We start from the raw sequence: 563,085 nt of genomic DNA, 5'->3' as shown, positions 1-563,085 counted from the left end.
TTGCATTTTCAAGCATTTCAGCATTTCCTAAATATATTTCATATAATGATCTGATTTCTGAATATTATTTCCTGTTTTTTTTTTAATATCTGAAGACCAAGTAATAAACCACCAATAAGAACAGGGCTGAATATTGATCTGCACTACTGGCATATAATTGACCAATTAAAATTAGTAACAGGAGAATATTTATAATAGGGATTATTCTTTCTCTAGCACATATCTTGTATCAAAGTGATGAAGTAAAAGAAATTGCCAAGGATATTCAGCCCAAATCTCTCTACCTATGTCCCTCAAGAAGATGTGTGTTCCTACAGCTCTGAGCTGACTAAATGCTGTTGTTCAGGTCTCGTCTGGAAACACAACTTCCCAAAACACTAAGCTGAACTCAGGATTCACAGCCACTGAAAAGGAGAATTTTTTCTTCCCTCTGTCCCTATCCCTTTCTCCTCCATTCTCCTGCTTGCACAGTGCTACTCCTTTCCTTACACTGGCTGTCCCACTTGCTGGATCTTTCCTCAAACCAAATCAGCTTTCTCACTGTTGGAGTTCTTGTTATAGCAGAAGTTTTCTGACAAACTAGTGAATTTGGGCACAGCATGGAGGTGCCGCTGTTGGCATAAACTGGTTGTTGGTGGAGCATGGCCAGAAGTGGAATGAAAGGAAGAGGCATCAGAGGACCTTCCTGTCTCTTAGCCATGAGCTGTTTGGTCAGGTCATCCTTGCTTAACCTTGAGCCTCCAATTCTGCCTTTTCACCAGGGGTGCAAGAGGCAGAGTTTTAAGTTGAGTTCAAACCAGCATGTGCCTCAGTGGCATCTGAGCACAAGTGTGTGAGGGGCCAAAGAGACACTCCTATTCCTCTGGCTCCCAGGCCCTCTGCTCCTGTTTCAGCAGCTTCCGGTACACAAAGGAAGAGCTACAAGTTTCCCACGTAGACCAGAAGACATTTTTACAGTGGGAAGCATTCAGAAATCAAAATGCAGGACTGCTCCCTGCTAGTCCTATACCATCTCTGCCAGAGGACAGTGTTTTCTCCAGGTCCCTACAGCACAATGCTGAGCTCTGCAAGGCCTAAAGATGTTCTGTTTCCACAAGGTCTGTGGCATTCAGCTGAACTGATGACACTGTACTGATGTTGCAAATTCCATCAACACTGTCAGTAACATCCATGTACGACATCAGCCCAGGAAGTATTGTCTTCTGAAATAACAAGTTGTATCTCACAGTTTCTGGGCGTGTCCCCTGCTCTGAGTATGAAAAGGATGAGCAGTCCTTTCATTTCTGATGGTTACCTGGGGGTTGGACTAGATGACCTTTAAAGGTCCCTTCCAACCCAACACATTCTATGATTCTGTGATCAGGGCCTGGCTTAAAGCTGCTGTTTTGGCTGTCCCCCAATGGGCAATGAAGGGCAAATCATTACACCTCCCTCTGCCTCCCATGCTTGCCTGCTTCAGGAGGCAGTGTTGCAAAGTGCTGTTCATTCGTAGATCTGATGGGGACTTGTATTTCTATACATTTACATCTTTGGATTTCAGGCAACGACTTGTGCTGAGACATGATATTCTCTCATCACTGCTGTCACATAAGCTCAGATTTCTAAGGATTTATTTCTTGGCAATCTCAGAAGGACATTATCTAATTACAGACCAATATAGTAGGTTCATTATTATGTTAGCTGTCCAAGCCTTCTCATTATAAGACTCCTTTTTGCATTGTCTGTAATTTTGCAGTTTTAACTCTTTGACCTGATTCCTTTCATCCCATGAGGCTTCTTCAGTCTTTTTTTTTTAAATAAAATTTTCTGCCAAACCCCCATACTAATTCCTAAGAATGCAGCTGAAAAGAGAGATGCTATTTTCCTGACACTAAATGTTCCATATGAAAACTCTAGCCTACATGCAGCTTCAAGTTGGGGGTAGGGGGAATTTAAGGGATTGTCCTTTAAAAATCAAATTAAATTTAGTGATGTAGCAAATGGCTAGAAAAACTGCAGTTTGCACATGTTCAGTAGAGACCTGCCAGAACTTCAGAATGTAACTCTTCAGAGATGCTGTCTGCAACAAGCACACTAGATTTCATAAGGCTCTTCTGTGGCAGGAGGGTTTATAACCTTATACCACTAATAATTGCTCCTTCAGATCAAGTTGCAGGTCTGTGCAGCAGATTTAAAGTTTCTAGCCTGCTGATAAATCCTATTATTGTTGGTACAGCTACACAGCTGAATTTTCCTTGTTTGCATATTTCATAAGCTTAAGAAATTTGGCATAAAAACTCTCCTTTAAAAAAACAACAACAAACACCCTTGTATAAAAACATGCAAAGTGAGTATTATTATCCCCATTATATAGATTTGCATCTGAGATATGTGAAGTTTAAAGCCAAACGTATCCATTGTTTTTTGGGTATCCAGCTAGGAAGGAAGACTTCATTTATTTTTTTGTATTATTTTTCTTTGCAGAAGACTTGATACAGCTGTAGCTGTGTGTTCTCAGGCTCCCGCAGATCTGTTTCAGGTCTCAGAGTCAAGCACTTGAAAAAACAGGGAATCTATGAGATAAAGACAGGCTGCAAAACACACGAGGAAAAAACTGATCTCGCACAGCCCATACCTGGGTTTGTGTTGCCTGGGGGAGTATAGCTAAGATGGGAAAGGCACTTCCTAACCAAGGACTGACATTCAGTGCTACCTTTTTAACACAGTATTACTATAACATTACCCACCAAGATCAAATTTTATATGATGCAAATAGGAGCATTCATTTCCCCAAAAGTATTTTGACAAACCTCTTTCAACATCAGTTTAGTTTTTCTGTGCGTTTTGTCTTTTGATTGTTTATATGAAAAAATAGTATGAAATTATTAGTGTATTTTATCTTGCAAAAGTATAACCACTGTTTACACAATAATTACGGCATATATTTACATAGCAAAGATGTTACATAGATACAAAGATAAACATGATTTAATGATAAGAGTAAACCTTTCATTGTGATGTATTATATAATGTTTAAAAACTTTTATTTCAGGAAAACTCAAGTGTAGCTACAGTAATCACTATTACACTGTGAATTCAGGCACTGGAAAAAGTTGAGGACAACTAGATGCAACATTTGTCACACAGTATGAAAAACTAAGCAGAGAAAATAAAATACATAATATTTTCTTTAAAACTGTTGACCCATTCTAACAGAAACACAGAACCTTTTGTAAATAATATAAACACAACATCCTCTTAGCACTCCTGGGCTTACAGGTCTTTCAAATGGCACATATGGTTTGTCCTTTTGTCAAGTGTGCTTAGACCCTTTTCTCCTAATGAACAATTGTATGTGTTGTAGTTGAGAAGCAAAACAAGGCTAAGCTGAATATGCTCTAGCTGCCTTAGCTCAGAATTTCCTTGTATTTATGGATTTATATGAAATCCCTAGGGTTATTTTAAAATTGTTTTCAGTGTTATTTTATCATTAATCTTATTATCATCCAAAAAAACTGGCTGCAAATGATTGCTTTGAGGATTGGCAAACACGCTTGTACAGCTTGAAACCATTTATTGAAAACATGTTGCTTACGTAAGAGAACATGCTGTCTTTAAATGCTGTTGGTATGAAATGTTCATTTCTTGGATTTCCATTCTATTTATGGACTCTGAAGACAAGAGAAATACAATTTAAACTGCACCTATAGACTGTGTTCTTTTGTACAATCACCTTATTTTAAACTCAAGGGAAGGATCTTGTCTAGCCATGACTTTGTAATGGGATCCTCACTGGTTGCACACAGCAGCACACAAGCCATGTGCCTTTTCAAAATATTGAATCTTTTCTCCAAAGGAGAAGCCTGTAACTAGTCACGTTGTAAACTAATGAACATTGGTTTTAACAATGAGAAAGATTTGAGTTGCAGTTCAACGGAACAATCTCTTTTAGCCAAACGTATTTTTCTGGGCATAATAGGTACAATAAATACAGATTTATGGTAATGCGTTTCCTTACATTTTTTCCCCATATATATGCCAACTCTATAATACCTCAGTCATTTATAGATCTACATAACTCCCTAAGATGAAATATAATTCTCTTCCCTATTTTATAGCTGGTGAAAATGAGGTACAGCCAGAGTTACACAGAGCATACCTAGAAACTCAGCTAGAATCCCACATTTCTCGTTTGCTTTCCCATGTGGTCACTTGTTTCAGGTTCACAAAGGCTGAACCCAAAAGCCCAGTAGTCTAACTTGACTCTCCTGTATTAATTATTATTATTGTTTTAATACCCAGTTTTGAATTAGGAGAGTGACTTATGTGCTTCCTTCTAAAATTAAATATAGCTGTCTTTGAAAAAAAATTAACTTTGGAAACATGCTAGATAGAAAGCTTCCCCTGACTGCAAGTATGCATAACTGACAAACACAGCCTTTGCACCCACACCAGGGTCTTCTTTACTGCAATTATTTTCTAAATAACTAGTTGTCTCCTAAGCATTAAACAAACAATTTACACTTTCCTCTTTATTCTTCATGGGCCAGTTGGCATAATGCTGAGAGCATGACTGCCAGCTTAACCAACAGCAACTCTATTTTGACCAACTCACTCTATTCCACTTTCCCAGGGATTTGAGGTGTGTATAATGACATCTCTCATGTTTCATTGTGCTGCGAAGGTTAGTTGAGTACTGTTCACCATGTTCTACTTAAGGTCTAATTCAGCATCTCCTGCCAAGTAACTATTCCTTGCTTATATTGATCTCAGAGAGTTTAGAAATGCCTCTGTTAGTGCTTTGACTCCAGAAGCTGAGATTTAGCACAGAACCTGCACAATGACTGGCAAAAATTCTACAGCCAACTTGCATGTCGACTTGTGTGTCAGTTATGGTTCCTTGATAAGGCACAAGCATTGGGATGTTTGTTTGCCCGAGTGCCTTTAGAAGAAAGCCAGCTTTTTGGAGTTGTATTTGCACTCTGCTGAAGTCTCCTTCCTGACCATCCTGAGCAGCATGTCTCTTTCCAGAGCTGCTGCCAAGGGAGGGGACCATGCAGTCCCAGCCACCTCCTGTCACTGCACCCTGAAATGATGCAGTGGGTGCCAGAGCTTAGAATACAGATTGATCCAGACACGTAAGAGATCTCTGTAAGACACCACCATGTTTGTATTTCTGGTCCCCTTTCCCCCTAGCCTCTTCTATTTAACTTCTCACTGAAAATGAATTTTAAAAAATTATTACAGAAACCTAAGAAAACCTTCAGCCATTTCTTGTTACGTTACTGATCTGAAGACAGTGAGAGGCAGATTACAATAAGATCATTTAATGGTGAATGTTTATTGGCACGCTCAGTAAATCATGCTTGAAATAATCCAAGAGTATTTTCTTTCAGGCTTTGTAACGTTTAAAGATCAGTTGTCAGGTTTTCACAAAGTGTAAGACATTACATTGGGATCAATGGCCTGCTTTTTATTTAGATACAATTTACTCTGCAGCACATTTTTGTCTGGAAACATGTATACTAGTTTCACAAACACAACTGATCAAAATTACTACCAGGTAAGTAGAGAGTTGACTTTCTAATCACCTCATTAGGTCAGCACTATTCACTGACATACAATGACATTGACAAGAGCACTAGAAATAGCTCACCTAGATTCCTCTTTAAGGTCAAGCCTGGAAACTTACGGTAGCTGTTCAGTTTCTTTGAGCTTTATTTCTGCCCAGAAAGCCACCAGCCCCGTCCCTCGTTCTGCCGGTTTTAGAAGCCTGGGGAATTTAGACCACTAACCTAGTGGTCTAAATTAGGCTGAGTATTCTTGTGCTCTTTACATTCCCATTTTTTGCTTTATGGTTATAGTAACTTAAAACTCCTGTACAAGCCTAGATGTTGGTAAAATTGCTTACAATAAAAAGAAACTGAGCCAGTTATGTCCTGTTGACTGAAGGTTATTTTAATCTGCATTTTAAAATAGGTTTGTTTTATAAATTTACCTTATTTTCTTATGACATTATGGTTTTCTTGTTTATTTTTAATTCTTCCTGACTTCTGTATGTATATCCAGGGGTGTACAATTACTGTGGGCAGCTTTCCCAAAAAGTGTTATGCAAGGTGATTTGGGATTCTGCTCCAGGAGCTTCATCCGTATATCTAACCATCTTCCTTCACAACAGTTTGTTCCTTCTTTCTTTCCTGTATGTGATCCATACCAAGTCCTCCTTCTCCTTTCCCTGGGAACCTGTGTTAACTCAATCCCTACAATGAATTGGCAATATAAAGGTCCATCTCTGTTAATTTTATTCCTCTCATGGTTAGAGTTGTCTTATTTATATTCTATGTTTTGTATGCATTTTATGCATATAAATATTATGACCCACACTGAGATGTTTATTCTCACTTTCTCCCACAACAGTCCAACAAAAGGAAATGGCAAGTCCAGAAAGATATCATATTCAGCACAGTTTCTAAAAATGCTGGTAGAAGTTCAGATGGGAGCAAAGATGCACATGTGGAATACATGCTGACTACGGTGAAGGGGGTACCATCCTCCCAGTAGATCCTAGGAAGTGACTGAGCAGCAAGACAAAATGTCTAGGCTTTCCTAAGCAGAATGGAATAAAGAATTTCAATCTAACCACAAGCAAGAAATCCAAGCACTCTTACTACCTAGACAGCTGACAGGCAGGCAGACTGAAGTGTCCAAGTAAAGGAAACGTCTTAAATAGACTGAAATGCTCAAGTATTTTTGGTGAATAAAAAGTACTGCCCAGAGAACACTGTCCTTACTAGCAGCTCTGGCTTGGTTTTGGTTACCATATAAAGAATCCCCCAGGGCTCAGTATGGTTTCAGAAACTCGCATGCTATACAAATGTGCAGTCTCCTTCCCTGAAGCCACGTCACCAGGCAGTAGAGATGAGCAGCCCAAAAATAATATTTTGGAAAAAGCACTGCCAATCCACCCTTCATGTGAACAGTTTTCTCACTGGCTCGCCTTGAGGTATTAAAAGTTATGATATGAAGGCCCTCCAAGCAATCTTTCCCTCCTGGTATTGTTTGCTTGTATTTTTACTAATTTTTAGTCTGCTGTGACAATCTCTGTCACGTATCAGGCAGAGTTTTGGTTTCAATTAGTGCATTCAGCCATCTTATTCCTGGATTAGAGCTTTTTTCTAAATCTGCAATTTTCCTCTCGCAGAATAACCTGTTCCAAAATTCTATTTCTTCTGCTCACTCTTCTCCTTCCAAAATGTGTACGTTTGGCAAAAAAATATTTCTTTTCCCTGTGTCAATAATTTCTAACTGGGTGCTTCACGTTTGGCAAAAAAATATTTCTTTTCCCTGTGTCAATAATTTCTAACTGGGTGCTTCCCATTTCGTTTGTTGTTTCCAAGAGGTATGATCCAGAGTAGAAATGCTGCTTCCCGTGTGCAGAAAAAAAAAAAAACCAACAAAAAAAAACAAACCCAAAGCCACTGTTTGTCCTCCCTCTCCTCATGCCCTGCTAGCCACCAGACCCTGAGGCCATTTTCCACTCATCTGCTGACAACCATGACCAAGGTCAGGTTTGATAGGACTCTGAGCAATCTGTTCTAGTGTGAGGTGTCCCTGCTTATTGTAGGGGGGTTGGACTAGATGACCTTTAGAGGTTCCTTCCAACCCAAGACATTCTACAGTTCTATGAAAAATGCCTCCCTGTGTTTTTGGTAGCAGGTAGCACTCATGCTTCTGCTTGAGAGGCAAATCCTGCACAAGTTGTGGGGACCTTCCTGTAGTAGCTCCTGCACACTGATAGAGAAAAGCTGGGAGGCTGAGGTCACTAGTTGAGGCCGTATAGTACTTCTTGCAAAGGAGGAGTAAAATCATCATCATCCCTATGCTTTTAACAGAGCATGCCCTGAGAAAAGCATCAAATGTTAGACCTGGTTAGGTAGGTGGAAGTACCTCAGATAAGAGTTGAAGATCAAAGCTGCCACTTCAGGCAGACACATTGGAACAGGTATGCGGAGGAAGGAACATGTGCTACACATGAGTAGGTGAGCTAAAATAACCCTCAGCTTCAGTGGAAGACGGAAGCGGGGAGAGGACTACTGAACACCCAGTGCCGGGAAAAACGTAAGGGCTGTGCCATCAAGTGCAAAGCAAGACAACAGAGTAACATTAAAGAGACAAGTTTACATTTTGAAACTGCAGAATCCCCACCATATGGAACAGCAAGCTATCCAGAATACCAAGCTTTCCCAGAGCACCTCAGCGTGCCCACACGCAGCCTTTAAACACTATTTGAGCATCAGAAACTCAAGTCCTTTCAAATAACACTACTGGCAGTACAAGCCTGGTATGTCCTTCATCTTGAAAAAAACAACAAACAAAACTACAGTAAGAGGGGGAGGGAGAAAGAGCTTTATTACCAGTGTACACAGATCAAAACAATATTCTATACCTACAGGGGTTTGAGAAAAAAAACAACATAACTTTCAGTGAGTTGTAATTGATGAATGATTTATGGGCTATTTGTGTAGAAATACTAAGCATGATAAAAGTCTGATCTTGATATATAAACCCAAATTCCACTAGTGCCATTAATAAATCAAAAGCAGGTGAGCTCCATTCTTAATGTTATTATTATGGTGCCTTCTGTCTGCTAATACAAGTTTTAACATCTTCAAACATTAGTAAGAGACAAAGATACATGTATCACCCTAGTGAATTAATTAGTTAGCGGGACTTGTATCCTTCATTTAACAGGCAGGACATCTCCCCACTCTTTCTTGCACTCCTTCAGTATTCTGAAGGGGATATCAAGTATATAGCATTATGATAATCATGCCAGCCCTTCTGGAAAAGGAAGACTTCCATCTCCCCCGCTGCAATGCCCTCTTCTCAACCCGTTCCCTTCACTCCCAGCTGTGCAGGTCAACCCCTCCCTTGTGCTGACACCAGCACCCATCCAACTGCAAAGTTGGTATTTACTGCAATTTACTGTCCCAGCAGAACTTAAAAAGATCCAACAAAAAAACTCCCAAACCAAAAAAAACCCCAACACCCCACCCCACACTATTTTGAAAGCAAGCCAGAATATCTGTGGGAACATTCAGCAGGATAGAACGGCATTTAAGTACTTTAAATTGATTTAAATGAACTGACAAAAACCAAAGCCAGCTCAAGGTAAGAGGAGAGGATAGGATCATATAGAATCTTTTTGGATGGAAAATACCTTTAAGATCATCAAGTTCAACCATTGACCCACCACTGCCCACTCCAAGTACCTTTGCCTTCTGATAGCTGCTAGTTGCTTATTTGGCTCATCCACCTACGAAACTTTATCTTAAGACTCTAGGACACATTTGTGGCCTTAAGAATCATTTAAACTATCAAGTAGTCTGATTGCTAATTTGAGTTAGTTTCATTAGTTCCTACACACAAGTAATTAGCCACATCTTTCCAGTGCTGGTCAATGCTCATCTGCATCAGCTTATTTCTAAGGATATATGACAGAGAGAGACAGAGTACAGATACAGAGTGAGGAAAAATTGCTTATACAGATTCTTGGAGATCATTTGGAAGAGAAGGGGAACTGAGGGACATGCCAAAAGATATACTGTGGAATTTAGAAATCTGAATACAAGAACTGGTATGCTAATCTGTGTGGCTTTTTGTGTTTAAAAAAAACCCAATACAATAGTTTCAACAATAAAAAACCAGACAAAAAACCCCCCACAAAACCAAACAAACACCCAACCTGAACCAACTCCTACAAGTCTATGAACTTCTATTTAGTAATAATTTTGCCAATAACATGATTTTATGCACAGAGAATTAAGATCTAAAAAGTCTGCATAAAGCTGCATTGGCTGGAAGCTGGCGTACACATCATCTCTGCTCTGCAGAGTTTACACAGAGCCCATGAGGCACTCTCCAAAAAACCAAACAACTTTCTATGCAAACTGCGTATTTCAGCCCCAAATTTAAAAGAGCTTATCAAGCTGAACATTCCCCAACTTCCTATCTCTGCATTAATCAAATATTAAGTAGACTCAGGAATGACATTATGTAGTATGAAGCTTTATTCCCATGTGTTTTAATCTTCCCAGAGAATTCACAAATGGTTGAGGCATGAGTGAGGTTTGCAGGTGTTTATAGGCTTAGGTTCTCACTTGGCAGTCACTGCTGCAGCCTCTAAGCACCTTGCAAGAGCTAAAAACAACACCATCAATCATCTCTCCTTCCTTCCTTCCAGTAGGTAGGCGTAAATTACCTGACTTGGATGCTTGGGCTGGAGGGGAGGGAAACAGAAGTAGGGCAACAAAAGCTCATTGGAGAAGCTGAACGCTTCATGCTGAACCTTGAGAGCCTGAGGTCATTCTTGTTGCTCTTTTGACACAGCTCCAAAGCCAAGGTCCAACTCGCACATAAATTCTGGCTCCTGGATGCAAAACATCTACACTTACTGCACAGGTCTGTGTCCCCAGGAAAACACACCTGCTGCAGGATGTCATACACACAAAAGGACAAACCAGCTCAGAAAGCCAGGGCTGATCCCATGGAGGGCCTAGAACAGCAAGGCAGCCAATGTGAAGAGGACCGCATCAGCATTATGGGACATCAGCTTGATGATCTTAAATTGACCTGCATTGCTCAGCAGGCAAACTATAGCAGGTTTGGACCAGATGGTTTTTTTCAGGGTGTGATCTTGGTTCTTGCTAATGAAAATAATAATGTCTGGCTGTCTGAAGCGCATGGCTCACTGTGGAGGATAGGATGAGACCCAAACTCCAAACCAGAAGCAGATGGAAACATTTATTATTGTGGCTCTTCTCCATTCACAGATCCATGGGGGTCTAAAGGGTCTGAATGCCAGAGGATGACACCCCTCTGCAGTGGGGAATGTTACAGAACTGGAATTTATCTCAAGCACACTCTTCTTTCCAGCAAGAAATGGGGCTCAGCTTTTGTAATCTGCTGTTATATCAGGAGTTCTCAGTTAAGGAACAATAATATGTAAATAGTTTTTGTCACTTACTAGTCTTCCTTATGACTGCTTTATTTCCTTACATTTATTGCTCATAAAAATTTACTTTGTTTTGCAACACAAAACCCCATAAAGCTTCATCATGTAACTACATATGTAAGCAGGGCATCTCTGACAGCCTTCTTCTCATTGACTGCTCCTCCCCAAAAGTGATTCAAAACAGGAAAGATCTTATTTTATATCTGAACATGGGATAAAATGCTCACCAACTGCTTTCAGTAAAGAACAAAGATAAAATAATGAGATAACTTTATCATATAGGCAACACATTCTTCAGTGGCTGTGGAAATCACTTAACACTTCGTTACTCAATTATAAAGAGTGTTAATCTCTTTCACCCTTGCAAAGATTTCTGTTATTACTGAATGGAAGCTATCAGTAAAAACAATGCAATGGGAAAATACCAGGCTCAGTAGGAGTTGGCGAGCACCAGACATAACTGTGGGAGTGACTCCCACAGTGGATTCTGGCTAAGATATGCCAGTTATGTGTTCTTATTTTATCTTCATTGTAAATGGGGTTTTTGACAAACACCCTCCCTCCCATACAAGGCTATTGAACTAAATAAAATGAAGTCCACAAGATATTTTGCAACTGAAAAAAAATAATAATAAAAAAAGATTGTCAGAGGAGGTTTTTTCTTACTGTTCTCTTTAGCTAATGAGGCCAGGCAAATCTTATTTTGAATCTTTAGACCAATGCTTATCCTTGGAACTGGGAACTCAAGTGCTTTATACATATAAAGGCACTCTCCCTGGCCACAGGTGCCTTGGTAGTGGCCCCACTTCAGGGAAAGGTGATGCTCTGGAGCAGGAAGAGCACTGGGTCAGCGACTGACCTGGCAGCCCTGTGCACCTGCCAGCCCCTGGCTTCCTTTTAGCCATGCCTCTGCTCACCCCCTTCCTATCCCCTCACTGAGCAGCAGCATTGGCTCCATGAGCTCCCTTACAATGGTAGAAGTAATAAATCCCTGTTTAGTTTATAGCTGCATTTTTTAAATCTCCCACAATGTTTCTGACTTATCAGAAACTGTAGTGGCTGTAATCATCCCAAGTGAACAGAATCACACCTGAGGCTGATCTGGCCTCACTTTTCCACTTGCTGCAGGAGAGATGGATTGAAATGAACAAGTATAGCTCCCTAACATCTGCTCAGCAAATGCTCACATAAATCAGGATGAAGAATATAGTATATTTGCCACACCCTGAATAGCAACAGTCATGCAAGATGAAGAGCAGAGTGAAATCCTGGACTTGCTGAAGTCCATGGCAAGACTCCCATTAATTTCAGGCAGGACAGTATTTTAATGCAGATTGTTAACAGATGGTAGATTTTAGGGCCAATTGACTAACACAATTAAAAGGAAAAAATAATCAACTGATGAGATAGCTGCATTAATTAGTTGCATTCATATTATCAAAAACCAATACACAAAATTCATATATCTCCCAGCAGCAATTATGACTGGCCTCTTAAAAGTACCCAATTTAATTCAGAAATACCCGAAATTCTTCTCACCAATAAACATTCTTCCCCAAGCAAGCAGACTTTCCATACCAATTTGAAAAGACACTTTAATTCCGTAACTCGCATAGCTTATTACATAATAGACTAACTTAAACATGCTTAAATCTTTTTCCCCATGTGTTGAGTAAAATCTTTTCTCTTAGAAGCAGCAAGGATAAAAATTGTTTTTTTTCCCAAGATAACACTGCAGTCTCCTAAAGTGAATTCAAATCATCCATCAGCTAATACAATAAGCCTAGAGCTAATAGTAAAAGTTCAAGCTCAGCTTCATAGTGTGGCTGTTGCTTTTTTTCTTTAAGTCCTTACAAATACTGTAATAAAGATATTGCCTGCAGACAGTTATTCTTAAACGCATCCAAGACTAAGATGAATTACTATAACTCATGCTTCTCTCAGCATGATCGTTTCAGATTGTCTGCATATTTAGGAAGATTAATTTACACTGGCCACATTATTAAAATTCTTCTATAACCCTAAGGGAAAATTAAACCACCTTTTTCTCCTACAGGTAGCATCTTGATGCTCCAGAATTAAGGTTAACAATTCACTGAGTATTATGAGCAAATGCAGTTGGACTGCTGGACAACATGGTAAGAGACAGTCTACTCAGGACATAAATTTGAGATACTCTCCCAAAGTTATTTTGAAACTTTTTTTTTATGGGTCTGTTTATATTTTCTCATTGGCTCCATCAAATTTTCTCACAATGTGAGTAAAGAGTTGTTATTTTTAAACTGCTGGCCACAAACTCCATTTGATGTCTCAAAGACAAGTTAGTCTTTCTCATTCATGCTACATCATCCATGAAGACTCTAGAGCTTCAGTAAAACTCTCTCATGTCCAGCTTCAATTTCTTGCTCTGAAGCAAAGGAGGACACTAAAATTTTATCAATAAAACCACCATTTTTAGCCACCAAGGATAAGATTTTGCCTACATACAAAGAGGCAGTAACCACCACAATTATACCATTGACTACCCTGAGAAGGTATTCATAGCACCAGCAGTCAGCCATTTATCCTGACAGTCCTGCCACCAGTGGTCCCAAGAGGGATGTTGATCAACTTCCCCATTAATGGCCTTCACCAGGCTATTCAATGCAAAGAAGAGACTGCTGTGACTCCAAACTGTGGGTAAACATTAGTCTAGCATTTCCTGCAGACTCCTGCTTCACATTCTTCCCTCCCAGGCGATAGCAGGGCTTCAGCCCTGCACTAGTTTACAGAAAAATCTACAGTCCTAGCCCAGTGGTTCATAGCACAAAAATTTAAGTCAACACTGAATAATTTGATGGGAATGCCAACTAAAAGATATCAGTGTCATTAGTGCTCTCTACTGGATAAACACATCATTACTCAAAATTAATATAACACATCAGTGACCTCAGTAACAAAGTGGTATAAAAGCACACTTGCATTTGAACTGTAATACTTGTACTATATTTATAAAAGCTTATGTTAGTCAAAGTAAGTTAAAACCTTACACTAAGATGCAACAGGATGTACAGAAGTCCTTGAAAACAAATCACAGCTGAAGTTGAAATTCTGACATCTGAAGTAGGTCAAATAGAGAAAAAAACCAGACAAGACTATACAAGAATACTTGCACCAGGGTAGTTTTAAGCAGAAATATTCCTTCCCATTCTTCACATACTATATCCATACATGTAGATTAATTTACAGCTAAGAACTCCAAAAAACAGTAAGAAATTCTTCTGCTCTCATAAGCAGTAATCCATTTGGAAGTCTCAAAACAATTTTCGTCATTGCTTTTCATACCCTGTAAATACAGGGCAAGCTTCTACTTGGCAAAGTGGTGTCACTTAAGCTCACTGTGACTTCCAGGTGAGGAAAACTAAGTCAGCATTTCTGTCACCCCCAACATCACCATCAGTGTCTATGGCTCCATTCAAAAGGAGAGAGCCATAATTTGACATTTCCTCCAACCAATGCTGAATTATGAAGCCCCACCACCAGCAGAATGCTTCTGCTGCACTGTACTTGAGCATTATTCAGAACCAAACATAAAATACCTAGTTTGGCATTGAAATGTTGACAGTTCAACCACCTGCAACCACAAGCCTTTGCATAGAAATAAGTAGTGATTGGCCTTTGTGAGAACCTCTTCATACTGTAATTCCCTACAAATACCTGAAGCACACCTACCACTAAGCTACTTCCTTCTACCAGTGGGCATACAGATTTCTTTGCAGGAGTTCTTAAAGGGCTGAAGAAATACAGAACAGTTTTTACTGTAACCGCTACGTGCCTGAATTTTTACATGCAGAACAGAGGCTTTACAGAAAGTCATGTCAGGTTATGTAAATACAACAGTTCATTTGATGTTTTTTAATTGCATTTTTGTTATCCCATGTTTGAAATATTTACTAATTAGGTGTATCACAGTAGCATGTAAAAGCTAACCAGGAAAGAAACACTTACTTACAGCCCTGTACTGATGGATGCAGACTAGAAGTTACTGCGTCCTGGAGAGGTTAGTCAACAAGGAATGAAAAGGACATGGGGAGGGGGAAAGTGGATGTGAAGAGGGAAAACACCACAACACTGAGGCCAGAGCAGGAAACATTTCTTAAGTATCATAATAATTTATTCCACTGAAATTGCTTAGGGAAGATTTATTAAAAAAAGAAAAAAAAGAAAAAAAAAGAGTTGCCAGTTGGACAGGGCAGAACTGGTGAAAACCACTACTACGCACAGAGCTGTTGAGAAAACTGTCCAAATTAATTTTCCCTGCTTAGTGATACTGCATTTCCTCTTACCCAGTGAGTCTCTGGCTGCATTCCCTTAGTTTTTTTATAAAGGCATTTATAGCAGGAGGAGATCCCTGTGATCTGAAGGAGAACATGTATCCTAAAAAATTCTAGGATTAAGGAGGTTTCAGGAATGAGGCTATCTACAACCTAAAATAAGATACCTATCACATGAGATTGAACTAATTGTTAATATACATGCACACCCACTCCTTTTTATATAAGAGAGTGTGCATCATCTTTTAAAGTGGGGAGAATATTCAGGCAGAATAATTATTTGGAAAAAAATAAACAGCTATTTCCAAGGCAGATTAAGTTAAAAAGACAAACCCCAAAATATTTATTTTCATTAAAAAAAAAAAAATTGCTTTAATACAATACAGGTGGGTAGGAGGCTGAGCATCAGTTTAGCTCAAATAATAAGGAAAACACAAATAGGTGACAATTACCTTGACCAAATGATTGCTGTATGTTTTCCCACGTTTTTTCTTTATATATACATAACGTGAAGTTGGTAAGGTTTTGCTTAAACATCTCTTTGGTCTCAAAGAGAGTAGGAAATCCACAGCTTTGCATACCCACACACACTAGAAGCTCTCACTCCCATTTCTTTCCAGCTTCTCCTTCCCCCTTTTTAAAATCTTCTGGTTTACTTTTCATCAAATCCTCTCCAGAACTGAGCATTCATGCCCATTCCCAGAACCTGAGCTGGGAAATGTGAAAGAGCTGCTACTCTATGGTTCATCCTGGTCTCTCCCACTCAGCACATCCTTAGCTCCAAAGGAGACCTAATAAGATGAAGATGAGCTAACTTCAAGTTTAAAAGCAGCCTTCTTAAACAAGCAGTTAAAACTCACTCCCTTAAAGTTTCTCCCAACTCATGGCCTACACTATGCATTCACAACTGGAGCAGAAATGCTGATTACAATGTATGAACCCTGTAACAGATTTGCTTCCAGGAAATGAAGTTTCAGAAATACATACATACATACTATCTGTAATGAAAGGAAATGTTCTTCATCTATGACAACATGAACACAGGGTACATTTCAGGTCTAGGGTACTAATAATATTTTAGTCTTTCCATCCACACCTTCCACCTTAACACACCCTGTGAAAGCATGAGAGCAGCAGCACTATTGTAGGCTGCCACGCAAGACCACACTGATGCTACCTAGAATCCCATTCCAGGAACCGACCCTTCCTCTGCAGAAATGATAACAACTGCTTTTAAGAAATTAACTACTTGAGGCCTGTCTGCTTTCTATTCCACATCCTCAGACTCATATTGCTTATTACCCTCATATGTCTTAATTCACACAATCCCCAAATGCAAAATACATCAGACAAACCCAAATTATTATATCATTCTCCTTAGTTGCTTGTTTATACTGCAACCAATTCCCTTCCTCAATGACTTCTGTATAGCTGTTGTTTTCCTGGTCTCATCAGTAGGAAACACCTCTTGCAGCTCTGGGATTTTAAAGCACAGTAGAGAACCAACAGCTCCTACTGGAGCTCAGGCCTTTACTTTTTTTAAAAAGTATGATTATGTCGTCCAAACATTAAAGCTTGATCTCTCCTTTACCTTGGCAGTGAGCAGGTTCAATACTTAAAACAAAACTGAACCAGCTCAGGTCAAGAGTAATTCTCCAATTAGCTTGAATCGGTCTTGGATGAAGGGGAGGTTCCCATGATTTTATCCTCACAGGCAGTACCAAGCTTAATTCTGAGACCACATAAAGGCAGCTGTTTCTAATGCCAGAGGGAGGTGTGGGCAGCCAACTAGAGGAGACTCAACTTCAAACTACACACTGTTACGGCAACCCAAACTTTTCCCTTCCCTCTCACACAATTCAGCACCCAGGAGTAATTTACAAGTTATTAACTGGCCTGTTAATTGTTTGAGTTTCCTAGGTATTCTTCTAGTCAAGAAAAACCACCAGACCCAAAAAACTCCTTTCAACTCATCTGGGGAAACTTCAGGAGAAACACAGAGAAGCTGAAAACAGCCTTTAAGAGCCTTGTCTTTTATTTACAGGAGACCTGAATATTTCTTTGCCATAGCTTCCATGGTCATTGAGAACTGCTGCATTTTAACCAATGATAATGTTCATTATAAATTCCGCAAGTAAAAGGTAATTTCATCTTTGAAGATTTAAGTAACACCAATTGAGCAGATAACTCAAATGAAACATCATCATATAACTGGAACTGAAACACACATCAAATCCAGCTACTCCTGCCACTTGGTTCTCCAGATCTAGTTGGCCCGGTAGGAGTTCCCTGCTTTGAATTATTTCCCATGTTTTTGTGAGAGATCCTTCAAGCTGAGACTTAGATACAATTTACAATTAAAAAAACCCCTCCACCTCTGTTTTATTGTACTAGGACATCTATCTTTCAACTCAAACACAAAAACTTAGGTACTTTCAGACACTTTGAGGCATTTAAAAATATGTATTTTGACTTCTTTATGCAGCCCAACACATGTACAGCAATACACTAATTTGCCCCATCCATTAAAAAAAACTTGATATGAAATACTATTAAACATTTATGCCAGTTTACAACAGGATTTAAGAACAGGCATACTGCAAAAAAATATTCCAACTGTAGTTCAGTAGCACAAGCACCGTGAAAGATAAAAGTAAGTTAATTGAATTTTCTTGCTAAAAGGAGTTGAGCACTAAATATTGTAATTCTTTAGAGAACACTTGAGAAAGAGTGACTCAGTTGAAAAATGGTACTCACCTTTAAAGCCAAATACTAACACTTTCCTGCATTTGGCAAAGGATATGCCTTCCCTTCAGAACCCGAATGGCTTTGTGTCTCTACAAACTGCTTAAGGCTGGCACCTTTTTTTTTTTTGTCACTTAATGCACATTGCAGAAAACCAAATGGTGAAACAGTTCACAGCTCTTGCATCAAATTTTAAAAGACCTCAGAATAAACACAGATCCAAAACATAGTCATGCAGCATAAAGTAATAGTAACAGTCTATATCCACTGAGTAAAATAAACCATTATTATGAACAGGTCAATTTTGATACCTGTTCCCATCAAGTTAAAACTTTTTTCAAGACTATAGCCCAGGTAAGTGGTCTACAAAGTGAGTTGTGTGCACATCAGTGGGTGTGCAAGACAATCAATTTGGGTACAAAAAGTATTTTTGTACCATTAATAAGCAAAATTTTTAAAATTTCTAAGTAGTGTTGATTTCATCTTTATCTCATGCTTTTTCAATTTCTGCTCTTTTGTATGTACATAATATATTAAGACAATATTACATATATAATTTATAAATAAATATACATATATTGGGTGCACACTTCTTATCAGTTTTTACTGATACGGGTATGCAATCAAAAAAGTTTGAAGACCACTGGCCTCCAGGATGCTGCATGATACTGCAGCTGAATTAATATTTTAATGTCAATCTGAAAGACCTTTCCTTAGCAGCATATTTTCAATATGCCTATTGAGGTTCCCCCCCCCTCCAAGCACAATAATGGAAATTCCATAACTATGGTTGGAATCCTTTAGTAGAATTACGTTACAACTTTACAGCAGATAGATGAGAAATTATCATTAAAACACAACTTCTAAATCACATCAGAGCCATCCCTTCTTTTGCAGTTCTGTAGTCTCATTTTAGTCTTGCACCAGCACTTCTGCTTCACCACCCCCCTGCCACTCTGTCCCACACACCAACTCCATGTGCAACCTATGACCTCTGTGTGCTGTCTGCCACAGGTGCTGGTCTGTGTGTGGCTGCTGCAAGAGGTCCCTGAGTTACGTACTCAGGGCTTGGATGCATCAGAGGAGTTTAGGGACTGCACTCCACTTGGGCCAACACCAGAACAGTGAGGCTGGCTGTTACACTGCTGCAGGCTTGTCCTGTGGCCCCGGCTGCAGAGACACAGGCTGAGGCAGCACCCCAGGGTGGCTGATGCAGATGGTGAAGGTCCCAAATGGCCACCCCACAATGAACAGCTCACAGGGAGCAGTTGCTCTTCCCAGTTCGCACCTGGGGAAGCCACCCTGCAAGTATCCCAGCATTTCAATGCATGTGGTAGCATGCTGGTCACCAAGGCGGCAGAGGCAGGTTGTGAATTTTGACATGCCTGTTCCAGCACTTTTACAAATGATTCCTAAAAATACTACCCACACTGGGAAAAAAAAAAAAAAAAGGAACACGAAATGTGTATCCTGAATCCTCATACCTGCCTAGAATAAAGCAAACTTGGGAAAAAAAAAAAAAGCCTTCTATTTTTAATAAGAAAGCAGCACATTGTATTTAAAACCTTTTATCTCTGCTTCACTCTAGCTACTTTAAATTTGTTTTTCCTTTGATGTGTATGCTTTCATTCAAGCAAAAATAAGATGCAGTGAATGGGGGGACATGTGTACATTTAAAAAAAATATCTGTAGTAAGTCAATGCTACACCACTCATCACAGTCAACAACTGATCACAGCTCAACTCACAGTCTTTAATCCACTTGCTGAAAGAAGGATAGTTGCTAGTTCTTAAGTTCATGCAGAATGGAAGTGTTGTACACAAACCAAACAGTGTCACACAATTTTCAGGTTTCAACTGCTACGTTTGACTTGACACGTATGCAATTTAAGTACTCATAGTTATGAATTCAGATTAAGGTAGACCTATGACTGGCTGTGGGGAAAATTTGACAGATTGTCTAGTCTGATCTTTTGTTTAGATCATAGCTCATTCGCTCATCCAAATGATCCAATAATTTACATTTCATTACAGCCTACTGAGGATATCAATTGCTACAACCCATTACATCCCACAGTAGGTTGTTAACTAGGGAATCACCCTTGAGTCAGAAACTAAACACATTTCTTCGTATCATATCTTCCTAGCTTCCACTTTCCATCACCTCATTTTTATGCCTCACTCCCCTAAGTCAGAGACCACCACCATGCAAATGGAGTGGTCAACCTTTGTTATGTTGCAGTTTAGTATTCTTTTCATTTACACTTGACTTTTTGAGTCTTACAAACTGGCAATGTGTCAAGATGGGGAGCCGAACAGAAAAGCAAAACTCAAGGAAAGGACTAGAAGGGACCTCTGGTTTATCAAGTCTAGTTGCCTACAATTCAGACACCGCTTTGCATTTTATTTCTTTCATAGACACACTTGGCTCTGCCTTCAAAGCAGTTCTCTGCTTGGAATGTTGTGCCAGAATTAGTTCTAGTAATTAGGAACTTTGTTTCTAATCTAAATCTTATTTACAGAAGTTTTATACCCACTTGCTTTTGTTCTAAGACTCCTTTAGCTCAGACTGCTTCTGCCCTTCACCTGTCATTTGTACAAAATAAAGTAGTATTCTGAAACCACAAGCAACCTTGCTGCTACAGCTACTTTTCAGAGTAAGGAACAAGGGCGGGAAATAAGGAAGGAAAGAGCTAGTCAGAAGGTGCAATTTGTTGAGCTATCTGAGGAAGCATTTTTGTTCTTATCCTGGATAAAGAGGCTTGTAAATATTGTGGGGGTGACATTCACATCAATCCGCTGTAATACTCCCCATGAAAAAACTGTACAAAATGAACTGTACGAAAGAAGTTAATACAATTCCACTGACCATTAGAACAAAGACCAAACCACAATTTGTCTTGTTAAAAGGAAATATGATTTTAAAAAACATACCATTCTTGAGTTTGGAACAGTAGTGTACCCTTCATGAAAGGAGACAACAAAATCCCCTAAGCTTCAGAAAACAGTATTATGCATTTTGTATCTTTCTACTGATTCAACTTACATAGAAAACAAATCAAAAATGGAAGTGAAAAGGCCACTAAACAAACTATCCAGCATTCATTCACAGGCAACAGAAATTGAATGTATGGTTCTCTCATATTACGCCCAGAAGATAGGAGCATGCAACACCATTACTGTAAACAAGGAAAAAAAATGTGTGCATTTTAGAGAGTGTGAAATACTTCTCCACTTTCACTAGTTTTATTGAAACCTTCCAAGTTAGGTATGAATTGGCCTATGATGGTTGTCAGGTCAACAAGCAGACTTGCAAACTGGTATTCTGAATTTTAAAATCTATTTGTAAAACCCAAAGTAACTGTGTCAACAGAAGTCAACAAGGGGAAAGAAAGTTGTTATTTTCAGTTTGAGCCATACCATCATTTGATATCTAAGGAGATGTAACTCTATTGGCACTACTTTCATAAAATTTCCGTATTGAATACGTAATTTGTAAGAGACAAACAACTGAGTGTAGAAATCCTTCTAAGAGCTCATGAAATAAATATACTACAATAGGTATATGAAAATCATACTACATAATTTGTACTTTTACTGTGAGAACATGAAAGCAAAACTGACCTTTACAAAATTATGACTTCATAAAGAGTAAAAACACTTGCTCCTGCTTCTACTTTCTAGTGTTTTAAAATGAACAGTAAATTGATCCAGAAGACAAAGTACTCCCATTGTAATGCAGACAGTTTTTTACTGTGTCCTCATCTTTTGGGAGAGAAAAGCCTAATCAACCTGTCATACAAAACATTTTAAAACCAGAGCTATCTGGCAGAGAAACCTAAAAGGAAATAAAAAATTATTTTAGATTGAAAGTCACAGAATTTCAAGGTGAAGTGAGCTTTCAAGAAAACCTTGTCTAAATACAACAAAATGAGAACGCTCCTCACACTAGTCTCATAACGTTCCACATTTCCACAGCTGAACCCCTGGTTCAGAGACCTACAACTGATTTAGCAATGAAGCATAGGTCAAAGCTGAGGCACTAAAGACGGTCAAAACAAAGTTTAGAAACTATTTAAAAATGAAAGCAAGCTGCTCTAGCTTTCTTGAGCAGTTAACATATGAACATCACAGTAAATAGCATAGTTTTAGTGATAATATAAAAATAGCTTGCAAGCTAAGTTATCTACCTTTCAGACTAAACTTCATATATTTCATATCATATGAACAAAGTTCCATTTTCTCAACTTAATTTATACTTTTTCAAGTAAATTTCTAAGAAATCTGTTTATTTTGTATAGTAAAGCCAACACCTGCCAGGTTTGCATGCTTTTTAAGGATGCGCTTTGTCACCTAGTAGAATATAACAACACACTACAACAGTGCAGAATTTTGTAAAAATACTTTAAATAAATTTACACTTCACTATGATTCAAGTTAAGAATTAATCACCAGATTGAACAGTGTAACTCCTTCACTTCTGTTATCCTCATTGCTGATCAAAACCAAAGTTGCCTCAGCCTCTGCTGGCCTAACAAGCAAGCAACCACTGTTCCACAGGCAGTATCATGTTGGTCTTCTGTGGACAGTTGAAACCTGAACTCACCAGAAATTTCCCACTACAAGCAAAATCAGAAGGCGAAACTTCAAAGGACTCTTAGAAACAAACATCCTCAGCAACGATCAATACAGGTAGCCTCTCTGTGATTTCACAAACATATCTCAGTATTTATTCTTAGCTTCTTAGCAATGCAGGCCACAAAAGTTAAAGATCACTAGGCATGTATTTTTTTTTTTTTTAATCAAAAAATAAGGGGCAAGACACTTACTGCATTTCAAAGTACCAGATTTTTACTTCTGGAAACCTAGAAGCTTTCTATAAATGCAGTGATTTCTAATACTGACCAAAAGAATTGACTACTAACACATTTTTCCCCTTTTCTGCAGCCTCAGAAAGTTTAAGTTACAGTACTGCAAGGCACATACAGAATCTCTTCCTTTCCATTACACAGCAGATATATCCCTGAAATAATTTTAAAAACTTCAAAACAATTAGAAATGCTACAAAGTTAACAATTTCTATTTAAAAACATTGTTCCAGCAGAACATGCACTTTTTTGGAAAACAACTTAGCAAATATTTATAAATTATTTTTCTTCTTAATATTTACACAGGAAATATATGGAATAATTTTTAATCTGGAAAGTCCTGTATTATGTCAGTTGAGTTATTGCCTTCATTATAAATTGCATCATCTCTGGAAATCCATAAAGGTACTGGATTTGGACATAAGGTGGGGGTGAGAGACTATGTATGCAGTTTAGCCCATCTGAAAGGATTTCCACACAGAGCAACACCATCAGAGTGAAAAAAAAAAAAAAGTGAACTTTCTTCATTCAGTGGATGAGTACAATAGAAACTGATGTAAGTGCGTTTGTTGAGCTTAATGCAGTGTCATTAGCAACTACTTCAAAATCTCCATTTTCTGTCTTTCAGGCAAGCGTATCCTACTAGAAAAGCAACTGAATTTTTAAGAGGTAGTTTTTTTTCCATTATGCGCTTATTTATTTCAAATAAAACATAACCAAAAAAGCCCCAACATTTGCTTTTGAACAAAGATCAAGTCTCAGAAGTTGATACAATATCTGTCAAAGTTCAGTATCTAAGTTCCTCCTCAGCAGTACTGGGCTGCTTTGGAACCAGTGTATTCCAGGTTGTCTTCTTGGTCAAAAGACTAATCTACCAATGGTACTGAACCCACCCCCTCCTCCTCCTCCTGTCGGTCCACAGCTTCCTGGGGGATCGTTGTCATCAAATCCATTGGGTCGGAAAGAGCACGAGGCTGAGGCAGCTTGAAGTGCTTGTGTTCGAGCACTAAGCTCTTGCTCCTGAAAAGAAAAGACAGTTTAAAAAAAACATCAACTAGAAGTCCCTGAAGCAGAATTTTTTCCTAGTAAATTTTGAAGCAGGTTTTAAAGCAACATCACTACCTTCTGGAGTCCTAAGTCTGCATGGCTTTGTTGAACTTCCAAGTTGAACATCCACAGCCAGAGATGTACCATTTCGTTGAACGTCAGTAAGTATACATGAATCATAATTAAATACATTTATGCCAAAATAATATTTTATACCAACATGTGATGTTACTAAAGAATTAGACTGCTCATCAAAAGCTAACAAAACATTTTTTTATATATGTTTCACATGAACTTTCAGCCTAGTAATTTTAAGATGCCCTTGTTCTTGGTTGCCAAATAAAAAGGTAAGACCATTAAATAATGTTAATTAAGACACCTTTACTCAGCTGCATATATTAAAACAACATACTCAGATAAAAGGCAGAAGGATGGAAAAGCTATTTAATTTCCCTTTAGTGCAGCTTTTTAACTTCCAAGTGTTATTGATGAGCTAACTCTGTTTTAATATTAGGTAAGTCTCAGGAACTCTGAAGCACTCTGTAAAATCAGAGTCAGTGACTGGAAAAGGTACCTGCACAAGTAGCAGGAACAAGAACGCATAGTGTCTTGGCCAGCTGCTTTTTCTGCTGAATGCCCCTGTGGCTTCTTAGACATCTAAGAAGGGGATGAGCCAAGGCCTTATCTTATTAGAGATACTACACACTATTTTGTCTCTGGCCAACTAGTTTCATAAACCTTGCGGCCATGTCTTGTCTATAGCATCCCTTTCTCAAATTAGCCAGCAGCTTCAAAAAAGGAGGGAGGGAAGGTAAGTGTTGGGCTCTGTACTGACAAGAGAAAGACAGCAGATCTGCACAAGCTCTGTTGCTTTAGGAAATAAAATGAAAGTATTAAGGTGGTAAGGCTTATACTGATAGCCTCCTTCACATGACACATTGTCACTACATACCTCCCCTAAAGGCAATAGAAGGAAATTTTAACAGGGTTTTTAGTAATTACATGGGTCACCTTGAATTGTTCCTTCTCCACTTCCTGGTGAAAGCAAGGAACAGAGCGAAGAACCTGGAAGACTGTATTATACTACCATGAAAGCACTAAGCATTGTCCATGTACTTTCACAGGTGCTAAAAACAGTACCTGTGGGTTTAAATTACTCTGACTCTTAGAAAAACATGGCCTAAGTTTGAAACTATTTTACACTACTAAGGACTGAAATACAAACTCATTTCCAAAATGATATAAAAGATACTTGGAGGATGTTATCTACATAGACATGCTGGCCATAATCCTGGAAGACAGTATTATGGAATATGTGGATTCTTACCTATCTGCTAACTATAAAAGACATCAAAACCTAAGGACACTTACTAAGAACAATAAGAGAATACAAAGAACTCACTTGTACCAGAAATGAACAGAAAACTTTGATTTAAATAGCAGGCATTTTTATAAATAGCCTGTTCTTTTGAAAAACTACACTGCAAAACTGTTTAACTTAAAACAGAATTTCTTCTCAAAACCAAATATTTGGAAACTTGCTACACTGTACCTGGGCTGGTTTTTCTTTTTTTGGTAAAATGTTTCAAAAAGTTTTAATGTAGCGTAGTACCAAAACAAAAGTGGAGCTCTCATTACTCCCTCCTCCACTTTCAGCTCTCCAGATAACTGTTTTCTGGCAACTTTATACCTGATGAACCCCAGTAGTTGAGTTTTACTTAACAAAATGTACTGCAAAAGAATATAATTATCAATAACAGGTTTGTGGATTATGCTATATTAAAGAAAAGTCTTAAAACTGTAGACAAAAAGAACACCAAGGTCTTAAATCTGAGATTTTTCTTGCTATATTTAGACAGAAACATCATTTTCATTTGCCTTATTGCAGTTACTGGATAGCACGAGGTTACAGCATAGCTATACAGTTAAAGTACTTTAGGTATCTTTCACCATACCATTATCAAGAGTATGATTGTTCTACTGTCACTAAGCTTCTTTAGACAAGGGACTACTGAGCATGACTTACGTGCAAGGGGTAACTCTGACTCTCTTGGCTCTAGACACACACAGCACATTTGGTACACAGTGTAAACTCGCTGCATGCACAGCTTTTGTCAGCCATGCAGAAATTCTCTTCAGTAAACAACAGTGCTGATCTTAGAGAACATTTTCTATAATGGATAGAAGGTATACCTCTATATATGCACACACACGAGAATTATAGAGGAGAATCAAATTACCAATTATTAAAGTTTCTTGACAAGAGTATTAGGATTAAAAACCACACACTCTGTCTTCAGTGCTAAAAGTGAAATTATTTAGCAGTTTAAATCTTTCACGTTTTATTCCTGTTCAGTAGTTTGTGCCAAATGAGCACATTTCTTACTTTTCTCAAAGCACACATGGACTTGACTAATATTAGCTGACATTAAATTGTTCCAGCATAGCATACAGCCCTGGCATTTTTGCAAGAAAGATCCTTGTTTCTAGAAAAAAAAAAAGTTTTCAGGACAATTATATTTATCCGAACAAATATTAAGTCAGCTAAGTAGAACTTTGTGTCAGTTCAGTTCTCTAGACTGAGTAATGCAGAGCATCCCTCCCTGCCTTCCACTTGATCCCAGAATGGGATTTTTAATTTAACTGGAGTGGGAGCTACCCATATTGCAGGTTTTGTTATTTAAAGTGAAAAGAATTTAGTTTACCATGTGGTAAACTGGTATGCAACAGTAAACCAAAAGCAGTAAGCTACAGATTTTTTTGAACGTTTCTTCTAAAAAGTAAAGGCTTTTTCAGGTCAGAAAAGTATATTCTTAACTTAGCAGTAAAATAACAGTTTAGAACTCTGAACAACAATGAAATGCAACTTGTAAAAAATATAGTAACTTAATCCAGTGAATCACAATATTAATTTGATAAAAAGAATAACTGAGCATTTCTAATAAGCCTCATTAAAACTGAGGAAAGGATCTCAACAACTCTGAGATGAGTAGAGCTCTACAAAGAAAGCCAGTAATGAAGAATCCAAAATCGAAAGGTGGATAAAATATCAATAATAATAATAATTAAAAAAAAAAACACAAAAAACCAACCAAACAACAAAAAACTTAAACCAAAACAAACCCTATATATTTGGAAAATATTTCTTTAACTGTAAAGGAATAGTTTTCCAGAAGCTACTAACCTGATTTCCACTTGTAGGCTAAGAGCACTGCGTGCTTTACTACTACATGTTTTGTAGAGAAAGCTTTAGTTTTTTGTGTATATGCACCAACTGACTAACTTCAATAAAATCATATTCATTTTTCACTGGTCCTAGGTGTACATGAGTATTCAAAAAGCTTAAAGTAACTAACTTATTAGTGTATTCCAGAAATTGCATAAAAATAAGTCTTGAAAATACATTTATCTGAATTACCATTTAAGAATAATTCCATTATTTAACACATTATTTTCTAAGTATCCTGATAATGTTGCTTGTTGTATCTCTTCAGATTTGAAAAATGTCTCTGTTATGAATACTCAGGCAATCACCTATCCTGTTGCTAACACTGAAATATGTTTGACTGCAAGCACTGAATTCAACATGAAAACACATCAATAAGATTAATTATAGGATTTATAGTCTATGTGGATTGCAATGTTCCTCCTTTAAACGTTTGGCTTCATACAAAAAAAGGTGATAGTATCACTGTAGGAGCTGTACTGTTTTTCTTCAGACTGTGTTTGTAAATCTTTGTTTTTTCCACTCTACTCAGTTACCTAGATGCTACTGTAATTATAAACCTAAAATAAAAAATAATCTGGTTTCAACTTTGAAATGTCACAATTGAGGCATACCTGCATCAATGAAAGTCACAGCAATTCTGACTGAAAACAGGACATTATCTTGGAGGCAAGACTACACTCGAGATAGCAGCAAACCCCTTCCTTGCTCACCTTGCCTTCCCAGGTACAACAGGTATGAGGCTCTGGATGTGGAAGGCCAGTCAATGGATTATGGTCCATCTACACCAGAGGTGCTGCCAAGGTCAGAAAAGCTACCCACTCATACCACAGTCACCTCTATCAGGAAGAAAAGACCAGTTATAGTTGTAGGCAACTCCCTTTTGAGGGGAACCAAAGGTCCAATATGCTAGACAGACCCTCCTCTTAGGAAAGTTGGCTGCCTTCCTGGGGCTCAGTTTAACGACATCACCAGGAAACTTCCAAGCCTGGTGCAGCCCTCAGACTACTGCCCATTACTGGTCTTCTACGTGGGTGGCAATGAAGCTGCAATACATAGTTCAAGGGCGATCAAAAGAGACTTCAGGGCCTTGGGATGGCTGCTTTGAGGATCTGGGTCATAGGTTATTTTTTCCTCTCTCCTTCCAGTTGTGGGCAGCAACAACAGGAGAAACAGATGAACCCAGTTTGTTAATATATGGCTCCATGACTGGCGTCACCAAAATTTGGGGTTATTTGATAACAGAATGGCCTACACAGCACCAGACTTGCTGGTGTCAGATAGGGTTCATCCCTCTCAAAGCAGGAAGAGGGTCTTTGCTCATAAACCACCAAGGCTCACTGACAAAGCTTTAAAACACACTCTAAGGGGGAGCAGGATAATATCAGGCTTGCCTGGGATAAGGTTAGAAGGACAGGGTGCTAGTGAGGGCTCTCAGCCTGTTGCTCTGAGACATGCTGGGTATGCTGCAGCACACTCGAAATTTTACACAGATGAGCCAGGGAGAGCAGGCAGAAAGGAAAAGTGGAATCTAGTCACTGCCATCTGGTCTTAATTTTATTGGTTCCAGTATTTGGGTGTGCACAGTTGTATAAATAAAACTTCACTCCAGATAAAAATGCACTAGTAAGACCACTGCTAAATTAGCTACTCTTGTAATTAAAGGCAATGAAAATCAGAACTGTTTGAAAAGCCTCTCCTGCATAGAATTACAAGTGGTTAAAAGACCCGTGTGAGCATCTCACTGAAAATTTAAAATGCAATGAGTTTAAGCCATTTTCTTTAACTCTTCCCACCTAACAATGACAACCTTCCTATGACACCTGTCTAGCAACATCAAGATGGAAGTGAGATTGGTGATTTATACGGCTAACATAACAGAATGTTTAAAAGCTAACTTTTTCTTTCTTTTATGCTGTGTCTTGTAAATGTTAAGGACACCACCCTTCCTACACAATTTCTGTCTTACCTGCAAGTACAGTTTGTTATCTTTCGTAATTGCATCCATGAGATCTTTTTGTAGAGGAGGGTCTCCATTTACCCAGAGTCCATTTGTCGAACTGGTGTTGAAGCAACAGGTACTATTTTGTTTTTTGTAAAATAGAACATAAGCAGTGTCCTTTGGAAATCTACTGGTAATTTTCTGGACTGACTGAAATGAGGTAAATGTCACTCTGCTGTCATTGAAGAGAAACCATTCTTTTGGCATCTCAGTGTCCAGCTCATTTTCTACAACAGTACAAGGACTCTCCTCTGCCAACAACTTGTCTTGAGGAGAAACTAAAGAAAGAGCTGTAGACTGGGGGCAGACACCTGAAGGCTCTGACCCAGTAACATTTCTAGCATATGAATAATAATGTCCACTTTCAGAGGATACACCAGAGTGCACCACCACAGAGCTTAACACATAGGGGACCAATTGTGGGCAGGTCACTTCATCAGCACCTGAGGGCTTCAGTTTTTTAGCAAGATTTTCTCCAGTATCAGAAATCTCAACACCAACAGAACAACCTCCTGAAACTAGAGCTCGAGGGCATGCTGCTCGTTTGACTGGCAGTTTCAAAACAAGAGGCAGAGACACATTGTCCAAGATTTTGCGCCTTATATGACACTTTGGATCATAAGAAAATCTCAAAAGAGTGAGAATGAGGTATTCAGGTTCCTCAATTATTTGCATAGTTTTCTCAGCATTCTGTAGAGAGGCACACTTTTCACAATAATACTTATTGTCTCCACTTAGGATCTCAGGTGCCAGAAAATAATTCAGTAAATCTGTGACTGACAGGGGGGTTTTACCTACTAGCCTCTGAGACATATCCCCATTATCTTGAACTTTGTTGAGTTCAGAATTTGTGGTACTCTCAGAGTTTGGCTCAGTAGAAAAATCCTTTATGGTTCCTTCATTCATTACTGTGTCACATCCACCACGTACTTCCAAATTACTGAGAGGTGTTTCTTCAGCAGGACTAGATGCTGAAGTATTAGCTTGCACCATGTAATCATCTTTCACTTCAGAATGTTCCCTGTATTTTGGGCTAACACTCTCCAAAAATGTTGGAGGACAGAAAGCCAGAGAGAGATCTGTGAAAGCTTCTTCCTTCTGAGACATACTTCTGCAGTTCAAACAGCATATAGTAGTCTTCAATTTTCCTCCAAACATCTTCTCTATCAGAGTTCTTTCTTCACTTCCCATGCAAGGTGCTTCAGCAAATACTTGTGCTTTATGGACAGCTTCTTGTGTCTGGGATTCTTCACTCATTATACTTTGAGAAGTCTTTGCTGAAGACAACGCTTTTAAGGTTCTCTCTTCTTCATGTAGCCTAAAGACAAACAAAAATAAATCCAAGCAGCTGTGCTATTTTATAAACAATTACTGCTGCATGACTTCAGACTTCCCCGTTATGCTAAAAAGTATAGATGGGTAGGCGGCTAGAAGTCTCTTGCATTAAAAAAAAACTATGTTATTTTTTTGAATAAGCAAGCTGAACCACAGAGGTCAGTACTATCCAAGACAGGAGTATGAGAAAAATCACAAATGCATTTAATGTAGGTTTTGTTATATATAACAGAACACAACAGATATACTGAATGAACTAGCAAGTATACAAAAAGTAGCAAACAACACTTTTATTATTTACCATTATATTAATCATTCAGTTCCCCAGTAGACTTGTTCTGTATGTCAGATTTTATTAGCAAACAAGTAGCTATTTATGTAGTGCCAAACTATTTCCAAATAAAAGAAAAGGTCAGGATTTTGTAGCCAAGAAAATTAGGAAACTACAGCAAGAAAAAACAAACCAAAAATTAAACCAAACAGAGGGAAAACAAGAAGAAAAAAACCACAAGCAACTATTCCACTATTGAGATAAAACTTCTCCAGAAGTAGAATGCATTATAAAGCAGTAAGTGCCCAGGCCACATCTCAGCAAGCCAAAATTAAATAAGGCTACTAATAAATGCCGGTATTTTTGTTTGATCTGTGCCACAGTTAATTCGATTATTAAAGAGGTTATAAATGCATGTACATCTCTTTATGACTTATCTAACCTATATGAAATACAGCTGTCTCCATCAACACAAAATTCCAGATGCACAACTGAACTGCTTTCAGCAACCACATGAATTTTACAATAGGACCATGACTCTAACGTAACACCAAAATTTAGGTATATAAAAACAGAACATTACCAACACTATAACCTGCTTTAAATTATGTGGATACAAGGTGGTATCCAGACTTTACCACAGATTAAACCCGTGAATGAATGAGTTGCATAGACCCTACAGAAAACCAGAGACAGCCAGGAATGAGGAACAAAATTCCTGGTCCCCACTCATGCAGTGGAGCTGTTACATGACTGCTTCTAAGAGTTCAACATTATGCAGTAAAACACTAAATTCATTCCCATTAACAGCACAGTAACTGTACCTGTCTAGCAGGAATCTGAGATATTCTGAGCAATCCTGCTGGGATCGAGGGGTGAACCATGGTGGTCTGGAAGCCTCAAAGAAAATTCTAGGAGCATATGCCTCCCTCTGTTTGTGTAAGAGACAGACAGATAAGGTTACATAAGAACTACTTAAAAAATTGGTTATATTGATATTCATCACTGAACTTTGGACTGTATTATTCTAGAGGAACTGTCTGAATCACATGGTACACAAACCTTTAAACCACTTAATCATAGGAAGAGGGAGCCATTAATTTTGTAGTCATCATCTCTAGTACAAAGATAAAAGTAATGGATCCTGCAGGCAAATATTAAATATGTAGTGAGTCTAAACTAAATGTTAAGTGTAACAGAAGTTACTGTTCTTGCTGGCAAGTTTTTTAAAAGTTTCATTTATTCAGAAAAACCACTATTTCCTAAGTATAGATTTATTTTTAAGGTGATCCAGCCTCATCCTTTTCACAACAAGCTTATTGTTATTAATCAAAGACAACAAAAGTGTCTTATGTCTTTCTAGCACTACCAAATATTCTGAACATCTAAGTTCACTTTAGAACTGGAATTACAATAAATTTTAGTGTAAAAATCACTGCAGAAAGTCATTGTTTATCCTAAAGAGTTAGATGAAATCAGCTTGTGTATGAAATCAGATCTTACTTGGATTTTTTCAATTTGGCTTCTCAAAGAAAACCTGATACTGACCACTTATAAAAACAACACAATGCCAAGAGGTTCCACTTACGAAGTACAAATTTCTCTAAGTCCATCCACACCATCTGAACATTTGGAAGCAGACTCATCCCCCTACACACATCTATAATATTTACATATTTAATGTACTCAGGAGTACTCCCATGGCACCATGTTTATAAAGTTTGGTATACAGACGTAAAAAACAGCAGATGAAATTAACTGATATACCTGGGTATGGGCCAAAAAAGCAAAAAGATGCTGTAATTTTCTCATTAGTGAATTACATCCATTTAAATTCAGAGATAAAACATGTCTTCTGAAACTGAAAAGGAAAAAAAAAGATAGACATTAGATTCCTTACTGGATTTCTAGGAACAATGCAGTTAACATTCCAGCTCAGATAATTACTTCAACTGGAAAGGAAACAAAATGTCTAACACTTCGCTTCAATACCAGGATTCTGCTCTAGTGCAGATGCAAATCTACTGTACAGTATGAATTAAGACTGCAAAAAACCTATTTCTTCAAATATTTACATGTGTAAGAATTGGCTACAGACAATTTTTCTCAGTATTTTTCACACTGTAACAAAAGCAACACCATAAACTTTTACAATTCTGAAGGGAGCAAGGACAGTGAGGAAAAAGGTCCTTATCTCTTGACACTGTACAGAAAGATCAGGATTTTGCATGAGTAAAATTGCAGTTTCACAGAACTCGGCTTCAACAATGCAATCAGTAACAGTGCAAAAAAACCCACTCAGCTTTAGCAAGCTTAGAGACTCCAGGACATATTAATATTCTGTGTAAAGTAAGAATGCAACAACTGCAATAGCTGATTTGCAATGAAAGGAGCTATTAAAAAGAACTTACTCTGTAGCCATGAAAAGTGCTTGAATAACACTGTTCATGTAGCAAGTATTTCCTAGATTAATTAGACCTGTCTTCCCAGTTTCGGATTTTCCAGAAAGTCTAGATGAACAAGATGGCAGAGAACTGGATTGAGAAGTCCAAGCACTCTGACTGAGAATCAATTTCATCTTCTCTTCGGAGGGTTTGGGCATATCCTACAAGAGAAACATTTAACACACTTAATAGGTTTTTGTATTTGGTTTGGTCATATTTGTCATAGGTCCTGCAGTCTTACATCTTTGCTTATTTCTGTATTCTCCTTCATAGCCAGACCATCCCTCACAGCTTAGAAGGTAACACACTCCCCTCCCCTGCCTCCCAAGCCCTCTTCTTCAAAGCTTTATTTACTCAACTCTCGAATTGCAGGAATAAGGGGCTGGTGGTCACCTTTGACCTGCATAGTCACAGAATTCTTTCTGTCACCAAAAACTACCTCTCAAATTTCAAGCTTCAATAGACTTATAAAGCATCCTCAATTCTGTTAGAAACACATTCCTGCTCTGTCAAATCAAAACGTAAGAATGTAAGACTGAAAAAGTCATGAATACTTGGAATTAAATTGATAGGGCCTTTTTTAGTGTCAAAACACTTAACTGCAATATTACTGCTGTGAAATCAGGCAGTAACATCTGAGTGGTTTATGGTTTTGATATTGGGAAAAGCAAACCAAAAACATTCCATCTTCTTAATAACTCCAATATACCTTAACAGCTTCCAGAATGGGTTCATAGAGCTCTGGAAATCCTGAGTAATGATATATCATACAGTGTATCAACTCAGTCAACTGCATCAAAAAGGCTGTACTGGAAGGTAAGCCATCTCTTTTGAAGGAATGAACCAAAGCAACCACATGTGGGACAATCTGAACGGGAAAAACAAACAAAAAACCCAAACAGGTGTTACTTTCATTTTTCCAGTTTTTTTGTTCTTCAACTTTGCTGCTTAACACATGCCAAATGACAGGAGCCCTTCTGTTCTTAAGTAAATGCTTCAGAAACAATAACTTGAAAAACATGCATTATTCTTTACTCAAATTTTCAAAGAGCACAAGTAATTATTCAATGTTCTCGTTAGCTCACATATCAAGTTCTGGAACTTTATGAATTTAGAAAGCACATGTTAAGATTTTAAATGGTCAAGTGTCCAAAGTACTAATCTTATTAAGGATGTTAAAAAAGAAAATTTTGCTTTTGTACCACCACTAACAGTATCCTGTTCTAATTTCACAAATACAGATTTTAAAACAAACTTCTCCATTTTCCTTCAACAGAAACTAATGTTTGTTACCCGAAGCCAATGACCACATTCAAGCTATTTAAGTTTACAAGACAGAAATTGGCTCACAGCTCCACCTAGTGAGGAAGCTAGGCTCAATGAAGTAAAAAAAGCTAAAAAAGCTTACCACTGATACTGTAACCTCTTTGAGCATTAATTCAGATTCATTACTATTTCAAATTTGGTATACATCAGAAACGTTTACCCCACCTCCTTCCCCTTCTTCAGCACAGCTCTGGCTGTAGTTTTAAATGCACAAGAGTTTTTTTTTGTATTAGTCTTAAAACATCAAGTAGAAAGTTATTTCAATGCAGTCCCAAAAAGTGGAACTTCTTACTGTGAAACAAAATATTTTGGACTTCTGTCAGTTTTCAAGTAATCAAAATGGATTAGCTGTGAAAGTGGATGGAATAATTCCTCATCACAAATTAGTTTACAAATTGTTTGGCAGTAAAGACATGAAATACAGAAGTTCTGAGAATACAATGATTTTAGGTAAGTATACTAATTACAAGAATTACTATACTTCATAACACCGAAGTAAAACGGAGGCCTAGTGCATTTGCCACATTTTCAAATACCAATTCTTCTCAAAGCATAACAAATATTTTTACAGAAACAAAACCTACTCTTTTGGTAAGCAAGGTACCCACTGTTTAAAAATGAAAACATCAAGATTAATTGTTCAGTTTACTACAGAGTAAATTGTGAATGTTGCAATAAAAACACATTTCTCTCCTTCACTTTATAAATGTGAGTAGATAACAATGAGAAAGTAACTACTGAGGCTCCAAGAATAAGATTTGTACAAAGGAGATGTGAGATGATAATTTTGCACAGACAAAACACATGAGAAAAACAGAAAAAAGTTTTCAGCTGTCTTAAATTAAGATTCAAATTCTCACAGCATGCTACTTAATACTGAAAGTTACACTTTGAATACACTCAGAAGCATCACTTTTGACTTGAGGTTAAATTAAAATGTTACATGTCTGTAGATTTTAGAATTCCATAGTACACTTAAGTTCTATGTGTGAAAGACAGTGTTTTTGTTTGAAGAAGTCAGTAATGCTAATGATACTCAAGTACAGGGAAGGGACTGTTAACTCAAATGCACTGCAAAATCAATACAAATTAATTTATCAAATGTGCATTTAAACAGTGAACATTCAGACCATTTATTATAAAAAAAAGTAAAGAAGTGGTTTAAGTGCAATATGTTATTACAGGATACTAAATGACAGCAGTAGCTCCAAAAATGATAGTGAAGATTGTTTCAAATGGAGAGAAAATGGCCATGATGAAGTCCTGAAGACAGATGTTTATGTAGTACTGTGTGCAGCCTATGGTAGAAATTTTCCTTGCTAAAACAAACTCCTATTTCTAGAACAGAAATTTTAAAATAATATTTTATATTTTTCTCATGATTGTTTTGTATCTCTAAGGAACGAAGAAGCAAGACAATGAAATATTTACATTTTGAGCATATTCAAGGCTACTTGGCTCTTCATTTGTGACTCAAATTTCTATCCTAGGCCAAGATTAGGGCAGAAGAGGGAGGAGAAAAAAAATTTTAGACTTCTATCATTAAAAAAGTGTATTAGGCATAAGACAATTACCCTTGACACTAATCAAAGGGTCTGTGATCCCTTCAGGCCTATATGCCTTGGAGACTATTTAGAGAAACAAAGTGTGAGGTTGTTACTGTGCTTAAGTCTCAATGACCCATATATCAGTTAACCTTTTAAGCTAAGTTTAACTAAGTATGAGAACAGGGAAGGTACATACATCTCACTGTACTAACACAAACAGTTGCTACACCCTAGTATCTACCCCTTTAACTGGTGCATTGCATTTTGAAGAGTGGCCCCTAAAATGAGCATCTTCCTTTCAATTTGCCCACAAGTACATTGAAACAGATAGGGGTGCCTTCTTCAAGTGAAGTAAGTATTCCCTGGTCTCATGCAGCTAGCCATGGCAACAAGGTTATACACAGTAGATAACTGGTTATCTAGTTTCCCCAAAATAGCAGTGTGTGAAAGTCTACTTGCAGCCCAACTTTATCAGTAGACTTCACACCATATTAAACAGATTTCCAGAAGTATTTGGTCAAAGTTAGAATGCTGTGTCCAGATATTACTGCCAGAAATATGTACATACGAGGAAGAACAACACTCTCTCCCAGTTACAGATCAAGTGTTGGAACCTGGAAGTTAGAAAGCCTAGTGGTCTGTGACCCACAGAATCCTGATTCTGGAACCTTGAAACAAAGAGGAATTCCAAGTGCATGAATTCTGTTACTCTTTAAACCCACTTTAAAAATCACATGTGAATCACATTTCAAAGAATTAAAAAACATTTATTTAGTAACTTACCAAATGAAAGGCTTCTGGAGAATGCTGAAAACTAAGTAACATGTGGGAAAGGACAGCAAGGGCACCAGGCCTCACTAGAGGAAACCAAAGTCGATTAAAGACCTAAAAAAACCCACATTTATTTCAGTAAATCTAGAAAGTAAAAATTCAGTAAAAATGTAAACAGAACTCCAAATATACAAGTTGAAACAGACAGAATTATAACATGCAATTGAAAGCTATAGGTACATCCTCTTTGAAGAATAAGAAAATACTATCTGTTGGAATACAAAGGATGCTATACAATTGCATAACTGTTACCAATTCCCTTCCCTCTCCTTCAATTTTGAATGTTCTTTTCCAACATACCAATTCAATCTTAAGCAGTGTCACATCAATGAGGATGGTAAACTTCTGGACTGCAGCCAGCCCTTTCAGCAGTGCAATCACCCATGTTTCCACATGCTGAGCCAGAGGCCAGGACAACCAATCAATCATTCTGAAAGATTAATGGAAAGAAATATAAAATGAAACTAAAACCCAATATGCCACTAATTTTTATTTCAACAAAAAGATTCTATATATTACCCACACAGTTACACACTAACACAGATTCTCAAAAAGTAATGCATCAATGTTAGGCAAGTAGTAAAATAAGTATTTTAATTTCGTAATTAAAATTGCTCTATTTCATAGATTAGAATTAAACACACTCCCCCCCTCCAAAACACATAATCATGTAAAATCAAATACTATGTATATGATTGTTGCTTGTTATTCAAGAATATGAAGCCTGGGTTTATAGACATTAAGACAACACTTTTATTTTTATTTTGTGGCAAAAACTTACTCCTGACGGTGAAAAAATGCCAGTGCCTGGAAAACTTCCCTCCTACAGCTTTTACCCCAAGCCTGACCAAAGCCAAGTATTAAGTTTAAGTGTGAAAATGAAGCCTCTTCAACTTGCAACTATACTCCTGGAAGCCACATAAACACTCTCAGTCAAAAAGAAAATCTAGTAATTTTAAATATATATCCAGCAGGTGTTGTAAGGATTGTGTAACAGGTCTCAGTAGCCTGGGATTTACATATGCCCCAAAAGGAAGAATTTCTTTCAGTGAAGGAAAAGCAAAGGGACTTTTTCTGTGCCTACAAATTACAGTGAAATATCAGCAACAGAAAAAAGGGAATTCTATCCTTCTAAACCAACAAATTACACTGATATTTAAAGCAGACAGGCAGATTAGTTGAAGCAATTCTAAGACATAGATGATACTGTAAGGCAGTATAAGCTAAACCACAAAATTTAGATTTTCTTCTTTTGAGGTTTTATTTGGCAGTATTTTGGACTTGAATTGTCTGCAAGATCCGCTTCTTCCAACCAGATGAAGCAACACTATTTAAGTGGAAGAAAATTTTTTTTCACCACAAGGGCAGTCCAACTCTGAAACAAGTTATTATACACTAAGGCCAAGGCTCCTCCATCCTTACAGAACACTCTTAACTGGACTGAACGTGGCCCTGAGCAACAATGTCTGACTTTGCTTCAAGCAGGATTGGATCAGATGACTTCCAAAGGCTCCACTCAACCTATGTGATGCTATGATTCTATTCTATAATGCAATGAAAAGAGGAAATTAGAAATATATTTCTTTATTGCTTTTCTGAAAAAGCTCTTCACAAAGTTTAATTATTTTAAGAGGCTAAACTGTAGCATAAAACTGAGCAGGTTACAAGTGACCAATATAATAAGCAGTCATGATCACTGTAAATAAGCATAGTTAGTGATTATCAATCTGAAACAAAGCTACAAGCCCCTGTGTTCTTCCTGGAGATTAAAAGACCTCCAAACAGACTAAAATCAGGGTTTCAGTTCTCAGATTCCCAACTAAAAAGTAAATCACAGGCTGCATCAACACCAGCTATGCATTGTGGGGCATGTTGTATTGCCATAAACAACCTAAAACTCACGTAGTTTATAATCTGAAAAAAATACAGTACACACATTCTAAAATGTATATATCTTAAAATTATGTATCTGGATATAACTTTTAAAGGTTTCTCTAAATTAAGCAATCACTAGGACTGCCTTTTAAGCAATCAAGCACAGATCCTACTGGGTTTCTTCCACGTTACTACAAAAACATGGGAAAACACATAGCAACACCACAATTATTACTCTGAATTTACAGAAAGCTCTCATTGCCTCAAGTGTCAAATTCAAACAAGTTTACTCTGAGCAGCCTTGCCACATGCTTTCTAGAATGGGAAATAAAAAAAGCGGAACAAAACTGCTTTTGCTTGCAAAGAATTAACTTTAACCTAAAAATAGGCCCCAAGCCTCAAAGTACTAATGTCTTCAAACCTCATCCCTGCTCCAATTTGTAGGCTTGGTATTTTTCAGCAGTGGCACAAACACCCACACAGTTAATTTGAGCCTAATAACAATATATTTAGTTTTCATAATTAACTTCTTAGACGAGTAAAAAGCAATCTGTAGAGCCCTGCACTAGAACCGCTGTTCTAAAATACCTGAGTACCATCTTTATGCTACATGCACTTTCAACCACACTGACTCACATGCTCCAAATGGTGCTTTTGGGTGGGCACTGGGGCCTTTAATTTGAGCCTAATAACAATATATTTAGTTTTCATAATTAACTTCTTAGACGAGTAAAAAGCAATCTGTAGAGCCCTGCACTAGAACCGCTGTTCTAAAATACCTGAGTACCATCTTTATGCTACATGCACTTTCAACCACACTGACTCACAGGCTCCAAATGGTGCTTTTGGGTGGGCACTGGGGCTTCCTGTGTTCTATCCCATTTGCTGGTTATGTGATGGGCCATCCTGTATCATCTCTTGTCAGTAGAATTAACCGTTGGCTATTCAACACTTACTAATAAGAAAACGGCTACCATTTCAGTACAATTAACTGTAAAGAGAAGCCTCATTCTCTGTATAATTGATACAGATAGAATTCCCATCCTTAAAATCTGTTTCTGCTCTTAAAAATAGAGTCAATGTTCTTAAGAGCAGAAACAAAAGTCAGAAGAGGGAACAGAAGTAAATTTGCAGACATGCTTGAGACTTCCATAAACGGCATCCAATCTGAGATCTGGTAGGTGAAGATTAGATATTTTGGTTATCAAATCCTCTCTGCATTGGATTTACTTGGCTCCTGCTTTGATGCAATCAATGACTGCATTTTTAATACAAAGGCAGATATTAATATGGGGCAATGATCATGAATAAAAGCACAGAGGATGGTTTTTGTGTTTGACCTTAGAGGCTTCAAGAGGACCTTCTACCCTCTGCCACCCTAAAATGAGCAGGTCTGCTATCCATATAAGTGCCTAACAAGGACAGTACTTCTGATATATCTGGACAGAAAAAAAAAATGATCTGTGCAACCTCAGACAGTAACTACTTTCATATAAATATTTTCTTAGCCACATCAGATAAAAGAATCTGGTAGCTCAGGTACAAATCCCTCAGATTAGAAAAAAACCAAACCAAACCCGAAGATCTGTAGATTACCAGGCACCCCCCAAAATATTTAACATCCTTTATAATATTTTACATTTTTACCAACAGGGCAAAAGGACCAGGTCATGTCTGGACTTTTTCTTAGCAAAATTTTCAGTGTCTCTTAACAAAGATACCTGGGTTAAAGTGCAAACAAGCATTATACTTGTCAGGATACTGAGTACTGGCAACTTCCTCTGACACCTCTGAAGTAGACTCTTAAAGTAGTCCTCTATCTTAGAAAATATATTTTCTGCTTTTCCTCACTGATGCTTCAAGTAAGGTTTAAAGAGAAAGTTGAGCCAATTAAGAACTCAATGATGCAAAAAAAACCCTGCACCCTTTCTTATACCAACTTGTGCCTAATACTACCCAACTCCCCCCCCCCCAATCAAATACAATTTATTAGTTTTCTAATTACAAATTATTTACTAATATGTGTTCAACTTTAGACAGACTCTGAAGTGTCATGAAAGTTCTCCTTAGGAAGTGAGCAACAATGTCTCAAATTTGCAATCACCAAAGATCTGGTAACTCTCATCAGGAGACCTTGTTATGCCTGGAGTTCTGCATCTCCTGGGATGATGCAAGCCTCATGACAGCACTGTAATTTGGTGCTCCAAACACTCCAGCTGCATTATTCTCTTCACAATCACTCCTCTAAGTCACAGGGAGTAATTACTGCAAAGGGTTGCCAGAGGTAGAAAAAGAAACTGGATACAATGTTGACATGAGAATCTACAAACAAAAGTAACAAGGAGTACCTAAAAAGTTTGTTCTGTGGAACAGAACCGGAAGCTCTTAAAATAAAACATAGCTTCAAAGAATGAACAATGCAGGTAAGACTGCACTGCCCTTTCAAAAACAAGAGAAAAAATCCACCACAAAGATAGTATTAAGAAGAGAGCTTATTTGATAATAACAGCTCTTATTATACTCAAAGCTCAGCACTGCTACTTCCCTAAGCAGAGACACACAGAGTAGCCACGCTAAAGCCACAACGGTAAGATTGCACTGTGTTGAAGTGGGTAATACAACATAAATGTTAAAATTATATTAACATAAAAATTCATCACCAATACATTACTGGAAAATTATTAGCATGCACAAATCCTTCTCAATTTCCCAGTTTCGAATTTCAAACTGGAGCTTTGTTGAAATCTGTTAAATTCAACCAGATTATGTTTTCAATTCAAATATGGCTTCTCAATGTAATGTAAAGAAAAGTAATGTTTTAATTTAAAAAAAACTCAGCATTTCACTGAGCTATGTAAATATGACACTACACCCAAACAGATAGTTTAAAATAATATAGCAGACATTAAATTATTTTAAAATGCTTTTAAAAAGTTTTTTAAACAACACAGATTTCTAACAGCTGCGTGTTTAACTCCTCAGTAACTGTGCTCAGTAGCAGTTTCTTCAGAAGCTTAAAAAAATAATTCAAAGAACTTCAAGATCATCATCTTCTTCCATTGTCATCCGTCTGCATCACTATTATTCCCATATCAGAAGATACTAACCAAAATTACAATCTGAATCAGTCTGTTAACAGTGCTGCTAATCTCAACATTTACTGATGTCTAGAATAGTGACAAGAAGCATAATATGCAGTTATTTTTACATTTCTTTTATTATTCAAACAACACCCAAAAAAACTCTGAAGGCTTGAGTGAAAATGGAAAAAAATAGGCTGTCCCTGTGAATTCTACCAAAAAGTCACTAAGATATCTAAGCAGAAAAAAACACTCAAAAACTAAGCAGTAAAACTAATTTCTAACCAGTTCATCTCTTCAGAGAAGGAGATGATGGGAAAGGCAAACTTGTGAACACAGCACTCTGCTTCTTGGAAAAGTAGAAAGGCACATCTGAATACGTGGCCTTGTTTCTTAGCTTGACTGTAAGCCCTGTGAAGTTTACTATTTATGCCATCTCTTGTAAGGTGGCAGATCTAAACATGAGATGTCATCTAGAAGGAACACAGCTGCTTTCCTCTAAAATTTCTATTTAAACCCTCTTCTTCATCCACCCTAGCAAAGCATGAGAAAGAAGCCACATGAGCAACAAAGGCAGCAACCTTAAGCTGGAGAGGGAATTTTTACAAGGGCATGTAGTAAGCTGAAAGATGATAGATTAAAATTAGACATTAGGAAGAAACTTTTTACTGTGAGGGTGGTGATAGAGCAACAGGCTGCCCAAAGAAGTTGTGGATAGTCCATCCCTCAAGGTGTTAAAGGCCAGGTTGGATGGGGCTTTGAGCAACCTGGTCCAGTGGGAGGTGTCTCTGTCCATGCAGGGGGGTTGGAACTAGATGATCTTTAAGGTCCCTTCCAATCCAAGCAATTCTATGATTCTGTGAAACCACGCCAGTAACATCCATAGTTCGTAAGTATGTCGAACAACGTAACTTAAAATTCTATTTTAAAAGGGGGAGGAGGTAGAAGAGGGAGCTTGAGATGGGTTTTGTTTGGTTTTAATGGAACTTCAGGGACAAATAACTTCAAAAGAAGTACCTGCACAGAGCTTGAGTCATGCTTGCATCTTTCACATTTGGATCTGTTGTAAGGCTCCTGATGAGTACTGTAATCATCTGTAATGGTATGTGCTGCACAAGGCTTGCCAGTGCAACAGAAGGTTCAAATGAAGTATCTGTAAAAGTTAAACATAACACACTAAAAAAAAACAAACCTACAAAAAATATATACTTTATCATTTATCCTAGAACATCACTATAGTTGTAAAGTTATGAGACAAAGAGTCTATCCTACATCTAACATTCTATCATCACAAATAAAAATTCACAAGTGTCAGTGGTTTAAGGACAATTAATAGTACTGAATTACAAACTCTTTTTCATCTAATACCCATGCAAGAAAGTGACAGTCTGCCAACTTACTCCTCCACCCTCAACGGAACTGAGAAGTGGGTTTCTTTCCTAAAAAGAAGTACCATACAATTGTTTATCACACTTGATGATTGGTGTAGAGATCCAATACAGCTGACATTTTATGTCCAATCTCAACAGCCATCTGCAAACCATGCCAGTTATGGCAAAATATGTTATTATGTTAAGTTTTCCAGCTACCTTAGCAGCAAAGGCATTTTCTGATGTGAGCTAATACAGCATTTAATAGATTTTTTGAAGTCAGAAAGTACCTATTTACAATTCCATCTACATTACTCAGAGAATCTTGCTAATGATATCCAGGTTTTATATATTCTTTACATACACCCGTTTTGTATATTCTTTACATATACCCGTTTTGTAGACTAAACAATGCCAAGGCCTAAGGTATCCCTCTGGAGGGAGCTAGGAGGAAGAGGAGTTTCTGACACTTAAAATCTCGTTTTTCCTAACGGGACACCCAAAACGCTGTTCCAGAATGTAATTTAAAGCATGGCAACAGGAATATTTCTGAGCGCCAGGTTACTCTGCAGCTAAATAAACCGCCATTCCCCCTATGGTTTTAATTTGTGCGGAAAAAAAAAAAAGACTATGCTTTCTCGACGGCCACAAAATGGCATTTTAGCCCCTGTGCAGGGGAACAACGGTTCCAAGGCAACGTCTGCAAGGCAACCGATGCCAGAGGTCGGGCTCTCCCTGCCCGCCGGCAAACCCGCCGCTCCCCTCCCGCTTCCCCCGCCCCGCCGGCTCCCCGCACTCACCGGCGGAGGAGATGACGGCGAAGAGCTCCTGCAGGGAGGGCAGCAGCGTGTCGGGCTCGGCCTTCCAGACGCTCCGCAGCAGCCCGCTGACCTGCGTCACCTGCGAGACGTAGAGGCGCAGCTCGGCCTCCCGGCTGCCCTGGCTCTGGAAGTGGGCGATGCTGCGCACCAGCTGCTGGCAGAAAGCGAGGGAAAGCTTCCTGCCGCGGGGCAGGCACTGCGGGAAGTCGCCCAGCAGCTGGCAGAGGCGGGCGCAGAGCGGCGGGGCCGGCCGCTCGCACACCAGCCGCAGCGCCTCCACCTGCAGCAGCTCGAAGAGCTCCAGCACCGAGGGGCAGCTCATGATGAGGCGCAGCCCCGCCTGGATGTAGTCGAGGATGGCGGGGTCGCGGTTGCTCAGCTCGCCGTACCCGCGCTGCAGGAGGCCGAGGACCAGCCCGCGGTTGAAGAAGGCCTCGAACTCGGCGCGGTGGTAGCGGCCGTAGGCCTCCAGCACCTGCCGCCCCACCTGCCGCTGGAAGGGGTCGGGGCCCTGCAGCACCAGCCGGGTGCTGAGGGCGAACATGGCGCGGCACTGCGCCTGGCTCAGCGGCGTCTCTGCCGACTCCACCACCCGCCGCACGATCACCCGCTTCAGCGGCAGCGGGTGCGACGAGCTCACCAGCCCCTCCAGGATCTTGTCCATGGCGGGCGCTCCGGGTGCATCGGCCGAGCGGCGGCAGCGGCGCCGGGCCGGCCCAGGCCTCGGCGGAGGAGGCCGCCGCCTCCCCGCGGCCCTCCCCCGGCCCCGCCGCGCTATGCCGGCCCGGAGGCGGCGGCGGCCGCCGCTCCCGCGCCGCTGCCCCCCGCCCTCCCCTGGCCCGGGCGGCGGCGGCGGCCCCGCTGCCCCGGCCCCGGCCCAGCCAGCGCCGCGGGCCCAGCAGCAACGGCCGAGCGCTCCGCCGCCGACCCGGAAGCGGAGCTGCGCCAGCCGGGAGGCGGGGCGCCGGGCCGGTCACCGCGCGGGCGCCGGGAGCGTGGGCGGGCCCGGCAGGCGGGCGGGGGAAGCGGCCTGTGCCGCCCGGCGCTTGCTTGGCGCCCCGTCAGGCCCCGCCGGCCCTGCCTGCTCAGTCACCCGCGAGGGGCGGCGCTGGCCAGGCCTGTCGCGCCCGCGGTCTCCGGGCGCAGCCCGCCTCCTTCTGCGGGCACCAGCACTTACTGCCTTGTTTTGTCACTCATACTTGCTTGTAAGTGTGCTTGTGACCAGCAGCCTTTCCTTATAAAATCCCAGAACAGGTTGTCCAGCAAAGGGCCCCGTCCCTGCAAGTGTTCAAGGCCAGGCTAGACGGGGCTTGGAGCAACCTGGCCTGCTGGGAGGTGTCCCTGCCCGTGCACGACTGTTGGGACCAGGTGAGCTTTTAAGGTCCCTTCCAAGCCAAATCATTGTATCACTCTGTGAAGCTTACAAGAGATGGCATCAACAGTAAACTTCACAGGGCTTACAGTCAAGCTAAGAAACAAGGCCGTGTATTCAGATGTGCCTTTCTACTTTTCCAAGAAGCAGAGTGCTGTGTTCACAAGTTTGCCTTTCCCATCATCTCCTCTGAAGGGATGAGCTGGTTAGAATTTAGTTTTGCTGCTTAGTTTTGAGTGTTTTTTCCAGAAATTCCGCACAGAAGAGTCTGAAAATCTACAGCCCCAAGAAAAGTAAAATTGATACTTTGAGGGAGGGTAATGTGTGTCTAGCACAGAGCTTGGAAATAGTATTCTTATTTCCAGATAACTAAGTATGCATACTCCTAATTTGATGAACTTATTTCATGTAATAGAACTAGCAATGGAGATCAAGTGATTAAGAGTTATGATGATTAGTTGAGTCATTGAGTATGCTTTGACCTCAGAGCTAAGAATAACTTGAGCTGTGGGCATGATCCTAATGACAACCTTACTAATAAATATGCAATTATCAATATAAGCTTGTGAGGTAAATTTTGGAACACAAACTATTCCTCTGCTTTTAGTGAAATCTGACTCCTGTAAGTAAACATATTACTAAGTTGTTGCAAAATGAAAAATCAGTGAATTCTTCAGTGAATAAAATATATCTTAAAATATTTTCTCTGAAAAACAGAAAACCCCAGTCATGTTTCATCAAAACCAAAGATTATTTGAAAATCTGAGCAATAATTACTCTTACTGTGAAACAGCACAAATAGCAGCAGATGGTTAACCATGGTGGCATCTCTGTAATGACTCAAAAATCATGAAGACAGTAAGGCAGAAAGGAAACACTCTACTAAGAACCCTCTATTAAAGATATCCTGTCAGCCTACCAACATTTTATACTGCTTTCTAATAGAACATTTTGCAGGTAAGTGGGCCATCCTGCAGGACCATCCTGAGGGCTGCTGAGCCTCTAGATGCAATATCTGCCCATTCCTTATGCCACCCACACGAACAAGTCTAACATGCTGGACTTCCTGTTGACGTACAGAGATATCCATCTGACACGTACCATGAATTCAGTCTCCCTGAGAGGTTGGATCCCCATGTATCTGCAGTAGGTTCAGGGCATCTGACGTTGAGAATCATATGGCTTGGCTGTGTGGTTGCATGACTGCTAAATCTAGTGCAAGATGGGCAACACGAGTCTGGGGAAGACGACAGGCAGGCCTTGTATTTCAGTCACAGCTTGCTGTTAGATCAATTTCCCCAAAACATGAAGCTGTACCATGAGTCAGGAACTTCTGAGTGCTAATCATGGCTCTGATACCAACTTCACTGGTGGCTGCAAGCACTTTATTTAACTGCAGGGTCAGTATCTGTCAAGATACAGTAGTAGCTCAATACTTCAAAGCCCTGTAGGGTTCAATTAGATAATATTTATCAAGTATTAATTAAGTATTCTAACTTTCAAAGTGTTGATTAAAAATACCTGAATATTGAGTCATCATGTTCTAGTTGTACACTGTCACGTGTCCCAAATGTTTATTCATCCAACAAACAACATAACACAGGTTTATTTATTCCAAAATCAAGACAGCACAGCATGTGGCCCCAGTGTCCTACTGAAACGTGTTATCACAGTGCAAGTATTTACTTTCAAGGAGAGAAGCTTTGATTTGAAAGAGCCATTTTGTTTCCTGTGGATAGGTGTCCCTACCAATGGAGAGGGGTTGGATCTATATGATCTTTAAGGTCTGTTCCAACACAAACCATTCTATGATTCTGTGATTCTGGTTTGCATACATAATAGTTACATTTGCCATGTAAAGGAGCAACTGAATGTGAGTTTATTACTACCTCTGTATTAGTTTGCTCTGTTGTAACAAAGATGTTGCAGAGATCGCAATTAGTATTCAGAGACCTGTGTAGTAATCACCCTGAAAACGAGGGGCACCCAAAGCTTCAGCCAAGTGGCTGACTACTGATAACCCTGATTGAAGGCTGCAGTCCAGCAATGGCAGGAGATCTATGTAGCACCTCAGCATTCATGTGGCAATAATCTGCCTGGGTATTTGGTTGAGACACTAAAAAGTTCTAAGAGACTCAGGCCTCTGTTGGGATTAAAAGACATACAGTGTGGACTGCAGGGCCAGTAAGTTGATGTTTTAAAATGCAGGATATCCACATGAGATAAACTGATAGACTGTATCTGCCACTGGAAATTCCCAAAAGTAGGAAGCATCATAGTTTAGTTGAAATACCATGCTTAGACTAATTTTTTTTGCTGAATACATCTGCCACCTTTAAGAAGTACCCAGTCTCAGTAAGTGGTGCAACTGGTCCACTGTGATGAGTGTATTTTGTATTTTGTCCTTTTACTCAGAAGAGTAACTGACAAAAATTTGTACAACATCTTTCTCTCAAATCTCCATTACATCAATAAACAAAATTGTTTCCAAATATACTGTTCTCACTGTTGCCTCTCTCATTGCACACCCTAAAGAAGGTGAATGTACTAGCTGTAGTGAAATAGTGGTGGTTAGACTGATTTTTTGACATTTGGAAACTTAGCTGTACATTAGACCCTCCTTGATTATTCTTCACTTATGTCTTTGTGAAATTCAGGATTACATCACTGAAATCCCACAGAAGTCAGGAAGGTTAAAGCACCTAGACATCCACAGCAACTACCCACAGGCAACAGCTTATGTTTCACTGGTAAGATGTGCATAACTTTTCAAAGCCCTGACAGTCTAAAAAGTTAACTTTTGAGGGCTCTGTATCCCTTCCTTCTCTTGCACTGCACAAAATGTTTATAATGAATGTCCCAGATTTTAAAGTTGACATAAATGGCATTATGTTTAGGATGTGTAAGGCTAGATGTTTAAATATGGAGAATCAGGCTAAGTTACGCCAAAACTCCTTGGATTTGTGCAATCCTTTATCTATCTTGCTTGTGCAAATGCCTATTTTGCATGCATACATTTGCAATACAAATGCAATTTCAGTGTGTTCATATGAAAATGTGGTGTTATGCAGGAATTTAAATGCAATGATACATGCTATTTTCAGGAAAAAAAAAATTGTAGTGTTGATTGTCTCTTTCAAGTACAGACTGCTCTTAAAACAAGAAGAACCCTGCCTTTATGAAGACCTTTCTTTGATAAGTGATGCATTTGATAAAAATCAGATACCTGCTGAGGAAATAGCCTGTTTATAGAAATAGAGTTATACATCAGCCCAGCCATCTGACAGAAAGCAATAAAAGTAGATTGCCTGCAAGGTCATCTGTGACACAGAAATTAGACAGAATATGGACTGTAGAAGTCAGCTGTGAGGCTGTGGCAGAGAACAATGCATATTTCATTGAATCTGCCTCAAAAGACATGTAGAATATCACACCTTTCTCTAGAAAGAAAATATTCAGGTGAAGGAAATATATTAAGCATTGCACTTCACTGCTCATTATGCACAACTGACTTTACAGATTTTTTGCTGGGTGATATTTCTAAAATCTTAGGGAAGTGTTCAGTAGTAGCAGCACATCCAAGTAGATATATATTCTAATTTGTAAAAATATGACAGCATATTTAATTTGGAAAAGTAGCAGGTTTAGCTAAGTTAGACTTCTGCTTCTTTTATCAGCTTTTAATGAGACACCAGGCAGAACCAGAATCTACTAGGCAGATCCTTACAACCACTGGCTGGCACTTACAATGTCTGCTGCTTAATGAAGGGGTAAATTGTATCATAAATCTCCTATTTTTATTGTCATTTCTTCATATGAGGAGTGCAAATCGCCTTTCAAGCTAACGGGTTTCTGCTGTCTCCTTCTTCATGTATTATCTTTGTCTATTGTAAAGGTTACCATGAAAGAATGTAATTTCTCCAAGACCAAATATCCAACCTCCTCATGCTATCAGATCTTCTGGATATGTATTTTAGGAATGATATTTGAAGGAATAACTGGGGACCAAATGCACATTGCCATTAAAAACAAATGAAAAAATATTTGGGGAATCCAGAAAAGGAATAAGTAGGAATTTTCACAGAACAAAAAGTTTATCCCTGAGAGATATGACCATTACTTGATTGATGTGTACCTTAAAAGAGGAGCTTCACCTTATTGAAGCCTGGCATTTGCCAGTATTAGAAGATGTATGCATCCTGTGAGGAATCAAGCATCTCTGTGTACCTTTTCTAGTTGTTACCTTACATTTATAATACTTTTTTTTCACTAACCAAATATTTTGGCTTGTATGAAATCCTTTGCCCTGAGCTAACAAAACGTTTCAGTACATGTGTGATAATGTGACACAGAAGTCTCAGTGTTTTCAGTGGTACTAGGGTAATGCTCAGCGGGTCAACATTGATTGGGACTTTCCTGCTTTACTGACATGTGCAGATTTATCCTAAGTAAATTAATCCACTGTGTCTTCCATCTTGATTTGTCTCTTGTTTTGCCGTGCATTTGCTACAGCACGTAAGATCTATTCACCAGTTTTAAGCTCTTATATTTTAGAGCCATTTGTTGTTTGTTTTTTTACATAGCAAACATAGAGTCTAATTTTTCTCTTACTTCCATCCTGCTGTCATTGCCACTGGTCAGGCTTCAAACATTTCATGGACTGTATGATTTCCTTTGTTCTAATTATTTTGCTGAAGATTAAGGGCTGGTTTTCCCAGAGTCTGAGAATTTTTTTGTGGGTCATACCTATGATTTTTCTTTCTCCACTTAAGGCATCAGAAATCCAAGATGGGTTTAATCAGTTATAAAGCAGTCACAAACTTCTCTTTGCATCTTTTTTTCTGGGTTTCTGTTTAAAAATAAGTGCCTTGGCCACCTCTGAAGGCAAACTTCAGATGTCTACACTTTCACCACTAGCTCCCTTCTGACTCTTGACTCTTTCCTGGCAGCTAGTTGCTTACAGTTATGAAGGAAGTAATTGCTTAATTTATTAATGTTTCATCTTCAAAAGAGTGTCAGTGCTGATAAGTCCCAACTCAGTATTTTCTTGGTTATGTTCACAATACTCTGAATTATTCAGTAAACACTGTGTCAAAAATGTCTAACAGAGGTACCATTCATCCTGAGTCATCTTTCTGACTGCATCTAACCTACATTACATGGTGGAGATACCCAGCTTAGTTCCAGCCTGAGCAGGTATGACTACACCCTGCCTCAAGTAATAAGCAATGCAATCATTTAATGACATGGGATACAGCTGGGCTGCTGTGGCTTCTGACACTGGAGTTTGGTTGCCACCAGCCTAAGTATCTACGCAGTGTGTTTTGTGTTCCTTCATTGTCCGAAGAAAGTCTATTTGACCAGGTCAGATGGGCTTTCAGAGCCCACCTGCAATGTTGAAGCATTACATCTCTAAAATCTCTACCTCCTGTCTAATACAAGTGAAGTCAGGCCTTTTTATTCTAGTGCTTATGATGAGCAAGAGGAGGGCAGACACCTAGACGTGCCCACGTATGCCATGTTTCCGTGCAACACTAAGGAAACATGTCTGCCTTCCAGCTCAAGGAATCCCAAAACACTGCAGTGATCATACACATGGTGTACACCGACTAAGTTCACCTAGCAACAAAGTACTATGGAGCAAGGAACACAGTAGCTCTGGACAAAACAAGAGACAGAAAATAACGAGTATTTTATGCAAACATGCAAGCATCTTTAATAGACCTGATGTCAGATGCAGACCCACTAGAATAGGTCGTCCAAAACCAGGGAAAGCATAAGAAGTGTGTTTTGTTGGTTTTATACAGACATCCTCAAAGATTTTGCACTTAAATGAGCAGATCACAAGGAGTAATTTAGCCCTAAGACACAGTGTAGTCACACTGGTAATTAGAATGTACAATTAGCTTCTATCTTCTGCTGGAAATGTCAGTGCAGTTTAGTGATTTTTGGGAGAGTTTGCACAGCTGCTATTTCATTTTCCTATTAGATTGTGGGGTATTTTTTCTTTTTAAATTCAGGTATAATATTAGAATCCCCAGGAGGATTCTTAGCCATAAACTAACATATCTAATTGAGATTATTTGTTTGGAATCTGTGATCGTCTTCCAAAATAAACCAGCTTGTCCGTATTTTGACACTCGGTGCAGTGTTGTGTGCATTAATTCAAATTACAACAAAAGGAGTTGTAACAATCTTTTTTGTTTGAATGGCTGAATTCTCTAGAAAAATTTGGATCACTAAGACAATTTTCTGTACCTCAAGCTGACTTAGGACCCATGGAAAAAAGAATTGTGGGGTATAGAAAAACAACACAGAATCAGATGTATAGTTTGAAATGTGAAATTTTATGAACACATTTTCATTTGGATTCCGTTTTAAATTTTAGCACAGATGGAACCTGTGATAATTCAATGTTGGTTGTATTTTGTCTTTGTCTTAAACCAGGATCTCACATGTTCTTCGCTTACAGTAGCTGCTGAGGGGAGCTTAGGTTGATGTATAAGATAATTGGTTCTCTGAACAGTTGGACACAGTCTCAATCAGTTCCAGTTTCAGTATCAGATTTCTTTTAATCAGCGGGAAGTACAAGTCTTTTTCTGATGTACTGAAATTGGTTGGAAACAGAATGCTTTGAACAGTGCAGTGTAGAAGCAAATGTTCAATGTTATAAATAACATATGATTAGACAAACATACTACACTCGTAGAGCTTATTTGTGTTGAATCATGTGCCATGCTGTACTATTGGACTTTTCTGCCCTGATTTCAATGATATAATTTTTCTGGGAGAAGGCTTATTTAATGTAACAGTTCATTTCATGGAGAGCATAAATACATAATGTTTTCTTTACTGAAGATAAAATTGTCTACTACCTATTATCTACAATATGAAAAAAAGTAAACTCATTACTGGTGGCCCAGTACATTTAAAGAAATGAGGCAGATCCAGCTCCACCTTTTGAAAAATTACCTCGTGTTTACTGACAGCTTGATACAGAACTTACCTAAATAAAAATGAGACACTTTTTTTTGCTCATAGTTGTTCCCTATGTTTGAGAATCTTCATTTTCCTAAAAGGATTTAAAGACAATAAGAAAGGCACAGGAGGTTTAAAGTGTCATAAACTACTGTAGGAAAATCTGGATAATACAGAGGAAGAATAATTTTTATTTAAGTGGCTATAATTTGCTTTTGATTTGTTAATGCTCATTTAGCTAAATGTAAATCAGACACTTAACAAATAACATGGAGTGTATTTTCAGATAAAAATAATTGATATTTCAGTTTTTCAGGAAAGATCTGGCTTGGATCAGTCCCCTGGGGAGGGTTTGACTCTTATCATTGCCTTAGTCAAGTCACTTTCCAGTCTAACCACTCACCAGTCAGAACTTCAGTTATTGTACAAGGATTTATGTCTCATGTTGTTTCTTGAACTGCCTATTACCACTGTAAGAGTAACAGCTTCCTAGCTCATGCTTGCTTCCTGAGTTTGCTGCTCATACTTACCTGCTGTGCATCCATATTTCTGCTAGCACTGGATGAGCATCTTCCTCTCAGAGTAGATTAGGGCAGGTTGGAAGGAACTGCCAAAAAACCTCTGCCTCTGAACGCAATGTCTGATTGCACAGAGCATCAAAGTCTGATTTTGTATCAGTATTATACAGGTCCCCTTCAAAACTGAACCAAGACCAACGAACACACTCTTGTTCTGCAACCCACTGTGATTAGGGGATGGGTGAGGCGGCTGATGTATATACATATGGTCAAGCAGTGCTGCTGAACAAGATATTCCAGCCTGAATGTGCTCTGTTGGGTACTTGTGAGTCCTGCTTTCTACCAATACTCCACAAATACCAATGTTTTTGAAGGTAAAAGGCTTTTAATGCTTGGTCATTTAAAGTTTGTCTTTCCTACTATCTCATAGAACCTTTGCAAAAGATCACTTCCAGCCCACAACTTGCTTGTGAAACAAGCACCACTGCAGACACCCTAAATGATTCACCAAAGGCCACAAAATGGTTTTACAGCATCTGAGACTCTCAGAGAATTCTGCTTGGCAATATCTGGTAAAGCAATTGGATTTTCTTTCTATCGTAATTTATCTGTGTTTTAAAAGTGCATCAGGAGGACAAGAAATTGCATCCTGCACTTTCAAAGTTCTTTATGATTATCAGCCTTACTAAAAGCCAATAGGGTGCACATTCTACAATTACTTAGGTGCTTTTGAAAATCCTGCTCTGTAAACACCTTAATGGTTGTCCTCATGTAGCTCCTTCTGACATGCCCTCGTAAATATCCCATAGCCACCTCATTCTCTTTTCGTGACTCTCTGTCACTGCCTCTTAATGTGATACCTACAGTAGAGCTCTGGTTTGCTTTCTGTGATTGTTCCTTGTTTTACTGGCCTTTGTTGTCTTGTTATTACCTCCATGCTTCATCTCTATGTTATCTCTTCTCTCTTGGCTCCTATTGACATTGGCAGTGTTCAAGAAGTGGACTGCTCTTTCCATTTTGTGCTTTTCCAGCATGTACTAGGGCATGGCTTGCTTCCCAGTGCACATTTCCAGCAATGACAAAATAATAATGCACCAACTCTGCACAGCAGGGAAAAAGTAAGTGAATATGACATAAACATAGTAGGTGCATCTGCCAACATGTCAGCAGGGAACCACACAGGGACTGTTTGCCACTGCAGTGCCGGGAAGAGCTGCAGAATAGGGTGAAGATTACCAAAGTCTTGTTCATAGTTTTGCCTTAGTGTGGAGACTTATGTTCTGACAGTAAGATTGCAGAGGACATGCCATGAAAAGGTGTCTCTCATGAAAGTGGAATTGTGTAGCATTGGAAATAAGTATAAATAGGGATGTTTAAATAAAAGGAATTGGGATTAATCTGGTAAGAATTAACTGAGTTTTGCTTTGTTTGGACAGTTAAATTAGGAAAAAGGTAACAGTTATAGTATCAGTGACACACTGGCTAGCACAATAGAAATAATCAGGATTCAAGTTTAATGAGATATTCTAAAACATGAACATATTTTGAAGTGCTAATGAAAAAGAAAGAAGTGTTATAAGCAGTAGAAAATGGTAATTGGTAGATAGTAACACATTTAAGGAACAGTGACAGTTTCATATGACAAAGCATTGTAAGAATGTTGATTAGCTTAACTGGGACAGGAAGCATTTACATAAAGAAGGGATTCAAAAGAAAAGCAGCCTTAACTCTTGTCCTTGCAAAGAGTTGCTTAGTATTAATTAAAACTGATACAGGACAAAACTTATGGTGTGCGTAATAGCACAACTCCTATATGCAACATAATTCCTTTCATGTCCATGTAGCCAACAAAATATCTGCTAAATGGCATTGACCAAACAGGTGAGTGGTAGGTGAGCATAATCTTGAAGAAAACTTGAAAGAACTACTTATTGCAGAACACCTCCCATGGTACCTAAGAGGTTGCATGGATAAAATTATATCACAGTTGTTGGTTTACATTGTCCTCTCTGCATGTCAGGTGACATGGAGCAGGAGCTCACTGCAACAGGAAATGTACATTCCATTTTCATTTTGTGTGAGCCCTAGCATGATATCTAAACCCTCTATACCTTGTTTTTTCACCTGAAACTGAAAAATATGTAATATGATGTTTGTGGTGTGGCTTTGTGCATCATGTTTGTCTAGATAATGTGACAGTCCCATTAGCAGGAGTAACTAACACAACTGACACAACTGGATTCTACTCCGGGCTGACTGAGTGTGATCCAGGTCTCAAACTGCCTGTTACAACCTGCCCTCTGCTCTGAGCAGCTGCGGTACTTTTTCTAGTTTCAGTTTGATTAAATTCACGTTACTTAAGTGAGCTCTACAGTCCCACTTCTGGATCTGGAAACCTGCATTCTCAACAGGCCCCAAACAAGTATACTAAAAGCCATGAAAACTATCTTTACCTTTCGGGGAAGACAGTAAGAATCCAGCCACCCTTGCTTTAGATGCAGAACAGGGAAATTGCAAGTGTTAACCTGAGCTCCTGGCTGTGTCTGTTTAGTAAGATCTGTCTTGTTCACAATCATAACTGGCAAAATTCATACCATCTTCAGGAAGCAGAATTAGATCCACTTTTTTCTTAGGATGGGATGTTAGGATATCCATGATTTTCTGTTACACGTCTGTTTGGTAGGAAAAGAACATGGCGCAAAACTGCACCAGTAAGCTGGCTGCAAGTTTTAAAGGTACAAAATGAGAGGTATCGCAAAACCAGTGTTTAAGCTGGTCAGTGGTGTGGCCAGTCCTGTGGTCAGATGTCTGCATGTTGCTGCCACTTCAAAGCCATGGAAAACCCACCAGTTTTTCATATCTGCTTCTTCAGTTCCCCTTGCTTTCCTTCAAAGTCTGGTGTACCAACAGCTGGCAGAAACATGCCTCTGCTGATGAATGTGTTCATGTGAAGCACTGATGACATTTCATTTATCAAGCTGAGCCTTTTCCCACCCCAGTTTGAGTTTGGAGTAAGGATTCTCTGTACCTCATTTCCCCAAGTGGAAAGAGAAGTTTGTCTTTCTCTCTTCAGACTGTCCACAGATGATACAAGAAAACGTGTGGTACAGGAGAGCTGGGTGTGCTGAGCATGGCTGTGGGGGGTCTGTCTCCACTGTCTGCCTGTCTGTCTCCATTGGTCAACTAATCTGTCTCCGCTGTCAGCCTCCACAGGAAAAGACAGCCCCTGCCTCAGCAAAACCCCAGCTGGGCTGGTTTACAGCCCTCCACAGTTGCCCTGCTCCTGGCTGGGGTAGTGGGATGGACAGACCCCCTGTGGGTAGCCCCCACTGCCCCCTGCTCCCATTTTTTAGAGGGCAGCCAGCTCTTGCTGCCCTCAAAAATAGCCACCCAGAGAATAAAGGCTTGGAAATCACTGTGGCATTTAAAAAACAGATGCCTATCACTGAAAGATATACTCGGGTATTTTCTTTCTTCCAGGAGAAACTTCTAACAACCTGCTTATGCTTGACTGCATAACTGCAACTGCTCTTTGCTGTTAATAATAATTACAGAGAAAGATTACATAAATAAAATTAAATTTGTCTTCCTTTTGAAGGAGCAGCTTGAAAAATTTTTGCTGTGTGAAATTCAGCTGTAGTTGGGTGCTGTCTGACTTCCCTGAGTAAAATAAGCTCAAAGTGGAAGTGTGGATAAAAATCAGGAGCAAAATGTGTGACCTAGGAGTCATATGGGAGACAACACAGGAATTAATTAAAGCTCCAAATGGCTTAATCTGCAGGGGGTGACCATAGGAAGGGTTGATTGTCCAGGAGGCTTATCTGCTTGGAGTGGTCATCACCAGGAGACCTCTGTTGGGGTCTAAATGCCAGCCTGTCAAGCCAGAGTGTGTGAGCAGGAAAGACAACACAGACAGTGGACAGATTCCCACTGCCTTTCCTCAGTGAGAAAGTAAATTGTACAAAGGGGGTGATTAAATTCTTGTGGAAAGGTAAAATATCTCCACAGGATAAAGAAAGAGAGGATCTTTTAGGCAAGACTGGAATTATTGTTTCTTAAATAACAGATTAAAATCCTAAAAAGTCATGGAAAACATAATCCAAGGCTTTGACAGTCTGAGCTCGAACACTTACAGTGTGTTGAGGGATAAAACAGTCTCTGGGACTCTGTGGACAGTCTCCGAGTATCTCCAAGACAGTTTATTCTCTGCAAGGATGAAGAAGACAGGGAGTGTTCCCACTGCATCTGGGGTTTCTCAGCATAAGATCTAGCTGTACCTCTGCTCTGGGGAGATGGTGGAAGAACTGGCATAGTCAAAGCTAAGGCACACAATGGGTCTTCCTCTTCCCACCCCTGTGTCCACACATAGGTGTCAGTGTCATGGCTCCTGGAGAAAAAGAGCCAGACTGGAGGCTAGGATTTGTCAACTGTCTTCCTTCAGCAGTACCTTGGTTTGTTGACCTAGCTGGCTGCTTACTTATGCAGTCCTGCTAAAAATGGTAGTCCCATCTCCTCTAAAGAATGTTTCAGCACAGGTGGTTTGAAGATACCAGCATTTTTATTGTGAAATTAACACCTGTCAGCTTGAGTGTATGGTTCCAAAATAGCAGGTCCCCACCTCTGACACCTGTGAGCCGTATTCTGAGAGTGGGGATTAGAGGAGAGTGCACATAGTCGACAAGAAAACTTGGGGATTTGAGCTAGCTCCTCAGAGAAGCTGAATATTGTTCCCTGGGGAATACTGATGGATCTTGGCGTCATCATCACCAAAATGGTTAAAAGTTGTTCCTCCTCTTGAGATTAGTCTGAAATGTGGAACTTTGCAGACCACTGAAAAGGATTTCCTCATTTCTGTAGGAGGCCTGAGCTATGATATTCTTCATACTTACTGGAAGCAGAATCACCTCTGAAATATAAAAATAAATTAGGTTCCTTTTGCTGAAATTACATTGTTATAACACCTTACTCCAATGTTCATATAGGAATATATTAGTAATGGAAAGTACAATTATAAAATCTCTTGAGTTGGTGCATGAATAAAGCTGTCAAATAAGACAAAGTGCTAATAAAATCTTACACAGCTTAGGGAATATTACTGTAATAACACTGAATGAAGAGTAAGTCATACATAACAAAAATACAGTAATACAACAATAATAATATAACTAGTTAAGTGTTACTTAATTAAAGCCCTTTCCCTTAATATAATTTCATTATGCTCCCATTCCACCAGGGGTCAAATTCATCCCTGATGTGTCTTAGTGAGAGTGCTTACAGATGGATTTTTGCCTTTGATTCAGGCTACTCGGAAGTTTATGTCACGCTGCTTCTGAAGAAGTTCTGAGCATCCTCTGTTGTCATTTGCATAAACCTGAGCTATAGTTTTTCAGGCTTTTTAACGTCATGTCCCTGCATGTCCCTATTCCTTGTGCTTCTGTCCTTGAATGGCTTCTAATGATACCTGCACTCCTACAGGAACAGAAATATTTGCTTAAACCCAGGCAGCAGTTGTCCTGTTATCTAGGGAATACTCACATCAGTAGATGGGGCTGTACGGCACAAGAGGAGCTCATTTAGATACACTGGGTACATCCACATTACCACAAGCATTCAGGGGAATGCATTTGAGGAAAATCTCCTGCCAGTTGTCCCTGCACACTGCACTTTGGTCTACAGCGCAGAGTGGAGGGGAAAGCAGTCCCATGTGATCCTGAGGGGACAGGACCTTTCTATTGGCAGAGCAGAGTGTTACAATAAGGAGCCACTAGCAAGAAAGATTGCTTGTTGAGTGTGCTGTGACAAGAAGTTGATCAGAAATCAATAAGCCATTCTTTGTTTAAATACAACCTTTATTTCCTACTAATTGGCTTGCTGACTATGTCATGACTATGAAATTGAGCATTTCAGTGCTGCTCTAGGATGTATTAGCTACAGTCAGAAGTCTGCATGTGCAGATTACGTTTTTATTAGGTGTGTTTTCTGCCTTCTCACCAAAATAAACAAGCCATCACTTGCAGTCATCTCATTCATTCTATGTGTGTTTTGCTTACTTGGTTATTTATTCTGTATGACTGCTGGTACTTGAATGGAATAGCTGAGTTCATTAGTCAGTGAGTAGGCTACCTGCAGCTATCTCCCCTAGCTTGTAAATGTCTTGCTAGCATTAAAACTTTATTTCCATCAGTTTTACTAGTCCCTTTCACAATTTTCAGTTCTGTTAGGCAATTAAGTCTTTTTTTTTCATACGAGTGTATTTCCAGCTCCACAGAAATCACCTCATGGTGTTGAGACCTGGTATTATTTTTATTGCTTTAGTAGCTCTCAAAAGGCACAGTGCCCCATACAGCAAGCAGTGGGACTTCTACAGTACATTCTGTAAGCTTTCTCATTTTTATTCTGATCACACAGCAGAACATGTAGAAACATAGTATTTCATTTGCCTCCTTCTTTATTATATGTATGTACTGGACAGATGGATATTTCAATGATTCTTCCAATGTAACTGCAAAATATTTTCATTGTTCACTTTGCTGGATGATTGCTCCATTTAGCACATTCTTATGCTTAAGTCTTCACTTCCACGCTAAGAATTTTAAAAGGTGTAACGGCTAATCTAAACTGTTATGTAAAACTGTCAACACCTAGAACCACATTTTTCCTTACAGAAACAGGAAACCAAACATTTAATGAAAAAAAATAATGTAGAGGGCAACTTTGATTTATCTGTCATTCATATGGCTGTGTAAATCAATGACAAAGATCAGAGATCAGTGAAGCAGCACACTGCATGTCCCATGTATTTTTGTTTACCCCAACTCTCCCGCTTAATTATTTAAGTGCTTCTTTGCCACAGAAACATCTGAGAAGATTTATACTTACCCACTTTTAGCTATAATCTGTTATATGAAATACTACCTCAGCAAAGTTTTCTTTTAAAAACAGCCATTCCTGTTTGCTGCCATTCTCTATTCTCCCTTGGGCCATAGCAGCTTTATGTAGAAAATAACTTGGCACTTCTCAACCAGTATTTTTTCTTCTTGTTTTCTGAGAGAAACATTAACTTCTTTCAAGAACTTCTTTCCAGAGACTTCAGACTGATTAAGATATCTTTATCTTCTTTTTGCTAAAACATTAAAACTAAATGATGTAGATCTCAGTATTAATAATGAAAACTTGTTTCCCTGCCAACCAGTTATATGTCCTGCAGTAGACTGATCAAAGATGCCAGTATGCAATCATTAAGTCTATGTGTCAGCAAAGCTCCAGGTGACTTAAAGCCCTCATGATCACATACTTTAAAATTATATTTGGAAGAAATTCTAGATGCAAGTAGCAAAAAGTACTGCAATTCCCCAGTTGTCTAAAGCAGCAAGTGGTCTTGTGTTGTACCCAGTTTTTTCCTCTAGTTACTGTTAAAGTGAGCCAAAAGAGTGTGTGGACTCAGGGGAGGCACAACTTACAGAAAGGAAAATTCCAGATAGACTCTAGGAAAAAAATGGGTTGGACAATCACTGAACCAGGCAGCCCAGTAAAGCTGTGAAATCTCTATCCATAGAGATATTCAGTACTGGACTGGATGTGACCCTCAGTAACTTACTTGGTCTAGTTTTGAAGCTGGATCTCACTTCGAAGTTGGTGGTGCTTAGTGCAGTGGATCAAATCACCTCCAGAGGTCCCTTCTAACCTACAACATTCTGATCCTGTGGTTATAAAATATTTGATGAGTTGGAATGAGAAGGTAGAATTTGGGAGGGTGAAGGGGAGAAGACAATGCTAGTTTTATTACCGACTGTAAACATTTTTCTTATGATTTTATTCTGTCTTGAACTATTAAAGAAAGAAAGCTTAAGAAAATTATGCTACATCCAGATGACTCAGATATACGTTTCCGTAGTACAAGGGCAGCACATTTCGAAACTAAAGTTTTTGTTCAAGTAATTGCTCTTGAATCTCGTTGAATTTAGCACCAATAAGAGCTAGATATGTAGCAATGCAATCTTGAAATGTAGCAGGAATATGCATGAAGATAGACTATTTAGAATCTGTCTCCCAAAGAGAGTTATCTATATAACAACATCAAATATGCTAATTACAATATCTGCCTTTGGCATGTTCTGTGGAAGCAAAGTAGATGGGATTTTCAATGTCTTTGGTAGCCAGCTTACTCCTGATGACTTATATCTATCCCTATTGATTTTTACATCCATCCATTGATCAGTTGCTTTGTTACTGAAACTGGAGGTAGTTTCTATCTTAAAACTCCAAATTTTTGCATGGAATATTGCTTTAAATAGAAAGTTGCAGCTCAGAGCAGAAGAGAAAGTCAGAAAGTGCTGTGGTGATTATGCTGATTTTTCTTGTTTGATTGTCTCATTTGTTTATGAGTCTTTGAAAACAGTGCTTAAAATCCTTGAGCAAGGATGGTAGAATGGTGGTCAGTGATCTAAAAATAGCAACGAGAACATGCGCAGATTTAGCAGTGACACTGGTGATTCATGACTTATCTGATTCTTCCACTTCAAAAAATATTTTCTTGCATCTCTGCATGGCATCATCTTACATCTTCTGTCCAAAATCTGCTGCATTAAAAAATCAGTAGAGCATAAAGTTGTTCCATTTTCAACATAATAGAAATACAAGTTTTTCTGGATTTTGAATTTTTAGGGGCTCTAAATGAGATCTCTGGTTTATATTGTATGTTTATAACATCTCATTTTCCTTTCTACAGTGACCTTATGCTGAACTAAGAGAAGCTATGTGAAAAAACCTGTAGTAGTAAAAGTTGAAATTATTTATGCTACAATCAGTATTTTTCCTCAGAAATGCTGTGCAAACATAGCAGCACATTATAGCCTTTCACATACACACAAAGAATATATTGTCATTCAATGACCAGTGTGAGAGAAACTCACATCAGTGTAAATTTATGATTTACTAAAACATTTGAAATGCTCTGCTAAGTAACTTTCTTTACTCCTTTCCCTTGCGCTTTCATTATCTTATTAACGTATAATTCCTTTCTTCCTTATATAGAAGCTCTCTATGCCATACAAACTGTGAAAGCATTGCCATCAACGAGGTTACTACTTCTCTGATCCTGAATGAGGGCTGAAGGCATGGGAAGCAATGGGAAATGACTGCTGAGAGGTAACTGTAATCTACTTAATTGAACACAGCCAAGCAACAAGTTACTAAAATGAAACTCCACTGTGGTATTTCCAGCAGATATTTATGTTTGCTGTTCTCTATGTTTATGGCTTATTTTTAACTAGTAAATACCTCCATCTCTGTAGAGACAGTGAAACTGAGCTGTCTTTTTCACTCATCACGGTGATGCCCTATTTCCGGTACCAGCAGAAGAGTTTCTGAAAGAAAAGTGCATGCTGATTAGAATCACTGTTGTTGATTTTCCTGTGGGATGTAAATGATGCTCCAGGGCAATCCTCCCCAGCCAGTACTTCCAGCTGGGCTGGGCCAGGCTGGACATGTGCTGAAGGAAACGCCTCAGGTGTCATATAGAAACATTGATTTCCATTATTTTGACCAGGAACTGAGGCTCCACTTTTGTTTGAGTAAGAGTATTGTTGGCCAACTCATGGGGACTCGAAAACAAGTCAAGAGCTCTCCTGATTTTGTTGTTTTCTAAGTTGAATCATCCTAAGGCCAGATACTGACCTTTGTGGTCAAAACTTAACCCTGATCCTATCAAAGACAGTGAGAGTCCTGCTCAGTATAGGAGGACTCAGATTTTTCATGTAATGGCAAGTATTTTCTCTCACCTAACTAACCAGCTGACAGAGAATAAAGGAATTAGAGCCTAGGGATGGGAAGGTTGGCTGTAACTCTGTAACTTCTTTTGTTAATTAAAGGAATGTTGGAGGCTAAAAGATGTTAAATGGAGAGCTGCCATGGCTACTCTCTTTCTGGAGTATCCTCTTACTAAAGAGGGATCCCTCCTCCCTCACTGCTGAATGTGGTTTTAGGAAGGCCCTGCAGTCCTCTGCTGTAATTATTAGCTTATTCAGTGAAGTTCTTCCATAGTTTTTGAGAAGCTACTAAAATGTGCACATGTCTAGCCCTGGAGCCCTAGTTCCCATCTTTTCATTTACAGAAGCTGCTGTGTTTAATTAATAGCTCTGACTGGCACACAGAAAAGAATACATAAAATCTGAAGTAAACAATCACATGTTCATCCTGTGTCTCTGTGGAGAAGTAGCCTTTATATCTCACTGACAAAGTCACTACTGCGTATATCTTAGCTTGATACCAAATGGCAACCAGGATGTAAAGTCTCTCATGAGTGACACCCCTGCACTGCAGAGCAACTTGCACTGCCACCAGTGTGAACCAGGAAGGCACGGCTCTCAGCACCTTACTGGCACCACTCTTCAGTGAGTATTTCATTCACTAAGATACCACACTTCTGTCCTTGGATTCCAGAGTGTGTGCTGTAGAGTCTGACATGAGCAAAACTTGATTTTATCACCAAAATTCAGCAGATGTGACTCTGATCCCTCTTCAGGAGTGGATTTGTTGCTGAAGTACGAACTATTTTTGCAATCTCATTTTCAGAGAACCAAGCTAGAAATTATTTAACATGGCAAAGTAGACATTTTTATGGTGGGAAAGGGCTCATGTCTCTGTGGTTCTTGATTGTAACAACCCAAAGATATTGGATTTATATATTTGGTATAAAAAATTAATTCCTTCCAGCATATCCCTGCAAGTTAGTGTTGAATAAAATCAAAAGGGTCTGTGTGCCTTTTTATAAAAATGTGGAACAGTTGGTATAAAATCTTCCATTAAAAGGAAATAATATCAGACACTGCTTATGTCATCTGTTGCTCAGAGTGCAGATGACATAGTATTTCAATCTCTACAGAAAAAGTGCAGTGTGCCTGTTACTCCCAGTTCGGTCAGATTTCCATGAAGTACAGCTTGGCCTTCAGAGACCAAATTCTGATCACGATGCATAAGAAGAGGATAACCTAGCTAAAATTTCATAATCCTGTCCAAAGGGTCTGTAATTTGGGTGGCAGGAGGGAGGAGGAGGTAGAGGAGGAGAAAGAGTTTAAATTTATAAACACATCTGATACAAAGTTTATGGGACAAAAAGCCAGGTTTCTACTGAAATGTGGTGGAGCTGCACATGATTCAGAGTCTCCAGCGGGTGATTGCCATGTGGAACCGGTCCTGTGGGCCTCCTTTACATTACACTGTAGCTGCATGCTGATGTCTTTAATTTTCAGTGTGTCATTTCAGATGATTCCTTCTAATTTAGGCCATGAGGTGATGCTTTATGATGGTGATGTTCCCAGATAACAGAACACAAGATAGGGATGGAAAGTTATACAGAAAGAATTTTTATTTTTTTTTTTAAACACAGGGTTTCCTTTAAAAAATAGTATGTGGAGTCCTGTTAGTTATCAAATCCAGATACAATGTACCTAATTTTACTTAATTACCTAATTGGAAAATACCTTGGTCACAGTAACTCACCTCCAAGAAAATCCTGACCCTACATTGGAAGCCTCCAAGCCATTACCATCTGTCCCAGCAGCAAAGCTCTGGGCTGAGACAGGGGCTAGTTTTTGCACTGTTGTTGTAAACATCTAGCAGAGTTAAGTCATAATCCTGCAGCAGTTTGATAATACTACATCATGTTGATTGAGTGCTTAGTGGCAAATAACATGCAGATGGAACAAATAAACTGTGAGGCATTTTTTTATCACTGCTATCATTTTTGTGTGATGTGGTTAAGTTTTTTTATATTTTTATGACCGTTTGGTGTTTTTTTTAATTTTCTGGCAGCTTATTTTTTCCTTATCTTTCATGATCATTGTATTAGTATTATATAAACATTTTAAGTGATAGTAATTTGGATTATTTTATTACAAATCCTATGTGTAGTTTCTCTTGCTCTTTCTATTTGTATATCTGATGACAGTCTATAGTAGAAGAGTGATTTACTACTACATTAACAGTACCTACTGTACCCTACTAATCAGATCCTTGAAGAGACCAAAATCTGCTCTTGAAGTCAAGGGTAGTGAGCTTGCTTTGCTCCTTCCTCGCTGCCCTAAGGATCCTGAATTCAACCATGTTGTGGTTGCTACACCCTAGTTTCCCATTAACTCTTACGTCATCAACCAGCCCATCTCTGTTGGTGAGAATGAGGTCCCACAAAGCACTTTTTCTTGTTGATTCCTCCTCCATTTCCGCTATCCAGAAGTGAAAAATCCAGGAGGAAAAAAAATAAACAGCTCAAAAAACAACCCACCATATGTAAGAAGAAAATGCTTTTTTTTTTTTTTAATAGGCATTTTGAGTCCCCTTCCACAAATCTCTGTAATCCTCTTCAGTGATGTGTTATAGGTGTTTACAAGAACTCAAAAGGAAGATCTCTTGGAAAAGCTTTTGGCAGCAGGAATTAGCTCCAGTGCACCCAGCAATGTTATCAGTGCTGTAGATTTAGATGCTGTACCTCATGCTTTCAGAGAGCAATATTTAACCGACTTGTCAGGATAAACTTTGTATTATGCGTTAGTTGTTACTGGAGCCAGAATGCAGCTTCTGTACAGATATCCCTTTCTTCCTTTCCTGGCTTTCTCAGAAAGACGGAGACAGAAAAATTTGCACGTTCCCCTGGAGATTTAAAGGGGTAAATGACTGCAGTGAACCCCCCTTTTTTTTTCTCTTCATGTTTTGAGAGAATGACTCTAAAACTTTAAGTTTTAGTCTGTAAATCTTTGAAAGTTCCTGGATCAAATCTATTATTTTTTGACTCTACCAGTAATTCTTAGTCCATGACCCATACAGTCCAGCTTATCTGCAATTGCCTACAGTCACATTTTCCTACTTGCAATTCAGACAAGCAAAACCCCACTGAGTACTTCCCTAGCAACCCTCCTTCACATAACCAGCTGTGACGACCTTTATGTGACAACTGTAGGATTACAGCACAGGCAGTACAGGTATGTGCTGACATCCCCATCATTTGGAGTTGTACAGTTGTGCAGATAAAGTTGTCAGCATTCAGTTAGGGAATGTTAATGGATACACATAATCCTTGTCAATACAAAAAATATCTCTGATGACAGAACTCAGATGTCACTTATGAATACAGTGACCTTCTGAGGATATGGAAAGGCGGCTCCTGGTGGTTTCAGTTTTCTCTTTCATCATAACTGGCTCTGTCTACTATGTTAAAGGAAGGGCAGGAACAGTTACACATAATGGCCATAATGTGGGAGTGTGCAGGGAAAAACACTTTACAGATTCCATACAGGGCCCAGAATTACATAATTTTTGCTCTGGAAATGCTTAAAAGTACAGCATGAGAGAGACTTTGCTTGCAGGCTGCTGAGGCAGAATTGGTGGAATGAGAGCTGGTAATGGAAGAAATAGCTGGAATACTATGAAACCCTGAAGTATAGTAACAGGATGTATTTTTCTAATGTAAAAATTTTATTATGTCTGTTTTTTGGAGTAGGGTAAAATCCCGACTGATTTGCAATTGGCAGTTTGTTACATCAGCTCATCCTGAATTTCTCGTAAACTGAAACAGGGTTGTTTTGATTGAGTGTAAACAGCCCCCCAAAGGGAAGAATGGTAGTAACGTGCTCGTAGATCTAAATCAGAAAGAATTGCCAGTTTTCCTTCTTTAACTGGAATTTTACTCTAATAAAATGCAATCCTTCTGATGTCCATCTTTTTTTCTCCAGATAATTTTGAAGAAGCACGTGTACTTGAAGCTAAGTAAAAATATTTTATTCAAACAGTTTTTATAAAAAAAAAAAATTTCTGTCTGGTAGTTCTTCTCCCCTCCCCATCGTATCTTTTACTTTGATGCAACTTTGCTTTAAAGTGAGAAGAATTATATTGGGAAACATGTAAATTTATTGTTAAACAGCTGCAGAATGAAGTATCTTGGGTTTTGCTCTTATTTAAAATGACTTTGCGTAAATTAACAGAACTGAAATGTTCATAATTTATTGACATGTTTTGACTGTGAACTTGTGTTACAAACATTTTGATCAATTGAAAAAAATCACAATAATTTGCCTTGTTGTCCCAGCTTTGAATTAAACTACTTAATTTTCCAGTCACCACTATGTACTCATGTTTTAGAAAACAAAAATATGGAAATAGATATGCATAACAGCTACCTTTTCTATAATTTTCATCAATTATGGTTACATTTAGTTTTGTTGTGCTTTAGATAAAGGACATACTTGATGATGGCAGCTCACTATTTTCCAACACTAACAGCAGCAAAATGTTGACTATCACAAAATTAAACCAAAGCCCACAACAGTAAATGATAATAATCGTTGCCTTTTTTGTCTGTCTGCTGCTCCTGCACTCCTACCAGCCTGTCCCTGGGAGAGTATTATAATTTTGCCAGTGTTTCCAAATTCAGACCCAATCAGTTGCAGCCCCCACGGCAGGTTTGCTACTGGGAGTTTTCTGGAGGGCTCTGCAGACTCTCGTGCTTGGCATTGGGCAAACATACAGTGAGACTTTGTGCCTGACCTAAAAAACTACCTCAAAGCTGCACAGGCAAAAATGTGAAGCAGAAGCTGGAGCTGAGACTAATTAATCTGGTGTGGGGACTCCAAACATCAATTAGCTGGGAATAAATTTTAATCCCTTCTTGAGCCAGGCAGGATTTCATTTGGTATCAAGAGGTGACAGGCTGTATCCTTCATTTGCCACACTTTGTGTCCAGGGAAGAGGCTTATTATATTAAATCCTAATCTTTTTTTGGATTTTGCACAGATCCAGCCACCTTGTTTCTGGGAATACAAAGGAAGCTGCCTTGGACAAAGGGTACTCAATGTTATTTATTCAGTTTTGTCAGGTGCCAGCCTTGTCAGTAGCACCAGTCGGGACCTGAATTTGTGTACTGGTTTGAGGTGGTTGGCCTTCCACTGCTGGAGTGTACACTGCACTGCAGCCTGAGAAGCACAGTCCCAGCTAAGCATGGAGGCTGCCACAGCTCGTCCTTAAAGGGTTGGGTGCTGTTAATCAAAGTAACAGATGTACAGCAATAAAAGATACATTAACACAAATTTTGAAGTCATTTGGTAATTCAATATATAGGAAACAAATTATTCTAGAAGCATCTGATTTGACTCCTCCTCAGTCTGTGTGAGAGCCCTTACTGGTCTGTCAGTCCTGGTTTCAATGCTGTCCAAATCAGTTTTAGACTTCCTTTTTCTGCAGAACTAGGGAATAATAGTTACCCTGTAATTGCATGTCGTGTCTTGGGTTGTGAAGGACAGAAAAATATTAACCACAGTTGGCAGAACAGCTGGGACTTGAACAGTTAGCCTCTAGACACGTAGACAAAGCTCTCTTTCTCAAAGCCATAAGCCATTTTGAAGGGGATTAGCTTCTCATTCCCATTTTGCTTTGCAAAAATGGGGTGAAAGTTGCAAGATTATTTATAGCAACAAAACAGCTTATAGCAGTGACCAGAATGATGTTACCTGTGATGAATAAAAAATTACAACACTGCCTGTATATGACCTGTTTCAACACGAGGAATCCAAAAGTTGCAAACACAGAGTCTGATCTCCATCCCACTGACATCTATGGTAGCTAATGGAAGAACAGGCTGCCCGCAGAACTAGTGTATAAGCTAGACATGTGGCACAGTTAATCTTTCTCTGCACCCTAGCCAGTACCTGTTTGGAGCACTGTAAACCCCAACAGTGCACAGCCTCACCACCTAGCTGTGCAGTAGACAGGTGAGGAGTTTCACAGCCACTTCATTCTGCAGAGGGAACCAGCCCACCAGCTACTGCCCCATCAGGATACCTGTGCTAGGCTGCTTACACTTAATAAAATCTCAGAAAAATAATGAATTGTAGTTTGTTCAAAACTTTGGGACAGATGTTTTCTCTTCCTTTGGTTACTGTCTGGATCCATTAGAGCCAGAGGAGCCAGCTGTGAACATTATATGTGGGGCATGGGCCCAAGCTAAGTGACCTGGTGGAGCTTTCCCATCAGCACCTCCAGGCAGAGAGAGTAACAAGGAGGTGGACCAGGGTTAAAGTAAAGCCTTTGTGCATGGTTCTGCAGGGTTCCTGAGATGTACAGCAGTCTGCAGCTGGGATGATCTTCCTGAAGCCAGAATAGTTGGTAATTTGCCCTAATTTATTCTAGATTTAATTTTTAACCTCTGGAATGGCCTAGACTCTGCAGGGCAAAAAATAAAAGCAGCCATTAACCATTCAAATTCCTGTATCTTTTGGGGTTTGGTTCCTCTCCAGCAAATGCAGCATAGCATCATGTCTCTTAGTTGGTTTCTTTTGAAATGAGGCACCTTCAGTAACCTGATGCCCCTTTTTCACAGCACTGAGAAAGTGATTCATTACTGACTGGGAGAGAGGACACTGTGCAGTTGGTATCTGTTATGACTGAATTTCTCTGTGCTGTTTTATTTGCTCTTTTTCTAACTAAGAAAAGTTCCTGTGAAGTAAGGATGGTGTCAGTTTTGAGATCAGTTGTACCCTGCAGCAAAATAAACATGGAAATGGTATGGAAGACCTTATATTTACTCTCTGAAGCTTTTTGTTCAGTACAAGAAAAAGGTCAACCTGGAGAAACATGTCAAGAATTCTAGTGAGGCTGGCAGACATCTAATGTAACCAGAGAACTAGGAGGTTTTAAAAGGATTTAAAACAGTAAGGGTGATGAGGGGAAAATAATTTTAAAATATTGTTAAATATCTGAGAGTTTACTATTTGAATGTAAGGACAGTCGTCTGGGTCATGTGTTCTGAACTGGGTAGTACACACACCACAGAAAGCTTCAGGTGTAAAATGATCTTTCCTGTTACTGTCTGAAGATGCAGCACTACAGACCTACCCCTCTGCCCTCCTTTATGCTTTCCATCCAAGTTGGTAAAGTGAGATGGTACTTAGCTGACACTTAGATGATAGATTGCAAAACCAAACATATTACTGAAAGAACAAGCCTTAAAAGATACAAATGATAATAACAATTTCTGAATCACTTCCTGAAACCTCCTTTTCCTTTGAGGTATATCAATCCTGCTGAAATCAGAAGAACTGGAATGTAAGTTATTCTGGAGGTCACTGTAATCAGGATATGTAAATTTAAAAAGAGCCCATTAAACACTGACAGGAGTGTGTTAAATGTGCTGTTCATTCCTCCCTACCTCCCTGTCTTTTTCTGATTCAGAATAACATTGATTTTCTTATTTTGTAGTCAAGGTTTCAGAGTTTGTGTATTAACCTGTACATTAAGTATGAGGGGAGGGGAAGGTCTGATTTTGAAGCTGTTGGCTTCGTATCTGGTAGGCAGATACACAGGATCAAAGATCTTCTTGGTTTGCAGAGCTAAATGGATGGGGATAGGAGATACAGCAATGTTTTCCTCTCACTGACAGCAAATCTGGTGAAAAGCTTTCCTTGATCATCAGCTTAAATCAAATTAGCAGCTTAAGATACTCTTTCCTGTTCTTACTAAATCACAAAGAGCTATTCTTTCTCACTGTACAAAGACAAATGGTAACATGACAAAACAGGGTGCCCTTTTTGGGGGCCAGCAGCTTGGTTGGGAGCATTGGCAGGATTGCTACTGGCATTTACTTCTTTTTTAAATGCAGGAGTAAGTGTGATCTGCCCAACCAGCTGGTTCAAAGGCCTTCCATGAGCAAAGTGGATAAAGAACATGTTAGAATTTGGCTTGGCACTTCCAGAGGATGCCTCTGTACAACTGAAACTGTGTAATACAGTTTAGAAAGGGTGTTTACAAGCTGGCTCATATCAGCTTGGGTCAGGCTTGCATTGCCCACCTTGCAGCAGTTTATATATTTATAATCTAACAACTTTGACAACTTGGTAGTATTTCTGAATAAGCAAATAATGACAAATTTAACTATGATTCCATTGATTTTTGAGATGAGCTCCTAAAATCAAACTTGCTTTTCGGATCTGCTGGAAATACACAGGCTTGTGTCAGACACTGATTTCCCAATGCAGTGGGTGTTCTGCACCCTGTCTATTGAGGTACACTCCCCTTTCCCCAATGGCAAACTAAAAGATTTCAGTTGAGCTTCCCCAGCTAGCTGCTAGGTCAGCTTTGGGCCCTCTCTCCCCCATCAGTATGGCACCCCACCCTTGGGCACTCAGCCAGGGTGCAGCACAGCAGATTCCCCTGCCTGGGCAATGCCAGGTGTGTGCCGTGGGCATGTTGCCACCCAAGCTCTTGTAGCTGTGCCCCTTGTCTCACAGCTCATCAGTTGCCAATGCCATGAGGGTGGCACTGCTTAACTTTTAAGTAAGAACAGGGGAGAGAGGTGATAGGGGTGAAAAGGCAATGAGTTTAGGGTTGCTTTACTGAATTTAAGCTTTAGTTTTATTGCATTTCCATGCTAGATCCCATACCACTAGCACAAAGGGTTCCCAGAGCTTTTTGTCTATGTAGGAAATGACTTCTCCCTGCTTTACAGACAATGGATCTTCACTGCCACTTCTAGGACTCCAGAAGTGCAGCCGGGTACAGAATGGCACAGCTAAGACTTTCAGGGCCTGCCTGTCCTGTTGATGCTTTCGGTTGCAACTTGACACTGAAAGGACAGCCTGAAAACTGCTCGAAAAGATGAGTCACAAATGTGTGACATGGCTGGCATAAGAAGAAAGAATGAAACAGTAGGAAACTACACATGCGGGCACTGAAAATTTGGCCCATAGTGCCCGCATGTGTAGTAGGCTATGTATATATTTCCACACTTTTTTTCTGTTTCAGATTGATAAACATTGCATTCAGTTAATCACCAAAGTTAATGAAAGATGCTGGTAGCAGATTTGAAGACTGAATTAATTTATTTACAGAAGATATTCAGCAGAGGCAGCAACAATGTTCACTTCCCCTAGACAGCTCTTTCAAAAGTGCCTTTATGCTCAGTCACCATCTCTGAGACGTTAAAGGGCAGTTCAGTCACAATGTTTATTGAATCCTTGCCCTTTCTACTTAAATTGCCTACAGGGAAGGCAATTAATTCTGGCTTTTTGGGATGTAAACAGTAAGGACTGTTTTTGAGCACCTTTTTTTCCCCCCGCTCAAAAAATTCTAACTATTATTTATAATAAGATTTCTTTTTTTTCCGTTTTACTTACAACTTTCCCTACCACAGTAATTTCTGTATTATGCAGAAGTATAGATTGCCATGACCAAATACCCTTTGCTGTTTTGCAGAGATCTTTTTATTAGGAATATCTCCATAGTGGGCCATGAGACTGCTTCCCTTGCACAGAGGCAAGAAATGAGGACCTTCTGCTTACTTCCAGCCTTGCACCCAGCATCCTCCTGTACAGAATGATGAGGAGTAGAACTTCATCTCTCCAATATGCTGATTCATTTACCTCTGCTCAATTGGTACATAAGTCAGTAGCATTTATGTCCTCTGTGAAGCATAAACCCCTCCTTTTTTTTTAATAGCTCACAGGCAGCAATATTTCTCCTCCTGCAACTGGACATGTACCTAGAACATAATCACATTCTTAGCAGCTAATTTTAGGAAGGGGAATAAATAGTGGGGTGTCAAGATTATCTGTATATCTAAAATCTTCATATACTTTAGTTCTCAAGTGTTTGTTATTTGGCAATGTTGGAGAAATTCTTTCTTCCCCCCTGTTAAGTAACAAGACTTTCATTTGAACAGCTTATTTCTCTTAAGAAAGAGATTGTAGAGAAAAATCACTCAGAATTCAAGGAGGGCTAGCCTGCTTCTGGCTAGATTTCACTTTCTCTGATGGGCTTATGTGTTTTACGCAGTTAATCTGGGGCCAAGCAGCCATTAAGCAGAAGGAATCTCCTCTTCCTTATATTAATTACTGAAATAGCCTTGTGCAGAGCACATTGGAGAAGGAGATATGTGCCAAATAGCAAGTTCCTATCCCACAAGTTGCAGGATTTTAGAGAACATGAAAAAATAAATAGAAAGACAGAATATTGAGGGCTTGCATTAGCTGTAATCTTCTGAAGGATCTTAGATAAATGGAGTCCATTTCTTTCACTGTAGTCTTTGTGGAGGAAATCTCAGGAAAAATCCAGGTCACCATTGCTCAACTCCCTGTATTGGTAGTGGAATGAAGGTATTACAAGATCCCATTTAGATTTAATAGCTTTTTGTATTTGCTTTGCACCAGTTTAGCATTAGTGCAAACAAATGTACTTCTTTTTTTCTGAAAGTGGCAAAGGCCATGGCATTTTGTATGCTCCCTCTTTGCTGTTGTTTGCCTTTTATTTTCACAGCTGTAGTTCGACACAGATTTGACTCCCCCTCAGTGTTGAACCCTAAGCCAACCTAACCAAAAGGAAGCATGTTACCATAGTAACTAAGAGGCAGAAATCACTTTTCCATTGAGGGAAATCAACTACTTCAGGAAAACCAACAAACCAAAGAATGTACTGAGGCAACAGTTCTAGGAAGATGGTTACTAGCACGTGGTGACCAGCATGGCATTCCGTGTTGTACCAGAGACCAACCGGGACTTCCAGGATGGAGCTGGGGTGCACTTTGTCAGCTGGAAGTATGGGTAGGTGTGCTGGGGCTGGCCTAAATGCACGTGGGGAGACTTGCCTCAAATCCTTGTTCTGTTAGAGAGAGCTCCGCTAGAGTTTTCCTTTGGGAAATGCTGTATTATTGTACTCTAAGCACACAGGATACTTGAAACCTCAGACTTTCCCATTTCATGGCTACCTGCTGCTCAGAGTATTAACTTCATATTTCTTCCTCTGATCACCAGGCAGGGATCCTACCCAAATGCTCTTCCTGAAGTCTCTTCAGCATCACAGCAAGGCTTGCCTTGAGGACCAAGCTTATCACCTACTGGAAGAGGGATGCAAGGCAAGCCGCTTTTCACCTAGAGCTGTCCTTAAACATCCAGAGCTCAGCCTGTTATGCCAGGTAAACCTTTTCCTTTTTTTTTTTGTCTACATCATAGTATTACGTGGATTTAAAAAAAAAAAAAAGTCTCCTCTTTTTCCTCTTAGATATCCTCTTAGATACTTTAAGACTAGTAGTTCCTGATCAAGTTTTGTTTCAATATTCTGTGAGTGAAGGAGTAAGTCTGGTACTGAAATAAAGAGGAGTCTGATTTCCAAGACTAAAATAGTTTATCATCCTCTGCCCTTCTCAGTATGTTCTCAGCTTTTAGCTGTTCTTATTTTAAGGGTTGCTTGTGCATAACTGGCTTGTTGTTTACAGGCAGAGATGTAACTGTGGCAGTGGTTAGGGGGCTTTGGTTCTATACCTTTTTGACCTCTATTTACTGCTCCATCATATTTCTTTTCTTAGATATCTAGTTGCCAATTTGCGTTGTCATTAGTTCCCTGTACCTTTTACCTGCTGCTGTGAACTCCCTACAGCAGCAACTTAGGAGCTGTCCTTCCTACCTGAAGTTTTCTGAATAAAATTGAAGATATGTCCTCATCTGCAAGGCTTGGGGATTGCCATGCTCTCAGTTGCATGTCAGAGGAGCAGGTATTGACAAGCATGCAAAATACAAGTGCCCCAGAAACCGCTGGGAGAGACAACAGTTAAACTCTCAAATACTAGGGGAATCATATTTTTGGTGCTAGATGGAAGACCTGATAAGAGGAGAGCTGAATGAGTTTTGACCTCTGACTTGACAGGTTTTGTCCTTCAGTTAAGACCTCCACAGAAGGGCATTTTTCCAGAACAAACTGACCAATAGGAAGAAAAGTGAGATTGCAGTAAAAAGAAAGAGGAAAGGATTAAATGGTAAATAAATAAAAGAAGAAAACAATTATCTTTTCCCTTTGAACCTTCCCCCAGATCCTTTGATCCTTTTGGAGTTGTCTGTCTGCTGAGGAAGATGAAGCAATGTCCCTTACAGATCTTTGCAGAGGTATCTGTTGTTTGGCTTGTTTATACCAGACAGCCAAATTAATTATCTTTTTTTGCTCTGTCAATATACTAGACCTGGGGAAAAGGGGAAAGAGTAGTATTCATTATGCTAATACATATTGATTAGTGTGTGAAACCAAAGTTTAAAATCAAGTGCATCCTGTCATTTTGACAGTTGGCCTAGCTGCTATAATGAAATCCTTTTCCTGCTCTATGGCATGATGCTAAAAAATATTGTCAATTGCTTAGATTTTTGCTCAGGATTATGTTTTCATTCCTATTCATTTGATAGCTGTTAAAGAATGTTATGAGATTTTACAGAGATCAAATCCTCCACTCTTGTAGCCCCACTGAGCTGGATTTCAGCTCTGTAATACAGGGGTAAATGCAAATTAACTCCTTCAAAGGCGATGGAATAAGTCCAGATTTGCAATGGTGCAACCAGGTCACTGACATTATTATGGCTATTTCTGGGGAGGGTGGGGTGGAAAAGACAGACATTTGCTTAAACTCTCTTGAGAGGGTCTGGAAGAAATTGTGTTCAGGTTATCAGACATGATGGTTCAGGATGAAGAACTGACTGCAAAGGTTTTGAAGCAAAATTTCCAGATAACCCAACAGGAAGTTTTGTGAAGATTGAAGGATCTCAGATCTCAGTATTATACGTAGGTCTGTTGTGAGAACGCTAATGGAGTAATTGCACAGGGAAACAGGGTGACTGCTGTGAGCAAACTCACAAAATATCGAGGAGAAACAGTACACTTAATAGGTAGGAAACACTGACTTTAGAGCACTGTTTTTTTTACTTTGCATTTTAACATCGCTTACAACCCAGCCTAGCATTTAGATCACAACAGAACAGCCTGAGAAACTACTGCCTGGGAAGATAGCCAAGAGCTAAGAAAATTAGTGAAGGGAGAAAACACATTCTGTGAATGTTGAGCTTCAAAGAAGGTATGCTCTAGCCTGATATTTTTACAGTTTCCATGGGACTGATATCCATATCTTTAAAGCAGTAAACTTTTATGCGAACAACAGTTACTTCTAGATGAGAAGTGAAAGGTTTTGCACCTCTGGTTCCCTTTGCTTTATTTCCTCCTGTTCTCACTTCTCCTCTCCCCACCCTAGTAACAGGTTATACCAACTGTTTTACAGCAATCTAAGAATACTTAATTTGAGTTAAAAGCTATGAGTTCTTCCTCTTTTTTTTTTTTTTTTTTGGTCTTTTTTTTTTTTTTGTCATGGGCTGCATATTTAAAAATGAAATATAGATTGGGTGTTCTGCAGTGCTGTTTATTACTAAGCTATTCTCTAATCATAGAGAAGATTGTACAATTAGCTTGGCAATAAACAGAACTGTAGTCCACTAAATGCTGTAAAATTAGAAAATTCTAGAGGGATTTAGTTCTGCACCTTATTAGCCTGCCAAGATGAATAGTTGTATGCATTTTTTAAATAAAAACACATGCCATTACAAGAGTATAGCTTGGACAGGAAAGAATCTCTTTAACTATATTGCATAAAAATTACTCAGAAGGGTGTAGTGTCCTCTGAAGATGCAATGCTGTATTTCATGAAGATTATGCAGTTGGCTACAGGAGAATTCCACTTTGGATAGCAAACATAATTTTAGGAATGGAATTAGAGGATAAAGCATAGGACTGCCAAGTAGGAATGTTTGCATTGGTTGGTATCCTGTAATAAAACAGGGGAAATAAACTGGAATAATGTGGCTGATCAAGTTTCAACTTACTGCCCAGAGATGTTAATTTATCTGTCCTGTAATGTGAATCAAATAATGCTATAAATCAAGAACTATAAAATGTGTACAAAAGGAGCCTAGGTCATACATCAGTGTTTTGTGAAGTATCTCATCTGCAAGTTGCTTCTTAAAGAGAAATATCTGAAATACTACCTCAGTTGAAAGGGTTGAAAGTCCCTCTAAAGCAGTGTAGCATTAAACCTGTTTTTACTTTTGTAAATTCAGGGGTTTATGAATTAAATTTGATTGCATCCCAAAAAGTCTGGCCAATGAAGTAGTCCTGGGGTATTAGGAAACTGAGGTATTTTACAGCTAAAGGAAAGTGCATGCAGAATGCCTGAAACTTCAGGATGTAGAAGAAAGGGATAACTCTTACAAACTTACTAGAATTGGCAAATTACTCTCCCACTGGCATTCAAAGATTGTGCTACCATGACCGGTGAAAAGTAAAGGTTCTTGAAATCAAAAATAATAAAACTAATTCCCATTCCTGCATTGGTCATAAGAAGTTGAACACATCGGATGCTTAAACACAGCAGAAAGTTGTCTATTCTTAACTGATAAATTGCTTTGCAGCACAGAAACCTCACACAAAGGATTTTATAATCCTATTTTCTATAAAATATGTGATTGGTTTTATGATAATTTTACTTTATTTTATTGCTTGCATATGGATTCTTGTAAGACATTTTCAGCAATTTTTTTACTTGTAGAGTAGTAAAAAAAAAAATAGTTATATGGTTGCTGAAATTATTTCTGTTTGCATATGCATATAAGTTATATATTTTGTCACCCAAACGATTATTGATTTATTACCTTAGACAGAAGGTGACTGAAACACTTAAGAGAACCCTGTTTGAGTGGCTTTATTATTTTTTAAAAGCCCTGAACACAAAAAGGACCAAAGACATTTATAGAAATACATCCTTTCTTCAGTAAAACAAATTATAAAAAGATAAGAAAACAATACAATTATAATACAATATAATTATTGTAAACAAATACTTATAATAATGATTATATTAATTATATTTTTATGAAATTACCAACAACAACCTAAGAAAATTAATCTAGAAAACTAGGCAGCACTATTATTTCTGACCATCCACAGGATGCAGGGCTAGTTTCAGGTACAGTTCTGCTCATATCCAATGCCAGTGAGTTTCTCCTGGTGTGTAGCACAGCCCCTTCCCACTTTTCCCTGCCTTCAGTACAGATATTTTGCTGTAGGTAAGCTACAGTAGCTTTATGCCCACTGAAGGCTGCCCATAGTGAGATTAATCTCTAGAGAATTTGGTCAATTTTTCAGTGTCTGTTCTTTGCAAGAGCCCAAAGGGGATTGAGCAGGCCAGAAACTGGAGTGTAATTTTAGACACTTCAATAAGAAAGAGAAGCATAAAGTTCCTGCTACAATACACAGCAGTGATCCCAGAGTTCATTGGACAGACGTTAGGACAGCTGTGACAAATTACAATTAAAACCTGGTTCTTTTACCTATGCACAGCTTCAGGAGTCAGCAACAAGGGAAGAGCTTTCCCTATGTGTGAAACCTTCCTTAGAGCTTAGCCTTCCCCAGGCTTCTCTGCTTCCTGTGGTGGGCTCTGACCCCCTGCCCTGACCACACACCTCCAAGGAATCACCTGGGTTTGCAAGTGCTGTTAGAAACAAGGCCCTGTACTGACCTCCCACCTAAGGTTTTCTTCTGATCAGTTGTTGTATGCACCAAACCAATGAGAAAATACCAAAGGCTGGGGTATTTAGGCTGGCTAGGCATGTCCAGTGGTGTTATTTTAATGAACACAGCTGTGGAGAAAGAGTCTCTATACTCAATCTCTCCCCATTCCCTAGCAAACTCTATGGGCAGCAGTCTTTGATCTACTCTTGATGCAAACACTTAGGTTATAGGACAATGTCTTCAAGAAAGAAGTGAAAGGGATATTCCAGTACATTATACAAGCTAGCATTTTTCTTATTTCTTATATCCCACAGTGGAAACTGTCTACTCTGAATTTGTTGCTGATGACTATTAATAGTCAGAACAGGTGAAACAAAGCCTGTGGCTCCTGACTTGATAGAAGTCAGCATTGAGCACTGCTGTGCTCCACTGCCTGGAGGAACTTGTGCTCTTTTATAGTAATTGAACTCCAGTGAGGGGAAAGCCACTTGCCATAGAGGTGTGTAGAAATCCTCCTCCAAGGTGGTCATCATCATTCATTGGCTCTTTGCACCTCAAAAGCTCAAGACTGAGGCTATTCTTTTTTTCTTTTCTTAGAAACTGAGCCCAGTACAAAAAAAGCAGCTGATTGTTTGGCAAGTATGTCAGCTGGGCAGGCATACCTTGTCAGGATTTGGTGAACAGTTTGCCTGCTTAATACATAAAGAAAATCCCTTAAGGAAAATATCCTAGTTTTTACCTGTGATTTGAATTACCATTGAGCTCTGTCCTATTGTCTTTTCCTTCTTTGCCAAGGAGACACTAATGTTTAATTCCCACTTAATATGATGGGCATTTGATCTGTTTAATCAATCTGAATAAGGAAGGCAGGATTTGGTTTAGTTACTTCAAAGGTTAAAATCCTCCTAAAATTTGTAACTAGTTTTGGAAAGCAAATCTGTATAGATCTCAGAAAAGACCAACAAGCATGATATTTTTTTTCAGCTTTTAGATACCGGTGGGTTTTCTTTCTTTGTTAAAGGATTAGAGCATCTGAAGTAAAACGATGCAAAGAAGCAGGGCTGTTCTTCATAGGCCCAGCACAACTATTGCATTAGCAAACTTTCCAATTAACCTATCATCCACGGCTTGATGCGGCAGTGATCACTCAAAGATGTTGCAGCTGTCCCATAGGAATCTCGAGTGTCTAAAGTGCTAGATGCATTTATCACAGAGTCTACTTTCTACCATGCCAGGTACTGTCATAAGTTCATTCTCCATCTGCATTAATGGCTGGTTTAGCTAAAATGCATACTCAGGCTGAGTGGTCTCTGAAAAACCTGACAATAAGTGAAGACATTCTCTGTGATGTGGGGTGCAAATGCACACATCGTTGCTGCTTTAGTTTAGAAACAGCTCAGGCAGAAATCGATATACAAGTGAGGCAGAAGGTAGGTGTCAGACAAGATGAATAATCTTGTTCACCTGCCTGTACCCCAACCTAAAATCATTAACACACTTGGCTGCCAATCTTGCATCTGTTTTTAAAAGATTTCAATGCATCATTAAGCAATCCTTACGTGTGAGGTACCAGCTTAAGTCAGCTTTTGTTTAAAGAGAAACAGGCTGCTGGGCTCTTAGTCATTTTTGTACTCCAGAAGCTGCAGCAAACATAGGTAAAACCCCATATTTGTGTCTTAAATCCTACATTGCTCTTAAAGGAAACATGTAATGAATGACAAACATTACAAGAAAATGGGATGTTCCTGTTTGGCACTGCTGGGCTGGGTAGGGAACAGAGTCAGCTGGAGTAGCCCTCTTCTGTAACAGTATGTTGGATCTGGGATGTTCTGTTCTTACTTGTTCTGTTCTTCTTACAGACATTGTGTCTAAACCACTTGAGTAAAATCAGAAAATAAAATAATATTCATGATCAATTTCAATTATTTTTTTTTTTTCCTGTGGTGAAGCAGGCACAAGCAGCCATTGCCATGTTAAAACTGCTGTTTCTCTAATATTTATAATCAATACTTGGATTATCTGATGAGTGCAGGAAAATTCTTCCAGTGCTTGAACTACAACATTCCAAATGTATCAGGTCACAAAAATAACAACCATCCTAACTGGAAAGCACCTTTTCTTTTCATTTTTTTTAGTTGGGGTTTGATTATGTCAGCTTCCTAGTAAGAAATTTAAGAAGTATTACTCTCAGACCAGTGAGATGCATATGGAGTAACATTTAGAAATAGTTTTAGCTTTTTCACTTTTTGAAACTAAATTCTACTGTTAGGAAGTATTAGGCACATGTTTTTTAATATCTCTATTCTTATACAGTGGATTTTGATTTAACAACCTAGTAACTGCAGAATACTGTGAGCCCAGTTATCCCTGATGCAATTCAACTGAAGTAATGAAAATTGCCTTGGAGATTAACTTGGGGCTAGGTTTGATATCACTTACCAGAGAGCATCTGCTAAAGGTTAATTTTATTTTATTATATTTTATTTTATTGATATTACATTATTTTTACAAATATGAGAAATACTTCTGTTTCCTTATTAACATATACAGCATGCAACAAAGTCGTATCAACTGTGAATCTGCACTGGGTGAATTTTGGTCTTTAAAGACAGAACTTAAAAAAAATTTAGTTGAGGGATTCTGTGATGCTAAAGACATGAGTTTGAAGACTTACATCTAATATGGCAACGTGATCATGTGTTCTTAATTCTCACCACAAAAATCAGCAAGTTTAAATAACCTTGCTCTCTTGAAATTCAGCATCTTTTTGTCAAAGAAACTATCAGGAGAGACTAAACAGGTGTCTTGGAATGCACTGAGTAGTTTAAAGTCCATCAGATTTTCTCAAAACAAAATTATTTCCTTAACTTCACCAGAGAATTTATAAGTAGCTAAGAGGTAATTATTTATGAGTTCACTGCCAAAGCTCGTAAGATACTACAGAGAATGGAGACACTTCTTTTAAAGAGTGAAAAAAAGTTGGTTTGCCTTTTCTGTTTTGAACATGATGACATAGTAGAAATGGTTATAAACTAAAAGCTGTGAGGTGAACATGGACATCATAGGAGCATGGACAAGGCACTGAGGTAATTATAGTTCTTCTCAGTGTTTGTTCTATTAATTTTTGTATAAAAAATTGTCATTTAGTTCTAAAGCAACACCTCTGGCTAAATGTCTAGATCTAACAAAGAGAACAAAGCTCACAAGTGAGCCAGTAGATTACATTAGTGTAGAGCGTAGTTGTAGAGTGTAATCTGCCCTGCATTAGATAATTTCACTTTTCTTGGCTGACAGGCTATGTGCTCCTTTCTGTAAGCCCCTGTAGGGCATGGAGGGAGGAGATGAAGTGGTATTCAAGGTGAGACGATGACTTCCCTAAGCACAGAAACTAATAAAGTCTGGTTTTCAATCATAATTTGTTGATTTTTTAATAGATTTTAGAAGTTGTTAAATTAATGTGATGTTTTCCCCGTTGCAGTGCTATTTAAGTGCCTCTGTCTCTCTGTCCCCCTGGCCCCCATATAGATTCTCCAGTGTCTAAAAGTGTGAGTGCATGTTGTTGCCTTTCCCTTCTGTCCAGGGTCCGAGTATGGCTTTCTTTCTACTTGACTGTCTTATCTCTATGAACAAAACTGTAGAAACTAAATTATTTTAGGGATTCTTTTTTCATATTAGGTTGAATGTGGCTAGGATATGAAAACAGTATTAAAGGAAGGGAAGCACACACATAAGTACACATACACAGCTTGAACTTGAAGGCTGGTTTCCATACAAACCAGTCGAAGAGACCAAAAACTCTAAGAGACAATTTTTAGCCTACAGGTTGGGTACAAGAAAGCAAGGAAGAATGATATCCACAGTTCATACACCAAAGCATGTGTGCACAGGCTACAGCCAAAACCTGGTACATGTGGCAGGACCTTGTGTTCCAAACCTTAGCTTTATCAAGACTGCGAGAAATTACCCACATCAAGAGACCCCAGTTGATCAGGTGCCTAAATTAGGGAAATAGCTAAAGTATAACAGCTCTTCCCTTTGGGTCAGGTGTCTAAATTTAATTCCCTGAAATGCTAAATGCAGCAGGGGTTCTAGGGCTTAATAGAGCCAGGGCCCAACAAAAAGGAATCAAGAGGTGGCTGGGGCATGGGCAACTGTGGGAGGCACATCACAGTCCTAAGGTTAGACAGTTTATCAGCATATTTTCCCCATAGAAATGGAACAATCATAAAAGGAAAAACATACATCACAGTATGGTACAAAACCTGTAGTTTTTTTTCTTTCTTGTATTATGTAAAATGAAAGTTGCCTGCCTCCTGTAAGCTGAACTTTAGCTACCTTTGGCTTATTGAAAATTCTCTTTTGTCTGATGTTGAAAGAGACCTCCAACTTGCTTTTTGTATTTTAAAGCAATATTTTTTTTTGGAGCTAGTTATTTTACAATCTGAGTTAATGATGATTCATTCAGTTTACCTTTCTAGAGCATTTTGTGCTGAAATTATTACCAAGGTAATTAAATGTTTCTTAGTAGGCAATAATAAAACATAATAACCTCTAGCAATTATGAAGGCCTTAGAACCTGAAGTTGAGATCAGCTAGGAAAAGAAAAGTTTGAATTTAGAAAGTAACACATTTTCTTGAAATACATTTTTGCCTCCGTGCCCTATTTCAGTAATAACATTTTGGCTAAAACTTTTTTTTTTTTTGTGACAGCAACATTGTCTGTATTTTAAAACTGAGCTCCTTTACTATAAATTTAATATCTTGTTTAATATTACAACTTCCCCACACTTGGATTATTTTATTGCATATTATATTGCACACTTAGGAGCAATTTCTGTGACTGCTTTGATAGATCTGCTTTGAAAGAACAATGATTCTTTTATGATTCTGCAGAAAGCACAGTGTTCTGGGTTTATGCTTTGCCCAATAATTCTACTGATTTAAGTAGTGAATTATCTTAACAAAGAGTATATACAAAGAATTTCAAAGTATTACAATTGTATAAAATTTTGTTCTAAATAATTTTGTTAGCTAAATATATGATAAATAGCTATACATGTTATTTATAGGATATACTGAATGGTGTTTAGAGCATACTACAACATACTAAAATCTGTTATATATAATATACTCTGTTATATATAATAAGTACTATATATGGCATGTTTTTATAGGTATGCTATATAACTAGCCAAATAGTTAACAGAAGTATGTACAACTAATCTGGACTACTGATTGTTTTTTTTTTCCCTTGAAATGTGTATTTTTTTCCAGCCAGGAGTCCTACTTCCCATGAGATGCCTAGCTGCAGGACACCACCTCTGACACTGCCCTGCCTGCCACGGTCTCCAGCAACATGCCTCTGCTCCTGCCCCTGGCTCAGCCCCTTCACTTGCCCTATCCCAGCCTGTGCATGACAGGCTGCTCCCTCCTGGCAGATCCTGCAGTGTAAGCTGTGGTGGGTCCAGGAGAAACCCCTGATGACAGCCCCTCTCAGGCGTGAATCGCAACAACTCTTACTCTTGAAAGTCAATGTGACTCCCATAAATTATTCATCCCAAGATGTATTTATCCATCCACTATTTATTGGTGTTTGTTTTACTGCTGTCATTACAATTTCATAAACAACGGCACAGAGAAAGAGCTGGGAAGTTAAAGACAGAGGTAGCTGCTGGATGTAGGCCCTGGGCTTGCTTCTGGGCTGCTGCCTGGCTCCAGGTTTTGTGTACAGGCATAGCACAGAACAAGCAAAACTTCTCCCCTCTCTGTTCCCTTCACTAGGTTGATGGAAATCCTTTGTTCCACCTAAAGTCCTCTCTGTAGTAATTTATACTCTGTTACTGTGATGAGGACACTGGAGTGTACCAAAGTGGTAAGAAACACTGCCATAGGCATCAGCCCAGAGGAAGGCAGGGGTGGATGGGAAGGAGGGTTGATGCTGCAGGTCCACTCTCTTCCCTACTTGGTTCATTCTGAGGATGCAGGTTTCTGTGAGCAGGAGGAATGAGCTGGTTTAAGGTCTACTCAGATAACTAAAAGGTTTAGATTTACTATTTCTGTCCATAATCTGGTGTGAGGATTACAAGGGAAGTGGGAGATTGTGTGGAAAGGAGTGGGAGGAAAATCCTGTGCAGAATGTCACCTCCCCAGCATCCTTCCTTTGAAGGCTTGAATACCAGGGCTGAGGAGAGATGATTCGGAGTGATTGGTTTCCTGTGGCTTGGCTGTGGCAGCTGACTATGTGCTCCTCACCAGTCAACTGCAAGGTAATAAGTGTTGGCTTAAACCATCTTCACGATTATGGTGTGGAGAGAGAAGTTCATATATCAGGTACCTTATGCCCAAGATTGAAGGCTACTGCATTTTCCATTAGGAAACTCAAGCTGTTCTGTAGCACAGGGCTTTTTGCAACATCCTATTGACTTTATAAAAGCCGTAGCAGCTTTGTTCCAAGTACTGTCCTCTAGACCTTCTTCTTTCAAACTATATACAGCCCTGTTGTAAATCAATGTCCAAAACCACTGCAGCAATGCTACTTTATTCTGGAGGGGCCATTTTGTAGAAAAGGGGCATTAAAAAAAAGAAATAATAAAAAATAAAGGTGTACAGAATTTCCTAAAGGCATAATTTTGAGCCTTTTCAATCAATCAGCCAGATTATTCACTTCATAGTACAGAAACACAGATTTGTTATTCAATTTAAAAAAAAAAAAGAAGAAAAAGAAAAAGAAAGAAAAAGACTGCTACTTTACAGCTGTATAGAAGGTAACATGAATTGTCATGGAATTAGATGGTGGCATATAAATCTTTTATGTAAATCAGGAGAAGAGGTGAAGTAGTTGTAAAAAAGCCTTTAGCCCTAGGAAACATGAAAAGTAGACTGTTTCAGATTATGTGTTTCAGATTTTTAAAAGTGCAGTTTATCTGTAGCTTTGTTTAAAACAGATGAGGGTTTTGAAATACATGAATCCAGGAAAATGAAATCGGGGACTTAGAGATAAAAATTTAATAATGGAAAAAAAAAGCACCCTAAATAATATATGGAAGTGTTGTGGATATTTGAACATTTTGTTGCACAATATATGGTACACAGAGTTGTTTCTTACAACACAAGGTTATATTCTGAGGTTTTTTTCTAAGGATAAGCATAGCTGAGGAGGAACAGCCGTAAGATAGAGCAGAAGTTACCATCCCCTGTTCTTCTCTTCAGTAACTGTAGAAAGTGTGTTTTGCTAACTGTCCTTACTAGGCATGAATGCATGTATAGGCTCTAGGTCCAGCAGATCTGGGGCATGTTCTGTGTATTTATATGTGTAAGCAATCACAAAAATACAATTTTAGACACAATTCTCTTACGTGTGCGTCCTTACTAATATCCTTTTACTAGATTTTAAGGGGTCTTTTGCTAGCTGTGGCTGTAATAATCAGCTTATTTTCCATTATTTTCGAATAAAAATAGTAATTGAATAATAGTATCTCTGAAGTTGTGGTAAAAGCTATGGCCAAGGATGTAGCATTAGATAGGAAGACTAGTAAGTGGCAACAGTTTCCTTATTTCTGTACTTGGAGGATGCAGAAGAGATGTGCACATTTGCCATTTGGTTTAGAAATGCTATCCCAAAATAATGTTCTTTCTGTGGATATAATGCATGTTTTGGAACTGTATTCTGTTTTTTAAGCACCAGCATCACATAATTCTGCATTAAAGCAGTGTAAATTTGGGTCAATTTCATTCACACATACATCGTAACACAGAATGTAGAGTGATCTTAACAAAATACTTATAGTATGGTGCTGTACATCTTAATGCAATCCCTGCATTTACATTTCATTTAGCTGTTATCCTGGCCTTAGAGAAATCTCTTTTGCCCAAGAATGCACACTTTCTGTAACAAATAGGATCACAAAATCTCAAAAAGAGTCAACTGTAACAATATTTATAGAAGGAAGATATAACTGTCAGGTCACCATTATCAAGAATATTAACATAGAAAAACATTTTGCACCCAAATAAAACAGTTATTAAGCATTGGGGCTCTGCATATGATGGCAAAAATTTTAAGGTTGAATGAAGAGAGAATTTATTATTTAGTGTGAAACACAGTTGAAAATTTCTATAAATTGAAGGTATATGATGTGTCCGTAACAACATCTTGAGGCCTCTGATCCCCTGTGGTTTAGATCTCCGTTATAAGTTCTCTGAGTAACTCCCATGCAGAAAGACAAGCAGTTAAGGGAATCTGGACCATTTTATGATTCTTCACTAACCTCAAAAGCTGAATGGCACTTTTCAGTGGTCTAGGAAAAATAAACCATAATCAGCTCTGGGGAAATAAACGTTTCTGATGGACTTGCAGTTAAAAATGAGGAGAGCTTTGTCCGAAATTTAAGTTCAACAGAATCTCCAAGCCACATGACTTAAAAACAAATTAAGGTAGAAGAACAGTCTTTTGATCAAGGCACTGATTGGAGAGCAAGTACAAGTTCATGTCTTGCTCTGCTGCAGACTTTCTGCATTTACGTGTGCTGTCTCTGCTCTGCTTACTTTTTTATGTACTGAGACTGATAGCATCTAAACTGCACACTGCTTAGGATGGGAATATCTTTGTCTTCTGCAAAGAAGTGCCTAGTGCAGCAAAGACTGGACCCTGTGGTATCGTGGCACAAGGGTAATGCTGCACGGGTTGGCTGAAGCACATCTCAGCCTAAATATTTCTGAATTTAGCATGTGTTCACAATGGTGTGCCATAGTTTCCCTGCACTATACAACTGCTCAGAAGGTTTTCAGACAAAGATTTTCCCATTGGAAAGATCCACCAGAAGTGAATTAAAGGACTTCATGAGAATACATCATCCACATACCACCCTTCAAGGTGCTTTATGAAATATTTTGCTATGAAAGGGACAAAAAGGATTTCCTTCAAATTCACCATTTACTCTTTTGCCCCTTTAAAAAAAGTTTGAGCTGTATAAACTCTAGGTATTTTATAATATGTTGGTTCATGAAAAATTGGGAGCATTTTGACATCTTGCCTTGACTTGTGATTAAAGCAGAAAAAATAATAAAAATTGCATTTCCTCTTCAACGTATGTCCCACTTTTCAACCAGTGCTACTGCACAGTGTCCACTGAGATCACCATTTTAATGAAAATGCATTCAAAGCATTAATTTCACTGTTATTAATTCAAAAAACCTCTCAGAAGTTCTGTATTCATAAAAGAAAAATCTTCTTTGGCTCACCAATATATAAATGTAATCCTTCTAATACAGCAGCACTGAATAATAAGGAGCCAAAAGCTACAGATCTAATTACTGGGCATCAGTGGCTCAGGAGTCTTAAAACCTTGACTCTGAATAAACAATCCAGACTTCTATTATTAAAATATGACAATTACTTCTTGCAGCAAACAAACCCTGCATCTTCTTACAATAAGGAAATGCATCTTTATGAAAAGATTAAATAATCTGATTATGTAAGAGCATATTTGTGGCCTAAAAATGTCCAACCAGAACCAGTCCTGCTATCACTAATCTTTACACCGAATTCTAATCAGGGTATGATAATGAGAAAAGGAGGAGAGAGCTGTCTATCAATACACTTTGAGAGATGAGTCTTGCTGACTTCCCTTCAGGGAAGACAAAATTCAGAAATTTTATGCCCAGCTCCACCACTGCCTGTCTGAGAAAAAGATGTGTAGGGTGGTGTTGTCAGTTGCTCATCAGCTGGCTGGTTTCAGTAGACTCAGCAGACTCAGCTCCTTCAGTGGTAACTCGGCTGGGCCACTGACTAGAGCTTTCTGAAGTCTTTCCCTTCCCTGCTGCCTGTGGACCAAAACACTCCCATGGCAGAATGCAAAAGAAACCATTACAGGAAGGAAATCTGTCTTTGGAGCTTCAAGCCCTTTACCTCTCTCCCCTAGTTGTGACATTCAGGAAAAGAGTTTATGACATTAACCTAAGAGGCAAAGGACTGAAGTTGTGTTTTCACTCATAGCCTGTGGTGGAGGCTGGGGAGGAGGGTGACCAGAAAGACCAGACCAGAAGGAGAGCAAGTCGCAGGCTTTGTTTTGCCTTGGGGATCAGCAATTAAATGGGAAACAGTAATGCTCTCCATCCCCTTCCCCTCCCACGCAGGTAGGGAAAGGAGAGAGAATACGGAGAGATGCTTTCCAGATTGAAAACTAAACTAGACAGCTTTAATTAAATATTAATTATAACAGAAAATATTAACAAATATATACAAGTATATTCAGGCATGTGCAGAACCCCTGTCAACTCCCTCCACCCCCAGCAACTCCCCTGGCATCTTCTGAGCTGTAAGCAGTTCTGAAATGTCCTGGAGCTGCCGGAGAGAGCAGTGGAGCAGACAGGAGCTGAGGGGAGAGTTGTGAGGGTCAGGAATGCACAGGCCTAGGGATCAATGGTGATGGATAGACAGAGTCGTCCCCAGATGCTGGGCATGGATGGAAGAAGGGAGAAGAGGAAGAATGGCTTGGCCTGACTTCTGTGACCCCTGAATTTATACCAAGAGGTACATAGATATGGATGGAATAATTTCATTGGTCAGTTTTACAATCTCTTTAGTCTGTTCCTCCCTGCAAGAGGGTTGTAGATATGAACCTTTTGGTCTTTTAGTGTCTGAAGCAGCAGATTCAATGAGCAGAGCAACGTGTCCTTGGTCTTTCAGCAGCATCTATAAACATTCAGGTGTTATTAGTCCACTGGCTGGAAAACTTGCTGCTAGTTTCAGCAAGTGTGCTGCTTAAAAGAGAGTTCCCTGACCCAGGGGGAAAAAAAAAAAAAAAAATCAGTAAAAGAAAATTGGCTTCATCCTGGCTCAAACCAGGACAGGATCCTTGTTCAAGTGCCTGGCACCACAGCTGGCCTTGGGGCTAACTAGGAAAGGGGTTTGTCTAGCCTCCAAAAGCACCTCAGGAAAGGTGAAGGGCATTTGATCTTACTAGCTTTTCTGGTCCTCTCGGTTTCTGTGCAGCTTCTTTTTTTCCAAATGCATTCCTAGACTTTGACAAAGCCTACCACTGATTAATGAGAAGATAGGAGGGTAATCATGGGAATAGCTTGCCTTGAGGTAGTGCATAGAGTAATAGCTTTCCATGTCTGAATCCTGTTACTCACATTTGTTGGTGGGGCATGAGCAGATTCTGTGTAAATCCTTAGATTTCTGTCATGTGAATTGAAATGAATTCCATTTACCTATTTCTCAAAGAGAAACCTGATTTCCTAATTATGGAGATACCTGTCAATGAGATGGTAAAAACAAACGAAATACACCTAGTAAAAATTAGAGTAGTCATTTCCAGGCTCTATTTTGTTTGGGAATTTAGAAACATTGGGTCCAAGCAGGCACAGAAGAAATATCAGTTATAATACAAACACAGGCATCCTGGAATCAAAAGACTGTAAACATGGGGAAAACAGAGTCAGGCTTGTAGCACATGCTGATTTTAAGCAGTGGAGCAAAGAACAATTGAATAGGTATAGATGGGGAGTGACTGGATTTCAAAAGAATGAGGCTGTGCATCAGGATAAGTATGTCTTAAATTAAGGCAGTTTTCCATTCAGATTGAATGAATCCACTAGTAGTTGCACAAAACAATAACAATTTTAACTGGAAAAAAACATAGAATGAGCACTCAGCCTTTGATTTAATATGAGAAAATAATTAATTTGGTCCTTGTTGTATCAAATCAAGTGACTAAAATCACCTTTATTTCAATGGTGCTGAATAAAGCCCAATGTGAACAACAGACAGTAATATCCAAAATGCCCTAATCCTGTAGGCACATCTGAATAACCTACCATTTCAACAGAGGAGACTTACAAAAGAAATAGGCAATAAAAGACTAATAATTCAAATGTAGCCATTCAATTGAATTTGTAATGGGAATGATTAAAACCATTCAGATTAGATTTGAGGAACTAGTCTTTAGTGAGGGGCTATATAAGAGAAATGGTGGAGAAATATAGCACCCTGGTGAGGAGCTGAATCCTTCTCGTAAGGAGAAGCCATGTCTCATTGAAGTTGTCTAAATGTTTAGGGTGATTGAGTTGATGTAGTCCACCTGGATTTCCAGAATATTTTGCGTTAGGTATGAAGTCTCTTAGGATGAATCATAGAATCATAGAAACTCTTAATGAAATCTTAGCAGAAAGACATTTGCATGCATTAAAAATTGTTAAATAACTGTTACCAGAGGATAGGAGTAAGTGAATAATTTGGCAGTGAAGAGAGACAGTGAAGAGTTCTGTGGGATCAATGCTAGGATCTGTGCTGTGCAATATATTCGTAGACAATCAGGAGAGGTGATGAGCAGGGAGATGAGCAGCTTTGCTGATTATACTGGTGTGGGAGAGTAAAAAAGTCAGGTTAAGAAATGCTGGCAAAAGATCCCATGATCTTAATAATAACACAATGGCAATTGAAATTCAATGTAACTCGTGGGAAAGGGAAAAAAACCCACACTTGAGTTTATGAGAGCTCTGTGTTTACTGGTGACACTAATGAGTTTGTAATAGACAGTTTTATGAAAATTTCTGGTCGGTGCCTCAAAAAAGTTCATCTAGCATTAGAAATTGTGAGGAAGAGAACAGAAAACATAACAGAGAACCATTTCTCATCTTTGAATACCACACACTGTCTGGTCCCTGCATTTCAAAGGATGAAGGAGACTGGAAGAAATCAAAAAATGGCAACAGACTCATCAAAGTCATTGGAACAACTCCAGTTGAAGGCAGGATTATATAGACAAGAATCCTTCAGGCTGAAAAAAGAGATGCCTGAGGGACATAAACCAACGAGTGACATGATAGAGTGGATAGTCAATAGTTCACGGTTTCTTCCTCTACCAGAGCAGAGACATAAAATAGAGCTAACAGAAGCCAAATTCAAAATAAATTAAATGTTTTTCATGCAATCAGTAACAGACCTGAGGAAGTCATTGCCACAGCATGTTGTGAATGCTGATAGTTTACAGGCATTTGGGTGAAGATGGCATGAACTTATGTAAGGGAAGTCTGTGGAGGGATGTTCAGTGCCCAGAAACCAAGCCTGGTTCAGGAATCCCCCAAGCTGCAAAAAGGCTGAAGGGTGAGAGAGACTCAGGGGATGACAGCATATGTTCATCCTGTTCTTCAGGCATCTGCATTTGACCATTGGTGGAAACAGAATACTCGGTTAACTGGATCTTTTGTCCAATCCTGTATGGTTTGCTTGTGTTCTTCTGCAACATTATATCAGTAGCAGGGCAAAGCAACTTCTGGTTGCAGGCTATGCTACATTTGGAGGTTCAAGGCAAATCTATACCTTGAACAATATCAGTCTCAAAGTCTTTGTGAAGCTCCTCTGGCTAAAATACATATCCAGAGCAGTTCACAGAGAAATCTTGGTCTAGCAAACAAAGCAAACCCTAGTATCTCATCTTGTGCCTTGGATAGTTGTCCATCAGATGGGTATTGAATTAAAATACTAAGCCACAATTTGCTAAACATACAGTTTCTACATACTTGGACCCCACATGACTGTGATAGATACAGATAATACTCTAGTGACTGTGCTCTAATTTGTAAATCTTCTGATGTCTTGGCAGCATGACTGAATAGCCCAAGTTAAAGATTTGTAAAAATACCATGCATGCAATAAAACTGTAACAGTTAACTTTTAGGAGTGGATTGTTGGTTACTCTGAAGCTGCTTTATACATCACTGGCAATTTAACGGGAATTATGGTGAGTGTAACTTACCCTTTTACATCCACTTAAGTCTCTTTTATGCTGCCAGTGCAATGTAAAACTGCCTTAGAATAGTAAGCAGCAGGCTGTTCCAGTTTAAATCTGCCATTGTTTGAGAGAGGTAGTCCCTGCCTGTTTGATTTCAGAGAGGAAAAATGTACAAGGGGACTGGTAGGAGAATGAACTTGTCAATGATGCAGCCCATGAAAGCATGCTGCAGAGCTACTTCCTTGATTTTAGGTGACAAAGAAGAACAAGCTGAAACAAATGACACAGAAAAATGTTCCTTAGATTTGAGCTGTTTCAACAATAATTTGTTGTCCATCAGACTCATGAGGCTTAACTAATGCTTTGTGAACTGTATCAACTAGGATACCCTTTTTCTTCAAATATCTTTTCCAGTTGATTAGCCTGTAACTAAAATGTCTCTTGGGTAAGCTACAAATTCTAGAAGCCCTAATAAACTGACTAACCAGTAATCTCTTCCCACTGCCACACTGTTTTCTCTTTTGTAATTTAGGAGCAATTATTCTTGTCAGTATAATTTTTCTATTAACCTTTGTGATGTAAATTTTAAAAGTAGTGTAGTACTACACGTATCAGCTGAATTCTGCATTTAAAGGCAGGTTTCCTCAGCCAGCATAATAGAAAAAATCAGTTGAGTTGCTTTTTTACAGATTTTTGGCTGGTTTTAACTTTTAGATATATGTTGTTAAAAGATACCAATTAGCTGAGAGACATAAACATCTTTTTTACTATGATGTAGGTGCAGTACCTATGTGGGCTTGTGGGAAAGTAAGTAACAAGAACTCACCGCTAACTGCAGTAGACTATCACCATAAAAATCAAGCCTTGCACCTTAGCAACTCTTCATCCTAACATCGCTTGAAACAATAGGCAAAGCTTTTAGCCTGCAGAGACTAAGAGAGAAGTAATTCTAATATATAAGACACATGCTCTGTCATTATCATTAGCAAGCATGCTGGATTATTCATGAAAACTCTACTTACAGATATAAGCAGGCATTTGCCATTTATTCCTTCGTGTAATTTAACTCAACACATCACTTTTTATATTAACCTTGTGGAAGGTATTTTGATATTCATTGGGTTTTTTATTAACACATTACTAAAACTCTGTATCCATTTGCACCTACTCATCTAGCACTGGGTTGCAGAGCCATCCATCAGGGACAATATAGATGCTTATGTTATGGGAAATCTTGCAAGGATTACCTAAATGTGGAGTCTAGACTTAGCTGGAAGTGTGTTTGGATGACAGGCTCTATAGGGCCACCCACCTTCAGCAAAGAACAGGGATACTGTGACAAACATTGCTTGCAAATGCTTGCAAACGTTGCTTCAGACACACTGTTTTCCAGGAAAGGAAGCATTATTGTCAGACAGCATTCCTTCCCAGGCCCCTCCTCCTGCACCACTGATCTCCCTGCTTCCTTAGGACTCCTCAGGAAGACGTGGTGCAGAGCTGTGTCCCGCCACTGCTGCTCCTGGTCATTGCTCCTCTGTACTGTGTTCCTGATCCCCTGCAAATCCTGGGTCGGATGACCAAGGTGAGGCACTACTCATCATGGCAAAGGATGGCAAAATTTGCCTCCCTGTGCTGCAATCTTCTCTGTAAAGAAAAGGTGGAACAAACTGGTCTTTATGTAGTCATTTATGTGGTTTTGAGTAGGCATGGTCAAGTTACAACGTATCGTTTGCGTTTAGCTGAAGAGCAAATGAAAGGAATACTTGATAGCAAACTTACCTTGTTCATGTGGATGGGATGAGGAAGGAATGGAGATGTTAGAGGAAGATTATCTGTCTAGTTTTTATGCTAAAGAGGCAAAGAGATGTTTAAATATGGCTGCGTCTTCAAATTATGGTCAGTGAGGCAGTGGTAAAATGAAGTGTTGTCTGCACTTGAAACATGGTATTTTGTGGTGAGGCAGGCAGAAGTGGGTCGTTTCTATTTTGCCAAACTGGGGGGAGGCTGACTCCATTGACCTGGAGTTTTCATTGACTACACAACTGTGTGTAGTTATATGTCTGGTTTTTTCACGTTCCCAACATGTAACGTAGCTCAAATAAACCAAAATGCGCTAAGAAGTTTACACTGTTAAAGCAATAATAATAATAATAATAATAATAATAATAATAATAATAATAATAATAATAATAATAATAATAATAATAATAATAATAATCTAAAAACAGTCTGCTTAGCACCCTTAATGTGTATATACTTCAAGATGGTTTGCTGCATAGTTTTTCAATTTTACTTCTTCATTACTGAAAATTAACTTCATTTCTAACAAAATTAAATAGAATGCCCTAGAAATTACTCTAACATAATATTTATTCTCACTAAAGTCTTATTATTTCTATGAGAATTTTGACTTGTGTTATACTCTAGAATTCTCTATTAAACTGTACAGTATGTATAAAAATAATGCCCTGGGAAAATTTTCAATAGTTTATTATTCCATGGACCTTTTTCATAAAATGCTTTATTTTTACACACTTTCACCTCTCCTCTTGATTGTTCTGCCTACTCCCATATCTCTTCACTGTTCTAATAAGTTACAGTTGCATCAAAAAGCCAGATAAATCAATGAAATAATTGATTTAGAGCAGAACAAAATATGGTGCTGCAGAAATATCCCTCAAAAAGAGGCAGTGAAAGTTTGTATAAATTGTTGTGAAGGGAAAAGCACCTTCTAGGTGGTGGATCTTCATCTGTTAGATAAAATGATCTCTGTATAACTGCCTGATTTTCTTCAGTCCCTATTCTTTCTCATTTGGGCTCCAACACTGAAACTGTTATTTTGGCAATAACAGACACTTACGCTGCTTGTGCTATCATCCAAATGTGTGACATGATTAGCCTGCTTGCAACATGACAATATGGCAACGCTGTTTATGGCAACTACTGGCTGGGAAAGCATCTAGAAGGGAGTGACACCCCCCACTAAATTACAGCTCTCACTGAAGCTGCTGAAGCTGCTGTGTTCCTCCTTCACGGGGGACAGATCAGTTGTTTTCTCTCTCAGCTTGTAGCTCTCTGAGCTTTTTTTTTGGATTTTGTTTGAAAATCTAGTGAGGAAAAAATAAGAACTGTTGAAGCAGCATATACAATGATTGCATTTCATCTTAAAATAGTAAATTCTGCATGTGTGAATGTGAAGCAATAAATAAGCCCAGGCTGAACATTTTGATAGACCGGCACTACACAGTGATGCAGGGAAACCAAGACGGATTTCAGATTTCTGAAAGGACTTCTAGATATTCCTACAGCAATTATGGTACCATTTTATATGGGCCAAAATTGGGCCATCACCAAAGGTGGTATTTCTGGTCAGTTGTGAGTGTTTAAAATCCCTGCCAATATTTCTGAACATGCAAAAATATAAATATGTCTTTCAGTCCAGGCACCAGGTGCAGGAGATGAAAACTTTCTTTTCTTAAATCTACCATCATAATTTAATAAAAATTATAAAAACAGTCATTCTTTACAAGCCAGTCTTACTTTAATATTACATACCAGAGATTTCAGTCTACTACTTTGTCTGAAGATGGTTTGGTTTTCTTTTGGTTTTAAGCATTTTGCTTGATCAGTAAAAAAAGGGACTTCAGGAATGTATTTCTTATTATATGAAATGTACACACAGAGATTCAGTTGCCTATACGTATTGCATCACTGAATGCAGTGAATATCTTTCATATGCATACTAACTGATCTCACAGACTGGAAATGCCATAAACAACATGTTATGTGAGAAAAATACTAGATTCTGTGTACCCAACCAGCAACTACAGGTTTAATTTTAAAGCAACATTTGGACATATTTCCTGACATTTTAACCTTTTTATTATTACATTATTACCTTTGTTAACAGCACTATAGTGGCACGTGGATTTATATGAGTATAATTTCCAAACAGCAGACTTGCTTACTATTCTTCTATACACCATTCCTCCTACAAATCCTTTGATTATATGAAGTTTTGTCACAAGGATAGAATGCATCTGGCAAGAAAGTGAAGATGCTGTTGTCAATAGCTGTTGAGGTAATAAATGTCAATGCTAAATGAAGGACTGCAACACCTTGAAGAGCATCAGATCTTACTGTGCTTCTCATTTCTTGCTGAGATTTTGGCTGGATTACCTCTGCCATCATATCATTTTCCCAAATTTTGATATGATTGTCTTTATGTCAGTTATGCAATTAAAAGTTTCAATACCCAAGAAAAATGAATATCTGAAGAGTGAACGGCAAGAAGCCCTAACATACTTCTACCATCCTTCATGAAATGTTACCTTATACTCTGGCTCCCCTTGCTTTCAGAGATTTAATATGAAAATGAGTATGAAAATCCATTTCTGCAGGTATAATCAAGAGAGATGGCATTCAGCAGTTTCTTCAGAAAGTAAAGTGCTAGTGAAAGCACTTGATAGACTCAAGCTCTTGGAGACTCATTACTAGTAGCAATTTCACAGGCTTTTTCCTTGCACACTGCCATCCTACCCTCACCTCTTATTGTGAAATGCTTATTCAATCTCCATGTTTTAACTCCTGCTCCCAGTAAGGAGAGGAGAAGGAATGGCTAACTTAGAAGAGCTGTTCAATATAAACATTATCCATGTATATATGTTTCCTTTCCAGCCAGTTTCACGTGCAGGTTAATTTTTTTCTTCAAGCCACAAGGCATATATATTCACCCTGTCTTTTGGAGGCAAGCTGGAGCTCATTCTGCGTGTCCTCTGAGCATGGCAGAGGTGAACCAGCTCTAAGTCAAGGATTCTAATTAATCTATACCCATTGTTTCTTACCTCTAAAAAAAACCCCACAAAACCCCAAACTTGCTTTGTTTGGAAAAAACTTCTCTGGGTGGAATATTTCCACCTAAAGGAGAATTTGTCTCAAAAAATGTAATATACAAACCAGAATTCCATAGTTCCTACATTTTTTTCTTTGCCACTGTTTCTTCTCAATCTTTTTTCTTTCTAAATTTAAAATAAATTGCAAGAAATCTCCTGAGTTAGACCACTATTTGGACACAAAAGTTAGGAAAGGTAAAATGTATGTATATTCTGGAATGAGATTTTTGGGAAATCCTAAAGAAAATCAGTATTTTCCCCAATATATATTGCAGTAGGAATATAACATTTCTACAAGAACCTGGATTTCTTTCCACAGCAAAAGGAAATGTCCCTCAGCTTCCCTTGGGAAAAGCTGCTGGACAATAACCCTGTGGAAGGCAGCATTTGGTTCACCTTTTCTACTCTTACTGCCTACAAAATGTTTTGAGGTTGATTTGAAGGATTATTGTCTCTCCACAAGACAGCCCCTGTGCCATTTATGGCACAGGTTTTTCTCCTCCCTTATCCCCAGTGTTCTAGCAACACATTAGCCCTCTAACAGTGGCTGCTCATTCGAGCTGTTAGTAGCACTAGAGAAAAGTTGAGGTGGCCACAATGCATGTCATCTCACCCGCCCGAGGGTGGAGAAATGATGAAGCACGTCCTCAGAGTTTGCCTCTGGCCTGCTCTCCACCCCACCCTTATTTCTCAGCTCATCTCTCACTTCCTGCCCAGCCCACACCACAGGGTGAGGCTGCTTGGTTCTTGTTTCCTGGGGTTCTGCTGTGTAAAATTATAAGGAAATGCTAAAACACAAGGTAAATCCTTCCTGTCATTGGTTGGCAGGCAGTTGCATATACATTGTTCATGGAGTGGGTGAATCCTGTTTGTAGTCAGATGCTGTAGTTTCAGAACAGTTCAGCTGGATTCAACGGAATTTGAATTTGTCAGAGGGAAAAAAAAAGTAAACAGGATCTGACCTGGTGTATGAAACACAGATAACTTAATACATCTATAAGAAGATGTATTTTGTATTTGTTTTCTTGCTTGAATTACAAGCAATATATATGTACAACATTTGATCTCACTTCGTCCCTAAAAATAACAGGGAGGAAGTGGTTATGGAGTCATTTTACATATTAACACCGTCTACATTTGCTAAGATATTTTTCCAGGAGCAGGTGTTTTTATAACTCTATAAAAGTTAACATCTACATAGCAACTAGTGGTAGTTAAATCATAAAAGAGAAAAAATTAATAAATGCAGGAATGCAAACATATTGCAATGGATTTATACTTTGAATGTGGAAGTAAATTACCTTTTATTAAGTAGTCTTCACAAAAATAGTGGCAGTCACATAGGTTAATTAACCCTGAAATAGCTGAAATAGTGTTTACTCTTAAGCCATTTATCCATAGGTAGTCAACCAGGCAAATTAACACACTCTAGAGTAACTGTTACATACCCACCATATATATATATATATATATATAAAGAAAGAAAAATAAAAAAAATGTATAACTAGATGTGCTGTTCCAAGACACAGAAGTCTTTATTTTTCACGATAGCAGCAAGATATTAGAATGTTTGCAGACAAACACATAAAGCATAGTGCTAAATATTCTTGCAGTTGAGCTTCAGAAAGAGGTCCTTAAAGCTTCACAAGATTAACCCTGTTCTACTTAGTGGAATATTTGCATGCATCAAGATGATCAAGATGAAACTCAGGAAGGAGCAGGGGAGAGTTCTTGTAACCAATCTACTGCTAACCAGAGAAGCTGAGATATTAGCTCCTGATAAAAATGGGCTTGACTTCTCATATGACCTGACACATGACTTAAATGATTTAAAATATGTTCCTCTTAAAAAGAATAATAATATTTTCTCTTGTGTAGAGTCTGTTGTTGAGGATTTTAACTTGTGCTAAGTGCCTCAATTAATTAAAGGCCAGTCTGTCTAGACTTGGAGAGTGAAGCAGGCAATAATCCCAGAACGACTCTGTTCTGGTTTGGTTTGGTGGGTTTTTTGGTAGGGGGGGAAGGGCACCAGGAGTGGCTCTGGTAAGAAGCTGAGAAGCTCCCTCAGCTCCAAAACCCAGCCAAGGAGCCGTCAGAGAGACAACAGATGTGAAAGAATCAACATAACACATGAGCAGAGAAGCACTTAGGAGAGAAAAGCTGTGCTAGAGAAGGAGAGCAGTGCTGGGGAAGGAGAGCAGTGATGGTGATTGGTGAGGCAGAAAGTGCCCAAGCAGAAGTGTCCCTGCAACCCATGGCAAGATGGCAGCTGTCCCCCTGCACTGATGGAGGAATGTGGTGGAGCATTCCCTGAAGGCACTAGGAGGGGTGAACTTGGCCAGTGGACTTAGATTTTGTGGCCAGAGGATTTGCTGCCTGTGGACTCTGATTATGCAGCTTTGGAAGACCCCGGCGCCAGGGGAGTTTGTTCCCGAAGGAGCCCGTGACTCTGTGGGAAGCCCAGGCTGGAGCAGCTTCAGACCTTGTGGGAAGGACTCATGAAGGAGAGGATCGTGGAGGACTCCCTCCCATGGGAAGGACCCCGTGGGGAAGCAGGAAAGGACTGTAAGGAATCCTTCTTCCTGAGGAGGAAGGAGCAGCAGGAACCACCAGCCTGTGAACTGACTCTAAACCCCATCCCCTGTCCCCCTGTGCCGCTGGGGGGAAGGAGGGAGAGAAACTGGGAATTAAGTGATTTGTGCCCAGGAAGAAAGGAGAGGTGGGGGTAACATAGGCAAGCCGTGCTCTGTTTTGTCTGTGTCCTGTGTGCATCTGATTAGTGTGAAATTAAATTATTATTTTTTCCCCAAGTTGAGTCCATTTTGCCCGGGACCTTAACTGGTGAAGAACCCTCCTTGTCCTTTGTCTCAACCCATGAGCTTTGTCCTCCTCATCCGAGAGTGTGTGTATCTGGGGGCGGGGGGAGCTGAGTGAGCGGCCACATGGCCAGTTCTTTGTTGTCTTGTTGGGCCCAAACCACAACAGACTCACAGAAAACACAGCTCCTTCCTAAACTTTGTGACCATTTTTAGGCCAACAATTTCATATGATTCCACTTTCTCCCAAGTTCTTTGAGGAAATCTAGTGCCCTATGGCACACAAAGGAAGTTTTCCCCAAAATTAATTTATTTTTCTTGGTCAAAATAAGGCACATAGGGCAAAATTTTTGCTTTATGCTCTGAATGGCATGCAAGTGCTGAAAGGTCAGAGCCAGGGCCCAAATCTAATGGTACCTTGGGAGGGAGATTTCAGCTATTTTACAAGTGGGTCAGTTCCATACAAATTGAATGAAACTCAAAATTATGCAACAGGTCAGGGATGAAGCTGGAAGCAGAATGCACTGTCCTCACCACCAATCACCACGTACTAATTATTTCCATTTATCTCATTACTTTACAATGGAAGGCAGATACTTTTTCCAAACAGCAAAAGAAGCAGACCTCAGCTAGCAGAATGTACATCCCACTTTAAGAGGCGAACATCATTAGCTCTTAGGTAGACAATTCGTGCTACATACAAGTTTCTACAGGACAGAAAGGGTCAAAATCCAAAATATATCAAAGACCAGGAGAAGAGAAATGAGGCACATAATCAGCTAGGCAGATATCAAGCTCTTAAAAATATTCTTTGTATTACTGTTTTAAATTGCAATACAGGGACAAGAATACCTCATTAAGTGGTGATGATTTTAGATTAAGCATTTATTCTAAGACAGGCAGCAATATCATTCCCAGACAAGAGACTGCTATTTTTGAATGGCATCAAATTGTGAATTGAAGCACAGTGGGTAGGAAAATGCTGCAAAGGGTTTTGAAAGTGATTGCTCATCTATGTAGTAAGATACACCCTTTTAAAAGTCCTGCTGTGACCAGTATAAAAAGATCGGGGGTGAGAGTCTGCATGTGGTCTGCCAACATGTAGGAAACAGAAGGAAAATCTTTGTCAAACATAGGTGTGGGTACATTACATGTACATGAATAAGCCAATACAAAATGGTGATAGAAAGTTATCCCACAAGTAAAAATTATCTGAAATCAAGGTAGTTGTGATTTAAAGCCGTAGCTGATTATAACAGGGGCTAGCAAATTTTCAAACAAGGGGTGCCAGAGCTGTATTTTTCTTCTTAAATTAGAGGAAAGTGTGACAACAGCAGCTTAGCAAGAGCAAGAGGAGGTTTCTCTTCAAGAGACAAGATGTTGCCAATTAACTGACTGGTGGTATCTTACCTGTTTCTGGTATTAAAATGGAGCTGTGAGAGCCCCTTCTCTGCATGTCTCCCTTGGGATGCTACACCTGCAAGAGCCCACTGCAAACTATTCAGCTCTGCTTTCTTCCTGACTTGAGTGCTGGCTGTATCTTATGAGGCCTTGGTTTGCCAGTTGGCAACTGATGTGGTTAATCTCTTTTTGTTGTCAGTGAGATTCCCTTTGATTCATGGATGAAATGCGGTGAGTGAAAAATGTGCACTGAAAGCTTTACTTTATCTGGGTGAATTCCTTGGTGGTTCCTCTGCGAGGACGTGAGAGGGTTGGAGCGTTGTGGCACAGGGCACCAGGTTTGCCTCCAGCTTTAGGGTTTTGTTAGCATATGTGTTAGAAATCCAGCCAGGGGCTGTGAAATTTACCATCCCAGGCTTTATTGATATGCACTATGCACTGAGAAAATTGTCTATGTCTAAGTTAAAGGCAGAAATTGCTTCAGAAATCTGCTGCTTTACACAGTAATGGGGTTGCACAAAGCGCTCCCTACCAGCTCCACCTGCCACATAGGCTTGGCCCCCCCACCAGTGTGAGAGGGAATGGCCAATAAATGGAAAAAAATGCAGCTTCTGAAGATTAATTTTCTATCTGCTCTCACACCTTATTTCTGAACACTCCTTTCAAGCTCTAAAACCCTACTTTTATATGAAAGAGAATATCTGTTAACACTTTAGCTTATATGGTTTTCTTTATTTTTCAAGTGTTTTTAGTTTTCTTCAGACAAGCATGGTATTTTATTGGGCTCTTCTTGCTATGAATTTGCAGGCTATACATTGGAGAATGTATGTATGCATGCAGATGTAAAAGGAAACACATATTAAATGAGAATAGATTTCTCATAATCATTTTATCAAGCTTCCAATGATAAGGTATTTTATCATCTTGCTGCTTCAATCTGGCAGGCATTTGGGAATTTTCAGTTTTTTAGATGTTGCTTCTCTTCAACCAGCTGCCACAAATGGAGCCAAAATCTATTTCAAAGGAGGGTGTGAACTACTGTGTGGACTATTCCACCAAAAGCACTGGAAAGCTCCAAGGGCTTGGTTTTCTATTGCATCAAACCTTTCAGTTTTCACCACGCAAAGTAGAAAAAAAAAATACTGTCATGGTTTGAGAGAAAGTTGTCATCAATATAATGTGATATACATAATTACACCAGTGGAGGGTAATGCAAATGTGAACTCAACTGCTTTCTGCCAACTTGTCCCTTTTGAGAATGAGAGAATTGGGAACAGCTGGCCACTGGCATGGACACTCTTTTTGTAGGCATTGCTATGCCAGAGGACATTTTTGTCTCTGAATGGTGTGGCAAAGGGGCCATGGGATTAAATTTAGGAAAAACACATTCTCTTGAGTTTTTAGCAGAGTTTTAAAGGGAGAAGAGTCATAGTTTTTGTTTGTTTGTTTGTTTTCTGTAAGTAGGGAATTGTTATAGTTCTAACTTCTGAGAGTGAAACTGGAAGTCTGAACTCTTAAGTTGCTGGGTTTTGGTTTTGAGAGGGGTTTGTGGGGGTATTTTTGAGACATTTTATTGACAGCTTTTTTGCTTTTTTTATTTTTTCTGGTGGATATCAGCACAACACTTCAAAACAGGTTTGTTTTGGCATTGTACAAACCTTCCTTGAAATTCAGCCTATGTAGAGAAAGTGAAAAATGCAATGACAAAATTTTGTCAGCATGTAGGGAATCAACTATTGCTTCCATTTCAGCTTGTCTGATGACTTTATTGTTTTAGACAGTATACTAACTGCTGGCTTGGCCTTTCACCTTCTGTCCCAAGCAAATATTGCCAAAAGATATTGAAGTATTTTTGCTTTATGAGATAAAACAGAGTAGTGTGATTTTTTTGGCAGAGGTTAAGTTTCCAACATCCAGTAACAGGGTGTTTGGGCTGAAAGAGGGCGTACAATACTAGTAGACTTAATAAAAACTACAGCTTCTGCCCTGTACAGAGGTCAGTAATTTATAGTTGGTGCGAAGTGAGCAGAAAATTAAATTAAAACACTCTTTCCTTTTTTTTTTTTTTGGCTGCTGCTCCCACACTCTTCAATTCAAGATCTCTTCAATTCAAGATCTCTGCATGTCTGTCTTGCCTGGCAAATCTGATCCACATTACACCTGGGTGCACAACTGTGTTACTGTCACAGTTGCCAGAGCACATGATACAGTGGTTATGCAAGATTTAAGAGAGCCTGCCTGACATAGAAGCTGTTACAATAAAGTCACTCCATGATCATGTTTTGAACAGTAGACCATGCTTATGTTGTTTAGCATTTTGTGTTGTATGTGATGTTTCCAAGGTCATATTATTAATAAAAATGTGTTTGCTGTCCTTTGGAATGCTGCTTGTTGTTCCTTGGTTTTATACAAAACTTCGCACAGCAATAAATGACAAAATCCAGAGAAACTGCTATTGAAAAAAGAGAACAACAGTAGTGCTTTTTCTGGGATTTCAAAGACTGACTTTTTCCTGACAGTGGGGCAAGCAGTGAAATGACTATTCAGATTGGTGTTGGTGTTCAATATTCACATGATATATCCTATGCACAGAAAAACATTTGAGTTTGGTAGCTCTTTTACAATCATTCCCTACTTATAGAACAAACACAACAAATACTGCCGAAGTGTAATGGAAGCAAATCTGTTTTTCAGCAGGAAGTGCAAACCACTCAGCACAAGACTTAATTTTGGTTTAGGATTTTTATTATTTGCACTATTACCCATCTCTCATTTGGTACTGTCTCTGAGGTGGTTTCATCCAGCAGTTCTGTTTGTTTTTCCTCATTGTCTTACGATGAACCGTCTGTGATCATTTCACACAACTGAGGAAAAGTTTTCCTTTGACATTGCTTTCTTCAGCATTTGGTGGTATGATATTTGTCTCAATTTCAGTTTCCTCCCTGTTATATTAGTTATACAGCTTTTCCTCTGGAGGGTGTTGATCCTGCAAGGTGTTTTATGTGGGCAGTGGCCTGCAGAAGCCTCAATGGGGCCACTGGCACAATGAATTGCCCATGCAGAATAACTTGTGAAGGTGAGACACTGATTTGTTCAGTAATGCATGATTTTCAGTTCCCTTGCAGAACCTAGTTCACCATCTTCTTGCTTCTCCTGCAATCATTCTGTAGCTGCACTCTAATATGTATATTGGGAAAAAATTATTATTAGATTACCTGGGTAACTTTTTGCACACATTCATCATCAGTGTAAGAAAGTGTGAGGCACTGAGAGCCAGAGTAGTTCATGGTCACCAATTCTGTTTTTAGAGAGCCTGACATAGTTCACAGATTTCAACTTTGTGCAGTAATCTACAGTGACACTGTTATGCAGGAAACTGTACCAGTCAAGTTCAGTCCTGCTTAGGGTGTGTTTTTGCTGATTTTCATTTGGTGCTTTAAGTTTTGAGTCAGTGCCAGAAGCATGCTTTGGTTTCAGGCAGGGTTGTTGGTCCCACTATGAGGAGGGCAGTGGCTTTAAGGGTTGAGAGTGATCAGCTACCGATAAAGGAATGGTTTATGCTTTCATTAGGATTGAATTTGTGATTCCCTAGTTCTTTTCAGTTTAAAAACTAATGTAATTTCCCCTCCCCCTCCCCTGTATTGTGGTTAGTATGAAGAAGCAATGCAATTATGCTATGCAGCTACTCATACAACTGTTCATACAACTTGGATTTTTACCCTAGGTGTGCCTTCAAAGATGTTTCAGTGCTCAGGAATACAGAATGCTTTAGATCCTTTTCAGTCTCCCTTTGATACTGAGCCTAAATTAAAGGACTCTGGCTGACACAGCTCTGCTTCCTAGCAAATTTAGCATGACAGACCCAATTGGTTTTTGTGTACATTAACTCCTTTCCCTTGATAAACTGTTATACAGAATGCTGATCGAAGGTAACACAAAAAGAGATTCTTGAGAAACATCTATCCATTGAAATGTACTCTGAACCTACAACAACAAAGACTTGCACTTCCTCTCTCTTAGGCCTTTGCCTTTCCTTGAAAGTTTGGTAAATTCCTATCAACCCTGTTATTTCCCTCTGTGCACTGGGAGACTCAGACTGCTTGCTAGAGCTTCTCCTACAGAGAGGCTCTACTCCAGCTGCTGACAGGCCATTAAATCCTACTACTTTTTTCTCATCCTGAGGTTCTTTAATGTTTTAGTGTTCTCTCTGATCCCAGGCTTTGTCCTGGAAATAGCAAACATTGCTAGCCAGACTGAGTCTGGCTAGAACAGCAGGCATATTCTCCAATAGGTCCATGCACTGTCCTCTTGGTAAAACTTAAGTCTGTCACAGTTTCATTACGTGTTTGCTCCCTCCCTCACCTCCTTATCCTCACCTTTTTCACTAAGTAAGAGACTCTTGATTTGACTTGACAGTCAAACAGAATATTATCAGACCAGGAAGATTAGGTATACTTAATATTTATAAGGTGGAATATAAGAGGCCATATATATGAGTTGGGGAGATAGCATAAAGAGAGATTTTGAAGAAAGAAGCATGTTGATTTGGAAAATGTTAGGAAATACCAGTAAGTAACAGGAAAAAACTGTCACAGTAGGCATTTAATTTAATTTTTCTCAGTACTTTTTCAGGGTGGTGTCTCATCTTCTAATGGCTCAAGTCTGCATTGCTTTTTTGAGAATGCTTTTATAGCTTGTCTAAAGCTTTCTGATACATTTATTATGAAGCACAGGTATATGTAGGCTAACATTTTCAAGGCTGAGTGGATGCAGTTAGACACCCTAAATCCATATATAGGCACTTAAAGAAATGTGGTTTTCAGAGGTAGGGAGCATTGAAACACATTTTAAATAATTTTGAGCTTAGTACTGCTGAACATCAGATAGCATTTTTTATGCTTAAGTGTAATTTCAAGATCTGAAAATTTTGACTGTATGATGAAAGAGAGTTTTAGACTATATATCAATTTTAAAACATTGCAGAGGGGGTAAAACTGTTTATCTTATCTTTTTTCCACAGTGACATACAGTAGGTTTCTGTGCAGGCATATTCTAGCAACATCTTGCATCTTAACATATGAGTAATCTAAAAATAAGCCCTTTTTCCTTTCTGTCTTCTGCAGTATGACCAGCTTTACAACAAAGCCTTGCCCATGTGAAAGTGCACTTCAGCACCATCCTTTTTTGTATGTTCCATGCTATATGTATTTAAGATTTCATTACTAAAATAAGAAGGTGGGTGCTCTTACAGCAATTCCTTCCAAATCTATCAGGACATCATTTTTACAGATTTTGTCCTCAGTTGCAAACATATCTAAGAGTTTGGGATTGCTTTCATTTTAAAAGTATCTGTAGATTAAACCTGAGTAGTATTCAATTCTTAAGGGAGCACAGAGAAAGGAACAGCCTATGCTATTGAATTACATGTGGCAAGGCTTTGCAAGTTTCCTGTTCACAAGCTAGATTCTCATTGGTGGCACTCTGAGCCTGCTGGTACCAGCTTCTATGCTGGTAGGATCTTTTCTGCTGTGTGTTACATGATAAAACATTAACAATTGAACAAGAAGGAAGATTAGGAAGAAATTCCTGTTGTGAGAAGCAAAATATTGTTTGAGAGAGATACTTGAGAGACTAATCTCTGAGTTTAAAAGGCAGTTTCACTTTGCTACAATGGTTTGTTCAATATGAGCCTGATTCTGCAAACATTTATGCATGAGTAGCTTTACACAAATGGGTAGCTCCATCAGGTTAGGTTTTTGTGTATAACTTCTTACGTTAAAGTGTTCGGACAAGGCCAGATCTCATCTCTCTATATTGTGCCTTCTCAGGGTTTTTCTTTCATTTTTTACTTAATTTATAATGCAAGTATTTGGTTAGCTCCCTTGTGCTCTTAACTTGGTCCCTCAGTATAACTTTAACGCCAAACTCTTGATGCTAAATCGGTCTTTCAGTTGTTGTCACGCTTAGTCCTGATACCTTGTAGATGACTGCAGCTGTTACAACATAGGAAACCAGCCCTGGAACAAAGGCTACAGAGTAGCTAAGGTAGCTAACTAACCGGTAGTAACTTCAGTTGTTTTTGTGTATGATGGTGTAGGAGTTACTTCTGCAGCTCAAATCCCAGACAGTGCTCTGCTATAATGCACAAGCAGTCTCAGTAGGATCAAGTGAGCTTGAAATATCAGAGTCAGCTAACTATGAGAGAAATAAAAAGCTGGATTATATGAAGATTATTATCAAGTGAGTAAGATGCTTTAGAAATTTCTTCTCTTAATTCCTCTGTTGACATACACAAGAAACCAATTTTCAGAGATGTCCCAGAGATGCGGCATTTAAGGTTGATGCAGGCTGTAAGGGTCCAGCTCTGCCATCGGGGCCTCCTGAGGCGGCTTTTGGGAAGGAAGTGGCATTGACTACGCCAAGCCCGGCCTAGCTTCGATGCCAAACCATTTATTGACCAGGAGCAAAGCACAAAAAGCCCTCCGGCACCCTCCCTCACGGCGGCCGGTGCCTCTCCCACGGGGCTGGAGCCAGGGGACTGCCGCTCCCTGCGGATCCAAGACCCTCTTCATGGAGGCCGCTGGCACGCACCCGAGTGGCAGCACCAGCCGGGGGCTAGGTGAAGCCATCCCTGACAGGAAGGGGTTTTTCTCATCGCCTACCCCCAAACTTTCGCAGCTCAGTGAAAAGCAGCCCCGCGGCTCCTCCGAGGGAGCCCCTGATTCCAGCTCTGAGAGGGGCCAGTGATTAAGCTTTCCCTCCGCTCATCCTGCCCTCCCCTCAGTGACGGTGCCCAGTGCTTTCCAGCCGGGGGCGGGGGTGCCGGCCAGGAGGTTGTCAGCCCGGGCCTAGCGCTGGAGCCGGCGTCTCCAGGAGAGACCCTCACCTCGTCCGACCGTCCCCTCGGGCCGGGCGGGCTCCCGCCACACTCTCTCAGCCCCTGGCACTCGGCGGAGGCGGAGGCCGGGCTCCCTCTGGGCGGCAGGAGGTGAATGGCAAGCGGCGGCTTCGCCCTCCCACACCCCAGTGTCGGTCTCGCCTCCTCCAGCAGCAGCAGCAGCAGCAGCAGCAGCGGGTCACCTCTGCGCGGCTGAGCCCCGCCGCGCCGCGCTGCCCGCCGGCCGCAGGGCGACGAGAGAGGCGGAGGCAGCCGGCGGCTCCGCTCCTGGCCGCGGGCTGAGGAGCGCTACCTGCGGGGCCGTCTCCGAGCCGAGAACCCACTACCGAGCTGCGGTGACATTGGGAGGAGACTCGTCCGAGGGCGGCGCCGGAGGGCAGGAGCGCCCGTGCCCGGCGGCAAGCGCCAGCCGCGGACTCGCCCTCCCCGTGGCGGCGGGGGGAGGCGGGCGGGCTCGGCTCTGGCTGCCCGGCGCGGCGGCCGGGGCGCTCAGCCTTTCATTTTCTCTCGCCGTGGCGCTCTTGGAGGCTCCGGACTATAAATAGCAGGCTCGCCAGCCGCCGAGCCTCACACGCACGCACCGGAGGAAAGTGCTGCGCTGGTCGCCCCGCCGGGCGGGCGGTCGCCCCCTCCCCAGCCAGGTAACCGCCGCTTCAGCACCAGGGGCGGGCGGGGCGCGGGAGCTTATTCCCCTGGCGAGGGTTTTGTTTCCTTGTTTTCCTGTTGGCTCTGGCGCGTCAGGAGAGATTAAAAGCTGGGAATGGGTTCTGCTAAAGTCCCTCCCTTTTATTACCTTATCAAGTTTCTTAAGGTTACAGCCCGCAAGGCGTCCGCAGCCCTAGCAGAAGGCGAAGGCGCTGTCGTCGGGGTTCGCCGCCGCAGCCCGCCGGGCCGGGCCGGGGGTGCACTGGGAGCGGCTCGGGCTCCCCTGCCCCCGGGGTGGGCGCCGCGCCCTCTCAGGGCCGGGGCTGAAGGAAGGGAGGGGGTCCGCCCTCCCCGGGCAGCCCTGCCGGGCCGCTGCCGCTCTCCGCGGTTCACGGGGGGCGAGGAGACACCCAAGGTGCCGGGGCAGCTTCCAGCTAGGAGTCTCTGGGGATTTCTCCTACTTTCTCGCGTCGTCGGCGCTGCCGGCCGGGCGTCCTCGGTGCCGCCTTGGCCGCGATGCCGCCTGCCCCCATCTGCAGCCGTGGCTCCGCTGAGGGGGCGTTGGGGGGGCTTGAGGATCTTATTTGCCACGGTTTTCTGTCATGTTTGAAAGTTGGGGGTACTTGGCTGGTGAAGCTGCGTAGGTGCCGCTAAGGGGTTAATTTGGTGGAGTAATTGAGCTATAGGATGCCCATCCCCATCTTGCAAATAATAGCGTCTGCTGAAATGTGATGGAAAGCACAAGAAAGGTATTAGGAATAGAGAAGTTGAGCAGAGTTGTAACTTGAAATTGCATCGGCCAGAAAAGGGAGGATGGGGGGTGATACTTAATTTCTGAACTGTGAGCAAGCAAAGCTTTATTTTCTTTTCCCCAAAATGACGTACAGATTTTGAAGCGTGGATGGCAGAGCTTGTGCTGTCTGCTTGCCTGGCTCCCAAAGCTAAACCGATGCCTTATCTGAAATAAAAATATGGTGAAGTCTTTGTGGAGCTATGTTTCCATCTGATTCGTAATTATATTTCCATTTCTCTTCCTGGCCAGAAGAAACTGACTTGTTTATTTCCCCATTAATGATGTGTTAAAATAGATATACTAAAATGAGGCCATATATATGCCATTTAGATCTGGCTTTGAATGTCAAAAACGAGAATAATTTTCAGTCTGCACTGGTTTACGGGCACCCTCTATATATAAAGGATGTCTACATAGCAAGAATGATGGGGGAAAATATCTGTTTCTTTGTAGCAAAGCAAGAGTTTATGTAAATAACTGGTTAGTAACAAAACTTCTTGTATTTGGTTAAGTATCTACAAATACAATAGCAGTCTTTTAAAAAGCAACGTTCCAGTAATTTGATTTAAAAAATTAAAAATTATTTTACTTGATGACATTTGAACTAGCCTTAAAGCCCTGCAGTATCTTAGGTTTTTTGTCCTGTGAACCTGTATATTTGGAGGGGTTTGTACATGCAAGTCCTCATTACTGTAACTATCAATGCAGGACTTAATGCTGTTAACTTTACACATTCTGGTAATTCCACTAAAATTAAGATACAAGTCACAAGATTAAGAAAAGCAGAAATTAGTCCTGTGAGATTTTTACAGTCCTGATGACATTAGTGGGAGCACAGGGCAGTATTATTATTTCAGAGTCCTGCTTTTGCTTTTTTTCTTCTGCTTCCTGACAGAGTTTCTACAGTGCTCAAGATAAGACTGAATCTTTCTTTGAAATAAAACTTTCACTGATTCTCTTGGACTACGGAAAGCTTCAAGTTCCAGCTCACCATGGGTTCCTCAAACTGTGCAGGTGTTGCTGATCTCTCTTTTGCTTTGGTTTCTCTGGAGAGACTTCTTGAGGCTGCCTTAGTTCTTTTTGATCAAAGAATTCTATCTTCCTCAGGCTAAGGCATATCATTTGAGCAGGTGTATCCAGGTGCCTACTACAGATCCTCCTTTTTGATTATCTCCTTATCTCGTGATCTGAAGGTTTCACACTAGATGAAGGTTTTGGGAATCAAAATATATTATTAATACTGTTTAGTATCTGGAGTCTAGTATACTGCAAGAAGAAAACAAACAAACAAGAAAACAATCACCAAATTCCCCAAGGACAAACAACAGGAGTAGATCTGCCTAGAGCACCAAAATCAGCCTGTGGAGGACAGTGCTGCTAGTTGACAGTAAAGAGTAGAGGGTGCAAGAGAGTCTGCAGGTGAAGTAATTGTTTGGATAGGCCTTGGCCTTAATTCACAATGAATTTTGAGGAAAAGTAGTGGGATTGATAAGTCTGTTGAATTACTTAGCTTGTTATGGATATATAGTTTTAGCATAGGACTTCTGCAGAGAAATATGAAAACAATAGTTCTTGGATTTATGTAACAGATTTACAGGAGAAAGTAAGATAGTTTGCTAAGAGAGACAAACTGAAAGGTGGACAATCACTCCCAACACTAACGTTTCTTCAGAATTTATGGTAACTTGAACTAGCGTTTTTAAAACATTTGAGCAGTTTCCTATGTTCCACTCCCTAATTTATATTTTCATAACCTTCCCTATATACCAAATGCTCTGACTGCTGGAAATTTCTAGGTAGGGCTACTTTTGTTTGGCTTATTTAATCTTTTGTATGACATTAGCATAGTATAGTTACCATTCATGAAAGGTGAATGTTCTTTATCACACTTTTGAGGAAGCATTACTTCTTCCAAAGTAACCTGGACTGATATAAATGAAATTCTATGAAATACTCTTCCTTGGCTTTTAAAAATAACTTGGAAATCCAACTTTCTGTATGAAAATGTGGGGTGGATGGAAGGCTGAAATGTTATTTGGTAGGAGTTGGCAGTTCAGGCTTGACCAAGACTTTGTTCTTGCCTACTACTTACCCTGGGTTTAGGAACCTTCCCACACTTCCTGATTTCACCTTTCTCACTACGGTTTTGTCCCAGGTTTTCCACCTTGTTTTCTAGGATCCGTCAAGTTAATTTTGCTTTTGCAGCCATTTTTTAAAGGAATGCCTAATTCTTCATCAACTCTGCCAGATAAGGATCTGGTCAGTTAGCTTATCAGGCTCTCCTGTTGTGGATAGTTGACACAGAAAACCTGAGACCAGCCTTGAAAGGCCAGCTGGATTGCACAAGGTTTGAGTGCAGTGCTGAACTTTAGCTCATAGATGTCTTCACAGTGATGGAGGATTTTAATTAAAAAGACTTGTTTGTCTTGGTACAAAATCCATGCTGACAATTCTGAAAAGGAGTTGAGGTTTGTAAATTTCAGTTTCCTCTTGTTTGGAAGACTATGTTAACTGCTTGCCAGCTGAATATTACCGAGAGAGAAAAATATAAATCAATAATGGTTTATTTATTAGTTTATCTTGCCCATAATCTGCAAAGGTATATTTGGTTAATTTGTCCAAGTTAGAAGCAGATAATTTCAGGGAAGAGGTTTTTTGCCACTTTTTCTGGCACTGTAGGATAACTAAAGATGAGCAGAATCTCAATCAGCAAATTAGATCTATACAATGCATTCTACCATGAAAACTGTTGTTAGGAGACAGGATGCGTTGTCTGTTTTCCAAATTTTGTGTACCTTTTGGGCAAGGAGTACTGAGGTAACATCCTGAAAAGTGAAGTGGGTATCTCATGCTGTACATAGTCCATTTATTAATTTGTCTTTCAAGAGGGAGTGAATAGAACAAGTTGTATTTACTGCTCTGCGCCTTTTTCAAGTTTACAATGACAAACTTGGCTTACAAGTTTCAGCAATGTGTTTTAAATTGTTTGGTGTCAGCATCTTTAGTGGGACTATTAAAAAATGTAGGGTTATTTCTGCTTCTAAAGTGTTTTAAGATCCAAGTTCTATAAAACTTACCACTCTTCTCAATCCAGAATAAACTGGACAGGACTGTTCTTCTGTCTACAGTAGTTTTAGCTCTGGGGCCGCACAGGAAGTTTAATATTGATTTCCAGAGGTTAGGATGCTACTAGGCTTCTTGCCTCAGCCTGACAAACTAAGCCTCCTCTTCCTGTTTGTCAGTGAATTTGCTCCTTAGGTTCCTTTAGATTGTTTTTAGTGATGAACAAGACTCTAATGAGAATACAGAAAACAACACAAGCTAGAGGTGCTTACTTGACGTAGTAGGGTGTCATAGTTGTTAAATGTGATGCTGCTTCTCATGTTCATTTATTTGGCAGGCTGAGTTTGTGCTCTGTTGCTGTGTGCCATGGTATTAAAAATCAAATCCATCCATGGTTTTTGGTGGATGTTTTTTGTTTTGTTGTGTATATCCTATTCCTGTGAATTCTCACCTTACACTTCGACCTCAATGAAAATGAATCCTGGGTACAACAGTAAACTCAGTCTGGTCTAAGCCTGAGAACGTTTTCTCTTAACTTGTAATATATACATAACTAGAACACTTTCATTTGTATCAACGTTCTTAATTATGTTAGCTGTATACATGTCAATAGGAACTTCTTGCTTTCTGTTGAAACACTGATGTGGCAAATAGAGAGAGATCTAGTATAAGGCACTAAGAAGATGCCATTTTTTATTGCCATTTTAAGGGATGGTTGTGTAATGGACAATAAAGAGGGAGAAAATCTTCTGGGAAATAAGCTTTTATTGTGTTTTGACAGTTTTTCATGTATCATCAGGTTTTTGTATTGTTTGTTTATTCATGGTTATTGTGTTTATCTATGATCTTAGCATATTATAGCAATGCTGGTAAGATACGTTGAACCTAGAGTGCATATTTATGTTAGGAAAATGGCTCAAAACCACAAACATGGGTATAAAAATCTAGGCCCCAAATGTGACTTAGTATCTTGTGTATGTACTGCTGTGCAAATGGAGCGTTAAGCAGAATGCATGAGCGCTTTGGTTTTGTACAGTGTTTCTACTACAGCAGTAGCATCGCTGCTCTGCCTGGATTTTGTTTGCTTTGTGTATGTGGCTAAAGAAAACAGGTATCAGTAGAACTGAGTTTCACAGGATGTAATGACATTCTCTTCTGTAGTGACGTAATTTTAGAATAAATTTCTTTAATGGGTTATTCCAGATTATGCTGTAAATGAGAACAGAATTTGGTACAAGTAGGAGATACTGCATTTGACGTTCAGAACAACATCAATCTGCTATTTTTATAGTTTTAAAAATATAATTCCAATCAATGAGACCTTTTAGTTTTCAAATTACTAATCTAAGAGTTGGAGTGTGCACGCAAGGTGCCTTTTTGCTTTAGCCAAGTAGGTTTGTGGGTTGGGTATTTCCTCCCCACCCTCCTCCAAAATGCAGCTATAGGACAACACTAAACTTAGAATTTCTTTGGTAGTGTCCATCACAACACACAATTTCTGTGGCTTTTGTAGAATGACCACGTGGCGTAGCCTACCTGTGTGAGCTGGAAGTGATAAAAATGGCAATGTCGCATCTGTGGGGGAAGCTGATCATAAAGCAAACTTTCCTGCAGTCCTTCACATCAGCCCTTTCCACAGGAACGGTGTGATCCGGCTCATCAGGCAGTGGTCCAGTGAAAAAAACCTTGGAATGAAGATAGACAATGTAACCAATTAAGAAAGACCAGGCTTAAAAAAAACATGTATCGAAAGAAACATTCTCAGATTAGACCTGTTATTGAGCATTTCTGTTTTAACTTGATCTACAGTTTCTATGCAGATGCTTAACATGCATTAACTAAGTTTTCACTCTGTCAATCTGTATTAAACATTTTTACAAATGAATCTTATCTGCTGATTTATTTTATTAATTTTTTTTTTTTTAAGCCACTGGTTTAAAAATAGAAGTACATATAATGCTTAATTGTTGTATCTTGAAATTTCTTTGGCTTTCCTACTGTTGGTGTCAGCTTTAAGTTTTGATGTTTTGTTTCAGCTGGCTCCTGTATCCTTTTCCTTCTAGGATTTGCTAGTTTCCAAGTGATATAAACAAAAGCGGTGGCTGCTATTTTTATGGAAGTTTGTTGGTTTTGGATACCTCAGGTGCTGAAAGTTGGAAGCTTGGACCGCATGAATATAGCCTACACTAGATGGCAGTGTAAAATATAAAGCAGCCTTAAGACATTTGGAATTCATAACAAACCCAGTAGAAACTGCCACACTTATGGCTCAATTCACAGATAAGTGTGTTTTTACTGCATATACTCCTGTTAAATATGAGAACACTTATTTTTCATGACCTATATTTGTCGTGAATTTACCTTGTTTGAATAAGAGAATAGGTTTGGGCAGTCACTGTAACAGCTGGCATTCTGTAAATACAGTCTGCAGTTTAGTCTTGGTTAGCTGGCTTGTATTTGTGGCTATTTATTGGTTAGAAAAACCACATGCATTTTTAAAATGTAATTTGATATGCATATTTTAAAACTGTAGGATGAAAGCTATCAGCTGATAAAACAACAGTGGGTGAGACTTAATTTTAATATTTTGTAACTTTCTTACAAGCATTTATCATTTCCATAGGATGACTTGGTATGGATATGTTGGTTTTTTTTTTTTTTTTTTAATAAATTGTAGATAATCTTCAGGGCAAATTCCTGATGTCAAATTGCATGTACTGTTACAGTTTATTGTCTTGCCCTTGCAGAAAGTATCTATGTGTGTGAAGTGATATATGTAAAACCAGTTGCTGTGATGTCAGTCTTTTAAAAAATGCTATGATGTATAAACCTCAAAAAGCCCAAATGCATCTTGATGTTATTCAAGCATTGCAAAGGGGATTCATTGAGAATGGGAGTTAAGACAGATTTTTGTGAGCGAAGTACATCCTTTGTTGGAATACCTTGGAGTCCTTTCAGAGTTTTCCTTTAGCGGTGCCTGATTATACAAAAATTCTGATCGAGGTGGAGAAAAATAACATTTTACAAGAAGCCTTTAAATCGGTTTCTGTACCATCAAGATGTGGTAGCCTAGAGATAGGTTTCCCTACTAAAGCACAAAAAGCAAAAGGCATTGGAGGACCCAGCCTATAAAGGTTGTGTGCATAGTTGCTGAATTGCTCTGTTACATATTTGCAAGTGAAATTAGAAAGCAGTTTGATGTGACACCGTGAAAGCTTTATGTTTTTATAAATTGGATTTTCTTTCTCTGACAAAAATGAAAAGCCTGGTCACAATAGCTTCTTTGGAACTGCGTATTGGGAAAAGCAAAGCTATCCACATGCTGGGATGATTAAATGTATGCGGGCTGTCAAAATATATATGTAAATATATGTAGTACTTTGCAGTAAAAGTGATCAGTTATCATTCTGGTGGTAAATTAGGAAGACTGTACATGCTTAAGATAGAAGTAATGACATGCTGAATATGTTTGAGTAAAGAACAGTGCAAAAAATCCCAACTTCTGATAATGACTTTTTAAAAGTAGAGCACTTTTATAAAACAGTAGGAGTGTTCAGTGAGGAAATTACACTTCCCTTTCTTTGCTTTTCTGGTACTACTATAATGCTTTTTGCAGAAGCAAATGTTAGATACCATTGATACCTGTCATATAATTATTTTGAGGATAATGTGAAAGATTTACCAGCAGAAAATGTAGATGTTCCAATAAGCCTATGCTCGGAGGCATACTGTATGTGTGTAGATGGGTCTTTGAGGAACACAGTAAGCAGCATCCTTCTACATTTATGTGGTCTTTTGAAAATTCAGCTTTAACTTTTATCATGCATAGATTGCAGCAAAGAAAATCTTGTGTAAATTCTCCTTGGCAACTCAGAATCTTAGCTGTTGCTTGAACTCCAGCTGTAGATTGGAATACTGCATCTGAGTTTGCATCTTTTTGGTTTAGCATTCACAGATTTTTTTTTTTTTTGCTTGTTTGTTTTGCTTTGATTAGCATTCTTAATGGAATGACAAACTGTGGTAACCTTGCATAAAAGAAGAACCATGTTAAACACCAGTTTATTCCAAAAAACGATTGTGCATGCCATTTCTGATGCCCATATTAATGTGAATAGGAGTTGTCCTACAATTTGCAGCTGAAGAGTGATCTAAAGATATGTGGGACCCTGATAGAGCAGAAGCCTGACAAAAGCACACTGTGAGAAGTCACCAACTGACTCACAGGGTGAAAGGAATAGAGACAGTGAAGCAAGATTAAATGGCAGTTTATTTTAGATCTGTATAAAAAGTATTCCAGAAATAAACAGTCTGATCTGGTGTCCAGTGCTCTCCAACTGTGATCATGGGGAAACTGAAGTAATCTTGTCCAGTTTGGGATTGTATTTCATAAAGACTAAGCAGGTTTGATCTTTGCTGCTGTGATGGTATCAGTCCTACTTTCTTTATTTCCCTCTCCCCTCCCCCCTCTTGGAGGTTAGTCACCCAGTTTCCTGATATTTTTGTTCTAGTCTAGCACTTGGCTGTCATTTGAGATCCACCAGCTTGTTATCTAAAACTTTACTCCTGCTTGTGGCTGTCTTAAGTTTTTGGGAGGCTCCTGAGTGGGTCATGCCCACACATGCTGTGTGATCAAAAATGCATTAGACTGCCCAAGTAACCCTCTAAGCTTATTGTTCATGGTGGTGTGACCTTACAAGGAAGACAAACACTTTTTATTTATTTTACCTTTTTTTGTGTGTAGGAGATGAATCCCCTGTTTCTGCTACCACAGGTGGGTCAGTTGCCAGTTGCAGACACAATTCTCTTGTCTACTTGTGGATGTGGGTGCAAGTTGGAGGAATTACTGACCTTGGAAACAAGGTGATGAGTCCCGGGTTAAGCAAAGCAAGCAGAACCTGTGGAGCTCCTGTGAACAAGTCACTTTTTACCTGAGCAGCAGGGGACAAAGGGAAGCTAATGCTTCTGGAGTCAACCACTTATTTTTCTAGTACAGCCAAACCTTGCAGTTTAATTCCAGGTGGCAGCATTTGTTGGCTATCATGTTGAAATAAACTTGATGTTCCACTACAAAACATGCTACAATTGTTTTCATGTTACTAGGAGAAGATACATTTATAATCATTATTTAAAATACCTAATTCAGCACTTGCTTAACTTGTTGGACACCTCATTAGCAAGCTGTTCTAGAGTTATCTATGAATATTTATTAAGATTTATATCAACAAGAGAACACAGAAAAACTGTATTCTTTTTCAAGAGAGAAATTATGGTCACTCATTTTCATTGCACTGAAATTACCATCAATTTTGCTATGTTACAATAGAATGACATGCTTGGGCATTTTGCCTGAAGCAGTGATCTGTTTTTTTTTCCTCTGTCTGATCTAGTTCATCAAAACAACATAGTGCAAGTAAAGTGGAATTTTACCTGGTGTTTGTGGCTACCTAGTTTTGTAAATACAAAAATAATTAATAGCATTGTCCTCACTAACTGTTCCAGTTGGGGAGAAAAAAATAAACCAAAACACCCCAAAACATAAGTACATTTTTCATATTTCAGATAAAATACTGATAAAGATCTAGCCCATGTCTATGGAAATTAGTGTTCTTGTTGGATACTTCCTCAGTTCTGAAAAACATTAGCATTGAGAATCTGCTTTTGTGTCCTGAAAGAGGTATATGTCTTCCACTGTAGTTTGAAGGTTAAAGTAGAAATATTTTTACAAAAATTGAATGATGAAGTGTAATGATACTGAAAACATAGCAGAGGATAATTTTTCTAAGCAATTTTAAAAGACAATACCAGCCTGTCAGTTATGATCCTAGTTTTTGATTTCTGTATTTGGAGCAGTGTTGCAACTTTGCATCCAGATGATTTGTTGGTTCTCCTGTAGTAATTCAAAAGAGCCTTTGTTGTATAGTCAACAATGTCATGTATCTCTCACCTCCCTTAAGTGATAGGAGTAGATTCTGACTCCACTTGCAGTTTACTGAAGCTCAAGGAAGCTCTCCAAGATCTTGGCTTTCAGCTTTTGTTTTCTAAAAAGAATCTTCTAAGCATAATTTAAAAAATAAGTTTTAAAAATTATTAGTAATGTAGCCCCTCTTGTGTTGATATTGGAAATGCACAGAAGGACAGGATAGCTAGAGAGAGGCTGCCTCCTTAATGTTCACATTGTGAGACTGACTCCCTCTATGAGGCAGGAGTGCAACAGGGTGCATTTGGGTCACAGAGAGCATCAGATTCTTCACTGTCTCTGATATGGATTTGTAAGGATCTCAATGAAACATTTCTGTGGTGTGTTTTTTTTTTTGCTATTTGTGTTAGCCATGATAATGTACCCTGTTCTTTGTCTTTTGCGTTTTCCATACAATACAAAGCATAGAAATCAGGCTTTTCTATCTCTTCTGGTTTCCTTCTCTTTGCCTGTCTGGCATGATGTCTTGGCCTCACAAGGTCTCTAATCTCTTTGTAGACAGCTTATAGTAAGCTTTTACAATCCAGAGGGACCTTGAGAAAAGTGGGACAATGTGAACCTCATGGAGTTCAAAAAGACCAAGTGCAAGGTCCTGCACCTGAGTCAGGACAATCCCAAGTATCAGACTGGGTGATGAATTGATTGAGAACAGCCCTGCTGAGAAGGGCTTGGGGATACTGGTGGGTGAAAAATTAGAAATGAGCCAGCAATGTGAGACTCCACCTGGACTAAGTGTTCAGCTGTGTAGTCCTCAGCACAGGAAAGTCATGGACCTGTTAGAGTGGGTCCAGAAGAGGGCCACAAAAATGATCAAAGGGCTGGAACACCTGTCCTATGAAGACATGCTTAGAGAGCTGGAGTTGTTGAGCCTGGAGAAAGCTCCAGGGAGACCTTGCTGTGACCTTTCAATTAAGAAGGGGTTTTATAGCAAAGGCAGAGAAAGAATGAACCAGCGCCTGTAGTGACAGGGCAAGGGGTAATGGTTTTAAATTGGAAGAGTGTAGATTTTGATTGGACATAAGGAAGAAATTATTTGAAGTGAGGGTGGTGAGATAGTGGAATAGGCTTACTAGAGGAATTGTGGATGCCCCATCTCTGGAAGTGTTCAAGACCAAGTTGGATGGGGCTTTGAGCAACCTGGTCTAGTGGGAGGTATCCCTGCCCACGGCAGGGGGGTTGAACTGGATGATCTTTAAGGTCCCTTCCAACCCAAAAAAACCCACTTGATAACTCAATGATCACAATTTGCCTTTCGCACTGTACCATAGTGTTAATCTTGTTGGTTATTTGGGAGATAAGAAGATTTGAGGTTTTTTCAGTTTGTTTGTAATAAGAAGTTTGATTAGTTTAATTTCTTAATGAAGATTAAACTTAGATTTTTATATGTAGAACTACTATTGGTCAAGCAAACCTGGAACTAAAATTCTATTCTCAAATACTGATGAGCTGTCAGTTTTGTTTTTGGCTTTGGTGGTGTGTTGGGGTTTTTTTTTGTGTGAGGGTTGGTTTTTTTTAATATCTAAAAGGTGCATATAATTATTTTTTAAAACTTAAGTGTTTAGCAGGCCTGTGTTCATTAGTGAAGAAAACTTGTATTTGTCAAGTCTCTGACATACTTCAGTTAACTTGTCCTCTTGTTACAGTCCATCATACTGTTTTTTCCTCTTTCTTCATACATGGTTATGTTTCAGCTCATTCTGTTTCTGTCCAAATAGTCTTGTTCCCATTCTAGCCCAGTGAAGGATATATTCATAGCTTTCAGACCTAGTTCTTATCCTACCCAGGCTACTAACAGAATCAGACAGTGTAAGTCAGGACCTAGCACTGAGGTGGAAGATGCATGTAACTTGCTGTGGTCTTCTCAATAGAATCTTCTGTATCTCATAGATGATGCAACCAACTGAGTAAACAAAATTCAGATCTTGCAATACTTGTAAGTAGCAGGTGTCTGTATAGGTCATGAACTGCAGTGGCTCAGGTAATTGAAAAGAAATAAAATAATTCATACTATATTTAAAATCAACATTGCCTTAGTGCATCAACTTAAAAGTCATTATAGGTGAAGAAGGGGACACAAACTGTTAGTAATTTCAAAAGATTGAGCAGAGAAAGACAGACAATTATTTTTGTTTGTTAAGCCTTAAAAGAATTACCAGGCAAGAAGGAGATAATTAAACCATCAAACACAGGGAATTTCATGGCCATTGTGGGTAAGCAACTTGTGAGTGCTCCAGGCAAGGGACCAATTTAATAAAAAAAAAAAAAAAATCTAATTTAGTTAACCCATTTATCAAAGAAATATGTTGGAAAACCATTAGTCTTTCTACAGACATTAACACTTTGGCTATAAGTGCAACATTTTAGAAAGGAAACTTTCTAAACTTTTATTTGGCATTACTTTAAAAATATACGAACAGGGTGGTGACCAAAAGTTAGTTTTTTGATATTTTTTTATTTTATTTTTTAATCCTAAATACCTGATACTTTACTCCTTGTTTCATTATAAAATATTTATTTTTCCTTTTTTAAATAAGAGGAAAGCTGAGATCAGTAGCAGGAATTGCATTTTCTTCTATTTATTGGAGGATAAATACCTTATGACCTTTTTATTAGTATTTACTATGTACTCTGTAAGTCTAAAGCTGCCTCTCAGTTGGTCTTGATACACAGCTAATTAAAGTTTGATTTTTCTCATTTCTCTCAATAAGCCCGATAAGGCTTTTTCTTCAAGGAAAATGAGTTTTATCCCATGTATGGATAATGTTAATATTAACGAGATACTGAGTTTTACAAAATATACTTAGGTATTTAAAAATTAAGGACAAACCTCCCCCCCAAACAATGCAGACCTCTTTTGTATTATTTCCTTTATCTATCAGCAGCCAGTGGAGATTTTAAATAATTTTTTGATTAAGCTAGGAAATAATGAACAGTAAGCAAGCCAATATACAGCCTGGAAAAGTATTTAAAAAACAAAAATGTGTCGGTCCATAGTAAAGATATAAATAACTTTACAGTTGGCAGAGTAAAGGCAGATAGACCTTTGAGAATCACCAAGTTAACTTATATTAACAAATCAAAGAACAAAACCCAAATCACATGGAAAATGCAGTGTTGTTAAACAAGTTGCACAGAAGCTGCAGCACTGTGTTGGTGTAGGGGATGAATTTAGACAACTGTGAAGCCAACAGTTTTGAAGTGTGAAGAGGCCCTGGTTTGTATTGCATGTGATTTGGAATGAGTGGCTCTTCAGTACTGGGCAATGTGAGGAGGTAAAGACCAATTTTTATTTTTTATTTTTAATCTACTATACAAATCTCTCAGTATTTTTTGCCATGTTTCCCCTTGGTTACTGTGAGAGGGTCTTCTATTGTCAAAGATGAAAGTGTTACAAAATTGAATCCAGTGAATCCAGTTTTTCCTGTGGTATCCAGTCTCCTCAAAATTCTACTGGGAATAGGAGCTTTAGTCAGCAGGCAAATTAACCTGGACAGCATTACTATGATCTTAATTCCACAATTTATCCAGCAATGTGGCTAGGGGATTCAGAATGGCCTGTTAAGTGTCTGTCATCCCTGTCCTTACCAGTCTGCATGTCATAACCAGATAAAATAATACTGTGTGTGGTTGGGTAATAGTATCAATCCAGACATCCTCCTCTTGTAATGTGCTATTCAAAACAAGTAAGGCTGAGAAATAAGAAATGAGGGGATGAGAGCATCAATTGTGTAATGTTCTGCTTGTGTGTTTATGGGGAGGGAAGAAGATAAGGCAGAAGAGGCAGGTGGGATCTCAAAGCTCTGTATACTAAGTATAGCCTCAGTAGGTACAATTCCACATCCAGAACTTTAACATTTTCAAAATATTTGAAGAAATTAATAAGTAGATTATTATAAATAATGTTTTGGTCTGGCCAGTCACCACTCATCTCTACATGACCTTGAGCAGTACATCATCTGTGCAATCAAGCAAACACTGTTTGCAGTAGGTGATGCAGCTTCTAGTGGTGTGGATGGTGTCTTGGCCTGTGAGTGTTGTCTTCTCTTGCTGGCTATTGCACCATTGTGGCTACAGCATTACCAGCTGAACAGACTGATTAGCACATGGGAAATGCTAATGGATGGATGGATTGCCAAGGGGAGCATTCAATTGCTTAAGTAAAGATGAGTGCTTGCGCGAACTTTGGGCTGGACTGTAACTACAGCTGCCAAATCTAAAACTCTAACATCACCTTTAACCTAAAAATTCAGAATGCTTTCAGCCTTCAGTTTTAAATAACATTTGTACTTGTACTTGGTTTCCTAAATTGTTATGGAATAGGTGATGTGGTATTTGCAAATAGGAGCATTACTTCATGAATTACTGGCATTCTTACTGATCTGTGTAGATGCATTAGTCACTGATTGTTTTACTGTAGTTGGGGAAGAAGCTAGAACAGTGTGCTCATGTATAAATGAAAATATATAAGTCTCAGTGCCAGAAGGGCAGCAAGGGAGAAAACATAGGCATGTCACAGGTACCTGTGAAACCAAAAGGAAGAAATCAACATTCTTCTGCGGTGCTTACACTAAATTAACAGTATGTCACAAGTTTTCCTGTTGTGTCTACTTGTAGTACTGCCTTGTGACTCTCTGACATAATTTTGGAAGTGTTTTGAGTCAGTGTACACATGTGTATGTCTTCTAGCTCAGTGGGGCAGTGATTCGTGAGAATAGCCACTAGATTCAATTCAATTTATATTATTACAGGGCATAGTTACCTAACACATTTTTTGCAAGTAATTTGCCAATCTTTCTTTTAGTTGTGCATTTAATATTTAAAATGTAAGGCTTCTTAATGTTAAGAGTAATATTGTAATATTAAGGAACATTAATATTTAATTTGGTGTAATAAGAAATAGCTTACTGTCATTTTTGCAGGTGGGATAGGTAAGGTATCTCTCATAGTTCCTTTGGAATTTTGGTGCTTATTAATCACTCTTTGCTTAAGGAATAAGACATAAAATCTTCCTTTGAATGTCTCTGCCAGAATTTAGGTTACATTGGAACTAAAAAAGCACTAAGTTGAAAGGAATTTAGATTAAGATCCACATGTGTAGATTTTGAAGTTGCCTTAATCCTGAAAAACAAAGCTGAAGGTTCTCATCTGTGTCAGCAGACTGGCACAGTTAGTACTTCTGTGCTGGTTTGTCCCTGGCACTTGATAATTTACAGCTCTCTTCATTCATGGAAGCGTGTGAGTGGAAGTAGGATGGAAGAGATGGAAGTAGGAAGTAGGAAGTGAATGGAAAAGTTGTCTCCTTAGATGGATGCTCATAAGAATTTCACTTTGCAGGGCAGTTTGCTGGTCATACTCAATGACTTAACTGGGACAGAAGATTCAGATCAGACCAAGAAATTTACCTTAATTAAGTCTTCAGTTTTGAATCATCATCCTTATTAAAAACAGAACACATAGGTGTTTCTTTTTAAAGTCTTGCTGTGAGTTATGGTTTGAATATCTTTTTTGAAGAATATTTTGCAAGATTTCCTCTGGTTCCCCTGTACCTCTGCCCCCTCACGTGCAGGGGCACTTTTGTTTATGCTCTTAGCTTCTTACCAGCCCAGTTTCCTATTATTTGGCTTAGTTAGAACACAATACCATTAAGAATTATTGAATCATCTGGTTAGAACTACGTATTGCCATGTCCCAAAATGATATATTCAACTCTTGTCTTTGAGTCTTTAAAAGTGTATATTTCTGTCTTAATCTAAAATGTAATGTTATTCTTCACACTGAATGCAGGGGGTTTAATTCTTTTCAACACAGAACTATAGAGTTTATGGCTGTAAAATGTATATATATATTTTTTTTTTAGTGGAATACATAAAGCTGTTTAACAGCATTTTAGGTACAACCTTGTAGAGAATCTCTGCCTTTACATGGAAAAAGCCCATTTATCTGGGAAAGATTTAGGAATGGAATGATCTTTCCAGCGAAAGCTTTCATTAAAAATAGTGGAAATCTAGCTCTGTGGGAAGAAGGGCAAGGTGGTTGTAATAATGAGAGCCAGGGTTAATTAAAGTAGGAGGTAGGTATGAAGGGTGAGGATGAGAATCTTTCAGTAAGGATGAAAAAGATGGGCACAAATAGCCTGGAAAACTGGAGGTGAATTGAAAGTCCCTTTGTTCATTTTGCTGTCCTCATTCTTTTCTTCCTCAGTTTTTGAGGCTGTTTTCCTGACAGATTCTATTAATTTGCTGATGATAAAAAGCCAACAAAAGTTTGAAGTGTAGTTGTGCATGTTGTTTTAGACTAAGGACACAAATTGAAAAGTAATAAAGTTTATCTAAACTGTCTCATATGTCCTCTCTCCTGGTTTGGATGGTGATAGCAGGACAGCTGCAAGTAAGTTGATTACACAAACCTTTGGGCAGTTTGAGAAACTCTTAGACCAGAAAAATGAGAAATGACAGAAATGCTGGGAGAACAGGGGAAAAGATGACATTTTTGTATTTCTCCTAGTTTCTACCTTTGTTTTTCTTTATAAAACTTAAGTGCAGCTTACTGCAGGGCATGACAGATAGCTGGTGGGTTTTTTTTTCTTTAAAAAGAAAAGCTCAAACAAACCCCCCTCTAAATTTCATGTCAAAAGTAGTCCTTTTGTTTTTAAATTACATTTCTATGCCTGTTTAGGTATGACATGCAAATATAAAATAAAAATTCTAAAATTTTCACATAGTTTATCAATAAAATGCAATTCATTTTGAGTAATCTACAAATAAATTCTCATGACTATCAGATCTTGTGCAAGCAAATTAAAAAAAAAATAAAAATCATGTCACCCCTTATCCGTTTGAAGAGAATGGGGAGTGATTGTAATGTTTTGATCCAACACAGGAATAGGTAAGACTGATTTCTTATCATCCTGAGACAGGATGACAAGTTACAAGGCACTTAAATAGCAGTGTTTAGTGGTATATAATTTGTTAGATGGAGAGAAAGCTTTATTCTATGAACAGATGAAAATTTTTATCATCAGAGAGTGTCAAAGGACTTGGAAATGTATGTTGTAGATAACTGTGACATGAAAGACAATCTAGGGGTAGTCACTAACTTGCACTTTTTTCCTAAAGTCACTGTCTGCTTAAATGAAGGTTGGTTGCTGTGTTTTCCCCCACTCTAGTATTGGAAGGTGAACTTGCACTGGATCCACCTAGTTTGGGTCCAGTAACCCAGTACCATGAGAAGGTGATAAATTCTTATTTGTAATAGTTTTTCTTCTTTTTTTCTCTTACCACTGACAGAAAAAAGATAGAAGAGCATGCAAAGCCTTCCCAGGTAGTGTTGAGTTCTGCAATATGAACAAAAAGACTGATAGGAGAATTCTGTAATCAGCTGATAGAGGACAGCAGTGTATTTATTGTACTGGATGACTTGTCGCCTGAACAATTTTCCTGAATGCTGTAACAGAAATGCGTAATTTAGTAAAACAACCCAACCAAACAACCAAACTGAAATGTATATCTAGTGCATTACTGACTTGGAATCTGTATACATCTGCCTGCAGCTGTTGGTGAACTGGTGCTCTTCACTTCTTAAAGCATAATTTCACAGACCCAGCAAAAGAAGGGGTAGAATTGTTACCATGGGATTGAGTCCCCTGATGACATAAAACCAGGAAAATTTATACTTTTCTGGGCCAAGGATTTAGGGGCTGAAAAAAATACAACAGTGTTTTTCAATCACTTTTTACTGTGTTTTAATGCCTTTAGTTTTAATATGCAAATTACCAGTCAAATCTATTAATTGCTTTATCAGCATCCATGGAAGTGAAGTAAAATGGGAGAGAATGCAGCTGTCAGTAGGAGATGTGCACATTTAGTGACTGTGAAATCTGACCTGAAGCTAGGCCTCCTTTTATTTCCTTTCTTATGGATAAGGGGTTTGATGGAAGCATTTTGGTATGATAGCATTTCAAAATGTTGACATCTATTTAAATAGATGTGGACTGCATGCTTGAATTTGTACTTAGCCTTTCACTTAACCTGAAGACTTATAAATACAAACAAAATAAATCAACACAGCATCTGGTAAAATAATCTTGAGTGATGCCTGCCATGTAAGAAAAACAGCAACCTAACTGGCAGTCAGTATTGGACCTAAAGGAGACAATCTCAGCTCTGGCCAGGGATGGCAAAGAGTTGTATTAAAACACAGTTACTGCAAAGTAAGTATTAGAAGGTAAGCTATCCTTTCTATATTCTTGTATTTTAAATGCTCTGCTTTAAAATACACAGACAGTGTAAATAAAGCTGCTGCTATGTCTTAAGATGTGTGAAATGCCATAGAAGAATGTTCCGCCACCTCTGATCTATGGCAGCTGGTGACACAGCTGTTTTCTGTGACAAGTCAGTCTGGCACTGCTGTAGGCAGAGCTAGGTTACTGAGAAACCTGAGATATGTTTTGTCCTCAGGGCTCTCTTTCTGTTAACTAAATAGATGTCCCAGCACTGATCATCATCTCCTGAGTGCAAAATTGAAGTACAGTACTGGATTTTGGGACAGTGGAAGATTAAACTGTTACATTTCTCTCTTTGGGCTCAATTGGGATTGCTCTGATCTATGTCAGTTGATGCCTTGCAGTCCCTGCACTGCTCAGGTTAGTTCAACCATAAGGTGCATTGGGTAAATTGCTTCTGTCATGCTCAGATTGGCTTCCAGCACCTCTGTCCCTGAGGTGAGGAGGATGCAGGACAATTTTGTTCCTGGGAAGATGGAGGCTTAGTTTACTACCAGCCACATTATGGCTCTTAAGGAAGAACAGATAAATATTTAGATACTGCTTCCCTCCTTTCCTCTTCTCTTTGAAGTGGTTTCAAACACTGTACAACCAGAAACTTGAACTACACATTGGTAGGTTCAATTTTTTCTACTGCTGGATTTTTATTTGTTTATTTATTTTTACTATGTTTGGGTAAAATGCAGCAGCAATTTAACAGAACTAAGTAGCCACCATTAAGGACAAAGGGAAGAAAGAGTATCTGACTGAAACAGCATAGGAATTTCTAAGTATGTGCCTTGGGGTTGGTCCGTTTTTTTCCAGAATGCCATAATGAATGCCTTTAATGAAAGGGAAAGTCTTCATTATTATATTATGGACTGTTACCATGAGCTGTCATGTGTTATGTTTGTCCCAGTGTCAGAGGGTGCTATGACACTGTAAAACTATCAGCTTTTCACCTTTTCTTTTAAGCTGTAGGTACCTGGTAGCCCTTTCTGTCTTGGTATAGTCCATGAAAGCTCTTAAACTGCTTGCATCATGTATAGGTATTTTTTACCTCCTTACTGCTGAGAATACATAATACACAATTCAATGCACTTCTCGGATTTTGCTGCCAGCAGTGGAAGAATACTTAATTCTCAATTTTAGTTTTAATTATTTTTTTCAGATGTAGCAGAAATTGTAGCTCACCTCAGCCTGAATATTCTATTGAGAATATTAATTTATCTAGGAAAGGCTCTAAAAATTAAACTGCTACTTTTTATTTAGATGGAATATTTTAATAAAATTTTGCTTATTCTCCACAGTGTTTTTTGTGTTCTCTGTCATTAATACTTAGATACAAGTTGTTTTTTGTGGGTTTTTGTTTGTTTGTTTGTTGTTGTTTTTTTTTTTTTCCCTGAGGAAAACCTCAGCAAGTTGATAGTTTGTTGCTTTTGGCTCCATTATCCATTCAGCTCAGCTTGATTTGTGTTGGTAGCAGCAGTGGAATGTAAGGAGCAGAAAAATAAATTGCTGATTCTGCATGTCTCCTAACCAGAAGTGTTTGTCAGTTAGCTCTTCCATTCTTCTTATCCTTCCAGTCAGGGCAGTCTGTACGAATGAATTTCTTCATCAAAGTGAGAGAACATACCAGTTATAGTGCCATTTTCATCCTGGAAATGGAAAATTACTTTTCGTCTGGAAGGCACGAGCATTCAGACATATCTAATGTCTTTGCAACTCTTTAAGAAAATGAATAAATCAAGCTGTCAGACCTATAATCTCTGTCCAAGAACTCTGTTTCTTCTGAGGCTCAACCTACAGAACCAGAATTTTGTCTCTTTGAAATTAAAGTTGTATGAGTAAGCAGAGGTCATGGTTTCACAATTTAAGTTTACCATTGACTTTTAATATGTCTGAAACATTTGCACCACAAATATGCCATGCATTGGGTGATTGAATGTGAAAACTGAGATAGGATTTAGAGTTTTTACTTTCTTTTCCTAGTTAACCAAAATGTGCACAGTGGAGAAGAAGAGTAGATTGAAGTTGTACAGTCATTGATCAAGAGATCAGTCCTTGAAAGGCAAAGCATTTGCAGTCTCACAGCACTAATATCCTTTTATGTGTGATTTCCAGGGCCTGTTTTATCTACCAAGGTTTTGAGGAATATAGAGCCACCTTGTAAAGAGCTTTGCTGAGGAATGAATTATTTTATTGTCAACAGGATGACACCAGTCTATACTTAGCCATGTCTAGTCTGTAATCAGACTCAGTGGGGCAGATTAGGTGCTTTCATAAAGGAAACATGACTGGAGGAGACTGGCAGGAGAAAACAACAGATAGTGAAGCAGCTGGACTTAGATAATCAGTACTCCAGGTAGGCAGAGATATTTGTTTGTTTCTAAATCCTTTGCTTAAGTTTTAGACTAAGAAATAAAACTGTGCCATTCTATAGACAGCATTGAGTCCTTCCAGATATTAGGAAATTGTGTATTTACATACACTTGTCTGGTTGTTTATGTGTTTTTAAAATTTGCTTAATGGCTGTGATCAGCTATGCTATTACAAGAATAAATCCTGTCAGGAGCAGTCTTGCAAGTATGGAAAACCATAACCTTCAGAGATTAGGATTAATCCATGTGTAAAGGAACATTCAGGCTATGTTAAACCCAAGTTTTGTTACTCAACATCCTGAGATCCCTGCTCCCTGCCTTGGTACAGGGGAATGGGAAATAAGAGTAGAAAGCAGATTATGAGCTCTGAAGTGACTGGAGAAGTTACTGTCCTTAGTGGTTTGTTGTGGTGTTAGTGCTGGGCAGCAGAAGCAAATTGTGTTCTGACTCTTCAGCTGTCACTGGTCTCAGCCAGGTGTTCTAGTTTACTTTGATAGCGGTTCTCATTTGTGTTGGATAGCAGGTGTTGAGGATCAACATATCTTTATTTTTGTCCCCCTTGCTGTGAGGGCAGTACTTTCTGCAAGTAGGGAGAGGGGGGTGACTGGAATACTGCGATTTCAAGGTTGGGAGAAAATAAAAGCCTCAGGGAAGAGGGAACAAAGCAGAAGCAATCAACGCTAGCTTCTTGAAGTGAGTGTCTTGATATACTAAGCTCACGTAAGCTGGTTGGGTGTACTTATTTCTCCTTTAAAGTAATTCTTGACTAATATGTGTTGAGTCGCTCTACAGTTCTTTTTGTTTCTGTGCTTAGGCTGGTCCTGGCTTGTGAAGAGGAAGCTTTGAGAGGGATCTAAAAGCCATTTAGCCTTATGGAGTGATCATTGTAGCAATACCAGCTTTATGTTATGTAGCAGCCTAAAGAGAAACATGGCAAATGTGTGCTGGCGTGTCACTGTGGTCTCCTCTTGCATGAAAAATCTGCTGTTGTAGTTCACGTCAGATCTAAAAAGACTGTTAATGATGTTAATCCTTTATCAATTAAAATCCTGTGAAAATAACTATAGGTGTCTATTGCAGCATCACGTTAGCCGTGCTTGTTAGATGCTTCTAGTTACAGTGTCTGGTAGCTTTGTGTTTGTCCTGTGCCTTCCGCCCCTTCCCCCTCCCCCCCATCCTTACTCCACACAAAACAAAAAGCCCAACAACAATAAATCCCACAGTATGCAGGTTTGGGTCCTGTCTGTGTTTACAGAGATCTGTTATGAAATCTTGAACTATCTATAGTTTACTTACTGTTGCTCTCATAAATTAGAATGTTTGGATTTGTACTTCGTGTATTTGTAAATAACCCCTCCACTATGTCTGTGTTTTTGTTATTCCTGGTAGCTTTTTGGTTTTGTGTCCTCTATGAGAGTACTGAATTAGTGTATTTCCTTAACTATTTTATTTTGGGACTGGCTTGTTTTTTTCTTTTCTTCAATTGTGGAACTTGATGCCTTAGTATTTCCTGTCCTCTGAGGATATACCATTCTCTTACCCATTATAGGCTGTGAAGAAATTCCTGTAATGTTATACAAAACCTGCTGAAGTGATTAGCAAGTCTAAAGATTTTACCAGTAATCCTTATTGGGTTCAATTTCAGGATGCACTTCTAGACTCCAGACTTCCTCCCTTTGGCATGTTTGCAGTTGAATAGATTGTCCAGTGTTTTTTAAAATTTATAAAATTAATGATAAATTGTAGGTTGGTATGAGTTAGTTCCTGTTGTGTCTGAAAAAATACAGCTGCAATCAGGTGTGCTGAGAGTTACCTGCTGCCTAATCCTAGGCTAAATCCAGAATGATTTTTCAGTCATTCGTCTAATACTACCCAGAAGACCTGTCAGTGAGTTGGTCTCTTAATCCCAGATGGATTAATTTAGGTATCACATGTGTTTATATATCCCACTAATCCATTATATGATCAATCCTACTTTAGGTTTTCAGTAAATTTTCCTTGAACCCCATAAATTCACACCTGTCTGAATCTTCTCTACTGGCTGTCATTGGACTGTCTTGTACCTGTGTCAGTGAACTGGAACTGAGTACATACTAGTTCTGGATAGAGAACTGGTAGCAGTTTGAACATGATGTCTGAGTGGAATTTCTATCTTGCTGTTGTTTTCCTGAAATATATGTTGCCAAGTTTGTCTTCAGAGTAATGCCAAAGTTGCAACTAGATTAGGAAAAAAAAAAGGATAATGGAATATTAAAAAAAAAAAAAAGGAATCAGTAATAAAGAAAAGACAGTCCCAGACAGACCAGAAGTTTGCTGACCTGTGTATTATGTATGTTGCCAGTATGTGGGATATCAAGCTGCATTTAAAATATTAAAATGCTTAAAAATAGCGAGAAGCAAGATTGCTAATAAAAAGTTAGGCAAGCGTGTTTACGTATTTCTATGTGTGTGTTAAAGCAGCTGTGCTAAGTCTAACCATGCTTTGTCATTTGCTGAAAATAATTTGGAAACCAAATGTAAGTTACTTACAGTGGAAATATTATTTTAGCTCTCAAAAAAAGTTTAGTGTGCATCAAAGTAGCTTTTCTTGATTTACTAGGCTTTTCTTATATGTTATATGCAAGTTACTCAGTTTTTGTGGCTTTACAGTATACCTGAAATTAAATAACTGCTAGAGAAGTGAGGGTGAATAGACCAGAATAGGGTTAGGTTTCTGCTTGCGGTAGGGTCAGACTTCCTTGAAGGAGTCAGTTGATGGCCAGGAAATGCCCTGGGAGAATTTTTTGTGCCCTTTCAGCAGCTGTGGTAGAAGCTGTGTTCCCTCTTGTGTTTGTAGCAGTTGCTGTGTTTCTGCATTGCTGCTGAGAGAAGTGGTGGCGGAGTTGCATTTCAAATTTTTGAAGATTATTGGCTTTTATTTTCTTTCTATAAAGTGGGTGAGATTATGTTGTGTGAAAAAAAAAATAAATTGGTAGTGCTTAAATGCTATGAAGTAAGTGGAGATAAGTGACACTGTCATTTTTAGTACTTCAAAAGCTGCAATTGTAACTTTGGTCTTACAGTAGTAAGCTTCCATGGTAGTCTGGACCCAGAGAGCGGGCTCACTACTTCAGATAACCTGGCTCAAAGCTTTGTGATAAAGGTATCTGCATATATTTAGCTTTCCAGCAAGAATATGGGGCTTAGTTTGGGGGAATGCTAAGGTAATTCCGTTTCCGTAAACCTTGAATTAAGAACCAAGTACAGTGGTATTGAATCCATGTAGTGTTTTGATAGTGTTCCTGTTTGCATCTTCTCTGTATGTAAAGCCCAATGCTGGTAAAAACAAACCTGTACTGGTATGGTTATGTGCAACTGCTTCTTTACTTGCCCTCCCCTATGGTGGGTTATTTTATTTAATGAATCACATAGCAATAGGGAAAAGAAAAGTATGCCAGCTATTGCTCTGTTATTCCACAATAAGAAGTTTAAGGGAAAATATTCCAAGGAGAGATGCTGGTTTTCTTTAAATGCCCTATACTGTTATTGCAGTTTATGTTACTGAGATTGGGAGGGCAAAAATAAGGAAGAATATTAATATTTGCTTCAAGAATGTATGAATAACATTTGTTCTTCCTAATGAAAACCCGAAGACCCAAGTATCTTCAGAAAATACATGCTAAAAAGATTTGTGGTTCTCTTTATAGAAGAAAGTGCTACTGTTTCATAGATAGGGCCAATAAAACTAGTGTTCCATTGTAACTTTCTGAACATTAAACAAAACATCCTGTAAATACTGTAATTTCCAAAATTAAGTGTTACATGGCTTGGTTAGAAATCTGGCTTAAGGATCCAGAAAATATTTTTTCTATTCTGTGCCATGAGAAACTGCAACTTTTTGTCTTCATTGCTTATATTTTGCTGTTTTTTCTTTTCACATTCTCTTTTAGTAAGTAGAGCTGTTTTTTCTGTCAGTATCTCCTAGTGACAGACATAGCACTATGTGTAGCACTATCTGCAGTTTCTCATTCTGAATTGCTTCTGACTTCATTTTACATGTGTGGAGTATGGAAGTGCAGGTTTGTGCCTGCTGCTTTCATGCATTGTTGTGTTTTCGTCTATTGTTGCTCAAGAAAAGTGACAAGCTGTCACTTGAGATTCAGAGTTTTCTTACCATGGTAGTACTGGTGCAGCTTTTTAAGTTAAGACTGCATTGTTTTGCTGTGAATATAGAACTAAAGTGTCTCATACTTTGCAGTGACTGAAGCCCGTTTCCAGTTTGAATGTATTTGAACTTCAGTTTCTAGTAGTATACTTGGATTTTTGATATCTAGAGGAGTATGTTTAGTGACTTTTAAACAGAGAAAATATTTGGGAATAAACCTACCCTGTATTTTGCAGTGAGTTTTTTTTTGTTGTTGTTGTTTTGCGTTTTTTTTGTCATTATTAATGGTCAGAAAATGAGTCACTAGAAGCTCCAGGTGGTGAAGGTAATAACCTACTTTACTTCAGGAGGGGGAGAAGGTGGAAAAACTGTTAAGTTGCAATGAACTTCTTATCCAAGTCTGTTAACCTATGTTATTTAATGTGTTGCTTTGTCATGGGTAGACCAAAAGGGTACAGGCTGGAGGTCCCTTTGTATTTGAGGAAGGGAGAGGTGGGGATATGTACAATCGTGAAGTTTACGGATGTGCTGGATAAAATGGTAGATCCACTTCACTATAACATCTACTCAGTATATCAATGGAAACTTGTAGCTCTAAAAAAGAAGGCTGAGAGATTCTGGCTTGTGGAGGGTACTTAGAGATGTTTGTGACTCTCCAGACAGCAGAAATATTGAAGATTTCTTTTGCAAGAGTCAGATAGGTTGGAGAAGCCCCATGGCTGTGTGGGGCTCATTTGGCAGGCCTTGGAAGAAAGAGATGTAAGAGGATAACAAAGTCATGGATTACTTGAGCCCTGGTCCTACAGAAAGGATTTGGACACTTTTACCATTTAAAATGAATCTACTGGAAGAGGACTTTTCTAAAATATAAACTCAAACTATAATCCTGGAGAGAAAGCTTGCTGGCCTTGAAAATTTGTGCCATTGCTGAAGAAGAGCTTCAAATAGAGAAACATTATAGATTTGCATAATGCCTATGATTTTTTTCTTTAATGTATACATGAAAAGAGATGGGGAAACTCAGGATGGCACAGTAGATAAAGCAGCATAACTACAGAACAGTGGGCCATTATTAGAGTAAAAGTTAAGTGCAATATATATTTCTGAGGGTAGTAGTCAGGCAGTGTAGCTAGTGGTTGTGACCATACTAGTTTTGAATGCTGTTAAGATTGTATTAGCTGAAGTGCAAACCAGGCTGAAACCCTTCTGTGAAAATACCAGGGGCTTGAGGTATAAAATGGAATAATCTGAATTGCAAAATATTAAACTGGATTAAACAGCCTTAAGGTGGTAGCAGAGCAGTCATGACAGAACATGAATATTGAAGGATGCAACATTTTCAGGAAAGCTAGAAATAAAGGTTATTAATAGTGCACACGATGCATTGCTTTAAAAATTTAGGGACAATGTGAGTGAAACAGAATCTGCTTAGTTTGTTGTCAGTTGAGTGAAAGGTGGTAAGAGACTCTACTGGAGTGTTGCTAGATTTCTGAAGTAGGTGCAATGCTGGATCTGGAAGCACATAATTATAATGGTGTAAGGAAGATTAAAATACCTGGATACATCGTGAGAGAAGACCATCATGCATATCAACTGGAGAGCAAGTGTTTCTGATAATGGTAGGTAGGGCCAAGATACTGTGGTTGAGGGGTCTAACAGTCTTTTAAAATTTGAAAATAAGTAATGGGGCCAAGAACAGGTGAAGCTGGTGTTGAGTGCTGTAGTTTTAACTCGGACTTCGAGTATTTTAAGTATCGGGAAAACATACAGGATCAAAAACATACAGAGAGATGGTTTCAGGGAAGGATAAGGAGGACTAGAAAGCATTTCCTACAGGGGAAGAACTAAAAAAAACCCCACAACTTGGTTTGCATTGACACTTTCAGTAAGGGAAAGAAGAGAACATAAACATATAAAGGTCAGTGTTGGCATAATAATGTGGATAATTTGGATATTAAGACATGTAGTCTGGAAATTACAGAAGGTTCTTGCCATTAAACCTGTCAGGTGCTGGAACAAAATTCCTTTAGTGATAATGAGACAAAGCTATCCAGCTGCTTTTGGCTTTGAGGTCAATAATATTTTGTTAAGATTAGATTTTGATGTTGCATGTAATAAGCGTGATAATTCAGAGGTGTCTCTTCAATGTTTAAAGTGGTTGGAGTAACATTATGTGTTCAGTGTGTGCTCTGTGGGTTCCATTGGCTGATTGGTGTCTGGTAGAAAGGGTAAGTAAATGGTTGTAGTGAATCTGTCTCTTTGGGTCATCTCTATAAGCTTTTTGTTACAATTTCTTTTGAGGGTTAAATCCAATGAAGTTGAAATGCCGCTACAACACTTGAAAAAAGAATTACTGTGAACTTTTCATTTTCATGTCAAGACAAATGTGTTCTAGGCCTTTAAAACAGATGATTTTATAACTGACAGGTTTCTGACCCTTGGTAATTTTTTGTTCTTGAAAGGTAATCATAGGAACAGTTTTTCATTCTCACACATTTGAAAAGCAGCAGTGGAAAAAAAAAAGGCAGCTCTAATAATAATAATATCCCTCCTTCACTCCCTGCCCCTGCAGCCTTCACACCTCTTTTGTCCACCTGCGAAAGAATCTGATGTGACTCGTCTTGACACTTGTGCTAATGGAAAGGGAGTTGCTTATTCATCTCCCTACATAGTGATTTTAAGTTTATTTTGCTAGAGCAAAATCAAGTTTGGATCTTCATGTTTTGGTAGGGCAGGAGAAATAAGTTCATGTATCCATAGGCTGATGAAATTTAGCCAAGTGTTTGTGTTTGGTTGTTGTTTTTTTTTTTTGGGAAGCAAATGGCTCCATAAAGAAGTCTTGTGCATTTATGCTACTGCTTGCAGGATGGATGGGGTGGGGGAGGATAATATTATAAAACAAAAGGGAAATGCTGGGCAGAAGTTAAAGCTTTGGTCATATTTACATATTTTACAAAGAAAGTGCCAACTTGGTGTCATTCCAAACAAAAGGCAAAATTTAAGTCTTCCATATATTTATTTTAAAAAACGATATGTGGGGAAGGGAAGGAAATGGTTAACTCTCAAACTACTAGAGAAACTTGGCGCTCTGCACATCCTCCAACTAATATACTCCTAATTGCCTGATTGCCTTGAGGAAGTAAAGGAAGAAATCAGTTTGAGTCTTTTATGGACATGTTTTTTTGTCTCTCTTGTAAGGTACTGATATACCATAGTGAATTGGTATGTGTAGGGGGAACCACAACAACCTGTGCTGGGTAAATTGAGTGGAACCCTTTTGTAAAATACTGTTTGTGTGTATGTGCTTGCCATCTGCAATTGTTAAGATGTTCTTGGGCAAAGGCAACAGTTATTAACCAGCAGAATTTGTTTAAGAAACTACTTTGTCTAAACTCCCATACTTCTTCCTTGAGGCAAGGTGGACAAAATAGTTTAGAAGAATTTCTGAAAATTCAAGAATAGGGGGAAGAAATCCTGAAGCCACTGGTGTTCTAGTTGAAGTAAAAGTTTTAAGGCTGTTTGGCATCAGTTGCAGAAAGTACTTGCCTCCACCAGCTGCAGCAGAGCTGCTGGTTCACAGAGCAGCCACCTTACTTGGATTTCTTTAGAGCACTGGAGGAAGCTCAGGGTGGTTCATATAATTGACTCTCTTCTTGCCTGGACCCTGAGGTTTGAGCCTGCTGCCTTCTTACCTGTCTGTTACTGTTCTAGATTTTCCAGCAGCTCTGATTTCAGCTCTAGCCATTGACACTGATACAAGTGTATTGGCTTATTTGCTTGTCTTGTTTTCTTTCGCCAAACATTCTTTCACTTTAGGGTGTCCTAGTCTGGTTGTTGCTTTCTGATGGCTCTTTCCACAAACTCTGCAGTCTTGGAACAGACTTTCAGAAGTATGTCCTTGAACTGAATTTCCTAGAAAATGCTTTTGCTTGGCTTTCTTGAGAAACATTTTTGTTTCATAAGTTATCTAATATTCCTGATCTCTATATAAAATATAGAAGCATTCATTCTGAAAGACAGATGTCTTAAGAGATTCACATCCATTCATGTATGCAAACGTAGCTAAGATCAAAAAAACCTGCAACTCTGCACTGATGCAATTAAATTGTATGCAGTTAAGCGGAGGAAGGTAACTCATTGTGGTGGTATGCACATTTTATTTTTGTGCTGAATTAATTGTATGGTTATATAGTCACACTATCTGTACAGGTGTATTCTTCTCAGGTATCAGGCTGCACATCACTAGCAAGCATTGATAACTGCTCCAGTGCTGACTGCAAGCGAGTTTAGTCCAGCCACTGTTCTTACTTGGAAAGCATCTTCCTCAGACTGTGTTTATGTGAAGCCCTCTCCATTGGCTGTTTGTGACAACTGCTGCAGCGTTGCAAGCTGAAGGTCTGAGGGATAGTGGTGTTTTAGCATTTGTAGAGTCAGATTTCTTGGTTCTTTGGGTTTGTTGGTCCCCTTTTAAGTTTTTTTTTTTCAGGATGGTTTACCCATTTATTCTTGCCCACAGGGTCTTTTAGAAGCTTAGAATCTTTCAAAATACTTAGGTTAGATTAAAATGTAGGTGATAATCCTTCAGTTAGATATTGAACAGCCTTTCTAGGCTGGGCAATTGGGTGTCATTTTTACTAGGGATGGATGAGAGGCTTTTGCTGGCCATTGGCATCCTGAGGCAAGCTCAGTTTTTGTGTCAGGGGGCTTACTTGGCTTGTACTACCGTATGAATTTAATCACAGAAACATTCAGCCCTGGACTGCCTCTAGTAACAATCATAGTTATGTTTCATATTCAATACAAAGCCATTAATTTAATTCAGATGTACCTATTTTGAAATAATTGTCACAGCACTCAAGTCATGGGCTCTTGAACAAAATAATTGTGTACCTAAAAAGCATGAATGTCTTAAGAAACCAATTCCTGAATTTTTTGTTTTGAATGTAGCTGCAATAGCCTTTTTAATCTTTAAGTTATTACTGTGATTTTTAATTTTTTTTTTAATCTTTGAGGTGTTTAATCAGAAAGACCTATTGGGTTTTTGTAGCTGGACTATTTCTCAGTTCCAGCTTCTTAGACTAAGGTTGTTTAAAAAATTTGCAAAACATTTGTCTATGACTCCTTATAGCTGAAGAAAGTGTCTTATGTTATAAATAACTGTATGCAGAAACAGAGTTAAATATATGGCTCTATTATTGAATTAGTAACTTAAGAAATAAGATTTATTTTCCAGGATTAAAAAAATTTTCTTAGTGTTTCCAGCTATTAAAAAGTTGCATTTTAGTGAAAACAGGTAGTGTAATGATAGATATTCAAGAATAGAAAATTTAAGTTTACTTCAGGGAAGTGTGACACTTTCCCGGTTGCCTGTCTGCATAGACAAGGTGGTAGTAAGTTTTGACTTTTCCATGCATGGTGTTTGTGTCAATTACTGGTTGTAATAGCAAGGAATTCTGCAGCTGCATGGGTCACCATGCAATAAGCCAGGGAAGAGAGCTTCTGTACTTGTAAATATGCAGGTTGAGCAGTCCTAATCTTAATTGATATAGTATGTGGGGAGAGCTTGATTGTCTTCTGTATCATCCTTGGGCCATGGATTCAAGTTTTGTTCTAAACTATGACTTCTTACTTTCTTCTAGTCTTTTACACTTTGGATGACTTTAGAGAGATTTCATCAGCAGCTTGATTTAAAAAAATTGTGAAGCTTGTAAGTTGTCTTGATGTCTTAATTCTTTAAAATAAATAAAATTTATTCCTATCAGCTAATTGAAGACATGTAGTTTATCTTGAGGCAGAAAGTCAGTAAGTGACTTACTGCTGTATCTCCCAGATCAGTATAAAGCAGGGACATCCTTAGGGATTTTCATGTTCCATGAGCTGTGTTGCATTTCTTTCCACTGTAACTTTGTTTTGCATCCCTATCCCTGCTATTCCCTTCCCTGGTTTCTGCTGAACTGAGACTTCCATTGCATATGTAAATTGAATAATTGTTATTGAGACTCCGTTAAATGATTTATTGTTCTTCCTTAGTAAACCAGCACAAAGTCACCACTTTCTCAATTTGTTCAGCGTTTATGCTGTCAACAATGATACCAACTTTTTAGTTGGAAATGTAGGTGACCAGGTACTTGTGATATCTTTATATGAAAATATAAATATTAAAATATTTTCTGGTATTTTGGATTATTTTTAATTATTCAAATTAAATATCACCATCAAATACTTACTCCTTTGTGCTTTTCTGCTGTTAGTTTAGGGGTAATTGAGGGAAACCTAGTAGTCCCTTTCTCTCGAAAGGTGCAGGAGCAGAAGAGCTCATGGTGTCCTCCTAACTGTGGGTTAGTAAAACAGAAGCCTCTGCTAGGTCTTCACAGATACATGAAAGAGTTTCTGTAAGGAAAAACACTTCTGTTATTTTTTTGAAGAACTTGTGGGGAAAAAAACCAGCCAAAGTGGAATTGATGCTATTAAGAAAATTGGGAGGGGTTCCTTCCTGTTAATACCAAAAGAAAAATGTCGGCAAACTCAAGTGTCTGACACTCAGCAAAGGGATTGTGTTCCAAATACTTTACATCCCTATTCTTAAAATATATTATGCTGTATCTTACTTTGTGGGTGACTCAACTCAGTTGTTGCACAGCTAAAATCTTTTTAGAGCTCAAATGAACCCCAAATCCTTCAAATCTGCTGTTGAAGTCTTTAATATTATTAGCTTAGATAAACCCCAAATATCACAAATTCAGTGTTTGGGAAGAAATAGAGAGAAACTCTCATCACTAGTTTTTCTCAGCAATATAGTATTTATTTATTTTTTTTCCCTCAATATAGATGCCAAGACTGTCAAGGTTGTTTGGTTCTAGGAAATGATGCAAAGCTAAAAAGGTCAAACAACTCAAAGTTGTTTGGGAAGTACAAACTTTTTAAGAATAAAAAAGAAAAATACCCCCCCCCCTTGCACTTTAGAGTAGAAGCTGCAGTCCGTGTACTCATTTGTCTGTTACAGTAAAACTGACTGGTAAAATTGATGTCATAGCAATGTTGTATTTTAAGTTTGCCTCTATCTTTTGTATCTTTATAGATGCTAGAATAGAGAGGAAGTATCTTCTAGAGACTAATTTTTTTTTAATTTTTTTTTTTTGAAGTTGGTTATTGTGTCCTCCCCCATCTCTTTTTTTATGGGATCAGTGGTCCCAGCACAGTGCCTCCTCCAGACTTTTGCGTATTTTCATGTGTATAAGAGCTCCTAGTGAATTGGGCTGTACTATACTCAGGTTTGCTTTGGGTTTTTGTCTTGTTTGAAATGACAGGTTTCAGAACGTTTATGTTTACGTTCCTGGAGACTAGAGAAAGGAATCAGTTGTGTAAATAAATTTGTAACTAGATATTGACTGAAATGCTAATATTTAGCTGGAGACCACAGTGTCATAGCAGTGGCTGAACTCATGAACTCATTAACTCATATTAACTCATATTAGCTGCTGTCTTTGGAACAGTAGTGATGTGGCTACTTTTGAATAGGAAGACTGACTTTGTATTCTGGTATTTGTTTTCAAGCATCAGTTTTAAAGTGGATAGTTTTCATAATCCATCTTTCTTGCTGTTCGTGCCAGTGCTACTGTGCTGTTCAGCAGTGGGAAGGCTGCAGCCTGGCTGGGCAGGCACGTCACCTGGGCAGACGTGGGGGAAAGAGGAATGTAAAATAGTGCTTCTTGAAATTATGGTTTGAGATTTGAAGGAAGCTCATAGATTAATTTGGATTTACCAGAAATCCTGTTGAATAAGGACTCTGTTTGAAGTCCTTTATATGTGAATTTTGTCTTAAGACTGCTGTTGTACCCGTCATCTGTGAAAGATTACCTATGGGTGCACATTCTTGTCCTCCCTGTTGGGCTGGCACTGGTGTTTCTGCTGCCAGGGAACTGCTTGATTTTTTTCTGGTTGGTTTTCATCAGGCTAAGTTCCTTAAACTGACTATGTGGCTACATAAACACTACTAGTGCTGCCATGGGGAAGAAAGGCTCCTTTTTTCCAGGAGCCTGCATCTGAGTCAGGTCAGTGGCTGCTCAAGCACAGCCTGAGGAAAGTAGCAGTTTGAACACTTTGAGAAAGTACCACTGAGTAAGGTGGCCATGCTGGTGAAAACATCCATCTCGTTCAACCTCTGCCTTGCGTGGTACAGTTTGTTAGGCTGTGAACCATATGGGACAACTCCCACAATGGATAAATGACTTTTTTTCACAGAGCTGGTTTTCGTTTGGGTCAGTATCAGTAACTAGAAGGACATTGTTCAGTAAGTGTGCCAGATGATACAGCCTTTTGCAATAGGTGTTAATTTGTATTCTCCTTTTTAGGAGAAGCAAAATGCAGGAATATATGTGTGTATATATATATATATTTTTTTTTTCTGAAAGGTCACATCTGAATGCTGGAAAATGACATAACTCATTTAGGAATTTGCTTGCCTGGGGACTCTGTGAACTGCAGGGAAGACCTCCAAGCCAAGCCAGCATTTCATTTTTCATTGTCTGTTTCCAAATGGAACAGCTCACTTCTCACAGTTGTGTGTTTTTGGTTTTGTTTGGTTTTTTTTTAATAGATTGATTTTAAAGTCTTGATTAAGACTTCAAAAAGGGTCTTGCAGACAGTACAAGGGTGACAACTTGTTTGTGTGGAGCTTCATCATGCCTTGCAAGGTCATGCCTCTCTTGGAAGGAGGAGGCTGGCTCTGGGTGGGGAGAGTCTTGTTGGCTGGAGCTCCTGTGTCTATTTGTTAGGGCACTGCAGTGTAAGCATGAAGGATCTGAGAGCGTAGGGAGGATAAATGCATAAATGTTATTACAATATTGTATTTGTGTTTTAGGGTAAACTACAACTGAAATGACCACTGGTATTATTGGGAAAAATAGATAACAAATGTTTGGTACCATTCCTCCATACACACAAAATCACAATTGTTTTTCTAGGTTACTGTTGTTTCATCAAAACTAGGAAAGCTCAATAAAGGGTCTCCTAGAAAGTGACATTACAGGCCTGTTGTGTTGTGGCTTGGTTTTTGTTGGTTTGTTTCTGGAAGGCCACAATGGCTGACAAATGGTAGGAAGTAACATTTCAACTAATTTAATATGATAATATGTTCAGCTAGATTACAATAGTACTGGCAGCCCACCAAAGTAGAAGTGAAAATTGCACACATTATATGATCAGACTAGCTTTGGTCTTGCTGGTGGAAAATAAGATCCTAGGAGACAGCAGTGAAGAGACTGAAAAGTTAGAAATAAACTGAGATGTTTTATGGGTAAAATCAGCTAGCCTGACTGCATGCAGCCAGCTGATATTTCTATATGAACTTAAGGATACATAATTAACATTTTATTGCCAAAAGATACCTTCTGTAGATGGTCCAGAATTTAGTGATACCTGGTATATAGAACTTGCCTGACTTAGCTCAGTAGGGAAAAAGAAATACTAAAAGGAAGATTCTGATGTAAGATACACATTTCCTTTCTGTTTTATTCCTTTGTATTAAGGCTGCCATTTGCACATCCTCTGAAACCTTTTTTGGAATACAGCCTCTGAATTTATGTAAGCCAAGACAGTTTTCTTCTATAATCAGCTGATCACCTGTTAATGATTTTTAAGGTAAAAATTAAATAGTTTAGATTTTCACACTTTTCATTTTGAGGTATGAATATATCCATGTATTTGAAACTCCTGTCATGTAGAAATTCTTGTTGCTGACTTCATATTATATCTATAGGTTTTGGCTTAATAATTACTTTATGGATGAAATAGAGACAGTATATTGAATGAGCAATAACTCTGATTTAAAAATATTCTTGACCTTGAAAATGTAGAGTAATTTTGAAGCTTTCCTTTTGAAGGCTGTTTCATGCACTGTGTGTGTTCCAAAGATAAAAGAAATTCTTAATACAAAATGATGTGGACTAAAAATATTGTACCCTTTCAAAGGAAGAGAAGGGAAATTTAGAATGTATTTGGCAGGGTCTCTGAGGAATTGCAGACATGAGTTCTAGCAATTTTCTTTCTGAAATTGCTAAACTAGTGAAATCAGGCAGCCAATTTTATCGACTTTTTAGGGGTTTAGGAGATGGCATCATTAGAAAGCTTGTATTTTAATGCTTTACCAAAATGTCTAGAACTAAATGCAGAACTAATGAAAGCTGCAAGGTATTATGTGCTAGTTTCTATAATGCTGAACTGCTCTTCAGATACATGAGAATACTTGGGATGTGAAGATAGTGATGAAGGTGGTGTTTCAGGGCACTGTAAGCAGCCATGGCAGTGGTTACTCTGTTTTGTATTGGCACTTATGACCTCCCACACTTACTGCTTGCAACAGCTCCAGCTTGGTGGTGATGCAGGGTGCAAGAGCTGGAGATCTGTGGCAATGTGTAGTTGTTTTTTTTTTAATGTTAGTCTTCTGTGCTGAAGTCACTTCTGTGCAGGTCTTAGATTATTAAAGTTCCTTGTAAATTAAAATTACTTGAACATGTGTGTTTGGCTGGCCCTGGCTGGACACCAGCTGTCCACCAAAGCGGCTCTGTCACTTCCCTTCTCAATGGAACAGGGGAGACAAAATGTAACAAAAGGCTCAGGGTTCGAGATAAGGACAGGGAGAGATCACTCTCCAATTACTGTCACAGGCAAAACAGATCTGACTCAGGGAAATTAAATTAATTTATTACCAATCAAATCAGAGTGGTATAATAAAACCAAATCTTGAAATGCCTTCCCCCCACCCCTCCCTTCTTCCTGGTCTCGACTTCACTCTTGAATTCTCTGTCTCCTTCCCCTGAGTGGTGCAGGGGGATGGGGACTGGGAGTTGCAGCCAGTTCATCTCGCATTGTCTCTGACGCTCCTTCCTCCTCACGCTCTTCCCTGCTCCAATGTGGGGTCTCACCCACAGGCCATAGTCCTCCATGAACTGCTCCTGGGTGGGTCTCTTCCATGGAGTGCACCCCTTCAGGAACAGACTGCTCCAGCATGGGTCCCCCACGGGGGTCACAAGTCCTGCAAGCAAACCTGCTCCAGGGCGGGCTTATCTCTCCAGAGGGCCGCAGGTCCTGCTGGCAGCCTGCTCCAGCATAAGCTTTCCACAGGAACCACAGCCTCTTTTGGGCACATCCACCTGCTCCAGTGTGGGGCCCTCCACAGGCTGCAGGTTGGATATGTGCTCCATCATGGACCTCCGTGGGCTGCAGGGGGACAGCCTGTCTCACCATGATCTTCACCATGAGTGCAGGTCGATCTCTGCTCCGGTGCCTGGAGCTCCTCCTCCTTTTTTACTGACCTTGATGTCTACAGAGTTGTTTCTCTTGCATATTCTCACTCTCTGTGCAACAAAATTCTGTTGCACAGGTTGTTTGGTTTTTTCCCACTGTTCTTAAATACGTTATCACTGAGGTGTTGCCAGCATTGCTGATGGGCTTGGCCTCAGCCAGTGGCAGTGTATCTTGGAGCTGGCTGGCACTGGCAAGCTTCTGGCATTTTCTGACAGAAACCACCCCTGTAGCCCCCTGCTACCAAAACCTTGCCACACAAACTCAAAACAAGATGCTGTTAGTTTTACTTGACTTCTAATATTTATGAGTAGAGTAAGAGGTTGTTTTTTATCCTTCAAGTGATAAAAAAATGTATATTTATCTCATTGTGATAATAAAAAATGTGCGTCTATATGTCTGGTGCTTAACAGTTACTGTAAGTCTTAGCTCTTGTTCTCTGTCATGTGAATAAAATAGTTCTGATTGTTCCATGTCCATAGCAAGTGATCATGAAAAACATAATTGCAAATGCAGGAGGATGGGGGACACCCAACAAAGACTTAATAAATTTTACGCTCCATGAACTGTCAAAACTGTCATCTGTTCTAAAATTATTACTTCCAAGGACATAGACTCCTCTGCCTTTTTCTCTGCCAGCCATTCACAAAGTAATTGGACTGGTCTGGTGTCCTTATAAATTATGATTGTGGTGATTGTGCAGGGAAAAATGTTGAGAGGGACTTAAGATGCAGCATGCCTCTCTCTCTAACCACAAGTATTAAATAATGCCTGTCTCTTGCACCACGAGTATTAAATAACCAAAGATAATATCTTTCCTATCGAGTTCATGCTAGGAAAGAGATTAGCTAGGGGAAACCTTTAAAGGCACTATATGACTAAGTATTTTCCCTGACTGACAGCTCTATTCCAAAATGGAGACAGAAGGGAAGTGGATTTTTAAGCTAAAAAGTCTTTTTGCCTTTTCAAGGAGAATCAGTGAAGCTGCCGAAGATAGGCACTTCTATTGGGGAGGGGGGAGGGGGGAATGGGGGGTTGAACTTGAGTTTTATTGTTGTGTCAGCGCTGGCTATGTTTTCCTTTGAATGGTGAGTGGGTTTCTAAAGTAAACCGAAGTTTGAATCCCACAATCTCTTACTCCTTTTAGGTCTGAACAGCGTTCAGGCATTGTCAGATTGGTTTAGCTTTCCTGGTAAACTTCCAGGGAACAGGTGCTGGCACCTAGGTTATTATCACTGTGGAACTCTGCTGGCCCAGCTGCCTTGCATTTCAAGGCTGATACTGGCTTATATGTACTGAAGCATGGTGTCTTGAGTTGGAACTGCTGTGTACCACTCTTATGGTCCCACACGATTTACATGTTTTGGCTAGTACGCAGAGCAAGTGATGCACAGATGTGTTAAAAGGAATTTCTGAATCGTTACCACTTTACTGATAGATGAGTGCAAGAGGATGTGCCATCTCTCATGGGGAAAAAGTAACAAAATCAATATGCATGTCTCCTCTTGGAGTTTCTAATAGTCTTTGCAGAAACCCAAAATGTTCTGGTTACGTGGTTCTGTTTTTGCCTTTGCTGGAAAGCAAAAGCTGTCTTAAAATAGCCATTTACAACTTGCCTCATTCCCTGGTCTTCTCTGTTTTGCAGTTCTATGTGGAGTACAGATGTCCATGCATTACAGTAATTACCACATTCAAGCATGATTAGAGTTTAGGCAGGAACCTTAATTGCTTAAATAGCAATGGTTTTGTTCAGTTATTGATGGCCTTCAATGACTTCCACCTGGGACTAGATTTACAGGGTCTCACTTTCCTTGTGCTATTCAAAAAGATTTTTAACAGTCTGAAGTAATAGTATGCAGCTGAAGATGCTGTTTAGGGTAGATTTAAAAGGTGTTTATAAAAATGACTGGAATGGATTGGTTCACAAACCGATAGCTAAGTAGGTTGCAGTTGAACTTCTAGAACTGTGTTACATAAAACAAAAAGGCTGCTAATAAGCTGTGTGGAAGGTGTGCAAGATACCTGCCTGAGAGGGGACCAGCCAAAAGAAAATCAGTGCACAATTGGAGATCACAAAAATTATTTACCTTGCTAATCTCATGTTTGCTTGTGGGTTTTTAAACAAACCAAAACCCAAATAGATGTACTGCAAACACTGTGTGCTCTGTTGTTAAAAGTACAGTCTGTGGGCTGTAAAATCATAGAATCATAGAATCCTAGGGGTTGGAAGGGACCTCGAAAGAGTAGGAATAGACACACTGCCAGTCCCATAGTCCCTGCAGATTATATTCCCTCGTGAGCCTGTTGCATCATGGCTGGGTTTCACGTGTTGTGTGGCAAAGCCGGCATCTTCCCCTGCCCTGCTGACGGACTTGGTCTTCAGTCCTGGATATGCTTGTAGTGTTAGATTTCACTGAATGATAAATATCCTTTTTGTAAATACTGTATGACTCATCTTTCCACAATTGTAGTCTGTCAATTTCCAAAACACAGGCAGCCAGCTGCACCTGCGTGGAGCCTCCGTTGGAGTCAGTAGCTTGTTTTCGGCACAGCAGCATGTTTGTATGCTACAAATTGAAGGTCAGGCTCTGTGGTTACCATGTTATGAGGTTATAATTTGCAGAAAATAATGAAATAGAGTCACCAGGCATGAAGATGGGCTTATAAAAATTAGTATAGCTGCTGATGCTAAGAGGAAAAGAAGGTGTGTATGTGGTAATGTATGGAAAAGTTGAAGCTGCAGTCTTCTGGTGCTTAGATATGATTTGAGTCTGCTTGTGTGTGTTCTGCTTCTTGCTTTCAAGGGTATTTGATAATGAAAGGGAAAGTTAAAAGAGCTTTTACCTTTACAGCAGCTCTCCATAGAATTGTAGAACCTGATGAGGAGAAAAACAGCTTGAAAATTTTTCTTCTTACCATACAAAGTAATAGTTAAGCTTAGTCTGCTTTCACTGTCGTAGTGCTGTTGGGATTGGCTGTGGTTTGGTGACTGGAATTTAACAGGCACAACAGCAGTCACTGGTTTAAGGATAAACTTGAGCAAAGAAAGTGAATATGAAGTGAAATGTAGGAATGGAATGGCTCACAGAAAGACAGTGTAGAAAACGTAACTTGTTATTCATCTCAACAGTTGAGAGTAATTTGATCACAAATTGTTAAGAGTTGTAGTTTTCCATTAGCTAAAAATGGCAGTGTTGTCCTCTGAAGAAAGGTTTCTGATTTAGAGACAGAAAGTACCTTCTGAAGCCCATATGCTGAGGATTGTGCATTTGTTGATTTTCTTAAGAATGAAGGAGCATTAAAAGCCATCTGACAGACTTCTGTTACTGGATTGAATAAAGGTGATACAAAGAATTCTTTTTCAGAAAGGCCTTTACAAAAGTGTTGAATATTAAGATATAAAGATAATATTTTGGGGATTAAAAAGGAGATCCGTTTAAAACTACTTTTCTGCCCTTCTTTTCTCCTTCTTGCAGCAGTGTGAAATGGTGCTCTGTTAACTGCAGTTTAGAGAAAAATATTTGTTTCCAACTTCCTCTGGTCAAGACTACAGTTATTGAACCTAATCTTAAAACAATTTCGGATGAACAAAGAAGGGGCTCTGGGAAAAACAGATCTCTTATGTGTGTCAAGTACATTTTTTTACTAAGTTTGGTAGGTGTAGTTCTAATAAATGATTTTTTTTTTTTTTTGAGGAAACAACTAGATTTTTTTGAAAACAGAAGAAAATGTTCCCAAGTAACTGAAAACTGTTAGGATATGCCATGAGCAAAAGGGGAGACAGTGTCTTACTCAGTGTCAGTATAGCAAAACATGGATACTCGAGTATGTGGACAACTTTTATAGTAAACAGCTAGTATTTTATTAGACTTACTGTTCCTGTGAAGGAGATGGAAGTACAAGGCAATCTTCCCCCCTCTCCCTGTCCCATGAATGCGTATTTGAGCTTTCTAGTTATTTATATGCCTGTAGCAGAAATATATTTTTAGCAATATTGATGAACTGCATAAAATTGCAGCTTCTGCATAAGGTTATAGAAACACTGGAAAGCTAAATTATGGTGGTTTTTTTCTTACAGTGCGTGGGGAGATTTCACCTATGTAACTCTGAGGTTTTTTCCCTGTTGCTTACACCGGTCCCATACTATGAAAGAAAGTACAGTGTTTGGAGTGCTCAACAGAGTAGAAACCACAACAACATGGTGGCATCTTGTTTCCTTTTGTTTTTCCTGTTTCAGTTGGCCTACATATCTGCTGCCCAGATTTTGCTCAGCTTCTCCATTTGTCCTTCTCCACCTCTTACTCATCTTCATCCTCTTCCCTGGCAACCCCATGAGGTTCAATGCTAAAGATCTGGCCTGCTTGGCCAGGCGACCATCAGGTTGTTTTGACAAGGAAGGAAAACTGAAGATTTGCAGAATGGTCGGGGATGAAAAATTAATCGGTAAAGATGACTTGCATTGAAAACTACTAGTGCTTGATGTGCATGTTGTCTGTAGCTGTCAGCTTACAGTTTCACTAATTGCATCCACCTCGGAGTTTTAAGTTTTCTTCATTACTGATGCTTGAGTGGTGCTAAATACCCTTTAAATAAAGAAGTTTAAAACCAGCTCTTTAGTTTGTTCACATTTGCAGGATCTTTTTGTATGTGAGAAACAGTACTCAGTCTTTAACACTGTCATTAATTTGTCCTGTGAATTTTTTTTTGCAATTAGTTGTTTTAAAGTTTAGATATCCAGCCCCTCAGTTTAGATATCCAGCCTCTCCTGCCTCCAAACCCTGTATTCTTTTATCATTATAGGTTTTTTGTGTCTCACTTCCCACCTCCTTTGTAGATTTCTTCAGGCTTTTATGATAATATTTTAAAATGTCTTTCAGTTTCCAGTAAGCTTGAATAAATGTCTGTTCCCTTGGTAGCTGTTAGGAAATAGCTCCTATTTAGCTGTAAAGTAAGTCCTAATACGATGATTTCGGCAATGGAAAATATTTTATTTTTACTTGTTCCAGTTGATCTTTATTGCTATTACATTTACTATTATTTTTTTAGGAAAAAAAAAAACAACAAACAACACAAAAGCAAAAACATTTACAAAACCCCCCAAACCAGCCAATCAAAAAAACCCAACCAAGCCCCCCCCAAAAAAACAAACCAAAAAACCAGCACAGACTCAGGGGATGACAAAATTTTGTGCCACACTTTCAGAATATTTGTACATTCTTTGATGACAAATAGCTGGAGTTTCTTGTAGAGAAGGCAGTGAACTGTCTGAACAGAGTACAAGTGAACATGCACTGCTGGCTGCTTTGGGGCTCCTTGACAGCATTCTCTCCCTATGTTCTCATCATAGGCAGCACATCGAGCCCTGTCCAGTGAATATCTGATGTTCATGAAAATGTTTTGTGTTTTTTCTTCCTTTACAGATATATTGAGAGAAAATGTTGCTGCTAAAAACCTTAGGTTGACCCGAGACAGACCAAATTATCTGTGCCATGGTCAGGGGTGGTAGGTTCTAGGGAAGTGTTTAGGAAACTATGCATGTGTTGGATGCTTGTATTGCCCAGCGAATCCTTTTGGCTCCCAGCAATCAGGTTATGACTTCTTGAGAGAAGGGTAATTTCTGGAGCCATTTTGGTCACTGTATATACTATTCACTTATCATTGTTAGGCTTGACTAATCTTTGGGCTTGCTTATTTTTCACACTTATGAGGTAGTGACTTTCCCAATCGTACTTAAAAATATCTTCTTTTAGAAAAAGCTGCAGTGTGAATGTGATAGGATTTCTTCCTTCTGATGTTCACAGGGTTCTGGAGGATGGAATTAATCTTAGCAGAGTCCTGTACTTACACTGTAAAACAACATACTCTGATAACTGGTTAGATTTTTAGTTGGTGGCTGTGTGTTCATTTATACTACATTATTTTCTGTATTACTCCTGCACTTCAGTAGGTCTGGAAAGATTCAGGAACTTCAATTTCTTTTCTACAAAAAAATCAAACAGGTTATGAATGATAAGTTATTTTAAGTCCCAGTGCCTGTAAGTGTAAACCTTCCACTTCATTGTGGAGGAAAAGCTATTCTGATTTTCAAATGTTGCCTATTGAAACATTTTAATTGAAACTATCAAGTGCAGAAGAGAATTTTATTATTTACTGTAACAAGGCATCCCCTTGGTCAATATTATATCTCTAGTGGTGGCAGTTTTGAGGGAAGTACAAGAGTTCCATAGAGGCAGCTGTGGAATAACTGAGCTTAGGGTACAGCTCTTCTTCCAGCTCCCTAGCAATTGGAGGCTGGCTGCTGTCTGGAGATGTGGGATTTCATGTGCCCTCTCAAAAATATAAAAGCATATATCTTGTGTAAAGGTTTTCCTTCATATGTTAAGAATGTAATTTTTAAAATGCTTTTTTTAAGAAGAGCTAGTTTATTAAGAACTTTTTCAAGTTCTTTGGCCCACTCACCAACCTACATTCTCTGTTCTTAAAAGTTTGATTACATGTGTATAAACACAAATACGTTGTTACTCCTATTGGTTAAGCATTTGTTAAAAGTGCATTAAAATAGTAATAGCAGTGACTGTAAATATTTAGATCTCATTTGCCTTTTTATTTTGTGAAAATTGTAAATTCCAATTAGCATATTCTAATCTAAGTAGAGTACTAAAGCTTTTTGTGCCTTAAAAAGGGTTATATTTCATCTCTTGAAATGATAGAAGCAAAAGCCATTCCATACTAAAGTGGCTGTTTCAGCTCCTAAATGAGGTAAAGAGAGAAAAAAACAGTTGAGTGTATGCTGCAGTCACCAATTCTCTCAGCTGCAGAGTAGAAGAAACCTTCTGGGAAGTTATTTGGCATTTAACAGCATGTTGTACATTGGCAGCTGCTGAGTGAAGCTGGCTTTTTTTTGGTTAATGATTTTCTTTTCTGACCTTTATAACTAATACATCTTCTTTAAGAAGCATTTAATATGTGAGGACAAAAGGTTGCTTTTATTAATCTCTTACTTTTTTGCATACAGAACCAAGAGAGAGATGGTGCCGACTGAAAGGAAATCTGCTTTTTCTAATGAAAAATAAGGTACTTCATTTTTCTACTGCTTTTCTTGATGTGTTAGTCTAATCTGTAAGAACTTGAGTAATCCTTTTTCATGTTATCACTTTGCTTTCTGCTTTTAGGGACAAAAAAAAATATTCACTTATTAGAGTAGTGGAGATGAAAATAAATTCCATTGTTTGCACCTGTAAAACTAGGTATTATTTTAGCTTGAATCATAAGTAGTCTATGGCCAGATTCTGCTCATAACATACATGGGTCTATATCCAGAATTGTTTCCAATCCACTGGAAAAATGAAAGCAAAATCTCCCATCTAAATGAGGTACTGTGGTCATGTTCCAGATGGAATTTCTGATCCCTACTACAGTCTTTTAGTGTGGTTTTGTAACTAAATTTGTTATGAGAAGTGGAGTTATTTTTTCTTCCTTAATTGCTCTTTACAACGATATGCTTAAAATCAAGGGTCTGACCCTGACATGCAGTGGAACTCTTGTGGGAGGTGCCGAGTACCCTTATTTGCCATTGGCTTTATTAGGAGTGGAAGCCACACATCTTCTGGAAGGAGCAAGGACTAATTATGGAATTGCTCTTTTGCTTACCCTTTCTGTCTGATAGTATGAACACTGCTTCTGTAGTCGCCTGAAAATAGAGCTGAATTGTAAAGAATTACAGACTAGTATGAAGCTTGAGATGTTTACCTGTTCACAGTATTTTATAATTGGCTTTTAGGATGTGTCTATACTTTATGGACCAGCAGCTGGATGGAAAGGGATGGTCCTGCTTGACAGATTGTATTTTCTGTTTGAAAGCTGTTTTGATGTGATATAGTGGCTTATTTTAATGTAGCAATGAATGTGCACATATGGTACGCTTTTAAAGCAGTATTTGCTTTCAAAGCACTGTTTGGGTGCATGTGATAGATTTGTGTTTGTATGCAAACAGAATGAGACAGTGTGACATAAATGTTTCTCTGGCTTGAGTTTCATATGGCTGCATTCTTCTAGGTGGTAAAAGGACCAACATATTTTATGTAGGAGAAAGCAAGCTCATGTCAAGCCCTCATGTCACACCCTCATACATTATTGTTCTGCTGTATGACTTGCAGAAACTATTTTTAGTAAAGGGCTTTAAGTTTCAAACTACTTTTTTCTACTTCATGTTCCTCCAAGTATCCTATTTTCTTGGGAGCCCCTGGAATTTTGTAAAACAGTTTCCGGAAATATTTTGATCAACTTTATAACTGTGAAGAGAGAAGTAGGAGAGTTTTGCTAAAATGAAATGTAGCTATCAATTTTGCTCTGGAAATTTATAGGACTAATGTTAATATATTAGAAGGTTTAGGGTGGGTTGGTATTCAGGTTCTTATGGTACGTGGTGGCCTTGTGTGGTTTCTTGGTTGTGTTTTGGGGTTTTTTAGTTATTTTTTTGTTATTATTTATTTTAATGTGTAGATGAGGTACAGATGGATGGAATTGGGGCAATCTCAGTTGGACCAGCAAATGGACCAAACTCTAGGTCCACTTAGACTGTTAAAATGCAAAGCTGTATTTTGAGAAACTTGGAGACATGAATTAATGGCTTGATACTGAAATGATTTAGGCTTGGAGTAAATTAATGGGAATTATCCTTGAACTGCTGTGGTTTCACTGTTAAATAGGTGGGTGATTTTTATCTTTAGGTCAGTACTAGAAAATTACATCTCACTTTGATTTCCTTGTTTAAAGAAGTTTTAAAAATTTGCAGAAGTTATGGAAGGAAGCATTAGCTTATCAAAAAGACTGGTGACTTGATTAATGTCAGTGTTTTCAAAAGGTTTTTTCAGGTACTTTCTATAATTAGGGAGGTCATGATAAGAGAAAAACTTGGGAAGTGAAGTCAGACAAATTCAAATCATCACAGGATGATTGTCCACTGAAACCCAAGTGTGGTGAGATATAGTGGGTGCTCAGTTTTAAAATGCCACAATTTATTAGGCTCTAAATAAGTTACAGAGACCACTGAATGATTAAAGGGCAGTGTCTTATAGTAGATCAAACTAAATTATGTGGTACTTCCTAGTCAGCTTATATCCTAGGAATCTGTGAAACAGTCATTTTCAGAGGCTTCATCTGCTGGGTACTGTAAAGGATAGCTTCTTTGACAAAGACATGTCTCTCTTTAATCTCAAATCCTTGTTTCAAAGGATGCAATTTATAGGCATGCTAAGTAAAACCAAAACAATTTGTGTGCTTTTGAGAACAGAAGGTAGTGTACCCTGTATTTTTTTTTTCTCCTTTTCTCATTCTAGAAATGAACAGACATCCCATCTGAAGCAGATTCATGACATAAATCATAGTTCGAATTTTGGGAGTGTAGTTTGCCAATAAAATAACCAAAAACAGTCTTATTGTAAAAACTGAGCATCTTAACAAGCATAGTTGCCAGTTTTTTGCTTTTAATAGCCTACTGAAACCTTTGCTAATTCAAATAATGTAGAGTGTAAGAGATGTGCCCAGCACTGTGCTGATGAGACCATGTTCCCATTTTTATTGCTGGAACATGACTTGGCTTAGAGCTTGAAATGGAAGAAAACTAGCTGATATATTAGAAGCTCATGTGAATGCTGAACAGCTAATTCCAGAAGTCACAGCATTAAATGAAGACTGATTTGCTACTATTCGTTAATTGCTGTCAGAGGCACGTGCATGTCTGCAAATACAAATGCTTGGAGTTTAATGACAGACTCTCATTCTAGTTCAAATGTACATAAATTATACTATTGTATAAGTAGAATCTTCTCAGCTTATCTGTGCTATAAGTCTTTAGTGTGTCAGTAAGATTTCAATGGACAGAAAAAATGTGTTTTATTCCTCCATTTTGTCATATTTGGAAGCAGCAGAATAACTTTCTAGGCATCCTAAAGATATTTCCTTAATAGCAGTGGAGTTGGTTATTTTGGACTTTGAGGTTGCTAAGAAGTAGACTTATTTAAAGGCCTGATGCACAATCCAGTGTCTGCTGGTGTTAGTGAAACTTCTTTCTATTATAGTCCTCAGTGTGGTGTGGGTAGTTGGGTGGCTTTGGGGGTTGTTTTTTTGGGGGGATTGGTTGTGGTTTGGTTTTTTTTTGAATGTGGGTGGTGGTTGTTGTTGTTGGTTTTTTGTTTGTTTGTTTTGTCTTTGGTTGGTTGGTTTTGGGTTTTTTCCCTGATTGGTTCCCTACCATATTGAGCTGGTTGTAGGTGCAAAGTTATGATAGCAAGAGGTCTGCAGGAGTGGCCTCTGTGAGACAAGATCCAGGGCTCTGAAACAGACCTGCAGGACACAGCTGAGCCCATCAGTAAAGCATGTGGTGTCTCTAGGAAGATGTATTTAAGAAAGAGGAAAATGCTGTACAGTGGTTAGGAAGTGTGAGAAAATGCCTCAGCATGTGGATATGCCCTGAATGGGCTCCCCAGTTCATGAAGGACAAGGAACCACTAGAGAGAGTCCAGTGCAGGGCTACAAAGATGATTAGGGGACTGGAGCATCTACCGTATGAGGAAAAGCTGAGAGAGCTGGGTCTGTTCAGCCTGGAGGAACTGTTATGGACTGACTACAACCCCATTCCCCATCCCCTCTGTGCCACTTGGAAGGTTAGGTAGAGGAGATGAGAATGAAGGAGTGATGTTGAGCCTTGGGAGCAAGGAAGGTGGAAGGAAGCTGCTTTAGATCTTGTATTTTTTTCTCACCATCCAGGTCTGTTAACTGGCAATAAATTAAATTGATTTTCCCTCAGTCAAGACTATTTTGCCTGTGATGGCAATTGGTAAGTGATCTCTCCTTCTTCATCTTGACCCACGAGCTTTTAAATTTTATATTCTCCACCAGTCCTGTTAAGAAGCAGGAGTGAGAGAGCAGCTGGGTGGGTGGCAGTCTGCTGAGGTCAACCAACCATAGAAACTGCATGTTGTTAAGATCTTCCTGTGTGAAGTCCTAAAAACTTGTGTCCACCTGTGTAGGCTTTGTGTCCACTTCTCGGAAGTGGCAGATGTTTGTGTTTGCATCCTATGAAGTGCAGACAGTGTACAGAGCTTTTGAAGGCAGAAGTTTTGAAACTGCTGTGCTTCCTAAAGCCCTGGTTAGCAGTGTGACTGGGCTGGGGAGCCTAGTGTGCGACAGGGCTTCCAGAGAGAAGTTTGACACCATGCTAATCTTGGAGCAATTCTTATGGATCCTAATCCAATACACATAAAATTAGTATTGTTAGATGGTGTTTTCAACTGTTATGATTTGGAGCTAGAAAGAGATATGTACTTCTCTGAAAGTATGCTGTATGTGGGTTCACAGAATGACAGCATATTCTGAGTTGGAAGGGACCCATCAGGATCATAGGGACTCCTGTCCCTATGTAGGGCACCCCTAGAATCACACCATGTGCCCAAGATGTTCTGCTCAAATCCAGCCTGGGAGGTACTTTGTTGCAGAACTCGTGTGAGTGGGAAATCGGGCAGAAGAGTGCTGGGCAATGGCTGTTTATGCCTCTAATAAGTATTATATAGTTATGTGCCTTTTTTCATTGGCATAAGAGAGGACTTTTGATTAGAAGTTCCTGATCTCTTTGCAGGTCACAGTATTGTATCCAGGTTTTGTTTTAGCAATGATTTTTCTCTTTTAAGTTTTTTTTTAAAGAACGGTGCCTATTTTTATATTAGATGTCATGCTGTGTCATTTCCTTGTTTTCTGTTCGTAGGTCCTTCAGAATTATTATTTTGTTTCTATTCCAAGAAAAAAGTAAGCAGATTAACCTTTCTCAATCTCTTTTAATCCTCATGCCAGTTCAGGACTGGATTCCCACCCCCCTACCTTCCTGTGGTTAAAAAAACCTGAACTGTCATTTGCTGTGCATGTGTGAATTTGGGGCAATTGCTACTGAAGTAAAGAAAGAAGCTACCTAACCTATCTATGGTTCATTTCCCCATATACTGATATTTCCAAATGGTAATGCTCATACTTAAACAGTTTTGTAAATGACTTTGCATAAAGAGATACCCTAAAAAGTACAATTATATTTTTGCATCTCAGTAATAGCTCCAGAGGACCCATTATGTTCTAATGGGTAAACATTTTGACATTCCTATGTATTTTTCAGATTGTATTTAGGAATTTATTTAAAAATGGATTTTTGATCAGTAGTCTGTAGTGAATTCTCTAGGAGAGTCATTAGTGTGTAAATCTTTACTTTTGTGGTTTAATGATCCTGTGGATGTAACCATTCCAATCTATTAGGTCAGTTTGTCCATGTGTTGGCTCAATAAACTCATGCTGCTTTTGTGTGCAAGAAGTCACCTTTTAAGACTCTTATAATGTATTAATTTTTAAAAGTAATCATGCAGGAGGAAAGAAGTTTAGTTATACGGATGACAAAGTTTAAAATGAAAGCTGTTATTAGTGCTGAAAGTATCTTAAATTAGCAGTCCTATTTCACACATAAAATTATAAAACTGACACTTTTTTCCTCTAATCTAAAAAATGTACTGGGAGCAAATGTATGGTGTATTTGCACTGTAGCAAATCTATATACTTGTTTCCTAACCCCCTAAAAAAGGGATTTATATTGAAAAAACGTACACACCTAACCACACAGATGTGAATTGGAGTGCTATAATACAGCTAATGTCAGAGAGAATTAAGTAAAAGGGGGTGAATTTTTTGAGACTTCTCTTGTAATGAATTACTTTTCCATAAACCAAATGCATTGTTGGGCTTAAGATTTTGTACGTGAGATTATTCAGCAAATCTAAATGGTTGCGCTGTCAATAATGGCAAGGTTTCTGTAATGTTTGTGAAAGCTTAACATAAATTATGTTGTTACAGCATTTATCACAAATGTAATGTATTATTAACAGTTGGCAGAAAAGCATCAAAGTGAGATTCCAGATTGACTCATAAATCAATAACCAGCAAACCAAATGCATGGTAGAAATGCTAGAATAATGACATACCTGTGAGTGTCTGACATGAATTACATTGTGACGCAGCTGTGAAAATGTTACTCAGGTTTTCACATCAGAGCTGTAGGTAAATTCTGCCATAAAAATGTGAGAATGTATCAATGAATCTTCTCTGCTGTCAGGCAGGCATATGCAATGTGTTTTCAGCATTTCAGCATAGTTTTAGTATTTTCCTTTCTAATTTGATATCTTCTAAATATTCTTACAGAGTGAGCTTGCTTTATTTACGCTGGAGCTGTGGAACCTTTTCTGGACTGTTGGACTGCAGGGTTTCCTCTGTGTGTGGTTTAGCATTCTGTAAGTCTGTGATCTCTCCAGGGCATTTTGAAATAAAAGTCTCTCTTTTGGCTAAGGATGTACTTTTATAAAAACCATTTTCAGTGGTGATTTCAGTTTTCTAGAGCAAGCTCTGTATCACTTGAAGGTCTGAGCAGCCAGAATAAGTGTTGCTGTGCTGCGTAGCATTGCTTTGGGATCGAATGCCATTGTTCATGTGTTTTTTTGGCTAAATACTATGTATGTGATATTGGTAATTACTACGTTTTGCAGTGACTGTAAATCTGAGAAGCAGGTAAGTGAATCCATCTCTGCAATAATGATATCCTTTCAGTAAGTTTCAGTGAAATGTATTGTTGCTGTGTTGGTAAGATTTTGATTTACAGTAGGAAGTGTGCTAAATAGAGAAGGAAGCAGAAAATTATGAAACTGTGGCAGACAGATCTGGAATCTGTGTCACCCCTTACATGGCTCAAAAGTCTTAGTGCATTGCTGAGCATTCTTGGCCTCAATATTGCATGTACTTTTGCACTTAACTGAGATCATGTCCTTGCTTTTGGAATGAAGTTTTTATGTGTATGTAACAATATACACACAGGCATATGCATAAGTTAGAGATCAGGCAGTGTTCAGTTAAGAACTCAAATGAATTTGGCTGTGTTGAGAGAAGGAATGTTGCCACGTGGGCTTTTTAACTTGCTTTGATAAGGTATTGTGTCCTGTTACTGTAGCCATGCATTCTAGTCAGTGAGTTATCTTTTGTATGTTTAAAGTCTCTTATGTGTGCTGGGCCTATTCTTACATGACAAGTTGTTGTATTACCTGTTCTTTTAGGCATTTTAGAATGCTTATTGTTTTGCATGGCTCAATTTAAATAGTAGATTTTTTTTAAAAGATCAATTGATGGTTTTAGCCATATTGTGTTGGAAGAATGCAATGTAGAGAATTCTATGCTAGTTGAATGCTGCAAACTCTGGCCTTGAAACCCCACTAAGCATGATGGACATAATGCCAATGCAGAGCTAGAAGGGAGGAAGCTGCTGTCTGCTCTTGAAGAGATGATGGGGGAAGTATAAGGTTGTCTAAATCAGAACATTAAGTAGACAAGCATAACTCTTGATTTCCTTAGTAAGCTGTTCCTTGTAGTACTAACCCAGGCCTATACCTATACCTTTTAGGAATCCTGCAGACCACTGCAAGCCCAGTAATACCAAAATGCCAGGTCTCCTTGGGATAGCAAGGGCACACTGAGTTTTTGTTACTGAGAGTCTGTACAGTACCATGAAGGTGTATGTGCTACCTGTTGCAGTCTACTTTCCAACAGTACAGCAATTTATAACCATCAAATAATGGGAATAATTATTTGCCCCTAATTTTACTATGAACTGAAAGACTTCCTTTCTTTCATCTCCCCTCTCCCCTCCCACTTAATAGTATTCTGGCAAGCTCTATTGCCTTTTTGTTATCTCTGATTCCCTCATTTGTCTTTTTGCTTCTACTTCCTGCCTCCAGCTGTTACTGACTTGCTCTCCTGATAGTGAAGTCCTCCTTTCCCTTCCACTGCTGTCAGAGACACTTCTCTTATAACCTGTGCTTGCTTTGGTAATTCCATTCTGTCTCTTGGTTTTCTTGTGTGCATACTTCAATCTCTTGCTTAACTTGTTCCATAAGATTTTCCTTTCCTTGAGCATTCTTTAATCCTTCCTTTTTCATGCCTACCTGTCCTTGACCTGCCTGTTTCTCTAGCTGTGCCCATTACTCTATCTGAAGTCTAGTACTACTTAGTTTACAGTGTCACCTACTGCATTTCCATGGCATTTCCATCCCAGTGTTCCCCCTGCTTCTGTTGCTGTACCTTGCACTCTACAGAACAGTCTTCTACTAATCTGCTTTGATTAACCTTTTCTGAATGAGAGCTAAGAAGCACCTCTTGTTCATGCAACTCTCTGCCACTTCTGATGCTAGCTCCCTCTCCAGCTGGGACTCCATTTTCTCCTGATCGTTCTCAACTTCTTCCTTAGACTGTATTATTTTGTGGGCTTCATTATATGGTGTACCTGAAGTGAAAGTTTACACATGAAAAATGTAACATAAGAGTGCATATTCTTCAGTACTAAATTGCATTTATATATGCCTCAGTACCTGTTTGTCCCAACTACACTTTGATCTTGCCTTTCAGAGACCTCTTCCTGTGCATTTAGCCATGAATTCAATTTCAACAGGAATGAAACAGCTGCTTAATCTTTCCTGTCAAGTCCTTCCTCCCATTGCTTTTGATGGCTGAAGCAAACATCTCTTCCTGCTACTCATACCATTTTTAGCATTGCTTTCAACAAGAATGTGTTTCTAAGTACTCGTGTTCTGGCTGTATCTGTACTTTGCAGATTCTTTTTAAGATAGACCCCTCTTTCCATCTTTGTATCACCTAATACTCTTCATGGGGATAATTTTATTTTGCATTTTCATTTACTGAAATATCCCTCTCTTGATCTTGGGAAAGATGAAATTTGGTTATACCCATTAGAGATCTTGCAAAAATAATTTTCCTAGGCTTTTTTTTTAGCTGTTACTCTTTCCTTTGCATCTGGCTCTTGCATCCTTCCTTTTGTAAGTTGTTTCTTTTTACTGTGAAGGTTTTGCCAGGTCTCCAGTACTTGTTCTTCATTAAAAGCTTTTCTGCTTCTGAGCTGTATCCAGCACACTGCATCTGCTCTCATAGATTTGAGAAACAAAATAGGAACTACTAAACCAAGATAATTACTAAGAATTGTAATCTCATGATCTTCCCTGTAAGTTCTGCCTTTACAAATCTTCTTTGTGTTGCTTCTGAGAAGTTCAGAATGATGATGCCATTTTTTAAACTGTAAATTGTAGAACTATAAATTTTTAAGGTTGGAAGGGACTGTAAAGATCATCAGGTTCCAACCTCCCTGCTATGAGCCATAAAGATCATCAGGTTCCAACCTCCCTGCTATGAGCCATAAAGATCATCAGGTTCCAACCTCCCTGCTATGAGCCATAAAGATCATCAGGTTCCAACCTCCCTGCTATGAGCCTTAAACACCTCCAGGGCGGGGGGGCATCAACAACCTCCCTAGGCAACCTGTTCCAGCACCTCACTACCCTCATGGTGAAGAATTTCTTCCTGATGTCTAACATAAATCTACCCTTTTTCAGTTAAAACCATTACCCCTTGTCCTATCACTGCCCTCTCTGGTGAAAAGCCCCTCCCCAGTTTTTCTGTAGCCCCTTCAGGTACTGGAAGGCTCCTATAACGTCTCCCCAGAGCCTTCTCTTCTCCAGGCTGAACAGCCCCAACTCTCTCAGCCTGTCTTCATAGCAGAGGTGCTCTAGCCCTTTGATTGTCTTTGTGGCCCTTCTCAGGACCCTCTCCAACAGGTCCACGTCTTTCCTCTGCTGAACTATACACAGTACTCCAGGTGTGGCCTCACCAGAGTAGAGGGGCAGAATCGCCTCCCTGGCCCTGCTGGCCGCACTTCTTTTGATGCAGCCCAGGATGTGGTTGGCACTCTGGGTTCCAATGCACAGTGAGGGCTCATGTTGAGCTTCTCATCTACTACCACCCCAAGTCCTTTTCCTCAGGACTGCCCTCTAGCCATTCTCCCCCCAGCCTGTATTTATGCTGACCCAGGTGCAGGACCTTGCACTTGGCCTTGTTGAACCTCCTGAGGTTGGCATTGGCCCACCTCTCCAGCCTGTCAGGGTCCCTCTGGATGCCCTCCCTTCCCTCTAGTGTGTCAGCTACTCCACACAGCTTGGTATCCTCAGCAAACTTGCTGAGAGTACACTCAATTCTACTGTCCATGTCTCCAAGGAAGATGTTGAACAGCACTGGTCCCAATACTGACCCCTGAGAAATGCTGCTTGTCACCTGCCTCCACTGGGACACTGAACCATTGACCACAACTCTCTGGGTGTGGTCATCCAGCCAATTACTGATGGTCCATATGTCAAATTCATGTCTTGTCGTTTTGGAGACCAGGATGTCATGTGGGACCGTGTCAAACACCTTGCACAAACCCAGGAAGATGATGTCAGTTGCTCTGCCACCATCCACCATCTCTGTAGCCTTGTCATAGAAGGCCACTAAATTGGTCAGGCATGACTTGCCCTTAGTGAAGCCATGTTGGCTGTCACCTATCACCTCCTTATTTTCCATATGCCTTAGCAGATTTTCCAGGAGGATCTGCTCCATGATCTTGCTGGGCATGGAGGTGAGACAGACTGGCCTGTAGTTCCCTGGGTAACTTCCTTTTTCCCCTTTTTAAAAATAGGGGCTATGTTCTCTCTTTTCCAATCAGTGGGAACCTCACCAGACTGCCATGACCTCTCAAATAATATGGTCAGAGGCGTAGCAACTGCATCTGCCATCTCCCTCAGGACCTGTGGATGGACTCCATCATGTCCCATAGACTTGTGCACCTTCAGGATCTTTAGATGGTCACCAACATGTCCTCCTTCATTTTCCCAGACCCTGCTTTTGTCTGCTGTGGTCTTTGTGATGAGGCTGGAGCACTTACCAAAGAAGACTGATGCAAGGAAGTAATTGAAGAACCTCAGCCTTCTCAATATCCTGCATATCTAGGTCTCCTGTTTCCTTCAGGAGAGGGCCTATGTTTTCCTTGCTTATCCTTTTATCTCCAGTGTACCTATAGAAGCTTATCTTATTGCTCTTTAGGTCCTTGGCAAGATTAATTACATCTGGGATTTGGCTCTCCTTACCTGATCCCTAGCTGCTCAGAGAACCTCTCTGTAATTCTCCTGGGTACCTGTCCCAGCTTCCACCCTCTGTATGCTTCCTTCTTAAGTCTGAGCTTTTCTAGGAGCTGCTTGCTCATCCATGCCAGCCTCCTGGAGTTTTTATTTCACTTCCTTGTAGTTGGGATGCAATGCTCTTGGGCCTGGAAAAGGTCAGCCAGCTTTCATGGGCCCCTCTTCCCTCCAGGATGCCCCCTACTCTTTGAGCATGTGTGATGAAATTTTCAAGCATTGTCACTCTAAATGAAGAAGAACTAGTTAACCTATCATACATAAAAGCAATATAATACAGTTGTTGATAAAATAATTTTACATGTTTTGGTGTATAAAAGTAGCTCTTATATTTAGGTAAACTGACCTTGCTTTGTGGAATACTGCCTAGCTTCCTTTTCTGTGCAGGACTGGAAATTAAATCGAGTATCTTGAGTCTGTGTGGGTCAGCTTGTTGGACACAGGGTGATGGACTCTGTTTTTGGGACAGACATGAAAAAACATAGGATGGAGGGAGACTACTAATACCAGTGGATTAACATGCTACACTAAAAGATAATTCCTGCTGCTGTGAATTTTCACTGAAGAGAATAATGGAAATGTTTTGTGGTTTAAAGTACAAGTTACCGTATTGTTGGTATTGACTGTAGCTGGAAGAGCTGCTTAGCCTATGAAACTCCTTCATTTCATAACATTACAGTGAAGAGCCCCTTAGGAAGATAAAACTGTATCAGATCAAGCACGGAACTGGCAGTTTTGATATTGTTAATCTGAACTAGGCTATTACTCCTAAGAGAACATGTTGTGCAATAGTGTTTAAGACTGATCTTTGAAACAAACATTGTACCTAAATTTCCTTAGTGCTGAATGACTGTTAGTCAAAGAAAGAACCCCCCACCTTTTATTAAAAAAAAAAAAACAACAACAAACCCCACACCAAGCAAACAAACAAAAAAACACCTCCGCAAAACAATGGGTTGCATCACTTCTGTGTAAGGCATTAAACCAGTTTGTCAGGATACTGTTGCTAAAATTTTCCTTCTCTGAAAGGGATCTGTGCCTGATATGAAGTATAATTTATGCTTCATTATCCTGTTGGATCGGTAATGCAGCCTGGCTGCCAGTTGGGCTCATTTTAGAACAGAACCTTTGTTGAAGTTGCTATTTTGTTTATAATGGAAGTTGTCAGTAGATGGCAGCAGCAATCTCTTCAGATAGTAGCTTTAGGTTACCAGCTAAGCGAACATCTTATGCTAATGATAACTAATCATAAAACACTCTACTGAAGTAATTCACTGAGGGCAGAACTTGCTTTTATTTTTGGCCTAAATAAGGATTTGAAGCTAGGGGCTGTTGATTAACCTCAGTTTAGACTTTTTATGAGCAGGATGATGAGAACAGAGAAGCCAGAGGAGTACATGTACAGCTGGAGTCATGGTGCAGTTGCAAAGTGATTGATGCCAGCTGGCCCAACGAATTAATGAGTAGAGCTTCTTGTACCATCAAAGAAGATCTAGTCTGTGTTTGCTCCACCATATACTCATTAGTGAAAGCTGTATTTAGCGGAACTTAGGAGAGGACCTGCATATACTTATACATATATCAGGGTGCTGCTTTTTAAACTGCATCCCAGGTGATTGTAACTAGCATTTTTTTTTTTCCCCTAGTGCTTGCTTCTACAGTGGCTCTGAAGTTTGAAAGCAGCCTGATGTATGCTGTACTGTCTGCCCCTTTGGGAAGTGAAGCACAAAGGGTTGTTTCATTCTGCCCACACCCTTTCTTTTCTGTCCTGAGCAGGGGTGATCTAAGAGGATGTTCTGTGGCTGCCGAAAAAAGCTTCAGAGAGGGGCTGTTTTCCTCTTCTTGAGGGCCTAAATATAACCCAGCTTCCACGACTTGTTTATGGTAGGCATGAGGGGAGACTTCTTTGTGTTACCTTGATATCAGCATGGGGATGAGCGTGGTAAGGACAAGGTCCTGGTCACACTGGGACCAGAAGGTATTTTTAGGATGGTGGTGGGATGGGGAGGGAAAGAGGAGGTCAGCTGGATAGCTGGGAAGGGTAGCTGTGCTTCTATGGGCTCCTGGCTGTGCCAAGAAGAAAAATGCTGGATTTTATACCCATCTCTCACTCTGAGACTTAATGAGACTTCTTTTTTTCCCTGAATAAGTTGAGTCCCTCTAATTTATATGAGAGGCTGTAGTACTACCCTTGTCTCACATTTGGTTTCTCAGCAGCTACTAATGACCATTAAGGACAAAATTATGCCGCCTTCTTCAGTATCTTCACTAAGTACTACTATTTACTGTTCCTTTTCTTTCTCTGGCCAACCCTGACAACTGTACTGATTGCTCCAAAGTGGTGGGTGATGATAGCAAATTTTAAGCTAAATGTTCTAAAAGTGGTTTTGAGTTTTGTCACATGTACACAATTTGCACTTATCAGTACAGAATTTTATTTAATATTTTCTCACCTGATTAGTGAGGATACTGAGAGCCTATAGCTTTGTTTTTGGTTTTAGGTTTAAGTCTCTTTTGTTGGCATTAGTAAATGTTACCACCTCACTATACACCTGCTGGTTCCTCAGCATCTGTTCCTATAAGACATCTGCCTTTTATGACTTTGTAGTATAACTTTTCCAAGCCACTGGTGAAGGACCTTGTAGAACTTTTAAAAAAAGTTAATGTATGGGACACCAATGTTTCAAGTCTCAGAGGTTCCTGACATGTCACTTGTTCTACAAAACCTGTTAACTCTTTACCTTCCTGTTATTTTTATAACTTTCTTAACTTTCTCTTATATTATTCTGTAGTATAATTTCTACCCTTTTGTCCAGTACAGAGGAGTTTTTCAATAGGAAGATCTGAAATCTACTATTTTGTTCTTGCTTGTAGAAGATGGGTAATACTAATTATAGGCAAGGACTGGCAGGGGTATTAATCATCCTTTATGTTTTTTTAGGCTAAGTTAGTAACTATTTAGGGTAAGTTAATAACTATTAATAACGGAAAATGTTATACAGGTTAATAAAAAAAACTTGCACTAGTTGATACTCAGAGCTTTACTGTAGCTTCTTAGTAGACATTCAGGAGAGGTGAAAGGTGGGGAAAATAATCTGTAGCTGAAGTCATGCATACTCTCCCCCCTTTTTTAAAAAAAACTTTGTAGAAAGAAACAATTGCAGATATAATACATTTAAAAATCATTGCTAGGTTTGGGAGAGTTTTGAATGTGTGGTTTTGTGGTGGGTTTTTTTTTTGTTTTTTATATATATTGAATTAATTGTTCTTAACTCCCAATAAAGGTGTTTTTATTTTTTATCTATCTATTTATCTATCAATGTTGTTGTTCTTAAATCTCAATAAAAATTCCAGGTAATACATTGGTGGGTTTTTGCTCATGTCTGTTTGGTTTGTGTGGTGTGTTTTAATCACAGGCATCTGGCCTTTAGTTTGTTATTGACTTACTCAAGTTCTTAGACTTTGGCTTGTCTTGAGTATTTGAAAAGTCTACCTAATATTGAATACATTTGTAGACTTTTGCCTTTGACCTTTCCTTTCAAGCAATATTTTTAAGGAATAGGACAGCTGTGGAACACAAAAAGAGCTTGAAAGCTTTCCTAATATAAGAACACTGTGAAGTATTCCCATGAGATAAGATAGGCCTCAGCATTGCCAATGATGTCTCCTTTTTATCACAGCCCAATATGCTAGTGCTAATGGATCAATGCTTTAGAGGATGACAATTAATTCTATTTCTGTTAAGTGCATTGCAGATACTACCGTAGCATGGTACCTGAATGATGAGCTCCTGTGTCCTACCAGCACCAAGTGATTTGATTTCATTGGAGTAGGGATTATGGGATGCAGCACTGCTGCTTTGTTGAGCAGATTTAGTGGTGATTACGAAGAATCTGCAGCTGTTCATTCTGTGTCTTTTTTTTTGGTGATGGTAGCTTGTTGTTGTGCCTTAATGTTGAGGTGAAAGGAAAGAAAAATAACTTGCTCCCCAAAAAGAAATTTTAAAAATCTCTCTTCTCTTGAAACACCACCATTTCAAAATCAGTAGATGGAACTGCTTTTAGCTGAGACAGTCTCTGATTTTATGGCTATCTCTCAGGTACACAGGAAGGTTAAACAGACTTAAACTCTAATGGGACATTTTGAGGATTAATGTCAATGTAGTCCAAGGGCATAATAGGATTCAGTAAGAGGACAACATGTTTGGCATTTTAGGATGGATTTTAGAGAAATAAATACTGTATATGAGTGTTTGAGGAGCAAGACATCTTTTATTTTATCAGTGGTCTGGTAAGTGATCAGTATTACTTGGTCAGGATTCTGTCGAAGCTTTGATAGATTCCGCTCTGCTCACCGTTATTTTAAGAGCCGGGTATGGTCATCTGAAGCAACTGAAGTTTATTAACAACCTGATTAGTTCTTTGAGATATATGCAGCAGTAAGGAAATGTAAGTTCTGGGTGTCTTTCTGTGGTGTTCTTTTTGTTTGTTTTGGTTTTGTTTTTTTTTTTAAAGTGAAAATGACTGAAGCAATAGAATAAAATGCAGAGGAAGTACCATTAGGGTTGGTATAGGTTTTCCTGAATGTGTCCATCTTCTTTTTACATGTATTAACCCTGTTTTATTTTCTTCTTTTGGGAAATTGTATACAGGCTTTGAGGAGTTAGGACTTAGGTCTGGAATGCCAGACACATGGCCGCTACCAGAAACCAAGGTATTGGTTAGAATATTTCTGACTTCCTCTGCATTTCTTTTTGATGAGCATGGCAACTTTTGTAAGGCTCGTGGGAAATACCTCTCGGTTCACCAGTCATTCTTTTTTGATTCATTGTATGGACAGACAAGGAGGCAGTGTCTTCTCATTGATCCTGCAAATCTCACTGAACATTTTAAAGACCCATCTTACATTTTAAAAATTGTTTTGAGGTATTGATTCTTGCTGTATTTTATCTTGGATTCTTTCTTTTTGAAGTTACCAGTGATCACAGTATAATTGTGTTAAAAAGGCAGGATCTGAGATCTGTTCTGCTGTTGGCTGGAGTAAGCTGTGCTTCATGTCTTTCTCACAGTTTCAGTTAATTTGCATGTGGAAAAAAAAAAATAAACTCCATTCTGTAAGTTATAGTATTAATGTTTTGAAGTAATTTTGAAGTTGAGAACTGTGCAGAGAAACTAGGACACAAACAGAATTCCTGTGGCGAAAAAATTAACACTGGAACAGTCAGTATTAAAGTGTGTTTTTCTAGCTAGAGGATGTGAACTGAAGGAAAAAGAGTATGTTTTTATATGCATTGCCACTAAAAACTTTTAAAAATTGTTTGAACTACTAAATAATCTAGAGCAGGGAGAATTGTGAGTAGGAAGTGAAAGGATGAGAGGAAACAGCCTTTAGCTTGTGCCAGGGGAGGTTTAGGTTGGATATTAGGGAAAAAAAAAAATCACCAAAAGGGTTATCAGGCTCTGGAACAGGCTGCCCAGGGAAGTGGTAGAGTCACCATCTCTGGAAGTATTTAAAAGACATATAGATGTGGTACTTGGTTTAGTGGTGAACTTGGTAGTGCTGCATTAATGGTTGGACCCAATGATCTTAAAGGTCTTTTCCAACCAACATGGTTCTATGGAGCTATGTATGAGCAAAAGCCTGAAAAATGATGTTGATTTGTCTGTGATGCAACTCAAAGGTCTGTGGGTTTAGCTTTTGTGAACATCAGTGTAACTGGCTTGACGCAGTGGCAGCACAGCTGTAGCAGCACAGCTGTAGCAGCCTGGTCTTGGGCTACCAGGTGTTCACACAGGGACCTGGGCAAGCTAGTGGCCTCATAGTGGAAAACCAGCTGATCCTTCCACCTGGGCTGCCTCGTAGATGTGTCCTGCGTGGCACTGTGAGTTAGTGCTGTGAAAGGTTGCTAGATTATAGAAAAAGAGCCATGGGCTAAGTCATAAGCTGTTGGTAATAATCAGAGGGTTTAAATACCACTGAAGTTTGACCTTTGTAAGGAAGCTTGATAGTCTCTGCTAGAAAATATATGTAGTCTGTGGCCTGGAAAGAACCAATTTTTATTGTAAGTTTTGTCTGGCAGATTTTAAACTAGGAGGAAAATAGAGTTTCTCCCCCTTATCACATCTTCCTAATAAAATGTTAATCTCATCTTCCTAATGAAGTGTAAAGCTTTTCCTTGATTTTGGATTTTTTGGTCCAACCCACATTTCCACCCCCCCCTTCCCTGCCAATCCAAAAATAGTGGACATAGTGACACTAAAATTCATCTTGAAATGACAAGCAATATCCAAATAGTGAAATAGGGTTACAGACCCAGAAATGCAAAAGCTGCAAAGATAAGAGTTTCTCATCCTTCCATGTTATGGAACACATGAACGCCCAGTCCTCTACCCTCCCTGCTCTGACATGAGTTATGTCAGTACAGCTTTCAATGGCTTCTGGAAACTGAAGCTGAGAGAGAAAAGCATCCAGGGCAGGCTTCTACCTCTGGGAATCTGCAGAGAGGTAGGGCTGTGTGCAGTGTGTGGTTCTGTTGTTTGCTATTTGAAACTTTTTTTTTTCCTTCATTTTTGGAGTTCTTGGGGACAGGTGGTAGAGCAAAAATATTGATGCATAATTGTCCTCTGATTTGCTAGCTAGCTGTCTTGGGCAGATTCCCTACATGGCCTAGGCTCCCATGGCTGCAGCCAAAGCTTATGATTGACCTGGTAGCCTCTGATTCAGTCTGGGCAGCACAATTCATATTGCTGTGTTCTGGTGTAACGCTTTGCTTTTGAGTTTCGGCCTGATGCTAATTCACACTTTGCACACTCATAAACTGCTTCACTGTAACTAGTTTTACTTAAAGTTGAGTTACTACTCTTACTATTTTTTAAATTAGTTATATCAATTAATTGATTATATTTTTTTTGCAAACTGCTCAGTTAACTATGCTAACACTAACAGAACTAATAGTTAATTTTCTGTAACTAAAGAATAAAGATTTTCTGTTCTACTAGAGAAAAAGTGGGAGGAAGAAAAAAAATTGAGGCATTATTTGTGAAAGCTGAAGATGTATGCAAAATTGGTTAAGGCATTCCAAAAACTTTAATCAAAACTATTGATTAGCCAACATTGCCAGAAATGGCATAAGGAAACATCTAAAATCTTTGACACGGGTAGCTACCAACCTGTTTGCTTGTTCTGCATGATTATGTACATTGATAACAGTGTTAAGCTTTGGAAAGACTGCATACAAGAATGCTTAAAGATGTGCAGGGCTTGTCTTCCACAACCTGTGTTTTATACAGTCTTGCTTCATTTGATCCATGGAGTTGAGTAAAGCTTTCTGGGTGCAGCAGTGAACACCCAGACTGGGTATTTATCTTGTAGAGGTGCATTTTAATTGCAGGTTTTTTCTGGGAAGAATAAGCCTCTCTACCTTGTGGAAGAATTGATTATGTTCCCCTGTGTCTGCCCCCATCCTGCCCCTGAAAAAAGTGCTGGCAAAAAGGTAGCATGAATTTTCATACCTTGGTCAATAACATGCCCTCAGTTTTTCAGTGGTATAGTAATTTAGTATTCAACCAGGTTGAATGAACATAGAAACCTCTTGCACTTAAAGCAACGTGAGACCAGCAAGAAGACCGTTATGAACAGGAATGTACTGTTTGCCTTTTTAAATTTAATTTTATTCATGGAGACAGACTTTTCACTGTCTGGCTTCTCCCTCGCTCCCAGTCCATAGCAGATGCAAATATCTTCTGTCCACATCTGCAAAACATTTACGCTTTTAGCTTCTATATCACTATTTTTCTATTTGAAAATTTAGTTGAGTCTGCTGTTGGAGGAGAAATGTTTTCAGTTTCTTTCCCCTTGGTGCTGGAAATAAGTTGCATATGTGTCTGACATGCTAATGCTAATAATTTTGTCATCTTCCAAACTTGAATCTGGGAATACTCGGCAGAGTGGTTTCTTTAGCTGTCACTTTTAAATAACGGGGAATCCAAATCTTCTTTGCATACATGCAAGCTAATTTGAAATTTTCAGCCCCATTCAACAGTATTCTACACCATTCTCTTGAATGGAGGAATAATAATTTAATTCTTTTTTAAAATATATATTTGAGTACATTTTCTAACTATAGGAAGTAGATAAAGCAGATAGTAAAAGGAGATAGTAGAGGATGATGTGGAACTATAATAATTTGTTACTTGATTTTGAAATTGCTTACTCTGTTGTTTGTTGTTTTTTTTTTATATGCTTTATTCCCCACCTTCCTTTTAGAAAGTGTTCCTCTTTGGGTGTAAAGCTCAAAGCTGAGAGGATCTTTATATCATTCCACTACTCGGCTGTATTCTTAAACCAGGCATTTGTAGTAGTGCATTTTAAAACATTGGTCCCTGTTCACTGTATAGAAAAAAAAAGTAACCTGAAATCAAGGTTTTAACCTCTTATGAAGCAAGCAGCATGATTTGTATGTAGTCATTACAAGGTAAAATGAGTTATCAACAGTAGTGAGCTTAGGTATTACAGAAATTCTGATTAAGGAAACAAGACCTGTGTTTCAGTCGTCTTCTAGTAGATGTTTTCAGGTCTTACTTCATCTCTCCCTACTTATGAATCAGGAATGCTATAGGCTATAATGGGTTTAGAGCTTTATGTACCTCCATTGTCTCCCTGCCTCATGGAAGAAGCCACTAAAGACAAGGCAGTTTTGCACCCAGTTCTGCATTTCACCCTCTGAGGTTATTTTTCTTACCTGTGCCCTTCTTGCTGCTTGTCAACATAGAGTTCCAATCCCTGAAAGAAGGTTGGAGGTTTCTTCCTGGTGCCAGATGCTACCTAAGTTGTGACAGCTGTCATCTGGGACAGTCCTGAAGATTTATGCTGGAATTTCCCAACAACATCTAAATTCTTTTCTGGTGAAATGATGGAATCTTGCTAATGACAGCTAAACGTCTCTAAATTTGACCTTCTTACACCTCTTCCAATTTCTATAGGAGAACAAAAATGTTGCTGTCTGCTTTTACAAGATACTAAAATTTTGCGTATTTAAAGATAAATACATATTCTGTTCATGTTCAAAGCGATGACATTTTAGAGATGTGCAGCTGAAAGAAAAAAAAAGGCCTGGCAGTCTGTATGTGGTCTTTCTTAGTTGCTTCAAGTTTGCCCTAAATTGAATTGTCAAATATTTATTGATTTTTTTTTTTAAGAAATAAACACCAGGTGTTTTTCTTCCTTCTTAGAACAATCACTGAAATACATGTAACAGCTTGAAATACCACCTCAGTGAAGTATTGTTCTAAAATGTTGTTAGCTGCTTCTCCTTTCTTTCCAGTCATGCAGGAGTTCCAAAACTGTAACAGTTTGAATGTTGTACTTGTACAGGAATATATCTTTTCCTACCCAAAGTGAATAGAAGACTAGTGAAGGAAACCAGCTCTTGCCTGCAAAGTAATATTGTTGTGGCTTGTAAAATAAGGAAGTGGAATATCTGAAACTGCAGCTTTCATTTTGATGTATTGCTGACTGTTATGCCTTTCAGAATTATAGAAGGCATACTTAAGTATGAATTGGAGAATAATGTCTAGGGAAAAAATGATACTTCTTGGCAGTGGTTTAAAATAAACTTTAGAAATGCTCAGAGTCAGGTGTTCCCATTTGGATTAATTTCCTTGTATTACTAAATCCCCAGTATTCTGTGTTGTGAATGACCTTTTCTATTTCAAATTAAAAAAAGACAACAAACAACAAAGCAACAGACTGAAATTAGAGAGACAAGGCTTTTTTTCCCTTTGCCTCCCTGAAATAGGAACATTCTAGTCCAATATGTAAGCAAACATTTTAAAATAGGAAAGGGTAGCATTTTAGAGTTAGATGTTAGATAAAACTGGAGTAAACACGGAATTTTCAATTAATTGGTAACAGGAAGAAAATAAATGGAAAGAATTTTTTGTGTGTCACTGGATCCGAGGGGGAAGAGATCGGCTCCTTCTTCTGTTTCCTCTCCTCAAGAAGCTGCAGAGGACAATGAGGACCCCCTCAACCTCCTTTTCCCCAAGCTAGACAAATGTGAAGCCCTCAGCGGCTTCTCAGAGTATTTTCCTTCCAGCTCTTCACCGGCTTTGTTGCCTGAATGCATTCAAGGACCTTCACATCCTTAAATTGTCAGGTCCAGCCCTGCACCCAGTACTTGAGTTGAGGCTGCCTCACTGAATAATCCACTCTTTTTGACTGGCTGGTTATGCTGTTTGATTTACCCCAGGATGTGGGTTGCCCTCTTGGCTGCCAGAGCACTGCTGACTCCTATTGACCCTGCTGCCAACCAGCATCCCCAGGTCCCTTTCTGCTGGGTAGCTCTCCAGCCACTCCTCTCACTGGTGCCCAGTGTTACTCTGTCCTATGTGCAGAATCCACCATTTGGACTTGTTAAATTTCATTCTATTCGTCACAGGCCACTGCTTCAATCCATCTAGAACCCTCTACAAGGCATCTTCTCCCTCAAGAGAGTCAACAGCACCTCCCACTTTGGTATCACCAGCAAACTTGCTAATGGTGCATTCAACTCCTGCATCCAGATGGTTGCTAAATGGTCTGTGTTGATATGAACTGCCCCTAAAATTTAACCCTGAGGAGCACTGCTGGTGACCAACCTCCAGGCAGATATAGTCTGCAATCCTTTGAGCCTTTCAGCCAGTTCTTCACCCCAGTACACTGTGAACTCACTCATTTTGAAAATTCCCTTAACTGGTAAAATCCTCAGATGCTCAAAGTAGGTGGAGTGAGACTCAAAAGTCCATATGTGTAAGGATGATGATTTTTTTTCTGTAGTAACTGGAAATTCTTTCAAAAACTATCCTTTGATCCACTGAACATGAAATGTATCTTAAAAAAAAGTATATGAATTTTTAGTGCTTATTTAAATATTTTTAAATTTGATAATAGTGACTGTTTTGGTTGACTATTTTATGAAAAAATATATTCTAATTAAAGTTCTTATAGGTTAAGCAAGCTTTGATTTTTCCCAGTTACCTTCTGTTTAACTTAGAATCATAGAACGGAATCATAGCATTATAGAACTTCCCAATGAGCAAATGTTTGTGTTTCAGCAAAGCTCTGGAAAGAGTCCAGCGCAGAGCTACTAAGATGATTAAGGGAGTGGAACATCTCCCTTATGAGGAAAGGTTGAGGGAGCTGGGTCTCTTTAGCTTGGAGAAGAGGAGGCTGAGGGGTGACCTCATCAATGTTTACAAATATGTAAGGGGTGAGTGTCAGGGAGATGGAGTTAGGCTCTTCTCAGTGATGACCAGTGATAGGACAAGGGGTAATGGGTGTAAATTGGAGCATAGGAGGTTCAAGGTGAATATCCGAAAACATTTTTTTACTGTAAGAGTGACAGAGCACTGGAACAGGCTGCCCAGGGAGGTTGTGGAGTCTCCTTCACTGGAGACATTCAAAACCCACCTGGATGCGTTCCTATGTGATGTGCTCTAGGTGACCCTGCTCTGGCAGGGGCGGTTGGACTAGATGATCTTTCGAGGTCCCTTCCAACCCCTAGGATTCTATGATTCTATGATTCTCTCCGTAGACATAACTTAGGCATCTTCATCTTGAAATAAGTGTCAATATACCTTTTTTCTTTGAAAGTTTTAAAAGGAATAGTATATGTTGGTGTCATTCTCTCAAATTATAGCACTGAATCATAACCAAGTTCAGCAAATGTAGTCCATGAACTTTATGATTAAATTCATTTTAAATAGTGCATGGTGCCAAAAAGAATACTTCTCTGTGTTGTTACAGCTGTCTGTATCACATGATTCAGACTATTTTATCTTTTTTCCTTTTTGGTGACATTAGATTTTGTGGTTGAGATGTACATTCATGTCTAGTTTGCTTGTAGTCTTACTTGAGATTAAAGTTTTGTAATACAGTCCACCTTGTTTTTTTTAGTCAAAATTCTATACCAAAGAAAAATCTATTTATTAATAACTTGATGTCAGCAATATGTCCGGTTACAGTTTGTGTGTAATGTTGTAGTTGTCTACCAATAACAGAGGCTAAAATAACTGAGAGGCAGATAAGGTATAAGGCTCTTCAAACCATTCCTGTATGTCATTCACTTTGACTTCACTGAGGGTACTGTGGGCTTAAGGGCTTTAGGGTTATACCATTAGTGTATGAAACACTGGAAATGAGATAATTAATATTTAAATTCAACATTGCTGCGTAAGTTTAACATTGATTGCTTGGATGAGATGTGTACACACTGTATGCAAGCTAATTATGTTAAATATCCTCTCCAGAGTCCAAAAATGTCCAAATAGTACAAAGCATGTTAAAGTTAGAACATGAACTAACTAGCTGAAAGACAGTTTTCCAAATTGTTAATGCACTTGTTTTCAGATGTCATAAAACTGATGAAATAAAGGAACTGAGGTAATTTTGTCAAGGATAAGATGAAATAATAAAGCAGTGGAAAACAGAAAATAAAGCATGTGCTGAATATATTTATAAAGATGAAAAATATGTCCTGAACAGAAAAATAAAATTCAGTGTTCTTTATTAAATGGAGTGTGTCATGGATAAATGTGCAAGGTGGTTAATGAAAATAATCGGAAAAGAACATGAATATTGAAATGATTTAAAAATACCTTTTTTTTTTTTGGTCTTAAGATAGGAACCTGGTATCTTTGGCTGGATAGGTTAGGAACATCTCAGAGGACTATTTAGAAATTCTCAGAACAAGTTTTTAGGCTTATTAATGACATTGGCAGTAAATTCTGTGCTTTGGGTTTTTTTGTTTTTATTTTTTCTTTCCTTTTTTCTTTTCCTTAGGGGAAAACTTATTTATGAAAAGCACTGAAAATCCTACTGTATGACCTCATTAGGTTGAAAAAAGGTCTTTTGTTGTAGAAATCCTTTTCATAGGATAATATGGAGACAGTATCTGTTGCAGTAGAAGCAGTTGATACGAAAATGTTCCTTCAGTGGCTGAGGTTTCTGAATGGGAGATGAATACACTGTTAAATTATGCTCCAGCAATCCTGACTGCTGGGTATCTTAGAAAATGTGTTGGGTAGGAACATGGATGGAGTAGTGTTGGTTGATGTAAAACGCAGAGTAAGGGTATCAGTAATTTCAGTAAAGAATGACACCTAGAGAAACAGCAACTTTAAAGGTGACGAATAAAAAAAGATCTAAATCCTTTTTATGGGTTCTTTTCATGCTCAGTTGGAATCTGAATATAAGTGGCATTATGTCCTAAAGGGTGCTTTTTCAAGGTGTACAGAATGTGCTTTACCTACCGTGGTTCTTTTCCTTTACCATACAAGGCAGCCTGCTGTCTCCTGTAATAGCATTGCCCTCTGCACACTGACTGTTCTCAGTAGGAGCAAGTGACCTTTTGTTCTTAAAGAACTGCAGAAATTGCTGTTGAGTTGGGTCTGATTTGGTGAGTAGGTCATACTCTCTGCACCAACTTGATCTTCCTGCCCAGAATTTGATGGTCAGACCTTAAGAGCAATGTCTGCTGTAATTAATTCTTCCTTGTAGCATTCCTTTAGGTCGCTCTAAAAAAATAATAGTAAGTGTGTAATTCTGGCAGATATTGTATATTGTTGTGTCTCAGTTTCTTTCTGAGAGCTGGAAATGCATTTTGCTTTGTGTGGGCTCACTTTCATTAAATGGAGTGAGAAGTGATGCTTGTGAAACGTCACAGTTCCAGACTCCTGCGTCTAAGGTGCTAATCCTGGAGAGCTCATAAGGGAAGATCCATTCTGTGTGGTAATCACTTGACCATTTTTGCAATGTTGGACTGATAGTACTTTTTATTAGATGCCAGGGTTGTTTGTTTCCTGAACACTTCAAAGTGGATTTTTCTACCCTGGTATATAAGTTATTTGGCCTCTTCCTTTTTGTGAAATAGTTGCAGGGATATTATCTGTTTCAGCTGTTCTTCTAATCTGGTTACTGCATCTGAGATTGGACATACATGAGTTTAGTCAGGTCTTTTTGTTTCTTCCATTTTCATTCTTAATTTCTCTGATGGCTTTCCCTCCCTATTACTTTAGGGAGAGGTTCTTCTTTCTTCCAGTTTTGTGTGAAATCTCCTGTTCTCCATCTGCCTTCTAGTTTTATTTTCACTTTTGGTTCATTATTTTTTTTCTTCCAATTTTATCTAGTTTCTCTAGTTTTCTTTCAACACCCTTTTCTGCATTAGCTATATTTTATTATCATTTTGTCATGGCATTTTTTCTTCTATGCAATCCATGTATCAGATGCCGCACATTTTCAGTGTTACTAGGCATATCAAAGTTATGATGCAATTTTTAAGAAGCCATTAAACTTGACATTTTGTGACTCTTACTATTGTGTGTTCCAATAATTATCCCTAATTATTAATCAAGACTAGTAACTAATATAATGAACTAATTCTTTGCCACATTATGAAAGGAAATGACTATTTACTTTGTGTGTGGAATATCTTAAGTATGTTGAAGGATTTTTTTAAGTATAGAAAACACTAATACAGTTCAGTTTACAAACTGATTGCTTTTTCTATCTACTGATAACTTGGGTTATTAAAGATATGGAATGATTTCAACACACACTTATTCACCATGCAGTAAGAAATACTGTGCATCCTTAAATTTTAACAATCTAATCCAAATTTAACACACATTTACCCTTTTGAGCCTAATTATTTTCTAGTAAACCAGGTAAATCAGTATCCTATCTTATAGTACCAACCAGTTTTCACCTCTAAGTAGGTGAGGGGAAATTCTTCACTGTTTCTTAAGTAAATAAAATTGATTTGATTTCTCAAATCAATTATTAATGATGTGGAATTGAAGATATATTGGGCTACAGCTGCAAGACTGCTGTGTTTTCTCTTAATGCTAAAATAATGCAAATTGTTCATGTATAATCCTATGTGTGCTGGCATCTTGCTGCTAGAACTTGCTGTGAGTTGTGTTGACCTAGTGACAGAAAGCTCTTGAGTTTCCTTCACTTTAAACACCGGGTATGGAATTAAATCTGCACTTCTTAGTAACAATTGAGAAGCTGATGGACCTCAAATTCAGTAGATTCCTAAATTTAACTTTCAATTAAGGAAGCTTTCAAAAACTTAAATCTATTGCAACTTCAAAACAAATTATAGCATGTTTGAAAATTCTGCAGATATTAGCCACAAGTTTTGAGGTGCTGAAGTTTGTTTGTCTGCTACTGTGCTAAATTGCTTTACTTCTATAGAGGCTGGGTGACAACCATGGAAGAGGGCTCTAATTATCCTTTGTGTATGACCTGAAGGCAAGTCTGCAGAGGGAAAGTGTGGGGATTTTCCTCACCCAACCCTGACTCCTTGAACCCAACACTTAAAGATATATGTAGCATCAGGCTTGCCTGTCCTACTCAATTAGTCCTAGAACTTAAAGTTTGAGACCTGTTATCTAAAATATCTTTTTGGGCTGAGACTAAGCCTAGCAGGCAGTGAAGCAGGAGTATTATTTGGCTTTTGCTGTCTGGAAGAAAGGCAAATGTTTGCTTTGAGTACATCCCTCAAGCTGGATCGAGTTGGTTGCCTGAAGCTTTCTGGGGGTGGGCCAGGGTGTAATGTTTGCAGGGCAGGCAGGAGGCCTCTGCTGCACCAGCCCTCCTGGTACTTGGAAGAGGTGCCTTATTCTCCCTCTGGAGCCCTGACCTGTTTCCTTGGATTAGGAAGCCTATGAAATAGCAATCTCTTAGTTACATGAAGGCTCTGTGTTGACCTGTTTTTTCAAAGATGATGCTGAGACTAACTTCTCCCCCTCTCCAGAGCTTATGCCTCTGCTGAAGCGTGAGTTTTCTTGTCTTGATCAGTTCTCTTTTAGTACACTTTGAAAGAAATACAGTAATGTTTTCTTTATTTTCAGCAAAACATGAGTACTGTGATGCAAATCAGCTGTTATGTAAATACCTATGAAAATAATAAATTAGTTAAAAACCCTTCCAATTCCTCACAAAAATGTGGACCATAGTAATAAATAGATTTGTTTTGTGTGTTTAAATAATACCTTTGGTGCAGTGAATGGGAATTTCAATGCAAAATAAATATAAAGTAAGAGAAGGAAGGTGCTCCAGGACTGTGGGTTATCAATGCTGTACTCTTGTCAGGCAATATGTAGTCAAGGGTGGCTGGGAAGGTAATAAGTTGTAGATTTCCCAGATGAGATATATATTGCAGAAGAAACTCCAGGAAAAGCAAAACCAAAACAATTCCACCCAACAACTCTGATACTAGGAATTGTGTACAAATGTAATGAATAAACGTTGTTGCATGCCTGTTGTCCAACTTCCCCTTCTGTTTGCGGGTGTTTTTGTTTTTCAAAGTTCTCTTTCTGTGTTTTGCCTTTGATCCCCATCTAGGATGGAAGCATTCATTGTTTCCAATATGGAAAATTTGACAACCGCTTTAAATAATAATTTTGTAGCTCTAGGTCTTCTCAGCTGTACTTACTTCTGGTTTTGCTGGCTAATTTAATGTACCAAGTAATTCAGTGATCTTTTGTGGAAAACAAAAGTCAAGTAGATGTTTGTATGTAACTTTGTTACTGCTAAATAAAACAATCTTTAGCTGTTAGTACGCAGGTTATAAATGTATAGATGTGAAAGAATATAAAGATGGACGAAAAACCCAATAAAGAAAAAATGCTGTTGTTTATGAACACAGGAAAAGCTCCTTACTTGGGAAAAAAAAAAAAAAAAGGAATGGCAAACTGCTTCTATTTAGTGTATTCCATATAGAAAAATAATAGTGAACAATTAAAGCAAAAGGTCGACTCCTGGATTGCCATCAGTATTTTGTGCAGTTGGTGTGTTGAACAGCAGGTTTAGCGCAAATACGTTGCTATGACGGGTGGGGTTTTTCCTGAAGGTCAGCTGCTATACCAGGAGAAAATTGCTCGCTCAGTCAGGTGGTGCTTACTACTAGTAGTATTTTTAACAAATGGTTTTATTTAATTTGCTGTGGTTTATAACAAATTCTTCTAATATCTTGAGCTTTATTAGTTTTGCTTCTAGCTTTATTATTTTGTAGACTTAACAGTAAAAGAATGATGCCCTTAGTCTTGTTTCTTTTAGCATCATCATCCAAAAGGCTTAAATGCTCCAAGTGTCAGGGGACAAAAAGGCAGCTGAACCTTGACTGGTTTTAAATTAGTTCAATTTGGCTTCAGCCAGCAGATCTGCATCTGTTAATGCCCTATGAGGCTCTGGCATAATAGGCAAAGGCTACTGGTGGTGTAGTTGTTATGTATACAGTCTTCACAGACTGACAGGGAAGTACACAGGCCTTCTCTCTCACTCATTTTAGCTCATATTCTCTTGACAGCTTCCCCAGCTTTCCTCTTTAAAATTTGTCATTTACATGTGTTTCTAATGGCAATTGTGTGTGTGTGTGGGGGGGGGGAGACAGGGGAGAAAAAAATTGAATTAACCTGGTGGTGATGGAGGTGGGTGAGGTTGTTTTTGAGCTGATAGTCTCAAGGTTTAGTATACAAGTGTTTCATACAGGACAGAAGTGGGAATGAACATAGCTTTTTATCCTTGTTTGTAGTATCTTTAGTATCATGCACAAGTCAAACTAACCTTATAATTTAGCACAGTCTCTGTTCTGCTGTGTTGTAACTTGTAATTAAGTCCCAAAGAGCTGCTGTAGATCTGCCCTGTCTTAAGACTGTAGTGTTGTTCCACTCTGCTCTATTGCACGGAACTACACCTGCAAAGAAGCAGGATGAAAACATGGAAAATCTGTAGATATCTAACACTGTGTCTTATATCTTCATCTAATACTTCTTAATAGAAGCAAATTTATATGCGTTTAGTCTTAATGATAACTGGCTTTAGGAATGGAAAAATTAGTGTTAAATGTCTCCAAAATCTGAAAGAAGGAATTTGGAATTTTTTCTTGGAACTCAGTCATTTTGTTTTGAGAAATCTGTGTTCTAAAGTGAAACAGTGTTTTGGGTATATGCTACTCTGGATGAGGTTTCTGTGTTCTGCTGCAAGTAGCACAGTAAATTTGTGCTCTAAACAGCATGCTGATTACATTAGAGAGAAGCATTATCTTTGCTCTAAGTGATTTGAGATTATTTTCCCTACATCAGCTAGTCCAGGAGGTTCTGGCAGCCTGCAGCAGACTGCTTTCCCTCTAAGTGCTACATGGTTGCCTGAACAAATAAATGCAGCATCTCAATGTGTTGCTTTTTCAAGTCAGATAATTGAGTTATGTACGTATGTGTGCAAATGCACGTGTGTGTGTGTGTCAATGAGGACATGAGGGAAGCAGGGGTGAACACTTGAGAAGGCATCACAAACCGCACATTCAAACTTCTAAAATTCTTGTGAGCGAATCATCTTGCTCCAGGAGAACAACACATGGTGCACAATGCATAGCAAAAGGGTGTTTCTGTTCTCTCTAGGTGTGTGAGGAATGCCACACTGTTCCCTATCTACTGTTTTCTGTCTGAGTGACAGAACTGGGGTCTGGCATGTGATCTCAAAAGGGTGGTTGCAAAGCATGTTAGCCCAGCATGTATCTTACCCTACACCAGCCAGTGTTCTACTGTTTTTCAAAACATCTGAAAAGTTATTTACTTTTTTTTCTTTACTCCAAGTTCATAAATGGCTTAAAATAATCTGATTAAGGTCAAAATTGCTGATGGGTGCTATAGCTGTGAGGATTTTTTCACTCCAGTATGAATTTTTTAAGTTTATTTTGTTTACACATTCTTCAAGTGCTGTGCAGTTAAACAAGTCATTGTAGTTTCCAGGGCATTGTGAAATAGGGGATTCTGTTGTCTGCTGAGGCTTCTAAAATCATGATGATGAGTACTGCTTAGAGACAGTTTTTTAAAAAAATCTTTTTGTAATTGACTGAGAGCAGAGTAGGGATTTAATTTTTTTTAATTAAAGCACTTTTTTTTGTCCTACTGCTTGGTGAACCCTCATAGTTTATTGGCAAAGTTAATTACTTTCGTGCTAATAGTTATCCTGCCTCTTTATCCTTCTTGGTTTGGGCACTTAAATGAAGTTCTCAAATTTATGCTGTTAAGTGTACATTTTAGGATGAATATTTTCCCCTGTAAGCTATCTGAAGTATTTATCTAAGCAAAAAATCTAAATGCTCTGGGCCATGCTGTTAAAGTAATTGTTTATTTCTTGAAATAATATGTAGTTCTTACTATACTTTGACTACCGATAGAGCGCACTTTGGTTCTAGCTGTATCACAGCAGCAGTATCTCCCTTGCACTAAAGAAAATTCTTCTGGTTATAAAGTTCTCTTGTCCTAAAAAAACCCTACTGAATCAGCCTTTCCTCCTTCAGGTAAATGAGATCATGTACTGGGAAGTGAGGGAGGGGTTTGTCAAGGGTGGGGCTTTGCTTGGGTATGTCTCTCTCCCACCAACCTTCTGCCCTTTTTTAAATAGCAGCATTTAACTTGTTGTGGAGCTGAGTGGCTCAGCTCAAGAAGATGCTACCAGCTGTACACACCTGAGCAATGAGAAGTATGGTTTGCCTTGTGTTTTTCTATGCCTTCATGCCCAAATACTTTCTGTGCTACACTGACGTGATACCAAAGTAACTTGTATGATGATGAAGCTAATGAGTTTCACTTTAAAATGCATGTATTTCACTTTGGAAATGCATGTATGTAAGTTTGTAATGTCATGTATTTTTCTGTAATGTTCACTGGATTGTATAATGGACAAGTATTAGGCAAGAATTTGTTGGTAGCTAGGTTGTTTTGAAGCTGGGCTGATTTTACCTGCAGCGATATTTTTTAATTTTTCTGCTTCTTTTTCTTCTACTGGAGACTATCTAGTTTAGAATTAAAGGAAGACTTTTAAAATGACTAAATGAAAATGGAAAAATTGCCCAGGTGGTGTAGTTGCCCAGGCACAGATTAGGTATCTCAATCTGTTCCTGGGTGGGATTATTCTCTAAACTTTCAGATAATACCAGAATATTAAAAGAGGGGTGGTCTACTTTCGTTCTTCATGGTTGACTGCTCTGTGTGCAAGCAGGCTTGTTTTCTTCAGGAGACTTTAAAGGGGTATTGAATAATTACATATGTGGCCTTTGCATGTGGAAAATTGATGGATGCATTTAAAAAAGAAATGGAGACCAGTCTCTTGGTAGTTACAGATTCAGCTAGGATGCAATAAGATATTTTTTTCCTTGTAAAGAGATAATAGAAATAATGTAGCTAGTGTTAGGAATCAGCTCTCCACATGATTTGGCTGTCTGAATTCATAAGAATATTGCTATGCTAATAGACCTACACTGTAGTGAGGAAAGATGGTTTCTAATGGCTTTGACAATAGCTGGGAAATCACCCCTGGAAATCTACATATATAAATCAAATAATAAACTGGCACACAGAAATGAGTTGCTGATCCCAGGGCCATTTCTTTCAGATTTAATAATAAACCAGCAAAACCTGGTACAGTGAAAAGGCTTCAGTGTGTGCCCCAATATAATAGGAGTCTTTCCTTCCCACCCCCAGTCCTCTGCTCTCTCTCTGGCAATCCTTTTGTGGGTAAGTAAGACTAATAATTCTAAATGTAATGAAAATGTGCAGTAGCCTAACTTTTGTGGTAAGTTCCAACCAAGTCACCAATATATGCAGTAATTAGGAACGTTTTTGTTGTCTGCTATGTGCTTAATGTTTTTAATTAAGTCCCCAAAATCCACCAAATATCTCCTTCTTCTGTTCCTCTAATTAAGCATCTGCCAAAGTGAGCGACTAAAGAATTTTAGTAGAATGAAAGCTTTATTCTAGTAGAAAAAACGCCATGCTTCAAAATTACTTGTCAAATGGTCGTATGAATTGCACTTTGTACTGAGTTTGGGCCACAGAAGAATACAGGGTTTTTTCCTTTGTTTTAAAATAGTGCAAACTACAGTTTATCTTAAATTGCACCATAAGTTTTGCTTTCAAGGGCAGACTGCTGATCTGCCTTGCATTTGGCAATACTGCTTTCATTGACTGACAAGTCTCTCAAATCCAAAACTGTAACTACAAAAATTTGTATTTCTCTATTTTCCATGTAAACATAGTATGTGGTGCTCTGAGCTTTGAATAAGACTTTGTCCAAGCTGAAAAAGTAGGGAAACAGCTATTTGAGCAGATCTGGAGCTAGATTGAGCAGAGCAAGGAATCACTTGCATTTTCTGATTATGTTCATTGTTTAGGAAATGTCCTAAACATCTGCAGCTGGGAGATGTTCTTTTTTCATCCAAGATTATACACACTGGCATGTTCTATAGTTCTCTTTCCTTCCAGTATCATCACCCTGGATGTTTTGTTTGTATAACTGCAATTGTTGCTTGTCAGGTGAGGAACTTGGACTTTCTCCTAATCTCTGAGTAATTTGGCCAGGAGTGCAAACTCTGCAGGCTATCTTCATATCATGTATATTTATATTATTTTCTTGCAGAATCATTATCAGAATTGATGTGGTACTTAGTTTATTGAGTCTTATTACTTAGGATAGGGTTGGTCTTGAAACTAGCAAATGGAAACCTTAATTGCTCAAAACAATTAAAAATTTATTTAAGAAGTTTATATGAAGTTTTAGTTTATATTAAAACTTTACATATTTAAGAGGAACAATTTGAAGGGTAATATTCTTTTTTTTCAGCATGTGCAGGGTTGGTGCCTCACGAGCAAAGACTGTTTCTGGAAGAAGGAAGGGTAGGCATTGCTTGGAGACAACCTGTAGGTGGAAGTGATTTTTTTTAATTTTTCTCCTCTTTATGGAAGGGAAGTGTAAAAGATGGTTTTATACATTCAGCAACACTGAGCCTTAAGGGGACTCAAAGTGAAATAAATTAGCTTTGGTTCATTTTGTATGACTTCTGTGAATATGAACATAATTTTTCACTATATGCAGTCCCGAAATATTTTTCCCTCTTGTCTTTATTAGTAGCCTTCCAAAATAGGAACTGTTACAGTAACTCTGTTTACTTTTCCAGACCTGGGTCAGAGAAGTGTTCTCATGTATCTTGTGAAGAACTGTGACTGACATAGATTTTTCTTTTCTAAATTATTAATTCCTCAAAGTTAGTTTGTGTGTGTACTACTTCCATTTTTAATAAAGGATTTCCTTGTGTATAAAATACTGTGTTTCTTTGGAACTGTTAGTGGAGAGTTCAAATGAGTGAATCCAGAATAAGGAAGCTTTGACTGCTTCCTTATCAGCCTTAAAAATGTTGATACGTTTATCAATCATAGTGGTAAGAGCTGAAACTGTCCTGTTATCTTTGTTTAGATGTCACTTCACGTACATACCCCACTGATAGTCTTGGAGCTGAAAAGAACAGACTAGATGCTGCTTTCGGTGTTGTTTTTCACAAAACAAGATTTAGTGTCAAGATAAAACGTAGAGCATTTCTAACCCGTCTTGTGGTTTACCCTGTAAAAAGTTTGTGAGACTGAGGCTTCTCACAAGCCCCAGTAGAAGAAACTGTATTTAATTTTTTAACTTTCTGGATGTGCAGCTATTGTACATCCAAGTTAGAGACCTGAAACAGTTTTGAGTCTCAAACAGTCTACATGTGGGTTGCTACTGAGACCAGGAACTATCAAAACCCTTTTGATTGTACTCAAGCGTCTCTAGTACAATTTCAACACTGGTGACATATTGGATTGTTGTAATAGACTGTGGGGTTTTTACTATATTTATTTTAAATTATTATAATTGTTTTAAGTCAGTGTAGCACATAATGATTTTGAAGTCAGACAGTATATGGAGATGCTTACCGAAAGTTAGTCTCTGTTTTCCACCTTTGTTGGCTAAAGAAATATGTAGTTGCCTGATATATCTTGAGGATTGCTTTTGGGAATCTAAATGTGACTGTCTGTGATCTTAACATTATGTCCCTGATGCCAGACACCGATACTGGCTATTTCAGCTTTTCTGTGACCCAGTTTTGTGCAAAACTCAAAAATCATGTGGAAATGAAAGAAAAGGAATGGAAATTAGAATTGCTATACAGAAGAGAGCAAAACATCAAGTATTTGATAGTGCCAAATTTCCTGTTATTTAAAAACTACAAAAGAAACCCCAAAAAACTCCTGAAAAACACATTCTAGATGACCAAGACTGTTACTAAAGAATGGTTCTGTAGTCTGTAAAGCTACATTTCTGTTATGAAAGTGTTATTCCCAAAACCAATCTTACAAAATACAAGTAGAAATAAGAGCTTCAACTTTCTGAGAGCTTTGAAAGACGGAGAGAGACAGTCACTGCTTTTGAGAAACTTCATTCATCAAACACAGCAGGAATATAACACTCCAAAGGAGATAGAATATCATGCTCCAAATGAGATAAGATATTTAAATTATTTAATGGTGGAATAATGTCAAATTGTTCATAGCCTTTTTATATCATTAGTAGTTTTAAGGATTTCACTGTTTGAATTCATTTCAGCTTTTTAGGCCTTCCAGTACATGGATGAGGCCTATAGGAAAACTGGGGGTTTACTTTTTACAAGGGCTTGTAGTGAGAGGACAAGAGGTAAGGGATCAAAACTGGAGGAGAGGGGAGGAAATTCTTTAGTGTGAGGGTGGTGAGGCACTGGCACATGTTGCCCGGGGGAGCTGTGGAAGCCTCATCCCTGGAGGTATTCAAGGCCAGGTTGGATGGGGCTTTGAGCAACCTGATATAGTGGAAGGTGTCCCTGCCCATGCAGGGGGCTTGAAACTAGATGATCTTTAAGGTCCCTTTCAACTCTAACCATTCTATGATTCAATGAAAACTCCTATTTCAAGTCCTTTTATTTTTGTTTTCTTGTTTTGAAGACCAATGCTTTCAGTCAGGAGAGTCTTAAACTCTGATGAAGGTTTGTGTTGACAAACTATTGATTTAGCCCCTCTGGGTGTCTGTCTGCTCCATTTTGAGCAAATCACTGGGCTTCAGTCTGTTGAGATGCACAAATACACTGAAGTGTAGACTTCTGAAGAATCTCCAGGACACAACATAGTCACTAATGTACTTCCACAGGAATATGCAGAGTTTGAGTTATTGGATGTATCAAGCACATTCTTGAGTCCGTGCCCTGTCAACAGTATAGCCATAACCAATGCAATAATTTTTTTTTGATTTCTCGAAGATGGTGAGCTAATGAGAAGAAGTAGTTTGAGGAGAAGTTATGGCCATGAATTTAGACCAGATCTACTTACACTTTCCTGTGTCACCAGGCAATTATTAAGGTCAGACTTCACCACAACTATGATCATTAAATCATTAGAAGCAGCAGGAGAGACTGTGAGAGAAAGGAGTCTTTTCTTTTTCTATGTAAGCTCTGTTAAATAACGTTGTTAACTTGGCAGTTACTCTAGTGTTCTACTTGTCTGTCCTCAACTTGATGCAGGGAAAAGCTAAATGACTTTGAGAGCATTTTATAATGCTGTATGTATAGTATCAATGCATGCTTTGGCTATTTCTTTTCTGGAGCTGTTTATTCTGTTCCAATTGCAGATTCCTCTACACTGTTGGCAACATCCCGTATTCACGTAGTATGTCCTTTGAACTGTATAGGTTTTATAATATTTAACTGAAAAAAAAAAAAAAAGAACAACCACAAAACCACTCTTTGTAGTATCGATTTGCTTAGATATTTAAACGGAAACGCTTAACCTACAGGAGATGTTAATTTTGCTAGTAACCCTTCATTGATGGATTGTGGGTTTTCTGTTGACCGCAACATGAGGATTGAGGTAAAATGGCCACAGAATTCACAATTAAGTGAATTAAGAATTCCCATAATGAGGTGATTCAAGTGGTTGTTGCCTGCATATGATGGGTTTGGCCAGCTGCTTAGTAGCTAATTTAAATCATTCTTGTTGAAAGGTTCTAAAATATTGTGTATGTAAATGTATGAGAGAGATTTTTAAAATAAAGATAAATTATTCAGAAAGACACAACCAGTAAATCAGAGCTATGTTAGTTGAGTTTCTTAGTTAAAAATAAAGATACATGGACTGTGATGGAATGTAGGGTACTCTTCTGCAAAACAGTGAGAACAGATTGTCAGCTTCAAGTCCAAGTATTGCCTACTAGGTAGCAGGCAATTTTTGTTTTACCTTACCTTTTTGGAAGGTGTGGCATAAACTTGTGTCAAAATGTGGCATCTTGTAACAGTCAATTTTTCAAAGTGTTTGCCTGAATTTTTGTAATATGGAGACTTGGTTTAGTCTACTCGTACACCTTTTGGGTTAAGAGTATGCAAACACCATAAATCTACAACTAGCTTGGTGACCGACATGTCTCTTTTGATTTTAAAATGGCAAATTTGCAGTAAGTGCAACATAGAGATACTTCTTGGCTACCTTTCTCAATTCTGGGGAAGGTTTTAAAGCTAAGATGGATCCTTGGAATTTACAGGTGTTTAGTATCAGCTGTAATTAGTAATAATCCTCCATGGTTAATCTGAGGCACCAGAATTTTAATTTGTAATGTGACCTGCTGTGATGGGTCATACTGCTGAAGTAATAGTGGTTTGTGAAGGCTTTGGTGGTACTGCTTTTACTGATAAAGAAGGATGAAAGGTCTCCCATATGTAGATAATTGAGTTATCAGCTGCTCTTTGACTTCGTTGTGGCCTAATAAGTGTCTTCTCTTCGTTGCTGCTTGCTCAGATGATGTGGAAATATTGCAAGGAATAAGTATCTGTGTTTTGTACTTGCTTGCTGCTCTGTGTTCTGGTACTTGATACCTGTGGGAAATGCGGATCCCTGTGTACTGCTGAGAACTTGACACAGGGCCTGTGGCAGTATGGAGACAGAAACCCACACGCTGAGGTAAGGTTGCTCAAATTATATTATTAGCAATGAAATTTAGACTAGGAACAGGAAACCTTCTTTTAATGCAAGTCAAGGAGATAGTCTTTTGGCTACTGTTTTTAATGAGATGTGAGGATTTTAGATCCATTTTAAGACCCTTCCTGTAAAACTGTATGTTAGGTGAAATCTGCTCTTCAAATCTTAGAGTAGTGACTCAGTTAAAATTTCTTTAGATAAGACAATCAACCAACAGCCTCCATCCTCATAAACAGCCTTCTCTGAAGCTTGTTGATTTCCTAAGATTGTGTTCAACCAGTGGAAGTGGTTGTCTTTATTATGGTGCCAGCTTGTACTGCATTGTATTGTCATATTTCTGAAATGTTCTATTTAGATTGGAAGTCATACCTAAAGGCATCCCAAACAATGTAAACCTTGTCAGAAGCACTCTTCAAACCTCTAGAGGACTTACTATTTAGTTCCTGTCCATAAATGTAATTTAAAATGCAGGGCCTTCTTAAGAACAGAGAGATGGCCTGTATAAGAGCCTTTTTATTTTTTTATATTTTTTTTGGTAATCTTTCTTCTAGGTAGACTTAGCAGATACAGAGACAGAAATCAAGTTATGCCAAGTCTCAATTCAATTATTCTTTTTCAACTGTTTTATTTCCTCTTTTTACCTGTTTTTGATTCATCTAAGAAAACTCTTATTTTCCTCTGTTAGAGAGGAGTATTATTTTATTCGACTACATGGGGAAAATGGAAATGTTCTGTGTTTAATGGCTTTGTGTGTAAATTTCATGGGATTGCAGTTTTATCTCGATAGGGAAAACTACATGCTACAGCCTTCAGTAGGGGGTACATAGGACTGCTTTACACAGTCTGCTCATAACCATAGAGGAACAGAAATTGGACATTGTATGTGGAAAAAACAAATTAAGAATTGTAGTATACCAGGTTGGCAGGGACATCAAGGATGATCTGGTCCAACCTTTCTTGACAAAAGCAGAGTCTAGGCAAGATGGTCCAGCACCCTGTCCAGCTGAATCTTAAGTGTCCAATGTTGGGGAATCCACTGTTTCCCTGGGGACATTATTCCAATGACTGTTTGTTCTGATTGTGAAAAATTTTCTTCTTGTGTCTGTTCAGAATCTCCCCAGGAGTAATTTGTACCCATTACCCCCTATCTTTTCCACATGACTCCTTGTAAAAAGGGAGTCTCCATCTTTTTTTGTAGCCACCCTTCAAGTACTGGACTAGTACAAGATGGACCTTATTTAATTCTGACATTATCAAGTGTTTCAGATTCAAATTGGCCTTCTCAGCACACCCCAGCTTGAAAGATGCAAACATTGTACTGGTGTCTTGCTGGAGGCGGTGACAGTAACCTTGTAATAAGGTATATATGTTACAGGAAACTCACTGAAGAATTGCAAGGGATATATTTGACCTACAGATATTTGTATACTTAAATATGAGTCTCCTGTGACAAAAGTGACAATGGAGTAATCGGCCAAAAAAACCTGGTTAGATTGAGAAGCAAACCCCATAGTATTTCTCAGTATACCTTAAGGCTCTGTGCTTCTTAAGGTGCTATCTTTGAATTTATTTTTTAAGGGTTTCCAAAGCTTAATGTCAGTGTAAAATTTGGTCTAGTAGGTACTGTTTATCATTTCATCATTTGGTTTATAAGCAGTATAACTATGAATACAGCTTTTAATGCATAAGAGAAATAATTTATTTTCTCAAGCAAATGTAGTGTAAACCCATGTTTTGAAGCAAGTCATTACAGAAGTGTCAAAACTGGTTTTCTTCTTTATATTTCCCTTTTTTTTCTCTCTCTGAATGCAGCCTTCATGAAAGAGATGAAAAATGAAGGTTTGATTTCTTTTTTTTGTTAACTGCAATAGACTTGTGTGTGGGAGTCCAGCCAATGCGGTTAAGTAGAGAAGCTGACAAGCATATTCTTCCAAAGTTGTCTACAACTGAGAAGACCTAAAAGAATAGTTTTAAACTTTCTCTTTTGAGGCTTGTTTCTCAAAGTAGCTTTGAAGCTTGTTAATGGGTATAATTTTGATCTAGTAAAATCAAAACCTAGGCTGAGGGGCGAGATGATGCTATCTTAAGAAAAGTGAAAAAGATTTCAAGATGGCTAATTTATCTGTAGTCATACTTCCTTAGCATGCATAGTTTTCAAAGATTTTTTGCTCTCTTAAGTGATTTTTGTTGCAAGGCTTACTCTTGTATTACAATGCGAGAACAGGAATGTGAAGCTTTTTGGAACCATACAGTGAACTGTACCTGCTTTGGAACAATTCTCTTCATCAGTTCATATTTGCATACAGAAATCTTTTTTTTTTTTCTTTTTAAATGAGAGAGAATTATGAAACTTAAGTCTTCTAGTCAACTATCTTCTTTCCCTTTGAGTTTCTTGTTCTTAATCTTTGCATTCTTTTGTATGTACCCAAGCATACTTTAGCACAAGTACTTTACCTTTCATTGTTTTTTTTAAGCTGTCATGCTGTGTATTTCAATGGGTCTGATTATTTTCCACTTTTGAAGGGGCTAGGGGAAAGTCTGCTCATTCAGACTTTAGGGCTGATTTTCCATTTATGCCTTCAGAAACAAAAAGGAAATTTGCTTGGTGTGGCAGTAAATATTTAATTTAACTGTGATGAAAGTGGAGGCTCGTATAGCCCAATGTCACTAAATTTTGAGTACTTATCACACTTTGGAATTTTTTCAAGATGAAAAGGAGGGTCCTTAAAGAGTAGCTTAAAAGCCATTATATAAGGTGATGAATATATTTTTAATATAATTTAAAAGACTGTATGAAAAAGGATGGAAAAATAGTTTAAAAATAACTCAAGGATACATTATAAGTAATTTTCAGATAATTTCTGTACATTTTCTATAATAATCCAATGTTAAATACTTGAGTGTAATTATTAAGGACTTTTTTTTTCCTAGGGTATATATCTGGTCAAACACTTCAGAAAGATTGTAACTTCTCTTTCAAATTGTTTGAATTTGGCTTTTCTGTCTGATTATAGTCCTGTGAGTCACTGGATAATCACTTACCATTCAGACATAGATGTTCTATTTACTTTTATTGTTGCCTTACTGAAGGTCTTGATGACTTTCAAAGTAATTCCCATCTCAGCTCTGATGGGCTGGTGATCTTTTACGAGGAAAAGTGTGTGTCCCTTGAAGGAAAGAACAGAATCTTTTGGACCAGGAGAAGAGGGAGATAAAGTGAAAAGATCTTGCTTAATAGTAGAAGGAGAGCAGTAAAATCAATAAAACCAAATGTTTTATGAATGGCTGTGTCGCGAACCAGTACCGGGGGGCTACTGGCTGTCAGGATACTTTTGCGACTGAAAATTACTTTCTCCAGGGCACAGAACCGCTCTAAGGAGCATGAAAGGTAACTTGTACTGTTGTGACAGCCCCAAAGAGTGCCAAGTGTCCCATTTACTTGTCACACAAATCATTCAGCTTCCATAATAGCAAAGCACATTTAGTACCTGTACTTGAATTTCTGCAATTTTTTATAATCTTTAAGCAGTAGTTATTACCAAGCACATTCATATTTTGAGCTCTTTTCCCACAGGTGTGTTTTCCTACATATATTCAAGCTGATTTTCATTTTATTTCTGGTCCATGCACCTTATCCACAGAACTCTGGTTCTCAGCCTTTCTTGAACAGGCAATAGTGCTGCCACTAGTGTTTTATAGGACCTCTTATATGGGTATGAATAAAAGAAGTTTTCCTGTAAGATCTCTCAAAGTTTTTTCAACTTTGCAAGCCCCATTATTGTCTTTGTATCCTGAGGTAAGCTCATCTGCAAAGGTGAGCTTTTAACATGAAATGTTAAAGAAATTTGCAAGTCAGATGTTGGCAACAGAGGAAAGTAAAGGGACAAAGAGGTGGGACACAGTAAAAATGATGAAATATGATGTCACTGTTAATATTGTGAACCCTTACATTTTTTTCTTTATTAGTGGTATTTTGGGGGACCAGGGTAGCAGAAAAGACCATTTCTCTGTGAGCATATGATGTATCATTCTTCAAGTATTTTGAGTGCTACCTTTTCCAGCTATATTTACCAAATGTAGGCAACAGAATATTAACAGCTTCCAGGCCTGTCATATGCCAACACCAGTCCTCTGCTTAGCAAACATGCGAGACCAGTACTGCACATGTTACAGAAAACTTAGGTAATGCTTTACAAAGTAGTTTTAACATTAATGGAAAGGCTTGGGTAGAGTTAGATTGCCTGTTTTTCTGTCCTGTGTGCAAGGGAATGTATTCCTGCCTCAGTCCAGGAGGAATGAGAGCAGTTAGGGTACAAGTGAGGAGCAATGCTCAGGAGAGCCTCTTCTGTAACCTAAATTTCTGGTTAAAATTGCTTCTCTTAGCTACAAGATGGATTGTGGCAAATCCAAAAATACTGTAATAACAGTAATGTAGTTCTGAAATGTCTTTTGGTTGCAGAATTAGGGAAGGTCTCATCTCCCTGCAGTATGTTCCCTATAGCAGATAAACATTAATTCCTTTGTTAGAGTGCAGTGCTAACATTCATCTTGTCCAACTGTGTAGAAGGCTTGGAGGCCACAGCATCACAACAGGGTAGTGTCAGAATTAGGTTGTTCTCAGAATTTGACTCTTCAGGGACTTCGTATACATGTTATCCAGAAATTTTGGCTCATGATGTAAAAAATGACAGGTTTTCATAACAAAACATTACCAGAACAGCGTTTTTGTTTTTTCTTTGTGGCGTTTTTTTGTGTAAAATGAGCAACAAGATAATTTCACAGTTCATCCATTTCATGTGTGCACCCAGGGTTTGATTTGGGGAAAAAAAGCCCTAGAACAGTACTTGTAATGTGTGCGTGTCTCAGTTATTTTCCTGTTCAAGTTGAATGTGAATCAATTGGTAGGGTATATTAATAGTTGCTTGCATAAGGAATGCATGATTTTTATATATTTTTAGAAATAATTTGCCAGCTGTTTGGATTAAGTCTTTAACATGTAATTTCATATGTTAATCTGTGACTTCAGCTGGTTATAGTCCTAGATCAGTACAGCTTCTTTGAAGGTATATCTAGAGATTATTGATTTCTTAAAACTTTTGTATTTTCATGTCTGTATTATTCTCCTGCTAGATAAGATGATTTGGCTAGATGTCACAGAAAACACTGTGACTTATGTTATGTAAAAATATTTGAACAATTCTTCTGCACACTACCCATCTCTCCCTAAAAAAAATACTGTGACTTCATAGTGTGTTCATTTTAAAAAAGATTTAGACTGCAGATTAATAGTCTTTCATACCAGTTTTTGCAGATGGGAAAGCTATAGTGGATTTCAAGTCATGATGCTCGTGCAATTTCAATTTTGTCTGATAAAGTAGGCAGTGAAAGGAAAAATCACAAATAGTAGAATTGTGAGATAACTGGATCTATTATTGGTAAAAACAAAGCTAACTTCTTTGTGTTCTAGATAAATTGATATATACCCATGCTTTTTAAAATTACAGTTAAAACTTTGTGTATTACTTGATTGTTGACTACTTCTCACCAGTTATGTCTGTGAAGAGGAAAAACTGAAGTCCTGTCTGGGAGGTGGAGTGCTTTAACAAAAGCTGTAAGCCAAGCTGGCTAAACACTGGAACAGGCTTTCTAGAGAGGTGGTTGATGAGGCAGTGTTGAAGAGGCATTTAGACAATGCCCTTAATATGCTTCAGCCTTTGGTCAGCCCTGAAGTTGTCAGGCAGTTGGACTAGATGGTGGTTGTTGGTCCCTTCCAACTGAAATAGTCTTCTGTTCTAAACATTCATGAAAGACTGTTAGGCAGAGCAGACCTTAAGACTGAGTACCTGAAGATATGTTTTTACAGCCAGTTTGTTTTAGGATTGATGCCTTAATTTTGAATTGCAGCACTCAACTATGTTGAATCTTTTTTTTTTTTTTTTTTTTTTTTTCAAAATGCCATGTTTATCTGAGACACTTTATGCTTCCTGGAAGATATGTCAGGTTGGCTGGCTTTGTGTGTTTTGTTCCGAATTAAAGGATATACTTTAGCTACGTTTTTTGATACTATACTGAACATAAAAATACCTTAGTTGTTAAGCTGGGGCATTGGGAAACATTAGATGTTGATTTAAAAAAGTAGGTCGTAGTTCCTTGCTTTTTGAGTCCCATTTTCAGTGGCAGTTTGTGAGTAGTATTACCGTCAGCTTCCATATGCTTCATGCTGGCTAAGGTCACACTGAAACTGGGAAAGAGACCTTTCCTTTTGTTAGACTCATAGGCTATTTTTTTCATATAGTTCACAGAGGTATCAGTTTCAGACATTTGGAAAACTGAGACAAAGTGTAAGAAAGAAAAGTAGCAGTGTTTTTCATCCCTTTTGTTCCCCATATTTGCTTATCAGAAGTCAGGTGAACTATCACATGTGTGCTTCTTATTCAGAACTATGTGTCCTTACTTTTGCACAGTTGTGTGCCTGAGGATGATGAGAATATCCATAATGGAGCTGAACGAAATTTGCAGACTTAATGGCACACCTGTGGTTCATTGAGTTCTGTTTTCCTGTGCACTTGCTATGGGCTACTGTTCTGTATTTTGGAATGTTCTCTATTTTGGAATGTTCTCTTTACAGCTATGCTCCATGAATTTTTAGAAGTGTGCATTGTTTGCAAAAATTAATCAAATTCTCAGCCTAAACATCAGTAGATTATGTGGATCCCATAGTGGCTTACAGAAACATAAGAGGCTTCCTCCTCTTACATAAAAAGAACTGCTCAATTTGTAGGAATACTAGGTCTCATTGCTTTGAGCTGAAGAGCAGTTGTATCAGAAAACCAAACCCAACTTTTATTTCTTTTAAAGCACCAGCTGGATTTTAAAAATAAGTCTTCCTTCTTGAATTCTTACAAGAGAGTGGTTTTCTAATGCTGTGAACTTAAGTTGTAAACAGAATTTTTTCCTCACTCTGAACATGTCAAAATAATAATAATAATAATGATGATGATGATAAAAAATCAGATCTCTGTTTCTATATAGTTGTTGGATTTTTTGCTGTGTGTACAGTGTAAGCCTTTCTGAATTTTATATCTTAGTCTCAGACTAAGTGACTTTATTGTCAAGTGCTGATTTTTTTTATTTTTTTTCAGCAAAATGGTTAAAAATGAAGTGAGCAGCTGTAGTTCTTTCTGGCCTTTGCCTTGAAGTCTGAGAATTTGCCATGCAATGTGGTGTCTTTACATTACATATCATCAAGTGGAGTGTTATATTTACATTCAATGTTCACAGTGGTCATATTGCAAAGTAGTGGTGCCATTTAAAAAAAGCAGGCCCAAACCCAAATGAACAAAGAAAAAAAACACAAAAAACCCAACAGCAACAACAAACAAACAAAAGACCCCCCCCAAAAAACCCAAAAAACAAATGCACTACCAGGTTGGTGTGAAACAGAGGAAAGTAGTTAGTAATCAATATACATCAGATGGTAGGACATACAGAGAAACTGATAGGAAAACAAAACACTACAGTGATGCAGGGCTGATAAGGTCAGGAATGATGGGAATTTAACAGGAGACAAAGCAGGCTATTGCACCTGTTTTACTTGGAATAGTTACTGTGTGTTACTTCTATAACTTTATTTTATTTAAAGGACTAATCTGACTGAATTTAGTAGGATTGAAGGATACACAGTTTAATCTCAATTAATGAATTATTAGAAAACAGCTTGTCAGACTGGGATTTGTGGTTGTGGGTTTTGGTTTTTTTAAGAGGTTACCATTTTATTCAGTAAAATTGCCTGTATAAGTTTAGAGGTTTTGCACTTGAGTCTTTTTGTCTCAGAAAACACAAAGCAGTTTTGAACATTATAGTAAAAAAACCAAACCAAACAGATTTGAACATAACTGGCCTTAAAACAGGTGAGTGACACCTCTAAATAGCTAGATCAGTTAAGAGATATCAGAATGGAGATGCTTCTGATAAAGGTCTGCTGGTTTCAGCAAGAATGAGGCTTAATGCTAATATTTTTTTCTGGGAAAGTTCTTACCTGCCTACTTGATTTGATTTGAATTTGAATTACTAATCTTGCTCAAGGGAGGATGTTCCCAAGTGGAGTGCTAATCTCGAATAACAGGTCTCATCTGTGTGCATTTCAGGTTCTTAAGTGTTTCAAAGACCTGCTCCAGATTTTAATATATATCTTTTATTGGTCTTCTTCAGTGTCTTAAGTCTTTCTAGAAGGAGAGCTGCTCACCTTTTCATTAGGTCTGTTGTGGGATATCACTTGGATCTCTCCAAAGCAGCAGCAGTCATTCTACTTGGTGATTTTGAACAAGCAGAAGGACTTTGTTTTGTTTGTTTGTTTTGCTGCTTTTATCCTTAGATAACAGTGAAGGTATTTAATTTTGTAGATAAAGCTTTTGTAGGCAGAGGGTTAGGCAGTTGTTACTGTAGATTGAGAAACTAATGAGGGTTTAGGGATGCTAAAGGAATGTAGATTTTGAATAATTCTGAGCTAATGGGGAGAAAGAGACTGGTAGTATGGCAGGTCTGTATGACTGACACCTTATTAGTATCTCATTTGAGGGCTTTATGAAGCTGATTTGTGAAAGACACAATGAGCTTTCAACTGGTTGGTATCAGGTAATTGCATCATTATGGTGGTGTGCTTGTTAGGTGAGGGATTCCACATGAAGAAAGAACTTTGTTGCAAATACTTGGAGACCCCTCTCTACATTTTCAGGCAGAGCCAAGTTATGCTCTTCTCACAGCCTGATTTCACATGTTGAAAAGTTGATTGAATGAGGTCTGCACCGTTGTAACAGTTGATGTGCTGGCACGCTGCTGTTACTGTCACTATCTAAGCTGAACTGTGATGATTAGATTCCCTGTAGTGATTGCTGTCTCAAGGGCGCAGGTTGTCAGGCATTTAAGAGGAAAACCTTTAGGTACTGTGAAAATTAGCCAGCGTCTCTAACTCGTTATCTAGCAAAGTGGAGCCTTGTTGCTGAAGTAGTTCACTCAGAGCACCTACTTAAGACCTTCTTAGACTCTAGAAAAAGTTGTTCATAATCTCAATAGCTGTTCTCATGAGTAACAGGATAACCTGAATTATTTTTATGCTGCTTTGGATAAGAACTCTGGTGTCTGTTTGCTGCAATTCTACTATATTAGGCTGCCTCTTCATTTTTGCACACTGTCAGTCGCATGGGCACAATTCCAGAAGGCAATCTCTAAACTGAAATGAGATTGTAGTCACAAAGTGTGTTTTTTGGAACTGAGCTTGGATTTGAATGCTCTCCATTCATTACAGCATGGAAAATTGTTTTGTATTGTCGTAAGAAGCAATGGAATGCTTCATCCCTGTAGGTAGTGTTCCAATGTACTGTCTGGGATTTAGTCGTGTTACTAGGAATGCTCTTGTGATCTTTGTCTTCAGTCTCTTTAATGCCTCAATTAAAGTATAACCCCTGCAACATAGTGGAACTGTGTAATTGCTGATTTTAGCTTTGGCGTGTGTGTTCTCCCAAAGTTAATTGGTTTTTTTTATGCAAATGTTTTGGCAATTCATAATGTTAATATGGTGATTATTTCCTGAAAAAAAAACAGGTGAAGCCAGAAGCAGATCGCAAGCCCACATTACCTTCTACCAACATGAAACTTTATATCTGTTCATTTAGCAGCGAGACAGATGTTATTTGGATTTACAATGACATCTCACAGTGATTGGGATAGCACTGAAGCAGCTGGCTGCATTGTGTGTTCAGAAACTGCTGGCAGCTGTAGTGGAATAGAGGTAGTGCTTATTCCAGCAAGGAGTAAAAAGTGTTGGTCAAGGATTAGTCTGTCACTGGGCTTCTGTTTGTTTATGGTCTCTCTCACTTCAGGGGTTTGTTTGTTTTGATTTTGTTTGCTCAGACTACTTCAAGGGCATTGCTTTAAGTGGTGGTGATCTTTTTAATAGGATGTTTTGATCTTTGCTGATCTTGAAATGCATAGCTTTAAAGTTGGGAAGATACGGTTTACTCATTTGATATATATTCCATCTTGTAAGAAAATATGGCCTTTAATAAGAAGTACATAAATAAAGTTCCCTGTACAATAGTTTTCACAAATAATAATGTAGCAGAAGTTAAGAGTAAAATGAGCTGCCTAGCTACAGTGAAACTGGTGGACGTTGTAGCCTTTTTTATGTTTCAGAACTGAGTGCATGGGTTGGAAGAACAGAACTGAGTGCATGGGTTGGAAGAACATTGCAGTCTGTTCAGGCTGCGTTCCTGATCTGCACAATTCAAGGCCTCAGACTGTGTACTTTGAAGTCAGCCTGAGTGCAGAGCAGTCTGTCCAGTATGAGCTTTTATGGAGGTGGTGTCAAATCGGTAGTAGTTTAGGATGGGTTTTTCTGAGAAGTGCCCAAGTTTACCCTCCAAATTCTTGAGGACTCTTTCCCCTGGGTAGGTGTGTAACTGTTTCTGCATGAAGGAAATGTCTTATAGGTTGGATGTTGGCCTTTATAGCCATTTCTTCCTGCTGCAGCCTGTTTGCTCAACATAAAGGAGCAGGAGTAGGAACAAGAGACTTATCCTAGAAATATTTGTCTGTCATTATGGTGTATTGAAATGTACTGTGGCTGATTTCTTATTAGTCTGAAAACCAGAGTGAGCTTATTTCTTGTTCTTACATGAAAGAGTGTTTGGGGATTTGTGTTTAATGAGGCCAGAACTGGGTCAAAATTAACACCTAGAATGGAGGGAGCCTGAAGGCTTAACTGGAGTTCGTACCCAGTGATGCAGAAGCAGTGTGCTCTCAGTATGACAGAACTTTATTATACTTGCCGAGTCGCATCACGTTGTTTAACCCAGACTAGAAATGCCAAATGGGACCTTTCCTTTTTCATATGTTGGCATAGTTAATCTTTGGTAAGGTCTTAACCGCTGCAAATTCTATCATGCATCTTTGATTCAAATGTTTTGATTCCTAACAACTGTTAATTGGTATATAAAACAGAAGGTGATAATACATGGTTGTCAGTCGGTTTTCTTACAACCTTCTTGTATTATATTGTTGCCTATAATGAATACTTTTTCAGAATGATAAGATCTTTTTGTGGCCTTTGCAAACTAGCAAAAATATTTCAATTAGTATAACCATGATAGTGATGATGATTTTAGAAACTTAATCTTAAGTCTTTTTGTTTGGGGCAGTTTGTTTCTGTTTATATACTGAAGGAAAGTGATGTCATAATGTGATTGCTGTCTAAAACACAATTATTTTTTTTCCTGGAGAACGAAAACATTATAATATACCCATTTGTCAAGTAATTTACAGCCATTACGCCAAAGTGTGGGGCTTATGGAAATTCGCATAGCTTCAGTTAAGGCTGAAATTCTGGTGCACCCAAAGAATTCGCAACAAATGACCTCTGGAAGTTTAATTAGGGTTTGGCATCACTCTTAGCAGGGTATATCAGCAGTGGCATTCCTGCAGAGCTGAGGGAGCAGCTGGAAGGAGCCCAGCACAGCTGTTAGCAGTTGCTCGGGCTTTGGGTGCAGCCTGTCTCCAGTTATGGTGCAAAGTTCTGCTTCGGCACTGAAAACCTGGGTGGACTAAAACACTTGGCTGCTTAAATTGGGGAGAATTGCAGGCATTTAGTGCTGGCGTGCTGGCTAGCAATTGTACTGGAAAACAGTAGCATGTACACATCCTGTGACATCCAGCTGCCTGTAATGCTACTGTGCTCCTTCAGAGCTTTATTTGAAAGAAGGACTCAGGAAAGTACTAAAGCAATTTGTCTCTTTCTGTATTTTCTGCTCTTTTCTACCATTAAGGATGCAGCTCCATGTGCTTTTTCCTCAGAAGTGGTGTTGCTGCTGCAAATTCCTGTCCATTGCTAGTGTTCAGTGCCTCATTAGTTAAGACGAGGAAATGGCTTAAAGTGACACCGAGGGAGGTTTACGTTGGATGTTAGGAAAAACTTCTCTACAGAAAGGGTTATCAAGCGCTGGAAAGGGCTGCCTGGGGAAGTGGTTGACTCGCCATCTCTGAATGTGTTTAAAAATCAGATATGGTGCTTAGGGACATGGTTTAGCATGGTCTGGTAGAGCTAGGTTAATATAGTTAGATTAAAGGTTTGACTGGATGATCTTACAGGTCTTTTCCAACCTGAACGACTCTATGATTCTATGACTGCTTGAAGGTTACTTTCTAATGTACACAAAATGATGTGGTTAAAGGTGAGCAGCCATGTGCAGATGCCCCCTCCCTCCCTCTCTCCACCCCTCACTACAAATACTGCTAGCAGCCACAGCACCAGTGTCCTTCCTGCTGTTATGGCCCATTCTTTCCTCTTCTCTTGGTCTCTTGATGAACACCTATGCTCAGGATCATTGTCTGTGGGTCTTGTATGTAGAGGCAGTCAAAATTTAGGGTGCATGATCATATGACCTCCTCTGCCTGCAGCACCAGTACACTGACTTGTACTTGCTGTCCATTTGTCCAGAGCAATGCTAAGCTTGTTCTATGCAAGAAGACAGGACTTGTGTGACTATCGAGTCTTTCTTTTGCTTATTAAAGGCAGTAAGTACTAACAAGAAGACTCATCCAAGAGGAAGACTCTTAGAGATAAGAGCATCTGAACCCAACTACATATATCTCCTTTTTTATTTTTATAAGTTTTTACCAAATGTCAAATATGGGTATCTAATTTTTTGAGGATTTAGTTTAGATTTGAATCCATGGCAATGTGACAATGGCAAGAATCAGCTTAGTCAAAGTTGTTGCTTCCTATACCTTTCTTTTTTAAGTTGAGGACTTCATGGCAAGGTCAGCATTACTCAGCTTTACCCACCCTTTAGCCCCAAACTCAAAAAAGATGCAGGTGGCAGAAAGGCCAGGACCAGTGGCCCGTGAGGACTTGTGGAAACAGGTCTCTGGGACTGATGTGCTCAGTAGGCCATGAGACGCCTCAGTTGGGCATTATATTCCTTTGGTCCCCTGACAATGCAGGCATGAGAGCATTAATCTCTGGGTCATGGCTGGGGGGGCATTTAGTGCTGTTTGACCAAGACAACTCAAGATGCATGTGCAGCAATGTTGCTATGCCTACTGTGTTATTTTACCAGGCTGTCTGCAAGCTTGTAATGTTCTGAAGTGTACCTAGGCTGGACACGACAAAACAAAATGGTTTCACTAATTGTGTATATTCCCGTCTAAGCATTCAGCTGGTAAGTGCTCCTAATGCCTCATCAAATATGATTACAGCATCTTAGTACTGATAAACATACAACTTTTGTAACACTTTAAAAAGTCACTGTTAGCTGATGAGACATTTAAATTAGTAGTAATGTGATGGAAATACTGGGCACTGAAGTCAACATTGTAAGAAGTTTCACAGGGTTACAACCAAGTATAAATGTTGTACTTATTCTTTAATGTGTTGCTCTTTTTTTATACCCTAGATTGTTGGTTGCCCTTTATGCTGTGTCATTTTGAGCAGTTTCCTGGGGAATATCTAATACTTCTCTCAATATTTAAGGCATAGCAGTTACAGTGAGATGGTATATGAAGCAATAAATGGATTTTGAGTGTGGTTAAATGCCAAAGCAGTGATAAGGCTGTTAAAGGAGAGAACTGTTTGTAATTTTTCAGGAAACCATTTTCTGTTTTGCTCTAGATGGAAAAAACAAATGAACAAAAAAACCTGGTAAGTGGAAACATGAGAAATTACATGAGTTATTTTACATTGAGAACATTTCAATTTTGCCCCTTGCTAAGAGTCTCTACTTTGCATATGAACTGCTCATGAAAGTCTGTCCTGAAGGATTTGGCAATGTGGCAAAAATAAACTACCTTACTAAAACCCAAAAAGGTCAAATGTATAATACTGTGTTTGCATTGTATGTGCATCTATTTCCAGGTGGCTCCTTCAGACGTGTAGGTGCAGTGTTTTGTGAACACAACTGAAAGCTATACATACATTGGAAACAGCTTTTTGAAGTAGGATTACCACTTATTTCAGTGTCTGTAAGGAAGAAGTGTTGTATATGGCTTTTTTGGGGGGTGTTGGGTTGTTGGTTTTTTGTTGTGTTTGTTTTTTGTTTTTTGTTTTTTTTGAGGGGGGGCTACTATGGCTGAAGTTGCATTTTTTAGCTTATGCTGGAAAGTGTTTGATTTATTGGTTAAGATCAGTGCTAAAACTGTCATCTTGGGATTTTTTTCCTCCCCTTTTTTGAGACTAGTAATGCCAGTTTAAATCAGAACGTAATCTCTCTCTTGGAGAAACTGGCTATATATGGCCTAGACTGGAGTACTCTTTGTTCAGTAAAAAATCCTGACTAGCTGGCTGGGCCCAAAGAGTGGTGGTGAATGGAGTTCAATCCAGTTGGTGGTCAGTCACAAGTGGTGTTCCCCAGGGCTCAGTGTTGGGGCCAGTTCTCTTTAATACCTTTATCAATTATCTAGACCAGGAGATAGAGTGCACCCTCAGTAAGTTGGCAGATGACACCAAGTTGGGTGGGAGTGTTAATCTGCCTGAGGGTAGGAAGGCTCTAGAGAGGGACCTGGACAGGCTGGATCAATGGGCCAAGGCCAATCATGTGAGGTTCAACGAGGCCAAGTGCCAGGTCTTGCACTTGGCTCACAACAACGCTACAGGTTTGGGGCAGAGTGGCTGGAAAGCTGCCCAGAGGAAAAGGACCTGGGGGTGTTGGTTGACAGTGGATGAACATAAGCCAGCAGTGTGCCAGGTGGCCAAGAAGGCCAACAGCATCTTGGCCTGTATCAGGAATAGTGTGGCCAGCAGGACTAAGAAAGTGGCTGTTCCCCTGTACTTGCCACTGGTGAGGCTGCACCTCGAGTACTGTTGCTCAGTTCTGGGTCTCTCACTATAAAAAAAACATTGAGGTGCTGGAGTCCAGGAAAGGGCAGCAAAGCTGGTGAAGGGTCTGGAGAACAAGCCTTATGAAGAGCATCTGGGGGAACTGGGGTTGTCTAGCCTGGAGAAAAGGAGGCTGAGGGGAGACCTTAACTCTCCCTACAAGTACCTGAAAAAAAGTTGTAGGGAGGTAGGTGTTGGCCTCTTCCCTGTAGTGACAAGCAACAGGACAAGAAGAAATAGTCTCAAGTTGTACCAGGAGAGGTTTAGGTTGGATATTAGAAGAAACTTGTTCACTAAAAGGGTAATTAAACATGGGATCAGGCAGCCCAGGGAGGTGGTTCAATTGCCATCCCTGGAGGTGTTTAGAAAACAGGTGACTGTGGTGCTTAGGAATATGGCTTTAGCACTGGTCTCAGCAGAGTTAGGTTGATGGTTGGACTCGATGATCTTGAAGGTCTTTTCCAAGCAGTATGATTTTGCCTATTCTGTGAAGCCTGGATGAAGGTAAACTTATCTGTGAAAATTGTTTCTAGGCTGTTACTTTGCAATAAACATTGACATTTCCATAACGTTCTGCAGCCTCATAATCTTTAATCCAGTGCTTTCAGCTGCATCTTTCTTTTAATACAATCATGACTGTATTTTAATTTTGTTGTGAAAATACTTTGAGAAAAGTTAATTACTGTTATCTGTAATTGAGTATTTGACATAGTTTTTTCAGAAACTTGAAGCTGTTGTTTTATGACCAAAGAAGGGCAAGAAAAACACTATTCTATTTTATGCTTGCTTAGTGATCATGCAGTAAAATCATTGTTAGTTGCCTGTGAGCTTTTAAAATATTTAATGTGAAGGCTATTAAGTGCAATATGAATTAACACCTTCAAAAACAGAAAAAAGAAATAATGCTACAATGTCACAATTGTTGCTTTGTTTCTTTTTCTCAAGAAACAAATGCATTCGTGATTAGTCTTGAGAACAATTCCCATTTGTGGTGAGATAAGTTTAACCCAGTTCTGTGTAGTATGTAATCAAATTTACAGTGAATGTTTGTTTATATACAGCTTTGTAAGCAAACTGCCTCTTTTTATTTAGTCTACTCAAATGCACAGCCTTCTTCGGGACTGTGTATCAGTCTATTGTACATAAAGCTAGGTTTTCCTTGAGGATGATTTGTTGTGAAGTCTGCTCGAACTGGCCTCTCCAAAGGAGGCTACAGAATATTAGCAAATGTGTCACAGGTTTAAAATTTTACTACAAATTAGGACGGGATTCTTGCAATAGTTTAAGTGTTTCATAGCTACGCTCAGATTTTCAGAGGTGAAAATAAAACGAATTTCCATAGTTGGTTTATAGAGACTTTCAAGTCATCTATATTGTCCTTTTGAGTACATTAAATCTATCTGTGTTATATGCTTGCTGCATATTTACAAGTGTTTTCAAACACAGTTTTACTCTGAGGATTTTATTTTTAGCTTATTCTTTTTTTATGGTTGTTGTGGCTGTGCAGCAAATGAGAAGACTGGCTTTTGTAGATGGTTATGTAAAATAAAATCCAAGATGAAGCCAGAACAAAAAAGTGAGTAAACTGTAATAAAACGTAGAAGTGGACATATTTTCAAATATCATGCTGGAGGAATAAAATAATTTAATAAAAATCCCTTAAACAGAATTACTTGTGTTTGGAAAAGCCCCTGAACAAAGTTAATCTGGATAGGAAATGAAGTCTGAATTTTTGTAAGATACTGACATAGTTTGGGGGATAAGTAATATTGTTTCCCTGCAAGACAGGTAAGATTTCAAAATATTTCTGTTCTTGCCTGTTTTCTTCACTAGATAAGTTTTTTTTTATGGTAAGATTTGAACAAGTTTAGAAGGAAATTGAGACAATTGTCTGATGGTGAAATCTGACATTGGTTTAATAATTAGTATCCAAAGATAGCCTTGTGAAATAGTCTTACTTTTTTATTGATTCCATATGGTGGAAGTTAAAGAAAACAGGTGCTTGATTTTTTTTAATGCAGCTTTCTAAAATGCCATGTGTGCTTCTAGAGAGGAAGTACTTTGTTGTCTTTTGAGTCTGTGTTAACATTTATGTCTGTGACTCTTTTCCATGTTTCTTCTATTTGTTTTGCTGGGGAAGATTTTTCCACCTCTGTTAACAGCTTTTACTTAAGAACTTTCAGCAAAAGCCAATGGACTAGAGAGAAGACTTAGGCTATTTTCTTGAATGTGCCAGGGACTATTCTAAACAGTCTTATTCATATTTGAAGTAAAAATAAAAATTACCAGGTCAGTTGTCTTAACATCTGCTTAGTGTGCACAGGTATCATCGTGTATTTTGTTGTTTTGTGGGTTTTTTTTTGCTTTTCAGTAAAGAGTATTTTAAATTTTCATTAATAGCCTTTAAGGGAACTTTCTGAACATCTGAAAAGACACCCTCTTTACAGAATACTGGCCTGGAAGTGAGTCCCTATATTTTTATATATTTTTTTATATATAAAATATATAAATATTTTATATTTAAAGTTTAGTCCCTATATTTTAGCTTGACATTGAGCTAGTGGATCTATTGAATTTTGTGGAAGATCTCTCTTTTTTACTCCTTATAATTTTTTTAAATTATTTTTAGTTTACTTTCACAAAGGTCTTGTGTCAGCATTTGTTTGCTGTTTTGGTGGGTGGGGTTTTTGAGGGTTGTTCAGATGTTTTTTGAATTGAGATTTTGTTGTGTAGAAATAATGATGTTTTCTCTTAAAACCAAAATTCTGAATGTAATGTTAGTTTAGGAAATGCAATAGTACTTTGCAACTTGTTTCTGTCTCTGTAAATGTACTACGAGATAACTTTATGTGGAAACTGCTTTAAGGCCTTGTAATGATACCATTTATAACTCCACAAACTTAAGTGTATCTGTTGACTGTATAAGTACTAATTGTTTTGCTGTCTTTCCCAATGAGTATAAAAACCTGCATTTAATCAGTAGATCGTTTTGAACAGAGCCTCTATGTTCGGAGTGGAATGCTCTAAGAAGATGGAAGTCATAATTAAGGTTATGAATGCCTGTGTTGAATGAGTTGCTTGAATATTGTTGTTATGATTTCATGAAGGATATTTGTTTTAAGGCATGTTAGAGCTTGTCATTTACCATTAGTTTTCACAATTAATATTATGCTTGCTTTTTATAGTCAGCATGCAGTTACAGTGCCTCTATTTGTTTTTTGTTTCTGCTTTGAGTGTAGAACATGACACTTAAATATTTGAGAATCTGGAAGACTAAGTAGTTTCTGCAGGTGGACATTTTGGTTTTGTGCTCTTGGCCTCAAATAGTGATTGCACAGCTGGAGTCTGCAGTCACGGGTTGGGGATGAATTTTGTAGTTATCTTTTTAAAGACACTGAGTTTTGTAAAGTGTAGAGAGAAAAGACTATATGCAGAGGGAAGGTGGATACGTCTATGTACAGGTGAAGGTTTGCTTTAATGTATTTACCCATTATTTTAAAAAGAATTTTTGTTAAATAGGTTAGAAACCCCAGTGCTACTCTTTCATAGGTATCTCTGAAAGAAAGTGTTTGCACTGCACATCATGTCACTAAATTCAGTTTCAATTTAAATGTGCTATGGCATTCCTGCTCAAACAAGTAGGTACCCTTCTTACTCACACATGCTTCCCTATTGGTCTTTATTTCCTAGCTATTAAAAATACCTCTCCTAAATTTTCTGTGGAGGAAGAGGTTATACAGAGCCATAATTTTTATTTAATGGCCCACTGGATGTATTTGGTATCCAGCAGAGTTATGAATTTGAGCTGTTTTGTCAGTGTAGTTGTCCGTAAAACTGCATCCTTTGTTCCAAAGCTTGTATTTGAGAAGTGGTGTGTACATTTCCCTTGACAATGGCCTGAGAGATTAAAGATGAAACAAGTATTTTATGAGAAGTGTCCTTCTACTGATAAATGGCTGGTTTTGTCCTGAATAATTTGTTTGCATGAATGTACTTTTAAAAAACTTTTGTTACCATTCTTAAAAATATCCCAAAATAGGAATACATTATGGTCTAGTAAAGCAAGAAACATATTTTTTCAGCCAAGCTTGGTGTTTGGTTTTTGTTTGTTTGCTTTTTTTTAAAAAAAAAAATCTATATAAAATTTTGCTTATTGAGAATAAAGTGGGATAGGCTTAATAATTCTGAAATGCCACAATTTCCTTTGGTGTTTAACTGACTAAAACTTATTGTTGCTGCTTATAGTGTTTGTTTTCTTGTTCACAAGCATCTATCTTCTATAACTCATTAGATGAACGCTTTACTAGGTCTTGTTCAGTTAGAGAGTTCCTGAGGTATAATTCTGAAGACTAGAAAGTCAGTACCATGTCTGAAATAATGTTCTTAATTGTTAGGGAAGGGAGGTGTTTTTTAAAATTAAAATTGATGAGATTTCTCTCTCATTTCATGGAATATGATATAAGCTTTCTAAATTGAGAGCTTTTAACCTAGATGCTTTTTCTTTGAGGGCCCACACATGAATTGTTCACTCTTCCATTTATGTCCCATGGCTTAGTGATTGTAAAGGAATATCAGAAGCAAAACTTCTCTTGGAGAATAACAGGTCTGGGTGTCTGTGTGGTCTGGGTTGTTTGGGGTTTGTTTTGTTTGGTTTTTTTCAAACTTAAAATATCGTGAATATGCATGTAGAATATCAAGTGTCTAATTTTCCTGCTATTGCAAAGAACACAGATATGCCTGATACTGGCATGGATGCCAGGACAGGTTAAAGGCAGAGCTGTACTCTGGGATACCTTGTTTACACCCCTTTTAGCTTGGGAGTGATCTGGAGAGCTGCCATTCCTTTAGCTGCAAAAAAGAAAAGACAAATGCTGGCGGAGGAGTGAGGCACTTAAAATGAAGAAGCTTTAAAAAGAACTAAAAGGCTTGTCTTATTTGGTTCTCTCTTTAGAAGTTGGAATTATTGACATTGGACAAAGGCTACCTGAAGAAAATTCACGGGTCTGCTAGGAATTCTATTGATCCTCTTAGGGACTATAGCTATTCGCAGAACACCCATCTCTTACCACACTGAGTCCTGAGTATCTTGAAAAATATTGTCTGCTTCTTTCAAAAGCACTGTGCAGAAGATGAAAGATTGGGGAAGGGGAGGGGGTTGCTGAAATTGTAGCTTGCTTTCAAATAACAGTGAGCATCCCTGTGGGCAGTCCAAGGAATCAGAAGAGCTGAAGTTATCTTTGCAATGCATACATTGGCACTTAGAGTTTATAACTGAAAATATGAACGCTACTTAATTTTTGCAATGTTTTTAATCTTTTTTTTTTTGTTGTTCTGAGGTTGTGGGACAAGCTGGTAGCATATGGTGAATTTTGGATAGATTCTGTTCTCTCAAAGAACAAAAACAACAGAGGAACTATGTGCCTTGCTGGTTCGATACCTTGCAGTACTGAAAGGTACTGCATGAAGTACACTAAAAGCAAAATTCAAACTGTGAAATTGTTAGAATGTAAGAAATATTCTGCTCTGGGATTGATGTCCACTTCTGGCCTTCTCAGTTCACTTGAGATACAGACCTACTGGAGAGAGTCCAACAAAGGGCCACATAGATTAAGGGTCTAGGATCTCTCGTATGAGGAAATGCTGCTGGAGTTGGGACTCTTCAGCCTGGAGAAGAGAAGGCTCAGGAGGGATCTTAACAATATGTGTATATACCTGAAGGGAGGTTGCAAAGAAGACTGAGCCAGGCTCTTTTCAAGTGGTGCCCAGTGATGACCCAGAGGCAATGGGAACACTGAAACAAAGGAGTTTCCCCCTGAATATCAGGAAATATTTTTTCACTTTATGGGTGACTGAGCCCTGGCAGAGGTTACCTAGAGAGGCTGAGAAGTTTCCATCCTTGGAGATGTTCAAACCTGTCTGGACGTTGTCCTCAGCAACTGGCTGTAGGTGGCCCTGGTTGAGCAGGGCAGTTGGACTGGGTGCCCTCCAAAGATTCCTTCCAGCCCCGATTTTTCTGTGGTGCTGTGAAAACCTTCAGCCAAATATGGAGTCAACTGCAATTGTTGAAAAGCAAAATTATTGGTCTACAGCCAATTCTTTTGATTTGGTGTTGGCAAGTTTATTTTCTGATGGCACGAGTCAAGAAAATGATACTTTGTTTATCTTTAAAAATGAAGATACAAAACTGTTACTGATTGCTCTATTCAACAGTGTCTGTGTTTATGTGCGTTGATAACACATTATCTGAAAGTACAAAGCCTTCAATACAGCTGCTGATAGCTTGAGGCACTTGCAATGTTATGTCTCTGTAAAGTTATAGTATTGGGGGTTTTTTTATGTATATATTTTGACCATCAGTCAGAGACTGGCAGAAGAAACAGCCTTGGTCTATATCTTGAAATGTCAATTATGCCCAAGTATTCTTATTTAAGGTTCATACTTTACTAGAGCAGTAAGGTAATACAGAGGTAAGAAAGTGTGGATGGGATTTCATTGAGTGCCTGCCACTCATGTGAGCCAAATTCAGAATAAAGAACATGTAATAAAACCAAAAGAAACAGCTTTTTTGAATGAATTACAAAAAGTAATAATTAAATTATGGAAATGGAAGGATGATTGCTTTACAATGTGGGGAAATAAGTGGAAAACCAAAAATACTCTAAGTACATAATTTGCCTTCTCTGTATCCTTTTTCTTCATTTTGTCTATCAAGGTAGACCATCTCTTGTTTTAACACTTTCTAACAAATAAGCACCCTGTTTTGGAATTAAATCAGAATTAAACATCTGAACTGTGAAAAGGTTTCAAATCTGTGAGGAAAACAAACTAGCTCAGGTTAAGGAAACTGTGACCTCCAGAACTTGCGCTGTCCAACATGTTTGTCTCATGAACTTGTGTGGAGCACCGTGCAGGGTTTGCTTTAGTTGAAAATCATCTCGCCCAAGAGAGTGGAGAGGGATCATAGCACCCCACAGTTTCTAAATTGGAATGCATTGGTCAGGCCATGGTGTAACTGTCCTCCCTGACACAGTTTAGTAGTAAGTATCCTCTAGGCTTTCTACAGTTTCAGAAATGCAAAGACCTGATGCTTCCCTGATTTGGCTGGAACAGCTCTGGAATCAAGGAGGTTGCTATGGCTGTGGGCTAAACGTATTAATAACCAGCACATGCTGCTTTCCCTCCTCTCTTCCTTACTCATGAACTCTGTGTCACTCACTCTCCTGTGCCACTCGGGGACTGCCAACAGCAAGCATTTCTTCTTGCTATGAGTCTTTTTATTAGACATTCTTGTAGCTAAATTAATTTCAGCATGGGTTTAATAACAGGGCTCTTTGAAACCTAGAAGAAGGGTTTGTTTCTTACCTTCTCTATTGAAGAGACTGCATAGCCCATGGTCACATGCTGTGTCAGGGAATCATTGATCCCGGTTGTCTCTACCCAGCTCCTGAGGGTTTGTCCACTACTTTCTTACTTGCATACAATAATATTTGTGTCAGTGGTCTTCCTTCCACCCCCCATCAAAAGCAGGACTCTGTTGCCTATTGGTCCCATTCCAGTGGTTCCCCAGTGCCCTCATTCTAGGTGTCCTCTGTCATGTTTGCCCTTTTCTCACTATCCAGGAGAATACCATTTGAACAGTGTTATAACTGTCATCTTACCCTGGTTCTTCAATCCTTTAGCATTCAGAGCTGGTAAAAATCTTACTCAGCAAAGTCTGCCAGGTGAATAACAGATGTGTCTGTGTGTGCCCCCTTCCACTGAGATCAGTTTGGACCTGGCTACTGGTGCTTGAAATGCTTCTATTTTTGCACTTTCTCACGTTAAAGTCAAATGGCCAGAACTAGCCTAGCATTAAATATAATGTTCCTTCTAACTGGGTCTTGCCAGCACTATATTGCTTGTGCTAAAATTGGTACTGAATTGAAATGACCAAATAAAGCTTGTTAATCATTCAGAACTCGTGTTCTCATGTAGGGAGTACAATGAGTAAATACGTTGTTGTGGGGTTTATTTCTTAAATTTATTTATTTTTAATAGCATACTCAGAAATGGAACTTCAAATGTTATCATAATGTGTTGGCTACCACTACACTTATTTTATGTATCCTGAGTATCCATAGAAATTCATCATCTGTTGTTAGTCAGCTGTACCAAAACCAGTAAAACATTTATTTTCTCAAACACTTCAGTGAAGTATCTTTTTCTTCTCTAGCAGAAAATAAAATTGCATTCTCCTGGAATCTTTCTGCAAGCTGAATTTTACCCTGCAGAGGAACCTTTACCTCCCTGCATCAATGAGGCACAATGAACTTGGCAGGGAATTGTTACCAAAGAGTGGTGGTCTTCCCATTAAAAAAAAAAAAAGGGTGTGCTTTATATAACCAGTTGTTTCATCTGAACTTTTTTTTAATGGAAGAGATGTAAGCTATTGTGACTCAAAGTAACTTTAGCAAGAAATTGTGGTTATATCTCTTTCACAAGAGCGGAACTACCACCTCAAGATTTAAGAAGTTCCAGCCCTGAAAAATTGAGAGTTTTTGCTTAAAAATCAATCACATAATTTAAAAAGCAACAAGATCATCTCTGGAAACCCTGTGTTTAGGGTGCTTGAAGTGTGGCTTTGGTGTGTGTGTGGTTTTTGTCTGTGGGTTTTTTCATTTGGTTTTTCACTCCTTTTCCCCTCTGACAGGAAGCCTGAGATTTAAAATAAAAGCTTGTGATGTTGTAGCTCTAGGAACTGAGACTTATTCAAAGGTATGCCAGATGTTGCAAGACTTGCAATAAAATCATAAAAATGGTAAGAATTCTTTCCATTGAAAAGAAACATCCTCCATTGTCCACTTTGAAATATCTGAAGAGAATGCATTTTATAAGTACACAATCATTATAGCAATGACTTTCTGTATTCTGCCTTACTTTCCTGGTACTGCAGAAACTGGTAAAAGCTGTAATTAAGCTGTCATACCTAATTTTAAAATACAGTTAACATTTAATTCTTATTTTAAGCTATTTCTGAAGTAAAAAGGTAATATATTTGGAACCTAGCCAGAGATTAATAACATGTTTTTTAAATGACAGCTAAAGAACAAAGGCGGAGAAATTTCCTTTAAAAGCACATTATCTGAGGTATGTGTTGTAATACAGCACTCGAGTCTTGCACCAAAATATAACTGAAAAAATTAACTATTTAATATCTGAACTGTATATAATTAACTTCTTAGGTAGGAAAGGTAATTTGAGATTGTTTCAAGCGGTGTATAGAATGTAGAAAGTGTTTAATTTTAATTTTTAAATTATGCTCATGCATAATAAACTGAGTGAATATGAGGTGTAAATTAAGAAAATGTGTATTTGTACATTAGCATTATTACTACTAATGCATTTTGAAACTGAAAAGAAAATTACTACCGGTTATGTTTTCACAGTTGTTAAAGTTAATATTCTATTAAAAGTACTTGTCTGTTCTGTAGAATTCGTTCAGTGACGCAAGTCAACAATATTTTTCAGAGTGAGTGTAGATTAGTGGTATTACATTGTCAGCATGAAGTTGGTATCTGGTAGCACTGCAGGATGGATTAATCACAGGGGGTAGGGCATTTTTTGAATAACATGATTTGAGTACCTTTCAGTGAGCTGACAGTTTTTAGCTGTGATTGCAATGAACTACCAGGTTACAGCCTGTCTGGAGTAATTGAAGCACCTCATCAGAAACCCAGAAAGCATATTCTTCCTTATCAACCAGTTTGGTTCTTAGGCTTTGCAATACTATAGGCACAGGATTATTAATATGGCAGAAGAATATGTAACATACTGCTTGCCAACATTTAAAGGGGCATTTTTAATTTTGCGAACTATATGCTTGCGTATGTCACGTGGTCATTTGTTAACACCTCCAAATAAGAATACTGTGTTTTGCTGTATTTGATAATGGACATAGTGCTGCAGAAATCTGTTGTACCTGCCTGCGTTTTAAGGCTGTTAGGTTTCCTATTTGTGAATTAAATTACCCTGACAAATCGTGTTGCTTTTTTCTTATTCATGTATGTATATAAAAAAGCTGTGTTTTAACTTTGAAGTGATGAACTCTAACTGTGCTAACACTGGAACAGCAAGTGTAGGTGGTAATGTTAATAAGCGTAGTCAAAAACATGATCTGAGCACATGGATACGTTACTGAGCTAGTATCAAACAGACTAGCTCATTTCCTGGTACTGGTCAAGTCGTAAAATCTCAGGATCAAGGTAAGTTGTACAGCTCGTGCCATTTTTAGTGGCATTAGGATTTTGCTGCTATTGGTATCAGAGGTAGCTACGTTAACCCTGGGCTATCGTTAATACCCCTATACATTGCAGGTGTGTTGTAGACCTTTAGTTGTGCTATAGACATGCCAAGAGATAGTGGCCATACCATCGTGTCTATTCACTGTCATCTTGTTCTCCTCCTGGAAAGCCAGTCTTCGAGAGGGGTCTGAGGAAATGGAGATTTTCTGAGCTAGGTTTGCACAGTCTGGGTGTAGGTACATGGTGGAACTAGGGAAGGAGTCCCTAATGAGTAATGGCTGCTTCACTGTGCTTTCCAGCTAGTTAGACATGTAGCCTGTGTATCACTGAAAGCAGCCTTGGAGGTGCCAAAAAGCCCTGGTCTTTCATGTTTCCTCACCAACATTTCCAGCTAAGGCTTCCAGTGAAGGCATTAGATACATCTTCTAATGTGTGATGGACAGTGATGACTTTGTGGTTTAGGGGAGAGATGAGATGGGTTCAAAATAAAGTGATAAACTTCACCTGCTGCTACCAGTCCCTTCAGGCAAAGTTGTCCATTGCAAATACTTTATTTAATAGCAAGCAAGAATTGAAAACCAATTCTCATCATTTGCATTTTGGGCAACATAGCACTAGAACAGGCTTCCCAGAGGAGCATCTCTGGAAACATTCAAAACCTGTCTGATGTGTTCTAGTGTGATCTGCTCTAGGTGATCCTGCTCTAGCAGGGGGTTGGACTAAATGATATTATGAGGTCTTTCCAACCCTGACCATTCTGTGAATGTAGTTTCATTCTTTTTGTTCCCTAGCATAGTCTTTTGTTTTACTTCTGTGTGACTATAATTTTGTCCATTTTAGTTATGGCTTGTTACCTTCTGTAAAATTTCTGTCTAACTTGTTTTTATCATAGGAATATGTATAAACGCAGGAAATAACTGATTTGAAAAGTATGATAAGTGGATTGTTGTATGTAGCATCCCTGCTCTGTAAGGCTTTCAATTTAAGTATTTAAAGTTTGCAAAAATAAGCTTTGTTTGTTTTTTTTTTTTAAAAAAAAACCCACTGTAAAATTCATCTAGGCACACACCCTTGTCCCACTTGACTGTCGAGGCTTTTTATAAATTCTTGTTAGAAGAGTTTTTACTTTCTATAGTGTTTTTCTACAATGCTATATCTTCATTTTTCTACTTATGTTTTAACACAGAGGAATTGCTTGGAATGTCACTTCTAATTTTACCTGTCAGTGTAGTTTGCTACTTGATATAGCTAACAACAGATTTTTATTTCTGTCCGCCCCACCCCCAGCAACAAGCCTCCTGTTGTAAAACCCCTTTCATCATGACACACTTCCTCCCACCCACAGTGGTGCATCAAGATCTGCAGAAATGCAAAATCACTTTTTGAAAGCTTTTTTCTTCCCAGTCCAAAGAAAAATGGTAGGCTGAAGTCTGCAATAATGTGGTTAACACTTCCAGTTACAATGTAAGTTACAAATTTGGTGCAGATCAGTAGAAACACCAGAAAAAATGTGCCAACATAATCTCAAATACTGTGCATGCCCCTCACTGCTGTAGGATGCATTTTTGGTTTTTACACTTTTGAACTGTAAAAATGGTATTTTCTGCTTCATCAGAAAACTTCTCTTGGCAATTAATGCTTCAGATTGCTCATGAATCTGGAGCTAAGAACTTTAATGATGGTTGCCAGTTCAATATCATTAAACTTCCTTTACATTAAAAGGAGCTGCACACTTACATAAGTAGGAATAAGTTAGCAGATGCTACTCATGTCTTTTGGTATGACTAGTGTTTATTTCACTTTTAGGCATGGACTTCACAGAAACAGGAATGTCTTCTCTACTCTGGTTTGAAATTCATGCCAGTTACAATAGACAGTAGTGGATTTTAGTTAGACAGAAGAACTTTGGATTTACAGTAACTTACTGATAGTAAAGCTTGGCCAATTATTTGGACAAGTGAACTGAAAGGGTTTCTGCTAATTCTAGGGTTTGGGCACTCTTCTACTTGAACAGTGTTACTAGAATATTTAACTTAGATTTCTGAATAATTTGATTTTCTCCCCAAATAATTGTTTTAGAACACCTTTCTTCTCTGGGGTGTGGTGTGATGGGTTCTGCTGCCATAGACTTTGGTAGTATTTTAAGACACGTAATAATTCAAGGCCTAGTTGCTGTTTGGAATTTGGATTGAACCAAAGTTTTTGTATAACAATTATCCAAAATTACTAATGGTAGGAAGAAAAAAAACCTTGATATATTTGATTGTAACACATTACTGATTTTGATCCTATTTGTTATATATAAAGGCCAGATCACTAGAAGTTACCCTTTTATTAAAATCAAAAGTAGAAAAATAAAATAACTGGTAGTCCAAATAAGCTCATGTTATGCTCTTGAAGTAAGAAATTTTGGATCTCCTCAGATGCTGACAAAGCTGATCACTAGCAGATATGCATAATGGTTCCCTTGATTCTGATTTTGTCACTTCATTTGTAAATACATAGTTTTTTTAGCTTTTTGTGTGACAAACAGAGCACAGCTCATCTAAATGATGAAAAGGCTACAATAATAGTAATGCTGAGGCTTTTTTTCAGTTTTGTGTCAGGCTGTGAGAGATGTTTCATAAAAACATGTACTGTTCTGGCAGCATTATGCTCTTATCTTTTTCTTGTTTCCCTTCTTATTCCCTCTCACATACAGAAAAAGTAAATGTATATTCTCAGAACACTCTTCTTGATTGTGTGTCTTGGAAAAGCATTTGGAGTAATTTGAAGTTGCAGCATTCAAGCTTCTAGTGGTGTAGAGACTGTAGTAACTTGTTTCTAAAGAGACTTGTGCTGCACTATCTGCTGTCCTAAAATGCAGAAAGCTGGAAATACTCTGAACATTCCTCTTCTGTATTTGTAGTTACTGTTGCATGTCCGCTTCATTCTGAGAAAAACCTTCCTAACATAAATTATTAGTAATGATTTGATAATTATTGTTTGCTAACCAGCTGCCAGTTTGTTTGTATTACATGTATGCCTTTCACATACGAATCCAAACATCAAGCCTTTAAGTCTTGGCAACTATAGCAACCTATGTGGAAGCTGGGATTCTCTGTTCCTTGCCTTTCCAAATATCTGACTTGTCAGGAAGCTGTGCAACATGGAGTTGCTTCTCATTCTGTAATGACAGGCTTCTGCTTACTGCAGATATGTTTTGAAGGAAGTGTTAAGATTAGGGATTTGTCACATTTGCATGTTTCATCTGCGGTGCATGAATGTCAGCAGGTAGATGACAAGGAGAAAAGCTGTTAGAATTGGTTGACTATTTTTGGACAGAGACTGGATAGGAGCCTTTAACGCACTCACAGCCAAGTGTTAAATTGTCTCAGACCCTTGTTAACTTCTGAAATAAACCCCTTCTTTTGGTCATATCTTTTCTGAAAGATTGCCAGGTCTTGAAGCTGTATTATACACTTTTCAGGCGAGAGCTATCTGGGAGACTATATTGGTGTTTATATCTTGAAAATCTAAAGAATTATGATAGTTATCAGCATCCTTGCAGTGGATAACTCTTCCTAATTAGTCAGTTGTTTGTTTTTTGAACAATTATTTCCTGTTTTCCCAAGCTGAATTTAGCTCTTTCTCATGAAGACTTTTTATATTTTACTTTCCCTGTTAGAACCTCAAAGAATGTCTCACTCAATGGCACCTGAGAATTGCCTCTGGGTCACTATGCGTGCTCGACCTGCTGGATTCTATAAATAAAAAGCTCCCAATGTAGCACTAGCATTTCTCCCAAAACTGACTGCACTATTTCACTACTTTATCTCTCTCTGCTTTCTTTTTTCTTCTCTGCTTTCTTTTTTCTTCTCTGCTTTCTTTTTTCTTCTCTGCTTTCTTTTTTCTTCTCTGCTTTCTTTTTTCTTCTCTGCTTTCTTTTTTCTTCTCTGCTTTCTTTTTTCTTCTCTGCTTTCTTTTTTCTTCTCTGCTTTCTTTTTTCTTCTCTGCTTTCTTTTTTCTTCTCTGCTTTCTTTTTTCTTCTCTGCTTTCTTTTTTCTTCTCTGCTTTCTTTTTTCTTCTCTGCTTTCTTTTTTCTTCTCTGCTTTCTTTTTTCTTCTCTGCTTTCTTTTTTCTTCTCTGCTTTCTTTTTTCTTCTCTGCTTTCTTTTTTCTTCTCTGCTTTCTTTTTTCTTCTCTGCTTTCTTTTTTCTTCTCTGCTTTCTTTTTTCTTCTCTGCTTTCTTTTTTCTTCTCTGCTTTCTTTTTTCTTCTCTGCTTTCTTTTTTCTTCTCTGCTTTCTTTTTTCTTCTCTGCTTTCTTTTTTCTTCTCTGCTTTCTTTTTTCTTCTCTGCTTTCTTTTTTCTTCTCTGCTTTCTTTTTTCTTCTCTGCTTTCTTTTTTCTTCTCTGCTTTTCTTTTTTCTTCTCTGCTTTTCTGTCAGTTTGCTCTTCAGTCTACAGGACAAATACATCTGTTTTAGTCCACCCTGAATACTAATTTGAAGAAACCAATGTAGAAATGGTTTCTAGATAAGTCTGATTACTTTTTCATAGCCTATTAAACCTTTTCTCTTGATGTCTGATGTTTCAATATAACATCATGTGTTTTTTCCCTGTCCCTCTGTTTTATTTTAACCTTTTGTCACATTTGGATGTTGATTTGTGCTGTGATAACTGGGTTTGGAGTATTCATTTAATAAATGATGAAGGGTAAGAGAGAGGGAATGAATATAGGTTTTTCTCAAGGAAAATCTTGGTAGACTTTCTGAAGTGTTCCCTGTTTGTTACTTGTCAGTCTTACTGTAGTCTTGCAATCTTACTGTATTAAATTTTCACCTCTTTTCTCATGAAAGATGATGGCCTTACTTGATAAGTAAAGGGTCATTTTATGAGGAAGGACAACATCAAACCATCAATTAAAAAATTAATGTGAAACTCTTGGAAAAAAGTTTGAATCTGATTCTGGCAGGCCAAATAACACAGTATAAATGCACAGAAAGTGGTAGACAAGAAACTGGTATATATGAGACAGGTGTTACAAACATGAGCTTTTTTATTAAGTCATTCATTAAGTGTCAGATATGTCAGGCTTTTGGTAAAATTGGTCCACAATGTGAGAAATTTTTTGTCTGTAGGATCACTTGGAGTAAAGAAGTAACTTGAGGCAGGAATGTTAAAATAAAAATTCACATGAATCATTGAATCTTGCTGAAGTAGAGAATGAGCTCTGTGACATTCATATTGGAAACCTGCAGTGAGGAAGTGTATGGTGCATGTTCTAAGGGTTATTTGTTACCAGATGTTAGGGATAAAAAATAGATAATAAGTTTTAAGGGGGAAAAAAATATTAATTCTGAAGGAATGATTGATAGCTTCACTCTTCTGAAAAATGAGTCACACTTACTAAACTAGAAGTCTGCACTTTCTCTGCACAGCACTCACAGAAAATGATAGTGGTAATTTGTATCACATTGCAGTCTGCAATAGGTCCATATCACTTAATGTCATTTGAATTGCATAGCCAGAGACAACTCTCAAAGTTCCAAGTGACGATAAAGGAATCACTTTTAAATGAAAATTGAAGAGATATGCCTACTGCAAGATTGCATGTTATTTTGTTCATTTGAAAATATCCTCCTCTCTGAACAGAATTCAATGTTTTATTCAGCCTTACTAGTAAATATGGAAGTTGGAATGAGCTAGGCTTGCCTGATTTGCTTAGGAGTGAGGTGGCACCTAAACTTTTGTATGCCTTCAGTATGAAAAAAAAGTCTTAATTATTGAGTTCCTTTTTTCTTAGTTTCCTGCGTGGTCTGTTCTAACAGTTTATTCCTATTGTAACTCATTGTGCTGAAGTAGGATGGCACTGATCACTAATTAAAGAATTTCTGTATCCATCTGCCAAGAAACGATTATGCTTTGCTGTCTTTATGTCTGCATGTTGTGTTGGCTGTTAACAGCCAAACAGAAGGACTTCCCAGTCAGGTTCCAAATCCAAACATTTTGTCATCTTTGTCTCACAGAGTTCCGAAGCCTCTGAAGTGGTAATCCTGGAGCGCTGCTGGATTGTGGAGTTCAGGACTAAAACAGATGTTTCAATAGTTCTGAGTAAGTAAGACAAAGCTCAGGATGTTCACTGTGGATTGTTTTATTTCTGTCAACAAAATTGACAAAAAAACCCTGCAAACTACTCAGACACTGAAACCTTGCTAAAAACATAACTAAAATATATCCTGTTGTCTGTTAGATGCATACATCCAAATGCTTCTTGTTTCTGAATTCATACCTAAAAAGAAAATCCTAAGAGCTATTGTTTTACTTTTTCTAAAATCAAGCAAAAGTCTTAAGTCTTCTTTTTTCCCTCTGACAATAAATAGAAGTTTGATTTTCTAGCTTATTAGGTATAGTGTATGATATGGGTTTTATGTTCATGCATAACCAGTTCATTTTATTCTTGCATAATTGATCATTGCCAGCCTCCCTGTTAAATGAGGGGTTTCCTGTTTTTCTCATCTCCTATCAACTCTTAATTAATAAAATTTTTAAAAATAGGAAAAAAATAGTTATTGCATGGAAATCAGAATCATTATTTTAGTGGAAAGATTTTGTTTGGGGAAAAGACTGACACAGTTTTCTATGCAGTAACAACTCAAATAGCCATTGTGTTAGAAATTTTTCATGACATGGATTTTTTCTGATAGCGCTGCAGCGTATTCAAGTCTTTAGCTCAATTCGTCATTTTATGTTACTGTGATGGTGTAAGGGCAGTTTTGGTGGGCTAGTAAAACTAGCTACAGGGGAAAAAGGTTTGTCAACGTTTGACCCAGTTGGACAACAATGCTCTCGATCCCCTCCCCCTCCTACCCAGGTAGGGAAGGAGAGAGAGAAAAAAAAAAAAAAGACTTGTCTAGATTGAAAACTGAACCGTGCAACTTTATTTAGAAAATTAATATGTGATGTTAGAGTGTATATATATATATAGTGATTATACAAAAGTGTGGCAGAAACCTCTCACCTCCCCCCACCCCCAGCAACTCCCACAGCACTTCCCTCAGATGAGACAATTCCGAGGAATCCCGAAGCTGCTCCTGGAGAAGGCAGAGAGTTACGAGGGTCAGGAGGGCTTGGGGTCGATGGTCCGATGATGATGGGCAGGTGGTGTTGTCCCAGACGCCGGCCACGAACAAAAGAAAGAGGAAAAGAGAGAAAAAGGAAGGCAGATAGACAGGCAAGGCGAAGCGGCGAGAGAGCAAAGCAGGAAGGAAGGAAGTTTTCTTCTGTCATCTCCGACCTTCCCCCGAGCCTACGTAGATATATGGAATGGAATATCTCTGGCCAGTTTTGCTGTTCGTCTAACCCAGCCTCCCATGGGGGGGGGACCACAGATCCCCCCGTAGTGTCTGAGCCAGCAGAGCAAAGGCACGACCTTGAGAGCCCAGCAATTACAAAAACATTCCAGTGTCTTATCAACCTAGCAGAACACGCAGTTGCTAGTTGAAGAAAGCTCACTGAAATAAAAAAAAATCAGCAAAAGAAAAACTGGCTTCATCCTGGCTCAAACCAGGACAAGGTTATACTGCATTTTAGGGCTTGATGGCCAGCTTTACATGTAGTGTAAGTTCCTACCACTTTTAAATTATTATTCGTACTAAAGTGTCTAGTCCACTTCAAGGAAAATGTTGCATTAATTATGCCAACTTTTCTTCTTACCTGCTGAAGTGCTTATTACTGTTCTGTCACATTTGAGAAGGCAGTGACTTAAAATGTAGTAATTGTGGGTCTTATTTCCTGAGTCATATTCTTGGGAATAGCTTAAATGTTGCATCTTTAGTGATGAGATTACATCTTGTGTTCCTGATATTGAGGCACTGCATCAAAAAGGACTTTTCTAGATTTGGAAGCATTGCTTTGCCTAACAGCTAAATGATTACCATTGACTTGCAAATTGAGACTTTAATTATGCCCTTACTGATTCCAATTCTCTGATTGGAGTCATCAGCTTTATGAGGTGGTGGTGTTACAGTTTGGTTATAAATACAGTCATGTTAGTTCCCTTCTGGTACATCCTTTACAATGCTTGAGCATAATGCTGCTGAACTGAACCAAGAATATGATTGCAATTGCTGACAGGATTCTTTCAGTTAGCTTTGAAGCCTGCAAAGGGACAGTTTCTGTCACAGTGAGACTGGCAGAAAAGTCTAAAAGCTGGGGAAGCAGACAACAGTGAGTACTGAGTAAGCACTTCAGGCTGCCTATGGAGAAAAAAGGACTGTATATGTGTGGAGGAAGAAATATACTTGCATAGTTAGAAACAGAAATTACTACTTGAGAGATGGACTTCCTAAAACTAAGTTTGAAGATTAGTAGTGTGGTTAGAGGTAAGGGTGGAATTCTCACCTACCTCTGAAAACACATTAAAGCAGAGAAGAGGAAACAGTACAGAAAACTCCAGGTATGCAGAGCCAACAAATGTTGATGGGTTCCTGGGATGCAAGCAAAGGAATACAACAGAAAATAGAGTAAGAGACAAACAGGTAGAGGAGCAATGAATTTCAAACTTGGCTGTTTTCCTGAGCTGCAGAACAAGGACAAGAGCCAGGCTGATGATTTGTTGGATGGAAAAAGAAAGCCAGACTACTGTGAGGTATTAGAACAAAACTGATGACAAATGAAGATGATGTACAGTGCATTGAGTGAGGATAAAATGCCAAAAGAAATGAAATAATAATCCAAGTACGGAAGGAGAGAACAAAATTCAAAAAAACAGAAGGGGGAGAAAAGCAAATCTCAGGAACTAAGAAAGATCTTTCTCAGTGGAGGTCTCCAGCATTGAAAAACTAACTGCATTGTAAAAAAAGAATATATTCATTGGCCATAATTTGAGTAAAAAACAGCTCTAAAATGTGTATTTGGGAATTCAAAGGATTCAGGTGGAAGCAGAATAGGAGGACATAGCTGCTCATTATGTCAAATTCCAGGTGGAACAAGGAAAGCTGTGCCAGAACACAGGAGGCAGAGTTGATCTGTGGGATTTAAGCTGTGGTGTGGCTGAGCTAAGAAAGGACACTTTCTTCATCTTGCAGGCTGGGAGTTCAGCTTGAAACCATGTCTTGGGGAGGGGGGTGGGGGGGGGGTAGGGGGTGGTGTCTGGACTGAGTATTTGGCCAATTGTCTCCATCCATCTCTGAGTGGTGAGCTGAATCCTAGAAGACGTAAGAGTTGAGAAGTGGAGACTACATGGGATATTTAAGAAGAGAACATAATAAAAGGCAGTGGAGTAAACATGGAGGGAAAAAGAAGGAAGTTTTCGTGCAACATGTAGTGATACCATGGAGGTTATCATCACCTCAGGGTGGTGTGGACACTGAAACATAAGGGAGATATAGAAGAGGTCTGCCAGTGGCAGCAGGCAGTTGTGTTAGTGCAAGTGTCATGCTCCCAAAGCAGCCTAACTCAAAAGGTTTTTAAGCAGTCCACGGAAGTAAAGACAAGGACGTTTTAGGTGAACTATTGCTCTGTATGTGGCAGGTTGCTTCTATGTCCTTGAAACATGAGCTAGTTGCTGTTAGCAGAACAGGTCAGACAATGGTGTAGGATGGATCTGGTTGAATGTGGTAGTTCACTTGAGTGTGATTCACTCCTGACATCCCCAAAGGTTCAATAAGGAGAGCATTTTAACCCTTTTGTCCAAAAAGATCTTAAACCTGGAAACTGCTTCTGTGCACTGATGTTTGAACATTGCAGTGTTGACACTCTTGGCTTCTCCTAAGGAATAACTTAAACTTGCACCTTGTACAACATTAGGCAGGCATTATGGCCTCACCAGACCCAGAAGTATATAACTGTAGGTATTTAGACAGTAGCCTTGTCTCTGCTGGACCATGGAAACCCTGTTAAAGATGGTTACTCTGCTAGGGTGTGTTTGTTTGTTTGTTTTCATAAGATCAGTCTGTTTTGCCCATGATGGTAATTGGTAAGTGATCTCCCCATCTTTATCACAACCCATGAGCTTCTTCATCTTTTCTCCCCCAGCCCTGTTGAGGAGGGGAGGTATTTGAGGAGCTGGGTAGGTGGCTGGTAGCCAGTCAAGATCAACACACTGTAGGGAATTTGCATCAGGCACTTGGAAGAAAAGTGTTTTGTCTGCTTGCAGATGTGTCAGTGTTTGAGCAGAAAGTACAAAAAAGTAAGCTACGAGGAACAAAAATTTGTGATCAATATTGGTAGGTTTTGGTCACTGTTATATTTCTTGGGAATAGAGCAATTAGAGCTGTATGGCTGGATGTTTGAACCCCAAGAGCAATCTGAAGTTGACCACCGAGTTGTGTAGAGCCTTGTGTGGATCAGAGTGAAGCTCTGTCTGCCTCCTTTCCTCAGTGTGATGTTGTACAGCACAAAATTGCAAATGATCCCAAGAGACACAGGCACCATGATACAAAATCAAATGTGAAAGACAGCATTCAAGGACTGCCTTCTCTTGATCTACAAATCTCTTCTGTTTTTCAGAATAAAGTATTCCTTTAGGATTGCATTAATTCCAGTACTGTGTGTGGTCCCTTAGAACTAAGGAGGTCAGAGCTCTTAACACCTGAATAGGGCTGGTGAGACATGATAAGGAAGGAACAGAGGAAGAAAAAAGAGCTTTATTTGTAATGTCACAGTCATCTAAAACATGTTGCAGGGTATCAGGAAAAAAAAGAAAGGCCTGCATATAGGAATAACCTTAAGACAGCAAGGATTTCCATTTGCCATTTATAGTATGTAACCCACTTGGAACTTTTAATTTCCTTCAATAGTAGTGGCTTAGAAAGGCAGGTCAGTGTCTTTCCCTGTTTGAGAGATGGAATAACTGAGGCATATTCTACAGTTACTTTACAGACCTAGGTAGGCACTAAAGATTTCTGAATCCTGCCTAGTTTAAGTTAAACTGATGGTCCAGCCAGTGATGCAATCAACTTCCTTTCAGCAAAATCAGTCTACTGCTTTACAAAGGCCATGCTTAGTACTTATGGTGAATGCTGCCCTGTTTCTGTTCGGTGACCTTGAGATACCAGTGTGGTATTTAAATACTTGTGTAGCCTGCCTTGCTTACAGCATAGGTGTGGTATTTTTTAATGAAAGGGGAGAAGCAATATGGCGTGTATGAAACGCCTGCAGGTATTACAAGAAACAAAATGTTATACTTCAGTCGTCAACCATGGGTATCATGTTGTATTAATTTCTGATACCTCAGGCTCTATGTGAGCTTCTGCAGAGACTTAAATGGAGATTATAGTGGTAAGTTATATAAGTTTATTGCAGCATTGCAAAAGGAAAAAAAAAACAAAACTGAAGATAAAATTTTTAATTAAATTCTTTATCTTTGATTGAAAATGTAACTTCCAAAGGAAGATTAATGTAGCATCATGAGTAACCATAGGATGATTTAATCACTACTAATTTGAACATGAAATGCATCAGCATATAGAATTCAGTCAGCTTTGTGAATTAAAAGCCTCTGATGTCTGTATTAGAAATATCCTGCGGATGTAATTTACGTATCAAAGCTTCCATTCTACTTTTGTTACAGCATATGGTGTTTAGCTGTGACAGTGTTTTATATTTTAGAGTGGCAGTGGCTCATTGATATTCTCAGCCATTTTTCACTGCTGAGGTAGCAACTAAGAATTACTTTTTACTAGTTTGTGTGAAAAGAGATAGCCTTTAACCTTTTTGAACTCTTTACTTTGCATATTGGTATAGGAGGTAGAAATAATGATCCTCTAGAAAAGGAGAGGCTGTCATCCTGGACAATGACCATGCATTTTGTACTTGTTTTTTATTTAAATCCTGCCAGTAATTTCTTTTATATTCTGTTGAACATGATTTCATGCTTATATCTCATGAAAATAAAGCAAGCCGAAGAGTATCTGTCTTCCTGTCACTTTTACATGTGTAGTAAAGTAAAACAATAAAGCCTTCTTAAGAAAAAAAAAGAAAGCTTTAAACAGAAGTGCTTTCTCCCTACCCTTGGAATGTGTTTGGTTTATAATTTATATTTTAAATGCCTTTTCATAAAACTGCAGCCTTCTGAAAGACAAGGGTCAACTCCAGTAAATTTCAATGCTTCTTTTGGTGACTCATTTACTTATTTCTGGCTTCACAGAAACCCAGATTTCTGTGTAAGAGGTTATGATTAAATGTACAATTAAGTACACATTAAAAATTAAGACGGACATAATTAAGACATTTTTAACAATAAATAAAATTGAAATATCAAAGTAGTTGCAGAGAAAAGAAGCAACTGCTACTGTTAAACTAAAGAACTTGGGAATTTTAAGTATTATTTCAAAACAATGGGAACAAAATAAGTTATGTGAGGGTGATGGAACTAATACCAAAATACACTTCTGACTTGAGACAATTGGGTTAGAACAGAAAAGGCTTTCCAGCACCACTGGGGATCTCTCAGCTTCTTGTTGTGCTATTTCCTTATTTTATAGCAGTCCTGCTTGAACAGGGGAGTGGGTTCTTTATTTGAGGTGTAGAAGTTCTGTCAGACCATAACATTCTGTGGTGGCTTCTGTGCGAGAAAGTCTTTCTGAGATCACACTTCATAACTAGATGTTGTTGAACAGAGTCCTTCTCAGAACAGGCTTTATGAACAGACATGTTTACTGCTTCCTCAGCTCTTGCTTCCAGTTCAATCGCTCATACTGAAATAAGGGAAAGAAGAAAGGTGGGTAAACTGCTGGAGGGGCCAGTAAGCACCTGTTATTTGAGGTGTCTTCACTGAAGAAGGTGCCAGTAAAGCCCCTGGACAACATTAGCTTTCCATAATGTCAATGTGAATGATGTCTATTTCTGCCCACTTTATGCATTGAGGGTTGAGAAGTCAAGGGAACTTTGAACTTGGTTATACACTGTGGAAGTTGAGCAGGATCTAGACTACAAAACTTTCCCTCAAGATGTGTGTGTGACAAGCCTGCTGGCCAAGTGGACGTGTGTTTGTATGTTCCCAGGTGCCACATCCACCAGAATTCTCTGCTACAGAATTTGTTCCTGCAAATTTCACCAATGATGCCTTGGTGTTAATTTGCTTTTGCTGCATTATCTAAGTTACAGTTACATTATCCAAGGCTCTGTGCTAACATTTAGAGTCCACTCCATGCCTTAGGATTAGTAATATTTTGTCTTTTATTTCCCCTCCTGAGGCTGGTAGCTGTGACGATTAGTTTATTTACAACTGGATAGTTTAAAACTGAACTACAGTAGAGATATGAGGCAAAAGATTTTGACGGTTATTTACTTTAATTACAGACTGGTGTTTAGTGGCAGATACAAAAGAATATGTCTGACTTCACACATGTTTACATTTGCTCTTATAATAACGTAACTAGACTATACTATTCAGAGTACTCTTGCTTCTAAGCAGTCTGCTAGGTTCAAGGAAACAAGTAAGGTCTATGGGAAAAAAGCTGAAGACAAAGTTGTGCAAAATATTGATTTAGATAGTGATTTCAATTAGATACATATAAAACTACTGTCAGGACAAACGCTGTCAAGTTACTGTAGGTTACATCGACATCATGATGTCTGATCTTGGAATCTTTCCCTTTCTGTTTTTTTTAGTTGTTTTGTTTTGTTTTGTTTTTTTAAGTTTATGTAAGCTATCGAAAGGTCCTAGGTTGGTTCTTCTAGCTATGTAGACCTTCTTCAGTTCAAGATGAAAAAGAACTACAGAACTACATACCAATTTTATTTGCATTTAGGGCTACTAAGGTGAATGTCTTGGAAAGAAAACCATGCTTTTTAACTTTGTGAATATCTTCCCTGGGTTTATGCCGCTGAACTGGAAACTCAACTGGGGATGTCCAGCACTAGGATGAAAATTACTGATCTTCTATTGCAGATTTCCAAGTAGATTGAAAATTTTCTTGGTTTTGTATATTCTTAGACCTTACGTGTTCTCTTATTTAAAAATTGTATCAGCAAAACTAGGAATGCATACCAGATAAAGAACTGGTCTCATTGAAGTCAATAGTAAATGTTCTCAAAGGGTCAAGATGTTTTTCCAAAACTATTTCATGGTAACTCATCTCAGCAATAATGGAGATGATATAAAAAAGCATTCTTGTGTACTTGTATTCTACATTAACTCCTTAAAAGCTGTTGTCCATCCATGAAATACTCTCATGGATGTTTCAATACAATATAATTCTGCTGATATGTCCACCATTCATTTGAGGCCTTCATTACATTTGTGCATCTGTTAGTTTTATTTTCAGAAAGACTCTTTTCAGCTAAGTTTTGTCCTCCTACTGAAACTTGGAATTAAGTGTTTGAGCTTGTTAAGGTTTACTGTATGTATTTGTTTTAAAACAATAGTGAACATAATTGCCTGGGAGATAAGGGCAAAGCGATGATCATCTTTTACATAAATAAACCTGCATGCTCCTTTATTGCAACAGACATATTTGCCAATGTGCAGTTTGGAAACTATTTTTTTCTAGTATGTAAACTTGTACATAAACATTACATGCACTGAAACCCTATAGGAAACACATAACTGTTGGATCTGCAATATAAAACTTTCCACCTTTGTAGTGACTAATATTTTTCAGATATTTTCATAAGCTCTTCAGAATTTAACTTCTCTGCCAGGGTACTCCAATGGTCTAAATATAGGAGACTGTAGTGTTTTGAAGTGATAGTTTGAAATTCATTTCCAGATCTCAAAACTGGCACCTGTTAGATCAGAATACAGTGAATTATGCCCACTCCTACTTCAATTCACTACCCATTTCTGATTCCGTGCTATTAAGGGTGATTCAGTATGCCTTTTGTGTTTGGCAGTCTGATTTCCACAGCTAAGAGGTAAGTATAAATAGCATGATTTCAATTGCAAAACATTGATTTCCTCCCAAAGCAGATGTTTTTTATCTAGCTAGTGATAGGATATTTCAGGCAAGATCACTGTTCCTATTTACATTCAAAAATAGAGCAAAAAGAAAACATTACCTTGATACATTTGTGTTTTGATTGTTGTGTTGGTTTGTTTGTCTAACAGTCTTTCCTTTGCTAAGGTATCTTGGATATCCAAACTGCTTCTGTTAAAATTCTGTGCTTTTAAAGGCTGAATGGTACAAGCAGGTATTTTGCATGCCTGTAATTTGTTTTTTTGTTAACTAGAATGACTACTGGTTAATTTTTTTTCTTGGTGCTCTTTGACTACATGCCTCTTTGTTCCTTTCCTTTTTCCACTGATTGTTCCAAAATTCTATGAAATTAAAATGAACTTATGAAGCATTGGGGGCAGTGACAGAAGGGAGTAGACAACTCAGATATTCCAGATCTTGCTGCAGGAACAGAACAGTTACTAGCTATTACTAGTCTTCTGGAAGGTTACGGCCTGCGTGGCTCATATGCAGAGCAGATGAGAGCTTATGGCTGAAACCTTTGTCTCTAAACTCATCGTTGACAAAAAGGCTCAGCTTGTTCAGATTTGGTCACTCAAGACAAGTATGTATTTATGTGTAAAAAAGGATTTGATGAAAGCCTGCAGCTCCCTCAGATTTTGAATATTCTTATCTCAGGAATGTAATACTTATTTTTGACTGAGCACCAGGGGTAGAGGAAAGGGTTTGAATCCTTATTAGCATTTCTTAAATTGCCAGTGAAGCCAGAAAGATGTTCCCCCACTTCCTGTTCTTCTTCCCGGTCTTTCCTCATGAATTCTATAGTCCAAGTGGTATGTGAAATCTTAATCTAGCGGCTGCAGCCACACAGATTTCCACAGATCCACCCCCAAACAGAAAAACCTGCCCCACCTCTACAGGGATTGCACCAGCACAGTTTTAAGAGGCTTTCAGATTTGCATGTTTTGTCCCCTGCATAACAATAACAGAAGAGTTAATTGTAAGTGGCGGATGCTTAGTTTATGAAGTACAAATATGTTTAGAATAACATGTGTGTAAGTGCCCAAGGTTAGATACTAATTCACTTAGGATTGAAAAAACCTTACTATATTATCTGGGTTTTTGAACTAAGTATGAAAATGCTTCAGTGTTTTGTTTCATCCAGTACTGTGATCTGTGGCTTATTAGGTCAAAATGATGTGATGTCCAACTAAATACTTTAGTCCTTCCTAATACAATAGTATAGGTGTTATGTTTCTAAATCAGTTGGTAACTTCTTTTAAAGACACATTGATTTTTCTCTCTTTCTCAGTGTGTGTCGCACTAAATGTCACATTGAATTTGTGACTCTGTAAAGCCATCTATACTGCAGAATTTGAAATGCCTAGGGGGTGTTTTTTCTTCCTGTGCTAATTTAAATCGAACAACTGACCCTTGCTACTTACCTGGGTTCCTTGGGAGCTTCAGCTTCACCCCTCCCCCATCCTTTTTTTTCTTTTGTTCTTAGAAAATTTGATCATTAAACAATTAGACTTAAGGCAGAAGAGCAAATGATATGTGGATAGTAATGAGGTCAGAAGCTCCCACATACAACCTGTTGAGTCTTCACAGAGGAGCTATGTCATGCTAAATTATCTGCATGTGCTGGTGAGCAATGTTCTGGCAAGGGTGAATGAGAGGCTGAGCATAAAGGAGATCTCTAACACAAGAAGCGATGGACACATTCATTCTGGTGAATCAGTGAGAACCATGTCTGCAGCCCCTGTTAAATCAAATTCTTGTTCAAGTTAGCAGCTGTGATAGCTACCTGCTAGATTGCAGAATCTGTGCTAAAAAAGGATTTCCCATTCCACTTTGATTCTGCCACCTAAGTTTAGCAATATGTTAATTGCTTTTGGAACCACTCTGTGGATAGACTTAGTGTACTGCATTGAATATGAAAGAACAGGGGGCTTGTTTCAAGAGGTGGATGGGGTGCATGGTTCTGTGACCATGAAAAGGAATGGGTATGTGGTGGTTTTACTTGTGTATGACATCAATATTTTCATGATCCTCCTTTTGAATCAGAGCTCCTAAAACCGTGTTTATGTTTTCCGAGTGCAGAGTTTCAGAGCGGGGAACCGGATCTTTACCTCGAAGCTCCATCAAAGCCAGACTGTGAATCTTGGGCTGTGGCACTAGGAGAGGCAAACTCGGAAGGTTTGCAGAATAAAATTCAACAGCTCCGGAGGTTGATCATGGAAATCAAAGAGGAGAGATCATCAGATGAAGCACAACAGTTTCTCCCTGCATCCCAAGCAGACCGTCTAGGAGAGCCACAGTTCACGAGTAAGTGCATGTACTCATTTTACTGAGTGGTGCAATAAAAATGGCCCACAAACTTCAGCAGTAGAGAGAGTGTCAGAAACCGGGTATGTAGTGCTTTTTACCTTGTTGATTGACAAACTGTAGTTGTAAAGGAAGTAAACTGTTTATTATCTTTCAAAATATAAGAGGCGATTATATTTATTTATGCAGATAACCTTCAGGGGAGCAAATGTGTGCTTACTGACTTTCTGACTTTTTCTCTGCATTCTGTTTTCTTCATAAGACTTGGAAGTTAGAAATATCAGTTAGGAATACTCTCTTTTTCATTTGTGTCCTATGTGAACATTTGGACTGCTGTTTAAAATATGGTCTGATAACTTTGATAAACGTTTAAAGCTTTAGTGATACTTAAATGAGTAGCACAGATTTTGTCTTTGTGATAAAAATACACTCTGGGGATCTGAAAGCACATAAACATATGTTGAGCTAGATTTGATGCGCTGGAGTCTGGGCCACACTGTACTTCTATGCATTGTCTTTCAGCTGCCCAGATATTTAATCAAGTCTGTATCCAGTAAATTCATAAAGTTGTTCCAGACCAATGTGCTGACTCTGCTAGTGGCAGAATTCAACTTGGAAACCTGCTATAAATCCATTAAAAACAAACCAAAAACCAAAACAACCCCCCAAAAAAAAACCAAACAACAAAACAAACCAAAAAACCTGCACTACCTAAAAACATTTTTTCCTGACCTGAAGGCCTTTCTAAGCTCTGCAGCTATTATTTTTCTTGCCCATACTTGAATTCTTAACTATAGTAATGAGAACAAGGTGAAACTAGACTTATTCGTCAATATCAGTTGGTGGAGCAAGAACAGATTTAAATTTTGGTGTTTTTTTTTTTTGTTTTGATTTTGTTTGGTTTTTTGTGTGTGGAGTTTGTCTATTCTTAATTTTTAACAAAAATCTTGTGTCCCAGTTCATATAGCAACTTGGTCCTTTCCTTCTAACTGAGTTATTCAATACTGTAAAATACTTAATATTGCTCACTGGAGACAAAACATAAATGTCAACAAGAAACAGTTTAATTTCTACGAGGTTGTTTGATACTGTAGTTGCCATCCATTGACTTCCTGCAGAGAGTGAACAACTGTTAGTTAACTATCCTTCCAGTGTTTCTCTTATTGCAATTCTGTGGTTCACTCCTTTATCCTAGTGCAATTAGAAAATACTGTCCTTTGCAGTAAAAGATGCACTAGAACATAATTCCACACTGGTAAAAATTAAAACGTTCTCGTTGTCTTTGGTGTATGAGAAAAGGGATTCATGTGCCGTTTTTTAACACAAGTTTTTGTTGCTTTACAATTTATATGTAGGTCGGTAGCATGGTGATATATTTTACTATATTAATCTAATTTGCATACTCTCATGAAACATGTTTTTTGTTTCTATTTTTAATGTGATGACATATGTACTTAAAAATTAGTTTTTAAATGTAATATTTTTCCAACAGATATATATTTAGATGTTGTTGAAAATCTTACCAGTGCCCATCCATGAAAGACAGTTGATTTTTTTTTTTTTTTTTTTTTTTTTCCCCTTAGCATCTTTGTCCAGCAACAGAAAGTTTCTTTTAAGAAGAAAGGTCTTTTTCAAAAGTAGTCTGGTTGTTTGGGGCTTATTTATTTTTCTTCCTTTTTTGTTTTGTTTTGTTTTTTTTAGCAAGTATTTCATGCAAAGGTCTCTTTTGCTATGAGTCTGTAACATAAAATGTTATTTTGACAATAGCAGGTGTTTAGAGGTATAAATTAGGCATGTGAAAGTTTTGTTATGCTGTAAAAAGCTAGAAATTAAAATAAAATTATTTCTAATTTCTTTTTTTCTTAACCTTAAAAGGCATTCAGAGAATTGCAAATGAGCCAAAGCTGGAGTTCAGTCTTGGTAAGATACAGTTCTGACTTATCAAAATTGATGGCCTATGTGGGTGAAGAGTGTTTATATACATACATATACATATGTGAAGTTACATAATGTAATGTGTTACCTGTTTTAAAAAAAAAAATATAACCCTGCTTTCTTTAGGTAGGACACCTGCCTGTATGTATTTTGAAACACTGACTTTAGGTTATTAGTTGGTTTTAATGGTGGAAGATTATTGAGTCCTTTGTGCTGCTTTAACAAATTGAAAATCTGCTCAATAGCTTTGTGAATGTTGTTTGTGAAATGTTACTTATTGGGGGTGAGATATTTATGATGGAATGTTAACAAAAAAACTTTATTCTGATAAAAGTACTGTCCCTTTGGAACAAACTTTTATTTTAAATTGTTGATTTATTTTTTTTAGAGAAGAGTCAATATAAATATTTACCTGATTTTCTCTTTTTAATACTCAGAATAAGTACTTACTATATAAGAATTATACATTAGTGTAATATATATAAGAGCACTTTGTTCCAGGAGGTATTCTGTCAGCTCAAGCCTCCTTCTCTGTTCAGAGGTGTACAGCATGATTAAGATTGCTTAGACTGAAGTCAAACAAGCTGATTGAATCATCGTGTATTTGTAATACAAGATGAAATGCACAAAATTTTCAGTCCAAATTGCTATTTAGAAAGAAAAATTGACAACTTATCGTTGGTCTTCCAGTGCAAAAAACTCTGAAGCATTCAAAATAGTATGTGAAATAATTCTTTGCTGTAGAATCACTAAACCATAATTTTGTATCTGAAATCAGAATAATAGCTAGATTTCATTGATTAATGGTTGGACTCAATGATCTTAAGGGTCTTTTCTAACCTAAATAGTTCTGCAGTTATTCCCAGCTCCTATATATGAAAAGTAACACAGTTGCAAATAATGTATATTTTGAAATACCTGATGCTATATGCTGCATACATTCTGAAATTACTAATATTTGTCCAACTTGCTATGATTTTTGCATTCATATAACCTGCTAACATGCACCTCTTTTTATATAGCTGTACACTGGGAAACTTTTTCTCAGTGCTATTCAGTATCTGTTATATTTACTCTGATAGAAAAAACTTTAAAACATCTGTTGCAAAAGTGTGTTTATGTGAGAGAGGAGGGAAACAGAAACATTCATAAGCAGGGCATTAAAAATCAATCAAACTCCACTATCTGAAGAATTTAAATTAACCGCAAAGAAATATCTGTCCAAAACTCCCCAACACAGCAAACAAGATGGCATCAGTGACATGCCTGCAGGTGCCCACACTGCTCATTCCATCATGGTAGCCTGTTTCCTGGCCTGTCCTTTCAACTGGGTTACACTTGGCCTGTGCACTGCCAAGATGATGCCAATTTAAAAGCTGATAGCCTAGGGCTGTGCCCTTTGGGGCAGATGCAGTTCTGTCTAATACAATAATTTTTAGATTTCCTTAACTGTATCTGGGTAGCTTTACCTGTATGCTTTTAAAAAACTAGATAGTTTTACTAGACAGTATGAAAACTTTGTCAAGTAGGTTTTTTTATTTTTCTGCAGGGATTATTTCTGCTGAAGTTGTTAAATGTTGACATGAAGGAAAGGTCTGCTTCTCATTTGGGAAAATTATCATGCTGTGATAATTGTTAAGAGCAATTCTGACTTTTCTGTACTGTTCCATACACCTTTTATAGGTTATGTGACTGTAGTGTTTGGGCATGGCTAGTAATTGCTGTGCTCCAGCAATAACAAACTCCCAGAACAACCCTGATGTGGTGTAGGAGAGGGAGGAATGTGCTACAGGCAGTGACTGCAAAATAAATGAGCCATACTTCAGTAGAAGTTGCTTTCAGTGATAAATGTGCCCCAGCAGGCAGAAGTGTAAAAGCAATGTAAAGCCATTTTCAGACTTGTTTGGGCTTGTGCTGAACAGAGCTCTCTTCACTCATGGTGTCAGTATTTTTGTTTTGCATTTGGTTGTTTCTAGTAGGAATTTATGTTCTGCAGTTTGTTCTGCAGCGTTATTGATTGGGCCATTGCAGCTCTGTGAGTGATCTTACATGTTGCCTTCTGCTGCTCCTCAGGTAAATACGAGCAGCAGTGGAAGCCTCTTGTCTTTGACTGGTATTCCTGGCCAGTGTCATAAGTCAGGGATATTTGGCAGTGTAGGCAACTGTGTAAAGCTGTTTCTTAGTGTCTTGATGCTAAATTAATACTAAAAACTTAAGCTTCACAGATTTGTATTAGGGGAGTCTACCTTCAGTGACTGAGTGGTCCATGGAAGACTTCAATTTTATTTTAAGTTATCTTTCTCACTGGAATATCAACACACCCATGGCAGCACTTCCTAGCTTCAGCCACCTCACTCACTACTGCTGTGCTACTTGTGTGTGTACAAATATACGTGCATGCAGCAGTCACTTTTTGCTGATAAGTGGGACAGGGACAGTTCAGCTGGCAAGGATGCATGTGTTGCTTGGCCCAACCAGCCAGTTAAAATACCTCTCACAAGGGCAGCCAGTCAGGATGTCTTCTGTGCTGTTCACCCGGTTATTGATAGGCTGGAAGGGACACTCACTCTAGCAGCCTGACCCTTCCATCTGGGAAACATACACTGCCTTGCTGTGCCAGCTGAGCCACAGAGCTTCCCCTTGGCTGCTGTAGGCCAAGGGCACTGGCTGGCTGATGATGCCTTTTCAAGGGTTGGTTTATGTCAAATTAAAGACTTGGCATTAACTTTAGCTAACCTAGGGCTTCCAGGACTTCTCTGTGAGGCGAACCAAAGCCTGGTAAACAGGGATGAGAGACTTGCCTCAAGCGAACACGCTACTGAGTTCTGTGCCTAACTTCAGTAACCAAATCTTAGGGCTCTGTGCTGATGTCTCAATTTGATTAGACTGGTCCTTGGCATTTAGAATTTGGAAGGCAAATCTAACAGCTAGCCCTGAAAGAATCTCTTACCTGTAATTTTGTTCATATGCATTATATAAGGAATATGCTATTAGTTAAGTAGCATATATATGTATGCAAGTAGACATTTGCTTATATCAGTTAATATCTACATTTTTTAACTATTTAAAAAAAAATTGTCAGTTATCACCTAAATGTAGTTTGTAACTCTTCTGTCAGTAGTTCATAAATTTAAAAAATAGCATTCAGAAATGTAACTCTAGCAACTAAAACAGAAGACCACTTTTTAAGAATATTTTAAGTTCATAAAAGTTTTATTTAGGGACAGTAAAGCGAAATACTGCTTTTCAACATGGGAATTTTGATAACTAGATTTGGAAATAAAGTTATTAAAAATACTTGCTAGGGGCTGGTATTCTGTTGTGCTAGCAAACTTGCTACATTCAATATCCATAACACTCTGGAAAGTTTTCTCTCTATAAAATGTGCAAAATATTGCCAAATTCTTATTTTATTTCAAAGTTCAGTTAAGGTTTTTTTTTGTGTGTGTGTTGTTTTTTTTTGATTGGTTTGTTTTGGCTGAGGTTAAAGCAAATAATAAAACTCTTCTGAATTACAACTTTCCATTGCAATACCTTAATAGTTTCCAGGAGAGAACCTGAGCTTTTAATATTCCTTATTTTGCAGTCAGAACTTGCTTTAGACAAAGATTTTTGATTTTCATATGCCTGAGGACTCTTTGGAAGTATGGCTGTTTTTTGAACCTTGTAACTGTTAGGAAGTTTAACATTTCAAACTTTATCTTGATTGGCTTTTCAAGTCATTCTGTTCAGTATGTTGTGGCACATGTAGATAGGAAGAAGATAGCAAAAGGAATAAAACCAGATCCTGAGCCTAAATAACAAACCAATCTAAGAAACAAGTGAAGATAAGGAGCTTTCCCATGACTTGGAAGTGCACAGGGTCAGTTCTTTTATGGGTGTCTATTTTGGAGTCAGTGTTCTTGGCTGCGGCTTTAAAATATCCCAGCCATTGAGTCCCAGCTCTGACTAAATATGTTGTAGGTTCCTGACTTCACATTGATTTCAGTGTTGCTACTTTGTGATGTGTGAACTAATCTGAAGTATTAGATAATAGTTACAGGAAATCAATTATATTATGCATATTGGTGAATACTATTGAGAAGCTGTTAAAAGTCTTGCATGTCTGAAACTGCATTTACTTTGTGGTGCACAAGAGAACTCATTAATGAGAAAAATGAGGGAGCAGGTGAGAAGGGACAGCTGGTAGTTAAAGTGCTCAAACGTGAACTCTGTAACAAATCTGATGTTAATATGGAGAAATGTATTTGAAAAATAATCTAAGAGGAAAGTTTGTTCCTTCAATAAGCAGTAGAATTAATTTAGACACATTTTGGTGTTTTTGAATGTGTCTAATGGATTAGACCTGTGAAGAGGGAGTAAAGGGTAGAGCAGCTTTAAGTGTAGTATAGTCTAAATAACTGTATAAAAAGAATGCCTCTGTGCATGGCATATTTGGGAACTCATTTTATTGAGAGCACCTGTGGAGCATCCCTAAAAGCTTTCTGCTTCATGGGAAATACATTAGGGCAATGAAGTTTGATGGCTTGTCCTACTGTTCATTTAACCTCCTGCGTACTTTCCAAAGTATAGAGTAATATCAGTCTCATGGTTATGTCCTTTATAGAATCTCATTAAATAGCACACAATTTATATAAACCTTCAACAAGTAGTAGAAAGAAGTAAAAATTAAAATGTTTACAGTATTTATTTTCATTTTACCGAATAGTAGGTCAATACAAGAGCTCTCTACATGTAAATGCAGATGTTTTTATTCTTCACAGTAATATTTTTTCCAGAGTAATATTGTGATGGCACCTCTTGGAAAGGGTCTCAAAGCAGATTTAACTCTACATACTAAACATAAATAGTACATCGATGCTGCTCAAATACAATGACTTTGTGATTTTTCCAATTCTGAAACATAATCTGGAGCTTTTTCAGCAGCAGCTGTTCCTGGAAGAGTGATAAGCTGAAATATTATTTTTATCTGTACCACAAACTTGGAGCAAGAGTCCTAACCCTAGCAGAATTTTCCCATTTCACTTGGTTATCCTCTGTTTTATCACATATGAGTTGGTGACTAACTGATACTTTGTTGTATTAGCCAGATTAAAAAAAAAAAGTCATAATCACATTTTTTAGTAAATATAAGAAAAAAGTGACAACTTTATCTGCGTCAAACTGTGTCATTTAATGCTGAAGGGTGTTTACCCCTCAAAAAAAGTTAAATGTCGGTCATGTTTAGAATAATGTTAGCAAATACACAAAAATGAAGGGTGGATTTGTGCTTTTTTTAATTTTAATTTTACATTTCATCCGTTTTTGTTTAAACAGTTCGCTGAATTTTACATGATTTTTTTCTGGTTCCAAATTTGATCTTCTGCCAAACTAACAAGTCAGGTTTGGGGTTTTTTTTCCTAGTTTTACTCAGGTATTATAGATGCTGCTTCTTCCCAACAACAAAAAATAGATAAAAGGCAAGTTAAATTGGACAAAAGAAACTAAGGAAGTAGAAAAGGCATCATATGATTGGAAAGAATGCTCTTTTTTCTTCCAGGAACTACTTATTGGACTTCTGCCTGTTTTGAGACTTCTGCACTGCAGCATAAGATGCTGTAAAAGCATTTAATTCTTAGCCAGTCAACAGTGTTGCTAGGCTGAACTTGTTTTTGATAGAAAGGACCCTCTCAAAGTGATAGCAATTTTAAGCCCAGTCTAGTAGACTGTGCTGTCGTGTTTTGAGTGGTTTTGACTTGAGACTTGTGTTTTTCAACTAAGTCTTGGTGGAGTTTCCTTTTTCCTCCACCTTATGCAGGTGAACTTGATCTACCTTTCAGTCTGTTTCAGTGCAGCTAAGGCAACAAGTGAATTCTAGAAACGTTCTAAGGTAGTGAATGCCCATCACCTTCCATGTTATGCTGTCATCTCGGTTGTCAGCATTTGGTGATGGAACAGGATAACACATGGAACAGATTGATAAGTGTGATCACCTAGTGTTGAGTGATGTTGACCTAGGGACCCCTGAGGAGAGTAAACTACTTCTTACTGTGCTTCTGCATTCTGTGGTGCTCATAGTAAGCTTTCTTGATTATATACAGACATTATGTGAACACTACTGAAAAGTTATTTAAGGGTGGATTTGCCAAGACCCCACATCCTTCTTTATGCACCTTTCTTTACACAGTATTTTCTGTGCTCTTGAGAAAGCTTTTGGGTTTCTTTTGTAGCCCTTGTCAAACTGAAAGTAACTGGGTTATTTATAGGCAGCATTCTGAAGCTCTGCTCCTTCACCATTGGTGCAGCTCTTCAGAAATAAAGCATCTCTCCTGAATTTTGCATGCTGCACACTTTGTCAGACTGTGTTTCATTGTTATTGCTAAAACTAGCCGGATATTACCATAATGGCTTGGTAACTTCAGGCCATTAAGTAGTCATAAAGCTGCTACTGAAGTAACTAAAAACACAAAGGGTGTGTATTTGTGCTTTCTCCCTTTAAAATCTTGCCTCCTGTTTGTCTTGTGTGACTCTTCTGTTATGAGCATAATCAGTCTCCTCCTTGTCCCATGGAAGGTTGACCCATTCCATTTGACAGGGTCAGCCTGCATTCTCTATTTGTCTTTCCAATTTCATTAATTGTTTTCCACCTCACTTTATGTATAATGTATTATACCACTGTGGTTTGTTTACCTACAACGTTCACTACGTGAAACCCTCTTTTAAGAATGTGTTACGTATACAGGGAAAACATTTTGAAAAATAGAAATCCAGAAAATTGTGGTATAGGAACCACCAAAAGGCTCAAAACCAGAGTAGTTTCAAAAACTCACATCTTTTTTTTTTTTTTTTTTTCCCAGATATGTTACGTTTGAATCCTAGAGACTTAGGTCAGATTTTCAAAACTGTATCTCTAGGCACTACCATAATTTCAAAAATCTGTCAGTCCTTTTAGAGTAGGGATTGACTTAGTTTGCATTGCATCTGGAGAATCAGCATGCTGTCATAAACCTTAACTATTAATCTGTACTAATTGTATCACTGAACATGCAACGACTCAAGAATCCCCAGTAATGAAATTTTGGAAGATGTTCAGTTACTGTTCTACCTGCTTCTGGCACATTGAGAGAATCTGAAACATTCACTGTTTGATTCAATACGCTCTAGAGATAAGATCTATTTCTTTGTAGAATAGCTATATATCCATATATAGAGTTATATAGATATCTATTCTATGTATGTAGTACATATATGTATATGAAAATTTATTTCTTTTATTGAGTATAGCATTACTCTTTTTTTTAAACTGAGTTGTCTACTTAGTTTCTGTGTCAGTAAGAAAAAATTCTTTATAGAAGTAGTAACAAATACTTTCAACTTGTTGGCATGCATTGCTACTTAATGATATTCATGAAACAGCTATAATTTGCAGAAATTCAATTTCTGTGTAGGTTATAGAGATTCAAATTCTACATTACATCATACAGTTAGTCACTGCATTGGGCTCATTAAACACAGGGACATTTATTTGCTCGGAGGTGGATCAGAGCACATGATGAACCAGCATGATCGTTAGGGATCAAGTGATATAACTGAGTTCTCTACTCCAGTATGACAAGTAAAGAGATCTTCTGATGTACTGATGCAAATAGAAAGTTGATTGAGGATGTTTTGGTGAATCACTATTAGTAAACCCAGGTGCAAAATGGGTTTTAGGCAGTTTTTTTTCTATTCTGTTCTCTTAAATGTAAGTATCTTCTGTTTCTGGAAGCTTCTGCTTTTAAGAAAATGTTTTGAACTATCAGGAGACAGTGGATGACAACCTTGTAAATACAAACATCTATAAATCAGGGTTGTGACTAAGGGAAACATTATAATCCAGTAGAATTAAGATTTTCACAGTGACTCTCACATGTTTTGAAATATGCTTATCTGGAATTTGGAATATCTATGGCTAATCTGTCTAAAGAGGAGTTTGTAGATATCTGAATTTCGAAAGCTGTTTAACAGTTGAAAACATTTTTATTATCTTGGTTCTCAAGGGATGCAGCTGATAATAGGATGAAATTTTATACAAATTGTACAAATAGAATTGTAGAAATTCTGAAATCTTGCCAGAGTTAGCAAACTGCTGCATTTACAAGGCCAAGGAGAATGGAGGAGGGACCTTTCTTTTCCGTATCTTAAATAAAACCAGTAGGCTTCCCAGTAAAACCAATTTATTCTTGATATTGAAAAGGATGCTTTTGTGTCTACTTCACATTTTTCTTGTAAACTTTGTAAATACTCTCATGTTTGCAAAATTCCTTCTCTTAAGAATTGCAAAGGGCTAAGGTTGTGTCTATGCTGAAAACTACTATTTTTTCGTGAGGTTGAGTGCTAGTTCAGTGCCTAAGTGAGGCTGGGTACTTGAAGCAGATCAATTGCAACAGCTCAGTCTTGGCATGGGTTTCTCTACCTCATTCCTTACTGATAAGGGTACTCATGCTGCTTTGCTTGAACTAATTCTAGTTTCTGAGGAAACATATTCAAAGCCATCAGAAACCTTTGTGATAACTTGTAAGGCTTATTGAATGTTACATAGGATAAGGGCTCCAGAATTACAGAAGAATTTACAGATGTTGGTAGAGATTTAAAGCAGTTCTGTCAAAACTATTAATTTCTGATACAGGTACTAAAAAAACCCACAAACAAACAACTCAGTAGGTACCTTGATTTGTCCTTTATTTTTATAAGCATAATGCTTGGCTTCTGAAGTATGAAGTTTTCTGGTGAATATGACACAACCTTTTAAATTATCCTGATGAAACTGAAAACTTGTGTTTCCAGGGTATTTTTAAGCTAGTTCATAAGAATGTGGGATTGAAGTTCATTATGCTAGAGAGAAGTTATTTTTGGCACATGCTGCTGCTCTTTTTTCTCATTATTTTTCTTTTCCTGCTTTTTCCCCAAAATACACCTCCTACTGTGCATGCTTTCTCTGAACTGTCCTGCCAAGCTATGTACTCGTTCCAGTTCATTTCTGAACCTCATTTGCTCAAATGACTCTCTTCAGATGCCCTAGCATGCCTACCGTGTAGGTCTCTCAGATTTCATAGTATGATGCTTGGTTTGGGGTGGTGTTTGTACATGTGTTTAGCCTATTACAGGTTTAGTCTTGAGGGTGCCAGAGGGGTGGAATAGAGCGAGCAGGAGAGGTATGTGCGTTCAGTGGCTGAGGTGGGAAGGGGAGAACAGCAGCTTACCTGGCAGTTCTTTGCTATGGAAGGAGTTTTAATGGGCAGCATCTTCCTAGACAAGACTGGCAGTGAGCCCACTCTGCCACTGCATGACCAACATGACCACAGGTGTACAGGTCACATAATGAATGAGCATTATTTCTAATGCAGACATTTTTACACAAAGAGGAGCAAGCCAAATAAGGATGAGTTACTCCTTCTTATAGAAAGCTGTGTCAGACTTTCTTACCAACAATAGAGATTTGGATGGCAGTCCTGGCACAGCTGCCTACTTCCAACCTTTCCCTACCTTCCAGGAAGCTGACATTTTAACTATTCAGGATGTAATTGTGGGTTTTTTTTAATTCCTTAACCATGCTGTTGTTAGGGAGGCTCAGAAGGCATACAGCGCCTGCAGGATGTTTTCAGCAGTAGATGTTAAGACTATCCACAGCTTCATTGCTAAGAATAAACTACATTTTCATAAATCCTTTAAAACTGCACTGCTTTTCCTGGTAGAAGAGCTTGTTTTCATCCAACTGCAATGTCTGGTAGCATTAAAATTTAAAACTTCATTTCTCATTAAAAAATAAATTGTATATACCACTAAGTTTGCTTAAGAGACATTTTTCGGTATTCCTGGTTCTGTGCCTCAGTGGCTGAAATCTTATTTTTCTCTACTGTTGCCCAATGCCCAGTATGGTTCTGGGATTTCTTCTAGGCAAGTACAGGAAATAGTTGTATTTTGGAGTTATTGGACAGAGTCAGTTGGGATGCCAGAAGTAACATTTACAATTAAGGGACTGGAGATTATTAAGGAACTAGAGCATTCCTCACATGAGGAGAGGCTGAGAGAGTTTGGACTGCTCAACCTGGAGAAGAGAAGGCTCATAAGGGATCTTATCCATGATAGTACCTTACTATCCATGACAGCAAGGTACCTGTTGCATTGATCCAGAAATTCTTCAGGGTCTCTAAATAATCCCTCATAATTATGCTGAAATTAGACTGTTTAAAATTGTTGCCATCTATGTGGACTTCAGCAGTTTTAGGAAGCTTCCACTCCTGCGTTGTTATTAAATCCCTTATGGTGTGTTTAGTGTGCCTCACATACGGATGTTACAGCATTCTGAATTGCCTCTCTTTTGGGCAAAGAATGAGCTAGGACTGAGGAGAGTTGAGCAGATGTGGAATTCAAATTTTGTGAATGCTCTTGGACTGGGATTATATTTTTTTCTGCTCATGTTTTGGGTTTTTTTCTGTATGTTTGCATGCAAAGTTCTGTTTGTTTTGTGTTGTGTTTTTTTTTTCTTTTGTATTGTCACAGGGAAGACTTCCTAGTGGGAATGCTTGGCAAGTGCAAGCTTGAAGTTGAATATTTGCTTGATATGTATTTGCAGCAGTAATGTTGGTCAGAAATAAAATTTAAATGGACAGTTCTGCCCTGAGTTGAAACTCTTCCCTTTTTCCAGTGGGGTGGATCAGAGCTGTGGAATGACTGTGAACAGTGACCAGAATTCCATGATCGTTTAATGTAAAATAATATATGTAAAATATAGGTATTACCTTTCAAATTACCTTTGACCCCTCTATGCCAGCTGCCAGTAGTCTTCCTTGTTTTTAAATGGAATTGAGACTGCTTCAAGAGGTAGACCTTACTGTCTGCTGGTATGTTCTGTCTTGAGTGATAGTTGGCAACTTTTTGTGGTTTGTAGCTGCTATGTTAGAGGTGGGCAGAAGGAAGGACCTGTGCGTCTGCCCTGTGTCTGACCTCTTTCTGGTCCAGCGCTCCATTGAATGAAAAGGGGCACTGGCACCATTTCTCCTTCTGCCACCCTGCTGGGTCTGTTGTGAAGGAAATCAGCAGTGATGGTTTTGCAGAGTGTGGACTAGCAGCTGTGACCTGCCGCTGCCTGCCAGCCTGACACTGTCAAGATAGGTGTGTGGTTTGCAAATCCTGGTGGGGCCTGAGACGAGCTCGGAGCTGCTCAGCATTGTCAAAGCGGAGGCCATTGGGGCATGCCCAGAAGCCAACCTGCAGGCATGTTGGGACCTCTTACAGCTGAAAGCTTAAATACCTGGAGACTTTAAGTATGTCCAAAGCTAGGTAGCAGGTGTACAGAAGCTTAGTGTTCTGTTCAAAACCCACTCATGGACATCTGTGTCTTTTAGTGAGTTTATGCTTGATGTTTTACTGTCACTTGTTGCAGTCGGTCTTTTCTAACCTTTAGCTCAGTCTGTAAAACACTTCATGAAGAGCTATCTGGAGAATTCTTCACATCTCTTTCCTTATTTGTCTTTCTCCTTGAAGATTAAGTCACTTTATAATTCCAAAAGAGTCTAGATAATTTGGGAGACAAAAATCAATCAGATTATTTACAGATGACACTAGTTGTGTGGTTCATGCTTCATGTTATGCAGAAAGGTAATGGCTAAACAGATATGAAGTAATTGTTTTGTTAGCCCAACAAGATATTAAATTAAACATTTTTAAGTAATTCTAAGCATTGATAACTCTGGACTTTTTTGGTTCTAACGGTACTGCACTGCTTAAACATGAACATTTGCCATTCAAATGGTAGTTGTTAAATACATTGCTAAATATGCCTATAGAAATAATTGCAGTAATACTTTTCATGTTACAAAACATTTCCCAATTGACTTTTAAAAAATTCTCATATGTGGAAACAGAAGTTCCATAAAAAGCAAAGCATCTAATTAATAGAAGGCTGAAGTCATACTCCCCTTTTGAACACATTAGTTATAGATGTACTTATTTCTGGAACTTTTGAAATGCATGTCCTGCAGTGAGATTTGACTTGAAAATTAGCTATCTCTGAAGGCTCTGAAAAAAATGGAATTCTCATAAATGCAGCACACTAAATTCCCACACAACAGTGGATGCAGCATGACAAGCAGACTGACCTGAGGTGCTTGGAAGGGTTCTACTGTAAACAAAACAAAATGCTTAAGAATGCTTTTCTTAATAGTTTTTTCCCTCACCTCCTGTGGATAATGAACTTTTTAGTACAATTATGGACATTTTAATTCTTATGATTAACCATATTTTCAGGGTGTTTTTTTCCTGTTATGTGGAATATGAAACTGAAATGAAAGTGAACTAAATTTAAAAAATGCCTATCTTGTGAAAAATAGATCAAATGCTCAAAACAAGTTAAAGCTGACACTTTAATCTGAAATCCTGTTCCATTTAAGATAGATTTCTGAGGGACTGAATGAGTACAGAATTTAAATGGGATGAGTTAAGAAGAATTTGATGTTAGCATTCTTTGAAGACCAGAATTGTTCACACCTAAACAGCAGAGGATTGATGGCTGTAGGATTGTGAATGAACTGCTTTAAAAACTAAAATGGCCTATCACTGTGTTAAACTTTGAAATCTGAACCTGCTGCCATTGAGATAAAAAGCAGCAAATACCTAGGTTATTCCAGATATAAATCTCAAATCTGCCAAGGAGTCTCTCTAAAGACACTAATGAAGGATTGTGGGTTTTTTTTCCTCTGCTTTTAATCCTTAACTAATTATTACTTCGTGCAAAGGAGTTGAAATAATTTTAAACTGTTTCTCTGGGAAGAAGTCAGCTATGTTTTTACAGATGTCAACACATAAAAACCAAGGCAGTTTCAAACATAGTATTGTAATGTGTAAACAGCAGTTTTTCACCTTTGAAGAAACACCTGCTGGAAATTACTGTTTATGGTATATGGATCCAACTTTCTGGTTTAGCATGCAGTTTACTCTGGAGAAATCATTACTATCTCCTCCTTTTAGATCTGTCTCAAAATAACACCTGCAGACCTTCTGTAAATCTGTGAGTTTACAATTTAGAGTAATAATTATGGGCAAGTATCTTTGAGGGGATGTGCTCCTCAGATGAGTGTTGATTTTGAAGAAACTGAAAATACAAGCATAAATGCTGCGTTAACAATGTTACTTTAATATGACATCGAAGTGTCACGGCAGCTTCAATCAGAGTGATATTTGTTACCCTTTAGGTTTTTAAAGGCTGTCTCTATCAACAGAGTTCTTGTGGTTGAGACGTGCATTTTGGAGAAGTTTAGAAGTAAAGGTTATTTCTTCAGGATAAAAACAAGTCCAAAGTAAACGAATCCTAAGTGCTCATGGGAGGTGGTTTCCTTGAAAATTGTCCTCTGGCACAACTCTTGACCTGTGAGCTCTTACTATTTCTGGACTCTATCATTTATGTGAAAAGATACAAAAATATTTAATATTTAATTCCTTATGAAGTGGTTATACTTTGCTATCTTATGCTGTTACAAGCTGTTAGTCTAATTTATTTGTCAAAAAGGCTGTTTTGAAATTCATTGAGGAATAAAGCATTGTCTCTTACTTGGATCTCTAGTTTAGGTATTAATCCAGAATTGCCATCCTTTCAGACAAGCCTTACTTACATCAGAACACCTTCTACAGCTTGCATGCAGATTACTTGGCATTTATCATGCATTTCCTGACTAGCAAATTTAACCAGGACATCATTACAAGGCTAAAAGTGGTTATTCTGGGTTGCAGAAATCTATTGTCTCCTTTGATGAAAAGTGTCTTACTCTTATTTGCCTTGACTTTGAAGTGTGTTTTAGTCTGGTTTCCTTTTTAGACATGTCAGTGTGTTTTTTGTTTTGCTAAAAGATGGCCCCTGGCATACTGGAGCTACTAGTGCTCTGCATTCTATTTTCTGTTGATACTGTGTTTAGACAGAGACAACACTTGACAGGCACCTATGCAACAAGACCCAGTTGTGAATTGGCCTAGCATTTAGCATCCCATGGGGGGGGGGGGGCGGATAAAAATAAGTACAATCATAGAGCTCAATAATAACTTTTTTTTTTTTAAGGTCCATGTTCTGTCTCCCTTGAGTGCTACACACGGAGAGTATTACAGTGCTCAGACTTTTCTGTTGTGCTTCTTTGGGTATTGATTTTTTTAAGAAGTCTTTGTGGAACTGATCGACACCACATTGCTTCCTTGCTCTTCACTGGAGGCTCCATCCTTGGCATATGTAAAGGAAGGAACATGAATCTTTTCAGACAAATGAATCTTAAATAATGTTCAGTTAGACAGTTGAGCAATAGCTTTGCTTGCAAGTCTTAACTCTTGTCAGTCTTTTCTGAGTTACTATTGTCTTCAATAGCTCCCTACTGCATCTGGTGCTGCCACCTTCAGCATGATCACTTTTACTATCTAACTTTTTAACATACAGACGAAATGAATGCTTTTATCCACTAGCAGTGTCTCATGGGCAACAGGATTACAGCCACATAGTTGATTAGCTTATAATTAATTAGAGAGCTGGCTCCAGAGAAGTTTGTAAAGGCACATCCTTATCACAGCCTCTAAAACTGCACTGTTGTTTAGATGTACTTGGGTCAATTTGCTAGTTTGGGTGGCTGTAGCAGCATAGTTGTGGGACCCTGAAATCTTTTTCAGCCTGCACGACATGATGAAGAAGAGAATAGGTCCCTCCCTGCTGAAGTTTGGGCTCTTGTAGCTGAACTTGTACCCAGAATCCAGAGTAGCTCACTTAGAGCTGCACGAAGCAGCTGCACTGAAGTGAAGCAGCACCCTAGAAGACTTCAGGTTGTGTAGAGTTCTTGTTGAAGCTTGTTATCTGATGTGGTTGCTGGCTTCTGTGTTGCTTATTGCCTTCCTTTTTTGCTTCTTTCCTCACCAAGTCTGAAAGTACATTGTAAAGATGTGTATGCTGATGTGGATTTGGAGTCAAGCTAAGCAACAGCTGAATTTTCTTTACATGTTAGAGAAAAAGACTGTCTCTTCAGTGTTGTAAAGGCATACTGCACGCTGAGGATCAAAACCACATAATGCTTCACTTGACAACTGGTATAGCAGTGTATAAATGCTTATGTCAAAGGAAGCAATGTATGCTGTTATACTAAGAACAGATGTGGCAGACTGAGATAAACTTGGCATTTTTGTTTCTTTTCATCTTCTTGTGGTATTGCTGTACATTTATTTAATTTCTGAAGAGATGTTCAAAGTTAGGAACCAGCAGAATATATTTTATGTATTAAATCTGAAATAAATTGTTACAGGTTCTAGATGTTTGCTGTGAGCTTACAGTGTAAAGAAATTAATAGTTAAATAGGGAAGTCTCTGTACCCTTTGCTATTCTCCTAAATTCAGATGGCACTTAAACTTTTAATCACTCTATTTTTGGGATAGTGGAAAATCTCTGAAAGAAGTTACAGCAAGTTTACTTCTTTATTAGATACTTGATATGACAATATAGGGAAAAGTTGAAAGAGGCTATGGTATTTAGCTCTGTTTCCAGGAGATTTGAACTCTTTTGTAGTATTCTCAAATACCACCAATATCAAAATAAATTACAGCCGGGGAGTAGTAGCAGTATCAAAATCTATTTTGATATTAGTATGTCTTGAAATGTAGTAACGTATAGCATGTTTTTGTAAGACTTCAGGCTTTTATTTTTTATTTATTTTTCTCTTTTCTCTCACCAGAGTTCATAAGTCACCCTCAGATCAGAGCATAAGTGTCATTAATAGGCAGTGCCATGAGCAGAATAGTTTTGCACAGAAGGTAAAGAGTATAATTGAAAATCTGAAGCAACAGCAAGAGGTCTGCTGTGCTGTCACTAGATCACTGCAGCATCTCCGAAAAACTAGTTCTCTGTGCTGTTAAAAGTACAGTGTACTCAGTAAGGAAATGTAGTCTTTATTTACTTTTTTATAACTAACTATAGCACTACATAAAAAAGATACACAGAGACACTTAGATTCTCAGATATGGTTTCAAAAATTAAAGGAGTTAAATATTGATAAAGAACAGTTTCTTTCATAACTTAAGGAGCCAGCTCTTTTGAGCAAATCTAGAAATTCACTTCATGACCTTGGTAGCTTAAGTCTAGAGCACAGAGGTGGCGTAAGTCAGTTATACACAATTGCAGATAAAGCTGGAGGAGCCTTATCATTAGCAGCTGAATGTGCTGGAAAGAGATCGTGCAACATTAGCAATGGATTAATGCAATACCAAAATAGTAAATTACACTGAATGGATGGTTAACACGTGTAACTATGCATTCAGTTCTGCAGTGGAAATATGATGCCTGTGAGCCGTATGTTGATCCAGTCAGCCACTTACATGAGTCTTTTTAATCTATCATACTTAAGCTGTGTAAATAACTGGGGGTGTCCAGGCTGAATAGCGAAGCTGCAATATGAAATAGGCCTGTTCTAACATGTCTGAAGAACTGAAACCCATGCTCAGGAAATGGATATTATTACTGCTGGTAATGGCAACATGAAGTTACAGTCTAAGCCTTTGCATTTGTTTCCTTCTTGGAGAAGGCAGAAGGATGCAGTTGGAAAGTGCTTTATTTAGGGCTGTAGTCCAGCATGAGACTTCAAGTCAAACCTAAAATTTCTTTAGTGTTGGAAAACCCAAGGTGGGCAGAATTTATTCTGAAATAGATCACTTCTGATTTTCACAGTGTTAAGTATAACCAGATTTATCACTTGATATGCAAATAGGATGGTGAGTGCAGCTGGCACCTCAACTCCTGGGCATGTTCATTTACCCCTATCCTCCATCAGCATACAGCATCTTCCTCCACCAGTGCTCATATCTATCTTATTTCAATTACTCCTGCTATCTATAGAGATGTCATAGAGATATCTTTCTTCATACTTCATCTGATAAGACTTCCTTGTCATCTCTTTCTGCTTGGACTATTGGTGAAAATTTTCTTCCTGCTATTAATTACAGGCATCCCCTGAAGGATACTACTTGTGTTATCTATTTAAATTTCCTTCAGTTATAACTAGGTTACTTCAGCAACCAGCTGAACGTTCCAGAGAACAGATATGTGCTTTATTTTTACACAAGCCTCTCACAGGAACAGTGATATTGGACCTTTTCTTAGGTAAAAGCCAGTGGATCTTTATTCATATACGTTGCCCAAATGCAGTCTTCCATTCCATAAATTCTTTTCATTTCAGAGTTTACCTGAGTCTGTTTTAGCCACTAGTGTTAATGAGTATCCCTTCTAATATGTACCTGCTTCATGACTGTGCCCTCGCTTTGCAATAACTTGGATATTATAATTTCTGTGGCTGCATCCTTTGATATTTAGTGTTGTACAGTGAATTTTACTTGGAGTCCACATTACTGTGGGAGTAACTTTTCTGTTCTTTTGTTCTCTAGGTAGAGGTGTTCTTTACACAAGAGCAAACTGAAGCATTCCTGCTGACATATGAACGGGACAACTAATTAGTTGTATTTATGATAAACCAATTAATAATATTTATTATAGCACACTAGCTAGAGGGATGCTCAGTAACACCATTCTGTGCTATCAGTCCTCAAACGTTTTGCCTTGTGCACTTTCAGGCATGTTTTGCCATGCAATGAACATGTCTCTGTCCTGTTCTCATCCCTTTTGTAGTTGCATTGACATTCCTAGTTCCAAAGTATGGTGAAAGCTTTCCTGTGTATTCTGAAGTTGTATTATTTCTAAGTGTGTCTGTGTGCCTGACTGAATATCATATTTTTCAGCAAGCTTGGTTAGTGCTGTGTGTTCAGCAGATGCAGAAGCAGCAGTGATGAGCACTTTCTTCTCCTGTGCCTCCATATCCTCCTCAACAGCCCCTCAGGGTGGAGGAAAGAAAACTGTGTACTCTTTAGTGTTCTGCGTGTAGCACAGGTTGAAATGAAGTGTTCTTCTATTTAATGTGTCCTTTTGTCCCCCAAGGAATAGCTGCACCTCAGTTCATTAGTCTGTCAAGACAGACTGTACATTATTATTTATAAATTAAGTTGCTTTGGGATAATAATGCTGCTGCAATGCTAATGAAATGAAAAAATTTGAACATTATGTTCACATATATATGTGTGTGAGACACACAGGCTTATGCATCTTGTCTTCTGATACTACTAATTTTCTGTTCTGAGAGCATACAAACTAGTGTGCCCTGGAGACAAAAGGTCTACGGTGGTTAGTTCCTGTCCCTTGCCAGCCCTTTGGGATCTGTTTTGTTTTGGAAAGTGGGAAGGAATTAAGCTGTAGGAAACAGTGGTGTTTATGTCACTGGTTAGAGGAAAAAGTGATCTTGTAAATTGCCACGTAGGTTTGAACACACATTGTGTGAATACACGTCTGGGAAGGCATTCACCAATGTACTGTGATTTTCCCTTCTAACAAAAATAAACATTGACGTTTCAGTGTAATTTCCCAGGTTTTGGGCTAGGCTTTGGCTTCCTTCCCAAACAATTCTATGAATTTGGAGCTGAAGATGCCTTCCAGTCCCTCTGCCCATGTTGTCTGTTCCAGCTACTGGATCTTTATCAGTTCTGGGAGATGCTGCATATCACCATTTCTCTGCCAGATTAATTTCTTTTTACTCCAGCGGGCATAGTGCTTGAAGCAGTGCTGAACATGTGGTCAGAATTCTTACAGTTTCAGGGAAGGTAGAGGATGAATTTCCAGACTATTTCTGTTTGTGTTTTTGTTTTGTTTGTTTTTCTCCTGTTTATTGTTGCTTAGTCATTGTTCTTTTTGAGTCTTTCTGTCTGTGCTCTGTTACTCCATACAGGTAACATTTTCAGAAGTTTCTCTCTGATCCCATGAATTGGTCACTGAAACTACAAAGCGAGTTTCTGCTGTCTTTATAGCATATCCCAGTTTTGAGGAAATAGTAACTGGCTTTTCTCTTCTGTTGACTTGAGCTGTGCACACAGAGGAGGATGAAGAGCACAGCCAGTGTGTTAGTGCAGCATAGAGAACAGTAAAATACTGAATGTACCAGGACTTGAGAACCAAACATCTACTTGTGTTACAGGACATGTGGTTTGTGTGCATTGTGGTGGTACTGAAATGTACAGGACAGCGTACAGGCATTGCTGATAGAGAAGGAGCACTTGTTTACTGTGATTGACACAAGAATATTATTATAGTGCTAATAGTAGAACAACAAGAGTAATGACAGTTAAATAACTATTTATATTACCTTTGCTTTTTTCTTTAGAAAGTAAGTGTTGAAAGATAACATTTATTAAATGTTATCTGTTTTAAGAAATTTTAAATGATAAGACAGCTTTATATGTAGACTGCAGAGTTTTGCACAATACATAAGTATTTTAAATATATTCTAGAGCAGTTCTCTTACAGCCTTTTATCTTGCTCAACCTGTAGTGATTACTTTGCTGTCTGTCTTTTTCTTTACTCCTCTCCTACATAGAAGAGTTGTTTCTTCCTGCCATCTTAACTTTTTTCTTTGTTGATATAAAAGCATAAATTATTCCTAATGCAGTTCTTCCTTAAACATTCGCTGTATGCTGATAGGCTTAGCAGAGATGGGATCACCAGGGGAATGGATGACTCAGGCTTTTACACACTGAGTCAAAAGTCACAATGAGTCGATTCATATACCTTTGGCATGTAAGTACAAGCTGTCATTTCATTTCACTGAGTTTTGTTGATGAGTTTTTCCAGAATTAATTAAAACATAGTGAAGTATTGAAAAGTAATGTGACTTGTACATGGTCTGCTTAGGCATCGGTTATGATGGGAAGTGCGTTGGTGTTGCAACCATATTTCACTGTGTTACATTTGTAGTACAGGAAACAAACTTGGCATGCGTTCCATGTTTGTATTTCAATCAGTTACTTTTTGAGTAGTATGTCAATAATGACCAGTGATCTGTTTTAAGTATATGACATATAGCTGTTATTTCACTTTCACAGCCATTTAATGTTTCTCTTCATCGAAAGAATGTTGACTGAAGATTTTCAGGCATACTGCTTGTAAAATAGTTCAAAGGGCAATAATGCAGTGTGGGGTTGTGGAACTTGCCCAGCAGCGAACAGGATATAACAAACTGCTATTTGTTGACATCAGCTTAAAGGTAGTCCTTATTTTTAGTCCTTAGGTTTGTTAAACATTTCAGCTGGGCTGTTTTTAAGGGAAGTGATGCACTTTGGTTTAAATGGACAAATTCTGTCACCCCAAATCATCAGTTCTCTGTCAGCAACAATCTTAATGCATATCTTCTCTGACTGAAAGGGTAGTTGTGAGTAGCAGTAGCCTAATGTCACAATACAGACAAATAACTCAGTCATCAAAGTAGATTCAGGTTTGATTTCATTTCGAGTATCTTTCTTCAGTGGGGTCTCCCAGAGAATTCTGGTGCTTTGTGCTGATCCTCCCCACTGGAGATATGCAGATGAATTATCCGCATGTCAGCTCTACCCAGTGAAATTCAAGATCATGTTGCTAAGGTGCCTTTTTACAGGGAAATGATTCAGTGGCTGGCTTGGCCTACTATCACAGAAATAAATTGTTTTCTAAGCTCAGGTATCACCAAGGTGGTGACCGTTTAGTGCAAAACTTCTTCCTAAAGGTTTCTCAATAGGATGAAAGCCTATGCTGCTATAAAGCACTAGCTTTTCTTAGCTGCTGAAATAATTAATTGCATCTAGGTGATATATTTGAGACAACCCACAAGAAAATAATTATTTATGGGATATTTACCTCCATTCATTGTGCACTAGTACTTTTTACAAGAGTTCAGCTCTAGGATTTCTGCCAGAGTCACTGATGAGGTTTTTTTGTGGGATTTGTTTTTTCTAAGTTTTTGGCTCTTTCTGTACTTCCCTTCTGTTGTATACCTGTCACCTTTGGAGATCCCTTGAATTGTGACCTGGCTAGCTTTCCTTTGTGGTGGGCATGAAAAATTGTACTAAATCTGTCAGTGTTCCAGCTTCTGGTAGTGAACATGAGTTCTCTCTGAAACTATGCTTTACTGGGCTATGTTCTAAAAAGATGATTATGGAGTGGAAAACTTAAGGACTGGGTGGTGACATAAGATAAGGATTTGCAAGGAGAAATGGCTGTATCTGGAAATTTGAATGATCTGATACTGCATCTGTGGTTAGCTTTAGAGAAGTTATAGTTCAAATAGGTTGGTGCCTGCCCAACCTTTTCTGCTTTGGTAACTGCTTTTCAGTAACTCTATTCATATAGTTCTTCAGGTCATATAAAGTAATCCTAACACTTCAAATACTGTGGTGAGCCTTCGTAGCAAGGAATTGCTGGCAACTTGCTATTAGATCATTTGGCTGTTGTGCTTGGCTGTTTCATAAGGACATCATCATACACAAATGTTTCTTCTTGTCCCACTTTTACCACCAAGTCATGATAGGATCAGTCTGGGACCATCTGCTAGGAGATTTCATTGGTAACTTGGGCTAAAGCAAAATATTTTAAAAATATTCTGTGAAGGTTAGATTTGTTTCCTTCTCTTTTAACTGTTCTGGAAGAGTGGCAAATAAAAGCGTTGTCCAGTTTTCCTTTTATTTTCTCAAGCAGCAGGTCCAAGCCCAAAGGAAAAAAGTATAAACCAATCTAAGTTAGTCTTTTGTATGTATGAGAGCTTTCTCTGCCTTGGCTTCTCATTAGACCAGGTTTGCTTGCTGTGAGGATAATCTGACTTGCCTTTTAAAATGTTAAAGATCAGCTGTATTTGAGGAAGACCCTGCTTGGCAGTGACTTCTAGGAAATGTCCTCAGCTCTCTCTTGACAGTTAGCCTCTCTGAAACTGTAGCCTTTTCTTCCCTCTGAGATCCCAGTGTAGTTTGATGCATTGCAGAAAGCACCGAGTAGATAGATCCTAGCACAGTATTCACTATTTGTACATTCCTTATTGAAGAATGTAAAGTGGATGGGATCTGCATTGGAGCCAATGAATGCCCCATTAGTCTGTATCACTTCTGCAGGAGCAGTAATGCTGCATTTGTTTCTTTGGGACATTCTTCTCCCCCTCTACTCAGCCCTGGTGAGTCCTCACTTGGAGTATTGTGTCCAGTGTGGGGCTCCCCATTTCAGAAGGGACAGGGATCTACTTGAGAGAGTCCAACAGAGAGCTTTGAGGATGATTAGGAGACTGGAACACCTGCCTTATGGGGAAAGGCTGAGAGACCTGGGGCTTTTCAGTCTAGAGAGGAGAAGACTGAGGGGGGATCTAATTAATGTCTATAAATACATGAGGGCTGGGCATGAAGAAGGCAGGTAGAACTTATTTTCACTTGTGCCCTGTGACAGGATGAGGGGCAATGGATTCAAACTCGAGCACAGGAAGTTCTACCTCAACATGAGGAAGAACTTGACTGTGAGGGTTACAAAGCACTGGAACAGGCTGCCCAGAGAGGCTATGGAGTCTCCTTCTCTAGAGACTTTCAGGACCTGTCTGGATGCCTATCTGAGTAATCTGCCCTAGTGTTTTGTTCTTTGGGGTTTGTTTTGGTTGGTTGGTTGTTGGTGGGGGGTTTTTTGTGTGTTGTGTGTGTTTGTTTGTTTTGTTTTTTTGTGTCCTTCTCTGGCAGGGGGGTTGAATTCAATGATTGTTGGAGGTCCCTTTCAACACCTAATATTCTGTGGTTCTTTCCTCCTCCTCTTCTTTTTTCTTTGTTGCCTGTATCCTTTTGCTTAGAAGGATGTGTTAGTCTGAAGAGTGAATTCAGTCACGTGCATGACTGTGAGCCCAGGATAAAAATGAATTATTAAACAAGAACTGAGCTTCTCTATATTTATTAGGTAGAATGAGTTGTAGTAATGTCCTGTAGTCAGAATATAATTATTCTTCTCATTTATATGCCAGTCACTGACAAAAGAATCAGTTATTTTGCTGTCTGCTTTTAGTTATGTAGACTTTTAATAATTGACTAATTCTATTAAAAAGCTTGTAATGTAGTATCAGACTATATAAATTAATCTAATCACTAATACCATTTAGCTGGTTTAGAATGTGTTTTAAATGGTCATGTACTGTGAAAATTGTCAGACAAGGGATGACCAAGTTAGACTGCAGGAGAGATTTCATGGCAAATTAAATGAGTGCTTATGTAAAGTTACATACTATTGCAGTGTGTGCAAGTGTGTGCGTATGCGCACGCACATTCATATACTGGAGCTGATGAGGCTCTGGCAGGGAGTTTGCAGAAGCTGCAAGTATTTTTAGTGGAAACGAAATCTCAGTTCAGTTCTGCAGCATGTGACTTCCTATTTCTGTAAGTTACTTCCAAGGGACTTCCTCTGTTAAATCGGCTTGTCTCCAGAGATTTAATCTGGAGCTGGAGTGTAGCGTGCTTTGTCCTGTGCCTGGGACAGCATTTTCCCAGAGTTTTCTTCCAGTATTTTAATTTTGCATTTTGTACTGTCTCCAGCATGCAAGGATCTAGTGGCTGCTACCCGTGATCGGAAGCTGAATACATTTGTACAAGTCTCAGTGGTACACCCAGCAGAGCACATTTTGACGAGGTATTCAAGTACTGAAATCGTGGAGGTGAGAGTCTTTCTTATTCAATTAACATGTTGATTAATGTACTGCTTGTTTCTTCCTTAGAAAGTGAATGAGAAATAAAACAAGTCAGTGCATAGTCCTAGGTGAGACAAGCATACTGTGGCAGTTAGTAAAGCATACCTAAGAGTGTTCTGTAGTTCCTGGCATTTAACCAGGATAAACAGCTAGAAATGAATTTGGCTTTTCATGAAAGCTCTGTTGTTCCAAGTAGACACATAGAGAATACTCTGGTTCTCCAGACATGGGTCTAGAATGAAAGAAGGAATAGTTGATCTCATGCAGGGACAAGGCAATGCAAAGTAAAACTAAATGAAGAGGACATTATTTTTAAATTACAGAATAACACAGGTGTATTATGTGGTCTGTTATCGGATCTGTTTCTTGTTCTGTTTTTTCCATTGGAAAGTTGACACTCTTGTAATTTGAAAAATATTAGTCTAGTTGTTTAATTAGGGAAAAGAATGTGTGTACATAATGTTGTGACTTTATATAAAATAATGAATAACTTGCATCAGGTGTTACAGCAAAAGTTGGATGAGGGTGCTCTGCTGGTCTTCACTTTGCCTGTAAGCATCAGTGTCAAAAACAACACAAATGGCTCACAGGAAATTATCCATGAGCTGGCAATGTAGGTGTAACTTGATTAACTTACTGGAGAGAGTCATCAAGAACAGGGAAGTCTTATTGTTAACATATACATGAGATTGCCAAGGGCTTGTTTTAACTGTGAGATACAATGAAAGTGTTTCATGGGCTCTTTGTGTGATCAGTTGCAAGCAACTACTAATTAAATTGTTATGGTTTCAGCCATTCAAACATCCTGAAACTGCTTGATTCAAATACCTTGTATCTAATCAGGATGTTTCACTGCAGACTGTCTGGAATGGTGTTGTGCAGAACATGGAATAGATTTATTTTTTTATTGATGCTGATGCACTTCCTAACCTGGTGTCCTAGATCTGAATATATCCTTGAATTTGTTGTGTCAAGGCTCTCAGCTTCATAGCTACATGCTTTGGGGGAGGGGAAGGTAGGGGTACAGAAAAGTTAGTTTCTTCAGGAGAAATTAGTTATCATGCAAATTCTTTATTTTATTTAATAGAAAAATTAAGAATACTAGCATGGTAGTCTTTGGAAGTTAAGTATAATTAAACATTAAGAAAAGGTAAAAACATTTTATATGATTCATTTAATTGTTTGTATATCTGAAGATATGATAGAGTTACTTGTGTGTACAGCCTTTAGATATAATCATGTTACAAAGCACAGGAGTGTTCTCTTAACTCCACTACTGCCTAAAGAGAGGTATTGCAGTCCCTTTCCCACAAGTCAGTGTCCTTAATGTATTACACAGAGTCTGTGTAGCAATTCTATAGACTTTTTATTGTGACTTAATGAAGATCTCTTTTTTTTGTGTGTAAGTAATACCTTTAGTTCACTTAAATTTATATGAAATTGTGGTACTTTGAGAAAGTATTGTCAGAGAAAGAAAGGGATTGTTATTACAGGTTGTATTCCAGATACTGAAACTTGCTGACTGAGCTGTTGAAAGGCATGTTGCTAGGCACTGTTTCAGAAGTACTTAATATCTTTTTCAGTTAAAAAACTCTCCATGAAGTGTTTTTTTTTTAAACTTTGCTTTGCAAAGTTTTAAAGTCCAGTTTTCTTATTGATAGGGACAAGACTTAGCTGTTCTTATCTCTCTGCTGTAGAAAGCTAAGTTCTTTTAAAGAGCCCATCCATAATGCTTACTGCACATTGCACAGCTGTTACCTTACTGAATGTTTATTCATGTTACACAGGGTACAAGAGATCCACTGTTTTTGACTGGTGTGACATTCCCACCGGAATACCCCATCTATGAGGAGACTAAAATAAAACTAACAGTCTATGATGTCAAAGATAAATCTCAAGACACGGTAAGTGCTTTGCTTTGTTTCTTACATAAATCTTACTGAGGATTAAGTTTCTTGCCATGTTGGTCTGTGGCTCTCTTTAGCAAGTTTGCAAATTGGGGAAATAAGTTTATGTAGAATTGGTTTTGCTCTTGTCTTACACCTAAAATCTGCTGTACTTTCTGGTATTAAGAGAAAAAGAACCATGCGCTTAAGATGGACCCTTTGCTATTGTTTAATTGGTTACATGAATCAGCTCAGGTATTCTTGTAAAATAAAAGATGACTCTTGTGTGGTTTTTGATGGCAGAGAACATATGGAGTAGACTGAGATTACACCGCTGTGAATAATTTTTCAGAAATATGTTTCTAATAGTATTGTACTTCTATGCCCAAACCAGAATGATAATAGAGCCTGTAGCCTGATGTTTGAGATTAAAATAAAATATTATTATGTCTTGCATGGTTATGCCTACAGCTCTCCTGTGGCTGCTGCTCTTACTGATTTGTAATGGCCCAAAATCTTCTGTGTCACTGAATGATTTTGGGTTCCTATGCTGTACGTTTTTGGTTACACTGTCAGCTTCTTACACTGTGAAACAGTTACTCACTTGAGATGATATAGGGAGGCCAGTGGGACTATTTGAGTGATTTAACCGCCAAATGCAAACCTTGAGTGCCATCTTCTGTGCTACAGGTGATCTAAGACAGTCTTGCAGAGCTAGGTCATCTCATAGGACCGCTGGGAGATCTGTGTTGTTGTGGTGGTGTTCTTTTTTTGGGGGTTGTTCCCCCCCTGTGGCAGTTCAAGTCCAGCTGATAGTTTTCTTGTCCTTGACACCTGTATTTAATGAACTGTTCTTCACATATTGATTAAAGACTGTACAAGCTCATGACATGACTGTATATGCATTCATAACTTACAACTTAAGACTGTTTTTGAACTACTTATTTAAGTAAAGTTATATATTTAGAGGACTTTAGTTTCTTTTCAGCTAGAATCATAGAATCATATGTTTAATTTTAGGACCTTTGTGAGCAAACAGTTTGGATCAGTCTCCTCACTGTGCTCTTTAATGGGAATGCATGCAATATTTCAGACACAGAATCTGAATTTCTTTCTTTATAGACCAAGGTATTTCTATTTAACCAGGGAAGGGGCATATATGCACATTTTCCCAATGTGTTCATTTTAGCCTTTGGTTATGGTTTAGACTACAGAAGTTTAGAACCACATTTCCTGTTTATTCAGTAGAGTTGTCACCACTGGACAGATACAGGAATTGAGTGAGAAGAGGTTGACTTTGTTCCTTCTCTCCCAGTTTTTATCGTGACTGACAGATAATGGAAAACAATGCCCTATCTATTAGCAAAAGAAGTGGACTTGATTCATGGAGTTATCCCTGGATTACTGTTCTTATAGTTGCAGACCTCTATACTGCCTCTTATACAGGACAAGATCTAGCCTTTAGAATGAATACAATTGGATAAGTTTTTATGTTTTTTAAAGAACTTTTTGTAACTGTTCCTCATAATTATACTACTGGACTAGAGTCTTTTCCAGAGAATCCCATTAACATAGCTCAGAAGACATATGAAAAAATACCTTTCTCATTTGTCAGAGCAGTTGCAGAGTTCCTGTGTAAAACATCCTAGACCTAAGTACTAGGCTTATAGTACCTTTTCATAGAGAGAAAAGGTTAATCTCATATTTGATTTATATTTATTTAGCTTTTTTAATATTTAGCCATTTTAGAACTGGATGTAGGTAAGAAAAAAATAAACTGGAAGATTTAAATCCAGGTGGGCTGCAGCATCTGTGAATGATTCTGGGCTCACAACCAAGTTGTGACATCATTTGTGGCAATATTTGGATTTCTGTTTGCATCCTAGAATATGAGCAACGATAAAACTAGTGGGTTGACTTTCTTTCCTATAATTGGAAGCCATTGCACTTTCCTGTTTGAGTCTGGAGGTGTTTATAGATTCATAAAAGTCAGGTTTAAAGGAGCTATGGATTGATACCATTACCAGTATAAGGGCAGCTGCCCAGACCACAGAGGATGCTTCATGACCCAAGGAATGGGATGTGTCCCTTTGGCAACAAATCTATTCCAAGTGCTGTGGCTTCACAGTTCTGATTGTCTAGGTTACAATAAATCTGGCTTTCTAACCCTCAAAAACTGCTGCTACAGCTTATGGTCACAACACGTAGCCCCACCGTTTTTCCAAACAGACAGGTAATCCATTTCAGGGTAGAGGGGATTCCAAGACTGTTAGGTATGCTCTGTTCTCCTTGGCTGTGCTTCCAGACCAGTCACCAGCTCATACAAGTGTGCATTTATGGCAGAATAAGCCTTGGATCTGATTGGAAAATATTTGACAAAAATTGGGCACAAAACTACAGAAATAAGAATTCCCACATTGGGGAATTATTACTTACTACTCCTGGTTACTTAATTTAATCAGTTCAAAGTAGCTAATATTCCTTGTCACAAATATATACTTAGTCTTTTCTTATTTTTCTTGTAATTAAAATGAATCTAAAGGAAGTGAATTCTGTGCACTAATTAAACTTAGCAGGACTTTACTGCCACAAATAGAAGACTGTAGAGAAGATGGGAAGATGGCAGAGGGTACCTCAAAGGATAAAGCATTTTTGTTTTTTTGTCTAAACTTGCCCAAATCTATACAAGAGAATTAGGTATCATTTTCAAACACACTGGATTTTTACTATAATACAAAAATAATTAGATACTGCTTGTTTTGTGCATGTAGGTCATAATGCTGAAGTGGAAAGGGATGCTCCCCAGTGAGAGAAAACAAGAAGTATTTTTATACTGCTGACATGCCACTTGTCCTGCTTATTTCAAAAAGATGTTTAAATAACCTGTGATGCTTGCATTCCTTTACTAGAAAGCAGCTAGTTAACTTCACTCATGCCTATAACTTACCTTATATAAGAAGTGCAGTTTAATTATATCAAAGTACTGTGCAGCTAGTATCATGTTCACTGTGCTTGACACAGTAGCTGCACTTTTCACTTTTTATGCTTCTCTGTCTGATATTGATCATAATTATATTTTTGCTGTGTCAGGCTTTCTGTAATTGAGGCTTTTTACTATAATGAAACAGTTTTGTCTTTTTCTAGTTTTTCTAAGTTAGGATGATTAGTTACTGTAAGTTTTCATCTAAACAGAAACTTCTAATAAAGACCGTGCTGTTTGATATAGTTGGAATAAAGAAGTTAATACAGTGTGTTTATGAAATATCATTTAAATATATCCAGTGAAGCCATGCATGCAAAGCAGTGGATAATGCCATATTCTGAAAAATGTACAGTGACATCCATTTCTGTGTCACGAAGACTTTCTTCCCATACTGCCATGAGCAAATTTGTTTCACTGGCTTGAGCTGGACTGTCATTAAGATTTTAGATAGTTGGGTTTTGTTGTAATGCTAGGACTGCACCTGTTCTTTCATTGTCCAAGAAAATCAGATTTTCAGGCTTGTATGCTGTTAAAAGATTCCCTCTGTACCACTTTGCACAGGCATGCTGTTCTTACCTTTCTTGCAAGCATGCAGGTTTGCCCAGTTTGGTTTAGCAAGTTCTAAAGCTGAAGCCAGAAATTCAGTTTGAAAATACTGCTCAGCACAAGTGAGGTACCACTGTCACTTGACAGACCCACAGAAAATGCAAAATAGATTAATTTGTTTTACTTTAAGAGGAGGGAATGTCTAGTGACTAATCTGGGAAGCAGCTGTCTTTCTGTTCTGTGTTGAGAACATACATACCTGTATCCGACTTACCTGTTGGTAAAGTGAGTTTGAAAATGTTTGTGTCTTGTAGGATGGGATTGTGTTTGTTTTAATTCATCAACATCTCAAAGTAAACGTTGTAATGTTCTGGTATGACATGTAGCGAGTCAGGCCATCTCCTTTTGATCCACACATGCAGAAATGCTAAAATCAGAGGACAGGAGCAACTCTGTGTATCTGTCTCTGCATCACAGAATCACACATTCCCCTTACCTTTGGGATGTGATGGAAATCAAGAAGTTTGAGAAGAAGCTTCAAAATCAGAGACTTTGTATACCAACTAGGGTTATACTTCACAGATGCTTTTGCTGTTTATCTTAAAGACCGGCAGATAGATATAACAACCTTTGGGTGGATATAACTACTGGAATTCACATGTGATATTGAAGATACAAAGAGCCACTCTAATGCTGTCTTCTGAGAGTAAGGAGAAACTGGCATTTGAAATATTACATTTTTTGCAGTCTGGTCTTGCATTTGTTACTTGCCAAATTTGCTCATAATTACTGTGAATAAAATTAGATCAATTTCATAATTTTAATAATAGTATGGATAGAGGTGCAGTTTTGGATATGGGAACATACATTATAAAGTGCCAGTTTTAGATTATGTAGGCTTCAAATTACATGTCTAACTGTTGAGGTTTGGATCTTCTATTAAGCTTGTTCACTATGAATGAAAATCGGCCAAAGATTTTTCTTTGTGTGCTTCTTGATATTGCAAGTATCTCTGCTAAATATGAATCACGCCGGGGGGAGTGGGAAATGAAGCCTGCCTGCCACAAAGGAGGCATTTTGATTTGGGAAGCCAAATCTGAAGTGACAGGGTTGCACGTTCCCTCATGGGCATTGATCTGTGTCACAAAACCACCAGGCAGTTCAGCGTGGGTTTTCAGCTCTGCTAAAGAGGCCCATGGCTGGATATTAGGAATACTACAGAGCAGTATGTGAAATGCTGTTAGCAGACATGAATGTGTAAGCACATCATTTGCCTGCGCTCTGCCCATACCCCAGTGCTCTTAGTCTTTCACTCTCATGAACAATAAAACTACTGAAGCTGTTTTTCTTTTAAACTTGAAGTGGTGCTGGAAGTGCTCAACTTAGTTTAAAGAAAAAGCAATTAAAATTCTTTCTTTTCTGAGTTCTGTTCATCATCTCTGAAGGATTTGTAGAGAAACATGACATTAAATTAGAAACTCTTATTATCTCATTCTAACAGAGCAGTACTGTACAGTACTGTGGTCCTAACCAGAGAAATACTTGCAACAAAGCTTTAGATATTAATGTTTCTTGTCAAAAGCTTGTAATGTTTTTCACAAACATATACTTGATGATAGATGTAGTTTTCCTTTCATATCAAACTATATAGTCTTTATAAACACCATTATTAGAGATACTGCGGTGGAGATGGGGTTTTTATTCTTCTGGGCACGTGCATACAGAATCCACCTAAATCATTATTGTCAATCTTTCTCAGTATTTTTTAAAAATCTGGGTATGTAAAGAGAAAATCAAACTGCTGTTTTTCATTTGGATTTGTACTGAAATAAAATCTTTCTTTGAAGTATCTGAGGGTATAATGAGGTTTCATATATCTGAGTGTATCTGTAAGAGAACTAGGGATAAGTGTCAAGACCAGGAAAGTTGCAGGTATAGCCTTAAAATCCATTTGTAGCCTAACTGCTCTTAGCACGTAGCCCTTGAAAATTCAATGGGAGGTTTTGCTTTGCAAAAATCTTTCTTGTTGAAAGCATTCTACTTCATAATTTTTCTCCTACCTTTTTATTTTATTTTTTTTTTTCCCTAATTGAGGCAAAATCCCTATTGCTGTAGCTTCAGGGAAAGTTGACTTATACCATTTGTTCATTTTCTGGTTTCTTTTCCTGTTCTGCCTACTCTGTCTGAATGGTACTTCTGCCTCACATCAGGCAAAGGTTTCATCTAAGAGCTGACTCTTTGGAAAACTTGTAAAAGTACGTAGTGATGAGACCAATTGTATTCTGTAAAAATATAAAGGGCTACCTTGGAAATACCTTAGAAATACAGGAACTAAGCAGTAAATTGCAAAACTTTCCTGTAGGCTTTATTTTAACCATCCAAGGATTTCAGTCACATAGGCATGATTGTTCCAATCTCTGTTCCAAAACACTTGCAAATGTATTATTCTTCCATGAATACTGTGTATATTCATAAATGCCCTTAATTGCTCCAACTCTCACTAGACCAACACAGAGCACATCAGAATAGTCAAACTAATTCAAGGAGGTTTTTGCATTGCCTTGTCATTTCTAATGACAAATTTAGAGTTTAAGGAGCATGTGCCTAGTATAGAAGGCTGGGATGTTTTCCTTTCAAATATGCATGCTGCAGTGAGTAGAGGAAGGGCAGAGCATGGCACATTGCTTCTGCAGTCAGTGTGGAGCAACCTGGCTGTGCAAACATGACCTCAGGTAGAAGCATTTGCTGCTGTCCTTTCAAAGGGTTGATCTGCTTTCCCTTCCTGGTGCCTCTCACCCTGGCATCTCCTGGAAAAGGCACTGGAGGAGCAGCATCTCATGAAGGGTGCCTGGTGCTCCCAGCTGGCCAAGCACTGCAGCCCCTCATGGGCAGCCCAGGCACTGCCAGCGTGCAGGATTTTCTTGTAATAAATGCAGCAACATGAGAATGTTTGAATGACTCAAAGGATAAAAATCTGTCTTTTCTCATTGGTGCTTCCCCTTTTTGGTCAGGTGAATGATCAGTTAGTCCCATCACACTAGCACAAACTCTAAAATGTACAAAAGGAGAACTGACATTCAAGAAAATAGTGATGTCTGCCTTTAGCTGTGGCTACTTATTATACACACAACAGTTGACATGTTTAGCTGTAGCTGATGGGCAGTTTTAAAATGACAGTCACTTTCTGTAAGTGAAAAAAAAAAAAAAGCAGAAGACTTAGGAAGATGGTTTTTTTCCAAACAAAGCTTCATTTTTACATATGGAACTCATGTTTGGTAATTTCCTTACCTGGAAAATAATCCTTCAAATGGATGCCTCTCTTGTTGATGTAGAAGCATTTCTGACTTTAAGTGAATACACTGAGCTTGAAAAATCACAGCTGTTAATTACTTTAATTTTTAATGTTTTGTGTGCTTTTGTCAAATAAGGCTTTAGAATACTCTGTTATAAGTAATTGTCTTTCTACTGCAAGAAAAGTGTTCATGCCTCCTTCTTTACTTGCAGCCAAAACTGTACATCAATAGAAATGAATTAACTGTAGAAACTGTATTAAATGCTGAAAAAAAAAAAAGTTTATAGTGTAGGTTCAATAAGGAACTTCCATTTTCTCAAAGCACAATTCAGTACTCATGGAAATAATTCAGTGTCTTCCTAAAATGCTTTTTATTTTATATTTGTTATGTTTTTAGCATCTTGAAAATCAAGCATGTCTGTTCTCATATTCTCAGCCATCTCCCTTCATAGAAAAGCACTTAACAAATATTGACATAAAATAGGAGGTGCATATATTTAAAATGTAGTCCTTCAGTGGCAGATATTTCTGCATACTGTTTAGTACATTTAGATGCAATAAGAATTGAAAGTATGAAAATAAATGTATGTGGAACAGTGTTAAGTCTTCTCTCATGTTTGTCTTACGAAAGCAGACCATTAAAACCAGCTTGGAAACAGTTTGGTTTTTTTCTTTTGAAGTTTTAGGATGTATATTCTGGGAAACTGAAAAGAGAACAAATGTCAGGTATTAGACCAGGTTTTTTTCCCTGTACTATGGATCTCACAAAAGTGTTCTTTACAGTTATGGATATGCTTGTACCAGTAAATGTCTGCATTTGAAATTTTGAATTTAAAAAATAAAGCTGAACAAAGAACTCTGTTTAAAAACCAACTAAGATTCATATGCACTGGATGTAAGACTTGGCATTCTTGAGCAAGTTTTTGTTAGAAGATCATAGTAAATTGCTCTGAGAGTAAACTAGTGAAATGTTTTGTGTACTGTGTTTTAAATGTTTGATGAATGAACATGAAAGACTTGTGTAATCATTTAGGAATTCCAATGCCGTTAGAAATGCATGTATCATTGAATTTTACAGAAATCAAAGCCTTCTTATGTAATCATTATGCAGAAACTAATTCCTATGTGGCCGAAATTCTCCATGCTTGGGTTTCTTGATGCCAGAAGTGAGATTTTTGTTTTGATCTGTTCTTTCGTCCTGTTCACTATGGATAGTGTGATCAAAACGGAAGGGGGGGGGGAAAGCTTTTTTCTAACATGCAGTTTTTTGAGAAACTTTTTGCTGTTTGCGTAGGGATGGCTGCAAAGTCAGGAGAAAAAAGGACAGATAGAGCTGTAACGTGGTCAAAATTCAGTGCATTAGGTTCTCCAAAATCTCAACCGCATAAGTGTGAATGAATATCATGAGTATCAACAATCGAACTCAAGTTTTCAGTGTAGAAAGCAGCTGCTTTATAGTGCTACAACACTTCGTGGTTTAAGAGATTTCCTTTCACTGAGGAGTAAACTGACTTCCCACACCCTGAATTTGTTACTTGTTGAGATAATGGATCACTACCAAGAAGTCACTGGCACAGTGACATTAGGCATGATGATATTTAGTCTTTTTGGTGTTTTTTTTCTTCAGCTTTCTGGGGTGTTGAGAATTTACTGGATTTTTTTATTTCTGTGGAGTTCGTTTCATCACAGTTATGCTATTTTTAAAGCAAAAATGGTTGAAGATTTTTTTTTATAGTGCCATGCAGCTGCTGCTGTTTATTCTTGCAGTCTTCTTATCTTTAAATCATTTGTCATATGTGCAGTCTCACTAATGTGAAATGAAAAAGCTGCAAGTCAGAATTATCCAAACAAGATTAATAGGATTTTTTTATCATTATTATTATTTTATTTCTCCAGTTCAGTGTAGGGAAGGTTTCTGTTTTATTTATCGTTCCTTCCCTTAGTTTTGTTTTCTGCTCCAGCTTTCTTTGCAGGCTTTAGCATATTTCAGTAAGGCACAGTGTTTAAAACATAACTTTTGTGTTGGTTCATAAAGCTTTCAAAGTGACATGGTTTGGATTAAAAAACAAAACAAAACTAGCAAAGACTGCTCTGTCAGTTTTGACAGTCAAACTTAGACCTGAATCATCTTCAAGCGAAGCTCAAAGGGCTCTTACTTAAGAGAAAAGAGCAACGACACATGGAAGGCCATGGAAGGAGAGTTGCTGTAGAAATACCCATCAATACTGTGGAGCCTCAAGATGGTACATCTTTGTCTTTGAGTTTGTAGTACAAAATACAGAATTAGCTAAAATATGAATAATACAAAGACTAAAAATTGTGTGATAGAAGTACAAAGCTCAGTTAAAATGAGGGAGACTATATCCTTCCCTACAACTGCTTTGCTTATCCAGAGTTCTTGTAACTACCCTGTATACCTGCACATACTTCTTTTCTGTCCCTAAAGCAGCAGTGTTAGCATCGTTTGCTTCTACAGTTGCTAATATAGTAACATTGAAATAATAAATTGTAATGTATTTTTGTGTTTGATATTGAGTATGAAAGTTGAGGGAGGGGGAAAAATTCTGTTTCAACCTTTATGAAAAAGGCACTTACAGCATGAGTAACTAAAACAAGTGTAAGCGAAGTGTTTATTTTCTTTGCAAAATGCAAGCAATATATACTGGTATTACTAGCAAGTGCAATATGGTAAGTTAGGAAGATACATTTCTTGCTATCTTTTAAGAAAATATATTAAGAGAATATTGAATATTGTGTCTAGTTTGCTTAGCCTACACCACAACAGTAATTTCACAGAGTTATTCGGTTTGGAAAAGATAAGGTCATTGGGTCCAACCATAAACTAACTCTGCCATTACCGTATTCTACCAAGTCTAGTGCTTAAACCATATTCACAGAACCACAAAATCTTTTGGGAAAGACCTCTGAGATCACCAAGTCCAACAATCCACTCAGGAAAAAAAAAAAGCACCACATCTATATGTCTTTTAAAAAGTTGGTGTGGTGGTTCAGCTATCTCCCTGGGCAGCCTATCCCAGTGTTTTAATTACCCTTTCTGTGAAAAAGTTTCTTCTAATATCCAACCTAAACCTCCCCTGGGAGTTTCCTCTTGTCCTGTCACTTGTTAGTAGGGAGAAAAGGCCAACACCCACCTCACTACAACCTTCTTTCTGGTAGTTGTAGAGGGTGCTAAGGTTTTCCCTCAGTTGCCTTTATGCTAAACAACCCCAGTTCCCTCAGTTTCTCCTCAAAAAACTTGTTCTCCAGACCCTTCACCAGCTTTGTTGCCCTTCTCTGGACAAGCTCCAGCCCCTCAACATCCTTCTTGTAGTGGGAGGCCCACTGTAAGTAACTTCATTTCGTTTTACTTGTGGTTTCTCATTTATGTGATTTATTCATGGCTCGTTCAGAGTTAGGTCTTCAAACTATGAGAAAACGCCTATGATGCTTTATTAAAGGCACTTAATTTTTCAATGAAATGTTTAAATTGCCTTTTTCAAAGAGGAAGACATTTTAATTACTATTGAATTGATGTAGTAATACTACATTATTTTAAAGTACTTACTTTAAGCCAATAAACACTTTGTCCCAAGTTAGCCTATGCTGGTGCTGTAAGGCCATTCACCTCTAATAACACCTCACCTTCCCAAAGAATACAGCAGTTCAGGGTGGGGGACATTTGGTTTTGGCTTAGATTTCTAAAGTTAATTTATTTGTCTTACATGAAATAAAACAATTTTTAAAAATGATGTTGGACAAAGTAGCATTTACATGTTTGAAAAAAAGGCACAAAATTTTTCACCTTGTATGATCGTTTTCTCTTGAAATGGTTTTGTTTTAGTTTGGTTTTGCTTGGGAAATGCTTTTGGGGGAATGGGACTGTTTCTAGTAAGGTCCTTGGCCTGATGATACTTGAAACTTGCCATGTCTAACTGACTGCGTGAGTCAGTGTTTCCACATGGCATAACTTCTGGAGCTAGGGGTTGGCAGAGAATCTGAGGGTGGGGTGCTGCTTGCAGCCTGGAATATAGGTTAGTATCTGAGCACTAATAGCATTTGCAAGCCAGAAGGCTGAAAGTCTGAAAGATGCATGTATTTACATGAAGTTTTTAGAATTCATTTTTGGAAGAGGGCTTACATTGTTCCCTTCTAATCTCTTCCTCCTCCTAGTTTTCAGATCACTGAGAAGACAACATTTAAACTGTTGTTTTGTTCTTTATAAGCTGGGCATAAAGACTGGAATTTGTCCTCCATGGTCTAAAAGAGTAGTGTATTTTGTTTGTAGAGTCAATGGTAACAAAATACTTAGGAAAATTATGACTGTCTGTACTGAAATTCTGAATAGTATTGAAGGTCTACTACATGTTATTAGAACAGTTAGTTCTATGTATGCAGGAGGAATTTGCATGCATGTACTCACAGTCATGCAGTCTTTTAGAAGAGGTGCTGCTTTTTGAGGTATACATTCTTAAGGATGTTGAAAGAAAAAAAGCTAAAATGTAGGCTACCTTATCAGGTACCTTTATTTATTTATTTGTTAGACCTTTTTTCTATCTCTAAATCTATATAGTCCTTGTAACCACTAAGTAAGTTAACTGTCTCTCCTTCACATTTAAATTTTTAGAGAGGAAAACTGAAGAAATAGGGCTTTTATTGTTAGATTTGATTAGCTTCAGATCCAGATTTGGAATTTCACTGGTTGTGCTACTAAATCCTTTTCTCTCATGTCTATATCTGAAAGTGGAGGTGATGTTTGTCTGTGGTGTTTCTCTGACTGCTCAAACAGCTCAAACACAGCTGTTTGCATCACTTACTGAGTGCTCCCACTTGTCTCTTCTCGGGTTCTATGGAAGCGTTACTATGTTCAGGATATTTTGATACTGAATATTAACTTGCAGGAATTTATTGACTGGAAAATATTTGTGCAGCAAAAGGACCCTTTAAGTCTGAAAAAACCCACATGCATATCTTCCTATCTTTAAAACAAAAGCCTCACTGCAGCAGGTACTTATATTAATGTTGAAGATATGACTAGACATTAGCTGTCTGTAATTGTGGTTGTTTTCTTGATGTTGCATCTTGTGTACAGCACCATTGCAAGGTTTTTCCAGTTGTGCAGTCCCTGTGCATGCCTCTTGAAAGCAAGCTTTCTGTATTCACTTTTGCCTAAATCCTTATATATAATATGTAGGCTGCAAGAGAGTGGGTCTCGGCATCCTTCAGCTTATTCCATGGTCTGCATGAGCCCTTCAGCTGCTTCCCACAGTGTTTCCAACAGTCAGGCTCTAACAGATTCAGAGTGTCTGTCCTACACAGAAATTACTCAGTGTGGGTAGGCAGAAAAGGCCATGGTGCTTTTCCCATCATGCTTGACCTGTTTGGACAGCTTCAGTGCTTAGACAAAGCTGTCCATAGTAGGCGTTAGTGTGCTTATCTTGTAGAAAGCAGGTATGTTACAATTTCTGTCAGAGACCTAGCCATTAAATTAGATTCATGTGCAGTGCTTGCAATTTTAAGGAAAACTCTCAAATATTTTGCAGCCTGAGACATTGTCTCTGGTATGCTGTCAGACCTCCAGCAAAAGGTGCATCTGCACGGTAGTATTTGCACCAAGGAAACGGACCTTCTTGTCATGTGTCAGTGTAGTTTCTACAAGGAAACAGAGAGAGAGATACACTTTATGTACTCATCTCTGGAGTTAACTGTTTGACTAAGAGATGGCAACACTACACACTGCTTGAAGATAAGAGCTGAAATAATACCTTACTGAAGGTACTGGGAGGCTTTTGACAGGCAGGAATACCTAGTTGAATCAAAAATGTGTCCAGAACACAGGGAACTGGACCTCTGTTTTGGGAATAGATCCTCATGATGAGCAAGGATGTATGTAAGTAAAATGCTTCCAGAATGAGCAATAACATTCTGTTTAATTAAATTCTCCTGGAAGTCTTAAACATAATATTAATTGCAGTAGCTTTTATGATGGAAAATGACGTTTGCAATACGTTAGTACAAGCTGTGTTTCTACCCCCAGAGTTCTTAGTATTTTTATATGGTTTGAATTGAACTCTGGATGTACTTTAACTCTGAGACTTTCTTCTGAATGATTTTTTTTTGTACTGTAAAGATATATATATGAAAATTTACCTCTGTTTCCAGAAGTAATATTTGAATCAAATATTTTCAGAAATAACAGAATACTAAATGAGTAGTCTATTCTGATTTGTAACTGAGAGGGGATTTTTGGTAAAAAAGCAAAGAGAAAAAGGAAGGATGAATGCCTCACTGATCTGGACAGCACTTGTTAAATTCCCTGTGAACTTCTGATATGCTCATGTTGTTTGAAGTTCCTGTCTTTCAATTCCAGCAACTTGGAGAGTTAGTTCAATAGTGAATCAGATCTGAGTTGCCAGGGCCTCCCCAGCACCTTCTGATGGTGTAGGGGTCCTGTTTGACCCTGCAGATTGCCCTGGGGCAACCAGCATGTCAGGAAGATGGCAGTGCAGAAGCAGCAGCGCTGAAGACTTGACAGAGGAGTTAAAACTTCACAAAGGGATTTTAGTCAGCTTAATTTGGTTTGGTGGCAAATGCCTAGATTTCTCAAATGTGCTTTAAAAGTAACAGTTTCTCTTCAGTGGTTTTATAATTTGAGACAGCCTCTTTCATGGTCTTACCTTGTTAGGTTGTCTTTTATAGCACAAGGCATGGTATCCTTCAACAAAAGATAACTTTTTGGAAGGGATTTCATTGAATAATTTTTGTTTAGTTGTCAGCTGCAAAGAAATGAGAGAGTTGATTCTTAGATAACTTTTATTCACATTTAGAGTTAGATTTCTGTAATTTGTGAAAGGCTCTGTCTCATGTCACTTTATCTGTTATTTCTTGTCTTTTACCTGTACTATATCGGTGCAAAAAAAAAACAAAGCAAGGCAGTTTTCCTGATGTGACAGTTATTCCCTTAACAGGGTATGCAGGTAACCTACTTAGACTGTTGCTACTCCTATGCTATAGTAGTCATTGAGGAAATTATAGTTTATACTCTGCACTGAAAAAAACCTGAAAGGTCTGGAAAGGTACTGGCTGGTCTAGGGTGCTTTTAGGAATGAAACATGAATTTGGAAATTTTTTTTCTCCATATTAGCACTTCCACTGTAGCTGATGAGTATGTCAAAGCTTATGGGTTTAATTTATGAATATTCAGAATAAAGATCTTTATACACTCAAAGATTCCAGTGGGCTGCTGTATGGATTCTAATCAAGTTAGGCATCCAGTTTTCCATTTTATAGCTACCTGGGGTACTTTTAGTCTCCCTGTACCTACTTAGGCGCTTTTAAAACCGCCTGAAGAAATCTATCAGCATCTTTTTAGGATTCAACATACATAAAAAAAATGTGACCCTGATGTCTCCAGATTGATGTTGTCTATAGCATCTCTGTTACAGTACAGATGTCCACGTGCCAATACAAAAGCAGTGGGCTTATAAACTTTCAAGAGGGAGTTCAAGTAGCCCATCAAGAGTTAATTGACCAGTGGCTTGAATGGGATGCATTCCCGCTCATCGGACTACTCCTCAGATCCACTCCTAGCTGTTGTCTTGTGGACGAAAATGGAAGCTCTTCTATGACCAGATGGGATGGAGGGATATATATTCCTGTACAATGATACATGTTTTCAGGGAACCTGGGCAGACTCAGGGAGAAGAGAGGTGTCAAGTCCTTGCCTTCGTAATTATTCTACAAAATCAAGTTAAAGAAATTCAGTTACAGGGTTGCTAAGCCCTAAAAAAAAAAAAAAAAAAAAAAAAAAAAAAAAAAAAAAAAAAAAAGAAGAGGAGGAGGAACTCAGGTTTTAATGCAGGTGTACCAGGTATATGTACACTGAGGCAAATCCTGAGAGGGCTGAAGACCAGGTAGAAGCACCTTTGGGATATAGAACCTGGAAACCCATGTCTGGCAGGTTTATAGACAATCACCAACATGGCATTAGGTTGAATTACTTTCAGAAGGAAGCTGCCATAACTGTAATGAAGTAGTAATTCAGCAGAACAAACAGCTGCCATTGAAACATTTTGGACTGAATTCCAAAATATTCCTAATATGGTCTGCAGCTTCCCTCACACTTCTGTTGGCAAATGGAGTAAGTATCATTGTGTCTAGTCTCAGTTGTTCTAAATTCTTTTATTTATACTTGAACACACAGATGGTTAAAATAACATAATTTTCTCTTATTTTGTCTGGAGGGAAGTATTGAATTTGCTTCTGATTTCACAATTGGAAATTATGTAGTGTCTTCTGTATTTTGTAAATGGAATGTTCAATTGAAAAGTCTGCTTTTTTACAATACTGTGTAAAATGTGTGTATTCACACTGGTTTTAGTTTTGTTTTATAGAGAGGGTGAAGATTTATGTTGGTTAGTTCAGTAGGTTAAATCCATCTTAAAATTTAAGGTGAACTGACAAGTGAGAACAGGTGCACTAAATCTGAGTCACTTTTCAGACTTGGAAAAAGAACGATTTTTGTTTTGAAAGAGGTGAAGCAATAGTCAATTAGTGAAAAAGGAGGATTTAATAAATAAAAGGGTTAAATAATTGATATATTTGGATTTAACTTGTGTCTTTGTTTTTTAATGAACAACTTAGCAGTTAAACCCTTGAGCTGAGATACAAATAATATCTTTGTTAGTCCAGTTCTTAGAATCACTGGCATGTTGTGAAGGCTGTGATCCTTTGCTTCAAAATCTTTGTTACATAGAACCACTGCAAAGGAAATCAGTGTTTAATACAGCAGTGAGATTACAATTATGAAAGTTCAGCTCTGTCAGCATATCGTTTCTAAATTCCTGTTCTCTGAGTTTTGTTTGGCATAAGAACTGGCTTCAGGCTAAATATATGAAGATTCAAGGATAAATTCTTAAAACCATGTAAGGATTTTGATGCAGGAATCTCTGACAGTGTAAATAAATGACATATTTTGGTTCATCTTAAAAATAGGCACTATTGTTTATATGTTTGAGTGTGGTTTGGTTTTATGTATGGACTCTTTCCTTTTAAAGTAATTAGGAAGGGAGAATAGGCTGATAAGAAGAAATGAGGACAACTGTGCGTGGGAAAATTACTGATCCTGTGCTCCTATGGATATATGTCTTTAGCATAACAATACTGTAATGACTACAAGCAGGGCAATACTCATACTCATTCATGCATTTCAGGAACAAACAGGAATTTGGATTTGTTTGAATCTGCCCTACTGAATATTGGATGGATGCAAGCTTAGGTGTTTAAAAATGATGCAGGCTTTATAGCAGAGTATCGTTGCTCTGGTCCAGAATAGCAGTCATATAGCCCTGGGGGCAGTGCAGGCATAACTGTGGTCAGTCAGTCAGTGCCCAATAGAATTCAAGAGGATTGAAGCTCAAAGGGGATTTACAGTTTAAAAATACAGTTTTTCAGAGAGGAGTATAAAAATACAGGCTTTCAGAGACAAGTATTTGGTTAAGCTGAAAATTAATCTTTTTCTGAAATAGAAAGAATTATGCTGAGTCACAAGGTCTTTGAACGGTTTTGGTATTACCCAGTGTCCTGACAGTGACTTTTATCTATTTTATCGGTGTATTCTAAGAATGTCTTTTGTGCGAAATGTGAGAACATGAAATTGGAATGTCCATTACCCTTCTCCATCTAATTTCCAACAGCCCTGGTTTTAAAGTCTGGGGAATACTGTCTTAGTTTAAATAGCTCATCTCCGTCCTTTGATGTTAATGAACAGTTGCATTAATTTAGAATAACCATACTTCCTTTTAGCTTTTGTTTTTTAATGCTAAATAAATCTGAACTATTTTAGTCTTCTTACCTAAAATCAGTCCTCTACTCTTACCAGCATCCTTAATCCTGTTTCTTGAATATGAATGGCAAGTCTACACAGTATTGCTGGTAAAGTGGAAATACCTATCCTGATGTATATGAAAAGCATATTTCCTTTTTTTCAAAATTGGTCATGCCTCATACTCAGGCTGCTTGTTAATGATACACTTAATTCTTTCTGCTCTTGTGTTTTCTGAACTAACATGCCTCTAGCTTGTAGAGGAAATGCTAGTTGTTACTAACTGGCTGCATTGCCTTGTACTTAATACAGTTCTGTTTCTGTTACTCAGGTCTTCCATGTGTAATTCTGTATCCCACTGCGGTTTTCCTTGTTATGTATTCTGCCTTTTAAATTTCATTATAAAGCTTCTGCAGGTTTTTCTGTAGTGTTCAGAGAAAATCTGAAATAAAATTAGCCCTGCCACTGAGTCTCATGAACTCTCATTACTGTTTTAACCATACAATTTCCTGATTAGATAGTCTGTTAATCTCTCTAATTTCTTTCCAACTGACTAATAGTTTTTCAAAAAAGGCACTATATCAGATGCTTTATTGAAGTCCAGAAGATGAGCGACTTTAGTTCCTTTGCCTAGACTATCAGTAATCTGATTGAAAATAAGAAATCAGTCTCCTTAATCTCTGTTTAATGAACAGGTGTATTTTTCTAATAAGAATGTATATATGTATGTATAAATATTGTGGCAACCATCAGTAATACAGTTAGTCTGTGGGAATGCTAAATCATGACTAAAATTGCAGGAAGGGTCTAAAATAACTTGCAGTTTTTAGTATAATGTCAACTAGACTATCCACTATCCTTGTCAGCCTACTGATGTTGGAGAAGTAGCATGTAACACTGAACTGATGGGACTTGAGGAAAAAGAAGATCCAGAACTGCATTTGCAAAGGTCCCAATCATAACTTGTGGGATTCTGGAGTGGTGGGTGGATTGTTTAGGTTTGTAGGGGGTTTTTGTGTGTGTGGTGTTTTGGTTTTTTTTCCCTTCAGGAAACTTGAGAGGCTTGACATCTGCATGATGTTTCTGACATCTGAAGTTATATTTTTTAATCCTAAGACTCTAATGTGCAGGGTTAGCTTCTGGTTTCATTGTTTTATGCTGATTGGTTGTTAATATTCCCAAACACTTTCCAAGTTAAACATGTCAGTCATTGTTTTGATTTTCTTTTTATGTTGAGCAACAGAGCTGTATTTATTTAGTACCTACCAAAGTTTATTTAGAAAATGTTTCTGACAACAACTTCAACTGTTTCGATTTTAGCCTGTTGATATGTCTAGATGGCAACAGATGGGTTTTTTTAATAGACCCAAAGCCCTTGGTTTCATAGGAGTGTTGCTGTGCTGGCCTGGATTTGCTTCTAATTCACATTGACACAGCTTACTTGTTTAAAGCAGAATCTGTTCTACAAAAAGCATGAAGTATTTATATTCATGTTTGGAAAAGGCCTGCTAAACAGCACATTTTTCATTACACTTACTGACTCCGTTAAGAATGAATTTTTTCCTACAGTACTTTCCTTACGGAATTGCTGCCATCCGGCATTTAGCTGAATCCTTTTTTCTATGAGGTATCCTGGTGAAGTGGCTATGCTGATTAAGTGTATCATGGTTAATTAAAATGATACTGTAATGTCTTGAAATTCTGAAGTTTTGATGTCAGTTTCTTGTCGTCTTTTATGCTTTTTCTCCTGTTTCGCTGGCTTTGAAGAAAATAGCCATTAGCAGCTTAGACATTGTTAGGGCAGAAATTATGACAGTATATTGAGGTTCCTAGAATGGAAACCATTGCAGAAGCCACGTGTTACCTTAGCATTCAAGTATCTGCAGTTTGCACAGTATGTTTCAACAACAGTGATGTAACAGCACTGTTTGGTGTTTTACTTAGGGAAGTGGGAGCTGGGAGATGCTCAGTTTAGTGTGGATAGGCCAAAAAGATGCATTATCATTAAAGAAACATCAAAAAGAGCTTTGTTAAGTACAAGGAATTAAGACATTTTTCCCTTCTTATACTGTTGACACTATATTTCCTGCTTTCTTAATTGGAAAACAGAAATGAGTGATGCAGGTAGTGCAAAAACTTTGACTGACACCAATAGGCATGTGACCCAGCTTTCAAATCTCAACATTTTGAATTGTGAGTGAAAAATACTATTTTTATCTTCCTTCAAAACCTTTTGGTTGTACAACTTGAATGAAAACTTTTTGAAAGCATGATGTACAAAATAACAATTCCTGTCACGGAATCTAACTTCAATTATTTTGTTCTCCAAAAGAATTTTAAATTTGTGATTAAAAAAACGTAGACAATTGGTTTCATTGTAAAACTTGTGAAGTAACTGGTATTAGTGTATTAACACTACTAGATCTGAGGTTATAAAGGAAAGGTGGCAAAGCAACTGTTGCTCTTGAAATAATTTCATATGTGGTCAGTCTTCTGTCCTAAGTCAGCACTAAATTCTTCTTCAGAACAAGAAGATGCTCAAAGCTTTGAGACACCCATTGTCTTTTGCCAACTGTGTTTCTAAATCCTCTGAGAGATAAATCACTTGAATAGTATGCTGGATGAGAGACAGTATGGGAGTTACACATTAGAAGTCTCTGAATAGCCTGGCTTTTGATGTAGTTGAATTGCATGGCTGAGACGTGTTTTTTGGGGGGATGGTTTTGATTAGGTCTTGGGCTTTGAGGAGGTATTAAAATAGTACAGTAGTTGGAATACATTAATGTGTTCATTAGGGGGATGCCCCCAACTGTGAACAGAGGAAGGAAGTTTAGTAATCCTGTGGTATGTGGAATGGGAGACAAGAGGCTGTGTTCTTAACTTTGCCCCAGGCTTAATGTGTTATCACAGGCCAGTAGGAAATATTTTATTTCAAGCAGAGGCTTTGATTTTTATGGAATTGCCCTCAGTGCATGAGATTAAATATGCTTGTGTACATTGCTAAGATCAGTGTGTTAGGTAATCAAGCTTTTAATGTCTGACAATGCTGAGCACTGATGTAGTTGTTGGGTAAAGAGGAGCTGTTGCCCCAGTGAAATGAGGGAAATGCCTGGGTGTTTTACAGAGAAATGTGTGTGTACATAGTTAACTTTTCCTTTTAACCAAATATACTATTAAAAATGTCAAGCTTCTTCCATCCACGTACCTTTTTTCATGTTATGACAGTGTTTAGTTGCAGGGAAACTCTTTTGTCTTAAAAGATTCTGTCTTTTTTATTGTCACTAGTAATTTTAAACAGAAGAATGCTGAGATCCTTTTAACAGTTTGGAGTCTTTAATACACAACTTCTTGTCCTTTCTGGTTGTTACCACATGCAGCTGTTGTATGGAGTCTGGGATGTTTCAAAAGCTTCAGCTTGAGTCCTTTGTTCTTGGTTAAAGGATATTCCAGCTTTTAGATAATACTGATAGCTACTTTGATATTAAAGATCCGCATTCTAATTGAGTGAAAAAAATTCTTTCTTCCCCAGGATTCCAGTGGGCTGCCAGTGGCATGAGAATTGAGTAATTCTCATCCTTGTGCGACATTTGCACTTGGCTGGGGATACTTTTCCCATCTCTTCCTAAACATAGTATGCATGTGCCTGCTAAGATGCAGCTTTCTGATTGCACTGACCAGTGAGGAGTTTTGAAATGGCACTGTATGTATTCCTTGTAAAACCATCAGTCACAGAGAGGAATATTATTAGTTTTCTGTAGAGAAATTCACCATAAGTAGTTGGTCGTATCTCTGGCAGTGTTGGCTTGTGTAGTGAAGGAAGAGCTACTGATTTTTTCCCACCCTTTTACGTGCAGAATGCTGACCAGGATGGAGCATGAGTGTTATAATTTAAAACCAGTTTCTCAGCAGCTAAACCAAACAATAGGACTGTAATGTGTTTCTTTTCCTTCCTCAGAAGGCATAAAAGTGCATAGTAATGAAGGTAGTGGAAGCAGAATTTTTCTTGTAATGATTTTGTGGTTAGAATTCTGTCTACCTGAAATGACCTGGGATCTGTCACAGAGAATTGGTACCTGAAGCATTACTGTAGCTTCTGGGTTTATTAACCCTTTGTTGCAGGAAGGGATATATTATGGTGCGACTTCCACAGATTATTACTATGGATGATGAAGAGGAACATGATTTGAGCTGGCAATTTACTTACCTAATTGAGCTTCCTTGAATTTAAATGTTACTCTGTATAACCTTCACTGAAGTATTCTATGTCGTCTACTTTTTTTAGTCAGATAGCTCCTGGGGACTTCAGTTTGATTATTTACTGCTGCTTGTTTTCACTTTTTATAAGAGTGTTTTTGTTGCTTGTTTTAATATGCAAATAGGTGGAGATTTTTATTTTTATTTTTTTACCTTGAAGTGTGGGTGTCAGACTCTGCTGATCTGTTGTACAGGAATTCCTGTAATTTGCAGGAGCACAAAGCCATTTGTGAGAAATGTCTTTTTATACATGGAGAGATCTTATTCTCTGTAAGGAAAAAGCAGGAAAGTCAGGACTAGATTACATAGCAATCACAATTCCGACTGGTATGTGTGTTTTCATGGAAAATGACATATATAGTATAATACAGCAATTAAATATTTGTATAACACAGAATTTATATGGAATCTTATAAATGCTAGAGTATAACACCCAGGAATATCATTGGCTGCATGCTGTACTGAGTATTAAAAGTTTATCTTTATACTGCATATCTGAGCTTTCATAATTTTGAATTTGAAACTCTAGATCCAATTAGCGGAGCCTTTAATAGCAAAAGGCTGCAAGAGGGAAAATTTAGAAAAGTGGAGAGGACTTTTGTCTGTGATGTAAACTCACTGGCCAAGAACTGGCTGCTGTAGGTGAAGCACAGAGCCTATTTCAATTTCTGGTCACTCAAAGAGAAAAGAAAAATATGCAGGAAGCAGTAGAGCTCTTTTCTGAGAAGGGGTTCAGTACAACCACGCTGACTCCTAGTGCCCCAAGAGCAAGTATATGTGCTATGTTGGCCCAGTGCTATAGATAGAAAAACCTTTAGCTGTGCTCAGGATGCAAGAAGAATTATTTTGGCAGATGATTCATGGGTTGCCAGTGGAGCAGGATTTAAAAAGAATGTGTTGGGACTGTTTGTTTTCAGTGGAGGATGTGGGAAATTTAGGGGAGAAAAAAGTGAGAGGAAAAAATACTGTTGTTAATACAATTGAACTGCATAACTGGAAGTGTTTTTTGTTGTTGCTCTTCTGTATGGAGGCACTGCTGGAAACAAACAGCCTCTGCTCAGGAAATGTGGTTTTCTTAAGTTATATTCATTAGGTGCTGGTGCTTATCTTTACAGAGAAATGTTTTCAAGACAAAATAATGGCCAGCCTTCAGATTTTCTTTCTTGGAAAGGCTAGTTTACTGAGATGACAGTTTTTATTTCTTACATGAATGAGACTAAAATAGTAACTGCTCTCAACATCTTCAGCATCTGTAACATAGTAGATTAACAAGAGGTTAAAGCCGTGAGTAATTCTGTCATTTGTAAGAATGGGTTTAGAGTAAGGAAAAAGATCTGCCGGACTTGACTTTGTCAACTGTTTTTTTCTGAAATTTATTTTATTTGGTTGTTGATGACAGCTGTAGTATTGGCAGGAGATGCCTTGATTGTAGATGCATGTCAGGTGAAATGCATGATTATAAAATGATCTTCAATCCACACAAGAACACAGAGCGATTAATAGGAGATCTTTGGTCACAGCACTAATGATGTTAATGGTGATGTTCACACTTCCAACTGCTCCTTCTTAACATTGTCTTTGGAAGAACTAAGTGTCTTAGAATATAAAAGATTGAGTACTAGTATTATTAAGCAGAAACTGAAGTTAGAATAGACTCTGTAATTTGGATAATTCATGGAAGTAACAAACTGATGTGTCAAAACTGATGTAGTCCTGATGTATGTGCATTAGCAGAAGTGAGTCTTTTCCAAAGGCTTCTACCATCTGTGTTTAGAAACAAAACTTCAAAAGGGGAAATAGGAATATTTTTCGATATAGGGTTTTCTTTACATATGCTTCCTTTTTATGCCTATAATATCAAATAGGGTAGTATGTTTTACTTTTGTTTTACATCTCAATTGTAAAACTTCATAATAAATTACATGAAAGGAAAACTGCAATGAGCCTCAGTGTTGGCAGTGAGAAATGGAAAAAGCTGCAAGTTTGGCATACTGGCTCAGGAAACTTTCTGTTTGGAGGACCACATAAATTCTGGAAAACTGCTTCTGATGTGTGATCCTTACTAGTACTGTCAAGGCTGAGATATAAATATCAACTTCCCTCTGCAGGGGCTTGCAGCTCTCTGTGTTCATCTCATTGTTGAGGGAAGGAAAATCATTCTCTCTTCCAGGTGAAAAAAAACTCCAGGAAGTAGGTATACTGCAGTTGACATGTGAATTTTAAAGAAAAGTCAGGTGTGCGTGTTTTCTGGGTATCGTGGAATCTGGATTGATGTTCTCTGATGGAGGCATCTTTCACTGTGACACTGTTTCCTGTACCTGGTTAAAATGGAAATTAATTGATGTGTGCTAAGAACTAAGATGCTTGTTGGAGAATAAATTAACAGTGGAATTAAATGGTGATAGCAATAATGAAAACTGTCATGACAGAAATGAAGTTACATGGGGATCAGATTATTAGCATCCAGGATTTACAGTGTAGACTCCAGTAGCCTAGGTCCTCAGTTCTTGGAGAGTCAAGGTATTTAGTTTTAAATAGATCTTAGATGACTCTCCAGAGATGAATGGAGATTTGAAAAGAATTTCCATGATGTCACAAAGAAAAAGCTTCTGGTTTTTAATTATTTGTTTTTTTTGGACAATGAGTGGGCTTTTCTACTCCCCACAAAGGCCTGGAGTTTTGCAACTCTTGTGTTTGTGAAACATTTGTCATGAATTTCATTTAAAGGGTCTTGATTTCTTCTCTCATACCCAAGAGAGAAGACAAGTATTGTTAACTAGGAGCAACCATAAGATTTCATGGGATTTGGGGTTCTTCACATGCCCTTAAACTGTCCCTCTCAATCTACATGCAATTGTGGATGACTTTCAGGTTTGTGGAGTGATGATGGTGTAGAGAGTGGTGCATAATTCACTGCCTTTCTGTGCTGATCTCTGTGTAGGAGGATGAGAATTTTAAGCTGCAGTGTTTAAATCAATCCTGTCATACACCTCTTGTTAATCCAAATACTGTCTTGAGCTGAAGCCTCATGTGCAATTTGAATTGGTTCTGGGCTTTACTTTTAAAAGAATATTCAGCTGTTATTTTAAATGTGGACTTTCAAATATGTCCAAGTATGCTTTAGTTTATCATTTATCATAAAGCAATGATAAATGCTTAATTTTCATTCAGATTAAACCATTGCCTTTAAGACTAAAAATTCCCTTTTTTATTATTTTTAAGTTCTTCTTTGTGTTAATTTGGGACAACATAGTTATTTAGAGAGCTGCTGAAATAATACCTCAAAATGGGATGCTTTTCTGAATGAGGACCTTTCTTTTCACTCCTCCTTTTATCCCATTTCTCATGTTTCTCAACTTTGGTTTAGATTTCTCTGTTAATTTTACCAATCCTGTATCTAAATTTCTTTGTGGTCTTCAATTAAAAAAGCTTTGGGAACTGGGAAGAAGCCAGTGACTAATACAATGTTTATCACAAACCAAATGCAATGCAATTAACTATTTATTCCTGCATTTTATTAGCAACTTAAAACTATCTGACATAAGAGCAAAAAATAAAATTGAGTATTACTAAAAAATACCATATCAGTTGATGAGACTGACTAAATTTGTAGTATCAAAATAACCTAGTCCCATACATACATATGCATTTCTAGTAATTGATACTAGAAGAGCAACAATGTCACACAACTCTAACATGACCGTTTCTCAATTTAATTTTCTGTGTATCGACTTTTTTTTTGGCTGTTTATCCTCTTCTTATTTGTTCCACTCATAGGTGGAATAAATTGCAGACATGAAGCAGAGTTTGTCCCAGTACCTCCAGTATTCATTACCCTTGTTACATTATCATATTCTTTTTTTGTCATTTTTAAATGTAGCTGTTACTGTTCCAGATAAGTAGCCTGATTGTTCCTCTGTATCATAATTAATAAAAATCATACATGTGGGTGTGTGTTTGTGGATGGTTTTGGTTTGGACTTTCAAGTTTTATTTTTGGGATTTGAAATCTGAATGAAATTCTACAATTCAGCTGCTGGATGTGGCTTTTTTAACATTGGAAATTACAGGGGTTTTTGCTTAGAAATCTAGGCACATGAGCCTTGACATTCATGCTAAATTAGTTCTGGTCTTGAAATGCTGACTAGAGATTCATACATTTTATCCAGTGGGGTTTTCTGTTGCTTCTAGTTTTTATTTAAAGGGCCCATCTGCAAGATGGCTGAATTCAGGCAATTAGTGTAATAATCACATTGGATACAGAGGGTCTGTAATCACTTACAACAAATTCTGTGTATGAGTTGGAGGCTGCTCAACGAATACAACATTGTTTCACATATAAGCTGCTCCTTCCTGCATGTATCTTTTTAATTGTAGATATGAGTGGTGGAAGGGGAAACCTCTAAACATAAATTTTCTGGAACTATCATTATCCTGTCAGCAAATAGGATGCTGTGCATTTCAGAGCACCTTATCACAACCTGTCCTCAAGCTGAAGAGATTACCATATTCTTACATGTGCTACTACCATTCATATAATTCACCTTGTATAATTCATCCTCCTGAGTGGTGGGCGGAGTGAGGAGGAACTGTAGACTGCTCTGCACTTGGGTAAAGTGAGAATGAACACCACTTCGCTATGTCCTGTATTTGCTAACTGTTGTTCTATTACTTGTGGTTGAGTGTAACAAGTGCTGTTCCTGTGAAGTTGATGAATTAAAATTATTTTTATATGTAAGGCTACTTTTGGAAGCATAACCTGTGTGCTTTTTAATACGTAGATAGAATCTCCTACTTGTTTTCAAAAGTCCTTCGCAAGATGTTGCAGTATGTGTAGTCAGCCATTAAAAGTTACGCAAATTTACATAATCTGTGGTGAGGTGTATCTGCTCCTTTGATTTTTTTAGACAGAATCACAGCATATTGGGGGTTGGAAGGGACCTTGAAAGATCATCTAGTCCAACCTCCCTACCAGAACAGGAAGCCCTGGAGAAGGTCACATGGGAACATGACCAGGCAGGTTTTTCTTGTTAAATTTTTCATGTGCTTTCATGAGTTTCTAATATTAATTTTGATCTCTCTGAGAACTGTTAATGATTTAAAATGCAGGTATCTTCTGTAAGCTGGATTACCTGGACGCAAATTATATAGCATCTCATACACCTCCCCAGACCAACTTGAATTTTATTGAGTTGAGTGTTTTTGGCAGAAGACTGACTAAGGATGTGTACTGACAGAGTATTTTTAAATACTAGAGTTTCTGGTCAGTGGCATTGAAATACAGGTCTTTTTGAAATTTCTACTTCCCATTTCTGGTGTCGTTTTGATGTATCCTGAAGATCTGATGCTGACTTTAAATCTCTGCATCGTACAGTATTTCATGTCATTTGCTGAGGAAGTAAAGGATAAGTCAGCAGATGCTGTCAGCATAGCACCGTTGAAGGCAATGAAGAATGAGAAGGTGACAAATTGTCTTGTGCATCAAAAGTGAAAGAGCAGCATGTGAAATATGAAAGAGGGGAAAGCTGTCATTGGAATTTGTGCTACAGCTTTCCTGTCTCCTGGTTGTGGCATCTTCGTTTAATAAGCTGTAGTGTTGTGGCTGACATTTGGATATCTCGCAGAAAATATGTCTGGTGGGCTAGGATGGAGACTGCTTAGCTTGGAAACATCAGAAAGGATTACAGAGAGAGTGTCTGTCTTCTTGCATAAATTAGGGCAGTTTGGGGGTGGTCTCTAAGGGTCTGTAGGTGTAGGTAGCCTTTTGCCAGACAAGCTGATATGATGGAGGAAAAAAGTGTTCAGGAGCACAAGCTTTCTTGAGTTCATGAAGGAGTCTTCATATGCTAAAAAAAGTTGTTCGTTTCATTCCATCCCGTATCAGCTCACCTAATGACAGGTACTGTCTTTCTCAGACAACGTTATCTTGCTGAATTTCCAAATAAGAAGTTGCAAGATAAAAGCAAGAAAGAATCTATAACAGACTTCTAAAAATAGAAGCATGGTCAAATTTCATACCTAAACATGTTTGCTAAAAGTACTGTTCCTAATAACTTTATGTTGAGTTGTTGATAAAGCATGATTGAAACAATCCCAGAAAATTTCCAGTTTTAGAAAAATTTAATCTATTTAATTTTTTCAAATACTGAAAATATTTAAATATATTTGGTGTTTACTCTGAGCCTTAAGATCTTTTTGCATCATCAGTATGTAAACTCTGAAAGAAACAAAGTATTTCCCTAATGTCTTTATTTGCGATTCTTAAGAATTGTAATGTAACTGTTCATCACAGGCAGCCATGACTATCAACTTTCTTGACCTTACCTATCAGTCTGAAAGCAGGCAGCTCACAGCTTATTCACTTTTAACTAAGGGTTCTGCAAGAGCTTCATCACACTTATGGGAAAGGATTACTATGTCTTGCAAATTCCAGTTATGCTTAAAAAAGCATAAAATTGACAGTGTAGCGGGGGGAAAAAAAGGGTTTATCTTAATACGACCATTAAGCACAGTGACACATATTCAGGTGATGAAAACTTGTCTTCCTGTAAAATGGTTTTGAGATCAAAAGGATGTGCATTTCATATGGAAGTGACTTGGAATATTATTACACTGATAAAAAAATGAAATGCTCCTGACATAAACTTGTCTCTATTACAACTTTCTATTAAGAAGTAAAGAAACTGTGGGATGTCTGCTTTTTGCGTTCTTATAGGTGCCAAACTACATGTAGGGTGTCCTCACAGTCAGATAGGCCAACAGTGAGACCTGTTTCCAGTGATGGCCACTTGTTGCACTTAAAGCAGAAACTAATTTAGATTGTGGGGAGATGAGATGTCTATTGAAATAACTTCTGAAGCAAGCACTGAATTTATTTAGTAAATAAATAAATAAACCTCCCTTTGACTTCCTCAACTCAGAAGACAGGGGTTTGTGCAAGGGTCAGAGCACTATCAAAGACTGTCTTGTTTAAAGATGGCTGCCCAGTAGGTTATTTATTTGAGTATTTATGTACTTAAGAACTTAATTCAAGTTATGAAGGCTTCTCTGTTTTAGTCTGAGAACAAAATGCTTTCACAAATTAAAAAAAAAAAAGTACATATTTTCTTTGTAGATAGTTTTGGAAATGTTTATATTTGGATAGCTGGGAATATTTATATTTGGTTAATTGGCACTGTTTATTTTCCCAGGAACTTCCAGAGGTTCCTGTGAGAATATTCCTTGCTCCCCTCAGACATGGACTGTTAGCAATGTGGACAAAGCATGTGGGAGCCCTGGGCACAACTGTCAAATTCTCATGACAGTACTGCACTCCTGCAGGTTGGAAAGGCCACTATCTAGGGAAGAAGAACCTTAAGCTTGCTAAAATTGGACTTTTATTAATACACAGATTCTGTCTACTAAGGCTAAGAAAGCAAAGTTCATAGCAAGCCTGAGAAAAAATTATGTACTCCCTCTCATCTTTCTAACCTGTATTTATGCCTTCTACTACAGTAAATCTGATGAGCAATTTTAGTCAGAGTGCCCCAAACCAGAGATGAATTACCATCCATTTGGTACTACTGCTACCAGAGCTTCATCTCCACTGTTTTTTAGGCATTATCACAAACTGTCATATGAGCAAAAGAAAAATCCTTATTGATGAATCCTATTTTCCTGTTTTTTTCCGGAAATACATGTCAGAGTCCTTCAAGCTTCCACTTGTTGGGTGTGTGCAGGGAAGCTTTCCTTCTGCTAAGGTAAAACAAGATTGCCAGCTGAGAGAATTTTTTACCCATCGAGGTAAAGGCACTCAGTCTGGAGAACTGGGATGAAAAGCAGTGGTCTCTAGATAGGTACATGATCCTGTATCTTCTACTAACGAACTTTTTGGATGAGCTATGACTTCATGCGTAGGAAACAAATTGCATGAAGGCTAATGCAGGTAAATTAGTAGATCAAAGTGTGACTGAGCAGCAGATCTAATGCAACAGAGAGAAGCAAACAGGATTCCCAGATTAATAGAGTAAACTTCAATATACACAAGTTAGGTCTGTTCTGGAGAGCTGTCAGTAATGCAATCGTTTGTTTTCAAGGAAGATCAATTAGCTCTGGAACAGACAGGGTGATCTGGGGAATGGAGAGCCTGTTGCATGAAAGTGTATTGGAAAAGCTTGGCTTATTACCCTAAGACAATGAAGCACTAGAGGGTATATGATTCCTCTCTTATTAATACATCAGAAGACCAGTATGAAGAACAGAAAATAATTACTTAACTGAAAGACCATGTTGGCAGAAGAGCAAATGAGTATAAACTCTCCATGAATAATGCTGGGCTGCAAATTAGAAAATGACTCTGAACTATTATACCAATCATTTTTTTTGAATGACCTTCCAGTCAGAAGGGTGGGAGAAGAATTTCAAATAATTTCAAGGTGTAGTTAAAAAATGTGTGAAGGGGATTTTCTTATGTGGTATTTGTGACAGTAAAATATTGAAGCAAATTATCTGGACATTCTTACAACACTGTGTTGCTAATACTTCTTTTTCTTATAGTATCAGGCTCTTGATTGGTTTTCAAACTTGCATGACTGCTTTTGAGAGGAGTGGGGTTAGTCAGAAAGTGTACTCTACACATACTGTTTTATACATTAGAGCTAAAGCAGCTTTCTGTGCTTGTCTCAACATCTACAGATGTCCAGAGTATGGATGGATGGGCTCTGCTTATAAACGGTGCAGACTGCTGGGGAATGTTGTTATTCATTTGAAGTCTTCACAAAATTCTTCCTGGTTGCAATACTGCTGAAGTTGCATGTAGCAGTAACTGCAGGGAAAATCCACTGCTGACATTCCCTGAGGAAGACACCCAGGAGGAAATTAAGAAGGTCGAGATTGACTGGCTGAGCAGAATTGCTCTAATATGTTCACTTTAAGATTTAAAAAACTCATGTTAAAAAGTTACCTTAAAACAAGGTGGGGAGGAAGAATAAAATGTTTTTCTTTTTGGATAATCTTATGACAATTTTCTGCCTATATGAGAGTTGATAATTGGTTAGCTCTGTATCTCTCACACACAAAAAAAGCCCTTGTTCAAAATATAGAACAAAATATAGGTAATGCATTCAGGTGTTGGCAGAGGGCTAGTATCAGCTTCTAGAGGGAACTTGAGTGGAGGAAGTGTACTGGGTGCATGACTGCTCCAGCTGCAGAAGGTTTAAATTCAGAGTTCGTTTTCAGTTACTCCCATGAGTCAGAAGACTGAGGCATATTTTCTAGAGTATTGAAAGGCCTGGACTTGTTCAATGCAGCAATATTATTTTGTTTTTCTGTGTTTAGTAATACCTTCTGCCATTTGAGTAAATGTTGCAATCTGTTGAGGAATGAGGAGTATTGGAAATTACCTGTCCTAGATGCAAATATAATGTTTGTTTCTTTTATGTAACTTACTCATCAGCATAGATGGTGTCATGTTTAATTTCTAGTAAGATTTCTGAAGAACTTAATGCAATTTTTATGGCAATAGATACAAATTATGAAATGCAGATTTTAGCACACTCAAAAATAGACTGTTTATTTAGTCAATAAAACGTGGGGATTTCAGTTAATTTTATCAAGATATTCAGAGTCACAGTGCAAATTGACTCAAGTTGTGATGCAGAAGATTGTGTTCTGGTAATTTCATGTTGCTGTTGAGCTCATAACATGATCAGTCCACTGATATTTACCTTAATTTATGTTGTATGTTATATACTCAAGTCAGACTGTAGTGACTGTCTGATTATCAGACTGTATGTGCTTTTCTCCACCGTTGGCTTGTATCTTCTCAAGTGTCCCCTGAAAGAAGTGGTTAGAGTTCTTTCCTTGTTTTCTCTAGCATGATTTTTTTGGCAAAGGTTCTCTGAGACTCATATGGAAATGAGGTTGTGGGTTTGTTTCTTTTTTCCTGTCTAGCTGGAAAAAAAAAGCTCTATGAGCAGTGCTGAATACTGTCATTCTAGGAAGGCATTTTTCTCTGAAATTCCAGCTTGAACACTTGTGTTATAGTCTGCTGCTTCAGGGAAGCGAGATGCTCAGACTGACAGATCGCCAAATCAGTCATGTTTTGCTCAAGTAATATGCACTGCTAAGATAGGGGGGTGGTGGTATGGAGAAAAAGTGTGAGAGAAAAGCCTGTGTGTGTATTTCTACATTCTATTTTCTTCATAATTCTGGAGTGAGTATGTAGTTTGGTATGTAGTTTGTCAGAACATCTGGATTTGCCAGTCTGCAGTTAACTCCTGCTTTTTGTGGGTTGAGGAGTCTGTCTCTGATCTTTGGGTAGTGGAGTTATAATACTCAGTCTGATGTATTTAAATTTGAGCAGGCAACAACTCTCTGTTGGCTGGCCTGTACAAGTGAATAGCCAAAAAAGCTTCAGAATGCTCTCTTGGTAGCTTGCTAAGAGAACCTAGAACTTGCCTTCTGTGATTTACTTCACAGAGGAAGCAAGCAGGGAAGAGCAGATATCACAGGCAGATGCCACAGACTTTAAAGGGATTCCTGGAAATTATGATGGGAGGGAAAAAGGCTACTGGCTGATGTGATGACTAAGGACTTCACAGAATCATAGAATCTTAGGGGTTGGAAGGGACCTTGAAAGATCATCTAGTCCAACCCCCCTGCCAGAGCAAGATCACTTAGAGCAGCTCACACAAGAACGTGTTCAGGAGGGTTTTGAATGTCTCCAGTGAAGGAGACTCCACAACCTCTCTGGGCAACCTGTTCCAGTGCTCTGTCACTCTCACAGTAAAGAAGTTTTTTCTGATGTTTATGTGGAACTTACTGTGTTCCAGTTTGCACCCATTGTCCCATGTCCTATCATTGGATGTCACTGAAAAAAGCCTGGCTCCATCCTCCTGACATTTGCCCTTAACGTATTTGTAAACATTGATAAGGTCACCCCTCAGTCTTCTCTTCTCCAAGCTAAAGAGACCCAGCTCCCTCAGCCATTCCTCATAAGGGAGATGTTCTACTCCCTTAATCATTTCTGTGGCTCTGCACTGGACTCTTTCAAGCAGTTCCCTGTCCTTGAACTGAGGGGCCCACAAGTGGACACAATATTCCACATGCAGCCTCACCAAGGCAGAATAGAGGGGAAGGAGAACCTCCCTTGGCCTACTAACTACACCCTTTCTAATGCACCCCAGGATGCCTTTGGCCTTCTTGGCTACAAGGGCACATTGCTGGCTCATGGTCATCCTCCTGTCTACCAGGACCCCCAGGTCCCTTTCCCCTACACTGCTCTGCAGCAGGTCAGCCCCCAACCTGTACTGGTACATGGGGTTGTTCTTCCCCAGATGCAAGACTCTACACTTGCCCTTGTTGAATTTCAGCAGTTTCTCCCTGCCCAACTCTCCAGCCTGTCCAGGTCTCAGTGAATGGCAGCACAGCCTTCTGGTGTGTCAGCCGTACACCATTACATATAATGCAATATTGCAGTTCAGTGCACTGCATTGCAACTGAAGAAATGCCTAGAATATTAAATAGCTATGTAAGACTACAGAAGGTTTCTTCACATGGTTGGGCATAGTTCAAAAGAACTGAGGGATGGAGGAAAAACCCCGTATTTATCATTTCACTACTAATGGTCATTATAACAATGGTAAAGATTTTACCTCTTCAAAGAAAGGATTGATTAATAACCAATCAACCTGCAGTGTGATGTTGCCTGTGTCAGCATATAAATTGTAGGGACTCTGAGCTGTTTCTCCTCCCTGTCCTGCCTAGCTGTGTTGCTGCTGAGAACAGATGGTGTTTCCGACCTCTGGAATACTTGAACCATCACTTGTAGGTGTTTCTTCATGGGTGAAACCGTTGCACACTGAAACCACAGTGCAAAGGTCCTCTTTTGCTAGCAGCTGTTCTCAAAAGGAGTGTGCAAAAAAAGACTGCAGCGTAGGCCTGCATAAACTCTTGGCTAAGAGTTAACTGGGTTCAGCAATACAAGGCTTTTTCTTCTCCCTGAAAACAGTGTACTGCAGCAACTGATACTGGCAGAGTATCCGTACCCCGTTTCAATAAAGAACAAATTAATTGCTAGTAGAAGAAAAGTATCTATTTTTAATGATGCTAAAACACAAATGTTAATTAGCTCTAATCTGTAAAGAGCATTTTTCTTTGTCACTTTTAATCTCTCACATAACATTATAGTTGACAGATCATTCTCAGCAGAACATAAAAGCTGTTTCCAATAGGTTAAAAAAATAAAATAATCTGGTACTTAGGCCGTGTACTACGTTAACAAGGTAAATAAAGAGTTTCTTCCTTTTTTCATTGCATACACTGAAAACATATTAAAAATAATTTGGATTTATATGGATAGATATGACAGCTTTTTCATATTTATGTTGACTCAAAGAGATAAATATAGGACTTTGCCTTCAAGGATTAGGTATTTATCATATGAATGGCTGTGGAAATGAACAGACCTAGATGAAGGCAGGTTGTTTTAACTGTGTTGCAAATGTGTGTATTTCAGTTTTGGAGTACGCTGGGGAAGATCATCAGTATGTGACCTTAGTGCTTTGCGGGGGAAAGAGAATTAACTAGAGATGCCTTTTTTTCCTCCTAGCACATCTTCAGTACAGTCAGTGCTGAGTTGTATTTGGTAATTTGCAGGCTGTCAGGAGCTGAAGCTATGAGCTGTGTGGAGTCATGCCCTCTACGCAAGCTGTAACCTGTGCCCGGAGTCTGAGCTCCAGTGGGCCCTTGTATGGACACCCTTGGTATCATTTTATGTAGAGGCAAAGTGCAAGGTAGTACAGCTCTGGTGGGGCTGGCAATTAATTACTAAATCATGGTGGATCTGATCTGACTCTCTGAAGCATGTCCCAAAGCACTTGTATAGATTTTTCTGTCACTTGGTTTATTCCCACATCTGTTTGGTTGTTGCAGAGGTGGAATGTTTATTGTGGTGCACTCAATATATGGAGAGAGCTCCTAAGTAATCTGTTTTGTTCTGAACTGTGGATTTCAGTTTTTCAAGGCAGTTCTGATAATATGTTCAAGCTGTAAAAATAAGGAAACCTTCTGCATTTGTAATCAAAGACTCAAGGCTTTGTGTTTTTCTGCTTGTTATTCATACACCTAGTTTTGCACCTACATAAGCTGTTAAATTCTGTCACCTCAGTCTTTGCGCAGGGGAATCTCATCATGCCTATCTTGTACCACGTTTGACAAAGCATACAAAGATGCAGCCTGTAGAGAGAAGAGAAAGATACTCACTTGTAGAGAAGTTGGAAAGAAAAGCAGATTTATGATGATTCTTGGAAACTGGGAAGTTTGAATTTTCTATTATCCTCATATTATTTCTTGAAAAGTGTGCCTGGAGGTAGTATATAATCTCAGTGCTGCACAAATGAATTATTCTGACTCCACGCTGCCAGTCATGAACAAATACAACCTTATGTAGAGATGCCTGCCCTTCTATTTGATCCTTTCAGATAAATAAAAAGCTGAAATTGTCTTCTGTTGTACAGCAACAAGCAAGTTATAGGGGCATACATATAGTAGGGAAAGTCCCACTTTGCCTATTATAGATAGTAGGGCTATATATACATATTATATGTTTTATAATTTTTATTTTATGTTTTACTAATATGTTCTATAATGAACATAATATATATTATACCAGTGCAAAATTATTGCAATAAAGTTAATATAGCTTATGTTCCCTTTAATTATTTTAATCTTTAATGTAAATGTAACATTTGTTAGTGTCTCTGACTTTTTCATTGGAACTGTAAAGCCTGCAATACCATATGCATACCTATTGGGAAAATATTTTCTTTTTAGCTTTTAATGGGCTCTTAGAAATAATTATGCACTGAAGGTTGGAAAATGACTGTATTAGTGTTGTCCTCCATCCAATAAGCATGTATTCAACAAATTATTGATGGAAGCATTTTACTTTGCTATGTTGATTGAATTTGAGCAAATTTTTAATCTATCTGATGAAAATAAATAGCTGTTAAATGTACAGTGTCTCATATCTTCTTTTAAAAATCAATTTGCTGCATGTACTGGAATGGGATCTCTCCTGTAAAAGCTGATTGATCTTGTTGCAGAAGCTGGTAACAACTGCAGCATTTTCAGCTTCTCCAGCACCTGTAGATCAAGCTTCAACTTCTCTAATTGAAAAGTTCCACAAAATACAGTTACTCCCAGACTCTGATGGTTGGTGCTGCATGGCTGGCAGGCAGGGGTGACGAGGATGAGCACTGATGGACCATAGCAGCTGTCTGTAGAGCTGTGGTAGTTGCTTTAGCAGAGTTCAGTGCTTGCTTTATGTGCAGAAGGGCCTGTAGGGGGAAAAAAAGGTGCAGGTGGTCACTGTTTCAGAGCATCTCCAGCTAACATAAGGGTAAAATAGTCTGCACATGTCGTGTTCTTACAGTGCTGCCAGACTTAAACGGAGAGAGTGAAATTGTGTATGCCTCCCTGGAAGGTGCTCTATTGGAAGAGTGTGAGTCAGTTTTTCAGTGACTGCCTTCAGTAGTCCCTCTTATCCTCTGCTTTGCCTGGTGCGGTGTGTACCTAGTTATTGTGAGATGCTGGGAGCATAGAGCAGTGGTGACAGAATGCTGCATTTGAGCAGCCAACAGCAATAATACTGGGAAGTCAGGGAAAGCTACTGGTGATTTGATGAGGTAAATCTAGAGTGAAGTGAGAAAGGCTCTAAGTTATTTCTTTGTAAAACCTAAGTGTCTTCTGAATGTGGCCTTTGATCATCAGTTGAAATTCAAAGGCTTTAATTAAGGGCAGGCACAAAAGTTTCAGTAATTATAGTGATTCAGCCTTCTGAACTTTAACAGTATGTGTGAATGTGGCTTAGACTGCCATGAATGACTGAAATAAATGTTCTTTTAAATCATATAAAGCTGCCTTACATTAAAGGACAGTTAATTAAAGCTGAATTTAGCATTTTGGCCTAGAGGAATTTGACGCTTAGATATGTCAGTGATAAATTCACTCAAAAGTATAAGGATAGCTACTCATTGCATATTTTTCTATGTGAACTTTAAAGAAAATGAAATGTGTCATGAGTATCCACTCTGGTGCACTAGTGTTCTTCCTGGTATGAGAAACTGTGATGTACGTACAAAATAGACTTTTTGTTTTAGAAAGTAAATCACTGGAATCAATACTTGTCACAAACATTTTGCACTTGGCAAAAGACAGCTTGTCATCTAGGTCTACTTTTGAAATCTCTTCATACATCTCTTGTCTGGGAAAGTAAGACTGTAATGTGTGTTATTCCGAGGAAGTTCATTTTTAACTGAATTCTGAATAAACTCACAATTCAGAGTTTTGCATTTTGCTCAGGAAAACCTAGAGGAAATGAGAAAACTGAAATTCTAACAAAATAATGAATATTTGATATTAAAATATGCCTTTTTGGTTTTATTTATTTTTCATAGTTAATTAGAATACTATTGGGGCCATTAGAGAAAAGTTGGTTTTATGACAAGGTATGAAAAAAATACAGCAGTTTGTTTAATCAGGTAATGTACTGGGTGAATATTTGCAATTTCAAATCATTTGTATTTATCTTTTTTTTTTTTTTTTTTCCTCTTTTATTTTTTGAATTGGGGCTACAGTTGAGTTGTTTCTTATGTTTTACGTTTGGTCCTGAAATGTCTTGGTTTTGTGTTTGCAATTATGCTTCGCTGGGCCTCCTATGTGGACATTATGTAATAGGACTCTAATAATTGCAGTATTCTAGGAGATAAGTAACTTTTGTAGCTCAACCAATAGACAACATGAAAAGGACCACCAGATTGTATGTATTGTATGTATCCCATGTATGTATCTAAACACACATAAATGACTTCTCCTTTTAAATAAATATCGGAAGATTTTTTTAAGCCCCAGAAAACCACACACCTATTTGGATAAAAAAAATCCTGTTGACATTCAAATTAATACACTGCAGAGAGAAGAGAGGCTCAGTCCCCCCAGCACAGTATTTATATACATTTGGCTGTGTGACTACTGGTTATAAAGCAGTTAAAACCAAATAAAAACAAACAAAAGTAACATTTTTGAACCAAAAACTGAAGTTTGTGGAGACTTTTTGTAGTCCTTTAATTGTGATGCTAATGAAATTAAGCTTCAAACTGCAAACAAGCAACAGAATTTTTTTCCTTATTTAACTGCATTTGGAATTATGTAATGCCTTTTTGTTATATGGGGGGCTTGTACTGTAGATTTGTCAGGCTTTGACATTACCTTCCACTCCCGAGACTTATGCAGCCAAAGAAGGAGTGACTATTCTGTGATCCTAAGTGTATGTTTGATTCCATTCACTTCAGTAATCAAGAGACTTTTTCTTGCTTTAAAGCACACTTTCATATCATGCTACAACAAGTACACATGTTTTAAAATACTTGCTGAACTGCTTCTGGGTAACAAATGCATCTTCCTATAAATCAGTGATGAAGAGAAAAGTTAATTCTTAAATTTGGTTCATGCTTCTAGAATAAATACCTGTAAAAAATCAAAAATGAAAATGCCTCACTTTCATGTTGGTCATGATGTTACCTGTTTGAAGTAGCATATAGAACCCAGCTTTTTAGCATCTTAAAATTATGTGGAATTTTTAGCCTGGCATTGATACCCCTTCTTTCTCTTAAGAAACAGATCTGCTGTAAGTTATTTCCCCTGATTCCCTAGACCCCAAAAGGGTGAAACAGTTATCACCCACAAAGAAAGATCAGTAATTCTATTTTCATTTATGACATGAAGTATTTACAGGAAAACTTTATATATGAATTTTTTGTTGAAAATTTTGTATTTCTATGTTCCATAGAAAACCAAATTACTTGGAGTTGCTAATGTTATATAAGTGGAAAAAATTCAAGTGGAAAAGTGTTTGGGCCCTCAGTACATTATTTATAGCATTTCTTTACTATCTTCAGTCTTTTGTGGAAAGAAAGAAACATGTTGTCATTGTAAAGAATCAATGGATAAGAGCTGACTGAGTAAAGCTGTGGTTCCACTTAATCATGTCTCTGGTGGATTTTTTGTTGGCCTTTTCTAACAACTTGTATTTTGGATAAGAGACAAGTAAAATTTTCTTTTTTTTTAAAGGAGGAGTTGCTTTTCTATAGTAAGTTGCAACTAGAATAAAATAATTGGGACACATTAGAAAGTTTGGGACAAAATGAGTTTTTGGCTGACAGATGTGCGAAATGAGTTTGAGTTTTATTCTGAAATCAAGCCAAAAATTTGTCCTTGGGGGGACTTGCTGTAAATGGATATTTGTTATTTAGGCTAGGTAATTGAACAGATGTGAATGCTCAGTACATGCCTCCCATGTGTGTTGCTGAAGCTGGCATCCTTTTGCAACAAGCTAGTCCAATGGGCTGTTTTGGCTCAGGCAGACCACATTAGAGGAGTGCTACAGAGGTTTTCTTAGATTTTTTTTCTCTCTTATTTTTACAGTTTAATCAGTTCTCTGTTCTCAAAGAACATTCAACAATAAAATTACATGGACACATTACCCTTCCTCCACTCAAAAAAAACCCCCAACCCTGTGCAGAATTTTGAGAAATATAGAAGAAAATCACGTTGTCCCATACTTGCGAAATAGAAGTAGTTGCGTACAATAGCAGCTCCACCCTTCAGAAAAAGCAGGGACAACTGGAATTTCTTTGTGGGAGGGAATGCAGGAACTTTGATAGAATTGTGGAATGGTTAAGGTTGGAAGGTGCCTTAAAGATCATCAGGTTCCAGCCTCCCTGCTTAAGAGCAGGGATGTCTCCTACTAGACTAGGCTGCACAAAGCCTTATCCAACCTTAAACACCTTATTTCCTTCTACAAATACCTGTCACCTCAAAGATGCTCAGGAAGTGGTAGGAGGAGACAGGCATACATTGTGTGAGACTAGGGGTCAGGATGTCTGTTGCAGATCAACCTCCTAAGGCAAGAACATATTTGGTGAAAATACTTTCTCATGTACTGTGTTCTTTCATTTGCGATTGAAAATTTTGGTTCCAGATAACTATAAATGAAGAATTCTGGCATTCAAGTTGGAGCCAAAGAATCTAATTTTAGGAAAGGAACAACTGAGCACAACGTTTCTCACTTTAGAGAATCAGAAAAGTTCACAATGGTAAATAGGTAGATGTGAAAGACTTTCTCCACAGGAAGAACAGGATATTGTGCTTAAATTATTGTTATTAAATTATATATATGTATATAACTCCCTTTAAATTTCTCTCCAAAATGTAGAAAGTATGATGAAAAAAATGCATGTGCAATTCTTTCATTCTTATTGGAAAGTAACAACAAAAACTAATCTTTCATTTGGCTTTTTTTTTATTCCTCTATCAGGTCCGCACCAGTGTCCTACCTGATCACAAGGACCCAAGAGCAGATATTGGAGTAAGTAATTTTTTTTAATTAATCAATTATTTTTTTCGCCTCATCAACAGACACAAGCACCCAATGAAAAGAAATGGTGTTTTGCCTAACTGCTAAACAGCAGCTGGGAAGCTTTTTTAATAACAGAAGATGAGTGAAATGAATAAAAAAAAATCCAAGTAGGATTAATAGTCTCAGTGATTGATATAACCCATTCACCTATTTTTTTGAAAGTCCTTTTCAAGTGAAATTACCCTGAGGCAAATACAACTATCTAGACTTCCTGCTAGTACCATACAAGCATGACAGCTTGGAATCACATTTTGTCAATGAACCTGGCCTGTCACCTTCTGGTTTTCGAGTGGAGAGTATAAAGTTCCGGTGTAGGGCTTGCCTTTGGGTTCGCCTTAAGAAATTACACTGTTGACATATGGAGGGCTTATTTTTCTGTGTAGATCTGCAGAACTTTTAACAGAGGTTTTGGCATGCCATTTCTGGGTCTGAGAAGGCTAGAACTTCCCAGATAATGTGTGTGTCTCATGGGGGAGGATAATGTTGGTCCTGCTGAAGCTTAGTAAAAGGCCAAACACCATCTAGTGCAGGTATCAGACCTATGTATGCAAACATGTAAAATAATTTAATTTGGAAATTTTTAGCTAAGGTCTTGACTTTCCTGCATTACCAGGGTTTCGTTGGCATAGTTTCCAGGATTTCAGTTAGTTTTTGAAAAAAGCTGTAGCTTGGCAGCAAGTTCAATCTTAGTGAAATAATCAATGTGTTTCAACTTTTCATATAGCTATTACAGAGACCTTTCTCTTCGGATAGCTGAGATTATTCATCAAACTACTCAAGGCACATATCTTAAGATTTATAATCGTTAAGTACCCCACTAGCAAAATCACAGAGGAACATTACTCTGTAATTAGCATTACAGCAGCAGTTCTGTTTAAAGCCTACTTTTCAAGCCTCTCCAAGTCACATGTTCAAAGTTAGATTGGTTTGTAGACTGCCAGTTCAGGCCCCAGGGTAGGCTATTTGTACCTCAATCCATGTGGAAAAAATGAGTGTCTGTGTTATTTCAAATTAGGCCCCTTGAATATTAGCATAACTGTCTTCATTTGGGTCATGGATCATTCACATTTTTATTGAATTTTATTTAATTTTGCAAATATCTCATAATTGCATTGTCAGGCAAAGCAAATTTTGTTCCAAATAAGCATAACAATATGAAATAGACAACTAAGTTGACTTTTTAAGCCTATAAACTGATTTGCCTTTAATTTTGTGATCCTGGAGAATTAGATATGACGCTCTTAGATGTAACACTCAATGATGGTTAGAGAGTACAATGACCAAAGCTTCTGATTGCATAAGAAAGCTAAGTAGTTGCTTCTTAGCCCTGATCATATGAGGACTCCAATTTACAGTTCCTAAATAGATTTATAGTTCTGTTGCGCTGCAGAAAGGAGCCCCAAGTGACCCAACCAATATCAGTTCCATTCCAAATGTCCCTCTCCCTCTTTCCAAATGGTAAGGATGCAAGTACAACCTCTAGAACGCCATGAAGTGCCAGAACAAAGGCTGCTATATAGCCTTTGTGCTGTGGAATATATTCTTATTGTACTAAGAAGGATATGCTCTTGTAAGAAGGTAAGTAATCTGAGCTGACTATGCCACCATAGAGTTTTAGTGAAGAAATGCTGTCATGTTGACTGATCTGAAGGAAGACAGAACTATCTGTGTGTTCACTCTAGCAAGGCTGTGCATCACCGTGTGTCACACCAGGACGTATCTCATGTAAAAGTACATGTTTCCTTTTGGCAGTGTGAACTGAATGTGATCTTTGCTTGTACGCCTCCGGTATTTTTCTCTATATATTTCCTGTAGGCCTCTTTCTTCCTTAATTGCTATTCAGCACTTTGCAAAGATTTCCCTAGACTCTCAGCTTGCATCTTTTTTAACTTTGCTGCTAAAGTGTCAAACAACACATAAGAAATCTGAGCTTGTGTCATTGAAAGGAAGGAGCCATAACTGATGATGTCGTTTACCAACTGGAGACCAGTGTTGGTGCTTTACTAAATTAAGAGTTTGGGTTGAACCATACGTTTTATATGCAAAAAAAACCTTAGTGTAGAGCTTTATTATAAGCATTGGAATACTCAATAACCAGCTGGTCTTCCTGACAGAAAGCAGGCTGCAGGGATTTTTTTTTTTTTTTTAACCATAGGAAGTTACACTTCTTAGTAGCAACAAATTTCTTTTCTCTTTCCCTGAAGGGAAAGTTGCTCTCTGCATGCAGCCTGTGTTGATGCAGAGTAACTTGATTCATTTTAGGTTTGTATATCCAACAGTATATAGAATTTACCCTAGAATTTTACTTTCACATTCCAATAGCACAGCAAGATTGGTAAAATAAAAACAAACTTAATGTACTTGTTTTCTTGCGAAAGTTCAACATTATCTTCTGATCTCATTGTAATTTATTCAAAGCAAGTGATATTGGGGTGCATATTTCAAAGACAAATGGATGGAAGATGGCTGTAGACTGTTGTTTTCTTTTTCATTGTTCCATGTGTTCCAGAATACAAGATTTTAGCACTGGGCATCAGGATATGAACAGATTAAAAAATAACCAAAAAGCAAAAGAAAATGTGTTTCTTTTCTTCTTCGCACTATTTTCTTGATGATGTGTGAAGGTGATTTTGATAGAAGTATATTGCAAAGTAATAGTTTTTTAGATATTAAAGAAAAATGTCTTTGATTTTTAGCGAAGCTTCCTTGGCTGTACAACTTTTAGAGTAGGAGACTTGGTGAAGTCAAAGGAGCAACAGTTGACCCTTACCCTCAGGTAAGTGTTTCCCTCTAGCGTAAACAGTGTTGAAATAATAACCCATGGCATTTTATGATTGCTGCTTGACTGTATTTGGAACTTCATATTACTTCAGGTATATTATATGTCAACTTGAAGTGCTTCTGTTTCTACCATGCAAAAATTCAAAATTAAATACTCATTCTTTAGGGTGGAGCTTGCCTTGTGTCAGATTAGAAACGGTTAGTCATTTTTTGGTATGATAACCAAAGGAAGAATTGCAGGGAATTTGAAGTAGGGGTTATTTTCTCTTAAGTTTCCTCTCTGTTCTATTCAATGTGTGTTGTTTAAAGAATTAACACTGTATAGTTTGCTGGTTTGGTTATTAGGCATATTTAAAGACAGCGGCACTAGTGGCTCAAGGCTTCTCATGTGAAAACAGGTGCAGTCTTCTAAACTTGTTGTCACATACAACAGAACTGAAATGGCATGAGGGGGTCGTGTACAATTCCAATTAATGACACAGGGTACAAAGATGCAGGAGGGTCAGAACCAGCATTCAAAAGTGAAGGCTAGGCTGAACAGTTATTTATTAAAGCTGTGCACCAAATAAAAAAATTACATTTTCACCCGCAATGCTGGCTTGCATGGCTTAAGAGGAATCAGGATAAAAATCAAAACTTTGTGAAGGTTAGGAGAAACCTTTTAGGTGGTGATTTTTGGAATTTAATTCATTGGACTTTATATAGTTCAGAGATTTCATGGAGCTGATTTTTGCAAGCGTGATGGAGGTTTATTTGGGATTACTGGGTAGGTACTGCTGATCTTCGCAGAGCAACTGCCTGAACTCACCTTGTTTCTGCACAGGCAAAATTTTGGGAGGAAGGAAGCTGTGGCTAGGAAAACTGAGACACTGGTATGTGTTCTGTCTGGGTTATTGCACATAGGTGCTGCAGAACAGTTGTGTTAAATTCTTTATCCTGTGCATATGAAGCCAGCCTTGATTTGGCTGAGGGCCCAAATTATGACCTATTCAGCAATGTTGTGGTGCTGTCGCTATGTCAAGGACACTGCATTTCTCTGAAATGGAAACTTAATAAGGTATTACTCTTCAGGAGAGACAGACAAGGAAGGAGAGGCGGTGAGGTAGCCCTGTGTATTAGGAATTGTTATGAATGTCTAGAACTAGATTATAATGATGACAAGGTAGAGTGCATTTGGATCAGAATTAGGGGCAAGGCTGATATTGCTATGGAAGTTTGCTATAGACCTCCTAACCACGGCATCTGAGGTGGATGAACTGTTCTATAAATACCTGTGTGCAATCTCAGATATTTGCCCTTGTTCTTTTTGGGGACTTCAACTTCCCTGATGTCTGCTGGAACTACAACACAGCAGAGATGGAACAGTCCTGGAGATTCCTCGAATATGTCAAAGATAACCAACCAGGCAAGGTGCCCTGCTAGACCTGCTCTTTGTCAATAGGATAGGAGAGGTGACAGTTGGAGGTCATCTTGGGCACAGCAGCCACAAATTGTTCTTACAGTATATAAAGTCATCTCAAGTTATTTGGGAAAAACCTGGCTTCTCTGATTGACATATTGAAAACTTGATCTGAAAGAATGGCTCTGACAGGTGTCCTAAGAATTGACAGAATGTGAAGTTTCAGAAAAATTGGAGAAGTATTTTGTATCTAACCCATCTAATTTGTAAACAAAAAATTGAGATGGATAACTTAATAAGCAATAGAAGACAGATTGCCAGGTTACTTTCAGCTGAACATCTCAGCCTTTTCAGATTTGCTTTTAATTAATATTTTTAGTTTTGTATATTCTTTTTGTGTGGCTAACACTAGAGGACAAATATTATACCAATTCAAATAAATTTGCAGATACATTAAATAGTATGTTTCAGTTGGTTGGATTTTTGTTTTTTAAAGAAAAAAAATCTTAACCTTTTAAATATGAGATTGTTTCCTGATTATGACTGTTCAGCAGCACAAAATCAGGAGAAATTATCCACATTTCTTCAATGGTAGTTTAACTGGATCAGACTAGTAATCTAAACTTGCTTTCTTCTAACTGCCCTATTATATTTAGTGCCTCTCGAGAGGATAGGGGATGTATCAAGGGCCTTGTCACACCATGCAGTTCTGTTTAATTCTTGTTGATACACTTAGGATGGGAGTTTACCAGGGAGTGCCTGTGATGTAGAGATACCCCTTTGTTAGATCTGAAGTAGAGGTTTAAGAATCCAGAAACAGCTCTATGGTGTGCCATGTAAATATAGATGTAATTTTAGAATCTGATTACTTTCTCACTGTTTTGTGTTGTTGTTTTTTTTTCTGTCTTGGCATTCTCTGAGAAACAATGTAACATAAGTGTTTGTGAAGAAATATTCTTGATTTTTTTTCTCCTTTATTTTGTGGAGGGCTGGCTTACATCTACAGTTCCTTACTGTTTACAAAATGTGCTCTGCTATTTCCTTCTCCCCACCATTGTAACTTAGTAGTGACTAGGGACACTAGTTGTAAACCTCTACAAGTGAAGCTTTTATTTTTATTGTCCTTTCTTCTCTATAAAGGTGCCCTAAACTGAGAACTGAGAGTTTATTGTACATGTGTGCCTATATCTAATCATCAAGTCCTGGTTGTAGAATTGTTTAAGTGCTGACAGTGTACACAACTGATGCTGGCAGGGGAACATAGTTACTGGAGACTTGGGATTGCAGTTTCCAAAACAAAATGTATAAAACCAGACATGCCTTCTATAGGTTTGGATGTTTAATTTTGCAGTGTTTTATGCAATGCCACTTCCAGCTTTTTCACAGGTTGTGATGCTGAACAAGATAAAATGGGTTATTGAATATAACAAAAGCCATATTCAATAGCAGAATATTTCTTAATATTGTCTATATGTTGCAGTGTATTCAATTAAAAAATAAAACAAACATACATCCATTTTGCTTTGTAAATAAGTGTTAGGTATGCTGATTGCTGTTTTAGTAGTTAATACTGATTTACATTTAAAGTTCAGTTTAAAGGAATGTTTGCCATGCCTTTTGTTTTTGCTTGGTTAAGGTCTATGGCCTTTTGTATAGGGCTAGCAATTATCAGCTGTTTCCCTGTGGTGGTAGCTTGCCCTTTTTCTTTACCTTTTGTTATTATTTTCTAGTAACTTGCATATAAGAAGTAGCAAACGAAAAAGATAATGCTCTTTTTTGCTCTCTGTAAAAAGGCCAATCTGTCTGAGATGCTGCTCTTAGCAGACAGTACAGAAATGTAAACTTCTGTAGGCAGCTTTGGTATGAATCACAGAATACTTCTGGTTGGAAAAGAACTTTTAAAAGAAAGTCCAACCATTAACCTAACTTTACCACATCCAGTGCTAAACCATGTCCCTAAAACTACGGACATACAACTTGGATCCTTTGGCCCCTCTAAGCAGCAACTTTACAACAATGGAGCGAGAGCTAGAATCAAAGTATATTAATTATACAGATTATTTGAGAATGTGCCTAAGGATACCTGCCTGACATCTGTTCTACAGACATTCTTTAAACATGGCTGTACTTGACCTCTTGGATATCTGTCTAATAATCTGTTCTATTTAGATGTCTTCTTTTCAGGCAAGACTGAACATATTTCCTTTAAATAAAAGTGCTAAACCAATTTTTTTTTTTAAATGTTCTAAGAAATAACTCCAAGACCCATTACAGAACAGCCCCTCAACTTCGCTCCTTCCTAAAATTGTCAACCAAGCACCTTGTAGTGCAGTGGACCAGAAGACATGTAACTGTACTGCAATATAGTAGTTACATTCACAATGCTTAACTAACTTGAGAAAATATGAAAGCAGCACACATAGGCAGTACTTTATGTACACCTAACCTCCTTAGCAAATGATGAGTATAAAATCCTACATCTTTATCTGGTTTTCCCTGTGAAAGATCAGTACAAGTCTTACTACAACTAGTTTTATTTGATCTTCGTTCTGAATTGTTTCTTGGCTGCTCGATGTCATGTCATCCACTACAGGAAGCAGAGGAACAACATCTTGTCTTTATAAGTCAAACAAATCTCCCATACAGGTCAGGTGAAACTTTTTTTCACATGAAGCATACAATGAAATAGTGAAAACTGAAAATGAATTTAACACCTTTTAAATTTACCTTAGAATGCAACAGAATGTTATTTATCAATGGGCTTGTTTCAAAACTGCACTGGTTGCAATAAGATCCATTGTGAATTCACAGAATAAATATTTCTATGCAAGTACAATAGTTTTTTGCTTGCGTATTTCAAAATTTATTGCATTAGGAGATAAAATTATTTTATGACAGTCTGTACTAATTGCATGCTTTGTTTATTATGCACTGGAGAAAAGGGCTGCCTGCTAGACCAAAAGTCATCAAGTTTGCTTTCCAGGCAGTCACTTGCTTTGTCATTTTTAATTAACACAGCTATACCAATACACAGTCTGCTTCTCGTTTTCTTTTCTTGAGCCTTTGTTTGTTTGTTTTTTGTTGTGTTGTTTTTTTTTTAAGAAAGATACGGCCATGGGAACCAATTAGCAGTCCTAAATTTGCATATTCAACATGCAGCTATAAGCAGCATTGGAGACAAACAGCTGCTGTTCTCAGTCCATCTACCTCACCTGCTTTTCCTCTGCTAGCTTGTTATTTTCTTTCTCTCTGATTGCTTGGTCAACCCTTTCTTGCCAGAAGTACTAATGTGGGCACATATTCCTGCTGCTAATGATAATGCTGGGTAGGTCCGTCCCTTGCATTTGGGAACTGCTGCTGACCTGCTGATCCTTGGGATGGTAAGGAAATCAGTGTATAATAAATTGAAAATTAATATTAAAAGTATTGTAATTGTAATAAGTAATTGAGGTTTTAAACCTGAGCAGATGTCATGGTGACTTCAAAAGTCTCTGGGTTTGGCTCAGCAAGTAGAACAATAATGTTGCTTTTAACACAGAAGTATTTACCTTTAAGTTCAAAACATAGTGTTCCACTCGGAATCACCTCCCCAAGGTTCATCAGAAGATGGATCCTTGGTGACTCCAACTTACTTGTGTACTGTTGGAGCATTATGGCTGCAGGAGGTGGAGTGAGCGTTGCAGTATTGCAGTCATGTTAGACTGAGTAGTAAAGGATAAACTGAAACATTGCCAGCTCTGCTGCTGAAGCCTGTGTCCTGGGATACTGAATTTTGAATCTGGCTTAGAAATCACTCTCTGTCTCATTTTAATTGGTCATATTCCAAATTCAGTTACTCTGTTGATAGGTATGAGGCAGTTAGTGCTCATTGTCCCCAGCTGCTGAAAAAATGTAGCAGTTTTCCAGCTCTGTGAGTCAGCTAGAATTTGGGCCATTTATGGGTTTATTCATATTAAAAAAAAAACTTAAAAAAAAAAAATTGCTGTATTCCCCATTCCCACAAAGTGTGATCCATTGTCCTCTGGGTCTATAGTATCTCTTGTCTCATGACTGTAAACAATTTGATGCAAGGACAGTCTTCACTGCACCATGTGAGTGCAGATGGGTGCTTTTCAACTTTATTAAGCTACTTCAAATTTTATACTATACATCTGTATATTTTTTTAACTGTCATCACTCGGCTTTTTTTATTTTTCCCACATTACTTCTGTTCCTCACTTTTAATTGTTTTCAACAAAATTTCAATCTCATGATGTTGCTTCAGAGTTTTCATTGTGTGACATGTCTGTTCAAAGGCTGTTGTGCATCAGTGATATTTTAAATTCACAGTGTATGACACAGCTAATGGTGGTTTCTCCCTGGATGTTTATAAAGCTTTTTGTTGATTTGTGTGCCTGTAGCACACAAAAATAAACTTTGAGGTTTTTGGTTTTTAAATTTTGTTTTCCTGTTTCCACGTGGAAAGTTAAGGGAAATGGTGGAAGGAATGCAATAGTCCCACTATTTAGTTTTTTCTCTGTTGCCTTACCTTCTCTTGGAGACACTGCATGTTTCGGATTGTAATATTACATGTATATTAGACCAAAACAGGACTGATTTTTGAGAAGGAAATAATTGAAAAAAAAATATGTGAAGTGAAATTAGAAATCATGTTATTTAAACGTGTATAGGGAAAGCTTTCAAATACATGTTAGTGCTCATGCATACAAGCAGTGCAGTGCTTACAGCTGTACTGAGGCCAAGCCTCTAAGAACAGCAACAAGGGGGAATGTTTAGTGTTCTAAAGAAAGGGAGACAAGGACTGAGAAAGCGTAACTGGCATTTCCATTTTTATATTATTTTATTCAAGCAACATGCCTCATTGAGAGGAAATGGCCTGAAGCTGCACCAGGGAAGATTTACACTGGATGTTAGAAAGAATTTCTTTACCCAAAGAGTGGTTGGACAGTGGAACAGGCTGTCCAGGGAGATGGTGGCGTCACCATCCCTGTGTTTAAAAGAAATGTAGATATACTGCTTAAGGACATGATTTAAGTACTGAACAGGTAGATTAGGTTATGGTAGGGGGATTTAGGTTATGGTTGGACTTGATGATCTTCAAGGTCCCTTCCAACCAGGATGATTCAATGATTCTATGATTCAATTGCCTTGTATCAGTTCATTTGCAAATGAGCTGTTTTGCTCAATGCTTGCTTATGCACTTAATTTACCTTGATGTAATTTAAAATCAGATTTGTTTTATGTAGGTCAGTCTCAGACTTGCAGGTCTCTTTGGCCTCAGAAAAATGTGTTCACTAAAAGAGGGATAGGTAGGATTTATTTTACTTCTGTCAATGAATGAAAAGTCAATTTAATACAAGGTTTTCCTTTCAGACCAGGATAACAGTAAAGTATTTCCGCATGTTTAAGTCACCCTGATAATGAGGTCATCCACTTGACACCTTGATTAGGAAAAGTCAAGCTGTTGAAAACTTTCAGTGCACATTTACTCTCATTTATAAAGGTATATTTTATTTGCTAACAAATGTCATATTCCTTTTTTCCTTGGTTTTTGAGGTAGCCTAGTTTGCCTGCTGGTTTGACACAGGAAAGAGAAAAATGAAGTCAAACCACCAAGCTATAGGAGCTCAGGGGAATGTTCTTCATTCAGAAGACACTTTACTTGTTCTTATGCATTTCAAAGTTACATATTTTTTGCTCATAAACACCCTTTGGACATTAAGCCCTTCTTTTTCCTTACTTTTGTATACTTTATTAATTAATATAGACTTCTTTGGTTGCAAGGCTGTCTGGAATTGGTTCATTTTTTATTTTATTTTATTGTCACTAACTAATTTGGCTTAGAGCAAATGAACTAGTGACATTTGATAGATGAACAATTATGTATTTTTCAAGGTTTTATATTAGAATATGTTTAATTTGTATAATTATGAGTTCATTCTACTGAGTTGCCTATTAAAGCATAATGGTTTGCAACCACAGTAATTATTTAAATTGGAAGCTTGAGGATAGCTATATTTTGAGACTCCACTGTAAAAAAAAAATATGAAAGTTTTGGGTTAGTGTGATAAATAAGTATCTGTGCCTGAGAAGACTAATGTATGTGCTTAACTTTAGTCAGTGCAAAGAGCTGGTGTACTCTCAGTTAATTAAGGCCTTATGCTGCACACGGAAGTGCAGATTATATAAAATGGTGGGAGATGCAGGCAAAGATGGGGCTCTCCTGCCTGGGGTGTGATCAAGCACTCTGGGAGAGCCAGTGCACGGCAGAAGGAGGGCAGCAGGGCAGCGCTGAGCTGGTCCCACCCTGCCTGGGAGTGGGAGGCGATTGGCGCCACGTGCCACTCGGGGCTTCCCAGTGCCTGAGGGACGGCGGGAATTGGCCTTGCTACACCTCCCTGTAGCACCCTGGTGGTGGCTGTGCTGGCGGGTTGATGCTGGGATGGCAGTCTCTCTGCTGGTTGGTGAAATGAGGAAAAGGGGCTTTGGGAGATTGTTCCTTTCTTTACTGCCATAATATGAGGAGTTCTAGAAGGGTGTCTGTGCTGAGAAGTGATGCCCATCTACAAGGAGGGCCAAAAGGAGGACCTGGGGAACTCCAGGCCTGTCAGTCTGACCTTGCTGCCAGAGAAGGTTATGGAGCAGGTAATACTGAGTGCTATCACGTGGCATGTACAGGACAACCAGACAATCAGGCCCAGTCAGCATCAGTTTATGAAAGGCAGGTCCAGCTTAGCTAACCTTATCTCCTTCTTTGACAAGGTGACCCACTTAGTAGATGAGGGAAAGGCTGTGGATGTTGTCTACCTAAACTTTATTAAAGCCTTTGACACAACTTCCCACAGTGTTCTCTTGGAGAAACTGGCTGCTCGTGGCTTGGACTGGTGTCTGCTTTGCTGGGTAAAAATCTGGCAGGATGGCCAGGCCCAAGAGTTGTGGTGAATGAAGTTAAATCCAGCTGGTGGCTGGTCACAAGTGGTGTTCTCCATTATTAACACTATTAACTTTTTAACATATTAACTTTTTTTTTAACTGAGTTGTTATTCTTCTTTCCTTCCTTTCCTAAAATTCAACTGTTCAGGTTAAGCCAGAGGAGACAGACTGTGCCGTTAATCTTGGTGTTTTGCTACTAGTGAAACCTTAAAAACTTTTAGTATCCATTTGGAGTTTAAAACTCTTGCTTATTCCAAAAGGTAGTGAGCAAAACTCTTTGTTTGCAGATACAAATCTGAATTGCTATTTATTTTTGCCTGATTAGAAGTAAACTGTGTGCAGAAATTATAATAAAAGAATTCACCTGGAACTATATTATCTTCTCCCATATAGTTAAAGAAATTGGACTTATTCTGAATAATTACACTGTTGAGGGACTGCAAAAGGAAAAGTGATATTGAAATTAGTTTCATTATTTTGGTTCAGCAGGAGGTTTATTAATATACTGAGCATGTCCTTTCTTTGCAGATTTTGTTAGGAAACAAAGCAGTTAAGATTGCTGTGTGATGCTGCAGGTAACTCAATGTCATGATGTTTTTTTCCAGGACTTCTGATGGTGGAAAGGCAGTTGGTACCATTGAAGTTAATCTTGTGAAGATGGGAGAGCTAGAGGAGGGGGAAACAGACCACATTGCAACTGATGCCCAGGATCAAAAGGTAGAAACTCACTTCTTGGCACAAAGTTAATTAGAATGATCAGCTGTACCAAATGTCTAAATTACTAATTCCAAATTGGGTTAAGGATTTAATTAAAAAATTCTGGAATCAAGTGCTTTCTACATTTAATCTCCCTAAACTAAAAATTGTTTTTCATGAAAATGTACAAGGTAATACTCTGTTCTTGGTTTCCAAGTCCCTGCCCTTCTTTAGGAAAAAAGGAACTGATTTTGACTTCAACTGACCATATTTAATCACTTCTGATAAAAAAAAACAACAACAAAACAAAACCACCAAAACCTGTGTATAGAGATGCCATAAAATCTGACTTCATTTTCCCTTGTATGGTGCCTCTGTTTTCTGCCCTTGAAATCCTATTCATGTGGATTTTTATGTGCAACGTCTGCCCACAATACTGAAAGCCTGGAAGGAATGACAGGCAAGCCAAAGAAGAGGTGAATCCCCTTGCAAAAAGGCAGGTCCAGCTGCATTTCATGGGAGCGCACTGTGGTGGGGAAAATCAACAGGAGGGATGAGAGGAAGGACAAAGAAGCTCAGAAGGAGCAAAATACTCTTAAGTAGGCAAGTTGTTGCAGGTAAAAGTGGCAGAGACTGGAGGTGATATGGGGGAAGTGGATTTGAGAGAAATGGAGAACCAAAGGAGGGAAAGTGGAACAGATGGGCTGTCTCTATGATTATGGTAGGTTTGAGCTTGGGATGGATTCAGAAATGACTGCTCAGAGTGAAGAAATCAGGGTTTGAATGACCTGCAGTTACTAAAAAGGTTTGTTTAGCTGGATCCCTGACTGATAGCAACTGAAGTACCTGTGTGAAGTTGCCTCCTCCTGGTATCTCTGCTCTGCTGCCCCATTCTTACTGACAGAATTTTTACAGCCCTAATACTATGGTGTACTGGTATATACGATAATATCTTCTGCACTTTATGGAAAAAAGCCACAGCAAACAACTTCAGATAATGCTACAGGGAATTTAAAATACTGCATTTTTTTTTTTTAATTTAAAAGTAACATATAAGAATGTATTTTTGGAGAAGAGGGCGTAATTCTGCATATCTTTTCTGCTCAGCCAAAACATTCCGCTTTTGGGCCAACCACTGAGGAGAGATTTTACTCTTCTTTTTTCATCATTCTTTTCAAAGGACTTCAACACACTTTTAAAACACTGCACCAGTGGGACCAGTTCTGACAAAGCCAACAAATGCTGGGAAATCTTTCCAGTTTTGTACTATAAAATTTCCACAAGATATACAACGTGACTTGTTTTTTCAGCCTTCTTTTTCATTTTGTTTTTATTCCATTTTAAAATGTGGAACAAGACTTCTCACAGTTATTTGAGATGTAATTAATAAGCTGTGTCTAGCTTGGGGAAGCCAGAAGGCTTCACTAGCATCTTTCTAGGAGTTTCTAATACTTATCAAGAAAGACTAACCCTGTAACAATGTTTTCTGTGGTCTTTAAAGGAATTCTTAGTTTTTATGGATTAGTTGCATCTTGGTGTTGCATCACAGAGTCTTAGTTTACGTGTTCATAGTGAAGATGCAATTGTGAAAATGTAGATTTACTGAATTACTTCAAAGAAACAAGTTCTTAATTACATTTGCTAACTCATTAGAGAAACTACATGCAGGGAATCAATCCCTCATGGAAGACTAAAGTGATATATAAATTCAATCTGAGTCATCAACCGGGAGAGAGTACATCATGTCTTGCTCTTTGCTGTGGGCTGTGCAACAGAACATGTATAAACTGGGGAAGCCCTGGGAACAGACTCTATCACCTTTGGAAGCTGTTTTGTTGGGGTTTTTTTCTGACTGCAGGGAGGAAAAACATTAATATACATCCTAGTGCATTTAACATACGTTTATACCTGTTGATTTTTCCATAAACTTTTTATACCCTAATCTTATCAGAGAAATCTTGCAGTTCACGTGTAAACAAATTCCTTCAATCACAAGCTGCAAGCACATTTTTACAGACTTTTTGTGGTTCCTGCTTTTTCCTTGTTTAAAAATTCATGGACTACTTTGCTGACACTGTGAGTATGAAAACTGCCTTGTCAAAGGAATCCTCTCTGAAAGCAGAGAACTTGTCAAACATTGTTTTATCTCCTGCCACTCTGTTGGTAAGAAATCTGTTTTATTATGGAATAAGTGATCATGTTTTGCCATTTTCACTGCTATAATTCTGATTGTGTTACAGTATATTTGAACAGAAGTACAAAGATAAAAATGTGAATTATAATTAAAGTTGGAATGTTATATTATTTCAGTCTGCCATTTTTCAACCGCTATGAATTTCCTTGTAATACCTGAATGTGTTACGTTTGTGGTCACATTTCTTTTGCAGTGCGCGTTGGTTCATGAGTGCACAGCCACTGAAGGCCTAAGTGGCAAAGACAACTTGCCTTCGTTAAATGCGGGTAAGTATTCTGACACCCATAAGAGATGACTGTTGCAATGCTGTATCAGATCCTGGATATATCACAAAGATTTCACTAAGGCTCTTCAAACAATGCACAAATGTTTAAGTTTGTTATTTCAGTGTTTTTTACATATTGATAGTATCATTTTACTGAGAAACACGAGGAAATCTTTCCAACATGTCAATTATGCTTTCTCAAGCAGTGCTGACGCCTCCCATTCCTACATCTTTACGGTTCAATGATTTTAAATTCTGTCAGTGACTTCAGTGGGCATGGAATTAACCTTACTAAGTTTCTGTCATGTCATTGTGTGACATTCCGTTAAAGTAATTATGCCTTATTTGCAGCCGTATACCCTAGAGAATTAATCTCTCTCACAGGTGATGACGTGACCATTTCAATTATGATCTGGAAGCTATATGTTCTAAAATGAAGGAAGCTGTTGGCAAGGCATTCTCAATTCTGGGTCAACTCTGAGCTTGAGTGTATGGTGTTGAATAGATCTATTTCACTTTCATTATACCGAGAAATATTACATGCTGATATGCTGCACTGTATAGGTTTTATTAGCCCAAGTTTCTGAATCTCCACTACTCTGCTGTAACAATGTCACAAATAAGTTATAAGGATCATCTGAAACCACAGTACTGTCAAGAATTCTGTGTATTTGCTGCATACAGTTGAAATGTTTCTGAAGTTTTGAAACCTTTTAAAACCTTTATGAAACGTTTTTGTATTACTTCACTGATAGGACAGGAGAGTTATTAGAGTAGCTTTGTGGTCTGAAGGAGGTGCTAGAAACCTCAAAAAAAAAAAGGTTTTTCCCTGTATTTATGAATGCTGTAATTTATATATTTTTTTCTGTCATTTGTTGAGACTATATGAGAAGCAGGGGAACAAAATTTCTTTAGAAATACCATTACTTTTCACTGTTCCAATGTGACACTAGATAATGTTTGTGGAAAAGAATTGCATTGAGAATTACTAAATGCACAGGGGCTACGTGTGGCTCTGGAAATTCCAGAACTGAAAATAGTTGGAGACAGAATATCTTGCATCTCTCTAGGTATTTATTTACCCTGGAGACAAGATACAGAGCCAGTTGAACAATTTAATCTAGCTCAGTGCAGCCACTCTTCGATTCTGTATGTCATCCAGATAAATGGATCTTACAGAAATGATGTTTCTGTTCAAATAAATTTTTTTTTCAATTGGTTGCCTCCATTGGGTGGGTTTGATTGGGATTTTTTGTTGTGGGTTTTTTTTTTTTTTTGCATGAGGAAATGCTGTAGTTTGGGGAATGTGCTTTGTTGGAACTGTTGGAACTTCCAAAGCAGGTGTCAGTTTTATGAATAATGAAGTTTAAATCACTTTTTCGTATTTGCATGTGATTCTACAGTATATCTAGACATCACTTAGCATTTCTCTCATGTACAAATATGCAACATCAACCCCAAACCCCCAGCCTACCCAATATCACTGGGATTTATAACATCAAACATACAATGGAGGATTTTTTTGCCATTTTTTGTTTTTGGGAAGAGCAGAACTGCAGATGCATACATAAGTAGCGACAACAGGCAGGATATTGGAAAGAGTTTTCAGTCATAGGAAGTTTGTTCTAATAAATACTTATTCTTCAGTCTGTTTCCTGTACTTGTCACTTCCTCTTCATACCGCAGCATTGCCTTCACTTCCCTGCTGACATCTGGCACCAGTTCCAGGTTTTGTCAGTCCCACTCTTTTTGTTGAATTTCCAATTTCTTAGGAATTTTAGCTCTCCTTTTATACTCTCAGCCTCTTTGCCCTTCCAGTTAGACTTCTTCCCCAGCATGCCTCGATGACTGGGCTTCATGTGGATCAAAACTCTTCGTATTGCCTGGAGACTGGCTTTCTCATATGGGTGACAATGCTCCCTTTCAGTGTATTGTATCACACACTAGCTCTGCCCAAAAATGTATTCATCTACTCTGAACAAATGACATGTGCATGGTTTTGTTGGTACTAAAAGCTGGGAATGATGAATTTTCAGTAAAGGTATGTGTATGAGATGTTAAGTTCAAGTTTTGAGTTTTTACATGCTGAGATTTCTTTCCCAAGGCTTAGGTCATTGTCAGATCTGGGTGGATTGCCATGGATATGGTAATATGCACATCTCTGTGAAAGGTGTACTGTCATAATTCAGTGCTATAAAGCACACACTGTCTGTTGCAGATTTCTGCCCTCATTCTGTGTACCTGGACTGTGTTAACTGAAAATTTTGGAAAATTACCTGTTTAAGCCATACAAATTTCAGTGTGGCAAAATTAAAGGCAATAAAAAAATAAAGACTGAAGGGAAAGGAACAGCATCAGTAATGGGGTTGAAGTATATTACAGGCAACCTGATAACATTGACAATTGCCTTTACTGCTTTCCATACTGTGTACATAACTTATCTACAGCACAGTATATACATTACATATGTATATGTATTTAGTACACGTGTATATTGTAAAGATTTCTGATTCTTTCCATCTCATGTGTTTATCAAGCACTTAAAACTATGAAACTGAAAAAATAACCTTATGTGAATCTTTAGGCCTGTAGGCATAGATGCACATAGGCATCTTAATATACAGAACTTGCAGCCCTCAAGTGAGTTATGAGGCATTATTGAGTGGATGGAATTAGTATCATATTTCAGTGAGGCTTATCACTATTCTATTTATACCCCAAGAGTCTGAATTTGTGTATCTCAAAATTCAGTTATTTCTTTGTGACACTGGAGAGTTTGCCAGTCGTTTGGATGTGAAGGGTTTTACACGGAATAAAAAGCACAGAGGACTTGAAATTTAAAAATGAGAATGTCCAAAATTATGGATGGTAAAATAGATGACTTGCTTTTCAGTTTCACACTATAGAGCAAGAATTTTAAATAGTTTTGCCTCTTTTTAACCACAGCAGTTCATCTGGATTTTTTTTTTTTCAGTGTCTTTCATGATCACTGTCTAAATGCAGGAAGGATTACCTTTCTGACACTTATGCTCATTTTAATAACTACTTTTTATAAAAGCCAAATCTAGTCTTGCTATTCTTACTGTCTGTGTGGTTTTACATGCATTCTGAATTTCTTCTTTAGAGAACTTGACGTAATAACATTAGAAAGCAATTATTGTTGTAATTTGAAAAGAAAATACATCTGAGATTTTGATGGAATCACATGACTTCATTAGTTCTATTTATGAGAAAATCATCAAGTATTGTGCAGCTTTTCTTACCAATCTCAAGCGTTAGCAATGCTATAAATGGGAATTATTTGGATTCCTTGTGAAAACAAGAACTCCCAGGCTCTTTCCTGAGTTTTAAATGAAATTTTCTTCATAAACCACTGAAGAAATGTTTTTGCCATTTTTTAAAACTTGCAACACACTTGAGATTATCCCTCTCTGAAAATTCAGACTTAGAAGTAGTACCTGAGGAGTGGGTCAGTATTTCTAACAATTATAAAAGTCACGACTTTGGATCCACATTTCCAAAATGATTCCTGGTCTCCCTCTCCATCATGCTGCAATCCTGCTGTTTGTCTTTTCTTTAGTTATGTTTTTGTCTGTGTGATCGTGGTGATGATGATGATAGTAGGGAGACTGGAGGGAATAGCTTGTGGAGCTGCATAAGGTTTTCACAGACAGATGAGAGGTTTTGAATGTAATAGATTCTGACTGCAAAAGTAAGTGTTGTTCTTAGAAAAACATCCTTTGATAACTTCTTACAAAGTAGATATAAATAGGTAAAACAGAGAAAAGAGCCTTTGGTGTCTGAGGCATTGTAATTTGAAATGTCCTGGTGAAAAGTAGTGGCCTGCTTCCTCTTGAACAGGAGGCACTGCAAAAAACTAAAACATATCAAGAAACTTTCCAAACAAAAAATCCCTAAAACAACACACAATTATAATCTGTTTGGCAAGTTTCTGTGTAAGGGTTAATCTGAATTAGCCCTTATTTTCTTGGGCTCTCCCTCACACCTGAAGGTTGTCATTCTCTGTCTTGTTAATGGAAGATGATTGGTGTCATGTGTCTGCTTAGTGGACTGACAGAGGCCTTCAATATTATTGACAAAACTGATTTTGTTAATTAGAAGAGTCTCAACAAAAGAGGAGGAAAATAGGAAGCTATGACAGTATATGTTTTAATTAAGTAATATAATAAAGTGCACTTGAAGTAAGTTGATCATAGCCACAGGGATTGGAAATGCTATTTTTTGTAGTGGACAAAACTTAAGACTGTGTGATAAGGATTCTGAAGCTGCAAAATGTGTGTAAAGATGCTTGGAAATTGAGGTATTTTGGGTGTTCTGAGTAAACAAAAGTTGCTGTTATTCATATACCATAGCTAACAATCTTCTATTAGGATTATTTCATAACAGTAGGTCAGAATTTAATTTTTGTAAGTAAAATCACTAATAAAGGCAAAATTATTCTAAGAAGGCTCCGTGTTTCCAGGTTAATGATTAGAAATGTTGGTAGAGTGATGGGAACAAAAAGCAATATATCTGCAGTTACTTTATTTACAACATTCCTTTCTTTCTGAGTTGCTAACAGCCATTTTATTAGTTATCTTTGAACCTGTGGTCTTGTTTTAGGCCTTTCCTGAAGAACTTCTGTTAAAACCCAATTTGCTTAGATGGACTGTGTATCTTCAGTAACTTGATCTTTGTTTTTCATTCTCTATAGATCAGCCTCCATAGGCAATAATGGTGGCAGTGAGTTGTGAAGCTGAAATTTCTATTAGTAGATGTTGTTTTGACAGCAGCAGTTTCCTTGCAGAGTGCATGGGAAATGCATTCCTTTGAGTTATAGACCATTCAGTGGCAGATCAATGGCGGCCTGCTCTAAGGCAGCTTTTTCCAGAATAATGATACAAAAGCATTGTTGGAGAATTTGGATGGCTGTCCAAAGTCATTCTGAGTTAGGAAGCAGTGGATGTGTGTGTTAAATGATGTTCATTTGTCTCCAAGTACGTTTATCAGTGTAATATAAATTGCCCACCTTTATTATAGAGCATCACTATAACATCTGAATGGAAAAATAGCCAGGAGAGCTTTAAGATAAAAACATGGTGGATTTTAAGCATAACCTTTCAAGACACCAAATAATCTAATTTTCCTATGACAAACAACAATAGTTATCTGAGAAGTGTGTAAAATATCGACAGAATTATTATATTTATTTTCATGTAATGACAGTCTCTTGGCCATGTCAGTCATCAAGCTGACTCGAAAACAACATCCTCTTCACCATATGAATGGTCAAGTTTCCTTTAATGTAAATGTGCATCATCTATTTTTGTTAATGGTTTCCGTGTGTGTATATCATGGAGAAGATGATCAGATACAGTGAAATTCTGAGGCATGCTTTGATTGTCCTATGCAGTGTATGGGCAACATGAGTGATTCTAGCAGATGGTGAGCGATGGCATTGTTTGTGAGTTCATTGTTTATTTGTGCATTCCATTTTTCCTAACTGTATCTTAAGTGTAAGAACAGAGAGCATAATTTACGTTCTCACTGCACTGCAATGCTAACTTCACAGGATACCTACTGTGAGGGTAAAATGTGATTTATCTACTGTCCTAGTAATACTTTGTCCTCCACATGCTGCTATAATAAATTAAATGAAAATTTAATGCTTTTAATAGATTTTTAATGGTTCTGAAATTAATTCTGGAAGCAAGGGGGGAAATAACGTATTATTTTTGGATGAAATTGTTGTCATAAATTATCAAAGAGGCATGTAACCACAGTAAAGCAATGATATAATTTTTCCTTTCTGCAGTGTTAAAAAACCCAATTTGTAAGTTATATAGATTCCCTACTTCTGACAACAAGTGGATGCGAATCCGGGAACAGATGGCTGAGACCACCCTCTCTTTCCATGTTCCTAAAGAACTGATAAATCTGCACATAAAGGAGGACATGAGAAGGTAAGGAAGAAGTCACAACAATAGTAAATACTATATTTTATTTTTCTGAGTTGGAATAATGTAAGTGATGAGATAAAATATTAATTTGTAGTATGAAATAGGCAAAACAATGATTTATTTTTTTGGCTTCTATGAATTTACAGCTGTAACTGAACAACTGAATTGATTGCTCAGAATTTTTAGTACTCCATTGGCTTCATAAGTTCTGAGTAATGAACTGTGCTAGAGTGTGGTCATGACTTCAAATATGTAAGCATGAAAATCTAAATATTCTGAAAAGTTAACATTTTATAAAGAAACTACATATGACCAGGGGGTGAAAAACATTGTAGTGTTTTTGACTTTGTGTCTAGGCAGTTCTAATGTCACAGGCAAACATTATGCAAGCAATGTTAAATGACATGTTTATAGTTAATAAAGGAGCGATGAGAATATAAATTACAGTCTTCTAACTAGTGTGAATTAATTGACATAAGAAAAGGATACCAAAATAATATAAGTTGAAAACATTTGTTCATGTTTGGCCTTGTAACTGGAAGGATCATCTGAGGATCATTACAATATGTATGGTCTGGGAAAAAAAGAGGGTAAGGAACACAAGTTTCCCCAAATCCCTTGTATGTCCAAATTCAAACTGCAGCAACTAAAGTAGCAACCTGTTCTTGAGTACTTGTAAGCTGTGCTGGTACACCTGCAAAAACAAGCAATGTTTTAAGCAGTCCAGTGCTTGCCTGGAAGCATACCTTCTTTTTCCAATTACAATGGATGGTGTAGTAGAAGATATTGCCTCATGAAAGGTGCCTCACACATAGGGGGGCCTCTGGCGTCATGTATAACACTGACAGCTAGTGCTGCATCTCAAAGCTATCCTTTGCACTTTCAGGCAACTCCATCGGAGGGGTTTGACTCTGGTTATTTACAGTGGTTGTTTGTCCTGAAATATGAGCTTCTTTCCTTTTTTTATCCACCCAACTGCTGCTATGTGTGATCTTTTTATGCCAATAGAACAGCATGTGGGAGACCAAGATCTTGCTTTTAATAAAGTAAATGGACTGATACATACTTATGCATGGTGATGATGGGTTATAAAAATCATATGAATTGTTATAATACTTTATTCATGTAATAGTGTGTTTTGCCATTTATGGCCTGATGTTGTTTGACAATACTAATGTGTAAGGATTTTTTTTTAGTAAGTAATATAAAAATAGATTATGCTGACTTGCATATTTTATCCACTTCCCAGATTTTCATTTGCCTCATGAGTAAATGCCTTTTAAATGCTAGTGAATTACTTTAAACACTTTTACTACTATTGCATTGTTCTCTCTGAAGGCATAATGCAAGTGATAGTGCTTGGTTATATTTTGTATTATAGCATTCACCTCTTTGGATAAAGTCATAGTGAAGAATCACCATGGCTTGGTTTTTTTTAATGTTTATTCAGTACTCATGAAAATAAAGAAAAGCTTGGAGGAAGAAACATAATTAAAAGTTGATCAAAAATTGAGGCAAGTGATTCTGATTTTCCTGGCTATCAATGTGTGGTTAGCTCTTCAAGCCTAGTAGAATGTGTGGGTATGACAGGGAGACAAAGTGATGGTATCAGTCCCGGGAAGGAGGTAACATCAACCAAGGGGAGCACCAGCTTTTGGTAGAATCCTAGCACATGGTAAGAATAGGGGTGTCTATGTCACTTATGATTATAAGTGTGTAGGTCGGAGCCTCAACTTTGTATGGGCTTTGCTTTTTGAAATAATTGGAAAAATGTGTGCTTTTGTGGACTCTGTAGGTTTCTAAATCAATAAAATTGTATTAGGAGGATATTTCTGTGTTAGTTCTTGAACCTGTACAAAACTTACACCATCTTGAGGCTTTTATCTTCTGAAGTATAGTTGTCTGCATCTTTTTCTCCAAGGTAGTATAAAAGAATAAGTATTTTTGTCTCAGAGACCATTTATTGTCTGGCTGTTTCACATTATTCCTGATGTGACTTCAGTATAGATAGGTCTGAAGCAATGACCTATAAAAAATACTGAAGTATTAATCCCACTCATTATTGTATTTTAAATGGTCACTTAGATTCCCTTTTCTCATAACCTTAAGATTGTTTATATTTTGGTAAAACTACAGTGTTCGCTGTTAACCAGATTTAAAAATTTACTGACATGATACTCCAAAATATGTAATCTCTAAGGTTGTTTAACTTTGTTTTTCAGCATGAAAGATATGCATGCATTAAAGATTTTATTCTTCAAGCCTCCTTGGAAGAAGTTTTAATAGGAGCTATACGGTAATTTTTATTGTTCTAAGAAGGGCCATACAGTCTACTTTGCTGTTATTTCTTAAGAAATTATTTCTGTTTTTTCCTCGAGGTTTGCCAGCAAATCCTTTCCGCTGTTTTAATTTTTTTTTTTACACAACTCTTTTCCAGATATTTTGCATCTATCATGCAAGATTAGCTGAGTAGTTTTTCAAACCTAATGATTGTAAGAAAGATTTTGTATTCATAGACTGGATCTGTCTGTTTCTTCCAATGTCACTGCCTGCTACTCAAAAGAGAGAGGAAAAAATAACCTGTTTTCCAGGTTCCATCACCAAGGCTCTGAAACTTGGACTATGTGTTGCAACTTCATCACCGTCCACATGGAAGATCAGAAGTGGGCAATAGTCCAAGGGCTGCACCAGGCTTGAAAATTTCCTGGTGATGTCCTTAACCCAGGTCCCAGGGAGGCAGCAGACATCCCCAGGAAGAGGGTCTGTCTGGCATATTGGACCCTCTGTTCCCCTCAGAAGGGAAATGCCTCCAGCTATAACCTGTCTTTTCTTCCTTGTAGCCTTTTCTTGTGCAAATCTGTGCTGTCTGTTTTTTGATTCTTTCTTGTAACATTACAAAATGAGGGCAAAGTTCACATATTCTGGAAGATGCATTTTTTTTTCTACTGCCTTTCAATATGCCACTTGGATAGAGAAATGGAGACAGAAATGTCATCTGTTGGGAGGATCGATTTTTTTTCCAGACCTTTTTTACACAACTTATTTTTCAGCAATTTCACTGCAAAAACATTGTATTGATACGAGCTAACAGCTTAAAAAAAGTTATTCTGACTAAACTTATCTTGACTTTTAAAGCTTTTTGAACCAACCACATTTAGACAGGGACTGTGTTACTATGCTGTACACTTAAAGACTTTTAAATCCTTACCTTCAAATAGCTACCTAGCACAGATGTTCAAATAAGTAATTTTTTCACATGCAAAGTGGAGCTGAAATTCATGCCTCTGCAGTATTTACCCCATTGTGTATCAAAAAGGATGCAATACCTCTCTTGTTGTTCTCCATCAGTTACTGCATAGAGGAATAGAAGTATATGAATGTAAGTGTAACTTGAATTTTTGTGAGTGGTGTTTAGACAGTTGCCCTCCTCAAACATGATCAGTTTAAAACCCCAAAATTTATAAACTAAGCGATAAAATATATTGCAATGTCTGAACACTAATCTTTTTCTCAAGATTATGATTATTTTAAGACTCATTCTGTCATCACAAAGGCATTTGAATTTTTATGTTGTTAGCTAGAGATTTTGCACTTACCAGTGCTTATCTGTGGTTCTAACAGCAGTAAGTTGGGTGTAATTTTGTCAGTTCATGTCAGTGAAGTTGCAGAGAATATAAATTAAAGATGTTAAGGCATTAAGGTGATTAAAAAAGCTTTGTATGGTTTTATTGTGTTGCTCATGTCATAAAGATCCTCACTGTTCAATTTGAATGAGGCACCAGAAACCCACAGAAACCCATACAAATGTTTAAATGCTTGAGTAATCATGCAATTAATAATGTGATTAATCTTGACACATATACGATTCCAAGTTGAAAGAAATGAAGTTTTAAACTATGAAAGTAAACTGGTTTTTGCTGATATCATAGAGCTGAAGCAACATTGTCTTAAGATGATTCCAGTGTTTCCTGATAAAACAGTAAAGTTAAAAAAAACAACCAAGCAAAACAACACCTAACAATTCTATGCGTTATTGCTTGTTCCTAAAACGTAATTTAGGATTACAGTGTAAATTCCACACATGCCATTCTGAGTATTACTGAATTTGAGATTCTTTGTAATCACGTGATGCAGAATTATCCTCTGCTATTAAATGTGAATCACAGAATTAACCTCAAATGATCATGCTGTTTGAAGATCTTGAGTCTTTCAGAGATAAACCCAAGTAATAAAATATTCAAGGAAGGGAATTAAGGCAGGAAGAAATGTGTTTACTTAGCTTATATATTATCAACACATTTAGATAATAAAAAGGGGATGGTGGTGGATAGAAATGCAAAAGGAACTTGATAAAACAAGCTCTCAGGAACGGTATAAAATATTCTCAGGCCTTTGCAAATCCCAGTATATTCTCCACATGTACACAGCAGAAACAGGTTTTAAAATATTTGTAATGTGTTTGGTGGCTTGGTTTTTTGGGGTAGTTTCTTTGATTGTTTTTGTTTGTTTGTTTTAAACTACATTTTAGTTTTTAGAACCTGAAATAATGTTGAGAAACCCTGTAAGAAGAGAAAAATGGCAACTGCTTTCAAGAGCTTCTAAATGAAAATTATTAGGAAAGAAAGAAAAATATCCTTTTCTTCATTTTTGCGGTACCTTCCCTAGGAGGGATTAAATCCGCCTTGGTAGTTATTTATCTGTTTTAGAAACAATATAGTCAAAAGACTATGATTCTTTTGTTTCTGGAGAGACTGTTGCATTGTTTTGGTGGGTTATATATCACAGGATTACAACTTTTAGTAAAAAAAAAAAAATAATTATCTGCTTATTTTCTACCAAAAAAAAAAAAAATTAAACGGCTATCCATAAATGTGCACTTTAAAGTAATTTTTTTTAGGAAAAATAATTCCTTTGCTTCCTTCCTTAGAAGGAAGCTTCTAGGTTTCCTTTACTTATGAGTGATTGAGTCATGCCCCAAAGCTTATAGTGTATATTAACTCTAAAGATCCTGTTGGATAAATGTTCAGAAATGTGTTGCCTTTATAATATTATAAAACCTCTGCAAATATAATCTGCAGAATGTCTCATCTTGCTCTGAATCCTGCTAAGCCCTTTGCTTCTTGTGTTTTGTGAAAGTGTATTTGGAAGGTAACTTTGCTCAGTGGGGCAAAAAGCACTTCCTTTTTTTTTGTTTTGAATTTGTCATGTTTGCTTCACTGCGAATTTCATCACAGGATTTTTGAAGCCGAATGAATCCAAAGTTACTATTTTGTCCACATTAAGTATTTGTGGTTTATGTGCTTTTTTTTTCACATGTCCTCTTAATTATCTCTCCTTTAGATAAACTTCCTTTAGAGTTTTGAAGAAAAGGTAGCAGGTGGATTTCAATTTTTTTGATGGGGAACTACTTCCAACCAGTGTGAAATGCTCAGTGAAAGCTAGCATAATTAGTCTACTAAGAGAAATAATGGATTTGAAAGTTTAAAAATAAAATATTTAGCTAATGTTTGAAGTGGAGGAGGAGGAAAGAGACTATTTACATCCACATTCTGGTTAGATGCAAATGGGGCAAGATTATGTCAAGGCCACCAGGGAAGTAACTAATCGAGGCAAGAGACAATGGAAGTTGAGAAACATTCCTAGGTGGAAGTCACCATTGCGCATTGACAGAAAAACCTCCACAAGGCAGCTGGAGGAGCTAGACAGCAAGAAGTAGACAAAGCTTGGATTTGATTCTGTAAGGAGGGTGAAGTTGATGTTGAACACAGGATCTGTCATGGTTATAAGTGCAATTACCTGGAAAAGACTGGGAGAGGGGATTTGGAGTGGGGGAACAAGATGATAAATAGCCCTATTTTAAATGATACTGAGTTTGCTCTGATCTTACAGCACTGTTGACAAGCTATTCAACATTCCATGGCTGTGTTGAAAGTAAATCTGTATCAGATTTGCCCTTTGCAGAACCAATTTATATTATAAATATTAACATTTTTTATAGCACAATTGTTAGACATGATTACTGATTGAAGTGTTTTCAAAGCTCTTTAGTGAAATAAGTTCTGGTATAAGTATTGTAGTATTATTAAAACAAGTTAAAGATATTTTTAAGGCTATTGTGTGTATTAGTATGAATTATAAACTTCACAATTTGAAAAATACTATGTTTTTTCAATCTGTTTACTTTGGAGAGAAGCCCTCCACAATAATGATAATCAAGTTTCGTACTATGGAATATTGTTAATAGAACTTAATTATTGGAAAGAATTCTTTTCTCAGCCATAATTTAGAGTTGTACTGAGTCAACAACAGCAGTGACAAATAGTAAGAAATCACAAGACAGAAATAGCATCTAAGCCCTATGACTTATATATTTGCATTTTAAAAAAAAAAAGTGCAAGAAGACTATTTTTGGAGGAATAGCATCTATGCCATATAATCATGTTACCTATGGCTTTGATATTACTGATTTTAAATGAAAATAAGTTTAGAAAAGGTAGCATTTAAACTTCCCATGCTATATATGTTATAGATTACTGTAAAATTGCACACTTAGTTTATTAAAACATTGAAGATAAGATGTGTCTTTTTATAACATGCTAGTGGCTCTATTTTACTTTAGTGATGTGTATTTATGAGATGAAACAAATTCACGGCTTGTCGTCAGCAGTAAGAGCAGGATTTGACATTCCTTGAAAACCTGTTAATATGGTGGGATTTGAGCTTACTGTTGCTGCTGGTGTCAATGAAGTCATAGTCTGTTAAAACCAATTTTGGTTTTTGGTTGAGTATTTTAGTCTGAAATAAGGGGTTTTCTACTCCTGGTATTACTTGGCTTGAGCATGGGACCAACAGCACCAGGAGCAGTCTTAAAAGTGGGGGAGCAGATCCCTGACATGGGTTTCTCATGGGAGAACTTTGAATATTGTGTGTTGATGTGCCCACCTTCTCCAATCTCTGCAGAATACTATATTTCTGTATAGGAGGAGCAGTAAAGTTTTGGAGTTCGGCCAAGTCCAAACATTGTTCCTAAAACTGTTAATAAGGCAGCATAAATATTAAGGGCCAAAAATGTATCCCCTGCCAAATCTTAAGAGCTTTTCTTAGGAGGAAGCCCTGAGAATTTTCATTTAGTGGAATGTCTCATTTTTAAACTGCTAAAAACTTCCAAGGAAAATGGTGGTTTTGTCCTCTTACTGCTGAGGATCCTTATGCTGCAGCATTACCAGATTGTATCAATGGAGGAAAGTTGAACTGTTTCATCTACTTCTGTTCTTCAGGTTGAATGAAATGGAAAAAAGTGATCATATCTCATTAGTAGACTCCTGATGAGTTAATGTATTGTAATCTTTGCTTACATTTTAAAGACATATATAAGTAAAGTGCTTTAATTCTGTTTCCAGTGCAATCAATTTGATTTTGGTTTTCACGTTAACCAGGAGCAGAATTATGCCTAAATAGCTTATTCTTATACTCTTCACTGTAATGCAAAGCTAATAAGGATGGGGGAAAGTTCAGTGTCTCAGTGTGGGGCTTTTCTATTTAAGAAAGAATTTAAAGATGACTTGACTATTGGTCAGAACTGTTGCATTAAGTGTAGCTCTGTGTTCCTGTGCAGCAGTCTTATTGGTGTTTCTCTCCCCATTTCTGCCCCCTCCCCTCCTGTTTCTCCTCAGTAATGTTCCTGTATACAAGAGCTGTCCTCTATAAGTCTTTCTTGAGACTGAAAAGAATTGTAGTAAACCAGTTTGATTGACACCTTGCAGAACATGAGGAAAACTAGTTGGTCATGTTGCACAAGTTTTCTCCTGAGTGATTCCAGGTGTTTGAAGACTAGACATCTTTTATTTTAAGTGTCTTTAAAAGCAGGTCTGATGAACTTAGCTTGCCAGTGTGGAAAACAAACAGAAAGGCCAGTGTACTGTAACTGTGCTTGTTTGTGTAGGAAATTAGTGTGATCTCTATTTCGCTCGGGTCAGCTCTCAAGAGTGTACAGGAAAACAGATAATTTGCTAAAGGATTTCCTTTTGGATTTTCTGTGACATGTTTGGTTACTGTAACACTGCTGTTTTGACCTGATGAACACAGCTGTAAGGCTGAAGATTAAGTTTTTAGAGGGCTGGTGAGTTTGTTTGTTTGTGTGTTTTGTTTCGAACACTAAAGAAATGTGGTGAGGGTTGGTGTGTTGGTTAAACTGACTTTTGTAGAAACACTGCATGAATTGTGTTTATGATGTGTATTAAAGTATCCAGAGAGTAGTTTATCAAAACATCTCTGCTGCGAGTGTTGGAAAGGAGCAAACTTTGTAATCTTTACAGTCGTGTTTTTCATAAAAAGTTACTTGCTGTGAACACAGCTCTTGGAAGCCTGGAAACCTTGCCTTCATGGAGGACAGTGTTCCAGTTTGCAAGCTATTGCATTTGCACCAGAGGAGTTTTGAACACAGATTACTGTATTAGTCACTAATTTGACATTCATTATTGTATAGCTGAAAAACAGCTAAAATTGGCAGATTTTACAAGAGTCGTGAAGACAGTTTTTATTTCAATTAGGAATTGCTTTTGATGTATCCTAACAAACTGGTTTTGGATTAATTGGATTAATTTGGATTAATGTTAATATTTCAATGAGTTAATCAGTGCCTTCTCCTTCTTGCCTTTTGATGCAGGAATCAGGAACTTAAAGACCTGGGAGAACTTGCTCCTCACTGGGACAACATGCGCAAAAGTGTTATTGCTCACTGTGACCAGATGTTGAGCATGTACCAGGATACTCTTGCAGAGCTTGGGAAGCATGCAGGTATGAATTGGTGATTCTGTGAAATAGCCACTCCTGTTCTGGAGCAGTTAAGAGTTAACTGGATTGATTGTTACTAAATGCTGATGTATGCAGCAGAAATAAAACATATACACCCAAAATATTTGTAGTCATATTTCTGAGATACTAAGAGGTGCTCTCATCTGTGTTTTTTTTCCCTGCATTTCAACAGTTTTTCAGTTAACATGATATACATGGTTACACAGCAGGAAAAAAAAAAAATTGAAGTGAGCTTTAATTGCACATTCTCTTGAATATACTGCTCTGCTAGTATTGAATACCATCTGCTGATTGAAACCAGTCTTTAGAGGTGGTTCTGTCAGTTTTTCTTCAACCTGCCTTAAGTTACATTTAATCTACAGGATAACAGTAACATCTAGCTATGCTCTGCGTATTCTTATTGTAGTAGCTGTCATTGACCTCGTGCCAGAAAAACACAGAACTAATATAGGATGGGCAAGCTGTCCTCAGTGCAGAAATAGCAGTACATACTGCCTTGCTCTTTTTCATGTGGAGCTGGTGGTCTGATGTGCACTGAGTGCTTGTTCAGTTAATACTTGCCAGAGTTCTGTGGTCAGGGACTATAATGTATCATAGTGTCTGCATGCCAGTGAAGTAAAGACGGCATCAGTGGCAAATTTGCAGAAAAGGCCTTTTCCTCCTGTCATATTTCTTAGTCACAAAAAGAACAAGAAAAGACTGCGAAACAAATTATTTCTTCTTTTCAATTCCCTTTCTTTTGTTTGTTCATAAATCGTTCAAGTCCTCACAATCACCATCTCAAGGGTATGTTTTTGATGACTGTGCTGCTGTTACTGCTTGCATGTGTTTTTTCGTTCTGTTGTCTCGCCGTGAGACGGTTCCGCTGTGGCCTCACTCCTGCCATGGTGTGTGCGTGGGCAGAGCAGAGCGTGTCACACTGGGCGTTGTGTTACACAGGCATCACTTTGCAACCTTGAATACTTTTGAAAAATATATACATTACGGTTTAATATTTGTAAAAAAATAGAGGTATAAATTATGATTATATCATGTGAAATAGCTGATATTTATTTATAGGGAGAATTTGGAGTATTTTCTTATTTCTAGCTTTCTACATAGGTCATAATTTCGTGTGTGTGTGTGCTGAGTAATGGGGCATTCTACAACTAAATTGCATAGCAGATTACTTTTTTCTTATAGATAACAGGGCACATTTGCTTTTATTATAATTATTCTGCTGTATTTAGTAGGTGAGACACAAACCTTTCGCTTCAAAAATAGGCATTAAAACTGTACTTTTATTGTTTATCCATCATCTTCTAATGCAGGACTGAGCATGATATTTCTCATTCTAAGTTGCTCTGGGATAGCTTCTTGGTCATGGGAAAAGAGAAATCTTTTTTTACTGTATGAACAAAAAACAGTCTCTAACTACAACTCCATTCTGGGAGCAGTTGGTGACCTGCTTAAATGTGTGGGGGGGAAAAAAGCTCATCTGGTACTGTAAATGGTGTATAAAAATTTGCATTTTTGTTGCAAAACTGTAATTTCTTGTATTCAAGATTGTTTAGCATCATGAGAATATTCCAGTTCTGATTTTGACAGACTGCTGTCTGATCCATTGCATTTTGAAAACACTCCATGAAGTATCATGTGAAAGGCAATAAATAAGTATTATGAATGGATCACATTAATAATTATCACTTGCAGGAAGATAGTGAAATGATCTTTTGAGATTAAAAAAAACAACCACCACAGTGTAACCTATAAAGCATACACTTTGCAAGGCCTGTATCGTGCCATTTGGATTTGAAAAGGGTTGGTGATGTTAAGTGATCTGTCTTAACGGTGGCTGGAGAGAATGGGAGTGGGCCAGGGAACCTGAGATTACTGAGGGGAACACAAACAGCACATATAAAAAAGAGTAGGAACATTTATCTGAAAACAAAATAAAGTAGAAAACCAAAGCAACCTAGAAATTGTAGCAAAGATGAGAAATAATGAGGAGGTGTTAATTTGTAGGCCAGTGCTCAGGCACCTACCTAAATTTCATTTCTTCAACAACCCTTTATTCCCCCTTACTAATATAATACCAGTAAGGTACTTGTTTATACTTAGAAAACTCCTGATTTTACGTGTGTGCAAAGTTACTTTAACATTCAAAAGCTTGTTAGTGTGATCAGCAGGATCTGTGCATATTCTGAAGACAAGTAATAACAATTGTAGGGAAGACTATTTACTTGTAACCCTGCACTATATATTTCTATTCTTATTAAATCACAAATTAAATTTGATAATAAGCTCTATGAGTAGTGAATGTCCCTTAAAAGTTTTTCCATAAAGGTCTAACATTTTAAAAGTGTAAATAAAAAGTAGTGATGGGAGGGATGTATTGTGTATACAAATACGTAGAGCTAGGTAAAAGCTCACATCGGTTTTGATCCTTCAGGTCATGTGGGATTTGGCTGCACAAAAGTAAAACTAAATCTAGAACATATTCTTATATGCTTCTGCTGTCCCTTTATTGACTTCAGCCAGATTTTTTACTTCCTAGATAATCTGCAAAAAGTAATTGCCATTCTCTGTGAAACAAATTGATCTTCCAGAGTACTTTTTTCAGAAGTTTGTGCCTGCTGCTTCCCCCCCTCACTCCCCTGCCAAAGGAGTGGGGTCGATGTGGATAAAATTAATTGCATGCTTTAAGATGTCTTGTTTTCTATTCCCATTTGGGATGGTTCTTCTCTATAAACAGTACACATTGTAACTTTAAGAAAAAAAGATTTTAGCGTTTGGTAAGGAAGCAAGATGGACATAGATTTGACTTTACATTGTTGTTGCAGAAAAAATAATGTTGAGAGAACATTGTGGAGACTGGAAATTTAAGTGTTCACAAGGGAGGAAATTGAAAAATTAGAGATGGGTACAAATTTAATTCAGATTTCTCAGGTCAACATATTTCAACATCATCTTTACTTTGGCATTGTCAGAAATTGATGCCAAAAAAGATTTTGCTTTACAGTTCAGCCTCTGTAGGTTTTGTACTTTATCTTAGCACATTGCCCAAGTTTGGATTGAGGTTGTTTCCATTCTAAAACAGCTTTGAATATTCCAGCACTCTGGAGTACCTGTGCATCTGTTCTGGAGATCCAGATCTGTTCAGGAATAGGCACTCATCCTAGCAGTGCTAGTTTGTAATCAGCAGTACTTGTACTTAAGACCCCAACAAGGTTTGTTTTCTAAACTAAATCAGCAAAATTGCTGAATTGAGTTATTTTGGATAGTCTTATTTTAAGACAAGTCCAACTGGCCACATTCTTCTGGGAAAACCATGGACTGCTTTTGCCTCTGCCATTGCTTTGCTGCCATGTTGACAGCCAGAGATGTGTGAGCACCAGCTCAGTGACACTCTTCTGCCTCCTTAATCCATCAAAAGCAGGGTTAATGTTAAAATGTTTATAATTTTTTCTTTGTCACTCACTGAACAATCATGTTCCTTTCTCAAGGGGCTTTTTACATGTGCTTTGTCACAAGCAATTCTCAAGCACCAACACAGTGTAAGTCATTTAGGTGCACATATCTCCAGTCTCCTTCTGTATCAGTGCTAGGGGAGACTCTTGTCACTCACAAGCAGCATACAGAAGGGGAGATAGCACCTGCAAATAACATTTTTCCAAACTACTTGCTCAATTCTCCTTGTATAATCATGTAGGATTTTCTGAGAGATACCTACCTACCATTCAGCTGAGCTGTTAGTGGAACTTAATGGAGAAGGCTGTTGTTAGCAGACCACCCAATTTCTTTTGGAAGTTGAGAGATTGCAGTGAAACTGTCAGGAGACTGCATTAGTAATAACAATTTTGGTTTAGCAGCATATTTACTGAAAACGAAGGCTTAAGGAAGTTAAGACTATTTCAAATTTGAGTTGTTTTGGCATTTTATCCTAAAAAACGGGGGAGGATTTTAGAGAATGCAGAGTATTTTTGTTTCAAGCAAACAGAATAACAGAAATCTAAAAGACTTTTATAACATCAAAACAAATCATTTCAGGTTAATCTAAAAAACAGAGTTGGGGATTTTGAGAGGGAGTAGAACCTTGAAACTTTTTTGTTTTTTTTTTTTTGTTTTTTTTTTTCAGTTTGGCCTTTTTTTTTTTTTTTTTTTTTTTGTTTTAACCCCTGGAAATTTTTTTTTCCATTTGTCATCAGACTGAAAATCATTATTCATCCAACCCTACAAGGAGAATAAAAGACAGTCCAGGTAAGGGCAATTGAATATTGCTCTGGAGAACTAGACACCATCCCTGCCTCTGTCACAAAGTTTCTGTGTGACACTATGCAAGTCAGACTTCAGAAGTGGTTCATTTTTGGAAACCTGGCAATAGACACAAGCTGTTTTGCAGCAGTACTCAGGACTTATGGATGTAATTCTGCTCAGTGTAATGTGATCTTGCATTATAATGTATACTCTGCAGAATGAGATCCTCCATATCTCATATTGATGCAGTTTCTTAAATGCTTCAACCTTAAGTTATTCTCTATTGTTCGAATGGATCAAATTATAACTCTTTTATTCAGACAATTAAAATTATTCCATAAATATCTACAAAACCCTTAGAAACTGCAGTGATGCATCCAGGAGGCAGGTTTGAGGAAATTAATAATCCTGTCTTAGTGGGAGGCTTGAGCTATATCTTTGAATCCAGGTATCGAAGTAAAAGTTGGAAACAGAATATTGAATCACTGCTTCTAAAGTGAGCAGCAAAGTTTCTGAACATTCAATGAGATGGAAAAAGCTAGTATGCAATGTGTCATTCAAGGCTATTTCACAGTTCCTCTTCAGGTGGATGTCAGATGAAGCTTCCGTGTATATTCTGGTATTTCCTGACTGTGAAGCACTTGGTCTTGCAACAATAATAATAGCAACTATATTAACAGATGGAATGTAAATTTTTTTTTTGTCCTTAAATACAGCTTACCAAGTTATTTAAAAACAAACCTAAAATCTATACTGAGAAATAGTTTTGCCACATAGATGACACTGGCAAATGCAGATTCAGAGATTAATTACACTATATGGTTCTGTCATACCTGAGTAAACAGAATAAAAGATAGCACTAGGTGGTTATTACCCAGTATGTTTCTGTCACTGGCTGGGAAGGAATTCTTGCTTCACAGGTCTTCCCTGAAAAGAAGAAAAACAAGACTCAGCAATGCTGCATGTGTTCTCTCCAGCTCAGGGTAGAAGTATACTCCAGGGAGAGCACTCTTTTCCTCCTTCTCCCTCCTACTTTTCTTTTGCCTGTCCTTTTTATTCTACTGACGTCTTATTCTCTTAGTCTTCTAGTGTTTCCTTGTCTCAATCCAGTTAACAGGCTCTAAACTTTGATCTTGCTTGTGGCTGAATTCTCATAAATAATCTGGCCCCTTCCTGTTTCCTTTCCTAATGATTTGCACTCTCCTTACCTCCACTATTGCCATTTCTTTTCTGTTACAGTTTTATTTACCTTCACTGCTCCCATGATTTTGTCTTTCTGTGATTTCCAGATGCAGGTTTCCTGCTGCTGTTCTTCACCATAAATGACTCCTGGTTTCTTATAAAATCTAAATCTTTGAATTATGACAATTATTTTTATTGCTACCTTTGCTCTTAATCTTTGTTAAATTATTAAGTTACTAAGCTTTGGTAGCAGACTAAGCAGGCTTGACTGGTCTGGAGCATCATTGGTTCCCTCTGGCAATGTGATTTGCTATTGGGAGGCTCAGTGCTTAGTGCTCTTGAAATCTATGGCAGTTTCAATAGATAATCTCTAGCTAGTCTTGATTGAGCAAGTCAAAAAAGAATATAAAATGTTTCTCTGGTTTTTTAAATTTATTTTTCCCAAGAAGAGGGCAAACATTTCCATTTTTCTTCTTTTCTTTTAAATCCTGTCGAAATTGGAGGAATTTTAGTTCAAGTGATTAATAGTTCGCAAAATTATAGGGTGCAGAAAAAATATTCTAAGCAAAAGTTAGGCTGCTGCAGTGAGGAGACAGGACTATCTGTCTTTCCTAATCTACACCCCTGTATTTTATTTATATGCTGTATCAAATATCTCTAGGTAAATCACATTTTCATACTGCCAGGCTTTAATTATATTGTTTTATACCACCCTAGAGTTATTCAGAATCTTGTACTTTTGAAGTACGCAATCAGATATTTATTTATTTTTTTTCCCCTGGAGCATTGTGCTTCAGTGACTCTGGCTTTTTAGAAACAAAACTAATTTATAGTTTTTCTTCAGGTTGTTTATGTTTCCTTATTTGAACTTTCTAGGAAGAATGCACAGCCCAATCAATGTAATATTTCTGTTTTAAGAAAAAAAAGTTGTTGAAAATGTGGTACCATCATACCTCTGTACCCCTGTGTTTTTAGCACATAATAAACATGATGCACATTAACTATGGCATGGTTTCCAGCAGACTGATTGCAGAGAGCAGGGGAAAAAAAAAAGGCTATCACCTAGAATAAAAAATTAGGTTGTTCTGTGAATTGAAATCTGTTTTCTTGCTTGCAATATGGATACATGCTGAGATTTGGTTAGTGAACCATTCTTCTCCTAATATACAATTACACATTAGAAGGAAATTACAGAAGACTGGTAACATACAAGCGTTGTCCTCCCATTCGAAAGAAGACAAAACATCTGCTGGGTGCTTAAGATAATGGTTCTTTAACTTTTGTTTTTCAGGTTCTTCCTTCAAATCAAGCTGTAGTAAAGGAGAAAAAACATTAGAATTCATCCCGATAAATCTTCATCTGCAAAGGATGCACGTGCATAGTCCTCGATTGAAAGGTAAAGTATATTCTGCAGAGAAATTCTCTAAGTGTGATAAAGTAGGTTTTGAAATACAATTAAACTTGCAACTGAGAGGTATGGTTTCCATTTTAGTCTGTTTTAAGATAAAAATATCTGAATTTATATATCCAGCTCCAAGGATAAACACTCGGTGGACATGTCTTCAGGTTAAACCTTAAAACCACAATAGAACGGGAAGGTGTGCTGTTTCAAGACTTGAATTTGTTTATTTTGAATTTTTCACGTAATGGTAGAATACTGGCAACAGTCTTGTTAAATTTTATAGCTGGAGCATGGAGATACTACAGTTAAAAAGCATGGAAATAAATATTATTAAATTTATTTTTTTTAAAGAAAATTTATGTGCAACTTGGACTTATGTGGCTTGGAGAGAATGCAAAGGAGAAGAGAATATCAAAAGAAATACAGTTACTTTTAAAGAAAATTCTTAGATTCATTTCATACTGCATGTGTTTTTCCATTTGGTGAAGTTTGTATAATATTAGCTTGTTTGTAAGAGTCAGATAGTATGACTTGATATATAGAGGGTTTCTTGTATGACTAGATTGTTTCTTGCTTTTTTGCTTTGTTTGGCAGTTGTTTTGGTTTTTTAATAAAATCAAAATCAAGCTTCCACATTAATTATTTAAAAATCTGTACTGCTGTAGATGCTTAGAATGTTTAATTTTCCACTTTCTTTAATGGGCTCTAGAAACTTTCTGAGTGATTGTTTCCTGCGTTTGTTTTGTGTACAAATCTAGAATCTGTCTGTTTTCTGCAGGGTTTTATTTGATTCTCTCAAGTTTGTGTATCTGCTTCTAAAACTCAGCCTTTCAGTTTTTAGTTGTTGTTGGGAATATTTCTAGAGCAACTGAGTATATATTGTCTGTAGAGGACTAGACTTAAACACATCATGAGACCAAATAAGTGGCCAGCTTGCCTGTCCTCCACATTTCTGTAGAAATTCATAAACTTGCACCCAGACTTACTGAGATTGATCACAAGTCCTGAATCTGTGCTGAAAGTTAGGAATCAGGTTCAAAGTTAAAGCTGTGCAAGAGATTTCTCTGCCTTCTGAAGCCACAAATTTTGGACACTGACTGCAGATTTTGGAACACTGAGTGGTTAACTAAATTTCCTCTAAGTTCTTCCTTTAAAACAAATTCTGAGTGTTGTGCCCGTTTTGTTTCTATGACACTTCAAATAAGTCAATGCACAATTTATATTCACTGAAATGTATTGGTAACCTATGTGTGCTTAAAAATACACTGGTTTTAGCAGAGCAGAACTAATACTGTCCTAATTCATACTGACACACTACACTATGTTCAGTAAGAAAAACATCCTTCTAGGGCATCAGCTTAATTTTTCATTGTGATCATCCATACTGTTAGTGTAATGTAAAAGCCAGTCTTATCTGTCTTGTTTCTGAGGTGTTTTGTTTTGGGTTTTTTCCCATATTGTGCAAACAGTGACAGTGATAGAACACAAGGTCTTTCCTCCCAGAGACTGCCAGGATGAACTCACTAGCCTAGGTGATGCGAGTAGCACAGTTCCATTAAGGACAGTGATTCTTCTAAGCTTAATATATCCTATTTCTTAGACAGTCTTAATGAGCCCAACCCTGCTTGTGCCTAAATCAGCTTATTCAGTACTACCCTGTGCCACATAATCACTTGCTTAATGGTTAGTGCAAATATTTCACTAATTATGCTAAAAATACTGCAACTTGCAATATCTTCTGGAAAAGAGGGTATTTTTCTGCAGTGTTGTCTGTGATGCTGTTTAAAATGGAATTCTGTTGTTGCTACTTGCATATAGTTTTAGCATCATCTTTTACAGATAAAAGATTATATTGATACATACATATGAGCAAATTATAGTATAGTGAATAGTTTGTTGATAAATTGAGATCTCTTAAATTTGCTGTCACTGTAGAAACAGAAGTTACACTCTAAGATTTTTGCCTTATAAATACACTCTGCATCTAAGCAGATTGTAAAACAGTAAGTACAAACTGTAATTATAGGCGTATCGTACTGTACACTGCTGATGTTCATTTGCTTCCAAGTTGGAACATGAGGACTTCTGGTTTTCTGTTAGGTACTCTACTGGTTCAGTATTTCATTATTTCTTTTACCAAACAACGATGTCTCCAAACATTTTAACAGGCGGGGTTTTATAGTGACAGAATATGACAGCACAAACTTTAATTTAGCTAATGTTTTGAAGTTAATTGATTAACTCAAAAGCATTTTTAGGTTTGTAATGGCTACAGGTGGCCAGAACTTTAGTTTAATGTCTTTTAATTAAAACCTCTCTGGGAAAAGGGCATAGTTTATTGGGTAAATAAAAAAGTGGCATGAGATTTGCCACTTGCTTCATCACCCACTATGTGAATTTTGTTTTGTTTTTAATGAATTTTCTGCTTTCTCCTCCAAAACCACTTTGCTTGTGGCATATGGTTAATCCATAATTGAAGAGGATACCAAAAGAAGTAAATGTTAGACTAATCTTCTAAATTTAGGACTTTGTTGAAATTATAAAGCTGTGCCTTTTTTCTTTAGCTAATCATAGAATCATATAGAATTATTCAGGTTGGAAAAGACCCTTGAGATCACCAAGTCCAACCATCATCCCTACTCTACGAAGTTCTCGCCTAAACCATATCCACCAACACCACATCCAAATCACCCTTAAACACATCCAGGGATGGTGACTCAACCACCTCGCTGGGCAGCCTATTCTAGTGTCTAACCAGTCTTTCTGTGAATTTTTTTTTTCCTAATTTTTCCTAACGTCCAGTCTAAACCTCCCCTGTTGCAGCTTGAAGCCGTTCCCTCTTGTTCTATTGCTAATTACCTGTGAGAAGAGACCAGCACCAACCTCTCTACTATATGACCTTTCAGGTAGTTGTAGAAACTGATGAGGTCTCCCCTCAGCCTCCTCTTCCTTGAACTAACCATTCCCAGCTCCTTCAAGCACTCTTCATAAGATTTATTCTCTAGGCCCTTCACCAGCTTTGCCTTTGCTTGGTGAAAGTATTACTGTATCTATTACATAGCCACTGTCACATCTTTTTAATTTACTGAAATGTTTCATATTATGAGCACTGAAGAGCTGTTTTCTATTTGATATATACACTTTGAACAGTTTGTAGCAGTTGCTAATCATTCTGGAGTCAGCAGCACTTTGACATCATTGGTGATTCTCATCTCGTGCTTTGCTTCGCGTGTACCACAGCACGCATATAACGTAGAGTCTTATATTAAAAAAATAAAAAAATAAAAAGGCATGTAAGCATTCACAGAAGTGGTGATTACACAAGGTAATGAGCTACAAAGCTGTCATTATCCCTTACACTACCAAATATCTTAATTTTGGGACTGCAAGATAGGTTTTAATCCCATCTATCATGTGTACACACATGGATATGTGCTTTTTTGTTCAATGTGTTTAATAACAGGTTTGCTTTTACTGATTCAGGTTGCTACTGGGCACTGACAGTAGTATTAGGAGTAGAAAATATCTGTGTGTTTAAAACTCCGGTAGGAACAGCTTTGAGAAAAAAAGTATTTCATTAGAGGATAACCATATTCTGTATATAGAATTTATATAGAATATGTATTTTGTGTAATTATATGTATATATAAACAATATCCGTATGATACACATTTTGCTCTGTTCATCATACTACAAAAGCAAAATTTATATATTGCCATAGCTTTGCTTTTGTCCCTGATTATACATTAATTGTGCTTGTTTTAAATAAATTTGGTGTACTGAAGGGGTTTATTTTTGGTTCTGGCAAAGTCTCCTGTGAAGGCAAGCAAGTTGCTTCAAATTTGAGACTGAGCGGTGCTTGATATAAAAAGCCCTCAGCTCTTTAAAATAGTCTGGTAAAGCTTAGGTTTATGGGACTTCTACCATGTTGCTCTGGTTGTCACCACGTTGTAAAACCCCTATTTTATTTGGGAAGGAGTGATGAGCAGGTAGCTTATATTTCTGCTCGGTGAAGGAATTGTTGGTTTTTGGCAATTAGGTAACTGGTGTTAGTGTCTCAAGTAGGATGTGAGTGTATCTTTTGAGTCAGAATAATTAGTATGAAATTATGATTGATTTAAAGCTCAATTTCCTTGCACTCTAATGTTTTGCATTTTCTTCCTTCAGATTCTGATTATGAATTATTTGAGGAAAGGTTGAGGGCTTTTTCAGCATCAATTAATAATTTTGGGAGAGCGCACTGACAACATGATACAGCTCCTATGAATCTCTGCTGCATTTTAAGCTTTGCCTCCACTGTAGAGAGTTGTCAGCAGTAGCCTGCTCTTGGAGTTGGCTGATGGTTCTGAGTCACTAGAGCCTTCCTGTGCCAGTGTCTGTGCTGACACTGCTTGATCTTCACAAGGAGCTTCATTGATATGTAAATGGAGGACATCACAAGGCATTTCTCCCAACTCTTGCAGCACTTTCCAGTGTACTGTGCTCTGGAAAGTGGGAGACTGCCCCATGCCCATCACCAGGGTCATAGACCTTTTGCTCTTTGCTGTCCTCACTCTCTCAGTTCACTTGCATGGGGCAGGTGCTGGATGTGTTTGTGCCTCAAGCAGCTGCTCCTTGACCATGCTAAGCAGAGGCCACAGGATGAATGAAGGCATCCTTCTGAGTAAATCCCCCCCGAAGTAGCTATAACCATTGATTTTTAAAAAGAGTCAGAAAAAGCAGCAAACCTTAGTCTGTTAAATGTAGCTTCATGAGCTATCTTTAAACATATTCAGAAGCCCTTATCTAGGTGAACAGATGGGTTCATCCCTTAGTTTGGTTTCAAGCCACCATTGTTTTGAGTAATCAAACTACTTATTGTCAAGTACTGATGGAGCTCTAATAGAGCAAGATTACGTATTATGGATAAATCTTGATGATGCCCTAAAATAATGGGCTATTTAATAATCTGTAAGCTCACCTGAGGCTAATGAAATTGTCACTTCTCCTTTTAAGTGGAAATTGAAGAGTCACCAATTCATTAGAGTGCAAATCAATTTGAGTGAATATGCTTTGAGATTCATCTCTGGGAGTAAAACATAGTTCATTAACTGTTAATCATTTGAACACTCTTCTTGCTTCTAGGGATATTTATCATCAGAATGCAAGAAAAATTCTATTTTAGGTGAGGATTAGATTTTAATTTACATGGAAGGCTTCCTTGATTAATAAAATAGTTTGCAAAAAATATCCTTTAATGTTTTCTTCAGAAATCTATTTCAAGAATGAGGCATTCTGACCTCCAGTGATTTTGAGCGCAAAACAGGTAGTGATTCTTGCAACTGTAAATTCTGCAAATGCAAGTTTAAACTTTGAAGGAATATTTATTGTGGTTTGGTATGCAGTTGGACCTTCATCTCTGCACAGACAGTCAATCACAAAATCAGGGGCTGCTTTTGAAAAGGTATTTAAATCTCCAGTTCTGTAACCATACATCCATGGAAAAAGTTAATAATATATGACATAAAGTACACAGAGAGAATAACCACAATGTGTTGTCTAAGCAAAAGTTTCCTTAATACAGTTTGTTTCCCGTTCTGGAAGCTTTTTCAAGTGAAAACTTGTTCTGTGTTTATGAGCATATGTAAAAAGTAAGTACAGGTCATAGAACAGAGCTCTTCAATTTAGCAATGAATTAGGTAATTTAGCCTTAAAAAAGGTAACCGTATTTGAAAGCGGAAGCTAGGAAAATTCAAACTAGAGAGGATGAGGAGAATTTTCATAGGTTAATCATTGGAGCAGCTTATCTTGCAATGCAGTGAATTAATTGTCACTTGAAATCTTTAGATCATGTTTGTTGTTTTTTTTTAAAAAAGAGATGCCTTCACTCATGGAGAAGACATAAGCTTGATGCAGGAATTATTAGCTATAATTATATGGTCCATATTATTCAGTCAATCAGACTATTCCATCATAATTGTTTCTTGACTCTAAAATGCATGAATCTGTGCATTTCAACATTATTACAATTTAAATAATGGGAGAGCTAATAAAGTGAAATACACAAAGAGCCAAGAACTGCAGAGCTAGAATATTGTTCTACAGTGTGGCATATAATTTAGATGTAGCAATAAATCAAGTGAACTTTCAAAGATGTGCAGGTGGCTGTATGGAAAGACTGATTAGCTCTTAGGCCTTCCCGAGACACACATTTTCAGTTCTTCCTTGGAAATAATACTGGCTTGTTGTCCTCATGTCTTGTAGATATCAGTGTTGCCATGCTTTGGGCATAGGCATATGCAAATCTCCATGTTTTTCTGTTCCTATTCCAGATGCTCTATATGATGTCATCACTGTGGGAGCCCCAGCAGCCCATTTCCAAGGATTTAAGAATGGTGGTCTCCGAAAACTGCTGAGTAAATTTGAAGCAGAAAGACGAAAGTAAGTATTTTTAGAAGTAGGTAGGAAAATATGTAAGTTGCATTAAAATGTTATGAACTACTGAGTAACAAAACAATTTAACCTGCTGAATGCACGGAAGATTAAAAGTTAGTAGGACTGGACAAGGACACATTGCTAAATATTTCCTTTATCTTCCCTGTTTTGCAAAATTGAAGCACCATTTAAGTGTCAAAACTGATTTTGAATACAAACTCAAAATCACAGCCTGTTTTCATTTTCATTCAGTCTTGTTTCACTGACTCAACCGTGTAGATCAGTCTCTAAGTTGATAGCAGATTGTGTTCAGGAGCACTGGATAACTGTGCAGGTTTTAGCAGGGCATTTCATACCTGTTTCAAAGTGTCTGCACATTACCTTATGTTTGCCCTTCTTAGACTTGTTTGCATCCCTCAGAAGCACCCGTATTGTGATTTTCAAGGACAGGATACTGGACCTTTACTCTGACAGAGCAGTTTTCTTTGTGTTTCTTTGTTTCCTTGCAAGAGCAAAAATCTGTCTTTAGGATGATGTAACTAGGATAACTATCATGTCAGACTCTTCCTAAAAAATGACCCTAAGTTAGGCTAACAAACCTAAGTTTGATGACTGAAAACAGAGGACTGTAATTTTTAGCAAATCACTTACCAAACCTGAAGAAATGGATGTTTAGTGTATGAATTCTCACAAAGTAGAAAGAGGAGACCTCTAAAATATTTTCTTCAACTAGAACAACGTGAGTGAATCAAATGACAAATGCTTCTACCTAAGCAGGCATAAAAGAAAGGGGTTTGGGGCTGGAAAAAGAAGGGAAGGAGTTGTGAGAGCTTTGCATGCAAAGGTTAGAAAATAAAGTATGTTTTGGAGAACAATAAACTTTTGCATGCAGATGGACTCCAGGAGTGGAAAGAGGAGAGGGGATTCGTGATTTTGCCATTGTTTCTTGTAACAGGCACTTCAGCAGGCTGCCAGGAAGAGGCTCCACTGAGAGGCACCATTTAGCCTCAGGCTTTTAATGAGGCACAATACTTTTATTCTTCTGCTGGGAACCATACTCAGTTAACCCTGCGTAAGATTCTTCCCTGTGTTAAAGGCTACTGCATCTTTTCATCAATGTAAAGATACTCTAAAATCAATTTGAAGAACTGTGGAAGGCTTTCTCTAGGGATTCGACCTTCCTGGAGTGTCTTCCTAAGGAGATTCACCTGTGCCACTCTGACATCTGTCTCCAGAGGGCTGATGAAGGGCATCTTGACCTTTCTTTTCACTGTAACTTGTGTCCCATTACAAGCTGAAGGCACTGATGCAGAGTTATCCCAAAGGTCAGTTAGGAATGGAGGGGAAATAGAAGAGCAGCAAAAGAAGCTCTGTGCATACAACCTCAGCCATTGCTTCAAGATAAAGATTTGTGGAGAATTAATGTAAAGATTTCATATCTAATTCTTCATGTCAGAACTAATAACATAATTTAATTTCCTTCAGTATTTCAAGTTAGAATTTCCAAGTTTGCAAGGAATTCTTAAGAAAATTAAAAAAAATATATATTTTGAATTCTGATCTCTCTCAAGCCTGGTTTAAAACCTCACCAGTGATCAGACAATTCAGTTGAATTTCCTGAGGCAGTGAATTGTCTGGCGTTTTTTATGTAATCCATTTCTTTCTGATCATATCTTCCCACTTGGGACAGAATACATGTGATGCAGAAATAAGCCACTGAGCTGGCATTTTCAGTAATGTACATAAGCTTGAGGTTATCTAGGGGTAGAGGTTCTTGCTGTGTATGCTTTAACAGTATTCTTGATGTTAATGTCTGCGGTTTTGACTGTGACAAATGCAAGGTCAAATGTTCATTGTTGAAAGAAGTTTACCCAGTCCCAGATGGTGACAATTTAACTCAGTCACAAAAATTATGCAGTTAACAGCAGGAGAGGAGTTAGTCGGAATGTCGTTAAAAATTAGACATTTAGCATATTGCAGTATTTATTCTCAGGCAAAAACTTTGTTAATTTAGAGTTAAAATTGCAAATGTAGTCACTGTAATCTTTCTTCAAATTACATTGACAGTGTCATTAAAACAATTTCAAAACTTAAATGACCGCCAACAGTCATGTGTGCATCACTAATGATCGTGCCAATTTATGGAAATGATTGTGATTTTATATACTTAGCGAAAGCTTTGAAACTTAACCCAGAAGACATTATTATAGACTTTTTCAAAAGGTACATGACTAATCATGTATTTTACATATCAAAGGTAGATTTTCATAGTGCTGCTGGTTTTCTGCACTGGACCTACACAGGTGGTCTTTGCCCTAATGCAAAAGTTTCTTCATTTCCCTTCATCTATTTTCTACATAGAGACACCCGTGACAAGTTTATCTAGATGTTCTACTGACAGCTGCTTCTTTTAAAAAAACATTATTTATCTATCGTAGCTATATGTGGCAGCAAGCTCTAAAAATAGTTATTTTTAAGGAAACTAATTTCAGTGACTTGAAAGTAGTAATGTCTTCTCATGACTGTTAAGGCTGCAGGAAATCTCAGGCTAGTCTTAAACACAACAGTCAAGACTCAACAGTTAGAAATTTGAGATACTCCCAAACATGTTGTTTCTGAAAAACAATTGCCCACTTGCTTGACAGGGGCTTGGGGAAAGTTCCCCTCAGATCTTGAAGAAAATGAGTATTTGGAGTCACCTCACGCTTTCCAGGGTTCAGGAAATGTTAAAATTAGCCAAATAGTGGGGTCTGATAGAACACTTAATTCTGAAATAAAAGTCATTCTCTCTTCACCATTTCCAGTATTTAAAAGTTATGATTGACTTTATTAGAATGAAAACTACCCACAGGTTTAGTATCTCTCTTCTCTCTTTCTTTTCTTATAGCATTGTGTGTAGCTTTTCTGCTGCAATACTGAGTGGAGCTTAGAACTGTGGGAGATCAATGAAAATGATTTGGGAATTAAAGGCTGAGGGGAATCCCAGAAAGGAATATGTGCATGGTGAGCTTGATAACAGTGTTAGCCAGATTCAGCTTGCAAAAAGGCTGGCTGATAAAGGAAGGGAGAAGCCTGAAGGGGAATTAGAGAAGATTATTCAGCACTGTGAAATATCAAGACTTTTAAGACTATGTCGTTGCTACAGTTAGCATAGACTATTACCCCCTTGGTCCTTGCCTTGTCTACTGACAGCTTGAGAGTTGCAGTGAATGTAGAGATAGGTCTAAACGAGAGACAGTTTTTACAATTCATGTTGAAATATTCAGAATTCTGACCTCTGTGCTCACCAGTCTAGCAACTAGCAGTGGAGTGAGTGCAAGTTCATGGCAAAGCTTCACTGACTCAGATGCTGTTCATGCTGACTGCCCCTAAAAACTGTATCTAAAAATGGAGACAGTGGTGAAAGACAGAAAAATAGGGTGGGTTGTTGTGGAATTTGTGGCTGTAACTATGCAAGGTATTTAAGAGATGTAATTTGAAGACTGCTTGCATCTGTCTTAATTTGCTGGAAGACTGAAGCCTTTTAAGTTTCATGGAAGTGACTTCATTTGAATTCTGAATGTGCCTATGTCCTTTTGATAGAAATTTAATTTCTAATTTGTACAACACTGATGAGGAACTCAAAGTGACACTAGAAGACACAAAGGGGAAATGGGGGAGAAGAGAGATCTAGAAAAAGACAAATGAAAAGCAGTGCATCAAGTTCAAAGGATTGCACTAGTGTTAAAATTCACGTCCTGATATGTACAATTAAGTAATTAATTAAATCAGTGAGGAAGGGTGGAAAAGACTGAAGGATGTAGCATGAAGAGACACAAGAGGAAAGAATGATGTGTACAGAAAAAACTGGAGAGTAGTATGTACATCGCTCTGGCATTGGTAATGTTCCAGGAGTTGTCTGGTTGTGTTTTTTCCTGTGTTAACATTACAGGTTAATCTGAAACTGCAAAAGATTTTCATTAGTTTCTCTAAGAGACTGACACAGGGCTTTAGAAAGGGGAAGACTGTGTAGAAAAGCCTTAGGTGGGGAGATGTATACTGCAACAAAGAACCAATACATGTGTTCATGCTGTCTTAAAGTGCTATTTTGGAATAACAGCATGAACAGTTATTGCATAATTAGTAAGTATTGGGGGGAAAAGTGAGGAATAGGGAAAGGAGTCATGCCAAAGAGTTGCAGGAGTTTGTGAACAGTTAAAAGGAAAGTAGGAAGCTTGCAGTATGCATTTATGTATTTTTGTAGTTTTTTGTAATAATTAACTCCCACACCCCTTTTCAGTGTCCTTGCAAATTAAACACATGATTTTTATTGGAAATAACTGGTTATCACCATTTTCTGAATATCACTCATGCTAATCAAAACATAATGTGGGCCACTGATCAATTAAACATTAATGACTTGTTTTGAAAGACTTGGTAAGGTAGTTAATAGTGTGATGGGGAGTTGAATTGTAAAAATAAGAAGCCTTAAGTGCTTTGTGATTACAATCTGACTTGATCAAACCTTTAATTTCTCAAGAATTATATTTATAAAATGAAAAAAATATATAAGCTTTTCTTATGTTAAGATCAATCACTCAAAAGAATGATGAGGTTGAACAGTCCTAATTGGAGCATTTGGTGGTAGGGAGTTCATTGTCCTCTACTGTTCAAGTAGGGATTATTTTTTTTACCCTTAAAGGAATGGTATCAGTGAAGTTCAGGTATCTGTCATTTTTTACAAAGCTAGTGGTAAATTTTTTAGTACATTAAGCATTTTTTATTAATACCAGAAATAATTTTGACATTGTGTGACTCCTTCTGTGTTATTGCAGTACTGGATACCAGTGTATTTACTATTCACCTGAAAACACAGCCAAGGCAAAAGAAGTACTCAGCAACATCAATCATCTACAGCCTCTCATATCAAGCCATGCAGACCTGCTGCTTAATTCTGCAAGCCAGCATTCTCCAGACAGCTTGAAGAATTCTTTAAAGATGCTTTCAGAAAAAGTAAGATTCAAATCTTCACAGCAATGAAAAATGGAATAATCAAGTCTCTAACTGCTGTGCTTTTTTAAACATAAATTGACTTTCATAGCATCAGGAAATGTTAAATAAGCTCTACTAAAACAAGCTTCAAATGTTATCAGAAAAATAATACTATTTAGCATTTCTGTAGGCTTTCTGTGTAGAAAATTAATGAAATCTATAATGGTTGTCTTTATTTGAAAGTATAATTAATTTAATTTCATGTCATTGTTAGCCTCTAGTGGCCACATACTGGGGTTTATAAAAAATAGATGGTTGTAAATGATTTTGTGTGATGATAAATGGTTATTTTATTTCTTTTTTTGTGATATTTCCAACTACTGATTGTAGGAGGTAGCTCAAACCAGGTTTGTGTGTAAGGTTTAGAATAATAGCATAATCAGAAATGGTGATGCAGTCTGGAAGGAGAGGAAGTTGACACCAGGAGGTCTCAAATTTTAATCCTCCTGTCACATTCCTCTCTAGCTGTAGGCACTTCTTCATCTTAGTTTCTTTAGCTCCAAATTAAGGAAGATAATGTTTTCCACCTGTCTCACAGAATGGTATTGGAGATTAGCTGAAGTCTGAAGTACTTTTAAGCGTATGTTATCCTATAAAAATATTAAGCACTATAGCTATGACCAGAGGGCTTGAAGAAGTTTCCCATCACTTTGTGGGCCATACCTTCTGTAGTGTGATCTCAATATGGCTTAATAGCACCATCAATAACCATTTCAATACATCTTCAGCTATTGGGAAGTGGCAACCCCTGTGGTCTGTTAAGCACTATTATCCCAGCAGTTCATCGTTCAATGGGAGAGTTTCAATCTGAATATTGAGCTCAGCTGTGAAGGCATTGCATTGGAGCCACGGGGAACAGAAATGTTGTCTCTGTTACAGATGTGTAAATTCACAGCAACTCTGAGAACACTGGAATTGCTGTGAATGTCAGGGAAATACATGAAAGTAGAATTCAGCCTGGAAATGAAAAGGAGGAATTTAGGGGGGTTTGGCAATTACAGCATACCTTTTTCCATGTAGTACTGAAGGAGGCCGTTATTTGCTGCAAATAGAAAAAGTACGGGTGCTCTGTTGATGGTTGGTTCAAAGAAATATGTGTGCATGCACAAGTGAAGCCAGTCAAGCAAAGCAGTGTTTGTTCTGAAGGTTCAAGATGTGGTTGCTAGGGATTTGGTATGTTAGCTGTAGCCATTTGCTTTTCCTTTCTCACCTTCACCTGTCTGGGCAGGAGGAGTGGACAATTTCAGAGTGGCTGCAGTCAGCTGCGATAGTAGCCCACTGTTTGAACCATGGCCTATCGGAGAGTGACTGCAGAAAAGGGACAAAAAAGACAATCCATTCAGTTTGGAAAAGTCACATATTTTACATGTACAGGTAGTGATTTAGTTGTATATATTCATATCAACTTTTCAGAGCCAGAATTAAATTGCTGGACCTGGCAGCCCATAGTTTCTGTCTAGCCTTCAGCTTTTGCTTGGAGGAGATTAATAAGGTTGTCTGAACAACTGCTGCAGGAACAGTTGAATACTTGCTTCCCTGTCCATTCCCAAATTTACTCTGAGAAGAAGACTATAATTGAGGAAGAAGGTGAGACTGTTGGTAAGGAAGCTAGTGTGGAGGGACAGCTGCTGTAAAGAACGAAAGAGAGCTGGGGAGGAAAGATCAGGAGACAATTTCAGGGAAAGCAATAATACGTTTCAAAAACCCAAATTGAGTGAACCCACACAGTGCTGCATCTAGATCCTTCATGGTTAATTCAAAGCATCATGTCAACATCCTGAGATAGTCTGTCTATATAATCTCTTACAGTATGGGAGAGTCAAAACTTAGGAGTGTCCCTAGTTCTATTTAAGACAGATTGGCATGCCTTTTTGAATAGAATTACATGATACCTACTTATATTTTTGAGACATTTGAGAGGTGCTTCTGCTCTCTGCTTTTTATATGTAAAAAAATAAACATTCTCTTACATTTTAACTTGATAGAAATTTAGAAATTAAAGAGCTGTTTCAGGAAGTTGTAAAAATGATTTGCCTGGTCATTAAATTCCTCAGTTTTATTAAAAAGCATGTTGCTTATAAGATAATATTAAGCTTGCCATACAGAATAATTCTTTCTAAAAGCATTAGGTTTCAGTGACTATATCTGAGCTATCAATAATTTGAATTGAAGTTAAGTATTTGTTAGAAATGGAAGGACTGACTGCAAATCATTCCACTGCTGGTTCTTAAATGGAGCTGATTTTCTCGTATTAAGCATGGTTTTACTTATCCAGATATGATTTGCAATTTACTCTAGTGTTTTCCTGAGACTAACCTTTTATCAAAGTTTTCTATTACTTGGTTAAGGAAGCCTTTAGATGTCGACAAGCGTATCAGCATTTGCAGCTTGCAGAAAGCTTTATAAATTCACTTTGCAGCTATGCCTGTCTTTGTTTGCAAAAATATTCTCTAGTCAGGTATCTAAAAGAACTTGCAAAGTTTTCATTTCTTTTTTATAGACTTTTTTTTGTGATTTCAATACAGTTTTATAAATAGTGTTGTTCTGCAAATCTAGCTGTACTGAGCTGTAAGAAAATGTAGTTAAAATGTGGATTGTTTTTAAGCCAATGGAATCCTTTAATGGAATTTAATTACAGAATCATTTTAGACTCTACATGAAAAAAAATGGATGTTCATTTTCATGCCAGTTTGCTTTTTAAAATGGATTTTCCCTTTAACATATCAATATTAAATTGAATTACTTTTTCAGATAGCTAACCAGTATACATTGCAGTCACAGTGGGCATTCCTTAGTTCAAGCAGTCCAATATGTAAAATTTTCTGAAATGTAAAGCTTTTTTGAGTCTACCTTGCCTGATGCAGAGACCTGAAATTATCTCAGGCAGTTTTTGAGGGGGAGGCAAGGTACAAAAACTCAGCAAAACCATGATGTTGTAATTCCTAAGGACAGGAAAGTAAAGTACTTTGCACTCTCTTGGTATGGAACTGTGGTCTTGAACTCTGAACAGCTCTGTTGTTACCATACAAGAAAGGACAACTTTGCAAGTCTCACTTTGTCTCTTCTTTATAGAAGATTATTAGGGTTTCCTAGCAAAATTCTCCAAAGACTGCACAAGGAGGCTGGAAATATGGTGCAGTTCAGGGCCATGAGGCTACATATAAGAAAGCTGTTTCAGTCAGGCACCAAGTTAGTCAGGAGGAGACAGAATGGTATGGAAACATTGCCAGGGAGATTAATAGTATTGCCAAGCCTAATCGCTATAGAATCTCAAATCAGATCTGAAATACTTCCTGGTGTTGGTTAAAAAAATGCCGTAACTTAGCTTAGGTATCCCTAAGATTCTTATTTTGAGTTTTATTTGCAGCAAAGTTTTAGCCTTTCTTTGTGCCACCATCACAAAGGATAGCACTTAAGACCTAGCACTTCACATAGCTGATTACCAGATAATGAGGCGAACAACAGCCACAACAACATCAACAATAGGATGAAACTTGGAGATGATGTCCATGCAGGCAAAAGCAGTTACCTCTGCTGTAAAGGATGCAGCAACCCAGACCATGCTGCCACAGAGGCCTGCAGCTGTCCAGGTCTCCAGCTGCAGGGAATACCACAGCCTATCTCCAATACTTGATGATTGCTCTAGCAGTATACTTACAAGGTGTGACCAGGTAAAGGACCTGCTCTGCATGCTGGCTGAACTAAGAGATGAAGTTGAGAGGCTAAGAAGCATCAGAGACTCTGAGGATGACATAGATTGGTGGAATTGCACCCTAACATCCCTGAGGCAGGTACATCAAGAGATGCAGGAAGAAAAAAGTCTTCGGCCCTCCTGCTACCAGTCTAGCAATAGCAAGCAAGATGAGGGAATGTGGAAGCAGCTTCCTGCTCGAGACCGTAGGCCGTCCCCCTTCCCTTCATACGTGCTCCCTTCAGATAAGTCTGCACAACAGGTGTGAGGCTCTGGAAGTTGAGGGGCAGACTAATGACGTCACAGATGATAGACCATCTGGGACAGAGGAGAGGCCCAACACAAGTCAGCCTACTTGTATAACAACATCATCTGCTAAGAAAAAGTGGAGAGTTGTTGTCATTGGTGATTCCCTGCTCAGAGGAATGGAGGGCCCTATTTGTCAACCGGACCCAGCACAGAGGGAGGTATGCTGCCTCCCTGGGGCCCGGGTAAGGAATTTTACAAAAAAGGACTCTAACCTGGTACCCCCCTCTGACTACTACTACCCACTACTGATCTTTCAGGTGGATAGTGAGGAAATTGTTACAAGAAGTCCAAGGGGAATCAAGAATGACTTCAGGGCATTGGGGAGAATAGTCAGGGACTCAGGTGCCCAAGTTACCTTTTCTTCCATACAACCAAGAGCAGGAATTTGTGAAGAAAGTAACTGGAAAATCTCACAGGTTAATACCTGGCTCTAGAGCTGGTGTCGCTGACAGAATTTTGGGTTCTTTAACCAGGGATCAGCATATACATTGCTGAGCCTGCTGGCAAGAGATGGGAAGATGATATTCTCCCAGAAGTTAGCAGCCCTCATTGACAGGGCTTTAAACTAGGTTTAAAGGGGAAAGGGAAATCAAAGCCTGCTGCAAGCATCCCTGGAGTTTGCACAATGGGGGTTGAATGTCTGGAAGTCATAAAGGATGCAGGAGACAGGAAACACCTGAAGGGTATAAAAGGGTGTCCCTCTAAGAAGGTGACATGGCCAGCAGCCCAGCTGAAGTGCCTCTACACCAATGCACACAGCATAGGCAACAATCAGGAGTTGGAAGCCATCATGCCACAAGAAAGCTATGATATAGTGGCGATTACAGAAACTTGATGGGAATAATCCTATGATTGGAGTGTGTCTATTGAAGGCTATAAGCTGTTCAGAAGGGATAGGACAGGAAGAAGGGGTAGAGGTGTTGACCTCTATGTAAAGAATTGGATAGAGAGTCAAGAGTTGTGCCTAAAAAATAGCCATGAGCAAGTTGAAAATTTATGGGTGGGAATCAGGGATCGAAACACCAAAGGGAGACTGGTGGTTGGAGTCTATTACAGGCCACCCAATCAAGTGGAGCCTATTGATGAAGCCTTCTTGCTCCAGCTTGAAGAAACATCATGATCACAGTCTCTCATCCTGCTGGGGGATTTAACCATCCCAACATCTGTTGGAAAAGTAGCACGGCAAGTTGTAGGCAATCCAGGAGACTCCTGGAATGCCTTGATGACAACTTTTTAAGTCAGGAAATTGACAGTCCTACCCAGGGGGATGCATTATTGGACCTGATTGTCACAAATGTAAGTGAACTCTTTAGGGATATCAAAGTTGAAGGCAGCCTGGGCTGCAGTGACCATGCACTAGTATAGTTCAGGGGCAAGAGGCAAATGAAAAGCTTAGTCAGGTCTCTGAATTTTAGGAAAGCAAACTTCCAGCTCTTTCAAGGAGTTAGTACATAGGACCCCATGGGATACAGCCCTCAGGGCAAAGGGAGCAGAAGAGAGCTGGCAGATCTGTGGACCTATCGGAATTGTCCAGAGAAGGGCCATGAAAATGATCTGAGGGCTGGAGGACATTATGATGCTCTTATGAGGACAGGCTGAGGGAGTTGGTGTTGTTCAGTCTGAAAAAGGCTCCAGGGGGACCTCATAGTGGCCTTCCAGTACCTGAAGGGGGCCTGTAGAAAAGATCTGGAGGGTCTTTTTACAGGGGCTTGCAGTGAGAGGACAAAGGGTAATGGTTTTAAGCTGAAAGAAGAGGTTTAGGTTAGAGATCAGACATAAAATCTTCAGTGTAAGGGTGGTGAGACACTGGAACAGACTGCCCAGAGATGTTGTGGGGGCTCCATCCCTGGAGGTGTTCAAGGGCAGGTTGGATGGGGCTCTGAGCAGCCTGTTCTAGTGGAAGGTGTCCCTGCTTATGCAAGGGAGTTGGAACTTGATGATCTTTAAGGTCCCTTCCAACTCAAAAAATTCTGTGATTGTGTGATTCAAACCACTGAGGATCAAAAATACCTCTTCCTAAACATTGTGAAAATGGGAAGAAGCAGAAACTTCTTAAGCAGGTACCTCCAGCAGGTGGAGCTTTAAGAAAACCATCAATTATTTAGAGCATTATGGTCTACATGTCAGTAAACCTGTGAGGGAGTATTGAGGCAGGAAAGTAAGAAAAAGAAGTTCAGTAGGAGTAGAGACATACAGAAGAGGAGCAAGTACTCTTAAAAAGGGAGGAGATAAGAGTAGAAGAAAAATGTGCAGAAACTGAGAAGATTTGCAGGAAGATAAATGCTGAAACTTGAAATTTTTTTGTTTGCGTGGTTTTGCTAATTCTCTTCCACGTGTTGCATAAGAAGCATGAAAGGGCTGGATGAAGCTTGGCTGGGCAACCTTTATTTGTAGCATTTCCTAGCCTTTTGTGACTGCTTGTTCAGGCTGGTTGCTCTCACTCTTATCTACATACTTTTCCATGTGCCTGTTTAATTTAGACAGTTTGGCATCTGAATCTGCATGTGACAATCCACTAGGTTCTGATTAAACAGGAATGCAACTAAATTCCACTGACCTGGGATAAATAAATTCAGGTAATTGTGCTGTGGAAGAACTGCGAAACAGTTTCACATCACCCTGTGTCTGAGGAGAGGAGCTCTGGAAGCCTGGGTGTGATGTGGTAATGTGGTTGATTGTGTGCTCTTCCACTCTGACACATGTACCTTGTTGATTTTTCTTAAAGTAACCAGAATTGTCACTCTCCCCAACTGTCTGCTACTGTGGCTTCGCTAGTGGTTACCATCCTGTAGTGAAAGGGAACACGGCCTTGCACCTCACCCTCTCCTGTTCACTAAATTGTGTCAGCTGAGGGAGCAAAAAGGCCAGCCTCCAAAGTAAGAGGAGTAGCAGAGATGGCGCCACATTTGTGTGTGGTTGCAGCAGAAAGATGTGTGTGGCAGTCTGATGGCAACAGCAAGTGCTGTTAGGTGGGGATAGTCTAGAGATCTTTAATGCCATAAGCAGAAAACATTTTCCTTGGGGTGGAAGCGAGATAAATATTGCAAGGAGGCTGGAGGTTTTTAGAAATATGGTGAACTTCCAGATACCGCAGTCAACAAAAAAGATTTAGGAAAAGGATGCAGGGATTGAATAGCATCTTTAGAGAGCCTGGGAAAACTACTGAAAAGTTTTCTTTCTTTAAAAATAAAATAAAGCTAGAAATCAGGTGTCATCATCTGCCCTGATACTTGGGTTGATACCTGCACATACCAAAATTTATCTTTGGAAATACTGCTTTTGCAGGTACTTAAATCTCAGCAGGGTAGAGTGGTGTGCTTGTATTTAAGATCATCCTTAAATTTGTTTATCACGTTTTATCTGATACTTATTCAGAAGTTATCAAACAGTGGTTGATTACTCTTGGAACTGGTTCTTGTAGAGGCTTGTCTCTGCAGGCAAAATTTGGAACTTGAATAAAGTAGAATTACGTGAAAAGATTATGACTTCTCTGACAGATACTGTGCTTTCATGTTAGTCATTAGAGCACTGGGATTGTAGAATGTGATTATGTCCCTAAACCCCTTGAATTGTTCATCATTGTTTGTTGGTCTGTTTTGATTTCTATCTCTTAGGCCAGCCTGAAACAAATATTCTCTGCACCTAAAGGTAATCAAATGTTGAAATATCTACATCACAGTATTGCATCTCTTGGCCTAACCTCTTCATTCATTCGTTTTATTTCTAGACAGAGTTATTTGTGCATGCATTTAAGGATCAGCTGGTCAGAAGTGCCCTTTTAGCACTGTACACAGCCCGGCCTGGCTGTGTCCTCAAGAAACCGGCTGTGCCTAGAAACACTGCAGAAGAGGGCGGTGATTTACAACATCAGGATCATCCTTCTCAGATTACAAGACAGGACTCTATACCACATCATTCTGAGTATGATGAGGAAGAGTGGGTAAGTAGTCAGAAACTCTTGGTTGGTGTACAGTCCTAAACCTACAATTCAGCATAAACAAATACAAGCTCTAAGTGTCCTTGTGACATGTTATTGGGGTGGGGGAGGTTCCCATAAAGGAGTGCAAAACCATTAAATCATATTTTTCAAACACATTGTATATTTTTAAACTAGATTTAAAAAATTTTCTTAAGTGCAGTGTGCTTCTGTGCTTGGTTGTGAATATAACAGTGAGGATGATTAATATCTTCTTGCCCAGACAGAAAAATAGTCTTCCTTTGCTCTAACTTTAGGTCTTTTTGCTAGTTGAGCAGATTTAATGAGACTGGAATGGCATACACTGATATAAGAAAAATTCTTTTTATTTTCCCCTTTTTTTCTTTTTCCCAAGGGCTGAATATAAATAGTTTAAATACACATTAATTAACCCTTGGCAAAACAGAGCTGTTTTCCCTTAGACTCTGTTCTTAGAGGATGTCTGAGATTGCATAAAAGAATTCAACATGGCTTTTAGTTTTTAACATTCTTAGCATATCTTTCAAAGATTTATATTATTTATATGGCTGAGATTTTTTGTATGTTAATTATTTTGGTGGTTGTGTTCATAATAGAACTGCTTCATTGTTACATATACCCTGAACTCAGGCTATTTTTATTCAGTTCAGGCTCATAATTTCAGTTTATCACTGTATTCTCATAAATGTAAAGGATGCCAGCATATTAATCTCTATTGTAAATAATTAATAGCTTGTGTGAGCTAAAGTACTTACACCTGAAACATTTGTTTCTTCTAGAGAAAAGACAATTATTTCCAGTCCCATGTATTAAGTAGTCATGCAATTTAACCACTAAATAAATAACTCATTCCTCTATTTGTTTTCTGGTCTCAAAGCCTGAAATACACTTTTTATGTTTTCTCAACAATCTGAAGGGCTAGAATGGTTCTTCTTTTCTTGAAATTAAAGCTAAAATACTTGCTTCCAGCTGTTGAAACATTCAGAAAAGTAAGTATTGCAGCAGATTTGATAAAAGGGAGAAATTTTGTATTGGAAAAATGCCAGGTTTTGCAAGTTGTGTTTTCATTTAGTGCTCTGCAGAGAGTTAGCTTTGCTGTATTTCATTATTCCTTTATTTCTGTCCAGGGCTTGGTCCTCATCTATTAAAACATGTAAGCACATAAGTTTAAAATGGATCTATTTTTTCTACTGAATTAGTAAAATTATGTGCTTGATTAAAATCAAGTGTGTCTTTAAATATTTTCTGAGTTAAACTGAGTCAAAGTCCCTGTCAAACTTGAGACAGTATAAATCTTGGAGAAAGCTTGTTTTTTTTCTAAATTTGAAAGATGAGACTTCCCTTATTTTTCAGTACTTTCTGTCAATGGAGATAAAAAACAGTGCAAGTTTCAGTGATCAGTTATCCTTAGAATGATGAAAAGAGAGAGAATAAATGCATATATATTAAAAAAAGCGCCACAACTTCATCTGCTCTGAAAGTCAACTATAAAGGAAAAAACCTTAGATTGCTTTATATCCACAGTAGTGTTTCCTCCTTTGTTGTTTTTCACTCCCCACTATTATCAAGCACTAGAGTAGCATTTTCAATCGGAATTTCCATTAAACACGTACAGGGGGCCCTTTCCCTGAGTGACCAGTGTTTTCCAGAAAGCCACCTTCTCAAGAGTGGTACTGTGTTGCGCTTTTCTTCTTTGATACCAAGTATAAGTTTTGATCCCAGAGTAGCTGACAGAAGTATGGGTTGATCTGTTTATATTGGTGCACTACATGTAGGTAGTAGTTTAAGCATTACTGTTGAAGGAAAAATACTGAGTTTTAGATTGCCTCTGAGTAGATACTCTCTTCTTCTCTTGCCAGCTGCTTCTGCTTTCCTAGAACCTCCCTGAAGGAGGGAACAAATCATGTTGTCATGTATAATGCAAGAAAAGGTGGGCTTATTGCCACTTGAAGCTTTCTCTGCTCTGCATTTCTGACTGACTCCTTAATGTGGTTAGAGCTACGAAGAACAGATAAAATGACATTTCCGAGAATTTATGTATAAATACTGACATGGTACTCGGGCGTGGGTCTGAAATACTGACTTGTGTGTGACATATTCCCTTCCAAAGCACTGTCGCATCACAAGAGGGTGTTAATCATGTGTGTTAATAAAGGTTTTTGCTTTATCTATGAGCATTCCTCAAAAGGGCCTTAAGGTAATTTGTGACTATCGACCCACGTGAAGGAGAGACAGTATCTTCAGAGCCCTGGGGAATGCAGTTGCTGTGTCATATGTGGCACAAGGTAAAGCGTGCAACTGTAGGGGTGTAGCCAGAAGGACAAGGGAGAACTGAGGAGCTCTGTAGTTAATTTAGAAAGCCTGAGAATCCTTAAAAAAAAAAAGACACCCTCTGGGACTCTGGCCAGCAGTGCTTGGGAGGAACACATCCAGTGAGGTGCAATGACAGGAAAATAGTTTGGGCTCCAGCTGTGTGAAATGAGGAGATTGGATTGCTTTTTAATGTTACTTTCAGAGTGGAAGGAAAAGAATTAGAGTTCTTGAATGGGGTGGATGAAAGGGCATTATTTTACTGGTTCACTTTCAAATGCCCTAAGAAAAGTGCTCAGCTTTCTGTGATGCCAAGGCCTAGCTTTTCATGGAGATCATTATGAGTACGCATGCCTGCTGGTACCACAGCAGAAGATGGTAAGAGAAGTGCAGCTATGGCCATTTCTAACTAGCAACACCTAACCATGCATGCCAGGACTCCGCAGTGTCCCAAATGGCTTCTGAAATTTGGAAGAAGTGGAAGATGTCAGTGTGCTATTGCCTTGTCCCATTCTGCCTTGCCCAACAGGGTCAAGTCCTGTTACAGAGTTCCACTTTCCCTGCCATTGGCTTGACTTCTCAGCTTAAAGAATCATTAATGACAGGGAAGCTGAGAGCTTGTTTCTCTTGTTCTTTCATACCATAGTAGTAAACTTACTATCCAATTAGCTCCACAGCAACTGAAGGAGAACAGGTATCAGGGGAGAAGTATCCTACTTAGGATTCTAGGGTCTCAGTACTTCAGTGTACAAAGAAATAAGTGTTACCTTCTTCTGAACCCTCAATTCACACAGAGGGCTGATAAGCATGCTTACTTGAGAGGCTGTGGGGATATTTTGTCCTTTAACCTGGCACATGCTGTGCAAAATGGTTGCTTGTGAGTGGTTCTTAGGCAAATTGAAAATATTCCATTTAAGATGGTGAAAGGTCTGTGGAAAGTATGCTAGGCTACAGAAGAACGTTAAGAGAATAATAAGGGATGACAAAGAATTGGAAATGGATGGATTTCCTCTTTTGGAGAATAATAGGGAGACCCTTGGGTTTCCTTAATGGAAAACTTAATTTTTACTTGAGAAATGTTCTTATCAAACTACAAAATTGCAACAGAGATCTTGGAAAAATGTGCCCATCTTTGGTGCAGACAGAATCATATCACACATCTACTTTTTCTGTCTGCCTATAATGCTAGCTTCTAATCCCAGGGACCTCTGATGTGGGGAAAAAGAGCTGTGGGACAAGCCCTTACTCCTTCTGTCTTCCTTGCTTATATGTAAAAAAGACCAGATATATGGTAATAAAAGTGAGATTTCTGTCAACAGATGTTTATGAATTTTCTTTCTAAACCCTTGGGGAATGCTTGTCTGAATGTTGTATAGACATTATCTAAGTGCTGGGTTAATAGTTGGTTTGAAAAGGCGAAGTGTTGAAGACAAATGAAGTGTTTGAGAAATGAAACAAAAGCTCGTATTTGTGTTGCTTGTGCAATAACTCCAGATGCTTCTTAAGAGCTTAATGCATTGTATTGGAATTAAACTCCTCCAGCAGAGGGAGGAAAGGGAAGTTGTATTGCTGCAGACACACTAAGCAACTTGTGTTCATATGCCTCAGCAACTTCAGCGTCTAGAAAGCCTGAAGTTCCCTGCTACTTTCTGATAAAACCTGCAGCTACTCGGGGCTGGAATTTTTACTCCTTGGAGTATTTATTTGCTTTTCTTAGAATCTTTCTCCCAAAAATAGTACTCATGAGTAGTGAAAATCAGTAATTTCACCCATTTTGTAAATATTTTTCAGGAACACTTTAGATACATACAGGATGGAACTTTTGAAGGAATCTATACGTGCTCTCCTATATCTATACAGTCACATGTCTAGTGGTTTATTTCATGTGTGTAGGTGCAGTTATTTCCACTTGTTGTATTGTGCAGGCAGTACTTAAAAAAAAAAAAAAATATTCAATGCAGTTCTGCATGAGAGTGACCTGCTTCATGCCTCTTGTAAATCAACAATACCTTTTCCATCATATGGTTAAGACACAGGATTATCTAGGGAGAGGATAAAACTGTAGTTTCTACATCCACTTATAAGACTAGATTTTTGTAATTAAGGCAGCCCTACAAGTTCTTTCCAGGAATCAGGTTTGGGGAGCTGGAGGAGAGAGGATCTGTGTTGCTGTATAGATTCAGCAAGACCATGCTTCTATCTTCAGGCTAATGTCATGTCCCTCAGGGCAGGATGCCCCTTTGTCAGAGGGTGTGCCCTCAAGTGGAGGGAACAGGGAAAGATCAGAATCCACTTGTCAGGAAAGTGGCCTAAGAAACTTGGTATGTAGTTTAAAATAAATCTTAGATTAAATGTTTTCTCTAGTAGTAGTTCTAACCTTGCTTTCACCCAACTTCCAAGCATTACCAGTTATATGGAAATACAGCATTTTTCAGAGTTTTCAGTTTTCTCTCTTGTCTCTTGCAACTCCATTTTTATACGTCAAGGTCTGGCATGTATAATGTTTCTGACTACTATCAAGTAGAAAGAAGAGCAGTGATATTATCTTCCCACTTTTAGCTCTCAAGCAAACTCTGGTTGCTCTGCATGAGTTTGATGATTCAGCATTAAATGATGTACAACGGGATTTTTGTGGGTTTATGTTTTGGTTTTAGTCTGATTGCTGACCTTTTGTACAGCTTCATTTCTTGTACAGCTTGTTGAGTTTTTTTTTCCTTATTCAACCCCACAAAAGCAGGGACAAAAGCTTTGCTTTCTTCAGCATCCAGCCCCTGAAGGACCCTTCCTGTGTATCTGTTCTGTAACAGCTCAGTCTTTCACTCTACATTCTCTCCTTTGTTCTCTGCTTGTACATAATTTTTTAATCATTCTTATTACTTCTGTAATTAGAACTTTTTATAATCTCAGCTAAAAGTGATGGTTGTAGTTTCTTTGAGAGGTGAAGAATAAAACTGAAAGTGTGTGACCTGATAAACATAGAATCATTGAATGGTTAAGGTTGGAAGGGACCTTAAAGATCATCAGATTTTAACCTTTCTTCTATGAGCAGGGACACCTCACACTAGACCGGGTTGCATAAAGCCTCATCCAGCCTGGCTTTAAACACCTCCAGAGAGGTGGCTTCCACAGCCTCCCTGGGCAACCTATTCCAGCACCCTCATGGTGAAGAATTTATTTCTGATGTCATGACAGCAAGTTTCTAATTCTAGTCCTTTAATTTTACATTTGCTTTAACAGAGTAACTGATGCGATAAAATAGAGGGTATGTTAAATTATCAAAAAGAGGTTATTAAGTACTACGGCAAAACTGACAGTTGGACGTGAGATTTTTTTTTTGGCAAGGCTTTGAATGTCTGTACTCTTACTATATTACTTCAAATAAACAAACTGCTCAGTTCCTTGTGATTGGACCTGCAACTTCACATGCATTTTCATGTAGAGTTTGAAACACGTGTTTTCCAGAATCTAAAAAACCAAAGAGTTTTACTTTGGTTGTTTATACTACAAGAAAAAAAGTCCATGAAAAAGGCTTTAGTTGGTAGTAGGCTAAGAATGCAAAAATTGGTTATATGCTGACACCTAATATTTCTAGTAGGATATCTAGTAACGTGGACATCTCAGTCTCCATTTTAAGGTGTTAATAAGAGGTTAGTATTGTTTCTTTTTTTCTTTTTCAATAATGTGCAGTAATGATTATGCTTTTCAGGACAGGGTGTGGGCCAATGTGGGAAAGAGTTTAAACTGCGTTATTGCCATGGTGGACAGACTGCTTGAAAAAGACAACATCAGCACTAAAGAGGGTGACAATGACCCTTCAGCAGCAGATTGCAAGGTGTTGCATACAGGTGGTAAGCAACTTTATATTTTAATCATTGTCTAGAGTAAATAAAAATGGAAAAGGTCACAGAAAAATGAGATAGAGTCAATAATATCTTTGAGAAAGCAAGGTTTTGCAAAGTTGTAGCCTTGAATGATGGAAGGCTGTTTATCAAATTACAGTTCTGTTGTGTGCTCCTACTGCTTGGTGTGCTCAGTTTTTTGTGCTACAATGAAAACCTCCTGAAACCAGAACATTTCCCTTTTAAGGCTGATGTAGGTTAGTTTAGTTTAGATTTTACTTGGATATGCCTTTTTGAGAAAAAAAAAAATCGGAGTGTCTCTTACCCCACAGAAAACTTCTAAAGAAAGGTCAGTACTCTGGTTTGGTGTCATTCTCCTGTAAACCCTTCCGTTTTTCTGAAGTGATACACTGATTTTTTTGTTTTCTGATTTGCTAGAATTCATTTTTCCCTGTTGTCAGTCTATGTCAATACTGAAGGCTAAGTAGAGTTATTCCATGAGATGATGCAAAGAAAACTCTGTCCACATCAGGCCTTTGTCACCAAAGTTTCTCATCTTCTGTGGCACATTCCTTGGTGCTTTCTGAAGGCAAAGATCAGATCTTCATAAATCTGATGAGATTTTTTGATGTGCATGTTGCAACAAATGAAACAGCTTCTTTGTGATAATGCTGGGTGGTCTACATATAAGGAAATAAGAACCAACCTTTGTCCCACTCTTCAGTTAAACAAAAGAAACAAACCCCACAAACAATGACCCACTTTATAATGGAGCTTTGTACAATTTTGGATTTTATTTTTTTTTATTGTGTACTTTACCCTATACTTTCATTTATATGTTCTTCCCCTCCTCCTGATTTTAATGACATAATTCTATATTAAGTGTTTTAAAATTATTAGTACTCATTTGTAATTTCTTTCTTACATAAAAATCATTAAAACTTTTTTCATCTGCACATCATTTGTGTAGTACTGATGAGTTTCATGCAACACATTTTGGTTGTGCTATTAATTTTTAATGCAGCTGCAACATCAGCATTTTTACCAGTATGCAAGATTTGTGCTGGCATCCTGGGTTTCTTGTTTTCGGTGTCAGATGCGTTGGATTTATTTTTGTATGGATGGTCCAGAGACCAGCGTGTATCTTACCTGTTTGCGTATCAGAGTTTCTGTCTACCAGACAAGTATCCCTATAATGTTAGCTTGCTGTTATCATCTTTGTTCTCTCATGAAGGCTTGCAGTTGCAAAGTACCAACACAGTTAGCTTTCTACATTTTCCAGACCTTTTTCAGTTAAGAAGGTATAGATGCTCAGCACTGAGGTAGGTATAAAAATAATCCTTAGAAAATGATCCCAAGCATACTGATTTTGATTAAAAGAACAAAATTGAATTTGTTCTTGTGCCTAACTCCCTTCTCTTCTCCCTGATGGTAAAAAGCTTTTCTGCTATTGTTAGCTAAAATCCAGTCTGTCTATTAGAAATGCTTTACAGGTGGAGAAGTAGTCCACTTTCACCCAAACTTCACCTTAACTTCAAGTTACTGCAGTGCATTTGTGTGTGTATGCATAGATACACATGCACTGTGTTTTATCTGTATTTCATAGTTACAGAACAAAACTTCAAATTTCCTGCTACTTCCCCAGTCTGAAAAAAAAAAAAAATTAGGATAAATCTTTTGGGTTAATTTCTGGCATGCTGAGCAACATGAACAGTTAAACATTTTCTTTCAATCTCTTGAAGCCCCTGAACATGTTCTCTGTTGATCTCTGTAAGCCATGAAATATATTTAGCCAGTCCATTTGAATCTTTCACTGTAGTTATAAGAAAGTGTGCTCTTAGCTTTGATTCGGGCTCACATCCTACACAGGCAAAAGAAATATTAGTTAGCTCACAAAACCAAAAAAACTTAAAAGGAAGTAACTTTTAAGTACTGTAATAAGCAGTCATCAAATGGAATGGACCTCTTGGTAATCACTAGTCAGAAAATTATAGATGCATTTCATTCAGCTGAGGGGTTGTCTCATGGAGCTGACAGGCCAAGGACACAAAAAATATCAAAATGTTATGGCACTGCAATTAAGTCATCTTTTTTCCCTCATTTCAGACCATTCCTTATTTCATTTGAATACATAGAAGTGCTGTCCTGTGAGAGCAGAGTCAGTGCTTCTGTAGGATTGTGCTGAGTGTTCTCATTATAGGGAAACTGCAGAAGATTTGTGGGGCAGATCTCTTGGTTTTCAAGTTCTGCTTTTTGAGTAAGGTGTAATTTCATGTTTTCATGAAAGCATCATGCAGTACCTTTGACAACTTAGGACTTTCAAGGTCATGTAGAACTGGAGGTGTTTTTAAATTGCTTTCTTTTATAGGACTTAAAAGATGGAGCTTTCTGAAGAACCATCCAGATGTGTGCCAAAGTTGGTTGCCTAATGGTTTTCAAAATGATTGCCTTTAGGGGCAGAATTTTTCATGCTTGGCTTCCCAATCAGAGTATGTGTTTATATGTTTGTTTTTCTCTGAATCTCCCTCAAGTTTGATGTGAAGCCCTAAGGATGCACCATGAAGCAACTACCTAGAAGTTGAGATTCCAAGTTTAGGGTTGTGAATTCTGCCTTAGTTCTGCTCCATTTTTATACTTGAAGCCTGGCTGTGTTGGTTCAGAACTTCATAATATAAAATCATCATACTGTGTTTATACCCATAGGTACATTTCTAAAATTACATAATTTTATGCTACGTACAATTCACAAACATTACAGATGGGAAAAGCTCGCTGTATCTTGCAGTTATATAAAGTACTATAATTCAAGCATAATGTGTTATGCAAAACATTGAAAAGCATGGGATGAAATGTTTGCTTATATTAGTGAACCTGACTGTTATATTATAATTTTGTTTTAGTATATAACAATGAAAAAGATGTCAAAGAATTCACAGGTGTTCATTTGAGATGGTAGAAAATGTTACGACAATAGTTTGACAGTTTTGAGCAATAGTGTATTACTGTAACTATAGGTGTTGTCATAACATTTATTCAGGGCTTCCTGAGATAGATGCTGACATCATGTGTTCCTATTCTTTTTTCCCCACCTTGCTTATATTTATTGTATGGAAACTTTGTAATCAGAAATATCTGTGGCACCTTTTTCTTGTACTTACTTTTTAAACATGAATTATACCTTCCATAGCCTAACTTGTCATGCAGTCTGACCTTTGAGTGTATTCTTAAGACTGAATTTGAGTTATCAGTTACCAAGGTAACACACTAGGGTTTCATCAGCTGCAGGATTATGATTTCTCTGCAGGATAAAGCAAGAAGAGGAGATGGGTTTTAAAGGAGAGGGTTTGGGTTTTTTTCAAATTCTTTTAATTAGGCTGGTTTCCTTTGCCTTTTATTTTACCATGGGAGTCAGAATATGAAAGCCTGTCCTACAGCATTAGAGGGACCAGTGAAATGTCGTAGTTTGTTCTCATGCTTGCACAGCCCTTGACAGATCTCCACGTTCAGCAGTGCTTCTGTTTTCCATCTGCTTCTGTTACCACACCTTCAGAACTATCATCCAGCCATTCCTCTGCTGCCTCTGTGTGAGTCGTCCCTAATTTGCTATATACAAAATCCACCATGTTATCTCAAACACTTCAAATTGGCAGTGTGATTGCACCTGGATTTTGCCCGAAGCAAATTACAGTCATAAAGTGTGTTGCTGGACAGATGAATTGGCCAATGGTAACCTTCAGCATAGGTAGCAAAGAGCACCTGGGGAAAGAGTGCCATATTTCCTAGCTGGAAGGAAGGAAAACAGCTGTTCATTGCCACATTGCTACAGGCATATGTGGGTTATTTTTTCTGGAATAATCTGATACCTGATGGAGATTCTGTAAGTCTTGCTGTCTTTCAGTGCCCTAGGGATAGGCACTCCATCTTTCAGTGCATCCCTCCCTGTTGCAGTGCTGGTAGAAATATGAAATAAAACTGTTCTGCTTTAGCATGCATCTTCAGAAGAAGAGCTTTTGCTGTAAGTTATTATTTAATCAGGAAGATGCAAAATTCTCCCTTGGTCTGTGTTCACCTGAGTAGCAGACATTTATTTTGAGGAACCAAACCACTTCTGAAATATTTTCTTTCCCTTCCTTTTCCTCACATTTTTCTTTCCTGTTCTCTTAAGCTTAGATTTGCCTCATCTCTACTATTGCACTTTATTTCTGTTCCCTCTCATTTTTGTATCATCCTTCTTTTTTTTGCTAGGGTCCTTAAATGGACTGTGTGTAGCCCAGCACATAAGACAAACTCTTCAGCAGTACTTTCTCTAAATAGTTCAGCTATTGACTAAAGCTTAAAAATGGGTAAGGGAAAGGAATACTATTTAACTGTATCAACCAACTATTTTTTTGAGCAACACTTAAGAATATTTGGTTGTACAACACTTCAAGAGCAAGTTTTATCCATTACTCCTATGTTTTGAGTAAATTAGATTTCTTAGTTTGTCTGTTACTGCCATCTCCTTCTTTCTCTGTTTCCCTAAGCTAAAGCTGCTGTGACACTTGTAAACTATCTAATCATACATATATATTTTCCCTATTAATCCATGTGGTAATATATAAAATCTCAGGTGATTACAACAGAGTAATAAATTCCCAATAATTCAAAATTGGTCTTCTGAACACTCAACTGTGCAAAATAGACTGCTGTTATATTAACTGCAGAGATACCTGGAAGACTTATGCAGGTTTTTGTGTTCCTATAAGAAATGCTGCAGAATTATGAGCATAAAACCTCATCCTTTCTCAAAGAGCTTATCCCTCATATCAGAGTTAAACTGAGCTCCAAGAGGTGAGTGGCAAGGTAAAGTAGGAAGCTGACCTTCTTATGGTGCAAGATTGAACACGTGAACGCTATTAAGTTGGTTTTTAAACCTTCCTTAAAAAAAATATATATATATATGCAGTGTGTTCTTATCCCAAGAAAGCCTCTGTGGGTTAATTATGTCATGCTGCTTGTTTTGCTTGCCTTTTTCATTAAGACATTCAAGTTTGTCTAATGTTCATTTTGTGATGTAAAGACAACAACTCATTTACATTGTTTGACCTCTGTTATTTCAGTCCTATATTTCAGACTATCTGTATGTTCAAGTAATAAGGGAAAAAGTGATTAACTACAGTAAAAAGTAAAGTTTTGAGTAGCTGCTGTTACCTACATTTCTAGGGCCCTCTGTTCCTTTAAGTGTACGACATTACTCTTTCTTCTGCTTTTAATTCTGTTTTTAGTTTTTAACTTCATACCATTTAGATTTTGAGGTGACTAGAAGCCATTTAAGATTTCCACTGATTTTTAGGTGGTGCAGACAGTGACAGAATTGGCTTTTTTCTCTGTTACCAGGGCAGAAGGAGATCGAACTGCTGTTCCAAACCTTTAGGGCTTTTCCTGTTTGGTTACCAGCACATTTTAATAAGCACTTCAAGGAGTCTGACTTGGAAAAGAGCAGAAGCTTGCTTTTTTGCTGGACTTTATGAAATTTAACATGCGTTTTGATGTATTGCAGCTTGAATATTAGCATGTAAAAATTAGTAGGTAGGTGCTTTGCAGGTCATTTGCCTGTGCAGGCATGTTGATTAAGTGAACGAGGGACTGGAGGGTGTTTTCCAGAAACCAAAGGGCAGATCCTGTCATAGACTGAACTTCTTCAATTCTCTGTTAGTGATGACAGTGGAGTATTTACTCAGTGCTTTTGTTCACATATTCTTTTATTTTTACACTAACTGCATAGTAGTGATACTACTACTTTTAATTTAGTCCTTCCATTTTCTATTTAATGTGTTTGGCTTTTATGTCTTGCTTTAGTTCCCTTTCCAAAGGCTGACTAGCATGATTTTTTAAATTGCCTTATTTTATCAGTAGGCTTTGACTTTTTTGTTTGGATGCTAAATATTCCTCACAGGTTAGGCTGCCCTTGCCATTAGAGCAACCTGCCAGTCATCCTGAAGTATCCTTGTTGCTTCTCTTGTTGCTCCTAATGTCTTTTTTTGGGCAAATGTTTACGCATTCCAATAATTCTTCAGTCTTTTTCAAATGATATTCTGCTGTGTTGAGGATGCAAATCTTGCCATTTTAACTTAAAAGAAATTTCGCACCCAAAGAGTCAAACCTGTAAATTCTTATATGTGTTAAACACAAAAGCAATAATCGTTACCATTTCTTTCCCTTAAGTGATTGTGCAAAGCTCTTTGTAGGGATAGAGGTCCTGGACAGTGGTTGACCCCTGCATCTTCTTTACAGCAGCAACTGATTCTGAGCTGACTGCCAGTTTTCTCATGAAGGAGGATGTGTAGGGCCACTTACATCTCTCCCAAACTCTTATGTATGTGTAAGCAGTGACTTGTAACCAAGCAGTATCCTCACATACCTACACTGCTCAGGCAAGATAGATCAGGATATTCTAAACCTGAATTTAGAACACTATTATAAAGCTCCCTTTACAAATAATATATCTTTATGAATTTCTTTAATATTCTATGCTTATCCTTTGCATACAAGAAAATTTTATTTTCCATATTCTACTGAATTTACTTGCAAGCCTCACAATACAGTGTTTTTTCTTGTTTCATAAACTTAACTTTCTAAGTGCTTCTCAATTTCAAGGAGCACTTAAAAGGTGCAGTCTTTGCTATAAGTAAGTGCTTCTGATGGATATTTTGAACTTTATGCGTAGTTTATAATTGATCCTTATATTCTTGCTGGAGTACTTGCAACAGGATATCCTGCGTAACAAGTGACATATGGCGATTTTAACTAAACCAAGATTGAGCAGCTATATAGACGTTTCCCTGGAGTTGTCTTTTCCAAGACCTCAGTCTGTGATGCACCTCGGATTCTGATCTTATCACATTAAATTTGCTTTAAAAGAAAAGGAAAGCATAAGAATTTATTAGTTCATTCATACTCTGTTTTCAAAAAACAGTCCCTCTTTTAGATTTGCTGACTAGCTCCACCTTCTGGCGACTGGCATCCTTATTAATTGTGAATAAGAATTTTCACTAAGCAAGAAGTAATGATTGTTCTGGATAACTTAATAACATGAGGATATGGACTAATATTACTTCCTTTTGGCAAGTACAAGTCTATTTATATTCTATAACAAAATAATTTATCTTTCCTTAGTTACTAGGATAAGTTTTCCTACAAACTTAACATTTTTATTGTTTTCTACAAAACAAAATACATATGTAAGTAAACCACTGCATTACTTGGGACATTAAATACTCAGTAGAGTTTATTTTAAATAAACAATATTTTTAATATATTTATCTTGAATGTCCTTTAATGAAAAAATGGCCTTGAGGATCCCAAATTTTGGATTTTCTTCTTGATATAACTAATACTGACAAAAATTACTTCTGTTAGTAAGTTAGTATTCCAGACATGTATTCACCCCCCAAAACTCCTTGTGTAAAAATATTTTGAAGCTGCTACATGGTGTGTGCAAAATAATTTGGAAAAGTGTAATAGTAGGTAGTTATCTGTTGTTTACTGCTAAGCCAAAAGGTTGTATGAAGTAGAATCAACTTAGATTTGTTCTGGATGCTGTATTATTCAATATTTTCATTACTGACTTGGCTTATGAAATATGAATGATGCTTATAAAATTTGCAGATGCTTAAAGCTGGGAGAGGTTTTAAGCACCACAGGAGCAGGATTAGAATGAAATCAAGATGGAATATTAGGATGCAGTTCAGTAAGGACAAGTACAAAGTTATGTTCCTAAAGAAGCAGAAATACTTGTTGCATATTGACAGGTTAAATGACAGGTCAGTAGAAACAGATCTAAATGTTATGTGACATGTGGCAGGTATGTGACCCTCTCTTTTATGAAGAAGCTTACCGGTAAAGCTCTTAGCCCTGTCCTCATCTGAAATTATAATAGCAGGTTCACAAACTGTGGCTAGTTCTAGAAATTCAGCTTTTTCTTTCTTGTCCTGTCTGTCAGTTGACTTGCAAGATCCTTGGCTGTGTGTGTATCCAGCTCTGCTTTCCCGTGAAAGTGGGAGAGATGTCTATTACCTCTACCCTCAAAGTGCCCAGGTATAATCTTTTCCATTATTCACTCAAGGCAGAAGCAGACAACAAACTCTATTCTTATCACACACACTGGTTTAGTATGCACTACAACTTTTCATTTCATTCTGCTGCAGTTGCTTTTCTTGTCATTTATTTATTGATTAATTTAATAAATTATTGTAATTTAGGACTAGAAAGGAGAGTTTAGATTTTCTGGTCTGTCTGGCCTGGCTTTGCAGTATGTCATGCCTTGTCTACTTATTTCTGAATTTGACTGCATCTCACAGGAGCCCTGAACCTTGGTGGTGCTTTTGCTTTTATTCCCTAGAATAAACATCTCCGCTAGTACTTGTCATTTTCTCCTCCTGAGGAGCTACTCAACCTTTTTCCTAGGCTTAAGGAGATTAAATCTTTGTAACTCTCCTCTGTAAACTCTCAATTTAGGGTATTTTTTTTTCAGCAGTCTGTTTAAAATCTGTACACCAGCCCCTGGCATACAGCGTATCAGTAATCTGTTTGTCGATGGCATGTATAAAATCACCTCTTTTTTTTCCTGGAGCCTAAACCTGGCTTAGGTTCTGTTCTATTCACAATGATTCTTAACTTCACAACTGCTGTTTTCCAGGGAACAGTTCTTCAATCTGTATTACTCACACTTAAATATGTATGACTGTGTTAAAACATGTTTTCTGACCACAAAGTCATCATTTGCACAGGAATCCAAGTTGTTCTCTGTGACTGCTCTTTCCTTGTTCCTCTTTACTGTGCTTTATTTTTTTGCGGTTTCTCTTGGCTTTCAAAGTTATCTCCAGCCTTTTGGCTACAGTGTTATTCATTTACATATATTTCTGTAAATATATCATAGCCAAATTTACAGGCAACTATGTCTTTCTGCCTAAGGAACTTCTTCACTACTAGTGAGTCTTTCATTGGCCTGGTTCAGAATGTTACCTGGAACAGAGGGCTGTTATCTTCCAGCTAATTACAATTTACATGGAACAGATTTTAATTCTAATTTATTCTTAATTACACTAATCTACAGAAAATGAGTCAGTGATGAACTGTATTCAGTTACGCCCCCTATTTTTATATAGATTCTTCTGGTGTGCTGATGTCTCTCTCACTTTAAACTGTAACAATGAAACTGAGCTGTAGATTCTGAAGGAGGTTGATTTTATTATGATGATGATGATTTGCTTAGTTTACAGGGTAGGTAAAACCACATGCAACTACAGGTCTGATTTTATTAAATCATGAATAATTCAGGAACAGCTTGGGTAACAGGGCAAGTTTGAGTAAGCTGTTATGATTTGCCTCCATTCCTAGTTGCCACTTCGTTTCTTTTGCAATATATGAAGGAGTCCCATTTTTCAAGCTTTTCACTAGCTTGCTTTGTCTGATATCTCTAGCATATATTCTGGCAGAGCAAAACATATTACAAATTAGTTCTAAATCTCTGCTGAATGTAGCTAAAAAAATGAGTTCAATATATCTAAATATTTAAAGAGACCAGTATAGAGAGGAGCTAAAAGGAAAAAGGAATGAGCCCTGAAGGTTAGTATTTTTCCAGCTTATGCATTAAACAGATAATATCCTTCCAGATATCCATTTGTTCTTCTGTTTTGCCTTCCAGCTCACACTTTTTCTTAAATATAGGCTCTTCTGCACTTTTTTGATGGTACTTCATTTGCTTAGATAGCAAGTTGGCAGTGCTGGAAAGGAGATCTTCATCTGCACTGTATTAATCTTATGTTAAATGAGTTTTCATATGTTATTCCTGCATGCTCTGTTTATGACACTTTATCGCAAGTTTTACACAGAAGTTAGGTCTGCTAAAAAGTCATTGTTTCAGGATATAGTTGTTTTCAGAGCAGGCATTTAGCTCCAGTTTTGGTGGTAAGCTGGGGTCCTCTAAGCTTATTCTCCAGTGGCGTTTGTTGTACCACAACAGTTAATGTAGAGCTAGAGGGTCATTTTCAAGTGTAAGATGACCTGTGCAGCCACTGCAGCTCTCTCTCCATTCTGAAAAGGATTTTTACTGCAAGTTTTCTGTTTTGGCACTGATGATGTCTCTTGTTCTAGGTGACTGGTATGACCAGCTTTATCCCCTGGTGATTACTCTGAAGGACTGCATGGGAGAGGTGGTGACCAGGGCGAAGCAATCGATGGCATTTGTTCTGCTCCAGGAACTTGCCTGTGGTTTGCCACAGTGTTTGATGCTGACCCTAAGAAGAGACATTGTCTTTAGTCAAGCAGTATGTTGTCTTGTGTCACTTATCTCCTACTGCTGCTATAATTAACCATACTGTTCATGCCAGTATTTGTGGGTTTTGTTGTTTTTCTTTTCTTTTCCCAATTTAACACAACTTTTTCATCTACTTTCCTTTACATCCACTTAAATATTTTATAATGTGATAGAGAGAAATGAATAGTAAATGGAAATCCATAGGAGCTGTATCACTGAGTCAGAGGAGTAGGTCTGCAATGGACTGGAAACAGTTACCTAATCTCCCTTTTGCACAAAGAAGCTATTTTTAGTCTTTCTAGAGTATATGCCAGTATCCTCACCCATAAATGAAGTTCTGAAGCCCTGAATATTCCTTGCTGCTATTCAAGCTAGGTATTTTTTTCTCCTGGTCACCTTGGAAATGAGGAACAGATTTGTTTTCGGTTTGTAGCAGTATTTTACGTGCTTGCAGACTATTAGCATGTCTCTCCTCAGACTTGTCTTCTCTTCATAAAGAAATGAAGTTCTTTTGATCTTCTCCTGTGGATCATGTTTTCCAGATAGATTTTTCTCTAAATGATTCATCTTATTTCTCCCTTAAGTTATGTGTTTTTCCTTAACATCATTAAAGTGTTACAGTGCAACTGCCAGGGAGATTCATTTGCATAAGGGCCTAACTGCTTTCAAATCTCTCATCCTTCACAACCTTATGTGTTCATAGCCTGCCAACAGAGATTCTGGTCTCACTTTTGTCAGTGTAAATAACACACAAGCCCACAAAACAAATGAAACTTATCTAATGTAAAATAAGGGAGTATTTCACTGCTTTATACACAACAATGCCTTAATAATGCATTAATATGAAATTTTATGCTTGTAGTCACTGAACAGAAATATCTGTGTTCTTTTCTCAGATGCCTAAATATTACTTCTGTGGTGTATAATGATAGCAAGCCCCATTTTACTGATGTTGTAACAGTACATATGTTAATTTCACTTTTTTTCATTGTTTTTTAGCTCGCTGGATTGGTCTGTGGGTTTATAATCAAATTGCACACAAGTTTACATGATCAAGGATTTTTGCAACAGCTTCATACTGTTGGATTGCTTGTGCAATATGAAGGACTCCTTAGTACTTATAGTAAGTATTGTCCTTGCACAAAGTTCTTTATACATCCAGACCAGAAGTTTACCGAGGAGATTCTTATTTTAACCTCAGTTCTGCTTCCAGGAATTTGGCTTATTGAATCAACAAATATGATCCTTAGGAGACAGTAGGCTTCCATGTAGTGGCACAGTTGAATTCATTGATACTGTGCTCTCAGTTCTGCATCAACAATTACTCATTTATTCTCAGTTTCTCTAAGAACACTAGTTGCTAATTATTCCTTGCAGAGTGCTGAACTATATTGTCTTAAATGCAGGAGACTCCTTCCTCAGTACAGCTAGTGGAACTTGTGGTTTTAATAAAAACTTGTCTCCATTTATATAGCCATCTGGCCTGATCCAAAATAGCAGGCTTATAAAGTTAACCCAAGCAGCAGATTTAAGCAGTTACTGATTCTATTTGCCTCTGCCCTGACCACGCTGGTATTAGTGATGTGAAGATAGCTTGAAAACTGTTTAATTATTAGCTTGTTACTGATGCCATCATTTTATAGGTATTAAAAAGGACATTTGAAGGGAGAAACTGCCATGTTTCAGAAGGCTTTCAACTGAATGTATTGGAATCCTTCCCCAAATTAGAGATTTTGCCCTATGTCAAGGGATTTGGCATTTGTGCAGCTCTTTAATGCACAGGCAATTGCAGTTCCTCACTTGGAGGTTGCTCTCAGGCTCCCTTTTGCATGATACTCATTGTTATTCTCAAAACCTTTGTCCCTCCATCAGTGGTACAGTCTTTAAAACGACTTTCAGACTAGACAAAAACGGCTTTTCTGAGGTTATTCTATGCACATATAAAGCAGGCTGATTTTTAGGGGTGTTTGATACTCATAGTTATCATTGAGGCCACAGAGAATTGTCAGCAGTTCTAAAAATCAGTCTGCTTTTTTGTAAGTTACTTTATATGTGGATTTAGGACTGTGATTTTTAGATGCACAGGCTGGAAAATGAAGTCCTTGTATTGCTTTACTATAGCCTGTTCAGTGGCTGATCTGGCTACTCTGTTAATAACCCCTGTGATCTTTCCATAAAGGTGAAGAAGCAGGGATGCTAGAAGACATGGCTGTGGGAATTTCAGATTTGCAGAAAGTAATGTTTAAAGTAATTGAAGCCAAATCAGAAGATTTTTTGCCTATTATCACTGGAAGGCGGTAAGAACTTTGTCTCCTAAAGCCTATGGCATGTAGTCTTAATCTGTAGCACAAGAAAACCCAGATAATGTTTTTCTTGTTGCTGTTTCTATGATATGGAAAGCACAATAGTCTCCGTTTTCATGAGGTGAATGGAAAGGTAGTGAAGTAGTAGGGATTTGTAAAGCCAGTAGTAATATGGACTCTGGGTTACTTTGCTGATGAAAAGCAGAAAGTTCCAATTATTTATAGAAATTAAAACAATGTCTGGGTATTGCAGGGTTTCTCTTGCATTTTTTTATGTATAGATACTGAATCAAATAAGAGTGACAAGGTTGATGTTTACAAGAGTGGCCTCTAACTGAAGAAACCTTGGTTTTGAGGTGTCTAAGGCTTGTATTTCAGTGTATTTTTCAGTTGGGCCTTGGTTGTCTTAAGATAGAAATGGAAAAACTCAGATGCTGAAACTTAGAGGTTACTCTTAAAAAATGAAGCATATCTTAATTGCTGAAGATCACACAGGACATATGGAACCTCAGAAATCCTTACACCAAGTCACTAATATGTTATGCATCACACACAAACACTGCTGAATGGCAGGACAAAAACTGAAATATTTCATTAATTGTGGCTATAAGAGAGTTAACAAGATCATTACACAGGAGGAGTGGGGTTTTCATCTTCATTATTATTCTAATCTGAAGTTCCAAATGTTTTTACTTTTGCAGAAATCACTTCCTTAATAGTATCATTATTCTCAAGATGACTGTAAATTAAATTCAGCTAAAAGCAGCAACTTTTCTATGAGATATGCTTCCTCTGAAGGGGGCTTTCACTACTGATTTACTTAATTATTCTGGATGATTCACTCTTGTCCTGTGGGCCTTCCAAGAAAGGATTGAAATAAATAGTAGGAAGGCCAGAGTAGGGTAGGCAACACATTGGGAATAATTAAGAATAATTGTGATGTGTAGATAAAACAGAAGAAATACATCCTTTGTAAATCACAGCAGTCAAAAATCTTGAAAAATCCAGCAGCTACACTCACTGGCTTGCTGCCATTACTGTGGTACACTGACAGTCACACTAGGAGGTCCTGGGTTTGAAAGAGAATCGAGCTGCCTCAGGCGTTCTGTCTTGGTGGAATGGGAGAAGAGTTACTGCTTATGATTGCTGTACTGTACTTACTGGCAGGTATTCACTGGATGGAATTGGTATCAGACCAAAAAAAAAGAAAAAAATCTTTAAGCTTATGTGGAGGAGCCCCATTCCTATTAGAGCTGTGATGAGACAGCTTCTATCCGATAGCATTAGAAATCTACCATCGAAAGAAGACAGATGAAAACCTAGTTATTTTCCAATTAAGGTTTAAAAACCCCACAATTTTTAGATCATTTTGGTTGTTACACAGTGTGGCTTGATCAAATGAGACTGGAGGGCTGTATAAGTGGAAGACAGTCTTAAGTGCTTCCCTAGCAAAACAATTATAAGTGAATACTCTGCAAGATAAGAATTTGTAGCTTAGTTTTCTGAGATTGTGTACACAAACAAATTGATCCATTGACTGGCTGATCCTCACCATCCAGGTGAAGTGAAGTTCTGTTCAGGCACTCAGGTGATTTTATTACAGACAAAAGTAGTTAACACTTTTATAAAGTTCTGTGATAGAATGTATGGTGCACGTGAACTTTGAGGCATCACAGGGTTTGATACCGTGTTTTCAACAAAACATTTCCAGCCACATGAAAGAGAGCTAAGAAGTTGTCACTTAAGTGAAAGAAAAGCTATGATTCAGTGACTGACGGTGTGTGCAATTTTTTCTTTTCCAAAGGTGCTTGTAAGTTATTTGGTTTGTGTTTATTGCAATAAACTAAGAGTATGTGATTTAAGCCAGCTGGAAGTAGCTGCAGGGTCCATGGCCTGCAGCTGCATGGGGGTAATTTTTGAAGCCTTCTGACAGGGCTATAATTGTTTGGCTATAATGCAATGATAACAAATACTAGAGAATAAGGCAAAGAAAGTAAAATAAAAATATATTCTTGAGCAGTCCTATTTTAGTGAAATAATATACATGTAATTATTTACTACCTACATTTATGGTTAATTCTGAAAGTCATGATGATTTACTATTTACTCTCTTAAACATACTGGATTTCTCCACTCTGTTTTCCTGAGAGGTCGTGAAATATTTAAAATTACATACTGATTTTTCCTTCCCATTGGAAAATGTAGTTGCCACCTTATCCACCTTATGCCAAAATGACCTTCTGTCTCTGCACTGAGTCTAGCCATAAAAGAGAGAAAGCACATGGCAAGTGTCACGAGCCGATGCCACAGAGGCTGTCAGGATGCGTTTGCAGGAAAATGTACTGCTATAATTACTGTTTCTTGTGTAGGTAGAAGTATAGGACCTGTAAGATTTTTTGGTAAATTAACGTCAAACGAGTCCTCCAGGTCTTAGTATTTTGAAGTCTTTTCTTCCTCCCCCCTGCCCTGACTTCAGTACAATTCCTGGACTTCCTGGACAGCTCTGTCACAGCTTTACAGCCTTTTCCTTACATGATCAGAGTGGGTTGTTTTCATTGTGCAATTGGTTACAGATTCTTAAAAATTACCAGGGATTATCTCTGAGACTTCAAAAAATGTTTAGAAAAGGAAAGAAAAACAGAACAGGGGGAGGCTCTCAAATGGTACTGATGTTAATTTATCATGTCTAAAGTTCAACATTTGTCAATGTTCTTTCACACACTGAGAGATTTGTAGTGATTTGGTGGTATTTTTGTTTAATAGTTTGAATTTGGCTAAATAAACATTTCTTCTCAACCTTGTGAAAGCATTCCATCACCAGAAAATGTTCTGGTAGCACTTGGCAGCAGCTGGATCTGCTCATGTGCAGGCTAAGAACGGATGCTGCTATTCAAAACATTATTTGTACAGATTTCTTTACTGTCATCCTTGCTAATTCTTTATTTCCTTTACATGGGTGAATGAATTAAAACTCCAACCAAATAGACTTATCTGGGGAGTAAATCTATTTCTTCCACCCCACACCCCCCCCCTCCAACATATATCCTCCATTCAAAACTGATAACCCTCCTCAGTAGGGAGTTATCTGGCATTTGCTCAAAGATTACACACTAGTTGTAGCCTGAAACAAAGCATATGCTATTGCCCTAGGTGAATGTAATTGCATTTCAGTCACAAGTCTGTACTAGATCCATTTTAATTTGTTCTCAGATATATGGGCAGGATGGAGGTTCAAACATGACCACTAGCTCTTCTAAGCTGAAGCTGCTTGTCCAAACACCTGCTCTGATATAGTGCCACTCATTCCTCCAGCTTGCCAGGGTGTCAGAGCTACTACAGAAACTGCCCTCTTTCTTCAAGATTTTTTGCCTTTTCTGCCCCAAATTCTACACATGGGTAATCCAGATTGCATTTTAATTATTTATCAAGGACATGATTGATTAAGATAAGACTTGGAGGGACTTGATGATAAATTATTTGAATAGGTACAAATAGATTTTCATCTTAATTTTACCTGCAAAAGTTGTGTGCCTTCCTAGGCCTCATTTCTGCAGGTAGGATATAGATCCTTCTTCCCTCCTGTTGCTGTAATACTCCTCCTTCTTGGTGGTGTACCAGATGTGCTATGCAGAAGAGAAAATTTCAGACTTCATTATCAGTTGGCCCTTCTTGAGTGTTTCAAATGCCAAATCCTGGAGACAAATGGATTTCCTTTTAGTTTATTAGATTATTAAATTATTTTTATTTAGTTTATTATAGCTATTCATTTTCATTTATATTTTTTTATTAGAAAGTTCGCTCTAGGAGTAATAATTTAAAAAGCTAAGAAAAACTAAGTTAACAGCATGCCATTGTTTCTGTTGTGGGATCAGGCATCAGTCTTCAGAGGTCAATTTCAACTTGAGGGTTTCACATGAGCAGAATTTGGACAGACAGCCAAATAACATATTTTTCATCAAGTCTGACCAATCAAAGATAAAACCAGAACTGCTGTATATCATCTCTCTTCTCCTGAAATAGGATTCATGTTTGTGTAATGAGCCTTCAGTTATGATCTTCACAGAGTCAATGTTTTTTTTGGTTGTGCTTTCTATCCCCAGGGAGAAAATCCAGCCACTGAAGAAAATGGGAATTTTGCTTTGAGTGAAAGGTTTTTGCTTAAATTGCACTTAGAGTGGTTTTTGGAAGGAAGTAGTTTTTGTAACTCCGCAAGATGCATTTCAAGAGTTGAGGTGTTCTCACTGAGAGTTTGGTAGCAGAAGACTTTTTTACTGCTTTCATCTTTAGTCCTATTTTCACTTCAGTAATTAAGGCAGTCCCAAGAATGTGTAGTTCTATATACCTGCCTTTTTCCAGGTAGCTTGATTATACTCTTAAAACAAGCAAGCTGAGTTGTCACATTTTATGATTCAATACAGTTAAGGAGAAAAGGACCTGATTTATAAGTCTGCATGTTCCGTATAATTTAGGAAGGTTATAATTTCAGACAAATCAGTCAATATTCCCATCCTTACTCTTCTTTTTAATTTTTGGTAGTGAACATTACATTATAGAGGTCCAGCTTCCAGCAAAAATGTTTGAGTTGCTGCCACAAGAGATTAAAGAAGGAAAGCTACTTCGCATGTATCCGGTACTCTTTAATGTTGGAATCAATGAACAGCAAACACTTGCAGAGAGGTAAGGAAAAGCTATGTTTCAATTTCTTTCCAAGTATGCTGTGCTAATACAGAGTATCTCTCATGATTAAAAAGAAACCTTTTCTGTTACTCTTGGACCATCTTATGTTCGCTTGGTGTGTATCTTAAGAAGTATTAAGGGAAATAAGCACAAGCTATGAAGCGATGTAAAATAATGAAAAAGTCAAGTGAAGATATGACCATATGCAGGACTTTATTTCAGACAGTGAACACCAAGTTTCCTTTGGATACGATATAAAATGAATTTCTGTTTCATGGAAGTAGACGTTTGTTTGTATACAGTACTTTGGCCTTCTCAAACATGACTGAATATTGGAAATTCTTACTATCTTAAAGGTGAGATTGAACATACTGGACAAATAATAAGCTAGCAGGAGATAATTTTTCTCATCTAGTTAGGGCTTTTTTCCAGGGTTGCAGAGTGGTAGTTCACTATAGGGAATGCATCAGTAATATGTTTGTAGAAACATGAAGGCTGGTGTTAAAGTTCTGATGCGTTAATATTACTCCTCTGAAAAGATTGCTGGCAACTAACTGATTAGTACAATACTAGTCAAAGGTTCACCAACCTATTCCCTTCCATGTGAATGGTATCTGTTGGTCATGTTAAATTATCAAATTTGTGCAATCCTAAAACTGCAAGGTAGACATCAACAATGAGACAGATACTTTTTTTTTTTTCTGATTTTATTAAATGAGCATCCAAGAGACATAACTCATATCGTTAGGTAGCATTCACTGAAGACTCCAAACCCAAAGTGTAGCTGGGGAAATAGAGGGAGACAGTGAAAAACTGTTAACTTGGACAACATGCAAGAAGTTGAGCACGACAGAAGTTTCAGCTCCTCTTCTTTGTAGACAGCAGAGTAAAAGCAGTCTTTACAGAGCACTTGAAAAAAATGCTATCAGATAGTTTTTGTGGATATTTATGGAAGACTTCTACAAGTTGTGAGTGGTGACTTGTGAGAAAATTAAGGTAGAAAATTGAATTAGGAGTCGGAGGCTGAATCGGAAGACAGTACAACCTGGCATTTTACAAGTGAAAGAGTTGAGTAGTTGGTTAGAGAACTTGAACCATTCTTGAAAACAAAAATAGCTTACTCTTGATGCCAAAAGGAAGGGGAAAAGGGATGCTTTGAGAGAAGTGATACAGCCAAAGTGATAGCATACAAAACCAACAAAATCAGTCATGATATGAAGTTCACCTAGGTCAAGTGCAAGGTCCTGCACCTGAGTTGGGGCAATCCCAAGCACAGATGCAGGCTGGGTGGAGAATGGATCGAAAACAGTCTGGAGGAGGAGGATTTTGGAGTGATGGTGGACGGGAAGCTCACCATGAGCCAACAATGTGTGTTTCCAGCCCAGAAAGCCAACCATGTCCTGGACTGCATCAAAAGAAGTGTGGTCAGCTGGTCAAGGGAGGTGATTCTCCCCCTTTACTCGGCTCTTGTGAGACCCCACATGGAGTACTGTGTCCACTTCTGGAGCCTGCAACATAAGAAGAACATGGAGCTCATGGAAAGTCCAGAGAATGGCCACAAAGATGATCCAAGGGCTGGAGCCTCAGCACAGGCTGAGAGAATTGGGACTGTTTAGCCTGGAGAAGAGAAGGCTCCAGGGGGAACCTTATGGTGGCCTTCCAGTACCTGAAGGACCTAGAGGAAAGATGGTTTTGATCCATGCATAGTTGAGACTGTGTTTGTTTTCAAAGAAATATTCCCATGTGACAGTGCAACACTGGCTATTGAGGAAGAAGACGAGTCTTTTCTCTCCTTGGCCCATTTAAATATTTGATTCCCCTCTGCATGATGTAGCAGTATGTTTAGTGTCATCTGATTTGTGTCCCTCTTTGTCACCTGAATTTCTCACTTAACCTGCCCATGTCTCTCTTTCTGTATCCCTCCATTTCCTTCATTATCTTCCTTTTTCTCATTTCAAGGGTATTCTGAAGATGAGTTGCAAAAACTTGACTCTAACTACCTAAGGGACATTTCTTTCTTTACATTTATTCATATCTCTCATAGTAGAGGTACTAATAGAGAGGAGGGGTTTTTGTAGCCTGTGTGCAGCTAGGCAGTTGTAGAAATTTTGGTCTTGTGGAGAAATATATTTGCCCATTGCATGACACCATATAGCTACAGTCAATTAATGGATAAGCATAAGGACATCTTGATGTTGTATGTGTTTCCTATGAGGTGCAGGATAATGAGAATTTGGGTGATGTGTTCTAGGCAGACTGGATTGCTGCAAGAAACCTCAGAACATACTACTGACCCAGGTGCAGCACTGCAGAGTGACTGATGGGACCTGTGTGCTGCAGCAAGCTTAAATGCAGACAGCTGAAATGACCTAGCCTGTGGTTTTCAGCTCTGGGAAGCTTAATGGTGAAATCACTGCTCAACAGCAGAGAAATGGTCCTCTTGTTACTTTCAGATAAAAGAAATTGAGATAACTAACAGCTCAGCAGCAGTGTAAGGCAAAAAAGGATCAGAGAAGTAATCAATTTGACTATTTATAGCAAATATTCTCAGATCAGAGCAGAAGTTTGTTCTTCAGAAGTTTTTCCACCTGACACTTGTATCGCTTCTTCTTGTGTGGCTTCAGTATTGTCCAGCTCTGGTAAAAATTAATATACCTCAGCAACAGCAGCAGTAAGAAATGCTGGAGTTAGTGTTCTCTGCCTTTGGTGCCATTTGAAAATCCCACAAAAAGACCTTACATTTATTCAGGCTTTGTGACGTTGGAAAAAGAACATGTGCTTTATTGAATGTCTATCTGCAAATGGGTTACTTTTTTTAAAAGGTTTTGGAAGAATTGTCCGTGAGTTATGGCCTTTTCCACAAATATTAGTTCTAAAGTACATGAAAGATTAGCTACTGTACGTTTGACAAAATCTAGTAAATTCAACAATAGAAAAAAAATATCAGTCTTTTTTTTGTGCAAAAAAAAAATTCTGAAGGACAATTTAGTTTTGTTTGGGATTTTTAGTCATAATTTTATTGTGCTTTTTTATAGGTTTGGAGATACCACTTTGCAAGAAAGCATTAACCAGGAAAACTTGGAACTTCTAAAAGAGTATTACAAACGCTTTATGGAAAAAATGCCTTCTGATTGTGAGTAAGAAAATAATGCAATATCCAAATTGCTTGAAAAGGTTTGATAGATTAGAAGAAAGTCATGTTAGCACACTAGTAGTATTCAGCTTTTAGATGTGGGCCTCAGTCCCACAACCTGTTCCATAAAGTTAGACAGTTTGTGCCTGTACACAGCCTTGCTGGAGTCAGTGGTGATTGCAGGCCCAAGGCCATGGCAGAAACCACGGGGAGAGTGAAACAGAATTATGAACAAAATAGCTCTTTTAAATTATTAATATAATATTATTTTTAATGTTTCAAGTAGAAGACAGTCTATACCTACTACATTTGTACAGAAATACTGAGTGGGAATTTTCATCAGTTTCAGTCATTCCCTCCATTCTTGTTCTGAATATGCATTGAGGTATGGCAAACCACTGAGAAATCTGCAAATGCAAATGCAAGCAATGAGCCACATCATAATGTCACTGATGGCATGATTCCAATAGAACAGACCCTATATACCAATTTTATAGAAATTTGGTATCATAAACGTTAGTATTCTGTTACTTTGATTGTTGAAAGCAAACACTGAAAAGAGCATTTGTATTAATCTAATCATATTAAAGTAGTCTTAATGCCTAAACTATATTCCCAAGTGTTGCAGCTTTTACAACCTGATTTTAAATACCTTGGATTTAGATGTCTGCTCTTACCCCTTGGGTAAGTGTGGGGGGTGATGGGGGTCAATCTTTTGAATCTAAAGATCTCTCAACCTACAGGGCATGTGTGTACCTCCTCAGGGTCAATACTGCTGGTTAAAATCCCATGCAAAGTCTCTGTTCTCTTAAAGAACACAGTCATGATCAGTTTTGCAGTTTGCCCATTACATGTATGTACTTATAGTTGCATCCAGTGTGTCACTGTGTATATGTACATGCTTATATTTTATATCAGAATGATTTTCATTTGTTAATAATCTAGACAGATGTGAAAGCTCCATTCCTAAAGGGCGGGTGGTATGCCTATCCATCCACATCTCTTGTATTTCTAGGATTTCTACAGAGAAACTCATACAGTAAGTTACTAATTAATTTAGGGGAATCCTGCCTAGAAAGCATCCTGAAAAACTAACCTCATCTGGGGTTATGTCTAGGGGAGATCTGCTACCTCATGAATGGATCTGATTACATAAAAGCAAAAATTTGCATGCAGCTAGTATTGGCTGCTTTCCATCAACAGAAACTAACCTTGTGCTGTCTTTCTACAAAAGGATTACTAGGGAGCCACAGTCTTCCTGGACTTCTTCCAGACTGTGTAGGCTTTTGAGAATTATGCTTAATTCATCATGTCTTTTCTGGTTATTATTACCTTCTTGCTTTGTCTCTACCTTTAGGATCTGAGTCTGTTTTTTGCCTAAATTTTTACAGGACACAAAACACCTTCTGGTTTTATTGCCCTTCCCAGTAGCTCCCTGCAATCATACAGCATCATTCATTTGATTTGGAGGAATGTGCCTTTTGAACCAACTTCCTGAAAAAAAAGTGAAGCCCTCCAAGTTGTTCAGCTTACAGGGGCCTTAAATTACTCCCCTGTTCCCACACCTCTGTGCTCAGGTTCTTGGGAAAATAAACCATCCAAGTAGGCAGCAGCCCTGGTGGTGTAGCCAAGTGAGATCCGTTCAAGTATTGATAATATTGTCACACCTTTCCAGATGGTTTCCTGTAGTGCCAAATCTATGCTCCAGGATCCAGTTCACAAAGCTGTAAGTTACAAATGGTGCTCATAAAACCAGACAGAATTTGAGGACTCACAGTCCTCTTGGCCAGGCTCCTGCTTCCATCAATTTTAGGCCACCTCACTTGCCTGCTGCTTCATTCATATGTTCCCTTTCAAAGAATTCAGTTTTCTACTCTCTCAAAGGTATTGACACCTTTATTAGTTTTTATCTCATCTCTGTAATTCCCATTGCCAATATTCTACCTTTTGCTCTATTCCCAATGATTGTCTTCAGCTGCATGTAACTGACTTTCTATCTTTTAGATGGAGATGCACTCTGTCACTCACCTGTTTCTTAATCTCTGTAATTATCTAATAGGAATCTCTGAAAATAGTCAATAACAATGCACTTTTAGAAAGATTTCTACCCAAAATGCCAAGAAGATGTAATTCTGGTTTAGGCACTACAATTCTGCTGCTTTAATAGAAGAGGAAATGATAGCAAGTGTATAAAAACATCTGGTTGTTGTTTAGTAGTACATAATAAATTGAAAAGAACAGCTTAGAGCTCAATTTAAACAGCTGAATGGATAAAATCAGAGAAACCTATATCTCGAATGATACTTGATGATACTGGTTTGATACCTACCACCCACAGCAACATCAGTGTTGTAAATGTCCCGTGTGAGAAGAGGGGGAAAATGCATGGCTTAGAAATCCTGCAAGCAAAGATTTTCTTCCATCATAATGCCTGTAGCAGTACCTGCATTTTTCAGCATAAAGACTATGAGTCTGTTTTATACTTCTGGGCTTCTCCCTCTTATTAACTATGAGAATGATTTGATGGTTTAATGCAGCTTTGTGACACAATGAATTTAAGCAATCTATCCTGTCCAGGCAGGATGCAGCTCATTTGGCATTATTAGATGTTAGGAGAATCTTCCTTTACCTCTGATGCATATTCTGAATTGAACCAAAGGAAAACTGCTTTGAAGCAATAAAATGTTTACCTAGTGTTACATTCTCATAATTTGGAAGCATCTTTTTAGAGTGCTCATTGTATGTAATGTGTTTTAAGGAAACAGATGCAGGGTAAGTTAATAGTCTAGCAGGTTGTGCTGTATTTTTATATGCTCTGCTAATTGTGATAGGAAATTATAATACTCAGATAAAACATTAAGCTAATTAAAAACTAGTTTGTGCTTTTTTGTGCATTTTCTTTCTTTTTCACAGCACAGTAAGGGTAAGGCAACTTAGACAGTTTAAGAATAGTTCTTTTTTAGTATGTTTAAATTACTTCTTACTATGAATTATGAATAAGGGAAAACACAGAATTCATTGGAGACAAAAGCTAAAAGCCTGTTGATAAGAGGGATCATTCCAGCTGTGATCAGGTTAGGAGAATGGATTTTGTCCTGCATTAGTAGTTGCCTTATTTTTACTCTGAGTTGAATGTAAATCTTAGGTTTTGCATTTGGGGCTTGTTTTTTTTTGTGTGTGTAGTTTTTTTGTTTGTTTGTTTTTTTCCCCCACTGGATGAAGCATGCTACTTTTTGTTGTTGTTGTTGAAAAAAGATCAGTTTATCAATTTGGTTTAATTTTATTTCAACCAGTTCTCAGGTTTTCTTTGGTGATAACTACTACATTTCTTTTTGCTTCACTATGATAATAAGAAATAATTTTAAAAAACAGATTTTGGTTGTTTTTAACTATTTTCGAAACTAATGAAGACAAAGGTAGTATTTGAACAGAACCCTTCTGTATATACACTAAAAACCAGAAGAGGAAATTAAATTGCCTAGTCTTACTTGAATTCCCTCTAGACATCTACACTTAAACTTCAACTCGGATGTCATACCCAGGACATGTAGGGAAAATTTTGGATTCTAAGCAAGCCTGAAATTTTTTTGTATTTCAAAATTAAAGTCCTCTTTAATTTCAGACTGAGAAATACCCTTTATTAGATTTTTTGTGATTTATTTAGTGCTTTTTAACCCTCATGTTATATTAGGAACTAAAGCATAATTCTAAAACAAATCAGTTGTTCCATTTTGGAAATAAGAGCAAATTATTTTAAGTTAAAAAATAAAAACCATCTCATCCCAGGCAGGTTATTAATACACTCTCATTTCTCTACTCATTTCTATTAAATGTCTGTAATAGTTGATGAATATAACTAGAGCAGAGATTTGAATGTTTTCACCATCCATTTAGAAGGTAAAAGTTGAAGACACTTTCATTTTCCATAGTAAAGATCTTAAGGAGGACAACCCAATACTTATAAAGAAATAAGGTTTACTTACTCCCTAATATTTAGCTGGTGCTTTTCAACCGGTGTTCCAAAATAAGACTGGGAATAACTGACCTGTTCTTTAATATGGGCATTCTTTAGTCATCACAGCCCTATCATCAGCCTTATGATCATGAGCAACCTTATAATCCTTTTTTTCCAGGTCTGCCACAGTTTCAAGAACAAAATGATTTAAAGGGATTGCTAGAAAATCTCCATCAGAACATACAGGCCAAAAAGAGAAAGAATGTAGAAATCATGTGGCTGGCTGCAATGGTGAGCTCTCTTGTTTCAATATGTTGGCATGATTAATTAATTTTCACGTGTCTGCATTGTAAGTGCAATGGATTTTAAGGATGCAATTGGAAACATCTATTACTGAAGTAGGTAGATGTGCTGAAATGGCTTTCTTAACAATTTCTGTTACGACGGTCTCTCTTCTTCCTACACTTAAATTACAGATATTTTCTTTTCTTAATTTCTTAACTGGTAGAACTGGCTAGAATTCAAAGCAAGAGATGGTCTTGGTCACTTTGTTCTCCCCTATATCCTCCAGGCCCTTTTCTGCAGAACTTCTCCTAGCCAGGCAGTCTGCGGCCTATGCAGCTGCTTGGGTTTGGTTTTTTTTTTATCACAGATACAGGATTTTTTATGTATCTCAGTGAGTGGTTTAACAGGGTAAAAGAGGTTTACTTTTTGTTTGGGGCATGTTTGTGTTTTTTTTTTTAACTGAACCTGTTTTTAAGCAGAGCTATCCTTTCATGCCCAGTATGGGCAGAGTTGATTCCTTGGATTATCACCCATAGATGTAAATATATCACCTTATATGAGAGAGACAATACAGTATTCAGCTACAATATCTATTTTTTTTGTTGTTGTTTAAAATCATAACCATTCTTTGATAATGTAAACTTTGGTTATTCAAAATATCTTACTTTTATTACTTAGTGTCTGTAAGCCTTGAGGTACGATACAGAGCATGACTACTTGCTTTGGCTTTTTTTTAACATTGCTGCACTCGCCTTTTGATTTTCTATAATCGAGGAAGTAATGTTTTATAAATAAGTGTTTAATTTTATCAATACAACTTCTAGTCAATCACATTTTATGATTTTTTTTAACCAGTGTCACAGCCACTCCGAGGGCACTGATAGTAATACAAAATAAGCTAGATATGCAAAGGGTGAATGTTCAGACACAAGGAGATCACAAAGAAAAGTATTAAACAATGGATAATACTTTGCTTTATTCACATAATTCCTTTTTGTCTCTCAATTCAGTGGTTTTTATGCATGCATATTAAGAAAAAGTCCCAAAACAATCCTTATACCTTTATAAAGAGCTCAGGTTTTTCAGGAGTGTGATATTCAACCAGGTAATTATCTTAGATTTAGAAGTGCCCTTGGTGTGTTAGCCCATTTATACAAACAGAAGCTTGAGTATTTGGTGCCTGCTGAAACTGAAGCATTTTTCACTACACCAGGAACAAGACAGTATTAACTATGCCTTGTATTAAAAACATTTTGCCTTGTGATTAATAAATATTATTGCCATATAAATCTGTTGTAAGTAAAAAAAGAAGCTTTTCTTGCAGTACCGGTTCTGCGATTAGTATGAAAAATTGCTTTATAAAGAAGTAAAATACAAGTCAGTACAGGATAGTGTAAAGAATATATAGAATTTACGTAATCTTTGGATACAGAAAGTTGTGTACTACCATCTAGTCATAATTTCATGGTTAAACTTCTTTGGACTTACAAACTATTTCAGATTTTTCTTTCAATGTATTCTGTTTCTCTTTATGTTACCTTCTATAAGGTAATTGTAACATTCTGAAATAAGTATTTCTGGACCCACTGATCTCCACCCCATTACACTATGTTGCATTTATTGGAAAGGCATGATGCCAGCTGCAAGGATATCACTTTGATATTGCAGTAGGTTGTACGAGATTCAACATGGCTATGCATATGTATCTGCACCTGCATGTAATCCCTGTTGTAATGGGACTGTGAGAATATATCTGCATTGTAAAAGTACAATTGATATCACAAAAATTTATTCTAAATATAATGGGACAGAAATTAAAATGTTATATATTTTTATTTCCTAAGCTTCATACTTCATCTTCTGTCCTATAGCAGGAGAAATAATCAGAGTATGAAATTATCCTTGTTTAAGTCTTCATGAGCTTTTATGCTTTTGTCATCCCCTCTTTAAACTTAATCACAATCCTCATAATTTAAATCTCTGTTTACAAGGGAGACTTTCTAAAGCTCTAATAAGTTTTAAGTCTATTTCTCCTCCTCCTACATGTTCAGTGTATTTGGGGAAGATGTAAGCAAAATTGTGGATAAAAGTCAGGCTGGACTCTATAATCTGTGTGTTTGGATATAATGATATTACCATATATTTGATATTGTCCCTTCTTAGATTTCTAGGGGATCAGATAATTTTGTTTGCCTGTTTTGATTATTTAGGAGTTTTGATTATTCAGGAAATTGAATGCAATAGCTTGGTAAGCTGTAGTACATCTAGACATTTCAGTGACTTGTTTTTTTTGGGGATTTTTGTTGGTGTTTTTGGTTAGGGGTTTTTTGTTGTTTTTTTTTTGGTTGGTTGGGTTTTTTTGTTGGGTCCACCATCGGTTTCTTGCTTCACTCTGGGGCATGTTGAGGTCAGCAGGAGATAGACTTGATTACAACTGCTGTGCTAGACTGTGTTCAGTTGTCTCCAAAAATCAATCACGACTCCTTTTTCCTTAGTGGGCAGGTTATTTGTAGGCTTGTCCTGCTAATAAAAGCCCTGAGGATTTGCTTTTAAAATGTGTCATTTGGACAAATTGGAAGTGGGCTACAGATCCATAGCTATAATCCTTTGGTGTTACTTTTGTAGAGAGTTAATCCTGCAAATCTATAAACAAAACATAAAATTACTGTTCTTTTCAGCATAACGTTTTCATGTTTTATGGCAGTGTGTCAGGCCAGCAGGAGCACAATCCTTAGAATATGAAAATCCCCAAGGCAGCACTAGTAACTGATTTAACTCCAAAACACACATCAGCAGCCATGTAGTTCAGTTGGAGTTACTACCATTTAATAGCTATTTTCTTCTTGAGAAATACAGTGGTTCTTTGTATTTATTGTCCAGGACTGCAAAATTGTGGGAGTTTCACCGTCTGTCTGGTATGTAGAGAACATAAGGTGTGAAAAGGGCAAAAGATTGATGTCTGCCTGTGTTTCAGATCTGCCGCAAGCTGAATGGAGTCCGTTTCACCTGTTGCAAAAGTGCCAAAGACCGGACATCCATGTCAGTGACACTGGAGCAGTGCTCCATCCTGAGGGACGAGCATCAGCTTCACAAAGACTTCTTTATTCGGGCCCTGGACTGTATGAGAAGGTACGTGGAGATTCTTGCATGTGCCTTGCATTTTGTGCTAAGCCAGGAACTGCAGTGCAGAACAGTCTAAAGCCGGTTGCAAATGTGCAAGAGGCTCCAGTGCTGGTTCAGGCAAGAGCTGACCGGCAGCTTGCCAGCTGGTAAAGTCAATCCTGCATGCCAGGCCTTTGCTAATCATCACTAATTAACACTTTGTGAGGTAGATTCAGGAAACCTTGTAAGTGTCACTTCACTGACCGTAGAAGCTGACCAAGGTAAATAGCAGCTATTTTAACAAGTTCTTAGGCTTTCATAAAGCTTAACATTTTAACAACATTCTATGACTGTATTAAAAAAAAAAAGTTCTTTTCTGTTTTAAGAATTCTTAAATGTTTACACACTAATTAAATAATGTGTATGAATTTTAGACAAATATTGTGAAGGCAGAATAAAGCATTTGTTGCATATGACAATTCTTATTAACTCATGTTATTAACAATGAAAGAAACACCCAAGTAGGTTTGGACAGGTGGTGGTTGCCACTAGTATCTGATAAAGTCTTTACTGTGCTTAAAAAAATCAAATAAAAATGTTTCATTCTAAATTACAGCTATGCAGAAATTGAGGCTGATGTTATCAGGATTGTGTCATTAAACTATGTAAAGATTTCTGGTTGTCTGAATATTTGATGAATAAAAAATGTTAAGCAAACAAGTTTTGATCATAGAATGAATCTAGATGCTATATCCTCTAAAGAAACTTTCATCACTGGCTTTTAAGAGTACTGCATTGAATTTCCTAGGAGAGTTTAAAAAATGTATCCACAACATTGAAATAACAGATAACCAAAGTCACTGTAAAACTACTAGAAAACATTCTGGTCAGTCTGCAAAGAAGTAACTGAATCCTGTCTTGAACTTCTGTGAAACACAAATTGTTTGTATGTTGGATTTACAAAGAACATATCTAAGTAAACAATCATGTTTCAAATCTGTAACTGATAATTCTTGACCTTAATATTTAGTACTGTCAGATTAGGTGTTTAATGTCTAGATTAATACTGTAGGCTTACACATGAAGAGTCCCTTTATTTTTTGGCAAAGATAGAAATTCTAAAGAACAAAGGTAATGTTTACAAAGATTAATTGAGCAGAGAACTGAAATGGCTTAGATGTAGAATTGATTTGCAAGGCACTAATGCAGTGTCATGTATTAAACTGTGGTATGTCATTTGGTATGTATCATTAGCTTGCATAAATCCCTTAGTTTCTGCAGTATTTCAGTGAGTGAATACCTTGTGTACAGTCTTTCATAACTACATGTTTTATCATTAATGAAAATAAGTTTTCTGTGTTAAATTTCATTTGTGTTGGCATTTCAAATGTGTTTTTTTTTCTTTTGTGTCTCCAATAAATACAAAAGTGTGTAAACTACAGTAAATTACCAGATACAGGCAAAATATAATATCGCTATTGTGTTAGAATAGCATTGAATAGTAGATTGGAAAAGTTTCACAGATATGAACCTGATTTATAAGAAAACCCCTGATATTTATGCAAACTAACTTGTTAATACAAAAGCATGGTAGGTTTTTGTAGACTATAGTATGCTTCTGTATAACTGATCTAAAATCTGAGAAGATTGATACATTAGTTATATTTGCAGATAATAAATTTGAGTCACAAAAGAATGGTGAAAAGCCCAGAAAATCTAGAGAAAATTTAAAAAAAAATAAATAAGCAGATGGATATATGAGGTTGAAGCACCATCATAAAAATGTTAATTCTATGTTTCTGCAGTAGTTTTAAACACAGAACAGCTTTATCCTGCCAATATTCTGTAAATCAATTTGAAACAGCCTTGAAAAGAAATAGTTATGCTGGATGGAAGGTAATAATTTTGACTTGGACTGTAGGATTGTCTGGGACTTGAAAGCAAGGGCCTTGCAAGTAATGGCAGTAGCACACAAAATAACCAGCACTATCAGGACAAGGAATAAATAGATCTTTTCCTTATGCTAGTTTCTATCTGTATAAAATTGTTCACACAACTGGAGGGTAAAAAACAAAAAAAAGCAGCCAACTTTCCCCCCCCCCCCCCTCATAAGCTGGCAAATTAAAGCCCCAAAATTCAGAACAGAAGAATAAAATTGTCAAATGAGGCTACATAGTACTTAACTCTATGGTACTCCCATTGAAGCTGGTCAGACAGTTTTCAGAGCTGTCTTTTGGTGGTTTTTCGGTATCTTTGGTGCTAGAGATATTCAGCAGGGAACGTTCTTCCCTCCTCACTGCCCACCTGTCCCTGAGGGTGCTAATGGGAACAGTGCTGGAGGTGACATGGACTTGTCTGCTTCTCCACCACTGACTAGGTAGTGTGGCAAGCACCCTCCAGCTGGGCTCTCTGCTTGTAGGCAAAGTGGAGAAAGGTGAATTGCAGAAAAAGGCAATTAGAGAGAGCAGGCTTTGAAGAAAAGAATAGGTACACTAAAGAGAGGGAAGAAAGCCATGATATCCACAGGAAGAGACATAATGGTGTTTCATCTAAATCTCCTGTATATTACTTGAGGGAAGTTTGGCAGCTACATTTTTGAGGTTTGTGTGAATGAGGTCAACAAACTTGTTTGGTAGAGGTTGTGATTTTTTGCCCATTTATCTTTTCTTTTTATTTGATTACTATTGCAAAATGTTATTTGAAAGATTATGCTGTGCACTTCTAAGCTTTTCATTGGCTACTTGTAGAAGCTTTTAGAATGATTTTCATGTCTAAAAGAACCTATTTTGTTTTAAAAGCAGAGAAAACCTCTGCCATTTAATTTAGAATTTCAGCAATTTTCCCCTGATTAATCTTCTCTAGATCACTTAGTTAAACTCTGTCAATCAAATCCCTTTATGCTGGTTGCCACAAATCACCCTTCAGCCCTTCAAAAAAAACCAAGTAGACAAGAAGAATTACATTTTAACATTCGGAATCCTAGCAGACTGCATTGATCTTTGAAAGGCTTCTTTCAAGAGTTAACAGTAGGAGGTAGAGAATACTGTGAACCAAACTGAGTTGTAGAAGTCAATAGTGATTCAGGAGCAGCCTTTATTGGAAATGCGGTAGTTTTGAGATACGAAAATTATAAAGGTGCCTGTGTAGCTGTAAAGCTTTTTCTTTTCCTGCCCTTGCTGACACAGCTTTGATGGCTGTCGTAAAAGGGAAACGTGCTTATGGGAAACGTGCTTATGGGTTCGTGCTTTCTTGTCACCAGAAGTTTGGAGATGCTGGACTCGTGCATGCTGTTGCTTTTCAGCTTCTCTGGGGTCACTAGAATTTTGAGCAAACCAGAGGCAATTTCAGATGTTACGATTTGTTTGCTTCAATGTATATTGCACAGCAGTGTTTTGGAAAATACTGCCAGTACCTGTTATTAAATGACTTAGTTTGTAAGTGAAATCAGTGTCTTGTAGTGATGAACTACATTATGTTTATTGCTTCTTAAAAAAAAAAAAAAAGTTGTACAAAAATCTTTCTATTAGTTGTCCCTTTAGCTTATGAAAAATGTGGTATAATGATGATGGGAATTCAAGCTTTATAATTTACAATAAATAACAAATGATTTTGTCTTCTGAGTGTAACTAGCCATTATAATGCTGCAGTCGATGTCTATGTGAAGTGGCTATTCCATAAATAATTCTACACGTTATAATTTTCTTGGTATATGTATGTGAATTCCATTAATCTTAGTGACATGCATGGTGCAGAATGAGGAAAATCCACATATTATCCCCTTTGTATCAATTGTTGTAATTCACATCATACTAAAATCATATTTATAATGTTGCTGCCACTTGCAATTAATCATGTTTTGAAATCATTACTGTTTTTCTTATTTTTCTGTTTACCATTATGAGAGTATTTCCTGTAGTTCATTGTTAACTGTATTCCAGTAGACAGTAGAGAGACAAAACTGATTTACCCAAGTTCATTGCAGTATCTGTCACACAATTCTACTTTTCATCTTTAGAGCCGGCCACTGCTTAACAGAGGTTGAACTCTGGTAGCACTCTGTGAAGCAGTTCTGTAAAACTAACTTGATTTTTTTTTTTCCTATTTGTTTTTCTCTTCTCTGAACCTGTTTAATTGTAATATTTCAATGACAGGGCCCCTTTTGGAAGCCTTAGGTAGTAAGTAATCTCAGAATCACCTGTTTTTTGAGCATGTTTCCAATAAAGCCTAAAAAGTAAAAACAAGCAGAAGAAATTACAAACCTGTCCACAGTGAAGCCTCCAGGCTTTCAGCCTTATCATCATTCTTGGCAGAGCACAATACCTGTCAGATATTTCAGACATTGAATAAAAAATTTGAGTCAATGTAGGACACACTGTTTTCACTTGAAAAAGCAGTAAAGAATATTTCAGATTATTTTAGATAAATTGCCTATCAAAAATCTGCTTGAAACACAAGTACAAAGAGTGAATGGTCTGGACAGCTAGGTATGGGCTTTTGAAAGAGCCCTCCTTTTTAAAGAGCTGCTTGAGGGCATCTTTTCTTAAAGAAAATCTAAAAGATGTGTAAGTTGAGGAGGAATAGCTCTAATAGCTCTTTAGCCGGGTTTAGATGTTCTGGCCAGAATCCACAGGTCCAGGCTAAGATAGACCTTGGCCATGGAAGGGCCTATACCAAACAACACAGTGTTGAGCTTGCTATGTGAACAAGGAAGCAAAGGGACAGGAGGGATCCTCTTGCAGATCTTCCTCTGCTTTTTTCCCCATCTCCCAGCTTTCACCCTGCCCCTGCTAGCTTGTGACAATAGATGCAGCATGTGAGGTGTTAAACAGAAGAGGAAGCACATCTTCTCCTCTTACAAAAACTGACTTCCAACATTAATTTTTCCACCATTTTATGGTTCCTTAGAAACTTAAAATTTATATTTTGAGGTACAGATTTTGCACAGAAAGTTTTAAATTACTTTATGTATTGGAAGAGGCCTGGCATTAAGTAACAGCAAGGTCCAATTTTGGTGCATTGAACCGCCATCAATTTTGTTTCTAAAACTAAATTACTGCTTTTTTAAAATAGTAAGTGTGCAGAGGGAAAGAAGACAAAATGGGGAGAGATGGTCACAAGTTGTACTAAGAATCAATGCAATTGGCATCTTGCTGGACTGTTTTAGAATGAAGGCCTATTTCCGAGCATCATTCTTGGAGGAGGAGGAGAATTGCAGACAACCATCGTGGATGAAGTATCAAAAAGTAGTTTGAAAAGGCTGTGTTAAATCTAAGGTTTTCTAATATAAGTACTCAGTTTCACAAAATTGATCTTTGAAATGTTGCTTTACAGCAATTATCTGTTTTTTAAGACTGAAAAAAAAAAAGCCAAGAAAAAAAAAAGGGAAACCCAAACCATATCAGGCTAAGGAAAGTCATAATCAGTGAGGATAAGGCTTCTACGTGGGCACATTAAGTAAACAACTGGCAGTTGTTTTATAGTAGTCTCACACATTTTGTCTGTTTCCTTGGGGCCAGGTGTTCAAGTAATTGTTTTTGTTCTCTAGCTGATTACAGAACCTTCATTTCACCCATACTTCGTTTCTCCAGCTTCTTCCCAAATACTAGAATCAAACTTCTGTCTGATGAACAGCCCAGTCAGAGCCCTGAGAACTCTCTCATGAGAACTTTTTCATCTTCCTCTTCTTCACCAGACTGTTGCTTGAATATTTCCCTCTGGTTGCTCCTTCCTTCTCTGTGACGTGTGAGGGCTTCATTTGTCTTGCTTGTGCTTGGCCACTGGCCTCAGCAACAATATAGAGAGGACAGCAGAGGCAGTTCCGCCTGCCTCATTGCTCTTGCTTCATATTGCAGTGGTCATCCTCAACCAGGGAGAAGAACAGCTAGGAATAGTATTGTCTAACCTTTGACCTGGCAGACACTCAGCATAGATTGAATCCTCAAAGCGTGTACCTGCTGAATTTTAACAAGTCTTTGTTAGGAAGGGGTGATTTGAGATTCTTAGAGGAGCAGGATTTACAGTAGTTACATCTCTCATACCTTGATGCAGAATATCACATCCTGCTCTTCACCATGTACTAGTAATCACCTGGGGGGGGGGGGAAAGAAGAAAAGGCAAAAAGCCCCCTGTACTTTCGTCTGCTTTAAATGACACTTCAAGTTTGAATTTTACCCATTGAAAATGAACTAATGATTGAAAGTAGAATCTTAATGGAATGTGTTGTGTAACCTTAATTATAGTTGTCCTTCTCCTGGAACCTATAATGATATTCTAGGGCTAATCACTGGGGAGGAAGAGAGTGTTAAAGGGAAAACAATAAAAAAAACCTTTGCCACTCTTTGCAAGGTATATTTAGAGATGTGACTCAGGCTACATCACCGAAACACTTAGCTTTTCAGCAGGCAGTAAACCAGAATTTCTGAAGTGAATGCTTAGTTTTCCTGTAAGTCCATGGGGGGAAGGTAGTAGCATAAGCAATCTGTACCTGCTCTAGTATTTGACACAGAGCTAGGTGGGTGAGTCCTTGAAATGCACCTGCTTCTCTTTCAGTGATTATGTAAGAAAGGTGGATATTTCAAGAAGACTGAGAACCTGACAGTAAATTTTACTGCCAAGTAGTAAAACATGCCAATATATCAACTGCAGTGTATTACAGGGGGGGAAGTTCCTTATTCTTTGAAAATGTTTTTACAACGTTTGGGGTTTTGCTTTGTGACAAAAAGTAACTTTTATTCCCTGTGGTTTTTTAGCAGAACTCCTTGCCCTTTGACACAAAAGTGTATATGAAACAGTTCTCCAAGAGAACCAGATGTAATGAAATTCCAATCAAAAGCTCACCCTACTCTGACTTCCCCTCCTCTGATTTATGCTTTTTATTTCTTACTGAGATGTTGACAGGGTAAGTGATCTGTTAACTAGCCCATTTGCCATATCTTGATCCAAATGAGAGTATAGGGAATTAAGCTATGCCTTTCCTCTCAGTGAGTGTTTTAATTGTTCAGTATAGACAGTGACAAAGGTGTGTAATTACCAGGTGCACACTATGATCACTTAGTTTTCAAAACCAGCCAAACAAAAAAAAAAACCTTGTTGAATAATTTGCTTTCCCATTTAGTACCACAGTCTGTGTTTGGATCCCTAGTAGTAAAGCAGTGAGTTTAAACACTGCATATTGATTAATTTAAAAAAGGAAAAGGAAAGTGCTTATACTATTTGCAGTCCTAAAAAATCTTTTCATAGTTTCTGTCACTTTTTGTCATACACAGATTACAGGACCATAGTTTTGCTGGATGTCACCTGCCATGGTAAAGCAAAACTAGCATGCAAGCAGTCAGATTATGTGAAAATACTGTTTGGTGTTCAGTTTTGAGATTCTTCTAGATATCCACAGAAGAATACATTAATTGCACCATTCATCTGGTGCTACTGCTTATGCTGTTGCTTATTAAGAAATTCCATTGAAGAGTATGTCTTACCTGAGGTCAGAAACTAGATGTGTTACACTCACCAGAGAGAGTAATAGTAGGTTTCTTCCTATTATATTTCACTTCTATTAACATTTTCTGAGAGAGTGTGTGTGAAAAGTCCTGTGTGCATATTTATTATCCGATAAAACTCCATGTGCCACAGCTGAATTACCATGGCTTTGACCATACATAGCTAAATCTCTCAGAAAAAGAAACACTTCCATGTCTAAATTTAGATAAGAAAGGAGCAGGAAATGAGAATAAGTAAGTGGTAATACCATACAATAGCTGGTTAACGTTATCACAGATCCAATCTCTTCAAGAATTTATCTGCCTCTAAAACTGTGTTCTTCTCAGAATAGTCTAACATGAGCAGGGAGAGCTTGTAACTTCCTTCCTGCAGTCCCAGCCACATACAGACTGGAGGAGACATAGAAAAGAGGAGCAACCAGCAGCTATTCCAGAAAGGTTGTTGTGTAATAGAAGTTTCTGCATTTCTTCAGGAGAAAGATAATGCAGTTCAGGCTACAGCTGTAGTTGCCTTTTGTAGAAAGCAAGTAACAGTCACTTCTAGGTATATTTTTGCTCTTGTTTTAGGCTCTCTTAATCCAACCTAGTTTCTTTTGTAGAGATACTCTTCACTCAGATAATCATCCTCTCATCCACCATCCATGTTCCAGTTTTCTTCCATAAGCTCTCTGCTATTTTTTCCCCAGCCCCCTCTTTTGTCTGCTTCTGCATTTCCTCTTTCCAATGAGTGTTTCGCTGTTTCTTTCTTTCCTGCAGTATCACCTTGGTGTATAATATTTGAAGAACTTCTTTGACAGTAACCTCTCTCAGCTAAGTTCAGGAGTGAGTTTTAGTAGATGTTTCTCATTGTTACTCTCTGTGGCATCTCAGATTTGTGAACAACATTTCATAAATGTGTTGTCATCCCCATTACAGCAAGTACTGGCAGACTTTTACTGGCATAGCCTAACAGTGACAAGTTTCTCAGTGTTTTCTTGCAGTGCAGGTCCTGATAGCTGCTTCCACTGGAGTGACCAAAGGAGTTTCCATTTGCATTGTTCTGTACTTAAAATGGATTTCCTACTTCCATTATGTTAAAAGTAGTTGGCTGAAACGACACGCAATAACCAAGCCAACAGCATTATATTGCTATCCTGTTCTCTCAATCCTTCAGAGATAAATTTGGGAGATAATCTGGGAACTTGCATCCGTAATAGCTTAAGCCTCTACTATAATCTGTGTGAATAGGAAGTATGTGTTTATAAGGAAGGTAATGCAAAGGAAAGGTTGGAGTCCTCCCAGAATGCACAGCCAAATCAGTCCACAGTTGATTCTCAACTGTTAACAACAGTTAAAGCAGTTTCTATAATCCTGGGACTTTGTGGTGCTGTAGTTGTATTGTGATGCTAAACATACCTAGTGCCAAAATCACTGGACTGTGCATCTGCAGTGTTTTTTTGTACCCTGTTGTTGATTTACTTCCCTGCCAGATTATCTTCTCTCCCCAACCTGGATGTTGTCACATACATATTGTCTTCCAGCAGTGGGAAAAGCACGTGGCTTTTCTCCTCTGTTGGAGATGTTGCTAATGCCCCAGGTGCCAGGTCAGAATTTCTACCTGTGCAGGGTCCTGGGATCCCAGGCAAGGCTTAGCCAAGGTTAAAGACCTATAGACTGGGAAGGTCAGAGGGTAGAAAGGGAGTAATTGTTCCCTGTAACTTCTATAATGGGATGAAGTATTTGGGTATATGACCCAGCCTCCTAGTTAGATTACCTGATAATAAGGCAGGAGATACCTCTGCCTGTGGTACTTGGAGGCCTTAGTAACCCTTGTGAATAAGATTTCACAGTATTGTGGTATTAGGGGTATCATTGGTTTTTTTAATCATTTTTTGTAGCCTTTTTTAAATTGCTTAAAGGAGGAAATAGAACTTTTGGAATTGAAATATACCAAACATTGTAATTTTTATATGAATACTGTTATTGGCAGGACTAAAGCTTACCATATTGATCTAGTTAGCCCAGTGAAGGACTGTGAGGCCAGGTTTGTGTCTCTTTTTAGAGTGGTTAGCAGTTTTATGTATCCTTTCGTGGCTTAAAAACTTTCTTGGGGAATGACTGTCTGAGGCCCAACTGAAGTTTTCCCACAGTTGGGCATTTATAAGAAATCTCCTCCCCTTTCAACTCACTAATCATACAGATTCCCTGATGTATGAGTAGCTTCGATTTCATGCCATGGCCTCCCCCTTTAGCAGTCTGTCTCTGCAGCCTCGCTGTGTATTTCCTTAAACTGGCAAGAACATAATGATCTTTGAGGTTTCTTATCACTCACTTGAATTTAGCTGAACTTAGTCAATGTGCCCAAAGGTTGCAAGAATACACAGATGCATCTTCCTCCCCCTGACAATAAGCCCTAACATGTAACCTTTGCTTCTTTAGGAAGAAAGACAAAAAAGGCAGCAGCTAATTATTTTCACCAGTAGCTTAATGAGCTTTAAAAAAAAAAACAAGTATTTTGTCCTCAGCCACAGACCCACCCCAGTCAACAGACATCGTTGTTAGATATAAATAACTTGTTTAGATTATTTAAAAAAAAAAGGGTAAAGGAGAAATCTGATCACATAGATATATATTTACACAAAAGGTCTTGCTCTAGCATCATCTGATTAACAGTTAGTGTCTTGAAGAAACTGGCAAGTCCAATGAAAATGTATCCTTTCTGTCAAAATGTTGTTTTCTGTATGCATTTTGCAAAAATCCTTCCTCGGTGCTCCAAAGTTGTTGATTTTTTAATTTAAATCCATTTATAACTCATTTGTAACTCTTGACAATGGAGCGTCTACAGAATACAAAGTAATCGGCAACATAAAGGTTTGCTGAGCAACTTCCCACAAGCTGCCTTGTGGTGGTGTGACAAGTAGAAGGTGGGAGTTTCCACAATAAGTTGTTGTGGAATGTTTTCCATAATACATTTCAGCCAGGAAATAAAAATCAACACCTTTAGTCCGGTTTGAGGTTTTGGATGTTCTGTTGTTTTTTTCAGCTCACTCAGTTTATCCAAGGACTGGCATGATCTCTGTCCTAAGTTTATAACATATAATGAAGTGGCTGTTACATTGAATGCCTCAAGAAAGCTCATAAAAATGGCTCAACTGGCACTCTGTCAAAGTCATTATTGGCTGGTTTTGAAACTATTGAAGTAGCTTCACAGTGCCTTTAAAAGACAACCAGTTAAAAATAATATCTCTCAGGTCCATTGATTCTGAAATTCCAGAAGGTCATGCTTGATAATATTGATTCTCACTGGTTACAAGATTTATTAATGAGTTTTAAAAATGTCTTTGACATGTTCAGTGTTTGCTCTTTTACCTTTTGTTGTCATCAGTGTGCACTTAGAATATGCTCTATCCAACTTACGTGTTGCTACTAGTTCATTTTGCTAGATATTTCTAGGATGTCTTCTCTGTCATTTAAGATCTTACAAAAAGCATGTAACATGAGTTTTTCCTGAACAAAATCTGAAACTTTCTAATACCTTATCACTTCTTATTTGTATGTTATTGTCCACTTTGTCACCCATGTAGCAGCTGTGAATATGGTAAGCTGAGTATGTACTAAATACATTTCATTTAATAATCGCTAGTTACATGTATTAGAAGTAGGTCAAGAGCTGATATTTGAGCAGATGTGCAAACACTTATTAATGTCAAGATGTTCTTGACTCAAGAAGCTTATATTTGACAAGCAGAGGGTGAGAGAAGGAAATGTGTTTGTATCTTTTCGCTTTTCAGTGGGAGGAAGATGTTATAGAGATGTCAAGTTCACTTACTCATGACCATACATTCCTTGCCATTGTTGGAAATTGTATTTGGATCTACTTTTTCTTAAACCCTTCTTGTTGTCTGTTTTATTTTAAATAAAAGTTGTGCTGCTGTACTTGAATGGGCAATAGCAGTGCTTAGAAGGTTCATTGCGTTACTGACATCCACTGTTCTGCACATCAATAATTCTCTTATTCCACTCCTTTTTGCTACTGCTGACATACTGCATGCAGCAATGCTGGCTGCAGAGTTTAATCTTCTTTCCCTCCTAGTTGCTGCCAAACTGGTGGGGAGGGGTAGTTGGGAGTGTGTGTGTGTGAACAGTCCTCCCTCAACGTCATACTGAATAAAGTCTTCTCTTGCTTTCTTACTGTGTTGCTGCCTAGGGGAGAAGGTTGCTCCCTATGTCCTCTTTCTCTGTAAAAAAATTTGCTGCTACAATGGTATTATCAGCATACTTGTAGACAGTTGTTTAGATACAGTTTGACATTTCTGTTACACAGATTAACATCATTTGCTGCATGAAGATGCTACTTGAATTCATTCTTAAAGTGAGCTAGTCCATGTAAGACCACTACTATGGTGTTTATTCTCCCTCTTGTGTCATGGCAGTGGCCCAAGTGGTCCTACTTCTGTAGGATTGGTTTTACCCTGTTAACCTGCCTTGCTGCATTCTGTAAGATACTGTCTCATGTTCTCATTGGAATTTAGTTCCTTCTGCTCTTTCTTGAAGGAAAAATGATGTGTCGTGAAGCCCATAGGGTGGATATGGCATTATGCTTCGTGCTTACTTTGCTCTAAAGAAGTATTAGAGTATTTTCTATGAGCAAGGTTATTTGCATTATTTTCATGTGGTAGATAAAAAAATCAGTAAAATCTTTTTTCTGGCTGAAGTGGATTTATATCATCTTTTGGTAGTGCCTTGACAAGGTGGCGTTGCATACAGCAAAGCTTTATCTCCTGAGTGTGTTGGTCCATGTGGTGTGGCACATAATGTGCACACACATGTAGTTTTGGTCAAAGAAAATGCACAAACTTAGAAATTGGTGCATTTAATTTTGTCACATGTTGCTGTTTTATTATGTGCCTTAGCGAATTGTATTTTTAAAATGGCTTACAAACTTTACAAATATTTTTACACCACAAGAAACAGGTTTTTTTCTGTATCACTGTGGTTTCTGATTGTTTTGCATGCTTTGAATAGCAAGTAAAATTTAGTTAAAAGACTTGAGATCTTCATGCTCTGTTTTACCCTGTAGCTTTACTATCTTCAGCTGAAGATACTTGTTTGTAGATGATGAAGATTTTGCTGAGGTAGAAGTGCCAGGAAAATTTGCTCCCATCAAATCATGTGATAGACCCTAGTGTTCTTGGTGCTTCAGGGAGAATGATGAAACTTGAATGTACTATCATTTTTCAAATCAGACACTTTTTCTCACTTTCAGACAAAAACTGTTCACTGGCAAGTGTGCTGAGCCAAATACATAGCATAGTAGTCTAGAAAGGCTATATGTAGTCTTAGCTGAATTTTTTAAAAGTTACTTTGTGACAGAGATATCTCCAACTCTGTTTTCAGACCCCAAGGCAATCAGTCTGCCTGCTGTCACTAAGAATCTTCCTCCATGCAGCACAATAGGGATATAAAAACTCATTTCGGTCTCAATTTATGTTTATTTCCAAGATAGGACTTGAAATGAGGTAGTAATGAACTTGAACTCACACTTTTTATTATCTCCTGCATGCTTATGCAAGCCCTCAGACACAGAACATGTATTTTCCAGACATAGTTCTTTTCTGAGAGCTTGTCTCTTCAGCAGAATAAAATGTGAAATTTTCTGCTTTGTTTGCTGTTACAAATATAGTAAGAACATTTGGAATTCAGCTCTTTAAGTTTGAATCAGATCTACCTTAATACATATCCAAAGAAGAAAAGGTAATCATCATGACTATCGTGATAATAATGAGCTAGTAAGACAAAATGACTGATCAACAGACAAAATGACTGAGCAACACAGAATGATCAAGGTAATTGAAACCATTTGGAAAGCAAAACTCAAGAATGTTTCATAATCCCAGCTGTGCAGTCCAGTGAATACTGGGGAGATAACAGCAGGTGTCTCACTCAAATTCTTTGAATTTGGACACGTATGTCCCTTCTAAAATACTGGTTTGTGCCACATACTTTCAATATCCTCATTGACAAACAGCCTTTACCTGAAATAAAACTAGAATAGCTCTAGCAAAATCAAAAGAACTACACCGACAAATGCTGGCTAGAAATTTGCCACCAGAGGTCTGTGGTGGCCCCTGTCCTGTTCTCTGCTCCAAGCAGCTGCACCAACCATATTGCAAGCATGGAAGGGAATGCAGATCTTTTTGATGCTGTGGTCAGTCCTTTCTGGCTACTCCATTCTTCACTAACAGTCCATGCAATTATTTAAATTGAAAAGCATCCTCTCTTCATGAATTTGAATTTTCTAGGCACAGATGAGGTAACAAACCTTCCCAAATGTGACATCCTGTAGTGTGGACTTCAGTGATCTCTGTGGTTATATATAACCAGATGGAATAATGAGCCCACACTGGGCTAGCAGAAATCAAAAGACCTTTTCCCAGATAGGACCAACACCTGCTATTACAGTGGGCTGCTTTATGCAAATGCTACCACTTTGTTATTACTGCGTTACAAAATGTATTAAGCATCCAGTTGCACTTTGTAAATGAAGTAATGTATTGCCTCAGTAGCTGCTTTTGAAGCTATCTGCGACTTAAAACACAGAGGTTAAAACTAACGGAACTAAATTAATCCCCTCTGCATTGTAATCCTTGAATAGATAAGTGGTTTTAGTAGGATTTCTTTAATGATAAAGTTTATTAAATGAAATACATATTATAAGGGAGAGGAAAAAGTCGAATGATCTTTTATGGCAAAAAAACCCCAACTTTAAACTTGCTATCCATACTTTATTGGGTATGATGTGCCAAAATAAAAAGACATTTAATGTTGCTGCAAAGCTTTATGTTCTGTACTCCATTGTAACATCACCCAAACCAGGCAATTTCTTGCTTTTTTTTTTTTTTCTTTTATTCACATTATAGAGAAAAACTCAAGACTGTCCTTTAAGAAGAGTCTGTTGTCATGTGAGCTTGAAATTTTATGTTGTTAGCCATCATGTTCAACCGTATTTATGGTGCTGGAAATAAAATCTGAGGCTTGTATGGTTAATTTTTCAAGTGATGCAGTGGTAGTGCAAGTATGGGCTGGAGATAATACAAAGCTCTGTAAAGATGGGAGGGGAAAAAAACATTAGGCAATTAACCATTGGAAAGTTTTTTCCAAAGTCTGATGAATTCAGTGCAACACTCATAATCAAACTGTTTCAATCATAAAATTTTAGGTACCTATTTTTATACATGTCTAGGTTAAGAATTCATGTTCCCAGTACACACCTTGGAGGATGGTTAACTACCTGATTTATGGGCTCTGAATCATCCTGTAGATGTGCTGTAGACATATAGGAAGCCTAGGCTGTTAAATTTGGCACGTAAAGTCTTGCCATTCCACGTTATACAATATATGCTGTGTTGCCTTTTAAAGGATTTGGATCAGAACTTGGAAGCATATTTTGAAGTTATTCTGGTAAATAACTGAAGGTAAAATAAAGGTAGAAGCCCAAAACTTAGCATGAGGGAGATTTCATTGGTATCAGCTCGCCCCTGCTGTGTTTTAAACATCAAAAAAAAAAGTAAAAGACATTAAAAGTGCACTGTTACATTGCTGTCTGACCTTCAGCTACTGGGGTATTTGGCCTGCTTCCTGTGTTTATCTGCTTAGTTCATATGATAAAATAACTACTGCATGCTTTGGTATTTTGGGGGTAAAAATCCACTTTTGTTAGTTTTCTTGTTTATATAGAAAGCAGTAGACAGTAAGCTGTGTACTTAAAGTGCTGTTATCCTAAATTGCCAGTTATATATATATATATATGTAATTTTTAAAATTTCACAGCTCTTCTGGACACAAAGTTACTTTAGCTTACATAATTTTGAAAACACTATGAATTCTGCAATTATTTATCCATTTTAAGTAGATAAATGTGTAGGAGCTGTTTTTTCAAAACCTTTTTTAGTGTTTCAGTAAATGTTGTTCTAGTGTTTCTACCATTGTGATTTGATTTATTTACTTTTGAAAAAGAACTTCTAGCTAGTATTCCTCAGTAAAAATACTCACCTAATTGTTTAAATAAATGGGAGGGAAAGGAACCTTTCTAAATACTAAATACTTTCTAAATAATGTATCTCCTCTTTAAGGAAGTAAATGTTTGGTAGGTAACTCTATCGTTGCCCTCAGGTTGGCTGGTTGTTACTTCTTCAATTTTTAATTGCTCTAAACTCAAGAGAACATTATTGAACAGATGTAAAACCGGTGTTTTTCCAACTGAAATTTCCATTAGCTGTGAGTAATTTCAGTTGGGATGGATTACCATGTTTTAAATTTTCTGCGTTGTTCTGCATGTATTTCGTTACTATGTAGCAAACCTGGGAAAACATCCTTTATTATCTCATGCTGCAAATATTCTGTCTGCACTGAAGAATGTACTCGTCCAATAAGTGCAGTTGCTGGCCTGCACTCATGTGCCTTTAGCTGTGTTTGCATCTCATATCTGCCATCCTTAAGTATTCATGCAAAGAGCAAAACTGAACACAAGTAGTTTAGAGTAGTTCTGCTTTAACCATATTGCAAGAGTAAGATGGGTATTATTAACCTACTGGTGTATAAGCAGTGCATGAGCCAACTCTGCCCCCTGTGTGTCGTAATGAGATAACAAGAGACGCCTGTAGCTTGGCAGTGATAATTGTAAAAAATTACTTTTGCTGTTGAATTGCAGTTTTCCTGTTATATTGTTTTATTTCAGCTGTCAGTAGCAGTGCATTAATAGCACATTACAGAATCTATTTTTAACTAACACAGAATTGAATACTAATAAAATGAGACAAGCATGATTCCAGCATCCTTTCCATGTGTTGGCTGTGTTCTGGTGAGATAATGTGAAGGTGATTTAGTTTTTAGTAAAGGTTGTTTGAGAGTAAAATTGTGAGAATGGTTGAGATTTTTTTAAAAAGAACATTGCATACCTGGTCAAATATATTTGTGTTCATGGCAAAGGATTATTTAAGCTGTTTAAAAGTCTTGGTTTCTATTGTGTTCTTAGCAGCGCAGTAAATGTATGCTAACAAGGGAAATTGTTCGGTTACTAAAAGCGTGTAAGTGCTGTCCAACAGCCACAGAAATGCATTATTAACCAAAAGACAAGGAGAGCAGCAGCTTACTCAGACTGGAGTAGGTAGCTGCACTTTTTCGTAGTTCATTGGCCATAAGCAAGTGCTAGAGAGGACTGTAAATGCTGACATGTCTCGCTCAGCCCAGAAAGACAGTATCATTCCCAGGGAGGTTAATGTGGGATATCTTACAAGATAATTGAAGGACATTAGCATGTATTAGAAATGAAAAGAGAAGCAGAATTCCTGAAGGCCTGCCATTGTGACAGATACTTGGGGAGTATTTCTAATTAACAATCTATGTGCTTTTTGTCTGTAGTGTACATTTTTCTGTTTGCCCAACTGGCCTCTGGCTCACAGTTACTCAAGACAAACATTTGAAGCTTGTGACTAAGTGTTATTGTTTTTCTTAGTGATTAAAAAAACCATGACCAGAAATACGAACAATACCAGGATTAATGTCTGTCAGACTTGACTGGGTTGAGAACTGCATGCTTATGAAGAGAGTGTAAAATAGGAGGCACTGAAGTTGCCCCCAGGACAATCTCATTCAGTGTTGTGTTTTAAGGACACCGCAGTTATTTCAGAACACAGGTTTTTTCTTGAAAATGGGTGCAGTGAGAGCACCAGGAGATGGTGTCTCCCTGAAATGTTCTTAAGTTGTTTTCCTTACAGTATATAAAATAACCAGCCTACATAACAGAGTAGAAAAAAACACCATAGAAAGACATAACTCTCCACAATCTCAGGGAAGATTTATACCCTCCTGCTACCTTCCATGTCCCACCCTGGGGAAGAAAGGAAGGAAATACTCAAAAATTGCTATTGGCTTGCTGCTTCTTCAGAAGAAAATAATAATAGATTATAGGTGGATAAGTTTTCCACAAAATCTTGGATGTTTCCAATTTTATATTACATGTTCCTACTCAAACCATTTTATGATTCTTTGTTTTGAAACGTTCATAGTAAAACACCCTCTTTTCCCCAATTATAAGCATTTTTTAAATAGAATACATTGTGCTTACTTTAAGTGATGGCAATCACCACCATTAGTGGAAAACCACACTGCTATACTGCCTTGCACTTCCACATGTAGCTTGCTGCAGATGTGCTTGGGGACATTCATTCTTGACATATGTCTAGCCCAGACACTTCGGAGTTGCAGGAACTGGCATTTTTCTGTAGCTTTTTGCAAGCTGCCGTTCCCAAGACAATGTAGCAATAACTTTGGGGAGTTTCCTCACGACACTCACACTATTGCATGTTTGAGAGCATACAGTCTGCAATACAGAAAAAAACTGATTTTTAAAAAATAGTCCAGGTCAAGAAGTAAATTGGCAGTTTGTCATCTGTCAGTGACTTACCTCATCATTAAGTGATGCTGCCAGTGTAGTGAGCTCTTCTGTTTCTGTTCAGGGGACTTCTGAACTCATAGACCATATCTCAAGAGCTGCACCTTTGATCCTTGGAAAGCTGTGAATTACTGTGACTGCACTGAACCAAACCATGTCCTTCATGTCTTTGTAACAGTAAGGAAAATGTAGCATTAATTTAGAGAGGAAGGTATTTGCCCCTGTGTGTGTTTGTTTACTCCTTGCTGTTAGCAAAGGCTTAGGGATGCAGGAGTTAACTGCACTGCTTGTCGAATCTTCAGTGATCTTCAAAAGGTTGTTTTTTTCTGGAAATTATAGGAGTGAGGCTGTATGGGTTTAAATCTCTCCATTCTTCCCATCAGTGCAGTGCTGGTTTTGTTTAAAAAGTGATGGTCTATGCTAATACTCACTTCTTGAGATATGGTGAAGGGAGCTGGAAAAGTGTATCTGAATCTTATTAAGAAACGTGCAGCAGCATTCAACATAAATATTTCATTACAAACATGGGTACTGACAACAAGCAAAGAGAAAAAGGCTTGTAAAATATGCAAATACATTGTTTAAAAGATTCCACCTTCAGTCTTCCTCCTTGGTACTTGGGGAAGTAAAGTTTCTTCTGAGAACAGTCTTCAACAAACTTTGGCCACCTTATAAATAGATGCTAAACCGAAACAAAAAGAGAAAACTGTCACTTCCAACTCTTAATTTCCCACAGAAAGTGGGAAATTTGTTCTTCAAAGCCTTTACATATTACCTATTATCAAAAAGGTCAACAAACACTTTCAGGGTACTTAATGAGAATTTCAGCCCAGCCCTGTCATTTGCTCCGAAGGAAGTGGGTGGTAGATGTAGTTAATTTGGGCTTCAAATAGGATGTTGTTTTTGTTTATAAAACTCTCTTAGTTACGACTACAATCAACCTGCAAAAGAGAAGAGAAGTTGGTTTATTGATAGGATTGTTAGGGTCCAATCTCCAGATTGCTGTTGTCTGCATCCCAGCCTAAGCATTTTTGCATTGGTTGTTTTGTTAGCCACATACCTAGCCTAAGTAGGGGAGCTGTCATTGCTCCATTTATTGCTTCTGCTACCAACACTAGTGCACCAGCTAAAACTCAGGTTTAGGTGTATTTTTTGTGGTTGGGGAATCTACATATGCACTAAATGCCTTGGCACAAACACACCTACGTGCTGTGTGTGGTACTAGTGCCCAAAAAGTGTCAGGAATCACGACAGATCAGATATCAAACAGGTAATGTGTTTTAAAAAAATAAACAGTATCAGTATGTTGGTCAAAAGTAATTAGTGAACTGGCATTATTTACTTGAAATGGAAAATGTTTAGATCTTCCCTGCGATATATTTTGTGGCTCACACAGTGGTTAATCCCATGAAGAGATTATGTGAATTAGTGTCATTAATCAGAAGCAGTCACATTCTTCTGAGATGTGTCTCAAGCTGAAGTTGCAGGTATGAAACACTAAGTTACAATGTCCAAATTTATGCTTATTGCTGTTCAACACCTTCCTTGCTTAAAATGACCTGAATTACGAATGCAACATAGATGATATGATCTTCTGTTTACAGCAACAGTTGTCTCTGACCTTGGTTTTGTAATCCTACCCATAGATTTGAACATCTAGAAATTAATGTCACATTTCAAGCATCATTCTTCATGCAGGACTGTTTAGTTGTACAGCAAGCCTTTGCTGCCTCTTAAATCAGCTTTGTCACTTGTCCTCACTGTGGGGGAAAAAGGCTAACAAAACCTTTTCCAAAAGAAAAGGGATGATTCATTAAGATCTTTCATGGTTAACAGAAAGTATTTAAAACCTATTTAGACATATGAAAGAGAATTTATCATGGGTTTGTTTCACTGTGCTATGTGAGCCAAATGTATAATCCCATCCTCAGTAAAAGTCCCTTGCTATGGCAGAAACCAACTGGAAATAAGTGTGATTCACCAGCCAAGTATACTAATGCCATAACCTTACGGAAGGGAGATGTCTTGTATGTTCAGAACTTACTTGAAAGATGTAATCATCATCATTCCACACATGCTCAGATCACTAAGAAACCTGAGATTTGGTGTATAGGTTGGTTGTGGGTTTTTGTTTGGTTGTTTTCCTGCACAAAGGTATAGATCACATTTGCTTTAATATTGGTTATACATTAGATTAAATTTTCACCTTTGCAAGAAAAGTCAGGAAAAAGTTTTTCAATTTTGTCCTGAGAATTTCCTGTGTTTATAATCCTAATACTTTATAGAAGAGTGTCTGGGAAGATTATTAGAAACATATTTTTTGATAAAAAGTGAAACCTTTGTAGAATTTGAGTGTAATACTGCACAGCAGTATTTGTAAATAGAAGAATGAAACAGCAAATCCTTTGCTTGCAGTATAATAGAGGTCAAAATCATGTTCCAAAAACCAGTCACAAGTAAAGAAGAATCTCTCCTGCAAGCCCATCACTTTTCAGTTCTGAAGTTTATCTCTCACGCAGTTGCCAGAATAATTTTGCAGGATCTGAAGTCTCTGCCCATGCTTGTAAATTACACATCACTGAGGAATGTTCCTAGGACAGGAACTCAGTGGTTTTGTACAGTGAAATCATTAAATGTTTCCTAGGATAATTTTGGTTCATTTTAGCACTTTCCTAGGTGGTTCCTGGGCAGTTTGGGATTTGGCACAACTGAGGGACTGTTCCCACATGGTGGCCTCTGCTCAGCAGTCTCTTTGACAGAGAAGGAGACATAGAACCATAATGTACACTTGATTTTGCTGTTCAGCTGCAGGGGCAGGGAACTGCTGAGGGTGGGTTTAAACTGCTAATGCAGGTGTCTTTCAGGCAGCAGTGAGCAAAATTGGTTGTGATTCTAACTGGAATGTTTTCGTTAAATTTATTTTATTTTAACTGTATGAATTTTGTCAATGTCACTATTTTACCATTTAGTTACTTACCACTGTTGGGGAAAAAAGATAAAAAAGTTATCGCAGATGTCTGTGTCAGTCACAAAGGAAAATATTTATTCTGCAGAGATTTCTCAAGTGCTGGGATTAACACCAAAGGAGATGTGTATGACCAAATAGCAAATGTTTTGTGCATATTAAATATACAGGTTGAAGCTGCCCTTTTATCTGTTCTTCAAAGTTAATGGTGAATTAAAAGTGTTTTAAAAATAAACATGGATGAACATTAGAGGTTTTGCTCTGTGGCCAGCAAACCATTTGGGGATGGTATGAACCAAACTGGATTTTTCATTTTTCAGATCTGTCTGGTCTTTTCTCACAAGTAACTGGGGATAGAATAAGAGGATATGGCTTCAAGCTGCATCAGGGAAGGTTTAGACTAGACATTAGTAAGAACTTTTTCACTGAGAGGGTTGTCAGACATTGGAATATTCTGCCCACAGGGGTGACTGAGTCACCATCCCTGGATTTGTTTAAAAGTCATTTACATGTGGTGCTTGGGAATATGGCTTAGTGCTGGACTTGGTAGGTTAAAGGTTAGACTCAATGATCTTAAAGGTCTTCTACAACCTAAGTCATTCTGTGATTTAATATTTCAGCGGTTTTATTTTACTGGAAGCAATCCAGAAGTAATTTTAATTTTTTATGAACTGTTGGAGGTTTTATTCTATCAACTTGATATTTCAACAAAAAGGGTTGTTGCCCAATATTTATTTATATGTTTTATCTGAGTTCTGCTCTGATTAAACAGTCCTCTAGGTTTAGGCTGAAATCTCTTTATATCCTTCTGAATCACATTTTATTCTTCTAGATGTTACAGTGCAGCTTCTTCATAATGGCCAGGAGATGTTCACAGGGATCTCATCTTTTGCCTTTGAAAAAGTTTAAGTCTGCCTTCTAGAACAGTAGTGCTGAGTATTGAAATGGTTAATTTTTTTCTCTGATGCATTTCACTGGATCACAGTAACATGTATAATGTAGAAATTAAGCTGCTTTCACTCCAAAACCTTTTTCTTTTTTTTTTTTTTTTTTTACAAAGGAAGGCAGACAGTATTCTGTTTAAAATCTTTGAGAGGGCTTTCAGAAGTTCTGGCACGTGATAGTCAAATAAAAAGATCGTGTAAGTAAGCAAAATGGTGTAAGATGAAGAACTTTTAGCAATCCCTTCTATTTGAAGAATCATTTGTGCTGCTACTGTTGGATGGGATTGAAGAGAAGCAACTCACTTTGGCCATTTTTCTGTCTCAGCACTGGTGTTTGACAGGAAAAACCCAGCAGGCCCAGAAACTGCTTGCTGGAGTCTGTCTGCAAAAAAAAGGAAAACTCCCCCACAGTACATATGCTATAAGCCACCAATTCAGATTGGAGTCACTACTAGCACACCAGATCCTTGTGTTGATAGAAAGCTGCCTACCTCTTCTACCTGAAGCACTTCTTTAGGACAATTTAGTATTTCCAGTATCATTAATAACTAGAGCAAGAAAAGCTCTAACAAGAGAAACATATATCCTGAAATGTTAAAATGCATCTTCTCCAAAAAACTTGTGCAGACATGTCAGTGAGACTGATAATCAAAAGCCAAAGTGCGTCTTCATATGTGTACTTGACTTTATAAGGACTCTTGAGAGACTTCTTTTTTCCTCACACTAGTTTCATTGTCTCTGTTCTGCTGCTTAGAGCTTAAAACGATGTGTCATCTGAATTTAAAAACAACAGAAAATTCCTGCTGTTTTGCTTCCATCTCATTTGATAGGCATGCAGCATTATCCCAATAAGAGCTTAAGATGATAAAACAGCAAGTGAGATAGAAGGCAGACTGAAATGATTGTATCATCATTAAACTTACAGCACCCTTGGCTGTTATGACATATTTGTGCTATGTTGTAAGTCTCCAATGAACAATTTGAAAGTAAATTAATAAAAATATATAGTAATAAAGGTTAGAGAAGTGTTTGTTATCCCAGATGTTATGGATTGAGAAGCTTTCACTATTCCTATTAAAATTTTTTGTGTATGTATGAAACAAAATTTTGCTGGATATTTTGGGAGTCATCTTCCTTCCCTTAGTGTGAGTTCAGAGCTGTAGTGTACGTATTGTGATGGAGAGAACATCCAAAACTATGGCTATACCTTCACACCATAAAAGGATCAGATACCACTCTGTTCTGTGGGTGCTGAGCGTCAGTCAGAAGCCAAATAAATCCAGCTGACACGGCACCAGCTGGATTCATGCTGTTTGCAGTAAAGCTTCTACAGGTTTTGATGAGCCAGGGAAAACAGTGTTGTCATGCTGCTGACAGCTGAGTATAGCGCCTCGCTTTAACTAGGTACATTAGTCACTGTGCAGAACACTAAGATGTGTTAGAAGACATTGTCACTGCAGTGCATTGAAAAACATTAGCAGAGCTTAGCAAGGCATCTGACCGTGATCAAATATTCCTCTTAAATTTGAAATATGTTTAGTTATTCTGCTCAGCCTGTTCCTAGGTAGCTAATAATGGGGTTGGATCCTCTTGCTCTATTTTGAGAATGTCTTACTGAATCATGCATAAAGTGATGTTACTAATTCGTGGAACAGAAGTCCCTATGCATCAGCTGTTCACTGTGGTTTTCCTGGGGAGAAGATAGGACTTCTTAGGTTGAAGGACAATGATCATTCTTTTCTGCTTATCAAAGAATAAATGCACTGCAGGCTTTTCTGTTGAAGGGGAAAAAAAAAAAAAAAAAAAAAAAAAAAAGAAAAAGAAAAAAAAAAAGAACATATTGCTTTTATCTGTATTTCCAGCATTACATCTGCATAAATCTCACCAATGCTAATGGGACTTGTAGTAACATAGATAAAAGGCAATCTCACTGTCAAAGAGATATGGAGCAGAACAGTGCAAGGCACACTACAGAAAGGTTCATCCTTGTAGGGCAACCTGCAAGTGTGTGACTGCTTAGAATAAACTGCAGGCTCTCTGGAATGAAGTACCTAGCAGTGGCTCATGCAGTGGCTGTGCAGACTCACTGGACGCTGAATTTTGTTGCTGCCTAGATGGATGTGGTCAGAGAGAAATAGACTGTGGTCCCTTCACCTGCTCTGCCATAGGTGCCCATATGGAGTCTGTGATAGAAGGCACCCAGAAGGAGAGTCCAAAAGCACCTGGGCTCAGTGACAGGGAAGGAGTAGGTGCGATTGTGAAAGTTGAACTCTTGGGTGTGGGCATAATGGGGGAAGGCTGAAACCATCAGGCTAACCTTAAAGAGTAGAAATGAGGTGAGGGGCAAGTACAATAGGCTTAAAGAGGCAGACTTTTGAGATCTTGTAGAGATTAAGAAAGCAAGCAAGTGACATGTTTGTAGAAGTATGTAAACATATATAATAAAGGAGAAAATTAATGAAGCACAATGCATTTAATCTTCACAAATGGTCACAAACAGTAATGTTATCTCTGTGAGCAGAAGAGGAAGGAAGTTCTGTGGGTGGACCCTAGGACAAAGGCATTAACTGGAGTAGTCTGATACAGAACACAGAATTATTTTTTTTGGTGTAAGCCAGGGTGTGATAAAGTCAGAATAGCTCACAGTTAGCTTGATGCCTTGACAGTTTCTGAGAGGATTTTGTCTAAAATACTGTTTGAATTCTGTCCAAGTTTTATTCACAGACACTTGAAAACTGTAGACCAAAAGCAGCAGAAACTCTGACACTAGTAATTGCTTTGACCTAGATTCAAATATTAGGTGGTGTTTCTATTTTCTTTTGTTTTGCTATTTAAAATAGTATGGCTTGTCCTCTTTATTACTGTAACATACACATTGAATGTTCAAAGCAAAGAAATAAGTTAAGAACTTATTATGGAAGGCTTCTTTAAAAAGAAAATTGTGCAAGGAATAGTTTTGATCAGCCCCTTCCCTGGAATCCCACTTGCAAAGGCAGTTCATGCACCACTCATGCTATCCAAGCACAATATTGCCTTTTAACAGATGAGTCAGAGAGGCAGGCATGCTGTGAGATGAAGTGACTGCTGCCGTCTTCCATGTACCCATCTCATTTTACCTAGGGCTGTGTGATATTACCTTTACTGACCTATAGTCTCTTTACGGTCTGCCAGCATTTTCTTTCTTGAAAATACAGCATACCTGGGACATGTGCTTCTGAAAAAGCACTGTGTTGTAATCTGATGTATTTGGATATTCTTTAATCCACAGAGAAAACTGCTGAGTTATCTTTTCATCCCAAACTATTCCTAGTAAACAGAAAAATAAAAATCTTACCAGTCTTTTCTAGCCAAAGGAAGTCCACAAACAGGATTCCTGAGTGTATGCAAATAAAGTTAAGTTCAGAGGGATTGAATAGGAGGAGTTGAAGTATTAATAAATCTACTCATAGAGAAGCTACCAAGACTACAATAGAAAAGACTGGTGGTGATTTGAAAGTATCCCTGCTTGCTCTGGTAGCAAAGTGGTGGCACAACATACAGCGATTCTGTAGAATTTCACTGTAAGCAGATCAGTTCCTCAGTGTGGTGACTGAACAAGGTACAAAGTAATTTTCTTGCGGGAATGTAGGTGTGAACCTGTTAATAAAAATAATTGCTGTTGACATCAGAACTGAGTCACCAGCACTGATGAATTTTTTATGAAGTCAATTTATCATAATTTAAAACTATTTTAGAATAGCTAATTCTTTAAAAAAAGAGTATGTGCCCTTTCTATTTCTGCCTATATATTTCCTAATAGATAGTGAAGCAGGATTGAAAAGCCTATGAACACCATGGAGACACTTATTTTGTCAGTGTTGCATTGTGACATGTTTGTGATCTTTTTTCTTTGCTTCCTAACTATTTTTTTAACTTATTTAGTTTCTTTTACATGTGTGTGTTCATTTTAGTGATAGCACAGTTCATCTCTTAAGTTATTTAGTATTAACTTGTGAGTACTACTGTGAGGCATCTACCAGGCTTACTAGCATGTTAGCCACCTAATCATCATGCTCCCCAGGTCAGCTGTAGAACACAGTAAATATATCGGAAGTACTTAACCTAAATCTGTTTCATCAAAATGGCTATATAGTTTCTCTTTGTCAATTTACCTACATGTTGGCTTTCTTTGCTGTTTAAATGCTGTTCTGTTTGTTCCTAACTTCCCCTGTTTAACAGCAGACAAACCCAGGGAGCACTGACTGAATCGGATGATCCTGAAACAGGCTGTCTAACTGATAACAAGCCAACTTCTCGTCACTTCTATCCTGTCGCCTTGCTGCTTGTCAGCTCACACTTGCTGGTTGTGTGGCTTATTTTAAGTCTTGCTTTGCTATTAGCCAAATATCAATAAACTTCACTTGTGTTCCTTTCTTTTCTACAAACAGCAACAAACTAACTTTAGGAAAAGGGATTATGCTGTAATATCTCTACAGTCTCAGACCCCAAGAACTTGTCTTTAAGATACAAATGTCTGAAATGTATCATGGTTTTTGTTATTATTTTTTTTTTCGGAACTCTTAAGAAGTATACTATGCATTGAGTGAATTTTTTTGGTCTTTCTGTTCCTGGTAGAGCTTTCCCACTGTAATTAGCTCAAAGAAAGCCCATTTACAATGCTGTCACTGTATACAAGATGACATGAATCCTGAATGCTTGAACCCCTCTTTCCAGAGTAATTAGTCTGACAAAAAAAGTAAATTAAAAATGAATTTGCACAGCACAAACTAATCCCTAGACAAGTATTACAGAGCGGTGGTTTGTGAGACTTAACTTTCATTGTGTTATTTTCATTGTTCTTAGCTGATGGGATCTCTTTTGTTTAACAAATGATTATTACTTTGCTATAACTAACCCCTTTCTGTCAAGTAATTAAATGGAATAGAGTAAGTTCTGTTTTGTAATGAAATTAACCTGTTTGTAATTGTTGCTTTAGTTGCTTTTGCTTTCAAGACACTTTTACATTCTTTTTAACAAAGTCCTGTTCATGTTTTGATGCACCACTTTGGCACTTGTAACTTTTGTACTGTATGTGAACCGATATCCTTTCTTTATAAAGCAGAGAGTTGGATCGGGCTGTTTGAAAAGCCATTTTCTCCTTTTTCTTTTTTCATTGCAAAGCTGAACGTACAGGAAATGAAGCAGAGATGAAACTTTCCTTCACAGATCTCTAGGGCCAGACTTAATAAGATGCCTTATTCCTAGAATACACATTTTTAGGGCAGTGTGTACTCTCACACATATAACAATTTGAAAAAAAGTATGAGAAGGTTTAAAAAGCAAATATATTTCTGGAATTAGAACAAAATGTATCGTTAAAGTATTTAATTTTTTTTTTTTTTACTAAACTTTAAACCTCAAGGGCAAATATATTTGGGGGGGGGAATCACCTGTTTCTGAGGGCAATAACTGTACTGGGCCTTGCCTTGGATTTAATTTTGTAAGATGTATCATCACTTGTGGAAAACAAAAATGTAGAGTTGAATCTTTGTTATTTTTACTTCAACTGTTGCTGAAACTCTGCAATGAACAAATAAAGCATATTTATTTATTCTGTGTTTCATGAAGTTGTACTTTTTCCCCCTTTCACTAGAGAAGGATGCCGCATAGAGAATGTACTGAAGAATGTCAAATGCAGAAAGTATGCATTCAACATGATACAGCTGATGGCTTTCCCAAAGTACTACAGACCTCCAGAAGGGACATATGGAAAAGCTGACACCTAAGTTTAACAAAAGTGTAATCAGGAACATACATCACGCTAATTAGTGAATATAGAAATTGCTGTTTATGACTTATTAATTGGGAATGTGTAACCAGCTGAGGTGTTATTTATATCAGGTTTTATCTTTTTACAGTAAAATAACTACAGTTAGTCATTATGAAATAAAATACCATGAAAAACAGTGGAATGAATATTCTAAACACCAAATATATTTAACTTTTCTTTGAAAAATGGAGGTTTAGTATTCCAGATGGAGTTAGTTTTTTAGGTTGTTTGATCAAATATTTTAAAGGGAAATGTCTTTTGCTATAGGAACTGAGTTTAGCGATCTGGAAGGTGGCATTCTGACCTCAAACCAAAATCTGAGTATTGATTAAAAGAGTCTCATCTGCGGAAAACAGTATTTTGTGAAACCAGCATAGCACCAGAGTCTTGATCACTAGTGATTAAATCCTTCACATAAGTGTTTATGAATGACGGTAATGTTAATACCTGGGTTAAATGTAATTTTGGTAGTTACATTTAGCTTATTTACATAAGCATAGTAACTTCATAATATGTTTTTAGTAATTACAGCCTATAATTTCATTCTGATTCCTTGCAGTTAATTTGGTTGTATCATTCTTGGCTTTCTGTACCACAGCCAAATATGACTTATTTCACTTTTACATAAATCACATTGAAATCAGGAGGATTAATTTTTCAAGTAAAGTGACCTGAATTTGACCTGCCATGTTCCTGTTTACTGTAAACCCTTAAAACTGATACTCCTTTTGTGGCAGGGAAAATGAGTTGTACATAGAGAAGTTAATGTATCTTTAGGCTATAAAAACATTATTCTTTTTTTACAGAGCCTAAGATATGTTATGATTATGAGTAATCTGCTGTATTAGGACTAGTTAGCCTCTGCAGCTGATTTATATCAAATTTGTAATGCTGCATGTAGACACTCTAGAATTAAGAACTATCAGCTTTAAAAATTATTGTCAATGCTTCTGCCAGCTTGTGTTAGTCCTGAAATTTGTCTTGCAAAGAACATTTTTGTTTTCTAATTGTAGCTATTTATTGCTGCCTTCTGCCTCCCAGAGAGAAATACAATTAAAAAACTCCAAGTATTCACTGGTTACTGACCTTTATGTAATGCATTCATTTGGAGAAAAAAATTTCTAGAGCAGAAGCGTGAGAATTGTATCCTAATGAATTGTAATTGCCATGGATAAAGAAGTTAATGTTTGCTTGCTCCTATGGAAGTCAAAGAAACCTTGATGCACTGCGAGTTATAATTTGTTCTTTTTAATCCATTACTGCCTGTTATTGGGTATAAATCTGTAACTATACTAGTAAAAATATACATGTGAGAGCCTAATTCTGCAAACTGTAATTGGGCAATTACATTGAAGTGATCTGTCATGTGAATAAGACTAAACCCATCTTGTATATTTGCAAGATCAGGCTTTGGGGCTTGTAGAAGACTGTCAGGAAGAGATCCTCTTTCCAATATTCATGACTTACAGTGGAGCCAGGAATTCACCTATACAATACTTTTACCTAACTAATTGGAACTTTTTTTCAAGGAGAAGTAGGTCAGTTAAATAGTGTTCTGTTGCATTTTTTTATTAATTTCTGTTATATTATCTGCTATCATGAATTACTTCTTTGTTCTTCTGGAATGTATTACTCCAACAAGAGGTGTCAGAAGAACTGGCATTGCATGATAGATAAGCTCAGACAGATGAGAATATAATACCTTGACTTTTTCTTGTCGTGTACTAGTAGAAGTGAACACTACTTGTTGGATGGGTGGAGGTGTGCATAAATTTGTGTTTGGGTCTTTAAAGACAATATAGCTCTTTTGTACAAACTTTTTTTGGTGGGTTTACAGAATATAAATGTTCCCGGGGAAGTAATGTTTTGTTCTGTCAGACTGCCCCACTAGCCCTGACTATCTTCCATGTTTATTATTGCCTTAAAAAAACCCGAAATTGTACAGTTTAGAAACAGTGATAAATTCCTCATGCACCTCTGAAGTATTCCAACAGATTTACCATAGAAAATTCTGGGTTTCCTACAGTAATTCTGAAACTACCTGTAAAAGTCTATGTGGGGATGGTATTCACTGGTGAGTACTATCCGTTCTAGCTTTCTTTATCTTAGTACCATGGGCATTCTGTGAAGTTCAAAATACGAAATTCTATTCAAGATCTCACCTTTCAAGATCTCAACTCAGCTTTTTAATCCCACCTGACTTCTAAGTTGTCATTCTCACTATCATGTTATCTTCATATTGAAGATATTTTTGGAGGATGAAAAAAGAAAAAAATGCATTGGGTTACTGTCCTTGAAATTAAATAATCTGATATTTGTTAAAGACAACCAAATGAAAACAACAACCACAAAGAAAAACACCACACCAACCCAAAACCAAACCAAACCAAATAAAACCCACAGCAATGTGTTGCAGTGAAACCTCGTTGGGCTCGGGCCATTACAGAAGAGCAGGCTGGGTTCTGTGCTACATAAAGCTGAACTTTTTCAATCCAATTTTTTGACTGGAGCATTGGAGCATCTTTTTGTAGGTCACAAGACCTTTGTAAGACCCACTGACACGATTCCAAATCTCCTTTAAGAGCTTTGTTTCTTCAGTACTGAAACAGGCTCAAGCGTTTCCTTGCTTGGTCATTGCCTGCTGTGGGCTACTTCAGTCCAGATAGGCAAAGGCTGTGTCATCAGAGCTGACTTGCCAGCTAAGCATGGATGCACAACAAGTGGGTTTTCTAATTTCCCTTTGCGAAGAAGCAAAGTGGTGTTTGCTTCAGGTTGATAGTTATGTTATCTGGATTTACTCTTTTAGAGGCTGCTTCAAGCCCTTGGCATTGTTTGAATGCCTAACAGAGGACTTAAATAATCCTTGAGGTCTTGCACATATCCTAGTAGTTCAGTAATTACCAGAGGTGTAAAATTAAGCAAATGAATTTTTATGAGCAAGATACACCATTTCTTTTGCAGCATGTTAAGGGAAACATACTGATCTTGGTGGTAGAATCGCAGAAAATGTTCTGTATCTACTTTCTTGAAACTTTGTAAGGTATAAAGTAATCTGCTTGGAGGGAAGGACAGTTCTTAAGGGCTAGAAGATATATCTGGCATCTAAAGCCAAATGCTGTCTTACAGAAGATATTTGTAAAATAAGGTCATCAGGATCTGCATTGAGGAATACTGAAATAAGGGCTTCTAGCTTTGAATATTTCTACAGTGTGTTACGGGCTTATATGGGCTTTTGTACCACAGTCTAGTGTCTAAAGAGAGAGCTAGTATAAAATGTCTAAAAAAATAAGGACAGGAAATTTAAAGTTACTTTTTCTCAGAGATAGTTGTAATACTGTTATGATACATGATATGAATAAGCCTGACATTATTAAGCAGGGAGGTCTGGGTTTTTTTGAGATCTTCTTTTGGGGAATTTAAAATATGTTCCTGTTAATGTTTATACTTTGGCTTTTGTGGAGCAATTAAGAAACAGAAATTTTAATTATGTTATCTGACTTTTGTCTATGTGAAGGTGGTATACTAGCAGTGTATGTGTCATAAAGACAAAAATAACTTAGGAGGGCAGCAGAAACAAAAGATTAACTGAGAGCCTTAATGAAGTCCTTCGCAATATTAATTTTTGTACTGTCTAAATTCTGACATTAGATAACTGAAATAAGGAAATTAACATTTCCTGTGTCTAAATCAATCAGTTCTGATGAAAATTCACTTATTTGCAGTGAAATAGAATGTGGTGGTATTCTAAATCCTCACTAGTAATTTAGGTGTTAAGTGCAACATATCATTTTGAAGCCCACTGTATACTATACTTACTAGGAGCTTCAGAAAATAAGCTTGTTTTATTTCTAGGTTAAACAGAAGTTCCAGGAAATCCTACAGGCCTATTAGAAAAAGCAGAATATGCACTGAACATCAGTCAGTGTAATAAAGAAAGAAATTGCATTAAAAACTATGCAGCAAAATTACTTGCATGAGTTAATACATGTTATCAGTTAACGGTCTTAAATGTATATTGTGTCAGTTGGCTCTGTTGTAAATTTGAAACTATTGATATCTGCATTTATGCCTTTTTCTATTGTAAAAAAGTGTGCTCTACAGGCAATGCCATAAGACATGAATTTACATCTTGTTTGTCGTGCATTTGGGGCTTAAGAGCAGATGTTTACAACCAAAGTGCTTTAAAATAATTTACTGTTCTGCAAAACACAAACTTACCTTGTAAATTGCATGTTTAAAAAAAATCATACAGATGCTTTTTTAGAGGAAAAAAAAAATAATCCCAGACTTCAGTCTCTAGAACGTTGTTTTTTTCTACAGTCACACAACACATCAACTCTTGTGTTGCCAGAGCATTCATCTTACACTCTGCAGCACTCAAACATGTATTTGCTTTCTCTCATAGCATCTACAGAATAAATACTATAGCAAGAAGAAAATTCAGCATGATGCTCATGATCCAAGATTAAAAACTTGCATTTGCTCAAATAAACATGAAACAATGCTTCAGAATAAATAAAATTGAAGACACTGTGAACTGATGTTTTTGTATTCCAAAGAGCTGAAACATCAAGCATGGAGTTTGTGTGCTGACAGGGAGAAAGAGTTATGGTAAAAATCTGACTGTGATAATAGAGTGCTCTGGATCTGTGGGGTTTGGAGGGGTGAGGTTTGCCTACACTGCACTTACTTAGATCTCAGCTGTTGGCAGTGGTGCTTTGTATTCTTTCCATGCATGCAAAGTACTTTAAAAACTTTCAGCACTTTTGCTTTGTTTATGAGTGATCTGGCTTTTAAATTTTGAAAATCCCAAGTTGCTTTGGTACTTGCTGAGCGTAGGTGTTTCTTATAATGTTTCTGTCTCACATGGTGGAGCACATGGGGCTATGGATAAGTAACATTAATAGGACTTCAGTCTGTAGTGTATGTTTGTTCAGAGAAATTAAGCACAACTGTAGCAATCCAACTCTTTTTATAGTTCAGGATTTAGCATTTTTGTTTTATTGGTGTCTGTAAGCCATGTCCATTGTACACTGTGTGTATATTTTTATTTAAATAAATGTGATGTCTATTTTTTATGTTTCTGACTTTTTTTGTTTGTTATTCATTTTTCATTTTCATTATGGTGGTGTTGCCCACTGTCCTGGTTTGAGCCAGGATGAAGCCGATTTTCCTTTTACTGTTTTTGGTGGTTTTTTTTTCCCTTCAGTAAGCTTTCTTTTAACTAGCAGCAGATGTTCCAACTAAGACTGATAACGGTGGAATGTTTTTCTAATGGCTGGGTCTTCAAGGTCACACCTTTTACTCAGTAAAAGGAAAACTGGCTTCATCCTGGCTCAAACCAGGCCACCCACAAGGCAGATTGTGCATGATGCTGAGAGTGGGCTCCCTCGTTAAGGAAGCAGTGGAAGCCCACCCACAGGTCTCATCACTGCTAGGAGCAAGTATTTCAGAAAAACTCTAATACAACAGTAAAAAGTCTGCAATGATCATAAATTAATAGTTCCTATTGCTTCTAGTCTTACTAAATCTTTCATCTCAGAACCAGGTGAGTGCTGCATTTTCTAATTAAAAACAAACAAAATGTTCGCATACCTGTAAGCAAACACCCCTTTCACATAACCACTGAGCTGTAGAGAGTTAGTTATTCAGTGTAACAGAGATGGAATCAGCATCTTTCATAATGAAGAGTATTAAAGAGGTGACATGGCATGTTTTGGCTACTATTTTGTCTTCACCATCTTAATGTTGGATTCAAGACCTCAGAAAATAATTAAGGCATTTTTCTGTGCCTTTTTTTTTTTTTTTTTTGGGAGGGGGCTGCTCTTGGCAACTAGGTTTATTATATGATCTGTTATCACAATTAAAGGTAAGTTTTTAATGGTTGAAATGTAGTAAATAGACCTTTCTGGAAATATGGTAAAATGTGTCTCACCTTCTGTATTATTGGTACTATGATTAGAAGCTTGTTGCATAATTTACTTTCTCTGTGTGCTTCTTGGTACATTAGCTGGTTTACTGTAATATATTCAGTGAGATGTTAATTACCTGCAAGGCTCTTGATAACCTTTAGAAAGCACCAGGAGTTAACGGTTATTATGGTAATAACTTATAAAGCTGTTAGCATTCAGCCTAGGAATTTTGTCTCTTAATAATAAAAGTGACAGTCTTTAAAAAATACTTTGTCTCATTTTGTATGCTTACAGATTTTATCTTCCATGTCAACTGGGAACCACTTTTTTCACATTAGAGTGTAGGAGAGAAAAGGCAAAAAAGCCTACAACTGTAATGAGATGATAGAGTAGGATGATAGCAAAAATATGTCTTCACCAGTTCCCTTTTCAAAGTTCCTTGAGGCATAATTGAGTAGAAGCAGGACCTGAGGTTTTTAAGCATAGTCTGCAGTGGTCTGGGCTGGGCTGTCCATTGTTGACACTGAGAATATACGTACACAAATGCTGCTTCCACTAGGCAAGTCAGTGGGAGCTCTCCTGTGCACTTACTGAGCTTTTAGTCATTCTCTGAAAGCTGTTGTTAATGGAATTATGGGCAAGGAAGTTCTGGATGCAAACTGGACTGCATGCTGCTTGCTTTGCCCAAATAAATAGACCCTGTACATTTCTGTGTAGGCTGTCAACTACAGACCTAACCCACTACATGAAAGAGGATGCTTGCTCTGCTGCAGAGAAGATTTTCAATATTTTTGGTGGAAAAGACGTAAACCGCTTCTAAATTACCTGGGATAAGAAGCTGAACTCAAATAATAGCTGAGATTTTTTTTTTGTGTATATATATGTATACACATGCATATTATAGATACACCTGCGTATTTTTTCTTTACTATAGGTTGGGGAAAGGCAGTTAAATCAGATAAATTACAAAATTGAACTGGTTTTATTTTTAGCAGTTGAATATGGTTTTGATATTAGAAGTGTTTCACGAAAGAGGTGCACATGCACAGAGCTTTAGCAGGGCCTGTAGTATGCTTTGTGGCCTATGTTGACTCTACTGGTAAAGGCTGCTTATGGGGAAAAAAAAGGAGAGGGAGAAAAAAGAAAGGGAAGATGTTTCCCAAAGGCTTTCATTGGGGGGTGTTTCTCAAACTGAGTCTGCCATTCCTGTCAGGAGCACTAAGAGCTCAAGCCTTGACAGGTTGTGAGGTTTTTTGCATGTGTCTTTGGATCTCTAGTGAAAACCAAAGGTGGAGGAAGGAAGAAAAACCCAGGTGGAGGAAGAGGAGGAAGGAAAGGGCAAATTCTGTGCCACTGGCAATTAGTTCCCCAAGAGTCTTCCATTAGCAGTGCTATGCTGCAGGTGGAAGGCTGTGAGAATAATAGCATAAGAACAAGGGGAAAAATACTGCTGTGTTCATTTTATCTTTCCCCAGAAAAGTCCATGTGGATACCCATGTTTTATGCAAGAATAATTTGTGACTGCTGTAATTTACAGAACAAAGCAGTTTAATCTGCTGACTGGAACAGAATTAGAACAACTGTCATACATAAGCAGTGATTGCTACAGCAGAATTTGCCTCTTGGGTGGTATCACTCCTTTGAGATTGTCTTTCAGTGTAAAGTTTAACAGATTTTGAAACAGAAAAAAGTTCTTGAGATCTCATCCTGAAGTCATTATTCACAAGTGAAGGATCAGAAAAGGGGCACTCCAGGTGCAAAACTAACCCCTCCAAGACCCTGTGTTGGAACTAGATGATCTTTAAGGTCCCTTCCAACCCAAGCCATTATGTGATTTTGAAAGAGGATTCAGAAACATAGACATTCCTGGACTTGGGTTCAGAACCGTGAATGGCAAAGACAATTTTTTTATACAAGGCCTCACACAAGAAAACCTTGTTCATGGTTGGGTCTGTTAATACTCTTTTAGTATGCATAAAAGTTGATGGCAGTTTCCTGTGAACTCTTATAATAAACAGCTGACTCTCTAATGAGAGCACAGAGGCAAATATATACCTTTAATGCAGTATCACTAGAAGGGATATACACAGTAAAATACTGAAAAGCATCGCTAATGGCATCTGGTTTTTTTAATAAGGCATCAGTTTACAACTTGTTTGGGCTTTTATCAAAGGAAAGATACATACATAACAGTTTAATTATATTTTCTCTGGTGCTGCTTAAATCAAGGTAGATTCTCAACACTTTCTATTTCAATTTAGTTTCTCTTTTGTGTGGTGAGTAGTAAGCGAAAGGGTAGAGAAGCCTAAGTTTATGAAGTATCATAATCTGGCTCTTAGTATTTTTCAAACAAGACCAGAATATAAGGAAATAGTGACAAGGATATGTCAGAAGGATGTTCATAACATGGGTCATCTGACTTGGTTCTGTTTCCAGATGGAGACTTAAAGACTTTTTGACAAAGATGAGGCTGATGTTTATGTGTCACACACACAGGACTGGTTTCCAGCAGCCAAATTCTTTGCCTGCCCTGTAACATGGCAGCTCTTAACCAGGCTCATCTGGGGCTCAGTAATCCTAAAAGAAAGTTCTCAATAAATTCTTACTACTCAGTGCCATGCACAATGTTTCAGTGCTGGGGAGCAACAGGTAAGCAGAACTGCCCCCCTGCCCCAGTACTGCATGTGGCAGCTACGTTCTCATTAAGTGTAGCAGCAGTATGGGTAGATTATATGTTTGGAACTCAGAGTTAAGTTTATGGGAAGTATATCAAACACCCAGCAGATAAACAGATAAAATCAGGGAGCAAAGAGATCTCTGACTTGTAAGGACAGATAAGAAAGATCACGTCTTAACATAACCTCTACATTTTAGACTGCATTCAACTTCTGTCTTCACCTCAGATACAAATAGAATACTTTGTTGCTTCGGGACTGCAGTAGCACCTACAATGGAAATAGACTACTAGTTTATCAACATAAATGTGAAAAACGTCCTTGAACAAATGAAAAGATCGTTTAAGAGCCAGGGCTGCTCGGTCAAGCAGGCATCACAGGCATACATTGTCATACAGACAAAATGATTTGCAGAAAAATGGTCATCTCACTTTGTATGCTCTCACAAAAGCAAGGGACCATTCCAGTGCTTTACTGAGAAGGTAAGGAGTGAGGGCAAGGATGCATCAAGGCAGTCCTTTTTATGATAAGCATTGTGTCTCTGGATTTCACATCCAAAGATTACAAGATCTGTTAAAGGTTGATTACAAAAGCTAACAGAAACTCAAAGTACTTTCTTGTTTAGGTAAGGTAAATATTTGCATGGTTCCACAGGAACTTTTTGATTGAAACCAAGCTCATTTTCACCCTGAAAAAAACAAAACCCCAAAACTGAAAAAATACCATTAAGTAATACTAAAGAATGCTTTCAATGTGTGCCTTTGCCTTCTTATGATACACCACCTCCACACTCAGTTGAAACAGAGGGTTATTTTTTAAAAAAATCAGAGCTTTATATTTTTTTATATATCGATATGGGAAAAAGAAGTGGACGTTTCATGTGATTGGAAAGTAGCAGCTGTTAGCAGGTTTTTTGTGTGAATACAGTTAGTGTGCTGAGCTATAAAATGCTGATAAGAGTTATTTAATACCAAAAAAAGTGAAGTACCCAGTTTATATTTATGTATTCATGGGCATAGTTAATGGACATCAGCAGGAAAAATGTGCTCCCACACTTGTTAAAAATCAACAGGAAAGCAGTGCACACAATGCAATTCCCTTTTGCATTAAACTTATTAAGTCAAATCAATTTTAACGAGCATATAGGCCAGAGCTCTGGCACTTCATTCCTTTTGATCTTCAGCCTGCTAAATTTCATTTCCCACTGTGCTACCATGCAGTTTATATTTAACAGATAATTTGTTTGGACATCATTAAAAAGAAAATACCACAACTTCTAGCAGTACTAAGCCACTAAAATGCCTGTCAAGTTATTAACTGTCTGCATACACACACACAAAAATATCCAATCTCTGAAAGAGGAATTTCAGAGTTACAAATAAATGCCCAATTGCAGCAGACTACATACCTGATCCAGGCTTATGCAAAGCCAGTATCACAGATAACTCTAGCTAATTTCTGTCTTCCCATTCCCATTGGCTGTTATTTTCCAGACAAAAAGACTGCGATGAAGTGATAGGTTTTGAAGGGGAGACTCCTGAGAGCAAGTCAGTGGATTTGTCTTGTAATTCCAATGATGCTAACTGAAAACTATCCTTTACTATGATCAGTGACCTGAAAGGCACATTCTCGAGTTATGGATTATTTTTGCAGCCCACTATTACTTAGAGTGTCTTCCATACAAATAATCTCTGGGACTGCGATATTAATGATGCTTAGTTTTTTTCTGTGCTGAGAATCACAGAATGTTTAAAACATTTTAATTATTGATTATGCTGTAATTTTACTTTAGTAGATTTTTTTAGTTAGAAAACTAGTAGTTCAGTGCTATCTCTGATGGGCCTATGGGCAGATCTTTGTTCTCATAGGTGTGCTCCACTTGCAGCAGCCAGATCCACACTTGGATCCTTGCACCAGTTTGAGCGCTAAGGATTTAAAGAGATTTAAATAAATTTTGAATTTTTAATTGTTTTAAATTAATTTTAACTCAAGGCCTTTGATCGCTGATGTAAAGGAGCCTCAGTAATGGCAGTAAACAAGACCATGTGCTCAAACACAGATTAACGATCAGGGAAGTAGGTCTGGGAGAAGGGTGGTGGTGTATTAGCTGAGCCTGGAACTGTGTGGATCAAATAATCTTTTATTTTCATGGAATATTTTCATGGTTTGTGATTGCACCTCCATAGATTATCCAAGTTGTCATAATCCTGTGGTCTTTTAAATATCCTGACCTTTTTTGTCTTGCTTTACCCCCTCTTGGCTTCTTTTTAATTATTGATTGATGTTCTACTTAAGCAGATATGAGTTCATGTTCATGCCTTCTTTGAATATATACTCTGGTGAGTCTGAATCAAAATCATCCATCTTTCAATAAAACCTGAGCACTGTCTGCAATATAGACATAGGAGGCTACTTCAATCTTGTACCTAATAATCCTTTGCCATATTTTTTCTTATAATCTAGCCTCCTGGTTTTTTTTTCTTGCTTGTGTAATAGCTTGGAAACCTGGATGGAGAAGTGGATTAGGAGAACTGTTTTACAAGCTTTGCCCGTTAAGCACTTGCAATAGAGTACTCTTTAAAAATAAAGTAAATGCAGGCTCAGTGAATTTTATGTACGAGTCACACTACTAGATGACACTGCCAAAGCAGGGATCAGTCACCAAGAGAAACTTCTGCGTGACAGCTTTGCTTTTGATATGCCTAGCCAATTGCAGATATAGGGGGCTTCAGAACAATGGAGGCTCTAAGTCCTGATTTTATTGCACAGTAAGGATAATATGGCAGATTAGCCTTTCCAGAGGTAGGCTATGGTAAGTAGACCTCAAAAATTTGTTTTAAAAGAAGTTTTCATGAAACTTTGTTAAAAAGACAAAGTTATGATGTGGATTCTAGTGAGAGAACCAAAGCCTGGAACCCCTAACAAAATTATTCTAAACATGAGCCAGAAAGATCAGAAACTACCCACCTAATCTTGCACAGGATAATCAAATTCAGCTCAGGAAATGTCAGGTATAATTGCCACTTCTTCAAAATGTGCATTTATTTTATCTATCAGGTACAGAGCTCATTTTATTCTCATTTTTCTGTTCCATTTCTTTAACTTAGGCTTATGTCTTGCATCCAAGGCAGGATGAACATAGATAAAACTTCACATTTGTGGTTGCATTTACCCTTTAGTAGAAAATTATCTGGTCCTGCAATGAAGTTTTGAAGTAACACACGCTGTAAAAATAAAGTGTGCATCCACAAATTTGAAGCTATTCTACATTTATGAAACACAAATAGAACAATAAATATGACGAGGAAAAAACAAAAATGCATTGTAAATAATATTCTTACAATGTTATTTGCCAACTTAGGATTTTGGTAGTCTTTATATAAATTTTAAAACCAGTTATTCAATCAAATAATTGACTAATCTGAGCCCAAGTTATGCCACTTTTCAGTATTCTATTTTTGTCATAAGTTTCATTTTGGAAGGCATGGTTTGGTTGGGAGGGGGGTGGGGAGTTGCAGGTGGGTTATGTTTTTTCTGGTAGACTCCTTAGTTTTCAATTTGTGATAGGGCCATCGGTCCTCAGAGAATTTATAACTAATGTACTTCTTATGTAGGGAAAAAAACCACAACACTTCTCTTTCGATTTGAAATCAGCTATTAAACAAATGAAATGAAGTCAGTAAATTTAGCTAAATCTATCAGGAAAATCTGAAGTATCCTGGTTTTGGGATATTTGGTCAGCATGCTTAAAACTTAAAAAACAGAATAGCTAGCTCAGCCTTCTTGCATGGTATTAAAGACTTTTTTTCCACTTCAAGAGTTTCCTCAATCATTTTCTCCCCGTGCACTTCTCAGTACAAGACTACCTTTGACAAGAAATGTGTCATAATATCTGCTGTGAATGTAATGTATTATTGAAACACATAAAGGAATTTGAATAGTAATCAAGGCAACTTAAATTCTAGTTCAGCATAGAAGGTAGGTGGAAGTGTGTTCTATCTATTCCTGTTTGAAGCAGCTGGATATTTGTACGCTCCTTTGCTTTCCTAAAGCAATCCATGTCACAGGAGCTTGACCTTGGGATGCTGGTGGTGTGATAAACTCCTCTATTACTTTGTCTGGTATTTTCTGCAGTTTTTACTGACTGATAATTTTCATCCTCTTCCACTCTCTGGAGAAGGATATAAAGCAAAAGGGCAAAAAGTATAAGAGTATCAGTGTAGTGCACAGTAATACATATTTTTCTTCATAACTATATATATATATTCTGCATCAGTGGGAACACAGACATCAAGATCAAGATCTAATACATTGTCATTGCAGTTCTGAGACTGCAATCTAAACCTAATGCTGCTTTGTTGCATTTGATCCACTGAAGGAATTGTAATGAATTCCACATCAATATGTGTTTTCCAGAAGAAAATTAGATGTTTGCATTTCATTCATCGATAAATTAGGTATCATTAAGGCTACCAAATTTTTAAAATATTTGGTTTAAGATGGATCTTTTCTTTATTATACTTCCATATTGTACATGCTACATTTGTAGGTAGTTGATAACTCATTCACTGCTTCTTTTCCCTGCAGAGACTTTTATGAAAGGTTATTTATATCTGAATTTATCACAACAAAGACATCATGACAAATAGTCCAAATAGATTAATATGAGGGAGAAAAGTTATGCACTTGTTCTATCTTACATCAGATCCTATCACAACTGATGGAGGAACATAAATTAAAAGCAAAGGGTTTAATTTTGCATGTGTATCCAGTACCTCAGGCAAAACCAGCAGTTTCTTATTATGTGTATAAGTGGGGAAGGTCCAAGTAAGTACTTAAAATCCAAACATACCTGTTTGGAAGGAGATGGTTGTTTTAAAGCAAGGATAAAAATCAAGAAAACACATTTGTGAAAGCATTCTGCTTTTGTAATTACACTCAGCTGAAAGCAATACCATGATCAAACCACTTTTCACAATAACTTGTTGTGGACTGAAGTTCAATCATAAAATCAATTGAATCACTGAATTAATTATAATTTCCCTAAACACTGGAGAATTTTATTATCTGAGTACAAAATCCCACTCAAGAAAATCAGCTTTATTCTCTAGAGTTTCCTAGGGCTTGAGGCCTCAAGAGATGAATTCTTCAGTGCTTTATAAGATACTTCTAATTTAAACCCAAATACCTTAGTTAGCCTAAAAGACTTTACTCTTCAGAAGTATAAAGTTAATTGCTTGCAAAACCCATTGATTATTAAAAGTGCCTTGGGCCCTTGTTGTGGTATGTCATGGATCAGGTAAAATATGCCCAGATAATTCCATATAGTTGAGAGCAAGGAAAATCCCAAGGCTCTTGCCAATTTGTCTCAGGGAAATTTCCGTCTGATTATGACTGAGACCCCAAGCATGGATAAGGACTCATTAGTGGGACATGTAAGAAGCCCCTGTGAGCTTTCACAGAGCATTGGTCTCATATATTTTCTTTGCCTGCTGTGTTTATTTTATTCAGTGTTGACTACTGAATCTAAGTCATTTAGCATGAGAAATACAAGCTGAAGCTAGACCATCTATGGTTAAAGGAAGTAGCACTGAGCAGCTTAGCTCAGAGCAGGTTCATGTGTGGCAATCCTTAGTTTTAGGATAGGTAATTCAAAACCACCAAGTTCAAATACATAGTCATGGTTTCTGTGTTAAAGTGGAGACTGAGGCATGGGTTTATGTCATCTAAATTTTGTTGTCTAATTTTAGTCTAACTCCCAGGAGAGAAATGGCCACAGCCACAGATGGATATCTTGAATCCAACTGCTAAGAGGAATGTGTGAACTGTCCTCTAAGTTAAGAAGGGATGTCCTCCCTCTAGTTAGGCAGAGACTAGATAGGGAGTTCTGAAAATTAGTTTAAACACCTGCAGTCAAAGTTAGGGTGTCCAAATCCTAGCCACAGCAGCTGCCAGATGTCAGTGTTGTTCAGCTGGTGGGGGGGAAAGGTATTAAAAAGCAAGGAGTGGCCTAAGATGTATTAGAATAAGTGTTTTCAAGAATCCTCAAGGTATGGAAAAGCAAGATAAAAAGTGTTGTAAGGAAGTGAACATGAGGTTGTCTGAATAAGACTGCATGATGTTGCCAGTCTGCAAAAATTCAGTACCAAAAAGCCTTTGTAATTATCATGAAGCACTTCTTGCCTTTAGCCAGCAGCAACATTCACTCTGGAGTAATATTAAAAATATGTAATTTATTACTGTAGTCCTTGCAGACAAGATGGTAGTATTGAAAGTTGGCTATTGACCAAACTGCTTATCTACTTTAAATTTTTACTCTGTGAAGGAAGTTTTGAGATGAAAAGTAAATAGAATACACACTTTTCAAGTTCATGTAGGGACTCTGTTGGCTCCTTCTCTGCATGCTAATTCAATAGCAAAGCATGTACTGAGCTGTAATGCCAAGCTTTTTAACCTGTAAAGGTTAAAAATAATTGTTATTAAAAGCTGTTTAGACAGCACAGCAGGTACGGCCATCAGTCGGACACCTGCCAGCCCTGTAACCCCAAGTGGCAGTGGGAGGCAATGCAAGACCTCCATTTGAAGAGTAAGTGCTAACAGCCACATTGCTTTAAACATCTGCATTGTGAGGTGAAACTATCAAAGAAAGCATCAGCCTGAATTCCTCTCCTCAGGGACCTACTTCTCAGAGTCTAAAGGAAGTGTAAGACTTGCACTGAAGTTACAGAATATTTACAGCAGACGAGAAATTTGTTGGCAGCTTTCACAGCTGCATGGCCATAAAAAGCAATGACATTCAAACATACGGCAGCAGGTTGGCTGCCCCGAATTTATCCCTGGCCTGCAACCTACCAAAATGACTACCTCTCCCATTGAAGAAAGATAAATAAGGAGATTCACTCTTCAGAGTCTGCCTGCCAGTGAAATAGTGAGTATTCAGCACTTCTGAGAAACCTCTTTAATGACCTCTAAATACTAAGAACTGCAACAGCAGTGGAACAGTTATTTAAACAGAGGGTTTTAGAAACCATTCCCCCCAAAAAATCAGTTCCTCCTAGGAATATTAAACATCTTGGGACTGAACACAGAAAGGTTATTTGTTTGTTGGGGTGGGTTTGGGTTGGTGGTTTTGGTTTCTCAGCCTTTAACCCCTCCAATGCCAAGTGGAGCAGAGCGCACTGGGAGGAAGCGCAAGAGGGGAAAACCATGGCGCCTCCCTCCGTGGCTCATGGAGGCCACGTATGTGAGCCTGGAGAAACGTCACTAAGATCTGGAGAACTGTTCTCTTTCAGATCACTGGTAAATTCCTTTGTAGCTTAAGAGGCAGTCAGATCCATGGAAAGAAGAAGCTCCCGGCGAGAGCCGACATCTCACCTCCTCTGCACCCCCGGCGCTCAGCGTGTGGCTGCCACCTCGCGGGGAGCGCTCTGGCCTCCCTGCCTCACGGACAGGCTCTGCGTGCGAGGGACGGGCTGAGGGGCCTTTCTGAATCTCGGTCTTATTCTTCATGGCACCCACAGGTGGGCACGTCTAGCTGTGAACCTCCCACCAAAGTGGCTCAGAGCTGTTTCCCTGCAGGGGTGGGAGACTCTTCTGGAAGGTGCAGGGAGGTGGGGGAAGCTCAGGGAAGGCAGGCGTGACAGCAGGAGAAGGAGGCTCTGCATGCAGCCTGTGGCGTGTGAGAGGTAGGGAGGCAGCTCCTGCAAATGGGCTTGGAGACAGGGAGGGGAGGAAGATGGGCTGGCAGGAGGCCTGGGGACACGCAGCCAGGGCCTCTGAGGCCATGACAGAAACAAGACTTCTCCCTAGAGGTGCCCGGAGGACTGTGTGGTGTTCCCTCCTGGGAAGATGCCGCTCGTCAGTGAGTTGAGAAGACCTCTGAAGGGAAGGCTCCATCTTGTCAGGACAGACTAGGCAAGAGAGAGAGATCAGTTTTCAAATTTGTCTTCTTTTGCCTTTAAAATCATAGCTCCGAGTGCTATCTACAACAATCAGCTTTTTTCTATAAAGACTTGAGGCACAAGGTCTTTCTTCTGCTGCTGTGGTGTTTGTTTGGAGGGGAGGCCCAGGCAGCTCCCCTTCAGTGCCGTGGTGGAGTGCAGTGTGCGGGGGCAGCTCTCCCGGGCGGAACCAGGCCTCCCCCATCCCACCTTAGCAGGAACTCAGCACTTCCGAAAGGGACCGCATCAAACCTGTCTGTGCCACAGACGACAACACTGCAAGGAAAACTCGTGAGCTTCACAACTCTGGAGTCTTTAATTTCACGTCATTATGTGATAAAGTGAGTAACTTTAATTCTCTTTCCTTTTTAAAAGTCCTCTTAGAGAGTGAAAAAGAACAGTCAAGAAGAACCTGTCTGTGATAGATTCAAGGATGGATGGATGGATGGATGGATGGATGGATAGATAGACAGACAGATGGATGGATAGCTGTTTTGGCTACAAACCCAGCAACATTTAAGTTGCATGAACTGCTGAACACTGACCTAGCAGGGTTGCAGGCCTTGCTAACTCTTGCAGCAGAACCTCCTGGCTTGTTCTCCCAGGATCCATGGGCTCTTTTACTACAAATCAGCTTCATCAGGAAGTAAAAACTGGAAATGTTGCATCCTTGGCATTGTCTGCACCCTGTGTTTTAAACGTTTGCCTTACTCGACTAATATTAGATACTAAATGGCAAAATAAACTGTTGTTAAGAATTAATGAGAGCTTAAAAGTCTATAGGTTTATAACTTTTTTCTACCCTGGCTTCATACTCTTGGAGTTCTTAGAGTTCATGGGAGCACTTACTGTGAGTGTTACCTCGATGTGTCTGTTTTTCTTTGTGATGGTGGGGGTTCACTTAGCAGTTGCACATCCGTGTGAGGAAAAAATTAAGATTGGAGAAAGACTTTTTGGATCAGACTGTTGCGTATTTTCTTTGGTGCTGTTTCTAGCCACGTGTTCTCCAGTTTAACAATAGGGCATCGTGTTTCAGTAAGCACTACAGAGGAAGATGTTACCTTACATTCCCAATACCTCTTTCTCAAAGATCGAAGGCCTTTGTCCTGTGGGTTTTAAATAGCTGTATCTGTCCCTTCAAGGAACAGGGGTCAGGTTTCAGTTCCTTGTAAGCCTGGCTACAGAATTTGAGTAAACCTTTGTGGTAGCAGTTGAGGAATTTGAGGCAGCAGAAAATAAGTGCTTGAAAGTGTCCTGTTCTGCAGTTAGTTAGGATCAGTTGCTGTGTGACATTACTTTTGGGCCAAGATTCTGAAATTGCTTTTAGTCATGTGGATTTCTGGGTCTCTGGCAATGTTGCCACATAATGCAAGGATTCCTCAGGTGCCCTGGGTCTGAGGACTTTGTGTAATACCATGACTTTTCACGCAGATGAAATAGTCCCATAATGCCACCAGGCTTATAATACCAAAGTTAAGGCACTCTAGAGTTAGCATTTGTCAATGGTTTTCTCCCTTTGACCACGCTGTGACATGCTTAGCCAACCTCTCAGATAAAGCAGTGTAATTACATACATGCAATGAACATACTATGTGCTGTGAGCGTGTCACTCACGATGTGTGCCTCTACTTACATAGTGAAGGTGAGCTGTAGGCATGCAGGTCTTCAAATTGGGTAAAGCTGTTGATGCTGTGTCCAATATTAATAGACAAATGCACAATTACTGTACAGCACTGAGACTGTAGCATCAGGATTTTTGATGTGAGAATAGAGCAGCTTCAGGTCCAGAGATGCAAACCAAACACAGAAATTTCCTATGAACAGTATTTTAAACTGGAAATACAGACCTGCTGGGAAAAGGGGAAGTGCATATTTTCTGTGCAGTGAATTCCAGTAGTGGCCTCTGTAATGTTGCTTCCATGAAATATATATGTTTGTGCAGCCTTGTTTTTGTGCACTCTCCATGCTCCATGCACTGAATAGCTTGAGACGACACAGCTAGAAATTCATAGAGCCCGTGCAGAGACCTGTTAAAAAAATCCTATCGAGTCTAGCAGTGCAAAAGTATTTTTTGAAACTGCAGTGTGTCCTCAGGGGCCACTTTAATTGTTTTTCTCATAGCCTTTAGAAATCTTTTCTGCTTTTCTCAGAAGAGTTCTTGTTTCTGCTTCTCTGTACAAACAAAACAAAATTGACTCTCATTTAATTCAATTATGGATCAATATGTGTTGCTGTACTTAACAGATAAGAGTGTAAAGATGCTTGTTTCAATTATCAACTATAAGTAGTGAAGAATTTGCTCTTAGACACAGACGAGAGAGAAATTAAGAAGCAGTCATCTGAGCTATGAAACTTAACTATTACATTATACAAAAAGGCAGTGAAAATGAGGGAAAAATGCATTGTGAGCATAGACAGGTGTGTTTGCTGAGGAAAGCAACTGGCAAAAATTTGTTTGCAAGCTTTAAAAAGGTGCATGTAGTGACACATATGGGACAATTTAGCAGATAATTGACACATAGTGTAGCTTGGTATTGACTGTTCCTCCTTAGAGTGAGCTATTACTAAGGCAGTGATTTCCATGCCTTCAGTTCCACGTGCAGAGGTGGACATGTCATTAACAGTTGCAATCATTGTAATTTTTTCACCCACTAGCTTGGAAGTTTTCTATCACCTGTGCTGTGGAGCTTATATCCTTGATCACTGCATAAGAGAGACAATTAATTTTGTTTAGAACTTTTACTTTTTCCTTTCTTCCATGGCTGCAGTCTAGCAGCTAATTTCACACCAAGGACCTAATTACCTTTCCTGGCATTTCTTCTTTGCTTAAAGCATTCATGAAGACTTTGTAACTGTTTCTGAAGTCCTCATTAGAGTGAAGAAAAACTTGCCTGGCGAGTTGTTTAATAAATAAATGTGAATGTGTGTGTATTTTAAATGCTACTGAGCTCTTTAGTATAGTGAATTTGTATAGTGTTATTTTAAAACAGAAAATCTGTTGCCAGTGCTCTGTCACACGCTTCTCTTGTGCTGAAATGAGCAGACTTAATAATGACAGACCAATAATGTGCTCCATTTCCTAGCTGTCCCCTCTTAGATGAGAATTCTTTATACGGGGAAAAAATACATGGGCATGTAATTTTTTAAACGTATGTCTATCTTTTGTATATGCCACTGGCTTTCCTCAATTAAGAACAGGGTCTACTAAGAATTTAGCATCCTAAACTCTAGTAGAGCTAGGATTTTCATGTCTGCTGCCTGCTTCATATACCTACCTTCCCCCATGTCTGTGAAGCTTCCAGTGTTGTGTAAGCTAAGCAAATTTATTCTAGGAAACCAGTGGAGTGTGGCAGCACTGATATTCTGCCAGTATATGAAGTACCACAGCTCTACATTTCTAAGCAATATGCAATGCATTTGCAGCTCTTGTTACCAAGATACCCATTTCTTGTCCCTGCTTTTCACTACCTGCTCCTTGCTTGATCACTTCCTTCTCAGAGGAGGGCAATACTGCTTTTATGTCTTCTCCACTTCACCAGAAGATTCCTAAAGTGGCTAAAAGAGACTTCTGTGCTCTGTCTTTGCTCTTCTGCCATCTGAAAGCACACCCCACTCTTTCCACCAAGTGCCATAGCAGAGCAGAGGTGCACAGACAGTTTTCCTGTGACTGATTCCCATATGACCTCATGCTGCTGTCTCCAGCAGGAAAAGTTTTAGAGGAACAATTCCAGCCTTCCAGTAAGATCAAACCATCTGGGGAATAGACAGCAATGGAAGAAGATAGAGATAAACTTCCTCTTGCTTTTCCCAACCAGCTGGCTGAAATGACACTGAACCCTTGTCCAGAGTCTTAATTATAGCAAAACACTTGGCAATACTTTGACACATTAGAAGGTATCATGGTTGTGGGAGATTCAAATGGAGCTGCTCAATGAGGATTCAACTATAATACAAACACGGTAAAGTTTAATTTAAGTGTTAAAATATGTGTTAAAACTTCGAAAGGATGGAAGAGAAAAATGTATTCCTATATAATTTTTTCTTCCTATCTCCTACTCATAATTAGATCTCAGCTAGAGTGACATACCCAAACTGAATAAAATTCTTACATCTTTCAGTTCCAAAGAATTCCATATCAAAAGGTAAACAAGAATGTGTTTCAAGTAAACCCACAATCTGAAGCATGTCAAAATAACTCACTTCTTCCCATATTTATGATTCTGTCACCTGAAAAAATTGCAGCACATTTCTTCGTAGATTTTGCAGGCAGAGTGGCTAGACTGTGGAGGTTCCTACAGCTTCTCTGTCTTTTAGAATCATAGAATCCTAGGGGTTGGAAGGGACCTCGAAAGATCATCTAGTCCAACCCCCCTGCCAGAGCAGGGTCACCTGGAGTACATCACACAGGAAGGCATCCAGGCGAGTTATTAGAAGTGCACATAATGTAACCAAAAATAAGTGTTTTCACTCAGAATGCAGGTGCATTTGCTCCCTTCAAAACAAAGTTGTGGTTACCAATCTGACTACGTCAGTGGCATATTTCTTCATCTGGCAGAAAAGCAAGACAGGAGTGAGAAGGAAAATCAGAACACCTTCAACAAGAGATGTCTATTAGTGCCAAGATACACTGACAGTGAATTTTTCAGAACACTTTCAGCCTCTCTCACTTGCTCTAAGTAGGAAGCCAGCTGGGTGATTTTGTTTTGGTGTTAAAGTGATGAGTTCTGTACAACTCAAAATTCTAATGTGAGACAAAGGTGGTTTGGAATGTCAGGTGCTTTCTGATGGAGGAAATATATTTTAACTGAAACCATGATCTGGTCTGTTTACCAAATATGATAAAGTTCAAATCCAAAAAGTTTGGCTTTCCCTCAAAACAAGTGCTGCAAAACCACATGCATTATTTATTTATCTCTGGGTTTACTGAGCTTTAAGATTCTAACTTTAGGTTGCTAAGGATAAACACACAATTAAATTACACTCATGATTATGGTTAAATTATGTTGCCTGATACATGCCTTTTTTCTATTTTAGAAATTTCAGCTTGTGGATATACAGGGTATTCTGGACCTATGGTTTTGTTTAAAAATACCTTATTTGCCTTGCAATCAAATGTCCTAACATTGAAGGATTTGGAAACTCCTGTCATGCTGATTACTAGTAAATCTTTAGTAAAAACTGTAACTCTGAGATAACTTAAGTTTATTTTACTCTTGTACTTAGTGGTAGTCCAGCAGTTTTCCTTTAAATGAAGGGTACAACTATAAAGAATAATGTTTTGCGCTGGCTTCTTCTTCTGCACTTCTGCATTCTGGGGCGTGTTAAATTAATCAGCTGGTTTTACAGGCAAAGTAGTGGCTGAAATATAAAAGCAATTGTTTAATTATTTCAGCTTTATTCATAAACCAGCATAGATTTTGTAATCTTGAGATAATAGAGTCCTCATAATACTTTACTGTATTTCATAGTCCACTGGAGTAACTATGCTTGGGATAGAGTTTACAGACGCCATCTTCTTGCTCTCTCAAGACTCACGCAGGCTTCCAGTTCTCATATACTGTGGCCATCCTTTCCTGTTGCAATGGTGTAAGTCCAGCATGAATGGACCTTGTCCAGGTCTAGATGTGAATTTTGCTGTTTTTGCTATTGCATGAAGTTGCTTGGACTGAAAGCAATTGAGGGCCCCTAGGTAGTAGCACAGTTGATCCACCCGTCTTCAGCCTCTTCATCCAGCGATGTTCCGATGTTCTGCTGCCACTGCGTTGGAGCTCACCTATGTGAGTGCATAACATTGTATTTGTCAAAACTGTTACAGAGGAAGCATTCTTGAAAAACCTTTCCTTGTGCAGATTGTGTTTTCTTGCATCTAAATCACTATTTCATGCACTTAGGAGGGATGGAGGCAGAAACATTATAATAAAATTGCTGCCTCTGTTGAATTAGGTTTCATTTGAAGAACCTCTGTGAGGCAGGTTAAGACATGGCTGTACTTGAATTTTTGCCCAACAAGGGGATTTTACGGGCTTCCTCACACAGAGGAAGCTTGCCTAACGTTTTTCGTGTAGGAAGAGATTATGTAGCACATTAGGGAATGCATCATTTGTAGTGTCTTTTGAGAATATTCCTGGAAAGGTGAGAGAGAATCCCGTACTGCCGAAGGTGTATTTAAAGCCTCTGCCAACAAGATCACCTTAAAAATTAGATACAGGTGTACACAGTCATTTTGTATCTGGTGCTGCTGACTTCCCCAAACAAGAGGCTGATGATAAAGTGCTTCAGGAAAGGGTTCATGCCTGCAGGCAAGTGCCTGTGGTGCAGAGACAAGAACAAAGCATAGCAAATCTGCTTCAGCTGCATGCTGGTGTCTCTGCAAAGACAAGGTGCAGCATCCTGGCAAGAAGACTGCTTACAGCTGGAAGGCTGAGTTGTGGGCATAGATTTTCCTCAAGTGGATGACAGTGATGTGTCTCAGCAAGGCCCATAAACACAGCTGGGCTGATGAGGGCTCCATGTTGCACTGTCTGCCCTCTCCCTGGCCTGAGCCACCTTGGACTGTGCTGTCGTGCCAGTCTGTGCTGCAGCTCCACCTCTGTAGTTTCTAGATCAGTGTATTAAAGGTAAAATTGCATTGGTTTTAGGCTACTCCAACACTGAATTTAACTTCTTCATACCGTAGACACAGGAGTCACAGAAGAAAAAAAAAAAAAGGAGTGCAGAGGACAGGGTATGGTAGGCTTTAGTGAGTCAACATTTCTCATGTCAGCAGTGGTTTAGGTTTCCTGGTGTAAATAGCCTTTTAACTTCAATAGATATCAGATGTTTGTTTATTTCTTCTCCATCTTTTAATCCCGAGTTGCCAACAGCCCTTGTAGAAATAAAAAATTCTGTCTGTTTCTGGAGATGAATGTCTGACTTTTAATAAACCCAATGAATGCATATAGATCACATTTGCTATATTTGTTCATCTGTACTTGAATTAAGGGGTGTGTTCAGTGCTGTAATGTAGTAATGTTTGGTGGATTTTTTTTCAATTAACTTGATTTGCACTTGTAAGTTAAAACTCCTTAGTACAGTTCAATCATCGTTTATACCTGGGAAAATTGATTTTTACCTACTGGGTTCTAAGGCATAAAAATACAACCATTACCTGCAACTTTCATAGTTTTCATTGAAATGATACTAACTTTCGTAGTACATAATATTGTATAACAACACTGCTTTCCTAGGGCTGGGTCCCTGAATCCTCATTTCTGAAACTTTGTCCACTTCAGCTTTTGCAGTATGTAAGTTATGGATTTGAGTTTTGCAGATTGGACCTATTTTTATTCTTCCTAAGCAGCTGTAAGTTGTCCTTGAATAGCTTATAATTTTGATGGGAAAGCATCATAGAATCATGGAAAACTGGGGCTTTCAGGGCCCCATCACCTGAGTAATGTTTAATTTCCAGGCATACAAAATTCCAGAAGGAATTAAAAGCAGTGCACCCTCCCTCCTCACTCCTCCTACAAAAAATCCAGGCAATTTTATCTCTGTGACTTACTACCTTTAATCTTGGAAAGATTTTCCCAGCATCCACCTGAATCTTTCTGGAATGCTGCAGGTAGTGAATGTTTCAGAAAACAACTGAGCTGCAGCAGAAATGGCCTGGGAAGGATGTTTGGATGGAAAATGTAACACAGGAGGTCATATTCCATGTTGTTATTCAGCTGCCACAAGCTAAGACAAGTATGTTTCAAGAGAGTTCACTCTAGTTTCAGGAATGTTAAAAGGAGAGAAGAATGGGACAGGATGCATTTTGAGCTTACTGCTTCCTTTGAAGGAATAAATAACGGCAACAAAACCTTCTCTGGTATTCTATAGCTGCTGTCAACTGGAGCTAGTTAGAAGATATTTGCTAATGGTGTATATAGTTCAGTATTTTCTTTCCTGACAGCTTTCCTGAATAACCAGTTTAAGTTGGCTCTCTTTGCACTAACTAAGCTCCTTTAAATGTGGTCCAAATTGTTCTATAGATACTTTTTATTACTCCTCAGTGCATAAGCCCTAACAACCAGCTAATGGTAATGTTTTCTTGTAAAATGCAAACACCTCTTTTTGTATGGGAGCACCTGATTCTTTCTCCCTGCTAGGCTTCACTGAGGAAGGCAAATTTCTAGAGTGGTACAAAGCAATCCATTCATTTTTAGGACCTAAGTGGGTCAGAAATAAAAACTGGATTCCAGGAAATGACAAAATAGAAGCCTACCAGATAAAGTGGTGAGTTGTTGGTGGAACTAAACCCCCTTCCTGAATTAAGTTGTTGTTGCCAGTGGGGGCTTAAACATGCTCACAGGTGGAACCAGGCAGGTTTCTGATGTTGCTGAAATTATGAAGCCAGTACATTCTTTTCCTCAGATGCTGCATTCACTTTCCAGTAGGACATTTCCCGAGCAGACTGCAGCCCCCCAAGCATCTATTCCTGCACAGGCTGTATTGCTCAACATGTGCTGTGCTTTAACGAGTACAGACATGTCTTCACAGGAAGGCTGTGTGAACTCTCATTTTAAGCCACAGTTATTTTGGGTTCAGATTATTAAGTAAAAACAAATAGGGGAAAATTTAGAATGGTTTTCAATTAATCAGGAGTTTGTTTAGTGATTCCTGTTTCATTCTTGCTTCAGATATTTTTTCTTCTGCACATAAGTAAAGGTGTCTTGAATAGAGTCTAAATAAAAATTTTCTAAGGGCACCAGGATTTCACCTGTTATTTTTAAAGCTTTAATGTAAATTTATAAAGGTTTTTAATTAGTTATTTTGTCAGTAAGGACGTAAAGATTTGACTAGCAGAAATAGAGCCACACAATAAGCTAAGCTGTTGAACATTATTGTTAGTTTAGAACAAAGAGTATCACTGAAGGCTCTTTATGCTTTGACTTTCAAGAGTTTTAATGTTCGGTAAGAGATGGATAGCATTAGCAAAGACTTTGTGAAGAGCTGTGAGCAGACAGCCTTTAAGAATGGGAATACATTTTGCTGTGTTTGACAAAGTAGAACCATTGTGTACTTGTATAGCAGTGCTGCCATAATTGGAAAAAAGGGAAGCCTTATAATATAAATATTTTGCAAGGATAAAAAAGAAAGGTAAGAACAGATATAGATAGTATGTTCTCTCAACTGTTTTATTCCTGCCTCTCCACCTCCATGATGATTTAGCAGAGTTCCAGTAAGAAGGAGGGTGTGACTGAGGAGAAAAAAGGAGAATGGAAAAAAAGCTGTCCTTAGGAGATGCCAAAATGTTCTCCAGGAAGTCACCTGTCAACACAAAGTTATTTACTTTAGCAACTACTGTCTTTGTGCAGTGAAGCTGCCCAGTTTTGACAGTTTGTAATGTCAATGCTATCTTTTGGTCCTTTTACTCCACTTTTTTCCCAGAGTCTCTAGTATTCTGTTTAAACTGCTACTTCCCTTCAGGGTAGCATTTTCTGATAGTCTATTCTTAACTGTAAAACCTGGCTCTTAATTTCCCATATAGGTTTTTCTCTTTCATTTATTTTTTTCTGGGACTAAGTTTTTTATTTACAATATGATGTAATTTCTTAAGGTTCAAATATGAACATTCAGAGTTCCCAGAGCCTGTGGGCATAGATGTCCTACTAAGATAAGCCACAGCCATATAAAGGTGCTGTGCCCTGCACTTGGGCCACAACAACCTCATGCAATGCCACAGGCTGGGGGCAGGGTGGCTGGAAAGCTGCCTGGTGGAAAGGAACCTCAGGGTGCTGATCAACAAGTGGCTGAATACAAGCCAGCAGTGTGCCCAGGTGATCAAGGACATCTGGCCTGCATTAGAAACAGTATTGCAAAGAGGTCTAAGGAAGTGATCTTCTCCCTGTACTTGGCATTGGTGAGGCCAAACCTTGACTATCTGTGCAGCCTGGGGCAACTCAATACAAGAAAGATACTGAGGTGCTGGAGTGGGTGCAGAGAAAAGCAAGTAGGCTGGTGAAAGGTCTAGAGAACAAGTCTTACGAAGAGCAGCTTCGTAAGGGGGAGTGAGGGAACTGGAAGTGTTCAGTGCGAAGAAAAGGAGACTGAGGTGAGACCTCAATGCTTTCTACAACTACCTGCAGGGACATTGTAGGAGGTTAGGTGCTGGTCTCTTCTCACAGGTAAATAGTGGTGGGACAAGAGGGAACTGCCTAAAACTACACCAGGGGAGGTTTAGGCTGGACATAAGGACAAACATTTTCTCTGAAAGGGTTGTCAGGCATTGGAACAGGCTGCTCAGACAAGTGGTTGAGTCACTATCCCTGGATGTGTTTAAAAGACATATAGATGTGGCACTTGGGGATATAGTTTAGGGGTGAACATGGTTGAGTAGGGTTAAAGGTTGGACTTGATGATCTTCAAGGTCTTTTCCAACCTAAATGATTCTATGAAAGCTTCTAGAGCTGCATGGATGTTAAACTGGCTATGTGATACAGAAATACACAGAATCACAGAATCATCCTGGTTGGGAAAGACCTTGAAGATCATCAAGTCCAACCATAACCTAAATCCACCAACCATAACCTAATCTACCCTTTCAGTGCTTAAATGATGTCCCTAAACACCACATCTGTCACCTCTCTACTCCTGCTGGCCACAATATTTCTGATGCAGGCCTGGATGCCATTAGCCTTCTTGGCCACCTGGGCACACTGCTGGCTCGTGTTAAGTCAGCTGTTAACCAGCACCCCCAAGTCCTTCTCCACCATGCAGCTTTCCAACCACTCATACTCAAGCCTTTAGCTTTGCATGGGATTGTTGTGACCAAAGTGCAGGACTCAGCACTTGGCCTTGATAAACCTCATATAATTGGCCTCGGCCCATCAATCCAGTCTGTCCAGGTCTCTCTGCAGAGCCTTCCTACTCTCAAGCAAATCAACACTTCCACCCAGCCAGCTAAATATGATTTAAGTACCTGTTGAATCTACATAAGGGGGCTGTTAAAACAGACCTCCATTTGTAGCCATGTCTGAACAGTATGCCCTTGAAAATTCTTTGGTTCTGAGTTTCAGATGTGCCAGCATTAAATAAAATACAACTAAATTATCATGTGAACTCCAGAGGAATATATCACTCCAAGATATTTGAGCTCTTTTATTTGTATTATGATAACTCCTACTGACCCTACTCAAAAATTAAGATCATTCTTTCCTTACCACTTTGAACTTCTGTGTAATAAAGAGAGCACCTTTGTACCAAAGAGCCTGCAGAAGTTATGCTAAAACCAACTGGATTGTGAGGCCAAGTTCTAATTGACTTGACTGGACATAGTGCTCAACACTGGGAGGAAATTTTCCTCTTGTTCAGTTAGTGTTGATATTTGATGATAGAAAGAAATATTGTAATTCTTTCATAAGTTTTTGGTTTTTTTCTAAACTGATAAATAGCAGCTGTAGCCTCCAAAAAAACTACTTCCCTAGCTCTGAGGTGTTGAAGGCATTGTTTTTTTTATAACCATACGTTTGAGAATGAATAATACAAAGATGTATCACCCTGCCTGTATATGACTTTCTGTTTAGCCACAAAATAAACTAAGTGGCAGTGGTTTGACAGAAATTTTTTTGGTATTATGTTCTTCTCCACTTCTTTTTTAAGGATTTTTAGAATGGATTTCTACAGTGAAGAAACTGATAAGACATCATAACTCCCAGAAGGGGTGTCACTAAACCAAATAAGTAAGATCACTGAATTCCAGTGCCCTGCCCCGCTGCACCCCACCCCCCCCTCCCCGCCCCCCCGCCCCCGGCTCCGTTCCCCATGCCCCCTCCACCCATGCACAAAAAAACAAAACAAAACCCAAACAAAAATCAAACAACAACTTATGAGACAAAGCTAAAGGGAGCATCTTACCTAGAAGTGGTGCCACATAAGTACTGGATTCAGGACTTCTTTCATCGAAGTACTATGATGACTTTTCTGTTCCTTGCAGGGAAACACATTTGTAGGAAGAGGAGATGGGTTTCATCGAAGAGCATGAAACTGTAGAACAGGGATGGTCTGTGGGTAGTTGAGCATAGTTTTGCTAGTCTGTTTTTCCTTTTATATTTAAGGTCTCTCTGTTCTGGTAGTTTGTTGGTTGATTTTTGTTTCTGTGTTTGTTTTTTAAGAACAAGCATAATGAGTTATTGTAATTTAGTGTGAGTTGTTTTGTGGTTGGTTAGCTTTTCTGTCAAGTTCTGGTTCCCTAACTTCTCAGCATTTATGAAAGTAAGTTCACATTCACTTCCTCTCAGATTGTATTATGATAGTAGAAAGAAACCACGGTATGCCATAAAACAGAGTAAATATGGAGTTTCAATAGAGAGCATTCAAAGGTTACTTAAGAGAATGAACGTGGAATATTGTTGATACACTCATTTAAGAGTTAGGGGAATGAAGGATGAAAAGTTGATATAGGTATAGGCTTTTACAAAATGTCTTGAGCATTGTCCAGGTGCTTGTATGAGAATATACAGTGAGAATTCAGTGCTTGAATGTAAGCAGAGATGGTGATGGTGTTTGAATTTTATGGATAGGGAGTCTTTTTCATGAGTCCTGAATTTTAACAGAAAGGGAGAAGAGTAGACTGTAAATCTCATTAAATGGATCATTCAGTGTCTTATGAACTTTGCTTTTATAACTGTTTTCTCATCTTAAACTACTTGGCCATGTTTCATAACCAGGTTTATGCTGTGCTTAGTGGTGGAAGGCAGCAAATGAGACTGCATTCCTGTAGTACTCTGCCAGTAAGTCCGTAGCTGTCAGGTGTAACTTGCGTTGACTATATAATACCCAGACTGAGAGAACTGTACATATACATTAATCCTGTATTTAATGGTTTCGCTGGTGTTAATGTATGTTGAAGAGTCTAGAAAAGAATCTCAGAATTTAATTCTTGTTATTATCACACTAGTTTATGTTCTGACATAAACCAATTTGTATCATGTACTCCCAATAGTATATGGATTTGCTATTGCTGTGGTTTTTTTTTATTGTTGCAGTCTCTGGACCTTTGAAATGGAGACTTAATTAAACTAATTAGTGCTGTCCGTAGCAGCAAAAATAGTAATAAAGAATCAGACTAATCCACAGACAGAAACTCATCATATTGAAAGGAAGATACCTAAGAAGTAATCACAATGTTAATACTAATACCAAGTTAATCCTCTTGAAATAATAAGCCTGCTCAAACCCCAGCAGTGGGCACACCAACTCAGTGCCTGAGTGCAGCATGAGACCTTTCTTGAGATCGGAGGAGCATGTGACTTTGAGAGTGTCGGACAGCAAATTTCATGGGGCTGGGCATTGCCAATGTCTAGTTGTGACAGTAAGTGGTGTCCCTGCTGGCCTACACTTCAGCAACACTGCCCTTCCATGGAGGTTAAGGAATAATGATTGCTTTTCCTCTGCATGAGTTATTCCAGAGGAAAAGACTGAGTGGTTTATCAAAATGTCATGCTTAACTTCCAGCTCAGGATATTTCTGCATTTGAAATAAGTTCAAAGATTTTAAAAGATTCTTAAATGTACATTCACCTTTGAAATTATTTCAAATGTGAATGTCCATATAAGAATCTTATAAAACAGCTTGAATCACTTGCAAGCCATAATATATGAGGGACAGAGCAATGAACAAAGCCATGAGTCCTTTATAATTAACTGATGTAAATTGGCAGATGTTTCCCTCATGTCTCGTATTTGGAAATGCTGAGCAACTTGAGTCTAGCTTTACCTTCATACACTTAACATTTTCTGAGAAGAAAAAAGCCATGCCTCTGATACTGGACAAGGAAAATCTTGTGCTTTCAGAATGATAATGCCAGGATTTAATCTGCCTCAAACTTGCGTTGAGCTATTTGGAATTTTCCCCTTATTTTGCATGCTTTCTTCCCCCATTGGAAGCTGCTCCATAATGCATAACTCTACTGTTTCCACTCTTGCTGTTGTGGCATCTAAAAGTATATTCCAAAAAGCTGCTCATGTAAATGAAAATTTCTGGGATTATATGTTTCATGTTCTTGGACAAAGTGGGATTGGCAGTGGAGTAATTGCTGTAAGCAGTGGCAATTTTTTTGCCTAGTCATGAAGTTGTAAAAGCAGCAGTCTTAACTTCATTGCAGCGCTGAAAAAAGTAACTTTTTACCAGCATTGAGAATTACTTTTCTAATGAATTAAATGGGCAGAAGGCATTAATGGATTTGCTCTGCACCTTGGAAACTCTTCAGTACCATAATCCTCTGTTTGACAAACATTCTACCTCTTAACCAGAGCCTGAGAAGCTAGCTAATTCCTTTGAAGATCTGCATAACTTTCTTGAGATCCCATCTGTGAAACTAGTTTCCTCCATCTCTACCAACCTATCTATACTGAAAGCAGAGCATCAAGGGGTAAGGATAGAAAAGGTGGATTTTTTTCCTTAGGAGAAATGTAGCTCTTTGGACTTCCTGGCTGGCACCTCTGCATAAAATACGAAGCCAAGGCTAATATTATGACCAAGTGTTTTCACTAAGTGTCACTATCCCTGGATGTGTTTTAAAGTCATCTAGATGTAGCACTTGGGGATATGACTTAGTGCTGAACTTGGTAGAATAGCATTAATGGTTGGATGTGATGATCTTAAAGGTCTTTTCCAACCTACATGGTAATGTGATTCTATTAAATACCTGGAGAATTTCAGTGTTGGTCTGTATTTAAGTCTATATATTTTATATTAATTTTGACTTTCTGACACTGTCATTCCCTCAGGTAAACTGATTTTATTGGCAGTGTCCATTCCACAGCTTATCTTTTTTACAGCTGGTAGCTTGTTCATAGGAAAGCTCTTGTTCCTTGTTGGACCCTTATGATGAGAAACAGTATAACAGCAGGTACAATTATTTCTGTTTTCCTTTGTTTGCCTTATTGAAAAAATCTGTGGAGAGAGTGATAGAGATAGAGGCTGGAACCTCTGAGAAGCAGATGTCCATTGTAGGTACTTAATGCATGGATCTGGCACACCCAAGGGTGTTATAAGGCATCTGACACATGTCAGGATACAGCTGACTGCTTTCCCTGAAGCTGCTTTTCTGTCAAGCATGCTTAACTTTTGACATATCTGTAACTACCACTGGGTATAAAGGTCTCAAAGTAGGAGTCAGATAACTCTTTCCTTGATTTAGGGTGGGAGGGATGACAAAGGATGTAATGCTTTTCAGGTGAACAGTTTGCCTTTTCCTCTGATTTATGCCTGAGGATGGTTTGATCCAAATTGCATCCCCAAAATTAGCAGGAATCTTTCAAGTTTCTGTTGCTCTTAAATTTCCTATAGAATTCTCAACAAATTAATCAAGACATTTCTTTGCAAGTATCCCTGGAGATGTTGCTGAAGAAAGCAATAATGTTTGTGCTTGTAGAAGACTTTCTGCACAGCAAGTCTTGAATAAACTCTTATGCTATTTTTGGATTGAAATAACACTTATGTGGCTTAAATGTAAAACAGGAAATCCCTTACCAATTCCGCAAATCAAAGTGTCTTCAAATTAGCTGATAAGGAAGTACATTTTCCAATGGTCTGAGGTTCCAGATTAGTATTTTTCTGAGCTTTTGGAATGCCAATCCTCCCCTTCTGTAGTGCATAATCTTGAACTTTTCAGGAGCTGCCTATATCACTGACATGCTTATCTTAGTTGCTTAATGCTTGAAACTGTATTTTGAACTAAGAGCGTCATAGATTCTACAGACAACCCTACCAGATTATTTTCAGGGCTCAGCTACCAGACCAGCTGAATACTGAAGGAGAAAACAGCCTTTCTCAGTGCAGGCTGGGGAACTTGGGCATGCAACATTGTTGGTCATTGGTAATTATTTTTTTCCTGATCCTACTTCTTTGTTAACTGTTTTTCCAAGTAACCTGCTATCAAATCGTTTAATGTAAGATAATCTTTCTCAGTGGCTGCCTGTCAATTTACAACTGTACTTAATTTTTAGACTTCAATTTTTATCTCAGAAATCTACTCTGAAATATGGCCAGCCACCAACATTATTTCTGTGACTACTGGAATTCTGGAATTCCTCAAGCTGGCCAATTAACAGCTAGCTCTGATTTTTCAGTTTGCAGCAGGAAATAGCAGGATCTATTTTGTATTTTCTGCTGTGTATGTTTCTTCTGCCTACTAAGACTTTTCTCACAGAGATCAATTTTTGTCAAGTACTGTGTGAAAACATACGACCTCTTAGCATTACAAACAAAATTATGGTTGAGTAGCTCTCATTTTGGGGGTTTCCTTTCTTTTGGGAAACAAGTATTCAAAAAATAACCTCATACTTTTAAGACTTTTTTTTAACATTGTAGTTTTTAATTAATTGAAGAAATTGCCTAGTAAATGCCTTTAGACTTAAAAAATTACAGGCTAATTACTTGTCCAATTTGCATCAATGAAAGAGAAAACTTTGGCTGTGAAGTGGAATTACAGTTTATAGTATAAACTATATTTGATGCTTTCACTTAGAAGTGATTTCACTGACATAATCTATTCTGCAAAGGTCAAAATTATTTTAAGAACCTTCCTTTTCAGAAGGAATTTTGAAGTTTTTTCTTGTATGGGAATGTGAGGTACTCAGAGTGCCCTAACTCCCCACTTCCCACCCCCCTGTCCCTATTAGAGGATACCATATGAAGAGACCTGTATCTGTCTCCTTCATTTGAGCTTACAAATGTGTGCACTGATGCTGATAGGGTGGGCTGTACTGGAAGATTTGGCAGCTGAGGATAGTTGCCCCATGGCTGATTCAACTGTACACAACTTAACAGTGCTGTTCTGTCCCCGTAGGGTGATCCATTATAGCTGGAAAGCACCTTGGCTTGTCAGAGCAACCAGGCAGCTGGCAGCCAGGAGGCTCCAAATTCTTGTTCTGGTTCAACTTTCTGCTCTATGTAGGGTCTATCTCGTCACCTTCCAGCCTTAGTTAACACTTATGCTGCCTTGCTACACAACCTCCTGCCAGTTTTAACCACCAGTATCACACAGCTTTTTTGAGTACTGATGTGTTAAAGCTTCACTCATTGCCCTCGATACATGCATTAACAACATGCAGTCCAACACAAAATGTAGCAGAAGAAGCAACTGTGAAAACCCCTCACAAATAATGAGCTAAGAGTATTCCTGAGGAAGTTCAAATTCCTCAAACATTGTACAAAGCTGCAAAAAAAATGAAAGAGCTTGGTTCACTAAAGCTGATTCTGGGAAGCTGATGCTTAACAGACTAGAGGAGGTTGAAAGAAATCAAGATCTTTAAATAATATATAAGAAGTTAGACTCTATACAAACATTTGTTAGTCAGAGATGCAAATGGTTAAGAAAGACTTCCTCTGAGTATTAAAGGAGTTTCTATTTTGACAAGAAGCAAGGTTTGTCTGTGAGGTGAAGGGGAATTACTTCTGTGCAGACAGATGAACAGAGCAGTCTATGCAGAGAACAGCTGCCAATGCTGCTCCACTGTCAGAAGAAAGAAGAGCAAGGGAGAAGTTAAAAAGTTTAAAAAAGAGCATGAACACAATAGCTGAATTGTTAAAAGCCAGTTAGATAAACATTAGCAAAGCATTGGATCATATGGCTCTTGGAATAGGTTGCCCAGGGCAGTTGTGGATGCCCCATCCCTCTATGCTTCTATGAAGTGTTCAAGGCCAGGTTGGATGGAGCTTTGAGCTACCTGGTCTAGTGGGAGGTGTCCCTGCTCATGCAGGGAACTTGAAACTATCTTATCTTTAAGGTCCCTTCCAACCCAAACCATTCCATGATTCTATGATATGTACCATCTTGTGTGTTTTTACTCCTCAAACAGCACTGCTTCCCATGATTAAACTATAAACTCAAAGTATCTCTGCCTAACATGTTCATGAGTCTTTTAATGCAGGAATGGAACCTCATGAATGGAGTATAAGCAACATAAAAATCTTGGGTGAAGAAAAAAAAAAAAAAAGTATGCAATAAGAAAGGTGAAGATTGGGAAGTAATAGTGGGTAGCTAGATAACAGCAACATTTATACTATATGTGAGAAAAGTGTTTCTACTGATGCAAATTACACAGGTGTCTATAGTTCTGTATTAATACTGTAAAAAAGTTATGACAGTTGTTATCAAGGAGTAATGGTTGATTTTATAGAAGGGGCAGATGTGAGACAATGCAGCATCATAATTTGAGCCATGATTCAGGTTAAAAGTGTGAGTAAAGATTAAGGTGTTTACTGTCTTATCTGAAAGGCGACTATAAGAAGGCTGGGGAAGACCCATTTATAAGGGCATGTAGTGATAGGACAAGGTTTCAAGATAGAGAAGACTAGACTTTATAGGTCCCTTCAAGCCCATGACATTCTATGATTCTGTGATGTTTCCTGTTTCTCTGGATTTACTTCAAATCAAGAGCAGAGTGTTATAGAAACAACAAAGCAATGGGTGTTTTCTGTGTAAGATCACTACTGCTGTAAAGTAACTATAAGAGTAACTGCAAGGGTACTAGAACCGTGCAGGGGAAAATCAATGAACAACTGAAAAGTTTGGTGTGATACAATGTTATTTGATGTTGCATAGATATTCTTTTCACTGGCAACAGTAGCAGCTATTTCTTCTAGTTATCAGACGTATACCCCTCATTTGCTAAAAAAACCACCACAAATATAACTCTCTATTGTACCGTGTTCTCACCTCTCATTGCATGAAATCTCTCCACCAGGTAGGAACTTAGCTTATACTCTTCTGTCTTTCTAACCTTCTATTCCAGTTATCAAAGCTGGACAACCCCTGAGTTTAATGGGAAGACACGTTATATTAATTTTGATAATTCTTAAAAAACTGGATTCAAGTCAGATTGTAAATCCGTGTAGTTGGATTGCTATACTTCCTGTAAGTGTCAAATGCCTCAGCCAAGAAATAACAGAACAAGAAAGACCCATGGAGGCATCCAGGGGACTTGATAAGGTCTGATGGATCAGCCAACACTGAGATTAAAAAGCGATACCTTTCACTGTTAAGTGCTTCAGAGAAACTGACAGAATTGCAATATAATAGAATTTTGTACTTGATATCAAAGTGAAGCTTTATCCAGAGACTGCACTAATAGTATTACTCTCTGGAGTGGAAGGTGATGCATTAAATAAAACAGGCTGAGAAGGGCTGTAGGCAGTGCAGGAGAGGATTCTTCAAAAGGTGGCAAGTGCCACGTGGAACATTTAAAAATCAAATGTGGGTGTTAGAGGAAGATTAAGGTCTGAAATCATGGGACATTAATAGCTACAGAGAGATTAAAAAAAGGCCTAGAAAAAATTAAGGGCAAGCTAGCCTCAGAGTAATCACAGACAGGAGGACAGGATGCTATGTGAGAAACATGCCCATGATGCTCTGAACAGTGCAGTGAGCCCTAGCCAAGCGTGAACAGGTACACTGCACTGACACACAGAGACAAAAAAGTTTAGAGATCATCACAGTACACTTCCCAAGTGACAACCCTCACAGCAGCTGTCAGCTGAGTGCAAGAAGGCATTCCTGTGCCCTCAAATCCATTAACCTCTGCTTGACAAGTCATGGCAGTGACTCTGACTACTTACCTGACTCAGACTTCTGTTTGCTAGGAGGAAGGTGAAAGATGAGTTTTATGTCCTCTATAATAGAAGGCATGAGATATGATTTATGTACAAAAGTTATGAACACTCATTGTAACCATTCCTTTTACATGACGGCACTTGACATTTGATAGTATGGTGTCAAACTGAGATGCCACAAAAGAAATGCAACAAATACTTTGGTATAAAACTGAATTTGCATCAGTTGTATCTGACAAAGGATGGTGTGAGCAATGTATTTTTGGCAAGTAATTAGTGAGAAGTAGTTTCTACAAAAGTACTGTTTTACAGCTTATACAATTAAACTATTTAGTGTTGCTCTAACTGAGCTGAAAGGAACTATCTTTTCCCATTTATTGCCTCCAAAGCTAGAAGGAATCTGCAGCAGAACACAAGTCCTCAGTTCACACACCAGGAGTGCTGCTGTATAGGCTGTGCCTTGATACTGTTGTTTTCTTGCCTCTGTTACCTGTCCTGTCACTGTGGCCCCACCTTGTGTGTTAGGTTCAAAGCTTTTTTTCCTATTTGCAAGTTCATGCCAGGTAGCCTTTTCAGTGCCAGCACTCTCAGTGGCATGACTCTTCTGTTACTCTCAGAGGGATTTTAAGATGCTTTAACTGGAAGCTTTAGACATGTTACGGTTCATTTCTGTAATATGCAATTCACTGGCATGTGAAGGAGTTGGGTCTGATGATCTGACACTGTCCTCGGGCTTTATTTCATTTGAAGCAAAAGCTCTCCCATGCAGTTCACGCTGGTTCTGCACTGTTGGTTATGCAATGGAAGTTTCTCATGTACTTAACAAAGCCTGTTATTAGAGTAAAATCCATCTTGAGATCCTGAAGTACAGCATAAAAATCTGTCTTCCCTATGAAAAAGGAAGTCTGGATTTATCTGGGGTTTTTTTGTTGTTGGGGATTTTTTGTGTTTTTTCTTGGTTGGGTTTTTTTGTGTTTGTTTGTTGTTTTTTTTTTCAAATGGAATTTTCTTTATTGTGTCTCAAATTCCCTAATGGTAGGTCTAAATATCACTTACTACCATGTCTACAAGTGAGAGGACAAATTTATGGCAATTTTGGTTATCTCAAGGGATATTTAGAAAAAAAGAAAAAAGAAAAAAAAAAGGATTAAAAAATTGTGTTAATTGCTCTGTGAATGCTACCATTTATATTTCTGAATTAAATTAATCCATCTGTTTATTATGATTTACTAGACTGATAACTTTTGAATCACATGGCAAAAAACATCTGTTTTCACAAAACATATTAAGCTGCTGCAGAATGACTAATTTTCAGTGTTTAGAAAATATTATTTGCTTTTTAGAAAATAATACGGATGAGAAAATGTCAGTAAATGTGTTCCAGAAAATCATCTCCTAACACATTATATCAAATCTTCTCTGGATCTTAGTTAGGCTAGTAAGTCATTCAGCCTTGGTTCCCTGACAAAACAAATCATTGTCCATTCATTTACACATTTTCTTCAAAATCAGTGCCATGAAATGTCATAGCAAACCTACCATATATATTCTCAGGAGAAAATCAATATAACACATGAACTACAAAAGCTACTAAGAGAAAAAAAGAACATGAGATCCTATCACTACAGAAATAAATTTTTAATGACAAATGTCTGAAGATGTTGTATTTCTCCTTACTAATTAATAAGGACTCAAAGTGGAGTAACATCCAGAAAAAAAGTGTTTGTTTCAGAGTTTAGTGTGTGTTCTCAGGGTCTGGGGTTTTTCTGTTTCATGTGACATTTTCACATAGAAACTAGGATTAGAGAGAAAAGGAGTACATCATACAAGCACCTTGTTGAAGGCACTGACAAACAGTTTTGGATTTTCCTTGAGCCTGATGAATGTTCTAAAAAGAAATACACATTCTTGAAAAGCATTAAAGAAAAGAGACCTGCATATATCCCCCACAAATGTACAGCCCTTGCATCCTCTGTGTATTGTACTGTGTCCAACACATGAGAACCTGACAACCGGAAAAGGAGTGTCACACAAATGACTTCATCACTGAGGAATAGCCTGCTCTGGCTTTCCTTTCAAGTTGTGTGACTGTTGAAAAGTGAAAAAGTTCACTGAAAATTCATTTTAGTTTTTTGTAACTGTCAACAGAGGTCTGCTCTTCCGTATGATCTCAAGCATAGCTGATTCAGAAAAGAGGTGGCTGAATCAGGTCTTAGCCTATATTCTTTTTCTGTGTAAGTGCCAGTAGGTCATCAAGCAATGATTTTCAGCTAAGATAAGCAAAGGTGAATAATAATTCACCACAGAAATTTCTTCTGCACGATGTGTGCACCTTTGCTTCTGCAAAATGTTAACTCCATGTGAAGTGGCAACACCAAGAATTCCCTCACAGGAACTGACAGAAGCATCTAGAAGCTTTGAGCTGTGCTCTTGTGCTGGCTCCGCAGGTTTTCTATTTAGGTCACCATGTATTGTTTTACTGGCTCTATGGACCACTTTATGTCAGAAAGTGACAATGGCTGCTCTGGTTAGAATTTTAAACAGGGTGGCAGGAAGTTAGAAGTTGAGACTTCCCAAAAGAGAAGAGAGTTGCTATAAATGATAGAAAGATGACAGTATGCTTTAAGCCATCTGTTGGAGGTAAAGTTTTTCTTAGAACTGGACAACAGGATGGGACAGGAAGATGTCAAATTGCATGTTGCAACTCCATTACTGACTGCTTAATTTGTAAACAAAGAGAGTGGAAAAAAACCCACAAAGCCTGGTACTTTCTGGAAGCCTTTCACAGCCAACTGTAAATTTATTAGTAGGTGATCCTTACTGAGTTGTTTGGGGTTTCTTGTAATGGAAAAAGTCACAGGGCCAATATCCCTTTTATTTGATTTGGGGCTTCTGATATATGACAGACAGGTAACTCTTTTATTCTTAGATCCCTCTGCTATCTAGGCAGGAAAGCAATCCTGCAGTGCTTCCAGCAGGGTCTTCAGGATATGAATCACAGCTCGCAGCACCGTAATTAAGACTTGGAGTAGGGAATTCACCTTTTACTTGATTCTGCCTCTAGCTGGCAGATTAAGCTCCTGTTAAATTTCCTAGGTTTTAGAGCTCAGAAGAATTTTCTTCAGTACCATGAAGGGATCTCTGGTGCAGCTTGAGACTTAACTCAGCTTCCCACTGTTGGCCATGCAACTTCTGAAACGCTAAGAAAATTTTGGGGGAAAAAAAACAGTACTTGAGGGCAAGAGAGGAACAGATGCCAGGTTTCCTTTAGAAAGGTTGCTCCTTGCCTTCTGACATTTCAAGGACTAAATGGAAATCCTTTCTTCCAAGAAGAACTGGCAGAGGTGTTCCTGTGTCCTCTTTCTGCATGGAATATGGGCAGCTGTCTTTGCTTCAGCAGTCTTCAGGAATGTGTGTCCCTTTTTAAAATGTTCATCAGACCTGAGGACTACCTCATGAAAGCAAAAGAAGGCAGATTGTTTCCCTGTGTTCTTGTGGGGTACCAACTCCATTTTATGTTAGATCAAGCAGGCTGAAGAACAGACAGATAAGAGTTTAACAATGCCAAGCTGGGGATGGGATAGAGAAGCAGGGAGTAAGTACTTCTGAAATATTTTTCCTTTGCATTCCCAGCTCACCGTTCTGCAGATGGGGTGACTGATGTTATCTGACTGTGTGGGTCATAGTAGTGAGACAGCATCTAGCAGCTGAGCATGGCAAGGACAAAACACACCTAGCCTAAGTCCTTCTTATTTCCCATATAGCACAGTCACAGCTCAGGAGAGAAATTCCACTATTGCATTTCTATATATATATATTAAAAAAAAAAAAAATAGAAAAAACCAACAACCTCTAACTAGTGAAAAGATTTAAAAAAATAATTATCAACACGATAATTATTCTTTTGTCATGGCATCACATAGAAGATTTCTGAATTGTGCATTAAATTCTGAGAGGAAAACAATGCTGCATCACATTTATAATACCTATATAGTTATTTTAGGAAATGATCTGACTAGTATAGATTAAAACTGAGCATCTTTAAAGAATTACTTGAAGCAGGGCTTATGCCATTCTGCTTGAGGGCTTTTGGGGGTGAAACTACCAGTATTTTCATGTCCTCAAGGTATCATGGTTTTTACTTTTCTGAAAAGTGAAGAAAAAGATTATTTGGAAAGAATTAAATCAGGATTCTGAGGGGAAATTCTGGTACAGTATCTGTCTTGCTGAGATCTATATAGTTGTTATCCTGATTCTATTAATTAAGGTCTGAAAATATGCTTATCTACTTGAAGCAAATGCTGTGACAGAGAATTTTGTGAAAAAAACATGGATATTGTAGAAGATAAACCACAGCAGGACTCTGACACTCACAGAAAGGAGGAATTCTGAGAAGAGGGAGAATCTCAAGACCTGAAGGTAAAAATTAAAATTATTAAGATTAATCTGGAGCATAGCACAATGCCCTTTTAACCTTCCTTTTTAAAGACCCCCTTCAATTTAATGACAATAGTCTTTTTTTCCACAAAATAACTTAAACTTTCATAAATAAATTACTCTTCTATAATATACTACAGAATTACGGTTCAAAGCAAATGGTATCAGGGACCATTACATCTACGTATAAAACAGAAATGAAGATAAACCTATATTATTCAATAAATGTTCCCATTGCCCTCATTTGTCATATTTGCTGTGTATTAATTTAAAAGACAGCTTCAGGAAAACTATTTTCTTAAAAATAAAATCAACACATAAACTTCTGACCCTCATGTTTACTACTGTCTAAAATCTTCTGAAGTTCTCAACAGATGGAACAGATACTTTGCTATTAGTGAGAACTCAATGAACAAAGAAGAAGGGTTATGCCCCCAGAAAACTTCTCTTCATAGGAAAATATATTAGGCAATGAAATAACAAAGAAAATTACAGCTAATTTAGACTGACAGTGTTTTCCAGCTAGGCTGAATGAAGTGAACTTTTTAGACAAGATGTTGGGGTAGATCCTTAGAGGATGTAAATAGGCATAACTATTTTCTTCTTTATGAGATAAAGTCAACAATTTTACTTTTAGAGGCAATTAAAAGAGACAGGGCTTCAGATTCTCAGAAGCACAAAAGGTCAGTGTAAGCAGGATAGAGTATCTGGGGCTGGATAAGTCTCACTCCTCCTATCTTTATCTTGGAAAGTTGCAAAGGATAAAACTGACCTGCAGATAATTCAGATGGCCTTGATTGTTCTAAGGCCTCTGATTTCTGTGAGGATTTTTGTTGTTCATTCAGGGACCATGAAAGTAAATTATTTCTGGAATGTCATCACTCTTTTACTTGAAAGGGAGCACAGAATCAACACACTCAACATTAGAAGTGGGAAATATATTTACAGTTATTTTATGACAACATCAGACTTGTCTGTCATGTGATACATTTTCCAACTTCTAGATAAGGGTGAGTCAAAGGATTCACTGAGTTTGAGAACCTTAACCTAGAAGACATTGTGATCTTTGGAACATAAAGAACAGCAGTTTCTGGGAGCAAAATGGAGAATCCTCAGCCAGGATGAAGCCACTTTTCCATTTACTGCTACTAGTTAAAAGAAAGCTTCCAGAAGGAAAAAAAAATATATATCAGTAAAAGTGGCTTCGTCCTGGCTCAAACCAGGACACCTTTAGACCCTGTATTCTGCTTTCCCCTACCCAGAGAGAAATGGCATTTCAATGAGTATTGTAGAGCTAAGACACTTGGATGAATATTAGCCATCTGCCTAAAGACAGAGTTCCTGCTGTGGGGGTAAGAAAGCAAGAGACTGATTTTCTTGAAACCTTATTGATCCTCTCTTGTACAGAGTTTATGTGGGTGGCACCAGGCTTCAAAGGATTGTCTTTCTTCAAGTGAAGAATCATAAGCTGTGTAAACTGCTTTGTCCAATACATACCTGACTGAACTGACTATACTTCTTCCAGAGAGTATATTCATGATAATTTGTCAGCTTTGAAAACATAGCTAAGGCAAGGCACATGTACAGAGGGTAGGAGCACTACCACTCATGGAGCATCCCTTGCCAAGGTGTCTGAGCTTGTATCAGTAAATACTCTGTGAACTTACGTCTCTAGCATCAACCTGTCAGTGCTCAGGTACAAGGTGATGTGGACCTGAAGTGTAGTCTTGAAGCAGACTCTGTCACAATAAAGATGTTATCAACCACAAATTGCTTTGAATGGGGTTAGATGACAAAATACTAAAGACCAATCTTTATTTCATTTAATAAATTCAAGTTATACGTAGTCCTGATATAAGTGTGATTTCAGATTTTCACTTCAAATATTTGAAGTTCAATGAGTTAATATATTGAAAAATTATAAAGAAGTGTCCTGGTTTGAGCCAGGATGAAGCCACTTTTCCTTTTGGAAAGCAAACACACAAACCACAGAAAAAAAATTTCTGAAGATGTTTTGGTTTTTTTTGTGAAAAATATCAGTGTTAAATGTATTTTTGACAAAATAAGTTTTATTTGACAATTTGAACCAGATCTAAACTTTCAAATGTCAGCTTAAAAAATTCTCAGACTGACACTAGTCAGTTTTTTCTTGCTCAGTTTATGAAAAAATGCTAAAAGAAACCAAGGATACCAATGTAGCTTGACATGCACTTTGTGATCATGTTTTTAATGTTCTAAACCATGAGGGGTGTCTGTGATCTATCTGCTGTGTCTGTTACAAATAATTGCAGTAGCTTCTGCTCTGAATCATGTTATGCAAAAGAAAGGGAAAGGGAAGGGAAAGTGAAGGGAAAAAAAGGAAAAGGAAGCAGAGACTTTGCATTGTCCTGTCACCTTTGATCCTAAGTGTTTGGACAACAGGCCAAAGCCAACTTGCAAACATGTCTTGTGCTGTAGCTGGGTTCCTTAAAGTTCTCCTCTTAGGGAAGTTGGAAGTGATTTAAGTATCTTCCCATTCACTTCACTTCAGCTTTTGTACTTGCTTACTTGATTGACTGATGACCCAATTTTTAACCATAATCATTTTACCTTTTATTTAAAAGGACTGCTCTTCCCCTTAAAATACTTGGCCAGTTTCCCCATCAAAAAGGTCATGGGACAAAAGGGCCTTGAGACATACTGCTGAGTAATAAATACCTATTTAACCTACAATATGAGATTTCTCACATTCATAATTAGGGGTTTTTTTGCTCCTGTTTTGTACCTCCCCTTTAAGAGTAGGACTCCTAGAAAAGCAGAGGTAAAATTATGGTCCAGAAAAAGCTGCCAGGCTAAATTTGGAGCTGACCTGACACAGGCTGTCTAGTTAGGTATGGATATGGGTTTCAGAGGGGTTTTTTTATAAGGTTAAGGATACTGTTAGGATTGAGACAGTAGCTACTCTGGTTGGAGACAGAGGCTGGAAGAATCAACAAGTTTTGCCTAAACCTGGTGGTGTTATGATACACTTCTCTGAGTCTGTTAAAACCCTCTGGACAGACAGGTTTATGAGGAAATTTAGGGCCTTCACAGAATAATTCTGGTTGGAAAAGATCTTCAAGATCATTGAGTCCAGCCATCAACCAAACTCAACCAAGTCCCTTGCTAAACCAGGTTAGTGAGCTAAATTTACCGTAATTAGAATTTTTTTTATTAGATTAACTGAATTAAAGGTTACTAAGAATAACTCTTTCACATTAGTTTGGTGACTCAAGCTTTCTGAAAATAATAGTGAACTGCTAACTATGCTTTCTTTGAGCAAATAATTAATTTTTATAATTCCATTTTTTACTATTTTTAGATATGTTCTTCAAGCTTTTTGAGATTTTTTGGAACATTTGAAGAAGTAGGAGTCATAATGAAATAAGTATTCTAATTTTTATGTGTTCTTGCTGTGTGACCCGTATGTAGGCTTTTTTGCATATTTTAAGCATTTTTATGTGATTTTGTATTTTTAGAAGAAACAGTCACGCTTAATACACAGTACTTTAAAACATTGCACTCATTAACATGTTTTGCTGTTATGCATTATATATGCAGACACACTACTATATATTACAAAGTGCGTGTTTTTATGTCCATTATAATATGTATGTAGTAAAACACAAACAATATACTTTATAGACTACTTTTTAAAACTGCATTCTTTACAAACTACTAACAAAAACCCAAACCATGTCACGGTGTTACATAGGAATTAATTTCTCTGAAAACTTGCGTGTATTTTTTCCTGGATTAGAGAGAGCATTTATTAAGCAAGTCTTTCAAAAACAGAAGACGTTATGCTTTCCTTAATTGATTTAAGCTGCTAGTGACAGAAAAAAAGGGACACGTCTGCTACAACAACCAACACACACCAAAAAGTGTTGGAATGGTTCAACACTGTTTCACAGAATTTCCAAATAATAACAATTTTTGCAAGATTGTTCATCTAGAATTTGTTGTACAAGTTTAATTAACACATTTGGTAGAGGGGAGAGAGAATTTGTGAGTTTTCCCTTATATTACAATTTAAAACATTTGAATGAACATTTGTCTTAGGTTAAACTGAAGTTAAACCATCCTCTAATTTTCTCACACGTTGCTTTTCCAAAAAGGATAAAGATTTTATGTTGGATTTGACCCAGCTGTGTTTGATGACATAAATGAGGGCAGAGGCTAAGTCTGACTGTGAAACTGGGGCCTCTGAAAGAATTCAGCTGTGGCACATGAAAAGCAAAGCAATGCAGCTCGTTCACAGACTCTTCACTCTTTTGAATTTAACATCTTTGATATGACGATGATTTGATATCAGTAAAATAGCCAAACATATTTTAAAATAAAGAAGGCAATTGAGGTTGAATGATAAAACAGCACAAACTGGAAAGTTTTAATCTTTCACCTGTTTCACAAAATGCATAGTGCCACAGACTGACATAGGGATATTTGTAACTGTTACTCTTAAATGACAAGTGATCCATTCTGTTATTATAAGTAACAGAAGATAAGCCAAAGGAAGAGAACCTTAATCCTCAGTAAAGGCTTGGACCATCTGAGATTTAAAAAATCAGTGAAAAATTCAGCTTTATTTAATAGAGAATTATGAAATGGACAGAAAATTCTATTTTGAAAAGTCTGAATCTTGCTACTTTCTTCAGGTTTCTGCAGTAACTACTGAATTGATGTGGTCATTATTCAGTTCAAGAAGTGAGAAGAGGAATAGCAGAGTGGGGGGATATCATCACCAACCAAAAACTCCTCAGAGAGTAAGTTTGTAATTCAGTCATTATGGATGCTGACTTAGGAACTGAGAGAAATCAATGTTTCAGATTTGTACAGCATTTAAGAAGATACCAGCAGATACATGTGTGCACTGGATTTGTTCCTTTTGTGCTCACTAACATCAGGTATTAACCACTGAATAGGAACTGGAAAATAAAGTAGCTGTTCTGTATGAGAAACAGCATTTTTCCTAAGAGGTGTTGACTGGGGTTTGAAGTTTTGGATTTGTTGGATTACTGAAAATTCTTTCCTTTATGTTAGTGATTGAAGTATTTCTTTGTCAATTAAAGTAAGTTAGGTGATCTATACAGTCATCCTGTATCAATAAATCCAGAAAGAGAATCATAGTACTTGATATAATTTACTCTCTAATCTTTGTAACTTACTGAGACTGTGATTTCTTCAGGGCAGTCACCATCTACTAGGTTGTGTTTGTACAATGCACAGCACAAAGTGCCTCTACTCTCTGCTGTCTTCCCAGTGTTATCTCAATACAGAATAGGTAACATCATTATGATTCCGTCAGTTTCCTTCTTGTAATAGATTTTGTCACGATTCACAAAATAACATCACCATGACTCAGAATTATCACTGCCTTACCCATAATAAGAGAACTGACAGCAACAAGAAGCACTGTTCTTTCTTCTGAAAGGGAATACACCGATTAAAGTAAAATTTGAGGCCTTTGAAAGGACATTTGCTGTTTATAATTGATGTAACTCTATGGCAGGTAGTGCAGTCTTAAAATGGAGGAGAGTAATGTCTACCATTTATATCACTTAGGTGAGTAAAATAAGTTGTGGGCATTGGCAGACCAGGTAGTGAACAATGAGTTCTACTGGTACTGAAGTTTAGAACATTATTGTGGAAGCCTGAACACAAAAATGTTTGAAATAAGCCTACCAGCTCAAAATAGATATATCATCACTATAAGTTGTGAATTCTAAATTCATGAACATGTTGGAATAATTATAGCAGTAAGAGCAGCAATAATAACAATAAATAATATGTAGTATTTATTAAATAGGAGGAAATTTCCCTATTCAAATAGTCTTGTTGGTACCGTGGTGAGAAAGTTCATAGGAGACTGAGATGGAATCAAGACTTGGATCATGATTTGTAGACGTACAGATTCTTGTGCTTGTGAACTTTTTAATCAACCTCATAAATGCATGATATATATAGCATTTTAAATATTTGAAGTACTATAGAGGCTTTACTGTTAATTATGTCTCTTTTATTCACCCCCAAAAAGAATAATTTCTTAACCCCTCACTGTCTTTTTTCGCCTTCAGTGAAGTATTATATTCAGTGCTGAATATTGAAAATTTGGAAGGCTTCCCAAGTCAGATGCTTGTTTAACTCCTGCTTCAGCTGTTATGACATCTTTCCCTGCCTGTCTTGAAACTGTGCTTGGGTGTACTTCAGAATGGTATGTTATGAAGCAGAGCTGTAAGTGCTGGAGACAGGAGGCAAGACTCACAGCTGAACAAATGGGAAACACGGGTCTGAGAGCATTAGGAGCAAAAGTGTTAAACCTACACAATCTCCTGAAATCAACTTCTCCAACTTCTCTGTTGTTTTGCTATGTTGCAGTAGTCTTTATCCTAATTAAACAGCAAACCAAAGAAATTGCCCTAATGGGAATCCAATACTTTCTTCAAATCCCAGGAGGTGCCTTAGCAGCCACTTACAGAGTATTTTCAAAATACTAAGAAAGAATTTTTATATTGTCAAGTGTGATCAAGGAAGAGAAGGAGAGGAAAACATCCAAACTCAGCTTTGTAAAGCCTGTTTTCAGTGCAATACAGAAACATCCCTGCAGAAGTGAATGATGTAGCTCCATCTTTCAGTCACTAGAGAAAAATAAAGTGCAGTGATAAACTTTGCAGGAAAGAGACTTGGTAATGATGTTGAAGCAACGCTTCTGCTATCATGTAGGCTAATGTCTCAGGTCACAGCCTCTTTGCCACTTCTGCCATTTGGATGTTAACCCCATCTCTAGCTCTAGTTTGGGTTGAATCAACTGATCCCCTCAGTAGAAAGACTTAGGAACATGGCAAAAACTGACTCAGAGTTTGGATTCACCAAGGTTCTTTGCAACTCTGACTTCAAGCTCAGACACACACAGCTATCACATGGAGTAGCCAGGAAGATCCAGGGCAAAAATTATTGATGGCCATCAAAACAAAGTGGAAAAAAAAAAAAAAAAAAAAGAAAAGCAGAGGACTTCAAACCTTAAGAATTTCTGTTTGCCAGCAACACTTATCATGAACATATATGATTATCTGTGATTGTTAATGGGTTTTTGTGTCCCCTTTTCATTTCTGGTGAAGCAAGTCTTACATCTGTTAGTATCTGTCTTAGGTGAACTCTCTATGATAAAACACTCCTGTGATAATAACAGCACTTGTATACATGCTTGCCTTCAAGGCCTGCAATGTGATATATCTGCTATCAAATTTCTATTCACTACTGATTTTCAAAAGACTTTTTAACAGTATTTCAGGGTGAAAGCAGCATCTTGTATATAAGTACAGCTTATCCAAGCAAGGATATATTATCACATTTTTACACTCTGAGCCTGTAGGGTGCTGCAAACTGTGTTTAGCTTGTTTCTGAGGGGGCCAAGGCAGACTGCTGTAGTCTGAACAACCCATCTTTACCCCATCTGCTGCTGCTTAAGAGACAGTCAGCTTATTTGAGGATGAGGAAGAGAATGGCAGCCCATATAAGTAACCCAGATCCAAAGCAGATGTTGTCAGGCCTGCCAGGAAAGGGTCAGAAAGCTTCACTCTCTGACATCACAAGATCCTGTGGGTTCTGCTTCTGGTCCTGTCTTGTCTTCAGCCCACATTATCAAGAGTCTCTCTTTGGCCTTTGTTTTTTAGGGAAACTGCTGGGAAAGAAAACTTGTTTATCTGAGGTAGGGAATGGGAGAGATGTTAAAGTAAGAAGATGTGTTTGTATGTAGGGATGAGAGTTAATTTGTGTCTTGGATGAGTTGGGTGTTATGGAATAAGGTGGAGTGGACAGAGGACATGTTAGAAGAGGGGCAGGCTGAAGAATGGGGGAAAGATCCCTGTCCTTCTCTGCACCTTTCAAAGTCTTCCTTGGGCACAAGACCTAAACTTCCATTTTTACATATAGTCTTTCCCCATATCTGGCTGCTTGCTCCCAGGCCTACTCAGTTAAATCTGTGTACCTTCTTAATATTCTTCTGACTTCACCTAGCCTTTTATCTCCCCCAGTTCCCCATGCCATCTCTTCTACCCCTGAAAAATACAATCCTTTTTCTGCCTCAGGACAACAATAGTTTATTTTGCTTTCATTGCTATGTAGCTTTGAGTCTTCTCTTGTATAAGGCAGTCCAACAGTTACAGTGGGGAATCATCATGTTGTTAATATGCAGCATACTTAAAACACTCTGCCAACTTCTTTCCTGCTATAAGAAATGTTCTGGTAGGAGAACAGAAAGATTTGCAAACTGCTTTCAGGTGAGAAAATAACTTTAATCATAGTGAAACTAACTGAGTTTCCTTTAATGCTGGAATTCTAAATAGGGATCTAGAAAAAATACTTTAAGGCTACACCAAGCTGCCTGCCCCATTAACTTTCTTTAAAACAGACTTTAGGGAGAGTGCAAGCAAAGGGTAAGGCCTTTTCTTGTTTGCTCAATGAGTATTTGCTGAATAATATATATTTTTTTAATTAGGGTGTAACTGGAAAGGAATCCTAGGATTAAATGTGCTCAAGAATTTTCAAGTACAGTCTGTTCAAAGGAAAGTACTTGAAAAAAAAGGAGTGGTCTTAAGTGTAATGCCAAAGGAAATTCTTCCTAGTGTCAATCTTGAGGAATATGTGCCAAGGTGAAATATACCATTATCAGATATAAAGTATCAACTGTTAGTTTGTTAGATTCTAGTAATGAACCATCTTGAAATTGTAGATCAATCTGTATTTGATTGCTATGCTGTGTTTTAATGCACAGTGAGCTATTTTCCCTGTACTATTCAATTTTTCTTAATTGTCCATATTGTTTTTAAGTACCTAAGACAGTCAAGGGGTTTTGGCTGAATCTGAAAATAGTACACTAAGCTATTTAATTGAGAATTTGTAATCTACATTTAAAATATTGCAGTCCTCCATAAAAATATTAATCCAGGTGTGATCATTAAAATCTGAAATTCTTTATACCAGCTTTTATTGACTATCAAGCAGATGTGCAATCTAGTTAAAATGCATAGAATATGATATGAAAAAAAATTAGTTCTCTTTAAAACCATTCCTTAAGATCATGAACTCATCATATATATATGTGAACACACACACAGATATACAGCCATTTTATCATGTCAGCAGTCATAGTAATGTTGGCATACTATTCTTAGCAGGCTAAGTTAAAAGACCACAATTCTGTTCCTAGGAGGCTAGGGGAATCAGGAGAAATTTTACACTAAGTATAATGAACTACCAGTTTTCCTGTCCTGCATGAAGATAAATATTTCTTGGCAGTCACCACAGATAAAAACCAGGACACCATCCTCTAGCAGCTCTAATTATTTCTTATCTACAATTAAAAAGGAGTTATATTCAAAAGCCAAATGGACAAGGATGTGGCCAGCCCCCTCTAGATGGCTCTACCTGAGCAGCAGGATTGGACCTGATGACCTCTAGAGCTCCCTTCAATCTCAACCATTCTATAATTCCTAAAATGGAATTTATGGAGATGAAGCCTTTACCTAAATGAAATTAAATGTTTGTTATGCTTGAAGGCTAACAGACAAATGGCATGGTTTCATGACGTTTTGAAACTCTTTGTTGAAAATGTGTCTTCCTGTCCAATCCCATGATAGTAATCTGTTTCCTTTGGCTGCTTTATTAGATAGGCAATATCTTTATATGCTTCTCTATAGACAAAAAAAACCCCAAAACAAACAACAAAAAACTCTCAACTCTGGGGCTTAATTACAGCTGCAGAGCTGTAAGGCTTATATGTTGCTATAGAACTATTGCAATAAACTGCCTGCCCAATACAGGCAATACAAAAAAAAAATCCCAATTTTTATTAAGTTTAATTAAAATTTAGAAACATATAGGTCTAAAGTTCTTGATTATCTTGAATGAGATTTCATTAGAACTTTGATCCAGCAGAAATCCAATCTAGTCATGAAACTTCTTAATTATACTTCTCCTACAAGGTACAGCACTACATACACCTTTGGGAATTCATCACCCATCACAGGGTATCTGAAGCATATGCAAAGAATGGGATAGTAGGAAAGGATGAAGTGTGTGTGCACTAAAACACAAGGGTTATTATCAGTCTTTGACTTATATCTGCATGTTACAGGAGAATTTTGATCCCTTTGTTGAAATCCAAAGCAAGCTCTAAGACAGTTTAGTCATCAGGCGCAGATTCTGTGGGAAAACCAAGACAAAATTCTACTTCAGAAACTGACAATTCTTGTTTAGGATCCCTGTCATATGTCTAGATGTTGTTGGAAAAAATTTTAGTCTGATAAGCTTTGTGAGACAGAGAGGTTGTTTTTAAGTTAATCATGTTGAAGAACACTCAACTTTGTGCTGGTAAAGCTCTGATTTTCATTTGCTAACTAATTGAATTATTGTTGTATGTATGTATGTAAAATGTGTTTTCAAGCATATGTAAATATGGAATTGCCAATGCTCTTTCTAGGGTAAGAAAGACCTATTGGTGAATTTTCAAAATCTCCTGCTCTAGTCTACAGTGAAGTGAAATTTAGAAGGTAACACTGCAGTGAATTTCTGAATTGAGGATTGGGCAATAAACAGGGCTATGGTTATAAATCATATAAATGTCATGAGGCAGCAAAGCAGAAAATTTAAGAGAAAAATAGCTATCAGTGCTGACTGGGAATTTATATTTTAATCTAATATTCTGTTAGCAAAGATATACCAATACCTCTGAAAATGGCTCACCACAATTTTTGGTACTTACCACTCTGGCACAAGATCTAAGTATTACTTCAGTTCTTAATTTAATTTCAGTTACACTGTTGTACTACCTCCACTTAATAATATGTGTTCTTCTGCAGTGCCTGCCCTGTAGATTTCCTGTCTCTGGGAAGCTATAGCTCTTTCCCATAAAGATACCAATACCACATCTTTTTTAAAGAAAAACTTAACATTGCTGAAGAGACAGTGTCCTAAGCCACAATTCAAAGTACAAAATCAATTAGTCTGTGAAAAAAGCACAAACATTCCTCAGAAAAAAAAAAAAAAAAGGTGTTTAGCTTATAAAAATCAGTTTTTATTTTACCTGGCATGAATCATAAGCTTAAGTCAAGTTCACAAACTGAACTGAAAAAGAAAAAAAAACAACAAAGCAACCTGAAGCTTTTATAGTAAGTGAGAGTGGCAAAAGCAAATGTGCTACAGTTTACATAAAACAGCCTTATTGACACATGAAGCACAGGAAGATATGAAACTGATTATATTCCCCAAAAACTCTTTTGGAAGGCAAGCAGATGGTAGCTACTTCTCTTTTACACACCTAAATTGTATACATACAGCAACTGGTGATTACAAATTGGCTAGCCTAACAAATGCCTTTGATTAGCTTGGGCTTAGAGTATGAAATTATTCTGAACAAATGTATTGTGAGCCCTTTCAACTGTGTCGTGTGATCTGGTAAAAATGTCTGTCTTTTCTGAAAAATCATCTTAAACTCTCGCTTTTGATGAAACCTTTGACGTACCATGAGTGCAACATTTGCTGGTAATACTATTTTTCCTAGTTTGCAACACACCTGTGAGAGGGAAGCAAGAGGGAAGGTCTTGCAGTCTTGAACTACCCTAGATTTAAATATGTACTTGAGGTGGGTCATTTGTGAAAATATACAAAGCATATTTTTCATCATGTGTTTCGATAGATCTAACATTGAACATATGTTTGTTTGATAGGCACTAGCATTTATTTTAAGTTTTTAGTACATTTTCATGTAATATCATATTCAACATAAAATGGGCCTTTATACTTAATTAAGTCACTAAACTGAAATTTAATTTTGGCTGTGTTGGTCTAAACGCCTATCAAGGACACCTGAATGCAAAATTTGACCCTTTTGCACAGGAGAGAGGACTCAGTAGATCTGCATATGAAGAGTTCTTGTTACAAAATACAATACTCCAGGGAAGTATTAGCAACTGTTTACAATCAAACAATTATCTGGCTGATATTGCTCCTGTTATATATGTGGTTAAAATTGAATCCTAATGACTTTTTTTCCAAGATTTTCAATCTCAGAAAGAATTTTTCAAAACAAATGTAGAAATAATTTTAATACAATTTTTGTGTTTAGCTTCTGTGGTCATAATTTGCATATTTGATTGTGGAATGCTTCAGGCTTTCAACATGTAGGCTTTATTTTAAAATATCCCATTAGTATTTGTCCACTTGTAAGAATCTGTTCTCATGCACAATTACGGTATATGCACTGATATTCAAAGAGGATTTTTTAAGGACTAAGGATTGTTATTAGAAGTATTTTTAAGGTTTGTGCTCTGGAGGCCTGATCAAATTTAGATGGTGACTTTTTAAAGATTAAAAAACAAGAAGCTGCTATTTGATTTCTATTTATATATAACAGTTCCACTGAGATTTTTGTGTGCTTGTCCACTTTCCTCCTTCTGACCAACAATACACCTCCCTACAAATCAACCTAGCATTTATTACCTGCAAGCTCACTAGAAACAATACTTTAAAAATATTTTTATTACTTGATTTCTCTAGTCTGTCCTATTCCCTAGATCAAGAATCTAGTCATGTTTGTTTAATCTTGTTTGGTGTTATTTTTGTTAGTGATACTTGTTATTTAATTTTTTTAAACACTGTAACAATTTTCCTGTGGATGGCTTATGTTTAAAGAGACTGTTGTGATTTAGGCTAATAGTTATAGTTGCACAACTGCATGTAGAATCATAGAATCACTTAGGTTGGAAAAGACCTTCAAGGTCATCATGTCCAGCCATTAACCCTACTTTACCAAATCCAGCACTAAGCCGTATCCCCAAGCACCACATCTAGATGACTTTAAAACACATCCAGGGATGGTGACTTAACCACCTGCCTGGGCAGCATGTTCCAATGTCTGACAACCCTTTCAGTGAAAAAATTCTTCCTAATGTCAGGTCTAAACCTCCCCTGGTGCAGCTTGAGGCCATTTCCTCTTACGCTACCACCAGTTACTTGTGAGAAGAGACCAGCACCTACCTCTTTACAACATCCTTTTGGGTACTTGTAGAGGCCTATGACATCTCCCCTCAGCCTCCTTTTCTTCAGACTAAACAGCCCCAGTTCTCTCAGCCACTCCTCATAAGATTTGTTCTCAAGGCCCTTTACCAGCTCTGTTGCCCTTCTTTGGACATGCTCCCACACCTTGATGTTCTTCTTGTAGTGATATGCCCAAAACTGGACAAAATACTCAAGGTGTGGCCTCACCAATGCCAAGTACAGAGGGACAAGCACCTCCCTGGTCCTGCTTGCCACACCATTTCTAATGCAGGCCAGGATGCTATTGGACTTTTTGGCCACCTGGGCACACTGCCGGCTCATATTCAGCCACCTATCAATCAGAACCCCCAGGCTCCTTTCTGCTGGACAGCTTTCCAGCCACTCTTCCTCAAGCCTGTAGCACTGCCTGGGGTTGTTGTGACACAAGTGAAGGACCTGGCACTTGACCTAGTTGAACTTCATACAGTTGACCTCAACCCATCCATCTAGTCTGTCCAAGTCTCTCTGCAGAGCCTCCCTATTCTCAGGCAGATCTACATTGCTGCCCAACTTGATGTCGTGCAGACTTACTGAGGTTGCATTCTATCTCCTTCCTCATCAAGATCATTGATAAAGATGTTGAAAAGAAGCAGTCCCAGCACTCAGCCCTGAGGAACGCCACTTGTGACTAGCCACCAGCTGGATTTAACTCCATTCACCACCACTCTTTGGGCCTGGCCATCCAGCCAGTGTTTTACTCCCATCCAAGCCATGCGCAGCCAGTTTTTTCATCAGAATGCAGTGGGAAACAGTGTCAAAGACTTTATGGAATTCCAGGTAGACAATATCCAGGACCTTATGGAATTCCAGGTAGACAATATCCAGAACCTTTCCTTCATTGACCAAGCAGGTCATCTTGTCATAGGAAGAGATCAGGTTCATCAAGCAGGACCTTCCTTTCATAAATGTATGCTGTCTGGTTCTGTATGTAGCACTCAAGATGATCTACTCCATGACCTTCCCTGGCACCGAGGTCAGACTGACAGGTCTATAATTCCCTGGATCTTCCTTTAAGCCTTTCTTGTGGATGAGTACCATATTTGCTACCCTCCAGTCCACTGGGACCTCCCCAGTTAGCCAGGGTTGCTGGTAAATGATGGAAAGAGTTTTGGTGAGAGCATCTGCCAACTCCTTCAGTACTCTTGGGTGCAATCCATCCGGCCCCATAGACTTATGGATGTCTAGGTGGTGTAGCAGGTCACTGACCATTTCCTCTTGGATTACGAAGGTCCCATTCCACCCCACCTCCCTGTTTTCCAGCTCAGGGGATTGAGTGTCTAGAGAACAAATCAGTCTGACTGCTGAAGACTGAGGCAAAGAAGGCATTTAGCACCTCAGCCTCATACTTTGTCACTCTGTTTCCCCCTGCATCCAACAAAGGGTGTGTTGCAAGGTTTTGTTAAGAAGTTTTACATCACTTGTACTACAAGATACTATATTAGTTCACTGAGCTAGACTTCGATTCTTTTTACTGCTACCCTTAATTTGGCCTATCACCTTTGATGTCCTAGAATTCATTTGAGAAATCTTCCAGCATATCAAGGGTCAGAATATGACCCAGTATTTCAGTGTTGACTTTTTAAAAATTGTCCTAGTAAAATATTAAACTCTAATGTGCACCTTCTTAATCCTCAAATACTGTTGATAGCTAGAACAGATTAATCTTTCAGAGTAGGTTTTCTTTTGATAATCACAGGACATTCACAATCATAAGTCATTTGTGTTTTCTTCTTTGGTAGTGTGATGGCTCTGTAGGGAGGAAAGGTCTGCACACATTTGTTCATTAATGCTAGTTCTCTGGCTATAGTAAGAAACCCTCTTTGGACTGTATGCAAATAGAAATGGAGGCACAGGGGAATACTTACTCAGTTTGTTAATCTAGTAGTAGAACCTAAAAATTACTTCTGGTCATGTAATTTGGGTAGCTATTTAAAAACATGCTTCATCTGCTTGGAACTGCACCATTGCTTAATTGGTATTTTCCCCTTGGTTACTTGGTTGAAAAGTTCAGTTTGTCATAGCTAATCTTTAATCTACAGCAACTCCCAAATGCATTTAGTGCACTGAATATATTGAGTAGTACGTCTAGGCAAGAATAATAAATTAAAAGGTCATTTGTGTGCAGTGAAGTATGATTAGAGATCTCTGTAATTTGCACACCTCTGAGCTCAGTTACCTACCAACAACAGTTCTATACTGAAAGTGCATTGCATGGGTTTGGTGGGTTAACCTCAGCTAAGGACTGAGCTCCCTTCCCCCCTCCCCCCCCCCCCCCATCTTCTTGCTCACTCTCTGTCCTCAGCAGGGCAAGGACAGAAAACGGCATAGAAAAGTTGTGGGTCAAGATAAATATAGGCGGGTTGCTTACCAATCACTGTAGAGGGCAAAACAGATTAAATTTGGGAAAAAAACCAATCTAATTTATTGCCAGTTAAGATAGATTTGGCTGTTAGAACCAAATGCAAATTTTAAAACACCTTTTCACCCACTTTGCCATATTCAACTTCATCACTCCAGACTTCTCTACACCCACCCTGGAGTAACAGTGGGTCATGCATCAGGGGTAGGAGTGTGATTAGATAATGCTTTCTCTCTGACGTTCCTTTCCTCTTACACTGTACGCCTGCTCTGGTATGGACTCTGCATGAGCTGCAGTGCTTCAGGAAAAACCTACTCCAGCATGGGCTCTCCTTGGGCCATGGTTTCTTCAGAAAACATCTAACTGCTCCAGTGTGGCGTCCTCCATGAACTGCAGGGCATACCTTCTCCAGTGCAATAGAGCACCTCCTAAGCTCAGAAACTGGGGAAGTTCCTCCCTCCACTAGTTGAAATTTCCATTCGTGGCATTGCAGGGTCAGAAATGCCAGCTTTTAAGTTTAGTGCTAATGGATTTGAATTTAAGTTTAAAAAGTAATTACCTGAAAGGTTGATTCTTCTCTAGCTGGATGGCTGGAGTGCTAGCTAGGTATTTTCAATAGCAGGGGATTTAAGATGCTCAGTTTTTTTCATTAGTTGATTACAATTAGTATACAGCTGGCAAGAACCTCTAGTATTTTATTTCTCTGTTGGCAGTGGTAGAACATTGATTCTCATGTATGTTTCCATGAATTCCTAAGAAAAATATTACACATTTATCAATTCTATGTTGCAAAGAGCTAGTAAAGTAGGAAAATAATGCATTTATTTCATTAAAGGTATAAAGATGACTAATTTTCACCATTATAAATATCTTTGAGGTTAAACAGCAAAGAGATAAGAATTATATAAGGAAAATATTAATTGTCCCTTCTTTTGATCCTGGAATCAAGAGGCTGACTATGAGTGAGTTTCCCCCTTCTCTATACTTGTAAACATCTTTTTAACCAAGAGTTGCGTCTTGGTCTGAAGTGATATCTTACAGTCTAAGAATTGCTAATAGTGCCTCATTTCAGTCACTCTCATTCTCCTTCCTTCTTGCTTTCATAAAGTTTTTTCAAATTCCTGAAAATAAGGGATTGAAACAATATATCAGCAATAGCAAACTGTCTTAATTTAAGCTGTCCAGAGCAGTTGAAGGCTCGTGATGACAGCAAAAGAGCAGAGATGCACAACCTTCTCTAAATTCTGCTTTTCATCCCAAGGAATCATCACTTCACTAGTCTACATCTTCCTTGTTACACTAAGCTGGATATTGCCATTCTCTACAGCCCAAATTAAAGTCGCTGTTCTGGAGACACAGTGTGACTCTGAAGGTGTAACCATCCTTTTTAAGAGTTCTCTTTAAAAGCCTAATTCCTAACTGAAAGAAATGCAAGAAAGGAGAGTGTAAAGGTGGTGATAGATAAAAAAGTAATATCCAAAATGCAAGAAAATAAAATTAAATTATACTGTCTCACTCATGTTCAAATTGACATATTATTTGCTTATCAAAATGAGAGTTTTGCATTTTCTCTTTTTCTTTATTTAACCCTCTACCTTCACACAGGCTATTGCAGAATTTCTTCCTCAAAATTTATTTAGTTTCTAACAGCCATTTTGCTTAAGTGAAGTTACAGAAATTCTGACCTAAGATTTACAGTAACATTCCTTGTTATAATACATTCTGAGAAAGTTTTGAGTATTTTTCAATGGGGTAAAAATGGGATTTAAAATTCTCTCTATTCTAAAATTACTTGTATATATTTTGGACAGCTAGCCTCTCTGACTTCAATAAGTAAAAGACACTTTCAAGTCTTTTCATCAAGATAAAATGCGAGCAATTTCAAGCATAAGGTGGATTTTACCAATACATTTTCAAAATGTGAATGAGTTCTACAAGTACTTTTAGAAGTATTGCCAAAGGTACGTATCAGCTAGTATCTGAGCAATCTTGAAAAAACTACGTAGAAACACTGTCTTGTATTAAGACAGTTTGTAGTTTTACTATTACACAGAGAATACCTTTTGTAAAATTCTTAATCACTTTAGATACAGCAAAGATTTTTACTGTTGAGCTGATTTTGCTGGATCGACTGAATAATTTCAGACTAAATTTAAGTTGGCATATTTTTTTGTAGATGGTGGATGTTTCAAAAATTCCAGTCTTTTTGGAATACAGAATAAAAATCACTGTAAATTTCCCTGGAGTCCTGAGAAAGTTTGAGAACATAATCTATGTACTCTTTATATGTGCTAGTATCCCATACAATATTATCCTAGGGTATGAGCAAAATACAGACTACTTCAATACACATTTTTAATATACATTTGTTATCCTCTTTTCACAAGCAGTCGGTAGTCTTAAGCACCAGGTCCACAAAAGAAAAAAAATACCCAGGGAGGTTGTTGATGCCCCATGTCTGGAGGTTTTTAAGGCCTGGTTGGATGGGATTTTGTACAACCTGGTCTAGTGGTAGGGTTCCCTGCTCATGGCAGAGGAGTTGGAACTAAATGATCTTTAAGGTCCTTTCCAGCCTTAATGATTCTATGATTCTATTCTATGATTTATAATCAAGCTGTAACTTAAGAAGTTGCTTAATAGACTGTTTCAGAAGATGTAATAAGTTTCTCTGAAAGAAAATAATTTCAAGTAAAATGTAATTTGCAACTCTGCTTACTATCAGAAAACAACCAATAGTTATCTTTAGTATGAATAAGTCTGAGCTCCCTTAATATACTTTTCATGTAGCAACAGCTGTAAGTGAGTATTGTTTGAAGAAAGCATCTTTTCCTTGTAGAAATGTTATCCAGCTGCACTGCTGAAGTTACAACATATGTCCCGGTGTCCTAAGTATTGTGCAAAAGCTGGTTTGAAATACTCTCTGGTGGCATCTGATGAGTTAAAATAACTTTTAGCTGAGCATTGTTGTGCCTTTTTGGACAATAACAGATGTTTGTAAGACTTATTGTTTTGTTGTACTAAGTAATTCTATGATCTGTTTGTTGTAACTGTAGTTATAACTGATCTAATAAACTGTAGTTTATTAACAGAAAACTTTGATACAGCGCTAGGGTTGCCTGGAGGTATAATCATACCCTTCTGGAATGGCATGTTCAACAGTACTTGCTCTGCTGCCCAAGAATGCACAGATAACCTTAAGCACTACAGATTTCATAGCCAAAGGAGATTTGCCTGCACTAAAGCTGTATTCACTGTGTTAGGCACAGCTACTGTGAATATCAGAGGACTTAATTAGAGCAGTTTGGCAGTGAGAGAATGATGCAGTCTGGAAGGACTGCTCTGTGATTGAATTGAGTGAAACTTTTTCTGGCATGGGGATGCGCATGGCATGAAGGAGTGGATATGTATCTCAGGAATTAAAAACTCTTGTTCAGTACTGCTTCAGCTGCAGAACCTAGGCTGGTCTTGCTATTGACAGCAATTAGGTTGGAGGTGAGTGAAGCCTGGGTGTTTAATGAGAGGAAATTAAAAGTGTAAACACTCCTAATAAGAAAAGTGCTGTAAAATTAAGCACAGACAACATTTTTTTACTGTGAAGCAAAGAAGTGTTTTGGTGTGGGAAGGATAAAGGCAGATCTTGGTTTTTATTATTTGTAAACAAAGGTATTTATGTCATGAGTTGTTGTTGAAAGTAGTGTCTGAATGTATATGCTACCTAATTCTTACTCCCTATTTCCTGGAACCTTGAAATTTACAGTCATAGCCTTCACAGACATGATATTCAGACAAGGAAATAACTGTGCTATTTTTTTCTCTCAGTTTCCCGGGGTTTTGAAGATGTGGGTGACAGCTTAGTGAGTCACAGATATCAGTGTCTAAATTCCAAATCTTGCCAGCTGTAATATTTTGTGGTAAAAATAATCTTGAAGGACTAGAGAAAAAAAAAAAAAAATTTCTATGCTTCCACCCCTTTCTTGTGACCCCTTATAGAAAATCTGTCAACAGTGCCATAATTTTTGTCCTGTCCCTTTATGTTACTGGAGCTTAAAAAATATCCTTGCTTGCTGGCATTAGATGCAGATTCATTTATTCATGTGGCCACCCCCAAATAAGCTGTACTTGGGGCCAAGGAATTATTCCTCAGCCTTTCTTTGTATTTGTGTAGGCGTAGAGGCCTTTGCTAAAGTCATGAGAACAGGACTTCAAAGTTGTTATTTTAAGGCAGCTTGCCTAGAAGAAAAATATCTACATAAACCCCATGTTCTGTGTTAGCCTGATAGCTATCATCACCATCCTACTCAGTTGCTAGTGGAACTTTAAGAAGCTCCACTGCACAGTCAGAAATTATGATTTTCAAATAACTGCTTCAGGAGTCTTTGGCTGTTGGTGATTTTGTTCTTTTCCTGTGCATTGAGGAGAACAAGGCATCATTTCCATAGCTTGGTCTCAGTGTCAGTCACCCAACAATGGCCATCCTGTACAAGCACATATCTGGAAAAGCTTATGTCCCACCTGCTGACAAAACTGATGGCTCCTTTGTGGAAGTTTCTCTGCCGGAGATTCCTTCACCAATGCTGAAACAAAACATAGACTACCCAGAGTTATCGGTGCTTTCAGAAGATCCCAGAAGATCATAAGGGGAGAAAAGAGGACATTAAACTGACAAAAAACCTTTTAGGTCTTAAAGTCTCTCATTGCTGGAGAATTTAAAACTTACAAACAACTCAAAAAATTCAGTGAATCATGTCTGAGTTGTCCCAGGTAGATCTTAATAATTTATTAGTGATATAAAAGAGGATGAAGTCCTAAAAAGGAATTGTGCCAAGTGATAAAAATGAAGTACAGCCAAGGGATTTTGCTTAAGTTATGTTACCCAAATGCCTGGTACCTACTGCTAGGAAAATTGTCTAGGGTAAAAATGAAGCCCAGTCACTGTGGTGAAGTAGGTAGCATAAGAGAGAAATGTTGTCTGAAAACATCCATAAAAAATTTAAAATGTCGAATGATGCGTGAAAGCAGGAAGCTTCTTACAGAAAAAAAAGTTGCAGAAATTATTTATCATTTTCTGATTTTCTTTGAATTAGTTGCAGCAAGGTTGCCAAAGGAACAATCAAAGGAAGTATAAATCAATCTCTCATATGTTCTTGTTTAACTAAAAGAAGAAAAAAAATAGATTCTTGCAAAACATGATATAAAAAGTCTCAAGGTTAATGAGGAGAAAAAATCCCACCTGTGATAATTGATGATGTTAAATACCTGCTATTCAGTCTTACTGCCATGGAGGGCAGGGGAGTTCCATGTACTACTAACTGGATAAGAAGTTGCTTGAATGCTTTCAGATTGACCAAAAGCACGGTTCGGCGTCTCAGTACTCCATTGGAAAAACAGTAGACTCCATCAGTTATAAGGAAATACAAAATATTAGAATTATTTTTTTTTTCCTTATAACTGCATTTTGGCTCATTGGAAAGTTTCCAGCTCAAAAGATCCCAAACTGGGATTACTAATACCTTCTGTATTAAGGCAAGACTACATATTTCAGGCTTAACTGAAGGAAGCATATGAGTCTTAGAGGAGTTGGGAAAGGCAACTTTTAAGTAGAATGGTTTCTCAGTTTTACCTATGACACAGCTAGCACACTGCTACAAAACAGTTTTATCACTGTTTGTGCCATATTAGAAACAGTCTAATGATATAAATATATTTAAAATTTCTCTTGCATTCTCTTTTGTCTCTTTAAAATGAGATCTGTCATTTGTGGTAAAACAGCCATTAAGGTTGTGTAATGATTACTGATGTACAGTATTTCATTTTCAAAAGCCAGTACAGTTGCTTCCTGAAAGGCATTGAATAAACAAAGCTGCAAGCTGATGGCTCTGTCCATCTCACAGCAAAAATAGTGTGTTTGGATCTGATGCAGGTTCCTTCAGCAATACTGTCACTGTATTTTAACATTAGATTTCAAGAAATCAGCTAGACATGTAAAATGTTAGTTGCAGTTCTTTATTTTCCTCAACTACAGCTGGTGAAAAAAGTGCATTCTCAGAGTACTTACAAAGTTGACATTTTTACTAGAAGCAGTACTTAGAGGTGTTGAGTTTTAATGCTTTTTTTGTTCTGATATAACATTTACTGATGGACAAGAAGGTTGATTTGCTTTTTACTTCTTGCTTAGGTGCCTTGTGGACTGGAAGCAAAAAATCTCTTGATAAATGTATATGACAGTGGATCCTGTACACACACACAAGTAAAATAAGCAGTAGAATATGAATTAGCTCACCTGTTTGACCTAGGAAAGTGGATAAGCTTTATCTACTTCTAAACTCTTTCAGTTAGAAGTAGATGAATTCCTATGACTCCTGAAGACTCCAATGAATGAAACAAAAATACTGCTCCTACCTTAAGGTGCTTGGAATGCAAGAGTATGTAGATATAACCAATATACTAGGTAGAAATGGGAGTATTTGAGGTTAAGATGTCTACTGGTAAATCTGCATGTGTAAACTCTCAGTGTAAATAATTTGCAAGGGTTTGAACACCATACCAAACCATCATTTAATTTTGCTTGTTTAGCTTTTCACAGTCAATCCTTGATCCATAAAGCAATATCTAATTTTTTTGTGAAATATATACATAATTTAAAAGGTCTCCCTATTACAAGTGGTAGATGGAGTATTTTATCTTCCTTGTATCACAAAAAATATAACATCTGGATTTTTTATATTACTAGTGCTCATACTATGTACCTGCCAACACAGAATGCGCAGTTCAAACCACACAGAAAAACTCCATTAGTTGAATAAACTGAGTTAGGAAATGTATTGACTATAAAAAGTATAGGAACAAACACCTAAAGCAATGTGATTATATTGTATTAAAGCAACATTATGTTATTATTAGATTATTATATTTAATAAACATTATGTTTAAGTATTATAATATTATTGACATAGTATTATATCATAACCACAGTTCTTATAATTTAATATATTCTGGTATAGAGCATATCTCATACTAGAGTTTAAACAATGTCTCTTCAAAACTAACACTATAAATGTATCATCCTATAAAACAGCTGTACATATTTGTTCATTAATATAACTTAGATAACATTTTTAAATAAACATTTATTTCTTTTTACCAGAAATGAAAATCAGTTGAGCTAGATAATGGTAAATTTACCATCTAGGTAGAGCAAATGAAACAACAGAAAATACAGATTAATTGGAAAACTGAATAATCATAACATTTGATAAAGCATATATATATGCTTTTTAATATATATAAAAATAATTTTATATATATGCCACGTGTTGACCCCTGAGCATCACATAATTTTCTGTATAATGTATTATGCATGTTTATTTAATTTGAAAGGCACAAACACTTACAGAAAGATATTTTGATACTGAACAAACTTTGGCTAATTCTCGGCTCTGTTTCATCATGTTTAAAGAAAGCAGTGCTTTGTATAAAACTGTAATCACAAAGTAGGAAATTGGAATTACTGAACCTCTTTTTATGCTGCAGAAGCTAATGGCACAGGGAGAAGTGATGTGAGGCAGAAGAGATTCAGTGAGCTGCAAACTTTGTTAAAGCCTGTAACACTGACAAATATTCTTCTGCTCAACAGAAAATGCACATAATCATTTTATGCTGTAAAACTGGTTGGTCTACTTGGGTGACTACAGAGTTTTTGTTATTGTACGTGAGAACTGAACTCTGACATGTATATGTTGAAGTGGAAAGTCCGGAAGAATGCTGAGTCTCACTAGGTAAAAAAACAAAGGGCCAAAGTTTGTGTGCTTCAGGAGACTGTGGAATTACAGTCTAGGGGTGAAACCAGGCTGTTGTTTTTTTCTTGCCTAGAGAATCTGAATATTATAAGATACTAGCTGTATTACACAATAAATCTTAAGTGAATATTTGGGTTTAGAAGTTTGAAAGAACTGCGGAAACATCCAACTGGAAGATAAACACATTTCCATTCCTCAAGGGAATCAGATTTTGAAGGAATAGGGTGACAGATTCAATTCTTTTCTTGCGTGATATAGTGTTAGAGTCACAGTTTATAGTAACCTGTCATGATCCATTTCTGTTGAACACACATTTTTCCAAATGGACTGTAATAAATCAATTGAAGATGAAGGTATTTACTTAAATTAATTTCTTTTGTCCATGATGACAGGTTCCGAAGATTAGGCCTCACACCTTACATAATTCCTGATATTTTTTCAGCAGCTTCCCTCCACATTCACCATCTGGCTGAGACTTCCTTCAGACTCAGAAGGAAGAGACCCAAGATAAGATATTAGTTTGTATGCTAAATTTAAAATAGGCTTCTTTAGCCTTCAGTATGTCTCAATAAATTTTTCAGTTTATGTTCTAACTTCATTCCTTTTCCTTCTATATGTTTTTCACTTTCAGAGTTTCATGATATGGGTAAGTCAGTCGTTTAAACAGATGTTTCATTCTTTATTATATTTTCCCATCTTCTCCCCCAGTTTTACATATTCAATTAATTCCTGATCATCTAGTGCTATGTGTCATAGGAGAGCAAATTTGCAACAAGCCTCTGTCGTAGTCAATTTACCTGGAGGCCATAACCTACTGGGCAGAAATTTTCTATGTAAATGCAAATGTCTTTTACCTTGCTTTACAAATTTGATGATACTTCTGGAAACATTCACTGATGCTTCAGTGCTATAGGAGGTTAATATTGTTTCTCCAGTGTAGCCAGCTGCATGTCTAGTATTCCTACTTAGAGGCAGAAGTACTGAAAAATGGCAGTTCTTTGGTACTCAAAAATGCAACTGGCCAAAACATGCAGGTAGTAGTAACTCAGTGACATTTTCTGTTAAGGCATTTTCCCCAAAACAGTGAAGCTCCCAACAGGAGAGGTAGATGCAGTTCAGAATTTGCCTCTTTCAACTACCATTAACTTTCACAAAGCAGGACTCTATTAGGCTGCCCTTTGCTTGGTTCCCAGGGCTGCTGCCTTCTCACTGCTTAAAATAAAATCTGGACTCCAGAAATTACTGGTTACATTCTCTTATGTGCGTTCAGATGGAGGTATTATAGAAAATAGTCCTTATATAAATATACCAATGCTGATCCAGAACTGACTTTAAACAGTGAGGACTTTCAAATCTCACTCTGCACAGCACCTGATCAACAGGTGCTCAAATATGTGGAGCCACTGGAAGCAATGTTCTATTGATGAGAACCCAATATTTATCTTCAGGGTCTAATAAAACAGCAAGAAGGGAAAGGATGTCAAATATCATCTGCAGTAGTGCTACTGGCATTATCCTGTTAAAGTAAGATTAGCAAATGGCCTTTTTGATTCTAGGATATGCATCTCGAACAGGTGGAGATGAGACAAAAGAGACATGGCCAATGTCCAACAGAAAGTGGCTAACAGGGTGGCAAGCTGAATGGTCACAGACTTCATATTATTCTTTCAGAAAGACAAGATCACAGTATTTGACATACTTGCCACTGGCATGAGATTTAATGAAAAACAGAATAAAATTAACCAGGTAACTGATTTTCACAATGGCTAAGATAACACTATCTGAGCAAAGGAGCTGTATGTTTCTCCCATCATGAATACTGCTGGACTGTGTCCAGCTCCTTCAAAGTTAGAAATAAGAGAGACCCCTTTATCTCTTTGTAACAGTTTTAACTTTTTATTACCTTGCCTATATTCAAAGCATACCATTTTTTTAAGGAAAAATTTAAAATATAGGACCAGTTTACTTCACCCAAACTAAGTAGCAAACACTTCTTTCATAGATATTTTGCAGTAAAAAATAATTTGTTTCTTTCTTCTGTGATACCTCTGGCAGTGCTTAATCCTGATATGAATGTGCTTATGAATTTACCAATCAGTTCATCTATAAGTCACCTGGAAGATGACATTCACTGTGCTCATATTTCTTTTCTTTTTATTGCAGTTTACTGGAGATTCAGCTTCTCAGGGTGCTGAAGATTGACTGCTGGGAGTAACTGAACAATAGGGGAGTACCAGGCAGTGTACTTGTTGCCATAATGAGACTGAGACTTCTTTCCTGGTAAGTGGACAGCTGAATGACTCAGCCATTTATCAAATGAAGATGGAGAAATGGAGGTGCCTGGAGGAAAGAATTACTTATTATGGATAGCTGTTGCTATGACATGGTTATGAATCATGAAGAAAGCAGTTTCTTAAAAAGAGCTGAAAGAAAACTATGCAAGATTTCTGAGCTACCAGGGGAAAGCTGACTGCATTGAGTCTTAGAAGTACAGTTATCATGATGTCCATGAACTGGTCAAAAAAATTTCCTGCTTCAAAGTTCTTAGCCCAAAAGGAGACCAAAGTTACAAAATCTACTACACAGAAGGTTTCTACCACATAGAACTATGGGTCACCTGCTCTATTCAGAGAAAGAAATTTACTCGGCCTTCTTTTAGTTGAAATTTAGATTGAAAACTTCGGAACAGTAGTAATTACCTTAATAACTAAGGTAGTGCCTGTGTGAGAGGTAACAAATGAAGTAACAAAGCATGTTCTGTCATTGGACAGTGGAACCAAGCATGAGCATTATCTTCAGCTGAGAAGACTGGAGATAATTTTTAATACCATTGTACAAAAGAGAAAAAAGGGCAAAGAATCTTTAAATAAGTATTCTGAGTTTTTGCTTTGAATTCTTAGGCAAAACAAGTAATTGCTTTAATGTGAAAACAATAGTATAAATAAACATATTAAGAGATAACAAATAGACCTTTAAAACAAGCAAGGCCTCAGCTGGTGTTTTGGCACTATTTCATTGAAGGAATGTTAATGTATGAAAAAAAACAAGTCAAACTGACAGACGTGACTAATGACAGAAGTGAGACATGAGCAGGGATCTTCCAGGAGCGTATATGGTAGAGGGATAGATTTCAGATAGCAAATCTAGCTTTAGCCAAATGCTTTAACAGGGTATAAAAATTTTAAATTATTAATAATAAGAGCTTTTCTCTGAAACAAAAATCAGATAGCCCTGAAGTTTGTGAGGAGGTTCCAACTGCAGATATCCTGAGGTCTTCATAGATAATTTTGTTTAAAGCTTGGTAATTTAGGCAGGATTGCTTTTCCAGTGGACTTTAAAAAATTCAAAGTCAAGAAGAAGCTTTAAACCTTTTCAATTTCTTTATTTTATGTTTCATAAGCAGTATCAGTTGTATTTATTAGGTTTCGAATACTTTCTTAATTACATGGATTTTTGTATTCTTTGTATGTTATGCTATCTAAGTAGGATTTAAAATTATTTTATTTCCAGTTTATTGTTGGTGATAATCTAATTTTTCTGAGCTTGTTTATGGAAGAGTCTTGGTTCCCAGCATGAGTCTTTCGGTCAGTGCTTGCATTCCTTCTGTATAACCTTTTCAAAACTCTGTATAAATTCTGTAAAATTTTTTTCTTCATACTCTTCACATTCTTTGCATTTTGCTGATGTTGTGGAATTCAACTGGAAAAACAAAATTAATAGTAAAGCAGGATACTGATCTGTTTGTTCTGATAGAGAAGTAACTCTCATTTGTCCTGGTTTTCTGAATAATTCCAGTACAATCAATGGCTACACAAAGCATCACTGGAGGCTTGCATGGTACCTATGGTCTGTGCAGCTCCTGGATTGCTTTCTAAGACCAGCTTTCAAAGATACAGCACTTCAGGGAGAGATGCAAGTATCCTTTGAAAATTAGGATAGTTTTCTGTATGTATGTGAGCATATCTGACTTTTGATACTGAAGTTACAAACAGTTATTAATACATACACATTAAGCAGCCTGACATATGTATGTATGCACGGTCCAAAGTATTTGCTTTGATGGAAATCCTGAAAGAGTTTTTCTAAAAACCACTGAATTCTGCTTTTTTATTATGTGTAGCCTTTTCATTGTTACATATACAGATTACTGGATCCCATTTGCTTTAATCTGTACCATCCCACCTCTTATATAACAAAAGAGGTATTTGTGCTTCTGAAGAAGCACTTATTTGCCTTTTTTTTTTTCCACAGACTGTTGGTGTTACCTACCTTGTTATTTTTTAAGCTTGCATTTCCATTTTTCCATATATTCATTACATCCTGTGTTTTACTACATTTTTTTATAAGACATTCTTGAAGAATCACTTCCGTCTCTAAGAAGAAGCATCTCATCACGGGTTCTTGGCATTCTTTCTGGAGGAAAAAAAAAAGAAAAAAAAAAAGAAAGAAAAAAAGAAGAAAAAAAAAAAAAGAGGGAAGTTGTCATAGTTTTACAATTAAAAAGGAATAAGTGAATGTAAGATATAATGTAGCCATGAACTGGGGTACTATTCAAATACTTTAAAATACCTGCGAAAATTGGCTGTAAGAACTAACAACATAAAGGCCAGCCAGTTTGCTAAGATGAGGTGAAACGCAGTGTCTTGGTGAAGAATACAAGAATATAATAAACTATGATAGAAATTTTGAATATAATTTAACATAGTGGAATTAAGTTAGTATTATTCGTAGTAGTTCTAGCACTTTCATTCAGTGATCTGAATTCAGAATAGGTGCAGGAGAAGAGAAAGTATGTATTACCTGTATTTCACAAATTAAACAAGAAGAAGCAGAGGCACAAATTTCTCCATCAAGTCAACAATACAGCAAAGAATAAGTCCCAGGTTGTCTGACTTCCTATCAGGCTGTAACACTTTAAGAAACTCTCCCTGACATTACCAAGCATTAAATCAGCCATCGCAATGGATTAACCTCCCTGGCTCAGATGATTTAAGAAAATATGTGTGTGAATGTGAGCATGCATGTTTTGTGACCTTTCCTCCTGTCATGTACAGGGCTAATGGTACAGACACAGCAGGCTGTGCTTTCTCAGGCTTGCCAGATCCACCAAATACATCAACATTCCTGTATCCTGCATGCACATGGAGACTATTCTGCACTGAGGTAAGCCAGTCATAGAGTCATACAACTATTCAGGTTGGAAAAGTCCCTTGGGATCACCGAGTCCAACCATCATCCCTACTCTTCAAAGTTCTCCCCTAAACCCTAAACCATATCTACCAACACCACATCCAAATGACCCTTAAACACATCCAGGGATGGTGACTCAACCACCTCCCTGGGCAGCCTATTCCAGTGTCTAACCACTCTCTCTGTGAAAAAAATTTTCCTAATGTCCAATCTAATCCTATCCTGCTGCAGCTTGAAACAATTCCCTCTTGTTCTGTCCATCATTTCTAGGAAATATTTCATTACCTTTTTGTGTGCAGGATTCATCCATTGTCTGTGTTTGGCACAGTCCTGTGTGTATGTTTCTATTGTCAGGAAAGCAATATCTCAGAAGCAGGCTACTGCCATAGCAATGATTCCAGCCAATTCCACCAGGGCTATACCAAAGGTGACTGCTATACCTGGGGTATTGGCTGGATTAGTTTTTGTGGTGGGATGCATGTGTCCCGTGGAGTGCAGACTGATCTCCACAGCAACAGATTATGAAAAAAAATATCTTCAGGAATGAATGTATGGAAACTGCATTCAGGATTATAATATTTTACATAGTTTTTCATTATTGTATTTGGAATTATATTGAAAAATTAACATAAATCATCCTTTTCAGGAGAAATTATAATCTGCAACTATTAGAAATATGAATCATAGAATGGTTTCGGTTGGAAAGGACCTTAAATATCATCTAGTTCCAACACCCCTGCATGGGCAGAGACATCTCCCACTTAGAACAGGTTGCTCAAAGCCCCATCCAATATGACCTTGAAAACTTCCAGGGATGAGTCATCCACAACTTCTCTGGGCAACCTGTACCAGTGTCTCACCACCCTCACAGTGAAGAATTTCTTTCAAATGTCTAACCTAAGTCTGCTCTCTTCCAGTGTAAAACTGACTGGTCTTTGAGGATGCCTAGTTGTTTGCTGCTAAGCTCGGGAAAGGCAAAAGCAGAGAAGTGCACAGGTAGATGATGACAGTTACTCTCCATATTCCATTTCTCTGATATTTTATTCCATTATACAGTGCAGAGTGTTAAATAATCATCTTTGGAAGTATTTTCTTTGTCCCTTTTTTCCTCCCTCAAATTACAAATAAATACCAATGTTACTTTAGCAGTGTTTGGTTTGATAAAATAATTTTGGATAATCCCTTTTAATTGATTAATTTTAATAACAGATTATTAAATTCAAATAATCAATACCTTCTTACATCATGATCAGAAGTATTTCAACTTTTCCTTTCCAAGGGAAATTATTTGATTTCTGAAACTTTTCTCAAATGAGACCAAGGCTGCCTCAGGAAAAGGTGATAGTGAAGAAGCGAAGCTATGATGTTAGACAAGTTGTGGTAAAATTTTAAGTGTACTTACATCCTCATCTGTGTTTGCAGTATATAAACTAATATCAATGTCCTAAAAGAAAACAAGATTTAGAATTAATTTACTGACAAATTTAGAGATAATAAAGCTAACTCTGCAAGACATGGATTAGTTCCTAGTTCCAAGTTCCAAGCCAAATCAACCAGGTACTAGCATCCAGCAAGTTAGAGAATCTTAGTCACCCAGTAACCTGCAGGATGGGCTTCACTGTGAGGAAGACACATCAGAATCAAGTCCCACAATACTTTCTCTGAAGGAGCTAACTCCCAAGCTCACTGCCCCTTTCCTTAGGGAAAGTAAGAAAGAAAATATTTAAATACGGAGTCCCCAGTATTCAGTCAACTCCCATTCCCTTTAGCCTTCTATTCCTTTGCTTCCACCCATGGAGCAGCAGTATACAAACACCATCCCTTTTCCTGCTCCCTGTCACTGATACTTCTTAGCTGAGTACAGTACTTAATATTTTATTATGTCCACTCCTGTGATTATATGAAACACTCACTTTTTAATTAACTTACTTTGGATGTCTTGATCTGCTCCAAATCTTTCAAAACTTCTGCCCATTTGCAATGACCTGCTGCCGCCTTTGGTACATAAGCACTAGGGCAGAAGAAAACCAGTGACCATTAGGCTAAACAGTAGGTATACAAAATGTTTATGCTGGAAAAAAAAGAGAGATTATTAAGATACTATAGATAGATATATATTTTTACATGTATATATATATATGGTAAATGTGTGGAGCAAGTATGTTTGACAAATCCTAAAATCATACAGATAAATAAAAACTGTATCTCAGTTACACACTGCATAAACAGTTCATGTGTGGTTTTGAAAAAGCCAGTTTTATAGAACATAATGCAAGAGAAAGGTTCAAGTTGATGGAAAATTCCCACAATTCTCTCAAAACATACAAAAAAAAAAAAATCACAAATTTTGGTCTCTTATACTGAAAATTTCTCCCCTGCTACTATGGAATTTCTACCTTAAGTCCTGTAGAAATAAAACTTGTCATTTTAGATGGTTTGGCTTTTTTCTGTATGTAAGAAGAAAGTTTCCTTCTGCTATGGATAAGATTTTTTTCAAAGTGAGTCACTAAAGAGCGGAAGGAAGATTTCCTTCTCCTTGGAAAATTTCTGGAATGTGAATTGCAGTTTTAATACATCCACACTTGGATCCTTAATTTGGATGCCTTTCAGTACTGCTGTACTATAAATAATACATGGAAATGCAGGGAAAGACAGACCAATTGTCAACAACAAGGAGTTAAACATTTGAGCCTTACTGAAAGGCTCAAAAATTACAAGATTTTTATGAAAGTTAAAAGAGGCATTTTATAACAAGAATCAGAGGACGCTTACCATGATTTTGCCAGGGGGAGAAATAAGAAATTACAGACCTTAGAAAAGAGATTTAAGTGAAGGGGCACAAGGAAAAAAAGTGGGGCAAGTAGGCCCTAGGAGCAGGGCCAGTTTTCTAAGACACGGAAGTGGAGTGAGATTCAAAGAAGGCATCTCATATGCATCATTTAGCATTCATATTTTCAAATGCTCATGTGTGGGGATTTTTTCATTGCAAAGCCATATGACAATTGATGGAGGTCTGTAAATGCAACAACTTGAGGGTTATCAGAGAGATTAGGGCCAATATGCATTCTTGACCAGACTGAGCTGAGCCAAAGATAAAGTACAGGACTGTGGTCTATGAAGCAGTGGAGGACTACACATCCTGGCAGGAGAGGATCCACTCTCTAAAGTGATTGGAAGCAAGTAACAGCTGTAATAGTAAAAATAAATAATTTATATTTACTGTCTAATTGGCATTAACTTTGTAGTTACCATAGGAAGAAGATGATTAGTCTCATCTCATTCTTTAAAAGGCAAAGTAAATGGCTCTTCAACAGAAGATATAGCTGATGTTGCAGACAAATACTATTCAGGTGTGTTTTCTGAAAGACACAACCAAGACAATAGCTTTTCACAATCTAATTTCACAGAATTTTGCTTTAGTACTGACTTAATTAACCAATTTTACAAGACATCCAATCAAGACAAGACTACCTGTTGTGTATAGATTGAAAGACCAACTGATTTGTAGCTTGCAGAAATATACAATCACTTTACAAAACTGTTGGTAGAAAATCAGATGCTGAAGACACTACAAAAATCTGAACTCATCCTGGGCTCCCTATTTATTTATCTGTTCATACTGCAGTCTGCAATTTAATGCAGGGACAATATTAAAGAATTGTTTTGTTTTCCATCCTGAAGATCTTTCCCGTGGCTATATTTTGTCACCCAAATTCTATTAATTACCTACAACTATAATCTTACCTACAATATCATGGTTGCATATATATGAAACTGTATCAAATACTTCAAATGCTGTAGTTATGTGTATAGATCTTAAATAGAATATTTGGATATAGCATATATTTATACTTCTTTATTTACTGTATATACATCTAAAACCGGTAAGTGATACTTTTAAGAATTCTGTCAGAGGACTCCAGCACTGGAGATGAGGAGGAGGTGTGAGCTGTGCACTGACTATCAGCAAACATTTCCCTGTGTATAGCCTGGGAACCTTTGTTCCAAAGTTACAAGCCCTTTGAATTAAGCTGATACAGTTCCTTCATAGAGGAGGTTAATTATCTGCAACTGGGCTTTTGATCTAAGGTTTTATTTCTTACCATATATACAACACTTTTATATTACCTTACTGAAGCAATGTTTCTTTAGCAGTAGCTTGTTTACATATTAACTTGCAAGCGAACATTTAAAAGTGGGCCAGAGAACAAAGTAAAACAAGAGCTAGCACTGTACCATGGTAAAAATATCAAAATGGAAGTCAATCCATACATTGTCAACCTTGCAGCTAACTTACTGAAAGCAACCTTCTTAAAACATCTACTGGCAAACCCAGGAGAGTAATACAAGCATCAAAGGGGAGCTCTGGAAAGTATTTGTTACAAGTATTTGTTACTCTCTCAAACAAAAGAAGTTTTAAATACATTGCAGGTATTTTGTTTCCAAAATCCATAGATACAGTTTAAATAGCAGAGTAACATAATCACTACATAAATTTCCACACTCAATAGTGGAAAGCAGTGTGAGACCCTTTTTTCAGCTGTGTGTGTCTAAAACCTCTTAAATGAGAATTATGTAAATCATAAATAGATAATCTAAATTACAGTGACAGCAGAGCAAGTAATCTCTCATCCATCTTCTGAGCTATTTCAGTATGGAACATGCTGTGTTATTGTTACCCAAAGAATGTCTAAAATCAAGGGACAACCTGTTACTGTTTCCACAACAAATGGAAATTGAAAATATGTGAGTATTAAAACCAAAATATGAAGTATATATAAATAATACTTTTTTAAAAAAATATGCAACAGTGTGATGGAGAAGAAACATTAACTGCTTGGCTCTGGTCAGAAGAACCTAAATCATTGTAATATGACAGAAAGGCTGTAACCTTTCCACAGTTACTATTGTTTGATCTGAAATTCTTCATTATCTTGGTTTTGAGGGGCTTTAACTCTGCATACTAACTGTTTTGATTTTATTTGGCAATCCTTAAAAATATTCCATTTTGGTTTTTGGCTGGGGAAAAAAAAAAATAATTGAAGTTCAAAAGTAGTGCTATGGGGAAACTCAACGTGCATTCAAAAAAAATTAAAATCTGATATCTTGGACATAGCTAAAGAAAACATGTTTTAATCCCATGATTAATTTAAAAATATTTAAAATGTATTAGAAACATTTTGCAATAGATAAACAGTTTTATCATTGTATGAGCCAGTTTTTATCTAACAAGATGAGATGGCTACAAAGGAAAACATGAAAGAGTTGTGTTAGATCCATAAGCACTTACCAGCTTTTTGTTTCATAATTAGTGTTATGGGGCCTTTAAAAAGCTGCTTTGAGAGTGAGTTCCGGTCCAAATGTGTTGTCAAATTTAAGCCATAGAACAAAATATTCAAGGTAAGGAAAATAATACATTATAATACCTAATGAATAATGAACTAGCATGATCATTAGTTTGTCATTTGTTTCCTTTCTTAAATAATTGTGATGACAATGGAATGCAATATTCTTAATGGTTAATATAGTTGCCTTGATTTTTGGTTTTTTTAGATGTGGTAGGTAACTATTTTATTGTCTTGTTTTTAGAAGTAATAAAGAACTTGTACTGATTGTAAAATATATAAAGAATATACTACACACATACTCTAAAGGGTACTCCATTTGTTTCTAAAGAAAGAGGTTCTTTATGTCCAGTAGATCACCTAGCACTTCTCTTTCAACAATTCAGGGCCATTTTCTACTTGAATTTCTTAATTATTTAACCCAAACTATTATTCAGCAACATCGAGAATGTTAACTCCCTTTACATGCTTGGAAAAATTATTCACCTGTCTTGAACACACAGTGTTGTAATGTAAACATTTTTTTAGCTAGTGTCAGTTTTTCATTTCATACTCTGTTTAATCATTAAACAATTCCTCTATGTCTTCTATGTCTTCATTACATCTCTAGTATTTACCCTTGTTTTATGGAATCTTGAACTTTGGACAAGGGAGTAGCTCATATTTAAATACATGCATATTTTTATCTGTAGCTTGAGTCCTGATAACCTGCAACTCTATGTTAAGGATTCAAGTCTCTGTAAGTGAATATATGTTATTCAAAAATGTAATTGAGAGTTATGATATACACAATAATCTGTTTGGAAAATGAATGCTGCTTTTTTATAATGAAGCTAAAATGAAGCACTTCAAGAGTGGTTACCACTGGGTAAATCTAAGCCACAGGAGTAGCATTTTCTCTTTAAAGAAGCAAACATATAAGCAACTCACAAAACTTTTCTTTAACAAGGCAGGAACAGTTGCTGCTTTTGACTGTCACAGAAACTACAATCTAAGTTAATCAAAAGAAAATATTCATAGGTCTTTGCAATATTTGCATTACATATGAAGGAAAGTAGAAATCTAAAATCACATCTTTGCCTACATAAAATGTATCTAAATTTCTTTATTAAAGATTTACATATACATTTCTCAGGGAATCTGTGAGTTGGTATTCATAACTAAGAAAGTTTATTTCCTGTGAAGTTGGTGTTATCTATGAAGGTCCAGTATTTTTTATTGCTTATTTTGAACAGTGTTAGGGGTTTTTTAAGAGTATTTATGTCCTGAAACTACAAGTCCTTGAGCACCTTTTCTTTATATGTGCATACACTTGCAATACTGTTCTTCAGTCTAAAAAAAGCTCTTTCCTTCATTGTAATCCTTTTTTGATAAGCAAGTTGACACAGTTTTTTCTCAGCCTCCATTATGCTTGACTATTGTACTAGGTCTGGTGTAGACAGAGTTTCTTTATAGTAGCTGTCATAGTGTTATGTTTTATACTTGTGACCAAAACAGTTTCAATAACTCACCAGTGTTTTAACTGTTGCTGAATAATGTTTGCAAGGCCTTCTCTTTTTCTCACTCTGCTCTCCAAACACCTCCAGCTACTGGGGTGAGAGGCATCATGGCTGGGACAGCTGACCCAAACTGAGCAAAGAGATGCATCATACCCTGTAACATCATACTCAGCATTAAAGGGAGGGAAGGAGTTTTTCAAAGGTAACTATTGCTCCAAGACTGCCTGGGCACTGCTTTGCTGTTGGGAGGTAGTGGGTGATTGCTTTTGCATTACTTGTGGCTTTTTTTTTTCATATTTTTTTTCTCTACTTATTTAATTATCTTTGTCTCAGTCCCTGAGTTTTTCTCACTTTTACCCTTCCAGTTATCTGTCCTGTCGGGCTAGGGTGGGGAGTGAGCAAGAGACTCGGAGGCAGCTTAGCTGCCAGCCAGGGCCAACCCACTACAACTATACGATGCAATTTCTTGAAGACACTTACTTCTGTTTCTGTGATCTTCCTAGCAATCCTCATATGCTTCATTGTTCTTGAGAAGAAATGACCAGAAACATACATTATACTGAGATGTCATGAAGGATTTAGAAACCTGCGCTTCCACTGGGAAATAGGGAACTGGCTAGTGCCGGAGTTTCCTTAATGACTGTATCACACTGGTGATTCATACTTCAATAATATGTTCCCCTGCCAGAACTTTGTGTCCAGCTTTTTCAGAATCCTGGAATGTCTGAAGAATTTTTCACTATTTGCAAAAAGCTGTCCCCCACCCTCAAAAATAACCCGAACAAAAACCCCCCAAAAAACCAACCACCAAAAAAAACCCAAGTCTGACCTGCTTAATTTTTGAGTCATCTTATTTTTTTCCCTAACACAGAGGTCTTATCTTGACCAGTCCTTTCTCCCTTTCCCTCTGGGCTTCCTGGCTAGTCTCAATGGTACTGACAGACATCATTAGTCCTTCCATTCCTTACTCCAGTAAGCAAATCATCTGCCTTAGACTGATTTCTCTTCTAACAACCTGTATTCTATTTTTGTTCATCCTTGGCCTCTCTTTTTTGTATGTATGATATGTTGCTCTTCTCTTATTTGTCGCCACACAATGTTTTGTTTCTGCTCCTTTCTCATCTTCATTCTCTGGTGTAATTAACCTCTTCTTGCACATTATTTATCCTGTTTTATTGAGTCGCTACTTCTGCTCTGTTCTACAGGTATGTGTTCTCAACATTTTCCCTTAGACATCTTGTGCAACAAAAGCCTGTAAATCTTCTCTGTTACTGCTGCAAATTTCTCTCTAAAATTGTACCATCACTTCCACCTTTTTCTAGTCCTTGGATGTTTTATTGAGCAACATCTCAGGCATAAAGTGTTTTTTTTCAGATCCATATTCAAGTACAGTCTACATGAGCTCTGCACCTATTCATTTGCATTGTTTCTGCAATTCTTCTCCCTCAGTGTCTTCTTTGCCTCAATAATTATAGCCTCCTTTAGAGAACTCGGCCTCTTTCCCCAGCAAAATCTTCTCCTGTGCAATTAATTGCTCTGTCCTCTTGTGCTAGGGCAATCCCTTTCAAGGGGACAAAGTGCCAAGTAGCTGCACAACTAGAGTGCTTCATCTATTAAAGTTGTGTATTGTGCATAATTTAGCTCATTCTCTGTGCTCAGAGGCACAGAGAGAATTTTTAATGTCAGAATCTATAAGATTAGAAAGAAAAACAGATGTTTTCCCCATTTGTATCCTAGTCTCATAAAAAATAAGCCTTTTTTTTTTTTCAGGATAAAAGTCATGGAGAGTAAAGATTTAATAAACTAATAGAAGTTACTAAAGAGGGAATGGAGCTCATAAAAAAGCAATACTTGTGAACTAGATAGATGTTTCAGTATTGAGCCCATAAATAAGTAATTTTGAAATCAAATTTTCATGGATTATGAGTAAGTTTTAGAGGAAAGACATTTTCTTAGTGCTTTGTTATAGAGTAAATGGTGGAAAATACTGCAGGTCAAAAGCACAGACTCACCAAAGTATCTTTCATTTCTAAGTTCCTCTAGACAGTTTAAAGGAAAAAAAAACAAAAACAAAGGGAAACAAGCAAACAGAAAAAAAAAAACACAAAACCCCTGAATATGAAATAGTGTCATAATGTATGTCTTCTGATGGGATGGAATTCAGAGATAAAAAACAGAGAACCACATTAATGTACTCAGAGAAAACAAGAAACTCTGTAGCAGGTGGTGCATTTTTGCAGCTGCCATTTTAAAACTGGGCATTCTTTAAATATTATTACTATTTGATTACTTACCTTTCACCCTCATCCCCCCAACAACTATAGCTTTCCTTTTTTATTTTTTTATAGTGTCAACTCTGCTGTGCAGAGTGCTTATTTTGTTTGTGTGAGTAGTGTTGACCTTCAAAAGAGTATTCTCAGTAATCAGCATGGCTTGAAACTCTTTCGGTTTAATCACTTATGCATTTATGTGTTCTTGGTTTGCTTAAATACTTGTTGATTTGCTTTTGACAGTCATCCAGTAAGACTTTCTTCTCCTTCATGCTCTTGCTAACTGGTACTTATGCCAGAATATAAAGTTTGCAATGATTCTTTGAAAATTTTTCCAAAAGGCCAGAGAGTCATTGCTATTCCACTCAATAATTTAAACATTAGAATCCAAAATGTAAGAAGTTAAATATTTCCTTTGACCTTTTTTTTTAAAAAACATGCCTAAGGCCTGGGGCTTATGCCATTGCTTTATGAAGATGTGTCTTATACTTGACTCTAGGACTGAAAGGGAGCTTTTCCTTGGTGCAAAAAAGAAAAAAGTATATCTTTCCAAAGAACCCTATAATTGCAGCAGCAGTGAAACCTAACAGAAGTGTTGCCATATTTAGGGATAAATATTACTAGTAGAATGTAAATATGAATATTATAAATTAATATTTTTAGTCTTTCCTTTTAGTCTGTCTGCTTTCACAAATTTGTCAGTCACTCTCAGAACAGTGCATACTCCATGACCACAGCCCTCATCCATTAATAGCTCTTCTTGAAATAGGAGTGCCAGGTCCTTATTTACATGATTGAGGGACCAGGACATCAAACATGTTGCTTACTGCATAGGTTAGACTTGCCCCTTGCCTGTCAATTCAGCATCTTTTTCATTAAGCATTTAAGCATTTTTTTTACCAGCTGGCAAAAAACAGCTGGAAAAGAAAGCCAATATATGCTGCTTTCTATTTACATCCTTCCATGTAGTGCCAGACTTTTCAGGTTATCAACCACTTATTAAATTATGCAAGATCAGCTTCATGTCGTCCTGATGCAAACGTATATGTCTTGTTTTGGGAAATCTGAGTTTCAGATTTCAGAGGGAACTAACACCAGATGCCATGATGAAAGGTCCCTGAAAGAGATAATAGGGTGTTCACATAAAATCCTCTAGCTGTAAACACATACAATCCCATAGCCATCAACCACTGACCAAGTCTGAGACTAGGAGTGGATCCAGCTGCACCAAGATTCCTCTCTGAGGAGTTTAGAAAGCAAGGGGATCCTCTCTGAACTCCATGACTTGACAGCAGGGTCTCCCTTACCTTTTTGCATCTCCAGTAAAAAAATACTTCATAGGACTGTTATAAGGAGTTGTATATAAAATACTAGGTAATACTGCAAAGCATAAATAAATCCCTGGGTGCCTTCATGTTATGGTCTCCCTTACCTTTTTGCATCTCCAGTCCCTGTGTAAATCATTCTAAATCTGAATCTGATTTTCCTGCTGTATGTTTCCTCCCTGTAGTAAGTAACAGAATGAACCTTGCCATCAAACTCTGTTCAGACACAGTGTTATCTAAACACTCATCATAATTAGTGAAAAGGCCTTACTGAATATACTCTTCTGGTTTAGTAAGCAGTTGAATCACAGGAGACTCAAAATGTAAAGGACATGAATAAAACACTAAAAACAGAACTAGAACTCATAAGCCCTGGTTTGTTTAACAAAATGTGTCCTAGCTTGTATATACCCCTGTAAATATTAGTAATTTTTTCCTGCCACAGCAACAAATATCCAGGGATTGAAAATACAATTAGGAATAAATTTTTTGTGCTTTTTGGAGTAGGATGTTAACATCTAAAACAGTGCCAAACACAGAAAGTTAAACAGTAAAAAATGTAAGGGATGTCATACTGACATATAAAAGTTAGGCATCATTAGACCATAAAATAGTTATCACATGAGCAAGTGCTTGACAAATAATGTCTCAGTCTCAAAAAAATACTCAGCTCAGAGACTTTGAATGGTATCATATGCTAATAGAGGTCTGTAACACACTCGTAACAGATAGAAGACTAGAACTAGCAAATGGAGTTCAGAGCTTTTTAAAAAATAATAAAAAATAAAAAAGGAAAAATATAATTTATGAGCTCTTCTTACAGCTACACTTTCACTGGAATTTACTGTATCCTGAAGTAACCAGGCAGGACATAGTCTGAAATACTCTACTTTTTCTTGTGTTTTTATTCTTCTTTGAAGAGCAGAAAGTAATCCTAACGTGTGCCAATTGTCATAGCTTTACTGAAACCAATGAAGTCATTTCCATTTCCAGAGTTGTTGAGAATTTGACCAAAAGGTTAATCTGAGAGAAACAGATTTAATCAACAGTCAACAAAGTAACTCTATTGTAGACTTGTTTCATATTTCTGCATAGAAAAGGCAAACAAGTTTGGAAAGCAGATTATTTTTCCTTAATATTAACTCCAACTCATGTATAAATAACAATGCAGTAAGAATTACAGCCACTGATCAACCATTCTTAGTTTCTTGCCTTAGGATATAGGAAAATTGATTATTGGAATGTAGTGTGTGCTAGAGAAGCCTCCCCATTTCATGTACAACTTGAATGTATTTTTGTGGAATGTAACAAATTATGAGATTGCACAGCGAGCCCTGTTTTCTATATGTATGCAATTTATCAGTGCAATACAGTAGTTGTCATTATTCCAGGTTTCTTCAATTTGTATGGGTGATGGTTTTCCTTCATTTCTTGGGAGCCAAATGCAGAATGTACAGAGGAATGGAAGAGGTTGTGTGTGTACAAACTCAGAGAGCTGAAGCAGTGCTAAATTTTATTAAATTGATTTCTGTGTTGTAGCTCTTAAAAAAGAATAACAGTAGTTCATACTTCTTAACAATGCAGCACAGCACTCATCCAGAAAACTTAAAAAATTTCTTTCAGGCAAGGTAAGATGAGTCTAATAGCAAGTACATTCATCGTAAAAGTGTTTTTTAAAAGACTGAATAAAGTACTTCATAGGACTGCTATAAGCAGTTGTATATAAAATACTAGGTAATACTGCAAAGCATAAATAAATCCCTGGGTGCCTTTACGTTATAAAGCAGTGTGGAACAATATTATTGAAAAGGAGTAAACTCTTGGATGAAATTATAGGTCTGGGATTGCTTACTTCATTGATTTAACATAGAAGATGGTAAGGCAAAAGCAAATCACTTTGTTGACAGTATTTAAGTGATAGTAAATGTTTCAAATAAGCTCTTAGAAGATGCAAAATAAACTGTAAGATATTAAATACACAATGTAAGTTTAACCAATGGCCACATTGCAAAAAGTCAATCAATTGTATTAAATTAGTATTTCTGTATATAAATGTTACTTACAGAATAATGATAAGTCTTGCTAAGTAAAAGAATAATCTTGGGAAATAATGTAGCCTGCCAGAAAAATTACTACTTCTTAAAAATTGGAAAGTGCACATCCTCAGATCAATATCAATCAATAAAAAAACAAACAAGCAAACAAAATTCAACTCATTAAAAAAAAAAAATTAAAAAAACAACAACGAAAAAAAAAAACTGCTTTCAGCAGCTCCCACTGAAATAAATTCCTGATTCAGCTTTAGGTAACTTGTTTAGTACATGAGCCACATCTGCTTTGTAGGAAAGAATAAGAGAAGGATAAAGTAAAGATAATACTTCCCCATAGTCTTTTTTCAACCAAGTTTTTTGATCACTTTTGACGGGTAAAGCTAGAAATTAGTTCTATGTTATTCTAAGCTAGGGCTGCTAAGGTGTTTGATCTGCCTCACAATCATAGTCTCTTAAAAAAAATTTTTAAAATGAGAAAAGATATTACTAATGGTGTGTCATACTGTTTGCCTGAGCAATGCTCAGTTTGCTGGAGGCAATAGAGCCCTGCTGTCTCATAAGGCTTTTCTTTGCTCTCCCACAAAGGCTGCTTACTGCTCACTTGCTACCAAAGGAAGGTGTCTATTTTTCCTGAATGGAAGCACAACATTGCAAACTAATTTATTGTGTTGCCTTTTGTAACAGTTTGCCTGTGAACAGCTAACAATTTTTATTTCTGGCAGATATTCAGCCAAATGCCATGTAAGGTCCACATGGCTGGTGAAGTGAGAATCAAATTTAGAAGTCTCCAAATATATGGCCATTCACATACAGCCTGACACCATCTGGTCTTAAAGCCAAAACAGGCATCATGCATACTGCATATGAGACATGCTGCAGAATGCAACTGAAATGAAAACTATAAGGAAACTTCACATGAATTATCCTAGATGAGTCCCAAGCTGCCACCTGGCTTCTGAAACTTGAAGTCCTTATGGCTTAGCTTTCTACTGAAGTCTTCTGGTTGCATTCCCTATGACTCATGCTATTAAGAATAAATCTCTGGGCATTTCAGTGTGGGAACTCAAGAGGCCAAGGAACCGGCTGACTCTGTCTACATAAGCATTGTTCTTTGGGTTTTTTTAAAACTTAACTGATAGCATTGGGAGACTATTCCGACATGGGAACAAAACCAGAACAAAATAAGGTTTTGTTGACCTATCTCAGGTCAGAATGAGCACACCGGCACACTCTTGCTACTTTCAAAGATTACCGCAGCTCCCAAACAAAAAGCAAAGTTGTCATCAATGCATTTTTTTCCAAGGATCAAGATGGCACAATAGGCTCTTTCACCAATGTTCCTTGTGCCCTTTCTGTAAGACATGCAAACTGGATGTTCAGCATAGCAATGAGTATGGCTAAAAGGTGCACACTCAAGAGTTTACACTTTTATTCCCTAAAATATATCCTATTTTGAGAATGCTCCTTTTTTTCTTTCATATCGAAATAATTTAGCTACTCATATTCAACTCATGCAAGACAAGATTCAAATATTCTTTAAGCATGTTCCTTCCATTCCTACTTATTTAGAATGGAGACTGACAAAAGTCGTAAACAAAATATAAAACAAATTGGAAAGCAAAAAAAGGTGTAACTCACAGTCTGCTAGGATAAAAGCACTGTAACAGTTAAGAATCTGAGTGTATAACATAAAATGGCTAAAGACACATCATGGTTGTTTTGTTTTGGAGGTTTTTTTCTGGTCAAAAATACAAAGTAGTAACTTTAAAGTAAAGGTTTCTTCCATTTGGAAAAAAAAAATAGTGGTTATGTGAACTAAAGAAAATTACACTTTAATTTGAAAATATTTGAAGTATAAAAATAAAATTAAGATACATAATTTAAATTAAGGGGATTTTGTTTACTGATATTTAAGTCAGGACAAAACAGGTGTCTTCTTTTGCTTTAAGATAAATCAGTCTGTCCCAGTTCTTGAATGCTACTATACTTTTGATATACATGTGAGCACTGAGCTGTTAGAAAAGGTACTGGCAAGATCTTTATGTCCTAGAAAGCACGAAAGATCACTCCTAGCCCTCCATCTTCTTGAATCACCTATTGTTGAAAAGTCATTTATACAAAGTGTAAAACAGAGCTTGAGTTGGCCTTCTCAACTTACATATGTCGGTTCACATTCAACTCTGTATCTTACTCAGAGTGGTAGTCAAATTATCTATTATTTTCTTGTTAAAAAATGTCACATGTGCCCAGCATATAAATAAGCATTATTGTCAAATCATTCATTTTTAGCTGGATGAAAACTACTGGAAAACTACTTTGTCCTCACTGTGACCCAGGTATCTTGAAATCGCACACAGTTTAAAATGAGACCTGAAATATTAATATCATTTAAATTATGCAAAATAATCTACAGGCATCTATAAAATCTTTTGAATCCAAGAGATATTTTCAGTTATATCATGGCAGGAGATGGGTGGGGGTTTTGTCCTTCAAGAAGAAGTAGAACATGAGAAAAGTTTCACAGAGGTTCCGTTGGGAAAAGAAGTCTCATAAATACTTGAAGAGTGAGTGAATCAGTAATTTACGTGCTTTAGACACTTCTGTTATATCACCATATATTTTTTATATGTTCAGGTACTCTTAGATAACCCCTTACCAAGATTACAAATGTTAGTGGCATTCGGGGGTTCGAATGCAATGCACAAATCATGTGGTTTTCAGTATGGGATAATAGAAGAGAGAAGAGTAGGAAAATCAGTAATGCTGCCTGGGTTATATATCCCCTGGGCATCCAGCTGCTGAATATTATTTTCTCAAGGCTCAAAATAATTTTGAATAGAAAAGGAGAGCTACACTTTTTGTTCTTATCAGCTACAGGGAACAGCAAATGGTAACAGCAGAACAGAATTTGCAGCTGGGTTTGTGCCCACAGGAAATTCATAGCCAATGCATCATTGCTCTTTATTAGGTTTTCCCTAGAGTCTCTCTAGCTCCCAGTTCCTTCCTTTTCCCTGGTAAGGAAATGAAAGCAAACAGATTGATTTTAAACTATGGACTCCTGCAGGTAGAAACGATAGCATAAGCTGAGGAATGTGTATGAAATCAATGCCCGTTTTACTACAAGAATTCAATAAGGGATGTCCTGGCCTGAGCCAGGATAGGACAAATTTTCTTTCTGGTGATTTTACTTTTATTTTAAGTAGCTGCACTTGCTGAAATAAACAGCATGTTTTTCAGTCACTGTCTGCTTCTAGGACTGGTAATGCTCAGTGTTTATAGTCCTGCTGGAAAATGGTGGGCAGAACCAAGGTCATTGCTTGGTGCTGAAAAATATCATGCTCTGAAACAAAAGGAAGCAAAGGGGTCACACACCTGTGACCCTCCATTTAGGAGGAGCAGACCAGACAGGTGACACAAATTGACCAAATTAAGTATTCCATCCCATATGCATCATACTCAGTATAAAGCTGAGAGATCACAAGAGTTAAGCTCTCTTTTTTCATGGCTGGCATTCTGGTAGGACTCTATCTGTTCATCTGCCTTTGATCCCAGTGTCTGTGTTCCTGGATCTGTGTGTTCCTGCATCCAGCTCCCATCTGCCACTGGCTCAAGTAGTCAAATCTAACTAACAAGTTTTATAGAGCGATGAAGCTTAATTACGTTTTGTAACTGTTTTAGGTGGGGCAAAAATTTTCTTCGATAGTCATCTTCTGACCTGATACCAGCATACTGTAGATCAGAATCTCATTAGTACATTAATGTTTTTGAAGACTTGGGGGCAAAGAGAACTTGCCTGTTCCTCCAAAACATCTCTGATGTGATGTGGTAGATGTAAATTTTTCTAAATTTCTTTTCTTTTTTTAATTGTCCTACATAAGTCTGCAGGAGCTAAGCAGAAGTGAGCAAAGCCAAGCACAGGAGATCAATATAAATGGGAAAAAATACACTGGGAAGCCTCAGCAGTTTTTGCAAAGCAGTGTTGTTTACTTCATTTGTAATGATCTCCTAATGGTGTGAATTTCACAATTCACAGCATATTCATATTCCTTTTGTTATACAGTTACAGAGAATACTGATTAATGTTCAGTCAGAGAAGAAGCTCAGTTAAAGGATACTAGTTGAGTAATTTCCAAATTGTGGTTGAACTTTCACGAGCACACAAGCAACTGTGTGTCTGATTTTTGTCTTTTTTAAAGTTGCATGGATTTAGGAATTAATTTCAATAATTTTATATGCTACTTAGTTACATGTATATCTGCATGATTACTATTGGCAAAAGATACTAGCTTGGCTAAAAAAAACTGATTATGTTTGCCTTTGAACTAATTTTTTAGGAAAAAAAAAGTGGAGTTATCGCCTGCATTTTTGAAAGTCACAAGTTGTTTTGAGAACTCAGACTTTTTGTTAATGCTAAACTACTTTTGTCTAATGTTAGCAACTGCAAACATCTGCTAAAATGGAACCTGTTTTACTGAACTACAACTTTTGTCTGAACGACATAAACCTAAATGCTAATGTTTTCCAAAAGAGATTACAAAACAGCTCAATAATTCATACAAAATGCAAAAGGGAAGAATATATTATGTCATTGTTATGGCTGGGAAACAGACACAGTAATACTGCTTTACTGGCTTCTGGTCACACATAGAATTTGTGGAGCTTTCAGGAAGTGGACTGAATTCTCCTAAACCCTAGGATGGATTTTAAGGTGAACAACCATTCTGCTCCTAAGAAATTATATTAGTTTCTCCTCTGGGATCTCACAGTGAGATTATTTTTTGGAGGTTGGCTATTAAACAAAACACTTTGCAGTTAAAATCTCAGTTTCTGACACCAAAGCCATGTTTCAATGATCTTAATACACTGCATTGGTTTATTATGCAGTGCTAATGTCACAGACTAGAAGAGGCTTCTGGGCGTCCAACTCCTAGTTCCAAGACAAAACCAAATATTGACTTCCTTTTAAGTAAAAGATACCACTGAATTTAGGTTATGGAAGGTTACTGCTTGAATAAGTTGTCTGCTGACTAAACAAAAATATAGTCCTAAGCTTTTGGGCACTTTGAGGGTTTGGGGGGTTTTGTGTGTTTGGTTTGGGTTTTTGTTGACCTTTTTAAGTCTGGTAGATAACACGACAAACTCAAAACTTGTACAAACCAGAGAATGTACTATTTTCTCCAGCTTCTTTCTTTGCCATTGTTGCATGTATCTCCTGTAATGCCCAGTCCCTGCTGGTCTCACAAAATATAAGGAAGCTAATGTACCGTTTGATGATACAGGATATTGGATTTGAGGCCAACAAACAGCCTTTCCTGTGTGGTAGGTTCATCTGTGACTGTTCTAAGGAGGGGACATTGCATTGAACAGTGAGAAAGAGAGTAATGGAATATCTACAGTGAAAAAAACCTCAAATCCTAGATCTTTTTCTTTGAAAGAAGAGTGGTAGCTGAAAGGGGGAAACATAAACAATTTCTAAATAATTGACTATGACATTAAGAAGAGTACATTCTGCCATCAGGCAAATAAAGGCTGCTTCTTTACAGGAAGAAATTGCTAAAGTCCAAAATGCCATAGCATACCACTCAAATTTTGTTGACAATTTTATTTGCAAATCAACAGCAGCTAAGAAGTTCTGTTAAGGTGATTTGGGATCTTATTTTTTGCATATTATTTGGTCATCTCTCCTTGGAATTGATATCTTGATGCAAAATGAAGTTCACATAATTTATTACAGAGAACTTTAAAATTAGACCTCTAGTAGCACAGAGAGGTGTATCTTGGAAAGACTAAATCTGATGAAATACCCTGCAAAAGTCTAAGACCAGCCTTCAGCATTCTGGATACTGAATAGAAACAAGAGGGCAGGACAATGGGGCAGTTCTTTAACTATGTGGAACATGGTAATGAGGGAAGAAACATCTTTTTGAAACAAAATGAGCATAACTGCAAACTTGAATCTGTAGTCCATTAAATAATGTTGGTTTTGTCTGGACATGTTAATATTTATTTATTTACTCTTAAGTAAAAGTCTGTAGCTATCCAATATCTTTTGGAGGGAACTGGAAGTCAGAGTCATCATCTCACTGTTTTTATACGTGTACAAAGCATGCAAATCAAGGTTCTCTGTCAAAAGGTTTGTTTGAATGTGTGACAGGGAAACATGAAGAAACACTTGAGAATCTGGGGAGAGGAAATTTCTTACCCACATAAGAATTTAGCTAAGACATAAAGGGTTCCAGTTCTGCTTTTGCAAAAAGTATCGTGAGACACAAATCATATGGTGCATTGTGTTATGTTGCAGTAGAAAAGTTGCTTTAATAGCAGTCTGAGCTTTATGAGTTTAGATGGAAATTTTCTGATGGCATAGATGAGAACTAACTGTTAATACCTTCATGGAGAATGTCTTTTTAATATAATAATAATAATAATAATAATAATAATAATAATAATAATAATAATAATAATAATAATAATAATAATAATAGCATTAATTTGAAATAACAGGATTTCGATAGCTCTTTTTTTTAAAATCAGTGGACACAAATGATACTGAGAAGTCTTTCCCTCTCCACTGCAAGATATCTATTGGAAACCACCAAGGAAGTTTGAATTGAAGTCAATCCAACAAAATCCCATGTTCTCTCCAAAAGGACTTTGTGAATCACCTGTCTTGAGCTGAAGTGAAACTTCAAGATTGCATTTGTTTTCTTCAAAAAAGAAGTGTTACTATACTTCCACTTAAAGCTGTTTGTTTTGCAAGTAAGTTACTATGCTGACATTTTCCTCTCTTTCCAACAGCTAAAAAGCTGTGAATAAACTTTTCCTGGAGCAGCTTCATTCAACATTTTTTCTTGGCTCAGGAAACTCTGAGTGAATGTTGGGAAAGAGCTTTCATTCTCAACAAGGCTGTGCTGGGTAGCGATGGGATAGCGAAATGGCTACGTGGCATGGAAATGAAGCTCATTATCATAAAAATCTGCTCAGAGACAATCTAGAAGTTAAAAGAGTTTACCAAGGAGACCATTCCCCATTAGGCTGTAGTTTACTACCAATCACTAGCTCACCAGTTTACTGCAGACAGATCAAACACCAAAGCTGTAAATGAGTCGATGGCATCAGTTAAGTGGATACTGAAATCTTGTCTTACTAAACTTTGCAATGCATGGATGACATGGATTTGCATGATTTGGATTGCCAAGCTACATCAGGACCATTAGGAATCCAGTCTGCAGAAGCTCTTCAGGTCTTGCAGTACATTTGCATAATATTCCAAGGCTCAAGCACTTACTACCAACCACTACCCTGCCCCTGATCAAGTCACTAGACAAAATGGATAGGTGGGAGAATCTCAGAGTTGTATAATGACCAAAAAGGTTTCTGTTGGGAGGTAGAATAGGAGTTTGCAGTGCTTAATGGTGAAGCTAATAGCAACATACACTGTCTGCCTCAAGTGCCTGAAAAACTTTCCCTATTTGACACAGCACCAGCAAAGACAAGGGAAGGGACTTTTGCAGTGGCTGGGAAGCAGAACTGCAGAGACTGCTGTTGATGCAGTGTAATCCCTCTTGCATACAGCATCAAGGTTTTCTGCAAGGAAGCTAAAAGTTGAAGGTTTTTATGCAGCTGATCATTTAAACAGCTTTGTAAGGTATGCCATGCACACCTTACGATGATGCATTTAGCCTTTGTCAAATACAAATGGTGTTTGCCAGAAACAAACCTCCACCAGCAAGGCAAACCTTACGACATGAAGTTTGAAATATTTCTTCTTCCAGGCTGAACTTAATTGAATGGAACAATGCAGATGTAGATGCCTACCATGAGGCCACAGGTTTAAGTTAGGCTATGGTGCTACAAACACAGTATATCTATCTCCTGTCCCTGCCATAAGCACAGAAAGGCAAGTAGCAGAAAAAGAGGTTATCAGTGACATGAAGTGTGTAGTTCTTCTCACCATGTCATTGATTTTAGGACTGTATGGCTTTTCTGGACTGGAGTTTTAATTGGAATTTTCTCCAGCAGGACCAAACATTTCTGCAGGTACTCCAGTGGATGTTTCTGGGTGTTTCTGTCTTTCTCAGTACTGTTTCCTGACAATTTTCCATGCTTCTCCCTTTTTTCATAGAAGCTTTTCTCTTCTTTCAGCTGTCTAATCCCTCTTCTGGATATGGTAACTGATGGATCTTACTCTAAAGGCGTGGATGGTGAGCTGAGCAGGTAAGAAAAAGAATATGAATTTTTGTGTAGAGGTTTGTCTGTTGTTCTGAATGGAAAATGTTCCTCTCTAAGGAAGAGACTTGGTTATCCACATTCAGGAGCTAGGCAACAGAAAATATTAGTATTACATCCACTTCTCCTTTGCAACAATAATGAAAGTTGAATTTTTCATCAGGCTTGGAATGTTTGTTAAGTGCTTTTTCCCTGTGTTTCTGCCAGAGCTTCAAGAGAGAGCATATCTTCATTCAGCTCAGCTGAATACAGAACAAACATTTTAATACTTTACAGAGAAAAGAAATAAACACCCAAGATTGGCTCTGGTTTATTTCATTTTCATGAGTGAGTGAATTAACCATGTGTACTGGTGGTATTTCAGTGCTTTTCAAAAGTAAATTTTGAACTGTCAAATTGAGCCAGAGAACCTTACATTAGGAGTAATGAATCAGCTAACATGTAATTAACCTTAATTTGTAGTTTCTTATCATATGGTAAACTATTATAGAAACCTTTAAGAAAATAAAATATTCTGCTCGTCTAGGAGCTGTTAAAGTGGAGCAAGACACTGGGTGAAATGTACATCTCTCTCCTTTATTTACTTTGTTCTCATTTTTATACTAATGTAACTTATTATTTTAAGGATTATTGTCAGGAATAAACTCTCATTCAGAAATATCCTTAAAAACTACTTTCTTCAACACCACTTCAGAGCATCACACAGCCCACCGGCTAGCACTGGGCAGGAACCAGTTCAGTGCATGCAGAAGCACCCGTGAGTACACTAAAGATAAGCAATGGTGGGCCTGTAGATTAATATAATCTTTTTGACTGCTTCCCTGTCAAGTCCCCAAGGACCAGCTCCTCTAATCTAACTTTTTGTTTATGGCATCTTTTCTTCTAGCATATAGAGATAACTCAGAGCAAAGTGGTCAACAGACAGAGATTCAGTTACTCAAAGTCATTTTGGTAATGGAAGGCTCATGTGATTTCTGGAAAACAGACTGGGAATTTTGCTTCATACATTTCTGGTAATGTAACTACCTGTCTGTTCAGCAGTGAGTGATACTATACCTCTATGACCTGATCTCTGGAAACTGTTCTGAAACTTCTAACATTATCCCAACACTCTTAGTTAGCTTTTGTGCAGTAGTTTCTAAGGTAGTATTTTATATCAATAATCTCTGTGAAAAATAAGCAATAAGATAGCTCAACTACAAAAGCATCATCCAGTTCAAATCTTTACTGATCACTGAAGTTTTAAAGCAAAAAAAAAAAAATCTTTATAAAACTATTGCAGACTGCACAATATGACCTCAGTGGATGTAATTCTCTCTGTTCTTTTCCTCATAGTAGACTATTCTATCGTTATTTACTATTTTAAAATTATCTGGTTTTTTGTCTTTTTTTTCTCTTAAAAGGCACAAGATAGATATTCATGGCAATATGTTACATCTGGTGTTAGATAGTTAGCTCTATTGAGAAGGATGTTGTCTTTTTGTTTGTACCTTCAGCTGTCACTGCATAGAAATATGAGAAATAGCATAAATTTATTCATTACAGAGATTATAAAGTAAAAGCGTAAGTGCCAGATGAACAAATTTGCACATACCTTTAAAAGGCGTAGTGATTCAGTTTTATTTTAAAATGTTCACTGACTTTAGAAGCAAACAGAGTCACTTTCAGAAGACAGGAGACTTTTAAGTTATCATGAAGGATGAAGGAGATTAAATACGTAGTTACAGCAAAGACAACATTACTATGACCAGAGGGCAAAATAAACTTGTTTACGGAGACAGTCACACAGTCCTACCTCTCCATCTTGCTACATAAGTAATGGCTTTTTATATTCTTTAAGAGCAGTAGGGGAAATACTACAGTCAAAACAACACTGGCTGTATTTGTATTTGAAATGCTCAGCATAAACAGAAAATAATTTGTTTGTGATGCATGTGATTTTTCTACAGACTTAGAAGCATTGTGGAAAAACTTGTACCTGCTCAAGACAAACGCTCATGACCTGCTCTGTCATTATCGTATATTATGTCTTCAGCACTATCTGAGAAGTGTTGCATGTTAGCACATGCAATTTTGTATGAGAACATGATCAGTAGACTTAAAATGTAGGAGCAAAGACTCAGGGAATTATAGTCTGGTGCAGAGGGATGCAATTTAATTCAGGAGATGGTAGAAGTGTAGACCAGAAAGAAGGAGATGTAGAAGTGGGAGCACTATATCAAGGTGTAATTTTGAAAGGTCTGGGACAAGTAGTCTGGCTCACAGTGCTAGCAGACACTTAAAGCCAGCCAACAAGCAGAAGATACTGTGGTCTCCTAAGAGTGATCTTTTATCTTTTACCCCTTTCTCCCAACAGAACACAAACAGCAGAATTGTAAGGAATTAGTCTAACACAATAAAACTTATATAGAGGGATTCTCAACATGTGACAAAGACTGGGGTGTGAGACTTATCTATGGTATATTCTGCACCGATCTGCTCTAATCCTGCCAACTTTCGATAGGCTACATTGGTGGGGTTTGAGTTCCAAATTATTCTCCATGATGAGGAAGGCTATATTTTTCCTGCTTTTAGTAAAAAGCTTTGACTATGGCATAATCACTCTGGCATTTTGCACAAAGCCATGTGAAGCTATTGGGTAATCAACTATTAACTAAGTTTTTAGGTGATTAAATCTTTCTGTCATTTCTGCAGAAAAGCAGCTGGTAAGCCATTGGAAAAGATAAGCTATAGTTTCAAGTATGAGCAATTACATGTTTCAAATTAAAGAAGCTAAAGAAGCTTTGAGATAACACCAAAATGATCAAAAGTCATTACAGCAAAAACTCCACCCTGTCCTTAGCAGCAACTTCACTGCCACGACTAGCATGAAGACCATTCAGAGAAATTCCTGTTTGGCTTTTTCCCCCTCCCTGCATATTTAGGCAGGCTGACTTTGCACAGGCACCCACCCACAGTGCAGCACGCTGGCAGCGAGGGCTGTGTGAGATGGGCATGCAGAGGCCGTGTGGAGGTGCTGTCCTGACAGGACTGTGCACAGTGCCTGCCTTGGAGCCTGCTGAACCCCTTGCACAGGTGATGGCCTACAGCTGGGGCATGCTGTTTTCTCCTCCATGGCAAGGTACCATGCAGGCAGCTCTCTGCTCTGCTGTTGCTGTGGGACCATCAAGTATTTGATAGTGGGAGAATCCCTCCCCAGGCTGCCAGGTCCCTCAACGATAAGCTCAGGAATGGAGCCAACCTGGAGGAAGGAAAGGGCTGGCCTGCCAGTGCAGAGCTGCCTGCAAACCTGGTAGGTTCCAAGTGCCATACACTAATGGCTTTTGGGTTATACTGTGGTCACCTGGCCAGGCTGCTTACTAGAAATGCAACTGATACAGAATTATCCAGAAAGCATGTTGGGGAGCTCTTGAAGAACACTACAGAGGTTGGACACTTGCAAGGATTTTCCTCCTGTATTAAACACCCATAAGGGTGAGGGGTTAGATCCTGACATGTTGCAAAAGGTCAGCTAGACATAGGCATTAAGTCCAAGCAAGAGGGAAAAACTGCTAGAACTTGCTATACCACAAATAAGCTCTGCAAAACACAAATGAGAAAAAAATCCAGATCTATTTGCTATGTAATTCTGCTACGAATGAATGAAGAGTGAAAAAAAAACAAAGCAGAAAATTATAGGGTGCTAGGGATCTCAATCCTGGAAATGCTTCCAAGCCTTGAATTTGCTGTATTACCCGGTTTTCTTGTTGGGCTGTAAAAATAACATTTAAAGGTTTGCTGAGATTGCCTAAAATGTCATGTTGTTTAAATTACACTTACTGTCCTGCTCAGTGTTCCAGCAGAGTTTCATGTTGGCTGCACCCTCCCCAGCATCCTGTCTGCTGGAACATTACTCACACCAGAAGCACTGAATCTGCATCAGGGACATTGTGGACCTAGAGGTGGAAAAATAAGTATAAATAATGTTGCAAGAGTTCTGAGAGGCTCTCAGCCTATCTATTAAGAGCATTCAAAGCAAAAAGCCACTGAAATTTCTCAAATAACTTTTACGATTCCCATTTAAATTTTCTAAATTAATGGAAAACACATACTTTTAAAAAGAGTTATATTATTATCAAATGAGAACTTTTTTTACTTCTGATGGCAATTGGAAGAGAGGCTGTACCCAAGTTAGCTGGTATTAAAGTCATTAACATCAGTATAATTCTGTCTTTTATAAAGGGCTAATTCCTATAAAGCAGTAATGAGCATAGTAATGATCATGGCAGCTGTCTAACCAGTCCATTCCCCTTTGTATTAACTTTTTACAGATGACACAATAAAACCTGATTGGAATGTTGCCCATCTCTTTTAGAAACTTTTCTTTTTCTAAGATTCACTTTCAAACTTGCAAGTGTTAGCATTGGTTGGAGAAACAAGCAAATTTTTTTTGTTCAAACTACTGGTTTTGTATTCACACCAAGACCTTGAAGAGACAGAGTAGAAAAGAATGAAGATGTGTTGACAGAACACTGTATTTGGACATTAATATTAGTATTTTTCATAAGAGCAGTCCCAACACAATCTACAAGAAAGAAGTTTGTGAAGAAGGCTGACTAGAGAAGTTGTGGAAGCTCCATCCTCATCGATATTTTTTAAAAATCAACCAAGCCTGGAGCAACCTGCTCTAATGTCAAAGTCAGCTCTGCTTTAGGTGAGAGGATGGAAGAGATGACATGTAGATGCCTTCTTCTGGTGTAAATTATTCAATGAGATTAAGCTTTGAATTAAAAAGTACTATGATGGAGGAGGGAGGTACAGATATGTGATTGCATAAGCATTATTTTATTAGGAAATTAAGTTAAACACTGAGGATTTCAAAGGTACAGGCTGGGAACACAGTCCTATTTCCATATATGCAAAGAGGCTATTGCCTACTATCTTCCTACCTTCTGCAACTGGTTCTCAAACAGTAAGGCTTGCTGTCTGTTGCTTCTAGTTTGGTCAAGCTGAAACTGTGAGAGCTGAAATTTCCTGCACTGAATGGCTTATTTAGCCTAGTGATTTTCTTGTAAGTCCCATCAAGAGTAGTTCAGTCATTTCCAAAAACTAATTAGCAGAAATATACATTTATTTCCTATAAAGAACACGTTTATAACCATTTAACTACAGCTGCTCTTTTTAGTAATGTGTTAAGTTTGGCAACCTAGAAAAACCTAAATAAACTTGTCCAAGTCATGAGTGGCTAAGTTTACACAATTGCAGAAGAGATTTGTTGGCACTGTGTAGTTGGTCTCCAGCAGTCTCTTCACAATGAACATACTGCATCTTAAAGCTTCAGAGGTGATCAGAACTCTTTGTATGAAAATAAAGACTTCCTGCAGGAACAATGTGATGAAGGCTGAGGAACAGAAATCAGTGATGCTGCTGGTACACAGCAGAGGAATTCAGGGAGCATGACTGAACGGAGAGCACAGCAAAGAATTAATACAGTCTGGATGAAAGGATGGAGGAAAGGTTGAGTGTAGCAGACATAGGAGGATTTAGGAACACTAAAGCATATTCTGTTCAAGAACTTGAAACTCTATCCCATGCTGTTTGCCTTCCCATGAGCTCATAATTTTTAAAAGATATTAAATATTTAATCACAGTATCATGTAACAATTTCCTTTTTCTCTCACAGGATTTATGAACAAAATGGATTCTGCACACCGAATGGGCCAAGCTCCTGGAAAAAACCCAACCATTAGTGAAAGCTGCAAGCAGCAAGGCAGCATGTAGACCCCAATCTGATTACTTTTTCTGTAACCAGCATCCAGTGTTGGTCATTGCAGGACAGGTTGACACTTGGAATCCCCAGGCTAAGAACAAGAAGCAGAGTAATCCCAGGTGGGCTCCTAGTGCCACTCTCCTTCCCATCCCCTCTGCTGCCCAGCAGTGATCTATGCTGCGTGTGGCAATCCTAAAGTACAACTAATCATGTCAACTCTAGTAGCAGGACTAATCTAGCCTCAAGAATGTGGAACACTGATCTATTTACCCTTCCAAGAAGCAGCATACAGGAAAATTCCACCTAACAATCATACTATTACCAAAGTATTAGCAGAGAAATGAACCATACTTTCTGTTTTTCTGAAACAGGCTGCAATAGATGACCCTGTGAGAGTTGCTATAACTCCTATTCCCATGTTCTTTAAAGCACACTACATTGCACTTTGTTTTAACAGGTATGCAGATATCTTATTTTAAGATGCTTTGAAACAGCCTAATATGACATCCAAACTGAGACTATGTGTCTCAGGAGAGAGCCAGTATCGTTTATACAAACAGATACAGGTTTTTTTTAGCAAGTGTGCTCATGTTGATACCTTTTTCTCTTACAAGCAGGTTCATTGCAGTAACCAGCTGCAGCTTTCAGATGTCAGCCCATAGATTTCCATGTTCCTGCAATACCTCTCCTTCATCCTGGAAGGGCAGGTAAGGTTTCGACTTCTTGCAGGAAGACAGATGGTGACACTTTGTCACTTGCTGGAGAGACACACAGACCTCTGGGACAGGTGCTATAATTCTTAATTAGCCAGTTCAGCAGCAAGAGAGGCCAGAATCAATGCCTAATTTTCCATAATGAATTACATAATTGTTTTTGTGTTAACAATAGTTATCATCATGTTAACAGTCACTATGATATTTAAGATATGTGAAACCTTGTCAGTGTAGTTATTCCTTTACATAAAATAGGTTTTCTACTGCACCTGTTGTTCACAGGATCATTAGCTCAACAACTATGTCGTCATATTTTGTATCTGCATATACAGGATTGGTAGCAGATGGTGACCTGACATCACTGATGAGCTCAAGTCCTTTCTCCAGCAGAGACAATAAACTTCTCCACACCATCCTTTTATTAGTAGCTTAAACTCTAGGGAAGAAAATTATTAAGCATTTGACATTCACAGCCTCCTAGCAGGGACTGCAGCCGGGTGCAGTGGGACCCATTTTTGGCTAACAGTTTAGAACATGGTGATCCCTCTACTCAAAAATAAATTACAGCCAGAAAATTTGTTTCAATTTTATCTTTATTTACAAAAAGGTACGCTAAAACATTTGATAAATTCTGGTCATGAGTGGGCTAGTTTAGCAATTTTAGTATAAGATTTTTTTAACAGTCACAGGGTCAACCATCCTAGTCTACAGGTATTTTTATAGAGCAGGCTTTTAAAAACAGTTCCTCAGTGGGCAAAAAACCAGCCATTTTTTAGTAAAGAATTCTTAAGCATTGGCACTGGAGTAAATTGATAAACTATTAAACTGTTAAGTTGTAATTTATAGCAGCTATAATGGCAACAATGACTGAGTGATCACCCTATGCTGCCACTAAAGACATAGCTCATCTGTTGCAGAGTGAAATACTGTAAGATGTTTTGTAACAATGCATATATCTTGCTACCTGCTCATAATAACCTACTGGCAAGGACAACACTTTAATTATATAGTACATCTGCGGGCTTCCAAGTATTTCTGCTGCTCTTCACTCAGTTTACTTATTTTATAAAAGTACATTAATTTATGTCCGGAAGACAGAATGCATTTATTAGCTGCTGAGATGCCTGAAATCTTTGTGTTGTCATCATGGTGTAAAAATCTGGCCCCAGCTGCCCATGGATCCTGATGGGTGGTGGAGAACAGGCCCCAGATTGATTAAAGGATGTGGGAGAAATCCCATAATAGAACTCTTACAGAGACATACAGAATATTATCTCAAAGGTGGTGCTAAGCCCTGGTCAAGTGGGATCTCTGCTTACACTGATACAGTACAGACAGCTTGGCTGAAACAATGTGTTTCTCATATAGTCCTTCCTTCAGGTTCACAGCACCTGTTTTAAGAACAACATTGACCCAGCAAGAGCAGAACAGCCTTTAGGAACCTTTGAGATGGGGACCAGCAGCTAAGGTTCAGTGTTGGGCACAGAAGCAGTGAGAAGGTAAGTTGATCTGGGATAAAGAGTATAGAATCAGAATTATTCTTTTCAGTGAAAGAATAATCTGTGTCTAGCTACTGGGGACCTCCAACCTATCCCTTTGAACTCCAGCTCAAAAAGTTTTAAGCATATGTTCCCATGAGGACCTCTTAATAATGCTTTCTATCAGAGTGTGGTCCCTGCAGAGACAAATGCAACAGCTTGTTTGCAAATAAGTCAGCATTTATTACTGGAGTGAACTCTTGTCCTATCAAAGCCTATGAAATGGGAACCAGGAATCTGGGCTGAGTGAGAAGAATGTCTTTAAATTTGGGAACAACTTGTAAAAAAATAAGGTGCTGCTTCATGCACATTTCTTTGAATAATAAGTAGCCGATAATGCATTTTCCACCTCAATTGCTGAGCAACTACATAAAATATTTTTGAAAATTAGAAATATTTTTGCATGCATTCAGTTCTAAGGGACATGTTTGAGATGTTCTTGCTTTAACTAACACGCAATAATTTGGTGTAGAGAACTGGCAGTGCATTATAGTCACGTAGTTAAAATAAGCTTTAAAGTCACTGTCCTCCGTTATGAGTTTATAAATGCACAGAAAGACCTCATGAAAAACATGAATGCATGAGTATTTACATTCCTGGGGTTTAGCTCCTATTAACGGTGCTGTGATGAAGTAGAGGATGTAACAAGAGCATGTCATGTGCAAAACCAAGAGAAATACAGTGTGTGCTTCCATGCAAACTAACAAGTTCGTTCCAAGAACTGAGGTTGGGCTGCTATGCTTTACTGTTCCCTGCAAGCAGTAACACTGTGCTGGCCTGCAGAACAGTGGTGTTCTTTACACCACAAAACATGTTCTTTTGGTAGAAGAGTGTGTCTCACAGAGGAGCTGTTCCAGATTGTCTTCTTCCCTGCTGTGCTGGTTGCAGCAGGCTGAACTCCCTGAGCCTCAGAGTAGGGAAAAACATTTGGCTGACAGAACCCTACACCTGACATAGGAAAGTTTGTGTCCAATGTATTACTGGCCATGGCCTGGAAGATGCTTCTCTCCTTGCAAAGCCAGGAGACAGCAAGCAAAAGTGAGAGAGACTTCTCAATCTTCAGAAAAATTCCAGCATTATGTTATCCATACTACTCAAGCATCAGCTTACATCTCTGTCCCTCGTGATTCCTCTCTGTTTTCAGTGAATATTTAGGAAGCGTCAGAATGGATCTGACAATAGTATTATTTTTCCCAGAGAATTAAAACATTCTTGAAGACAGCAGGGTATAATATTACCTTGTAAAGAGCTGGCAAAGCTGACCTTCATTGTTTGAGCTTGCAGAGCTAAAATAATTGTGACAGGTTATGAATTCATACAACATGTTCCTAGCATTTAGAGCAGCCCAGTAGGCTCCCAAAGAATGAATTTAATACCTCTATTGATCTAGAAAGATCATTTGTACTAAATTGATCTCAAATTAAGTATCTCCTTCCAAGATAAAACAACCAAGTGATACCTTTTGATTTATCTAGAACATGCAAAATAAATTCAAATTGTAAATAAAAATTGACTATTTGGAAAGTACAGCAAAACATATTTTTGTAATTATAATCAGGAATTTGTTCTGCAATATCAGACTTTTTTAAAATTAAGCAGCACAAATATGTCTGCTGTATACAGAAGGAATCACAAGGTAATGATTGTGCACATTCAGGAGAATTTCCTATTACTGGCTTCTACAAGGGTCAATTTGCAGGTCTTAACAATACAGTCCTTCACAAGTTTCTGCCTCACACATCCTTTTCTTCCTACCATTTGGTTTCATTAAGTGGAAAGTAGTATTTTTAACAGTGCGAGTGTATTTGCTTACTCGGGTTTACTGCCAGCTAATACCTCCCTTGCTGATTACTATCAGCTACAGTATCTCTGTATCACTATTTTCAGCAGGATTTCATGTGACTGCAGATTTTCAGCTCCCTGCCTGCATTTAATGCTCTTCCAAGTGTATACATTTAGATGGTAAATAACTTTTCTCCCAGCTCTTTATCCCTGTCCTTCCTATCTTAACTAGGCTCACACCAGTGTGTATTTTCTCCTCATTTTTGCTTTGTGAATTTATTAGAAAACAATGACAAATTTTCACTGGTTAGCACCAATTCTCTGCACTTGCTAATGTCTCACACAGCAGAAACAGAGAAACAGGTGCTAGGTGAAAGGTTGTATACAATACTTAAACTGTATCTTTTATATTTGTAACAAATCTTACAGAAAATTTTAAAAAAACTTTAAATGCTTGGAAGCTAAGAAATAAGAGTTCCCTCATGTTTAAAATAGAAGAAAGGAGAAAAGCAAGAGGGTGTTAAAAGTTGTAAAATACTCACAAGTCTTGGAAAAGCTGTGTAGCAAGTTGGCACAGAAGAAGTTAAGATTAAGCTTGCAGCAGTGACAGCGGCAAAGGCTCCAGCCCCTCCTCGTTCTGTTTTACTTTCAGTTGTTACATAATAATGTAGGGCTACGGTTGTACCAAATACAATGTGGAAATTATTCTCACTACAAACAGCAGGCATTTCCAAATCAGAAATTTCCCATTTCTGAGCAATTTTCAAACTTGAGGGGAAAGAAGACCAAACAAAGCCAACATGGGGAAAGACACATGCCTGTGATTTACGAGGCAGGCAAGTGACCGCCAAACATGAAAGACAGCTGCTTGCTGTCCCAAGCAGCAACATTTATGCATGTTACTTCCTATCCTTCCATAAAGGGAAGTAAGTGCACAATTTGTACCCTTGCCTCTGCACAGTCCCTTCCCCTTTTGCAATGTATCCTCCCAACCATAGCTCAGAGTTGCTCATCTTGGAAGCAAATGCTGTATCTGCTCCTCTACTCTGCAGCCTAAACAGTATTTTACCAGGGCAGCCACTAGAGGGGGGAAAGAGAAGCTGCCCCTCAGGGAACAGCAGGAGAGAACAGCACAGCCATGGCAGAGGATTGGCAGCGTAGAAAAGTATTTCACCGAAAGGGACAGCATCTGGCTTGCTGTGGGACAACAGGGCAGGGAGGTGTCAGCTGCCCACGTGGCATCAAGAGAGGATCTTCATAGAGAAGCTGAAAAAATCACAAATTGTGCTGAACTCAAAAGTTGTGGATTTTTTATGTTAAGTGTGGGTTTAGTGCCTATGATAATCTCAGGGCATGGCAGCTGTAATCCTAAAGTCCTTAGTCATTTGATGATGAAAAATGTTTCTGCCTTGAGCTAAAATTTAATGTCCTGACAATGAGGCTCGGTAGCTCTCTAAGAGTACTCTCAGGTTTGCAGGAACAATCACGTACTTGTGTAAAGTTCATGCACTCCAGAGTCAACAGTGACAATAGTTACTTCCTCTCCATGCAATCTTCTTTTTGTCCTCTTATGCTGGTTTGTTATTCTGTGCACATCACAGTATGTGAGGTGGTAAAAATATTCTGCAGCTACATGAGAGGGTTTTAGAAGTGGCTCTGTCTCCTAACTGAGGAAAAGATGAGTTTCTAGAGTTGAGCATTTCCTTCCTTTTTCTCAGTGAAATAACACTGTATTCAGGAACTTTATTTATAAAACCTGGTGAACCCTACCACTTCGTTTTCTGTGCTGGGATATTCTATTACAACCAGATTCCAAAAATCTAGTTAAGGAGCTAAAAAAGGCTTCTGTGTCTTGAACCACTATCATACAAGAGAGAGAAACAAGGACCAGAACTGAGTGTTCCATAGAATAGTTCTAGATGGCTGCATGAGGAATTACTTACATCAGGCAGCTTGTTGCCATTTCTCAGCCCCCCTGCACCCTGCATTCTGTGATTCAATGCTGGGCTCCAGTGTCCATTCTGCACAGGAGGAACCAAAGTGAAATGCAGCCATGCCAACTAGCTCCTGTACAGGATCTGGTTTGGAGTCACTAACACTGCAAAGAACCTTCCAGCAATTTAACACAAGACAAAAAAGCAGAACTCATTATTTCATGCTCTCTAGGGGCTCTTGGTTCTCCCACATGACTTTGTATTTCCAGAAAAGCTGCTACTCACCCTACTTCTACTCTGTCTCTGTAAGTACAGAGTGTTAACAGCACTTTATAAACAGTTGTGCAAACATTGGACGTGAAATCTGCCTCAGCCGGCAACTGTTAGAAACATGGGCAGGATTTGAAAGACAAAATGAGAAAGTACAGACTTGGCTGGAATTTTTGCTGTGACAGCAGAAAAATGTCAGTGAAAAGGAGGCCCAAGCACTGGAGGGAAGAACACCAGCCTGGGTAAATAAACCAGAGGAACGTAGTCATTTATTGTTTTATAATAAGGTTACTTCTAAGACAGGAGTGGTCATGAACACCTCAGTTTCTTCAGTTTACTCTGGCTCTTTCTAAGTATGAGAGTAAATAATTCCAAGTATGCATGTGACTATATGTATTTGGACTTGGGATCCTAAAGTCTCTCATACTTGCCACTGTTTAAAACTGGAAGAAAACAGATTGTTTTCCATTTGTCTTTTCTTTTTGATGTGATACCTTTGCTATATTATAATTTGTCAGAAGTCTCTCAACAAGGAGAAATGTATAAACAAGCAGTCAAAAACAAGCACACAAAGCTTTAGTTATTAATTAAGAGGAAGAGCCACTAATTTTTTTATTTTTTTTTCAGAAATCACTTTCCAAACCGTTTCCTTTGAACTCTGCAAGATGGAAACACTGTATATAGGGTGGATTATTTTTTTTAACTAGGTCTCTGGATTTATTTAATTTTTTAAAAAGAATTGCATTTTTCTAGCATTTCTGAAGTTAAAATGATTTTCTAGTTTAGTATAAAAAGTGTTCTAAACATTACAGTAGTTGTATATTAAAATGATGTGTTGGTATGTATTATATTACAATAGGGTGGCAATACCGCCTGCACTCCCTCAACGTTTATTTCTCATTCATTTTCTTTATTACCAAAAATGTGCTTCCTAATTACACAAAGGACATTTTACAGTCATCTAAACACTACTGGCCACATCAGGTGTTTTTTTATGGCCTAAATTATTCTCATACTTTCTTACAAGCAAAATAGCCCTTTCTAATTTATGCAAGTTTCATTTGTAGTGGACACAGACTGTTTGGAAGGATATTGGCAATTACTCTCACTGATGAGCTAAATTGTAATTTCATATTATAAGTGCAGTGACAAAGAACTTGAATAACTTCCATAATGCAAACAGTAAAGTGAAAGCAGATGCATGAATGTCATTTAGAAAATAAAATAGGATAACTTACAATTCAAACATGACCCCATCCTGATCTGAAGCAGGGTCACTGAAATGTCCTGTGTGGCTGTACAACAGCCAACAAGAAATTTGGGTTTGGTGTGCCCTTCGCTTTCCTGTAAGTTTGCTCACTGTCACAATTTAAGGCTAGGCCACAAATTAAATGAAGGACAGATGCTCTCTATTAACCCCTCTCTCTTTCAGAAAGGGAAAGAGAATGAGGGAGAGAGATTAGGGGTTGGAAACTAAACTGCACACCTTTAATGAAACAGTAATTATGAAAAGAAAATAATAAAATATATTCAAATATATATATAAAAATAAATACAAATATATTAAAATATATGCAAAAGCAATATTACGTTTTGCCACCTCTAGTAACACTCATGTCACCACCAAGGCTGCAGGGCAGGCCCTGGGAATGTCCCAGCTCCTGGAGTCAGCAACTAATGGAAGCTGGATGCAGGAAGGCATGGATTCAGGAACACATGGATAGGGATCAAATGCAGACAAATGGATGGAGTCTTCTCAGGACACCAGCCATGGTGAAGAGAGCTTGACCCTCATGATCCCTCAAATTTATACTGAGTATGACACACATGGGTTGATCAGTTTTTATCACCTGTCTCATCCTCTTCTCCCCACAGGAGGGTTGCAGGTGTAACCCATTCACTCACTTTTGTTTCTGGAACATAATATGTTTTTCAGAACCAAGCAGTGGCCTTGGTTCTGCACAGCATTCTCCATCAGTAACTATAAACAACAAGCATTACTGTTCCTAGAAGCAGACACTGACTGAATATCATGCTGTTAATTTCAGCAAGTGCAGCAACTTAGAAGACACTTAACTGAAAAGTAAAATTACTAGAAAGAAAATTGGTTCGGTCCTGGCTTAAACCAGGACACTCATGAAATTAATTCCTTTGGAATTGGTGTTAGCTCTGTCACTGAACAGCTGAGAAGGAAGTAGTGCTACAGGAACAAGACTGAAGAAGTGGGAGGAAGGCTTTTCCAGATCAATGTGGTATGGACATTTATACAAAAATGCTGGATTTTCCATAGCCTGCAAAAAAATGGCAGTTCCTGAAGAGTTCCTGCAGAATGAGGGCCATTCTTCAGGACGGCCCTCAATTGAACCAGGTCAGGCCTAATTTTTTTTTAGCTGCATTTCTAAATGCTTATGGATGGAATTGCACTATGCTCTTCTCACTTAGTGTCTCAGTATCAGTTCTTTTGCAAAGCAATCTTGAGATGGGGGTCTTCTTTGACGTGTGCTCTGATAATACGTTATGCTCTGATAAACATAATGATGTTGTGGTTTTTTTAAACAGAATTCCAACCTTTTTAGAGAATCTGAACCCAAATGTACAGGCAGGTGCAGAGGACAGTATTTACAATCTAAATAGTGTCTCTTCCTGAGTATCTTTTATTATAGTGTTCCTGCTGTCTTTTAATTTTTGCTGCAGGGGTGAACTACTACACCCTCAATTATCAACCTTATGTATTTATGCACAGCAAATGAAAGAACTGTTGTTTTCTTCCTCTGGGTGACAGAGTGGATGTAAAGAGCTGATAAGCCAGTACAACTTTGGCTCTCCCTACTCCTAGTGTTGCAGCTGGAGTAGCTAACTCAGGGAAACGCAGCCTTCTGCTTCTGAGGAGTCGCATCCCAGTCATCCCAATGACATTCACCATTAATGCACGCCAAGAGCTGGTGTGAGAGCCTTGATTCTAGTGATAGTGGCCAGAAGCAGTGTGCTTTACTCCTGAGCATGAGAGGACAGAGGGGAACTTGTATCATGAGGGAATTATTTAACTCTGCTTTTTATATATGCTGAGAAGATGCATTTACAATCTTCAACAAACTATAAACATAGCTGAATTTGAGAACTGTCCTGCACCAGTGCTGTAGCAGCATATAAACGAATATTCAAGTCTGAAATGATTATGTGGCAGTTATTGCTGCAATAGAACACTGCAACCTAGAGTTACTAGGTGGGAATACGTGCCTTTGGAAAATCTAGGCAACTTCTGCTTCATTGCTGCCATAGGACTATAGATCATCTGTCCCTTTTTCTCCTAGTAAATTATAATGTGTCCTAAATTATAGGCTCTTCAAATCAGTTATTAAAAACTTCTGTCATCTTAAAAATGCTATTTAATTTCTAGACACATCTGGAGAGACATTAATATTCTACCTTTCAGAAGCATGCACAATATTTCTGGCATGTTATAATTTATCAACTATTGCCACAACACATGAACTATTCCTGTTTAAAGAGCTAGTGTTTCCAAGCAAAACCATATCAATTGCTAAGTTAGAAAAAACAAAACAAAGGCAAAGGGATTTAGTGCTTAAAATAAGTTGGAATATGTTTCTAAATCTGTGGGGAAAAATATCACAGAGGAAGATGTGGTTCTTACTTGAGATTCATGTGGGGAACCTATGATCTTAGGTGGCTTTTTAGTGCCCTATGAACAAGCACTATCCAGTTCGGACAAAATATTTGCAGTATTGCAGCCTAAAAGTTTTCCAGGATTAAGAGTTGCTCCTTGAATTGCATGATAGATACAGAAAATCCTACACAAAATCAAATAAATGTGTGTGAAAAAAAGCTGGCTAACATCTGGAAAGGCATGTCTTCACCATAGACACCATAGTTATGCTTGTTATTTCTCTCTGTATTAATCAACACTGTGTGGAATGGCCGAAGTACAAAACTCTTGTGGTCCACACTGTCTTAGTGATCTCTGATGTAGGGAGCTACATGCAAAATCCACAAAACTATTAGTGAATCTAATAATTATTGAAGTTCCTAGCTAGTTCCCGCAAGAAAAAATTTCTATGAAAATGCTTTTTTGAAGTTCAGTGCTGATTTTAGTTGTCTGGGCACTTCCTGAGCAGGGTACCTGGAGCCAGTGCAGTGCCTTGGGAGGCAGGAACATTTAGCTGTTAGGTTTCACGTGCTGAACAGGGCACTGTCTAAATTAGCCAATTAGCCAGGCTGGGAAAAGTTTTTTGAGGATTTGCATGCCTGTGGCTGCACTGGCCATGTCTTCATCAGGATTCATAGGTCAGGTTTCTCTCCTGCAAGCTGTGCCAGTCTTAGTTCAAAGCATAGAATTCAAATACATGTGCCAAGCAAATTTTTAATATTTAATTTTTCTGGACAAGTGGTTTATAAATGTTTTCTCAAAAAAAATGCCAGAACAGTGGCTTGAAGATCCAAAATGTTATATTACAATAATGAAACTGAATCACCTGGCTGGGAGGTGTATTCTTTTCCTCAAAGCTGTTTGTCAAAACAGTTTGTTGAGATCTCAGTCTTAGTCCGTGTAGTCACCCTCTCTAAAGCTAACAGCCTGCTTTGGGGTCACTTTGCCATTTGTAGTTGAAGCTTTCAGGAAAGCAGAATTAGATCCGAAGCTGTAAGATGATGCAAATAACTAAGTCCTAGTAAAAAAGAAATGGCATACAAAAGAGAGGGCTAAAAGAGGAAAGAATGCAATGGAGTAATTATATGCATTCCATCAATATTATTTCATTTTTTTTTCTCTTTAATACTTAAATACAATTACCATGACATGCGCCATATTTCTCATTTGATAATACTGTTTTATAGTTTCATTCTACTGTGATGCAACTGGTCTCTTAATGCTCAGAGCTTTCATGACAAAGGTAAAAATTGCTCAGTAGTGAGTAATTTCTATATAAATAGAGAAAACAAGATGTTTAGCTAAGATGTGAACAGAATGTATTCTAAACACCTGAAACTTAAGAAACTACACAAAATATACTGTATCTAGCCAGAAGGAAGGAGTTTCTCCAAGTAGTTTACTCCAATTTTAACTTAAAATTAGGAGTTGTGCCAGATTCAAGGCTGACTTTAGTTTTGTCACATCGCTTTCAGGTTTAAGGGTATATAAAGAGCTTTTCATATATTATGATACCCTCTGTATTGTTACTATAATATTTAAGAATTTATTTTTTTTTTAATATTGCACTTTTGCAAGATTAAACTCCCACATCTCCCCACAATATTTTGTTCAGTCCTTTACATGAAAAAATCCATGTGGTTTCTTGTAGGGAATCTTAGTATGTGGCATACTATGTACAGAAAAGATGAATGCTCTGGGAGTTATCAAAACTTTGACCAGTTAATGCAAAGACAGTGTTTTGAAATTTGCTAGCAGTAATTGGTCATTTGTCATTTCAGAACTGGAGTTTTTTGGTAGCTTTTTCCTCAGACCAGCAATTTTTCCATCTGCTATTTCTTACATTTCCTGATAACACCTGTGGTTCTGAAGCAGCAGGTTCCACTGAAGAGTGTGCCATTGCTTTCACAGGCAGTGTGTGGGACGTGGAAATGTCCAATGAGCATAGGAATAGAGCTTCCCTATTTCTAATCTTCAGCACTAATTCACAGTGCTCACTATGAATTCTTCTGTCCTCTGCCTCCTGACTGTCTAGCCTAAGTCACTGCAACGCGTTGTAGGAAATCATACCACAGCAGGTAGCAACAGAAATGTACAGGAAGTTCCCAGTCCTCTCCAATTCCCTGATTATTTATCAGTGTGTACTTTGTATGCCCTGAAAACAGCAAAAGATAAGGAGTTTATGGAAAGGATTACAAATACCAGGCCATTGAACTCCATTTGTCTGGTGAGAGGTTCGGGTGAATTGTCAATATCAAGGTCCAAAATGGGGTTGGTTTGCAGATGTAAAGAGTGGCCTGCAGAAAGAGAAACTGCTGAGGATGACTTCAGAGCTGCTCAGCTCCAAAGAGGCCAGGTTCATCCACAGGGAAACAAGAAGGTCCTGCTTCCCAGGGATTTGAGGCATACAAAGTGACTGAGATGGGTGATTCAGTGTTTCCTCACATCAGCATGCCTAGCTACCCCTGATCTATGACTTGCAGTTCTTGTTACTGTTCAGAGGGAATCTGCTCAAGGTTGCTCCAAACAGAGAGAGAACAAAAGCTGACTTCTGGGTCCTGTCGTAGCATAGAGTGTATAGCACCAGGAGCCTTTTAAACTCTCCCTGCAGTAAAGCCAAAAACTTTTGTCAGTACGCTTGGATTGAAGTTTCTGTGCAGGAAAATAAAAGATGAATGGTGCTCAATCAATTATGATATTCTATGCAGAGTTGAAAATGTGAGAGGAAAAAAAAAAAAAGCAGCTTTTTGTAAAAACACATTATTGAAGAGACAAGATCCAAACCACTACTTGTTGCTAACTTTGCCTCTTTTTGTGACTCTAGAACCTGCTTGCTCAGTATTTTTTCAAAGTAGAATCCAGAAATATCTGAAATATAAATAAAAGTAATATATACTGAATTTTAATCAAGATAGGTAAAAATGTATTTTTTTCACTTGAACAAAGTTCAGACTTTACTGCTGTGAAAGGGAGTTAAAGAGACTGTAGAGGGCATCTTGGTTAGGAATGCAAGCACTGATACATGGCTTTGAGGCTTCATGTATGTATTTAGTAAACAAATCAAGCTTAAACTCAGGAATATACATTGCCTCAAAAATATTTCCATTTCTGAGCGTGTACCTACACATAGTTATCTTAGTCCATAAATCCTATATGACAACAATACTAAGTAGTGAACTTGCAAGACATGGACAAGTTGTCAGTGTAGGCACAATCCAGAAGTACAGTGGACTTGATCAAATGACTTGACATCAAGTGGAATTGATGTCACCTGAGAAAGGCTAATAAAATCTCCCAGAAATCCCAGATACAGACAACTATGCCATTTCTTGTCACTTTCCAGATACCTAAATTAGTGGCAACATTTTGTCATTTGCTTTTTTGTACCATAAGATTCCTTCTGAAGTGACTCCCACTGAACTTACCAAAGAGCATCTGGTTTTGTGCAGCTCCAAAAATATAGCTAGTTTACTGTCTTTTAAATGTATTTGGTGTGCCTTAGGGGAGGGATAGAATTGAGCTCCTGATGATATTCCACTTCCTTGCAAACCTTTCCATGTATTTATACCAGTGGTGACTGTGTGATTTCCTAGATTTTACATAACATGCAGCTGGTACACAAAATTGCATGCTTTACTTGTTTCATTTCTGGGGGACTGTATGAAATCAATTTTAATCTACTTTCACACACATATTAATGAAAGCTTAGATATAACATTCTGATAAACACAGTTGCCTTCTGGCACACCAGAGGAGAAAGGTACATCTAACCTTTGACAAGGAGGAAGGGCTGAGTCTTTGCACTGAATGTATGAAAAAGTTATTTGAAATGTTGACTATGGTGCAAGCTCATAATGCCCTAAACCAAACATCTCAGAGGCCTTTTTCATTGCCACTCACCCCAATTAGCAATAGCTATATTTAGCAACTTTTAAGAAAATACTGTATGCTCTGCTTTGGCTGAAATAAGAGGTTTGACTTAACATTATGGTTTAGTGCTGATTTGTCCATTTCTCAGAAGCAGGATGAATATAGGAAAGTAGTGACCTTCTCAAGGCTGCCTAGGGAGTGTAAATGCTCACTGTGTGATTGCTGAGAGACAGGTAGTGTAACTTGAGGGTTTAAAATTGCTAGAAATATTAATATATTTCATCTGATAATTTTCCTGTGGTCATTGCCATTGTGATTTCTGTTTCACTGGGGACTCCTCTTTTCCCCTGGCTCTGGCCCTCAGGGATTGCTGAAGACCTGCTCCCATTAAATGGGAAACACTGCTTTTACAGTTCTAGTCTCCATCTATCCCTTTTTCCTTCCAAAGCAAAATTTAGATTTCATGGCCATGGAGAGCCTTGCTACCCACTTTGAAGATGAGCACTGCTACCAGAAAGAGGCAACTTTAGTCTCTATAAACATGGGTCAGGAGCAGAAACCTTCCTGTGCCAAGTAAAGGATATTCCTGTAGTCTCTGTCTAAAAGCGATTGTTAGGATCTGAGTGTTTATCAAGAACTTGTTTATTTAGTTCATCTCCTTCCCACCTCTTCTCCAAAATGGTTAGCTATTCAGATTTATGAGTCTTTCATCAGTGATTGTACCTTCTTCTAATATTTTGCTTAAAAATACATCACTGATCTTTCTGATCTGTATGGAGTGTTCTTCAGTTGTGTGTATAGAATCATAGAATCATTCTGGTTGGAAAAACCTTTAGTATCATTAAGTCCAACAATTAACCCATCACTAACTATGTCCTTAAGCACCACATCTACATGTATTTTAAATACAACCAGGGACAGTTTAAGAGTTATCTGTGTTAAAATAATAATAATAATTTTTTTTTTTTAAATAGTTATAAAGGTTTTGTGACATTGTTTAGTCCATCCTTCTGCCCAAGACATGAGCATGTGTGCCTAAGCCACACCTAGTGGATATTTTATTGAAATGCTCTTCAAAACCTCCAGTGTGCTGAAGAGCTTCACAGAATTGTGGCATAATAATGGCATGCAAGAGAGGTGCACAGCAAATGTAGAATCCACTGACAAATGCAGGGAAACTGAAAGAATGAGAAAACACACAGCAGTCAGGTCTTAGAGGTGGGCAAAAAGAACTTTTAGATGGCCAGAGGAAAGTGAGCACTCTAGCTCAGGACCAGAAGTGATGTTCCTCCATGCAAGAATGAGCGAGCAGGATGGAGATGTGTTTAAAATATCTGTTCTCTCTGACCTAGTGACAGAGTCAATTTGAAAATGTGGGTAGTTTTATGCCTTGGGTATTGTTATGAGCTATGCAGAATGTCTTGGTTCTGTTTGTGATTTACTGCCTGCCCTCCAGCCTCTGGCTGAGCGGTTTTTCTTCCTATATTTTGTGTAGGTTATCCTTGGTTCCCTTTTTTTTCCCCTTGGCTTGCCTCTGCCAGCACATGGCTGACTGTGACTGTCTTTCTTGTCTGGAAGGTGTTCCATGGTTGGTTATCCCCATGCCAGTTCTGAACAGCTTACTATTCAGATTTTGCATTCAATGTTGGTATGTTGCAGTTTGGACCATTTCTCTGGTTTTTCAAGATTATTTTGCAGTATGCTCTTCCCTTGCAAAACATTTCATTCCTCCTGTTTAGTACTGACAGATTTTTGTCAGCAGAGCTTTCATTCGATAGCTGCATCACAACTGAAAGTGCTTGAATAATACTGGATGAACTACCTGTGTTCCTTTCTTTCAATTACACTAGTTTCTCTATAAGCAGCACTCTTGAGTCCACCTTTCCAAAAGGTTGTGCCCCCCTGTGCTGGCAGATTCCTTGCTTGCTTATATTAATTTCACATGACATTACGTCAAAAGTCTTGCTGAAGTCAAGGCAATGTGACAGCTACTGCTTCTCCTCTATAATTTAGACTTGTTATCCTGTCACTGAAGAAGAATAATTTGTCAGAATTTGTCCTTAACAACATTTGTGGGCCTCTCCCTTCTCCGATTTCCATTTTCTCTGAGCATTTTTTCTGGTAGGTTTTCAAGAATGGAAGGCTCCCTGTCTCGCCTGTAGTGCCCTCCACTCTCTCTGTCCCCATCTTGAGGACTGTTACTGCACCTGTTTTGTACCAGCTTGGACCCTAGCATGTCAGTCAAAGTTTCTAAAAGGAAAGGAGATAGGAAGCCCACATACAGTCTAACCAAAGGTCTGTTGGCACAGGATGCAACCTGCCTGCTGTTCTCTGGCCAGGAGCACATGCAAGCAGAGTGAGGGCACAGGGACCCTTCCCCAGTGACACCCTTGTGTCCTCCAGAGACCTCTCGTGTAGCTTGTTTCTTTGAGGCAGTAGAAAGCTCTGCAAGTTGTGACAGTCATTCATGGCAGATCTCCAAGAGGAATCCTGTTTTGTTCCCAGTTGGTCCTATTTGATTACTGTTTGCCCTCTACACTTTTCCTGCTAATGAGAATTTCTTTTTTTTTTTCCTTTGTATATGTGTGTGTGTGTGACATGATCATGTCTCTGTCATAAGCAAAGTTAAACTTTTAAATTTTGTCATTAAGGTCCAAGTGTTTTTCAGCTGTTGTGTCTAGGTAAGTGAATGTTGTATATTTTTATATAATTCATGTATCTAAAAATCATGGTAACTCCTCCTTTTGCATCTGGGTGTAAATGCAGTATGTCCCTTGTACAAAATACCACCATAGGTATGGCAAGTACAACTATTTCATTGCCCAGTTTGGCCCTATTTTGAATGCCCAGTTTGGCCCTCAGTGATTGTGTATTTAATTAATGAATGCTGACCTAGTTCTATCTGTGCTGCACTTTCAGAAGCAAGTAAACCTTTCTGTGTTTTTTTGGGCCTGGGATCTTTAAGAAGGTGTAGGACATTACATGACAGACTGCCTAGTCCAATTCTATGGACTGTTGCAAGTATGCTTGTGTTTTATTTCCCCTAATTACTTCAATCTCTTGGTCACACTTCAGGTCCTGACATAGGCTATTGCTACTAGTTGGTACATGTAGAAAAATTAAACAGAGGCAAAATAAAAAATATTTTCTGCCCTTGAAATATGTACTTCACTTATAAACCTAGCCCAAACGGAAGATCAGCACTAAAAGTAGGCAATAGGAAGAGAAGAGAAGAGAAGAGAAGAGAAGAGAAGAGAAGAGAAGAGAAGAGAAGAGAAGAGAAGAGAAGAGAAGAGAAGAGAAGAGAAGAGAAGAGAAGAGAAGAATAGAAATTAGGTTGAAAAGACTTTTAAGATCATCAGCTACAACTATTAACCCAGCACTGCCAAGTCCACCACTAAACCATGTCCCCAAGCACCACATCTACACTTATTGTTGATATGTCTCAAGTTCTCTTATATGGCTTATAGTTTTAGAAGTCTGAAATTACTTTTCAAACCACTCTTTAGGTGCTTACAGTGGAAAGTATCCCTCAAAATATTTGAAAATAACTGAAAAAAAAAATTGATTTCTTTTGCTGCGATCTTCCACTGTTAACATGTTTTCCCAGAAAACTACTGATCTTTAGAGATTAAAACACATTTGAAACATGTCAGGTAAGGAAACATGAGCTGATAAAAATTGATATAGCCTGCTGTTTTCCTGCAGGCTGTCATTGCTTACCATTAAAGAGAACTTTGAAATTTTCACTTCTAGGAAAATGACATTTCTACCTGAAACAAAATATTATATGATTTCCTTCTCTGTTCTTATAATGGCTCATGGTGTTATAACAAATAAACAATAGGATGATAGCACACATGGAGTAGATATTTATAGGAAAGGGTCAGTTTTCTAAGACAATTTTTCACTTGGAAAAAGTTCACTCTTGTGTCACTGTCTTGTAGAAAGATGAAGATACTTTTGAAGTGTGAATGTCAAGATTAGACATGATGATCTTGTGGATGAAACTGCTAACATGGACTTTTTGAGGAAGATTTATGGAAGATCTTCACATTTTGCAATCACAAATGACAGAAGAAAGTGCTGACTGTAAAGAATAGACAATTCTATACAGTAGATTAGCAAGGGGACTTAGCAGATATGCAGATGATATCCCTGAAGCTTTAAAAAGATTTGTGTTACAAAAGCCCCAACCAACTTAATTGGTTTTCTGGAACCTTGGACTCTGCTTAGTGTGGGGCAGTGAAATAATAGACCATTCTAGTAAAATATATGAGCATTATTGCAAAAAAAGGAAGAGAGGTCAAAAGGACATGTCGAAAGGAAATAGAAACAGATGATTTCTGAGTTGAAAAAAGGATAAATGTTGAGAGGAGCTCACTAATTTAATGTTTCGGGACAGTTCACTAGAGTTTGTGAGTTTTTAGATAAGCTCCAGTTGAATAAAAGTATTCTAACTTCTCCTAACCAGATAGCCCACTGAAGAGATAAAATGGATTTTCAGGTGGGATGTTGTGTTGATTAGAATTTTTAACTATATAGATAGCAGTTTATTTTCCCATCCTTTTTTTTTCTTTTTCCTTTGTTCCTCACCCACCTTAGAAGATAAGGGGATGGAGAAACTCAAGTTTATTAACCATTTAAGTGAAAAACTAGTTTACAATTGCTACAGAAGACCTGCATCATAAATCAAGTTATTTTGTGGTTTGTGAACAAATCTTGACCTTCTCAAGATTGCTTTATTTTATGTATTTGGAACTAGTACTACAAATTCCAGTATTAGCTTGGTTTCATGTGGAACTGATTAGTTCTGTATGAAAGGTCAGGATTACCATTTATTTACTGTATGCTATTCATAATGAGTAGTATGAGAAATTATGTGGTGTCACCGTTTGACTCGGGTCTGACAACAATGCTCTCGATCCCTCCCTCTCCCACCCAGGTAGGGAAGGAGAGAGAGAAAAAGAGAGAGACTTGGCTGGATTGAAAACTAAACTACACAGCTTCAATTAAACACTAATGATAAAAGAAAATACATACAATTACATACAGATATGTTCAGATATGTGCAAAAGCCTCTTGCCTCCCTCCACCCCCAGCCACTCCCACAGAATCTCCTGAGCTGGAACAGTCCCAAAGAATTCCAGAGCTGCTGGAGAGAGCACAGAGTGATGAGGGTCAGGAGAGCTCCAGCCTGGGGGTCGGCGGTGCTGGACAGGTGGAGTCCTCCCTGGACGCCAGCCATGGATGGAAGAGAAGGGAAGAAGAAGCAGGAAGGAATTTGTCTTCTGTGATCTCTGACCTTCCTCTGAGCTTATGTAGATATATGGAATGGAATATCTCTGGCCAGTTTTGCTGTCTGTCTAATTCAACCTCCTACGGGGGGGTCATAGATCTCCCCATAGTGTCTGAGCCAGCAGAGTGAAGGTGAGACCTTGAAGACCCAGCAGTTAGAAAAACATTCCACTCTTATCAGCCTTAGCTGGAAGGCTCTGTGACTAGTTAAAAGCAAGCTTACTGAAGGGGAAAAAAAATCAGCAGAAGGAAAATTGGCTTCATCCTGGCTCAAACTAGGACATGTGGTACATGTCTTTGTTTTCTTTGCATGAATTGACCTTTATATGCTTCCTCTTGACTAAATAAATACTACAATTCAGTTTTCCCTTGCACATCTGTAAATGAAATAATAGTTGAATGAGGAATATTAACAGCACTGGGACATGCTGTGATTTGAACAGCAGGACCACTCTGTGCCTGTGAGTATGTGATATAATGCTTAAAACACTACGTAGCCATAAATTTGCTGAAAAGTGTCTTGTCTGCCAGAAAGTTCATTGAGTTGAATGGCAGCAACTGCTGTAGCTAAAAAACCATGTGTGCATGTGTTTTCTGGACTGTTCAGAAGTCAGCCTCTTGCAGACAGCTAAAGTGGTCTGCAAAAGAACAGAATCAGGATTGATTACTTCAAATAAAACCACATATTCGTTCTATCAATAGCATGATTAAGGTTGGTGCTTTGAGATAAAATGAGAATTATTTGGTTTTATGGTCTTTTGAAACAAGTAATGGGTTTTCTCTTCCCCTGCTAGTTTTGAGGAGCACCAAGGCTCAATCACCTAACATAGTTAGCTTTTGCTGCCAATGTTAGGAAGACTCCTGTTTCGGCCATACTTCACACAGGCATGAATATGGTCCTTTTTAATATTTCCATCAACAACAAAAAAGTGCATTACGTAAATTTGAACATGTTGTAACAATTTTGATGTTAATACAGGTAAGAGCTTATCTAAACAGAAGCATTCAGAAAACTTAGGCAAAGCAATTAGAGTGATATGCATAAATTAAGAGTTTTAACACCTGTGTTCTGTTGTTTTCATTTGGGGGGGTGGGGGAAGTTACTTGAGGTCAGATCACTTCCATAGCAGTCTAACCTTTCCCTTTCAAGGGATTACAGGTAAGAAATGTATATGCTAGGCAAGGATTTTAATTGTTTTTATAGGATATCAATTTGGGAGCTACTGAAATAACCTAATACTTAACCTTGCAAGATGCAGTCTCTTTCAGGGTTCAATATGATCAGTTTTGTGGATGTTTTAAGAGTTTCATTCTGTCCACAAAACTCAGTATGGCTCTGAACTTACTGACTCCACCCAATACTGGGAAGCAAGGATTACATAAAGAGATTTTTATTTAAAGGATATCAGTATTTTCAATCTTGGCAAAGAAGTAGCTGCTGAATGATTTATTTGAGTCACAAGAGTTACTGTGGAGAAAAGAACCTTGCATATGAAGCAATTACAATTTTTGAGTAAAGAGATATGAGATAAACCCTGGGTTTATTTAAACCATCTTTGCCTACAAATTGCAGCTGTCTTTGTTTCTCTTAATTTCTCCTCCAGATGTTTTTTTGTTTTCTTGTTGTCCACTGAATATATTTGGATTGAAGATATGTTTTGATAACTTGTTAAATATGTTTCAGTTTGTTTGGTTGTTAAGGATGAAATATGTATTCACCTAGAAATGCTTATTTGTAGAGGCAGAGGAAATTGTGTAATTTTTCAACTGTATATTCATTAGTTTTTATGATACTGTTTTATATTCTTAGGAGTTCAAATCTGCAGATCTGACCACTCAAAATCATGTTTTTTGATGAAAGTTTAACCTTTCTGACCTGTAAAAATGCTTTTAAACTGCAGTCCTTTGCAGGAGCTTCTAAGAAAATCAGTCTGGTACAATTGCAGGAAAGTGCTTATTATTATTTTCTTCCTTTCTGTAATCACACCTTTATTCTTGTATCATATTTTCTCAGCTAGTATTTGCTAGTTAAGTACTATATTTCTTTGAGATTCTGGTCTTAAGTCTTTAATCAGAGCTTCACTTTTTCCCTCTCAAATTTCTTATGAAATCCTGCAATTTTTGCATCTGTTGCCTGCATTACCCAAATCCAGCATTTTTGGTTGTTCTGTGACATACTTTGTATTGATTTTGTTTCTTCACTTGCAGCCTCTGGAAAAACATCATTAACTTATTTGAATATGCTAAACTCTTTGAGATATATTTTTCTGAAATATTTCTTTTCTGAAAGACAGGTCTTCTTACTCAGTCCTTCACTTTAACAATTTTAACCGAAGATAAACCTGTCTTGCTAAGAGGATGTTGTAAAATGCATATAAAAATAGCAATGTTGCAGAAAGCAACCAGAGGCAAAGATCTGTCACAAGTTTGCTCAATTACCGTCTTATTAACTAATTACCTTTGCGTTATGGAAAAAGCCTATAAAATAAAAATGCTGCTTTTTGGAGCTTCTCTTCCTGACTGTATCAGGTTATAACTGAACAATATCAGTTATTCACAATTAAGTCTAATACAACTATTAGACTTAGAACAAGCAGGACTTCCTGTTGCATCCCTAAGGCCAAGCTTGCAAATATGGTCTCTATGCTCAAAAAAATGGTGGCACATTCTTCAGCAAAAGAATGAAACATAAACCATGCCCATTGAGAAGAGCATGTTGTATCTAATACTTGTTCAACTGTGGTATATTCTAGTAAGACTATCTGAAGCCAGCAAGAGTACTAGGTTACTTACAGGCACTGTGAACACATCCAAGCTCCTCTGGAGCATGAAATCTTAAACTACCATCAGGCTCTTCTGTGATTTATTAATTTTATCACCCTTTATGTGATTCATTATGGTCTCCTCCTCATTGAGAACTCTCATCCTTCTTGCTCTGTCCTTGAAGTTTCACTTCACTTTGCATGACAAACTGTCATGCAAAGGACATTCCCCTTGATCTGAGCCAGCATTGTTACATCTGCTGTTTAGCAGGGTTTTCTGAAAAAATAGCCAGCCCAAAAACTCCTTTTAAAAGTGCAAATAGTTTTATTTATGTATAAAACTGCATTAGCCTCATTTAGCAGAACTTTTATTCTTCAGCTGTGTGGAGTATTTGTTTAGCACTGAATCCCAAAGGCAGCTTGTTTTTAGCCACAGGACATAGGCTGTGTGCAATCATTGGCCTTCCTCCAGCTTTGATCATTGCCTTATCAAATTATGTCACTTTGGTAAGCTCTATGTAGAATTTTAGAATGGCAGAATTTCTTAAAGCACACGTTTTTATAGCTAACCTGCAATAATTATCACTTAATTTGATAGGAGGGTAAGAGGACAAAAGGTTTAATTACTGCTATATGGCTGGAGCCACTGCATCATCACCAGATACAGTGCTGCATAATTTGTTTGTAGACTTTTACCTTGTAATAGCTCTAAAGGTCCGATTTCCCTAACTAGTTTTCCATGTGTGTTTGCAATTTTCTTTGTTAATAACAAACCTAATATGGTATACATTAGCCTGTTAAATACATTGTCATTTAGAAACCCTTGCTTCCAATTAGCTTTAATGACAACATCAGAGTCATTTTTCTGTGCTGCCATTTTTGTGCAACACTTTCCCATTTAAACTACCCACTGGTCTATCTTAATTAAATTTAATAACAGTAGTGGTAGTTTATAGGGGACTTTTTAACCTCATTTAGTGTCAGACCATTTATACTAGTTTGAAGTAGGCACTGCAAATGTTTGCATTAATCCAATTTCTTCAAAAAGGAGCAAACTTCACATTTCAGATGATTTTAATTCAGGCAAAATTCCCATGAAAGGTCAAATTCCCTACCTTTGCAAATATGTAGAAGCATTTAGGGCTTTTTCTAAGTACACTGAAGATACAGTGAAAAATCAACAATACGAAGAAGAAGAAGGAGGCCATTTATTATTTTTTTTTAATAGCAGGCGAAAAGGGTGAAAAAACTGTCAGTGTCATTACTGACTCAATAATCACATTCAGACATGACCTCAGGTAGGGAGCAGATGCAGTATTTTTAACTTGGGAAAGCTCCACAGGAATATACTTAGCAGGAATAATATACTTGTCCAGCACCCTTGAAGTTGCACAGTGAGACTAGAATCATGGCTCTCATTAAAAATAATTATGTTTTGAGCCCACACAAATTTAAAGCCCTTTGGAGAATCTCTCCATGAGGTTATAGAAAATCATAGAGAAGTAAGATTGAAAGAGATGCTAGAGGTCACCTAGTTCATCCTCCTCAAGCAGGCTGTCTAAACCAATACAATTTCTGAAGAACAGTTTGTTAGCCCCTACAATCCTACTTTTATAAGTATTTCACAGCTTTTTTGGTGGGCTCCAAATTATAAGATCAAATTGCTGTGATGAAGATTTCTTCAACACTGACTATCTCTCTGTGAATTTGAAGGTGATTGCAGAAACCTTTAATCCTATCTCTTCTAGAGAAGCAGTAAGCTTGATTGTGCTCTGCAATATCCTGTTACTCTCTTAGGATATTGTCTAGAGCTCAGATATGGTTTTGTATGCAGGGTGGCACACTGAGCTTGGGAGACAAAGCAAAGGAATGAAAGGGGAAGAAGGGGTGCAATTTCACTGTTGGAAGTGAGAGGGAAAAGCCACTACAAGACAAGCAGCAGGCAGTGGTGGTGAGCTGTGCTGGGAAAAATCTGTGATTCCAAAGGGAAAATGGGAGCTGAGGGAGCAAAATCCTTGACAGCCTCATAGAGTCATTGTCCCATGACTGACAAGTAAAGTAAGATAACTCCAAAGTGGTAAAGAGGGTGAGGGACAAAACTGTCTCTAGGGGCTTTTCTCTCTGCAGCAGTTGCAAATCTTGGAGATTTCAGGGGAGAGAAGAGGAAAACAGGTCTTTCCAGAGCACTCCTTGGATCTTGCTTACCTCTCTTTGTTGCACACTGCAAAGGTGTAACAGGCAGCTTTTCTGCTGACTTCTATAAATCTTGCTGTTAAACTCATAAGTCACCCTTAAATCTGGTCAACAGTTCCATAGAATCATAGCATCATTTAGGTTGGAAAAGACCTTTAAGATCACCAACAACACTTTCAGTGAATAAATTTTTCCTTATATCTGATCTAAGCCTCCACTGACACAACTTGAGGCCATTTCCTCTTGTTCTATCACTTGTTGCTTGGGAGAAGAGACCAACCCCCACCTGGCTACAACCTCCTTTCATGTATTTGTAAAGAAAGATCAGGTCTCCCCTCAGCCTTCTTTTCTCCAGGCTAAACCACTCCAGTTCCCTCAGACACTCCTCACAAGACTTGTTCTCCAGACCCTTCACCAGCTTCATTGCCATTCTCTGGACTTCCTCCAGCACCTCCATGTCCTTCTTGTAGTGAGAGGTCCAAAACTGAACTCAGGTGCAGCCTCACCAGTGCCAAGTACAGGGGGACAATCACTTTCCTAGTCCTGCTGGCCACACTGCTGCTGCTGGTCACACGATTGCTGATACAAGCCAGGATGATATTTTCAAGGATATTGAGGTCCTGACTTGGTCTCCCTGGTACTAGATGCAAATAAGACATTGGTAGTATATGCTCTAATATTTCTAGAAGGTATTTTAACATAGCTTCAGTGGGTTACACACAAAAATAAGTACTTTTTTTCCCTTTGACCTAAGTACTTAATATTATGACCTCTTATGATTGCTTCTGGGATGCAAGCTGATGGCACAAAGGTAGACTTTATCTGGACGTTCTTGTGTTAGATAACCCAATTTACATGGAAATCCTGTTTCTCTGAACATACACAACTACAACTGTTGCTTTCCTGATACACCATGCCACAAACTCTCTGTCTTAAAAGTATCACCACATGTCTGGCTTCTTCTCAGCTTCACACTTTTAAATAATTTCCTGCTTGGTTGAAAATCAATAGCTTACCTGTGTTTGCAGCTTGTGTATCTCAGCTATAAAGCTTAAGTACCTTACACAGCTATTCTGTTTACAGCTGCTCATGTTACTGAAAGGACCTCCCTGTTTGCACTCACTGAACTGGAAAGAGTACTTTGTGCTAGTTTTGTTTCAGCTAAAGCAATGTTTCTTTTCAAGAAGAGGAAGCACGCTCTCCAATAGTAGAAGCAACTTAGTGGAGGTAACTAATTTTTCACCATACAGGTCTGAATGCAGGAATTATCCTTTCTCTTCAGTTGAAATTCTCCCATTTGATATTTTATTAGTAACTTGCTGAAAACCACAGGAAAACCTATTGCTGCGTTTTGGTTTCTAATATAATTGAAACTGCAGGGATAGTTTGTCTGTGTAAAAATAGTATTTTGCAGTGTGCAGGGCCACTTGATAAGCAGGAGATCTCTGAACCTCCTCCTGAAGTAGCAGAGCTTTGTCAGGGCCTTGGTTCCTTCTAGCCCAAACTACTATCTCAAGCAGAAAAAGGAGATGCTGTTGGAGTAGCAGGGTACACAGGAGCAACCAGATGCAAAGAGACCATCTTGCACCATTCAACAGGACATTTTCTGTGTATATTCCATCACTAGTTTCAGAAGATACTTTGGTGCACACTGTTCAGTCTGCTCTTCATACAGAGTGCATAAAGCAACGGAGATGATTCGGATGACCATCACATACAAACAAAACAAACCAAAACCAACAAACAAACAGATTAATGTGTTAGCTAGTAGGATAATAAGCATAACTTAAAATTGTATTACCTGAAAGTAAAATGGAATGAGTAGGTAATGAGGGAAGCATCTCCTAAGTTTGATGCATTATAGTCCTAGCATGAAATTATTATGCCTTCCTTTTTATCTGCCTGAAAATAGGCAAAGGGAAAAGGGCTGAAAGAGGACAGGTGTCCTACTGAGGCACTATGGATACTGGATGTTATACAGAGGGAGCTGTCTGTTAACTTGAATGTTAGGCAGACAAGGCTCAAGAATGTGGCTGTAAGGCACAAATGCAGGTCCCTGCACAAAGGAAGTTAGGTCATTGTCGCAAGCCGGTACCGAGGGGCTACCGGCTGTCAGGATACAGTTATTCTGTAGCTCTCCCTAGACTGATTTTATCTGGCCAGGAAGCTAGCATAGCTGCATCACTCCTGTTAGCTTGCAAAGACCAGCTGATGTATCATCACTCTATATTCTTTCCTACAAGGAGTTGTCCTCATCAATTCTGTCAACTAAAAACTATCTGTGACTTGTCCCTGTTTACCATATCTACTGGGATGTGTACATGGGCAAAGAAAGGGGGCAATTTTGAGATGTGAGAAAGAGTTAACACCCGCATTCCCTGACAAAGGTTCGTGAGAAACAGCCTTGTGTCTGCAGCCATTTCTCAGTGTCCTTGTAGGTGCTGTTAATATTTTGCAAAGCTGAGTGCCTTCAAGGGGCAGATGGGATTGTAGAAGCCTTTCCTGGGATGAGAACACAACAATGTGCTTTTAGGAACGTTGAAATTGAAAGTAGCTATAAAAGTTAAAAGCAGATAGGAACTAGGATGAGATTTAAATAATAGAAACAATAAAATTTATCCTCAGTGCAGCTCAAAAACAAATAAAAAAGACATTTCAGAATTGCAAATGACAGGAAGAAAGGTAGATTGGAGAGTGGTAAAAGTGCAGGCAGGGAAGAAACTCCTGTGCTATGATGTCAGTTTGATATATACATCTCTATTAAGTTTGCCTGAACTCAATAGCAAGAAATACAATAGTTTGAACCACACCAGTTTTACAAACAAGTTTTATTGCTCTAAAGTTCAAAACCAAAATGTGATGATGGATCTCTTGCATGTCTGGTGACACTAACTCTGTCTTGTGTACATTGTAAGATGAGATTTTTGTCCAGTTTTATGATTCCTCTAGCATTTGTTATCCAGCTTTCAAAATAACTTTTCAGATAGACTTTTTTCTTTTATTGCTAAAAAGAAATGAGACTGTGCATGAAGCATAGCTTGGCAGTGAAAGGAGTTGGAGTTGTCATAGTTTGAAGCAGAAATTCTTGACCTTTCAAGGTCCCTTCCAACCCCTGGGATTCTGTGATTCTGTGAAATTCAAACAGTATGTAGCTGGGGTTCAGTCCACAGAGCACTGGAGAGTTCTAGAGTCAAGAAATCAAAGAATGGTAGGGGACCTTAAAGATCATCTGGTTTCAGCCCCTCTGCATGGGCAAGGACACCCCCCGCTAGACCAGGTGGTTCAAAGACCCATCCAACCTGGCCTTGGACACTTCCAAAGAGGGGGAATCGACAGCTTCCCTGTTCTAGTGTCTCACCACACTCATTGTGAAGAATTAATCCTTAATGTCTAACCTAAGCCTACACACCTTCCATTTGAAATGCCCTTCTCCTATCGCTACACACCTCCCCAGCTTTCCTGCAGCCCCTTCAGGTACTGGAAGGCCACTATAAGTTTTCCCCAGAGCCTTCTCCTACCTAGGCTGAACAACCCCAACTCTCTCAGCCTGTCTTCATAGCAGAGGTGCTCCAGCCCTCTGAATAGCTTCGTGGCCCTGCTCTGGACTCACTCCAGGAGCTCCATGTCATTCTTGTGTTGGCAGCTCCAGAAATGGGCACAGTGCTCCAGGTAGGGTCTCAAGAGAGTGGAGTAGAGGGGCAGAATCACCTCCCTTAGCCTTCTGGCCACGATTCTTCTGAATGCAGCCCAGGACACTGCTGGGTTGCAAGAGCGCATTACTGGCTCATGTTGAGCTTCTCATCCACCAACAAGCACAAGTCCTTCTCCTCAGGGCTACTCTCATTGGAGTAGAGTACGTCACTTGCTCTTCCATTATCAGTGCTGTAACTCTGTCACAGAAGGCCACCAAATATGTCAGGGAAGTCAAGCAGACAGAGGACTGGAGTGTAAACGTGTCAAGAGGGAAATCCTTCCCAGAAATTATGTATTTGTGAAATTTATTGCAGTGCGCCTTCCCTTCCTGTTTCTTAATGTAGAGGGTGCCCAGAAGAAGCATTATTTCATAGATCATTTAACTGGGTATTTAGAGTGTATTCAGAGGTGACATAGATTATGTGCTCTCTTTCAGACAGACTCATTAAGACAGTTGACACTTTGAAAAAACAGGTTTTTCAAGGTGTTAAGTACCCTAAATTCCCGTTAATGTTGTGATAGCCAGGAACAGTGAGGTCCATCAGCAGCATCTATTTTCTTTCCTTAATTGTGCAGTGCATTGTAGGGAAGTTCAACTAAGTAAGCATGTAAAAGTAAGATTCTCTGCATCTCTGCCTCTTTCATGGAGAATGTCCTTGGTTACCAAGAGGAATATTGAGGACATGGAAATGGCTTAAATTAGGATTTAGAAATGAACACAGCTACATACAGGCCTACATCAGCCCTTCCCATAAGCACAGCTTGTGTGTAGCCCTCGCCTGCTATCTCTTCTGAATGAATATTGGCATGGAAAAATACAACTGACCATGAACATGGTTTCTGTATAAGAGTTCTCACTGTTGCTACTACAAAGGCAGAAATTCCAACACAAGCTAGAGGAGAAGTCTTATATGCTCCTTTTCACTGCTTCCAAGTATAAATAACCAAATAAATGCTCAGAAATGTTCCTATCTTAACAGGGATTTTACTAGGTGCTGCAAGACCTTCATAACTTGCAGCTGAATGGACCAAATAAATTAAGAAATTGTGTGAAAGCATTTAGTCACCTTGTGACTAACACAAAATTTATCCTAAAATTCTTATCTGACAAGCACATACAATGTTGTCCTCAAAGTTCTGGTGCTGGCCGTGTGAATGAGTGTACCTAAATTCCTATTGGCATTCTGTTCAGATCTCCAATGTCATTCAAGTTTCCACTAATAACTTATCTGTGATTCTTTAGGTATAAATGAATCTATACATGTTTATATAACCTCTGAAAAGAGGAAAGAATATTTTTTTTTAGGTATGTCATTTAGTTTTTTCTGTACTGTGGGCATGAATATATGTTGAGTTGCTAAGTGTGAATTTTAAACTTCTGGCTTTTGGCTACTTGGATTCCTCTTCTCAGCACCTCTCTCTGTTCGTATACACAGTCTTGAGCATCATCACTCTTCCCTTTCAAAAGTCAGATGTTTGGCCTTCCTTTTAACACTGTAGCTCCAGATTCAGTGAGAGTCCTCAGCTGAATTTCTAGGGCTCTGATTTACTGTGCCTAATGCCCTTGCTTTGGACTGCTTTGAGATCAAGGTGACACTTTTCTTTGTAAGGCTGTTCCAACATGATTGTGTCCTTTTAGTAGGTGATAAGTAGAACCAGAGACAGGCATAATAACCCTAATGAAATGTTTTAACTAAGAAACTGAATCCAATGTTATTAGTCTTGCCTGAAGAAGGAATATAAAGTTGCCTGATATGCATCTGGCTGCTCCCATTTCCACAACTGTGCTGCCTACAGCTCTTGGCACAGACTGAAGAAAGAGAAAATGCTTAAATAACCTGTCTGCTACTAGACAGAAGGAGAACAGCAAAGAAAACCTGAGTTTCTTGTGGCTTTGGTTTGAACTTAAATGTCCAATTTCAAAAGAACGGGGTTAACATTTTGTCTTGTAGAGATTTGGGTTTCACGTGAATGTGCTGTGAGAATATCTACTAAATGGAGACTTTCCGTCTTGTTTGTGAAATCCAGATAGACTCAGATAATGAACTAGGAATGGCAAGTTGGTGTATGCCCAGAAATCAAATTGAAAATGCCCAGAAAAATGTAAAGTCTAGTTTAGTGAATAAAAGAGGGAAATATGAAGTTTAGTGCTTAAAATCCTGGTTAGCAGCAACATGCCTGCAGGGGAAAAGAATAAGGGGATTAATTAATTACAGCTTTGGGGATAAATACTTACATTGCAGTAACATTTTTGTTCATATTAGCCTTTTCTTGGATCTCATTTCATAAATCCAAGTACAGTCGGAAGAAAATTAAATCAGATGGTTTAGGACAGTGTTGCACTGACAACAAAGCTCAAGGAAAGAAGCTGATGATTCATAGTTCAGAAGAAAAACTTCGAGATACAACAAAAATGCTAAGGTTTGTAGGTTCTTTTAAAATTTCAGTTGTACTTCTCTGAGTGTTAAGGGCAGTTTCTCTCTCATCTTCCATGGAAATCTGTTCCTTGATGTATGCAAACCACTGAATTAATCCAGGTGTTTGCTTCCATAGTGTCCTGAGAAGGCTGGACCTGGGAGCTGCAACCTTCTTTACAAAACAGAAGTTAACTTGTTACCTTGGTAAGGAATAAATCTGTGGACATTGCCTGTTCTTCTCTAGCAGCCTGTTTCCAGTGCCTTGCCGAGCTGTTGGTTTGGTGGGGTTTTTTTTATTTTGCTGATTTTTCTCTTCTGTTTTTAAATTTCTTTCAGTTATGAAGCTATTTGCTACAAATTCAGATCAGCTCATTTAGACTTGAAACAAATATGTTGGCAGTTCAAATCCAATAATTTGGGAACTTTCCAGTGCAGAAATGGTAAATTTAATTTTTTGTATTCAGTAGGGAAAACTGTCCAGTGACACTGCAGTACTTCTATCACTGCACTTACTGCTGTTGTTCTTTGATGTGTTGTGAGATTATTTTTTTTTTTTCATGAGCTTTCTTTCCTGTTCCTTTTAATTATCTGAGGTTATTCACACTTAATTCTGCTACCTTTGAAACTGTTGTAAAGCCATATGCTACAAAGGCAAAGCAATAAGGCATCTGGAGACAACTATTGCCAATCTGCAGCCAGCCGGCTAAAATGAATTTTAGGAAATGTATCTACTTGCTTGAAAAAGAAAGAAAAAAGAACAGAAGGAAAAAAAAAAAATAGAAAAGACAGGAAAAGAAAAAAATAAGAAGCTTCATGGCAAGTATTTGAAAGCATTGAAAACTTCTCTGTATATTAAAAATAAAATTACTCCTTAGATCACTCTCTGTGATTCCCAGCTCAGAGCTTGATTCTAAATACCCTTTTTTAAAATACCAATCAAATATTGGTATATTGTGAATGATCTTAGGGGCACCAAAGTTAACAGGTCATTTTTTATTATTTTTTTTTCTTCCCCCACTATCTTTAGTCCCACTGTCTTATCAATGATCTTGATGTCAAGTCCTATTGTCCATGTTGCTTATTATTCCTTATTTCCTTGGACATCCTAACAGAATTTTCTTCTCATAGAATACTTGCTGAATGCAGCCATAAGAGGTGTGTTGGGTTTGTTGTTTGTCTTGGGTTGGGGATTTTTGTAAGATAAATTGCTTTTCAGTACTTCTGGATCCTTTTTTAGGTTTTTATCAGTATTTTAATATGCTTTTTGATAACACGCACAATTAAAATAGCTCTTCAGTCTAAATGCAGACACAGTAACTATCTGTCACTGATAAGCTTCTTGTTAGCTTCTAGCTACAAGAAAAGCTGTCCTGGTTTTTTTTTCCCCTGCTCTTTTCAGCTGACTGGCTCTAAATTTCTATGCAATGACACTCCATAATCACCTGCCAGACTGCAGGTTTGAGACAGGGTAATGGTAGCACAGATTTCTCAGCAAGTTTTGACTTCCTTTCCTGCTGTCACCCATGTCTGGCTTAGTAACATCTATGCTTTCAGATATTTTATTCTTTAGCAAACATAGAACTGCTACTGTTGCAGAGTAGTGCCCCAAACAGTTCTTTACACTGCAGCCTTCATCTATGAATCCCTAGATGGGATTTTACCAATGCAAATGAAATCTATTGCATCTTCTAAGCAAGATTCCTATAGGAAATATTCTTCCTGCTTTCTCAAAGTGGATGCTAATTTAATGGTTTTGAATTATAACTGTCAAGCACTTACCAAAATCTTGACAATATTTTCCTCTTTCATTATTTCTATGCAATTCCAGCCTGCCTTTAGCTGTCCCTTTATGTAGGGTAATTGTTCTACATGTTTCTCAGAAAATCCGTTTTACTGGCCCACTTAGCTCTTAAAAAAAACTCTCTGAAAGATTTTTTTTGCAGTCTGTGCTGTTTAGCAGAAAACATTTAGTACTTTGAAAACTTTTCTGCTGTATTTTAATCTTAAAACAGGAGGAAAAAAAATCTATAGGTAAAATGAAAATATATTTAACAATTTCACGATTCTTGGAAATAATTGCTGAAATTGCTACAAAAACATGGAAGTACAAACACTGCTGTTAGTCAATCAGCTTTAAAGGTGATCTATTGGTAACATATTTGTCGAGACTTCAATGCCACTTTCCTGGTATTTAGAAAGATTGTGGGGGTTTTTTATTTATTTTTATTGGATCAAAACTAGTTGCCCATCTGTTTTTGTCATCACAGTCTAAGTAGACTGTAGTGAGGAGCTACATAATAGGCTTTCTTGCTTAATTGACTAAAAGCAGTAATTTGATTTTGTTGTATAACCAGTACCAAAGTACTTACTGAAAAATCTCTAAGTTTGCACATATAAATGTTAAATAGTCAATTTATAATAAATTGCTGGTGATCCTGTAGAACACACCTTGTCTTAGTGTTTTCCCTCCTTGTTTGAAACCCTTATCACAGAACAAAGAGGCAAGGTTTGCCTCCTTTTTGTATCTCCTCTTAGAGCTGCTGGTATAGGCAAAAGGATGAGATCGGCCTCCAGACACTCCCCTGAAGCAGAGGCAGCAAACTGCAATCCAGCAGAGATTAGGAACTGTCCTGAGTTGAGCTGCTATCCTGGGTTGCCAGAGGGAGCCATTTATGAGAAGGTACTTTGCACTTGAAGAGGGCAGTGGGATAGTACAAAGTAGAAAAAAAGCAAGGTACTTGGTCACTTGGGCTGAAGTCTCATAATGTAAACTTTTGCAATAACCCAAGTGTCAGGGACAGTTCAGATGGAAATATTTAAGTAACTATTTTTCAGCCGATGTCGGACAGTTTCGTGCTGCAGGTTTACTGTTACTTTCTTCAGCCCACCTGAGCGTCTTGAGAGAGTGATTTCTCAGTGTCCTTGGCAAGTTGTTGCGAGCCGATGCCAGGGGGGCTCTCGGCTGTCAGGATGTTCTCACGACTTCCCCCCCCGATGTGGAGGGGCTGTGGAATGAGACCGAGGGTCACACGTGGCGCTGCCTCTCGCAGGGGAGCGGCCGCTGCGGGACCGTGTTTCAGAGCGGCAGCTGGATACAGCCCCAGCACGCTCACAGGTCGCTGCCGAGACCAACGCTTAGTTCACGAATTAACCGGTTTATTAAGGGTTAACGCAAACGGAGGGATGAGGTTTAGGGAAAATGTAAAAATGGCAAATGGCTACTAGGGATATATCAGGGAAGGAACGTGTTCTTCAGGCAGGTAACGCGGAAGGTGCTGCGCTCCTAAGGTGTTCTCTCCGAGAGAGGGTTGTGGATCAAAGGAGAGGGAGGGAGGAGCTGAGCCCGGCAGGAAAGTTAGAGTGTGTGTGTGTGTGTGTCTGTGTGTGTGTGTCTGTGTCTGTGTGTGTTTACCCTTCCGCAGCGTGTGGCTCCTGGGATGCGGCTGCTTTTCCAGCTGGCAGGGGCGACCCCCCAGCCGGCAGGCGGGATCCAATCCCGGGCAGAGCGGCAGGCGGCCCGGGCCGGCAGCTGCGGCAGGATCTGGAAACCCGTGGGTTTGGGGGGCAGCCCCTCGCGGCTCGGCAGCCGCTTGGTTTTGGTTTCCCCGGCAACGGCAGCAAAACCGGGGGGCTCCGGCCCCGCCGGCTGCGGGAAGGACCCGGCGCTGCAGGGCTCCGAACCCCGGCACGCAGGGCTCCGAACCCGGCACGCAGGGCTCCGAACCCGGCACGCAGGGCTCCGAACCCCGGCACGCAGGGCTCAGAACCCGGCACGCTCACCGCTCAGGCTCGATCCCGGGGCAGGCAGGCAGGGTCCCAGCGCCAGGCTCCGCAGCAGGGGGGTGTTCGCATCCATGAGCCCCAAGTTAGGGCAGTAACTAGCAGGCACAATGCATAACTTGCTGCCCATCCTTCCTGCCTTGTACCACACCTGTTGCTTTGCCTTCATTTGTCCTTGAGCAGCAGGCCTGGTTTTGGTCGTTAGCTGGGTGTAATCAGCAGAAGGCCTTTGCTGACTTAAGAGGCATTTTGTTTAGACTTACGTGGAGAAGAAGAACCGTTTTCAACACAAGTGTTTCATGGTGTAGGTGGCCTTGTCATTCTGTAACTGCTTACTCTGCAGAACTGAAAAAATAACATACTTGAGAGTATTACTGCAGATCTAAGTGGGCATGGCATGCAAATGTCTCTGGTTAAAAGCACAAGACATACTCTGGAAAAAACAAACAAACAAACAAACCCCTATAAGATACTAGAAATGCAAGCATCAGACTGTAACAAGCACTTTTGTACCCAAGTGCAAGTGCTGAGCAAATGCCCTCAAGGAAAGGGTTAGCAGAGTAAATCAACAGAAATTAAATGTATTTGTTTTCAAAACAGGACTGAAATATAATGTATTGGAATTTGTTAATAGAAAAAGCTGATCCTTATTTTCAGCTACCAAAGATATTCTGAGGGCAGATATTACATCTCCAACTGCTCTGAACTTGCATATTTTACAAATTCTCAAAGCAGATAATAAGAACCTTTTGTTCCTTTTGCTTTTCCACTCTTGTGCCCTGACTCTGGAGTTCTGTTTCTACTCTTTCTGAAAATCAGTGCTAGCAAATGTTGCTCCTGCTGTTCTAGCATTTGTGAGAACAGGCCACTAGTCTGTAGCCACCTCTTTAAAATTTGGTAGAGTTACAAAAAATGGCACCAATAGTTTGGAACCTTCATCCGCAAATGAGATGAAGAAAATTTATAAATAAAGCTCTGAAAATTGGCTGAGCTGGTCACCAATAGCAAATTTCCTTTAGGTCATTTGCTGCTGCTGACGAGGTCAGCCAAGTTTCTAAGCCTTATTTAAAGGCTAGGGGAGAGATCTACAGGCAAAATTCTTCCACAACATGATGTTTTTCTGCCATATATTGTATTTCTTTAAGAATCATTTCTTGAAATTTCAGTTCAGATTGTATATCAGAGATAGATACATAGTGCCAGTTTATCCCTTTGCCTTACAGTTTCTCTGTGGTACTCAAATGACTTGTTCATCCTTCAGAGCAGAGTTCTTGTTGAGCTCTCTTGAGATGGATGGGGTGAGGTTTATGAGTGTTTTTCTCAATTTGTATGAGAAAAATAGTGACTGAGGTACCTGGTGTTGCCCCCCAGGCATTTTGGTGTGCTTTTGATGTAAAATGGTGGTGGATTGTTCTGTAGATTTCCTGTTCAGGAGCAGCATATTTAATTTTCCTTTAGATTTCTAGTTGTTCCTTACACAGTTTCTGTGTTGTTTGATTTACTGCAGTTGCCAGGATAGTTTTCTGCATGCTTTGGAATTCATTTAGCATGTGGTTTTGCTTCACTGAAGTCACTGTTATTAGCTGCTATTTTCCTAACAGCGGGTATTACATCTCATGCTGGTCTGTCAGAATATAAGGATGTCCCAAGGTAGCAGGTAATGGACGAATCTAATGGATTAAATTAATGCCTGTTGTAGTCTGAAAAGCTTCAGCTAGAACTATCTCAGAAATTAACTTGATACAATATGTGAACAGAACTGGTATCATCAAGAGAACTAGTGATATCTTCTCTTTTACTTCTATTATTAGGACTACAATACAAACTTCAGTCCTTGTGAGAGTGATCAAGGAGAGATCTGCCCTTACCAAGTCAATCAGATGTATTTGTCAAACATACAAACAGATCCTCGGTTAGTGTGGTCAGCCCAGCTGATTTCAATGCATCTGCAGAATCAAGCAGCATTCTCTAATGTCCTCCACGAAATCAACATTACAATGCTCTTGGCACATAATTGCACAATTTAATGTATAATCTGTTGCTTTATGCCCAACAGGCCAGAATGGAAACAAAGTGTCTAAACTGCCTTGCAGATGGTATGAGGCCGAGCTTAGCCATGATAATATGCCTCTGAAATCAGTAAAAGTAGCAAAATTGCTTGACAGTTTGTTAGTAGTTAGATGCATGTCACCCACTCAATTGGTCAAATGCCTCATTTTCCTCCCCTCCCCACCCTCCTCAGTCTTTCTATATTTTTTTCCTTTCATAGAATCATAGAATCATAGAATCCTAGGGGTTGGAAGGGACCTCGAAAGATCATCTAGTCCAACCCCCCTGCCAGAGCAGGGTCATCTAGAGTACATCACACAGGAAGGCATCCAGGCGGGTTTTGAATGTCTCCAGCGAAGGAGACTCCACAACCTCTCTGGGCAGCCTGTTCCAGTGCTCTGTCACTCTTACAGTAAAAAAATTTTTCCTGATATTCCTCTTAAACCTCCTATGCTCCAACTTGTATCCATTACTCCTTGTCCTATCACTGGTCTTCACTGAAAAAAGCTTAACTCCATCGTCTTGACACTCACCCTTTACATATTTGTAAACATTGATGAGGTCCCCCCTCAGTCTCCTTTTCTCCAAACTAAAGAGACCCAGCTCCCTCAGCCTTTCCTCATAAGGGAGATGTTCCACTCCCTTAATCATCCTTGTGGCTCTGCGCTGGACTCTTTCAAGCACTTCCCTGTCCTTCTTGAACTGAGGGGCCCAGAACTGGACACAATATTCCAGATGTGGCCTCACCAATGCAGAATAGAGGGGGAGGAGAACCTCTCTTGACCTACTAACCACACCCTTTCTAATACACCCCAGGATGCCATTGGCCTTCTTAGCCACAAGGGCACACTGCTGACTCATGGTCATCCTCCTGTCTACCAGGACCCCCAGGTCCCTTTCACCTACACTGCTCTCCAGCAGGTCAGCCCCCAACCTGTACTGGTGCATGGCGTTTTTCTTCCCCAAATGCAAAACTCTACACTTGCTCTTGTTAAACTTCATCAGGTTTTTCCCCGCCCAAGTCTCCAGCCTGTCTAAGTCTCTCTGAATGGCAGCACAGCCTTCTGGTGTGTCAGCCACTCCTCCCAGCTTGGTGTCATCAGCAAACTTGCTGAGGGTACATTCTGTGCCCTCATCCAGGTCGTTGATGAAGATATTGAACAACACCGGTCCCAGTACCGACCCCTGAGGGACTCCACTAGTCACAGGCCTCCAACTAGATTCTGCCCCATTGACTACAACTCTCTGACTTCTTCCTTTCAACCAGTTCTTGATCCACCTCACTGCCTGATCATCAAACCCATACTTGATCAACTTATCTACAAGGATGCTGTGGGAGACGGTGTCAAATGCTTTACTGAAATCAAGATAGACCACATCTACCGCTCTACCATCATCTATCCACCTAGTAATTTCCTCATAGAAGGCTATGAGGTTAGTCAAACATGACTTACCCTTGGTAAAACCATGTTGACTGCTCTTGATGACCCCCATCTCCTTGATATGTCTAGAGATAGTGCCAAGGACAAGTTGTTCCATCACCTTTCCAGGGATGGAGGTGAGGCTGACCGGTCTATAGTTACCCGGGTCCTCCTTCTTGCCCTTCTTGTAGACTGGAGTGACGTTTGCTATCCTCCAGTCCTCAGGCACCTCTCCAGTTACCCATGACTTACCAAAGATGATGGAGAGTGATTTTCAATTGATTTAAATGGGTTTGGGGCAAACTACTTCTAGTAACTAAGAACTTACTATCACAATATGAGAGCAATGTGTCTTACAAATAGCAAATATCAAGTGGTCTACTGCCACCAAGTTCTTAGAGAAAAACAACAAAGAAACAAACAAACAAAATTTTCTGGTGGTCTGAAGCAAATGGACTTACTCTTCTGATTTTTTCCTGAACTGTGAGTTGCTGTCTTGCAACTGTTACCATTGCATTGCATTTTGTTGATAAACTCTGCCACAGTGTGAAGTTTGAGGAGTTATTAAGTAAAATAACAACATGCTCTTTTGGCTTTGATCTTTTCAGGGTGCAGAATGGAATATTTTGATTTCTTCTTTTCCAATGAGTGCAATGTATCTTGTTTGCTTGCTGTCTGAAGAAAAGCTAGAGAAGAAAAATTCTGATATAATTTTTTCCTGCTTAGCAAAATAACTCTTTCACTTTCATGGTCAGTCTTCCATGTCCTTAACCATCTCTACAATCTGTCAGTAATGTAGGTGTCAAAACTGGTTCTGTATCTCAGTGAGAAGTCAACGCTGAAAGGGAAAACCATCACATGAAAAAAAAATTAGACAAAAAAGAAGCAATAACATTCACTGACTCAAAACAATGAAAGTCCTAGCTTTTGAGCCCTATAAATCTTATTACCCTTAATCTCATTCCAGGTAAAAGTCGGCACAGGATCTGGGATTCAAAACTGGGGTGTGAAAAATATTGTTTGTTAGAATAGCATGTATCTTGCTATTCAGTAGAAAAAAAAAAAAAGGCTAATGCAATATATGCTGAATCATTTTCCTGAATTGGGTCATTCTACAGCCTATTGTGTTGTATATTGAGTATTCTGATAAGCTCCTTTCTAATTGCCTGTCTGCTTTCAGCTAGTGCTGCCCATCCCAAGGGAGGCCCTGCAATGTGTTTGCTTCAAGCTCTGAAGTATATGAATGTTTTCCCCCAAAAGGGCTCTTCTTTTTAAAATAATCTTCCAAAACTACTAGCAGTCTAAGGTGTATAAGATGAACACAGATACTGAAGATAACAGAACCTGGCAGTCTCTGAGTCTCTTTCTTGCCCTTTGAAAATTAAGACTACCAGAGGGGGAGCTTCTTCCCCAAGGCATTTCCCTAATGTTTTCCAAATGTTGTTTCATCAGAGCCAAATGGTCAGAGCTGCCTAAGAATTCTATTACAGATGCACAGATTTTTTTGCTTTTGTTTATTTCCAACATATTTAGCTGCATTCCTGAAGCTGTAACTGAGATAAAGCATGTGTAAAAGCTTTGCTTACAGACTTCTCCACAGCTGAAGCTCAACCCATTTTCCTTCAAGATGCACTAGAAACAAAGTGTTCCCAAGTGTTACTGATGATGGTTGCTTTGTGTTACAAATGGTTAATCCGGTTCATGTGAAACATTCCTTAATCACCACAAAAACATACTTCCTGTGTACCCTTGCACAAAATTCAGCAGGATTTCAACAAATTACAATTCAGCTGATGAAGCATAGCCAGCTTAGACTGCTTCAGGTATCTATATTTCACTTATTCCACTATCCATTTTATTAATCATACACACAACAGAAGCTAAAAAGAAAACAGGGGAAAAGGAAGGGAGAAGTCAATGGTTCTGTAAGAATAAAAGTGATAGTCAGGAGTGGGTATGATAAAAAACAAAATTGTATATACTTAAACAAAATTGAAACCTATGCATGTGTGTTGCACATATGCCAAGCTGAAGGTAGGAGTTCATGCTTATTTACAAAGGAACTTCAGATATACCTTTTAGGCACAACTACATAGTGCATAATATCTTGATGCTTCTTCTCAACTATTCTTTTTTCTTTCTCCCAGTTTTATTGCTCCTGTCTTCATAGTGTCTTTGTTGACAAGTTTGCCTGGATTTTTGCTTGAACAATTTATACCTGTCTTTGCTGGGTGTCCTAGTCTCACTGTAACAGAACCATAGGCCAGTCATGGAGCACAGGTCAGCAGCAGCATGGAGTCACCTGGAAGCTTAAGTCAGAGCAGCTGACCCCAGCTGCTGTATCCCTGTATCCCACATAATTTACATTGTGCCCACTACAAAAGGGGGAATTTTGCCAAGTTCTGTTTTGTCGGGCTCCTCCCTCTTAGGCTGCTGCTCCCTCAGTTATTCCCAAGGACCAGGCTGGGTATAGGCTTATACACTTTATGTTGGTGTTTGTTTTAGTTTTGCTGTTCCATTAAACTCCACACTTTGAAATAGAAACAGATTTCTCTGTCCTAGATTTCTCTCCTCAGCTGGGGAGTGGTCATCTGGTGAAAGCAAACTGTTCCACCTTAGCCCTGGATACATGCTAAACAAAGACACTGGGATAGACATCTTATGGAGGGTTCTCTACAGGATCTGGAGTTTTGTTGCCAGACCACTGAAGCCTATATTGCAACGTCGTTACTCTGGGAAACATGCTTCTATTCCTGTTTCCAACATGGGTAAGAAAAACTGTTCTTCCATTACTAGATTGGCAGTAACAGGGACTGGTGGCAAATTTAAATGGACCATTAGTCTGAAACACTGCTTGAGAAATGCAGAAAATTAAACTAGGCTTTCTGGTCAAAATGAGCTGATTTTCTTATTTTTTAACACCAAATCAGTTGCTAAAAGCCACTGGTACCGTATTAAAGGAAGAAGAGAGAAAAATGAGCTGAAACCTCTCCACCCATAAGCTTTGTAATATTAAGTCTACTCTCCTAGAGTGCAATGGGTTAATGTTTCCAACATGCAAACATGAGTCAGTTGGCTTCAATAACAGCATGATAAGGACAAAAGCAAAACAGCTACAAGATAGACAATGAGGAAAACAAATAATGCTTACTTCATTAAATGTAGCCATTTCAAAAATCTTCTTCCTTTGAGGAAACCCACAAAGGCAACTGTAGTATCTGCATACTCCTCTTGAAGCCTGTTGTACACATGCTTACTGATAGTAGTCTACGTTACTCTACATAATGACTAATCCAGGTGTGTGCCTTTATATATAATTGACCAATGTGTGCATAGTCAATGCATAATTAGTCAATGTAGATGTAGTCAGTGTGTATTTAATCATAAGAGTATGTATAATGTATTGTCTTGCCCACTTGAAATATTATATGGCCCTGTTCAGACACTTTAGCTTTACTAAAGATATAGTATTAGAGCACATTGTCTGAGGGTCTCTTCAAAGCTAAGTCTCCATCTGAGGCTTCATACTGGTCAGTGAATGATGAATCTGTTTTGTGAGCAAGACCCTATCAGAATATTGCAGAATAGAGGGGTGAAAATAACCATGGGTGGGACCAGCATTTCCCCAGCAGAGGCCTGTTTGGTACTGTATCATGTCAGGGTTCCCAGCACCAGGAGGGCTGGAAGAACAACTAATGTGCTAGCAAAATTTTCTGGACTGTGCCCTTATAGGGATCTGGAAAGGGTTGGCACCTCCTCTGTTCAAAACACAAACCTCAGCCCACAGCAACACCTTGGAGTTTGGCATTGCCAGGCTGAGCTGGGCAGCTGGGATCAGCAGATCCTGACAGTGACTGGCATAAGCTTCGGTAGTTGGTGCCTACTCTCTAGGCACTTCAATTTCTGTTTTTTGTTCTGTACCTCCACTCCTCTTTCTTCTGCTCTTCAGCATTGCTGAAGTGGGTCTTTTTTTCAGGTCCTAGCAAGAAAGACTGGTATTCTTGGCCATCTGGGAGACTCCTAACTCAGTTCTTGTCATTTGGTTCTCAGGAGGCATCAAACACTTTTTGCACTAGACAGTTAAAAAAGACATTTTTAACAACATTTCTTACTTTTTTCTTTCCTTTTCTAGGCTACTTTTGCACCCCAAGCCTGGAAATTGTCTACAAATTCTAGAACTCTCACCTCTGTGCCTAAATTTGGGTTCAGGCGTAGCCAGTTTAATCTGGTTTAAGTCACAGAACTTCCTAGGTCTTGCTCACTATATGCAAAAAGTGTCTCTCCTTAACATTTCATTAGCCCTTTTAATTTATCCCTCCTCACCATCACTGGAAAACACTCCAGAGAGAGTGGGGGAAGCCCTACTCCAGATGTCTCGGGGGTAAAGAGCTTGTCATTCCTTTTTAGCCTCAAGCACTGATCTTAAACAAGGCTACTATTGCAAGACATTGACAGAGATTGATACCAAACATAAACTTTCCCAGCAAGGCTGTTAAATCTGTGTTGACTTTATTTTAATAGCATATAATATTTCCATGGATTGCAAGCAAGTAAACAAGCTTTGACAAATACCTTGCATAAATGGACTTTGAAATAGAAAAAAAAATAATGAATCCAAAAGGATGCAGATGATATTTTCTGAAGGGAAAGGAAATAAAAATAATAAAAAGTAAAAAGAAGGAACATTTTTTAGAACAGCATTTCACTGAGTTAGATACTTTTTGCATCACTAATGTGCCATTTCTTCTCTTGGACAGCTCTGCTATAAAATGCTCTTGGGGAAGCTTCCTTACAACCTTAGTGTCATACCTTGTCAGGATCAACTCAGAAAAAATGGACTTCAAAAATCATATAAGTAACCTGAAAGAGTGGTGGAAAGTTTTTCTTGGATGTTGTCCTCTTTCAGATGAGACATGTGCCAACAGCTGCTAAAACTGAGATATTCTGTATTACTGTTTTGCAGATTCTTCATGATAAATACAGGAAGGAAATGAGAGTGCCTCTTCTAATAAATTCTGTTTGGGATAACCATACGAACTTCCAAACAATGAAGTTCAAGAACCAGCCATATGGCAGTACTACTTAAATGCCTTGCTCCTTTGAGAGGAATTACTGGTTAGTCTTGAGGCCAGTTCTGTTGGTGATGTGCCTAAAAGGGGTTGATATTCCAAGTGGGAAGTAACCAACCCATAATTTTCTGGATTATTATTTATCCCTCCTAAGTAAATTTTGCCTTACTAGGACAGCTACTTACTCCTCAGAGAGCAGTCTCTGTGGTGCTTACTTCATGACAGCCTGGCCAGCCCTGGAGTGAAAGTGTTTGGGCTCAGTGAAAGCTCAATGGTGAGATATTGTGCTATGTTGAGAGAGTGTTTCTGGTTCTACAAAACCTTAGTGGTTCACCTGGGTGCAGTGCTTGTCTCTGGAAAGCAGTGTCTGCTCTGCATGTCAGCTACAGATAGTGAACTGCCCAGTTGTCTTTGTCCTATATCCAGAGCTAAAACATGCACTGTCTCTGCTTGGTGCACTTGTTTTCTTGTGAGCAGAGCATGTAGCTGTGTTATGTTGCAAAATAATTGCTCCATGCCTAAGAGCATAGATTATAGCTACTTTTCCACCTGTGTACGTTTGGGTGTCTGTCTACCGATGGATGCTATAGACCATTAGTTTTATATCAGTGCTGCTGTTCCTTGGACTTCTACTGGGACACAGAACTGTTGCTGTAGCTGTTGTAAAGGATGTAATACTTCGAAATTGGTGTCTTTCCAATACCATGGGTTTTTTACTTTGTTTTACAAATTCCAGGTCTTGAGCCTGTCCTTAACTTACAGCATTGTTTGAAAAGCTTCATGCATTTTGAGTCTTACACAGTTGTTGAAGTCTTGTGAGTATATGCTTAATGGCTCTTAATTCCTCAAAAGTTTATCTAATGTTTAAGAGATTTCATTTCTGCTCAGCTGCAGCCTGTGAATATTCAATCTAATATTCCATTCCCAGCACATTTAATAGTTGTCATACCCTTGGCATCTTCTTCTTTGACCTCTCCTCTTTTCATTTGGGAGTGTTGTGATGTTTAAGACAAGTCTCTCTGGATCTGGTTCAGTAGACATGGGGTCCCTTGAAAGGCAACTGAGGTCCTGTCTTCTGTTAATAATTTTAGCTGGTGCTGGGGCAAAGGTTTGAATGTCTGATTTGTCTATTTTATCACAGTAGCAACTCTGCCCAGCGTTCCAGATGTTGCAGATAGATAAAGTAGGAAGGCTTGTTTGATCAGGTCAAGTGCCCTTGGTTATTTACAGTACACTGCTCAGTGGCTTTGGGTTGACAACAGCTTTGGAGAAGAGGTTGTGATACACTTGCTGCTAGTTTCTATGGCTCTTCTTTGCAGCTCTGCCTCAGCTTGACCAAATTCCATGGTGTGAAGCTTGTGCTTGGGCAGGCTGAGATGGACTGACTGATAGACACAGAAGGGTCTACTTCTAAGCTCAATCTGCAGTCCTGGAGACTCTCTCCTTAAAATTATAGATACTTTTTGGAGATACTAGAAAATTCCTGATTACTATTCTTTTCCACCTTGTATTTCAAATGAAATCTGGTACTTAATTCAATATTCAACCCTTTGGTTTCCCCTGCAGTGCTCCCAGCTACGATTAATACTCTTTACGTCAGCCATAATATGCTTTAAATGATGACATGACATTTCTGAATTTTCTTAGCAGCAACTGCATTTGCTGTTTAGCCTCAAAATTAGACTAATTCTGCCATCTAATTATTTGGTCTAATACTGCTGCTTTATCAGGGCCCCTGAGATTGTTTCAGCTGCAATCAGCTGCCCATTGTTTATACACCCTGGCTGCAAAAATGGCAGCCAGCTTCTGTAGCCTGTGCGCGTGTGAACCGAGTGTCTTTGCGAGCATTAGTCACACCATGAGCAACCTCCCCTTCGTTACCATTGCTCCATAACATGAATTGCTGTTTTCTTTTCTTGAGGTAGCTGTGGTAACGGGTCCCAGAACTGCTGTTTCCCATAACTCTTGCATCATTGCCTCACAGCTGCCTATTTTTCTTCCGATGAGGCATGATGTTTCCATAGAATGTTTCCTGGCCCTTGACACATGCATCTGCAGTTTGTGTCCCTCTTTTCCTCTAGATCTCTTTTAGTATTAGCTCATGTACATGTTCCATCTCAGCATTCCTTGCTGAGAAAAAGAGAAGGTGCACCACAAATTGCATTTAAATGAGCACAGGGACAGAAGTTAAATGCTATAAGAATGTCAGTAATTAGTTTAGCCATATGTTCATCGTTTTTCATCCTACTGGGATTGTGTCTACTTCTGAAACAAGAGAGAGGGGATAGGGAAATTTCAGTTGTCATTGAAACACATTTCTCTACTGACATAGTTAGTAGCAATGTACCAGGTCGTGTAGTGTGTGTTGAGCAGATTCATTTTAAGGAGCAGATTCATTTATAGTGAGACCATCATTATATACTAAATCCAGCTTCAGAACTTCTAAATTGGTATCAGGGATGTTCTGGCCACATGGAGCACAACAGTAATCCTGTGTAAACCCACCCTGCCAATTCAGATTTGTTTAAAAGCAGTAGGTTCAACATCTTAATGTTGTACCAGCATGCTTTGTGTCAGATCACGTATTGCTTATTCTCACAAAACCAACACAAAAAGCACTCTGTGGTGTGTACTTTGGCTAATCTGCCAAAAATACCATGGTCTGATCCACATGAAATTAGCACTGCTGGGTGATCATGCTCAGCCCTGGTGTTATTGCTGACCTGCAATGACAAATATGTAGCAGTAAGTGCTCTTGAGCTCTGGGCAGAGCTCATGCTGTAGGTGTTGATGTTCAGTCTGTCTGAGCCATGGCTAATGCCACGTAGGGAAGCTGGAGAATCACAAAAAGCTTTGAGGCCACAGAATTAGCATCTTTCTTCTTCAGCCTTAGCCAGCAGACTGTTTTGACTTTGGCCTCTGTGGGAAATAGTTCCCTCTTGCTGCTTACTGTTTCTGCAGCTTTAACTGCTTCCCGCAACTCAAGACCAGGAGCCCACCACAGGTCATGAGAATGCATACTCTTAGCAAGCTTTTCCCCTGCAGCACAAAACACGTGAGAAGCAGACCGAAGTTAAAGGAAGATTCTTACACTGTCCGTAGGTGCAGTGTAGAGTGAAGAATATCTCAAGACAAGCTAGAGGAGGTTATATGGCTTAGACATTGCCATTTCCCACATCACAGAGTTCCCTTTTGATTTGTTGCATGCTACTGGATCTGATACAAAAAAAACCCACCACAAACAAAAACCAAACCAAACAAACAAACCCCCCAAAAAACCACAAAAAAACCCCAAACCAATCAAACAACAACAACAACAAAAAAACAGAAAAAAAACCCCACAAAAAAACCAAACTGACAAAACACTGACGATGATTTTCCCATGGTAAATGTTTCCTGACTATATCCTTTGAGGAAAAGGTTTGTTTTTTTCACTGCTAATTGCCAGCTTGGCTAGGGCTAGCCCTCAGAGGAGCTCAGTATTCTGAGGAAACGATTAAAACAACAAAAAAAGCTGAACAAACCAAAAGTCTAAAACCTTTTCTATGTTCAAAATTCTAATTTGCATGGGCTAGCAGCCATTATCAGATGTTAGCGACCAGAGTTATAATTTGACTGCTATTGCTGAATGAAAATTTAGGCACCATCCCTACTCTGCCTGCTCCTTTGTTTATCAGGCACTGATATGTTGGGAAGAGATACTTGAATCCACAGGATATATCCATTATGTTTTCTTAATCTCCTGAGCTGAGATAGCTATTTGGTTTCTCTTCTGCAGTTCAAATATAGTGGGGCAGCGTTGCAGCAGGTCTGATGGGTGAGTCCCACTGACTGTAGGAGAAAGGGAGAGACCAAAGGTCGGTATTGGAAAGCTGCCTTAGATCCCAGTTGTATATTCAGCTGAGATTTGTCATACAGAGGCATATCTTTCTCTTTCTCTAGGTATTCCAAGGGCTCTGTCCATACAAGACTCAGAGGTTCAGAAAGGATGACCTTTGATTGTGAAAGCTGTGTTTGCAGTAAGAGAACAATGGCATGAGCGGTGGATGCAATTAATCTCCTTTTATTTAGGTTGGACCTGTTTCAAGCTCTTCCCAGGTCTTTGTTTGCCTTTTCTTTGGATTTTCTTTGGATTCATAATAGCTCTGTCCACTGTGAAGCATGGTGACTTTCTGTGTTGGATCTGCCAATAGAAACAGTTACAGAGAATCGGGCTGGGACACAGGTGCCTTTTCTGAGAGTAAAGCCTTGAATCCCTGTAAGACAGATAAAACCTTTATTGCAAGCAAAGCAAAGTGCTGCAGAGAGCAGTGCAGGCATGGAGCACCTAGGTTCCTTCTGACAATGTCTAAGACAGAGCATGTTTTTGGGCTTTGCTTCAGCCACAGAATTCCTTTTTGTATGTAAAGGGCTCCAGAACTGGACACAGCACTCCAGGTGGGGTCTCATGACAGTGGAGTAGGAGGGGAGAATCACCTCCCTTGACCTGCTGGCCAGGCTTCTTTTGATGCAGCCCAGGGCACAGTTGGATCTCTGGGCTGCAAGCACATGTTTTTGGCTCACGTTGAGCTTCTCATCCACCCACTCCCAAGTACTTCTCTCGACTGTTTTTGGTCCATTCTTCACCCAGCCTGTATTTGTGCTTGGGATCGCCCTGACTCAGGTGCAGAGCCTTTGCACTTGGCGATACTGAACTTCATGAGATTGACATGGGACCACCTCTCAAGCCTGTCAAGGTCCCTCTGGATGGCTTCCCTTCCCTCCAGCATGTCAACAATGCCACACATTTTGATGCCATTGGCAAACTTGCTGAGGGTGCACTTGATTCCACTATCCACATCATTGACAAAGATGTTCAACAGTTCCAGGACCGACACTTGAAGAATGCCACTCGTTGCTGGTCTCCATTGGACATCCAGGGTTGACCACTACTCTTTGAGTGCAACCATCCAGCCAATTCCTTATCCACTGAGTGTTCCATCCATTGAACCCATATCTTTCCAATTTAGAGACCAGGATTTGGGTCAGGAAGGATTCTCAGACAGTCCCCAAGACTTGATATTCCCCAGTGCTCTGTCTTGTGTAAGATTTCATTCTTTTTTAATGACGATTTCACTTAGCAACCTTCTGAGTAGCTCCAGGGGACATTTTGGAGTACATGGATTGTACCACATTTGGGAGCATCTGTACTATTAAGATGTCTGTCCTGGATGACAGGGCAAAATCAGAAAGCATGAGAAAAATATCAGTCAGAAGAGTTCTGTTTAAGCAATTGGTGCCTCTGCTGGGTTTGTGCAGATCATCTTTTTTACTGCTATCTGCCTCTTGGCCATTCAGATAATTAAATGATACATGGTAGTGCAGAGATATATTATATCTTCCTGCACAGAAACACCGCCCCAGCAGCAGCCACATTTTAAAATGGGGCCTTCTCTCCAGTTCAGCTGGTTTAAAAAGAAAAAATCTCTAATTGTGAGAAATGTCAACGGTTGATGCAGCCTTTAACGGTACAAGAGAAATGCGGGATTAATGCTGGAGTCCTCAGCTTGGGTCATGCAGCAGAGATAATTCTGGCAGCCTTCTCTAGCCAACTGAAAAGATGGAAAAAGGTGGTCTTGACCCCAGTAAATCCTGAATTTTGCCACACATGTGGTGTGCTTTTTTATGTGGAACACTTCAGCAGCACATCTGCAGACTCTGCTCTGTGGCATACAGAAAAGCAAACCTACTTGCTAAGCAGAACCCAGCACACAAAACCTGCCTGGGGATGGAGGTGTGCACCCAAGAGCTGCCCCTCAACCTGCCCTGGCTCCAGGTCTCTGGCTGCGCCTGGAGCTGCTGCCGCTGGTTCCCTCTTGGACTGCAGTGCAAAGCACAAATGGATGCTTTCCATGGTGGGTGCTAACCTTGGAACATCGTAGTCATAACCTGTTCAGATAATGTAAATGATTTTCACCAACCAGGCTCCACCTTTTAAGGGTGTGAAGAGAAGACTGCACTTTTCCCTAAAAAATGACATGAAATATCCTTTGATAAACCCTTTGGAAAATTTACATGCAAAATTTATTTATTTTGACAGTGAGAGAAATAGGGATGTCCAGAAATTCTAACTAAACATGAAAGGTAAAACTGAATGAAAAAAATGATGTGTGAAAAGAACTTATCATAACAAAATCCTGTTCCAAATACTACCTATTTGTGGCATTCAGGCCAATTTCAGTAAGTACCACAGTGTTGTGTTTTGATAAGTATTTAGATCATTGAAAGCAAAAGATCTGTAGGAAATATTAGATACTAGCCCAGATGCTTTGGAGAGAGGCACACTCTAGTGTCTTAAAGCCTCTAGTGGCTTAAAATACATGTTACCAAATTCACTGCTATAGAGATATGCTTAGAATCCAGCTTTCTCAGTTACTTTCAGCAATCTCTGTGTGACTATTTTCTACTAAACTTGTGTTTGTGTTATTTACAGATACCCCTGTAATATTCCCCAGAAGTTTTTTTATGTTGACTTCTTTATATGTTGTAGTTTGTTTTTTCTTTCACAGGTGGCCATAGGTTTTCCTGTGATGACATTCCAATTTTAACATTGCAATATAGCATCAGTGTTAAAATGATCATAAGCAAGAAATGCACAATGATTATTTAAGCCTCAGAAAATGAAGAGGAGGCTGTTATAAATGAAGTGTCTCCTCTGAGGTCAGGTAGGATTCAGCACTGCTACAACTTGCTTCTCCCACCTTCACTCATCCTGAGCAGCCCATGATTTCTGGGAGGCTCTTTCAGATTACTTGGGCTGCTTGCCCAGTAAAAGACTGTTCAGCAGGAACAAGGGGTGAAAAATCTAAGAGCCTGCTGCCTAGAAGCTTTCTGAAAAGATTAATTACTCTGTAAAAGAGCCCAGTAATGAGAAAATACTCTGCTTTTGTTTAGGCTGTTGGGTCCTGGATGGTGGTTCCCATTTCCCAGGGCTCATCTCTAAAGTAAATTGTTTTCTTTTTGTTGACTGTCAGCAGTGTGTCACCATGCTGTGACCTGGATGTGCACGTGCTGTGGACTAGAGAACTTGTGGCCTCTGCCAAATCTGTACAGGGCGTATCTCCTGCTCTCCACTGCCCCTTGCCATCTGTTCCTTTCAGCCTGAAAGGAAGGAGTTTGAGCAATTTTTTACTGCTTGCTGAGAAGTGGCCTTTGCTGCTTGATGGCCAAGTCTTTTCTTGCTGGCCTTTCTTTTCTTACTTCTGAACCTCTGGGTAATTTGAGCAATGATGCTTTGCTCCACTCTTCCTCCTGCCTTTTTTTTCCTTTTTCTTTTCTCTACTTAACTCCTTTCTTTAAAATATATGGCTTTACATGTATGTGAATGCATACAGAAAAAAGAGAATTTAAGTAAATTGTAAAATCTACTTCCAATTACCACCTACAGACCTTGCCATTTACCTAGTATTTTCCTCCATGATTTCATAGCATGGTGTGGCCTGCTGTCGCTTCCTGATTAATTAGAGTGATCGTGACACAGGTGCAGCACACACGCACTAATATTTTCTAGTACTAGTAGCTTCCTAATATTTTTGTCTTCAGCTGCATGTATTTTTTTATTTCCTTTCTAATAGCTATGAGATCACCTTCCAAGGCACTGGTTCTTTTACTGATGTCGATGAACAACGTATGGGTAGTGATATCCTGTGCAGCTGCACTGAGTCTTCCGTGAATAATGGTAAGAATGCTTAAATTAAAAATCTTGAATTTTATTTAAAAACTTGCCTTGCAAGAACTTTCACCTGGTGACGAATTTGCCTATATATCTACAGCCAGTCTTTAATATGCACCCCAAAAGATTGAAAAGACTGCAAAGGGAGGAGCTGAGGCTACCCAGAAGTCTGTTCCTCCCTATCCCACTAAAGTAATTCTTTGTTCCTGCTGTCACACCCCACAGCATGACCACCTCCCTTGGTGACAAGATTGGTGACTGCAGTTGGCTTTGGAAAGAAAACCAGGTGCACAAACTCCATTCTGTGTACAGCTGCACAAATATTTTTCAAGTGGTTGCCCTATGACAAATTTTCATTAACAAAAAGGTGCAATGAGGAGATTGTCATAGTGACAAGCACTGCAGGGCTTCAGCAGTGTTTCCACAGCTGATGACTGGTGGCAGCTGGAGAAAACTAAACCTTAGACATACTAGCCTAATGAAGTAGACTTTTGTCCCTGACTCTTTTAAGGACTTTATTTCTTTCTCATAGAGTCTTCCAAAAGCGTATGAGCAGGTGACTGCTCACAGAGCTTTTTCTAACTTAAGAGTATCACAGTGATCTGTTCTCACCTTCCCAAGGCAGCTGGTCAGGAAGTATTTTGTTTATCCCAGCTGAAGGGAAAAGCCAGGGATGTTTTCAAAACCTAGTACATACTCAGCACTCTCTCAGGCATATGAGAAAACTAGCTTTCAGCCATGTATGTCCTGAGCTTTACTTGAGCTGAGATTTTGTGAACGTACATCTGAAAAAACTTAACCTCCTGTATCTCCATGGAATGTTTCTAAAGCAGTCACTGTAGGAAAAAAAGCCCAGCCTTCAACTCTCAGATCTTGTAACCTGAGTACTTGATAAGAAAATGAGCAGATGCAAAATTAAAAGTAGCATCCAGCTGAGCTCGAGAGTTTGGAGTAAGTGTAAAGGCAATAACTGGAGCACAGGGGCAACAAGTCAGTGTCAGATGTTAGTGCATGGGAAGGCATCAGCAAATCTTAAGTCGATATTTGAAGTGACTCTATAGATTTGCTTTACAGGAAGATTTTCATTTGCAAAAGGAATGTGATCAAAGAGGAAGGAGCAGTATTGGAAAGTACCAGCAACTGGGGAGCCATCTCTTCTCTTCCTGATCACCTGCAAACAAGTACTGACTACTGTGTGCCTCAAGAGAAGTTGCTAATAGCAAGGTGCAGAGCTTGTTTGATGCATTGGGAGAAAAAAGAGGTAAGTGAAGGATGCAGAGTATGTGAAAATGCAATAGAGATAGTAAGTCAGCAAGATAATTTTAACTGCAATGTGTTAAATGGTTTTGCAGGGAGAGAAAGCAGATTTGTTGAAACCAGAAAAAGGAAGCTTCAGTTGTGGGCCTATGAGACAATGGAAAGCTGAACCAGAGCTTTTATCTAAGAAAAAGGGGCTACATTTGTTAAGAAGTATGCAGGAAGAATTAATATGATTTGTGTCAAACAGGTTGCCTCTTCTCTTGCCAGCTGTGAGCATTAAGGAGAATGCTGCTTTTTTGTCATTCCCAGGTTACTCCTCTTACAAAATTACTGAACATTTCTGTTGCTGTCTTTATTTAGAAATTGTTACAATTAAGCTAATATTATTATTTCAGTTCTCTCTGTTTTGGTTCCCCTTGCTGTAGAAATCAGTTCCTCTGCTAGACTCTGCAAGCTTTCACAACTTCTGTCTCACTCGTTATTCCCAGTATAACCATTCTGTCAGCATAAAAGCTTCCCAGCTTGCACAGTATTTTTATGTAGTTCTGTCTTAGGCCATAGAAGCTGAAATCCTGTGAGAAATTTTTTGTGCAGGAACCTAAAACTTTAAGACTACCTAAACTGTGTTCCTCAATTGTTATCCTCTTGTTTATTTCACTACTGAAGGCAAAAGCTCACAAAACAGTTGGGCTTTTTTAATTAATCCTCATCTAGCTCCCAGTAATATTAATAGAAATATTTCCTATCATGTCAGCAAGCCTGATCTGAGTAAAGTTAAAGCCTTGGTAATACCAAGCTTACTTCAAGAATCCTAAAGATTGGCATAATATGAACAAAGACCGATATGCTTGTGAGCCATAATGAAAATTTTGGTAAGGGACACTCTTTTAAAAAATGAAATAAAAATAAAAAGCAGAATCACTTATGTTCCTACTGGTTGGATAGAAAAACTTTGGAACCATAAGAAATGGCTTAAACTCTCAACTATACAAGCCCTATTTTACTGTGCAGAAGAGATGTTTTCCAGTACAGCAGTGTACTGGAAGTGTAGTTTATACAATCTCTATTTAATTTTAATTGTGGTTGTGTTGGATTTATCCTTATTATATGTAAGCTACAATGAAAAAAAGAACCCCTCTTGTTTGAAAGCACAAGGATGGTGATAGGATGTGGCACATCAGAGGAACATGGTTATCCAGAGGAACTGTAAGTACCTGGAGTCACTTGCCTCGCCTGGAGGGCAACAGTGCTGAGAGGAGTCAGCATCTGAATTGTCCTCAGGAAGTAAGGTGTGGTGCCTTTGGCTTTTGTTTCGTTTAGCACTTTGTTTCTTTAACGAGATGAGAAGTCAACTTTGGGCAAAGAATTAACAAAAAGGAATATTTTAATTGTTTTTCCTTCTTAGACAGAAAGGAAACTCTCCAGCCTGTGCTGATGTTTTTGTTGGTAAAAAGAATAGCTATGGAAACCCAGTGACCACAGGGGAAAAGGGAGCAATCTGGGGAAGGTACCAGATATAGTACAAGACAGCCTTGCTTCTCCTTTTGTTACAAGGCCTGAGACCAAGGATCCAAATTACAATATTATGATACTATTCATAAAAATATTCAATAAGACTGACACATGGGGCTGTAGAAGTGATGGTAACACATAATGTGTGCCTTCAAGTTGTGGTCTGCATTTTCTCTTTTGTCTTCACGAGACAATTCAAGCCTGGGGAAGAT

At 38.1% G+C, this 563,085-nt stretch overlaps 3 protein-coding genes and 1 long non-coding RNA gene across 8 annotated transcripts; 2 read left to right on the top strand and 2 right to left on the bottom strand.

The window, feature by feature from the left end:
• Positions 1-23,591: 23,591 nt before the first annotated feature.
• Positions 23,592-44,859, bottom strand: USP38 (ubiquitin specific peptidase 38). Of its 2 annotated transcripts, XM_051616850.1 has the most exons (10): positions 44,073-44,859; positions 42,920-43,055; positions 37,248-37,377; positions 36,900-37,001; positions 33,953-34,111; positions 33,211-33,404; positions 32,567-32,660; positions 31,624-31,730; positions 29,161-30,511; positions 23,592-23,938 (listed from the first exon to the last, which is right to left on the bottom strand). In XM_051616850.1, the coding sequence occupies exons 1-10, from the start codon at positions 44,755-44,757 to the stop codon at positions 23,777-23,779; spliced, it is 3,120 nt and encodes a 1,039-aa protein (XP_051472810.1). In that variant the 5' UTR covers positions 44,758-44,859; the 3' UTR covers positions 23,592-23,776. The 2 variants fall into 2 exon arrangements, with proteins under 2 accessions (XP_051472810.1, XP_051472811.1); XM_051616851.1 differs by lacking the exons at positions 42,920-43,055; positions 44,073-44,859 and having other exon boundaries at positions 36,900-36,973; positions 37,248-37,338.
• Positions 44,860-108,328: 63,469 nt separating this feature from the next.
• Positions 108,329-454,916, top strand: INPP4B (inositol polyphosphate-4-phosphatase type II B). 3 transcript variants are annotated; one of them, XM_051617089.1, is made up of 27 exons: positions 147,104-147,195; positions 148,853-149,058; positions 151,631-151,689; positions 219,708-219,792; positions 230,685-230,909; positions 232,785-232,829; positions 256,272-256,390; positions 258,211-258,327; positions 297,559-297,609; positions 300,357-300,436; positions 309,379-309,490; positions 311,857-311,929; positions 317,744-317,891; positions 326,554-326,684; positions 333,412-333,516; positions 339,834-339,942; positions 344,751-344,928; positions 352,695-352,907; positions 358,939-359,080; positions 369,206-369,378; positions 370,368-370,491; positions 371,548-371,665; positions 376,208-376,348; positions 379,384-379,481; positions 383,615-383,727; positions 386,696-386,850; positions 454,842-454,916. In XM_051617089.1, exons 2-27 carry the CDS (start codon positions 148,947-148,949, stop codon positions 454,879-454,881), a joined length of 3,066 nt encoding a protein of 1,021 aa, XP_051473049.1. In that variant the 5' UTR covers positions 147,104-147,195; positions 148,853-148,946; the 3' UTR covers positions 454,882-454,916. The 3 variants fall into 3 exon arrangements, with proteins under 3 accessions (XP_051473050.1, XP_051473049.1, XP_051473047.1); XM_051617087.1 differs by lacking the exon at positions 454,842-454,916 and adding an exon at positions 414,293-419,556; XM_051617090.1 differs by lacking the exons at positions 147,104-147,195; positions 148,853-149,058; positions 454,842-454,916 and adding exons at positions 108,329-108,692; positions 412,879-414,250.
• A 26,707-nt stretch (positions 454,917-481,623) lies between these two features.
• Positions 481,624-514,819, bottom strand: IL15 (interleukin 15). The gene is made up of 7 exons (XM_051617091.1): positions 514,513-514,819; positions 508,008-508,123; positions 486,719-486,828; positions 485,399-485,480; positions 484,872-484,913; positions 482,549-482,692; positions 481,624-481,978 (listed from the first exon to the last, which is right to left on the bottom strand). The coding sequence occupies exons 3-7, from the start codon at positions 486,742-486,744 to the stop codon at positions 481,865-481,867; spliced, it is 408 nt and encodes a 135-aa protein (XP_051473051.1). The 5' UTR covers positions 486,745-486,828; positions 508,008-508,123; positions 514,513-514,819; the 3' UTR covers positions 481,624-481,864.
• LOC127383718 (uncharacterized) lies at positions 504,482-560,099 on the top strand. Of its 2 annotated transcripts, none has more exons than XR_007889260.1 (5): positions 504,482-505,201; positions 509,851-510,056; positions 510,555-510,644; positions 512,031-512,149; positions 560,004-560,099. It is a non-coding gene; the product is annotated as an uncharacterized LOC127383718 (long non-coding RNA). The 2 variants fall into 2 exon arrangements; XR_007889261.1 differs by lacking the exon at positions 504,482-505,201 and adding an exon at positions 508,803-508,881.
• Positions 560,100-563,085: the final 2,986 nt, after the last annotated feature.

The sequence above is a fragment of the Apus apus genome, chromosome 4, assembly GCF_020740795.1.
Source record: "Apus apus isolate bApuApu2 chromosome 4, bApuApu2.pri.cur, whole genome shotgun sequence".
In the NCBI taxonomy this organism is placed as follows: domain Eukaryota; kingdom Metazoa; phylum Chordata; class Aves; order Apodiformes; family Apodidae; genus Apus; species Apus apus.
The sequence above is the reverse complement of the archived record's forward strand: the minus strand, read 5'-3'. Positions and strand labels throughout refer to the sequence as shown.

Excerpts from the sequence above, each read along its gene's own strand:
- USP38 (XM_051616850.1), bottom strand. The coding sequence starts at position 44,757 with ATGGACAAGATCCTGGAGGGGCTGGTGAGCTCGTCGCACCCGCTGCCG. Across the intron at positions 32,661-33,210 it reads GCACTTTTCATGGCTACAGA|TTTCAGAAGACATGTTTTAT; the intron begins GTAAGTTCTTTT and ends TTTCCTTTTCAG. Across the intron at positions 31,731-32,566 it reads CTTTTTTGGCCCATACCCAG|AGGGAGGCATATGCTCCTAG; the intron begins GTATATCAGTTA and ends TTACACAAACAG.
- INPP4B (XM_051617087.1), top strand. The coding sequence starts at position 148,947 with ATGAGGTTCAATGCTAAAGATCTGGCCTGCTTGGCCAGGCGACCATCA. Across the intron at positions 232,830-256,271 it reads AAAGCTGGAGTTCAGTCTTG|CATGCAAGGATCTAGTGGCT; the intron begins GTAAGATACAGT and ends TACTGTCTCCAG. Across the intron at positions 379,482-383,614 it reads GGAAAAAATGCCTTCTGATT|GTCTGCCACAGTTTCAAGAA; the intron begins GTGAGTAAGAAA and ends CTTTTTTTCCAG.
- IL15 (XM_051617091.1), bottom strand. The coding sequence starts at position 486,744 with ATGAGACTAATCATCTTCTTCCTATG. Across the intron at positions 482,693-484,871 it reads CTGCAAACACAGATGAGGAT|AAAGAATGCCAAGAACCCGT; the intron begins GTAAGTACACTT and ends TTTTTCCTCCAG. Across the intron at positions 481,979-482,548 it reads CAAGCTTAAAAAATAACAAG|TTGAATTCCACAACATCAGC; the intron begins GTAGGTAACACC and ends TTGTTTTTCCAG.